General features: G+C 41.1%; 2 protein-coding genes, 2 long non-coding RNA genes and 2 pseudogenes across 13 annotated transcripts; 4 read left to right on the top strand and 2 right to left on the bottom strand.

The window, feature by feature from the left end:
- Window positions 1–50,277: 50,277 nt before the first annotated feature.
- Window positions 50,278–51,878, bottom strand: LOC132430766 (cleavage stimulation factor subunit 1-like; annotated as a pseudogene).
- A 28,586-nt stretch (window positions 51,879–80,464) lies between these two features.
- PODXL (podocalyxin like) lies at window positions 80,465–122,671 on the top strand. The gene is made up of 8 exons (XM_060020910.1): window positions 80,465–80,758; window positions 112,427–113,077; window positions 114,022–114,242; window positions 114,549–114,635; window positions 116,554–116,701; window positions 116,921–116,982; window positions 117,255–117,422; window positions 118,517–122,671. The coding sequence occupies exons 1-8, from the start codon at window positions 80,695–80,697 to the stop codon at window positions 118,712–118,714; spliced, it is 1,599 nt and encodes a 532-aa protein (XP_059876893.1). The 5' UTR covers window positions 80,465–80,694; the 3' UTR covers window positions 118,715–122,671.
- A 3,867-nt stretch (window positions 122,672–126,538) lies between these two features.
- MKLN1 (muskelin 1) lies at window positions 126,539–482,472 on the bottom strand. Of its 7 annotated transcripts, XM_060020905.2 has the most exons (20): window positions 482,356–482,472; window positions 453,660–453,784; window positions 450,988–451,055; window positions 258,538–258,607; window positions 241,317–241,459; window positions 239,947–240,035; window positions 231,534–231,643; window positions 228,664–228,856; window positions 213,689–213,766; window positions 210,720–210,785; window positions 198,835–198,947; window positions 189,308–189,520; window positions 184,037–184,258; window positions 180,793–180,922; window positions 159,772–159,919; window positions 158,473–158,587; window positions 156,883–157,022; window positions 151,797–151,899; window positions 143,027–143,081; window positions 126,539–134,637 (listed from the first exon to the last, which is right to left on the bottom strand). In XM_060020905.2, the coding sequence occupies exons 3-20, from the start codon at window positions 450,993–450,995 to the stop codon at window positions 134,516–134,518; spliced, it is 2,118 nt and encodes a 705-aa protein (XP_059876888.1). In that variant the 5' UTR covers window positions 450,996–451,055; window positions 453,660–453,784; window positions 482,356–482,472; the 3' UTR covers window positions 126,539–134,515. The 7 variants fall into 7 exon arrangements, with proteins under 7 accessions (XP_059876888.1, XP_059876886.1, XP_059876889.1 ...); XM_060020903.2 differs by lacking the exon at window positions 450,988–451,055; XM_060020906.1 differs by lacking the exon at window positions 453,660–453,784 and having other exon boundaries at window positions 482,356–482,454.
- Window positions 190,038–191,835, top strand: LOC132431206 (transcription factor BTF3 pseudogene; annotated as a pseudogene).
- LOC132431210 (uncharacterized) lies at window positions 343,346–367,825 on the top strand. Of its 2 annotated transcripts, XR_009520683.1 has the most exons (5): window positions 343,346–344,461; window positions 350,354–350,540; window positions 357,620–357,704; window positions 366,319–366,786; window positions 367,512–367,825. It is a non-coding gene; the product is annotated as an uncharacterized lncRNA (long non-coding RNA). The 2 variants fall into 2 exon arrangements; XR_009520682.1 differs by having other exon boundaries at window positions 366,319–367,825.
- On the top strand, window positions 440,184–468,228 carry LOC132431209 (uncharacterized). Of its 3 annotated transcripts, none has more exons than XR_009520680.1 (6): window positions 440,184–442,741; window positions 448,261–448,440; window positions 452,442–452,645; window positions 459,104–459,290; window positions 463,923–464,105; window positions 467,393–468,228. It is a non-coding gene; the product is annotated as an uncharacterized lncRNA (long non-coding RNA). The 3 variants fall into 3 exon arrangements; XR_009520681.1 differs by lacking the exon at window positions 467,393–468,228 and adding an exon at window positions 464,392–464,563; XR_009520679.1 differs by lacking the exon at window positions 467,393–468,228 and having other exon boundaries at window positions 463,923–464,563.
- Window positions 482,473–576,716: the final 94,244 nt, after the last annotated feature.

Raw genomic sequence — 576,716 nt, 5'->3', positions numbered from 1 at the left:
GGGGACTTGAAGGGCAATGATGTGGGACTGAAGGACACCTGTTCCACTAATGAGAACAGATGCAGTGCCGTGGTTAGCAGCAAGGGCTCTACAGATGGACAGACTTTCTGCTCATGTGGCCTCTGGTAAATGAATCATCTCTCTAAGCCCCAGGTTTCTATCATCCATAAAACAGGAACACGAACAGCAACCCCAAAGGGGTACTAAGAGGATTAAATGAGATAGTGCATATAAAGCACCCAGTGTGCCTGCATGCAGTAGGTACTTCATAAATGTTACTTCCCTTCCCTTTCCTTCTCCCCCAGGGGCCAGGTACCAGTGAAGGTTTAAAGAATAAAAAAATGGTGACTGCAGAGAAAAGTTATCTGCAGAGGAGAAACGCTGCAGCCCCAAATGAGGATTGGGCCAGATGGGTCAAAGAAGGAATAGCAACTAGACAGGACCAATCTCAGCCCCTTTCACTAAAGCCCGAATAAACCTCAAAAGCATAACCTCAAGTGAAAAGGGCAATTTGCAGAATACGTGATGCTATTTGTGTAAATTTTTAAACATATACAGCATTGTTATATTACTGTTGATGGAAATATACGTAACTGCTGAGTTGGACGAGCAGGGCACATGGGTATGATCAGAAAGCAACTTTATTGTTGTCTATTAATGTTCCTTTAAGTTTAGTTGGTTAGGCATGGTCTCCTCCCACCCCAGAATGAACTCTAGGCAGTTCTAGTCAATAAAGAATGTCCTCCAGTCAACAGGGAATGTCTACCTTAGTGTAATCATCACAGTTCTCAACTTTATTTGGTAACTTCTTTTGTCAACTGCTGTCATAATGATGCCACATAATAAACCAGGCCAAAGCTCCGTGACACACAGAAATAGGCGTCTGTTTCTAGCTCGTAAGTAGGGGGCGGTTTGCTGATCCCAATCAGGCTTGCTCCAGGCTGTGAGCACTGTTTGGGACTGTTCCACGTCTTTCATCCTTTAGGAAGTACACTCTACCTGGGCCATGTTCTCCTGATGAGGACAGAAATGCAAGAGGAAAGTCCTCAGTGCAAGCATACTGCAAGCCTTTATTCACGTGACATTTGCTAACATCCCACTGGCAAGTCACGTGGCCGAGCCCAATACCAGCCCAGTGGGGAAATACACTCCACCACTGTGGGCAGGTGGCAGGTGGCAGGGGGATGTTTACAGAATCAGAGCCACTCTCCCCAGTGCCACAGTCGAGCCATCCAGTGGGGAACAAGGCTGGCTTCTTCCCCCCCGTCCCTCCCTGGTACTTTTGCCCCTCCTCCCTCACTTCGCCAGCCCTGGTTCCTGACCCCTCCGGGCCCGAGAAAAGGGAAGCAGGAGGAGACAGGGGCAGGAGAGTTCTCAATTTATATGGGCATCACAGTCTCTGAGCCAAGAAACATTCCAAGGTGACCTTCACAAACACTCCCTGGAGTTCAGGGATCTAGAGTTCTAGGGCTCCTGGTGACAGCCAACACGTCTCATCTGGCTGTCACCTGCTCCTTCTTCAGCCTCTGGGCATCTGGAGATGCCCCAGCTTCTATCTGCAGAAGACTCTTTCCCCCCTTCTCCCCAAGGCTCTCCTCTTGGCAGGTTTGGAGGAGCCCATGCACCTCTCCTGCACTTGCGGCTCCAACTGGGCTCATGTTCTTCACACCAACAAACTACGGGAGTGCAGGTAGCCCCCAGTGAAGCCACCTCTCCTTTGCTCCAACTTCAAAGCAACTGGTCATCACTACCTCCCTCACACCCTTTAGATTTCTCAAGTGAGAGGCTGTCACCAGTCTACCAAGCACCCCAAAGTGCAGAGGACACTCAGCAAAGCTTGAGGTGAGATGCAGTCACCTCCCACCCCTCCCCTTGGAGTAGGGGAATGACTAGATGAGACTAACATGTAAATCAAGAGACTCTGAGGAAAGCAGATTGCCCCCCATAGGGTGGGTGGGTCTTGTCCAATCAGTTGAAGACCTTAATAGAAAAACACTGCCCTCCCACTATGAAGAGGGAATTCTGCCAGCCGACTGCCTTTGGACTTGAACTACAACATCGGCTCTGCTGTGGGTCTCCAGCCCGCCGGCCCAACCTGCACATTTTGGACTTGCCAAACCTCCACGATTGCGTGAGCCAATTCCTTAATATAAATAAATAAATAAACACATACATACACATCCTTTTTTTTCTGTTTCTCTGGAGAACCCCAATACCAGGACTTCTCTGCAGATGGGCGAGATGAGCATCATAGTTGGGGGGAGTTTTCTCTTTTTCTTTGAAAACCTGCCGGTGCAGTTCCTGCCTTTTGCCACAGTGCATATTATCTCGGGGTCAAGTTGTGTTGCTTTTGGCCAAAGACTACTTGGAGACAAATGCATTCCTGGAAACTACGTTGTAGATCCAATTGTCAAAAAGTAAACTGGACTTTCCCATGGAAATAATGTTACATTGAATAGTAACTGCAGGGATAATACTCTGCACTTGTGTAGAACTTCCTACAGCACATACCCCGCTGCATTTAGTCCTGGAAGGCAGGCTCTGTGTTCTCTTCATTGCACAGATGGATAAATGAGACTCAGAGAAGTGTTTTGCTCAGGGTCACAGACTATTAGGGACAGAGCTGGGACTTGATCCTAATTCAGTAGCTTCTCCAGCATCTCCTTAACCAAGTAAGGTCTCAGCCTCAACCGAATCACACACACAACAAAAAGTTCTCCAAATGCAAAAATTCCAAAACTCTAGCCTCCACAATTGTTTAAAATTATAAAATGTTGCTCTGAAGTCACATAAAACAGGCAAAAGGGGGCTTCCGTGGTGGCGCAGTGGTTAAGAATCCGCCTGCCAATGCAGGGGACCTGGGTTCAAGCCCTAGTTCGGGAAGATCCCACATGCCACGGAGCAACTAAGCCCGTGCGCCACAACTACTGAGCCTGCGCTCTAGAGCCCGTGAGCCACAACTACCGAAGCCCGCGTGCCACAACTACTGAAGCCCGCGCGCCTAGAGCCCGTGCTCCGCAACAAGAGAAGCCACCGCAATGAGAAGCCCGTGCACCGCAACAAAGAGTAGCCCCCACTCTCAGCAACTAGAGAAAACCCGCGTGCAGCAGCGAAGACCCACTGCAGCCAAAAATTAAATAAATGAATAAATTAATTCATTTTAAAAAAACAGGCAAATGAGCGTAATGATTACTCAAGAGACCCCCAAACTTTAAAGCAGACATGTAACACGTAAATAATCATCACTATCACCAAGCTGCTAACCCGAGACTCCCACGCATCACCATTCACGGAAACACCTCCTGAGCGATCATTTACGTAACTGAACAAATGTAACGAAACGCAAGGTTGCACAGGGCCACCTGAATCTAGTTTTTCCAGTCTCTCCTTAGTGCCCTTTGTGTTATTTTGATCTTCCTGAAAACAGAATTAAAATTCGCAAACGGTGTGGCATGTGTCTGTCCGGGTTCGGGTGGAGCCAGCAGGGGCCAACCTGGTTAGATAAGGGCTGGGCTAAAGGCACCATCAAGTAGAGGCAGAGAGGATGTGGCTGGTGGAGCTGGGAAGAGGGGAAGGCCAGGCGGACCACCACCACCCCTCCGCTGGGGCTGGAGGGCTCCTGCCTTCCACCTCTAGCACTGCTTCCAGCCCCTTCAGGAAACATCCCTGATAGCTCCGTCTGCTCTGCCCTGTCTCAGCAGGGCTGCTTTGCTGGACCTGCCTGGCTTCCTCCCCTGTCACCTCTCCCTTGGCCCCTTGCCATGTCTGCAGATTCAGCCGGGTGCCAAGCTCTGGAGCACCCCTGTCCCTGGTGGGCCGGAAATAAACAAGACCCTCTGGAGGCTCAGCATCAATCAGTCTTGCTTCCCCTACCACTTCCCTCTGCAGGCTCCACTCCCAGTTCTGGTCCCTGCTGTGTCTCCGCGTGGAAGGAATGGCTGTGGAAGCCAGCTGGACTCTGGTGCTCCCAGACCTGGGGCCAGTGGCTCTCACTGCCTGGGGGAGCCTACAGTGGCCCTTGGCCTGCCACCTCCTGCAGAGACCGTAAGCCACGGGACCGGGACTCCAACTCATCCGTGTTCCTGGTCCGGGAGCTGCCCAGGCTCTCCGCACCCCCAGCTCCGGATGGCCCCCCTGATGGCCCTCCGGATGGCTCGAACCCATGTCCCCCGCATTGGCAGGCGGATTCTTAACCACTGTGCCACCAGGGATGCCCATGACTGTCATCTTTATAAAAAGGGACATTTGAACACAGGGAGAACTCCATGTAAAGACTGGAGCTAGGCCGCCACAACCAAGGAATTATCAGAAGCTTGGAGAAAGGCCTGGAACAGATCCTTCTCCAGTGCCTTCAGAGGGAGCATGGTCCCATACACCTTGATCTCAGGCGTCTAGCCTCCAAATAAATTTCTGTTGTTTAAGCCACCCAGTCCGTGATGCTTTGTGATGGCAGCCTTAGCAACCCAGTACACTTCTGAAAGGCTTTATTCCCTCCCTCTCCCACCTGCAACAAATGCTGTAGTCAACTCAGGTGCCCCGAGATCTTCCCCGTCCATATGGCACCTTAAGACTTTCATTCTCTTATCCCTAAGCAAATGTGTTCTCTTTGTAGCCACAGGATAGAAAGAGTTTGTCCATAACGTGGGGGAGTGCTTGCCTGGAGCCCTGCATACTCTGCAGTCCAACAAGACTTGAGGGCCAGGTTCAAAATCAAAGTTTCAGGGGGCTTCCCTGGTGGCGTAGTGGTTAAGAATCCGCCTGCCAATGCAGGGGACACGGGTTTGAGCCCTGGCCCGGGAAGATCCCACATGCCGCAGAGAAACTAAGCCCGTGCGCCACAACTACTGAGCCTGCACTCTAGAGCCCGTGAGTCACAACTACTGAGTCCATGTGCCACAACTACTGAAGCCCGCGCGCCTAGAGCCTGTGCTCCGCAACGAGGAGCCACCGCAATGAGAAGCCTGTGCACCACAATGAAGAGTAGCCCCTGCTCGGCTCAACTAGAGAAAGCCCGCGTGTAGCAACGAAAACTCAATGCAGTCAAAAATAAATTAAAATAAGTAAATTTCTTAAAATAAGAAAAAGAATCAAAGTTTCAGACGAGCCAGGGGCCTTAGGAGTCAGGTCATAAGCCTTAGAATTTACAGGTGAGGATGAGGAAAGAAGAGTAATTTAGGGTCTCACACACTGCTCGTTACTAGGAGTGCTGTGATAACAGCCCAGGAATCCTGGTGCTCAATCCAGTGCACTTCTCATCAGTTCAATCCTAGATTTCTTCCCCAGAGAGGACTTTTGTCACCAGCTGCCCCACACCGTGGCCGTCTTGCTCATTAGAAGTTAACTGCGTTTAGAAGAGGGACCTTGCTGGAGGCATCTTGGTAACTTCTGTCCTCCAGTGTGAAGGTGTTGAATAAATATTTTGATTGGACTGATCAGAACACACTTTTCTGGGAACTCCCTGGTGGTCCAGTGGTTAGGACTCCATGCTTCCACTGCAGGGGGCACGGGTTCTATCCCTGGTCTAGGGTCTAAGATCCCGCAAGCCGAGGCCTCTGCTGACTTAGCTTTAAGTGATGCATTTGCAGCCTCCACTGCAGACAGAGCACTGAGGATTTCCGGGGGTGAGGCGGGAAGAGCTTTAAAATCCAAGATGCCTCGGCCCCGCCCTGAGAGTCTAATTAAGTTACTTGGTCTGAGTGCAGCTTAGGCCTGGGGATTTTTAAGAACTCCCCCAGGTGATGCTCTGTGCAGGGAGGCTTGCACCCATGGCTCTAAAGCTTTAAGAGACTTAAGCATCTTGCGTTAAGAAGAGGGTGACCGACTAGTGAGTTTGCATAGGACTTCCCCACTTTGAAAACTCAAAGTTCCGTGCCCCCTTCAGTTCCCGAAACACTGGGACTGTTGGTCACCCTAATAAAGACTTGCATCTGCATGCAACTGAAGATCAACGGGGCACAGATACGCTGTATTAAGCCTAAAGCAAAGCACTGAGGCTAGTGTTCCCCAGTTAGGAGCCCCCTCCCAACCCCACCCGAACTCCAGCTTCCCCATCCAGTTCCTTCCACGGAGAGGCCTCACGGGAGCTGTAGTACTGCTGCAGGGTGTGGCTGCCCCCGACGCTAGTCCTGGTTTCCTGATAACTCTGAAAGCATTTCCTTGTTGGCCTGCAGTTTCTGTTTCCTGTTCTCTCCCACACTATTTTTAGGCGCGGCAGACACTTCCTGCCTGGGCCTGCCCCACCCACCTCGGTGTCGATCCCAGCCCCCGGTGTCCAGCAGGGGGCGCCTGCAAGATGAAGGCTCTGATCCTGGGGCTCTGGGGCCCTGCTGTCCAGGGGGGCACTGGAGTGCCCAGCAGGTGGTACTGCAGCCACCCCCACGGCCGGCTCTGACTTGGTGGGGTGCCCCCAGGCTAAACTGCTTTTTTTGTTGATCTTACAAGCTTTAAAATAGCATTTTCCCATTTCCCTTTCCTTAGGACTGGCTGTTGCAAGCTTCCTATATCTTTATGCATCAGTCTACAGCCTAAAGGCAGAGAAACCCTACAGGAGGACATACGGGCTAACCCTGCTGCAGTCACCCAGGCTGGATAGCAAAGTTTCAGGCCCGAAGGGCTGTCTTGAGTCTCCGTTTGCCAAACACTTCCTGTGTGTTAGGCACTGTACTCATCTTCTTAAGAGTTCACAGCAATCTCATGAGATGGTAAGAATCTCTATTTCTGGGTCGAACCTGAGGTTCAGAGAGGTAGACAACTTACCCCAGGTCACACAGTGGCAAAACTGTCCCCTGACTCCAGTGTGACTGACTGACAGTCTGCAGGCCAGCATTTCCCAAACTTTTTTTCATTACTGCCCTTCTAAGGAGACTTTTTAGTCATTTTTTTCCCCTAATCACTCCCATGAAATTTTAATACCACAGATATACTGTATATCTATTTATGTACTATATGGCTATCTGTGCATAACACACAGAGGAAGATTTGTTTTCCTCTTCAAGAACCATTTCATCCCCTCGGGGGTGATATCACTCCTGCTAAGAATACCAGCAGGGGGACTTCCCTGGAGGTCCAGTGGTTAAGACTTCGCCTTCCACTGCATGGGGTGCGGGTTCAATCCCTGGTAGGGGAGCTAAGATCCCACATGCCTGGGGTCAAAAAAGCAAAACATAAAACAGAAGCAATATTGTAATAAATTCAATAAAGACTTAAAAAAAAAAAAAAAAGAATACCAGCAGGGTCTCAGGTCTGACTAATTCGTTCCCTTAGTATTGGATGTAAGTGGAGAAGAAGAAGGGTAAACCGGTAAAGAGGGTTCTCCCAAACTAATGTTCCCCAGAACTCTAGTGTGAAGAGAAGAGCTGGTTCACAAAAAGAGCTCGATGCCAAACATGACTGGAAAAGGCTGAACGCAGCATCACTCCGCCTCCTGGAAAGTCATCTTATCAAAATCTGAGTAGCTACTTAAAAAAACACCAGTTTAATTATTTTTACACCAATACACATTAACGTAAAGTTGATCACAAACGTCTCCTCTCTCTCTCTCTCTCTGCATTTGAAATTCATCTTTACACATTAATATTTATAAATTTTTTCGCGTGTGCTTTTTTTTTTCCTTTGGCTGTGCCGCGCAGCTTGTGGGATCTTATATGCCCAACCAGGGATTGAACCCAGGCCCTCAGCAGTGAAAGCGCAGAGTCCTAACCACTGGACCTCCAGGGAATTCCCTTATAAATTATTTTGAATTCATCTTTCTAGAACATACTTTTGGAAATGCTGCCATAGATGCAGCGTTGCCTTCTTTCCTGAAGTGACTCTTTCTGGTGATGTTTGGCCCAGAAGGTCAACAAACAGCTTTTTCTGTGATTCAGTCAAGCCAGGACAGCTGGTCCACAGAGCTCTGACCATCAGTTCCGAGAACACACAGTGCAGACCCAGACCTCTGTGCTGAATCCAGGCAGGAGCAGGCGACAGAAAGACATTACGATAAGGTCATCAAATCCTCGTTTATTTGACACAAACATGCAGCCCACTTACTTTGTGCCAGAGGACAGAGATTCCATGGGCGGGGGCCCCACCATCTGTGTGGTGGTGGCTGCGTCCTGGTGTCACAGTGCCTGGCACATGGCGTGGGCACACTGAGCCTCCCAGAGGCAGGTCCAGCTCTGCATCACTGAGCTACCAGATCTTGAATGCCACCGCCCATGCCAGAACCCTATGGGGACCACAGCAGGGCTACAGCCTGGTCGGAGCACTTCTCCTCAAGTGGCCTCTCGGCTTGCTGGTCAAGACCCTCGGGGGCAGGTGTGTGTTTATTTATCTTGTTGTTCCCTGTGTCTAGCATGGTGCCAAGTGTGTTCTGAGCACTTAATAAATACTTGTTGCATCAGTAACCAGATGCACACATGAGTGAAAGAATCACCACCTGAGCAGGGCAGACACCAAGCCATTCCGCCGGCTGTGTCCAAAGGACCAGGACAGCTCTGTAGTGAGCAGGGAGCAGTAGTTAAAACCAGAACAACACCTGTATAGCACACCTGCCGTTAGTCACGGTGTTTAATTGTCTAGTAAATCTGCACTAGGTAATTTTGTTAGTCTCGAATAATTCCGTTGTTTTTAAAATCCTTATCAGGAAAAATAAAGCAGCTGGGTATCACATGGAAATGTCTGCACCCCGTGACCCCTGTCACCCAGGCAATGCCCAAAGTGATGGAAATTCCACTGGGGTCCTGGAGGGACTGTTCCACAAACGGCCACCGGGAAGGCTGAGTCGCACGCTGGTGTCACACTGATTCACCCGGGGCCCCTCCATCCACAAAGTCCTTTAACGGCACCCACCGCCCGTCATCGGTCTCATCCTCACATGGCGCTGGGAAGCAGGCAACTTTGGAGTTATCACCCTCACTTATGCTTGAGAAGTTTGGGAAACCTGGGGAGAAACCCAGACGCCTTGGGTACAGAGGCGGGGGAAAAGGAAGGAGAGGAGGCAGAGAACAGAGGCAGGCAGAGCAGAGCAAGAACGGGGCAGGGAGGGGGGGTGGGGGGAGTGGGCAGCGTGCCGGAACCACAGCCCATCACCCTACCACACTCAGCCACCAGGGGGCAGGCCCAGGCCAACTGAGCTGACACGGTTGCCGGGTAGCCGCCAGCCCGGAGGGCAGCCTGAGCAGAGGCAGAGGGAAAGGGGTGGGGAAGAAGCCAAAGGACACACCACACACGTCACACATACACACCACACACACACCACACTCTGTGTACACACACACACACACCACACACCTACACACACACACACACCACACAGCACACATACACCACACTCTGTACACACACACACACACACACACACCACACACAGCACACATACACCACACTCTGTGTACACATACACACACACACCTACACACACACCACACACAGTACACATACACCACACTGTGTACACATACACACACCACACCTATACAACACACACACACTACACACACTGCATACATACCACACATGCACAAACCACTTAGCACACACACACACCACACACCTATGCAACACACATACTACACACACCACACATGCATACACCTCTTGCCACACACACACACACACACACACACACACACACACTATACCACATACCACCTACATAACACACACACTGACCACACACTGCACACACGCACACACCACCGCTCACACCATTTTGGTAGGTGCTAGCGTCTTACTTTTTCCAGCTTTTCTACCCTCTTCTCCTCCCCCTTTCTCCTCAGTGTCTACAAATTCCAAACTTCTCGTCATTATCTTTTCCCAAACACTCCTGTCTTGTGCCTTTCTCTCCCCCATCCGCTCCCCAAATAGCAACATTTTCCTTCTCTCCACCACCCATTCCTCAGAGGTAAAATGAAACCTCCCACCAGTAGAACATTTTCTGCTTTGTCAAGTGCTTTCTCACCTGCTTTCTCCTCTGTCTCAACACTCCTACGTGGTCAATATTATTATTGCCATTTCAGAACCAGGAAAGAGAGCTTGAGGGCCAACTGCTCAAACTCCTCGGGTGTCCTTTGGCCTCTGCAACTCCCACAGCTGACACCCCATATTCTCACCTACCCCCCACCCACCTCCTGACACCCGGAAAGCCTGCCCTCCATGCGGAGACGGAGGGTCTCTGCCCCGCAGGACCCCCGCTCATTTGCGGGAGAGGAGGCTCCACTGAGAGAGGCCAAGAGAGGCCAGGCCTGCTTCTCCAGAGCCTGCACCCTCCGAAGGGCCGAGCTCAACTCTCTGGGGCCCATCATGGACGAAAGTAGAGAAGACCGAGAAGGTCACCTGAAACTTCAAATATGGGTGTTGCTGTTGAAACATGTCCCGTGTGTTTATGCCTCAGCACAGAGGTCCCAGGCACCAGAGGTCCCAGCGCACCCTGGCCACACAGCACAGAGGCCGAGACCTCCACCCACAATTCCTGGCTTCAAGCTGTTGTCAATGCAACAGAGGGGCCCAAGCCTCCTTTTGGAAGCACGAGGCATCTGCATAAGCCCTGCCTGGACACGGGTTTCTTCGTCTGCATCTGTAGACCTTCAGGTGGCACCTCGCAGGGATGCTGAGAAGCAGGAATCTACACTGAACACCTGCGACGAGAATGGGGTTGACAGGCAACACTGCAGGTCCCAGGGCTCTGCCTCTCTCAGGAAGCCCGGCTTTCCAGGAGCCCGGCCTCCAGGGGCTTCCCCACTTCCAACCCAAGCCCCTCACAGGGTGAGCCCCTTCAGGGTGACTCTCGGACCTTAGGGTGCAGACGGCTGTTCCTGGCCTTGGGGAGGCCTCTCTCAGGCTAGGCCTTCATCCCAGGGCCGGGGCTAGAGTGGGATGGGCAAAGCACCCAGGGCACAAACGTAGGGGTGCTCCCTCTGGGTGGGTGCTCGCTTCGGGCACCTCTCTTATGTCACCCTAGTCCCAGCCGAGCCCCAGCCTCACAGCCACCCTCTCGCCTTCCCAACCTTCCTCCTCCTGATCTGATCTCACTACTTCTATTTCCGTCTGAAGAATACGAGGCACAAATTTCACACGGTTGGTACGAGGACCAAATGAGACAAAGCTGGAGTTTCCAAGCCTTTTTTGGCTTTAAAATTCATTGCTTGTTTTTTATTATTTTTATCTTTTGGAACATTTATCAAAGCACTACAGGTTCATGGCTGAATCCTTTGAGAGGCTGCTCTGGTGACACAATAGAGTTCTTAAGGGTCAGGAAAGTAAGAAAGAACAAAGACCCTACTTGTGTCCCTCTTCAGTGGACGTTCCCGAAAGCGAGTGAGAATTTCTTAATGATGGGCGTCCCAGATGCTAAAAGAGCCCTCACAGCACAGGGTGGGCACTCAGTAATGGCCAGTTAGATCGGAATCAGAATCTGAGCTGAACACTCCAGTGACAGAGGAACGGATAAACAAAATGTGGTATATCCATACGACAGAATATTATTCAGCCTCTTAAAATGGACAACCAGTCACACACAGCAACGTGGGTGAAACCTGACGACATCATACGAAGTGAAATACGCCAGTCGCAAGAAGACAAGTACCGTCGGAGTCTACTCGTAAGAGGTCCCTGGAGCAGTCAAGTTCACGGAGACAGACAGCAGAATGGTGGTTGCCAGGGGCTGGGAGGAGGGGGCAGTGGGAAGTTGATGTTTAATGGGTACAGAGTTTCAGTTCTGCAAGACAAAAATGTTCTAGAGACCTGTTGCACAGCAATGTGGAGATGCTTACTACTGAAGTGTATGGTTAAAATGGTCAATTTTATGTGTTTAACCACAATTAAAAATAAACAAATAAAAATAAAAGAATCCAAGTCAAACAGGGGCCAAGAGAGTGCTGGGTTAGAAATCTAAAACAGTGCAGCCAGGAGCAGCCCCCATGCCCACCCCACAGTCTCACCCAGCAGAAACCAAATTTCTAGAGACCACCACGCCAGCTTCAAAGGGAAACGGAAGTCACAGAGCGCACTGTGGAGGAGGTGGAAGGGAGTTCGCTCACGGGATGCTTGAGAGAATTTATGAGTTAACGGTCTGTTATGTGGGTTGAAGGCCAGTTTAAATATCAGCTGAGCAAGTCCCTCCTTCCCAGCCTCCAAACTGCAGACATCAGCCCGGTGCTGGTAGACCTCCATCTAATGATTGTCTGGATCCCTGGTTCCTTGCCCCGTGCAAGCCTGGGGTGCACAGCCAGGGCTCCCCAACACACTTCCAGGGCCAGAGCTCCCCGCGCAGCAGCTACCCAGGGAGCCCCAGACTGTTGGCAGCCAGATGGCGCCCCCTGGTGACTGCCCTCAAATGTGAGCATGATGACCTGGCTTTGGGAGAGCAAGTACCCTGGCCAGGTGGCAGCAGAGTGGACCTATCGGGGAGACAAGTGGTAAAGACATTTCTGACCCCTTGGGCAAAGAGCCCATGCATAAGCTTGGAGAGGCGAGCCCATCATGGTAGTCGGTGTCTGGAGATGGAAGCCAAGCACCATCACCAACAGTCCTGGTTCTACCACTTAAGAAGGAAATGTTGGGCCTTCCCTGGTGGCGCAGCGGTTGAGAGTCCGCCTGCCGATGCAGGGGACGCGGGTTCGTGCCCCGGTCCGGGAGGATCCCACATGCCGCGGAGCAGCTGGGCCCGTGAGCCATGGCCGCTGAGCCTGCGCGTCCGGAGCCTGTGCTCCACAATGGGAGAGGCCACAACAGTGAGAGGCCCGCATACCGCAAAAAAAAAAAAAAAAAAAAGAAGGAAATGCTTCCTGAGCCCATGATGTATGGCGGACACTTGACTCAGCTGATCTTAGTTAGACCTCATAACACCCTAACAGGTGGCTGCCAACACTCCATCTCTTAGAAATGGAGACAAAGGCCCCAAGACATTGAGAGTCACACAGTCAAGGGGGCACGGAGGAGGGACTGGAAATAAGTCTGCCTCTGAAGTCTCGGCACCGTGGTCTCCCACTCCCCACCCCGGACTCGGGCAACCAGCCGCCACGGTGATCCGGAGCCTCGACACAGTGACTTCCCCAACTTGGCTTCTCCGACCAGGTAAGGCTCGGTCGGCTCAGGAACGGCATCCTCCAACCACTGAGCAGAACAGAGTGTTAAGGTGAGAGGGTGGCGACCAGGCTCTCTCACACCTGCTCCCTAACTCCCTACCTTTCCCAAAGGCCAGCTGGTTTCCAAACCTTTTCTTCCTGCCCTTGTAACCTCAGATCCCCCGCCCCCCACCCCCCCTAACCCCGGGTCTTAGGGGAAAAATGACCCCACACGTTGTGTCCTGACCTGCTGGCCTGTCTCTTCTGCTCCAGCCCTGTTTCTCCCCTTCGCCAGCCTCTCCTTACCAAACTGTAGGGCTATTTTGTAATCCTGCGCAATTTTCCTACTAGGAACATATTTATCCTCCTCCATCTCTCATTTTCACAGAAGAAAAACACAAAACAAAGCAGCACAACTACCACAAACAGAGACAGAGGATTCCTGTGCTGGAATCCTCCCGGGGGTGGGCTTGCGTGAGGGAAGGAGACATTCCTGGGTTGGGGGCAGGGAGTCGAGGGTTATCTCTGAGCTGATTGCACTTAAAAGTGGTGCCTCACTTCAAAGGGGCTTTTAGTGCTCGTTGTGGGTTCTGGCAATCAGAGCCTGTCCCCTGAGTGGGCAGAAAATCTGTGAGAACGAACAGAGCCTGAGGCCCCAACACACCAGCCACTGCAGGTCCCACACACAGAAATGAGGCTTTCGGGACAGATTTCAGAGCTATTTCCAGTCATGATAGGTAATCTGTCCTCTTCCCAGGGTAGCCCCTTTTGTGACAAAGGGAGAAACTGAGGCAGAGGACAGGTGGTGCCCAGTGCTCGCGGAGCAATGAGGAGACCCCTGGGACACCTGGGCCTATCGCCCTGCTCTTCCCACCCTCAAGGTCCTTGCCTCCTTTACAGGCTCTCGCCTCCCTGGCCAGAGGGACAGTGCTGATAGGAAGTGTTTCCGGGGGGACCCAGCATCCAACAGGGATACAAGCAGCACACGTGGTCCTTCACACATGCCTCTTCAGGACCTGCACTTTGGGCCCATTCTCTAGGATAAATTAGAAAGAATAATAATTGATAGTCTTTACTGAGCACTTACACCAAGGATTTTCCATACATTTTTCTCCTTTAATCCTCCTAGCCACCCTGTGAGGTCGGTGTTACACCCATCTAAAAATGAGGAAAATGTCCCAACATCAGTAATCATTAGGGAAATGCTAATCAAAACCACAACGACATACCATTTCATGCCCTTAGGATGGCTACTATCAAAACAAAACAGAAAATAAGTGTTCGAAAGAATGCAGAGAAATTGGGACGCTTCGGCACTATTGGTGGGAACGTGAAATGGTACTACCACTGGAAGAAAACAGTACCGTGGTTCCTCAAACAGCTAAAAATAGAATTACCATATGATCCAGCAATCCCACTTCTGGGCGTACACCCAAAAGAACTGAAAGCAGGGTCTTGAAGAGATATTTGTACAGCCATGTTCATAGCAGCATTGACAACAGCCAAAAAGTAGAAGCAAGCTAAGCATCCATCAACAGATGACTGGATAAATCACGGTATACACATATAATAGAATATTATTCAGCCATTAGGAGGGAGGAAATTCTGACATCTCCTACAATAGTCACAAAAAGATAAATATTGTTGGTCAATTAATCTACGACAAAGGAGGCAAAAATATACAAGGGGAAAAGACAATCTCTTCAACAAGTGGTGCTGAGAAAACTGGACAGCTACATGTAAAACAATGAGATTAGAACATTTCCTCACACTATATACAAAAATAAGCTCAAAATGGATTAAAGACCTAAATGTGAGACATAAAACCATAAAACTCCTGAGAGAGAACATAGGCAAAACACTCTTTGACATAAATTGTAGCAATATTTTTTTTTATCTGTCCCCTAAGGTAAAAGAAATAAAAGCAAAAATAAACAAATAGGACCTAATTAATTAAACCTAATTAAACTTAAAACCTTTTGCACAGCAAGAGAAACCACTGACAAAATGAAAAGACAACCTACAGAACAGGAGAAAATATTTGCAGGCGATATGACCAACAAGGCATTAATATCCAAAAATCTATGAACAGCTCATACAACTCAATATCAAAAAGCCAAACAACCCAAATGAAAAATGGGCAGAAAACCTGAATAGAAATTTTTCCAAAGAAGACATACAGATGGCCAACAGGCACGTGAAAACATTCTCAACATCACTAATTATCAGAGAAATGCACGTCAAAACAACAGTGAGATATCACCTCACATCTATCAGAATGGCCATCATCAAAAAATGTACAAAGAATAAATGCTGGAGAGGGTGTGGAGAAAAGGGAACACTTGTGCACTGTTGATGAGAATGTAAATTAACACAGCCACTATGGAAAACGGTATGGAGCCCTCCTCAAACAACTAAAAACAGAACTATTGTATGATTCAGCAATTCGACTCCTGGGTATAAACCCAGAAAAAACAAAAACACTAATTTGAAAAGATACATGCAACCCAATGTTCACAGCAGCACTATTTTACAATAGCCAGGACATGGAAGCAACCTACATGCTCATCAACAGATAATGGATAAAGAAGGTGTGGTATATATACACACATACATACATATTAGGAATTCCCTGGCAGTCCAGTGGTTAGGACTCCATGCTTTCACTGCCAAGGGTGCAGGGTCGATCCCTGGTCAGAGAACTAAGATTCCCGCAAGCCACACAGTGTGACAAAAAGAAAAAAAAAAAAAAGAAAGTTTAAAAATGAGGAAAATGAAGTATCCAGAATTAGGAGACCCTCCCAAGAGGCAAACTGAGATTTTGAGCTCACATCTACCAGGGACCAAAACTTGTGCTTTTAACCACCCAACCTCCTAAAGCCAAAGGCTTCTATAGAGTCAGCCACACTCTCCTGCTTGGCGCTTGGTGACCACAAGCACTCTTGTCCTAGGTGATACCCCAGCTCGTGACACAGTCAGTGTCGGGCATATGCGCCCGTAATGAGCATGTCTTTGCTGAGCGCCTGTGCTCCAGGCTCTGTACCGGGCACAAGGGCATAATGGTGAATAAGATAGTCCCCGTCTTCCCAGCACTTACATCCTAGGGAGGGGAGCCAGATGGTAGGTACATAAACAGATAAATGTCTGAGGAAATTATAGACAGTGGTAAGAACTGTTAAGGAAATAATCATGAGTATGAAGGAAAATAATTAGGGATAGGAGGAAAGAATGGGTGGCTTGAGTTAGACCTGTCAGGGAAGGACTCCCAGGGGAGAGGACATCTTAGCTGGGTCCTATAGATTGACCTGGGGCGGGGGGATATTCCAACCAGAGGACACAGTTTATAGAAAGACCTTGAGCCGGGAGCAAGCTGAGAAGTTGAGAAACAGATGGCCAGAGTGGCTGGCACAGAGGGAAAGAGGCCAAAGGAGGCAGAGACAGGGCTGGGTCGCCAGGGCCCCCGTAGGGCTTGCTGCACAGCTTGGGTTATCTAAGGGCCAGAGGAAGCAACTGGAGGGTTGCAAGCAGCAGGGTGAGGGGTTTGATTTTTTGCTTTAGAGATAACTCATGGATGTCTTCTATGGAAGTTACTTTTTCCTTGGGGTCATCTAGCCTCTGCTCCATCAACCAGCAGAGCTCAGGGCTCAGACCAGGACCTCTCAGAGTGACATGCTCACACTGCCCGGCTCTTCTGCACATCTGCCCCCTGAGGGCAAAGTGACACTTCTTTCCATTTTCTCTTGGAAAGAAGAGGGGCTTGGACACAGCACCACCACCCCAGAGCAGCTGAGAACTGCTCTGAGCCAGCACAGCGGGGTCCTCCTTCTGTCTGCTCCCAGCCTTGGCTTCCTCTATCTATAATATGGAGTCAGCGTGAATGAATTCTCCGGATTGCTCACCTCTGACCAATGATGATTCAAGGAGGGACACGGGCATTGATTTCCCTAAGCTACAAAGTGCGCTTTCACTGAAATGTAGACTTTTTAGCATCGTCAGCTTGAGTTTCCTAAGAAGCTCAGGAGAGTCGGGAGCTGTTTACACAAGAGCCAGCTGGATGCAGAGATGAAGTTTCTGAAGACCCTGACCCCTGACAGGATCACAGAGAGACCACAAGGGTGTCAGCCCAGGGTCCCCTGTGCCCACCTCGTCCGTGGGCAGGAGCCCGGATTCCCAGCATCCGAAGACTCGTGATTATCACGCCTGCTGCCTTCTGAGGTCCATCTAGGACTTTCTAAACTCTTCACCAGCTCCTAGGCCTGACATAACACCTCTCTCCATCTGCCCAAGAGGTCAGAACTCCATGGGGAGAAGCAATGCTTCCAGTCAGGGGGCGTTGATCAAGCTCCCTGTGTGCTTGGACTGGGCCGATCCTTCGCTCTTCTCTGAGCCTCAGGGACCCCGTCTGCGCTCTCCTCTCTCTGACCCCCAGCCCTCCTGCCAACCCCATTCTCTGGTTCCTACTACAATGGCTGCCCTTAAAAGCTGGCATATGGAAGGCTCCCTCTTCAGCCCACCGGTCCCCTCGCCCTACACCCCCCTCGGGTGTAACGCTCACCCCGCTGCTGATGGAGCCCAGAACACACCTCCAGCCCTCATCTAGTTCCTCCTGGTCAGAGAATGTCCTGCAGACACCTCAAGTTTGCCTGACATGAAAGTAATCATTTCCCGGGAATTCCCTGACCGCCCAGTGGTTAGGACTCCACGCTTCCACCGCAGCAGGGCACAGGTTCTACCCTGGTCGGGGAACAAGGGTCCCGCAAGCCGTGAGGTGCAGCCAACAAAAAAAGTAATTATTTCCTTCCCCAAACTGGCTCCTCCTCCTGGGTTCCCTATCTCCCTGAGAAACCACGTCAGACAGCCAGACATCCATCACCTTGGACTTCACCCCTGCTCACTTCCGTGAGACGTTATCAGTTTTACTTCCAATACGTCTCTCACCTCTATCCTTTCCTCACCATCCCCACCACCATGACCCTCTCTCAGGTTTTCATCATCTGTCACCTGGATTACTACAGTATATCCCAAATGGCCCCTGAACTCCCAAGCCCCCCCCAAACACCTACCACCAGGGGTATTTTTCCAAAACACAGGTCTGGTCATGTTACTCCCTTACTCCAAAATCATTCCTGGTTCCCCATAGCCTTCACGCCCTTCCTAATCCAACCTCAACCACCATTCAGTGTCCTCTCTCAGCACTCTCCAAAAGCACCCTACTCTGGGCTTCCCTGGTGGCGCAGTGGTTGAGAGTCTGCCTGCCAATGCAGGGGATGTGGGTTCGTGCCCCGGTCCGGGAGGATCCCACATGACGCGGAGCAGCTGGGCCCGTGAACCATGGCCACTGAGCCTGCGCGTCCGGAGCCTGTGCTCCGCAATGGGAGAGGCCACAACAGTGAGAGGCCCGCATACTGCAAAAATAAATAAATAAATAAATAAATAAAATAAAAATAAAATAAAATAAAAAGCACCCTACTCTTCAGCAAGTCCACACTAGTCTTTCCCTAAACACGCCATGCACTTTTCAGGCATAGTGGTCCCTCTTTCCTCTGGACTCTCTTCACCTTGTCCCTGCCCTTCAGCAGACTTGGTCCTGGTCCTTTTGTGGTGGCCTGCTCCACCAGCCTGGGAGCTCCTTAACACGGCAGGTCCCGCCTCTGCAGCCCCAGCCCCTCTCAGGGTGTTGAGCGCGTCGGATGTTCAAACACCGACAGAATTCGATTGATTCATTCATACACTCACTTATTCAGTCAATAAATGTTTGTTTAGACCTAGCTCTGGGCAAAGCATAGTTTTAAGCCCTGGGAGGAGGGAGGCGTGCAAGGACGCTTGACCCGGAATACACCTGGCAGCTAGGATGTGTACGCTCGTACCTGTGCTTCGGACAACACGTGAGAAGGGCTGTGGGAAGGCTGCAAAGAGCACAGGGGCTCCCTAGAGGGAAATGTCCCAGCACAGCGGCAGCCTTCACCTTAACAATCCAAGTGGCCCACTGGGACCCAGGCAGGGGTGGCTGGCAGCCAGTGCTGAATACCGGGCATCACCAAGCTTTCCAGTTCAATTCTGGTGAATTCGCTGGGCACTGTGCTGGGAGGCTCACAAAGTTGCCTCAGTTCCCACCACCCAGGTCCCAGATCCCGTGACCTTTGAGAATTCCTCCCTGCCGGCCCCAGGCCACGTGAACTCTCACTCCCGCAGACTCCGGGCGCACACACTCTGCTGCCGCAGGTGCAATTCTGCTGCACTGGTTATTTTCTACTGGTCCTGCTATTTGTATCAGTCAGCACCTCAGCAGTAAACAAAGAGCGTGCTCTCACTAGGCTAACTGCGCGAGAGCTTTTTAAATAAAGGTTCTATTTACAAAGGTGTGGGCAGGTTCGAGAGGAACCAGAAGAGATAGGGCTCTACCCCAGGGCCACCAAAGGACACCTGTCACACCCTACCTGAAGTGGGGAGGGGAAAGACCATCACTGCACCCTGGAAGAAGGTCAAACAGGATCCCACACAGGCAGAGCTGGCTTTCCTAGCCAGCACCCAGGCTCCATTGCCACCATCTTCCCCTCATCTTCCACCCCCACAGCATCTATCTGTGTCCAATGTCCTGCACCTTCAGAGCCAGAGAGGTGACCTGGAGCTGCAGCTACTTCCTGCAAATGCCAGTGCTGAGCCAGACCCTGATGCTCATGGAGCGGGGCCCGGCCACCCAATGCCAAGACCCAGCGCTGGACACGCACATGTGTTTGAACTTATCGTCTTCGTCCCCTAACTCACGTAGACACTCTGGGGTCTCCCCCCAAGACTGCCCCAATGCCTGGCTGTGGAATACAGAGGCCATGTTCCCCCTTTCTGGAAGTGCCCGTGTTTCTCTTTCCATGAGAGTACATCACCTGGCTTGTGTATGTCCAGAGAGGGAGGCTGGGGCAAAGGGGCCGCCGGAATTCCAGGGCTCCTTACCAACACCATTTGACATCACTCCCCAGGTTGTACCAGGAACGGGGAAGCCCGTAAGTCCACTTGAAACTTCTCTAAACAGCAGAGTTCTGGATGCAAGGCAGCTCTGGCCGCAGCCCTCACATGGGATCTTGCAAGGGGCCTGGGGCTTTGCCCTTCATCATCATGTCAGCCTGCTGAGAGCCCAGCCTCTGCAGAACCATAAACAGGGAGCGGGAGTGGAGGTGGAGGGGGTGATGGACTGCTTTTTCGGCAGCACAGCCAATTAATAAGGAAGTTTAAAGGGTCATTGTGTTATTCCACTTACGAAAAGAATGTGACCTGGGGCCACGGTTCCAGGTACCTGCTCTCAGCGGCTCTGGTGTTGCTCTGGGTGATAAGGGCGGCTCTGGGGGAGTGAGCATCTGTCTGGTCTCCTGTGAATGGTTATGCTGAGCAGCCCGCGGAGCCCGCGACAAGGAAACTGTAGTCAGCAGGTTCATCTGAGGCTCTCCCCAAGCCCTCTGCTATTCCCCACAAGCCCCAGGCTGCCCCTTACAGGTCAAGCCCCCTGCCCCAGCAGGATTCCCAGGCCTCTGTGGCACGTCGCCTCCTGTCTACTCTGGGTCCTGTTCTCTGTCCTCTAAGATACGACCCCATCTGGCTCCCAGCCTGTGCAGATATGGCCATGCCAGGCATGAGGTTTGAACGGATGGGCTTCACTACACCAGCATCAGCAGCTGTGCCAACGTCAGTACAGAAGCCCAGGACTGGGCAGTTGCTTGAAGGCACTGGAGAAAGAACACTCTCACACACTGGCCAATGCCTGAAATTCCACCCTTAGACATTCATTCCTTTAACTTAAACACTGAATCTTCAGGAGTCTCTGTTCTGGGAGAGAGGAGTGACCCTGCCACCCCTTCCTGCCAGGAGGCCACACATTCATTCCAATGGCAGTTTTCCAGAGACAATGGCCTTGTCCTTGCCTGGAGTACCTGAGTCCAGGCACAGAGGGGGTGTGGCCTGCTAGGGAGGAAACGCTGCCATAGGCTGGCCCTGTCGAGACCAAATGATTCCACAGAAACAGCAGTGGCCCAAGGATCAGCAACTGTGGATCCTCAGCTATGTGAGCTTGAGAAGGTCATTTCTCTCCGAGTCTCAGTTTTCCCAACTCTAAAATGAGGAGGAGGATGAGTGGTCCCCAAGCTTCCTCCCAGCTCAGAAATACTCGGCCGTGGGCTTCCCTGGTGGCGCAGTGGTTGAGAGTCCGCCTGCCGATGCAGGGGACACGGGTTCAAGCCCTGGTCTGGGAGGATCCCACATGCCGCGGAGCAACTGGGCCCGTGAGCCACAACTACTGAGCCTGCGTGTCTGGAGCCTGTGCTCCGCAACGGGAGAGGCCGCGATAGTGAGAGGCCCGTGCACCGCGATGAAGAGTGGCCCCCACTTGCCACAACTAGAGAAAGCCCTCGCACAGAAACGAAGACCCAACACAGCAAAAATTAATTAATTAAATAATAAACTCCTACCCCCAACATCTAAAAAAAAAAAACACAGATGCGATGCCTCTTAATCAAATATATGAATTTATTTAGCTCTTTCTTCCTTCCCTCCTTCCTTCTTCCCTTCCTTCCCTCCTTCCTTCTTCCCTTCCTTCCCTCCTTCCTTCTTCCCTTCCTTCCTTATTTAATCTGTCCAAACAAGGAGGCTATGATCAACAACCCAGCTAGCTGGTTCTCCAAATTCCAGAGCACCAGTAGGAAGCTTAGAAAGAGGTAAGAACAGGAAAGAAAACACCACGTGAGCCATCAATACTCTGAAGAGACAGTTCCAGGTAGGTATATAAATTGGTACCAAAAGTTTAGGATAAAATCATAGATAGTCTATCCGTAGTGGGATATTAAGAGCAAAATCGCCCATGGAGGATAAGTCCCTGACCTTAAGGGTGACATCAGGGAGAATGATCACCCACAAACCCAGGGTGCTTCTATGGGACACACGGCCCCTCAGCTCAGCGGACCACAGACTCAAACCAGGGCAGTCTTTCCTACGTCCTCAATGACACCTAGAGACCCTCCAGCCCGATGCAGCCAGAAACCCCCTCTTCCAAACAGCTGAATATCCACCAGATGCCTCCGCCCGGGCCTGACCGTCAGAGCACGGAGGGTGGTATTTTTTCATCTCGTTGCTTTTCTGTCTCTTTGTTCTTCCCTATGCCTCATTTTCTTGACACATCTTTAATAACTGAGCAGGCTGGAACAATCCTCCTCTTCTCCCACATGGGTTCTTGCCACCCCCTCTGTGGAGGGGGACTGCTGGAGTCCCAAGCTGCCCCGAGTACCTCCTGCCAGGGCAGCTGGCTCGCAGCCCCCGGGAGAGCACCGGGAAGCGGGGGTCCTGGAGCCACCACGGAATCCATCAGCCACAGGAAATGAGACTGTAGCAGAAAACAAGGTCTGTCCGCCAACACTTCTGCCCTGCCCTGCGCAGGCAAGCACACACGTACACACACGTACACACACATGCACGCACACACATGTGCACACACATACACACACAAGTACACCCATGACTCCTCCAGCTAGCAACGCCTGAGTCATTGCGTCCCACAAGTTGCTGAGGGGTTTTGAGGGAGGCGTTCTAGGTTGGAACACGCCAAATCAGGCGTTTTCCTACAGCTCAGGATGACGCTGAGAACACATCCCCACGGACAGGATATTACTTACACGAACAGAGAGTCCCCAGCTGGTCAACATTCAAGTGGCAACTATAGCATAGAACATTCCAGATCTCCCGAATGCTTCCCAAACCATCAGGTGTCCTGACAGTCCAGGTGCGGGGAAGGGAGGTTGTTATGGTTGAGCCCATAGATGGGACACTGTGCTGGGAGGGCGGCACCAAGGAGGAAGCTGGGCCCCACCCCAAGGGGCACCCATACTTTCAGAGGGGCCACTGCATACTCAGCAGGCTGCCAGCGGGGCCCTAACAAACTAAATCCTGCGAGAGCACCAACAAGGGGCTGGGGGAGGGATCCCAAAGGCGGTGGCACTGGAATGGAGCCTTAAACTCTGAGCGGCATCTAAGTTCTCTGCTACTGCGGCAGGCACAGGAGTGCAAGCCCAGGGTATGAACTGGCCTGGCTGGGAGCGGGCCAGAGCAGCTGGACCACAAACTACTCGAGGGCTGATGAGGCTAGAAGAAAAAAGCAGGGCTGGGTCACAGAAGACTTGAATGTTGTGGTGAGAGTTTGAATTTCATTTGCTCTAGGAAATGGGTTTTCAGCAAAGGCTTTCTAGGAAAGCACAGACCCCAGAGGCTGACTGCCTGGGCTCAAGTCCCAGCTCTGCCACTTACTAGGTATGTGACCTTGGGAAAGATGTTTAACCTCTCTGTGCCTCGGTTTTCTCATCCGTCAGATGGGATAACATACTTCATCAATTACAAATGCACCTTTTTTTTTTCACATTTTAAAACATCTAAAGTCATCTTAGAATCACTGGCTAGGTGGGCAATAATGGCACAGCTGTCTTCAGCTCTGTGTGCATATCCAATATTGCAGAATCTACGCCAGTCATTTGAAAGAAGATCCGCACTTTTAAGCAATCCTGCCTCACTCTTAATGGCACAGAGAAATTATGTGAGAAAAAAACATGGATACTCATGACTCTGAGCTTAAAAACAATTCAGAAGGGTGGAACTCTGAAGATGAGGAATTTTTAACAATATCTAATTTATTTCACTTACAAACTTCTTAAGTATGCACAGGAGCTCTTTCATTAAACATAAAAGAAAAACTCTAAGTGATAGGAATACATGGCGTCATAATTTTTCTTTTTTGGTGCTACAAAAATAAGATGTATCTTACAATTAATGGCATCTTCAAGTCTGTGAGATATGGTTATAACCATACATACCTCATAAGATTGTTAGGAGGATAAAATGAGTTAATATTTATAAAGCACTTAGAATGGTGCCTGGTCCATAATGATTCCAATATACATGCTGTCCAGTAAATAATCTGATTTGTGTTTTAGAAACGTTCCTGGCAGGGTTGTACTTTAAAGGAAGACACCAGGAGCACAGGGCAGGAGACCCCTGCAGTGGTCTGGGAGAGAGATGGTGGGAGCCCATGTTCATCATGGCCACGTGGGTAGAGAGAAGTGATGGGCGGACTGGAAGAGTTTTGAAGGTGGTCCTCACACATCCTTTACTGGACGTGTGTATATGAGGAAGAGGGAGGAGGTTAAAACACCACCAGAGGTTTCTGGCTGGGGCCACAGAGCGATGCTTTCAGCTGAGACGGGAAATTAAGAGAAGCAGGTATGGGGAACAAAAGACTGAGGTGCGGGGGACAGGTTGGGCAGGGACAGACTGGTGTAAGTATCTGGCAAGAAGCTGGAAATTAAGGCTCAGTGCCCAAAGGGCAAATCCAAGACCATGGAAAAAGCGAAGGAAGGGAGGGAGGTAAGGAGAGAGGAAGAAAGGAGGAAGGGAGAGAGGGAGGGAGGAAGGAACGAACCAGTGAATGTGCCAACCAAGCAACCAACCAAAACGAAGGAAAGAAGCGGAGCTGAGCCAAGTCCCACCCACCATACATGGCTTAGGTCAGTCACGGCTGGAGCCCTCACCCCATTCTCTTTAATACCTGAGTTACTTGTACAGTCGTCAGTCTCCCCGACGCAACAGTGAGCTGAGCGCAGGGACCATGTCTCCTCCTGTCTGTAACTCAGCGCTCAGCCCGGCCCCAGCACATGCTGGCTCTTCCATGGGTATCTGTGGATACCACACCCTGCAAGGGGAGAGGCCTTGAAGCCTCGTCCTCTGGTTCATTTGCCCTTCACTCTGCTCCCTCAAACCGTGCTTGGCGACTACGAGACAAAACTGGTTGGGAACCAAAATGGATCAGGAGGAAAAATGCAGGCTTCTTGCCAGCATCCATGCCCAACAGGACGAGGAGGGAGGACAGAGACCCAACCAGAGAGGAGAAGACAACACAAGACCAGTTGGGTGAACACAGATGACGAGAGAGAAATGAGAACGTTCCAAGGGCTGGCCCGTCCATCCATCTGCCAGGAGTCCCTAATTGCTGTCCCCTGCGGTGACCTCAGTGTCCCAACACCCGGAAACCCCACCTCCCGGCTCCCAGCTCAAGTGCTTCACCCCCCAGGCACTGTCTCAAGGTGGGTGGAAAGAGCCATGACCAGGAGCTTAGCTGCAGGGCCGCTGGCCCCCCGCTGCGGCTGGGACATCAAGACCTGAGCCCCTCACCTCGCCGGGTGGGCTCGGTTTCCTCGTCTGGGCAGCGAGGGGTGGACGGAGTGGAGGCTGGCTCCTCCGTGACTCCGAGTCTCTGATTCTCTCTGCCCTCTCCTCTGCATCCGTCCAGCACTCAGGGGAAGCTGGCTGCACCTCACCAAGTCGCCTTCCCCCAGGTGCTTCGCCAGCACTTTCCAGAGATGCCCTGTGTCTGGGGACTGGCCATCCTCTCCCAGCCACTGTGTCTCTAACGTGTTTCCTTGTATCCACCGCCCCCCTCTAGGCTTAGCAGCCCAAACCTCAGCTTGGCCTCACAGGGTGGGCCTCAGTCATCGGGGTCAACACGCTGAGGCCTTTCCTGAGTGCTCCAGGGCAACCCCCCACCCCATGACCCAGAGGCCTGGCCGTCAGCCCCAGGCATGCCCCTGTGATCACGTCACTGTTCTGGGTGAATCGCTGTCCAGTTCAAGGAGAAGGTCTGAAAGGGAAGTTTGAGGCCACCCCCTGGTACACACCCTCCAGCAGAATGGGCTTTCTGACGAGCCCCTACTCTTAGGGGACGGTCAAGCCTGCCCTGCCTGCACCCTGGGGCTCAGACTGACAACATCAGCAGAGAAAGGAGCAGCCCGCAGCAGGAAGTGAGCCCTGATAAACGTTCAATGACAAAAAAGGCGGCGGGGCGGCCCTGAAGGGGCGGGGGGGGGGGGGGGAGGCAAAGGAAAACAGACGCTGGATGAGATCAGGGAAATGGCGTCCCACCCTGCTCCACACCAGCACTTTCCGTGGGTGCCCCAGGATGGATCCAGGTCTATTTTTGGTCACTGCCCACCCCCTTCCCGTCCCAGGCCCATTCCAGAAATGCTGGGTCTGCTCCCCAGGCGGGAACTCCACCCCTGACCCAGAGAGCAGCGAGACCTTCCAGAACCCCGTGGCGTGTTCCACCGACCCCTCTGCACTTTGCTTGCCCCCACCAGCTGAGAGGGCGCAAAGCCACCTTATTTCATCAGAGCTGGAAAGGAGGGGACACCTGAGGTCACTGGAAGCCCACGGAAGGCTGGGGCCTGGGAAGCATGGGGTTGGGCCTGGCAAATGGTGGCCGCTGGCAGCCGTGACAGTCCCCAGAGAACTAAGGGGCTTTACAAAGAGACCATGGAGCAGAATTCGAGCTGGAGGGACATTCATAGGAGGGTGGAGCAGGCCGGAAGCTCCACAGAGACATTCAGGAAGCCAAAGGTTGTAACACAGAGTTTCCTAGGGAGGTGGAGGGGAAAAGCATGAATGGTGGGTCTGAGGAATGAAAACCCCACAAGGCCCTGAGATTTGCGAGAAGGGCTCCTTGCAGAGCAAAGGTGGGCAAGCCTGCCCAAGCACCAGTTACTCCGAGGTGAAAACCTTGGGGGGACCCAGAAGAAATGAAAGAAAAACAGTCCAGACTTTGGAAATGGGGCAGAGGGACTAGGCCACATGTGGGTTCAGCTCAGGGAGACAAACATTAGCAGAAGTTGATTTTTTTTTTTTTTTTTTTTTTTTTTTAGAAGTTGATTTTTTGATGCACTTTATGTCTTGGTGCTTGGTTTATCCAGTTGCCAAGACGTCACCTCACCCAGGTGTGCTCCTTGCGGGCAGAGAGAACATCTTTTGTTCATCCTTGTTTCTAGCAGTGTGATAACTTGAAATATGTAAAAACCCGTCAGAAGAGCTATCGGCCAGCACACCACACCCAGGACCACCGGCTGGGTGTGTACCTTAATCGGCACCCAGTCCCAGGAAAGGACGCGTGTGAGCACCAAGTTCATGAAAGAAAAGAGCAGTTTCATCAAGTCACGGGATTGACTTGGGGGCTCAAGTGACTTTCTTCTCCCCGAACTATGGTCCTAATGAGGGCTCTGGGCTGGCACCCAGGTGGAGGGCACTGTCCTGGCTGCCGGCTGCTTCCTGCCCACTGGCGAGCTGACCCTCCACGGGGGAGGCCCAAAGGGAGCAGCTGGGCCCCACTGTGTTTTCAGAACTCAGGATGGCCTCCAGCGTCAGCAAATAGCACCAGAAGGTTTCATCAGAAAATCAGAAACCAGGGACTAAAGAAAGCAAGCAAGAAGCAACAGCTGCCTGCCATCACTCTAATTAAAGACAATACGCCGTCCACTCTGGTCATGCTGCTCCCTGATACACGCACGCACACACACACACACACACACACACACAGGCCACCTGCAGACAGACCGAGGTCATAGCCTGGGGCCAGGGGAGGCTCCTCAGCCCCAAGTGTGGCCACAGCTCCTATGCACCCTCTCCCCCTTCACCCCATCAGCACTGGTTTTCATGCTCTTTCTAGAACCTGCCAGACTGGGTCTCTACCTCGGAGCCTCCACGCCTGCTGTTCTCAGTGGCTGAAAAGCTCTCCTGTCACTCTCCTGCTCTCACCGGTCACTCCTTAACTCCATTCAAACGCTGCTCAAAGATCACCCCTTAGAAAGGCCTTCCCTACAGGCCCAATCTAAAATAGCACCTGTGCGGCCTGCCACCATCTCGTCATTCTATTTTCATTTTCTTCAAAGCACCCGTCTCTATGTGAAGTTATATCCTCCTGTTTGGCTGGCTTGTTATCGGTTCCCACCCAGCCCCCCAACTCATCCCCACGCCCACCTTCACCCCCCAGCCCCGCGCACCTGAACACCCTAAGGACAGGGACTCTCTTGCTCACTGCTGTCTGCCAGGCTGCTTGAACAGTATCTGGTACACAGCAAGCTTTCAACAGACAGGTATTTACTGAATGAACTGGTATTCCTTCCATGCCAAGATGCCCCAGCTGACTTACCATCAGAGTTTGAGCTGCTGTTTCCAGTGAAGAGAGTTCCTACCCATTGTTGTCACAAGGCCACCTACCAGACGGCAGCACTGGAAGGGACATCATGCTAGTTTCCTTGTGCCAGGCCCTCTGCTAGCTTCTCTATGTGTATCAGGTCTTTTATTCCTCACGATAACCTCATGCATTCAGCATTTTTAGCTCCATTTAACAGGTGAGAAACCCAGGGCTCAGAGAAGGAACTTGAAGTTGCCCAAGCTCACTGGGGTACTCCATGAAAGAGCCTGGACTTAAACTCAGATCTGCTGGACTCCAAAGCTCAGCCACAAAGAAGCTTCTTCCTGGGACAAAACCAGAGCAATTGAAGCACCTTACTGAAAATGCTCCCTCCCTCCAGCCCTGCATCAGTGAGTACCAGCCTGCCCAGGCCCAAGGAAGAGCACTTTTCCACCTTCCCTTCCCACAGCACCCAGGGCGCTGAAGGGGTTAATGAGGCTTGTCCAGCTTCACACCCAAACTCCCAACAAGTGGAGGTTGAATGATCTCGTCTAAGAATTGTCTGCCAGATATCCCGGGGCAGGGGGCCTCGCTCAGACCCTCCACCCTTTCCCTGAAGCCGATAGGCATCTCCTGAACTTATCTAAGTCAGAGGAGGAAAACTGTCAGCCCAACGTCAGCCCAGCACAGCTGGGCTCCACAGAGCCCGCCGCCTAGGACAATGGGGCGGGGTTTCCGGCCAGGGCGGCTGCAAGATGGGGGGGAAAGCAGGGCCCCAGGCCGGCCAGAGGAAGGCAGAAACTCAGTGCACCGGCAGGGAGACGGCCTGGCCTTCGAGGGCTGAGCTGTGGACTCACTGCAGGTCTCAGGGACAAGTCACTTCCCCAGGGGGCACCTTTGTCTCAAAGGGAAGGAGCCAGGAAAGGTGGTTGCTCAGCGTTAATGAGTTTCCCGAGCCCAGCGCTCTCTCGGGGCACTTTTTAAATATCATCTCAGCAAGACCTTCACTACACTCTGTGAAGTAGGTACTTCTCGTGTTCCCATTTTACAGATGAGGAAACTAAAGTTCAGAGGGGTCAGACAACTCACCCCCCACCCCCACCCGTCACTTCTATGCTTCATTTCTTTTTTTTTTGCATTTCTAATTTTAAGGAGAATGAGCTCAGTTCTGCCATCTCACATGCTTTCCCCTTCCCATCAACACAAGCCGGGGCCCCGAGCTCTCCGGAACCTTCCCCAGGAGAATGACGACATCTGTGTTGTCTACAAGGCCCGCTCGGCCACGTGCAGCACGGCAGCTGCACAAACATATGGAGATGTTGTCCTTTCCAACCCTAGTTATACACCTCGTGCTTTACACAGCCTCCCATCTCTGGAGATTCTGGAGTCTTTGGGCACGGCCATCTCACCACCCACATCTCACTCTGCGGGGATGGATGCGCTGGGGATCTGGAGATCAGAATTTCAGGCTCCGTCCTGCTGCTCCCAGTGGTGCGATGTCTATGTGTCAGATGTCGAGAAACCTGCTCACTTAGGGGTCCTGAAAAGGCCCACGGTGAGCTAGAGACCCCGCCCCCCCCCCCCACCAGGGCCATTGTGTGTAAGGTGCCCAGTGCTGAGTTGCTGGAAGGGCAGTAGAAAGAACACTCTCCAGAGGGTGAGGGAGGACACGTGCGATGCCAACACTGGCTCAGCGTCATCCTACTGGGGACGCTGAGGCAGAACAAGTCATCCTGGGGTCCAATCTACCCAAACATAAGTTATGCCATCAATTCCTTGCTCCCTCTGGTACACTCTCCTTGACCAAGCAGACACTTTATTTGATCTTCGTATGCCCCAGAATCTAGCTTATCGGCCAAAGAGGCTCAGAAAACACAGAGAAACCTCCAGGACTGCTTCCAGCAGAAGGAACAAAATCACCTTCCTGTAAGACAACATCACCTTTAGAACACTGTCTGTCAAGAACCTGTGAGGACAGATTCCAGGGGTCATTGTTAAAGCTGAAAGCTCAAGTGTTGGTGCATCCAGACCAAAGATCCAGTTGATTTTTGTAGGTGCGACCCTGGTACCCCAGCAGACCCTTTGAGGTTCCTGTCAACTCTATTTTTGTCCCTGCGTCTGGGAAAACTGACTAAATTTCCTTTTATTTGGAACCAAGCCCAACTCTGAAGTTGGGTGGATGCAGCCACACTTCCGCACCCAAGTTTCCGTAGGTTTGAAAACAACGCTGGGTGTTGCAGGGAACAGCTGTGCTAACAAGCACAGCTCTTATCTGTCCCAGCCTAGTCCTGCCGGGGTGTCCTGGAGAGCCAGGGCACTGACTGAAGAGCAGCCGGCCACACCCGCCAGGGCCAGAGCTACAAAAAGGCTGGGTCATCAGATAAGGGCCTCAGAGAAAACCCTTAGAAAATGACCACAAGAGTCACTTCACCAGTGGGAGGGGTTCTCCCCCCAAAACTGCCTCCAGAACTCCTACCAGAAAGACCGGCCTGATCATCCTCATGCCACCCAGATCACGTCCCTCCTCAGCATTTCCACACCCAGGTCTGAACTGGCACAGGCTGGACACGGTGGGCTTCACTCTCAGTGCCCCTGTCCCTCTGTGCACAGGTTCTGGCTTTCTCCTCAACTACAAGCCCCCGGAGGGCAGGCACCTATGTGTGGAGTCAGCTGCATGTTGTCCTCCATAGCGTCTAGTACAAATCCACGCTGGCCCCTCTGTCAACGCCGGGGCCTCTGTGCCTCTCCCCGGCTGCCCCAGTGGTCCCTGACCCTGGCTGCACATCACAGGATCCGGGGAGCCTTAGAAACTACCCCTGCTGTGGGCTCCCCCAGAGGTTCCGATGCAACTGGGGCAGGATGCAACTCAGACCCTGGCATTGTTTAAGCGTGCAGCCAGGGCTGAGGATCTCCCCTCTAGAGTGTGGACACCAACTTGGAGGCAGAGGTTGCTAACTCTAAGGGCTGGGAGGTTGAAACAGATAACCCAGGAGGGAAGTGATAGAACCTCCTCACGTAGCATCTTTGGAGGAGCAAAGAGATTGATGTAGTAGATCATCAGACTGGTGCTGCTGGCTTGGGGAAGGGTATTGGTCCCACATTAGAATCTTCCTCCCTTGCAAGGAAGAGATTATGACTTCTGGGCGGGGAGAGATTAAACTATTTATCAAGGCATGTGGCATTAGAACTGATCAGTCAAAACAGGTCACTGACCACCAGGATGGACGCCTGCTGAAAGCCAGCCCAGCTCTGAGCCTCGTGTACTCATCCTTTCAAACTCTTCTCCACAGTCACTGCTCAAATAAATAGTCAGTAAACATTTGATTTTTTCTTCTTTTTTGAGAATGTAAAAGTAATGTTTGCTCGTGGTAGGAAACCATGGAAGCAGGGAAGCATAACAAGAAAACCAAAATCGTCCATAGTCCACTATGTGGAGACAATCACCATGAACACACAGGGTGCCTCTCTCCCTTGTGCTCAGGAAGCCCACCTATGTCTCCCCCTGCTCTGGCTGGTGCCGCCATGGACAGGCCAAGCGTCCTACCTGCAGTCAGAGGAAGAAAGTCCCCATGGCCCCCGAAGCCTCTCCAGGTCACTCCCCATCACTCATTCCTCCTGAGGAAGTAGGAAAGGTCAGGAAATCTTAGCGCCCTTTGAAGAGAAAGGGAAAAGTGAGTAACCGGGGTGGGATGGGACCGCCCAAGGGCAGACTGAGTCAATCAGCAAATATTCCTGGAGGGCAAGGAATCTGGGGGATACAAAGGCATGACACTCCAGTCCACGCCCTTGAGAACGTCACCGTATACTTAAAGCAACCAGACAGTGCCCCCTCCAACCACTGAGGTTAAATGAGCTAATAACTATAAAGTACTTAGAACAGTACCTAGAACATAGTAAGTGCTCTCTAAATGTTTGCTTAGAGTCTTCTTTTTATTACCCAAGACGTTTGGCATGTACCTTCCAAGAGAGTGATAAAGATCAAAAGAGCTCTTTGTTTGGAGGGAAGAAAGACTGCTGAGGGTTTGCGGGGGCGGGGATGGAATCCCAGATCCTAAGAGTGGGCAAAGACCCCAGCCCTGAGCTTCCCTGGTGGCACAGTGGTTAAGAATCTGCCTGCCAGTGCAGGGGACACGGGTTCGGGCCCTGGTCCAGGAAGATCCCACATGCCGCGGAGCAACTAAGCCCGTGCGTCACAACTACTGAGCCTGCGCTCTAGAGCCCGCGAGCCACAACTACTACTGAAGCCCACCTACCTAGAGCCTGTGCTCCGCAACAAGAGAAGTCACCACAATGAGAAGCCCACGCACCGCAACAAAGAGTAGCCCCCACTCACCACAACTAGAGTACGCCCGCACAGCAACAAAGACCCAACACAGGCAAAAATAAAATAAATAAAATAAGTAAATTTAAAAAAAAAAAAAAAGACCCCAGCCCTGAGCTTTGGAAACACCCCAGGAACAAAGCTAGGGCGCACAAGAACTTGGGCAACCTACAACCGGTCTCTCTTCCTCAGGCTCTTTCCTTCTTCAGCAGTGGTGGGATGAAGCAGGCAGGATGCGCCCAGGAAGGTTTAAGAGACTCCAGGCAGTCACAGTGCCCCTCGTTTGCTGGGTGAAAGCTGCCGTCTGCACACTGAAGGGGAATCCCCAGGAGGCCTGCGGGGAGGATCTGGAAAAGGCCCCACTGCCCTGGAGAGCAGAGGGGTCTTTAGAGTCTGAACAAGGAGCTGCAAGGGAAGAGGGCATTGGCAGCCCGGGAACAGGGATGCAGAGGGCCAGGATGTCTACTGGGCAGGGAAGCCGGACGCTGTTCTGCTGGGTGATCGGTGTGTGACCTCTAGAGAGCCTCCCGGAGAATCCACACTGCCCCCAGGGCTCAGGGGCTGGATCCGAGGCTGACGAAGTGCTGGCTGACCCCAAGCCTGGCACAGGCGGTCACAGGTCCCCCAGGGCTCTTACTGAGGCTCACAGAAGCTGCTCTTGGTGTTCATTTCAAGCCAGTCTGGGCTCTAAGGGATAAATCAGCAGAGGAAGCAGATGGCCTGCGGGGGGTGTAAGACCCAACGCCAGTGGGGTAGGGGGCTATGCAGCCGAGGTACGCGGGCTGGTCCACGCACAAGATGTTTATGGAAAGTACTTCAAAAGGAAACAAAAAATCCCCTCCACGTACATATATTATCTGTCTTGTCACTGCAGCCACTCACTGGGTGGGGGATCCTGGAAATTGTGCTGAATGAGGGATGGGCCTGCAGGCAGTGCCTTTGATCAGTCCTTATCTACCCTAGAGGGACGTGAGGCCCAGGGCCCCTGATCAGCCCCTCACCTATAATTCATACACTCGGCCTCCTGGCTTTGGAGAGGCTTTGGTGGTGAAACCACAGTCCTAGCCTGTACCAGCCCCGCCCTCCAGCCAAGTCCTGGGGATTAGGGCATGCAGGACTCCTGCATTCCTGTGGGCCACCTCACCTCCAATCCCCTGCCTGTGGGGGGCCTCTTGGGCTTCTGTGCGCCCTGATGGCCCCCAAGGCAGGTCGCATAGCATTTCAGCTAAAGAAGTGAGGAAGTGAGATTGTTTCTCCCCTGGAACCTCAGGCCCTCCTCTGAGACAAGCCCTTTCCCGGGGCATCCACCTCGTACAGCTGTAAGTCAACCCCAGTGCCTGGAGCCAGGAAGCACCCTCCTCAGTGCCTGGCAGACCTGCCTCAGCAGCTCCAGGAGGAAAAGAACCAGGCAGCAGCCCTGGGACAGGCCTGCCACCCACTCCCTGTGTCCCCAACAAACCTCAGCTATCACTGCTCCCCAGCGAGGCAGGGTCCTCGCCCAGGATAAGGGCATCCATTCTATCTCTGGTTCAACCCTAAGTTCAACTAAAAGCTGTGCCTTTAGTCCTTATATCCCCAGCTTGGGCAAAGGTCTCCACAGGGAAGGGACATGAGCATCGCCAGGCTGCTTTCTGCTCAGGGCCTATCTCTTTCATTTGCTGTTGGCCGAAGGAGAACCTGTCCTGGGACCAGAGCTGATCTGGGAATCGGAATTCCTGGGTCTAACCCATCCCGCCCTCTGCATCACCTGCCCCGTGGGCCAACCCCACACTGGGGATAGTGGTGGGAGATGGGCTGGCCCCTCGGCTGCCCAGCACACCCCACACCTGCTGGAGGTGCTGCTTTCCGAAGCCGAGGAGACAGGCCAGCTCCACAAAGGGCTGCCTCCCTTGAAGCGGATCCCAGTTAACATTTCCTCGCTCTAGGAGACGGACTGCACTGGCGACATCAGTGTGGCCAGCCAGGGCTCAGAGCTAGGGCTGCTCAGGGCTCCTCTGAATTCCTGTTTGTGCTTTGGTGCTTCGCTATCAGTAACATCAATGCTTACAACCTGGAGAGGTGAAAAGGGCACGTACTACTGTCTCTATTTCGTCCACGAGAAGATGGCAGACGGAGAAAAGTTTCGTGGTTTCCCCGAGATCACAGGGCCACCATGTGACAGCCAAATTAACCTGCCAGCTCCCAGCTCTTGTCTGTGAACGGCAGGCGCTAGGGAAGTGAGGTTGCCGGACACACGTCTCTTCTCTGGCTCCCCGGGCCGCTTGGGGCAGGAGGGAGGGCACAGCTGCTCCACGGACCGTCAAGGATGCGGGGGCGCCCCACACCCACACCAACCGACAATAAGCCATTCGTTCACTCATCGAACACTTACTAAGCACCTACCTGGTACCAAGTACTGTGCCAGGAGCTGGCGGCGGAGACGCTGCTACTTTTGAGAGGGACGTGTGAAAAGATTTCCACCTAAAATGGAAGCGGAGGATAGAAAATGGAGAATCTCACGCATGCGCACTCGGAAAAAAAAAATTCAGCACTAGGAAATCGTAAATGCCTGATTCACCAAAACACGAGGCTTATCTCCTGACCAATGAGCATCCGCCAAAATCTCTCCCCATCCTCAAGCCAATGAACTCGCTGCTGGGACTCTGACTGGACCGCCCCCTTTTTGTGCTCCTTGCCTATAAATAAAGTCCCCCGAACCCTCCACTGACTGACGGTAGCTTCCTGCAGACGGCGATTTGCAGATTGCGAGTCCTCTGCTCTTCCCGAATAGAACAAACGCGCTTTCTAGTCATTTGAGCTTGCCTCAGTTTACCTCTTTATTTAGACTGATGGAAAAGACAAACGTCAAATAGCTAATGCCAATAAAGCCTTCGCTATGGGCGTCTGGTCTAGGAGCCGGGGAAGGATTCTGGGAAGAAGTCCATTTCAGGAGACACCTGAAGGGTGAATAAGAGTTACCAGCCCTTGAGGAAGAGTACAAAGTACACAGTATTCATCATCCAGGTTGAGATCTTTAGCAGACCGTTGGATGGGAGAGGGGTCTAGGCTGCACATAGAGACTTGAAAATTATTAGCCTAGTGATAGATGATATTAGCCTTTCCATGCCCCAAATCCAACAATCTCCCCAAAGAAACGGACCCTAAGTAAGAGTAGCATGCAAAGCGTTTTTTAATAAGTTCCCCGTTTCCGTTACTGACTTGGGTTCTTGGACTCCTTCATCAATAGAAATTGATGGGAGGCCAGACAAGAAATGGAGGAAAGGCTTTATCTGCACTCCTGCTGCTGCAGGAGGGAGTGAAAACAAGTAACGGTTTCCCTGGTTCAGTCCCTGAGGGGACGGCAAGCTGGTCGCAAGCTGGTCCTTTAAGTAGGGTGAGGGTAGGGGTGGGTTCATGGGTCAGGCCGGATGGGTGGCTTGGGCAGCGGTCTGCCCACCCGCGTGGTGGCGCTGTGTGCAGGGATCACGCGCAACTCCCTGCTTTTGCTCCTGGCGCCTGAGAAGTGGCAGTTGGATTTTAGCCTTTTTGTATCTTGTTGTTCATAATTTATCCTAACTGTGTATGCATGCAGTTATTTTCAGTCCCTTATAGTTTCTTTTTTTTAATTTTTAATTTTATATTGGAGTATAGTTGATTAACCGTGTTGTGTTAGATTCAGGTGTACAGCAAAGTGATTTAGCTATACATATACACATATCTATTCTTTTTCAAATTCTTTTCCCATTTAGGTTATTACACAATGCCGAGCAGCATTCCCTGCGCTAAACAGTAGGTCCTTGTTGGTTATCTGTTTTAAATATAGCAGCGTGTACATGTCAATCCCATACTCCCAATCTATCCCTCCCCCCACCCTTCCCCCCTGGTAACCATTAGTTCCTTCGCTAAACCTGTGAGTCTGTTCTGTTTTATAAATAAGTTCATTTGTATCTTTTTTTTTCTTTTTAAGTTTCTTTGTATTCTGTTGCTTGAGGAGACCTTTGTCCAGGTGTGAGCACTGCAGCAAAGGGTCCCAGGTCCCAGCCTATCTCATTTCTAGTTCCGATCAGCTGGCCCTACTAAGCCCTTTTCATAAGGAAATTCTAGATCCAGTGGCCCCTATCTCCAAGGCCAACATTCTGCCTGGAGTCCACCTTCTCCCCTTGCTGCCCTTATCTCCAAACCCAGACTGGGTTTGCCTCTGTCAGCCTCTGGTTTACCCTCACATCAGTATAAGAACCTCCCATCGTAAGCCGACTTTTCTCATCCTTGTGGCTCCCTTGAGCCAGCATCCAGGTTCTCTCCTTCCTTTTCTGAGCCAGGCATGTGCCTATTGCCCTCAGATCCACGTGTAGCCTTCCCTGCTCTCCTCTGCTCTGTGTTACAGTGGGACTGAGTCCTGCAAACTATGTTTTCCGAGGTCTGTTAAGAACTTACAGACCTGGTTGTCCAGTGAAATTGGAGAACAAGACAGAAGAAAGAAAGAAACAAGGGGTGGGGTGTCCAGCAGGGGCTGTGCCTTATTACTATTTTCAGCTCCCATCAGGCAGTCCTGTTAGCCAAAAAAGCCAGGTTTGCCTCTTGATGGGTGTCTAAAGACACAACCAAGTCAAAGATCAGAAGGATGGATTTATTACTTGCAGTAAGTAAGGAGAACACAGGGATCTTTCCAAAAGCAATGTCCCCCTAAACAGCAAAATTAGGGAAGTTTTAAGCTAAGAGTACAGGCATATCCATGAAGGGGCTTGAGCAGAGGAGAATTCAGCATAGAATCAGAACAAAGACCCACAGAGTCCAAGCTTTAGTCAGTTGTTGAAGTCACGAGGGTCAGAAAAGGTCAACACCATCATCCCTTAGGTTCCAGTAAATCTGGTGGTTAAGCTCTTCAGGCTAATCTTTACCATTGAAACAGAGCTGGGAGTCTTTACAACTGATACATTATCTTTGCTATTGTTACTTCTCTTGCCTGATAACAGTCGTTGGTTCCTGCATTCTTTTGTTCCCTTAAGATCATTAATTACTGAGACTATTCAAGAGCAAGCATTGTGGCCAGACTCAGATCACAAAATGGCTTAGGCCCAGAATGGCTTCTCTTATGTCAAGAAAGCCATGCCTGGCTCTCTTTCTCCAGGGACCCCCTTCCATAACTGCTTACAGCCCCTGACATGATTCTAGTTCCCACTAGGTATCCCTAACTCTGAGCTCTAATTCTGCCAGATGGTCCCCCTTCATGATGTGGGGTCCCAAAAGGAAGCTCTGGCTCACGGCCGCTGGAACACCACCCCCGTGCCTGTTCTTCCAGTCTCCAGGGCAGGTGCAGCTCCCAGTGAAGCCATCCTCCCGTTTCCTCACCACCAACTGCTTGGCCTTTCTGCAATTCCAGCGATCTTGTGACTGGCTCCCTGCGTTATGTTCCTTCTATTGCAGTGTTTTAGGATCTCTTTACATTCTTTTTGTTTTCTTTTTAATAAATTTATTTATTTATTTTTGGCTGTGTTGGGTCTTCGTTGCTGCGCGCAGGCTTTCTCTAGTTGCGGCGAGCGGGGGCTACTCTTCATTGCGGTGCATGGGCTTCTCATCATGGTGGCTTCTCTTGTTGCAGAGCACAGGCTCTAGGCGCGCAGGCTTCAGTAATTGTGGCATGTGGGCTCAGTAGTTGTGGCCCGCGGGCTCTAGAGCGCAGGCTCAGTAGCTGTGGTGCACGGGCTTAGTTGCTCCGCAGCATGTGGGATCTTCCCGGCCCAGGGCTCGAGCCCGTGTCCCCTGTATTGGCAGGCAGATTCCTAACCACTGTGCCACCGGGGAAGCCCTGATCTCTTTACATTCTTAAATATCTTTTGTGATCTTGTACTTTATAATAAATATATATATTTGTTTTTCATTCCCGTTTCCGGGCACAGAGCTTGGAATTTCCTACTGAAGAGAGTGCTAAAGGTATCTTTTGTTATAGTAATGAGATGACTTTTGGAAAACCCCTAAGGATGGGGGCTGGTTGCTAAGTTTTGCTAGCGGTCCAGGTAGGTAAATACCACGCACAGCCTAATGAGCGTCAGGGGGTTCTACTGGGCACTTCTAGGCTACTTCCAACTTGCGAGGCTGTCGCCTTAAATATGATCTAAGAGGATGGAGCGTGGACAATACCACATCAATTCTGCCCACATCCCACTGATCACTTCTATGGACCAAATCTAGCAGCAAGGGTGTCTGGGAAACGTAGTCTGGCTATAAGCCTAGGAAGAGAAGCCTTAGCAAGACTGTGAACACATTGTATTGTCTCTACCTCGCCAATATATAAGTGTTCCCAATGAGGTACTAGGCTATTTGCTCCTAACAGGTATGGGTTGTCTAGTATATTTCTATCCCTCTCCTAGAAAGCACTAATCACATTTTAACTGACTCTTCAATTCTGGACCCACAGGAAAAGACCATCCTCTGTTACTTCATGCTGCAGGGTGACTAGCACATGATATCATCTCTCTGTCCCGGTCTCCTCTCTAATTTTGTAATATGTTTCCTAGACCCAGGAAAGGATTGGGTCATCTACTGACTTTAGACTTTACATGTGGATACAAACTTTGACCTTTAAACAGCAGATGCTCTTCAGACAGAGAACGGAGCTACGGGGAAGTCTGAGAGGCAGAAGAGTAGAGCAGAAATAGTCCTGGACTGGGAGTCAAGACAGAGGTCTTTTAATTTAGGGAGCCGAGATGGATTGCAGTGGCCAGAAACACAGGAATCGGGGTCTTATTAGCTGAGTAGTCTTCACATGAAAAATGAAGACTTACTTCATAGGTTTGTTGTAAGCGTTAAATTAAATAGTACAAATAAAGCAATTAGTACAATACTTGTTGCAATGTAAAAGACTAACAAATGGTAGTTATTTTACTTGTTAATTCTGTTACATTGATTTAATTTTCCTGTTTTGTACAGTGATGTACCTCCAGTGCCTTGGAAAAGTGCTGGCACATAGCAGGGGCTCAATAAATACGTGTCCAATGAATGAATAAATGAACTCTCAGCCCTGTCAAGGACAGACAATGTGATCCTGAACAAATGACTTCATTTGTTCTGTCTGGGCCTCTGACTGTCTCGCTGTAAATAAGAGCACGAGCACAGCATGATCCGGTCCCTCCCAGGACCAGATACCCTGTCAGCAGAGGAGTCCTGCCCACCAAACAGGCAGCACTGAGGGACAGAAGGAGAAATGAGCTCAGCGCTCCGGACCAAAGGAGGGTGGGCATTGGTGGAGGACTCGAGAGACAATGCCAAGACTGCGGCAAGAGGGTCTGCACATCTCTCCTTAGAAGGTAAGGCAAACATTAGGGCCTGAACCCAGTGCTTTGCACTCCCAAACCTCCTTCTGCTTCTGTGGCTCCCCCAGGGTTAAAAAAAGTGGTTGCAGAACTGCAGTGGGCTTTCCCCAGCCCCAGGTTCCTGGCTGTCTGTCCAGGAAACCTCCAAACACAGAGCTTGGGCACTGCCCAGCGCTAAGTCACCAGAGCCTGGGGCATGAGACCGAATATGTGACCTCATTCACTCATTAACTATGATGAACTGGGCACCTTTCTGAGCGCTGGGGCATAATTAGCCGTAAACATAATAGCCTGTGCCCTCCTTCCATTCAAGTCTGGGAAACAAACACAAACCAGGTGATCAATTTCAGGCAGTAATAACTACCATAAAGGAAAACAAAGCAGCCGGGGTAGTTAAGGGAGACTTGTCCACCGGTGCGTCATCCTCTCCTGGGCTAAGATTCAGGGAGGGACCGCCAGCTGGGGAGGAGAGAGAAGGAAGGGGAAAAGGAAGAGAGAAAGTAGTTCGCAGAGTGGGGCGGGGGGAGGCCGTGGGGTCCCAGCACGGGCGGCGTCAGCCTGCTCTGGTTAGCCGAGCCCTGGCAGTGGCCAGGAGCTGCTGCTTCCCTGGGGCTCACCTGGGGGTCATCCCCTCTGCCTCCTGGCTTTTACCCAGGGGGCCTCCTGCCCTGAGCCTGTGACCTTGTGAGAGTCTGCCTCAGAGGCCTGGGGAGGCCTCTGAAGGAGAGAGATGGACGCCCCAAGGGTGACAGCTGAACATGAGCCCACCAGTGTCCCGAGATGACCTGGTTGGGATTATTGGTTTGCTTCTGATGAAAGAGTGAAAACACAACAGCATTTCCCCTGGAAGTCAAGCCCCCGCCTCCACCCCATCCCGGTCATTTTGAGAGGACTCAGCACGCGGCTCCCCAACGCTCCCAGGCCTGCCTGTCAATGAGCTCAGGAAAAGGCCTGAACTCCAGGGGTCGGTGAGTCACCGCTGCACGACACCAGCCCTGAGAGGGCAGACATGGAGGAGGACTGACGCCGGCTGCTCTGGAGGCGCGGTGGGTGGGGTGGGGAGGACGGATGGAGGCCAGAAGGAACGGGCCGTGGCTCTAGCTGGGGTCACGTAGCTCATCCCAGAAGGCCACCTGCTGCTCCATCTCCACCTCACGTACCTAAGTCAACCTTTCAGGCTCCTTTGTCTTGAAGTCTTCCCAGATTCTCTCACCTGGATGGGAATAATTTGCTCTTTTGTTTATCAAAAGAGCAAAATTTGGTCTTTTGTTTATCAGCAAACATTTATTGAACCTTCCATGTAGCGATGGATACAGAAAACTAAAACAATCCTTTCTTTAAGAGGATCACAGGGCTTCCCTGTTGGCGCAGTGGTTGAGAAGTCCGCCTGCCAATGCAGGGGACGCGGGTTCGTGCCCCGGGCCGGGAAGGACAGACAGACACACACTGCCCAGGTTCCCACGTGCCGCGACGCGGCTGGGCCCGTGAGCCGTGGCCTCTGAGCCTGCGTGTCCGGAGCCTGTGCTCCGCAACGGGAGAGGCCGCAGCAGTGAGAGGCCCGCGTACCGCAAAAAAAAAAAAAAAAAGCATCACATTCTAGTGGAGCAGGTAAGGAAAAGAGCTTGAAGAGTGTTATACGCACGTATGTACGTATGTATGTCTATACATCTCACATATGATATTGGGAGCACATGGGAGGCCACATCATGCAGCCTGGGCTGTTTTGAGGAATGATGGGACCTGCCAGGCAGAGGGCAAGAATCCTTACAAAGGAACAAAGAGACAGGGACGAGCGTGTCCACAAGAGCGAAAATGGAAAAAGCACGGCCACCTCCTCAATCTAATGTGTTCTAAATAAACCATCAGCCATAACTTGCTTCCCCATTTTATCTTAACCGAGGGCTTCAACATATCCACCATACCCACGTCCAGTACACCATCAACCATGATTGCAAGTGGCAAAATAGACGCCTATCCCCCTGTTTTCAATCTCCATCTGATTATCAAATTTTAGTGGGGGAGGGGTAGGAGATAAGTATAGGAAGCTTTTTTATTTCTTTTGGCTGTGTTGGGTCTTTGTTGCTGCATGCGGGCTTTCTCTAGTTGTGGCATACGGAGGCTACTCTTCGTTGCAGTGCACGGGCTTCAATTGTGGTGGCTTCTCTTGTTGCGGAGCACGGGCTCTAGGCACGGGGGCTCAGTAGTTGTGGCTCGTGAGCTCTAGAGTGCAGGCTCAGTAGTTGTGGCACACGGGCTTAGTTGCTCTGGGGTGTGTGGGATGTTCCTGGACCAGGGCTCGAACCCGTGTCCCCTGCACTGGCAGACGGATTCTTAACCACTGCGCCACAGAGGAGGTCCCAGAAGTTTCAAATGTAGTAGAAGGTAGATGGAAGTAGGGTGACCAACTGTCCCAGTTTTAGCCCTGAAAGTCCCACATCCCTGGAAATCCTTTGGTCCTGGGTAAACCAGGACCGTTGGTCACCCTAGAAAAGGAGACAGGAGAAGAGAGGAGAGAAAGCCAGGGCGAACTGATGTACTAAGCTCCTCCTTGAGGTGAAGGTCGGCTGTAGGTAGACAGAGAGAGGGTGTGTTTATATATGGGGAGGGAGGCTCTTTTCCTTTGGAAGCATTAAACCCACCATGCCCCCAGCCCCACTGTCACCCCCGTCCTGATTCCTCCTGGGCAGTTGTCATCTGTCACTGACTTGTAGCCTCCAAACAGGCCCCCAGCAAGGCTGCACTTTTTCCTTACCTCCCACTGAACCCTTGGAGGGCACGCTGGGATTCCACGCCCTTCGGATGGTTAGAGTGCCTCTGGCATCTCCTCCCCGTTCTTGTAGCACAGGCCCCCGTGGAGTTGTCTCCAAGCAGCTGTCTTTAACCCGTTCCTGTTCAGCACGCCAGCCCACTCTCTGCACGCAGCACCCCCTTTGCTCACCTCCTGCCCCACCCCCCATTGCAGCCTTGAATGCTGAGAGGGGTGCAGGGCGGCTTACACTGCGGACAACGTGACTCTGCGTCTTCCCTTCTGAGAGGAGACCTCTAACAGCCCACCCCAGCCAAGGCAGGGGCAGGAGGAGTAGCAATGTTGTTCCACTGATGCCACACGTCCGCCAGACCCCACGTCTGCCCGCGCGCCACCAGTCACGCTCAATGCCGCCTCTATCGCGAGGTTGCTCGTGAAAAGCCCCTGTGTTGTGGCTCCCAGCTCCAGCGAGGTCCCCGATACAAGGTCTCCATTCATGTCAGGCTGGCCCTCCTCGGCCACACAGGGAGCCCCTGCTCCCTGAGGAAAGCTGCCCGGGGTAGGGGTACAGGGTGCATCTTCCCCCCCCATTTCCACAAAGGCCCAGCACACACTGCCCAGGTTCCCTCCCTCCCTCTGCTGCCACCTGCCATCCACCACCTGGGAAATCCTCTGGGCAGCAGGGCCCAGGAGCACACGCCAGCCAGTGGGCCTCTGGGGAGCCCATCCCTCTCTGTCAGCAGCCATCCAAACTCTGGGCAGCCACGACATGTCAGGGAAAGGATGGGCACAACAGAGCATACAGAAGCAACTTCCTTTTTTCCTCTTCCAATGAGCAAAGAGAAGAGAAACTGCTGTCTGCAAGGTACCTACCCCTACAGACCCAATGGAGTCAGTCAGATCTGAGGAATGGGGCTGCTGGTCGGGGCCATATCAGTTAGGAAGCCAGCTGATGGGTTTTTGAAGCTCATGCAGTGTGGTGAATCCCGTACTACTGAAACCAAGCAGAGGCTGTGAGGCCCTCCAGGGTACAAAAGCCTTTCCGTGTCCCCTGTTTGTAGGAAAAAAGCTCCAGCTTCCTAGACTTTCCCTGAATTCCAAAAGGCAGATTCAAACAGTTACTAATTAGGGGAGGGAAGAAACATAGAAACAAAGGAAAAGTTGTCAGGAAACAATCATGCAGCTTGGGGCAGGGTCCTGGTTCCTCCTCAAGAGATATACAGGATGATCTGATACAAACATCTCTGAGTTCTTCTACGGGAACTACGGCCCCCAACCAGGTGGAGGGTGATAACTTTAGGCTGAGCACAAGCACACGGACCCCAGACTAGTCGGAACCAGAAGGCTGATGATGAGATTCCTGGAACATCACCCTGGTACCTGCCCACCAACCAATCTGAAGAGTCACACCACCTGCAGCCCTCATTCCAAATCTGTCTTTAAAAACTCTTCCCTGAAACCCATGAGGGAGTTTGGGCCTTCTGAGCATGAGCTGCCCGTTCTCCTTGCTTGGTCCTTGCAATAAACCTTTCTCTGCTCCAAATTCCGACTTTCTGGTGGGCCTCACTCACTGTGTGTCAGGCACATGAACTTGGGTTCCACAACACTACACTGCAGAGCATTCATGCCGTGGTTCTCAAACTGGAGCGTGCAACAGAATTATCTAGAGGGCATGTTATAACACAGATTGCCAGGCCGGCCTCCGGTCCCTGGCGCGTTAGGATGGGGGTGGGGCCTGGGCATCTGCATTCCTAACAAGTTCCCAGGCAATGCTGATGCTATGGTCAGGGACCTCACTTTGAGAACTATTGGGAGAGGGTTTCCCCTGACCTCAAGGAAGTTACCAATAATTTGAGGCCAATATACCCCTGAGTTCCCAAAGACAATTCCAAAGCCAAAACTACCATGAATACAATGCAGGGCTCTGAGGCGGGGTCTGTCTGACACCAAGTAGGGATGTGGGGCTGGTCAAAGAAGCTTCCTAGGGAAAAGTGACTCAAGCGAGATGGTGAATGTGATAGCGGTGAAGAAGGAGCAGGGAGTCTGTGAAGTACCATATTGAAATGGGAGTTGGGGGGAGGAGAGGAAGGGAGGTGTCCTCCATGTTGGACGGGATAAGAGTCAAGGGGTGAGAGCACTGCTTAGGGCGACGGGTGGGATAAAGGGCGGGCGAGGGCAGCCATGTTGAAGGACAATGGGCGGGGTGAGTTGTAGAGGCTAGGAAGAGGGGACCCTTGAGTGCCATGCCAAGACCCCTGGGCCAGGTACTGTGGTCAGAGAGTGCTGCTGTGGGTTTTAAAGTTGCCATTGGCGTGACCAAGCCAGGGCTTGAGGAAAGTTATTCTGGCACCCAGCAGGGAGCAAGGAGAGCCTGGGCAAGTCTACCAAGTTGGTAGGTCAAGGCAAGCAATGAGCGAGGTAATTTCGCTTATCGTGTCATGTGATAATTGGTGTGGTCCTACGTGGGTTGTGTAATCCAAAGTGTTATCACTACCAACCCTTCCTCCAACAGTTATCTGTGGGTTGTTATTTTTTCTGTTTTTTTCTCACTTTCTGAGGGATCGCAGTGACCCCCAAAGAACCCAGCATCCTACCAGGGAGGGAGGCGAGGTTGGTGTTAAATAAACAGGTACTGAGGGCTGGCAGGCGGTCGCCCAAACTGCCGGGGTCCCCAGAGCACTGACTATCACGCTCTGTCTCAAAGATGTTTTAAAATGAGAGCTCCCTGGGCTCCTTCCCAGTTTTCTTTACTCCCTGTAATGTTCTGGAAGCTTATTCCCATCCATTCAGCCTCCAGAGAGGAAGGAGAAAAGAGCCCCAATCCAAATGAGGGTTCCTCTTAAAGGCCTTGGTCAGAAAGTGAAAATGTTCCCATTGCCCTGGAGTGGGTGGGGTGCGTCGTCCCTTCGACCCGCCATTAAGGTGGCTATGGACGAGGGGGGCGGCCAGGCAGACACTGGTCTGCCCAGTGGAAGCCACTCCCCAGGCCCATCCTACCATCTGGGTTCACAGAGGTATCTTCTTACAGGAGCAGGAGAACAGGAGGCTGAGCAGGGAGATTCATAATTTCCTTTCTCCTCAGATACAAGCTTTTAGCGAGTGGGCCGCAGGCCAGGAGGAGAAAGCCGCCATCCCCATCAGCAGTGCCCGTGGAGCTGAGCCAGAGGGTGGAGGAGATGCTGTTTGAAGGAGACGCTTTGGAAATTCCTCACATTTTTTGGCCTTTGTCTCTGGGCATTGAGATGAAGATCCGTGTTTGACTCTGAAAGAGCTCCCAGTCTCTCCTTTGCATTCAAAAGGAAGATCCTAGCAGAGAGCAGAAAGAATTCGGTGGCTGTTTTCTCATCTCAAAGACCACCTGAGTCATTTGGGGGTAGGGGGTACAGCGGGGGAGACCGGTTTTATTCTGCTGCTTCTTCACCTCATTTTCCTCTCGCACCTCTGGCCCCGGCCCCAAGCCCAGGTCATCAGTGATGTCAGTATATGGTGCTACTTTCTGAGAAGAGCTGTCCTCCAGTACTCTGGGTTCTCAGGGAGCATCAAAGGCACCTGTGCGCTGGCAGAGACGACTGGGAGACAGGATGCCTGGGTCCTGACGGCTCTGTCAGACCTCAAGCCAACCATTGTGGACCTGATGTCACATTTCTCCCACCTCCCAACACAGAGAAGAGTTTGGCCTTGTTCTCCCACTTCCCATCCCCAGAGTGGTGAGGGCACCAACGGGGACAGTCAGACCATGTTCAGTGTAAGAACAGCATTCGCAAGGGACAGGGACACGATGGCTAGGCTCCATCAAGAGATTAGCCGGAGCCCCCTTTGGCCCGTGATTTCAGGCTCCACGTACGGAGGTCCAGCACGGCTTTGGTAGTTGTGAACAAGATCCCTCCGTTATCAGTTTGAGATCTGTGTCCTCTCATTCCTCCACTGAACTGGCGCCCCTCTCCCACCAGATGCTTTTGCATCCAAATGAACTGATTCACAAGCAGCTGGGGAGGAGAGGAGAGTGGGGGCTCCGTGCTGTGACTCATCCCAGCCTGCCCCTGAACGCCATCACTTGCCTTTCTCCACTCCCTTCTTTCCTGATTCCAGGACTCCAGATCGCCTATGCTCTGAAGCACTTGAGTTACCATACCCCTTTTGTGACCAAAATGAAGGCTTCATCAAGGGACAGCTGGCCCAGAAGGAGGGAAGATTCTGCAGATAAAATGAAGCAGAAATTTCTTTGACAGTATTTTCTCAACCAACCCCTCTCAGAGACCCTTGGACCTGTTGTCGGGTTTTGTCCTCACCAGCCCTCCCCCACAGACCTGGTCTTCCTCTAAGAGGGAAAAAACAAAAACAAAACCTAAGTTAAGGGCAGCAGCTGTTGGTAAATGAGTTTGTCAGGTCACCACCAACTCACTGCATGACCCCAGGCAAATCACTTAATCTCTGAGCTTGCATTTTCTCCTGTAAAAAATAAAGGGTTGGACAAGAAGACCTCCAAGATCCCTTCCAGACATGACAGCCCAAGTGTGAGCTCCACATCTTACCACAGGGTCAACTCATCCTCTTCCCCCTTCCGCTGTTCAGGTGCTGGGCCTCCCTCCAGGACTGGCTGTGGCTGGAATCCAGTATCTAATTCCTTCATGATCTCAGTCCCTATATGGGTGGCTGCATAGTGAGAACCACGGGCAGAGGACAGCCGCCCTTCTGTGCAACGTGGGCTCCCTAACCAAACTGACAATTTCTCCAGACACTGAAGGTATCACATTGTTCCGCAAGGGGGTCCCTTTCTGAGCGCTGGGGCCACAGACTAAACAGACACTTGGAACTCATCTGGATTCTGGCAACTTCTCCAAAAGCCTGTCTACACCTGCTTTTTGGGGTTGTGTTTTTTTGCTTTTCAACTTTGAGGGACGTATCTTCCTATGAAAAGGGATTATACTGAATCACCCAGTCCTATCACTCACCCTGTCCTCTCCTGAAAATGAGTTCAGCGACTGCTTTACCTCCTGAGCACCCAGAAAGATGGTTCTTTTCTTCTTTTTGTGCTGGACAGCCTCCCCCTCCTGTGTGCCGTGTTCGCTTCCACCACACTTGAGCCACAGGCTGTCTTCAGAGCTCTCCTTGTCTCAGCAGGTGTGAGTGTGCCGCTATATGTGTTGTGTCTCTCTGTATGTATCTCTCTGGGTATGTGTCTTTGGAGATCTCTATCTCTACCTCACTATGTCTGTCCGTGTGTACAGATGATCCTGATACTTCAGTAGATTGATCCTATTTTCTCCTTCCATTGGCCGCCGAACTTCTCACGTTTTTCTATAGGTAACAGATGGTGGCTGGGCCCCCGGGGGGCAGCTTCTGTTCTAAATCTGTCTTCCTGGAGGTCAGAGTGAGCACAGCCAACCTTCAAAAACACATGTCTAGGGGGTGAGGGGGAGGAATTGGGAGCTTCGGACTGACACACATGCACGAATGGGACTATGTATAAAATAGATAACTAAATGAGAACATGCTGTAGAGCACAGGGAACTCTAGTTACGGCACTGTGGTGACCTAAATGGGAAGGAAATCCAAAAAAGAGGGGATATAGGTATACGTATAGCTGAGTCATTTTGCTGTGCCGTAGAAACTAACACAACATCGTAAAGCAACTACACTCCAATAAGAATTAATCAAAAAAAACAACACATGTCTAACACCAGAAGCATTGGTGAGCGAAGTACATTTCACCAAAATCTCAGTGGGATGACAGAGATTATATCACACATCACAGCACACCACAAAATTCGATCAAGCCTCCTCATTAGACATCTTTAGACATCTTGTTCTCTCCCCAGAACTCTTCTGAAAGCATCACTTTATCGTGTAGCTCACGCTGGGCGGATGAACAGATCTCCGAAGACCTCCTATAATTGCAGCTCCCTTTAAAGATGCCATGCTGCACCGCATGAGCTATGGTAGGTGGGCTACAGCTGATTGGACCCAAGGGTGAGCACCTGACCAGGGGCTGCCTCTCTATTGGTCAGCCAGGTGTCTTATGAGATAGCTTAGGCCTAGGGCTAGTGATACTTGAACCAATCAAATGCATCAGCTTAGGGAGTTGGGATGCGACACAGAGGGGGAGCCAAGTGGTTGTCTGTGAGAGAAGCGGAGTGACAAAGAAAAGCAAGGACCGAGAGAGAAATCATTCTGTCAGTGGCAGCAGAGCAACGTCGGATCAATGCTCCTGCTGGTAAGAAGCTGCAGATCCAGGGCTATGCACACTGTGTCCCCAGTACCTACCTCACAGGCCCTCAAGCCACAGTGGTTTCCTGATAAAGCTCGTTAAATGGGGCTGTATGTGCTCCTGAAACACTCTGCGCCCTGAACCACATCCCATGTGTTTTCGCACAGGTCAGGTGTGCTGCTCGTGGGATTTCAGGTACCCTTCCTAGAGTCGCAGTCTGTGAAATTGAGGCCCCGAGGGAAGTGTGATTTCCAGATCTGAGGCTGGGAGGGAACATAACCGAGAGGCTTTCCTTTCCCACCAGGCCCATCTCAGACCCTCAGTGAGGACAGTTATCGCCCCTGGTGCCCCGTCAAGAGAAATCCCATCTCTCTCTTTCTCTCTCTTTGGGTGATGAGGACCATTCTCAAGCACCCATTATTTTGTTGGGTCCTGAGTCCACTCCACCCAATGTGCTCCGCTCCGACCGGGCCATACAGTTCGAGGGGAGTGAAACTGGAGAAGAATGTGTGGAAGTTTGTGGCTTTCATCTCTTAAACAAATAGCAAATTCCTTGGGCTGCTGCTGCTGGAATCAAACAATGATGTGTTGGGGGGAGGCTCTACAGCGTTGCCTTAGCAACACCCAGGCTGTTTTCAGGCAAGGTCTAGTAAAAGAGGAAGGAGAACAAAAATAATAAAGGGACGCGTCTGGATGGGGTCCAGGAACGGGGGTCTTTTGGCTGAATGTGTTTTGTGCTCCGCCGTGTTTACAGCCCTCCTTTCAGCTAAGTTTCCTCTGGGCTCCCCCAGTGCATTCCACCGTCAGTGAGGCTGTCCACTAGAATACTAATGTGAGGCTAAGAAAAGACAACGTGCCACGTGAGGAGCGGGTTAGGAAGGGAAAGACATCACAGCTGGGACCACCTAAGTGGGAAGTGACACGTGTGAAGCCCTCCAGGCTGGCTCTTGAAATCATGAAGGTCATGGGAGAAAGAGGGCAAGGTTCTTCAAAGGTGACCAACGCTTGGGCCTTAGGCAGAGCAGAGGCCTGTATGGTGGCAATCCATCAGACCCTTGCTACACAGCGTGGTCCATGGACCAGCGGTAGAGGCGTTACCTGGGAGTTTGACAGAAATGCAGAACATAGGGCTGCCCCAGGCCTACTGACAAGGGTCTGCCTTTTTACAAGCCCCAGGTGGTTCATGTGTTCACTGCTGTTTGAGAAGCGCCAAGCGGGACCTAAGTCTTGTCTCTCCCAGGTTCCTGCAAATCTGTCACTGCCTTTGTCATGTCACAGCAGACTACCACCCACACAAAAACAGGCATATCCAGTTTGCTAATGATGCATTTTGGTAGGTTTTTTTTTTCATGATAGATCCATTTGAGGTCTGGAAAGCACTTTAATACTCTATCCTTCTTCAAATGATCAAGAGAAATAGCAAGTCCTGTATATACAAAACCGATGAAAATCACCATGTAATAATCAGTGGGTGCAGAACAACCGCACAGATACGTGTTTCCATCTTTTTCCACCAAGATTCTCCATCAAGGTAAAAAAAGGCTCCTACAAATCCCAGAAGGACGTAGAGGTGGCAGCACAACTGCCAGAGATGGTACAACGACTTACCACTGAAGCTGGTGATGGGACACAAGGGGAAGGAGGGGCAGAGTCCTCGAGAAAAGAACCCTGTTTAACGCAGGCGGCTCTAGTCCGTGGTCGACCTCTCGTACCGAAACCACGCCCCGAAGTCGTTGCTGCAGGTCCCAAAGCCGGGGTTGGTGGGCGAGCGCATGATACAGTGCACGATGTTGTTGTGGCCCAGGGAGAGCAGGTTCCGGCGCTCAGCCATTCTTTTTTTTTTTTTTTTTTTTTGTGGTACACGGGCCTCTCACTGTTGTGGCCTCTCCCATGGCGGAGCACAGGCTCCGGACGCGCAGGCTCAGCGGCCATGGCTCACGGGCCCAGCCGCTCCGCGGCATGTGGGATCCTCCCGGACCGGGGCACGAACCCGCGTCCCCTGCAACGGCAGGCAGACTCTCAACCACTGCGCCACCAGGGAAGCCCGCTCGGCCATTCTTGAGTCCCAGCAGCAGAGGCTGATGGTCCTCTAGTCAGGCAGCAGCACGCAGTCCTCCGTGTGGTTGAAGACGGACTACATCCGGTGCACCTGCTGTCTGCTCAAGCCAGCACCTGTGTATCTGACCAGGGTTCGCCCTGTTGATATTTCTCAAAGTTTAGCTACAGTCTTCTTCACTTGACAGAATGTATTTTGAATTTTTGGAAAAAATGGCAAAACAAACTTCAGCATCATCGTGTGCTTTCTCAAAAGTTGTGATGCATCGATTTGAAACACCATCCCATAATTTGATGCAGCCGTCCTTGCTACCAGTCACATACATACTGGCACTAGGATTGTAATTAACGGAACATATGGCATCAGTGTATTGATCTTGAGGACTGCAAGAGACAAAGAACTGACATGTGTTGATATCATGAAGTCGAGGAGTAGGCTGCTGAGCCCCAACAAGTAAGGTCTCTAGAAGGATGGAAGGAGATGGAGCATAACGTTTCAGCCTCCTGAATGTATCTGAAGGCTCTTTTTGCAGCTGGTTTGGAATAATCAAATAATTTAAGAGTATAATCCCTTTAACCAGAGGCGAGGATCTGTTCTGTTGGGTGGAAAGCAAGACACGTGAATTCATCCACGTGGTCGTAAAGAGTTGGAATCACTGGGTGGTTTTCCATGTTCTGCTGTGCAGTCTCGTTCATCATGCCCTCTATTGGCATGGCACTTTTGGCCAACATTCTTTCTGTGTCAAGTATTTTTATGCAAGCATCAGCAGATCCAGTAGCTATTAATTGCCCATCTCTATTATAGGTAGCTACACGACATGGTCCTTTACAGGATGTGACATAGCATGTTTCGTACTCCGAAGCCTCTGGGGACATAATCTGGACATCTGCATCAAACTCCAGGTAAATTCCTGTGCCAGGGGCAACTGTATCTGACGGACGAATTGCATAGTGAACTGCAGTATCATCGTTTTCCATTCCTTGTATTATATCACCTAGAGATACTGTTAACATGGTGGTATGAATTCTTCTGGACCTTTCTCCATGCACACAGTCGTTTCATTTCTAGTTTGATGAATGCAGGAGCTGCTCCGAGGGTGCACAGACAGACTGAGGCTTGATTTCATTGACGAGGCCATTAGCAGTGTTGATGCAGCCGTCATAGAGCAGCTGGCTAACGATCAGCTTGTAGAGCTGCTGGCGATCCTTCAAGCCCACTTTGGTTCTGTGCATCGGGGAGAAGAGGAAGATAATTTCCCTGCCAAAGGCGCGATCTAGAGATTCGTTCACCTCCTCCGACTTTATCTCCTACGCGACAACCCTGACGCCAAGGAACTGCTGCCTCACGGACAAATCCGGTCAGATCCGGAGAGCACCGCGGGTCTGGCGGCAGGTTGGCGCCACCACTTCCGGGGCCTTACGGAGCAAGTGCGCCTGTGCACCGTCTCCGCTGGGGCGTGACTCAAGCCGTGGTGTTTGTTTTTTAACCCTGAGTTTTTCGTGATGATAATGACAATGATGATGCTGATGATGAAGATGACATTAGATACTGTTAGGGGTTGAATTGTGTCCCCCGAAAAGGATATATTCAAGTCCTAACCCCCAGTACCTGTGACTATGACCTTATTTGGAAATAGGGTCTTTGCAGATGAGATCTAGTTAAGATGAGGTCATTAGGGTTGCCCTAATCCAATGACTAGAGGAACAGATTCTTCCTCTGAGTCCCTAAGGAGGAACCAACCTACTAACACCTTGATTTCAGACTTCTGGCCTCCAGAACTGTGAGACACGAAATTTCTACTGTTTGAAGCCACCCAGTTTGTGATACTTTGTTACAGCAGACCTAGAAAACATAGAGAGAATTTCCTCTCTTTTTTTTTTCTGAAACTTTCCTTCCTTCAAGCCCTTTCACAAACAGTATGTTGTGAAAGCAGAGGCAGGCTAGGCATTTTATTCAGTTTTTCAAAGAAGAAAGTCCATTTGTTACGTGAAGTGGTCACAGGAGTGAGGCGGTGTTACAGCTGCACCTGGCAGGCCTGTGAAAAAGAGTCCAGCCACCGGGGATGTGGGCCTCTGCATCTGTCCCTGGGCCTGGACCGCTGCCACCGCCCCCGAGGACACTGAATAAGAGGGAAGACTAGCGCCACGGGGCTCACCCCTCACCATCCCCACCATCTCCATCCCATGGGCTCAAAGATGCCGTCAGCAGGGTGTGTCCCAGCCCCGAGTCGGACGTGGCCCAAGTATACATCTTTCTTGTTATCCTGAAGTTTGTATCTGAGTCGTCAAATGTCACCTCCTTTCTCAACCCCCCCCCCCAGTTTTATTTTCCTCACAACACTTAACACCATCCATAATGCTGCGGCTTATTTATTGAATTACTTTTATACCTCCTGTCTCCTTTATTAGAATGTACATTCTGGTCCCCAGAATATAGCCTTGCCCGTGACAGTTTCTCAATAAATAACAGGAAGAGAACCTGTTCAAAATATTACATCATGTGCAAGTGCTGACATTTAAAAGGATGAGCCGGGTCCATACACAGTCCACGGAAAGGTGGCCGTGATATTATTGAGGTGAGCGAGCAATTGGCACAGGGATACACATCGTATGCTTCTGGTTTTGAATATATATCACAAATACATACCGCTGTTAGCTGTGGCTACCTGTTGGAGGTGGGGTTGGAGGGGAGGGGTGAGAGCCGGGAGCCTGGGACCAGGGCCGGCTGAAGGAGGTGGGCCATAAGGCAGTTGCTTGTGGGGACAGAGAATTTGCTGAAGCCACAGGAGGGACATGCAGGAGGGAGACCAAGGACAAGTCATACCTCCAACGCCAAGGGCCAAGGGCCACCCGGGCCACAGGTCAAGGGCTCTCTCCTCTCTTCCATTCCTGGTGCCATTGAATTGTGAGAGCCCGGGGAGGGTGGCAGCTGGTAGGAATCTACAGAGAGAACAACCCTTCTGCTCCTACGTGACGCAATAGAGGAGTCCCCAAGGACTGTTAGACTGTTTGCTGAAAAACAATAATGGAAGTGATGACGAGTGGGTGGAGCTGCCCCTTGAGCTGTGGGGTGAGGGTAGTCTGGTAGGTGGGTTAGAATAGGAGAGAGAGTGTAACCAGGGGATATGCTGAAAGGGCCAGCCAGGAGCGGCCACCACCCTGGCTTATCTTTCTACCCACCACGTCCACGATGAAGGGCACACACACCCATGCACACGGCCGGGAGTGGGCAGGGGGCGGGGGGAGGCGTCTCTCTGCTTCTCTGTCACACAAAGAAGGAGAAGCAGAGGTTCCTGCCCTCAAAGAGACTGCAGTGTGACAGGGGCTTTAAAAGTCCAACGCAAGCTCCCCCACCCACTGCCAACTAGTTGTAGAAAAAAAAATCACCCCTGCTGCCTTCTCCTCCCCTCACCCCTCTCCAAATGGCAACTCTTTTAGGAGTGCCACCCACAAATTTTCGACACTTAGCCAAACTGCTCTTCCTTATACAAGCCCAGGCTCTCCTGCCTCTGGGCCTTTGTTCAGCTTCTAGCCATTTCCTCTGAGTAAAGGACACCTCCCTCCTGCTTCCCGCTGGTCTCGGTGGTCCAGACAGAAGCAGCTGGGGCTCCCCCTTCAGCCAGCCCTGAGGAGGCCTGTGCATAGCGCCAGCCTGGATTCTGACCTTAGCTCTGTTGCACTGGTCCCTAAACCTCTTAGCCTCCATGTCATCATGCGTAAAGCGTTAGCACGGGGCTCCCACTAGGAGTAAGGCATCGGCACATGTAGAGACCACCCCTGGTGCCAGGAGCAGAAAGGGCGGGGTTGTTATAGCAGCACACTGGGCATCGTGGAGAAAATAAAGACGAATGAACCGAGGTTGCACCCACCTACCAGAAGCCAGCTGTCTGCTTGAAGAAGTGAGACAGGCCTGCAGGGAGAGAAACCAGGAGCAAACATTAGTAACAACTCCGGGCAGCACCTTGGCCTCACGTGCCCTCCGCCCAGACCCAGGCTTGGCTGCAGCACCAGCCTTGCCCAGGTGGCATCTGACAGCACCTGTCAGAGGCACCTGTGACCATTCTGCCCCAGGGCTCCTCTGTGACCAGGGCAGCCCTCCGGACACTCACACAGGTGAGAAGCTAAGCTTTGCCACAATGGGGGAGGGGAGCTGCTTGATAAATGCTGTCCTCTTGCTCCTGGGGATAATTCGGAGTCCCATTCCGTGTGCTCCTCGGAGGCTCCCAGCAGGACGGAGCCCCCGCTGCCACAGCAGGGACCAGCCTGAAAACTCATCCTTGGATTGGCCCATCCTCATTCCCCATTCACTCTTTTCAATCCCCCACTCCTGTGCTCTGAGATCACTTCCCAAAATGCACCACCCAGCTCCAGGTCTCAGGTTTTCCCAGAGGGACTGAGGTTAAGATAACAGTGCAGCGGCTCAGGGCACAGCTTGGGGCTGCGAGCTGGGGCAGCTTCTCCCCTTTCCCCAGGAATGGCCCCTGTTCATCTTGTGTCAGTGTATTAGTCAGGATGTCCAGAGAAATGGAACCCATAGGATATAGGATGTATATGGAAGAGGAGATTTATTATATGAATTGGCTCAAGCCATGATGGAGGCCGAGAAGCCCCATGATCTTCTGTCTGCAAACTGTAGAACCAGGAAAGCTGGTGGGTAATTTAGCCTGAGGCCGAAGGTCTGAGAATGGGGGTGGGCGGATACAGATGGCCCAAGTCCTGTTCTTAGTCTGAAAGCCTGAGAAGCGGGAGCGCCCATGTCCTGTGTCCAAGGTCAGGAGAAGATTGATGTCTCAGCTCAAGCAGAGACAGCAAATCCACCACCTTTTTGCTCTCTCCAGGTCCTCAGATGGATTGGGTGATCTCCACCCACACTGGTGAAGGCATTTTCTTTTCCTGAGTCTACTGACTCAAATACTAACCTGCCAATCTCTTCCAGAGACATCCTCACGGGCACACACCGAAATACAGTTTTACTAGCTCTCTGAGCCTGCCTCAGCCCAGTCACTCTGCTACATAAAATTAACTACCACACTAGGGGTTGCTGTGAAGGTCACACTAGACAGATGGGTTAGCATAGAGGTTGAGGACACAGTCTCTGGAGCCAGGCTCTCAGATTCTTCAACTTGTGTGTTACTTAGAAGTTACTTAACCTCTCAGTACCTCGGTCTCCTCAGATGTAACATGAGGATGGTAATAACTGTGCTCACCTCCTATGTTGTGAGGATCCACGGAAGTAATACATGCAAAGTATCTAAAACAGTCTCCACCTATTAAGATAGTGTCTCCAAAGCGAGAGAGAGGCATGGACATATATACACCAGCAAACGTAAGGTAGATAGCTCGTGGGAAGCAGCCGCATAGCACAGGGACATCAGCTCCGTGCTTTGTGACCACCTAGAGGGGTGGGATAGGGAGGGTGGGAGGGAGGGAGACACAAGAGGGAAGAGATATGGGAACATATGTATATGTATAACTGATTCACTTTGTTATAAAGCAGAAACTAACACACCATTGTAAAGCAATTATACTCCAATAAAGATGTAAAAAAAAAAAAAAAAGATAGTGTCTCCAAAGCACTTGGCAGAGTGCCTGTCACTTTGGAAAATGCTAGATAAAGATAAGTAAGTTTAAGGTTAGTACAAGAAAACCTAGGAAAATGTTTTTGTGACTTAGAAACCGGAAAGGACATCTTAAAACTTCAAAAGCACACACCAGAATTTAAAAGATTGGTTTTGATCTTGACGGCATCAAAATGAAGGGTTCATTGCCATTGAAGGATACCAGGAACAAAATTCGTAGATGGAGGACAGAATGGGAGGAAGTCTAAAACTGACATAGATTTTATTCTAATTCTAGGTATCCTCTGATATCAACAATATACAAAGGACTTCTAGAAATCAGTGAGGAGGGGGCTGCAGTCCCACCAGGAAACAGGCAAAAGTGTGGACAAACTATACAGAAAAGGAAACCCCCAAAGCTCAGAAGCACGTGAAGCATGCAGTGGTGGGTAACAGAGACACACAAGCTGGGAATTTGAGTGGGGCCGTCCTTCTGGAGAGTAGTGTGGCAGTGCACGGCAGGCCCTGGGCTCGGGCTGCTGGGAATCCAGCCCAAAGGAGATCTCACCCAGGTCTGTGGGGTGCCACACTGACCACTCACTGCAGTGTTCTCCCCTGCAGGGCGAAGGGGCGGGAGGGGCTGGATTGATCCTCCTGTTGACTAAGTCTATACCATGCTTCGTCAGTATTTGCTGCTGCTCCTGCGGTCTAATCCGGAGGCACAAAAAAAACCTGCAGTGGAGAGGGAGGGGGGAAGGAGCAGAGCACACGCGGTCGGTGCCTGGGGGCAGGGCAGCCGGAGGAGGCCCGGTTTTGAAGCCCGGGTGCAGGGGGCATGGCGGTGCCCTCAGGAAAGTCGAGAACCGGGGCACGAGGCCTAGTGTGACCATGTGGGTGTGAGGTCCTGTCAAGACGGGGGTGGAGGACTGCGTGATTGACTGGGGTCAGCAACACTGTAGCGCACACTTGAAAGCTGCCAGGAGAGTGAATCCTAAAGGTTACCTGGCTAAAGTGATGGATGGTAACTAGACTTACTGTGGCGATCATTTCACAAAGTATACAAATACCTGAATTGTTACCTTGGACACCTGAAACCAATATAACATTATATGTCAATTACACCTCAATTAAAATGTTAAAAAAGACAGCCCTGGGAAAATGTGTCTGCAGCAGTTCAGACCAGGGAGTGAGGGCCCTGCGGGATGGAACTCAGGCCTGGGGGAAGCCCAGAGAGGACTCCTAGGGTGAGCGTGCAGAGCCTGGGCCCGGCGCCCCATGCTTGTCCTAGGGGCGTTTCAGTGCGATGCTGGCAGCCCAGACCACACGGGCCTCCTCCCGTGATGAGCTGTGAGGGGGCATCCGTGCATGATGGGCAGCGCTGGGGTGTGAGCCGGTGGAGGGCAGCGGGCAGAGGGCGTGGGCGAGGATGGCTCCAGCCAAACGTCCCACTCAGCGTCTGGGAGCTGATCCTTCAAGGACGAAGGTGCTTTCTGAGGTGGAGAGGATGGGCAGGCCCTTCCACAGAGAGGAAACTGTCTGAACGGGGACTCAGAGACAGGAAAACCCACGCCTGTCAGAAGAGACAGGAGGTCCCTGGGAGGGCAGGCTGGCCAAGGGGGCTCGAAGGGCTTGAGCTGAATCCTGAAGGCCTCCAGGGACGTCTTGAGAAGTCTGGACCACGTCCCGTGGAGCTGAGAGCCTCTGCCCCCACGGGGCGGTGAAGGCTCAGCTGCGCTTTCACGAGGATGGGGAGTGGGGCGAGGCCGGGCCAGGAGACGGCTCCACTCACACCTCGAGCACGCGCTGCGGCACACCCGTGCACTGCACACACCACCCCCAGACCCGCACTGGACACACACACTCACGTGCATCACACCCACCCGTCACACTCACTACACACCCACAGCCACACAGCACCCACACGTGCACATACCCACCACGTCACACGCACCCACACGACACACCACGCGGGCACTGAGCCTCCAGTAAATGCAGGTGGGCACCTGACCCTTGAACAACCTGAAAGAGTAAAACGTAAAAAGCCTGCCGTCTCTGGGGCTGTTGTCGGGCATTCAGACCCTGAATAAGGTCTGGAGCTCCTGAATTTGGGGTGACCTCAGGGAACTCCGGTCTCCATCTCCCATCTGAGCCAGAGGGACTTCTGTCTGCCGCCGGGAGAGAGACGGGGCCGGGCCGCGAGGTGCCCCCTCCCCAGCTGGGGCCGCGGCCGCTGGTCCTCTTCCCACCCCCTCTTCTCGCTCTGATGCACTTGGCACCTTCCCGTCTCAGAGGACACGGGCCCCAGAGGGCCCTCTCTCGCCAGTCTCTCAGATAAGCCGGATTATCTGCCCATCTGCTGGCCACTGACCTCTTTTTCTTCTTAGGGCTCTCTTCCTGAAATAACCCGGGGTTATCTTGGCTGCCAGAGCATGCAGGCCTCCTCACAGCCCCCCTCCCAGGGAGAGTGGCCGCTCGTCCCGGGCAGCTTTCAACGCCTTTCATCCAGGCCTGAATTCCACACACTATTAGGCCAGGCTGCAGACCTTCTGGGAAGGGCCGGCACATCCACCCCCATCAGATACCACGACTGCAGCCCCTGCTCGCGAGAGCACAGGTGGCCTCTCCCTCCCCCCGGGGGAGGGGGTGGCCCTGCTGCTCCTTGGTTCTCTCACCCCAGCCCCCCGGGCAGCTGGACCCTTGTCCTTGTAACCCCAGTCATCTGCTCAGAATTGGCAGACCCAAGGCCAAGCTCACCCTCTGCCTGAATCCAAACCTCCCATCTCGGCCACATTTCCATCCACTCAGTCATGGCAAAACTTCCTGAGACTCCTGGATTAAAATCTCAGGCGCAGTCCAGCACCCTTCCCATCCTGGCGGCACCCCTCACCAGCACCACAGCCCCAGCCCCGGCCCGCTGCCCTTGCAGGCTGGAGTCTTCGGACAGCTCCCCTGGGTTCTGGGTTCCAGGACCCCTCCACGCAGCTGCCAGACTGACGTCTTCACTTAGCATTTCACCCTGGCCCTGCCCTGCTCGAGATCCTTCCGTGGCTCCCTAGTGACGGCTGCCTCAAATCGAAACATATTTATTTGTCTGGCTCAAGGTACTCCTCCACTTACCTAACGTCACAGCCCGCTACTCTGGTTAGGGTTGTCTCTGCTCCTGAGAAGAGGCCAGCCCCCCCCCAGCACCCTCACACACAGGCTCTTCTGGGCCTCCATGCCTCTGCCCGAGCTGACCTGCTGACCAGCAACACCCTTCCGTAGCTCCTCCCCCTCGGCAAGACCCTCCCAGTCCCATTTTCACCAAGTCCTCTTCGATGCTTTCCAGTCATTCATTTATTCAGCCAACGTTAATTGAGCCCTTACCTCAAACAAGGCGTTCACTGACCGGCCTCCCCCCGAGCTCTAACAGCACAAGTAACATCTGCCCCACGTCTCTGCACAGAATCCCTTGAGGTCGTGCAGGGCATCGCCATTACAAGTCTGTAGGCCTCCACCAAGTCGCGGGCTCCTTGAAGGCAGCGCCCAGTGTCCTGCTCCTTGCATGTGCCCTAGACCGTGGCTCATAGACTTGGGAACATTACAAGCTGCAGGTGGTGGGTTTTTTTGTTTCTGTTTGGAGGGCTAGCACAGGATTGTCAGCTTTTTGTTTCATCAGATAAAAATGTCTTTTAATTTCCGTGATGTCATACACAAAAGCACATTTTAACACTCACAAAGTAGCACTAGGAAAGTAGGAAGAACATTATCCCAGAATAAAGGACAATCCTAGCAGTATGGAAAAATTCACCGCATTTTTCTTCTTCATTTCAGAAATAATCTCAGAATAAAAGGACAGTCCTTTCAAAGGAAGACATTTAGGAAGCTGAAAAATTCATTGTTTCTCTTTCTTCAGTTCACAGGGGACGGGTGACTACTTTATCAATGTCCGTTCCAGTGTTTGGGAGCCCCTGTCTACAGCCCCTCACCAGGGGAGCACAGCTCAAGTGAGTGGAGTGAGGGGTTGACGTCTTTGCTTGGTTGTTGCCTGGAGAAGCCTCCGTGAGTCTCCTCTCACAAGATCCAGGCTGGGAGCCAGGGACATGGCTGGTCGGGCAGTGGTAACCCCAGGCCTTCAGTTCTGTCTCAGACATAGTGCCTGAATTTTTGCTCCTCTGTAGGCAGACAGGTATTCTTGACACTGATTGCATGGGCAATAAAATCCTGGAACCTCAGGGGAGGCAGATGGGATGGGAGCACCTAGGGTGCTGGATAGGAGAAAAAACAAATAGGTCATAGAAACAGTCACCCACCCAATGACCTCATGGTTCCAAGCTGGTCAGGAGCAGTGCTGGGGTGAGGCCCCAGAGCCTCTGGCCTCACAGGCCTGGGATCCTGACCTCTCCCTGCCCTGTCCGAGCCGGGCTTCTTCAAGAGAGAAATACAGCCGAAACTTTCCATTTCTCAGCCCGGGACCCTCCCACTCCCACCCCGGCCACTTCCATAAAAAGCCATTGCTGCCTCGAGGGGAGAGAGAGAGAATTTTTCCAAAGGATGCCTGTGTGTATTGTTGGGAGCAGCAAGCGTTTCGGTGAACTCCAGGTCACGGCACAGCCTGACAAATGGCAGGAAGTTCGGGACTTGGGCCTGACATTTTTCGCACAAAGGCCCAGCCAGGTGAGCTGGGCCTGGGGACGGACACGGGGCCACCGCCCAGCATTTCCTGCCCTTTGTTGGCCCATGTGACAGCCTTCCCGGCGCTTGAAATGGCCTTTCTTTTGTGCCTGACTCCTGTTCTTTATTTATGGAGAGGAGCGTCTCGATATAGAAACGGGTGGGCCCCGAGTCGGCAGCAGGATGTGGGAATGCAGACTGGCAGGATGCCCACCAACAGGGACAGGACCGTCGAGTTAAAATAATGTGGCCACATACTCCCAGTAATAAGCCTGGCTGGTATTTATATGCCTGATGAGGTGTTGCACAGGCTCCGCTGGCACGTTTCGGGGGGATTGGGAGTCTGCCCGTCCATTAGCCCGCCTGTCGGCACCACACTTTGGCTCTCCTGCCTGGGCTGCCCTCGCTGATCGTGAGTCAGTTCTGCCTGGCCAGACCCTCCAAGTCAGTGTGGGCTCCTAGAAGGAAGGGAGCCTTCCTTCTCCCCACAGGAAAACCTTTCCTGTCAGCTTCATCGGGATTAGACTCTTCCCCAGATAGCTGGCAGTGTGTCTGTGGGCATCGGTTCCCCAGGGCACCTCCGTAAGCTGCCGACTTTTTCTTCATTGTCATCATTTACGATGGAATTCTTTCTAAAAGGAATCACGCACTCCTGGTGCGTCAGAAGACTTGGAACAGAATTTGAGTTTTTCTTGGGAACTCGGGGTCTCGGTTAGGAACCCTGTGTGAGCAGGAGAAAGGACCCCGGGCCAGGTAGGACCAGGAGAGCTGGGTGCTGTTCCTCACCCTGCCTGGCTAGCTGTGCAACCTTAAGCAAGTTCCTTCACCTCTCTGGCTCTCGGAGGTCGGCCTGAGGACACCAAGTGTTCATCTTAATTCTCATGTTCTGTGGTTCCATTTGTTTTGTACCACGTGGTCATACAGTGATGTCAATACAGAAGTTACAGAGATACATAAGGCCGTTTATCCCACACAGGAAATCATAGCTGACTTTGAGTTCTCATCACCATTTTTGGTAGATTTCTTTCTGGTCTACCTTGCTTGAAAAAAAAAGGAGGGGACTTCCCTGGCGGCCCAGTGGTTAAGACTCCATGCTTCCACTGCAGGGGCACGGGTTCGATCCCTGGTCGGGGAACTAAGATCCCGCATCCTGCGTGGGGTGGCCAAAAAAAAAAAAAAAAAAAAGGTAGCCTAAAGGCTAATTTTAGACCACTGTTTACAGACCCACCAGTAGTAGCAACTCTTTCCCTTTCAAGTTCATGACTTCTTAATCTGCTAGAACTATGTGCAAATGAAGAATTAAGAGGCTCAGAGTAAATATACAAATGCATATGTGTACTTTATGGCATGTTTCTGATAATCAGTGACTTTTTTTTCCTTCCTTGACTATTCCAGAGGGATGAAGTTATCAGAAAGGTGAAACCTGGAACAGTGAGGTGCGTCTGTGCCTTTCCGTATATTCCTATAGTGCCTTCAGGGAACATAGCAGAAGTTCAATAAATTCTTGTTGAACCAGATAACCTCCCCTTCTACTCAAAATTCACCTAGAATAAAAGTCTGCCTCATCCAAGTTTATTTCTTTTTTTTTTTTTTGCGGTACGCGGGCCTCTCACTGTTGTGGCCTCTCCCGTTGCGGAGCACAGGCTCCGGACGCGCAGGCTCAGCGGCCATGGCTCACGGGCCCAGCCGCTCCGCGGCATATGGCATCTTCCGGGACTGGGGCACGAACCCGCATCCCCTGCGTCGGCAGGCGGACTCTCAACCACTGTGCCACCAGGGAAGCCCCATCCAAGTTTATTTCTGAGCTAAGGTGTGGGGGGCAAACTGGCCTGGCCTGGCTTCATGTTTGTTTGACAAAATCCTACTCCCCCCGCTTCCTACAAAACAGAGTGTCCCCTCTCTTCCTCATGGCCTCCTTCTTCCTCTTACGTGGACCCCATCCCATCACTCCCGCAGAAGGAAAGGCATGAGGCACTAATTAGATTTTGCCCCTCTTCAGAGTGAGATTTGGAAAATCTGGACATTTCTAGATGCCACGCAGAGAACCTCTAGGGAGGCAGAGCTCTAAAAATGATAATAATTAACATTTGCATAGACTTCGAAATGTACAGAGCACTTTTCCATACAATATTTCCCTTAGTCAGCCCTCCAGTCCTGAGGTGGTATCGCCTGCGTGTGGCGGATTAACTGAGACCAGCTGCAGCTGAGTGATTTTGCAGGATTAACTAGGAAGCCCGGGGCTTTTCCCAGTGTATCCAAACTTTTCGGTGGAAGGGCTACAGGGATGGTGAGAGTTGGCGTTGGGGGTCACCCTCTTCCAAGGGGGGAAGGACAGTTTATCTTTGAGTAGAGAGGGAGGTGAGGAGAAGGCGGGAGTGGGGGAGCACATGTCCCAAGGAAGACAAGAGCTTCCCCACTAGAATAAGGCAGTTTCTGGAGGCTTCAGCACATTTCTTTGCCCTCAGGGTACACTGGGAAGAACCCGGGCTTTGGGATCAGAAGATCAGAAGACATGCGCAGGACCTTGAACTCTTCCCTTCACAGGGAAAATTAAACTCTCTGATCTCCCTGTCAATTCTGTCCTCCGCAAAAGGAGAACGGTAACAATAACAACACCCCTACCAATGCAACAGCGGCGGGGAGAATACCTGCTCCCGTCCCTCCTCACAAGGTATACATGAGGATCGAGGTGAGCTGAGCACGTGGAGATGCTCTTACAACATAAACTAGAATATTCTGGCAGGTTGTCTTGCTTTCGTTCATTGCACAGATATTTATTGAACAACTACCATGCTCTGGGCTCTGAAGTAAGCCCTGAGGATTCAATGATGAAAAAAATGGTACCCATGACACGTGTCCCTGTGGGTCTGTCTACTGTACCCCTTACTGCCCCTGGTCCTGCTAGCTATGGAACAGTGCAGGCTGCCTCTTTAGGCATCAGGGTCCTTATCTGATGTGGGAATTAAGTGACTTCATTTGTATGAAGCGTCTCCATCTAACACCGTGCCTGTCACAGAAGGAGCGAACACTCTATGATCATTTTCTCCAGAAGTGCCCTTTAATGTCACACCTCTCTCTAAACAAGATTAGGATTCTTGTGCCCTGAGCTGAGTCACCAGCTAAAAGACCTCCCTTTGCCCACACCACCACCCCCAGCCCCATCAATGCAAGTGAAGGCAGCCCTCGGAACTCTGATGCATTCGTTCAGTCTTGGTGTGTGTGTGTGTGTGTGTGTGTATGTGTGTTCTTTGTGCCTTACCGCTCCAAATAGAACAGGGTTCCTGGCAGGTAGGGACTCACTCACCAGCCTCTTCTCCTCCCCCACCGGGGAACCGGAAGTGACAGGCAAGCTGTCCATCGTACCAAGTCAGTGAGAAATCCCTCCCAACTCTAGTTCTATCGACTTTCTTTCTGGCTCACTACTGAAGTGTGAAGTGTTCTGACAGCACAGCAAGGAAGTGTCAGGAAATTCCTGCGACACTGAAGGTGAACGCAGGATAATTTAATAATCTAAGGAACATCCGCGACTCTGTTTTCTCAGACACAACGAGTCCAGGGGTAAAAATGGGCCACAGAGACTATAAACGGGCCAGTATTTTCCTGGCTCCCTGCTCCCAGGACCCACCCTCCTGGAGTCCCCGTCTATAACTAGGGAGCGTGCCATGTGAGAACACAGCTCTCCAGTCTGGCCACCCAACGTCCTTACCACCTGCCCTGGTGCCGGCCCAGACGGCACCTTTGTGCTAATTAGGAGAGGGCCCTCATGTTCTGGGCAGGTCACGCCCACACCGGCTTAACTTCCCAGGCTACGCAGTAGCCCTCCGGGTTCCTGCCGTGCTGCAGACCGCGCTGCTCTCTGCCCGGATGGAGCCTCTGGCCATCGCAGCCTGGGCCACTGATGCTTCCTGCTCTCTCGGTGCCTAGCGTCTCTTTTTGCCTTTCTTTTCTTTGTGATTCAGCCCCCTCTGTATGGGAGCTGGGCCACAGCACAGCCTTGGAAACAGATATTTGTTGGCCTCAGAATTGAAACTTCTCTCTGGCCTTGGCCTGTTGTTGTAGAACCTGAGAGATGTGCATGATTCTATCCTCCCTTAGGACGAGTTTCCTGCCAGGAGGCTCCCGGACTCTCACGCAGGTAAAGGCCTCTCTTTATTCAACCTGGGTCCTAGTGGAGACCTAGTCTGACTACCGGCAAAGCCAGGCTCAGAGTCGCTAGGGCTTTAGTCTAACTGCCTTCCATGCCTGCAGACCCACCTGCAGTGCCTCTGTTGAATCCCTACTGTGATAGATAGGTCCTCCTGGGGGCATCCATAGGATCTTTTAAATTGCTTTCACTGCTAGAAAGTTCTTCCTATGTTCATTTGACACATCTTTATAGAAGCCATTCCTAAGTCCCAGACCCAGCCCTTTATTCTGGGGACAGGCCAGGTGGGGTCTCTGCTCACACAGAGCTTAAGTTTAAGTTGGGCGGGGGGGGGGGGGGGGGGGGGGGGGGGGAGGTAGAAAACACAGAGCATACAAATGATAATGAGATAGTTGAAGAAAACCGAGCTCCACAATGAGGAAACTCCAGGGGCAGAGGGTGGTGCCTCTGAGGATCTTCAGGGTAGAGACCTGGGGACCAGAGGGGTCAGCCACGGAGATGGTGAGGGCAGAGGCTCCCAGGGCAGAGCAAGGCTGGGAAAGAAGGCCAGTGGGGCTGGAGCAGGCACTGGGAATGGACCTTTGCCTCCACTACACGAAGGAGGTAGGAGAGGTGGAAGGAAAGAAATGGGGACTCAGTCCTCACTTTACAAGGAATCCTTCCTTTTCAGAGCAAAAGCTGCCACCACCTCTACCAGCAACACAAACCTTCCGTCATCACCCCAACTCCCTCACGTGCAGCCGCTTCTCACCTCTCACCTGCTGACCCGTCTGTCCAACACGCCCTTCCACCCCACCCCTCAGGCCCTGGAAAACTCCTCCTTAACCGATGAGATCCTGCTCAGAATTTCCTTCCTCTGAGAAGCTTTCCCAGACTCCCGCCTGCAGGCCGAGGCGACAGCTCTTGCCCGTCCTCCGAGGAGCTTTGTCCCCTCTGCCGGATGCTGAGACAGTGGGCTCAAGAGGCAGACCCAGCCAGCTTCCACCACACCAGCTGTGTGATGTGGGGTATTCATTTCCTAGGGATGCTCTCACAGAGGACCACAGACTGGGTGGCTTGTTTTTATTTATTGTCTCTCAGTTCTGGAGGCCGGAAGTCTGAAATCAGGGTGTTGGCAATGCTGATTCTTTCTGGGGACTCTAGGGAAAACCTGTCCATGCCTCTCAACTAGCTTCCGGTGATGGCTGGTGGTCTTGGCCTTCCTTGGCTGGTAGACACATGACTCCAGTCTCTGCCTCCATCTTCACCTGCCGTCTTCTCCCTGTGTGTCTATCTTCACCAGGTGCTCTCCTCTCTCTCTCCTCTTCTTAAAAGTATACCAGCCATATGGGCTTAAGGGCCCACCTATTCCAGTGTGAACTCATTTTAACTTACCTACATCTGCAACGACCCTATTTCCAAATAATGTTCCATTCTCAGATACTGGAGATTAGGACTTCAACATATCTTTTTGGGGAACATAATTCAACCTATAGCACCTGGGTTAAGTTTAAACTGTTTCCTCCTCTCTAAAACACATTAAAAAAGGATCTTCTGGGTGGGCTTCCCTGGTGGCACAGTGGTTGAGAGTCCGCCTGCCGATGCAGGGGACACGGGTTTGTGCCCCGGTCCGGGAGGATCCCACATGCCGCGGAGTGACTGGGCCTGTGAGCCATGGCCGCTGAGCCTGCGCGTCCGGAGCCTGTGCTCCGCAGCGGGAGAGGCCACAACAGTGAGAGGCCCGCGTACCACAAAAAAAAAAAAAAAAAAGCATCTTCTGGGGCTTCCCTGGTGGCGCAGTAGTTAAGAATCCGCCTGCCAATGCAGGGCACGCGGGTTCGAGCCCTGGTCTGGGAAGATCCAACATGCCACGGAGCAACTAAGCCCGTGAGCCACGACTACTGAGCCCGCGTGCCACAACTACTGAAGCCCACGCGCCTAGAGCCCGTGCTCCGCAACAAGAGAAGCCACTGAAATGAGAAGCCCGTGCACTGTGATAAAGAGTAGACCCTGCTCACCACAACTAGAGAAAGCCTGCGTGCAGCAGCAAAGACCCAACACAGCCAAACATAAATAAATAAAATAAATAAAATTATTTTAAAAAAAAGAAAAGGATCTTCCTTCTAACGCGAGGATTAAATGAGCTAATGGTTATCTAAGGCTTGTCATGGCACGTAATAAACCTTCAAAAAGGTAGCTGCTAATGTTAATAATAGTTGGCCGGTCCATTATGAGTTCTTCCAGGTAGACGTCATGTCTTATCCCTTTTCCTTTTCAACCCTCAGTATCTAGCACAAAGTTTGTGCTCAAAAATTTTTGCTGTCTGAATGAGCTGCTGCCATTTTAAAGGCAATGTTAAGATCAAGGGAGTGATTTTGAACATCTCTGTCCCCATCAAAGAAAATGTATTGGGAGCATTAGGCAATGGTTCAAACTTTCTTGGATGAGTTTTCAATGAGCTCTGGATACCTAAAAGTCATCTCAAATTTTATCATATTATTAAATCAAAAAAATGCCTCCAAATGATTACCTCAGAATATCTTCAAATTATTCTCAAAAAGCCTTTTTAAAAAAATTCTGAGGGGCAGAAAGAAATATGTTAATTAATCTTTTAATTAATGCTTATCATACACAGTATATGTCCCAGGGAAAACTTATGACGTAGCAATGCTGTTTTTTATGTGCTGCCTGTACATTTTATGGTTCACTCGGGCCCTTTGTGTAATCAATATGATCGGGGCATTTATGTACATTTGTAAAACGCTTTGGAGCACAATTTTATTGTTTTAAGTGATTATAAAGGTTTATGGTTCTTTGCTCTTATGACATCTCCAGTCATATCTGTCTTTTGAGGCCAAGTCTATTTCAGAATGTAACCTCCAACTGCAGCATTATTTTTATGGAGAAAATGTGATCTGCTTTACAATGACTCACTTTATGGTCAGTTTCCAGGGACAGAAAGTAGAGAAAAGTGATGAATTCTCTTTTAAAACTTACTTAAGGGCTTCCCTGGTGGTGCAGTGGTTGAGAGTCTGCCTGCCAATGCAGGGGACGCGGGTTCATGCCCCGGTCCGGGAGGATCCCACATGCCGCGGAGCGGCTGGGCCCGTGAGCCATGGCTCCTGAGCCTGCGCATCCGGAGCCTGTGCTCCGCAACGGGAGAGGCCACAACAGTGAGAGGCCCGCGTACCGCAAAAAAAAAAAAAAAAAAAACCAAACTTACTTAAGTCCAGGCCACCTGCTCCCTTCACCTCCCTATCCCTCACTCCCCACCCCAGCCTGTCTCTGGGTGCAGGCTGGGTTAAGTGAAAGAGGATGCATCTCAACCCTAGGCCGAGTGGGAGCTCTTTCTGAGCAGGATTGAAGGTTTCTGTTATATTCATCTTGAGGTCCAGTTTCTATCACATAGTGGGCTTAGTAAATGTTGGATTTTAATTTATGGCCTGCTACATTATTGAATATCCCAGACAAAGTCAATCCATAAAAAACATATATAATACATATTATGCATATATTACATAACTTAGCTATGATATATATATAGCTAATAAATATATACTTAATGCATATACACATATATGTCATATATATTATAGCGAAAACATGTTATTTTTTTCTTGCATAAAGTATCTCTGGAAAAATACAAAAGAAAGGAATAGCATTGGTGATCTGTAGAGAGGAGCGTGAGCGGCTGGCGGACTGGGTGAGGGGAGTAGTCACTATATTCCATTTAGACTTTTTTTTTTTTAACAGACAACAGGAGTATTTATTTATTTATTTATTTATTTATTTTTTAAATTTATTTATTTATTTTGGGCTGTGTTGGGTCTTTGTTGCTGTGCGAGGGCTTTCTCTAGTTGTGGCAAGCGGGGGCCACTCTTCATCGCAGTGCGCAGGCCTCTCACTATTGCGGCCTCTCTTCTTGTGGAGCACAGGCTCCAGGCGCGCAGGCTCAGTAGTTGTGGCTCACGGGCCTAGTTGCTCCGTGGCATGTGGGATCTTCCCAGACCAGGGCTCTAACCCGTGTCCCCTGCATTAGCAGGCAGATTCTCAACCACTGCGCCACCAGGGAAGCCCCTAGACTTTTTGAATCATGTGAATTGTTAGCTATTCCAAAAAATGTTTTAAGTTCATCTATGTCCAGAATCGATAGCTAGATATGCATTAAAAATATATTTATTTATTTGGCTGCCCCGGGTCTTAGTTGCGGCATGCAGGATATTCGTTGCGGCGTGTGGGATCTTCGTTGCTGCGGGCAGGACCTTTAGTCACAGCATGCATGCGGGATCTAGTTCCCTGACCAGGGATCGAACCCAGGCCCCCTGCATTGGGAGCACGGAGTCTTAACCACTGGACCACCAGGGAAGTCCCTAGATATGCATTTTTTGCCCTTGCTGATGTGTCTCTTCATAAAGCCATATGTTAAGGGTGCACAGAGGATTTCCCAGTTATATCATAAACGTCTAGAAGTCTAGGATTACCACTGTCACTCATTCTTTATCCTCCAAGAACCCAACTAAGTGTGCTTCTCGCCCTGGTCCCCAGAATTGCTTCAGACAGAAGCCACCACCTTAGTGTTCAATCAGTGAACACTGATTGAATCAGTGAACATTCGTGGAGGCTCTTCTAGGAGATGGGGAGGCGGCAACGGATATAAGGTGACATCCTCCCTCTAAAGCAAGGGCAGAGGTGCGGGCGTGGGTGGGACGGACTCAGGTGCCACCATTTACCATAGTTTGGCAAAAGCCCAACAACGGTGTGAATGAAGTACCACAGGGGAGAAGAACTCAGAACACAGGCTTCATAGATGGGGCGCTTTTGAGCCTTGAAGTATAGAGGATGGTCAGGTAGAAACAGCTTTCACTGGAGGGGCGCATCTCTTCCCACTAGCTGAGCAGAACGGTTAAGAGCACGTGCAACTGACGGCTCGGGGTTTTGAAGCCAAGCCCTGTCACTTACTAGCTGACTGCCTCTGGGCAAGTTATTAATGTTGTTTTCTTAAATGTAAAATAGGAAGGAAATAGTTCCTTCCTCACACGTTTGTTGCAAAACATTAAATTAGAGGTTGCTTGCAAAGTACTTCAAACATGGCTTGGCACAAAGTAAGTGCTCAGCAAACCTTAGCTATATAATTATAATTACTGAGTTTACCTGGCGCAGGAAGAAGACATCTTCAAGGACTGAGTTCCGGGTTAGAACTCTGGGCAGTTCCAGGCTCACTGACTCTCAATGGCCAGGGGAGTCCCCATGTGTTCAGTGACTCGTAGTTCCTAAGGAAAACCTCGCTGCCTTGGGGGGACTTTTGTTTTCAAAAGTGGAGAAGAAAACATTGATGGTTACTGGAGGAAAATGAGGAGACTGAGCTTGGGGGTGGTCCTCAGTGTTGAGGCCTGGGGCTTGGGAATGTGGGGCATTGGGCAGAAGGGGGAAGCCTAGGGGCCTAGGTCTGTGTATTCAGTAACAGTTAGAACACAGCACTCAACAGCTGCAGAGACAATGCAGTCTTTTGATCCTGTACGAGGTGATTGCTATTAGAAAGGCCCGCTTAGTCATCAGAAGGTGAAAGGGTATGATTTTTGTGAAAGATGGACCCCAGAGAGATGTTCTGACTAACCTTGGACCCAGGCATTCCTCTGAAGAATCTGAACTATTTTACCCAGTAAGCTCACAGCCTAGATAGAGCTCAGAGGCCAGGACTCCTTGGACACAGCGACTGTGAGAGCCTTCCTGAGAGGTGAGGGAAGCTGTGACATTCACTCTCCTGGAACTCCCTGTGAAAGGAAGGGGAGAAAGCTGCCTCATTCAGAAGCAACTAGGTACAGTCCTACCTTGAGACAGAGGGACGAACCTCCGGGTCTTGGCCCTCACACCCTCCTACATCCGTCACTGTCTCTGGGTCTAGGGGTTGCACCCAGGGCTCTGCTAAAAACAGCACAGAAAGTGCATCTATAAACTGTCCCCCAAGCGTTCAAAGGTTTAAAACAATCTTGAGGCGCTCCGTGATATAACATGGAGTGTTCATTCCTGGAGTTAAAATGATTTGCCACATCAACCTGTGCAAAGTCCAGGAAAGACTGATTAAATAATAATAATGAGAAATAGCTACAAAGGTTTGTATTTTTCAAACTGCAACAACTTTTGCCTCCAGAGTTTTGAAGCAACTCTGAAAAGGAGTTAGGGCTGATTTTTTCCTCCCATTTTGCAGATAAGGAAACTAACACTTCCTGATCAGAGAGTTTCCTGATATCATGAGCTAGTTGATGATAAAACAAACAATAGAAATACAATTTTTGTTTTAAAATTACCTCTGGAATTTGATTCATTTACCCAACCAGTCTTTATTGAGTACCTACTATGGCCAGGAACCGTGCTAGGCGCTGGGATGTAAGAGTGATCACAGAGAGTGCAGCTAGGGAGCCCAGAGCCGCACACAGAGACATAAATCTAGAAATGCACGAAGAACCCCTGCTGTGAAGGAAGAGGACTCAGGAGAGTACTCTTTAAACTCTAGGATTCTCTGAACGTGGGATCTTATTCAAGCCTTCGAATAAATGATTGTCAGGATTCTTTCCAATTTGAGCAGAGGGATTTGCGCTGTCTCCCTGCTGCACGGGTCAGACCCTACAACCCCGGCTGTGCACTCTGAGTGTGTAAGTGTTATCAGAATGCTCTGGTAACAGGGGAAGAACAATGCTTCAGAGGTTGATGAGGTCATGGGAACCTCCAGAGCTACATCCCAGCCCCGCCGTTCGTCCATATCTGGCCAGCTTGTTTATCTTTGCAGGTCTGCAACCCTGTCCCTGTAGTTTTAGTCACCTCTTTGGCAAGGAAGAAGGACACCTGGGCTAGATACCTTTTCCCTAGACCTAAGTCCCTGTAAATGGAGTGCGTCCCCCAAGAGCAGGAGTAAAAATGGGGTTGGATAAACCTGGGTTTTATGAATCAAGCTACCAGGAAGAGTGGATAAAAACCTTTAACAAATACCAACCAGTTAAAGCAGTTTAGAAGATCCTTCGGAATGAGAAAGAGAGAGTTGGGGAGCAGTGGTATAAAAACACTGTGGGCGGTACAGCAATTCTGACTTTTGCAGATGGAGCAAGCAGCCCAGAGACGTGAAGAATCTGGTGATTAAATGAAAAGTTCTTGCACATGTTTAACTTAAATGCAGGGCGTGGTCTACGGCTCATGTGTATCGTATAATGAGGTTTCAGTAACTGAAAACTGTAAGGCTAAATCCATGCCAATTTTTATTTGAATTGGGCAGGCTTTCTGGGGATACAGGGAGTGTGGGGGTTTTTTTGTTTGTTTTTTTTTTGTTGTTTTGTTTTTTTTGCGGTACGCGGGCCTCTCACTGTTGTGGCCTCTCCCGTTGCGGAGCACAGGCTCCGGACGTGCAGGCTCAGCGGCCATGGCCCACTGGCCCAGCTGCTCCGCGGCATGTGGGATCTTCCCAGACCGGGACACGAACCCGTGTCCCCTGCATTGGCAGGCAGACTCTCAACCACTGCGCCACCAGGGAAGCCCGGGAGTGTGGGTTTTGACAAGTGCAGGAGGGGTCGCGTGGTGAACCAATCATTTCCTGAATTGAGAAAAACACTGCACTGTATGTTTTAGATTGCTCCTAGGACAGATATTTCATCTTAACAATGTTTATGAGACACAGCAGGCAAAATTATAGTGCAATAAATATCACTATTCATTCACGTATGTATTCACTCTCTGAATAGTGTGATGGTTTTAGGAGTCAGGCTGCTGGATTTGAATCCTGACTCCACTACTTAATATCTGTGTGATTTTAGACCAGTTACTTAATTTCCGTGAACGCCTCAGTTTCCTTATCAATACAATGGGATACATAACGGCACCTCACGAGGTTGCTGAAAAGACTAAATGAGGCTGTCCATGTAAAACCCCTAGCTCAGTGCTAGCACGTGTGGTAAAAGGATCAACAAACTCTAGATATTACTCACATTGTTTTTATTATCAAAAGCCAACTTCAGCCATGCTGAGTAGAGCATTGACACACAAAGTGAGGTTCTTGCCCTCAAAGAAAAAACTCATGGTGTATGTGTATATAGCTCACAAAAAACATGTGAAATTAGACAGTGAATTAAGGTACTAACTCCAGGCCAGGGGAACAAAGAGGAGGAAGTGATTATGACTTGAGAGGTAGGGAACAGATCTGAATTTCCTGCACCACATCTGAGCCTTCAAACACTGACAGGTGGAAAGTAGGTTAATTCCAGGCACCAGGAGAAGCAAAGGCAGAGACTTGAGCATGACAGCGAGTGTCACAGTTGAATCTAAAGAGCCTTCTCCCTCTCGGTGGGAGAAGATGGGAAGGTTAGTTGGGCCAGAATTTGGAAGCCTTGGAGGCTGGGTTTAGGAATTTGGGCAACAGGAAAGCAGACAAGAGCTTGAACAGGTGAGGGACAGGATCTATGACAACTGATTCCAAGGATAACACTCTGGTGGCAGGTGGAGGGAAGGCAGGAGAGGAGGGAGGAGATAAGATGCTGAACCAGGGACCGCCAAGGGTACAAAGCAGAACCAGACACAGTTCCTTCCTCCAGGAGCTCGGGGCTTACGGGGGAAATTAGACACACACGGGTCAACATCCTGAGAGGAGGGACACGAAAAAAGCGACATCTACCTTCAGGTGGTTGCAGGGAAATAAGGTGTTGATTTCCTCATCTGCAAAATGGATTAAAGGTAATATATTTACCTCTCCGCATTGTATGAGGATTAAATCATGTGAGGAGAGTAGTGTTAGCACATGCCCAGAATTCAAGCAGAGCTCCATGCAGTCCTACTCAAGCACACATTCTGGCCCTGGTCAGCCTCCAGGTAGAAGTTAACTCGTGCTGGTTTATTGCACCGAGCAGAGGAATTAGCAGAAGGGGGAAGGATGGTCAGGGGGTAAGTGGGAGATGTGACTGGAAAGCAGGTTGGGCACACGGATCAGCAAGAGTGAGCCAAAACCCATGCCCCGGGCTGCTTTGATTTCAACTTAATTAGGAATTGATTCTCATCTCCCTCCCCCAGCCCCATCTCCTCGGCACATCACCTTTTGTTCCTGCCATGGGACCTGTGGCTTTTTGACCCAGCTGCGTGAGTGTGGATACCTCATGCCCAGGCCATGGTCTATGTTAGAGCAGTGGCTGGAGTTCTAGACAGGATCTGGAACCAATGCTGTTTACCAGCTGTGTGAGTGGGAACACGTGAGCTCAACTCTCCAGGCCTCAGTTTTCTTCCCATGTGATGAGGGTGTTGGGCCCATGATCTGGACCATCCACTGAGCCCCAGGCTGTCTCTGAATCTGAGGTGTTTGGGAATCCCGAAGATCATGGTTAGGTGCTAAGCCCTGTCTTGAGGGCCCCTCGTACGAGCAGCTCCATTGCATTTGATGAGGAGAGACACCCTGATTTTGTGACCCCCAGCCCTGGCCTGCGTGGAGGCAGCCATGGTGGGAAAACCTGCTGTTCTGGGGCACAACCTGCTTTTCTGCTCCAGAATGAGGGCTTCTGAGCGGGGAAATGTCTGCTAAAGAGCAGCAACAGGACAGAGCACAGAGTAATTGTCCTGTTGCCCCTGCTCTTCACAGGCGAGGCGGGCAGTGGAGCAGCTCTTTTGTGGACACAAGGCCATGACCCTCCATTTATTGAGTGTCAACGAGGCATTATGCACTCCCTCACATTCTCACGGTGATTCTGCAAGATTCATGCTATTATTTGTTTTATAGAGGAGGAGGCTCCGACTCAGAGAGGTTAAGTAAAAGCCCAAGGTCACACAGCTATTAAATCACAGCGCAAAGATTCAAATTCCAGCTGACTCACTCCAAGGCCATTTGTCATCTGCTGTGACAGAGAGTGTCCCAATCCCCCAGCTTCAGCAACGAAGTTCCTTTGCCTGAGATCAGTCCTTCCATCTCCGCTTCACATCCCATCTCCTGTAACTTCTCCCTTTCGACTGGCTTCTTCTCTCAGCTCACACTCACGGGCATCTCTCCAATGTTACAATGAACCAATACACACAAACCTTTCCCTCGACCTTATGTGTTCCCTCCTTCCTTTCACACCCACACTCAATGCCTCTCTTTCCTCATCTCCAAAGACTCCCCCAAGTTATTGCACGTCATTAAAATCACTCTGGGTGAAATTCCCAGTGACCCTCTCATTGCCAGATTCAATCAGCAGATTTCAGTTTTTGCAGCAGGTGACACTAGACCACCTTCTTCTTACTAAAGCATCCTCCTCCCTCTGTTTCCATGGCACCCTTCTCTCTTGGTTACCTCCTAGGCAGCTCCTCATTCCCTGTCTCCACTTCCTCGGCCCGTTCCGTGAATTTTGCAAGGCTCTGCCTCCAGCCTCTTCTCACTGCCCAGCATCCCAGGATAATCATCCTCTTTCATGGCTACAACCCCTGCCTGCACGGGGATGGTTCTCCAATCTCTATTTCCTGTCCTGACCTCAGATCTGAGCTTCAATGTCACAGATATAACTTCTAGACCTGGCCCCGGAGCGCCCCATGGGTCTTCAGAGTCAACCCGTTCAAAGTGGGACTCATCATTTTCTACTTCCAAACTTGCTTCCATGTTCTCCAGCTCAGTTAGTGACATTCAACCTTGGCCCTCAGATAATCCACGCAGTAACCCAAGTGGGAAGCCTAGACCCCTAGACTCCTTCCACGGCTCCATGCCTTCAACACACTACACACGCCACGTGACACAGCACGTCCACATCCGGCGTGTCACTAAGTCCTATCAATTCTGACCACCAAATACCTCTTGTATCAGGCCCTGTAACCGAACGCACAACAGCCAATAAATTGAGGGGCAAGCTTTGCAGAGAAGAAAGATGCTTTATTCAGAAAAGCTGGCAATCTGGGGAGAAAGTGGACTTGTATCCAGAGACCAACTCCAAAGATTCTGTTCAGCCATGACAATTTTTAAAGGGGAAACAATCTCAGTTAATCATTAAGGCAGGAGGTCAGATTCTCCGTCACCTTTCCATTGCACGCAGGCCTGCTGGCTTCTCCCCATCTTCCTTGGGACTGTCTTGCCCACGTGATCCGTCTGCAATTGGATGTTCTCTTGCCCTCGTGGTCCACCTGCAAATTTACTAAGGGGAAGCTGGGGGTAGAGAGTCAGTCATTCTTTAACTACTTAATTCTTCATTCTTATTCCTTCTAATCCAGGAAAGGAATCAACAGATTAGGTAAGGCCTTGTGTATGTTTAGAAAAGCAGAAATCAGGAACTTAGTCAAATGTTGCCTAACGATCTCATCTTTATGATTAAGGTCTAACGAAAATAAGGGATGAACAAACAAAAAAGAGGCAAAGGAGCTGCTTACAGCCCCTCCTCTTTTTTCCCACTGCCATTGTCTGAGCTCAGGCCCTTCAGGGACAGGTGCCTTAGCCTCCCAAAGCACTGTGCTCACCTCCAGTCTCGCATCTGCCCCCTGAGCCTTCAGTCCACGACAGCTAGAATGATCCTGCTCACTGGAAAGCTGGTCTTGTCTCTTCCAGCTTATGACCCTTTGGGGATTCTCCATTGTCTAAGGATCTCACCTCACCCACCTCTCCAGCCTCATCTTGCATCCCTGCCTGCAAACCCTGCACTCTACTTAGGGCAAAACACCTGCCTACAGTTCTCAGGTCCCCTCTTCACTTTCACATGTTGCTCCACCTGCCCAAAGTGCTGTCGCTTTTGTTCTTCCCCTGGTGAAGTCCTACTCCTTCTCAAGACCCTGTTTCCTCCTCAGGAGCGTCCCTGACCTCCCCAGGTGGAGCTGAGCCTGTCCTGCTCTCTGCCTCCCATATGCCTGCTCATGACACTTCTACTGCACCTCAGTTATGTTTGTGTTCAGGTGTTGCTTCTCCCCCGAGAGAGTGGAAGCTATAGCATCCGCGTTTGCATTCTCAGCACTGTGTACAGGGCCTGGCATTCTGTGCTGTCAGAGTAGATGCTGTTGAATAATAACAGGTAAGTGTAAAAATAATAATAATAATAATTATAGGTAAGTGTATGACTTTGGGGAGAGGTGCCCAATTTGAACCTCAGCTGATATTCATAGAATCACAACTTGGCAGTCAGAGATAAAGCCCAGCGTTGGAGATAAAATTCAACCACTTCTTTATCTATTCAGCCTTTGGGTATTGAGCAACTTCTTGGGGGCGAGCACCACTGTACTGGGCACTGAGATTCCAAGAGGAAAGAAATGCCATCCTGGGCCCCCAAGGAACTCAGAGGTCAGAGATCAGAAAACCAAAGTAAGAGCATCCTTGCCACCTTATGAACAGTGATGTGGCCCCAGGATGGATACGTGGGCTTTTAGTTTTTATTGGGGGATGTGGTGCCTGGAGGCTCTGTCCCACCCCTAGATGTAGATGTTGTGGTTGGAGATTAAAGTTATTAAGGATGAGAGTCAGGAGAACTTTATCAAACCTGCATTTAAGGATGAGTCAGCAACATCACCAGATTGCAGGTGAGGCCAAGTATCATGACTGCTCGCTCTGATAGCAACCAGGGGAAAAACCACGGTTTTGAAACCTGTGCCGTAGATTCCCGTGTAATACCTACCAGTTGGCATTCATGTTTGCATTCAGTATCTACATCTGTATCTGTATCTATATGATGTGATGTGCTGTTCCGGGTGGTCTGAGGAAGTAGGTGGATAAGAGAGACCCCACATTAAGAAGTTGAAAGCATCTGTCAATGTCATAAAAGACAGAGCTGAGGAACTGTCATCAACTGTAGAAGAAAGTGGACAGGAAAACTAAATGCAATGTGGGATCCTGGATGACTTCCTGGGCCTGAAAAAGTACGTGAGAAAAAAAGGTTACAAAATTTGATTGAGGTCTTAAATTAGTAAATAGTATTGAATTGATGTTAATTTTTAACAATTTCGTCATTGTGTCATGTTTTCTTCAGATGCTAACCTTAAAGGAAGCCATGTAAAGGGTATACAGGAACTCTCGTAGTCTTCTTGCAACTCTCTGTAAATCTAAAATTATTTCAAAATAATATGTTAATAAATATAATTGTCTAAAGCAAAAAAAAAGTTGAAAGTCTCCTAGGGGAGCTAATGCATGCACACATATAAGCAAAATGTAATAAATCTCAGAAGGATTGTGGACTAGCATCTACAAAGTGCTTTGAGTTTTGACTATAAACTCAGGTGTTCTGGGCCAGTGAACTAGCTAGTGGGAGTGCTATGTTAAAGGGGGTCCAGGGCACAGGCCAGGTACCTGGGGCACTTCTGCTCACTGACCACAGGTGATCTCTAAGCCTGGCCAGCCTCATTCCTGAAAGCTCCATCTGCATCAGGTGGGAGGATGATGGGGTGCTGCTGGCTACGGGGGAGGGTCCAGCGCATCTCTGATTCTGCTAAGTCTCCAGCTACAAAGAGCTGCCCCTTTCTATGCTTGGATGTCTGCTCTCATTTTAATTTTGCACAATCTGGTAATGGGACCAACCCCAAATCATGTGAATTTGAAGTATACACTCTCCCCTTGCAAAGTTAACATGATCATTTCTAGACTTTTGGAGCAGTTGATTGAGTGCAGAACACTTAAAATCAGAGAGCACACAATACAAAAAATGTTAAATCCCAATTTTTTAAGCGTATTGCTTGGTTTCAGAAAGAGAAACAAGCCCTCTTGTTGGCATGGATATTTAGAACAGTACCAAAACCCATCAAAGATAGTCACACACACATACATCCCACAGTATTTATAGGGAACACACTGTCTTTCCCATATGCGGCACGGAAAACGGGGCCAGAATGATCCTGCAGAAACTTCCTGATGAAAACAGGCAAGTCAGCCATTCCCAAGCCTGAGCCTGCTGCCGCGGAACCCCAACCAGGGCACCAGCGCTTCCTTCGCTGCTCCAAAGATGCTGTGTCTTTCCGGCAGCGCCAGCGTGTAGCCCACTTAAGGGGCTCAAGGAGTCCACGGTCTCTGACAAGGGGCTGGGTCCTGCGGACGCCCCTTCTTTCCCCCACCCCCCGACCCATCTGGCAGAAAGACTCAAAATTATCAACGCAGGAGTCACGTGAGAGCCAAATCCTGGCGCCCCCCCCCCCCCCCCCCCCCCCGCTCTGGGTCTGCTTCCCTTTCTCCGGCGCCACCCTTGCGCCTCCTCCGCAGGGGGTTCCAGGCTCTGCATCCTTCCAGCAGCTTTTGAAAAACAAAACAAAACAAAACGAAAAACAGAGGGGTACTTCTTTGTTCTTTCACCGGGTTTCCTCGGTTTACGGAATTCAATTCCCACCCCCATCTCAGGTCGGCAAATTTCCCCTTCCAGTACTGGGAGCGCGGGCCGCTTCATTCCCGGACACTTTCTATGTTCCTGGTCCTGTGCTAAGCGCTCGTCCTGCATTTTATCTTAGTTAACTCTCATAGCAACCCTCTGAGGTAGGTGTTGTTACCCCTATTTTACAGACGGAAAGAGCTGAGGTACGTGGAGTCACTTGCCCAGGGTTTTACAACTAATAGATGAGCACAGCTAGGTTTTGAGCTCAAGTCGGTTTTGATCCCGACGCCCTAAATCCTTATTGCTATTCTTGATAGAGCGAGAGTCAGAACAACAGCTAATACTTACTGAGCGATTACTACACGTCAGGCACTGCGCCAAGTATGTCTCCAAATTATTGATACTTTCAGAAGCAGGCCTGACAGTTAGCAGTTATGTGATCTCGAGCAAGTTTCTTAAACCTCTTTTTCAGTCAGTTGCCTGCCTGCAAAATGAAGCCGAAAACATGGCTGTTGCGGAGAGTAAATGAATTAATATATGCAAAGCACTTAGAACTCAAAGTGGCACATATTAATCCCTCAAAAATTTGTCTTTTTTTTTAACCACCACCTCCATTCACAGGTGAGGTCGGTTCAGAGAGGTTAAGCCACTAATTAGTCCAGATTGCAGGGTGCAGACCCTACGGCGCAGACCTGCTCAGAAGGCCCGCCCGCAGGTGAGTTGCACCTGGCAAGTGGGAGACGTGCTTCTCAGGCTTTGCAGCAAAACGCGCTGCAGCCGGGAGGCCTGGAATGCTCCTGGGGGCCTCCTAGCTCCGGATCTGGGCGAAGAGGACTCCGGCAGTGAGGGGGGTCCCGCCAGAGCCCCTCAGAAGAACGGCGGGCGACACCTGCGCTCCCGGCGGGCGGCCCCGCGGGCAGGGGGCAATCCGGCGCCGGGAGCCCCCCAGCTACCCCTCCTCCCGGCGCTCACTCTCACACCCCCGCCCGCGCGGGGGCCGCCCGCCGGGAGCCCGGAGCCCGCCGCCCGCCGCGCTCCCCCGCCCGCCGCGCGCCAGGGCGGAGTTTCCTCCTCTGCTCATTGTTCTCCGCCCAGCACCGCCCCGCCCGGCCCCGCCACCCCGCCCGCGCGGTCCTGGGGGAGGGGAGGGGGCGGGGGCCGGCGCGGACGGGACCGGAGTCGCAGCAGCCGCCGGCAGGGCCGCAGCCGCGCAGACACCGCCCGCGACGCAGCCACCCGCCGCTCCTCTGCCGCCTGGCTCCGCGCCTCGGCCCGGCTCTGCCGCAGCGGCCGCGAGGAGGGGCCTGCGGAGCGCGACTCGGGAGTCTCGGGTCAGCGCCCGGCCGTCCGAGCCACCGCCAGGCCTCCCCGAGAGGCGCCCACGCTCCTGCCGCCCGGCCGCCCGGACCCTCCGCCAAGCCCGCAGCCACCTGCTCCGGGTCTGAGGCCAGGACACGATGCGCTTCGCGCTGGTGCTCTCAGCGTTTCTGCTGCTGCTGCCGCTGTCGCTCTCCCAGGATGGTGAGTGGTGGCTCGGCTCCGCCAGGACCCGTGTCGTGCCCATGCGCCCCCGGCCGGGCCCGCCGCTGGGAAACCCGCCGCTCCTCGTGGCGGGACCGGGAGCAGCCCCTACGCGCACCACTAGCTGGGGCCACACGCGGAGCCCTGACCTTGCACCATCCAAGCCCCTTCCTACCCCGAGAACGCCGCAGGTGCCGGGCTCCGAGCGTGGGTCGTCCGGGGCTCCCTGGGGTGGAGTGGCCGTGGATTGTGTTGGGGCAAACAGGGGCGCGCGGGCGCTGATTGGCTTTGCGGTCCTAGAGCGGGGACTTAGGGCACGGCGAGGCTCCACGCTTCCTCTGGACCCCCAGGGTCTGATCGTTCTTTTTCTCCGTGTTTGTCCCCGAAGCAGGTGACAAGCCTCCGGTAACAGCCCTCGTGGCTATATGTTTCGCGTTCGCAGAGAGGTTTTTCCAAGCATTGTGTGCCGGCTTAGCTCACCCGAGCCTGTGCTGGAGCAGGTGGAGAGGGGGAGGGAGTAGGTCATCCACAATCCCAGACTCACCTGAGTGGGGTCCCTGCCTCCATGTCACCAAAGGAACAGCTCCCTTCTCAGTGCCTGGCCAGGAAGGTGAGGTTCCCTTCCAGCCCCTTTGTAGAAGCAAGAACTTCTCTCATGAAACAGGCTTGGGCTGTGCCTTAGAAACCTCTCCCATATTTCTTACAAAGGTGAAAATCTGGGGGGACAGGTAGCGTCCCAAAGCGCCTAGGAACAGCTGCAGTCTCAGCCCCAGGAGAGAGATGCATTTCTTTCTTGCCCACCTGAGCAGGTGTCTGCAGGGAGAAAGAGTGATGTTTCCACTCTAGGGTCAGGAGGACTGTGGTGACAGCCCAGACAGGGAAGGGACCCTGCTGCTGGTAGGTGCTGCTGTTTGGGACTAAAGTCTTAGGGGAAGGATGGGGTGGGATGGCAGGACAGTCTCTTCTCTGTATCAGGGGGAACTTTGCTGATGGGAAGGGGCTGGAGCTCAGAGAGTGAGTAGGTTTGGGCATCCTCCGGTGGGCGGCCCTGTTACTTCACAGCCTGGTCTGACAGGGATGGGCACAGCCAGTGGGTGAAGGGTGTGCACCCCTGGAGGAGGGGTCGCAGTGTGAGGAACGGTCGGGACAGCTCTGAGGATGGCAGCCACCGCGGATTTGCACAGCCTGCGGGGCTGAGGAGATGCTGGATTGTGGCTGCTCTCCTCAGCCCTGCTCCCAGGAGGGCAGACTTCAATTTGGGCTCTGAGAACCATCGAGAAGGGAGATGGGCTGTGTCAGGAGGGATGTGCTATAGTTCCCAGTGCTTCTGAGCTTCAAGAGGCTGAGCTTGGAGGAGAGGGTGGAGGTTGTGGGACAGGAGTCCTGCTGTTTTGTCCTAAGAGGAGAGACTCCGGAGCCACCCACGGGAAAAGCTCCAAGCCCAGCTCCCTGCTGGCTTCAAGGCTGGGACTGTCTTCCCTGGCATCTGCGTGCTGCCCCCAAACTCCGTCTCTTCCACAATCCCTCCTCAACACTAGCATGGGGCATGGCGCACGGTAGGAGCTTGGTATGTAGTAAACAAATACAGTAAAGAAAAAAGGAACCATAACCCTGCTTCTGCCCCCACCAGCAAGTCACCTGAGCCCAGGTGCCCAGTTTCTAAAATGCTATGACAATATGCAGTGATAAAGGGAAGTGCTCTGAAGCGTGTAAACCGGCAAGGGAGTATTACCGTTATTATTATTTGCATATATTGCGGCCAGAAAAGGCTGAAGGGCACAGGCTCGGTGTTTGGTGGCTATGGTAGATTTCACACTCTCCTACAGGGACCCAGCAAGGACTGCTCCATCTCTGCCCTTCTGTAGGTTGCAGTCATCTGGGATGATGAAACCCAAAACTGCTGGAATCCTGTGATTTAGTTCTAAGCAAGGTTTATAGTGGAGCAAAGGAATTATCCCCGACGGGGCCCTGGGAGCTTACCTGCTCCTATAGGTGGATCACACAGTCTACAGCATCAGCAGCAGTCAAACCAGGGCCAACAGCCCATTAGACCCCTTTTCAGTGCTTTTTGGTTTGATATACGTTTGGTCAAACCATATGGCAAGTCGTACCTCTGAACCTGTTTCCTTATCTGTAAGATAGAAAGGGCAGAGGGACCTCTAGTTTCACTGTTATAACATTTCTGGGCTTTTGCTCGAAAGGACAGGCTGACTGAGTACTCTGTCTTCTGTGGGTCTGATCGAGTCATTTGATGGGTGAATCCTAGGCAAGGGAAAGGCAGCTTGAGGTGGTGGAAAACACTCAAACTTGGGATCAGACAGACCTGCATGACTGTAGACCAGACAGTGAACCTCTCTGAGTCTGTAAAAAATGACAAATCTCCATGTTGCAGGTTGCTCTGAAAATGAGAGATAACATACTAATGAGTTTGCCGTTGTGCACAACTCCATGGTCAGAGCTCAGAAAATCCTAGCTCTTATGATTAGTAAGTCATATGTGACTGATCAGGATTCTGCTGCTGTTTGTGGGTGTCAGTTAATTGCTAGGTAGTGATAAAAACTGAAGCTTAAGTGCCACACAATGGGGGAAAGGGAGGCATGTGTGAGAAAGCCGTAAGATTTGGGAAGGGGCGATCTGGACGAGGTGAGGTGGGGTTATACAGGGATTTTAAAATAAAAGGGTCAGTGTGGAGTAGGAGACCCTTCCTAGGGTGGCCGAGGCGGAATGAATTCCAGGGTGTAGCGAAGACACAGATCCTAAGCTGGGGGCGTGATGGGGGTTCTTCAGATGGGGGTCAGTGAGCTGCAGGGGGACTTCGGGGAGGAGGTGAACTTTCAGAGCCTGGAAAGAACATTCCATGGGATGGGGTTAGGGGACGGTGGGTGTTCCTAGCGTGGTGCTGCTTGGGCATGGCTTTGAGGCAGGAGTGAGTAAGACATAGTGGGGCGGTACCAGGAGCAGACAGATTTAAGCAGGCTGAGAAGAGGAGGAGAGGACGGGCTGGGAAGGATGAGCGAAGACTCCGAGAGACACCAGGTGGCAGCTTGGGCCAGAGCTGCAGGGTGTGGCCACCCAGGGAGGGGCAGAGGAGCGGAGCTTGGTGAGCCCGGGGAGGGTCCTCTGGGGGTCGCCCTGGACCTAGAGAAGGCAGGGCGCAGAGGTAGGGGGAGAGGCAGCCCCCGCATCTGCTTTCCCCTCAGGAATCTAGGTTGAAACGGAGAGGAGGGGCCCCTGCTGAGTGCGGTTTGGATATCTCTGCCCTTTGGAAGCTGGGAGAGGAAGGGGACTCCACCTGGTTTGAATTCCCCTGGGCCGGCGGGGGTGGGAGCTGGAGAGTTAACTCTGTCCGTCCTCAGGTATCTTCTTTGCTGAGAAGCCTTCCCAGGTTTCCTAGATGGAACCCAGTTATGTTCCACAGTCTGTGTGGGTGTCGCCCCGAGTGCTGAGTGGTAAGCCCCTCAGGGCAGGGCCAGCACAGCACTGGGCACTGAGCAGTTGCTCAGGAGATGTTATCTGGACCGCGGTTCTCTGGGGGAACTGGCCCTAGCCCCTGGCTTCAGGCTCTCCGGAAGTGGGGCACGAGGCCAGCTCACACCCTGTCAGTGATGCTGGCCACTGGGCTCTTTCTGCGGCAGCCAATAGCCAGTAGGAGCACTGCAGAGGGTCGGGGCTTCTGGGCTTGGGAACCTGGATCAGACTGGCGGCTGCTGTGAGGACAGCTCAGCTCGTCGCCCTCTGCTACTAAGGGAAGTGGGAGGAACACTTCGGACAGCTCTCTGCACTTGTTGGGAGGAGCGACGGGATTTAGGTGACCCCTACCCCGGGAAGGGCCGGCTTCTTCACACCCCAGGGGCCCTGTGCAGGTCTGCTGAGTGCAAGCTCGAGCTCAAGCCGGAACGGACATCCTCCCACATCACTGGAGAATGGGAGTGACCGCCCTCTGCCGACCCCCTGCCCAGCAGCCCGAGCCTGCCTGGAGGCTTCATTAGACCGAGAGGCCGGGAGCTCCGTCCTCAGCTCTGGGCTCGCTTCCTATTTGTGCCCATGGGCTACGATGCAGGGCAGGGAGCTCAGCTGGGTGTGTGTGTGTCCTGTTTTGTCCCATTCCCAGGAACACCGGTGCAGTTGTGCGGGTCTCTCCTTGTCTTGTGTCCTGTCCACTTTGTGGGACTGTTAGAAGGTCAGATCAGGTGGCAGATCTGGGACTGTGACTCTTCGGGCCATACTAGCCTCACGACTGTAAGGCAAGCCTTCGAGAAAATCTACGCAGACGATCCACTGCAAGGAGCCTCTTTATATTTGCGACGGCGTTGACCGTGAGATTCCTTTAAGTAGGCAGCCCGCAGGCTGTTCGAAACAGAATTCAGTTGACAAAGGGTCGTTTCCACACCACTTCTAAATAACCCGGAAAATCAGAGAACACAATTTTAGAGCTGGGAGTGTTCTGGAAATCATCTAATACACCCCTCCCCCCCGTTTTTCAGACGAGGGGATGCAGACCAGGGGGTTCACTTGCTCAGGTTCTCGGGGACTCCTGTTGGCGGCTTCCCGGGGACGTGTGTGCACGTGTCCGCAGCCGTAGTACTAGTAACTGGACTCGGCCTCAAGGCTCATGCTTCCTTGGGCATCGAAGAAACTCGCTTCAACCCTGTTAAGAAAGGGTTGCATGGTGGTGACAACTCTGTAGTGTGCCCAGATTCTCTCCCCACCCCTCCACCGTCAGGGTAAATTGAGGCTTGGAGCCACTTTGCTTCTCAAGAGTTAGGCTCCCCGAGTACCATGTCACAGCGCTGGCCCCATGCGTCGTGACTGTGTGTCTTGTCTGCCATTGCCTGTGAGCCTCTGGTGTCCACAGCATGCAGTCAGAATCTGGACCAAGGGTGGTGCGAACCGCTTGTTGGAGGACCCGTGCAAAGGCAGCAGTATCTGCAGGTTCAGGAGCGGCCTCTCCCTACGTGTCCCCGCCGCATGCCCTCCTATGGCGCAGAGCCCCGCACTGGACCACTCCAGCAGCGGCCAGCGCAGGTCCCCAGCTTAGCTCGGCCTCCCAGCCACCCATCCTCCTGCCGGCCCCGCCCCTCTCCCTGAGTGCACCACCACCACCCTTTCTTCCTTTGTAGCCTTATCCCCCTCGGGTCAGCCACCTCCAACTTCCCTAGGGCCAGGGCGCAGGGTGGCACCCCGTCCGCCAATTGTCACGGCCGGAAGGCTGTGGGCCTCAGCCCAGCGGGGAGAGAATGCGGAGGAACGGCTGCGCGGGGCTTGCCATGCAGTTCCGGGTTGGGGCGCAGGGAGCCCTCCCAGAGCCAGGCCCCTGGAGGCGCGTGGGCTGACCCAGGAGCCATCAGTTGTCTGACCTCTAACCTTCCAGCTCCCTGACCCAGGTCAGCGTGGAAGGGACAGTGGGAAGGTGAGGAAATAGGGACACTTTTTAATTCTTCAACTAAGGGTGAGCTAGGTGTGAGCCGAAGCCACGCCCCCTTCGTAGCAGAAATTCGCGAGCTCTGTCCGAGCGGTCCCTCTGCCCCCATCCGGTCAGACTCCTGTGCTAACCTACTCTGAACGTGCTGATTGGGGCCAGTGTCTCCAGCCAGGGTAGCACGAGGTTACCTGTGGACAGCCTTTATCTCACAGACCATTCCAGAGAGGGGGAAACAGAGGCCTGGGTGCCAAGGGCCACGGTGAAGAGCAGCTCTTCTCCCAGATGTCCACACGCCTCACCCCTCATTTCCTGCGGCTCTCTGCTGGAATGCCACCTTCTCAGAGAGGCCTTCTGGGCCTCCACACCCTGGACACGTCTCCCCCGATCATTTTCTCCGTAGCATGTATCCCCTGATGGGCACTCATTTCTTTGTCTCGCTCCCGAGCGGACTGTAAGCTTCATGAGGGCAGGGACTTCTGTTGGTCAGCGCTGTAGCCGCAGCACCTAGAACAGTACCTGGCACACAGTAGATGGGCCATAAATATTTGCTGAATGAGTGAAAGAGCAAGTAGGTGGCAGAGCAAGCTGGTTTAGAATCCGAAGTCTTGTCTGCCAGTTCCGGGCTCTCCAACTGCAAGGCTCCAAATCTGATTCCGGAAGAGAGGCAAGTGGCAGGGGGGCTGGCCCCGTGCGTGGAGGAGTGGACACGGAGGCATGAGGGGAGCTGCCTTGTGGTCCACGGTGGCTACTCAGACTCCAGCTGTCAGGACAAAAAGAACAAGAAGGCTGCAGCTCCTCTTCTGAGGTTACCTGCCAGAAACCAGACACACCCTGTCCAGTTACGTTTTGTTGAATGGAACTTAGTCCTGTGGCCACACATAGCTGCAAGAGAAGCAGGGAAGAGTACTTCCTTAGGGAAGAGTGATCTTTATTTCAGGCACTCACATGCCTAACCAAAAAAGAGTGGTTCGGCTGTGAGGAAGTGAAGGATGGATATTGGAAGAGGTCCCTGGCACATGCTACCGTAGTCCTGGTCCCTGATTTTCTCTGTCCTCGTTCTCACCTTGCCAGTAAGATGGACTTTGCATCTGCACGAGTGAAACAAGGAGTTGTCCCCCGTGGCCCGAGGCCCTGCCACCTTCTGGCTCAGCCAGGTCCAGCTTGGCCCTTGTTTTTTGTGGCTCCAGCCTTTTGGTGCTGATGGAGCAGCTCCTTGTGGTGCTCAGGGAAACTGGGATCCCTCCCTTTCCGGTCCCTCAGCCGTGAGCTGCACCAGTGAGCCAGGTGCCCAGGAGACCTCCCATGAGCAGGGCCTCAGCCAGGGCAAGCATAGGGGAACCTGCTGTCCCCCACTTGTTTCTGGATGAGAAAGAAGAATCTCTGCGCCCCATCCTCCTCTTCGCACCTCAGCAGGGCAAGTACAGGGCAGAGGGAGATACTGTTCTTAGGAGTTTGGTCCATGGACACTTGTGAGAGCAGCAGGAGGAGGCCAGTGGCTTTTAAACCCAGTGGAGGTGTTCTGTGAGCTGTCTTAGGGGCCACCGAGAGCTTGGGGTGGGTGCACACCTGGAGGGGAAAACTAAGAGTAGGCCAGTTTGCGGTGGGCAATTCCCATCCCCTGCACTTTGTGCCGCCCTGCCTTTACCTGTTCTGTATGGCAGGTAGGTCCCCACAAAAGAATTCCTTTGAGAGAAAAGTTCTGTCAAAGAGGAGAGAAGAAAAATTGAAATCTCTTGGCACGATGCCCCAGGCTTCAAAGTTATTCGGTCCAAGCTTTGTCACGTACCACCCTTGTGATTTCAGACTTGTTCCCTGGCCTCTGTTTCCCCATCTATAAAATGGGCACCACGCCTTCCTCAACAGTGAGGGTTAAATATGAGCATGTAGGTGGTGTGCCTGACACATTTTAGTTTTATTTCTTTGCTTGGCTTCAGTTCTAGCCCACTACGAGGTGTGATGAAACAGACCCTGCTACTGCCCCCTCCCAAGCTGCCGCTCCTTGCTGGCCTGAGCTTTCTCCTCCATGGCCCTTTCGCATTTAGTCACTGCCCCACAGCCAGGCCACTCGGGAGGAGGGCCCTAGTTCTGGGAGGTTAGTTCTACACCATAGTCCTGGATGAGGATGGTTAGGGTGGGCTCAGCTGAGAAGGGGCTCCGATGGCCGGGCCCACACCTTCCTGGTTCCCACCCAGGTGCTTCTCACCCCACCCCCTAGGGGCCCTGCCCTTCGCTTTGGGGCTTCAAGTCAAAACAGGCTTTCCTGAAGCCACCTCCGGACCCTGATCCTGGCAGCCCCTGAAGTTCTGCCCATCACGCTGGGAAATGGAGTTTCCCATCCCACAGGTCTTTCTCTTTTTTTTTCTTCTTTTTTAAAAAAAACTATTTAACTATAGTTGATTTACAATATTGTGTTAGTTTCAGGTGTACAGAGTCTTTTCCATTATAGGTTATTATAGAATACTGAATATAGTTCCCTGTGCTATATATAGTAAACCCTTGTTGTTTATCTATTTTATATCTAGTAGTGTGTGCCTGTTAATCCCAAACTCCTAATGTATCCTTTCCTCCCCGCCCCCTTCCCCTTTGGTAACCATAAGTTTGTTTTCTATGTCTTTGAGGCTGTTTTGTAAATAAGTTGATTTGTATTATTATTTTAGATTCCACATATAAGTGTTGTCATATAGTATTTGTTTTTCTCTTTCTGGCTTACTTCACTTAGTATGATAATCTCTAGGTCCATCCATGTTGCTGCAGATGGCATTATTTCATTCTTTTTTGTGGCTGAGTAGTATTCCATTGTGTGTGGATGTGTTTATATATATATACACGCACACACACGCACATACACACACACATACACACACATACCACATTTCCTTTATCCATTCGCCTGCTGATGGAAACTTAGGTTGCTTCCATGTCTTGGTTTTTGTGAATAGTCCACAGCTCTTTTCTACCTGGATAAGTGCTCCTCTGACCGCCGCTGCTACACTGGCCACCCCTGCTGCACTACCCCCGTCCAGCATGTGGGTCTGAGTCTCCCCCTCTAAATAGCTTCCTTTCTCCTCATCCAACCTCACCCTGACTCTGCAGCAAATTCCCAGTGACACCATCCAAGCCAGGCAGCGAAGCATGCTGCTGGCCATTTCACAGCCACCTCTACATTTTCTTTCTCCGAGAAGGAAGGAGGGGAGAGGAGGCACATGAGGTTACAATCCAGCGTCTAACGTAAACCAGGGAACTGAATATTTCCTCACGAAGTGAGATGTAGGAGGAAGACAGGAACTCCTCACAGAGCTGCCTTTGGTTTTCTGCACAATAAACGCCAGTGGGGTATTGCCCTGTGCCTCAGTTTACCCAAATGGTAAATCTGGGCTAGCACCATATGGTTTTTTTTTCTTTTACAACTCAGTGAAATGAGTTGTGTCCCAAACAGTCCAAAGAGAACACGAGTAGTCCTCGAGATATTAATAGCTTTGCTCTCAGTAAATGTATGATAAATGAATAAAAAATTGTTTTATGAATAAGAGGGAACCATGATCCAGAAAATTTGGGAAATGCTACCGACTTTTTTCCCCTTCTTGGAAAGTCAGCACACGTTAGGCTTTTCAGTGGTCTGAGCTGGCCCTCATTACTGTTGTCCAGCCCCGCACTCCCCAGATGTACTTTAACTGGGGAACCTTTTCCTTTTCTCTTTTTGATGGAGCAATCTACTGGGGAGCTGCTGATGTAAACATAATGACCGACTGTCCCAGTTTGCCCAGGACTGAGAGAGATTCAGGGATGTGTGACTTTCAGAACTAAAACCCAGACAGTCCTATGGAAGGACATGGACCAGGATGAAAAAACATCCAATGTAAAAATACAACCGGAGGCATCTGCAGCATTGCTAAGCGAGATCTTCTTGACGTGGTGATGTAGCAGTAGCAGGCCCTCCTTCCTTAGGGGCTTTATAGGAAACTGCCTGGAAGGTTGTGGCCACTAGGAAAGCTGCTCATACCTGAGTGTGGGCAGGAGTGAGTGACATTCGAGGCTAGTGGCCCCTCTTGGGTGCTTCACAATAAAAGTGCTTCTCCGATGGAAGCTGGAGCCGTCATGAGCAGAACTGCGGCTATGTGTGTTTCTGACGGTTGGTCTTTCGGCTCCGATGGGAGCAAACATGGTTTGCCGGTTGCTTCTGGCTTCTTTCCTGTTGTGCCTCCGCCCCTGCTGCTTTGAGCCCCTGATCCTGACGGCATTGCATGTCTGTTTTAAATTCAGTCTTGAGTCTGTCATCCTGCCCCAGGCCTTAGAGAAGGGGATTCCAGAGCCAGCACCCCACAATGGCTCACCAGACGCTGTGGTGTTGGGGGCTTTCTCCTTAGCGCTAGATAAGCAGGGTGCGCTGAGATACATGGATCTCATCCACCCTCAGGCTGTCATTTTCCTGGGATTCAGGGAGCCAAACGGCGAAAGGGGTGCATCTTGTTTGCTGAGTCACCAGCTTGCCCGTGCTTCCCAAGCTGCCACTGGTAGATAAGGCACCTACCTTCTCCCAGGCAGATCCATGAGCCGGGGTCCCCTTGCTTAGGCAGACATAGTCCTGCACCCCAGCTCTAGGGGACACTGCCTGCCAGCTGCCCTGTGTTGTCAGCCCACTCCCCAATATGCCGCTTTATCAGAAGACCCCCAGAACACCACACAAGGTTGCTTCCCGCCCTCAGGTCATCCTGGTGTCGACTTCTCTGTGGCTACAGTGGGCCAGGGCACTAGAGAGCTTGTGCCATGGACAGCTGGCTCTGGGGAGAGGCAGGTGGGAGCTGGTCCGCAGGCTCTTGTTCCCCCCTTGGCATCCTGGGAGGTTGCAAGTAGGTGGAGAAACACTTTGGCTTTGCTCCCGAGCCTGGGGGGAACCTGGAAGTCCGATCCTGACCACACAGATTCGCATCTCTGAATTCCCTGGGCACTTCTGGGCAATTGTTTCTACACACCGGCTATAACTGGCCCTGGGGTCTCCTGATAAGTAAGCTTTGGGTCTGTGTGTGTGTGTGTGTGTGTGTATGTGTATGGGGTGGGGGGCGGCAGGCGTGGAGCACATGCCCAGCAGGCTCTGTCTGAGTTCGGGGTTGAATAAAGAGCAGGGAGGAACAGAAAACAGGTTTGCAAGGGAAGAGGCTCCATGCACTCGGGGCCAGCCATCCTCCCCGTGGGCCTCAGTTTTCTCATCTGTGAGTGAGGGCCTGCTACTTAGTACTTCTCAGTGGTCTGAAAGGCCTGACTTGCCTGATGAGTTCGGCCCCAGAACTGCCGGCCTAGTGGGAATGGATTCAAGTTTGTGGATCCATCCAGGAGGGCCTAGGGGAGTGGGGAGACTGGGGGGAGCCTAGACTTGACAGCGTGATGCTTTGAGCCAGCAGGGATGGCTGGGGGTGGGGGAAGCTGTTCTCATCCCAGCTGGCTGCTGTGGACGGCCAGTGACACCGTGAATTCCTGGAAAATGTGAGCCCCTCTCTGCTCTTCATCTCACCGCAGGTCAGATGCCTCCCCCTCCCTATCTAAAGGCAAGGAGGGGAAGCAGGAGCTGGAGCCAGGAGCATATGGGCACATACCCCCCAGGATAGACAGCCGCACTGGCAGCTGGACCACAGAGTCCTAGATACCAAAGGAGGTGTGACCTGGTGCCCGGGACTCTGACCATCTGTTTGCCCATCTCTCCCTTGTTGGAGGGGGATCCGCGATGTCTAGGGTCCTTCTGGTTCTGACATTATGACCCAGGGATGCAGAGGAAAGCAATATCTGCGTGGCTTCTGGAACAGGGGACGTACCCAGACTAGTCACGGAGGGCTGTGTACTGAGCCACATCCGGTTCTGGCCGCTCAGTAGCTCTCTGCCTCTCTCTGACCCCTGCTTCCCCAGCCTGAGGGGTGGGCATCAGCTCCTCTTGCCGCATCTTTAGGCATGATGCTACCACTATAGAAGCAAAGACCAGTCTGTAAGGGACCAGCATCTTTGAAATCCTGTGGCCCCGGGTGTGCCACGTCCAGAGCACTGCGCCCACTTTGCAGATGGGAAACCCAAGGCAGGAGGATCGTGGTGGTTTACGCAGAGTCTAGTCTTCCACTTGAGCACTTCCGCCTTAGTGCCTGGAGCATAGGGGTGGCCAGATACACTTGGTCCAGATATCTGGGCTTCTGCACCCACTCGGAGGGTAGTGAGATGCAGTGAAGAGAGTGGGGAAAGGTAGGGACAGGAGCATGTGAGGCCGAGGATAAGAGGTGGTGCCTCCCCTTCTCCAGCCAGGAGAAGGAGCCCTGGGTCTGACTTCAGAATCAATTTCGTGTGATCCAGGCAACACTGACAACCTGTCCTGACCTGCAGAACCTCAGAGGGAAACACTTCATTTTGCTTCTAGTTTCTTCTGAGGAGTTGTGAAATCACTGTGTGTGTGCGTGTGTGTGTTTTCACTCCTTCTGTTGCCCACTTCAGGTGACACGGAGCCTCCTCGACTACTTTTAGGGGGTGACTTTTCAGCCATTCGGACACCTGGCTCCGGCCGGGCCTGGCCCTGGGATTCCTGATTCACTTCCCTAGGCGGAGCCCGTAGGAAACGGAGCTTCCTCCACTGGCTCTGAGGGCCAAACATGAGGACCACTTAGCTTTGTTTAAAAGGAACATGGCTTTTAACTTTCCCTGCAGGCCTTGGTGGGGGGACGAGGGAGCCAGCCCTCAGTTGTTTGGCCATATTCATTTAGGAGGTTTGTTTGTTCTTTTTAAGCAACATCTTGACGAGACCCCCAGTCCCCACCAGCAAGCAGAGCTCCCCTGTCCTCAAACACCAGAGAAATCCAGATTCCCTGATCTGCAGGGAGCAGACTGACAGCCTCAGTTCCCACCTGTCCCCCTCCCCGAGCGCACACACATTTAGTCTCCTAAGGTGGATTATTCTGCAGCAAGGAGGATGCAGGTGTTATTCCTGGAAGGGGAGACTTCTCTCCAGGACAGAAAAAAAATGTTTGGAAATTTGGAAAGCTGAGCTTGGGGCCTTAACCTTCAGCTTCCAGCAGGCGGAAACCGGTCATTGCCTGGGAAAATCGCAGGCCGCGTTTCACAGAGCTTTCTCCCGGCGGCCACCATCTCACCGTCTGTGCGGGACTTCCCTCTGGCTCCTGGCCCTTGTTTGTTTTCGGCCGGGATTGGCGACTGGTCCCTGGCAGAGGTTTCTAGGGGCAGCCGAGAAACCCGTACACATCTGGCGATTTTCACGGCTTCGGGAGGGGGAGGGTGGTGTGGGAGTGACAACGTGCTCCTGCGGAAAAATATTTACCGAGGCTGTTTTTGAACCGGCTGCTAAGGGACGAGCGGGAGGCCAGACGTGCTCCCGCGTTGGCTGCAGCTGTGCGAGCTTCCTGGGACTTCCCAGAAGCAGGTGCGCCTGGGGGAGGGATGCAGCCGCCAGGAGTTGTGCCGGCAGGTGGTTGGTTGGTGCTGGGAGTGGGGCAGCCACTTCCACTGACAGCCCCCCCCAACTAAAGTCCTGCCCCCCAGTCTGTGCCTGTGTCTCCCCAGCCCAGCGTCATGAGGGCACCTCCCCCCAGAGGGTGTGGGAGACCCAAATGCGATCCTGGGTAAAGCTGGCAGCTCAGTGTCTGGCCGACAGGACAGGCCTCAGTAGTGCTACTTATAAGCTTAAGAGTAATGAGGATAAACTGTTTCTGATCGGTGGTTGGTAGAAAACTGCACTGTGAGAAGAGAGAGGAAACACATACCCACCTGTGCCCTTGGCCTCAGACCTGACACAGGTGCAGCGGGACACGCAGCGCCTGCCCTCCTTTCCGGAGCCCTTGGCCCAGACATCGGCGTCTCCAGCTCACAGCAGGGTGTTGGCAAGGTTGTGAGCCCACCTTCCCGTGGAACAGACCTGCCCCTCTGAAGTTTTGGAGTATTTCGACATTTTCCCCCAACACTTACACATTTTTAAAAATGTTCATTTTGTTCTAAGGTAGATATTTCTCTTTCCCCTGACTCACAGGGAGACCGAGGCCCCAGGCTCACACAGGACCCAGGTCTCCCACCCCCAAATCTCGTTCTTCCTGTGGAGGCCGCCTATACATCACACAGGTGGTCCTTGAAACAGATCTTAACGATGAGCTGAAGGCTCTCTGCCTCCTTCCCAGGGTGCTGTCCTGCCGCCCTGACCTTTGTGTGAGAGTCCTTCCCGGCGGGCGACTTTGTACGGGAGTCCTTCCTGGCGGGTTCCTGGTGGGCGAGGTGAGCGGAGTCAGCCGGGCATCACCCCGCCCACCCGTAGGCCAGGGGCGGGCATCACCCCGCCCACCCGTAGGCCAGGGGCTTGGCCGCTGCTGGGCTCACTGCCGGCTCAGACAGATCCGGATTCACATGGTCGGCAGCAGGCGGAAGGATTAGGAGGCCCGGGGAGGGTGTTGTTTCCAGGGGGTTAGTCCGTCTTTCCAGGACGGGGAGCGCGACACACCCGTCCCCAACCTCAGGTCAGCATGTGCACGCGCCTCTCATTAGGCATAGCGGCGACAGGTGGCTCAGAGGCAGGAGGCTGGTCCAGGACGGGCACATCCTTGTGGGTGGGGGGAGGAACCAGGGCAGGGGCCGCAGGGGGCTCGGGCAGAGGCAGGGCCGAGATCCTGCGTGGCTCAGTTGATGAATTCCAAGCTCTCCTCTTACCTCTCTGCCTTCAGCGACAGAATTATGATAATGAGTAATCCAAAGAATGTATTTAGAAGCTTCCTGTTTCAGGGTGGGGCGGGTTCTGCCCTCTGACCCCACCTGGAGAGCTGGTGGGGGGCAGTGTGCAGCCGACTCTGGCCCGAGACTGTCACTAGGAGGGATTGCAGAGCTCCTTGGAGCCCCCTGTGAAGGCCCCGCCCCTGTCGGCCCGGGGGAGGGGGTGGGGCAGGTCTGGCGAGCGCGGCCCCTCCTCCTCTTCCAGGTATGTCGTCTTTGGAAAAATGTCTATTTAGGTCTTCTGGTCAGTACTTTTTTTTTAAATTTTTAATTTAATTTAATTTATTTATTGTTTCTGGCTGTGTCGGGTCTTCGTTGCTGCACGCTGGCTTTCTCTAGTTGCGGCTAGCGGGGGCTACTCTTCGTTGCGGTGCGAGGGCTTCTCATTGCGGTGGCTTCTCTTGTTGTGGAGCACGGGCTCTAGGCGCGTGGGCTCAGTAGTTGTAGCACGTGGGCTCAGTAGTTGTGGCTCGCAGGCTCTGGAGCACAGGCTCAGTAGTTGTGGCACAGGGGCTTAGTTACTCCGTGGCATGTGGGATCTTCCTGGACTAGGGCTTGAACCCGTGTCCCCTGCACTGCCGGGTGGATTCTTAACCACTGCACCACCAGGGAAGCCCTGGTCAGTACATTTCAATACAAGAGTTTCCCCACCTTCTTCACCCAGAGTCAGACACTTAATCAGATTCTTTCATCTTCACCCACATCCCTCAGGGTGGGATGGAGAAGGACGCAGAAGTGAGGTAGCTTCGTTTCACCGCGGAGGAAGCCCAGACTGAGAGGGAGGGGCATGTACCCAGCATCCCCTCCTGGGTCCCCCCACCATGTGGTCCCTACCACCACTCCCTGGTCACAGAGCCCAGCGGGCCTTAAGCAGCTCTCACAGAAGGGAAGCTCAGGCTGCCCAGGCTTTCCCTGCTGACACTGAGGTCTGGGGTCACTGGGCTGCCCCCAGGAGAGCCCCTCCCTCCTTCCCTCCTCTCCCCACCTCTGCTCCCTCTGCTCCACGTCTCCCCCAGGCTTCTCCGAGTTGGTGAGGAAACACTTCCTGGAGCCAGGCTCCACCCAGGCCTCCGGTTCCTCTTCCTTTCCCAGGAAGATTCTGGCTTACCCCCCTGTCTGGGAATTCGCTTGGCTACAGCCACCCTGGTGCTGATCTCCCCCACCCTCTCCTATGCGGCCATGCCTCACTGGGGAACCTGGGAAGAGCCTCATGTGCCCCCTCCCCTGCATCAAGGCCTGTACAGATGTGAGCATCCCAGAGGAAGAGGCGAGTTGCCGCATGGCTCTGTGATGGGAAGATGTGGCAGGGACCCGACTCGGGGCTGGCATGGAGAAAGCCTTACCCTCTCCCTTGGAATATAATCTTGGGTAACGTTACCTGAGCACTTTCTGTGTGCGCTCACTGCTCTGAGTGCTTAAAGGTGTGAGTTAGTTACTGTTATTACCGGCCTCTTCACTTTGACGGAAGCAGAAACTGAGGCATAGAGTGAAGATCCTTGCCTGGCACATGACCAGCACGTGGTGGGACGGGGCTTGAACCCAGGTGGTTGGGCTCCCGAGTGCGTGCTCTTAACCCCTACCCTGTCTTGGTTTTGTGGAGAGGGACGGGGGTGGGGTAGGAGAAGGGGTCACACGTGGGACTGACTGGGCAGGGATGTGTGCACATCAGATCCGCGTACCTCGGGCTCTGGGCCACACTCCAGGTGTAGGGGACAGGAAAGAAGGATGAATTGCTGGCCTGGAGAAGAAGAGGTGGGGCAAGGTCCTCTGGCCACAGCCCCCTCCTCTGTGGGGAGGAAGGTGCCCAGGTGAAGCCTGCCTTTCTCTGTGGCTGGGAGATACCCGTGCTGGACAGTGGCAGCCCTCTCCCGCCCAGGGAAACTGCCGGACAGGGCCCTGCCCTGGGAGCAAGTGTCGGGCAGACCAGCTGCAACAAGCTGATAAGGGCAGAACAATTCCAGGTTTGAAGAATGCCCAGAACGATCTCCCCCGAGGGGGCAGTTCTGGGCTCCTCTGGGAGAGGCGATGCCCGGGAGCTGGGCCTGACAACCCCCTGGGGTGCTGTTCTCATGTCCAGAGGCACCAGGAGGGCGGAGCTGCCAGGCCCTGGGGAAGGGACAGGGCGGCTGGAGCATGACCAGAACCTGTGGCCACACTTGTCTGCCTGACCGCTCGGCCTGACGGGCGGCAGTGAGGGCAGTTTGGGACCCTGCCCTTCCGCAGACACTGGAGCTGTCCTTCCTGCCATTTCTCTTCTCGTTATTAACCTCCACCTTGGGTGCCTCAGTCAGCTCGAGCTGCTACAACAAAATACCACAGACGGGGTGGCCTAAACAGCAGACGTTCCTGTCTCACAGCTCCAGGGGCTGAGAGTTCTGAGATCAGGGCGGCAGCAGGGTCGGGTTCTGGTGACCCTCTGCCATCTTCCCGTGTGTCCTCACATGGCTGAGAGAGAGAGAAAGCTCTGGGGACTCTTCCTTCTTCTAAGGACACTAATCCCAACGTGGGGCCCCAACTCCTAACACTGTCACACTGGGGGCTAGGGCTTCAACACACGAATTGGTGGGGATCCAGACTTTCAGTCCGTAACTCCGCTTATGCCAGGAAAGTTGACCAGGCGCATCTCTGGGGCCCTTGGCCCGAGCAGGGGGCCGTTGGGAGGGGTATAGAGAGCAGTCGCAGAAGTCACAGTCCCCGTTCTTTTAGATGCGGACCACGGCAGGCTGGAATAGACACCCCTCCCTCCTCCCAAAGATATGTACAGTAAATCCCTGAAGCTGATTATCCCCTTATTTGGACAGAGGGTCTTTGCCAGTGTAACTGAGCCAAGGATCTTGAGATGAGGTCATCCTGGATTATCTGGATGGGCCCTAAATTCAGTGACAAGTTTCCTCACAAGAGACACAGAGAGGAGGCAGCGATGTGGCCCCGGTGCCAGAGACGGCAGTGATGCTGCTGCCAGCTAAGGAATGCCAACCGCTGCCAGAAGCCAGAAGAGGCGAGGAAGGGCTCCCCTTGGAGCCTCCAAATGGAGTGTAGTCCTGGCCACACTTTGATTTCAGACTCCTGGCCTCTGGAGCTCTGAGAGAATCCGTTTCTGTTGGTGTAAGTCACCCAGTTTTTGTTATGGCAGCCTGAGGACATAGGACATAGGACCCAAGGCACAGAGAGGGTCCAGGCTTTACCCAAGCCCAGGGCAGCCCTGGGAGAGTGCCGTAGCCGGTTGGTAGAGGTGAGGCGAGTTGGCCTCCCTGTACCTCTCCCCAGGCACCCAGCCCTGACCCCTTTTCCTAGCTGCTGTCCTTTGATGCTGTCCGCCCAGATCAGGCTCCTGCAGCCTCCCTGTGCCCACCAGTGCCTGCTTAGGACCTGTTTTGGGGAGTGGGGTGAGGGCAGCTGGCTTTCTTAAAGCCACAAGGGACAGGCGTTTACAAGGGATGGGTGTAGGACTAGTGAGGTACCCAGAGCAGAACCCCAGAGCAAACAGTCTCCAAGGACAGGACCCACACTGAGGCAGAGGGGGGTCCAGCAGGGCTTCTGGGTGGAAGGCCTGGAGTGCTCAGCTGTGCAGGAGAGAGGTAGGTGGGGAGGATGGCCAGACTCTGCTGGGGTGTGGGACTTGTAAAGACCCCCCTGGAATGAGGGGTGCGGCTCTCTGTTCCTGGGAGGGAAGAGGCTTGAGAAGCAGACATCACGTACTGGGAAAATGAGTTTCAAGGTTGGGCGGCTGATTTAATAAAACCCAAGAAGCACGGAGGTGGGGACATTACGTGGGGCGGGGGCATCACATTTTTCAAAATCAAGGGAAGAGGGAGAGTGAGGGGACTGAATGCAGGGTAAAGAGAGGACATCTGATATATTGGCCCTGGGGAAAAGTCCTGGCCAGGCCAGCAGTGGGCCTGCAGCCCCTCTGCTCCTAGGGCAGCCCCAGTTCCCTTGCTGACCCAGGAGTTTGGGGCCTGCATGCAGTCTTCCAAAGCTCCCCCATCCTGCCCTGCCCCACTGTAATTAATACCCAGCTGCCATCCAGAAGCCTGGCAATAAATGGGCCAGTTTGAGATGGGCAACAGGATTTGGGGGCCGAGAAGGGTGGGCCCTAGACAGCTGGGAGGGGCTCAGATTTCCACCAGGCTGAACCTGAGGCAGCATCACCTGGCACCCTTCCCCATGACGCACAGAACCTGCTCTTGGGAGGTAAGAGGCTCTTGAAGTGGATGTCACATGCTGGGAGAATGAGTTTCGAGGTCTGTCAGCTCTTGGAAAGGAGGCCCAGAGCAAGGCCTCTGAAGTGACTGTTGTCACAGCGAAAGCAGACTTACCTGTGTTCACAGCGTCATGCTTGGGAAAGTGTCAGTACATCCTCGGGGACCTTAGAAGTCACCTAGCCCATTTCGCAGATGTTTCAAGAGGACCAAGGACTTGGCTGAGCCCTCGAGGACAGAACCAGGACTAGAAGGCTCCGCTCTGTCTTCGCGCCTGCCTTTATCTCTTGACCTTTTTCCATCTCTACGTCATTCAGTTATTCCCATTTCACACCCTGAACTTTATCACCCACATACCATGCACCGCCTCTGCAATCTTAAGTATTTCATTCCTTGATCACTGTTTGTCCACCTTCCAATTCATTTGCTCAAGTACACCTAGACTATACTGCTTGAACTCAAGGCAGCCAGTCTAATCACCCATCGCTTCACTGTTGCCTATCAGCCCCCCGTCTGTCTTTATCCGTCCTGTACTTCACTATCTACCATTGTAATCCCGACCTCACAAGTATCCTCACGTCTCTTGCACCCACTCCCACCATCATAACTCACCTAGCAAAACCCCTTCCTCAGGTGAACCCTGCCTCCACTGCTCCCATGCCTACCGGCAAGCAGCACAAACGAACACTGCTAAACTGGCCCAGTTTGGCACCAGATAACTAATTGGCAGTCATCCTTTATTTCTCTAGTAGAGTGGTTCTGAAAGTGCGGTCCTCAGACCAACAGCATCAGAGTCATTTGGGAACTTGTTAGAAATGCAAATTCTCGTGCTTCATCCCAGACCAGCTGAATCAGAAACTTGGGCTGAGTTCGTAAATGGTGTTTTAACAAGCCCCCCAGGTGATTCTGATGCTTGCTAGAGTTTGAGAACCACTTTTCTAGTAGGCTCCCTTTCCCGTTTCCAAGATAAGTATTTCATACATTTGCCTTCCACACAACTCCTCCTCTCTTATTTCATCTCTGTAGGGTATTGCTGATTTCATCTAGACTTGGCTGAGGGAACTGAGGCTGTCAAATGGAAACTTGTCTTCCTGTTACCACTGTTACCAATGTACGAGTGTCTGTGTCCACCTTCTTCCTTCCAGTTTCAAAGGCAGGTGTATCCTACTGCCTAACATGGGGTATCTCCCTCTGTATCTTAAGGAGAGGGAACAAAACAAAAGGAGCATTCTTAACAGCTCTAGCATCTCCCACCTTCAGAAAGAAACGCAGAACTTTCTGGACTACGGCAGCTCCCTCCAGCAACTGCCATATTTCCTCTGCTTCTTTTTATAGCTAGTATTTGAAAAAGTTATTTACACACACAAGCTCACTTCCCAACCGTTCACTCATCTTCCATCAGCCTGAGTTAGGCTTCCACCTGCACTGTTCCCATGGAAACTGCGAGTTGAGGTTGATGGGAACGTCATTGTTGCAAATCTCATCATCCAGCACCATCAGCCACTCCCTCCTTGGGGGAAAGAAAAATCAGAAGCCCCTGTTGCATCTCCCTATTTCCCCCTAGAAGTAGCTGTTATCCTAAACTTAGTATTAAATTCTCTATCTACGTTTCTATCTCTAAAACTATATTGTTTAGTTTTGTAGATTTTTAAACCCTGTAAATAAAACCGTATAAACTTTTGGTTTTGTTTTTATTGTTCAGTATTATTTTTAGATGAATTCATGTTAATACGTGTCTTATAATACATAATATGTATATTACATACATATAAATATATATAACAATATAAAACTTGTTCACTGATTTTCAGTGCTGTGTGGTATTCTAGTATGTGAATATACCATAACTTATTTATCACATCAGTTTTAACAGACGTTTGCTTGTTACCTATACTAACCCATGTATGCACACAAGTCTATACATTTCTTTATGTCTGTGTAAGTTTATATACATTTCTCTATATGTTTATATGTCTATACATTTCTTTATATGTGTGTGTATGTGTATATTTATACACATACACATACATGAATTCATACTGATATCTCTCTCTAATCAAGTATCACAGGGTTCATTTAGCCTCATCCCCACACACCTTATTTATTTGTAACTTCTTTCTCCAACAGTGAGAACTCTGGCTCATGTTATTTATAATTTATTTACTTATTTGACCAACCCTAGTACACAAGTAAAGTAGATTTAAAATTGATAACCCGTACCCTTGTGAGAAACAAATTTACCACTTAGAGTACACTGTTTATTATATAGAGTTCTTTTTTTGTTGTTACCCATACACTATCCAGTCAGAAAACTCTTTTCCAGTTACTTTGGTCAACTTCTTTCCCCCACCCCTCCAGTGAGGTATGTTATACACTTGTAACATAGTTTATTTTCATAGTCCCTGTTACATCCTGGGATTTTCCTGAACATCTCAGTTTTCTTTTTTTTTTTTCTTTCTAAGTTTGCAAAAAATAAAGTTAATTCTTTGGTGGGGGGGGTACTGTGGGTTTCAACAAATGCGGAATCTTGTATCCATCATCCCAGCACCATATCTAACAGTTTCATTGTCCTAAAAGTCAGTTCCTCCTCCTTCCCTCAACCCCTGGTAACCACTGATCTGTTTTCTATCCCTATAGTTTTGCCTTTTCCATAAACTCATATAAATGAAATAAGATACTGTGTATAGCCTTTTGGCTTTTTTCACCTAAGATGTCTTTAAGATTCATCCATGTTACATGAATCAGGAGTTCATTCCTTTTTATTTCTTAGTCACTGCATGGATATATAACTGTTTATCCATTCACTTGTTGAAGGATATCTTGGTTGTTTTCAGTTTTTGGTGATTATGAATAAAGCTGCTATAGACATTCGCATATCAGTTTTTGTGTGACCACAAGTTTTCAGTTGTTTTGGGTAAATATACAAGAATGGAATTGTTGGATCATATGGTATTGTAATGCTTAACTTTAAAATGAACTGCTAAACTGTTTTCCAAGTCAGGTGACTGGTGCTATTTTGCATTCCCACTAGCAGTGTATGAGAATTTCTCTTTAGCATTTGGTGTTGCAGGTGGTTTGGGGCCATTCTAATAGATGTGTATTGATATTGCATTGTAGCTTTAATTTGCATTTGCCTAATGACTAAAGATGTTGAGTATCTTTTCACATGCTTTTTAGCCACCTGTATATCTTCTTTGGCAATTTTTCCTTGTAGGTCTTTTGCCTATTTTAACAAATTGGTTTATCTTTTTATTGTTGTTTTAAGAAATGTTTTTCCCTCCTTAATGAGCTGGCTAGAATTTCTAGTACAAAGTTCAATAGGAGTGGTGAGAGAGGACATGCTTGCTGTGTTCTCAAAATTAATGGCAACACATTCAGTCTCTATTAAGTATGATGTTAGCTGTAGGTTTATTTGGAGATATCATTTATTAGGTTAGAATTCCCTCTATTCCAAGTTTGCTAAGAACATTTTTTTCTTCTTTTTTTCTTTTTTTTTTTGTGGTACGTGGGCCTCTCACTGTTGTGGCCTCTCCCGTTGGGGAGCACAGGCTCCGGACGCGCAGGCTCAGCGGCCATGGCTCACGGGCCCAGCCACTCTGCGGCATGTGGGATCTTCCCGGACCGGGGCACGAACCCGTGTCCCCTGCATCGGCAGGCGGACTCTCAACCACTGTGCCACCAGGGAAGCCCTGAGAACATTTTTAAAATCATGAATGAATGATGAATTTTGTCAAGTGAATTTTCTGCATATATTGAGATGATTGTATTTTCTTATTTCACTGTTAAGATGAATTGCATTGATTGATTTTCAAATACTGAACTAGCCATGAGATGAACCTCACTTGATCATGATGTAGTACTCTTTTATATTATATATATATATATATTCCATTAGTCATTAAGGAAATGCAAATTAAACCACAGTGAGATACTTCATGCCCACTAAATAACTGTAATGAAAGAGACAATAACACTTGTTGGTGAGGATGTAGAGAAACTGGAACCCTTACACTCTGCTGGTGGGCATGTAATATGGTACAGCTGCTTTGGAAAACAGTTTGGCAATTAATTCCTCAAAATGCTAAATACAGAGTTACCATGTGACCCAGAAATTCCACTCCTAGGTATATACCCAAGAGAAAGGAAAGCTATCCACACAAAAACTTGTACACAAGTGTTCATAGCAGCACTATTTATAATAGTTAAAAAGTGGAAACAACCTGAATGTTCATCAGCTGATGAGTGGATAAACCAAATGTGGTCTATCCCTACAATGGAATATCATTCAGCAATAAAAAGAAATAAAGAACTGACACGTGCTACAACATGGATGAACTCTTAACAATATTTAAATTAAGTGAAAGAAGCCCCACATTGTACGAGTCCACTTGTGTGAAATGTCCAGAACAGGCAAAATCCGTAGCGACAGAGGTTAGATCAGTGGTTGCCTAAAGCATGGCTTTTCTTCTGCCTCTTCATTGTGAGGATCTGTATTAATCTAGTCAAGAGCTGGTCTGGGTTTAAAACTTGATGCTGCACCGGGGGCTGCGGGTTTCTCAGGTGAGACCTTTGTTTGCGTCCCTGCTTGCCTGTGGGGCTTCCCTTTCAGCTGCTCCCTGTGAGCCAGTCTTTGGCAGCCACTACCCCCAGCTATATTCCATTTATTTTTCCTTCACACTTGCTAGCATTTTGAGTTAAAGGCAGGGTAGAAGGACGTTCTCTGATGTTTTGCACAGGCACTGGAACCTGGGGCTTGGGGGTGTGGCCTTCGCTAGTGTTCCTGTCTCTTTTCTAGACATTATGCTGGACTTAGAGCACATATTCCTGCCCTCTGCCAGGGGTAAAGAGCTGTTTTATTTGTCTGTTCCCTTTCCCAGCTGCAGTGGATTTCCACCACTTCCTTCAGGCTATCCTTTTTTACCTTTCTCCTGCAGCTGAATGCTTTTGTTTCCTAGCAGAAATAGGGGAGATGGATCTAGGCAACATTTCACTGGTGTTTCATTGGTGGCTGTCGTTTTCCTTCCTCAGCTGTGGTGGGGTTTCTACCAGTGCCCTCAGGCTATGGGTTTTGTTGACTTCCACTGAAAAGTCAGGCTTTTTTTCCAGGGGATCTGGGGCTATGTAGAGTTTCAGCAGTCACTGCTGTTTCCTTCCCCCAGCCAGCCCCAAGGGGGGAACCTTTCTCAAGGTTCTCCCCAGGCAACCTTAGGAACCACAGGTGGGGTTCCTGGGGGGAAAAGGGTCTGAACCTTTCAATTTCTGCAGTTTTCAGGTCTCCACGCTTTCACATTAGCCCATGTTCAGCCTTTAGCAATTCACTGAACATTTTAACTTTAATCTTCTTACCGAACTCTGCCCCATGTAAGCAAATGCTTGAGTCCAGTTTCTCCTTGTGGTGGACTGTCTCCAGTTTTCAGGCGAGTTGTTTGCTCATGACCTCAGTTCTCCAGTGGGTTCAAGAAAAGTCATCAGTTTTCCGCTTCTCCAGCTTTTTTCTTGCTGTGAGGGTAGGACATATGTTCTTTCCAGCTCTTTATTCTCATTGGCTGAAACTAGAAGTCCTGTGGTTTCTTTTGATAAACATATGTTCTTAATTTTTTTTTTTTTTTTTTTTTTGCAGTACACGGGCCTCTCACTGTTGTGGCCTCTCCCGTTGTGGAGCACAGGCTCCGGACGCACAGGCTCAGTGGCCATGGCTCACGGGCCCAGCCGCTCCGCGGCATGTGGGATCTTCTTGGACCGGGGCACGAACCCGCGTCCCCTGCATCAGCAGGTGGACTCTCAACCACTGTGCCACTAGGGAAGCCCTGTTCTTAATTTTGATGGAACCAAACCTATCAGGCTTTTTCATTGGTTTGTACTTTTCATATTTTGTTGATTGACAATTGTATATGAACTGATTTTTTTTTTTTTTTTTCCTTTGGCTGCGTTGGGTCTTCGTTGCTGTGCATGGGCTTTCTCTAGTTGCAGCGAGCGGGGGCTTCTCTTCGTTGTGGTGCCCGGGCTTCTCATTGCGGTGCCTTTCCTTGCTGCGGAGCACGGGCTCCAGTAGTTGCAGCACACGGGCTTCAGTAGTTGTGGCTCACGGGCTCTAGAGCGCAGGCTCAGTAGTTGTGGTGCAGGGCTTAGCTGCTCCGCGGCATGTGGGATCTTCCCGGACCAGGGATCGAACCCGTGTCCCCTACGTTGGCAGGCGGATTCTTAACCACTTCGCTGCCAGGGAAGTCCCGAACTAATTCTTTTTACAGACACATATTACGGCAGAACAGACTATGCTATAGAAAGTTCATGTAAAGCTAGAATTATTTGATCCTTGAATCCATGTTTGGATTTTCTTTATGAGAAAAGTATTAACGACTAATTCAATTTATGAATGTGGGACAAATTATTATTTCTATTTCTTCTTGAGTCACTCTGTTAAGTTGTATTTTCTTAGGAATTTGTCCATCTCATCAGCTTCAAATTTATTTGCATTTGCTCATAATGGCCTATATTATAAATATCTGTTATTGTTTTTATACCTCATACTTTACATTTATGCCTTCTGGGTTATTTTTCCCTTTGGTCATCCTCACTTAAGGCTTTACTATTTTATTAGCCTTTTTGAAATATCAATTTTTGCCTTTGTTGATATTTGCTGTTGTCCTTTGGTTTCTATTTCATTGATTTCTGCTTTTATCTTTATTATTTCATTCCTCCTATTTTTCTTTGGGTTTATTTCTCTGTTTTCCATTATCAAATTGAAGAGTATATAGAGAACCAGATCTAGAGAGATGCATGTCAATTGCAACGTGGCTCACACCCTCAGCACACCTGTTCATGCCACACCACCACCTTCCAGCCAGCTCATACCTAAAGGGCTTCAAGTGAGTTAGTTTTCTGTGATCTGTTGTCTGAGGCATGAAAAAGCCAAGTTATGTTCATGTATATAACATGCTGGAGCCAGGCCAGAGTGGACTGCTGTGGGATAATAGCCCTTTTTAGGGGAGACCCTGAAGGATAGTATAGAAAGAAAGTTCTTTCAATGAGCAGAACTTGAATAGTACCTTTCATGGTCTCCTTTGTGTGTGTGTGTGGAGGGGGGAAGGTGAGCTACGCGGAGGTGAGGCTCTGACCAGATTCTTAGGCAGTAGCTAATGATTTTTAGGAACTTAGAAGAAACAAGAATGAAGACTCAGTGCAAGGAATTTCATGGAAGAGGCATGTGGATGAGCTTCTTGGGGTGATCTGGAGTATGAGAATTTTTGTCTCACGTATTAATCAAGTGGACAAGATGACCCATTGTGCCCATCAGTTAGTTTCTCTCTCCCTCCACCTAGTGACTGCTCTGGGCTCATGAACAAGTGGCCATGGTGTAGGCAGGGTGCTAAAACAGACACATTCTGGGTTTGAATGTGTTTTCTCAGCTGCCACGATCTGTCAGCAACTCTACTCATGGACTTACAGAACGCCTTCTTCACCATGATGATATTCCACAGAGCACAGGGCTGCACCAAGGCACTCACTCGAAGGCAAAATAAGTAGAGCATTAACCTTAAAAGATTCACGCAGCTTACTGTGGTGCCTTCATGCTGCTGCATAATGAGGCCGAGGGAGGAAGATGGATGGAGCCCAGGGATTCCCTGTGGTGCCTCCTCCTACTCTTATGTCCAGTCGTAAAAGTAGATGCAAGGACCTCTCACTGACAGCATCCCTAAAGACTCAGATCTCTCAGAAATGAAATCCAATATCCAGGACTAATGGTGTCAGTGGTGCAAAGTGAAGCAGTCCTTGCTCGTTGGTGGTGGAAAGGATGTACTCATCAGGAGTTCAGGAGAAGGGTTCTGGGTGCTGTTTCTGACTTAAACCTGATGCTCTAGCCATCTCAAGTGATTTTACTAGCTAACTGATTATCTTTCTAATAAATTCACTTCCCGTTTAAAGCAGAGAGGATTGATTTCTAATATTTGAAAAGAAGAACCCTCGTTTTTATAGGGGAACAAGTGGAGGCGGGGGAGCAGATTAGGAGGTTGAATTGTGTCCTCCTCACAAGACATGTTCCAGTCTTAATCCCCAATACCTGGTACTTGTGGATGTGACCTTATTTGGAAATAGGGTCTTTGCAGATGTAACCAAGTTAAGATGAGATCATACTGGATTAGGGTGGGCCCTAAGTCCAAGGACTGGTGTCCTTATAAGAGGAGAGACACAGAGACACACAGGGAAGAAGGCCATGTGCTGATGGAGCCAGAGACTGCAGTGATTATAACTACAAGCCAAGGAACACTAACAATTGCTAGGAAGAAGCAAAGAAAAATTCTTCCTTAGTACCTTCAGAGGGAGTATGCCTTTGCAGATTTCAGATTTCTAGCCTCTAGAACCGTGAGAGAATAATACATTTATGTTGTTTGAAGCCACACAGTCTGTGGTCATCTGTTATAGCCACCCTGGGAAACTAATACACACTTCATTCAAGGTACCCTGAGTCTGTGAAAAGATTCAGTCCTGGGAATTGGATGAGTGGCTGGCTGTGTTCTCTACTGTGGTGATTCAACCCAGGTCTCAGTTTGCCGGGCTTATAGGTAGGGCTTCAGTGGACCACCCATCAGTTTTGATCCTAAAAAAACACATGATAATTAGCCACTGTCCAGAATTACCCTCGTTCGACTATTCTGATTACCATGCTGCTCCTGCTGCCTGGGGTATCGCACCCACCTTTCTTCCTGGAAGTGAAATTCTGCTCATGCCCTACTGCCCAACGAACCTGCTGTCCATTCCCACTGAAATCGGCAGCATCTCCTACCAGCGTACCTGGCTGAGGAAGAACAGCCAGAACAATCCCTTAGAACGTGCTCCGAGTGCCCTCAACAACATAGCAAGTTTAAGCAAAATCCAAAGCACCAAATAATCCAAAATAAGATGCACTATTATTATTATTATTATTTTTTGCGGTACGCGGGCCTCTCACTGTTGTGGCCTCTCCCGTTGCGGAGCACAGGCTCCGGACGCGCCGGCTCAGCGGCCATGGCTCACGGGCCCAGCCGCTCCACGGCATGTGGGATCTTCCCGGACCGGGGCACGAACCCGTGTCCCCTGCATCGGCAGGCAGCCTCTCAACCACTGCGCCACCAGGGAAGCCCAAGATGCACTATTATTTTATGAACTACTTGGGTAAAAAAAAAAAAAGCACCGTCAAAGTGTGACTTATGATAATTTATAATACATCCTCATCTCAGAGACATGAAAAGATGTGCATCTTAGAACTCCTGAAATACAGTATTTCTCAAAGCCTTGGTGAAGGGAGTGTCATTTGAGCTTTCTTAAGGAACAAAGAGTGTGAACAAGCAGACCGTACGTGATAAACCACTCGGACACTTCTATCTCTCTAAGACTTTGGATTTCTTCCAAGGAATTTCTGGCAACTTAACTTTATTTAATATGTGGGCTACCACTGAGTCCAGGTTTCAGTCAACCAACTAAGAAAACAATTAGAACGACTTCTCGCTGCTTGAGGCAGCATATTGATCCAAATCCCTGTATGCACACCCACATTGATAAATTCAGCCTGATAGAAAACTCTGATTGTCTCTCTTTGATCTAGCACCCTCATATTCTGTTAACCATACATATTTGCTAGTTTTTGCAGATATTTTTTAGGGTGGAAGCCTTCTTCTGGGTCAGACTCAATTGTATTTGTCCTCGTGGGCATCTGACTGTTATTACAGGTTTGAAAAAAATGAAGAGTGGTGGAGGTGATGAAGGGGTATGGCTTTCTGTGTCACCAAGCTCCAGTGAGGTTATTGAGAGTTTTCAAGCAAGGTGGGAACTGCGTCATCAGACAGGAGAAGAGTGGTTGAGTCTTCCGACAAGCGAGTTCCATTGCGGATTGAGCTTTATCGATACTCTGACTCACCTGCACCCTCTCATGTGTAACTGCTGCACTTCTCAAGGTCCTATTTTCAAATAAGAGACCTGGTGAGGCTATGAGTCACACTAACGCTGTAATTTCGCAACTCCTGGGATCAGACCTGTAAGTTTGTCTTTTGGTCTTCTCAGCATTTTAGCTGCAAGCAATAAGAGATTCCTTTACTGTAGCCTTAGAAAATCTCTGATTTTCCAGTCTCTGCTTTGATAGGAGGATTGAGGAATTAGAATTTGTTATTGTCTCCCTTTAAGCCAGTAGTTTTCACTGGTAGTGATTTTTGTCTCCCTCAGGGGACATTTGGCAATATCTGGAGACATTTTTGGTTGTCACAACTGGGAGGGATGTATGTGTCTTCCTTGCATCTAGTGGATAGAGACCAGGGGTGTTGTTAAACGTCCCATAATGCATAGGACAATCTCCCGTAACAAAGAAGTACCCAGCCCAAAACGTCAGCAGTTTTGGGGCTGAGAAGCCCTGTTTTCAGCTCTTTGCTGTAGTAGGAAGTAGCCACGCCACCCAACCTCCCTTGCTGACATTCCCCTCTGCAATCTCACTTTTTACCAGAAAGATACTCTGACATGATCAGTTATAAGAAGCACCATTATTTTATGAACTACTAAGAAGGAAAAATCACCATCAAATTGATTTTTATTTATTTATTTATTTTTGCGGTACGCGGGCCTCTCACCGCTGTGGCCTCTCCCGTTGCGGAGCACAGGCTCCGGACGCGCAGGCTCAGCGGCCACGGCTCACAGGCCCAGCCGCTCCGCGGCATGTGGGATCCTCCTGGACCGGGGCTCGAACCCGTGTCCCTGCATCGGCAGGCGGACTCTCAACCACCGCGCCACCAGGGAAGCCCTATCAAATTGATTTTTAACACACGTCCTTTTATGTGTGCTCGTCATATTCTTCTATGGCAGTAGCCACTCAGTCCTGCCAAAGCCACTTTATGGGCACTTAATTCTAGATGGCAGGTGCTACTGTGACTGCTTCTCCATGAGATGCTGTAGGATAGGAAAGTCATTTCCCTTCATACTTGCAGAATTCCAGTTACCTTTAACCCCAATAAGGTCCAATAACTAACCCTCGAATTTCTGTTGCCTGCAATCACGCCTGATTCTCATTAGCAAAATGTGTGTGTGTGTGTGTGTGTGTGTGCGTGTGTGCGTGTGCGTGCACGCACACGCACACACACGTGAAAGATATTGGGACACTGTCTAGCTTATGGAGGAGCTGGGCTTGCTGAAGACCACATTTAGGGCTACCTTTAATATCATCCGAGTCAGGCTTATGGAACTTGTGTGAAGAGGTCAGTACTGCTCACCAATGCCAGGCTCCAGGTGCTGTAGCTTTGGCTGTGGACACTCGCTCTAGCATCACCTCCAGGGCTGCTCACACTTGAGCGTAGTTCCACTGCTCCTGCCTCAGAGTTCCCCATAGTCTACTGCCTCTTTACTCACTGGCTGGGGTGGAGGTGTCTCATTCATGGCAGTTTAGTGCATGCTTGTGCTCCGGTCACAAGGGAGGCTGGCATTTTCAGCATCTATAATAAGAGGCAAATCCTGCTTCCATCAGTCTTGCTGTGTGGGGAATTCCCCAAGCATAGAAAAATGTTACAGATTCTGATTGGCTACGAAGAATGGCCAAAGTCCCCTGCGCCGATTCCCGCCATTCTCTCCCTTCTGCTCAAAACAGAAAACCAGGAATCATCCTGGCCTCTCCTCTTCCCCTCCCTTAGTACATCAGCAAGTAGTTGATTCTACCTCCAAAATATAGTCTTGAATCCATCCTCTTTTTGGCTCCTGTGTCAATGACTTAATACAGCTGACTATTGTCCACTTCATCTGGATTACTGTAACAGCCTCTTTTCTTCCCATCTCCATATCCATGTTCCCCAAAGCAGCAAGAGGATGTTTCTTCGTAAATCACCCTATAAAACTTGTTTGCTTTAAAGCCTTCAGTGGCTTTTTTTTTTTTTATCCCCACTTAAAATAAAATCCCCTATCCTTATTTTGGTCTAAGGAGGGTGATCTTTCGTCTCGTTTTACATAGGATACAATTTTTAAGAGCGCTTCCTTTTTATTCTCAAAAGGGTATGGTTTACTGTGTTGGTTTTTTTTTTTTTACGATACGCAGGCCTCTCACTGTTGTGGCCTCTCCCGTTGTGGAGCACAGGCTCCGGACACGCAGGCTCAGTGGCCATGGCTCACGGGCCCAGCCGCTCCGCGGCATGTGGGATCCTCCCGGACCGGGGCACAAACCCGTGTCCCCTGCATCGGCGGGCGGACTCTCAACCACTGCGCCACCAGGGAAGCCCAAGGGTATGGTTTAGACAGCACGTTAGTGTCAGTTTACCTATGAGGCCCTGAGTTTTCTGAGCCCTGCGCCTTCCCCCCTCACTCACTGAACTGCTCTCAGACTTGTCTTCTCTGAGCGCTTGTCCCTCCTTTGGGGACTTGCAGGTTCTTTCCTTCTTCCTGGCACACTTTTCCTCACATTCTTCACACAGCTCTCACCTCGTTGTCCTTCAAGTCTTAGCTAAGTGGTCATCTCTGAGAAGTCCTTCCTTACCTCTCTCTCTAACAGCCCTCTCCCCCTGTTCTCTGTATCATTTCCTTCTTCATTTCCTCCGTAGAGTCACCAGAATTTGACATTGAGTTGTCTGTCTATTGTTTCATCTCTGTCTCTCACACTAGAATGTAAGCTCCCTGAGGGTGTGGATTACATGTGTCTTACCCTTGTATCCCAGGGCCCGAACCTGTCACTTAATGGTTCCTTCAATCAATCAATAAAAGGCCTTCCTTCCCTGACCCCTTGACAAGGTTTGAGCTCCCGTGCTAGACACAGTCAGAGCACTGTGTACTTTTCTCCCTCAACGCGTCTCACAGTTGTACTTAAATGGTAATTTGTGTAATTTCACTTTACCAGTTTCTCCTTCTAGATGCATGTCCAGGGGAACAGAGGCACGTTCCTCTTGCCATGCTGAGAACAGGGCACTCCGGTACGTGTGAGTCTGTTGAGTCTTCTGCAAGCTCATGGGTCTGGGAGAAGGAGGTGATGATGGTTCTCTGCTGGGGTAGGGAAACCTTGAAGGGCGAGTGCCTGGGGCCGGATGGGAGAGCAGAGCATTCAGTGCAGGCTCCCACACGCGGCGGGACTAGCTGCTTAGTCTTTCTCTTGAGCGGAATTTCCCTGGACTTCCTCTGCTTCCCTCTCAGTCTCCCTCTTAGAGGCTTCTTGAACCCCAGAAAAATCTGGGCACATCAAGGACCCAGACCCTTCAGCCAAAACAAATGGCAGGGATGGGAGCAAAGCCTCTGGATCCTGGGGAAGAGTTGGAGAAATGGGGAGAGAAAGACTTCCAGCTAATACCTTAGTTGATTCTGTGTTGTCTTTGTAAACAGAAGTCAAGCCTAGTGGTCCAACAGCTGCCGAAGAAAGCAAGCCAGACACACTTCCACCATCCAGTGTTCAAGACACAGTCAAACAAAGCACAGTCCCACCATCCGCTGACAAAACCGTGACTGCACTGGAGACCAAGGGAAGCACAGCCAAAACGCCTAACACCTCAAGGGCAGTGCCAGCCTCAGCCCAGCAAAGCACAACTGCAGCAGCCAGTGGCAAAGATGAGAAACCAGCCACGGGCAGCCCTGCTATAACTACTAAAGACTCGAAGGAGTCTACAACCACACCAACCACTGTCTCGACAAAGCCTGAAACCACAAGCAGCCAGAGTGGAATTAAAAGCAGTTCAGCTAAATCTGGAACCCAGAGTAGCCACAGTGTGACCACAAGCAGTGTGATCACTAAGGAAGGAAATCAGGCAGCCTCTGACCTTCCAAATCCGGGTAACACCTCAGTCATCACGCCTGCTCTTCCTTCCGTGCCCACCCCGGCAAGCACTCACCGGCCTAGCACCGTCCCTGTGACTTTGGTCCCTGTGACTTCAGAGCCTGCAGGGAGCTCTGAGGGACCAAACAAAATTACAGCAGCTACAAGTTTAGGCACAATGGCGGGTCCCACCTTCACGACGCAGGGGACACTGACCACACTAAGTAAGTAATGCCTTTCTTTTTTCAAGCAAAAAGAAGCTTTCAAATGCTTATGTTCTGTATCTCCAGCGATTCATGCATATTCGTATTCATGAATATGCGCCACCTTCACCCAGCCGGTTGGTTTCCCATTTCAGTGATGAGCAGCGGCGGCAGAGCTGTGTGTTCTGGTGAGAGCTCAGGGTTTTGACCTGCCTAGTGGAGCATTTACTTTTTTTTTCTTAAGTGCTGGTCTTAACCCAGTAAATTAATTTCAAAACTCACTGATGGATCGTGAGCCTCAAGATCATGACCCAGGTCAGATCTATTGAATCAGAATTTCTAGGCGTGAACCTGAGCATCTGCGTTTTGAGGAAACCTCCACCCCCCAGCCCCGCAGGTAATTTGGGTGTTGGTGAAGAACTAGATAGCCACACCACAAGAGCACGGTCGCCTCCGGTCGCCTCCTGCGTAAGAGCCGGTGCTCTGAGTTGGATACACCAGGATGCCAATCCCTGCTCTGCCACTTGTTAGCGTGTGACGTTGGGCGATTCATCGAGTTCCTCTGAGACTCAGTTTCCTTGTTTATAGAATAGGGATAATTACAGTACCTTCTGCATAGAGTTGTGAGGATTGAAAAAGAAAGTACCTTTGAAGCACTTAGGAAGGAGCCTCACAGGGAGTAAGTACTCAGTTAACGTTAGCTTTGCTGCTGGCATTGTCACTGCTGTTGATACTTCTGTCGGGTTCCTACACTGGCTCATCCAATCTGCTCATCCTGTAATAGGTTATGCGAATTGACTTCATCTGCCTGCCTCTGCCTCCCCATAGCCTGCCTCCTTCTGCTTGTGGTCTAGGTGGGGGGATAAGACCAAAGAACCTCAGAAAACTAGGAACAAAAAAGCCTATCTTTTTGTGTTAAAGGTACCACTCCCCTTTTCTCATAAACTTTGTTTTCCCAATTATAGCACCATGGGTTACCTCACAAGGAACTCAACACACCTCCAGCAAGACGCCAGCTGTCACTGGCACCTCTGAGGCTGTGCAGCCTACAGGCTCTTCATCGGGACCTGGGACCACATCTCCTGCCAGGGGACCCACGAGCTCCAACACTCATTTGGAGTCAACTGTCCCCCAAGGCGCCAGTATCCCTTCTCCCACCTCAGTAATTCCAGCAGGTGTGGGACAGGTGAGAGAGCCCAGAGTCGGAGAGAAGGGACTCCAGGAAGAGCATTTCTACTCTTCCCTCCTCAGGGCACCTGGGGGTGCCGTGAGGAGCTGCCATCGTTCACTCACCCTCTCTGGCTTTGCTGGACTCTGGCGTAGACAGCAGGATAGCCAGTAACACACCTGGCTCTCCAACTCCAGCCGGCCACACTCCCAGCTTGCCCGCAACTCCTTATTTGGTGTCACCCACCCAAGGGAGGGAGGGAGAAGGCAAAGACAAGACCTTGTCAGGCTCAGCCTGACTCTTAATCCCAGTGGCTTCTTCCAGATACAGTGCGATTCTCCCGAAAAGCTGAATGAGAAGATGCTCGTCCTGAACGTCTCGAAAACTGATGTCTCGAAAACCAACATCTGTGTGAGTACCTTGCTCACCTGAGCCCCACTCTGATCTACATCCCCAAAATGCGGTTTAGCAGCAGGGTCACGGAAGGTGGAAGGGAATGAAGTGTCCCTTCCAGAAAGGAGCAGAGAGATGTTTTCATTTTCCGGCTCTTGTTTTTTCCTAGTAGGACAGGACATGGTCCCTTCCCATCTTATGGAGGGTCAGAGCCAGGCTCAGGCTTCTCTAAGGGAAGCCCCGCCCTCAGGGCTGCTGCAGGGCCAGAAATCTGGGCTTTCACTTCTGAGAGTCTGGAGACCCCAATCCTGGTTCCTGTTTGCTTCTAGTTCAGGATGTGACTTTAAGTCGATCTCTTTGGGCTTCAGAGGCCTCAGTTGAAAATGACAGGCTTAGTCTGCCTAACTCTCCCTGTTCTAATAGTCTGTGGTTTTATATTTCCTGGTCCATGTGTTATCTGATGGCCACCCTCTAACCTAGGGGAGCTGTTGCCCGACAGTTGTCCTTCCCTTCAGGGGGAGTTGTTTGTGTATTGTTTGGGGGAGGTGGCGTCAGCACGTGTGTGAGTAAGTTTGCATGTGTAGCAGTGTGTCCACTGCCTTCAGACTGCCAGTCTCCCTAGGATTAAGGGCTTTAGTCTGGGGATGTCTGCCGCGGAGCTTAGTCAGTAGCTGAGGCCTGAGTGAGGGCTGGTGATGGACGGCTCACTGCTGCCCTCTCCTGGTCAGTGGCTATTTTGGCAAACACCCCTGGGAACTAGAATAGGATGGAAAACTTGGGTTTACAGCACTTTTATACCACCTATTTTCTGCAGTTGTTTCCTTTTGGGTGTCCATTTTGCTGGAATTTTCCAAGTGAACTATAGAAAAGCTAGAGTTTTAAAAGGGAGCAGTGTTCCCCTAGGGTTGGGCTTATTGGACAAGGTAAGAATCACACTGATGCTTGCTCGGCCTTTCCTTCGGCTCTCTTTTTGGCTGAAACTTGGCAGGGGCGTGTTTGGTGGTAAGAAGCGTTCTTTTCCTTTGCTGTGAATGGAAAGAGGAAAGCCCTGGATCTTTACCTGGTAGCAGGTTGGGGAATTGGCAAGCCTAAGGGAATTCCAGGTAGAAACCCAAGGGATGGTTTGTGGGACAAGCCAGATGGAGTCCTTTTCTTCATCTCCGTACCCCTATTCCAAACTCTGGTCAGAGACACATCAGTTTGGGGTGTCTCTGGATGATGTGGCCGGGCTGGGTAAAAGCTGCCCACACTTTGCTTCCTCACCCTCAGCCCTAAAGCCAGCCAGCCACACTCTTTCTGCTGAGAAATACAGAAGACTCCCGTCTAAGACGTCCTCGTGCATCTTGAAGATACTCCCAATTTCCCCTGTGCAGTGATGGCCTCGCCTTTCTCCCGTCAGCCTGTTTATGGTTTCAGGGTCTTAGCCTAGGGAACGGGCACATGTGTTTCGACTTTGGGACGGATAACCTTGAGCTGAGAGCCAGGGCTTCCCCTCCTGAGGTCTTTGAACTCAGCATCAAGGGCTGGCAAATGGTAGGTTCAGAGAGGACTGGCCTCTTCCCCACTGGCAGTGCCTCCTCAGGTCCTTCTGGGGAGAGCGATGATGGGGGACAGGAGGTCGTGATCCTTAAGGAGCTTTGAGGGAGAAAGCGGCACTAGGGCGAATGGTATTGCTCAACCACGACGAGATAAACAGGATAAGGAGACTAGGGGGAGAGCTCCACGTGAGGCAGAGAAGGCAGGGGCTGGCCCAGGAGGACAGCACATAACTCACCACTCCTGGCAGGCCTGGGAATGGCACCAGCTGTGGCTGGAGAAGAGAGTAAGTTCACAGCCGGCAACAGTGTTCTCCTGACCTTAGCTTCAAAGGGTGGCTCCACAAGCCTAGGCCGCTGTCACGATCCCTGAGGAATTACCTGCGGTCTCTCCACAACAGAATGCGACCGCTTTGAACGACAAACTGATCACACTTTTGTGCCGAGCAGCAAAAGCCTCCTTCAACCCAGCGCAAGATCAGTGCCATATACAGCTGGCACCTGTTCCAGAAATCCAGGCAGTGGCGATCAAGCAAATCACTATCCGCAGTGAGTTGAGGGCGGGCGGTGGGGGGTGGGGGTTGAGGCCTGTGTGGGGTGGGAATGGGGCAGGAGGTGCAAGAGCACAAGGATGGGTCAGTTGTCAACCCCTGGCCACCCGAGAGAGATACCACTCAGGGGACTGAGATTCAGGATGTCCTCCTTTGTCCCTTGCCACGTCACCCTGAGCTAGACCACTGAAGTAGCATCTCTCCGTCTCCCCCTCAGCAAAACTCTTTCCCACGGACGTTTATGAATTGCTGAAAGACAAATGGGATGACCTAAAAGAGGTAAGTGGATGCCCCCCATGTGCTGGGACAGACTGGGTCAGGAACCTGTCCCTTGGAAGTCCACGGTTCCCCGGGTCCACTGTCTCTCATTGTCGAGGAACCTCTGATTTGCAAGCATCTAGAAGATAGGAGGATAAGAGAGGGGACAGCAGGGCGGTAGAATGGGTTCCCCCCCAAACCCCAAGTGGAAGAGCTCATAAATGAATGGGAGTTCTGAGAGAGGGTGACCCAGAACCTGTTTTCTGCCACGTAACTTTCTCCTTCCTGGCCAGGTGGGAGTCAATGACATGCAGTTTGAGGGTCAAGGACCACCAGAAGAGACTGAGGACCGGTTCAGCATGCCCCTCATCATCACTATCGTCTGCATGGCATCCTTCTTGCTCCTGGTCGCGGCCCTTTATGGCTGCTGCCACCAGCGCCTCTCCCAGAGGAAGGACCAGGTGAGGACTTCATTCCACTAGCCAGGAAGCAGTCCAGTTCGCTGGATGACTCTCACCCCGTTATTCCCATATTAGAGAAAAGCGAGGGGGCCATGGGCCCTTTCTGATAGGCAGAGGTCATCCCTTATAGGAAGTGGAAACTTGTCTGGAAAATTAAAGAGGCAGCGTGGTGAAAGGGAAGAGCATGGGCTTTGGAGTCAGGAAGACTTGGGTTAAGCCCTAGCTCTGCCTCCCATTATCTGGGTGACCTTGAGCCAAGTCATAATCTCTGAGCGTCAGGTTTCTCATCTGCATAGTGGGCATAATATCCGCCTTGCAGAGTTGCTCTGAGGATCCATTGCTATAAATGGGCTGAGGCATACCTATCTAACCAGAGGTTCTTTCATTTACCTTAATAGAATTCCCTCATTACGGTTCCACCCTGACCCATGGTTCTCAACCCCGGCTGCACACTGTGGAGAGTTTTAGAAAAAAAAAAAATACCCATGCTTAGCTTCCTCACATACCAACTGAAACAGAATTTCTGGATTAGTATATTTGTTAAAAGCTTCCTGGGGGACTGTCTTGTGCCACCTAGGTTGTATCTTAGGTAAAAATGGAGAGAAAGTACTATCTCTAGATAGTTCCCATCTGCAGCAGAGATAGCTAGAAGCTGTGCTGTACCCATCTTGCTCAGGCTTAGAGGAGAGGTCCTCAGTCACTCGGCCAGAGGAAAGTCATTTTCTTACAGTTGGTTCCAGTTCAATGCAGCAGGGTGAGGAGGGTCCTGGAGAGGAAGGTTTGGTGGGGAAGGAATGGAGGAAAGAGGATTGGAGGACTCTGGAGGACAAAGTCCATCTCGACTGATGTCATGGATTTGCCACCAGGGCAAAGGTGAAGCGAGCTGGGCATTTTAGGATGTGGGGCAAGTTCTTACCTCAGACTAGCCCCGAGGCAGGCCAGTAGTCAGGAAGGCCTCCAGGACCACCCGTTGTTCACCTTAGCCAAATCGGGGTTCCTGGATTATAGGGGTACAGGTGTAATATTAAGGCTACAGAAAGGCTAACAGCCCTCAAAAATTACCCCTTTTTCTTGGGTCATCTCCCTTACTCTAGCAACGACTAACAGAGGAGCTACAGACGGTGGAGAATGGTTACCATGACAATCCAACCCTGGAAGTGATGGAGACCTCATCAGAGATGCAGGAGAAAAAGGTGGTCAGCCTTAATGGGGAGCTGGGGGACAGCTGGATCGTCCCCCTGGACAACCTGACCAAGGATGACCTAGAGGAGGAGGAAGACACACACCTCTAATCAGGTCTGCTGGCGGCCTCCGACGGTGCACAGAGCTCCAGCCCAAGCGCCTCAAGTGCCATGTGGACAGGGGAGGAAAATCCTTCCCCTTCGAGGGAAAGACTGGGGAGGGAGAGCAGACTCGGAGGGTTCCCTCCCCCCAGTCCCCACAGGCCTTAATTTTTCCCTTTTCAAGCTGAACAAATCACATTCTGTGTAGAATCCTCTTGTAAAATAACCCACTAGTGCCTGAGCTCAGTGCTGCTGGGAGATCAGGAGAGAGCCATCCAGGGGACTTTAGAGACCATCTAATAGAATCCCTTCATTTCACAGATGAGATGACTGAGGCCTAAAGAAGGTAAAGTCAAGGTCACACAGCCACTGGGTGACAGAGTCAGGATGAAAACAGAGATCCTTCATTCAGTGCAGGCCCATTGCCACCATGCCACGCTGCCGTGATCACCTATGCCCTCCCTCCAGAGCTGCCCTGGGCAGGGGGGACGAAGCTGCCAGTCAGTGGATGGGATGGAGGGGAAAGCAGGGCCAGACCCTGTCGCAGTGGGATCTGATTACTTGAAAGGATAGGTCCCGTTTTCTGTCTGTCTCCTACGCCAGCCTTGTCTGCCAGTGTTCCTGTCCTCTTTGTTCTCCCCCCTCCCTTCACTCAGTTTTCACTCCCACTCTGTCCCAGGGCCCCTGGAGTCTAGTTTCCTGGCATGTGCTTATGAGATTGGGACTAACACAGCACACAGGGCTCCCAGTATGAACAGGTCTGCACATGGGTCCATCTACAGGTAAAGAGAGAAAGGGAAGCCTTTCCTCCCAGGGTGGGTCCCGGCCCACCTCCAAGGCACTCCTTGAATAGACTCCCCGAGTGCTGCTTTGGTCTCCCATTCCCACCGGGGACTAAGGTCTGCAGCAGCTATTGAAGGCCAGGTGTTCCTATTTCGTTGTCACTGCCCAGCCGATGCGATGGGGTGAAGACCCCAGCTCGGTCATCCCCGAGATCCAGTGTGAAAGAGCAGCTTTAGGACAGAGCTTCCTGGTGCCCAGTCAGCAGAGAGGTGTCTGAATAGACAATCGATTGAAACAGCAGGAAGGATAGGCTTCACTTGCCATATCATAGGAAATTCAGGGGCTTTGCAGGTTGCTGAGAGTTTTGTCTTCTTTGTTTTTTAATCCAGAACTCTGCTGCCAAAGGCCAAAGCTCACATCGTTGAGACATTTTCAGTTAGATTCCATTCTTCTGTGCACAGGGCAAGAAAGGCCTAGATGCATGGTGCACTGCAAGGTGCATAAGGGGCAGCCGGGGGTCCTGGCCTTCTAGTCCCAGTGACCTCTCACTGTCGGGGCACGGAGCTAGTTAGGTCTTGCTGTGTCCCCTCCTCTGTATTCCTAGTGAGGCTGGCTGCCCAGCGCTCCTGTAGGTTCTGGTGGCATCTCAGGGAAACAAAATGCTGACCGTTGCCCAGTGGAGGGGTTTTGAGGGAGCTCAGCAGGTAGCTGCTACGTAGACTGCAACTGAGGACTGGGCATAGTGAGGTTTCATCTGATTTTCTGAGAAGAAGGAATCCTGTGTGGAATTTTGAACTCTGCCCATGTTCTCTATTGTTCCTGGCCATAAATTCCCTGGAACCTACTAGGAAGATACTTAGGAGAATGAAAATGGTCACTTCAGGGCAAAAAGCCAGACCCCTAGAACCTAGGGGCAGTCTAAGCTGCAACAGTTCTGATAAAATAGGCTATCTGGTTTGGGATAGGTTATTTTTTTTAAAGGAGAGGATCTCAAGAGGAAGATCTATGTCCTTCCTTTGCTGCCTAATTCCCTTTTCATAGCCTTTAGCCATTTGATACCTAGGAGAAAAGGAAGGCCAGAGGTTCAAGTAGGACCCGTGAGTTTCCCAAGAGATAGAAAGATGCTAAGCTAACAAGGGTCCTAATGTATTTGCCCTGATTCTCTACTATTTGGAGGTTGGCAGGATGGAGAATACCAGTTTGAGAGAAAATAGAAGAAATACTGTTTCACTGGGAAAAGATCTGTTTGCTTCGTTCCTACCCAGCATTTGGTTCTTTCTACCCATTCTATTGTGGCCACTGTGGGAGAGGCCAGACTAGATTGCTCCTTTGCTGATTCTGGGTCATATTCCAGCAGCTAGGTTTAGACAGAGAGAGCAAATATGTCTCTGCAAACCAATCAAAAGCCACAACCCCCAGGCCTCTTGGGGAGACAGATGGTGACTGGCAAGGACCAGAGAGTAAAAATTATGCTTGGTCAAGAGGAATAAATGTGGCTCTGTCCAGAGAGAACCTTGAAAAGCTTTGGGCTGGTTCAAAGGTTCCTTCTTTTGATGCATCCAAATTGTATTGCTCCAGCCTTTTAGGGCAACTTGCTTTGGCTTGCTCTTGACACTAGCTAGACATCTATATCAAAGACTGTTATCGCCATGTATCTGTAAAGGTCATCTTCTTCCCACATCTTTACTGGGTTCTGATGCTATCTGGTAATTCAGATTCTGGGGCTGAGAAGAAGAGAAGAGAACCAGGAACTCAGCATGACTTGAAACAAGTTACACCAGAGAGAGATTATAAACTCTCAGTGGCACACTGGTTTCCCTAAACTTCATAAAAGACCAGAAGCCATGAATCTGATGACTGGACAAAGTCCAGTGAGAAGCACACTGTTATGTGAGTGGGGAGAGACACAGCAATGCTTATGAATGGGGTACAGAATATTCTTTGCATCGTAGGACAAAACACAGGTTTAATCTAGTCTAGACACAAGATTCTTCTTTCTCCTCTTGATAAGGAAAGCTAGCAGAAAGTTTTATTTAAACCACTTCTTGAGCTTTATCTTTTAGATAATATACTGGAGAAACTTTGGAAAACAAGTTCAAGCTGATATACATATACGTATTTTTTGATAATGTAAATACAACAGCCAAATGTTAATCCACCCTGCACTGCTCTGAGCGAATATACTTTGAAAAAACATTTGTTAGCTAAGAGAGAAGGCTTTTTTTTCTCTAAACAGGAATGTAAATGTCTATTTTACTGGAAATAAATTTCTGTTATTCTTTGATGAAAAATGAAATATAAGACAGGCTGATGACAAAGCGTCTGTCTTGCAGATTGGGCATTTTTATTTTTAAATATGATCCTCATCCCCTCTCCGTAAAGTCCCAGCATGTTACAGTAAGGGCTGGAGTCAATACGCACTGGTTGGAAAGTGACTCTCTAGTCATAGGGAGAGGGGTTTTAGAACCCAGTCCAATCTTTTTTAAAAAAAAAAAACAGAAAAAGAGCCTGAAGCCCAGAAAAATAAAGTGACGGCCAAAATCACGTTTAGTGACAGAAACAGGCTTAAAACCTGGGTTGGAAGACCGTCCAGTGCGTGTGCCTCAGGAAGAATCAACAAATTAAGGACTGCTAATTAAGGGCAGGCACCAGAATGCTAGAAAGGACAGAATTCCCTTCTGGAATCTGCAGCAAGGCTAGGGAGAGCATGAAGACAAAAATAGGAACCTTACTGGTCTTCTGTACTTCTGAGTTATTTAGGTCTAAGACTTAAATGAACAATTCTTTTCTGCTAAGAAATAAGTTTTGAATGAGCTTTTACATATAGATCTTCTGAGTAGGACTAAGGATCAAAGGGAACAAGACAGGGGGAAGGCAGGGGGGCAAAAGTAAAGCAATGTCTTTCATCACTGTCATTAGCTGATTCACTCAGGTTTGGTGAAAACCCAACACTGAGTGAAAGGAGGGGATTACTATTTGCTCTGGGTCTTTTTTAAAATTAGTGAATGTTAAACAGTTTGCCCAGGAGGCTGGGGGAGCATGTGTCTTAGTGGACAGGGGTCTAAAGTACACTGGAATTTACTGAGAAACTTGTTTGTAAAGACTGTACTTAATTATTGCCGTTTTCTTACAAAAATATATTTTGGAAAATTGTATACTGTCAATTAAAGTGCTTTTGTCTAAGCTGGTTCAAGTCCTAGTATTTTGCTCTGATTGGCTTCCATTCTTCACTTGTGCACGAGGCTCATCATTGAAGCCCCTGAGGACACAGTGCAGCAACCTCTGCTCTTAGTTATGCCTCTTAACTATGCAGGTCCAGACACAAAAAGAGAAGGACGAAAGCTGAAAGGAAAAAGGGGATCCACAAGTTCTCCAGATTATCTCAGGCTGCTCTAGTGATCGTAACTGAAAGGGCCTCATTTTCCCTCACAACAGTTTTACCAATGCTTTACCCTCTTCCTTCCCTGTACTTTTGCCTCAGATAAAATTGTGACTCACCCACCACCAAAGATCCCAAGGGGGCTGCTGAACCCTGATCAGGTATGAAAACACTGGTGTAGAGACAAGGCAAATAAAAATACAAAAAATAAACGATTCTGTTCTGGCCCTGTTATGCCAATAAAAGGATCTGTTTACTTGTCAGAAGAAGCCTCTGCGTGTCCCTTACCTACAGACATAGTGAAGACGAAGGAGGTTCAAGAAAGGAATTGCTCAAAGACGATTCTGATTCTCTTCATCTCCTGGGGTGGTATTATCTATTGACATGTTTCTGCACTGCAAGAAGAAAACTTTATCATTCCCGACCTGCAGAAGGGAAACCGTCAGGTGAATCTGGTCCACATTCATAGTTGGTATACAACAGTCTCTTCTTGCCTGGCATCTTACAGTTCACAAAACATTTTTACACATCTTATTTAGGAACTGTCACCACTCTACCAATAGGGAAATTGGGCACAGAGATTAAGGATTCTCTCTGAGATCACACAGCTACCTAAATGGTACTGCTAGGCCTTGAATCTACATCTTTTCCCTCTTGAGTCCTACGTTCTGTTCTCAACACCACATTAATGCTCGAGTTCCATTAACAACAAAGTACGTTTATAGAATGCAACTACTGTTACAATATGATTTTCCTTTTATACAGCAGTTCTGAAAGCAGTTAACATCCTTAAGGGTGGGCCAGAGGTATTTTGAGGTTAACTTCAAGAGTATGCCAAGGATACAGAAAGGAGTACAAGTACCAGGAACTCAGGCAGGCCTCTGGCCATGCTCGAGGCACACTGTTCTAAGAAGAGAATGACTCACAGTTTATCATGGTCACAAAGACCTAAGACTCCATTCTTTTCCTGAATAGGTCATTCCCCCTGCTCCCTGCCCTGCCAACCAAGAGGCACTCTCAGTTGTCATTTTTAATTTGTTATGCCTCTGTCACTCATAACCCCCCATTTTACAAGCTCCCTCCCAAACCACATACTTATTTTGAACTCCAAGGTCAAAAGATAAAGAATAGGACTGGCTACTATAATTAACAGGAATGATACTGAGATGGCTAGTTATTTTTCAATGACCTTGGCATTTTATAGATTAAAAAGTCACTGGGATCCTAGCAAACAGGATCTGCTGCCAACACTTACTTAAAATTGAGAGAAAGGCACAGGGGTTGAGACTGTGCCCAATGCTACACAGAAGTCACTGGTGGATGTGGAAATAAGCCTAGGATTCCTGACTCCTGCCCTGGGTTACCCATCCTTACAGCCCAAGTTCAGAGGGCAGGTATTCAACATGTGCTATAGACATTACCAAGTGTTCTAATCTCCCCTTTTAGGTTTTGCCAAACATCAAACTTACTAGCACAGCGGTGGCCAGACCACTTCTCCTATAGCTTTTCTCTCTTTCTTCCTTGTAATGTTTCGGGAAAAGATATAACTGACCGCCTTTGCTTTTCCTAGGTGAGAGTCCAATGGGAGGAAAGTCACACTCACTTGACGTGGGAGCAGCTGGCATCTCAACTGTGTTAAATACAAAGCCCTCTTTGCTTATTGCTCCCTTCCCACCAGATGACAAATACATCAAGGGAGAGGAGGTGATGACCCACATTTCCATCCTTTTGAGTTAATTCTCTGGAGGATTAACCCAGGAAAGGCCAATTCCTTACCTTATCACTGCACATCGTTTTCCTGTTTTGAACACAAAGAAATGTTACTTGTGGGCCATGCTCAAAGCACACTCTAGAAATGAAAGCTATGCAGTAAGATGGATTATTTGATTTGTAAAGTGAGAAAACGTAATCCCTACTTTGAATAAAATCATTTGACAACTAACTTACTGCAGAATGCAGGGTCACACACAAAGCCAAGAATATGTAAATCAGATGAGGAGATGAAAAGGGCCAAGAGGAGAGCTCCTTGTTATTGAGAGTCGGTCTGGAAAGCTCACACAACTCAACCCGGACAATCAATTATCTTTGTTTGGCATATTTCTGAGTTTATTTTTTTCAAGGTTCAGCCCTTACAATTTCTTTCCTTCTTTGGGGACAGGGATCCAGAATTTTCCCAATCTCTGCAACACCTCCAGGTTCTCTCTATTATCTTTTCTACAATTAATTTTCTATTTCAGTTGTTTTTTCTTCTAGTTCCTAACCTACAAGGTATGTCCCCCCTCAAAGAAAACCTGGGAAACACAAGTCCAAATTTACAAAACAGATAAAATAGGACTGGTCATTAATAGCAGATTAAGAAAACACCATTTTATGAAGTCACTTACCAGTGCTCTTTAAAAATGGAAACTTCTCCTAGAAACTTTGTAAGATACACCAGAACTTCTTTATTTCAACACTGTCTCAAAGAAAACAAAGTCTTTCTACAGTACATATTGTTTGCCTGAATAAAAGTCACGTTTTTGAGGGAAAAATATTAACTGCAAAGTATGTAAACATTTAAAAAGCTGACTTCAAAAGTAGTTTTATGAAACACAAGGGACATCTTGTAGTGTCCATATATAACTTTTTATTAAGAAAATGAACAAAATACATTCTTTCTCCATATGTACATTACATACAACGTAATTCTACAACTGCAATTGTTCAGCAGATCACTTATTTATTCACAAAGCAGTGTTAACACATTCATCAAACCTGGGATCAGAACATTACTTGTACTAAGAAACAAAACAAACAAAACCCTAAAAAGTCCATACAGATAGGGCAAAAGTAAGATAAAAAGTCCATACAGATAGGGCAAAAGTAAGATAAAACAGAGAGGATCATGAGGGGAATGGGGAAGATTATGGAACACACTCAACACAGCCCAACGATGACTTAGAACAATAATGATGTCAGGGGACACCTGATGCCCCAAAACATTTCTGTTTAAAAACTACAACTAGCTTATGCCAGCTGTTTCAGATTTCCCTCATGATTTCCTTTCTGATTTAGGTACTTGAGGATACAGAAGAGGAGGGTAAAGGAAGGAGTAGAACCCTGAAAGGTTGCAGTTTTTTCCTTCACATATTAAGAAAAAGATTCTCATGAAATATAAAACTCTAAATCTTAGCTGGTAACCAGAGAAATACATTTTTTGGAGAGACATTTGCTAAGCACAGTAAGGGAACTCTTGTTTCAAGGACTCCTTATTTATATACTTACGTTCATTTCATCTGTTTTACTTTGCTCTTCTCTGCTTTTCCTTTGGCCTTTGAAAAGTACCTCATCCTTTTTAGGTGTGAGTTTAATTACGGTTATATTAAAAAGTCCATCTAAACAGAAAGCTCTAAACAGAAAGCTCTTCATGGGTATGAATATGCTCCAAATGTCTATAATGGTGCATAAAGGGCTTAAAAATTCAAATTAATCTTAGAGATAAAATTTCCAATGACCTGAACAAGGCAGATCCCTATAGCTTTTGGGTAGTATCTTACATGTATAGTTTAGGCTTAAGAGATACATATCAACAGAATTATTTTCAGACTGTTTGTCTAGAAAAGGGCAATGCTTTAAAGGAATATAGTAAAGGTAGAGAAAAATGCTTGCAGACAATGAGGAATGGCTGTGTCAAAAATTTTTTTTTTTTTTTTTTACTTTTTCTGGCCTTTACCATGTTGGATAACAGAAGGAAGACAGGAAGAATAAAATGAGTAAGTCTCACCGGTTAAATATTAGTGGCGTTCCTTCTTCACACTTAGTAATTTCCTAAATTTCTATGATAAACATATTTTTATAATCACAAAAATCAATAAATGTTATTATTTATTTAAAAGTCCCATAAAAGATGTTTAACACTCTCCAACTTTCAGATGAGCTGGTTGCTGTAACACCATGTTTCCAGTCCAGGGGATGTTCTAACAGAAGGAGCTATCCATAGCGTTAATAAGCAGACCCAGAAGGACAGACGGATTCTATTGGCTATGAATGGAGCTGTACCTTCCTCCTCAACCTAATTTGCAGTCCAACTTTGGTTTTGAGGATCTATCTCTACCTAAAGGGATCTCAATTTCAGGCCAATAAGTACACACACACACACACACACACACACACACACACACACACACACACCCCATCTTTCCACTGAAAAGGTGGAATCATGTTTGTTGCCAAGAACAACACAAGAAAAGGAGGCCCTAAGCTTTCCTGTGCTCTTTTTCTGAGGCTGCACACTCAGCTGTACATAGATTTTGAAGTGGTGACAGGGAAGAAATCTCATTAAAAAGAAAAACCTATCTCTATAAAAGAATCTGCTCATAGAAAAATATCATTATTTTGCAATTTCTAAATTGACCTATACATAAAATAAAATTAATACTATACTATTTAATTCATTCAATTCAAAAGACATTTTATGACAAGTCAAAAAAGCAAGCTGGCTTGAATAACACAATCACAGCATATCTTGGTCAGGCTAAATGTAATGCTTAAGAAAGTGAGTCTGGGCTTCCCTGGTGGCGCAGTGGTTGGGGGTCCGCCTGCTAATGCAGGGGACATGGGTTCGTGCCCCGGTCCGGGAGGATCCCACATGCTGCACAGCGGCTAGGCCCGTGGGCCATGGCCGCTGAGCCTGCGCGTCTGGAGCCTGTGCTCCGCAGCGGGAGAGGCCACAGCAGTGAGAGGCCCGCGGACCGCAAAAAAAAAAAAAAAAAATAGAAAGAAAGAAAGTGAGTCCACTTTTATTTCTCTAAATGGGTAGTTTACAATTGAGGGAGAAATCAGTTTACAACTGGTCACCAAAATCATTTTTCTGGGAAAGGAAAAAATATCTCAAAAAGGAGACCATGTGCATGACTTTTAAAAACATATACCTTCCCCATAGAAGACTACTTGCATTTAAACTTTTGGACTTTGATATCCTACTATCAAATTTGGGGTTGGGTAGACAATTACTTTAATATGTCATAACTTTGTATTCAGTGCTCTTACAAGTATAGTTAATCTGTACGGGTAAAATTAAGCTAAGCCTTTATAAAGGTGCAAGTACCCTAAGACTTCTAAAGTAGACAATTTAAAAAATGTAAAGTTAGTATGCTAACACATATATATGGAATCTAAAAAAAAAATGGTTCTGATGAACCTAAGGACAGGACAGGAATAAGGATGCAGATGTAGAGAATGGACTTGAGGACACAGGGAGGGGGAAGGGTAAGTTGGGACGAAGTAAGAGAATAACATTGATATATATACACTACCAAATGTAAAACAGATAGCTAGTGGGAAGCAGCCACATAGCACAGGGAGATCAGCTCGGTGCTTTGTGACCACCTAGAGGGGTGGGATAGGGAGGGTGGGAGGGAGGTGCAAGAGGGAGAGGATATGGGGATACAAGTATACATATAGCTGATTCACTTTGTTATACAGCAGAAACATAACATTGTAAAGCAATTATACTCCAATAAAGATGTTAAACAAAAAGATAAATATAAGAAATAAAAAATGTCAAGTTATACATCTCTGTCCTCAGTTTTCCCCCTTTTATCTTAAGAAGGAAAAAATAGCAAACTACAAGGCAATGTGATAAAACAGTCACTTGCCAAAATCTGATGGCATGGTCCTGATGGTATAAGATCCTCTCCTTTGTTGCAAAATGAATTTATAAAGTTCTGCCAGTTGCAATGGAATTGAACTTATTCTAAATAACTTCTCTAATTAATCACTTCACAGATGTGGAGGAAACCTAAAGAATAAGCCAAAATTATTAAATACTTCTACTGCCAAGCCCAGAACTCATGTATTTCCTGGAAAAGTAGAATAAACAGAGACCCTTTGGATTATGTGTAATTAATTTATTTTAAAACATGGAAACTAAATTGATGTCAGTTCAATTCTGTACGGGTTAGAAGTTAAACACGAAATGACAATTTTCTTCCTATTTTAAAGGGTTAGAAAATGAACACCAACCAAATTGACACTAGCTAAATTGTAACAAAGGCTTTCTTGAGATTTGTTAATAAAGGAGAGAAATTAAGCTCAAAATTGGCTACTTAACTCCTTAATCATGCACACAGGCCTGTTCAGTATATCACACAGTGTTTTTCCTTCCTGCCAATTAATTTGGCATTCATTAAGCACTGAGTGAAACTGAAGGATGATGATCTCCTTGGGCTAGTATTTGCGTGGCAGACAGCTCAGATATCCAAACTAACCGCTGTGAATGCTAGCATCCCAGATGGTACAGAGCTGTGTTGCAGCAAGAGCTTAAACTCCATGAAAAAGCAAGTCCCCTGGGAGCCCAAAAACTGCATGTTAAAATGTTTTATTGCTGGTTTTCCCTCTGAATCCTTATCAAGGAATTGGCTGTACGTAAGAAACTGCTCACCTAGTTTAAGAGCTAGAGCCCATTACACTGGGTTTTCTGTTTCCAGATCTCTATCAGCTACTTGGGAGACAGTGAGGAAAGCAACTAACCAAGAAATGCTGCTTTCCAAAGACTATTCAGAACTGAGCTTTGATCCCTCTTGATAGTTTTCTCAGCACTGCTTTAAATTAATTGAGGGTTAGAAATGAAGAGTTTTCTTTCTCATTTAGATCTGTGGACCTTCAAATCCATGAGCAAAAAGCTCCTATTTTTCCTTCTCTAACATACCCTCATTCTCCTCACTAGCTCTGTTCCTGAGGTTCAATACCTCGAAGTGAAAATGCCACAGACAGGCAAAACAGAACATTGTGTACAAATGTCTACTATTGTGTACAATAATTCATTGAGACTAAACAGCAGATAAAAAGGTAAAAAAGAAGACCAATTAGTTCATAATTACAAGTGATGTCTTACAACTGGTCTACTTCCCTACTAAACATTTCCCCCCTTTTTTGTTGTTGACCCTATAGCTCTCAGATAACATCCACATAACATTCTGTTTTCAATCAAGCTAGGCAGTGTTTGAGGACATGACAGTATATATTTGTAAATCTTATTTCCAAATAATGACTATTGTGGAAGATAAACTAGAACTACCCTTTGATTTTCAGGTTTTTAAGTTCTGAATTGGGATCCAGTTCAAGATCTATAACTTTAGAGTTCTACCTAACAGAAAACACATAGTGATATGGTTTCCCACAAGGGCATCTCTCTCTGCCCCACGAGAAAACCTGGTTTACCATAACCTCTAATGACTCCTTAGGTTAAGTGCTATAAATCTATTGTCAGAGGATTTAGCTAAGAAAAATAAAAAAATAATGGAAACAATTCACAGTATTTGTGGGATAGGAAGAAATCAAGGTTTAAAAATTATGTATAAATAAAATCTCTTAAGATAGCAGTTTTTCTGAAAGATAAAAAGAGCATCTTGTGAAGAAATCAATAAACTACAATCATGAGTCCTCCCCATCAAAACAAACGGTGGCAACATCATTCAGCTGATCTAGGTGGCTCCTAACTATTTCAACAAACTTTGAAACTTCCATCTTCAGCTGAAACACCTCTAGACTAGAAGTTTTGGGCAGCCAATGTCATTTCAGCATTAATACAAATCACAGGGAGATGTAGGCCAGAGTGAAAAATCACAAAAGAATAATGTTATTTGACTAATAAGGAATACAAAAATTTTGAGTGAAAGAACCCAAAGATCTAATCTACAACTACTGTCATATGCAGACCCTCTATGATTACCCCTCTAATAACTATGAACTTTTCCTGAGGGAGCCTGCATATCTTAGATTAAGGACTATCTTAAGAATTTAAAACAGTGAAAGTTCAGGCCAAAATTTCTGCAAAAGGACGAAATTACATATGAACATGTATTTTTTAAGAAAAGAAGGGTTACAAAGGGTATATTTTTTACAGCTAGATGACGTTGCTTAAAGTACACATTGTAATGATCCTCTCTCATAGAAATCACTTCAAACCATAATTCTCAACTGCTTTGCAACATTCAATCAGCTAGAGTTAACACAACATTCACCCAGGAAAAAATTAAATGACCCACAATTACCCAATGAATTTCATATTGTGTTAAGAATAATTATAGGGTAACTCCTTCCATGACACTGAGTTTAATTCAGAAAATAAAATCAGAAACATACTCCTTTCTAAGTGCTTTTTGATTCATTAAACATCATTCTCAATCTCTCACCAATGATTAAGTACCTCAAACTAGTTTTTGTTTATAGATTTTAAAACGGTTTTATTACATGGAACTCTGTTAATGTATCTCTAAATAGCACTTTTAAGGCAGATGTGAAAAGATCCACTACAAAGATAAGCTAGCAAACCATTTATATTCAAGACATAATTCACCAAAGAATGCAGTTTACAATCTTAAACAAATCACTGAGCTCTAAAGCCAACAAGCTTTTCTTTGATAAATCAGTGTATTAACTTTCTAATGTTTTCTATCAGTTTTTACTTATTAGACATAGATAAGTCAGTTTTAATGAAAACCAGGTCTGAAAAGACAATCTTGCTAAAGGTTAATACTGTCAGCTTTAGCAGAGTTAGGCACCCAAATCTGAATTCTTTTGCTTCACAGATTGATATATGTGAATTAATCAAGCTGGCCACATGAGGTCTCTGTCATTCCACAAAATGCAACTGCATTTTCAAAGTATCTTGCAAATCAGATAATTAATTTCTCACGAGGTATAAGCACTGAAAATGTTAGAGATCTAGTTTACTTCTAGTTTAAATTATTTCTAGTTTATATTCTGGAATAATATATTCCACTGGAAAAAGGAGAAATGGGGATGAAACTGAAGCTAGGGATAATGACACTGAGCAAATTGTACCCCACTAACTAATGCATCTAAAACCAGGTGTTTCAATCTGGGGCTCACTAAGCTAGAATGAAATAATTTTTAAGTAGTAAAGCATAGATATTTGGCTACTTAAACAATGTATATAAATACCAAATTAAATTATAATATAGTGCTGGAATACTTGGAAATACATGTAGCTCCTCACTAAATATATAAACAAGTTTCATATCAGGGTTCTGATGTCGAAAGTGAGCAATGTGTCAATCTTGGTCACGGATAAAATGAAGCCTATATTCTCCTGCAATCATTACCAGCAGTGCCTCATTAAAGCCCCAGGGTACAAATTTTGATTTACCTAGTCAATAACTTCCTAAACACAGTCTATGTCACTTAAGTAACACTAAACAGTTTGCTATGACTCAACCCCATTTAAACATGTTAGTGAAAAAAAAAATTCTGTAAGTGAAGAAAAGGGAAAAGGTTCCACTTAAAGTGAGGAAAGATGAAATTAGAACAAGCATGTTTAGAAAACCACCAGTAGAGAGTCAGAGAAAAATAAGAACAAACAAAATCACTGAGCTCAAGAACTGAGTTTCCTCCAAATATGGAATCTAAGGAACGGAAAAAAATGACCCAAAAAAGCACTATAAAAATAAATGGTGGGGCTTCCCTGGTGGCGCAGTGGTTGAGAGTCCACCTGCTGACGCAGGGGACACGGGTTCGTGCCCTGGTCCGGGAGGATCCCACATGCCGCAGAGCGGCTGGGCCCGTGAGCCATGGCCGCTGAGCCTGCATGTCCGGAGCCTGTGCTCCACAACGGGAGAGGCCACAACAGTGAGAGGCCCACGTACCGTGAGAAAAAAAAAAAAAAAAAAATGGTGGAGGGAAGCAGAATTTCATTTGGTTATGGTTTTTGAAGGGCCAGAATTCACAGTGAGCAAAACTAGAGCTTTTACATTTAGAAACTCTTATCAAGTTCTTTCCTATCAACCTGTTTCCATGAAATGAGTTCAATAGGCTACAATATTAGCGATATTAATATTTTATGTTCTTGACTGTCAAGGAAATCTTTTAATGAAACTGCCTAAGTATGTAGGTAGATTCTATTTGCTCACTTGTAAAGTCAACTGGTTATTCTGCAGCTACACAACTTGGTACTTACTGAATTATGTACTATATCTTTCACAAGGTAAGAAACAAATTTAATTGTTTAATAAATCACTACTGATCGATTTGGGATGCTTGGAAAGCCAAGCAGCCCAAGATTCAAGCCTAGAAGTAGGACAAATATACTTCTGTCCTTCCCCCAAAGACGAGAAACCATGCAATAATGACAGACTGAAGAGGGACCTCAAAGTCTCATTCCTATACATGAGACTTTTCAAAAGTGCAATTCAATTTCTTCTTTCTTTGGTAAGGCCTAATCTTGCTACTCGGGGACACAGTAAATTCTCTGAAGTCATTCACTTGGAAGAGCCACTGGACTGATGGACATTTATTATACTTAGCCTGCTTTAAGCATGGTGGGTATCAGTTGCATACAGCACACTTCTTGAGCAAATGTAAGCACTGGCCAGGTTTAAATTTCCTATGCTGCATTCCACAGCACCTCATGGAACAATACATACCACCACTCCTCACAAAAAAAGGAACAGTGGAAAAGCCCATCTGCCTTTCTTTTAGTTTAGTAAAAAATATTTGCACCATTATTTTTCTTTTTCTCCATTAAAAAAGCCTGGTCTATTTGTTTAATGAAATGCCTGTCAGCTGTATTCCACTGGAAAACTACAAACCATTATTCTTTAAAATATCAGTATATAGAAGCAGATGTAGGGAGCTAATGTGTATGAAAATAAACAAAAACGTAGTTCTGGAACCCATCCTCCCAAATGAAAATGCTACAAACAGATAGCACACGGAAGAAATTGAAGCCCTGGTCCTGCACAGCTCTAGCAGGGGAAAGAGTCATTTTCTTCCAAAATTACTACAAAGATATCAATGAACATGCTAATCACAACTAGAATCCTCCTGCTGGTAATTTTGAGAGTGGCTCTTAAAAGTTCTGAACTATATTCTCTCCTCAGTTTAAGGTTTCTGTGACTCAAAGCTCTGTAATAGCCACTATAAAATATATCATTATAGAAATACTATATACCAATCTCAGATAAGTGTGGGGATCAATCTCAGGTTTCACTTTTTAGTTCTATGACAAGGAGCGTAAATTAGAGCCCTCTGTTCCTCCTACTGTTTAATGTAATACAAGACTCTAGTCAACAGAGACACATATATCACTTAAACATACATCAATTGCCCTACAGAACTATATACTGTTAAGAATGAAGAGGTAAACAAATGATACATATCACTTACAAGCAGCTGTGTGATTCAAGATAAAGTGAAATGGGAAGAAAGGAGAAAGAAGAAAGGCCAAACAACCCAACAACAAAATTCCAATTCTTGTAGCACTGAGTCTGTGAACAGTGCTTACTTGCCCCAATTTTATAAAAATGAAATAAAAATCAGAAAAGGGTAGACTGCCTGATTTTTTCTTTTATACTCATGAATTCTTAAAAGTTAAAGTAATAAAATATATATATATATATATATATTTTTTTTTTTTAAATGGAAAGTATACCAATTTCACTTTATTAGCCTAATTTCGGAATGGGATGAGGACTATGGGGTTGAGGTCAGGTGTGAAGGACGAGGGTTAAAATTTGTGACAGCAAAGATCCCTTCAAAATTCTGGTGCAGTCCTCAGTCACTGCAGCCTAATTGTCAGTCAATAGAGTTGAAATCCAGAATACTGAAAGCAGACTCCTGTGCTCCATTTCTGTCCAGGTACTCTTCGGTCACAGTGTGATGAGGTCCACCAGGTTGCCTTTAGGAGGAGTCATGCTGTCAGGAAAGAAATTTACTAAGGTGTCAAAGAGCTGAGTTCTTTGAGCATAGGTGTGATCCACATCGGAAAAGCCTGGTGAAGGAGAGATATAAAGAAACTCATCCACTGTGTTTAAAACTCAACATGTAACAGAAAACCTAGTTGAGAAAAGCAGCAATGTATAATGGAAAAACCAAAACCAAATCAGGCTTTGAAACCAGACAGACATGGGTCCTGATCCCAGTTCTACTACCTAGCAATGGTATGATCTTAGGTAGGGTAATCAGCCTTTCTGCAACTGTTTCCTCAGCTATAAATCTGTGATAATCCTGTTCATGTCATAGGTTTACGGTGCAGATTAAATGCAATTATGTGAAAACCACCTAGCAGAATGACTAGTACTTTAGTAACTAATACTGATTTCTCTTCTTTTCCTTATAGGCATTTTCCTCTTCTAGTCCACTGAGGAATTTTCATTCCTCTTTTCTGACTTTTTGATGCTTTTGAGCAGTAAAAATTTTTTGATAATAAAAATATAATCAAAATGAAAGAGGTCTTTAGAAAGTAGTCTAAAATCATTAAGCCCCGGAGAGCTGCAAGAAGTCTCAGAGAACTGAGTGAAAATACAGACAGCTGAGGTTAAGAAATACATCTGTAATACACAGAACGATACCTGGCACATAGGAAATACCATGTATTTATGGTACTATGCATCAGGCTCTATGCTAGGCACACATCATGTGAAAAATAGAGAGCAATGTACTCCTTTTATCTAGATGAATGTTCTAGTAAAATACATTCTAAAAAGGCTAAGATCGTTGAACCGTAAGATATTTTTCCCCCTTAATATCTAGTAAACCCTTAATTTTCAAGTTTACTCCAGCCAAGGAAATATTCAGTGAGATGACTCTTTCCTTTAGTCAGCCAGTAATAGTATTGCTCCCCCAGCTGCTTCAAATTTTCTAGGCACATATGAAGAATGAAAATGAAAAAATAAACAAAGTAGTCTATTGATTTTCCCCATTCCTGAGATGGCTAACTGAATATGAGAGGCCTACTGAATGCCATCAGAAACAGAAATAGTGCCAGAAATTTCTTTATGCCATGATAATCAGTGAAGACTATTTCAAATTGGACTGATTTTCAGTTAACTTAGAATACAGTTTTAGATGCAATCTGCCTTTTAATCTTGTAAAGAACATGAACAGAACAGAAAGAACATTGCCAAGGATACCAGTTTCCTGGAAGGAAAATAAACAATGCCTCAAGAAAGGTACATTCCTCCTTATTAAAAAAAAAAAATTATTACTATTTTAAGTGTGAGGGCAAATGTTTACTACTTTGAGATGAGTTTTAGATTTAACAAAGCCTACTACTATATCACAGAAATGAATGGAAGGAAATACTCCAAAATGTAAACAAAGGTTACCTCTGAATGGTGAGATTATATTTTTTCTATTTTATGTTTTTCTGAGTTTTCTAAATTGCTTTATTTTCGACTTATTTTGAAAAATTTCAAACTCACAGAAAAGTTTCAAGAATAGTACAACAAACATTCATATACATATATCCTTACCTAGATTAACCAATTGTTAACATTTTGCCACATATTTTTTCATTCTCTCTTGTTCTCTAAGTGTGTTTGTATACCCCACTCATACTTTTTTTGTGGAACTACTTGGGAGTAAATTGTAGACATCTTCACCCCTAAATACTTGAGTTCATTTCACCTAAGAACAAGAACATTCACTTAAATAACTACTATATATTAAATTTAGGAAATTTAACATTTATGTCTCAAAAATCTTTTTTATAGTCATTTTCCCCACTAATCTAAAATTCAAGATCGAACACTATATTTAGTTATCCAATGTCTTTAGCCTGGAACAGTTCCTCAACCTGTTTTTTTTTTTTGTTTGTTTGTGACACTGTTATAAAAAAAACAAAGAGCAGTAATATAGTAGAATGTATTAAATTTGGGGTGTCTGGTTGCTTCCTTATGATCAGATTCAGTTTATGAAGTTGGCAAGAACACTACATAGAGATGCTGTGTCCTTCTCAATGCATCATCTTAGGAGGCATGTGGTATCAGTTTGTCCCAATACTGAGGATGTTAACTATGATCATCTGGTTAAACTGGTGTATGCCAGATTTCTCCAATGTAAATGTGTACTTTTCTACCTTTGCAGTTAATAAAATATTGATGAGAAGATAGTTTGAAACTGTGCAAATATCCTGTTCTTCAACAGATCTGCACCCAATGATTTTAGCATTAACTGATGATTCTTGCCAAAACAATTATTATGTATATGATGGTGATTTCCTAATTCGACAATTCCTTCTAGATTCATTGGATGACATTAATTGCAAAGAAGAGTTTTCCTTTTCCTTCCTTCATTTTATTTCTCTATTTGCATTAGTATATACTCATGAATCATTTTCTTGTTCAATAGGTTATATCCATTCCTGTCATTATTCATTTTAATACTCATATGTTCTCCCTCTGTATCTTTTTGAAATGTCCCCATTACTTTTTGAGTACATCCTTACTTTCTGGCACAGTAAGATCTCCAAGCTTATATTTACACAGCTCTGGAGTCCGCCATTTTCCCCAGGAACCCTAATTCCTTTTAGTGGCAAATGATATTTAGAAACCAAGATCAGTTGTGCTAATTGCCCAGGGTGGTGTTGTTTCTAGGCCTATACATATATGCACACATATTATACACTCATCTATTTAAAAAAAAAACAAAATCATTAGTCCATGCTTTTATTGCTAATTCAGTTTTTTAAGAACCTCACAGAGTTCTTCCTCTCCTTATTCCATTCCATGTTTATAGCTCCTTTCTCCTACTAGGAAAACCTACTCCCAGCAATATTTATTCATTTGTTAAACCTAAAACACACAAGTTCCAGAATTACTATACCCAAACCATTACCAGCAAAATTCAAGATTTCCTTGCTTTTATTGTTTTTAGAATATACTTCACTGATAGTATATAGTCTAAGCTGTATTTAAAAAGGTTTAATTCTCTTTTTTCCCCTACTGTGCAATTATGTTACCAACTTGATAAACATGTCTGTTTGTTCCTGTTCGTATTCAACTTTAGGGCTTTTCTCATCTTTTATTTTATTTTCTTTACTTGTAAAAATGCTGTGGTACATTATATTTTTAAGAGAAGCTACTGATTCTGTGATAGTACTCTATAAAATAATACCATTTTCATGAGATCAAATGATTTAGGAGGGAAGGAACAAACACTGAGTCTCTACTACATGCTAGTTTCTTTACGTATGACATTTCATTGTCACAAAAATAACCCAACAAAGCAGTTACCATAAACTCCAATTTCAGATGCAACACTTAAGAGAGTCAGTCATTTAATAAGGCATCACAGTTGGTGAGGAAAGAGAATGGAGCGTGAACCCAGGTCTGACTCCAAAGCCCATTTATTTTTATTAACTGAGTGCTTATTAAATTGTAGGCAATGTGCTAAATTCATTTAATCCTCAAAAAAAACCTTTTATTTTTATTCACCTTTTACCAATAAGGAACTTGAAATTTACACTCTCATTAGATGAATGGTTAAATTATGGTAGATCCCTATTATGGAATATTGTGTATCACTTACAAATAGAATAAATCTAGTACAGTTTCATGTAAGCACCTCCAAGCCACATCATTAAATTTTAAAAAGTTATGTGGAGAATACATGTTTTTATATTATGTAATAAATAAAACCAGAAAATATAAAACCATACATCTATGTGTGTGTGTGTGTGTGTGTGTGTGTGTGTACATATATACGGTTGATCCTCATTATTCACAGATTCCATATTTGTACATTTGCTTACTTGCTAAAATTTGTAACCCCCAAATCAGCATTTGTGCCACTTTTGTGGTTACTCACAGACATACACAGGGTGGCAAAAATTTGAGTCACCACATGTAAATATATGTTCTCAACTGAGGTCAACTAGGTAATGCTCTGCCTTCTTGTTTTAGCTCTCATACTATAAACAAGTGTCCTTTTCACAGTCTACTTGGTGTCATGTTCTTCAAATTCTGTGTTTTTTGTTGGTGACTTCACCGCTGAAAATGGCCCCCAAGTGTGGTGCTGAAGTGCTGGCTAGTGTTCCTAAGTGCAAGAAGGCTGCAATGTGCCTTATGAAGAAAATACAGGTTAGATAAGCTTCGTTCAGGAATGAGTTATAGTGCTCTTGGTGTGAGTTCAATGTTAATGAATCAACAGTATAAATACACAAGTAAGGTGTGTTCCTGTTGAAAGAAAGCAACATTATATTATTAATCAATTGACAAAAAGTCTGTGACAAGAGGCTTACAGGAACCTATCTCTGTATTTTCCATAGGAGCAAAGGGTCAGTATTCACCAGTTCAGTGTTATAGGTGACTTCATAGACTATTACTGTGAATAATGGGAATCAACTCTACCTGTATGTCGGTGTATAAAGATCTGCCAAATACAAGTGGTTACACTTGAGGGAAGCAGGCAGGGACTGAGGGAAGTTGTTCAAAGAGAATCTTAATATTTTAAAAAAATGCATTAAAAATGGGTGGGGCACCAGGAAACTCATCAACAGCAACATGACTACTTAAATGGTAGAGACAGGACAAAAAAGGTTGTATTGATTTTAAATCTCATACTCCTAATTACTGTTTCTCTCATTTTCACCATACAGTGGAATGAGGAACTTATCGCTCAGAGTAGTGGAAACTGGTAAAGCTCAATGAGAGGTAGTACAGTTAGTGATTTAGTTCTGAAGCCAAACTACTAAGGTGTGAATCCTGGATTTGCTACTCACTAGCACTATTCCTGGGCGACTTACTTTAGCCTCTCTGTGTTCCAGTTTCTTCACATATAATAAAAGGGGATCATACTAGTGCTACTTCATAGGGTTATTATGAAGATTAAGTGAGTTATGACATGTAAAGTGTTTAGAATAGTACCTGGTCCCACAGTAAGTGCTCAATAAATAACAGCTATCACTTTATCATTACTATTGTGACTGAAGACAATGACTGCTCTAAAAGAAAGTGACCTATTAGAAATATACTTTAAAAAAAATTTTTTTCAAAAATTTATTTTATTTATTCATTTTTTTGGGCTGCATTGGGTCTTTATTGCTGCGCACAGGCTTTCTCTAGTTGTGGCAAGCGAGGTCTAATCTTTGTTGTGGTGTACGGGCTTCTCACTGCAGTGGCTTCTCTTGTTGCAGAGCACGGGCTCTAGGTGCGCGGGCTTCACCAGTTGTGGCACGTGGGCTCAGTAGTTGTGGCTTGCAGGCTCTAGAGCGCAGGCTCAGTAGTTGTGGTGCACGGGCTTAGTAGCTCTGCGGCATGTGGGATCTTCCCGGCCCAGGGTTTGAACCCGTATCCCCTGTGTTTGCAGGTGGATTCTTAACCACTGTGCCACCAGGGAAGCCCCAGGAATATACTTTTAAGTTAACATCCTATACAGGCTAGGTAGCTTTTCCTATTTATGGTAATAAGGAAGAAATAGCAAGAATTCTCATTTTTCTCCTAGATAGAAGTTTCTTTGTGTTTACGTTTCTTATTTCTAAAATAAACTCATTATTATATAAAAATCACCTGTAAACATGTGGGCTAAAGACAGGAGGTTGAAGAAAGTCTCTTGCTGAAATCTAAGTTTGGTGGATTTAGTACAAGTATAAAGGCTAAAAGGGCACAGTAAATGCTGTGAAACCCCTAAGGCTCCTCATTCACAAATGTCAACACACTGCCAAAGAGCACTGTACTTTAGACATAAAATATTTTAAACAGCTGTCTGAATTCATACTTGCACATCGCATACGGACTATAAAACTTCTAAAGAAAGGTGTGAAGACCAAGAAAGGCAATATGCTTCTACAGACCAGATTTTCCCTGTCACATACCTTGCTGAAAATATGCTCTTAAAATTAGCAGAAAGCCCAAGTTCAAGCTTCAAAGTGCCCACAGCCACAGACACAGACACAGTAGCTCTAAGCTAAAGATCCCCAAAGGTTATTTTTCTCCGAAGTCAGTCATTTTTCAAAACTAAGATAATGCCAGCTGTTTGCAAATCATTTTCCATCTTTCTAAATCTTTAAATTACATATAACATTAGTAAATACTAAGAGGTTAAGATAAACTGGATGAATTCTGAAGGAAGTCAGACAGTTCGGTTGAGCCAATTTTGGCAGGACATAATTTAGAAAACAAAATATTCAGTCATCTATACATGAAAAGTGTATACATCTATACATAAAATAACCCATTAGATTTCAATTCTAAGTGGCGTAAAGGTAAAACAATCAGACAGAAAATGAATGAGAACCACGAACTCTAAATAGGCATGAAACCTTATGAAAGGTACTTTTCGTTTATAAATAATATATCAAATTTCTCCTTATTAAAATTAGCATATAACCTGAATTTGCTCCTCATCCAAATTCACCAGTGTTACAAAGATGACATTTATAAAGAAGGTAGTAATACGAGTACCTGAATGGAGCACTTACTAAGTATTTCATTTTGTTGTTTTTCATAATTATTTAATTCTCTCAACAACTTGAGGTAAGTACTCTGCTTACCTCCATTTTATAGATGAAGAACTTAATGCTTAGAAAGGTGAATTGTTCAAAGTCACTTTTAAAATTAGCAAGTGGCAGAGCTGATAGCTAAACCTAGATTCTGACCCTTAACCACTATACGACACTCTTATCTCTTAACTACTAAACTGCCTCCCTTCAGACAGGTAGGAAGAAACAAAACCCCACAGAAAATTTCCCTTTTTGTATTTTTTTCTGTTGTGTTTGTACGGATCTCAGTGTACCTGAAGTTTAGAATCCAACTAAAACAAACTGTTCCTGGCAAAATATATTAGCTGACAGTGAATAGGGCAGAGAAAGAAGAAAAGAGTTAAGCTAAAAGTAAAACATTCGCTGACACCAGTCTAACATATTCAAATGACTGCCAAAAAATTCTTGTTCTAAAGGCTAAATATAAGTCAGCCAGAGATATTTCAGTGCTGTCCACCATTAAAATAAAAATAATGGCTCTGGGCTGCAGTACCCATACCTAACAAGGCACACATTTATTCAAAGTGAATATCTATATGCAAGGCTCTCAGTTCCTGTATCACTAAACCTGTTTCAAATGATAAAATTCAAAAGGGCGTGAACTTTCCAAAATAATGCCTATAACTAGACTCTCCATCTTAGGGCTGAGATTTCTAACAACCTGAAAACATTTTTTAAAAGCCCTTTGAGTGTATGGGATAGTGGTAAACAATTACATAAATTTTTAGGAGAACCTACTGGAGTTACGTTTTATAGCAGTCTTCTTGCCCTGTGGAATCCTACATATTCTGGAATTATAACTCAGGACTGCAGTTGCCTTGATCAGTAGAGTAGCCTCAATTACTCATTAAGGAAAAACAAAACAAAGGGCAAGACCCCAAGAAACACTACTACTATTTCCATCCCAGTGAGAAACACCATCATTGTATGTCTCTGTTTTTTTTTTCATTTGAGGTATGTTTCACCTTTAAGAGACAAAAGGTCAAACAATGAAGAAATTAAACTGATATTCCAAAGTGTTATTTAATTCCAAAGATAAAGAGAAGTATTTATATTACATACGCTGGAAAATTTCGATACTATTGCTGGACTCTAAGGCAAATTAAAAATAGCACCAGCATTAATGAGATTAATATGCATTCACTGTGTGACTGCATAATGACAAGAGGAAAGTTGGAAATTCCCATACTTCAAAAGGCTACTATCTTGTTGAAAAACTGAAGCTATAATGACTTATTCTAACTAAAAGATCCTTGAAAATTCACCTGACTAAAGCTCTGGATTCTGGAACTTCTAGACTCCCCACTTTACTTACAATCTAGTTTAACTACTTTAACAATTCATTAATACTAAATGAGAGTACTACTAAGTGAAAACTGATGCCCATATCTGGGATGCTTGAGAAACACTTGGAACAATTAAGATACCAACATACAAAAATGTCCATTTTCAGGAAAGAGGTAATTCGTCCTGCTCCCAAACATTTATTTCATTGCCCACTCCATCACCATTCTGTTGACACCACACAATTTCACAAAGAACAAACAGGAAAACCATTCAACCAGCAAGTGTTAACTCATAGTAAGTATATCAGTAATACAGTCTGCATTCCAAAACAACGTTATACAAATTAATTTATTTTGATCAGGCTTCTATTGCCATCTGTTTGCATAATAACCCTGCAATTGGTGTAATAGGAACTGCAAACTGATCCATGAACTGGGGACTGATACCTGGAAAATAACCTTGTAGCAGGTTATTAGAAATTTTGCATGCTACCTTGAAACTTGCTTCATTTGTTTGGATGACATCTCATCTGATGTTTCATTTAAAAGAAATCAAAGTCCAACCTCCCAAATTCTAGGGCATATGGCCGGATAAATTACATTGGAATACTTACCTAGAGCTGTGAAATCTGAACCAGATTTAAACAGAGCTGAAGCCAGGAGCTGAAACTGTGGGGTGGGGGGGAGAGAAAAAAGCAAATTAGCTAGGTAAGCACATTGGAGAAAAAACTCCTATAATTTCGACCATTCATTAGCCACTGGATGTCTCCGCACATGGTGCATAAGTCTATTCACCAAAAAGTGGCAAGAAGAACACCGTATTTAGATTAAACAACATGCTGACTTTTCTGGTGGACTACTATTATCATTTTCCAAAATACTAGACCAAGTCCTGGAATTATTTTATTTTAAAAATATATTAAAGTATGTATTTATTAAGGAACAATAGGTCAACTGAAATATAAAATATTACTCACTACCATATGATCCAGCAATTCTACTCTTGAGTATACATCCAAAGAAAATGAAAACACTAATTTGAAAAGATACATGCACTCCAATGTTCACAGCAGCATTATTTACAATAGCCTGATATGGAAGCAACCTAACTGTCCATCAACAGATGAATGGATAAAGAAGATGTGGTATATATATACAATGGAACACTACTCAGCCATAAAAAAGAATGAAATAATGCCATTTGCAACAACATGGATGGACCTAGAGGGTATTATGCTAAGTGAAATAAGTCAGACAGAGAAAGACAAATACCAGATGTTACCACTTATAAGTGGAACCTAAAGAATAAATGAATGAATAAAACAAAACAGAAAGACTCACAGATAGAGAGAACAAACTAGTGGTTACCAATGAGAAGATGGAAAGGGGTAGGGGCAGGACAGAGATAAGAGGTACAAACTACTATGTATAAAATAAATAAGCTACAAAGATACATTGTACAGCACAGGGAATATAGCCAGTATTTTATAATAACTTTAAATGGGATATAATCTATAAAAGTATTGAATCACTATTTTATACACCTGAAACTAATATAATATTGTAAATCAACTATACTTCGATTAAAGAAAAAGAAAATTAGGGGCTTCCCTGGTGGCACAGTGGTTGAGAATCTGCCTGCTAATGCAGAGGACACAGGTTCGAGCCCTGGTCTGGGAAGATCCCACATGCCACGGAGCAACTAGGCCCGTGAGCCACAACTACTGAGCCTGCGCGTCTGGAGCCTGTGCTCCGCAACAAGAGAGGCCACAATAGTGAGAGGCCCATGCACCGCAATGAAGAGTGGCCCCCGCTTGCCGCAACTGGAGAAAGCCCTCGCACAGAAACAAAGACCCAACACAGCCAAAAATAAATAAACAAACCAATGAACCGACATTAAAAAAGAAGAACGTATGATGTAGAAGTAGCACCACCCTTCAAGGTGGAGAAGAATTCACTTATCTATCACTATCCCTTCTTCCTTTAAAAAAAAAAAAAAAAAGAAAAATTACTCATTTGGGAATCTATCACATATAGAGAGACTGATGCCCTGTATATTAGTAAATATGAATTCTCACTTCAAAAATAAATGCATGCTACTGTAAAACACCTGATGTCTCTGTGTAAATCAAACTCTGAGAAAAAAAGCATGGTTATTATGCATAAGCCATCCCTAAATTACAACTTAGATTGGTATTCCATGGTCATATATAATTGTATTGTTATATAATTATAAAGGCTCAAAGGTCTTTTTTACATTGAAAAAATGTTTTAAGTGTTGATTAGATTCCCAGGCTAGCCAGAGTTAGTTTAAATCAGACAATGCAACTGAACAATGACAAAATAAGATAAAACTATTGCATCACTTGTACTTTAACAAATTGGTAAAGAAATAAAAATTTAGGAGAACTATTCATATTTATCTTGAATGAGGATGCTGGAAAACAAGTCAGTTAAAGGAAGGAATAAGAGTATACAAATGAGTTGAATCTCAATGGAGTTTACTTGGCACTTTGCAAGACTTGAGCAGTTCATACCACTGATTCTTCAGGATGTACTTCACACTTGTACTTGTAGCCTTTAAAATTTCAGGTATCAGTCACCTGATTAATCATCCTTTCAATGTAAGAAACTGGACAAATTAGTTAGGAAAAAAGGGGATAAAAGGAAGAGCTAAAAATATATGAAACTTCTTCATACATTCTGGGTATCAGTCCTCTGTCAGACATATCTACTGCAGATATTATTTGGTCTGAGGCTTGTCTATTTTTATTTTTATTTTTAATTTTTGGCCGCATGGTGTGGCCTGTGGGATCTTAGTTCCCCGACCAGGTATCGAACCCAGGCCCTCTGCCATGAAACCGTGAAGTCCCAATCACTGGACCATCAAGGAATTCCCTCATCTATTTTTTTTTGATAATGTCTTTTAATGAGTAGAAATTTTAATTTTGTTGAAGTCCAATTTGTCAACTTTTTCTTTTATGATTAGTGCCTTTTGTGTCATGTCCAAGAAAGCTTTGCTTATCCCAAAGTTGTGAAGATAATCTGTTTTCTTCTTAAAGGTTCATTGTTTTGGGTTTTATACTTAGATCCATAATCCATCTTAATTTTTGTGTTAAGAGTGAAATAGGGGTCGACGGGCTTCCCTGGTGGCGCAGTGGTTGAGAGTCCACCTGCCGTTGCAGGGGACACGGGTTCGTGCCCCGGTCCGGGAAGATCCCACATGCCACGTAGCGGCTAGGCCCGTGAGCCATGGCCGCTGAGCCTGTGCATCCGGAGCCTGTGCTCTGCAATGGGAGAGGCCACAACAGTGAGAGGCCCACGTACCGCAAAAAAAAAAAAAAAAAAAAAAAAGAGTGAAATAGGGGATGAGATATCCAGTTATTTAGCACTATTTGTTTAAAAAACCTTTCTTTTCCTTATTGGACTTGGTGCTCTGGTCAAAAAAATAAACTGACTGCATATATATGAGTCTGTTTCTGAACTCTATTCTGTTCTATTGATCTATTTGTCTATCCTTAAGCCAGTACCACACCACCTTGATTACTATGGCTCTATACAGCGTCCTGAAATCAGGTAGTAAGTATGAGACCTCCAACTTTTTCTTTTTTCAAGATTGTTTTAGCTAGTCCAGAGCCTTTGCGTTTTGACTAAATTTTAGAATAAGTTTGTCTATCTCCTTAACAACAAAGAAACCCAAACTGACTGGAATATTGACAGTTTTTTTAGAAACTGCATTAAATTATAAACCGATTTGGGGAGAATGGACATCTCAACACTTTTTAGTCTTTCAAACCACAAATGTGATTTATTTCTCCATCTATTTAGGTATTCTTTGTCATCTAAAAATGCAAACAATTTTACTTCCTCCTTTCAAATCTATATGCTGTTTATTTCTTTTTCTTACCATATCGTACTAGCTAGGACTTCTGGCACAATGCTAAATAGAGGTGTTGAAGCAGACAACCTTTCCTTGTCATAATCTTAGGGGAAAGGGTTTAATGTTTTACAATTAACTATGGTACTAGCTGTATGTTTTTCACAGATGCCCTTTATGAGATTTATGATGTTTCCTTTATTCCTGGTTTGTTAAGAATTTTTATCATCAATGGGTTTTGCATTCTGTCAAATGATTTTCTTCACTTATTGAGACGATCTGTGGTTTTTCTCTTTCATTCTGCCAATGTGGTGAAATATACTGATTTTCAAATGTGAAACCAACCTTGTACTCCTAGCATAAACCCCCTCTTGGCTATTGTGCATTAACCTTTTTATATATTGCTGGATTCAATTAACTAAAATTTTCTTAAGAATTTTGTATCTACATTCACAGGGCTATTGGTCTGTAATTTTCTTTGCTTGTAATGTCTTTTTTGGGTTTTTACATCAGAGTTAAGCTGCTTCATAAAAGGATTTAGAAGGTGTTCTGTCTTATTCTGATTTCTACAAATCTATACCAAATTGGCATTTTTTTCTTCCTTAAAGGGTTGATAGAATTTACTGATATAGCCATCCAGGCCTAGTATTTTCTCTCTTGGAAAGTTGTCAATTACAAATTCAATCTCTGTAATTGATATGGAGTTCCTTAAGATTTTCTAATTCTTCTTGTGTTAGTTTTGGTAAGTTGTATCTTTCAAGAAATTTGTCCATTTCATCAAGTTGCTGAATTTGTTGACAAACTTGTTCATAATATCTCCTTAGTACACTTTTAATGTAGGTAGGGTTGTAATGATCTCCCCTTTTCATTTGTGATGCTGATAATTTATGTTTTCATTATTTGTTTCCTTGATAAGTCTTGCTAGAGGTTGACCAATTTTAGTCACTTTTTCAAAGAACAAACTTTTCACTTTTTATATTTTTTCTACTGTTTCCTATTTTACTAATTTCCTATATTCTAGTGAATACTTATTTGGGGTTAATTTGTTGCTCTTTTCTAACTTCTAAGATGAAAGATAAACTTCACTGGCTCTAAACAGAAGGATGGGGAGAAAACTGTTACTTTAACCATCCAATTAAATAAGTGGCACTGCTATGTACTGGCCTAGAGTTTTAACAGGTACCGAGTAAATAGTACACAATCTGAATAAAGTCAGTCCTCTCTCCCCAGCTTCAGACTTGAACATCCAACTATCACTTCAACATCTCAAGCCGGCTGTTTCACAGGCAACTCAAACTGAACATATGCAAAATTAAACTCCTGATTCCAGTCAGGAGGCTCCACCTCATTTCAGTTGACAGTAACTCCATCCTTCTAGCTTTTCAGGCTCAAAACTTTGGAGTCATTTCCTTCAAACTCTACATCCAATCATAAAATTCCGTTGGTTCTACCTTTAAAATATACTGAGGGGACTTCCCTGGTGGTGAAGTAGTTAAGAATCTGCCTGTCAATGCAGGGGACATGGGTTCCATCCCTGGTCCAGGAAGATTCCACATGCCGCAGAGCAACTAAAAGCCCGTGCACCGCAACTAGTGAGCCTGCACTCTAGAGCCCGCATGCCACAACTACCGAGTTTACGCACTGCAACTACTGAAGCCTGTGTGCCTAGGGCCCATGCTCCGCAGCAAGAGAAGCCACCTGATGAGAAGCCCGCGCACCACAACGAAGAGTAAACCCCGCTCGCTGCAACTAGAGCAAGCCCGCGTGCAGCAACGAAGACCCAATGCAGCCAAAAAAGTATATACATACATACATACATATATATATATATATATAAATATATACATATATATATATAGAGAGAGAGAGGGAGGGAGGGAGGGAGAATCTGATCTACTTTACTTCTCACCATTTCTATTGCTACTACTTTGCTCTGAGCAACAATCCCCCTTGCTTAGATTTCTACACCTCCCTCATAGTTCTCTTTGCCTCCATCCTTGTTCCCTTTTAGTCTATTCTCAATACAGCAGTCAGAGTGACCTAATTAAAACATAAAGCAGATGATATCACTCCTCTGCATGGACAATACCCTGAACCAGCTCCCTATTCAGAGTAAGAGCCAAAGTCCTAATAATGACTTATGAAGTCATTCATAACCTGTTCTGCCAATCCCTGCTCTTACCTCTTGGACCTCATCTCTGACTGCTTTCACTCTCCTTACCTCTACTCCAGCCACAAGTGTCTCCTTGCTGTTCTAAACAAAGCCAAATACTCTCCATCCCAGGGGTCTCTGTTCTAGCCATCCCTTTGCTAGGAATTATCTTCCCCAAATTATCTACTTAGATCACTCCCTCATATTCTTCAAGTCCTTGTGCAAATCTGACTTCCAAATGAGGTCTATTATGATTATTCTATTTAATACTGCAACTGCCCAATTCTTACCCCATATATATATATATATATATATATACACACACACACACACACATATATATATATACACACACACATATATATATATGTGTGTATATATATATATTTTAAACGTAGATTTTATTTATTTTTGGCTGCGTTGGGTCTTCGTTGCTGCGCGCGGGCTTTCTCTAGTTGCGGCAAGCGGGGGCTACTCTTCGTTGCGGTGTGCAGGCTTCTCATTGCGGTGGCTTCTCTTGTGGCAGAGCACGGGCTGTAGGCACGCAGGCTTCCATAGGTGTGGCTCGAGGGCTTCAGTAGTTGTGGCTCGCGGGCTCTAGAGCGCAGGCTCAGTAGTTGTGGCGCACAGGCTTAGTTGCTCCGTGGCATGTGGGATCTTCCCGAACTAGGGCTTGAACCCAGGTCCCCTGCATTGGCAGGCGGATTCTTAACCACTGTGCCACCAGGGAAGTCCCCTTATATTTTTGATCTCTTTTTAACTTTCCTATAATACTTATCAAATTCTAATGCACGGTATAATTTATTTAATACGTTTATTGTTCCCCCCCACTAGTATGTAAGTACCTCCTGGGCAAGTATCTTGTTTGGTTCACTGGTATATCTATTGTACCTAGAAGAATGCCTGGCATATTGTAGGAACTCTACACAATATTTTAAATAAATGACATCAGTACTTTGGAAGCTCAGTAGAAAGACAATTAATACAAAGTGTGCAATAGTGGCTGAAAACTTGTTTTTCTTGTTCCTTCTCTATTATAGAATCCTCTCTGAAAATGGCACAATCAGTTTAAGCATCCTTTTCTCGGCCCTTTTCTAGAAAAAAATACAATGTTCATAAGCTTTATTATAAGCTCATCACCAATTTAGAACCCATGCTCTGGAGACTGGAAGAAAGCAAAGAACCATTATTTGTTGATAGTCCACCAGCATTTTGCTACTAAAAGACACAATGATGACCCGAAAAAGGGGGAGAAAAATCTAAAAACCACTTCTGGTTGCTGATAAAATCATTTAATATAATGAAAAATTTGTAAAACATACATAGAGAACAAAACCAAGCTACTACAGAAAATGAAGAGCAGTAAGGCCTTTCTCAAAAAGGGGAATGATTTCTTACAATGAAAAGCGAAGATCTATATGCCTCACTAACAGATACTGTAAGTACATATATATATATATACACTGGAGCTGTCCCCAAGGGATTTCTTTCCCCAAATGAAATCTGTTCACACGTTTTTAAACAAAAGAATAACCTTACAGACCAGTAATTCTCAATTTTTTAGGTGTGCTTTCAGTTTTCCATTGTAAAAGAGCAGACAGAGGAGACTCTTAGGGTGAGGGTATTGTTCTGAAAAAGCTTCTAAAGTGATTCTGATGCTGACATACACATGAATAACATCATTTTTACTAACTTCTACTAGGGTTAAACAACTCTTGATAGATACAGCTTTTCAGAAATGGAGTGGAAGTCTGTGGCATACAAAATCACAATTTGATACTCTTCAGGAAAAGAGAAACCCACTACCAAAATTCTTAAAATGACTGTTTGAACTTGAGATACCTCCCTGTCCTGGACTTTCCTACTAGCTTAGCTTTAAGAGCAAACTGTCTGTTTTCTTTGGCCTACTTGCAACTCACACAGCTGAAATTATTTACTTTGAAATATTTTGTTTTGGTTTGGTTTTAAAAAATAAAAGAAAAATGAATGTTCTGGATTACAGCCATTTTAGACAGACTATGGTGAAAACACAAGAAAATCCATTTATAACTCTCAAATGCATGGTCTAACAAAATGAACATTAACAGACTCTTCACAACTATGTTCAGTTTATAAGCCATAACAGATTAAACCAAATATATTCTGCTACTTGGTAAAATCGTGACAGTTCTCCCTATTTCAAATAGTATCATGAATTGACTGAAGACTCAAGAAAAGACAATTAACTGTCCTTTTTCAGGGGGTTTTAAAATGTGTTCTGCTGATTCTCCACCTACTGAAGGGTTGTAACCAATACTGAGTGAGAGAACTAGGGCTTATTTTCACAGTAGGCAACTATGAAAGAGTATTTCTTTGTTTTGGTGCCAAGGACATGCAGGCTCTTCTGCTTGAAAGTACAATGAACCTGGTACCTGAAAGTCATTCAGTCTGATGCCTGTGTCAATGCTGAACAGAGGAAAACACTGCTTGATGTCGCTATTACAAAGCCAAAGCACAGCAACAGCTAACAGGGAAATAGATGTAAGGAACAGAACTACATATAATCACCAATTCTGAGAATGGAAGGTAAAATGGATTGCAGTTCAGATGTTGCCAGATGAACTATGAACAAGAATAGTTAGCAAAAGGAAGAAGTGACAAAAGGAATCTTAGAAGTTGGAAGAGAGGTTGTAAGACCATGAAACTCATTGCAGGTATATTCACACACTGTGGATACGCAAATATGCCCTAAGAATATTAAATCTTAGAAACAGCTGCTTCCATCCCATGTTATGTATCATAAAAACTGAAAAGTAATGATCTGTTACTAAGTTCTCAAGCTTCGGGGCTACTGATAAACGAAGTTAGTAGCCTATGGTAAAACTGTACTGCTACAACATTCATATAACTAAATATCAAGCCAGCAAAGATTCTACTCCCACCAACCTCTCTTCACTTTCTCCTTACAATAAAGGAGAGTTTTCTTTCTTCTTTTAGGGGGATTTTCGAGTATCAGTAGAAAAAGTTTATACTGAACTTTATGTAACCCTTAAGTAAAGGAAGTATGGAACTATGGCAGAAGTAAAATTTTTCTATTTCCTTTCCAGTACAAAATCTAATGACTACTTAAAACTTTATACCTGAGAATCCTTTTCTGAGTGGATCACAGGTTTTTGTGTGACTTGAATCTTAGATTACCACATGAAAATATGTCTACTCAATTTTTATTTCATCTGCTCTGTACCATTTTTAAGATTTTTAGTGTCATCATATTTTCCTCACTTTCCTTTAAACATCCAAGAGCAAAGTCAACAAATATAAGTTAGAAAGACAATTTTTTAAACGTTCAATTTCTGAAGTTTATTGCCACCTTTACCTCTTTTGTCTCTTCTGGGTCTGAATGATCCACAGTTATATAAAGATCATTTTGTAGATATTTCAGAGCACTAAGGGGATCCATTTGGGCCTTCTCTTCAAACCTAGAAAATGTAAACAAGAATAATTGTCTAGAGTTATGAAAAAACATCAGAAATGTCTTTTAAACCCAGAGTGGAATACTCTGTATCTGAGAAGATATTGTGGATATCTAAAAATCCTGTGCTTAAGAATCCAGAAGTAAGAATACTGACACATATATAAATAGCGTACATGTGGAGTCCCTGGAGATGTAATGGTAATGTCAGGCTGTGGTGCTAGAGACTGGATAAGAGCATTCCCAACCCTCCTCTTAAAACTATAAGCTAAGATTAAATCAACTACAAAACATAGCGAATACGTTAAATATTTTATATAACAGAAGTGCAAAACAGCCAAATATGTTTCATAAAAAAACAAGTAGAGATAAAATAAAAATAATTTCCTAGATTTGTGTCATATACTCTCCACTGGAGGTGTTTAACAGATACTTCAGAAAGTGAAATTAGTTTCTTTTTTTTTTTGCGGTACACGGGCCTCTCACTGTTGTGGCCTCTCCTGCTGCGGAGCACAGGCTCCGGATGCGCAGGCCCAGCGGCCATGGATCACGGGCCCAGCTGCTCCACGGCATGTGGGATCTTCCCAGACCGGGGCACGAACCCGTGTTCCCTGCATCGGCAGGAGGACTCTCAACCACTGCGCCACCAGGGAAGCCTGAGTATAGTTTCTTTTAATGAGTATCATTAACACTGATTAGATATTTTTAATGAGACTATTTCCATGTCTCAGTAATAACAAAAACTGTAGCAATCATTTATCAATCGTTTGTTTTGTGCTAGACACTGTATCAAGTATCTTACATATATCATTTCATGTATCCTCCCATAACTCTATGATGAGAAGTTTATCATCATTTAAAAAAAAAAAAACAGATGAGGAACTGAGCCTAGTAAATGAACTTGGCCAAGCTAAGACCTAGTAAGTGGCAGAAGTAGAATTAAACTCAAGTGTCTCTGATTCCAAAGCTGAAAGGAAACAAAGGATTTTCTTAAATTAAAAAAGTCTGCTTGGGACTATATATCTATTTAAATAATGATAATTCCTTTTTAATAGCATAATTAGATATGTACTTATTTCTAATAAACTGGTATGCTTTTCAAAATATTATACAGAAAGAAGACATTTAATTTCATTTGGGAAAGGAAAATAGTGAAGAGCCTTTCATAACTGTGTTCAGCTGATGGCATCAATAATTTCCTGTCTTTAGAGCTAATCTCAGTGATAGGGTACCTGGAGGGGCAACGACTGGCATAATATTAGTTTTCTTGTACCAGATAGTACCCTGATTGTCAGCCAGTCTTACAACCCTCAGATGAGAGTCTTAGGTCCATGTTACTCTACCATCTTGTCCACAATGAATTAGACCAGAGTTTTGGCACCTGAGCCAAAAGCAATCGTCTTGAGCTTGGTGAGCAATTTTTAAAGTGGCCTGGCAGAATTCTTTCCAATAGGGATACGCTCTCTAGGGAACTTTCTGTAAGAAGATACTCTCTTAGAGAATCTGAATGTGAGATACACAAGGACACAAAAAATATACAAAACACAGAAGGCAATAAGCAGAAGATATGAGATGACATATTCCTTCTCTTCCTATCCTTCTCTCCCTTCCTTCCTACTACCTAGCTACCTAGCCACCTACCGAAGCCATAAGAGAAAGCAGAGTCAGGAAGTAGAACAGGAAAAGTAGACAGAAAGAAGCAGAAAGGGAGAGGCTCAGTTACAAGGAAAGCTACTTCAGTAGCTTCTAGCTATTAGAATTGTCTCAGTATCCTAAACAATTCTCCACCAGGCCTCACTGTTCAAGTGCTGAGGAAGCACCTTAATTCTCTGGATATTCTCATAATAAATTCTTTTTCAGTGAGATATCCTAAGTATGTCTTTATCCTTGTAACCTGATAACTTAACCAACACACACCTACTGTACTATTAAATAAATCCAGCAAAGGGATCCATTTTCCTGGAAGGTGTGTTCTCTCTTTCCTTTTTTAAGCTTTTTTGTTAGCCCACAAAAACTTACTACTGGACTTGTGTCTGCAGTCTAAAATTATATTTCAGCCAACAATTCTGCCCTCTACCTAAAGGAACAAGGAACTAATCATATTTAAATTTTTTTCTTTTGCCCCTTTCCACCCCCAAATCATCAATATATTTGGAAACTTGAATGCTATACGAAAAAACAGTGGCATTTTATTTTCTGTATTATGTGGCACCATTAAGAACAAAGACACTTTCTTGGCATTCAATATACTTCTCTCCCTTCAAATTTATATTTTAACTAAAATTTATACTTTAAAATTTATATTTTAACTAAATAGTAGCAAATTTCAAAGGTTGGTTATTTGCCCAATCACACAAACTTGCTACCTTTCAACTTCAGTCACTTTATTTCATGAATCATTCTCACACTCACAAGATGTGCTAGTCTTTCATAATGTAATTAAAAATTTAAATAATTTGCTACTGATTATTTTCCTTATCCACTTTCATTTTTCACTTTGTGCCTTTACTAGCACAAGTCACTAATGATGTTTTGTACTTAAAACATGAAACTTAAAACATGCCATAATATATATTTCAGATTCCCATAAACTGTCATTTCACCTGTCCACTGACAGATTTTTAAAGGAGAAAAATGACTGCCAAAGATCAAAAATAATACTTCTTAGGATAGGTTGGTTGTGGGAAAATGAATAATTCTACTTACTTCCAGAAGGAATGAAAATTAACTTTCTGGAGGGCAACGTATAATTCATCAAGTCTATCGTTATCCTACAGAAATTTTGATAGGGGTGCATATGGAAGTATATAATAATATTAACTACAGTGTTATTTATAATTGCAAATAAGTTGGAAATAAGCTAAATATTCAACAAAAGGAGACTAGTTAAGTAAATTACACAGACTAGAACACTATGTAGCCATTATAATTATGATTTGTATTTTTATTTTTTAACATGGTAATAAGATGTTTATAATACATCACTCATTAAAAGACATCAGATTCAAAGCAAGATGATCCTTATTTTTTAAACAAAAATTCTATTTGTGCACATAAAATTCAAGGGATACACACCAAAATATTATTTTTGAATGGTGGGATGAGGGATGATTCAATTCTTTGTGGTGGGGAGAGAGGACTTTTTTTTCCTTTATTAACCATGGATTACTTTTCTAATTAAAAGCCAGAGGAAAGGGCTTTCCTGGTGGCGCAGTGGTTGGGAGTCCGCCTGCTGATGCAGGGGACATGGGTTCGTGCCCCGGTCTGGGAGGATTCCACATGCCGCAGAGCGGCTGGGCCCGTGAGCCATGGCGCTGAGCCTGCGCGTCCGGAGCCTGTGCTCCGCAACGGGAGAGGCCGCAGCGGTGAGAGGCCCGCGTACCGCAAAAAAAAAAAAAAAAGCCAGAGGGAAGTGTTTATAAAGTAAGTTCGAATTCTTTACATACAGCACTAGACAACCTTCTTTAATCTCTAGTGGACTTTTGGTCAGGAAATTTTTTTTGAAAGCTCAACTCAACATTCTAACTATAGTTGTTGTATCTGAAGTAGGAAAAAAAAAAAATTATGATTTCCCCGAATCTGTCTTATTGTCTTATTTGTCTTAACCTTTTAAAACAAAGTTTAAAGTTTTTTTAAACTTTTAAAAACAAACTTTAACATTAAGTACCAAGGAATAATATTTTAGCAACGTAAACATTAGCTGAAGGTACCTCAAGCTTAAATCTTGTTAATAAGACAGAATTTATCTCTTGCCATCCAGCCAACGTGACGATTCAGACCTTTTCTCCTATAGATTCTATAGAAAATACTCTTTAATTATTCATAGTAATAACAAAGTAACAGAAGCAACTAGCTTTTGTTATCAATTTATCTCTCAAGCACAACTTGTGAAAGCAGAGAGAGAAATAACAAGCAAACATGATATGATAAAGGAACACAAACCTAACATACACCTACAGAGATTTTTATTTATTTATATTCTATATAAAATATAATACGTAATTATATACTAAACATATAAACACACATGTGTGCATGTCTGTGTATATACCGATGTGTACGGGGTGGTGGTGGTGGTGAAGTGGTAACTCTGGAGTCAGAATACACAGCATCAAAGCCCGGCTCTGTCACTTACAGCTGAACAACCTTAGGTCAGTTATACAACCCACTTAAAAACGCTTCCATTTCTTCTTTTATAAGAGAGTAGTAATAACAGTACCTACTCCACTGTCTTATTGTGAGAATAATATGCAGGATCTAGCACACAAAATTGCTCATGAATGGTACCTATTATCATCATTAAAAGCTAAACTTCTCTCCCTCCAAATTGTAAATTTTTATTACGATCTAACACTACCAGTAACCAAAGGGATAGATGTATTTTTCTACATTTTTCAGCTTATCACCTGCTAAGGCTAAAAAGCAAACATGACTGAGGAGACATATGAAAATGTTTGATTACTTGATTTTGCAATTAAATGGTAAAAGTAATGATGTAAAGCTATAATCATATTTGAAGTTGTATTCTGAAATATCAAATTATAAAGAGATTATTTACTCAACTATATCATCACATTCACTGTTAAGAGAGTTATCAACAGGTCAGTCACATGCCAATAATCTTCATATGCCAATCATCTAGAACTGATATAATCTGTAGTGGTTAGGCCTTGAGTTACTTGAAGGTAGGTTCATCACGTTCATAGAAACTTTTTCCATTAACAGCTGCAAAATATCCTTGCTCTATCTTTAAAATTTTTAGCATCAAGATCTATCTTCACTTTGTACCATCCTTTGAAAGAAGAAAGCAAAAATAAGGAGAACAGGGCATTTACAAAAGTCATGATCTTCATAGTACTTACAGTGTCACGTTACTAAATTGCCAAAGACAGAGTCACATCTCCAAAGCTTAGCTGATAATGCTAAATAAAATAAAACCAACAATAGCTGATAATGCTAAATAAAAGTTTTCAGTGATTTATTTTTATACCTGTGTTTTCTTATGAGGTACTTGCAATGCCTCAGTAAGTAATCTTTTGAAGGCCTACACAATTTCAGTGACCAGAAGTCATCTAATCTCATCTTTGGGGAGCAAGATTTTCCTGGATTCCCACCAAATAAATAATGAACCTGTAATAAATAAAACAAACCAGATTTTAAAAACATGCATGCATACTCAAGAAACTACGAAAGTCAAAGTAAAATTTCTTCATTTTGGTAGTAGTGTGTAACAAGTAACTTCTTTAGCTTTACTAAAGACTAAAACATTATTACATGTCTACTAAAGGCTGCTTCTGCTTTTTCTCAAGTTTCCATTTTACTTTAAAGTACTGTGACTACTTCCCTAAATAACATTTTCTATTAAAATAAGTTGTATCACCACAGTTACACTGACAATGGAAGACATAAAACAAAAGCAATGATAGTAAGAAGCTATTCCAAGATACTGAGTTTGCTTAGGGCAACAAATAATGGGGATTATCAAGTTAATCAAGTGTTGATCGTAATAAAAAATGATATCTTTTAAAAAACTGACACACAAGTTGAATCACTGAAGGTCAACAGTAACTAGAAACTTTAAAAATTTTAGCATCTTACTTTTGCTTTAGCCTTAATGCTGAATATTTTTAAATGGCATATATGATTTGTGAAATAACTTTTAAAATATTTTTCTATTATTCAATTAATATCAAATAAGAAATGTAAAAGGAATACTACAATGATTTCACTATTATAATTACAGCTTTAGTAATATTCTGTACTCAAAGTGTTAAAGCAGTTCTTGAAAATTTTGAAAACATTTATAACCAGTAGTGTTATACAACAGAGATATTATTTATTTCTGTCCTATAGATGGAAATTCACTTATCCTTTAATTTGGGAGACTCTCAGAGAAAGGGCTTTTATTTACTCCCATGGTATCTTTTACCTAAAGTTCTCAAATGATAGAGGATTTAAATAATCATCTATGGCCTAAACAGAAAGAATACAGGTTCTGTCAGTAATTTACTATGTAATCTGAGCCCAATCATTAAACATGTAAAATTTAAGGGAGAAATAGCTAAAGAAACCACTCTGAACACTTAGGGACACTAAAACTTCAGAATTCAGGACTGTTTTCATAGGCTGATGGAACAGATTATGTCAATCGTAGATTGGAAAAATAAAGATAAAAAGACTTCTTACACAATGGGAAAATCTAAAATCAGGAAGTTATATATACCTTTTCATATCATGGAAAAAGGTATACAAGTGCTGAAAACTGTACATCTTCTACTTGAATATTCATATTGTATTGACAGAAACAACAGGCCATGCTATGTATCAGATCTATGCAGCTAAGAAGCAGCAACCACTGACCATTTTCATAAGAAAAGTGTCAGGAACTGTGGACTATGCAAAAATGTTTATTCTCTTAAGGAATTTTAGGGACAAGGTGATATCAAATGTCTGCTACGTATTCTAGTAAATGTCAGTCATTTTTATTCAAATCTACTTAAAAATAATCAGAAACATATATTTTGAGATTCTTTCCAATTGTACATCACAGAAAGTTTACAGGTCAATGTAGTTAGTATACCTTGTGTAACTCATCATATACAAGCTGATGGGCAAATCTTGGACATGGTTCTTCCTCCTGAAGACTTTTACTTGGATTATCCTTTGCAGCTTGATCATTCTTATAGACGCAAGACCTGAAAGACATTGCTTTTAAGGCATTCTATCTTAGAAAACTAGCAGCACACATAATGTTAATACAATTGTAGCAAGCAAATTAACGCAATGTCTAATTACAAACAAAAAATTATAAATTTGTTCACATCAAATCTTAAAAGTTCTGGTCACCCTCATAAAATAATCTGAATTTGTTAGAACTGAGTTCTGAAGTTCTTTAATGTCCATCAAAAATCTCACTCAAGAACAAACTACTTCGTGTTATGAAACAGGATCAGCATATATGAAGGCTTAAACCAACGGCTGAAAGAGTGATATCACATTTATCTATTCACAATAAAAAAGCTCACAACAGACTTCTTTCATTCTTACTGTAAATAAATGTCTTATTTAGAAAATAATAAATTCCTTAGCTGCTGAGCACCACCCTCCATTACTGAATGGAGGAAGTTCTCTGAAGTTCCTCTGTTTTGGAGAATATTCACTTATGTAGTAATCACAGAACATTAGAGCTAGATCCTCTAGGTCAGTATTTTTTGTTTTTTTTTCCTGCGGTACGCAGGCCTCTCACTGCTGTGGCCTCTCCTGTTGCGGAGCACAGGCTCTGGACGCGCAGGCTCAGCGGCCATGGCCCACGGGCCCGGCTGCTCCGCGGCATGTGGGATCCCCCTGGACCGGGGCACGAACCTGTGTTCCCTGCATCGGCATGCAGACTCTCAACCACTGCGCCACCAGGGAAGCCCTAGGTCAGTGTTTTTCAAAGCAAAATGTTCAGCAGTTCTGTGAGATGCTCTGTGACAAAAGGGTCCTAGTTTGAAAATGCTAAATAATAATGCTCCCCACCTTGCTCTAGTCAAACTGCTTCATTTTATAAAAACTAAGAAAAGACCTGGGAACATTAAAAATACATGGTTCTCAAGTTTACACAACTACTTGGTAGCAAAAGCTAGACTAAAATACAATTCTCTTGACTCTCAGACAAAGAAACATCTACTAATTGAAATAATTCAGCGGTAAAATCCATTTGCTGAACATCACTGTATACACAGGCACCAGTACTGACTTTTCTACTCCCCAATATTGATATTAAAATGTATGACATCACAAATTAACATAAGCCTTCCATCTCTCTCTTCTTTTGAATAAACCAACAACCTCAAATAAATGTTACACTGTGACTGCATTACAGACAAGAGCTACTTACCAACTATTCCTTACAATGTCATAAATCCAGAATGAATTTCTGACATTTTCTTCCCTCTTTTCCTTGTCTTTGCTGAGTCCAGATAAGACATGTATTTCATTCAGTTCTGGATCAATGGTTGCTCTCTGTGTGAATCCTGTCATTGGAACTATAAATTGAAAGAGAAAATAAGATGACAGTATTAACATTACTTAACAGGTTAGTACTACTCTATAAAAGATTACTTCATCCTTACCCTGCTCTACTTGTGTCCACAGCACTTACCTTCTAACAGACTACATAACTTTTATATTAAACAATAATCAGTTGTTTCTTGCCTTCTCCCCACTCAAACGTAAACTCTATAAGGGCAAAGGTTGTTTGGTTCACTGTTTTGTTCCCAGTGCCTAAAACAATTGCCTGGCATATAATAGTTACCCAACTATCTGCTGAAATAAATGAATGCTAACTACCAGAATGGAGTTAGAAGGAGGAAAGAGATAGAAAGAGGTATGCAATGTAATCATTTTTATTGAGGAAAAGGGCAATGCTCTATTTAACTGATTTATTATCTGGGTCAGCTCTAATTTAATAGCAGAGACAAAATATTCAAATCTCGACCAAGAAAAACAAAAATTTGACACGCCGGTTTGTTCAATAAGGTCAAAGTCATCTAAAATACCTGTTCAAGACCTACAATGAAATGACATAATTTCCAAGAAAAATAAAATAAAATAAAATATTTGGGGCTAAAATATGCCATTTTGTTTTCCTGAGTGGCTCGAATTCCCCAGAGTTAATTTTCTGAGAAAATATTTTATTTCCTGAGAAATCCATTAAATGAGTGATGGTCATTCGGCATTATCCAGTAATTTGTAAAACACTGATATAGCAAATGCAAATTTTCTCACTATTATTACTTGGAAATATTAGTTGAAATATAATTTTATGATTCACAACATACTTGCCACAGATCTAAAAACAATGCCACTGTTTCAACACTACATTTCTTTTATACACGAACAATTATCATATACTGAAAAAGCTACACAAACATCAGATTGAAGTAAAACATTTCAATCAATCCAGAATACTATGGGAGGAGATGCTAACCACATTGATATTTATTCATCTTTACCTACTTTAGCAGGGCCAAATGATGCAATATGTATTTTTTCCTAGTTTAATTCATGGGTCCTTTCACATTCATATTCAATAAATTTGTCTGGAACATTTCAGAGACTATCCAAATGCATCCCACAGTAAATATATTAAAAAATTATACACACATATATAACACAATACATAATTTGTATGCATCCATACACAAATACATTTATCTTTATACACACACATCAACCTAATCTTAACAATAACCTCAACCCTCATAATACATAGTCTTTAGTGGTTATGTAAAGCCTGGTATTTTCTAATTAAGCCTTGGTAAACTTTCAAAAGTACCCAGGTTCTGACCTCTGTTCCTGAGATAACCTTGGAAGAAAGATAAAACAGTAAAGAAATGAAATCATTTTCATTAGTTGTAGAAGTAGAGGACATAACTGCCTAAATTTATTGCACTTAAATTTCTTCATCCCATGTAGAATTCTATAATATGGGTTGACAAACTATGGATTGATCTGACCTGCCTAGGGTCAAATCAGGCCTCAGTCATTCATTTACATTTTGTCTGTGGCTGATTTCACCCCACAATAGCAAGGCTGAGTAGTTGCAACGACAATAATTACATCTGGCTCTTCATAGAAAAAAATTGCTAACCCCTATTCTATAATCTTTTAAAATGCAAATATGAGAGATGTATGACTTATTATAAATGAATGCAACAAACTGCTTACCTAAAATAAGGACCCATTTAAATACCTTAAATAAGGAACCGGAAATTTCTGAGTGGAATGGAAATCCGTGCAGAGGGAAAGAGATTTTTGAATTCTATAAAACGGGGCTGGGTCACCGAGAGGAGAATAAAGGAGTACTGGGCTAGGGGAGGCATGTGAGAATGTTACATGCTTTCTCTTCCATACTGTCACATTTTACCTAGAAGCAGCTTTGTAGCAGAAGAGAAAAATGACAAGTGTTGCTTCTCAAAAATGAAAGCAGTGGGCAGGTTTACAATACTCAGGGAGGTAAGACTACCATGTTTATAACATCTGTACTATAAGAATTATAAAAAATTACTTTGATTATAAAGCGGATTAGAAAGTATACACTTCCCATTTCTTTGATCTTTCATATACAATATGCCTTTTACTCTGCGTAATGTTGACTTTTGCCTCAAAGTTACACATTTAAGTCTTTTATTGGCTTTTCAAACAGCTTTACAGAATATCATTCACATACCATATAATTCACCTGTTTAAAGCATACGGCTTGGGTTTTTTTTAGTATATCCACTATAAAACCATCATCACAATCTAATTTTAGAATATTTTCATTACTCCAAAAAGAAACCCTGTACCCATTAGCAGTCATTCCCCATCCCCTTTCACATCTCCCCACAGGGTCACTGCATCATTTGACATGTCTATCAACAATGCAGCATAGACAGGCAAAGTGAGAGGCTTGTGAGATACATAGATCAATTAGGAGGCTGTTAACAGTGCAATGGTGTGGACTGGACGAAGGCAGTAAGGAAATATTAATAAAGAACCACGATTTCCATCAGCAAAAAAAAGGGAGGAGATGTTATGTCAAAAGTACAAAAATCTCTGGACTGGCTTAACAGAGACCAAGCTTGGAGCAGAAACTTGTGAAAAATAAGAGTAAAAATGTTTCACTGGGGGGCTTCCCTGGTGGCACAGTGGTTGAGAGTACGCCTGCCAATGCAAGGGACACGGGTTTGTGCCCCGGTCCGGGAAGATCCCACATGCCATGGAGCGGCTGGGCCCGTGAGCCATGGCTGCTGAGCCTGCGTGTCTGGAGCCTGTGCTCCACAACGGGAGAGGCCACAACAGTGAGAGGCCCGTGTACCGCAAAAAAAAAAAAAAAAAAAAAGTTACACTGAAACTTTTTCGAGGTATCCAAATATTTTACTCTAAGAATATTCAAATGTACAATCTCTCAGGACAGAATTTTTATTACTCCTTAAGTTTACATACCTTTACAAATATAATTTTTATTGCATACTAATGACAAGGAAAAACGTTTATATATATGTGTGTACGTGAATTGAAGAAACATAAAAGAACATACACCAAAAGATAAATAATAGTTATTGGAGAGGGGGAAGTTAGGACATTTTAACTTTCTATTATAGAATATGAAAAGTTTCAATATATATTGATTTTATAGTTACAAGAAAAGAAGAAAAATCTAAACCAAAATACAGAAAAAAAATACATCTGGGTCTAAATACTGGGGACTATTAGTAATAAGTGAAAAATTCTCACACATCCTCCCAAATTTCTCATGAACAAAATTTTACATTAATATTTGGAATGCTGTTATTTAGATGGAAAGGGAATTCATAAAATTGTCAAAAGACAGTTTTACTGGCACTAAAAACAACGTTTTTAAATCATTTAGTTGCAAAACTAAAACTAGGTATTAAAAAGTATTTTTGATTTTTTTCTCTAAAATATAAAAATGAAAACTTACATCTGAAGAGTTCCTAAAGATCAGGGGGTTAATTCAAACTTACACTGAATGTATCCATGTTAATGGCCTTCTGTGTAAATTTTACAAATTGGACTTAAGTTTAATTCCTATTTCTACTCCATTCCACATACAGTAACAATTTAAAAAACATTTCAATACAAAAACCAATAAAAATAATTTTTCCCTCTGATTTGAAAAGATACATGCACCCCAATGTTCACAGCAGCACTATTTACAATAGTGAAGACATGGAAGCAACCTAAATGTCCATCAACAGACGGAAGGATAAAGAAGACATGGTGTGTGTGTGTGTATGTGTGTGTGTGTGTAAAATGGAATACTACTCAGCCATAAAAAAGAATGAAATAATGTCATTTGCAGCAACATGGATGGACCTAGAGATTACCACTAAGTGAAGTCAGAAAGAGGAAGACAAATATCATACATCATCACTTATACGTGGAATCTAAAATAAGATACAAATGAACTTATTTACAGAACAGAAACGGACTCACAGACATAGAAAACAAACTTATGGTTACCAAAGGAGAAGGCAGGTGTGGATAAATTAGGTGCTTGGGATTTGCAGATACAAACTACTATATACAAAATAAACAACAAGGTCCTACTGTATGGCACAGGAAACTATATTCAGTATCTTATAATAATCTATAATGGAATCACTTTGCTGTACCAGAAACTAACACAACATTGTAAATCAACAGTACTTCAATAAAAAAATAATAAAGTTTTTCATATCTACCTTCAAAAGCAGTCTGGATTTCTCCAAGAAACTATTAAAAATGTCCATTTTCTGTAATACTCTAAATCTAATGTGTTATCTCCTTTGTAAACAGAAGGAAAAAAAACCCCATTTTTCACTTTAAATGAAGATTTTATGCATTCTTATTAAAGAAAATTAAAATGTAAAAAATTACATGTACACATGCATCAAAGAATTATGGTCTAGCCCTAGTAGGCATTTTAGACTTGAATTTTTACTACTGACAGAAGCTGCTTATGAAATCTAAAGGTTGGGGCTTTTGGTTTTAGACAGAAAACTAAACATTAACTACATTACCCCTCTTTCCCATCATCCCGCTTGAATTGGCAGAAACAATATTCTAGCAAAAAGAAAAACAAAAAAAAAAGGTCTAGAGAAGAAAGTATGTCAAGAAAGTATCAATAGATAAGAAATTTTGAGGAATCTTGAGAAATAGCAGTTGGGGTTATACTGACAGGAAATCACAGCCAAGGAAAAGACAGCCCAACTCACCAGAGATAAAAGATGGAAAATTTCAGAATAAGTCATCAAATACAAAAAGCAGGAGTAGACCTTGAGAAGCACTCCTGTGGGAGAGCTTCTAATAAGGACACAGGGTTCTATTCTCAGTTTACGCATCCTATAAAAAAGCCTGCATGTACCATGCATTTATACAAAACCCTCAGTCAGTGTCTGATTTAAGGGAGAAGGCCACTGGGAAAAAGAGACATACAATGCACAGGAAACCACTGTCAACTACCTTTCTTAACTGATACATAAACTTATTCATAAATTTTAATATTTAGACAGGAATCACGTGACAATGAGAAAAAAATCAGCAATGTAAGGAGGGACCTAGATGAACAAACAGAACAACAGGAAAAGATAAATCATAGAAAAGAACAGAACTTAGAAGAAAGAACGCAAACTCATTATCCTTGTAGAGAGTGAAGAGAACATTACATGTGTAAAACAAAAATAAGCTTCCTTAAAAAGAAGCAGAGTATGGAAAGATATTAAAAAACTATGACAAAAAAATGAAATAACAAAATGAAAATAAAATGTGCACAGTTAAAAACAAAGTCAGTCATCTCAAGATAAAATTGATAAATTACCAGAATATATAGCATAAAGATATAGAAATTATGATAGAAATGTTAAGAGATACAGAGGATAAAGCCATTGAAGTAAAAACTTTGTCTGAAAAGAGCACCAGAAGGAGAAATGAAATAATGTAGAAGAAGGAAATAAAGAAAATTTCCCTGAATGGAAGAAAAACAGTGGGTGTCCTGTTTGAAAGAGCCTGGGGCACTAAGCACGTTTTATTTAAAAAAAAAAAAGGTGGGGGGGCTTCCCTGGTGGCACAGTGGTTGAGAATCTGCTTGCCAATGCAGGGGACACGGGTTCGAGCCCTGGTCTGGGAAGACCCCACATGCCACGGAGCAACTAGGCCAGTGAGCCACCAACTACTGAGCCTGCGCGTCTGGAGCCTGTGCCCCGCAACAAGGGAGGCTGCAACAGTGAAAGGTCCACACACCGCGATGAAGAGTGGCCCCCGCTTGCCACAACTAGAGAAAGCCCTTGCACAGAAACGAAGACCCAACACAGCCAAAAATAAATAAATAATAAATTAATTAAAAAACAAAAAACAACTAGCTTGGCTATTAAAAAAAAAAAAGACTTTATATACATATCTCCTAGTGAAACTTCAAAAATTCAGGAATTAAAAGAAAATTCTAAAAGCTTCTATGGAGGGGAAAAGTAGGTTATTATATACAGAGGAATAAGTATCTAACTAACATTAGACCTTTTATCAGTAACAAAGAATGCTAGAATACAAAATGGAGTAATAACTTTAAAATTCCTTGGAATATAAAAAGATATGGAACTAAAATTCTATTTCCTGTTAAACTAGCAACCCCAACAATGAGGTCAACATAAAAGAACTTTTGGATCAGCAGAAATATTAAAGTTCATATCAATGACTGCATCTGAAAAGATTCTTTCAGGAGCTATTCCAACAAACAAAAATGAATCCAAGGTAAAGAATGACCTGCGATGTAAGAAATACTGGCAGTGATATATGACACAGGAAAAGAAAAGGAAGTTTGAAAGAAAATAAAGACCCATTAGGTCTTCAGCCTTGTATAAGACATTTTGGAATGAAAAAGTTTTAATAATGCAGAACATGTTCTTCTCTGTAAGTCCAATCACAACACCTGAATTTATACGGTGCCCCATTCCCCTCCCCCATCATATTTTCACTGCTTAGAATTTTGTTTGTCTTCAGTCAACAATAAACTTCCTCAAGGTAATTTGATCACCACCTCTCACTTCTAGATTTCTCATGAATCTTGCTTTCAAATGGGTTTCCAATATGGGTTTTCATATTGAAAGCTTCGAGGCAAAAATACCTGATAATATTTTATTTTATCCTTGTATGAAAGTTAGGAGGATATAAATTGCTTGGTTCAAAGACATTTTCCTTGAGTATTTTTAAAGTTTACTATTTTCTTCCATTCACTATTGCTGTTGAGCTGATACCTAGCTCTCTATCTTCTTGTTCCCTGCAGGTCATCTGCTCTTTGTCTCTGAAATCTTTCAGAATTTCCTTTATGTCTTTAATATTCTTAATTTTACTTTAATAAATATGCCTAGGTATGTGTTTCTCCTTATTTTTCCCATTTAGCATACTACACGCCCTCTCACCAGTCTGAAGCCTTTCACCTTTTCTGAATTCTAGGAAATTTACCTCTTATTTCATCAATTATTTCAACTTCTTAAATTTTCATTTTTGTCTTCTCCTGGAATTGCTGTTATGACGCACAGGCTCAGCGGCCATGGCTCACGGGCCTAGGCGCTCCACGGCATGTGGGATCTTCCGGGACCGGGACACGAACCAGTGTCCCCTGCATCAGCAGGCGGACTCTCAACCACTGCGCCACCAGGGAAACCCAATGATTCTTTGTTTTCTGATATTGAGTTGTATGAGCTATTTGTATGCTTTGGATATGTATGCTTCTCCATATCCTTTTCTTTTTTTTTTTTTACATATACAAGTATCTATTCTCTTTCAAATTCTCTTCCCATTTAGGTTATTACAGAATATTGAGCAGAATTCCCTGTGCTAAACAGTAGGTCCTTGTTGGTTATCTATTTTAAATATAGCAGTGTGTACATGTCAATCTTAAAACTCCCAATCTATCCCTCCCCACCACCCTTCCCCTCTGGTAACCGTAAGTTCACTCTCTAAGTCTGTGAGTCTGTTTCTGTTTTGTATATAGATTCACTTGTATTATTTTTTAGATTCCACATATAAGTGATATCATATAGTATTTGTCTTTGTCTGACATTTCACTAATCATTATATTCTCTAAGTCCATCCACGTTGCTGCAAATGGCAATAATTCATTCTTTTTTACGGCTGAGTAATACATACACATACACACACACACCCCCCCCACATCTTCTTAGGCCAATCATATGTTGACAGGCACTTGGGTTGCTTCTATGTCTTGACTATTATAAATAGTGTTGCTATGAACATTGGGGTACATGCATCTTTTCAAATTAAAGTTTTTGCTTTTTCCAGATATATACCCAGGAGTGGGATTGCTGGATCCTATGACAGTCCTATTTTTAGTTTTTTAAGGAACCTCCATACTGTTTTACATAGTGGCTGCACCAGTTTACATTTCGCCAACAGTGCATGAGGGTTCCCTTTTCTCCACATCCCCTCCGTTTGTTATTTGTAGACTTTTTGATGATAGCCATTCTGACAGGTGTGAGGGGATACCTCATTGTGGTTTTGATTTGCATTTCTCTAATAATTAGCAATGCTGAGCATCTTCTCATGTGCCTGTTAGTCATCAGTATGTCTTCTTTGGAAAAATGTCCATTCAGGTCTTCTGCCCATTTTTTGACTGTTTTTTTTTTTTTTTTTGCGGTACGCGGGCCTCTCACTGTTGTAGCCTCTTCCGTTGTGGAGCACAGGCTCCAGACGCGCAGGCTCAGCGGCCATGGCTCACGGGCCCAGCCGCTCCGCGGCATGTGGGATCTTCCCGGACCAGGGCACGAACCCGTGTCCCCTGCATCAGCAGGCGGACTCTCAACCACTGCGCCACCAGGGAAACCCAATGATTGTTTGTTTTTTGATATTGAGTTGTATGAGCCGTTTGTATGCTTTGGATATTAATCTCTTGTTGGTTGCATCATTTGCAAATGTTTTCTCCCATTCCGTAGGTCGTCTTTTCGTTTTGTTGATGGTTTCCTTTGCTGTGCAAAAGCTTTTAAGCTTGATTAGGTCCCATTTGTTTATTTTTGCTTTTATTTCTTTTGCCTTGGGAGATTGATCTAAGAAAATATTGCTACGATTTATGTCAAAGAGTGTTCCACTTATGTTTTCTTCTTGGAGTTTTACGGTGTCATCTTACATTTAGGTCTTTAAACCATTTTAGTTTATTTTTGTATATAGATGAGTTTGAGTTTATTTTTGTATGAGGCAATGTTCTAATGTCATTATTTTACATGTAGCTGTCCAACTTTCCCAACACCACTTGTTGAAGAGACTGTTTTTTCTCCATTGTATATTCTTGCCTCTTTCCTTGTAGATTAATTGACCATTAAGTACGTGGGTTTATTTCTGGGCTCCCTATTCTGTTCCATTGATCTATATGTCTGTTTTGTGCTAATACCATGCACTTTTGATTACTGCAGCTTTGTAGTATAGTCTGAGGTCTGGAAGGGTTATACCCTCTAGCTTTGTCCTTCTTTCTCAGGATTGCTTTTGCAATTCTGGGTCTTCTGTGGTTCCATATAAATTTTAGGATTATTTAGAACTTCTATTATTTTACCTGAACCTGGGTTTCTACCACTCATTATTTGCTTTTTGTAAAATTCCAACTAGCTTTTGACACTCAGTGATGTACTTACTGATCTATCTCAGTTACATTAAGCCACAAAGAATTCATCTCACTGAACAGATCAACCACAATTTATTTAACTGGTTACCTATTGGTGGATAATTAAAGTTGTTTCCAGATTTTTTAATTTTGCAAACAATACCACAATAAGTATCTCTGTACAACTTATTTTTTATGCATCTGTACAAGTATGTAAGTAGGATAAATTCCTTGAAAAAAATGCTTGGTCAAAGAGTATATGTATTTTATATTTTACTAGATATCAACATTCAATGAGTGACCTTTTAATTTACATTTAAAAAATTTTTAAAACGAATGAAGCTGAGCATCTATATAGAAGTAAGTTTGCCAGCTATTTGAATTATTTTTTTCTTTGAACTACCTAGTTATGTCGTTTGCCATTGTTCTACTAGAAAATTACTCTTTTTTATTGATTTGTAAGAGTTTTTTGTTTATATAGTAGGATATTAACCTTTGTCTCAGTTGCTATTTTGTCATTTATTATTTGACATTTAAGTATTTTTCCATATAAAATCTTTTAATTTGCAAAAAATCAAACTAAATCTCTTTCTTTATAACTTCTGGGTTTTGTGTCATATTTGGAAAGGTCTCCCAATCCTAAATTATTCAAAACAATTAGACTTATTATTATTTTTGTGGTACGCGGGCCTCTCACTGTTGCGGCCCCTCCTGTTGCGGAGCACAGGCACCAGATGCACAGGCCCAGCGGCCATGGCTCACGGGCCCAGCCACTCCGCGGCATGTGGGATCCTCCCGGACCGGGGCACGAACCCGCGTCCCCTGTATTGGCAGGCAGACTCTCAACCACTGCGCCACCAGGGAAGCCCTAGACTTATATTTTTATTTCTTAAGTATAAAACTTGAGTCTACCTAGAATTTTTTGTGATAAATAGACATCAATTAGAGTCAGGGTTTTACTTTTTGCTTATTGCCAGGTCTTAAGTGACATTTCAGTGTCATTTATTGCATAATCTATTTTCCTTCTCTGACTGGAAATGCCACTTTACCATATACTAAATTCTCATATGTACTTAGGGATATTTTATATTATCTGTTGTATTCCATTCCATTAATCTGTACAAAATTGTAGCTTTATAAATATTTAGTAATATTACATTACCTTTCATTTTCAAAATTGTCTTTAGTGTTCTCAAATGTTTGTTTTTACAGGTGAATTTTAATTCACATTTACTATCGAATAACCCAAATTTTATATTAAAAATGTGAGATACTTTTATAGGCTTATAACTAGCAAAAACACCCCTGTGAGAGTGAAAGGTGGAAGTTATGGAAAGTTATTATTACCAGTAACGTTGAGAAGAAAAAAAGTACATAATCCAATTTATCAGAATAATGGCACACCTAATATAAAAGATTCTAAATAGAAAGCAATGAAGCCTAGTTACATTAAAAATAAGCACTACCATTTCCTAGCTCAGTAACTAATCTTTATTAATGATAGCAAATCATTAGCTTCAGAGTCTTCTATGTATTGCTGAATTGGCCTTATTTACAGTTAACTCATAGAAGTCTAAAAGGGTCAAAAACATAACTTATCTCTCTCCCTCACACACACACACACACACACACACACACACACAGAGAGATTAAGAAAAAGAAAAACAAAAAAATCTCAATGTCAATAAGCGCAATAAGGACATTCCCAGGGCTGAAATGAAAATCAGTAAGATTCTGCTTTTAAGGTTTTCACGAAAATATGTTTATAGATAAATCATATCTTGCAGACATAACTAACATAGCCCTCATTTGTTATTTTCACAGCCTGATAACAGCAAAAAGGAATGAAATTTAACTGTCAAAATTCTGGAGCCAGATGAGGCCTTAAGATCAACTGGTCCAATCCCCTCATTTTCAGATGAATAATCAAGTCCAGAGAAGTTATACAACTTTGCCAAAGCTACTGAAGGATGAGTGGCAGACCCAGATGAAGAGAGACCAAATCTTCTGACTCTGAATTCACTATTCTTTCAATTATATCAATCTGCCACTATGCTCAGGACAGAATGGAATAAACAGTGGCAGATGTGGGAAAATACAGTCGACAGGATTTAAGGAACACAACAAGTAAACACATTAACTACTATAGAACAGGGATTAGACTGTAAGAGCTCTGTATCATCACTGCCCAACTTAGTATCTGGCAAATGTTGAAGACACAATATATGTTTGTTATCTTGAATAATACAGATATGAGAAAGTAATCCCAGTATAATAGACTGAGTTTCTTTAGCAAACCATAAAGTTCTGGTGGTGTGACAGACCTTCTAAACATAATTTTCAACTAGTGTTAAACAGAGCTTACATATGGAGAGTCTGCTAAACCCCTTGTGTTCACATACTTATTGCCAAAAGTTATTCAGAAATAAACCCAAATTTTAGATGTGCTGAATTTTGATGTAATTATGTATGTGTTAGACACAATACTAATAAATCCCTTCTTTCCAAGCAGCTGTCAATCCACTGATTTAAATTAGTTTCTTTCTAAGGGGAACATAAAACTGTTACACTCTAGTTAAAAAAATGAGAGTTGAATAAGAGTTGATGTTTTTTCAGATCTTAAAATGTTAAATCTGAGATAATTCATTTAAGTAATTATAAAGAGCAATCATTTAAGATTTTACAGTATCTGACTCTATAAAAAATTATAACAAGCAGCAGCAATTTTATAATTAGATATACCGTCTCTAATTGGTCTCAACAGTTCACACAAATTTCTTCTAAGATTGCAAACAATCCAATTTGAAACTCACATAAAAGCAGTTTTAATCAAGTAACCCACATTACTGAACTGCAGATAAACATAGTAATTATGTGTTAAGTCCATTTCAAATTATAGTAATTAACTGTAATAAAACAGGTTTAGAACAGTTAATAAATAGAATGTTTAAATAAGCTAGAGCATCCATATAATAAAATTGGTATTTTCTCAGAATACTTAATAATGTAGAGGTTTAAATAGTACCCTGTCTTGTCCTTAAAAGGATTTTGAATGGCTTACATAATAAGTAATAATCTAGTAAGATAAAATTAAAATTTAAACAGACTTTTAAAAATCAGGTAAAAGTAACTCTATGGGAAGACAATACATATACCATAGTTCTGACATGAGGTTTTCTGATTTGTCTAACTTAATCCAGTGAAAAAACTTTTAGATCTAGAGTACTGAAAAGACTGAATGTTCTTTAGAAATCCTGAATAAAGTCTGTGTATTTCAGTTGAGCTTTTTTACAGGTTTTGAAAAGCAGAGTCAAAATTATACTGCCAGATGAATATTCAGAATCGTGCTAACAATTAAGGTTAGAACCATATGCTCTAATTCCTAACTTGGTTTGAGGAGTTAAACAATTTCAGGAGACAATGATCTATAAGCTAAGATCTGAAAGATGAGCGCAAGTTAGCTACATTTTAGAGGTAGGAGGAAAGAGTGATTCAGGTAGGGAAAAGAGTATGGGCAAAAACCCAAAGGCATGAAAAAATATGCTATCGATAGAGAATTAATATTCAGTGGTCATAAAACAAAGAATTGGTGGCAAGCTGAGGGTGGACACCAAGAATGGGGAACTACCTAAGCTGAGGCATATCATAAAGGAATCTGAGTCAGGCTGAGTTTAGACTTAATCATGAGGGCAAAGAGGAACGATAAAAAGAGTTTAAGCAAGGGAGAAGAAAAATCATCAGGTTTATATTTTTTAAAAGATATTTTCTGGGAATTCCCTGGCGGTCCAGTGGTTAGGACTTGGTGCTTTCACTGCCGGAGGTCTGGGTTTGATCCCTGGTTGGGGAACTAAGATCACATAAGACTCGCAGCAGGCTCAAAAATTTTTTTTTCTTATCTTAGTACTAAATCAAAAGGTAAGGTGTCAATCTACTTTTTTTTCCTCCCTATACACAACTGTAAGATCCATGAAGTTAGAGCTTTTATTCACAGTTGTAACCCTAGTGCTTAGATTATTATCTGGCACCTAGTAGGTGACCAAGAAGTATCTGTTGAATAAATGTTGAAGTGTATGGTTCTGTACTTAACTGGTAATGCAGAACAGCTGTATTCTGCTCAAAGTGTGGAGAATGGGTTGGGTGAGGGATGGGGTACACAGGAAGACGACGACTAGAAACAGAGGCCAAACAGGTGTTGGCAGTCCAAACTAGTGAAATAGCAATGGGAATAGAGAGAAGATGGGAGGTAAAATTAACATGACTTGATTACTGGATAGATCAACCTGTAGGCAGTATTGACATATACTTGTGAAAACTGATATACCCAACAATGACACCAGCCCAAACTAGAGAGTCAAACCATCCCTACTCCTAGAGTAGCCATAAGTGAGATACAATTTTACTTAAAATATAATTTGGGTCACTTACAGACGTGCAAAATAAGGTGAGACATTAAGTAACTTGCCGTGGGTTATTTGATCAAGGACTGAGATAGGCTCTGGAGAGCTAGAACAGTGATCCTCTATCCTGGCCACTGTTCAGAAACCCGTGGGGTAGGAGTGGAGGGTGCACAGGAAAGACAGAGAACAGGAGGCTTAAAGAAGAGAGCAGAGAAGGGAAAAATGGGAAGGAAGAGAGGGAGGAAGAGAGAAGAGTAAAGGAAGGAGGGATGGAAGTGACTTATGGGAAGGAGAGAGGGAGACAGAAAAAAATAAGAAAGAAAAATGAAAAGAAAGTAATTTCAGTTTCACTCTAATATGCCAACAGAGCCACTGAGGTTCCACAATTCTAAGTAATAATGGCAACATTTTTAGGCAGGAAAATTTTCTGAGTAGTTCTAACCAGATACTCAATTCTGCCATAAAAATCCTCAGTGGTTGTACATATAGGCTTTGGACAATGCAACTTACAGGCATACTGTCAAAATTAACCACTTGGAAAATGTACATTTAGACAAAAGTGATACTTTCAAAACTTTAATCAGATCAAAACCCTAGCATTCATTTGCAGCAACATGGATGGACATTCTAAGTGAAGTAAGTCAGCCAGAGAAAGACAAATATCATACGATACTACTTACATGTGGAACCTCATGTAACAGACTCACAGACATAGAAAACAAACTTATGGTTACCAAAGGGGAAGGGGGGTCAGAGGGATAAATTAAAAATTTGGGATTATCAGATATAAACTACTATATATAAAATAGATAAACAACAAGGTCCTACTGTGTAGCACAGCGTACTTTATTCAATATCTTGTAATAAAGTATAATGGAAAAGAATCTGAAAAACAGTATATATACACACATATATGTATTGGGTTGGCCAAACGGTTTGTTCGTTTTTTCCCATATGATGGCTCTAGCAGCAGTTAGTTGTCTTTAACTTCATTTGAAACAATTTTGTTAGATTGTGACAGCTGTCATATCAGCGTGCATTTAAAAAAAGACATCAAAACTGGTGAATTTCTGTGTAGCCATTTTAATATTTAAGATGGAAGAAAAAAGCACCATTTTCGGCATATTATTTCAAGAAAGGTAAAAACACAACTGGAACGCAAAAAAAGACTTGTGCAGCATATGGAGAAGGTGCTGTGACTGATTGAACATGTCAAAAGTGGTTTGCGAAGTTTCGTGCCGCAGATTCTTACTGGACGATGCTCCACGGTCGGGTAGACCAGTTGAAGTTGACAGCAATCAAATTGAGACATTAATTGAGAACAATCAACGTTATACCACACAGGAGATAGCCGACATACTCAAAATATCCAAATCAAGCACTGAAACTCATTTGCACAAGCTTGGTTATGTTCATCGCTTTGATGTTTGGGTTCCACGTAAGTTAGGTGGAAAAAGCCTTCTTGACTGTATTTCCGCATGCGATTCTCTACTTAAATGTAATAAAAACGTTCCGTTTTTAAAACAATTTGTGATGGGAGATGAAAAGTAATAATATGGAAGGGAAGAGATGGTGGGGCAAGCGAAATGAACCACTACCAACCACACCAAAGGCCGGTCTTCAGCCAAAGAAGGTGGGATTGGAAGGGAGTCCCCTATTACGAGCTCCTTCCGGAAAACCAAATGATTAATTCCAATAAGTACTGCTCCCAATTAGACCAACTTGAAAGCAGCACTCGATGAAAAGCGCCCAGAATTAGTCAACAGAAAAGGCATAATCTTCCATCAGGATAACGTTAAGACCTCATGTTTCTTTGATGACCAGGCAAAAGCTGTTACAGCTTGGCTGGGAAGTTCTGATTCATCCGCCGTATTCATCAGACATTGCACATCTGATTTCCATCTATTTCGGTCTTTACAAAATTCTCTTAACGGAAAATATTTCAATTCCCTGGAAGACTGTAAAAGGCACCTGGAACAGTTCTTTGCTCAAAAAGATAAAAAGTTCTGGCAAGATGGAATTACGAAGTTGCCTGAAAGATGGCAGAAGGTAGTGGAACAAAAGGGTGACTACATTGTTCAATAAAGTTCTTGGTGAAAATGAAAAATGTGTCTTTTATTTTTACATAAAAACCTAAGGCACTTTTTGGCCAACCCAATATATATACATACTACAGAAAACTGAAACACTGCTGTACACCAGAAACCTACATAACATTGTAAATCAATTATACTTCAATTAAAAGAAAAGAAAAGAAAAGAAAAAACCACCTAGCATTAAACCTTTCAATAACCTTCTATGTTATTCGCGGGGGGGAAATCCAAATTTCTTGTATTTGTATTGTACAAAGCACTGAATAACTATTTCTCTAACCTCATTGTTCACATCAACTTGCCTCACCCTTGATCTGCACTAGCACCCCCTCTGTTTCTGGAACACATTAAATTCTTTCCTGCTTTGATATCTTTGTGCATGCATTTCTCTCAGTTTTTAACATGGTTCTTCCTAATTCTCTACTTCTTTTCTTAAATCTTAAAGATTACGTCCTCAGAGATGGTTTCCCAACCTACTCTACCTAAATGGGACCTTCCATGATACTCATTATTATAGCATCCAATTTTTTTCTTCACAGTACTTAGAAGGCAAGTGCAGGCAAATGAGTCCTTTGAGAGAAGGGATCTTGTCCCCTAGGTCCATAGCTATGGATCTAAACATACTTGGCATATACAAAGCGCTGAAATATATTGGGAGAAAAGAAGGGAGAAGGTCAAACTTAGATGCTAGTAGGTGACCAAAAAATACTATTAAATTAACCAACGAACTTGTCTGCATTGTGGGATAAATTACCATATCAATTAAAAATTAAAAAACACATAGCAAAATTGGTGATTCTGATTTTATAAAAGTTGATTATAGCAGTAATTAAGGAATGAATCCACTTGTCTTAGTAATAAAACCACAGTGATGAAAAAAATTATCACAATTTAAGTTTAAAAATAGCAGAATATAAAATTGTGCTAAATTTTATAGAATAAGTACATTTAAAAGACTAGAAGGAAATACATTAAAATGTTAACAGATTATGTCTGGATGGTTTGATATATTTTCTTTTTTGCATCTTTCTGTATTTTTCAAATTCTCTACAATGAGCATATTATTACTCTTAAAATCAAAACAAAATTGAACAAAAAGAGCAATTATCATACTATGCTGGCTCTAAAGCTATCCATAGCCATGAATGAAACATACTGACCAATTCTGCAAATTACTAAATAATATCTCATTTTTTAAAATCTTCAAATGACAGTCATTAAAGTCTACTTATTATTATAGTGCATTTTTTGCTAAATCTTTACCACTATCACTCTGCCACTTTTTCCTTTTAATCTTGGAAGTAGTTTAGTATGGTCAAAAACAAAGCAAAACAAACAAAAACCTTCTTTGCACTCCAACTTCTAAATCCCAGCTCTATCATTATCTAGTTATGTATTACTGAGATTCTACTTCACTGAGTTCAATTTTTCTCATCTGGTAAATGAGAATAATACCACCAATTAGAACTATTTATAAAGCTCCATGCTTAGTGACTGGCTTTTAGTGCGGTCTAAATAAAGAATAGCTACTATAATCCATCAGAATATTACCCAGTAGATAGATTATAAGCACTCTGAGAGACCATGACCATCTAGCTCCACTGTATCCCTCCCTAGTCTAGCACTGAGCCAGTATGTAGGAGTTTCCAACACATACTTGTCAAACCAATTACTATCTTCACTACCTTTTTCAGGTAGAGCTGCATTAGGATTGTAGGGGATTATTACCTCCATCTGCCTAGTTATTTTAATGGAAAATTAGACTAAATCTTAAAAACCAGAGGAAATCAAAGATTAAATCATATACCTCCACATTATCCTATGGTAGTAGAAAATAAATGAGTAAACAAATAAGACAGAATTTTAGATAGGATAAGTAATATTATTAGCCATTTCTTATAATATTTCTTTCCATATTTTTACATAACATCACTACCTACTGACCTCCTGTTATAGTAGATGAAGAACTTTATCAATACCACATTGACGCTATCCTCCCACTAAATTTTATCCCAATTTTTGGTTAAACTGATTGTAGTTTTTGCATTATTATGATTAGGAAAATACTGCTCACTGTAGAGCCAAAAAATGTACTATGATGATGCCTGATTTATAAAAATTTTTCTTTTCCTACTATGTTCGTATCCTTACTCTTTTACATCAGGTATTATTTACTGATTAACACCTTTTCATTCCAATTGCTCAAACATATCTATTTAGTCTACTTTTATCTGGAAACCTCAGTTTTGGTGAGGAAGAGAGGTCTACTTTCCTGTGTCCTCCTGCTCCAATCTGAACTGGATGCTCATAGCTTTGCTGTGCAGGTATCATCTTGGGATGGCCCTTCACTGCTTTCCTGTGTTAGATTCTCTTTTCCTCAGCTCTCAGCATGTTTTCTTTTTAACTACTTTTACTCCCTTTTGTTAGTGTATATGGTGTACTTTTTAACTACTTTTACTCCCTTTTGTTAGTGTATATGGTGTACTAACTTCCTAAAAAAGAGTGCATAAAAGATCTATCATTTTTTTAACCTGTGTGGCAGACACTCTTAATTACACGATCCAACAGCCATTTCCAAACCCCTTCCCCTATGTACTATATAAAGGCTGGAAAAGCTAATCGCTTGCTTTCCCAGACTCTCTTGAAGCCAGGTTTCACAGTTCTAGTCAACAAAATATAAGTAGGGAGCTTTCTGTGTACGTTTTGCTCTCCTTCCTTTTTTCCTATCTGGAATGAAGACATGTTTGAGGTACTTCAGCCAACTTGCCACCATGAGGCTACAGCGAGTTAAAAATAGAAAAACAAAGACTAAAAAGAACCTGAGGGCCTTCATGACATTTCTTGAGTCACTACATCAGTCCCAGATTATCTACATCTGGATTTCTTGTCCAGTGAGAGAAAAGAGTCCCTATTTTTTAAGCCATTCTTCTCTTGGTTTTCTATTACTTGCAAACAAACACATACCCCACCAATAAACCTGTTATATCTGAAAATACTATTTCTTCCTTCTTGGCTAGGAACAGAATTCCAGGTTGATGATAATTTTCCTTCAGAATTTTTAAGACCTTGTTTCCCCTTATCAGCTTCCAATGTTGCTGAAAATTCCTATCATTCTAAGATCTGTTCCTTTGAATCTAACCTTATTTTACAGTGGCAGCTTCTTAGATATTCTATGGCTGGTATGTAAAATTCCACAACGAACAATGATGTGCCTTCCGATTGAGAAGGTTTTTTTTTTTTCCCTAAATTCAATGTACTGACTTCCAAAGGGGGCCATTTATAATTTGCAGACCAATACTTTCCAGTTTAGGAAAATTTTCTGTTAATTCTTTGTTTTATAATCTAGTTTCCTCCATTTCCTTGTTCTCCATAGTTGGAGAAACTGTTATGAGTTCAACACTGGACCTCCTATATTGATTTTCTAATATCCTTATTTTCTCCAATTTCTATCTCTGTCTCTTTGTCTATTTTTAGGGAGACAGATATCTTACAACTCTCCTACTTCTTATTTTAACAAAATTTATTTCCAAAAGTCTCTGATCTTTCATTACATCCTATTATTGTTTTATGGATGCAGTATCCTTTTCTCTACCAAAAGTGATCTTGATCATTATTATTTTCATGTGCTTGTGTTCAGTGTACCACTCCAGATTTCTGTTTTCAGGTTTGTTTTGTTTTTGTCTCTCTCTTTCATAGGGAAGGTCCTAATACAGAAGATACTTAACCGACAGTTCATTAAGAGTGAAGAAATAGGGGCTTCCCTAGTGGCGCAGTGGTTGAGAGTCCTCCTGCTGATGCAGGGGACACGGGTTCATGCCCCGGTCCGGGAAGATATCACATGCTGCGGAGTGGCTGGGCCCGTAAGCCATGGCCGCTGAGCCTGTGCGTCCAGAGCCTATGCTCCGCAACGGGAGAGGCCACAACAGTGAGAGGCCTGCGTACCGCAAAAAAAAAAAAAAGAAGGAAATGCTTCCTGAGCTCATGATGTATGGCAGACACTTGACTCAGCTGATCTTAGTTAGACCTCATAACACCCTAACAGGTGGCTACCAATACTCCAAAAAAAAAAAGAGTGAAGAAATAAAATTTAATTGAAAACAGTATGTGTACAACTGTAGGCAACACAGTAGGGGGACTGGGCCACGAAAGTAGCCACTGTACTGGCGGCCAACAGGCAAGATTAGACATTTTATGGGCGGGAGGGGGGGGAGCATATCCCCAAACAACAGTATCTGGAAATCTTTTTTATGAGGCCATATTTTTCTCCAGAGAAAGTGATACTAACCTTTTGTAGGAGACACATGCCTAGCGTCATGAGAGCAGGGAAATGGTTAGAAGTTCCACTGTTCAGTACCTGGACTTAATTCTATTTTCTACCCTGTTCCCTCTGCCTCCACAGAGCCTCTATTTCCCTCAGAAAATAAAGCTCTAGCCTCTGCCCAGTAGGAAGTATGGGAGAAAGATCCTGAGGGTCAAACTACTTCACATGCATTTTTTTACGATGGTGCTATCTTGTTTTTTAAAAAAATTCCTCCTAAATATAAACAACTATTTAAAAATATATATATATATTTATAAATAATAGATAAAAGGAAAAGCAAGCTGATCTAATTTCTCACCCTTTGCTCTAATTAGGCATTTTAAACCATTGGGTCTTAAACAAATACCATTCTTCTGTGTATACCAATCACAACCAAAGTGACTACTAAGCAGGGTAACTATGTAAATTATCCAAAATAAGACACTTTTGAGAGTGAATGGGGCACTATTAATAATTATACATGAACTGGCATTATCTCAGGCAAACTAGTTACCCTATCACCAGGAGAATAACTTCCTGGATGCAGAGCTTGTAAAGCTATATGGCATTACCAATGAATTATGTGAAGTCTTCCCTCAGAACAAAGACATACTCTACTATATGTGCCTAATATACAAGTCACTTTAGTGAGGTGGAAAGAATTAGCAAATACAGGATAATACAGTTTTTAAGTTATTAATTCTTACAATCACCCATTACAAGCACACACATAATTCCTTTAGAAATTCACACATTGTCTTTCTGCTCAAAGGAAATCACAATAATAATTCATATAGTATTTTTAAACAGGTTGAATTAAATAGTTTAGCGGGTAGAGGGTTTTCTTCCTTTTAGAATCACTTCAGTTAAACAAATGGGAAAAGGATAAAGAATGGTTAGAAAGAAAAGAAAATGGGATATAGTCTTCTACCTAAAGTAATTAAGACATGAGAGAAGAATCACTAAATGCCTTTACCCATTCCAGAGTCTTTCTTGGTACCATCTGATATTATGTCTACATGATCAGAATCCACATCATAACTAAAGAAATCATTCAAATAGGTCTTTGATCGCTGGCCACCAAATACATATAAGCAACGATTTTTCTGAAAAATAAGAAAAAAAGGGCAAAGAAGAAAAAAAAGTCATTTCCACGAAGAATTCAGAATGATCCTTTTAAAATTTATAACTCTAAAAAAGTAATTTCATGAGAGATTCCATGCAATGGAGTACTATACTGGTACAAAGCAGAATGAGGAAGCTCTCTATATACTGCTAACAGGTAATCTCTAAGATATCCTATTAAAGTAAAAAAAGAGCAAGGTGCAGAATAATGGCTATAGGGTGCTGCCTTTGTGTAAGAAAGGAGAAATAGTAATGTGTGTTGTGTTTGTTTCTTTCTTCAAAAAGAAACAAAGGAAACTAATAAAGGACAGCTATAGGGGAAGTGACAGAACAGGAAGACAGGGATAAAAACCATATATCTCCAAAAGGATACTGACTTACGGTTTTGCCTTTAGAACTATGTATATGTTTTTACTTAATTAGAAAACAAAATTAACTTAAAAGAAAAAATAATCTTTGAAAAAAAGTGAAGCAAATAAGCCTATATACAAAGCCTGTATACAAAGATATGATCACACAGAGACACGTGATCACACAGAGAAGTAGTATTTCTAGTGATTTTAATTCTTGTTTTTGACTCCCATCCCTAGTAGGCAATATCTTAAACAGAAAAATAATCAGAAAGCAATCTTAAACAGCACTCAGTGATTTTGTTGTTAGTTTTGCTATTCTGTAAACTATTATAGAAAGACAGAGCAAGTAACATATCGTCATTAGGAAGTAGGATTTTAACCTTAAAAGATACACAAAAACAAAATCAAAGATATTAAATTTTAAAACTCTATGATCTTAAATTTGACTTGGACATATCAGTATGAACCCATGATTTTTCTCTTACTAAAAAAGACATACATACATATATGCGCGTGTCCATATATGCAAAGGTATACTGGGAGGTGGGCACTCCCACTGGCTGAAGATAGAGAAAAATTAAGGGATCAAAAAGAATAATGGGGCTTCCCTGGTGGCGCAGTGGTTGAGAGTCTGCCTGCCGAAGCAGGGGACACGGGTTCGTACCCCGGTCTGGGAAGATCCCACATGCCGCGGAGTGGCTGGGCCCGTGAGCCATGGCCACTGAGCCTGCGCGTCCAGAGCCTGTTCTCCACAGGGAGAGGCCACAACAGCGAGAGGCCCGCATACCGCAAAAAAAAAAAAAGAATAATGACAGCATTGGATTAAACACATAAAATAAATAAAATTCCCAAGTTCATAATAATAATTAAAAAAAACCAAAAACATTGGTAAACTCTAGAGCCTCAGCTCATTAACATGAAAAGGTGACAGAGGAAAAGAATCAAACATTTATATTACCTATCCTGTGCGGTTTACATATTAGGGTAGCCAGTTAGTTAACGAGGATAAGCTTTTATAGTACAATCACAGTTAATAAATGAAGAAACTATGTGATTAGAAAAATGACCATTTTTCAAACCCTACTAAAATCTATGACTATAGATTAGTCTATGACTATAGTCACTATAGTCTGTGACTATCAGTGGCTGCTAAACCCATCAGATAACAAGTTGACAGGAAACTTTGTAATTGATCGATCAGGCTGTTAACACCTAAACCCAACCAGAACAATTTTAACATCACCAAAAGTATGACAACTACACATTAAATGTCTCTTTATATCTTGCAATTAGACCAGCTGTGAAGTATTCTTGCAACTCCCCTTTTGGCCTGCCCTAAAAAGCAGAGTGAATCTAAACTAAATTCAAGCCTCTGGATCTACACACCAGCTCACAGGAAATATCGAAGATAGAGGATCATGTTAAATGACACCATGAGTATAAAATCGGTCAAACTGAGAAAATGGGAAATTCTAGATTTACTTGCTTTAACAAATAAGTGGTATACAGAGGGAAAAAAATAGGACAGGGGAGTACTGTTATGGATTACAAGAAATTTAAGAGCTTTAACAACCAAATGCAATATACATAGACCTTTTCTGGATCCTGACTTGGATAAAACAACTATGAAAAGGTATTTTTCAGTATTTTAGGGAAAAAATGAATGCAATATTAAATGATATAAAGAAATCATTTTTGTCAATACTTTGGTTGGGTTTTATAATGATACTATAATTATGTTTTTAAAACGTCCTTACCTGTTAGCGATACAATACGGTATTTATAGGTGTAATGATACAACGTCTGGAATTTGCTTCAAAATACCCCAACACAATAAAATTTAAGAATAAACTTAAAAATCAAAGAAACATTAAAAAAAGAGATAAGTGGGTTAGATATATGAAAAATGAACAGTCGAATAATGCTAACTGTTGAAACTGATAAATAAGTACATGGGAATTTATTATATTCTTCTCTCTACTTTGGTATATGTTAAAAATATTCCACAGTGTATTTTTAAAGTTATGTTCACAGCAGGAAGCCCAAGTTTTCACTATAGCACATAAAAAGGTTAAAGAGGGCTTCCCTGGTGGCGCAGTGGTTGAGAGTCCACCTGCTGATGCAGGGGACACGGGTTCGTGCCCCGGTCTGGGAGGATCCCACATGCCACTGAGTGGCTGGGCCCATGAGACATGGCTGCTGAGCCTGCGTGTCTGGAGCCTGTGCTCCGCAGTGGCAGAGGCCACAACGGTGAGAGGCCCGCGTACCGCAAAAAAAAAGAAAAAAAAAAAAGGTTAAAGAAATGTCTGTATGCTGGGTTTTGCTGATAAATTTTAATTCTATTAAGTCAATTCTTAACCCTTTGCACTTAATGGAGAGTAGCAGAGGGGAAAATAAGAACAGATAAGAAAATTGATCTTCTAGACACTAAGAGAAAACAGTAAGTAGAAAGGTATATAAGAAAGAGAAATAGCTACTACATATAAGCAGTGAAGTTAGTCATTAAAGTGCCTAGATTAGTACTCAGCTGATAACTACTTAGGAATTATTAGGTTGACAGAAGAATCTTATAATTAGCAAACAGTTCCGTGTTAAAGGTAGCTTTGTTTTTGTCTATCATTGCCCACACATTTATTTCTAATGAAAAATTTACTCTTACTGAAGAATTAGATTTCACCACTTCTTTTCCTATTGAGAGATACATGACACAATAACATAAGACAATGTACAGAATATTCTTACTGAGTGGAATAGCATGCAGTGTCCTATACGAGACTGGATGTCCTCAGGCCCAGCATTACAGGAGTCCTCTCGAAGAAGTTTCCAGGTTTGACACTGACAGTTGAAAGCAAACAATCCACTGAATTGTGGTTCACTGGCTCTGCTGTCGTCTACACTGCCATTACACGTCAAAATTCTACCACCAAAGGTGTAGATCATATGTTTTTCTGAGTCCATACACATCTATAGAACAAGGCAAAGATTGAATAGTTTTAGATTGTTCCTATCATATGTGCTAAAATGAAACCAATGTGTGCGGTTTTAGAATCTCAAAGAAAGTGAACATTGTCTTAATAACACCAAATACCATCCCTGATTATCATATGCACTTATTAAAATACTGCTCAACACCTGGCAGAGATTCAGGATGGATTTCTAAATACCTTTTCAGGTTTCCATTTTTTTTCCAGTGAGAATAAAATATGCTGGGTTAAGGAGCTTTATGCTTTCTTGAAGCTGCATAATTTTTACCAAATCAACCAATAATACATTAGGTACTGACTTATAACTAAGAGTAAACACTGATCATACTCTGTGGGCAAACAGTGATCACATCCTCCTTATAAAAACTCCCTTCTCTCCATTCTAGGCAAGCATTCCTCTTGCTACCATTTAATAAGAGAGAAAATATGTGAATAAGAGTGATGCAGCTTAATTCATCTCTCTGCATTTATTTTACAAAATTCTTCAAATTATGTTGTTACCAGATAGCAAAACAAACACAAGAAAAGACATTTGCAGCAATCAGTCTCCAGGTGAAACAAATTCTATTTCGAAGAATACGTAAGTTCAAGTTGGTAATTAGATGCTGAATACAAGTGGCATTTATGTTTAAAGAATAAAGTGTATGTAAAACACCTATTTTTTTATTGTTGTTGCTAAAGCACAAATACTAGCCATTATATGTTCAATTCTCTCCTCCCATCAATTTACTCCTGCTACTTATCTATTTTTTGTATTGTTTTGGCCTCCATTCTCTTTCTAGAACTCCTATAAGGTGGATGTTGGAACTTCAGACCCTTTTCTCTGTTTAACTTTTCTCTCATAATCTTACCTCACTAATTTAGTAACCATTTAGAGGTATGTCCACACTGCTTTTTAATCTATTTACTGAGATTTTAATTTCACTATCGAATCTTTAATTTATAATTTTTCTATATATTTCCTTTTCATGAATGCAATAGCCTCCTGAATTGCTCTAAGAAATCACTTAAATTTATCTTAAAGACTTCTTCAATTTACACTACAAACCGTTCTTCTTTGTTGATTCTTAATCTGTTGAGTTCAGTACCTCATATCTCATAGTATTAATTATCTTCAAATATTTGGATTTGGGGGTTATTGTTTTAGTCTTCTTTGTATCTGAGAATCCCTATTCATCTGCCTGTTGCATATACAGTAGTCTATCTCAAGGGACTGGGTAAGGCAAGATGAGACATGATGCTGTGAAAGGTTCTGCAGCAGCTCTCCAGTGCCTCTTAGGAGTATTGCTCTATCTGTCCGGCTCCAATGACCACACTGAACACTTGACCTATTAATAATTATCACAGTTCAATGCTACTCAGTCAAACTGGAAAATGTCCTGCTGTTTCATCTCCAACTGATCATCTAATGTTTGCCCCAACTACATGCTTTGAGACTCAAGTTGCTGCTATCTTATAGGTTGTGGTTTCTTCTGGTTGGATCTGATCCTACCTGCTTTCTATTTGAGAAATTCCCTCAAATATTTTAAATTCCCTAAGGGCATTCTTTCTTCTTTTTCTACACTATTACTAATATATTCTCATCATTTCACAGGATGTTGGGCAGGAGGAGGGTAAAAATATATGTTCAGCCTGCCAATGATCCACAATGACCCAGGGAGAATGCCAATGAGCTGAGATCTCCAATACTGTGATTAAAGTTTCTCCTGTCATTTCTTGATTAGCTCACATTCCATTTTCTAGCAATTTCCTCAAAATGTGCTTATATTTGAAGGACAGTTTGGCTAGATATAAAACCCTTGGCTCACACTGTCTTTTCTTTGAATACCTTCTAGATATTGCTCTATTGTCTCTTGGCACTGAATACAGCTGTAGAGAAATCTGATATCAGTCTCATTTTACTTCTGGATCATTTCATCTAGTTGCCCACCAAATGGCCTCTTTATCTTTGAAATTCAGTGTTAGTAATATATATATCTTACAGTTGAATGCCTAGGTCAATTTTCCCTGAATTTATCAATATCAGGTCCTCTTATACTACGTGGAATAGGCTTCCTTCTTGAGGAAAGTCTTCTTGAATTTTATGTATAAATATTTCTTCTGTTCCATTGTTTTGGTTTTCTTCTTTAATGTCTCCAATTATGTGTACGTTGGCTCTCTTTTGCCTGCCTTCTCTATCTGTAATTTTCTGGCTAGCCCTTACATCTATATTTGTTTTCTTTACCTGCCTTTCTTATTTCTTATGACCCTAACCTATTCTTCTTTATGTTCCTTGTAAACTAGTCTTCATTTTTTGAAGTGTTACTATATTTTTCTTCAATTTCTTTCTTGAGATTTACCAGGTCCAGTTATTTACCAGGTCCTATTATTTGGCCATCTCATCTGCATTCTTGAATGTATGCCTTGTAGTTTTCTTCAGAGTTTCAAGCTTCATTAAGTCAATTAATTCATGTTAGAATATTGGAATATAATTTTCATCTGCTGTTGCATGAAAGAAAGTTTTTGCTATTCTTTTTCCTTTTATTGTTTTTCTTTAGAGTACTTCTCTAAAGATTTGGTGTTTACTGCTTTTTAGTTTTTCATATTTAAAATGAGCTGAATTCCCCTGGACCAGATAATACAAGGTCCCTATGGAAGTGTGACATTCTTGCTCAAGGACTTCCTCCTCTATTGCTACTGAACTGAATGGTTTCTTCAAAATATGGCACTTCTGTGAAGCCATCTTCTCTAACCTTGAACCTCATCTGGTTTAGGGGGCTTCTATCTTGAGCCTTGAGCTCCCCCAGTTCCTTCAATGGACATGCATAAAGAGCCACTGTCCCCACTTGTCATAGTGTTTCCTTTGCTTTTGGAAGATGGTGCTTTCTGATATCTACCACTTATGGGCCCTGCTAGGCACTTTCCACATGGTATTTAACTGACTCCCCCAGTGGCTGCACTGGGTTCAATTTCTGCTCTGCTCATGACACTTCCATTACGATGTACTTCTGCTAAGCTTCCTCTACATTCCCAGTTCTCCCCATTACATTGCTGTGAGTTTCAATACAGGTTCTGGGTATTCCAGTTGTTTTTGGCTAAACTTACAAGGAATTGGGAGTTGTGGGTTTTCTTTGGCTTCTGGTTTTGCTGAATATGTGACTTTTGTTTTTTTAAAATCTTTTTGTTTGGTTCTCATTGTTCCTGAAAGATCACACAAAGCAACAACATGGAAAGCTTCAGAACTAAGCTGCCACTGTGTCCTTAGGAAATACAAATGTCTTTGAATTTTAATTGTTTTAATATGTTAAAATTCAAAATGGCAAAGTAACTTTTAACCATATCTTCAGGCCTCTAACTTTCTCACGTTCCTCTCAAATTTGAATGTTAAGTGTCAAATCTTAAAGTGTCACAAACAACTCCAAGTAATTTTTGGAGTAGGTTCCAACTTATAACTTTATTTTCATGAAACAGAACAGAAAATGGAGGCTTATACATTGTGTTAATTGTTCAAGGTCACAGAAGCAGCTGGTGGCTGAATTAGCACTGAAATCCTGGCTTCTTCACCCCTAGTGTTCTGTTAATAACACCTACCTAATGAGTTGAAAACCAAGCATTATTGAACCTAGGCTTCAGGGAACATTCTGTTTTACCAAAGTCAAGAGAAACAAAGGCCCCCACACAAGGACAGCATATGTGCTATACTCAGACTACCCCTAAGTTATTCTTTTTTTCAACCTGTAAAAACATAAGCCTCTTTTGGAAAAGAAATTTGTAACCAGTTGGAGGCAAGAAAATAAACTGTTTCCCTAACAACGTTATCTGCTGATGTTCTGTTTTTAAAAGATCAGAAGAAGTCTAACTTTTTTGGGAGTTCTTATTTTCCACATGAACAACACTGAGGATGTCAGCAGAGAAGTGCAAAGCTTTACAGAGCTCGGTTACATACAGCCAGCACAAGTTCCAAATTCAATCTAGGGAGTACTCTGAAGACTAATGTTTTTGATTTTCCACCCACCACATACTCAATAGACATATAAGCCACTCCTCTTTTCCTTACCATTCTCCTATTAAAACTACTTGTTAGTATAAATATGGCAGGAGGAAAGTTTTAAAGCAAAGAATTAACAAAAACTGGTAAAGAAACAATAAATAAAGACTTGGGTTTTAATGCCTAGATATTAGGCATAAGCTAGATTCTGTCATAAATTCTAGCACCACTCCCCGTTTCTCAAGTAATACATAATGCTTTGTTCATCAATAGTGTTACAGATTTTTTAAAAGTCTTTTTCTTCCCCATACTCCAAAAACCTTTGGATATGGGTTAAGCAAAGCAAAACTGCCTACAGAATTCAAAGTGGCTACTCTTTTGTTTGAGGTAGTACTGACCTGTACTGAACTGATATAAGTTTTCAAAGACAGATAACAATGATAATGGGGATGATGATATGACAGCTACATACATATTAATATTTAAATGGTTTAAGAGATTGCTGTATGTAGTCTTCTTGTCTACAACATCATTCTATGACTTCTATTGGTGCTGAATTTAAACTTCATCTAGTACACGCCAAATTCTTACCTGTTTTATACTGAGTTTGTGATTATATACAAAAGTATATTTCACTCGCACTGGAAGAAAAACTCTACATTTCCAATTCTTGAACTCATTATAAAATAATTTAAAATTTTCCAGGAATGTAGAATAAAAAGTTTTAAAAGGGCAAGTTGTTATTGGTATGATTTATGAATATCATAAAACTAAATCTGTTTTTCCTAATATGTATTGTTCCATCTACTCTCTATAAATTTTTTATAAATTAACAACTGTGTTTTGAGATCTTAGTATTTTATTCTGCACCAAACAAGAGAAAATAACTTTTAAAGAATAACTTTATATCTACTGAAACAGTAATTCTTTTTATTATCTGTCATAGGTATTTGTAGTAGAAACCACCAATAGAAAACTCAGCATAACATGTGAAATAAACTCTAAGAGCAACAGTCACTGAGCACTAATTAATTCCACCATACAGTTATCTGTGCACCAAACCTGATGATCAAACACCAGTTTCGGTCCTCCATCAGCAGCAGTATCCTCACTGAGTAACATCCATGTGTTTGTGTCAATGTCATAACGATAGAAATCACTTTTCAGAGATTTGCTGTTCCTCACAGAGGAATCCAAATAACGCCCCAGTGTGTAGATTTGCCTTCGTTGAATGTCAATGCACATTTTATGACATGATCTAGCACTAGGACCATTCTGTGGAGAGCAAAAAAAAGAATGAAAAGAAAAAAATTCAAAGAATAAATAACAGAAGACAAAATTAAATGCCGTATTTTGTTTACTTTCACGAAAAGGTTTGCTCAGAATCTTGTATCAAGTCCAACTAATATATATGTCCAATACTAGGCTTAAATCTCTAGGGGAAAATAAAAGAAGCAGTAGGAGACACAAATCTTACTTAGAAAAGCTTAAACTCTACCAGGAAAGATGAGATGAACTATTCTCTATTCTATGGCACTCTGTTTATAACACTTATATGGCTTTTACTATATACTCCATTACATTTTAGTCATTTGTGTATAGACCTTAATTCTTTTGTACATGTCAATCTACTTAAAGACACATTTGGTTTTTCAAAATATTTTTGTACGCTTCATCAGAATCTAGCATAAAACAGGCACTCCTAGAATATTTAGATTTCATAATTGGTAGGAACCTTAATAAAAGTGTAGTTTAATGATCTCCTTTTAAAGATGAGGAGATAAGCTCAAAGAGGAATGATATCACCCTGAAAGCTAGTAAGCTAGTGACAGAAGCAGAATGAGATTCCAAGTCTTGACTTCTTCATCCAGCCTTTACATTATATAAAATTGACTCTCCTGACAATAAATGACTCAGCTGCATTAAACAACTAGGGAACAAAATGAAGAACAATATATTATCAATAAAAATTAATTAGTTGAGATCACTTGTATCACAGGACACAATAAAAGGTAAAAAAAGAAAACAAACAACAAAAAACTGTAGTATAAGGCCCAAAAAAGGAGTTCATGAAAAAATAAAAAAAAGGAACTTCAATTGGGTAGGACTGGATTATCTGAAAGAGGGAAAAGAAAAGAGAACTAATATTTGTTAAATATCTACTAAATTCTGTCTATATTATTACTATGTATGTGTGTATATATTTCATTTATCCTTGTAACAACTCCATAAAGAAATAATACCACCATTTCACAAAGTCTAAGTAATCTGTCTATAGTCACAAAACTAAGATAGAGAATCTAAGCCCCAGTGTAACCAAGCCAAACACTGTGTTCTTTCCACTCTTCCAGATTGTTTTCTCCCGAAGATAAGAGAAACAAAAGCAAAAATACACTAAATACAACGTGTGGGGTTATGACTGAGATAAAGAATTCCTGCCACAGAAATAACAGAGTTGAAGTATAAGGTAGAAATAGAAAGCCTGTGAATGACTGACAGAGGAGAACTGAATGTAATCTTGCAAGCATTAAAAAATTATTATAGGTTTCTAGAGAAGGATATAAAATAAAAAAGCAGTATTATAGGAAGAGTAATCCAGCATTATTTAGATTAAATGAAGGAATAAAAATATTAGACAGGAAGAACAGTTTGACATTAGTGTTATTAATCCAGATATTAAGTTGATTTAAATCTGCAATTTAGTGTTCACACTAATTACTATTTTAAAAATTATTTTTAGAGATTTTTGTGAAGGGAAATCTTCAGCAGATAAGGTAGAAATGTTACTTAAGAAAGAATTTCCGCTCCAGCGGCCATCTTGCGTCCCTGTGTGTGCGCTCCTAACCTCAGCTGGTCTGCCCGAGAACCCCTAAGTGCCAACCCTAGTCCCCTACACGGCCCCATTTCCATTGCAACAAGATGAAAGAAACTATCATGAACCAGGAGAAACCTCGCCAAACTGCAGGCACAAATGCACAGTGGTGGGAAAGGAACTGCTTGCAGAAAGAAGGTGGTTCACAGAACAGCCACAGCAAACGACAAAAAACTTCAGTTCTCCTTAAAGAAGTTACGGGTAAACAATATCTCTGGTATTGAAGAAGTGAATATGTTCACAAACCAAGGGACAGTGATCCACTTTAACAACCCTAAAGTTCAGGCATCTCTGGCAGCAAACATTTTCACCATTACAGGCCATGCTGAGACAAAGCAGCTGACAGAAATGCTACCCAGCACCTTAAACCACCTTGGTGCAGACAGGCCGACCAGTTTAAGGAGACTGGCTGAAGCTCTGCCCAAATAACCTGCGGATGGAAAAGCACCACTTGCCACTGGAGAGGATGACGATGATGAAGTTCCAGATCTTGTGGAGAATTTTGATGAGGCTTCCAAGAATGAAGCAAACTGAACTGAGTTAACTTCTGAAGAAGAAAAATCTTGAAGAAGTTACTGGGAGCTGCTATTTTATATGACTGCTTTTTAAAATTTTGTTTATGGATCTGATAAAATCTAGATCTCTAATATTTTTAAGCCCAAGCCTCTGGACACTGTGGCTCTTTCCGGTTTTTGCTTATATACAATTCATTCTTTGCAGCTAATTAAGCTGAAGAAGCCTGGGAATAAAGTTTAAAAAAGGTTAATAAAGTTCTTTACTTAGTAAAAAAAAAAAAAAAAAAGAAAGAAAGAAAGAAAGAATTTCCTCTGTAATTAAATAATCTGAAAAACAAGTATCAGGTAAGATATAATGTATCGATGCCATATTTCCTAGAGTGTAAAATCTGAAGTTTTAATAGGAGAATAACAGAATTCCTTGCTTCAGCTTAATTAGCACAAGTGCTATTAAAATGATGAGCAAATTACTCATCAAATTACAAATTAACTAAGGAGAAAAAAGGGAATAAAGAGAAGACTAGAAACCAAGAGACTACAGAACAGACAAAAAAAATAGAGAAAATTAATAAAGTTTTTTTTGAAACATTCATAGAATTATAAACCACTAGCAAGACTAATTTTTTTTAAAGGGAGAAAATACAAATTGCCAGTATCAGAAATGAAAGCAATACTATCAATAGAAATTAAAAACAAAATAAGGAACTATCATTGAAAAACATAGTAAAATTTGACCATGTAGATAAAATGCACATATTCCTTGGAAAAAATATAACTTATTAAAATTGACACAAGATGAAAGAGAAAATCTGAAAACTTGGATTCATAATTTTAAATCTTTCCACAAAGAGAAGGCCAGCCACAGATGCCTACACTCATAAAATTTATCAAATACTTAAGGAAAAAAATAGTATCAATTTTACACAAAATTTTTCAGAAAACAGAGGAAGAAAAAGACCTCCTTTTTTTAAACTTGTATTCTATTCATTCCTAACTTACATATTTTACGAGGACAACATAACACTGAAACCAAATAACAATATTACAAAGGAGGAAGAGCAGAAGTGACATACGGGTAGCTAGTATACCTCATGAATACAGAAATAAAACTAATCTTTAACAAGATATCAAATAGAATACAGCAATATATAAGAATAATATTTCATAACTACAAGGGTTTTATTTCACAAATGCAAAGTCAATTTTACATTTGAAAAATCAATCAAGGTAATTTTCCACATTGAAAGAGTAAAGGGGGAATTCCCTGGTGGTCCAGTAGTTAGGACTCTGTGCTTTCACTGCCGGGGCCTGGGTTCAATCCCTGGTCAGGGAACTAAGATCCTGCAAGCCGTGTGGCATGGCCAAAAAAAAAAGTAAAAGAATAAAGGGGAAAAATACACAATCTTACCAATATATATATTGTAGAACAAGCACTTGATAAACCCAACAAATATGCATCAGGAAGAACTCACAGCAAACGAGGAATAGAAATGAACTTCCTCAATCTGATAAAGAATGTATGAAAATCCTAAATCTAATTTTCCCTTTAATGGTGAAATACAGAATGCTTTCCTGCTAAGACATGAAACAAAATAAGGATGTCTATTCTCATCTCTTCTATTTAATACTGTACTGGAAGTCCAAATCAGTGCAATAAGGCATTAAAAAATAAAATTAAAAGTTATGACAGAAAAAGAGAGTGGAAAGAAAGAAGTTAAAATTGTCTCTATTCAGAGATGACAGGACTATTTGTTTAAAACATCCTAAGAAATCAACATATAACAGAAGAGAAACCTTTAGAAATAATAAATGGACTTAGAAAAGTGACATGATACAAACAAATTGAAAATTAAAAATGTTTAAGTTTCATTTACAGTAGCATGGAAAAACAAAATACACTGGGATCCATTTAATAAAAATAAAAAGGACCTCTAATCTGCAAACTCCGAGTGCTGGGAGGTAATGAATAAGACTGAAATAAATGGAAATTTAACCCTGTTCATGGATTAGAAGGCTCAGTATCATTAAGACATCAATTATCTCCAAATTGATTTATAGACTGAATACATTTCCAATCATAAGTCCAACAGTTTTAGAAACTGACAATATGATTCTAAAATTTATATGAAGATGTAAAGGACCTAGAAGAGTCAAAATAATTTTTAAAAAGAAGAACGAAAGTGTCTTACATTACTTGACCTGAAGGAGTGTCATACTGGAATATGAATAGACCAAAAGATCATGGAGCAGATTAGAGTGTCCAAAGAGAGACATATACTTATATGCTCAATTGATTTTTGTTTTGTTTTGTTTTTGCGGTACGTGGGCCTCTCACTGTTGTGGCCTCTCCCATTGCAGAGCACAGGCTCCGGACGCGCAGGCTCAGTGGCCATGGCTCACGGGCCCAGCCGCTCTGCGGCATGTGGGATCTTCCCGAACCGGGGCACGAACTCGCGTCCCCTGCGTCGGCAGGCGTACTCTTAACCACGGTGCCACCAGGGAAGCCCTCAATTGATTTTTGAGAAAGGTGCCAAAGCAGTTCAACAGGGAAAGAAGACAGGGAACGACCAGAACTCTCATAAATTTCTGGAAGGAATATAAAATAGTACAACCACTTTGGGAAAAGCTTTAACAGTTTCATCAATGGATGCTAGAAGGGCAAAAGTTTGATGAGTAACAGAATATTTTCATAGTCTCAAAATGTCTCCTCACAAATTACTTATTAATATGGAGTGGGAAATCTGGTGAGCACCCTTCTTAACCAAGTGATCAAAGCTAACATCGGACAAATTGACATGATGTGCCTGTCTCCTGACAGGACATACTTAGGAGGACCCGATGTCCTCCACATGGCATTCCTGCTAAAAATGCTTAACCTATATCCAATCCTGGGGAAACATCAGACAGATCAAATTGAAGGATAGTCTACAAAACAATTGCCCTGTATTCTTCAAAAATGCCAAGGTCAAGAAAGACAAAGAGAAGTCAAGGAACTGTTCCAGACTAAAGGACACTAAAGAAACATGACACTGAAATGTACTGCATGATCATGAATTGAGTCCTGGGTCAGGGATAGAGGTTGGGGGTAACAGTAAGATACCTATAAAGGACATTATTAAGGCATTATTTGGCTAACTGTTTATATGTGAAAAGGGAATGTGGATTAAAGCAGCAGTTCTCAGTGCAGTCTGGGGTCTTCAGGGATTCTACGAAGTTATTTTCATAACAATACTAAGATTAAAAAATGTGTCTTTTCACTCTTACTCTTATAAGTGTATGTGATATTTTCCAGAGGCTACATGACTTTTGATATAACAACAGACTGAATGCAGAAGCAGATATGAATCTGGCTGCCTTCTATTAAGTCACAATTAAAGAGATTTAGAAAACTATAAAACAGTGCTACTTGATATATGATGGTTGTCTCAAGGAAAAGCATTTTATGCAATTGTTTGAGCTGCAAGCTGACGTAGCTGCTTTTTCCAGGAAACATGATATTTACTCAAAAGAAAACTAACAATCCAAGTACGGTTATTCAGACATTTTCTGAAAAATAAATGAAGTAAGTATGTTATCCTTGAAGAAAAACAACTGATAAAATTTGTTGCCAATAATAAAATGCACATTTTTAAGCAAATTTAGAATTTTAGAAAACTTCTACCTGACACTGCGATCTTGACACCTTCCCAACACTTAAAAGAATTTTCTAATGAGAGTGATCATATGTGGTTTGGGGGATACTGTATAATAATATGTCAACATTTGAAGACCTGCATAACTCAGGGAACCAATATTTTTCAGGTGACCAACACACTGAACAAAAAAACAAGCATGGGTAAAAGATCCATTCAAAGAGCAACACAGATCAGTGGATTTTAATGTAACAGAATTACAAAACATTAGCTGATATGGTTTCAGAGACTACAGTGCAATTATTTTTAAGAAGCAAACAACTTGTCAATTTGGGGTATAAGATCAAAAAAGTACATGTGCTATTATATAAAAAGGCTACTATTAAAATAATAGTTTCCTTTCCAAGAATGTATCCATGTGAGGTCCAATCTTCTTCATATATCTCACATAAAACAACATGTTGCAAAAGATTAAATGCAAAAGCACATAAGAGAATCTAGCTGTCTTCCACTAAGCTAGATATTAAAGAGATTTATAAAAATGCAAAATTAAAAATACAATTTGTCTTGAACTGATAAAAACTTACATGCATATCTACATGAACATTTAAAATAATTATTCTAAAAACTGAGCCATTCTATTATCTTTCAATTTACTACATGAGCTATTAGATACATTATTTAGTCTAAGTAAATTAAAGTGAATTAAATTAATTTTGGTTTTTCTGTGTGATTCGATATTTTTATAGATTATACTCCATTTAAAGTGAGTATCAAATAATGGTTGTATTTCCCTGTGCTGTACAATATATCCTTGTTGCTTAATTATTTTATACATAGTAATTTTGCTTTTTAATTGAATATCATACTTTTAAAACATATGCACTGGGGTATCATCAAACAATAAAACTTGTACTTACTGGTGTAAAAAACAAAATGAAACTGTTCAATTTTGGAAGGAATGAGCATTTTGCTGGAGCCATATATCCTCATTCACTTCACTGCTGGATCAACAAAAGATTTTTAGGTGTTTAAATGAAGAAAGTAGTAATAAATTATAATAAATCTGAATTCCAGTACTGGATCACCACTTTACTTATCTCTATGGACTTCAAAATAACAGAAAAAAAGTATTCTCATCAAAATAATTTCTGTATGTTCCCAGTACTAGTTTTAAATAATTATTAATTGCATTCTAAATATAACTTAGAATATTACATTAACATTACTTTTGAGGACCCCTGTAATCCATCGCCCTTTCCTGCCAAAACAGCCACTCTCCTGAATTTTGTATTTGTCATTCCTTTGCTTTTCTCCAGCATTAATTTTTTATTTAACTTATCTGAACTATTTACTCACTAAAGAGTAAGCATATGATCCACGCCTTAAGGAATTCAGAGTCTCCATAGGGAAACAGAAATGTAAACCAATCATTATAGTAACCCATTCAAGGAATGTAAGGGGTTAAGTGTTCACACCTAAGGAAGCTTCTAATTCTGGTTAGGGAAGTCAAGAAAGGCTTCACAGAGGAACTGAAGTCTGAACTGTGTTTTAAAGAGTAAGTAGGCATATACTACATAAAAGCTGGGTGCACGGGAGGAGCAGCCTCTGTTAATTCCAAACTGGGAAAACACTATTACAAAGAACACAGGTGAGAACGTTGAATAATTCTAGCAACTATAAGTATGGCTAGCACATAAAGTCAAAAAATGAGGCTAGAAAAGTAGATGGGGACCAAATTATGATGAGAAATTTGAAGTTTTTACTCTAAGCAAAAGGAACTAAGGTAGATAAACTTCATTATTGTTGTTGCTGTTATTACTCACACTTCCCTGTATCTATGCCCTTGGATAGTGCTGCCCATCACCCAATAACTGTGGATTTGGTCACATGACTTCTTTGGGGAAAATGGGACAATAATATATCTAATTGAGAGCTCATGTCTACTTCATCCTCCTTGCAGCCCTGCCCCTACATGAGAACAAGACTCATGCTAGCCAATAGGAAGATGAGTGGCTATGTAGAACAGAGCCAAGTAGTCTCGGAAGCTAATCTAGACTAGCTGACAGTCAGCTGACTCCCAGCACATGAGTGAGCCCAACCAATCTACAGACTTGTGAACAAAATAAATGCTTATTACTATATGCCACTAAAGTTTTGTGGGTGCTTGTAATGTAATATATGGAATGCAGTAGATAACAGAAACAGGGACTGAAGCTAACCATAGGGTTTAAGCAGAGGTGTCACATGGCCAAATGTTTTTTTTTTTTAAAGACTGTGCTAATGAATGGACAATAGACCTGGAGATCAACAATGGAAGCAAAAACGTTTAAGAAAGAAACCACAAAGCTGGAATTAGTGCCAAAAGGAATAGAGAGGAAGAAACATCTGAAACGCAATACTGAGTGCTAGAACCGGTGGAACTTTAGGCCCTAATTAGATACCCTCAATGAAGAAGAGGGAGGATTTCAGGATGAACTGTAGGCTTCTTGCAAGAATAATTACAAATACAACTAACTAAGATTTAAAATAATTTAAGAGAAATCAGATATGTATTCTTTTAAGATCTGTCTTTATTTTTGTTGAGGATAAAAATAATCATTTCAGAAAATGGTACTTTAATATTGAAAAGGCAAAGGCCATTTTCATAGGGATAATAAATAGAAACCAGAATTTTAAGATCTCTTTAAAAAGATAAAAACTACCCAAATGATTAACAAAGGAACACACCAAGTAAACAAGAATCTAATTTCCTAAGATTAAAGACATAGCACCAGATTTTAAAAAAATGGCCGTTCTAGATTAAAATCAGTGGTTTTGAATTAGGTCTTTTCCTCCCCTTTTCATTTGCTGCTACTACTGTTTTGTTTTAGTTTATTTTTCACCTTGTAATCTGAAATTGCTTAGAGGGAAAAGTACAATAAAAAATTCTATAATGATTTAAAAAATAATATATGAATATGTGCTTTATATCAGGGTATAATTAATTATGCACTTACATAATTCAAAAAATTAAATAAAAGAATGCCGTAAATCCAAGACATCCTATTCACTATGGAAAAGCTTTATGTATATATGTATCAATAGACAGACTCACACATGAATACATACATACAAGTTTAGTTAAAAATAAAATATACATCATTTGTGAAAACTGATAAGATAGTCAAATAGTGAGGGGCCAAAATAGTAAGATAGTGAGGAACCAAAAGCACATTTTTCCAGAGGAAATAAAAATAAGATAAATGTTCAAAATAAGAGTAGAGGTGACAAGAACATAAGAAAAATAATAGTTACACAGTTACATTTTAACTAAAGTGGTTAAAAACTAAATTACATTAGATACCCATTTCTATTTATCTCTATAAAATAGATTTGTTCATGTACCAATAGTTGAAGAACCAGGTATAGAAGCTGGAATGCAAGAATACTTAAACCAAACTTGTCACCACAAATTCTTCTGCTATCACTGCTGATAGACATTTACAAAGAATACAAATCATTCAGAAAAAGAAGTGTACGACCACACCCCTATCGTAATACAGATGGATGAAAAGTCTGAGAACTTGCCTCTTTCTCAGTGTCTCTAGAGATACATGTCCACTGGTTCTCTTTCACACTGTACGCCCAGAAGTCAGCAAGATCTTGTGTTCCATCCCAGCCACCAAACAAATAAACAGTCTCTGTGAAAATTAGAAAAATATGTGCAAAAAAAATAAACTTAAGAACAAAATTTAAGTATAGGCACCCAGATAAAGCCATTGCTTCTAAGATCATTTAAGAAGGTACATCTAAGTAAACTTAAAAATGAGATTTTTAAACTGGTTAACATTCCAAAATAAATACTAGTACTTCCTAAATATAGGCATACGGAAGGGCTGCTGCAGAACCACTATCTTGAGAGATTTATGAATACAAAGATAACTAGGAGGCATCCCCTAAGATTCAGATTCCATAGGTCCTCAGTGGGTAAAAAGAGTCAGTACTCTTAAAGTGTCCAGGGGGAATCCTGATGTGCAGCCAGTTTAGGAGTTTCTATGTCAGGCCACAAAAAATTTACATTTACCAGCTTAACAAAGCAGCTTCAGATAGTTAAAAAAAAAAAGGGGGGGGGCTTCCCTGGTGGCACAGTGGTTGAGAGTCCGCCTGCCGATGCAGGGGACACGGGTTCGTGCCCCGGTCTGGGAAGATCCCACATGCTGCGGAGCGGCTAGGCCCATGAGCCTGCGTGTCCAGAGCCTGTGCTCCGCAGCGGGAGAGGCCACAACAATGAGAGGCCCGCATACCGCAAAAAAAAAAAAAAAAAAAGGGAAAAGAAAAAAAAGAAATCTCGAAGAAATATACAGTGCAAAAAAATATATAATATAAAGCTATCTAGCTACTTCTGAAAAAACTTCACATTAAAACTGTCTTCTATTACAATACAAAAAACAATGGTTAAAACTAGCTGTGAGTTAAAGTTAGATATCTTAAGAATAAAGTGATGCATAGCCTTGATATTCCCATGGAAACTGGGGGAAATTTTTCCAAATATATTATGGTGGATTTAACTCCTCAGAAATCAACTTTTAAGTCATTCCAGGTACCTTGAGAATTTGGTTTCTTCTAATTCTGAAATGTCTATTATACCTATGGACTTTATCATGTGATAAAACATTTGCTCCGTGACCAGTGAAAATTTTTACCTTTCTTTATAAAATAATAGTGCCTTTCCTTCCTTCAAATATTTCTTCCCTTTGTAAATATCTTATGTCTACTTGTTATAATGCCTACCATTTTTTAAGTTAAATATAATACATTACATGAAAACTATAAAGCCATCTACTCTCTGACATGCCCTAGGCCAATATATGCGGAGACTGTCATCTAAATTACATCCCATCATGAAGGGTTGAAATGCACCTGGAAATATTGTAACACTACTTAAGAAAATTCTTGCCATTCATAGAGATGTCTTATAAGAGATTTTTGTCATATTTTCATATAATTTCAAACTCTAAGTGAATTTTCTAAGTGAAAGAACCTAGGGGAAATTAAAACAATGCTTCTGGATAAGAACAGACCACTGGAACAGTTCTAGTGCTAACTGGGTAATCAGGTATAGGTCACTTAACTTGCCTGGGTCCTGATTTTTTCATTTACAAACTCTCAGTGTGGTGGTAAAGTTCTTCATATATAAGTTACATGAAAACATTCTGAAGGGTGTCAAGCATGAACAGCATTTCTACCTTTAAAACATGCACATATACACAAAATACTTTGTAGTTACTAAGTACCACTGATGCAATTAAAACAGTATTATTGTATGTTTCTGTGTCTAACCCAGTACCTAGAACACTTTTGGCTCTATATAAATGTGAAATAATGGAAACTATTAGAAAACTGCCATCTCTCAGAAGTATAAAACAATCCATTATCATTAGTTAAGTAACATTCTGTTTCCCAAATGGCACACAGTAATGCCCAGATACTGAGAATTCTACAGGAAAAAAATTAAAGAATTTTCATCTGACTTAAAAATTATTTGCCAAGGCCTCACTATAAATGCAATTAACCCCATTAAATTCTGAAGCCTGGAGAGGGAGGGGGTATATAACTAAAATAGCAATAGCAATTGACCTTTTGTTTTACAGTGTTTCTGGGCACCCTTTGGATAAGGTTACCCTGGTTCACTAACTTTAATAACCCTTCCTCTTGGGATCTGGGTTCTCAATGTTCTTTCTAAAAAGCAGGTCTCTTTGTACGCATAAATTCTCACAGCAAAGAAAACCCACATTTCCACAACAGCCTCATTGATAGCTGAGCAAAATAAAATCTGGCACAGAGCAAGCATCCCAATGGAATTAATCCAAGATGTCATTCTTGTTCGTGAATGCTCTGTGGTCCCAGTTAAAGTTTAATAGTAAAACTGAATGAATCAGATGGTAACAGGACCTTTTGACATACCTGAATGAAATGTGTAAGAAAATTTTAATCATTTAATCATTTAAGTTAAATCATTCAGGAATGAAATATTATCCAAACACCAGCGAAAATATTATTTAATGCATAAAGGATATCAAAAACTTTTAAAGATTATAGAAATAATCAGACAAAACTGTAGTGAGAAGAAAGTAGAAAAAAGAAAATGCTATTATTTGCAACATGGCAGTAGCTTGGTTTACGATGTCCACTCTCATGCTTATAGGTTATATAACAATTCAGGCACATCCCTAGGGCAGTATAATCCTCCTCATGCAGCAGCCCTTTCTCTGTATTTTTTCTTAAAGGAGCACAGGCTACAGAGGCTATTTCTCTCAGACTCACTGAAATGTTCACTCAACATTTTTTGAGTACTAATCTGAATTGGCAAGGCACTTTAGAGAATAAAAATAAAGAAGACATCATCCCTACCCTCAAGGAGCTTACAATTTAGTGAAGAATATAAAACAAGTACATTAATCACCACAATGCAATGTAGACTAAGTGTCGTAAGAAAGGTGAAAAAGCACCACGGGGGTTCAAAAAAGGGAAGAGAATATACCAGATTGAGGGGACTCAGGAAGATTTCATGGTGACAGTGGTATCTGACCTATGCATCAGAAAGTGGCTTTGCTGGTATAATGAAGGAAAGAGAAGAGGACTTTTCAAGCAGGGTAAAAAGTAAAACAAGGGTACAGAGACAGAAAAACACACAAAAAAGTGTTTTAAAAGACACAGAATCTAAAGTCAGGCAGATCTTGGATGGAACTGCAGCTCTATCACCACAGCTGTGTGACCAACACCAAATTCCTTAACCACTGGTTTCCTCAGCTCTAAAATGGCACAGAGTACCTATCTCCTAAAGCTACCATGAGAATTAAATAATGCATGCACAGTGGTGAAAACTGTGTGGTGAATACATGCACTGTTCATTTTAAAAGAACAAAAAAAAGTAGTGGAGTGGAGGTAAGTTAAAAAGACAGGTAGTGGCCACATAATGAAATGGGTTAAATGACAATATAAAGGTTTTGAACTCGACTCCACAGACAGTGTAGTATTAAATAGCAACAGAAGATTTTAAGCAGAGATGTGACATGGTCAGATCTGAACTTGCAGCATATAGGACTTACTGAAAAGGAGGAGCCAGGGAAACAGAAAGATCGGAAATAAAGTGTCCAATAATAGCCTGTGTTCAAGATATCAAACCAATTTCATTCTCAGAGACTAAATGAATCAATCACCAATCAATCAATCAGTTATTGCTCAGGCCACAAAAGCTAAAATGCAACCAGTCTTTTTTACAGGTTTTTTCGTATCAGTACTAAATAACCCCTACAACTACTTACTACCAATAGTACTAATCTATAAATCTTATATACGCTAAGAAAAAGGTAGAAATGTTAACACAGCAGTATCTTCACACCATTTTGCACAAAGAAGCAGGCTTTTTATTTTATAAGCCCAACTGCAATATCTATCCTCCTCCTCTGATCCTTAGGGGTAAGTCAGACTATGCTGATTGCATAATCCTCCACAAGATGGCACACTATTTTCGTAATTAAATCCATCTTTCCACTTTGAAATAGTATAGAATGCATATACTATGCACTGACATAACATGGGCCCAACCTTAGATAAAATTCAAGTGTCAAAAAGAAGAGGTAGGTGGAGGGTTACTAGGCTTGTAAAAGAGGTTAGCTTAATTCCTAGTTTAATGTAGACACTAAGAGAAAAACAAATGAAATTAAAAAAAAAACTTTTAAGAAACACAAATTTATATTCAAAATAAAAATGAACCCTGTCAGGACATTTAGTTTAAGAGTTTAATCCTTCTGAAAGTGTAGTTAATAGGACATTAGATTGACATTAGAATTTTTGAAGGGAAGAATAAGTTAGAAGGGGAAAGATATTTTATATGCTCTTTAACCTTACTTTCTTTAGCCATTCCCTTGAACTCTCAAAACCCAGCAGATTATCAACTGGATTCATCTGTCTCTTTTTAAAAAGAGCTATATTTCTTTCTTTTTTTTTTTAATTGGTGAATTTTTGTGTAGCCTTTTTTTTAGTTAATTTATTTATTTTTGGCTGCGTTGGGTCTTTGTTGCTGCGCGCGAGCTTTCTCTAGTTGTCCTGAGCGGGGACTACTCTTCCTTGCAGCGCACGTGCTTCTCATCGCCGTGGCTTCTCTTGTTGCGGAGCACGGGCTCTAGGCGTGAGGCACGCAGGCTCAGTAGTTGTGGCTCATGGGCTCTAGAGCGCAGGCTCAGTAGTTGTAGCACACGAGCTTAGTTGCTCCGTGGCATGTGCGATCTTCCTGGACCAGGGCTCGAACCTGTGTCCCCTGTATTGGCAGGCGTATTCTTAACTACTGTGCCACCAGGGAAGTCCCGAGAGCTATATTTCTTACATAGGCTATGATTACAAAACTAGAGACTGATCTTTTGGGTGAATTCAACATATGGTTGTAATTTCCCTGCTAAAAGGTTGTATTTTCTGCCTATGACAATATACTTTGTATTAGGGCTATATTTTAGAATTCCTTTCTGATAACAGTATGAAAGAAAAAAATTCGTGTCATACGTAGCTACAGAAATACAGCCATATGAATATATTTGTATTTAAAAACTAAAACCCATGTTTACCTACTTTCTTCAATAGCTTCTTTAAAGAATATCAAGGAAAACCATTATGTGGCATTAAAAAAAAAATGAAAGCACATTACATATAATTGGTACAGTCAGAGAGGTTCAGATTTCCACAGAACGGTTCTTTCAAGTGACAAGCAACTTCTTTTATAGATACCAAACACTGGGATTTTGCCTAAATCTTACTACCTATTCTGCTTGAGAGAGAGAAAAAGGCTGGTACCGTAGGTTCTTAAAATTCAATGAGAGTTGAACAAAGAATTGCCTGGTACCATGGATATTTTAAGTTTTCATCTGGACAGACTTCCACACTGAAGCAAAACAGACATGCCTTTTTCTCTATTTGCCTTATTTTACCCAGAGTTGAAACCCAATTCAGAGTTGAATAACCTAAGTAGAGAAATGCCAAGTATAGGAATAAATCAATAAATCAATAAAATTGATATACACTCCCAAGTAGGACAAAATACTACATTCCTTCTCTACTACATTCAATACAATACTACATTCTTCTCTGGTAAGAATAATAGAATTCACTTAGGATAGAAGAAAGCTTTGAAAAATCAGAGTAAAATTTATGCCACCATGTACTTTTTAAAATGGTGAGTCTATCCTTAAAACTGTAGCAAAATGAAAAAAATATCTACAGACTGAAAAAGGAAAAGAAAATTCAGGGACTATTAATTTTTAATATTTAAGAAAACAAGATAAACGAAACACTGGGAAGCAATAATTGCTTCGAAATATAAGTCACTTTAAAAGAAGCTGAAATGAGCTCTATGAAGTTTCAGTCTAGTGAAATACCTGGCACATTGGAAGCACTCAATAAATGTTAGCAATTATTAGGTCAGCTATTGTTCCTCACTCTTTATATCTGCAATAGCTTTTAATAAGGATGTAAAGGAATCAACTATGTTTTTCAATTTCACTTTATGGTATTTTATAAGTGAAGTGATATGCTTTATTAGTATTTATGTATTTAAAATTTGCTGAGGTCTCAGGACTTAGCCCTCACAATCTACTGTATTTTCTGTTTTCACCTATCATACCTGAGATTTTCACTGTATCTTCCGCATTAGAAAACTAAGAATCACTATAGTAACAGCAGCAAAAACATGGGCTTTGGAGCCAGACAGTCCTACAGATCTGTGTTCAAATCCCAGCTCCACAGCCCTGGACACAGCACGACCTATTCTGTAAAATGAAGGTATCTACCTTTTCAGTTGTAAATGAAACGTATGAACATATAAAAGTGCTAATCGCAACCTCTACATGTAGTAAGTATTTAATAAATACTATTACTCCTCAGGTTAAAAATAAAAAGTTTTAGTCTAGTGAAGATGTTCTTAACTCGATGATCTGAATTCATGGATTCTCTTCCAGAAAAATGTACATACAAAGAAAATTTTGTATATAACTTCAACAGATTAAGAACCCTTGCTTAGGAAACCTTCAAATTGCATATTTAAAATAAGGACTGGGCTTCTCTAAACTGTATTTCACTACTTAGGCACCAACCTTATAAAGACAGAACTTCTAGTTTCTTCAAATTCTACTTGGGGAAAGTCACTCTACTACTAAATTAACCTAATCCTTAACGAAAAAGTTCTTAAAATGAATTTTAATATTTTTTCCTAAAAATCTAAAAGTGTATTTTTCCTTTCCTTTGTAAAACATCAATAAGGGCAATATATACAAAAGATGAAACAATTATACCAAAATACTATTGGTTAGTTAGAACGTGGAATTATGAGTGAGATATTTTTTCCCTCAACACAGCACTGCTTTTCATGTTGTTTTAAATTGCTTTTCAAAAATTTTTAAATTGTTTAAAAATATTTCCACTGTGAGATTCTGTCAAAAAAACAAACACAAAAGAAAGATCTCTAAATTTACATCAAATTCTCTCAGCAGAACTAATCAGTATATATTTGTAGATTAATATGTTGCATATAAAAATACATATTATATAAATAATATATATTGATACTTACATATAAGACATTATTTCATTTAACTCTCACAGCAACTTAATTTATTATTCCTGTTTTTATTGTCATTATAACTCATTCAAGATCAAACAAAAAGTCGGTGGTAAAGTCAGGATTGAAATCCAGATATGTCTCTCTCTCTCTCTCTCTCTCTCTCTCTCTCACACACACACTTCTTTCCCACACACTCAACCTCCAACCACTATATTTAATTGTTATATCAGTAAGTCTGGACTAGAAAAGGTTCTTTCAGAGACTTAACAAGAAATACAACTTTGAAGATAATTAAAATCAACCTGATGATAGCAGTTATAAGACTCTGGTACATAAATGATAAAATAAAAGTATATGAAACCACCTTGGTAAATTATGCTATTAATAATTTTGCAATAGAAGTACAATTTCTAGAGGAAAAAATTCCAAAGATATCCCAGATTCTGCTCCTACACCCAAATTAAATTCAGAAAGCACCGTTACCCTAAAAAAATGCAGTCTACATAACCTTTAATTTTTCTACCTAGATTCCAAGGTAATAAGAACTACAGCTTTAAGGAAATATAGTCTATATACTAGAAAAGAACAAACAGAATCACCAGAAAATTTAAATATATTAGAGTATAACCAATAACATAAATTCACCTCAGAAAAATATTAGCATTTACAACAAATGACATCATGACACAATCCAGTCATCAAGGTTTAAAGCAATATCAGAGTGTAGTTTCCAAGTAAATATTTTTCTTTCAACTCGAAGGAAAATGGATTTTAAAATTTTGATTCAGTTCAACAAATATTCAGTACACACTTACTCCATACCAGGCTTTGCGGCCATAAAAATAAATAATGCAAGATTCTTGTTTTTCCCCTGTCAATAAGATATTGGGGATGGGAGGTAGAAAGGAGAAAGCTGAATAGAGAGGAATGGGATACATAACACCTACACAAGCAACTCTAAAACAATTTGGAAATCATTATAGTAAAAATAATAGTATGAACAAAGTGCTATGTAAATACAGAAAGGGAAATGATTATTCTGCCTGGACCTGTCTTCCTGAACCCCAAACAATATATCTAACCGCTTACTTGACGTATCTATATACTTGAATGTCTAACTGGCATCTCAACCTGTCTAAAAACAAGTTGCTGAACAACCCAACATATTTAATCCACTTGTTTTACCCATCTTAGGGAAAGGCTATACTATTTTCCCAACTACTCAGGTCAAAACCTTGAGTCATTCATTACTCGTTTCACTCACACTTCATATCCAATCCATCAGTAAATCCTGTCAGCTGTATGTGACATCTTCAAAATACATCCCAAATCTGACCAATTCTCAACACTGTGATCACCACTCTAGTAAAAGCCAATGCTATCATCACTTCTCTGGTAAGGAACTGCCTCCTTAAAGGTCGCTCTGCTTCTGCCCTTCACCTAATTTGTTTTTTGTTAAAATGCAAAGTCAGTAACATTTCTCAAAACCCAACAATATTTTCCTTTAATCATCTCACTATGAGTAAAGGTTAAAGTTCTTACAAAAGAGCTCAACACAACTGCCCCTCACTACCTCTCTGACTTTATCACCTTTACTCTCTTCCTCACCCACCTTATATCTAGCAACAAATAATCTGGGGAAAAAACAAGAGTAGAGGAAAGGTGGGCAAGAGTTTACTTTGGAAACACTATTATTTCAACAATGAATACCACTTACACAGAGCAAGGAATTTCATTTGAAATTTTATATGAATACCAGCAGTATTTACTTACCATGTAATGTCAAAACTTAATAGAAATATTTAACCCTTTAAAAAATATATAGGTAATGAATCTTCCCAATAAACTCCACAAAGGCAGACAAAAATATTACATACCATTTCAAGAGTATCATGAGCCTCCTTAAAGCCCATTCATGAAGCCTCATCTAAGAAAACAAGGAAATACTAAAAAGGATAGAGCATGGTGATAGCAAGGAATATAGACAGCAACGGTTAACTGAAACAAGAGTCGGAATGCCAGGGTATGGCAGTGACTAGACTTTTGAATGGCATTTTTAAAATTCCTTTTGTTTTCTCTTGATATATCAGATTCCTGGATTACCCACCCTCACAACCAGACACGTGTTTAAACTTAACCTAAACCACTGTTCTAGAGTCTTATGAAAGTTCAAAGCTTTTTCTGACTTGGTTGACTCCTAGGGCATCTTTCCTTACATTTCTCTCCGCTTCCAGACACCTGAATCCTCAGAAGCTGCATTTCTCCTCTATCTCAATCTGGATCCCAACCCTAATTGCATCACCAGTTCATTTATATATATTTATAAAGAATTCCATACCAATATGTTTTACACACCATCCCTATAACCCATACTCCCTATTACTCATATAAAGGATCATCTGAATGTGGTTAAACCCCTTCAACTTCACCGTTCACACAGTACTGTTTCCACACTATAAGTGGTAATGGTAACATATTGACCATCAAGCTCACTTGAGTTATGGACAACTTTATATTAACTATCATGATTATTTAGTTTTACCAGACTTTAAATTTTTGGTTCCTGTTAAAGGCTCAAAATCTCATTTAATCATCACACATGGACCTAAATAAAGCTTGACACAGCATTCAGAAAGTTTGGGGGGGGTGGAAAAAAAGCACTGAAACAGACACAAAATGGCTCTAAATAAAAATTCCTCTATTGATGGCTAAGTCCCTAAATTTCCTATAGTAGAAATATTTGCTTAAAAATATATTCACAAAGTACTTTTATTACATTTTTATCAACTAGTGCTCATACAGAAGTATGGATACTGATCAATTTTTCATTGTAGACCTTTGTCAACCTATAATAAAGCCTCAGAAACTATGAGAGATTATGCCTTTAATGATTCCATCTGGAATATATCCCATGCCCATAATAAGTCATTCTTACTTATTTACAATGACTTACTTTAAGTCATTGCTTTCTTATAATTATTGTTTCTAAAGCAAACCAAGTAAATACTGAAACAACCCTTTTCCTCTCCTTGAAATATTTTTTTAAAGGGAATGGGGATAAGGACCTTGAGTCCGCTGAAACCCTGCCCTTAATGCATAAAACCAAGATATTACAGAAAAATATGTGGACCTTTATCACTATATACTGTTTTTTACTTAAAGGATCTCTGACCTGAAAAGTCAGCATTTAATCGTCAATGACTCTGCTCACACAAAGTTCTGTCAGGATATTTGCTTATCATTTGAATCTTCTCATTTTCCATTCTCAAATATCATGGATTACAAAAAAAGAGAAAAACTTCCTCTTTTCTTACACATTTATTTTACCTATTTTATATAGTCCATATTCCATAATAAGCAACACAGTAAGCACTATGAAAATTCCTTCTGCTCCCTGATAAGGTGAACTTTAAATGTTAAAGTAAACCACATTACTTTTGCATTTAAGGAAAACAGCATTTTGTCTAGAAAATTAAAGTAGCTTTTCAACACTCTTTTTTAGTATTTTATTAGCAATTAAAAAAAGAATTTAATAATATTTTCATCATGACTGAGAAAAAGAAGAACAGCATTATAAATTCCACTGTATGTTCAAAAGAGGAGAAATGCTACTGTAGACAATCTAAACACAAATTTTCAACTCTTTTTTTATACCGTATTTAATTTTGGATTAAAAAAACCGATTTCTGTATAGATCTGGTTCTTTGAGAAATAAGCATGTGCGTATTTACTGAACTCTCAGGTAGTAAAAAAGATGCTTAGGACTCTACAGCTGAGTCAAGCCTATTTTTGTGGGAAGGAAGGGGTCTGGGAAGAGGGGCCAAGATAAGGAAAGCAAATTCCTATGCCTCAAAATGAACCTTTTCCAAAGAGACCCTAATAATACTCCCAAACAAACTCATAGGTTACTACACAAATTTAGCAGTTAATTGTAAATATTATAATTCCTCCTTTTACTTATAAAACATTTGTGAAAATACATTAATGCCTAGATGATTATTATCTGCATTGCAATAATCTTAGTAATTATAATGAGTCAAAAAAACCTTATTCCTGAAGCACTATTGTCAGCATAATACAATAATAGAACAGAGTTTTTATTACACTTGGAAAAAGTAAAATATTATTTGGGTGGATACTGGCATTGTATGTGGTAAAGTTTTCTAAAACCAAATAATAAAATAAAATTATACAAAATTCTTGGTATTATTTGCTTTTCAAGACGGTAGTTTGAAACCTATTATAATTTTAGCATTAATCTCTAAATATAATGGTATTTAAGCTGTTCTAGGCTGTAGAAACCTAAGCAAAATTTTCAGTATCAAGTTGCAGAATAAAATTAAAAAGAAGACTAAAACAAATTATTTATAGGCTTGTGGACAGTGTTTAGCAATTTATGCATCTACCAACACTTAGGCTACTTACTTTTATATTCTCTCCCTCTAAAATATATCTTAATTCTCTTTTACTGCAACAATTCCCATATTACGGCATTAAAATATAAATGCACTAAAAATCCAGAAATACTCCACAGTATACTATGGAAATCAAACACATATAAAACTACACACACACACACACACACACACACACACACACACACACACACACGGCTCTAAGGGGCTGCACGTTACATTTCTTTTAGGTTATCTAATTTCATTTGTGCAGCAGCCTCCCCTCCCTGACGTGCCATTGCCTAGTTTAGGTTATTACCTGTAGATAATGGCTATTTTCTTTGCTACTTGGTTATGGCCAATGACATTTAACTTGGTAAGGAATGGAAAGAAGTACATTTATGAGTACCTGATATTTAAATGTATAATTTTTTTTAAAGAATTTGCTTTCCATTCCAAGTAGTCCTCACCTGTTTGAACATCAATAACCATCTGATGGCCTCCTCTCATTCCTGGTCGGTTATCTTCTCCATCACCTGAAGTAGAAACAATATTTTCTTTAAAGAAATACCACAGAACAACTGCATATCCAGAGTAACTTCATTCATAAGTCTGTAATGAGTAGCGAGAATAACACACACTTATTCTTTCAATATTAAGAATAAGAGGACTTGTAAGAGACATAATATGACATAACTAAGTTTATAATAATTATCTTGCTCTTTTTTTCTAATTGCTTTCAGGCTCTTAATGCAACTGGAAGCTACTTTCAACTTATTTAGGACCAACGCCATAAATCAGCAAAGACACAGGATATTCCACAAAAACGTAAAATCTCTAAACTAGTGAAGTGACAAAGTGAAGATGGAAAACAATCACAGAACTAGATCACAGGTCTATAACTCCAGGCATGGTTTATTAGTATAATGAGCAGTTTTAAAGTTCATAAAACCAGCTACTGAAAACTAAGATGCTATCAAGTTTTACATTAATGATAATTTCATCACTGTATTAATTTTGTGCCAATATTTCAAAAATCATCTCCCACATAATCTCCCAGCTATTTTATTTGAGTAGTACTGTCTGACAAAATGTAAGATTTGCTTCCCTTTGATTCTTATTTACATCACAAAGCTTAATAGGCAGGTTTAAATATAATCAGTGAAAACTTTAAACCTCTGAAGAAAAAAACTATTGTTTAACTTATATTTATCTTATTTTATATCAAATCTTTTATATATAACTTAATTTCAATGGTTCAAAAGGTTACAGGATTCTAATGCCTTACTTGATGTAAACCAGAAAACCTGAGGTTTTCTTTGTAACTCTCCCATTAATTGAAATACATTACTTTAGGTAATAACTTTCCCTGTATCAGCTTTCTCCTATGTAAAATAGGGAACATCCAATTTTTTTTTAAATTGTGTTTTTTAGGTAAAAGGCATTTTTATTTTTTATTTATGTATTTTTTGGCCACGCCATGTGGCATGCGGGATCTTAGTTCCCCAGCCAGGGATCAAACCCATGCCCCCTGCACTGGGAACCCAGAGTCTTAACCACTGGACTGCCAAGGAAGTGCCGGGAACATCCAAGTTTTTACTAATCCCACAGGGGTATTATGAAAAAGACTGAAATATCAGTTCTTGTATATTATAAATAAGATGCAAAACTGAAGCCATATTCAAGCACTAATCATTCAGAAGTTTCCTGCAAATTCTGTCTCCTTTTTAATAGCTAGGTTTAGAATTTATAGCTCATTATTGTTGAAGTTTCACCCTTTTTTTCCTTCTTCCCCCAATTAGTAAAGTCAGTATTCCCACTTTCAAGAACAGATTAAGAGGGAATTCCCTGGTGGCACAGTGGTTAAGAATCCGCCTGCCAATACAGGGGGACACAGGTTCAATCCCTGGTCTGGGAAGATCCCACATGCCGTGGAGCAACTAAGCCCGTGCGCCACAACTACTGAAGCCCGTGTGCCACAACTACTGAAGCCTGTGTGCTCTAGGGCCCGCATGCTGCAACTACTGAAGCCTGAGCGCCTAGAGCCCATGCTCTGCAACGAGAAGCTACCGCAATGAGAAGCCCGTGCACTGCAACGAAGAGTAGCCCCTGCTCACTGCAACTAGAGAAAGCCCGTGTGCTGCAATGAAGACCCAATGCAGACAAAAAAAATAAATAAATTTAAAAAATAGGGACTTCCCTTGTGGTGCAGTGGTTAAGAATCCAGCTGCCAATGCGGGCGACACGGGTTCGAGCCCTGGTCTGGGAAGATCCCACATGCCGCAGAGCAACTAAGCCCATGTGCCACAACTGCTGAGCCAGCTGCGCTCTAGAGCCCGCAAGCCACAACTACTGAGCCCATGCGCCGCAACTACTGAAGCCCGCGCACCTAGAGCCCATGCTGCACAACCAGAGAAGCCACCGCAATGAGAAGCCCGCGCACTGCAACAAAGAGGAGCCCCCACTTGCCTTAACTACAGAAAGCCCGCGCGCAGCAAGACCCAACACAGCCAAAAATAAATAAGTAAAATAAAAATTTTAAATAAATAAATAAAGAAGACAGATATTTGATCATTAAAAAAAAGAACAGATTGTCAGTATGTTTGCCTTTTATATATTTAATCCATTAGTTTTCAAATATAATAGTCTGGTACAACATGCACTTCTGAAGAAAATTACCTCATATATGACTGATAAAGCAGGAAAATGATGCTTATATAACTCAGAAATCATGGAGGTTCATAAGCAATTTTCTCCAGTATATTAATGTTTAACACTATTTGAGGAAAGCTTTCTCACACTTAAAATGAAGGCTTTAGCAATGTATGAAGACCACAGGAGGTGGTCTTCAGCTTGAGGGTCTACAGCTCAAAGAAAGAAGCATGAGCCCCAGGGTTTAAAGCTCCAAAATCACTGTGATGCTCAATATAAATGCCTATATTTAACTGTACTAGTATTTATTTTTATTAGAATTGTTATTTTTTATTATTAGTATCTGGTTATTAGTTTTTATCATTAGTTTTTATTATTAGTATCTGATTATAAAGTTCCACAGATTTAGAATGGTATGTCCCATTTCTACTTCTCTCATAAGCCCTATTAGCTTTTGTGAGCAATTCTGCAGAACTTAAGGTTTTTCAGGGACACGTTTGGGATTACAACACAATAGCCTATAATTTTATAGTGTCTCTATAAAAGCAGTTTATGATGGTATTCTGTGTAAAAAATGCCCAACCTTCTGTTATAGCAATAAAACAAAAAGGTTTAAAAGAAAAATTTAATATAGTAAACTTCCTCTGCCATCTAGTTGAGGAACCTATGTCTTGTTTTAAACACCTGCTTTTCGTTAATAGGGTACAGTGAAACTTGAGCTACCTTCGGATACATGAAACTGGGACATTAAAGGAAAAGCACCCACAACCTAGAAGGTAGGACTTACCTTTGGTACTTTTGGGAATGATTTGACTCCATCGTGGCTTATATTCCTGTTGACTGATATACTGATTGAACAAGCCATCTGCAAATATCAAAGAAAGAGAGAATTACACCCTAACAGCTTACACTTTTTATTACAGCAAAAAAGACCAAAATGTAGAAGCCTACATTAAAGAAAATTACTAATATGTCACTAATACAATAGCACATTTTCATAAAATATGTGTCAGTTCAGTTTTTATGCTACCTCAAATATAAATAGCAAAGTATTAGTTGACACAACCATGTAAACGAATTGTTTTAGTGGCAGCTCATACTAAGCTTACTAAGTTTCCCCCATTTTTGTACTACTATACAAAAAAGCTAGAGAAGGAAATGGGAGCTCCAACAACTTTGGTCTAGGCCCTTGTATTTTCAGGAAAAAAAACAACTAATCCTTTAAAGTGAAAATACCATTTTTAGAGTTTTCTTTGAGTACAAAATTACATAGACATAAAAGCACCAGTAATAGTAATAGTATATTTATCGAATACTAAATGTTAGAATCTGTGCTATCTTACTTATCTGATTTAATTCTAAAAAACAGCCTTATGAATTGGGCATTATCATCTTCATTTTACAGATGTGGAAATGCATATTTAGAGAAATTAATGAATTTAACCCAAATCACACAGCTCTTGAGTGGTGGGGCTGGGACTCATGTTTCACTATGCTTTACTTACTTCATTAATAAATTCTAAATCTCCTTCTCAAGAGGAGTTGTTACAGTACAGTAACTAGTTGTTACACTAGGTACTACTATGGTCATGGGGACTGAACCCCCCACATATATCCATTCTACCCCAAATTATTATCAAGTCCTAATCCTGTGCCCCTCAACAAAGATTAGTTTAAGAACGGTATGAAACCCAATTCTGGCTAATGAAACATGAGGATCTCTGGTGGGGGGTGTGGGGGGGCCTTCAAGGAAATGTTTCCTTACTTTTAAATGACTCTACAGAGAAGAAGAATGTACTTTTGTTCCTCTGGAAATGTTCAGAATCTGTATGCAAATGTACATTCCTGCTATAGCCCATTTGTAGAGGTCTGATAATGAAATCAACTCTATAATGATGACAGGGCAGAGAGAGATTAAGAAACTGGGTCACTGAATTGACTAACCATGAAATTTACCTTATCTCTGGACTTCTTGTTATATGATAAAATAACATTTCCTTACTTTTTAAACTAGGGTTTTCTTTGACATGAACCCAAACAGATTATAATTTATAGAGTTACCCTTACTATAAATTCTGTCATTTGACTGATTTCAATCTGAATAAAGGATTCCCTTTTGCTTCATTTAGTCACTGAAAGCAAATACTTTTCCAAAGAATTTATAAGTAAAACTGTCTGTTCTCTGTGACTTGTATACTTGCCAGAGACTGGGTAATTTACAAAAACCTCCCTAATCTCTTTCTTTTCTGGGTAATTATGAAACTCAGTGGTAACCACACCCTTCAGCTTTCAAGTCTTTCCAGATGGCTTTAACTGAAAACCTCTATCCCATAAACTCACCTAGTTTTTTTCTTTGCCCGTGGGACTTAAAAAAATTCTTGCAAAAAGAAAGTTCTCTCCTCTTAAATTAGCACTCACAAATTAGCATTTATGTTTTAATTGTTAAAGTAAGGGGAACAAATGGATTCACAACTTATTTTAGTGAGAGTGTTTCTATCTTATCACCTACTCCCCCATGGGCTTTTCTGACAATTCTTGCCCCATCCAGCCTACTCTGGCCAATACTGGTTTCCCATTACAAGAGCTGGAAATCTTTTCTTTTTTTCACATAAAATGTTGTGGGGCTCCTATTAATAGTAATGATAAGATGATAATAAAATATTAATCATAAATTTAGTATTATATAGAAGTAAAACACAGCAATTAAATTTTATTCCATTTTGTGAAAGGCACATAAAAGTTAAATGATCCTTTTTAAAAACCTTAAACAGAGAAGATAAAATTAATCAATATAAACAATGATTTTAAAATATTAATTCCACATAATGGCTAACTGAAGAGGAGAGAGAGAAAAAAGTAAAGATGGGAGTATATGGAGATAGGTAGAAAACTGAGGGAGATAAGAAAACTCAAGACATGAAAAATACAAAGCAAAAATAGACACAATTAGAAAAGTAATAAATTTCATACTTTTTAATAGTGCTCAACTGCCATATTACTAAAGTGTCCCATACTAGTTAGTTACACGACTTTTGATAAGTCAAGCAAGTTCCTCATCTGCAAAACTGGTGTTTAAGAGTTGGATAGGGCCTGAGGTTCCTTCCACACTGTGGCATAGTAGGGTCCCACCACTGTTAGAACCAATATATTTACTCGAACTGTGTGTGTCTGGCTGATCCCACCTATGTTCATCTTAGAAAAGTCTCCATCTCCTCTTTCTCCTTAAGTCTTCTGTGACTATTCTGAAAAAGAAATCACAATCCACTGGGGGAAATTCTTCTAAGAGCTCTTAAGGCAGTAATCACAGGAAATAATCTGATGGATGACCCCATTCCTGATCTTTAAAGTCATTCTGAACACTGCAGGTAAAATTAAATTCTCTAATTGTTTCTTCAACTAATCCTTCTATCCCCACTCTTAACTAACCTGAAAAACTTACAAATACTCTACCCATCACGAGCTTCACAGTTTCTCTTCTATCAAACACAACTGTCCTATGAAAATATTGTCAGGAATTTTCAAGTAAAAAAAGCAAACTCTCAAACATTATACCATTTTTGTAAAATCATTTTGTAAACACACACACACAGATGAAAAGAAAAAACATTGACATACATCAAAAAGTTAAAAGTGATTTTCTTTGGTTGGCAGGATTAGGATGATCGTGATTTTTGGTTTTGGTTTTTGCCTTTGTACTTTTTTGTTTTCCCAATTTTTTTTGCATTGAACTCTATTATTATCGGAAGAAAGGTCACAAAACAACTAGATATGTGGAATTCTTTTCTAAACTTTGGAAAAACTTCGTAACATATTGTTATTACCAATATAAACCATTTTCACATACTTTGTTACCCCTGAAAGGTCTCTTCTTCACAGGTCACTAGACACATTCACGTTTCTACAAGCAGTGCTTTGTACACTGACATTAGCTTGTTTTAACAAGGACAAAGAGAGCTAAATATGCACAAAGGATTTATGATCAAGCATGCAGAGGAAATTACTCCCAAAATTTAAACATTAAGTAATCCAAACTTAAAATATTAGAAATTATGATGATTTTACACTAGATACAATTAATCCTCTCTTGAATAATGACAGTTAATAGCATAACATCAGAGATGCTCAGTATATAATAAATGCTTAAAATGGAAAAAAGAGCAGGGGGTGGAGGGACTTTCCCAGCCACATGGTTGACATTTCCTTTGAGTCATCTTAATCTTACTAAGTTCCTTACATTACAACAAACTGTACATAAAACTTCTACCTCCAATAAAGCACCAATCTTGTACAGTAGTCAAGCAAACATTAAAAAAAAACTGCTTGGCGAACTTTTTGCCTCCTTCTGTCTCAAGTAAATTCCTTTTATCTTCACTAGTCTAAAGTTCACACAATTCTCTTTGATATCTCTTACTTTTCCTTGGAGACTATTAGAAAACCTGAAGAAAATTATTTCAATATAGCATTATCAAATCTGGAAGTAACTCTCTAAAAAGATCTTACCAAAGAAGAAAGAGTTGACTTTTATTGCACACTTACTGTGTGCAAGACATCACAAAGGTTAATTCATTTACTCCTTAAAATAAATCTACACAATGGTCATTATTAATTATTGCAAAGATTAGAAAATCAAGGTTCAGAGAAATTAATATCATGCCCAAAGACTCTAAACAAAAGGTATAAAACCCAATTCCAAAGTCTAAAATCTTTTCAACTCTTCATAGAATGCATGTAAATAAATATAAACACACAAATAATAGTTTTTAAATTACAATCTAAGATTACACACTATAATAACAGACAGTAAAATTTACCTATTCAACAGCACTTCAACAGACAGCAAAATTTACCTATTCAAAAGGAAGACTGGGAAACATAACTCACCATACCAGATCATTCTACTGCGATATTAAACTGATTATAATAAAAGAGGGATAAAACTAAAACAGTTGAAATATATTGTAGTTAATTATAATTTAAAGGAAAAAATGTAATCTCCCTCTTAAATAAAGATCTACTGGTAACTGTGGCTAAAGTTTACTTTTTATGTTTCGTTTCTTCTCTGGAACACTGGTTTGTCACTACTCCAGATCACTTTCTTACCTTAAGTATTCATTCATCTGGAAGTTGTTCCAGACAACAAATGGCTAGTTTGAGAAGCTAGCTGTTCTACCAAAAACCAAAATAAAAACAAAAACAAAACAAAACACCTCTTTTGGAGAAATCCTGGCTTACCATAAGACACAAAAGCTAGAAACATAAATTCCAGCCCTCTCACACCTCTCTACACTACTATTCAACTCTATTTAATTAACTTCTTGATACTTTCATTTTATAATATTAAACCATCTAATCACTCAAAATAAAAAATGACTTAAAAAACTATGTTGCACTTTGCAGAGAAACATGATAAATTAAAGATTACCCTCATTTATTCTATTACAATACATATTTTATTGCCTCTTGCCAGGGAAACTGGGTTGTCAATAAATAGTCCAGATCAGATCTGGAGCAAGTTATATTTAGTAGCTATTTTCAATGAAATAACATGCTTAAGAATCTTCTTTCACGCTCTCAAACAGAAAAGTAGTAATATAATGTTTATTAATATAATGTTTTCTTGGTGAACAGTCATTTCAAGTGCTAAAGAAACTTTATTTTTTAATAGAACAAATTAAATTTTTCAAAATCAAACAGTCATAAGCTTGAAATCCTTGAGGTGATCAATAAAAATGCTACAAACATTAAAGCAGGGTAAAGATTTTTTTAAAATACATTGCTTTCAGTTCCTTGTTTTAATGTTAAAGAACTCCCTTTCAAGACCTAAAAACAAATGAAAAGCTGACACCTCTGCAGCCAAAATAATCTCGCCATGTTCCTTATATTTCTAATTCTTGAAAGGTCGCCTTTTGTTTGGTATGCTTACTTGCATATATTCTATATGATTCAGCAAAAAATCTGAGCTTTCTATTGAAACAATGACATTCTCATCTACAAAAATATGAAAACACCTCTTAACACTGTTTTAAAAGTCTCAAAAGTAAGGCATTTAAATGTTTATGAACTATTTTAAAAAATTACTTCTGTATTTTAAGAATTCAGGCAGTTGCTAATATTTCTATATGTCTACTTTCGACAAAAATCTAAAGCAGAAAATCAGAAGTGTCTGCCAAAAGTAAAACTATCCAAAAGAACTGAAAATATGACTTAGGAGAAATCACACTAAGACCCAGTTGCTAAGAATTTTCAAACTACTGAAAGGCTCCCGGTCCAATACCATCTCATTTTTCCCCTATGATTATGACTATAATAACTAAACACGTTTCATACAGTCCTAATTAGGCACAAGCTGTTCTTGTCTCTAATGGTGAAAGTACATAATTTTTTTTAAAGAAAAAAAATATATTCAAGCCTCATCCAAGATTAAAAAAGAAAACAGCACAGAATACAGTACTGCTGCCTACATTGAAACTTTTATCAAACTGACTTTTCACCAACACAGAGATTTTTTTTTAAAGAAAAAACTAAAAATTCACTTACAGGTACAGCATAAAAAAGTTTTTATAGTTCAAGAATAATAATGGCTGGGTAAAAGAGATTTTCTTAAAAAATTATGCATTTCAGCAGTTTGATTAAATTCTGAAAAGAGAAATACATGAAATATAACAATTTATGTTACAACAATAAATATTGGGGAAACTGAACCAGTAAATATTTACTTGGATGGTAAAGCATGGTGGTAAGATGAATAGATTCAAATTTTAGCTCTGCCACTTACCAGCTATGCTGTCTTAGGCAAATTACTTAATCACTGACATTTATTAAATTGAAATAACAATAATACTTACCTAGAAAGCAGGTACAAGAATTGAATTAACTCATATATAGTGTTTATTAGAGTAGATGGCATATTGGCCTTTGAATACATGAATAGTTATAATGATGAAGTAATATTTGGAACTATACTTGGCAAAAAACTAATAATTTTTTATGCACAAAATGAGAAATATGGTACAAAGGCAAATAGGAATTAAGAGAAGGAGGAGCAACTGAGGTGCAAGAATAATTTTTAAAAACTAGCTTGAAAGAGCTAGCCTTGAAGAATGAGTTTCAAGTGAATGGTGATAAAAAGGAAAAGTAATCAGGGAAGGGAATACAACATAAACAAAAGCACAAAGGCATGACCTAAATGGGAAGGAAATCCAAAAAAGAGGATATATGTATATGTATAGCCGATGTACTTTGCTGTACAGCAGAAACAAAAACAACATTTTAAAGCAACTATACTCCAATTAAAAAAACACAAAAAAGCACAAAGGCATGAATGAACAGGAATTAGGGAAAGAAGCCATCTTTCAGGAAGCAGTCTGATGAAAAACAAAAAAGAGAGATTTTGCATTAGGAGCACTGCTGAGAAGAAAGTGTCCCGAGAGAAAAGCAATACCATAAGGAAAAATCTTGCTGTTCTAGAACACAGTCTTAAGAACCTATTTAAAACAGGAAAAACTCATTTCATTCAAAGATTAATAAAACTCAAAAACAACCAACTCAGAATTCATATAAAGATATAAAAAGGAAAAGAAAAAAAATTTTAAGTGGCAAAAGAATCTGATTCAACAGAAAAATGTAGTCATGTAATTGATGAAAATGGCCAAATACTTTTCCATGAATATAAAAGTTAAGTAAGAAACTCTCTTTATAAAAGATGAGCACAAATTAGAGATACAGTTAGAAAACAGAGATATAAATAGTTGGAAGAGATATGGTATGACAACAAAGATAAATAAAACATGAATGTCAGAGTTGAAGGAAAAGAGGAAGAAAAACAAAATGAATACATAACAGAAATGAAGACCAAAATAAGAAGGAAAGAAAACACTACTAACAATATAGTAATGGAAAAGAGAGAAAGAATTTAGAGAAGGTTGAAAAATTCAACATAAATGTGCAATTAAAATGAGAAAATAAAAGATATACATCTAACTGAAAGAAAACAAAAATACATAATAGTTAATTGACAGTGTCACCACACTGGAGTTGTCCTGTTTATAGAACTACAAAATAATCTAAAACAAAGATATGCTTAATATATTTAAATATTTAAACAGCCATAGGCAAAAAGAGAGATTGCATTCAAAAGAGCAATAGTTGAAACTGGCAACAATGGAAACTGGTTAACAGTGAAATGACATTGAAAATGTATTTGGAGAAGATAATTGTCAATCTAGAATTCTATACCCAGTGAAAATATCCTTCAAGAAAAGAGACAAATTTTCAAGCAAACAAAAACTGAGAGAATTAATCTGCATTAGAAGAAATTCTAAAGGATGTGCTTAAGGCAGAAGGAATATGATCTTAGGTATAAGATTCACATAGTAGTGAAGAGCAAAAAAATTAGTAAATATTTGGGTAAAATTAATGGACACTGTATAAAACAAGAACAGTAATATCTTCTAGGGTCTCTGAATATGGTATCAAAATAAAGAACAACCATAGCATATGAGTTGGAAGGTAAGTAGATGGGAGTTCAAAGTCCACTAAGTCCTTGTACTGATAAATTTTGTTAAGTATGTATATTTGTGGTTATTTATGGACTCACCATAAATAAAATACAGAGTGTGTTACTTCCAAATAAAAAAATGAAAAGATTAAAAAGTTTAAAAAGGTAAGAGACAACAACCAAAAACAAGAAATAAAGGACATGACAAAATATATTAAGTAAAATGGTAGGTTTGAACCCATATATTTACCAGTAATTCAATCATGTAAATGAAATAAATGTTCAAATCAAAAGAAGGCAGAGTTTTTAAAAAACAACTAAATTTACAAGAGATACTTCTTTGAAAAAAGGATACAGAAAGCTTGAAATTAAAAGATGGAAAAGATATGTAAATATTTACCAAATGAAAGCAGACATATTAATGTAAGACAATTTATAACTTAAGGCAACAACATTAGTAGAGATAAAAACACACTTAAAGATAAAAGATTTCATTCAAAATGAAAGAATTTAAAATTTGTATGCATCTAGAAACATAGCTTCAAAATATACGAAGCAAAAACTGACAGAATTATAAGAAGAGACAATTCCATAATCATAGTAGGAAGTGTTAACACATTTTTCTTAGTAATTGAGAGAATCAGACAGAAAACATTATTGGTAAAGCAGATTTATGCAACATGATTAGCAAACTGGACCAACTGGACATATATAGAACATTGCAGTAACAACTAAAGAACTGGATTTCTGTCCAAGTGTACCTAATATGTTTATAAAAATTGAACAAAGTGGGCCATATGGTAAGTCTTATCAAATTTCAAAGAATTGGAATAGTACAAAATATGTACTCTGACCGCTATGCATTTATGCCAGAAATCAGTAATGAGGAAAAGAGCCAGAAAATCTTTATGTATTTGGAAATTAAAAACTGTATTTCTATATAACTATGACTCAAAAAAGAGCAATATCATTTCCTAATGAAATTACTGAACTGGACAAAAATGAAAACACTTCATAGCACAACTGAAAAAGAAGGAAATTTATATCCTTAAATGCATATATGGGGAAATAACAAAGTCTGAAAATTAATAAGCTAAGCATCAATCTCAATAAATTATAAAACGCATATTCATCTCAAAGAGGGAAAGAAGACAACGTTAAATAAAGAGCATAAGCCAAGGACATAAAAGTTAACATAAAGAATCAACAAACCAGAAGTTGGTTCCCTCAAAAGATCACTGAACTTGCTAAGCTTATGGTGAGGGCAATAGATTGGGGGGACTTCCCTGGTGGAGCAGTGGTTAAGAATCCGCCTGCCAATGCAGGGGGCATGGGTTCGATCCCTGGTCCTGGAAGATCCCACATGCCACGGAGCAACTAAGCGCATGTGCCACAACTACTGAGCCTGCGCTCTAGAGCCTGCGAGCCACAACTACTGAAGCCCGCATGCCTAGAGCCCGTGCTCTGCAACAAGAGAAGCCACCGCAATGAGAAGCCCGCGCACCGCAACGAAGAGTAGCCGCGCTCACCGCAACGAACACCCAACACAGCCAAGAATAAATAAATAAAATAAATTTATTTAAAAAAAAGAGAAAGTAATGGATTAGGGAGGGAGAAAGAATTCATAAATAACCAATATAAGGAATGAAAAGAAGAGACATCTCAAGAAATTCTACAAACATTAAACAGATAATAAGGGGATATTAGGTACGGTTTCACATCCATAAGCTTGAAATTTTAGATGAAACTAAAACAAACTACTAGAAAAGTGTAATTTGTTAAAGCTCAATCAACCAATCAAACAACTCTGAATAGTCCTACGAAGTTTCAAGAAACTGAATTGGTAAGCTAAAAATATTCCTGCAAGCAAATCTCAAGGACAGATAGTTCAATGGTAAATTCAACCAAGCATTTAAGAAAGAAATAATTCACGTCTTACATTTATTCAGAAAATAGGAAGAAAAGGTTAACTCCTCAACACATTATGTGAAATTAGCCTAATAATGATACTAAACCTGAACAGGAAGATATGAGAAAGAAAAGCTACAAGGTCAACCTTACTAACAAAAATAGTTGGAAGAATTCTAACAAAACATTAGTCAATCTAAACCCAAAATAAATTTAAAAAATACAAAACAAAGTTAAGTATATATGAGGTTTAACATTAGAAAATCAATTACTATGATTTCATATATTAATAGGGTAGGAAAATCATATCACAAAAGGTAGAGAAAAAGTGGCAAAATCCAATATCCATTTATGACACAAACTCTTAGGAATCTTGGAATCTGATACAGAATCTCCAAAAACCCCAGATCAAAAATATATTTAACAATGAAATGTAAAAAGCATTTCTTCTGGGATCATGAACTACACAGGGTTATCCACTATAATTATGCCATGGCAATCTTTTTCTAAAGATCCTGGCAGAGATTAAACACAAGGGGGAAAAAGTTATCAGGGTTGGAAAGAAAAATGTGTCATTATGCCTAAGTACAGCTGACCCTTGAACAAGACAGGTTGGAACCGCACATGTCCACCTATATGTGGATGTTTTTTCCAATAAATATATTAGAAATTTTTTTGGAGATTTTCAACAGTTTGAAAAAACTCGCAGATGAACCACACAGCCTAGAAATGTCAAGAAAATTAAGAAAAGGTGAGGTAAGTCATGAATGCATAAAATACGTAGGTACTACTCTATCCATATTTATACAGGCATAAGGTGAGTGCTATTTAATATAAAATTAATAATGTGTTGGTTTTCCTACTGTTTTATAACTTTGCTTTCAAAGAATTACATTACTGTACAGTATGCCCCCCTCCCACCCTCTCTCAACTGGAGAAACTATCAGCCTATCATCAGAGGTAAATAGTTTTTAGAAAATATAACAATGTTTCCAATACTGTATTATAAATACGACTAAAACTGTATGCCATAAAAATTTTATAACAATTCATTCATTAGCATAAAGACTAAGCTATTGTGAAGCGATTGTATCAATTACACTAGACTACTGTAAAGCAATCATATTGCTGCTGCTTCATTACCAATGCATGAATTGTTAGACCTGTAAACAAATATGAATTTCTTTTTCCACATTAACTTTCATCTTTGATGTCTAGTGTTAGTAATACATATAATACGTACAGTGTTTTGTATCACTAAGACAATATTGACACAGGTACTGACAATTTATCTTGTAAACAGATAATGTAAACTTACGATATTAATAAACATAGTACACACTGTAAATGTTTTCTCTTCCTTATGATTTTCTTAATAACATTTTCTTTACTCTAGTTTATTTTATTGTCGGAATACAGTACATATATGTAACATATAAAATATGTGTTAATTGACTATTCATGTTATCGGTAAGGCTTCCAGTCAACAGTAGGCTACTAGTAGTTAAGTTCTGGGGGAATCAGTTACACGTGGATTTTCAACTGTGCAAGCGGTAGGACGGGGGAGGGAGAGCTGGCGCCCCTAACCCCCACGCTGTTTAAGGGTCAACTGTATTTTAAACTGAATGAAAATGAAAACAACATAGCAAAATTTGTGAGATACAACTAAAGCAGTGCTTAAGGGAAATTCTTAACACCAAATGCTTACATTAGAAAAGAAGAATCTCTAATGGCTTCAGCTTTCATATTAAGAAACTAGGAAAAGAAGAGCAAATTAAAATCAAAGTATGTGGAAAAAAGGAAATAATAAAGATACAGAAATCAATGAAATAGAGAGAAAAGATAAAACAAAGAAACCAAGAGCTGTTTTCTTAAAATAAAACTGATAGATCTCTAGCCAGACTACCAAGAAATGAAAGACAAAAATTACCAATATCAAGAACATGATATGACATAAAGGACAATAATGGAATATAAACAACTTTATGCCAGTAAATTCATCAATTTAGATGAAATGGGCATATTCCTCAAAAGACACAAACTACCAATATTCCCTCAATAAATAGCCCGATATCTATTAACAATACTAAATTTGTAGTTAAAAACCTTGCCACAAAAGTAACTCCAACAAGATTTGAGATCTCAAAAAAATTCTAAGGAGAGGGAAACAGGCCTACCATATAATTAACAACTATGGCATAAACCAAGGTATGGGAAGGGAGAGATACAGGGTGGGGTATGGGTGGGCAGGAGTGTGGGGTGGAGTAGAGAAAAAAGAAAGGAGGAGGGGAAGAGGGAAGAAGGGAGGGAGAGAGATAAAGACCTCAAGTTTAAACTTTAGGACTGCTTTATTAAACTTTAAACTTTATCTCCCCCTTGTCTCACAAAAGCAAACTTTTATTTCATTAACAAATAAGATAAACACTGCAAAGGGAGGTTTTCTTTAAGTATTTTCTGTTCCTGGGTGATTACTTTTGCCTATCATCATTGGATTCTACCGTTTTTCCCTGGCATTGTCAAAGAGGAAGTAGCAATGATTGGTTCAGGCATCACCTCTAATGAAATTAAACGTAAATGTAGGGATGTTTCTAGGCAAATAGGAAGTCTATTAGAGAAATAAATACAGCCCAACACTTTCTTAAAATATAGACCATACTTGAAGAAGAGCATACTAATATACCAAATACACTAAAAGTAGCTTTTGTTTCCTCCACTGTAAGAAATTTGAAAGATGCTTCTGATTCCCTAGACTTTCTTATTTACCAGGCAGGAACTTCTTACCCTTCTCTTCTATGTTTTTAACAGAGCAGAAGCCAAAAAACTTTGCAGTGTTTACTTCCTTATTTGTCCAACAAATCATCATCAGTGCAGTCAGCAGTAAACTGAACAACCCTGGAAGGAATGTTTATTAACTAAACACTGTTCCAAGCCAGTGAGGAGTATAAAAAGTATGACTTGGCTGTTAAGTCTCAAGAATAGTTACTATCAATTTTCCTAAACTTGGTTTCTTCCTAGAGTCAGAAGGATAAGTTAAGTCTCTGCAGTAGCAGAGTTGCACATGATGTTAACAGCTTCTCGTAAATGAGTATATTGCTAAAGAGACAATTTTAAAACCTGTTTTTAGCTAACTAATTACACAAAATTGCTGGTGGTTCTGTTGTTTACTTTACCTTAACAAAATATTAAATGCCTTAAAGATTTAAAACAAAACAAAAAAACCATAAAATTACTTGTGCCTTCTTCATCCTATAGTTAAAAAATACAGAATTCATTCTCAGAAATGGCATACACACACACACACACACACACACACACACACGCGCACACACACATAGTTTCATTAGTGGCATTTTGATGGTTTGGTAAGAGATTATTATATATGTTCCATTTCGGTATACTCCAAAGTATATTCTATTTCAAACGTAGTAATCATTTATTTGCAAGTATCATCATCAATTAAATAAACAGTAACAATATACAAGGCTGAGAGGCAGGTTTGTTATAACACAATGGAGCTGCAAGCAATTCATTTTGAGTTAACTTTAAATTTATAAACTCAAAGAAGGCAGTACTGGTTCTGTTTAGCTGTAAAATATAACCAATATCTGATAAATGAGTAACTAATAATAATAAATGATAGTGATAAGACTAAAATATACGAAAACAGAGCACTGAATAAGTCTATTATTCTTTATTTCTTTCCGTAAAAAGAATAGAATTTCTATACAACTTTGTATCATTCCACAAGTTTCATAATTCAGCATTAAGCTGTTTTCACTCACAATGCTTCTTACTCCAAATGTGTGGGTATTCTCCTTACACCAACCATTTCTCCAATTCTCTGACTCCAACTTGGTATCCAACCGAGAATCAATTCAATTCTGACACTATCTACCTGGAGTCAGTGTCAGATCTCACAAGTTAAAGGGCTCAGTTCCACAAGACTATTCCCACTTCAGATGCCAATCGCAAATCCCAAGCCACTGGTACTTCTGACTTACCAGCTATAAATTGGGAGTTCCTACAACCCCCACTCAGGTTCGATAATGCTAGAGTAACCACAGATTTCAGGAAAGCACTTTACTTACTATCACTGGTCTATTATAAAGAATACAAGTCTGAAACAGCCAAATGGAAGAAAGATGTAGGGCAAGGTACAGGGTGTGTGTGTGTGTGTGTGTGTGTGTGTGTGTGTGTGTGTGTGTGTGTGTGTGTGTGTGTGTGTGTGTGTGTGTGTGTGTGTGTGTGTGTGTGTGTGTGTGTGTGTGTGTGTGTGTGTGTGTGTGTGTGTGTGTGTGTGTGTGTGTGTAAGGTACAGGGGTGTGTGCGTCTGTGTGTGTGTGTGTGTCAAGCTCTAGGGCTTTTTTAGTGACTGAACACCATCTCTGACCCTGCTCCTCTCCCCAGAGGTCAGGGGTGGGGTTGAAAGTTTCAGCCCTCTAATCACATGGTTTGATCTTTCTGGAGATCTGAAGCTATCTAGGGACTCCAGCCACCAGTCATCTCAGCATACAAAAGACACTCAACACCCCGCAGATCCCAAGGGTTTTAGGAGCTGTGTGCCAGGAAAGAGAAAAGACCAAATATTTACTTTTTATTATACCACAGCACCTACTCTGTTCTTTGTTACTATGAAAGTGTAGGTTTTTTTTAAAGGATGCTACTCTATACAGCAACAACAGAGTTCCTTATTTTAAATAACAAAACATACCAGACCTTAAATATTCAATTGGTGTCATCCTCCAAAACAATTACTTTGGGAGATTATATTATGTTCCAATATTCACATTTCTTTCAGAGCCAGAATACAGGCTACCCAAGAAAATCAGCAATTATGTAGCATCCACATCACACAGACGATGTTTCCAATACAAATCTCCTCATTCATTATTAACTGTATAATAATAAAATTTTTTGACTTATCCAAGCACTCCTCACCCTCAAATTACACTATTAAAAAAAATGACAATCTGCTACCAACAAAAATATGTAAAGGAATAGGTCACTGATACTGAAGGTAACATTAAAAGACTTTTTCTAAGTGGTTCAGTATTAATCAATGTTAGCATTTATAAGTGCATGGTTTTCCAAGATGACAACTTAAATTTAGGTATGTGAGTTCAAGTATGTTACTTTCTTATTTTTCAAGTCTCATTATTACATGATGGACCTGTCTTACATAAAATAAGTCCTTAATTCAAAGAGCTAACAACTTTAACTTTAAAGAGATGGGGGGGAAAAAAGAAAGAAAGAAACTAAGAACTGGCATAAACCTATATTCTTTTAAAACACCTGCTTCTTGTATATACTTAAAATCACCCTAATAACCAATCTAAGTTTACATGTTTATGACATACCATTTACAGCTTTTTCAATCAATTCTTCACAAGCATCAAAATCACCCTTCAGTACCAATTTATCGTGCAGATCTGTTAACATGGGATGTTCCAGGGCAATCTTGGTTTTCTTTTGCAGTGATTCAAAGGCCTCTGTATAGTTATGTTGTCTGAAGTGTTTTAGGCAAAGGCGAATAGCTTCCTGTTCACGGTACTACTGGAACACAAGAGAAGGTATGAAAAGAAGAGATTTGGTTAGTTATTACTGTAGGAAACAATAAGTGATAATTACTAACGTAAAGTGAGCATTTACTAAGCATTAACTAAGTATACTAAGCATAACTAAGCACTGTACTAACCCTATTCATTAGTATCATTATTATATCCACTATTAAATGGCAAAACTGAAGCTTAGTCAATTGTAATAACTCACCAAAGGTCACAAAGTATATAGCAGAAAGATATTAAAGAGATGAACGTATACGATATATCAGGCATATACTTCATGAAGATAAAAGATATTAAAAGATGAAACCAGGCCTAGTTCTAGAGCCTGAACTTTCAAGAAAAGAACCAGAAAAACTATTTATCAAAGCTTACTTAAGATGGTAAAAATGATAACTTCCAAGGCTTTTACTAATCAGATAACAATGTTGGTACCGAATGCACAGAAACCATTAAATAATATACATAAATGTTTATGCTCTTTGTTCTTGGTTCTTAGTAATAAGTTATTACTTGAATGACAAATATTATCAAATGTTCATGAATTTCAAATTCACAAACAGGTTTTATGATTCAAAATCATCAGAAAGAGACTATTTAAAGTTTTATAATTTTTTTTCTAAACCTGGGCTACCTCATCGATTAAAGAGCTATAAAGTAAAAATCTCAATTAATTACAATCCCAAAAGAAATATTCAATTTACTAAATCTCCCCCAGAAAAGGATGCCAAAGAATGCCAAAAAACAAGCTCATATAAAGAATTTAAAAGAAAATTTAATTCAAGAATATGTTATTTCTATAATTTCCTAAATAAGAATTAATAAACTAAACTGATGACACAGAAGCAGTGCATAATAACCAAGCAAAAATACAATTTACTTGTAAGCCTTACTCTTTAATAGGCAGGAAAATTTACAAGACTTGAAACACTAATCACTTTATAGTCTCTGATTTTTTATTAATAAAAGGTGATCAAAACATTTTTCCTTAAACACTCTAGTTAACTAATATTTTCCTTCATCAAATAACAAAAGAATGATTCTATATCCAAACTAACTTCACATTAATAGTTTCTTATGCTTAGCCTCTGAATAAAGATTTATCCTAACTATCTGGAACCATATTAAACAATAATACCTTTTTATCATGCTGACTTTAGGAGTATGAATCACATCCACATTTTAAATTTTCTATCAGGCTGCATACAGATACACAGTAGGAGAGGATTTATGAAACAAAATTATAATGCTTTGAAAAAGGATTGAAATTCAAAGAGGGTGAAGACTTTAATTTCTAGAGGTTCACAATAAGTAGAGAGAACTTGACAAGTCAATGACTGAACAATTTTAAGTTCTCAAATATAATCTGTCCACAGTGTTGGGGAAAAAAGGTGAAATTTGCAGCTTCCTACAATATCAAGAGATTTGTGAGTATATTAAAGAAGACACATGTACACATCATAGACTAAAGAGAAAAAAAAAATTTTAAGTATCAGAAAAGCTTACTCATTATTTTTTTAAGAAGAACCAACAGAATTTAGAAGATTATAAGTATATACTAAGCACTATTATGTGTATAACACTGTAAAGGTGATTTTTAATGTTTAAAAATATCATCTCTACCTTGAAAGAATTTACAATATTACAGGTAATCCAAGAATATATAAAAAACATACAGAAAATACAAAAAGCCAGCATCTATTTTAAATTGAATATAACCGAATGCCAAAAATAAATCAAACAGAAAGTTCCTCAATTAAGCTGACCAGAAAAGGGCTGAAATTCTATATAAAAAAAACCTTAGGAAGAACCTATATTGCTTCCCAATCGCCTATGAGTTGACAATTCAGCCCTATCTGCAAATAAAGATATCAGGAAATAGTGATTAGACTAAAGCTTTATCATTCCCCTAACAAGAAATAGTCCTCCCCCCACAAAAACATAGCCAAAAGAGTCAAATAGATATACATCAGAAACAAAGGTGAAGCATTAAAGGTGTTCAAAAAATCAAAGACCTATTACTTAATCATTTAAATTCACATTTTTCAGGCTGCATTTATTGTATAAAATGACCTATGAATAAAATTATTAAATATCACCTTTATACTCCTTATAAGAATAAGATCATAATATTTATAGAAACTATTTGAAATTTTATTTAAAAGGAAAAGTAAATATTCCTATTTTACTCAACACAAACACAATGGAGGAATATATAATATAAGCAATCTGGAACCAAAACTACCCCACTAAAAACTATGTTTAAATGTTTCTATCAATATAGGTTAAAAACAAAATTCAGAGACAGATGGGTATAATAATGTAATAGCAGACTCTGGTGCCAGACTGAGTTGATATACTGCCCTGAGCACTTTACAACTGTGTGGCCTTAGGCAAAATACTTCACCTGTGTTTCACTTCATCACCCGTAAAATATGGATAATAACTGTACCTATTTCATAGAGTGGCAATGAGTAAATAAGTGATAAAGAAGCTTAGAACCTGGCAAAACGTAAATGCTTAATAAATGTTGATTAATCTTTATAACTATTATTACTATTCTCAATATTTTAAATTATTCTCAATTAAGAGAAGAGAGTGACACAATTCTCTCTTTATTATAGGCACTTGAAGCATGAAATCAGGATTTTAAAATACAGTCCTACCTTACTATACCAGTTGAGACAGGGTTGTACTACATCGGGATCATCAATGCCACTAAGTTCAACATACCAGATGCTAAAGTTAAAGCTGGGTCCCCACGATAAGAGTGGAACTTTGAGGAGAAAAATAAGAAAGAAAAAGAAAAAAAAATTAACATAGTTCAAATAAAACTTCAGCAAAGTAAAATCACTATTCAAACTTATTAGGATTCATTCAACAAATTTACTGAATACTTTCTATATCCCCAGCACTGCACTATTGGGTGCTGGGGCCACAGTAGCAAAAAGAAACCTATGATCCATGCCATCATGAGGTTGCTTTAATTATAAAGACACTGAAGATAAACTCAAAGTGGTCATTTATCTATCCCCCAAAAAACAGGACCAGGGTTAGATGATTTAGCAGGTGAATTTTACCAAACCACAGGAAACAAATAATTACTATATAATTTAAACTGTATCACAGCACAGAAAGAGACTGAAAGTTCAATTACTTATCAAAGTGGCATAACCTGGAAAACAAAACCGGAAGAGAAAGGTTTTAAGGACAATCTCAGCTATGAGTATATATTCAAAATTTTAAAAAATAATAAATTTTTTAAAAGGCTGAAAAAAAATTCTACCAGATTTTCACTGTAACTAAATAGAGTTCATTCCAGGAATGGAAGGTTGGTTCAACAGGAGCAACATTAATGTAATTCACTATGTTAACAAAGTAAAAGAGAAACACATCTGATTACTTCAACAGATGCTAAGAGCAAACTAATAAAATTTACTTAAAAAAAAAAACACCTCAATATATAAGGAATAGAAGGCAAAAGAAAACTTTGTTACCTAGATTTTTTTTTAAGTATCAAAAACCTCAAAAAAACCCAAAAAACCAAAACCAAAACTAATGGAGAAACATTAAGTACTCACACTCAAGTCAGGAACAAGACAAAGAGGCCCAATATCTGTACTACTCAACGCTATGTGGGAGATCTTAGCTAATGCAATCAGGAAAAAAATTTGCAAATTAAGAAAAAATATTATCACTTGAAGATGGTATAGCTTATCTATCTAAAAGATTCAAGAGATTTAACTGAAAAACTTTTAAAGTTTGTATGCAAGGTAAACATGAAAATCAACTTTCCCTGTATCTAGAAAACCCAACTAGAAAATGTAATGAAAAGTCTCCTTTGTAATAGCAAAAAAAGCTTAAAATATCTTAGAATAAAGTTTAAAATATGCAAGAAAATAAAATTTTAAAACATAAAAATTTTACTTAATATGTTCCTAGATGGGAAAACTCAATTGTAAACATATTAATGCCCCTCAAATTAATTATAAATTTAATGTAGTCTCATAATCCTAATGGTATATATCCAACTTTTTTCTTGACATGTAACCAGACAAGCTGATCTGAAAAAAATCAGTAACACAAAATATCTAAAATAATACAAATAATAAGAAAATAAACATACTAAAAGATACAGTAATTGTAAGTTTGATATTAGCAAAGGAAAACGAAGTAAAATCACTGGAGCAGAAGAGTGTATCCAAAAATCTCTCAAGGATCCAGAGGAATTTAACATAGGATGAAGATAACATTTCATACCAGCACTGACAGGACAGAGTAGAGGTTTTTAACCTGTGATCCATGGGCTCCTGGGGATCCCCACAACCCTTTTAGGAGGTCCCATGTGGTCAAAACTATTTTTCATAATAAGACTAGGGCTTTATAGCCTTTTTTTTTTAAACTGTACTGACATTTGCACTCATGGTGCAAAGGCAATGCTGAATAAAACTGTTGGCATCTTGGTAGTGCCACAAAAAGTAGCATGAAAGTGTCCCAGTATTTCTTAATACAGTATGAATTGAACTGTATTCCTTACCATCACACACCTGCAGTTAAAAAACAAAAAGACAATTCATTTAAGAATGTCTCTGATGATGTGTAAGAATAAATTTTAATAAATTCCTATCATTAAGTACACATCACTTTAATATTCTGTGTGATACAATGGAAAGTACACATAAAGTACTTTTGCTGCATACCAAAGCATGAAGGCTGTCTCAAGAAAAAGAACCTGTGTAAGCTGAGTTGTGAGCTGAAATAACCACTGAAATAGCCCTTAAAAGAAAAACTGACAATCTATGATTATTTAGATTTGGGTATTTGACAGATGTTTACCTGTCATTTCAAGGATAACAAATGACAGTTTTCTTGCCAAGGATAAAATTCAAACTTTTGAGGAAAAATTAGAATTTCGGAAAATTAGTATTCACCATTGTGAACTGAGCTACTACCCAGTACTTTTCTGATGAGATTGGTGGTGATAATAACGTTGTGATTTTTAAAAAAATATTATATAATGAAATGTTCCAACATTTGAAAGATGTGCATAACTTAGGGAATCACATTTTCTAAATGACCAATGAATGATTTTACAAAACCATGCATGGATGAAAGACTGATTCAAAGTACAAGACAGGCCAATGGATTTTAATATAACATTGACATGGTTCAGGCTGAGTAATGCAACTACCTTTAAGAAACTAACACTTGCCAATTTTTGATTAAGTATCAAAACAGAATATCCACAATATCTGATATCAGGTCTTCTTATTTCCAAGTCCACTGCTCTTTTCTAGCATATCAGACTCAGTGAAGAGCTAAGATGTACTAAGTCAGATGCTTTTCTATTCTGTCCTCTAAAGGAAGCTGTGTGAGTCAAGACAGAAGCAACAGGAACCGGTCATTAGGATATATGTAGGACTCCCGGGATGTTTAACATGGCCTTCAGTTTATATGTGCAAACAACACAAATTTCAAAAAGGTTTATACCAACGAATACTGAATTATCATCACTGTTTTGGTGTTCATTTCTTCATGTAGCAGTACCATTTAAAAAGTGTACTACTATATCACTGCAATAACCATTAAGTAATATAAAAGTCAGAATAAAACAGGATTCGAAACTCCAGGCCCCAAGAACACAGTCTATAACTGTGACCAGAGACATATAACATTAGTTAGTGATCTGAAGTCCATTCTCAAGTTCCAGGTCCAAGTTCAATAAAATTAGGAGGAAAAAAAATCTTCCTACTATATCTATTCAAGAAAGTAAAACGTTCTTTTATTAATTCCTTTGAAGCAATTGTGGGAGGGAGGTTAAGTAGGCAGTCATCTCACAAGATCATATATTAGATGAATGAAGACTATAGTTAATTTTTAACAGACTGAAGGCATATATACAGAATGAGCAGAATGATATACACCCATTTCAAATTTTACCAATGATTTTTGATGGCATTAACAACACTAATACTGCATATTAGACATACTCCATATTATATATCAGAAACCTAAATGTGAATTGGAGCTCCAAGCACACCTTCTTCGCTCCGTAATGAAAGATGCCTTTGCTCTCACCTCAAAAAAAAAGATTAGCAACTCCTAATACACATCCCAAGGCTAAGAGTTTGTATCCTAAGAATTCAACCACTAGTTTTTCCAATGGGATAATCAGACAAGGACATGATCAGGATCAGTGCCTCTCATACGTTTTCCATAAAATGGCATGCATAGAAAATGATAAGGTATTTAGTACACAAGCATACTAGGCTGCAGGATTTGGTGACTGTATGATTGGTGGGGGTCAACATCTCAACACAATTAAACATATATGTGGTACATTCAATATGCTTTGGTATTATCACTTGGGAAGCTACTGTCTAGACAGCTAAACAGCTCTTAGAAGATGCTAGTACTTTTAAGATCAGCTTCTGGAAGATCTTTAAAATTTAAGATTAACCACTCTGAAAGACTGCATCTATTCTACTTACAGATTAATAAGTACACAAAGCACTTAGCACAGTAGCTGGCACATGGTAAGTGCTCAATAAATGTTAGCTATTATTATTAGCTCTTATTACTATATTAATTTTCTTCCTTTTTATTTTTTTATTGGAGTATAACTGCTTTACAATGTTGTGTTAGTTTCTGCTGTACAATGAATACACTGTATGTATACCTATATCCCCTCCCTCTTGCATCTCCCTCCCTGTCCCCCATCCCACCCATCTAGGTCATCACAGAGCACTGAGCTGAGCTTCCTGTGCTTTATATTTATAGCATGTTCCCACTAGCTATAATTTTAAAATGTTACCTTTCCACATGCTCTCATGAAGGCCACCATCAGGGCACCTTCCCGCCGCCCCACCCCTACCCCCGCCCCCAGAAGACAGGGTACTCATCCAGCCAAAGCTTCTCTGAAGCTCCCACACCCATCCAGGCTGCAAAAATCCAAAAAATTCATAGAAATCCAAGTCATCCCTCTACCAAAAACCAGGACTCCTCCAGAATCCTTCCAAGAATCAGTACCTCCTTCTGCCTTCAAATCACCTTCTTATTTCCTGATATAACTGTTATCTTGGCTATGAATCAAGATATAAACCTTTCTAGTCATCTATAACCAATACTCTCATCCCATTCAACTTTATGTTTTCAGTCATCTGACCTAATCTCCAACTGAGGTTTTCCCTTCCAAACCTTTAACTTGCTCTCTTGAATCTGGCCTCCCAATCAACAACTCTCCTTCTTCACTAAATTTTCTTTTTACTTACAAACCTTACTCAAAACCAAGCTTCTTCCTAAGGCCAACTCTCAACTTCCACACTAAGCCCTATCAAAGATTTCACTCCAGCATGGGCTCTTTGGCTTTTTTGTGTGGTGAACTCCCTTTGGCTAGTCAGTGAACCCTGTGACCCAATCCCTCTCAGATTTAAATGTAAAATGAAAAATACATAAGATTATAGAGTAAGCAAACTGTATTGAAATATAGTCATAAAAATAATGAAGATAGAAAATTATGATATAGAAATATATATGCTTTTTTATTAACACATTAGATAAGAAGATCCAGTGGCAGGTCTAATAATTATCATAATTTCAAAGTTATGATGATATTTGCCATGGTGTAATGTGATGGGAAATATTTATAACTTCTATCTGTGACAAGTCACAGGTATTGCTAATACTATGAGTTATTGCCTATATTCATAATTGAAGGAAATGCTCAGTACATTTGTTAGAGGTTAGACACCATAAAGATGTAACTTTTCCTCCATTAAGTTCACACAGCCATTGATTAATCCCTATAAATTTCTGTACAATAAACTCAAAAAGTATATATACGATGTCTCTAGTGAGGCAAGCAGTTTGCTTGTTGCTTCTGAAATCTGAGGAGTCTGAAGACAGCTGCTATCCCCTAGGATTTTACAATCTACCTGAGGAAACAAAACTTACATATATCACACAGTAAAAGAACTCAACATTCGTAAAAAGACAGACTTAAGTTTGTATACCATCTCTACGTTCTACTACCTGTAAGGTCTTGGCCTAATCATTTAATTTACCTCTAAACTTCAGTTTCCTCATCTGTAAAGTGAGTGTAATAATACCTATTTCACAGAGTGTTAGGCAGATGCTTCATAAACAATATCTATTATACTACTTTAAAGCAATACAAACACATATCCAAAAGCATATACCAAATGCTATGTCTTTGATCCATCACTTACTAGCTATGTACCCTGGGACACATCATTTGATTTCTACTCTCATTTTCCTTAACCAAAAAAGGAAAGATTTTTATCTTCCAGTATAGTGCTCAAATGAGATACCACATGTGAAAGCACTTACAAACGCAAAACAATAAAAACATGTAAGAAGTTCTAAATAATGATTGCTGAAATGACATGATGGTTCAAATTATATTTGTGTATGTACTTTTTCTATAGTACTTAAAATACTACATGTAAAAAGACATGTAATCAAGAGCTCTATGAATATAAATATATAAAAAAGAGACATTCAAAATGAAAATATTTCCTTCATAAATATGATCTTAAATTAAAATTTATAAGACTACCACTCATCCACAAACTACAAAAGAACTCAAGAAAATGTCCAATATAGCAACCTATCCTATCATTAGACAGAGAAAGTATTATCATACTCATTTTATACAAAAGGTAACTTAAGAAAGGAAAGTAAAATTTACTTAAAGGTCAGTTCAGCTATGCTGGCACTGTGGATTATCCACAACAGATCTTAAAAACCTAACCCCTGCCATGCAGTAAAAATGAAGGCTTACTTTCCTTGTTAATTTGTAAACAAACTTACTTAAATTGGGTCTAAGCCAAATTTAATGAATAAGCTATACTCTTTATACATGCAAATTATCATATTTAGATGTCAGTGCATGATTTGGAGATTATCCGCCATTGAGTTAAGCCTTGCTTCTGTTCCCCTCCATTACTATGAATAACTGAAGGCTGACTATATTTAGAAATTGTGTTGTTTAAGAATAAACTTTTTTTTTAAATAAAGCAAGATCTTTCAAACATATCATTATACAACATAAATGTGAAGTATTCAAAAACATTTTTTCTTTTAAGAAGAATTCCAACAATTTATCCCAGCCAGGTAAACAAGTATCTGTGTGAATCACCACCAAAAGAAAGCTACACATCACTTAAGTGTTTTATCGAAATTATTTTTAAAGAAAACATCAAACTAAAAAAACTAGTTTAAAAACATCAAACTATAAAAAGCCTAACACAGGCTTTAAGTTTCACATTTTCCTTATATTATTTTAAAAAAACAAAACTTATCAAGAGAATGTGGGGAAAAGGTTGAAAAGCAAAAACAATGCAGACCACTATTAATATTTTTTAACAGAAAAGTGAGAAACATGAAGTTATATAAATATTAATACCCTAAATATCAAATGAGTTAATAAGTGTCTTCAATTATTTGGAAAGCTCTAGTTAACATTTTGCCTGAATACCATAAAACTAACCCACCAGGGTCAAGTAAAAAACATCATCATGCCCTACAACTAGAAGGCTGATAGAAAGGGCTGGAAAGAGGTCCAACTTCTTGTTTTCAGGCATCTGAATGTCTAACTGATCCATAAGAGACCTCTGTTGTCCTATAAATTTTTTAAGGGAAGAAACTATTCAAAATCTTTAAACAGACTTTTATTCACAGTTCTAATGAAAAAAAAAAAGCCAAAAAGAGAACATTTCATTTTGCATGACTAAGCAATTAGAGGTTGAATAAGTACTTCAAAATTATAAAATCTAAATTTACTACATGAAAATGTAAGATATTTTCGCTGCTTCTACATTTGGAATGTAAGATCATAGAATTGTTCAAGCTATGCAAGAATCTATAAGAAATGGGTGGTCTGCATACTGAGGAAAGAATTACTCATTAGCATGAAAGAAGAAACAATCAAGAATTTATCTTAAAAATCTGCTTGTTCCTAAATTCTCATAGGTAAACAGGATACAGGTTTTTTATTTACAATTAATTATAACAACAAAAACTATATTTATAAAAGAAAGTAACACACCAAACAGCCCGATGATTCTAAAAATAGTTTCCCCTCTATAAGTAGTCTTTATAGATTCTTTTCGTCTAATGGAACTATTTGACTCAATGAAATGAACAGGCCAACTCTTGATAGACTGGGAAACAATGACTATGGAGCTGGTCCTTCCAAAAGAGGAATTTTCTCCCAAATCAAAACATGGGATTCTGGCCTTTATTATCATTCTTAAAGGGATATGACTCACCTTAATCTCAATTTTAACATAATATTTTCAAAGGTATGAAATATAGATGAAAACTAAAAGAGTCAAGTCCTCAACCTTCCTACCTTCTAACTAATCCATCTTATAGATAAACAAAATAATCCTAAAAACACTAGTTTTGAGGAGGCATTACACATACTTTCTTAACCAAAAACACTTGCTAAATAAACACAATAAATGCTTAGGTAGCATTTTTCAAACATTACTTTGAAACTTATTAATGGGTTATGAAATTAGTTTTATGAGTTTGACCAACATTATCACACACACAAAAAATGAAATATAAAAGAATAGAAAATAACCATAATATATGGCCTTAAGGAATACGGCAATATTTGGTTTTAGAACGATATAACTTCAGAACTGATAAACCTTCCATAAAACAATCAAGGCAATCAAATCCATATATCTCATAAAATGAGAAAGTATTTAGAAAAGGTTCTAAGAAACTTTCAAATGAGAAAGTAGAAAAGTTTCCATTTGAAATAACTGTCACTTAATTACAGATTTATAAAGTAGGGGGTCAGCCAAATAGTAAACATTTTGGGCTTTGTGGGCTAGGCGGTCTCTTGCAACTACTCAACTTTGCCATGTAGTGCAAAAGCAGACAAAGACACTATGTGAACAAGTGGCATGGCAGTGTTGCCATAAAATTTTATTTTAAAATAAAAACAGGGAACCTGCAGGATTTGGCCCACAGGCTGTAGTTTAGTTTGATGACTGATGGTATAAAGAATTTATTTCTACTCCAGAATGCTGAAAACCTTACCTATTTTAATGAATCGACAAGGAAACATCTGTTCATCAATTTTATGCTTCAAGGTAAATGTTTCTTTGTTATAATCATTCTTTAAGCCACTGTGGAAAAAAATAACGTTATCAAATCTGATTTCATAATTTAGTAAATGCACTAAAACAGAGATTAATATCATACTCTGATTTTAAGGTCAACGAATGCTCAGAATATATGACAGGGACAATGTAACGAAGTAGTTGAACATGAGAATATAGGACAAAACTTGTACATTCACATCAACTGCACTAGACTGTATTCTCTTAATTAAATGAGGGCTAATGAAAAAATGTTGTGTTAATTAAAGAATGTGACTACAATACATGAAAATGTGTGACAATACCTAGTGTCCCTAATGTATAACTAAATACAATATAAAATATTCAAGCAGTAAGAAGAAAATTTAAAAACAATTCATACTCATATCTTACAACTTAAACAGAGCCAAATATTAGAATCTGTCAAAGAATTAAGTTATTAAATTCTGACTAAGATGCCAATGTTCCTTTTATAGCTGAATAAATTTTCAAAGACAACCTTACTCTGTTGGTTTAATAGCATCCGCTTTATCCTACATAAAAATAAACCCGTATCACTTCTCTACTTAAACAACTTGGGCTGACTCAAGTATTTATGGGAAAGTCACTAAGTCAGGTTGCCTTATATTCTGATATACTTTCATGACTTAAATCAAACGTAGTCTAGGCGTAATACATACTTACATATTGTGCTAAAGGGACACACCATGTCACAAATATATTCTAAAACTGCATGGCTTTATTTGTCCACTCCACCTTCTATCCCATTTTTCATCATCTAAAGGGCAAATTAACATTCATTCCTGGTGATCTATGTTGTCAAAACTCAAATTTACTGAGCTCCTTCCAAGAGGTAGGCACTGCAGTAGGTGCAGTCACATACTTTTACTCTGTTTAGTTTCCAATTTATACTAAACTCCCAGAATATTACTTCCAGATTAGGGCACTCAATCTTAATGTTCTGGACAGATTCTATATTTTTACATCAAGGATTACAGCAAAGATTTTTATTATAGCTGAGAAGTATATGTGAAGTCATTAACAATTCAAAAATAAGATTGAAAAATAAGAAGTAGAAAAATACCCCCAAATTTTATTCTTTCTGCTTTGGTAACAATATTAATTAGTATCTGGTGGGAAAAAGCTAACTAAAGCACAATATTAAAATAAGGCACTAGAAATAAAATAGTAGAAATACTCTTTTCTCCTTTGCAAGAAAAAACAAACCATGCAGACTTAGCTACAAAGAGACTAAACTAAGACTGCAGATTGTTTAGAAACTCTTTCCTCCCCATAATCATAACCCACCTGGACAATAGCTCTGTCATGTTTTCTTCATTCATTCCACCAAAGACTTTAAATTTCTTCAAATTGCAGACATGAGTTTTCTCATATTTTCCAAACGTGATATTCTGGACTATAGCAGGCCTTTCAAGCTTCAGAATCAAGTACTACAAAAAGGAACAACCAAATTATATCCTCCTCCATTTAAAACAAATCGGTAGACAACATGAATAGTTAAAATTTTGGCCAGTTAACTCAAGAACGTATAATGTTCATCCTACACTGGCAGATTTTTTTATTTTTATTTTTTATGCTAAAGGATAGTATGCAACAGTCAAGCTACCATAACATCACCACTTTCTCCCAGGAAACTACGTCATTCTCAACAATATAGATGAAGGAGGGAAAAAAGGACTAGTGAGATAACTTCTAATCAAGGAATGACATTCAGTAAGATATAACAGACTATGAATAATGAAATAAAACAAAATTAGAATGCAAAAGTAACAATTACATATTCTCACTGACTACACTTCAATAATAAATTCAATGTTCAAAATCAGTGGTAAAATTTTAAACCTAAAAAAAAACAGATTTACTATTCACCCCTGCCAATTTTATAAATTAAAAAACTCAGACCTACCATAGATATATCTAATATAGCTCAAGTTTTGCTATTATACACAGGATAAAATGGCGTCAGTTCATTAGGGAACACATTTTACATTATGCAGGCTGTCTTCAATAATAAAAATTAAGAAGGAAACTACTACTTGTCAAATACATCAGGAAAAAGCTATTTAGGAAACAACTCATGTTACATGTTGGAGTGGCTTCATGCTTCATAATAATGGGTAATACTCATGATAAAGGAGAACAGAATGAAGTTGGTGGTCCCACTTTGTACCATACACAAAAATTAACTCAAAATGTATCAAAAGTGATCCAAAATCGAACCAATACAATCAAACCTAAGACATAAAAGTAAGAGGTAAAACTATAAAACTCTTAAGATGAAAATAGGGGTATATCTTCATGACTCTGGATTTGGCAATGGATTCTTAGATATGACTCCAAAGTACAAGCAACAAAATATAAAATAAACTGGACTTCATCAAAATTAAAGTTTTGTGCATCAAAGGACACTATCAAGAAAGTGAAAAGACAACCTACAGAGTGGGAGAAAATACTTGCAGAAATGTATCTGATGAGGGTTTAGTACCTAGAATATATAAGGAATTTGTACAACAAGAAAAAGACAGACAACCTAATTTAAAAATGGGCAAAGGACCTCAATAGCCCTTTCTCCAAAGAAGATAAACAAATGGCCATCAGGCACATGAAACGGTGTTCAACATCATTAGTCATCAGGAAAATGCAAATCAAAACCACAATGAAATATAACTTCACACATACTAGGATGGCTATAACCAAAAAAAAACAAAATAACAAGTGTTGGCAAGGATGTGAGGAAACCAGAACTCTTATACATGGTGCAGACAATGTGGAACACAGTTTGGTGGTTCCTCAAAAAGTTAAACATAGAATTACTACATGACCCAAAAGTTCTACTCCTAGTTAGTTACATAATAAAAATAAATGAAAAAGGTATTCAAACAAACACCTGTACATGAATGTTTCGAGCAGAACTATTCACAATGGCCAAAAGATATATACAACCCAAATGTCCATCAACTGATGAAAGGACAAACAAAAAGAGAGTATGTCTGCACAATGAAATATTATTTAGCCATGAAAAAGAATGCAGTACTGATACATGCTACAACACAGATAAACCTCAAAAACATGTTAAGTGAAAGAGGTCAAATGCAAAAGTCCATATATTGTTATGACTCTATTTACATAAAATATTCAAGTAAATTCATAGACGCAGAAAGCAGGTAAATTCATAGAGGCAGAAAGCAGATTACTGGTTGCCAGGAGCTGGGTTAAGGGTGAAAGGAGAAACTGCTTAATTGGTACCAGGTTTTCTTATGGGGTAATGAAATAACTAGATAGAAGTGATGGCTGTACAACATTGTGAATGTACTAAATGACACTTAATTGTACACTTTAAAATGGTTAGTTTTATGCTATGTGAATTTTACCTCAATAAAATAAAAGAATGAAGCTGGTGGTAACATAAAAGATGATATAATTAATATCTTGTGAGTACTAACTCCCTTGTCTGACAAATTACTCAGATTTTTATGTGTATTATCTCGTTTTAATAGGACTAGGAGGAACAGGAGTAGTATTTTAATAACAATAATCATCCTCTTCTTCCTCATTTTAAAAATTCTGGCTTAGAAAGGCTAAATAACTTACTACAGTTATACAGCTAAAAAATGGCAGAGCTTAGATTAAAAATCAGTCAATCTGCAAAGGAGGCAAGAATATACAATGGAGAAAAAAGACAGTCTCTTCAATAAGTGGTGCTGGGAAAACTGGACGGCTATATGTAAAAGAACCTAAATTTAAGACCGGATACTGTAAAACTCCTGAAAGAAAACATAGGCAGCACACTCTTTGACATAAATCACAGCAGTATCTTTTTTGGATCAATCTCCTACAGTAATGGAAATATAAACAAAAATAAACAAATGGGACCTAATGAAACGTAAAAGCTTTGCACAGCAAAGGAAACCATAAACAAAACAAAAAGACAATCTACAGAAAGGGAAAAAGTATTTACAAACAATGAGACCAACAAGGGGTTAATTTCCAAACAGCTCATACAGCTCAACATAAAAAAAACCAAACAACCCAACCAAAAACTGCACAGAAGATCTAAATAGACATTTCTCCAAAGAAGACATACAGATGGCCAACAGGCACATGAAAAAATGCTCAACATCTCTAATTACTAGAGAAATGCAAATCAAAACTGCAATGAGGTATCACCTCACACTAGTCAGAATGGCCAACATCAAAAAGTCTACAAATAATAAATGCTAGAGAGGGTATGGAGAAAAAGGAATGTTGGTGGGAATGTAAATTGGTACAGCCACTACAGAGAACAGTATGTGGTTCATTACAAAAAATAAAAATAGAGTTACCATATGATCTAGAAATCCCACTCCTGGGCATACATTCGGAGAAAACTATAATTTGAAAAGATACATGCACCTCAGTGTTCACAGCAGCACTATTTACAATAGACAAGACATGGAAGCAACCTCAATGTCCATCGACAGATGAATGGATAAAGAAGATGGGTGTGTGTGTGTGTGTGTGTGTGTGTGTGTGTGCGCGCGCGCGCATGCGTGTGTGTGTGTATATATATGTAATGAAATATTACACATCCATAATAAAGAACGAAATAATGCCATTTGCAGCAACATGGACAGACCTAGAGATTATCATAAAGTGAAGTAAGCCAGACAAAGACAAATAACATGTTATCCCTTATACGTGGAATCTTAAAAAAAAACGATACAAATGAACTTATTTACAAAACAGAAATAGACCCACAGACATAGAAAACAAACTTATGGTTACCAAAGGGGAAAGGATGGGGAGGGATAAATTAGGAGTTTGGGATTAACATATACACACTACTATATATAAAATACATAAACAACAAGGACCTACTGTATAGCACAGGGAACTACACTCAATATTTTGTAATAATCTATTAAGGGAAAAGAATCTGAAAAAGAATATATATATATATATATATATATATATATATATATATATATATATATATATATATATATATATAACTGAATCACTGTGCTCCACATCTGAAACTAACACAATACTGTAAATCAACTATAGTTCAATTAAAAAAAATTTTTTTAATCAATCTGATTTTGTCTGATACTGTTGGTTGGCTGACCCAACCTCCATTCTCAATCCAGTTCTTCCTAGCCACCTTCTGGCCAAAAATAGATACATGGTAAAATTCTGGTCAATGAGATAAGCAGAAGTTCGTTGTGGGATAAGTTTTGCTTTTTGAAACAAATGCTGCCTCTTTACTATCTGAACAGTTACAGCTGTAACAACCACTGTGCAACAATGAAGAAAAAGATTAAGAGAATCTCACAGATAGCCATCCCTGAGCCACTCAACTTTCAACAGTAACTGCCTAACTCTAGTTTCCATGTGTGTGGCAGGGAAAGAGATGGGGTGATGGCGGGAAAGAAACTCTATTTGTTTAACCCACTGTTATAGGACCTTCTATTATTTGGTGCTAAAAGCATTCCTACTGATTCACTAACCCCACAGTCAAAACTTTATTTAATGACTACACAATAACAACTGTTTAGGTTTATATGAGGTTTACATTCTAAGCAGCTATTAAGATTTCTTTACTATAGAAATTGCCATAGGAAAATTGAGATTGCTATTCTTAAGTTATTAATCCTTTTTATCCATATCAAATTAATAGGTGTGGTAATATGATTTTTGGTAACTGAGTTTCTTAAGAATACAGCTGTATATTAGAGAACAGACTACACAGCTAGGCAAGGGACTATTTACATCTCATTGTCTTTCTCATGAACTCCCACTTCCTCCCATCCCTTCCTCCTCCTTTCTCTCTTTGGTCATTCTTTAAAGTCTCAGTTTACAAGTCAGTTTTCTCTGATAACTGGTTAGTTAGATACAATGTTGTAACTAGTAAAAATGGATCTTTATACAATCTGTTGTACACCATCCATCATCCCACATCACCTCTGAATACAACCGAAAGCATTTGTCTATATAAAATTTTATTTATAACCAAATAGGATTTTGTCATTAAAAATTACATAAGTAAAATGTAAATTCTCTAACTGAAGTAAAGCACAATGATCTGACAAATACATTTTAGGTAAAATTTTTAATGTTTAATCACATTATTGATAAATTTTACAACTATTTTTCAAACTCTTGGGCATCAATGCTGAGTACTGTTACTATTAAACAGTGTTATCCCATAGTTAAAGAGGTTTCCATGACTTTTAATTTGGAGAAATAACTGCTGTAGATTTAGTAATAGAAACTGTAAAAAAAAAAAAAAAGTCATTAAGAATGAACATTTTAGAAAAATTATTTTAGATCCTTTATTATCAACCTTTAAATTCTGTATATGTGAATATTAATAAATTAATTTTAAAATAAAACAATGACTCACAATCTCTTTATCAAAGCAGAGGGTAGGCTCATAGAGGATCAAAGAACTATCTATCACATGGTCCTTAATTTAGCCATAGAATTAAGGAAACAATGAAAAAAATTTAATGTTCAAAACTGTTCACAATTTCAGCCCAAAGAGATTTTTTTCACCATGAAAAACAATTTAAAAATCATTTTTAATCATATGGATGTTAACAATTTATAAGAAATAAAGATGATATAAAGGAGAAATGATGATCTATCAGCATCCATTAGATTAGATGGATCTATCAGCAAAAGTATATCCCAGGAGGTGAGTCTTAAAGGATGAGACACAGTGCATTAGTTTCCTGAGGCTGCCATAACATATTACCACAAACTTGGTGGTTTAAAACAATGGAAATTTATTCTCTCACAGTTCTGGAGGCCAGAAGTCTGAAATCAAGATGTTAGGAGGACCATGTTCCCTCCAAAGGCTCTAAGAGAGGATCCTTCTTTGTCACTACCCGTTATCCAGTGGCTCCTGGTGTTCCTTGCTTGTGGCAGCATAACTCCAATCTCTGCCTCCATCTTCACATGACCTTCTTCCTTGTGTCCCTCTGTATTTTCTCCTTTTCTGTGTCTAATAAAAACACTTGTAATTGGATTTAGGGCTCACCCTAATCCAGGATGATCTCACTCTAAGATCTTTATCTTAATCACATCTGCTAAAACCTTTATTTCAAATAAGGTTACATTCTGAGGTTGCACATATCTTTTTTGGGAGGGAGGGGCACTAATAACCTACTACACGGAGCTAGCAAGGCAAAAAGGCTTATGAAAAATGAGTTATAGAAGCTGTTAAAAGGCCAGCATGGTTGCAGCCCAATAAGCAAGGTGGAGAATGGTAATGTTGAGATTGAAGAGGTAAGCAGTTACCATATCATGCATTATAAATTATAAATGCAATGGAATCCATTAAGCACAATGGAAAGCCAAGATCTGATTAACATCACACACACACACACACACACACACACACACGCACACACACACAGAGTCTGCCTTGTACAGAATGGATTGGAGGGGACTGGCAGATGAGTTAGGATAGTTACAATAATTCTGACAAGAGATGACATGAAGGAGACTTGAACTAAGGTGGTGCAGAGATAGAGAGGATTAGACAGTTTTGACATATATTTTAGAGATAGAATGAATGGGGTTAAGTGATAGCTGGATATAGGGAGGGGAGAAGGAGGTATCAAGATGATGATTTAGTTTCTGACTAGAATAACAGGGTTAGTTGAAATATCATTTACTCTGATGTGAAGGACTGACAAAGAAACAGGCAGCATTAGAACAGGAAATAACACTAGAAAAGTCCAGACTGTATATCTATGTAAATCTCAGACTGTGTAATAAATCACCCAGTGTCTTAAAACAATAGTGATTTATGATTTCTCATGATTCTGTGGGTTCAATGGATAGTTCTTCCATGATATCTCCTGGACTTATTCATGTAGCTATATCAGCTGGTGGGACTGGACTTAGTTGGAGTAGAGAGTGGGGAAGCTGGACTTAGCTGGGATGACTGGGTCCCTCCATATAGGCTTTTATCCTCAAGGAGGCTAGATGGGCTTTCTTCAGAGCAAGTGGTCTCAGAGTTCAAGATACAGAGAACAGAAGCTACAAGGCCTTTTGAGGCCTTGCTTAGAAGTTGCAATAACAATTCCATAGAATTTTCTGTTGGTTAAAGCAAGTGACAAGGCCAGCCAAGATTTATAAGGTAGGGGAACAGACTGCACCTCTTACTGGAAGGAGCTGTGATATGTGACCATATTAAGAAATTTGGACTCTATTCTAGGAGAAGTAGAGAAACATAAAAGTGTTTTAAGATATGGGAAACAATAAAATTCAATACCCATTCAGGATTAGAAATTCTCAGAAAACTACAAATAGAAGAAAATTTTCTCAAACTGACATAGGACATCTATAAAATATCCACAGCCAGCATCATACTTAATGAAAATTATCCCTAGTACTGGGACATAAGAAAAGTTGAGGCTGGGGAGCCATAGAAGGGGAGGAAATATTTGCAAACCATGTATCTGATAAAGGACTTATACACAAAACATACAAAGGCTCTCAAAATTCAATAATAAGAAAGTAAACAAACAAATGCTAAAATGGACAAACCTTTTGAATAGACATGTCACCAAAGAACATTTAGAGAGGCAAACAAGCATATGAAAAGATGGTCAACATCAATAATCATTTTTAAAATGCAAATTAAAAACCACAAAGACTTGTTCATTAATTTTCAATGCATCTTTATTCGTAATTGCCAAAAGCTGGAAAACAATCCAGTGTCCATCAACAGATAAGTACATAAACAAACTGTGATATGTCCATATGAGAGAATTCAGTTGGGCAACAAAAATGAATGAATTATTGATGCAAACTACAACATGGATGAATCTCAAAATAATCACTTTGAGTGAAATAAGTCAGACAAAAAATACATACCATATTTCTCCACTTATATAAAACCCTAGAAAATGCAAATGAATCTACAGTGAAAGAAGCGTGGTACCTGGAGATGGGGGATGGAGGTGAGTGGAAGGGATTAAAAGAAGACATGGAAAACTTTGGTGGTAATACTCATGTTTAGTATTTCAGGAGTGGTGGTATTTTCAAGAGCGTACACATATGTTCAAACGTATCACACTGTACAGTAAAAATATAAAGTTTATTGTATGTCCATTATACTTTAATAGCTGTTTAAAAATAATAAAAGTTAGTGTTAAAGAAATGAATAAGCAAGTCACAGACTGGGAGAAAATATTCACAATACATAACTTACAAGGAACTTATACCCAGAATACATATAAACAACTTCTACAACTCAGTAATAAAAAAAGAAAACAACCCCACTTTTTTAAAGGAGTAAAAGAATTCACAAGAAAGATAAATGAACAGCCATAAGCAAATGGAAAGAAGTGCTTAATATAAAGAGTCATCAGGGAATTATAAATTAAAACCATTTTACACCACCAATAAACACTAAAATTAAAATGTGTGTCAATGCCAAATGTTGGTGAGGCTATGAAGCAACTAGCAGTCTGATAATTTCATACAAAGTAATGTACAGCTGACGCTGAACAACATGGGTTTGAACTGCACAGGTACACTTACATGCAACATTTTTGCAGTAAATACCTTGGAAAATTTTTTGGATATTTGCAACAATCTGAAAAGACCTAGAAATTTGAAAAAAACTGAAAAACGGACAATTTGGAAAAAGCCTAGAAATAACAAAAAAAATTAAGAAAAACGTATGCAATGAATGCATAAAATATATGTAGATACTAGTCTATTTTATCATTTACTACCATAAAATATATACAAATCTATTATAAAAAGTTAACATTTATTAAAACTTACACACACAAACCCTTACAAACTGTATATGGTGCCATCTGCAGTGAGGTGAAATGTAAACAAAGTTGCAATATTAAATCATAACTGCATAAAATTAACTGCAATATATACTATACTACTGTAATAATTTCATAGCCACCTTCTGTTGCTATTGTGGTGAGCTCAAGTGTTGAGAGCAACTGCCTAAAATGCCATGTGATGCTTATCATCTCCATGTGAGCAGCTGTCTCTCCAGTAAATTGCGTATCACAATAAGAAGTGATCTTTCGCAGTTCTCACGTATTTTTCACTGTTTAGTGCGATACTGTGAACCACGAATAAAACCATGAAACCCATACAAAGCGCCACTCGTAATGCTGGAAGTGCTCCCAAGAAGCAAAGAAAAGTCATGACATTATAAGAAAAAGTTGAATTACTTAATATCTACCACAGATTGGTGTCCGCAGCTGCAGATACCCATCATTTCAAGATAAATGAATCTCAAGTAAGGCCCATTGTAATAAAAGAAAAAGAAATCCATGAAGCCATTGCTACAGCTATGCCAGAAGGCACAAAAACCTTGCAGTTTTCGTGAAATACCTTTTAATCTTATTTTGAAAATGTAGCTTTTATGTGGGTGCAGGATTGCTATAAGAAAGGCATTACCTACAGACTCTAATGATTCGAGAAAAAGCAAAGTCATTACATGACAACTTAAAGCAAAAGGAATGTGAAAGATCTAAAGCTGGAGAATTTAATGCTAGCAAAGGATGGTTTGATAATTTTACAATAGAAAAAGGTTTGGCTTAAAAAATGTCAAGGTAGGGCCTCCCTGGTGGCACAGTGGTTAAGAATCTGCCTGCCAATGCAAGGGACAAGGGTTCGAGCCCTGGCCCAGGAAGATCCCACATGCCGCGGAGCAACTAAGCCCATGAGCCACAACTAATGAGCCTGAGCTCTAGCCCGCAAGCCACAACTACTGAGCCCACGTGCCACAACTACTGAAGCCTGTGCGCCTAGAGCCAGTGCTCCGCAACGAGAAACCACGACAATGAGAAGCCCGTGCACCACAACACAGCTCGCCACAACTAGAGAAAGCCCATGCACAGCAATGAAGACCCAACACAGCCAAAAATTAATTAATTAATTTAAAAAAATGTCAAGGTATCAGGGGAATCTGTGCACCAGCCAACCTAGAGGCAGCATATGAGTTTCCAAATGCCATTAACAAAATCATTGAGGAGAAAAAATAGCTGCCTGAACAAGTTTTTAATGTGCCATATCCTGGGGAAAAAATTCCACAAAGGATATTTAAGAAAGGAAGTGAGCACCAGGATTTAAGGCAGGAAGGGATAGGCTGACTCTACTATTTTGTGTAAATGCAGTCGGGTTTATGATCGGGACTGCCCTTTTCTATAAGGTTGTAAAACAAGAAGGCCTGGGCGAAAACCCTTTTTCTGGATTGGTTCCACTGATGCTTTGTCCTTGAAGACAGGAAGCGCTTTGCCAGTAAGGGACTACCTTTTAAAGTTCTTTTGATATTGGACAATACCTCTGGCTACTCAGAACCCCATGAGTGCAATGTCAAAGGCATCAAAGTGGTCTACTTGCCCCCAAATACAATGTCTCTAACTCAACCTCTAGATTAGGGAGTCATAAGGACCTTTAAGGTTCATTACACACGGTACTCCATGGGAAGGACTGCCAACGCTATGGAAGAAAACTCTGGTAGAACATCATGGAAGTCTGGAAGGATTTCACCACTGAATATGCCATGGTTATTGTAGAAAAAGCTGTGAAAGTCATTAAGCCCAAAACAACAAATTCCTGCTGAGGAAAACTGTGTCTAGATTTGTGTATGATTTCACAGGATTTATGACAGTCAATCAAGGAAATCCTGAAAGAGATAGTTGATATGGCAAAAAAGGTAGGGGGTGAAGGGTTTCAAAACATGGATCTTGGAGAAATTCAAGAGCTAACAGACACCACACCAGAGGAATTAACAGAAGATAACTTGATGGAGATGAGTGCTTCCAAACCAGTGCCAGACGATGAGGAAGAAGACACAGAAGAAGCAGTGCCGGAAAACAAACTAACATTAGACAATCTGGCAGAAAGAAGGATTCCAATTATTCAATACTGCTTTTGACTTCTTTTACAACATGGACCTTCTATGACATGGGCACTAAAACTAAAGCAAACAGTGGAAGAAGGATTGGTACTGTATAGAAACATTTTTAGAGAAATGGAAAAGCAAAAAAGTCAGAAATTACAGTGTATTTATGTAAGGTTACACCAAGTGTGCCTGCCTCTCCTGCCTCCTCTTGGAACTCCTCTACCTCTTCCGAGGCCACTCCTGAGACAGCAAGACCAGGCCCTCATCTTCCTCCTCCTCCTCAACCTACTCAACATGAAGATAACAAGGATGAAGACCTTTATGATGACCCACTTCCACTTAATGAATAGTAAATAATCATCATGCTGTACAATTAATAAACCTCTCTGCTGTATATATGTGTGCGTCTTCATGTGAAAATTTAATAAGTGTACAGCAAGAACTATATGAAACGTTTCTGTGTCATCATCATTGCCTAAGTATTCATTGTGTAGAACACCATGTACAAGACTTGTATTGAAGTGGATAGCCCATCCTTACATAGGCATAAGGTGACTGACATTTTATACAAAATTAACAATGTTAGTTTTCTTACTGTTTGATAACTTTGTTTTCAAATGATTACATTATCATACAGTATGCTCCCCTCTCTCTAGTAATTGGAAAAACTAAGTGTCAGCCTATCATCACAGGTAAGTAGTTTTTGAGAAAATGTTAACAATGTTTCCAAAACTGTATTATGAATATGACTATAATACTGTATACCATAAAAATTTTATAACAACTCATTCATTAGTGTATAGGGTAGGGTACTGTGAAGCAACTGTATCAATTACACTAGGCTACGAGAAATCAACCATACTGCTGCTTCTTCATTATCAATGCATGAATAGCTATACCTGTAAATAAATATGAATTTCTTTTCCACATTTTACCTTTTCATTTTTAGTGTCTAGTGTTAGTAATACATGTAACATCTACAGTGTTTTGTATCATGTGAGACGATATTGATGTAGGTACCGACACACAATTCATCTTGTACACAGACAACATACACTTACGATATTGATAAACATAGTACAGTACAGTAAATGTACTTTCTCTTCCTTATGATTTTCTTAATAACATTTTCTTTTCTCTAGCTTACTTTATCGTAAGATATAGTATATAATACATAATAACGTACAAAATACGTGTTAACCGACAATATATCTTATCAATAAGCTTCGGATCAACAGTAGGCTATCGGTAATATTTGGGGGAGTCAAAAGTTACATGCAGATTTTCAACTGCATGGGGGTTGCCACCTCTTCACATTGTTAAAGGGTCAACTCCATCTCTACCTTATGATGCAGCAATTCTATCTCTAGATATTTACCCCCAAATAAGCGAAAATATGTATTATTTTTTAAATCTTATAAAAGAATGTTTATATAAGCTTTATTCATAATCACCCCAAACTGAAATATTGCAAATGTCCATAAACAGGAAAATGGATAAACAAATCTTGGCATGTCCATAGAACAGAATGGTATTCTGTAATGAAAAGATATGAAATATTGATGCACGTAAGACATGGACAAGCATCCCCCCACCCCAAAATTCTGAGTATAAAAAGCCATATATAAAAGAGTATATACTCATTTCTATTAATTTTAGAACTGGTAAAACTAATCTACAGCAAAAGAAATTCAAACAGTGGTTGCCTCTGGGTAGAGGGTGAGAGAGTTAAGGATTCACTGGTAAGGGACAGAAAGGATCTTCCTGACCCGATGAAAACATTTTTTATCTTGATAGGGGTGTAAATTATATTAGTGTGTGCATTTTTCAAAACGGATACTATACACTTAAGGTTCATGCATTTCACTATATGGAAATCATATTAAATAAAAATGTATTATTCAAAACATACAATATTCTTTTCACACACTTGGGCAAAATACCATAAAGAAGCTTCATAAATTTACTGGTATCCTGTTTCCACAGATAGAAATTACATTGAAATGCATATATTTTCTCCTTACTTTGCAAGTAACTCTTATTCCTATAATATTCTTGTTATGGTTCATCAAACAGAGAAAGAATAACGTCAGTGTACTGCAAAAGCTGTAACACACACACACATACACCCAACTGTATTAAGTAATCACTAAAGTTTTTTTTGACCTGCAAAAGCAGAATGCCTGCAGTTTGTTAAACAACTTTAACTACTCTCTCTCTAGCCCCAGAAAGCAAAGAATATTACCTAATACCATACTTTTATTTAAACTACCTTAGAAGGAACTTATAATTGTAGTAGAAGAATTATGATCTAATCTTTCTTAAAGCAATTATCAAGACATATGTAACTGCCTGTACATTTCAACCAACCCTAGGGTATTCCCCAGTCAACTTGAAAGACATATTTTCCATGGCAGTATCAGTAACTTCTATAAAACATATCTGATGTGGGAGAAGGGTGAAATTACTATCTTAAAGTATTTATAGGGTTTTCATTCACGCTACATTTACTCCCTCCCAGTACAGAGAGAGAATCCAGAATCAACAGCAATGTTTTCTCATTAGGTCTAAAAATATTTGCTCCCTACCACAATGAAAATGGCTTTCATTTTTTTCTGTTTATATAAATTATAAATATAAATTGAAAATGAGAATCAAAAGAGATAAAAGTATAAAACTGGAAAGAAATTTAAAATTACCTAAATGCCATTATCCTGACACAACCACCACCATTTTGATGACGATTCATTTGAACTCTATGCACACACTCACACAGACACATACTTTACATAAGTCGAATATCAAATATTTTGACGGGAATAACTTTTAAAAATAATTGTTTTCTCTCTTTTTCCTATCTCATCTCCTCCTCTCTTAAATAACCAATGCCAACAACCAGATGTATATCCTATCATATCTTTATCTGGGCTCACTGTATCAAATAAAAATATACACATGTACATACACATATAGTGGTGAGGGAGGGAGAGTTGTTATTCAGGTAACAACAGTAGGATCTTATTATAGATGTTTCTCTGCATCATGCTTTTCTCATTTTGTAGTGGAAATTCCTCCAAGTCAACTGGTATGAAGCCAGTTCATTTCATTTAAACAGCTGACAATATTCCATGAAAAATGTATTCAAGCATTCCCCAGTAGATGGGTTCTCTTTTTTTCTCCTGCGTCAAAATCTGACCCTCACTAACAGGGTGAAATAATAAATGTTTGTTTTTAACTGCTAAATTCTGCGGCCATTTGTTACACAGCAATTGATGACTAATACAGCACCCAAGGTCAAAGAAATATCAACAGTTCTATTTCTTAAGTAGTTAGGTCCAAACAATAAGTATAATACTTATGCCCTGACAATTTAGTAGCCATCCAAAAAAAAATAATCAACATATATTACAAGAAAAATATTTGTATTTTTACCTACCCCACTCATAACCCAACACAAGCTCTCGAGAGAAGTGTTTAGGGTTCATTCACTCTCAAAACATGCCATACGTCCTAGCATTCATGTACACACTTATAGTTTTTTCTCATTATGGGAAAAAAAGGAGTAGCTGAGAGGCTTTGATTTTGTTTTCCACCCCTCTCTAGATAACTGCACCATTAACTTCCTTATCTGCTTAAGCTGCATATACTAAACATAATTAAAATTTCTTACTGAGGGAATCAAGCACTGTGAGCATCAAACAGTATATTCGAATAACAGCGATGCCTTAGATCTGTGCAGTCTAATACACAGCTACTAGCCACCTGGGGCTATTTAATCTAAAATAATTAAAATTAAATAAAATTTAAAATTGCATTCCTTAGATGCACTAGCCTCATTTCAAGTACTCAATAGCCACCTGTGGTTAGCAGCTGCCGTATTATACAGTGCAGATTATAGAGTATTTTCATCACTGCAGAAAGTTTACTAGAAACACTATCCTAGAGGTTAATGAAATACAGAGTATTCTTGCACTAAAGACCCCCTATATGTTATACTTTTGGTTTTCTATTTGTTACTTAGATTTTTCTGTCTTCCCCCTTATGACACTTGGTCAGTTGTCAACTTGCTGTTAATGTGCCTATCTTTCACAGCTACGCCCCCCATGCACAAAGCTGCTTCCAGTTGCTGAAACCGAAAGAAACAATCAACCAAACAGAATAACATTATATCCAAAGTGGATTCTTAAGAAAAGGCCCTTAGAACCTAAAATCTCATCACAATGCTTTTGATTTTTCAGAGTCCTCTTTTCCTTTCTTTCTAATTCTCAGACCTGTTCAAGATATGGTAAATGAATTGTTAGTTACAGTATAGTTGTTCCTCACTATTCATGGGTTTTGCACTTGCAAATTCATCTACTCACTAAAATTTATTTTTAACATCAAATCAATACTCTCAGTCATTCCTGGACATGCACAGAGCAGCAAAAAATTTAAGTTGCCAGAAGCACACTCTCCCAGCTAAGGTCAAACAATGGACCCTATGCCTTCTTGTTTTAGCTCTCATACTACAAACAAGTTTCCTTTTCATGGTCTATTTAGGCACATTTAAAAATATTTCTGTGTTTTCTGTTGGTGTTTCACTGTTTAAAATGATCCCCAAGTATAGTGCTGAAGTGCTGTCTAGTGTTTCTAAATGCAAGAAGGCTGCAATGTGCCTTACAGAGAAAATATGTGTTATTGGATAAGCTTCATTCAGGCAAGAGTTATAGTGCTAATGGCTGTGAGTCCAATGCTAATGAATAAACAGTATACACAAAGTAAGGTGTCTTTAAACAGAAATGCATATAAAGCAACATTATGTATTGACTGGTTGATGAAAATCTGTAACAAGAGGCTAGCAGGAACTTAACTCTGAGTTACAGTGAAAGATCCACCAGACTGGTAAAATCTAAAAATCATCCATAGAAGTGATGGGAAGAACACAATGCACAACTACTTTCATACACTGCCAGTCAGAGTATAAATTATACATCTATTTTGTAAAAACAGTTTTGCATTACCAGATAAATGTTGAACACACATATCCTCTATGATCCAGCAATTGTAAACCAAGGTATATACCCTAAAGAAACTCTTGTATGTGTGCACCAGGAAAAAACATAGAAGAATATTCATAGCATCTTGTTCCTAAGAGCAAAAACTATAAAAAACTCAAAAGTCTATCAACTGAAAAATGGATAGATATATTTTGGCATACTTATATACTGGAACACTAAACAGTAGTGAAAACTAACAAACTATAATTATACTCGGCAACATTAATATCATAATGTTAAGCAAACAAACAAAAAGCTAGCCAAAGAAGATGTATAATGAGTGATTCAATATATATTATATTTATATAAAGCCAAAGCCAGACAAAACTTAAATCACAGGAATTTATAAACATATACATATATAATACTATGAGAATATGCTTAACAAAATATGAAATAATAATTACTGGGGTGGGATTAGAGGATAGATATAAGATGGGGCTCACAGGAAGCTTCAAAGGTTGTAGCAGTTTTCCATTTCTAAAGATGGTTGACAAGTAAACAGGTATTTGCTTTATTATTCTTTACATTTTATATATAAATGTGTGTGTATTCTTTGGATATATATTTTGCAATTAAACACTTAAAACACCAGGTGATCCAAAAAGGTTTGTAAACTAAAAAAACAACTAAAAAGGAAAAATAAGTAGAGACTAGGTTTCCAAGAATTACACTAGAATAAAAAAAAAATAAAGTAAGTTTTATTTACCCATCTTCTTTACCTATCAGAGCATTAATTTCCTCAAGGATGTGGACATAAGTGCTAATGCTGAAAGTGTAATATAACTGAAAAATGATTATTTTTTAATTCAGATGACATCGGACACCACTTGTCAAGGAAACAATTTAGCTCATGGTCCTGATGTCATCTAAATATACTAGTTTAGTAAAATAACAAACTATATTAAGCTTATTTTCCCTAAAAGGCAGTTACTGAATCACTGAGTCAAAGTTGAATTTACTAACATCTCCTTAAATATTTACAGAATGACTTGAGTTTAAGTGCAGAAGTCACAACCTCTGCTCAGATCAGTACTCTGATCAATTACTACTCAGAACACTAACAGCACCTTAACCAGTTCTTTTTAGTTAACATTTTCCTCAAAACGTAACAAGAAACTTAGTTTTGCATCATTAGTAATCCAGAAAAATCATAAATTAGATTTTAAATGTTCCAGTAGAGAGAAGTATAAAGTCTATGCTTCATCAAATTCCACACTGTATTTGCCTATGAAATAAAAATTCTTCCAAAATGTAAACAAACAAAAAAAGAGGAAATAAAAATTTACCTCTGAGACTTCCCTGGTGGTCCAGTGGTTAAGACTCTGTGCTCCCAATGCAGGGGGCCCGGGTTTGATCCCGGGTCAGGGAACTATATTCTGCATGCTGCAACTAAAAGAGCCCAAGAGCCCGCATGCCGCAACTAAGGCCTCACACAGCCAGATAAATAAATTAAAAACAAAAAAAAATTTACCTCACAATTTCAAAGACTGAATAAACTATTAATGGAATCTAGATAACTGATCAGTTAAGTGCATGCCTATTTAAAATCTGACTTCTGAATGGTATCAAGAGCTACACATAATCTTACCTGGGGAGGGTAGTTGCTCTCTGAAGACCACCGTGAAGATTGGTCATTTGGCTTATCCACTAAAATGTTCCTGAAATAAAGAAATTAAAATTATAGCAATTAATTAAAAGAATAAGTGAACAGGCATATGCAAAAAGAGAAATAATCTACCAGATGCTAAAATTATCACAAAGTTATATAATACCTGGAACTTGAATAAGAAGAGAAAATTAAACAGAATAAGAAACACAGAAAATGTCTAGTAATTTAAAAATTTTAAAATATGATAAAGGTAGCATTTTAAACAATTGAAAAAAGTACTATATACATATGCATATATGTGTGTGTGTGTGTGTGTGTGTGTATAGCTCTACTTCACATCAAGTGACAAAATGAACTATAGTTGTTTTTAGGAATTTAAGGTAAATAAAGTAATAAAATATCTAATAATTAATAAAATACTCTCTCGCTCTCTCTCTCTCCCCCCTCCCTCCCTCCCTCTCCCTCCCTCTCCCTCTCTCTCTATTTTTATATATATATATATATATATATATATGTATGTATATAAAATTAATCTTTGGATCAAAAAGGTCTTTTAAGCCCAGCACCAAAAACAGAACTGTGAAAAAAGGAACTGATATAAGTAACTTTGGAAGACAGTGCTCTCACTGGAAACTGTAAAGTTAAAGACAAATAGAACCATACACAAAAACTGTATTTTACAGACTTCCCTGGTGGCGCAGTGGTTAAGAATCCGCCTGCCAATGCACGGGACACGGGTTCGAGCCCTGGTCCAGGAAGATCCCACATGCCATGGAGCAGCTAAGCCTGTGCGCCACAACCACGGAGCCCACGCTCTAGAGCCTGCATGCCACAACTACTGAGCCCACGTGCTGCAACTACTGAAGCCCGCATGCCTAGAGCCCGTGCTTCGCAACAAGGGAAGCCACCACAATGAGAAGCCCGCACACCGCAACAAAGAGTAGCCCTCACTTACCGCTACTACAGAAAAGCCCGCACACAGCAACAAAGACCCAACGCAGCCAAAATTTAATTAATTAATTTAAAAAACTGTACTTTATTTGATAAAGTTATTTCTCGGAGGGATATGGGTTAATTCTGAAACACTTTACATGTATACTGGGGTCAAACAAATAAGTAAATGAACGGTAGATGATGGGAGTCAAGCTTCTCACTTCGAGTGGGAAGCTACAGAAAAGCAAGGGCATGGAGGTTGGAATGATCCTGATGGTACTGAAATAGAGTCAGAGACATCAGTGTGAACTCATATTTAGGTTTATATAGATACAGATTCAGAAGTAATTATATGTGAATGTGCGTACATATACCCATGCACACTGACACAAATAGTATTCCTAGCTCTGTTCACTAATAGAGACTAGAAGCAGTGACACCCCCAGTAGCAGTGAGTACACCAATGCCGAATCTTGGTTTCTACATACCACAGTCCAATAGAAGGAAACAGGGATTCTTGGGGAGGTAGCTGATTCTAGGATTAGAGCAGGGAATCCAGAAGATTAGCCTAGAGCGTGTTGTAGTGCTCAAAACAACAACAGCAAAAGGAAGGTGGGGGCATGTCAAAGGGACACAGAGGAGCCAACATGAAAGAATGAATGGCCAAAGCTAAAATAAACAACAAAATAAATAACGTAGTATTGGATTAGAACCCAAAGTATAAATATCCCTGAGTCCATACTGATATAAATAACCCCAGTCTAACAATCAGAAAAACACCAGACAGATTCAAATTGAGGAACATTCAACAAAATACATGACCAGTACTCCTCAAAACTCTCAATATATTGAAAAACAAGGAAAGACTGAAAAACTGTCACAGAGCAGAGGAGAGTAAAGAGACAAGACAACTAAAAGTAATGGTATCTTGGATGGGATCCTGGATCAGAAAGAAAACGGTGGAAAAACTAATGAAATCCAAATAAAATGTGGTATTTAGGTAATAGTAATGTATCAGTGTTGGTATCTTGGTCATGACAACTGTACCATGGTAATATAAGATGTTAGCAATAGGAGAAACTAGGTGAGGGGCATATGGGAACTTCGTACTATCTCTGCAACTTTTCTGTAAATCTAAAATCATTCTAAAATAATGTGCCTTCTCAAAGGCCCATTTATTTATCTATCTTAAAATATAGATCTATACCTGTCACAGAGAAAGTTATTCTTTTTGACTTAATAAATGTCAAAAAAAATAACTTTTTTTAAAAGGCAATACTATAAGGAAAAGAATTTTCTTTACATATACATCTCACAAAGGTAAAACATTAATACATAAAATAACCTCAAACAATACTAAAAGGTAAAAACCAACTAGAAAAATATAGGCAACATAAAACACAAAAGGCTAATTAAAATATGAATGAAGAGCACTTAAACATAAATACCCCATATGAAAATAGGTAAAACCCAAACATTCGAAATCAATAACCAAAAATTAGAGATTAAGACAAATATATATATTAACCCTATAAAATTGGGCCTACACTCTCAAAACAACATGTGTTTTAATCATAATTGCAGCTGTTGGCCAGAGCTGGTAAAATGCCACTCTCATATTTTGCTGGTAGAAATGCAAATTGATACAACTTTTCAAGAGAGAATTTTAATATTATATTAAAAAAATCATTTCAAATATGCATATGCTTTTAAATAAAAATGATAATGACGTCAGCCACGATGACAGTGATGATGTTTGCATCTAACATTTCTGAGCTTTTATGACATCTCAGACACTGGTCTAAGTGCTTTCCATACATAAACTATTACCGTCAAAGCACAGAATAAGAAACTGAGAGAGATAAATTAATTTGCCTAAGCATACACACCTAAGAAATAATAATTTGAACCCAAGGCAGTCTGACTCTAAAGCCAACGCTCCTAATCACCAAACTATACAGCCTCAGAATTATTCCACTTCTTGGAACTTAACCTAAAAAATAATCCAGGGGGGCTCCCCTGGTGGCGCAGTGGTTGAGAGTCCGCCTGCAGATGCAGGGGACACGGGTTTGTGCCCCGGTCCGGGAAGATCCCACATGCCGTGGAGCGGCTGGGCCCGTGAGCCATGGCCGCTGAGCCTGCACGTCCGGAGCCTCTGCTCTGCAACGGGAGAGGCCACAACAGGGAGAGGCCCGCATACCGCAAAAAAAAAAAAAAAAAAAAAAAAAAAAAAAATCCAGGGGATTTAAATCATCCACATTCATCACAATACAATTTATAATAACAAACTGTGAACAACCTAATTGTCTAACAACAGAGGATGCGTTAAAACAAATTATGAAATATCTGTTACAAAATACCATGTAATCATAATGTATTCTACAGCCTGACTTTAATATTGTTGGAAAATGTCCACTACATAGTGAGTGAAGGGAAAAGGTAGTTTATATACTGTAAATCAAGTGTTGTAAGTAATAATAATATTCATGCATGAAGAGAAAAGACAAAGAAGATATACTAAATTGTTAATGTAGTTCTCAATGGTGAGATTTCAGTGACTTTCTTCTTTCTTTGTGCTTTTTTGTACTTTTCAAATATTCTAAAATTAACACATCTGACACATTATCAGAAAAAAAGGTGTGTTTTATTAAGAATGAATTACAAAGCAAAGATGAGAACTCTATGAAAACACTGCAGTACAGTTAAAAGCTAAAGCTAAAAAACTAGGAAAAAAATCACTCTGACATGAATGTTATAAAGCATGAAAGAAAACCTAATATATTATAACTATGATAAATTGGGACCGCAAAAATCACAAAGTATAATAAATTGGAGGAGGGGAGATCAAATGCAATGTGAGTTAATTTCATCATTTTTCATAGCTCCTAAGAATAATGTTTCTGAAATTAAGAAAAAGAGACTCAAGCATACTTAAGTTTAGAATAAAAACATACTACATATCTTACAAATTATTTGAGACAGAATATCAACAACAAAAAATAGTAAAAAGAAGGAAATAAAAGATTAAATGAAAGCAGGACACATTAAAAACAGAAAATTTTAAATAAAATGACAATATTAATACCAAGCATCTAGTACAGTCATACATATAAATGGTCTAAAATAACATAGTAAGATATCCTTTGGACTGGGTGAATAGTAGTAACATTACTATTACACGAAGGCACACACACAATAACAGTGACTCATGACAGAAAGATATATAAGGCAGACACAATCTTTGTAAAACTAGGAGGAAGTTAAAGAAAAAGTATTAACTGGGATTAAAGGGGTCAAAGGTAGAGATTTAAAAATACAATTTAAAAAAGTATGAACTGGATGAAAACAATAACTATAAAATAATAGTTCAAGCCAAGATTGTAAGTCTTAATGAATTAAACGAAAACAAAAAGCAAAACACAGTAAATATCAGAAGAAACTGATAAAAAAACAGTAGCAGGAAATTAAAGTCTCTCAGCATCTAGAAAATTAATAAACAAACAACTATATAATGTCAAAGTAGTGGTAAGGATTAATAGTACTATGAAGAAAAATAAAGCAAAGTAGAAGAGAAACAGACCTGAACAATATGAGGGAGCTAGCCATGTCATAATCTGAAAATTGAGCAGATGGATCACTAAACGCAAAGTTAAGGGGGCAAACAGTTACAATATGTTATGGTCTTGTGAATTTTTTTTTTTTTCCTGTGGTACGTGGGCCTCTCACTGTTGTGGCCTCTCCCGTTGCAGAGCACAGGCTCCGGACACGCAGGCTCAGCGGCCATGTTTCACGGGCCCAGCCACTCCGCGGCATGTAGGATCTTCCCGGACCGGGGCACGAACCCATGTCCCCTGCATTGGCAGGCGGACTCTCAACCACTGCGCCACCAGGGAAGCCCGGTCTTGTGAATTTTGAAATGCCTATTAAACAGCCCATTAGAGATCCAGCAGTTGGATTATCTGAAGCTGAAATTCAAGGAAAATGCCAGAGCTGAAAAAAATATAGAGAAACATCAGTATATCAAATGCTAAAATATTTAGAGCTATGACACTGAGTGAAATGACTCAGGGGATAAAAGAGAGCTAGAAAAGAAGCTGAAGGACTGATTAAGCTCTGGGGGCCCATTATTTAGGGGGTCCAGAAGAGAAAGATCAAGCAAAGGAGACTGAGAAGGGCCAAAGGTGAAGAAGATGAAAACCTAGGAACTGTAGATGCCAACTGAAGAAAGTATTTTGAGAACAAATATGTGAAAACTATGTAAAATGCTGCTAAGAAGACAGGGTCTGGAAGGTATTCACCCTCATATGCCTAACTCGAAACTTAAATGCTGCCAAACAGAAAGTGCCTAATAAATATTTGATAGATATGAACAAATAAATAAACAGTACTAAAAGGAAAAAAATTAAAGTGGTTCCATCAAAGCATAGAGTATATGAATCCTTATTATCTGTAATTTAAAGTTTATACTAAGATAAAAGAGAAATATGTATACTTGAAACTAATATAATATTGTGTATCAACTATACAATTAAGAAAAAAGAGAAATATGATACAGACCAGAAACAAGGTGCAGCCTAAGGGGGCTTGGAAAGATGGAAGCTTGAAGATATTCCTCATGATCTCCAGCCCAATACTAAGTCAACTACTAAGTACCTCTCTTAAGCCCAGAAGGTGACAGAGGCCAGAACCAGAACTTTAAGAATTACCACAAAAGCTTGGCCCTAAGAGGACCATGAGATCCATGGATGCCTCTTTCCCCAAGAAAAAGGCATTAACTAAACGAGCATTCCTGGGACAACTGGCTGTCTCCCTGGCCCACAAAGATCTTCAGGAGAGCTTTAGCCCTCTAGATGAGAATGTACTTGCCCTCTTAGCCGAGGACATCTAGTTGCTGAGAGGTCTCTCCTGGTGACCTACAGAGAACTAACAATATAGGATATGGTATATCAAAAGCCACAAGACAAAGACTGCCAGACTGCCCACTCTCTCTGAGGTATCAGAAGCCTCACCCAAAAAGTACACAGTACAAAAACGTTTGTATAGAAAATTGTACAAAAAGAGCCAAGAAAATTTATGAAAAAGAATAGTGAGAGCTTCCCTGGTGGCGAAGTGGTTGAGAGTCCGCCTGCCGATGCAGGGGACACGGGTTCATGCCCCAGTCCGGGAAGATCCCACATGCCGCGGAGCAGCTGGGCCCGTGAGCCATGGCCGCTGAGCCTGCGCGTCCGGAGCCTGTGCTCTGCAACGGGTGAGGCCACAACAGTGATAGGCCTGCATACCGCAAAAAACAAAAAAACAAAAACAAACAAACAAAAAAGACAGTAGTGATTGGTATAGGAATAGATCAATAGCTAAGAAACAAAAATCCAGAAATTGAGCCCTGTGTGGATGAGAATTTAATATTTGATGAAGGTGATATTTTATTTCAATGGGAAATGACAGTTCATATTTAAGAGACGCTTATACAACTGAATATCCACTGGAAGAAAATAAGTTAACCCCTATCTAATATCATATACAAAATTCCAATTAAAAATTTAAACATACATATATACATAAACATATTAGAAAAAAATTTGAGGGCCAATATGTACAACCAAAAGCGTTAGTGAGATCTCAGAAGCTGTAAAACGAAAAAGTTATTTGATTACAAAAAACTTTTGAATTTTGTATTGTAAAAAACACCATAAAGAAAGATAGGAAACAAGCAATAGTTTAGGGAAAAGTGTTTGCAACCCGTAAGACTAATAAAGTATTCCTACCGAAGATATGCAAAACACTTTCACATTGTGAATAAGATGAACAACAAAATGAAAAATGAGCAGAATGCATGTCACTGAAGAGTCATTAAAATGGCTAGTAAACAGCAACAAAATTTTTTTTTTCTAAATCCCTGTGTATTGTTTGTGTCAGGGAAAACAAATTAACATAGTAAGGTATCTTTTTTCACCCATCAAATTGATGAAATTAAATCCCTACTTAACAGGAGATCAGGGAGAAACTGTGGACATGTCCATTACTCCAACCTTGATGGAAAGTCAATTTGCAACATATATCAAAATTCTAAATGTACATATTCTTTCACCTGGCACTCTCAGAATCTATCCCATAAAAATAAGACCATCAGTACATAAAGATCTACGTATAGAGACTCAAAAATGAGTCTGTCTAATGCAGCGTTTTTTGTAGTAGCAGGGAAATGATTAAATCATAAAACACATATATCATGGAACACTATACTGCCATTATAAAGAATACTTCAGATCTATGACAGGTAACTTGGAGGGATTTTTGCAATGTAAGATACAAAGAAGCATGTATGATTTCATTGTTAAAAAAACACTATTATTTATATATATTTGTATACAATTATATTAACAACCATGTGTGATATGATCTAATTTATATTAAATTATATAAAGCAAGCACACATATAAGCCAAAAATGAAGCATAAATATCATTAAGGGGTTTAGCTTATCTTCTTATAATTGTTGTATTCAGATTTTTATAATAAACATTATTTATATAACATTAAATTATTTTTAAAATGTTACGGTTGAGATGACAACAAGCTTTCCATATTTATGGAAAACTGACTACATTGTCATCAGATGATCAAATCAGGCTCAACTTTTCTTTCTTTTTAAAGACATAGGAGATGGAGAAGCAATTAATAAAGGCTTACTGCCTCTTAAAATTTTTAAGTGACAGATGATCTCTCAAAGCTTAGTCAGCTGTAGACTGTTTTTAATTCTCCCTCCCAGATGTTCCTTCCTGAAATCCATTTCCATTCTCCTGGAAAGCAAATGAGAAACTAGTTGAGGGCAGTGACTATTAACGTTAGCCCTTCATCAACAGAAACACAGCCCGTATGGTAGCATTCTATAAAACATGTTCTTCTTTACTATCCTTCCTCATACTTCCCAAAGACCTATAAGGACCACCATCATTACTGGTATAGCTTTTCCTTCTTCTAACTCTCAGTAGAGACATTAACCTCTTTTACTACATATTGTTAATCATGATACTAGTTCACTATCCCTGACCTCTAGTTCACTATCCCTGATCTCTAACAGGGGAAATATCCCATCCACAGCCTCTGCTGAAGGAGCAATCATAGACACTGATGTTTTGTACTTGTGACTCTCCCTTACAACTATCTCAATGACAGCTAACCTAGGTTAGCTAATGACCTATGACGGGAGATGGAATGGGCCAGTTATATTATAAGACAGAAAAATGTATAAGTAAACATAATGGGCCAGTTAAATTATAAGACAGAAAAATGTATAAGTAAACAGAACCAATGAAACAGAGAAAAGATATACAAAATAAGTATAAGAGATACAAGAGAAAGAATAAGCCGGTCAGTAGTAAGATAAGACTGTAGGAGACATAAAACAGCAGAGACTCCAAGGAATAACAGAGAATAGAAATTAATGGCTTTTTAGTTCTAGCTGCCAGGAGGCTCTGTTTCTGGCAACCAAAAGAATGTGATCAAAATACCCTTCTAGGTACTCCATGACTAATTTTAACATTTTAACCATTGTCTGGGAAAATAAATGATAAGCAAAAAAAAAATGTTACAGAAGACACAATTCATATAGTTTCATATAGAAACTATATGATCCAAATAACAAAGATTAATCTACTAAGATTAAGCTCAATATATGCCATTGTAAAATATATTTAAAATGCAAATAATAACTAATGGAGAACTGGTCAATGAGAACTAATAAAAGAGATGGGCTGAGGACTAAAACGGTTTCCTTTTTTCATCAGTGTTAATTTAATTTTAAAAAGGTACATTTTTATTCCTACCAATGCAGTATGAAAACCGAAGGTAATAAAAATGAGCCACATTAAGTCTGTTGAACATAGATAGACTACAAAGGCAAGGCTGTAATTAATTTTTTCAATTAGGACTATAAAAATTTATAGTGAAACACATGGACAATTGAAATATGGAATACAATGTTAACTTTTTCCAAGTTACATGTCTCTATTTTGCAAAATTTTTAATGTAGTATATCTATATAAACTACCAAATGTCAGGAACAAACTATTAAAATTCATCATGAGAAGAAAATTTATTGAACATTTTGGGTTCAAGTCAGCAAATTAAAAATCGTTTTTTTTTATTAAACATGCTCAAATCCTAAGTCTGCTTGGCAATATCTTTTAAACTGCTGCTCTTAAGAATACTTAAAAAAAAAAAAAGCAGCACTTGAGCAAAAAAATGGAGCACTTAACTTTTTTTCTGCTAATGGATGCTCAAGATACTTAACAGTAAATCCAGTTAATTTTAAATCGAGAGTTTTGGATACTCAAAAGCTACCTCTAATTTTTATGTGAAGAAGTCAGTCAAGCAGAGTATGTAAAAGAGTGTGGAAGGATTCAATCTGTGAATATCTTCCTTTTGGTAGTTTTAAAACACCCTACTAAAACCTGTGCCCTTCTGTTGAATGACGTGATAAAATGCATCTAGAAGAAATCAGCTTTGACTAAGAATCATAAGACCCTGGAGCTTGGTCACTAATTGGTTGGATAACCTTAAGCACATCATGTAATCTCGTAGGACTTTAATTCCTTTATCTGTAGTGTAAAAGGAAACGTTGAATTCCTTGATCTCAAGTTTCTTCCAGCTCTAATCAGGGCAGTGCATTGCACAACTCTAGGAAACACCATTCATGAGGCCATGTTAACATTCTACAATTCCATGAAAAGATTTCACATCCTTCATTCAACGTATCATGTAAAATCCTCCTCCTACACAGCAGTCAATAACAACACACAATGCATTGATTATAATACAGCTTCCATTATCTGTAAACACTCTTCCGGGGTAACACCACAAAAGTACAAGAATGGGTACCTGTGGCCAAGGGGATTATGATCTATTTTTAATAAATAATAAATGTACTTAGCATAAAATTTATGACACAAAAACATATACAATAAAAAGCCAATTCAAAATGCAAAATAGAAATCAACTCAAATCAATTCTGAATAGTCACAGCTGTACTGTGTTAAAGAGTATACTATAAAAAGTACAGCTTCTCCAAAAATCACTTGTACACTCACTTTCAAATACTTCCCAATCTTCACACCAAATACTTCCAAATTTTCACACAGGAGCATGGTAAAGAGGGGGCCCTACCATAAGCTGGAGTTATTCAACGAATATTTACTGATCCCTATATGCCAGACATTGTGCTAGGCTCTGGGAATACACTGGTATTTAAGATAGAAAAGATCCCCACTTGCGATGCTAACGTTCAAATGAGAAGCAGCAGAAAGTTAACAGGTACAGCTGCAAACAAGGTAATTACAGATTGTGATAAATGCTATAAAAGAAATAAAAAGGGAGCTGCACTAGGACAGAGGAGTTCTTTTACTTGAAGTGGTCCCCAAAATGCTAATTATGCTAATTAGAAGCATCCACTCATGGAAAAATAAAGGAAAAGTCAATTCTTCACAAAGAAACCAACACGCTCAAAATCACAGCAACAGGAAATAATCTGACCATGGAAATCTGAGAACTGGATAAAGTCAGATAATGTCCTCACAGGTCCCAAGATAAGGTAAAGCAAAGAAAGCATGAAATCTCTAAGGGGGCCTGAGAACATTCATAAAATGCTGAGTCTAGACCCTAAGAGGATTTCAGAACTATCCTGCAAATATTTTCTTACTTTTAGAAGGACAGAAACCCACTCTGAAGAGAAACTGCAGGGAATAGAAAATAAATTAAGCAAAGCATAAAGAATGACAACCCCCAGGAAAAGTAAGATTCATATTCTAGGTGGGCAAAGGTCCAAGCGATACAGAACTCAAAACATATCACACAGCAAAATACATTTAAAGGTTCCTCTCCAGAAAGCAAAATACTTGCAAAGCATAGATATAAAGGTGAAAAGCTTTACTACATCTCAGAAGTCCAAATTTAAAAAATATTTCACAAAGTAGAGAGATCTTGAGCCCCAAAAGCTCAGAACTACACTTGTCCGTCCCTTCTGCCTACAGTTCTTCCTTCTAAAACTACTGGAAGGGAATTCCCTGGCAGTCCAGTGGTTAGGACTCCTCGCTTTCACTGCTGAGGCTGCAGGTTCAATCCCTGGTTGGGGAACTAAATCCCACAAACCGCACTGCGTGGCCAAATAAATAAATAAATAAAATAAAACTACTGGAAACCCGTACTTGCTTAAACACTAGAAACTTAAAATGAAAGCACACACTAAGAAATTATAGGAAAAATAATATATGTGAAATAAATAATATTCTAACAGATAATAAAAACACATGAGAAAAATGTGGCCACAAAAAAAAGATGAACATTATTAACTATTATTTCAAGATGAACTGAAAGAAATTAAGAAAATAGCTGAAGGGCTTCCCTGGTGGCGCAGTGGTTGAGAGTCCGCCTGCCGATACAGGGGACGCGGCTTCGTGCCCTGGTCCGGGAGGATCCCACATGCCGCGGAGCGGCTGGGCCCGTGAGCCATGGCCACTGAGCCTGCGCTTCCGGAGCCTGTGCTCCTTAACGGGAGAGGCCACAACGGTGAGAGGCCCGCGTACCGCAAAAAAAAAAAAAAAAAAAAAAAAAGAAAATAGCTGAAGCTTTATTAAGCAGTAATAAATCAAAATTACAACGGTTCAGGGCTACCCTGGTGGCGCAGTGGTTGAGAGTCCGCCTGCCGATGCAGGAGATGCGGGTTCGTGCCCCGGTCTGGGAAGATCCCACATGCCGCAAAGCGGCTGGGCCTGTGAGCCATGGCCGCTGGGCCTGCGCGTCCGGAGCCTGTGCTCTGCAGCGGGGGAGGCCACAGCAGTGAGAGGCCCTCGTACCGCAAAAAAAAAAAAAAAAAAAATTACAACAGTTCAGAAATAATATGACTAGACAGTAGGAAGAGCTAGTAAGACTCAAATGAGGGAAAATAGGTTTTTTCAGAAAACAGACTAAATTACAAAGAACTAATTAGACTAGACTGTTAACTAGACTTATTGTGGTAACCATTACATAATATATACAAATATCAAACATGCTGCACACCTGCAATTAATATAATGTTGTATGTCAACTGTACCTCAACTAAAACACACACACACACACAAAGAATATACTCCCTCCTCCCCCAACCCTGCCCAAAAAAGCCCAATGAAGAAAAAACAGATTAGAAAGTGAGTAAAAATAATGAAACACACAAAAGAAAGCAACAGTAAGTAGGTGATCCAATAAATATGTAATTGGAACCAGACAGTATTTCAAACTGTGCTGCAAGCAAATCTTCCTAAAATAAGACCTGAATCTACATACTGAAAGGATACATGGTATATTAGGGAAATTCAACTGAGAATATTCCTACTATAAACTATTAGATTTTAAAGACTTTAAGCATCCAGGTAGAAAGACCAAGTCTCTTATAAGAAAAAGAAAATTATAGTTTCAAGAAACTTCACAAAAGCTGTTTTGTACACAAAACAATGAAACAAAAAGTAGTAAGATCCTCAAGCACAAAAAGATGTGAGCCTGGGACTTTAAATACAGTCAAACTGTCCTTCAAGTTTACAGGCATAGATAGTTAACAACATATAAACGTTCCTTGAGCCCTTCCTGAGACCTACTGAAGAACAAACTATACATATTCAAGAAATGACTTGAAAAGTTTCAAAGTAAAATCAACTATAGAACTAAAACTAACCATGAAGATACGGATGACCTAACAATATGTAAGTATGTTCTACAGCAATGTAGAAAGGATAGATCTATGAAAAATGGGAGAAGAATGTAGAGAATAAGTAGAAGTCAGAATATGCTTCACAAATACTAACCTTTAGAAGGAAAGATCATCATTTACAATTAGATGCTGGGATAGAGGGAAGAAAGAAGAGGAGGTTCCCAGCTAAGTTCCTCAGGGAGACTTAAGTGTTACATAAAAAGACACTGGATTGAAGGAAACCAAAAAACAAAAATGCAAGGCACCCTAAATGCCAAAAGAAACTTGTTTTAATAAGAAAAAGATCAAAGAAAAAAGACAACATAGTGAAAGATTTTGCATGTGCACACATTTGTGTAAAATATGCCACAAAACATTAGAATAGAATTGACATCAAACGTATCAATAAACATAAATGGCCTTAACACATTTTTTCTTAATTTTTAAGAAAAAAGTTAACAAGGCAAAAATCCAATTCTGTAACATATATAAGAGACATAAGTAAAACAAAGTGATTCCAGAAGTTATATATTTTTAAAGGATTAGCAAAGACACATCAAGCAAATGCAAGTAATAATAAAGCAGGGTTCAAATTTAATTTCACATAAGATGAAATTCAGAGCCTTAAGCAAAAATAGAAGAGTACTTTATAATAAAATACTATATTTTATAATACACATTAATGGTAGATATTACTAACAAAAATTTTTTTAAAACACTGAAATGAAAAAACACCCCTTCAACTGAAAATAAAATTTCTATTAAAAATTATTGGGTCAATGGGACTTCTCTGGCAGTCCAGCAGTTAAGACTCCAAGTATGCTTTCACTGCAGGGGGCATGGCTTTGATCCCTGGTCAGGGAACTAAGATCCCACATGCTGTGAGAAGCTGCCAAAAAAAAAATTATTGGGTCAAAGGAGAAATACAAAGCAAACTGCAAAATTTCTACAAAATAATGCTAACAGCAATGTGACATATACTGTCGTATAGCAGCAGTTTCCAAGAGAACTTTCTGTGATGATGGAAATATTCTGTATCTACACTGTCCAATCCAATAGCCACTAGACACGTGGCTACTGAGTACTTAAAATGTGGCTAATGTGACTAAGGAACTGAACTTTTAAATTTAATTTAAAATCCATTTTAAGTTGTTACACGTATCTAGTAATTATCATATGGAACAGTGTAGCTCTCTACAGTACACCAAAAATTCATAAAATTTATTAACTGTCAATATGAACTAAAAATTAAATATTTGAAAAAATTAAAGTGAAAAAAACAGGGAGTAAAATCCAAGTATCAAAAAAAATAAAAATAAAAAAACCCTGCTAGGCAGAGACTATTTTAAGAATCACACAGCTATTCTGCAAAAGTCTATGGAGATAAATTTGAAAACTTAGATGAAATGTGTAACTTTCTGTGGAAAAAAAATGTACCAACTGACCCTAGTAGACACAGAACTGTGAAACAGAGAAATTTCCCTAGAAGAAAAAAAGTTATCAGAACCCAACCATCAAAAAACACGAGGTAGGCACAAATAGTCCCAGCAAGGAAATCTTACGAAAACATTTAATGATGAATGTACTTGCCAGTACGATTTGAAAAAGGAAAGCAAAGGGACTTCCAGATTCAGCTCCAAAATGTTAAGAGCTTAGAAGCTGTCTCTCACTCTCATCTAGACAACAAGATGAAAGCTGAACAAAGTGAAAATCAACAAGTTTCCTTACATCCCTCAAAGAGCTGAGGTTACTGGAGAAACAATCACCCTGTAATCTGGTGAGATGGGCAACAGACAGAGAATCAAAGCTGAGGTCACCTTACCTGAGGCAGAAACCACTAGAGCCAATAATCGGTAGGAAAAATTACAAGGTCATTTTGACAAATTTCTGGAGACTGAAAGTGGACTAGCTTGAGAGTTAGATACTCCTGGGGGCATAGTTTTAGGGATCCCCCATATTTCTGTGGGTTTTACTTCCAGTAAAAGAAGATGAAAGGAAAAAACCCTGCCTGAAACAGGGTAGGGGAAAAGCAACCATTTTTCAATATCCACAGAGCATTCTTCATAATGAAAGCCAGCCTTCTAAAGGCAACTTCTTTACCAGAGCCTTATCCTACGTGGGAAGTAATAAGCCAACCCCAGCCCCCTCTAGCCTTCCTTTCTCACATTAGAGGAGAAAAAGAAGGGCTAAAAAACACTCTGCAAAGTAAGAGTACAGGGACTCAGACCCAGTAAAAACTGAGATTTCATCATAAGATTAAAGAATGCTTCCCCTCCTTCACATCTAGCCACCACAACTGGGGTAATGTATTATTACAGTAGACTACAACTGAGAGCTTCAAGACACAAACTATTTAAGAACTTCTTAAGGACCAGCCCCCCAGCCCAAAAAAAGGAGAGAGAGAAAAAACATGGACACTAAAGGAAATGAAGCCTCTGGCACCTTGGGCTACATCAAACACTAAACAGCCCAACTTCTAACCTGATGAACATAAAACTTCAAACTAAAAAGCCTAATTGATTACCTCTCTTCCTATGATCTAATACATCCTAGCTGGCTTCCAACAAAAAACTTCAGCATGCTGAAAAACAAGAAAAAACACAGTCTGAAGAGATAAAGCAAGCATCAAAAGCAGACTCAAATACAAAACAGATTTTGGAATTATCAGATAGGGAACTTAAAATAACTATGATTAACATCTTAAGGACACTAATGAAAGATAGATGGGTGATGTACCAGGGCAAGAATCAGGGAGCTTGAAGTTAAGTTAGCAGACAGTTCCCAAACTGAAAGAGAAAAAAAATTTTAAGGAAAAGAATATCAAACAACTGTGAGAAAATTATAAAAGCTATTACATATGCATAATTGTAATAACAGAAGGAGAAGAGAGTAAGGAGCAGAAGAAATATTTGAAGTAATAATGACTGGAAATTTTCAAAAATTAATGACAAACACCAAACCACAAATCCAGGAAGCTCAGACAAAACCAAACAGGATTTGTGCCAAAAAATCTACACAGAGGTATTATCATATTCAAACTCCAGAAAACCAAATAAAAAAATATTTGAGCAAAGCCAGTGGGAAAAACTCCTTACCTACAGAAGAACAAGGATAAGAATTATGTCAGGGTCCTCACCAGAAACCATACAGTCAAGAAAGAGTAGAACAAAATACTTAGAAGTGTTGAAAGAAAAACTACCAACCTAAAATTCTGTATCCAATGAAACTATTTTTCAAATGTGAAGGAAAAATAAAATACCTCCTAACACAAAAACTGAGAAAATCTGCCACCAGTAGATCTGCCTTGCATTAATGTTAAAATAATTTCTTTGAAGGAAAATGACACAGGTCAGAAACTTGCATCAACACAAAAAGGAACAGAAAAGGACTATATGAAGCCAACGTAAAACCCTGTATTTTCTTATTCCTAACTGAGCTAAGAGATACCTGTTCAAAGAAATAAAAGCAGTAATGTATTGGGTGATTATAGCATATGGAAAAGCGAAATGAATAAGAGCAATGTTATAAGGGAGGGAGGAATTAGAAATACTTTGGTATAAGGTACTTGAACCACCCATCAAGCAGTATACTGTCATTTAAAGCTGGATTAGATTAGTTGTAAATGTAGTATTGCAAACTCTGGGACAACCACTAAAAACATGTTGAAAAGAAGTAAAGCTGACATTCTAAAAGGAGAGAAAATAAAAGCATACTAAATGTTCATTTCAAATCAGAGAAGGCAGAGAAAAAGGAGAAAATAAGAAAACTAAAGAAAAAGTGCAAAGAATGGAAAACACAAACAAGGTAGATGTCAATAATCAATTTAAATGTGAATGATCTTAATAACCCAATTGAAAGACTGAGACTGTCAGAGTGGATTAAAAAAACAAGGCCTGAATGTGTTGTCTACAAGAAACCCACCATAAATATAAAGACATAGATAGATGAAAAGTAAAGAAACAGAGAAAGATATACCATGCTTTCAAAAGAAAACTGAAGAAGCTATATTAACACCAAGCAAAAGATTTAAGAACAATGAAAATCATCAGGGATAAGGAAGGGCATTACATAATGAAAAAAGTGTCAATTCTCCTAGACATAACAATCTTTAATGTGTCTGTATCCCAAAAAAAGAGTGTCAAAATACTTGAGGAAAAAACTGACAGAAATGCAGGAAGAAAAAGACAAATCCACTATTATAATTGAAGACATCAACAACTCTCTATTAGTAATTGACAGATCCAGGAGGCAGAAACTCAGCAAGAATATATTTCAATTGAACAGCTCCATCAATCAACTGGATCTAATTAACATTTATAGACTATTTTACCCAACACAGCAGAATACACATTCTCCTCAAGCTCACATTGGAACATTCACCAAGAAAGACCATAAAATACATGTTAATAAATGTAAAAGAAGAGAAAATTATACAAAGTACAACCTCAGGCCACAATGGAATTAAACCTAATTGAACTTAATGAGTAAAATTAAACTTAGTAACAGAAAGATAGGTGGACAATCCCAAAATATTTGGAATAAACAACACTATTCTAAATAATACATTGGTCAAGTCATAATATAAATTTTAAATTATAGTGAACTAAATGATAACGAAAACAAAAAACCAAAATTTATATGATGCAGCCAAACCAAAGCATTGAATATAGCACTGAATGCAACATATTAGAAGAGAAGATAGATCTAAAATCAATCACCTAAACTTCCACTTTAGGAAACTAGAGAAAGAAGAACAATTAAGTATAAAGCAAACAGAGAAGATAAATAATAAAAAAGCAAAAATTAATCAAACTGAAAACAGGAAATGAAAAGAGAAAAATCAATAAAACCAAAAGCTGGCTATTTGAAAAAACAGTACAAGTGACAAACTTCTAGCTATGCAATCCAGAAAAAAACCAGAGACACAAATTACTAACATCAGATATGAAAGAGGGGTCATCACTACTGATCACCTGGATACTAAAAGCTTAATAAAATAAATATCATACACCATTCTATTTCTACAACTTTGTAAGAGATGAAATGCACCAATTCCTTGCAAGACACAAACTACCAACACTCAAAGAGAAATAGATCTTCTGAATAGGCTGACAGCTACTAATGAAATTAAATCAATAATTAATAATCCTCTAAAAAAGAAAGCACCAGGTCCAGATGGTTTCCCTGCTGAATTCCAGCAAACATTTAAAGAAAACCACTTTCAATACCACTTCTCTGCGACTTCTTCCAGAAAGTAAAAGCAAAGTGAAAACTTCCTAACTCTGTATGAGGCCAGCATTACTCAAATATCAAAACCAGATGATGACATTACAAGAAAGAAAAACTCCAGCCCATCTTATGAATATACATGCAAAAATTCCCAACCAGCAGGGAGGGAACACAGCCCCACCCATCAGCAGACAAGGGGATTAAAGTTTTACTGAGCTCTGCCCACCAGAGCAACACTCAGCTCTACCCACCACCAGTCCCTCCCATCAGGAAGCTTGCACAAGCCTCTCATATACCCTCATCCACCAGAAGACAGACAGCAGAAGCAAAAACTACGATCCTGCAGCCTGTGGAACGAAAACCACATTCACAGAAAGACAGACAAAATGAAAAGACAGAGGACTATGTACCAGATGAAGGAACAAGATAAAACCCCAGAAAAACAACTAAATGGAGATAGGAAACCTTCCAGAAAAAGAATTCAGAATGATGATAGTGAAAATGATCCAGGACCTCAGAAAAAGAATGGAGGCAAAGACGGAGAAGATCCAAGAAATATTTAACAAAGACCTAGAAGAAAGAAAAAACAAACAAAGATGAACAATACAATTGAAATGAAAAATACATTAGAAGGAATCAATAGCAGAATAACTGAGGCAGAAGAACAGATAAGTGACCTGGAACAGAATGGTGGAATTCACTGCTGTGGAACAGAATAAAGAAAAAAGAATGAAAAGAAATGAAGACAGCCTAAGAGAACGCTGGGACAACATTAAACGCACCAACATTAGCATTTATAGGGGTCCCAGAAGGAGAAAAGAGAGAGGAAGGACCCGAGATAATACCTTAAGAGATTATAGTCGAAAACTTCCCTAACATGGGAAAGGAAATAGCCACCCAAGTCCAGGAAGCACAGAGAGTCCCAGGCAGGATGAACCCAAGGAGAAACACACTGAGACAGACAGTAATCAAACTGACAAAAATTAAACACAAAGAAAAATTATTAAAAGCAACAAGGGAAAAACAACAAATAACATACAAGGGAACTCCCATAAGGTTAACTAACAGCTGATTTCTCAGGAGAAACTCTACAAGCCAGAAGGGACTGGTATGATATATTTAAAGTGATCAAAGGGAAGAAGCTACAACCAAGATTACTACATCCGGCAAGGATTCATTCAGATTCGATGCAGAAATCAAAAGCTTTACAGACAAGCAAAAGCTACTAGAATTCAGCAACACCAAACCAACTCTACAACAAATGCTTAAGGACCTTCTCTAAGTGGGAAACGCAAGAGAAGAAAAGGACCTACAAAAACAAACCCAAAACAATTAAGAAAATGGTAATAGGAACATACATATTGATAATTACCTTAAATGTGAAAGGATTAAATGCTCCAACCAAAAGACACAGGCTCACTGAGTGGACACAAAAACAAGACCCATATATATGCTGTCTAGAAGAGACCCACTTCGGACAAAGGGACACATACAGACTGAAAGTGAAGGGATGGAAAAGATATTCCATGCAAATGGAAATCAAAAGAAAGCTGGAGTAGCAAAACTCGTATCAGATAAAATAGACTTTAAAATAAAGAATGTTACAAGAGACAAGAAAGGACACTACATAACGATCAAGGGAACAATCTAAGAAGAAGATATAGCAATTATAAATATATATGCAACCAACAGAACACCTCAATACATACAGCAAATGCTAACAGCTATAAAAGAGGAAATCAATAGTAACACAATAATAGTGGGGGACTTTAACACCTCACTTACACCAATGGAAAGATCATCCAGACAGAAAATTAATAAGGAAACACAAAACTTAAATGACAGCATAGACCAAATGGATTTAATTGAAATTTATAGGATAGTCCATCCAAAAACAGCAGATTACACTTTCTTCTCAAGTGCACCTGGAACATTCTCCAGGACAGATCACACCTTGGGTCACAAATCAAGCCTCAGTAAATTTAAGAAAATTGAAATCATATCAAGGATCTTTTCTGACCACAACACTCTCAGATTAGAAATAAATTACACGGGAAAAAAACGTAAAGAACCCAAACACATGGAGCCTAAACAATACATTACTAAATAATCAGGAGATCACAGAGAAATCAAAGAAGAAATCAAAAAATACCTAGAGACAAATAACAATGAAAACACGATCCAAAACCTATGGGATGCAGCAAAAGCAGTTCTAAGAGGGAAGTTTATAGCAATACAATCCTACCTCAAGAAATAAGAAAAATCTCAAACAATTTAACCTTACACCTAAAGGAACTAGAGAAAAAAGAACAAACAAAACTCAGTTAGTAGAAGGAAAGAAATCATAAAGATCAAAGCAGAAATAAATGAAATAGAAACAAAGAAAACAATAGCAAAGATCAATAAAACTAAAAGCTGGTTCTTTGAGAAGATAAACAAAACTGATAAACCTTTGACCAGACTCATCAAGATAAAGAGGGAGAGGACTCATATCAATAAAATTAGAAATGAAAAAGTAACAATGGACACTGTAGAGATACAAAGAATCATAAGAGACTACTACAAGCAACTCTTTGCCAATAAAATGGACAACCTGGAAGAAATGGACAAATTCTTAGAAAGGTATAACCTTCCAAGACTGAACCAAGAAGAAACAGACAATATGAACAAACCAATCACAAGTAATGAAATTGAAACTGTGATTAAAAATGTTCCAACAGGGCTCCCTGGTGGCGCAGTGGTTGAGAGTCCGCCTGCCGATGCAGGGGACATGGGTTCGTGGCCCGGTCCGGGAAGATCCCACATGCCGCAGAGCAGCTGGGCCTGTAAGCCATGGCTGCTGAGCCTGCGCGTCCAGAGCCTGTGCTCCGCAACAGAAGAGGCCACAACAGTGAGAGGCCCGCGTACTGCAAAAAAAAAAAAAAAAAATGTTCCAACAAACCAAAGTCCAGGACCACATGGCTTCACAGCTGAATTCTATCAAACGTTTAGAGAAAAGCTAACACCCATCCTTCTCAAACTCTTCCAAAAAATTGCAGAGGAAGGAACACTCCCAAACTTATTCTACGAGGCCACCATCACCCTGATACCAAAACCAAAGATACTACAAAAAAAGAAAATTACAGACCAATATCACTGATGAATATAGTTGCAAAAATCCTCAATAAAATACTAGCAATCAGAATCCAACAACACATTAAAAGGATCATACACCATGATCAAGTGGGATTTATCCCAGGGATGCAAGCATTCTTCAATATATGCAAATCAGTCAATGTGATACACCATATTAACAAAATGAAGAATAAAAACCATCTCAATAGATGCAGAAAAAGCTTTTGACAAAATTCAACACCCATTTATGATAAAAACTCTCCAGAAAGTGGGCATAGAGGGAACCTACCTCAACATAATAAAGGCCATATATGACAAACCCATATACAGCAAACATCATTTTCAATGGTGAAAAACTGAAAGCATTTCCTCTAAGATCAGGAAAAAGACAACGATGCCCACTCTCACCACTATTATTCAAATAGTTCTGAAGTCCTACCCACAGCAATCAGAGAAGAAAAAGAAGTAAAAGGACTACAAATTGGAAAAGATGAAGTAAAACTGTCACTGTTTGCAGATGACAAGATACTATACATATATAATCCTAAAAATGCCACCAGAAAACTACTAGAGCTAATCAATGAATTTGGTAAAGTTGCAGGATACAAAATTAACGCACAGAAATCTCTTGCATTCCTATACACTAACAATGAAAGAGAAGAAAGAGAAATTAAGGAAACAATCCCATTCACCATTGCAACAAAAAGAATAAAATACCTGGAAATAAACCTACCTAAGGAGGTCAAAGACCTGTACTCAGAAAACTATAAGACCTGATGAAAGAAATCAAAGATGACACAAACAGGTGGAGAGATACACCATGTTCTTGGATTGAAGAATCAATATTGTGAAAATGACTATTCTAACCAAAGCAATCTACAGATTCAATGCAATTCCTGTCAAATTACCAATGGCATTTTTTTACAGAACTAGAACAAAAAGTCTTAAAATGTGTATGGAGACACAAAAGGTCCCGAATAGCTAAAGTGGTCTTGGGGGAAAAAAAGGGAGCTGGAGGAATCAGGCTCCCTAACTTCAGACTATACTACAAAGCTGCAGTAATCAAGACAATATGGTACTGGCACAAAAACAGAAATATAGATCAATGGAACAGGATAGAAAGCCCAGAGATAAACCCACGCAACTATGGTCAACTAATCTATGACAAAGGAAACGAGGATATACAATGGAGAAAAGACAGTCTCTTCAATAAATGGTGCTGGGAAAACTGGACAGCTATATGTAAAAGAATAAAATTAGAACACTCCCTAACACCATCCACAAAAATAAACTCAAAATGGATTCGAGACCTAAATGTAAGACTGGACACTATAAAACTCTCAGAGGAAAACATAGGAAGAACACTCTTTGACATAAATCACAGCAAGGTCTTTTTTGACCCACCTCCTAGAGTAATGGAAATAAGAACAAAAATAAACAAATGGGACCTAATGAAACTTAAAAGCTTTTGCACAACAAAGAAAACTATAAACAATATGAAAAAACAATCCTCAGAATGGGAGAAAATATTTGCAAACAAATCAACCGACAAAGGATTAATCTCCAAAATATATAAACAGCTCATGCAGCTCAACATTAAAAAAACAAACAACCCAATCAAAAATGGGCAGAAGACCTAAATAGACATTTCTCCAAAGAACACATACAGATGGCCAAGAGGCATATGAAAAGCTGCTCAACATCACTAATTATTAGAGAAATGCAAATCAAAACTACAATGAGGTATCACCTCACACTGGTTAGAATGGGCATCATCAGAAAATCTACAAACAACAAATGCTGGAGAGAGTGAGGAGAAAAGGGAACCCTCTTGCACTGTTGGTGGGAATGTAAATTGATACAGCCACTATGGAGAACAGTATGGAGGTTCCTTAAAAACCTAAAAATAGAATTACCATATGACCCAGCAACCCCACTACTGGGCATATACTCAGAGAAAACCATAATTCAAAAAGACACATGCACCCCAATGTTCACACTGCAGCACTATTTACAATAGCCAGGTCATGGAAGCAACCTAAATGCCCATCGACAGACGAATGGATAAAGAAGATGTGGTACATATATACAATAGAATATTACTCAGCCATTAAAATAGAACGAAATTGGGTCATTTGTAGAGACGTGGATGGACCTAGAGACTATCATACAGAGTGAAGTAAGTCAGAAAGAGAAAAACAAATATCATATATTAACGCATATATATGGAATCTACAAAAATGGTACAGATGAACCAGTTTGCAGGGCAGAAATAGAGACACAGATGTAGAGAACAAACATGTGGATGCCAAGGGAGGAAAGTAGCGGGGGGCGGGGCGCGATTGGTGTTGGGAGATTGAGATTGACATATATACACTAATATGTAAAAAACAGATAACTAGTAAGAAGCTGCTGTATAAGAAATAAATAAAATTTTAAAATATCAAGGAAATCCATCACATCAACAAGCAAAGGAAGAAAAGTCATGTATCAACAGATGGAGAAAAAGCATTTCACAAAATCCAACACTGATTCAAAATTAAAAATCTCTGCAAACTAGAAGTAGAAAGGACCTTCCTCAAATTGATAAAGAACACCTAAAAACACCTATGGCTAACATAACGGTGAGAAATTATATGCTTTCTCCTTAACATCAGGAACAAAGCACTCCTATTCAACATCATACTGGAAGTTCTAGCTAATGTAATTAAACTAAAAAAGGAAATAAAAGGTATACAGATTGAAAAGAAAGAAAACTGGCATTGTTCACAGATGACATGATTGTCTATATAGAAAATCCCAAAGAATCAACAAAAAACCTCCTGAAACTAATATGCAATTATAGCAAGGTTGAAGGACAGAAGGTTAATATACAAAAGTCAACTGATTCCCTATATCCCAGCAATAAGCAATTGGAATTTAAAAGTAAAAACACAGGACTTCCCTGGTGGCGCAGTGGTTAAGAATCCACCTGCCAATGCACCAGACACCGGTTCGAGCCCTGGCTCGGGAAGATCCCACATGCTGCGGAGCAACTAAGCCCGTGTTCCACAACTACTGAACCTGCGTGCTGCAACTACTGAAACTGGCAAGCCTAGAGCCCATGCTCCACAACAAGAGAAGCCACCACAGTGAGAAGCCCGCGCACTGCAACGAAGACCCAACGCAGCCAAAAATAAATTAATTAAAAAAAAAGTAAAAACACAATACCATTTACATTAGCACTAAAAATAATAAAATATTTAAGAATAAGCCTAACAAAATATGTATAAGATTTACATAAGGAAAACTATAACTACTAATGAAAGAAATCAAAGAAAACCTAAATAAATAATGGAGAGATAGTCCACGTTCATGGATATAGGGCTCAATATTGTTAAGACACTAGTTTTTCCAAGTTGATCTATACATACAATTCAATCCCAAACAAATCCCAGCAAGCTATTTTGTGGATATCAACAAACTGATTCTAAAGTTTATATGGAAAGACAAAAGACCCAGAATAGCCAACACAATACTAAAGAAGCACAAAGTTGAGGAATGACATTACCTGCCTTCAGGACTTACTTAGAGCTAAAGTAACCAAGACAGTGTGGTAATGGTGAAAGAACATAGATCAATGGCAAAGAATACAGAGTTCAGAAATAAACCCAAACAAATAATCAACTATCTTTGACAAAAGAGCAAAGGCAATTCAATGCAGAAAAGAGAATCCTTTCAACAAAAAGTGCTGTAACAAATGGGCATCCACATAGTAAAAAAAAAAAAAAAAATGAAGACCATACACCATGCACAAAAATTAACTCAAAATGAATCTTAGAGCTAAATGTAAAACACAAAACTATAAAACTCCTAAAAGATAATACAGGAGACAATTAGGTGACTTGGGTTTGACAATGACCTTAAACACCAAAAGCACAATCCATGAAAGAAAAAAATTGGTAAGTCGGACTTTATTAAAATTAAAAACTTCTGCTCTGCAAAAGACACTGTTAAGAGAAATAAACAACAGACCACAGATGGGGAGAAAATATTTGCAAAACCCGCATATGGTAAAGGTCTGTATCCAAAGCCTACAAAGAATTCTTAAAACTCAGCAATAAGAAAACGAACAACCGAATTTAAAAACAAACAAAAGATGTGAGCAGACATCTGTATATAGATGGAAAATAAACATATGAAAATATGCTCAACATCACATGCCATTAGAGAATTACAAATTAAAACAGTAATGAGGGACCCTGGCAGTCCAGTGATTAAGACTGCAATTCCAATGCAGGGGGCACAGGTGCGATCCCTGGTCAGGGAACTACAACCTGCATGCTGCAACTAAAAGAGCCCTCAAGATCTGCATGCCGCATGGCACGCCCCCCCCAAAAAACAGTAATGAGATTATCACTACACACCTATTGGAATGCTAAAATCAAAAAAAACCTGACAGTACTCGCTCATATGTGGAATGTAGAAAAATGATACAGATGAACTTATTTGCAAAGCCGAAACAGACACAAAGACGTAGAGAACGGACGTACGTATGGATACCAGGGAGGGAAGGGGGGTGTGGGATGAATTGGGAGATTGGGATTGACACATATACACTATGTATAAAACAGATAACTAATGAGAACCTTTTGTATAGCACAGGGCACTCTACTCAATGCTCTATAGTGACCTAACAGGAAGGAAATCCAAGAAAGAAGGGATAGGGCTTCCCTGGTGGCGCAGTGGTTGGGAGTCCGCCTGCCGATGCAGGGGACACGGGTTCGTGCCCCGGTTCAGGAGGATCCCACATGCCGCGGAGCGGCTGGGCCCGTGAGCCGTGGCCTTTGAGCCTGCGCATCCGGAGCCTGTGCTCTGCAGCAGGAGAGGCCGCAGCGGTGAGAGGCCCGCATACCGAAAATAAAAAAAGAAAGAAGGGATATATGTATACATATAGCTGATTCACTTCGCTGTACAGCAGAAACTAACACAACATTGTAAAACAACTATACTCCAATAAAAATTTTTTTTTAAATCTGACAGTATCAAATAGAACTGAGGATTCAATTCCCACGGCTGGTGGGAATGCCAAATGGTAGAGTGATCGTATCTCACCATACGATCCAGCAATCAGACTCCTAGGTATTTACTCAAACGAGTTGAAAACTTACATCCAAACCAAAACCTTCACATGAATGTTTATAGCAGCTTTTACTCATAACTGCCCAAAACTGAAAGCAATCAGTATGTCCTTCAATACGTGAAAGGATAAACTGTGGTATGTCCATAAAATGGAATATTATTCCTAAATAAAAAGAAATGAGCCATCAAGCCATGAAAAGACATGAAGGAATCATAAATGAATGTTGCTAAACTAAAAAATGATACGAACATCTGGACATGAAGGAATCATAAATGAATGCTGCTAAATTAAAAAATTATATGAACATCTGGAAAAGACAAAACTATAGGCAGTAAAAAAGATCAGTTTGCAAAGGGTTAAGGGGGAGAAGGGAAGGAACGAACAGGTGAAACACAGGATTTTTTAGGGTGGTGAAACTATTCTGTATGGTTCTGTAAATGGCGGATATATAACATTATACATTTGTCAAAACCTATGGAACTCTACAACATTAAGAATAAACCTTAACGCATGCAAGTTAAAAAAAAAAATTAGGAAGTTAGAGGCTTCCATGAAAGAATGCAAACTGCGACAAGAAAATCTAACTATATTTCAAATGTATGAAACAACGCCACTTAAGGCAATGGGGAAAAGGTACTGACCTAAGTAACTCTGTAAATGAATGGAGTATGTAAGACTAAAGGCAGAAGAAATTGTACATGAGTTCAGTTAATAAACTTGAGTCCTACAAGGTACAGATAAACAATTCTGATACTGCTATACATGTATACTAGAAATGAAAAATTAAGATGCTTTGCAAATGGTTAGAGCCAGGTTTATAACTACTGGAGTGGAAATTTACAGATCAGCAAAGGGAGTAGTCTATAATTATCCATGTAGTAATGGAATAGAGTAGGAGACATCAGTAGAAACTCATGTTTAATTTAATATAGATACAAATAGTTACATACAGAAATATTTTTAGATATGTGCATATAAATAAATTTGTATTACTATACATGAATTTATTGCTTCACTTTGTCAGCTGAGAGTTACTAAAATAAACAACACCCCAGAAGCAAGGAGCTTACCTAATACCCAAATCTTAGTTTCTGATATGATTTTCCAATAAAAGGAACCAGAGCTCCGTGAAGAAATGGGGGTACAAAATATACAAGATGAGTCTGGAGCACCTTGTAGTACCAGAAAGTAAACAAGTGCTTAAAAAGAAATCAACTGATGGGGGTTATGTCAAAAGAGCACAAGAGGGCTTTCCTGGTGGCGCAGTGGTTGAGAGTCCGCCTGCCGATGCAGGGGACACGGGTTCGTGCCCTGGTCCGGGAAGATCCCACATGCCGCGGAGCGGCTAGGCCCATGAGCCATGGCCGCCGAGCCTGTGCGTCCGGAGCCTGTGCTCCGCAACGGGAGAGGCCACAACAGTGAGAGGCCCGTGTACCGCAAAAAAAAAAAAAAAGGGGGGGGGGGCACAAGAGCCAAATCTGGAACAATTTCAGCAACAAAATAAACTAGTATTAGATTATAACCCAAAGGACAAAATAAGTATACATGAAGTCCAAACTGATATAATTTACTGAATAAATTAATAAATGGCAGAGACTAAGCTCCCATGCAGAATTCTGAATAAATTACATAGGTATTCTACCCTAAAGGAGGAGAGTGTAATTCCCCACTCTATGTGTGGGCTCTACAGTGGGTTACACATAGTAATTTCCTTCCAAAGAGTACAGTATGGAAAGAAGAAAAAGAAATAACTTTACAGTAGAGAAACTTAACAAACACTATCTCGACTAGGTAATCAAAGTCAAAATCAATAGTGAAAAATCATGATAATAGTTATGTATATAAAGTGATGAAAATGGCACTTTATCTCTTTGATTTTTCTCCCAAAACACCATAACCCATCTTAATCAGGAGGGGAAAAAAGAAAAATCACACAAACTCCGAGAGGGGCACCCTGCAATACACCTGACCAGTCCTCCTCAAACTATAAAAGTCATCAAAAACAAAGTCTGAGAACTTGTCACAGCCAAGAGGAGCCTGGGAGACATGACAATTAAATACAATCCTGGATGAGATCCTGGAACAGAAAAAGCACATTAGATAAAAACTAACAAAATCTGAATAAACTATGGACTACAGTAATAATAATGTATCAATGTTGGTTTATCAATTGTAATAATATAGTATGTAATCATAATATTAGTTACATAATTAATAATAGTAAAGACTGCTGGTGAGTATATGGGAACTCTCTGTACTATCTGCTTCATATTTATGTAAATCTAAAACTGCTCTAAAAACTAAAAGTCTATAACTTAGCAAAAACAGGCAAAGTGATTACAGCATACATATTAGAAAGGAAAATGAAAAATTACTTGTTTGCAGATAAAATTACATTATCTAGATAACACCAAAGAATCAATGGAAAAAAAATACTATAAATTTAGTTTGAAAGAAATATATCAAGTTAAAATACAGAGCCTTCAAACTTAAAAGCAAAAAGCAGTTAGAAGACATAATGGAAGAAAAGACCCCACTTACAACAGGAACAAAATAAAATACTAGGCATAAACTTAAAAATGAAGTGTGTAAAACCTATGAAGAAAAATTTTAAACAATCCTAAAAGGCACATAAGTAAGCCTAAAATAAACTCAAAGGCATAGTATGTCCCTATACAGGAAGACTCATCATCATAAGGATGTCAATTCTCTCCACATTAATTTATAATTTAATTATACCCAAAAATAAGAACAAGTATTTCCCTGAAACTAGACAATAAAGGTGATTCATGCAGCTCGATATAAAAAAAAAAACCAAAAAACCCAATCAAAAAATGGGCAGAAGATCTAAATAGACATTTCTCCAAAGAAGACAAACACATGGCCAAAAAGCACATGAAAAGATGCTCATCATCACAAATCAGTAGAGAAATACAAATCAAAACTACAACGAGGTATCACCTCATACCGGTCAAAATGGCCATCATCAAAAAATCTACAAACAATAAATGCTGGAGAGGTTGTGGAGAAAAGGGAACTCTTCTACACTGTTGGTGGGAATGTAAATTGGTACAGCCACTATGGAGAACAGTATGGAGGTTCCTTAAAAAACTAAAAATAGAACTACCATATGACCCAGCAATCCCACTCTTGGGCATATACCCAGAGAAAACCATAATTCGAAAAGATACATGCACCCCAAAGTTCACTGCAACATTATTTACAGTAGCCACGACATGAAAGCAACCTAAATGTCCATCAACAGCCGAATGGATAAAGAAGATGTGGTACACATATACAATGGAATATTACTCAGCCATAAAAAAGAACAAAATAATGCCATTTGCATCAACATGGATGGACCCAGAGACTACCATACTGAGTGAAGTAAGTCAGACACAGAAAAAAAATATCATATGATAAAACTTATACGTGGAATCTAAAAAAAAGGGTACAAATGAACTTATTTACAAAACAAAAGTAGAGTCACAGATGTAGAAAACAAACTTATGGTTACTAGGGGATAAGTGGGGGGAGGGATAAATTGGGAGACTGGAATTGACATACACACACTACTATATATAAAATAGATAACTAACAAGTAATGGCCAAAAGAATCTTAAAAAAAAAAAGAGTTGATACATGTATAACTGATTCACGTTGCTGTATACCTGAAACTAACACAACATTGTAAATCAACTATACTCTAATAAAAATTTTTTAAAAGGGTGATATAATTCACATAGTTAATAAAGTTTATATAAAAAATTAAGCCAGCCCCAAAACCCTGAAAAAGAACAAAAGAGCAACAAGGGAGGACTAGACCCTACAAGATGTTAAAGCAGATTATGAAGTCTTTATGATTAAAACAGTGGAGGATTTTTTTTTTTTTCCTCTCCTTTTGCGGTACGCGGGCCTCTCACTGTTGTGGCCTCTCTCGTTGCGGAGCACAGGCTCCGGACGCGCAGGCTCAGCGGCCATGGCTCATGGGCCCAGACGCTCCGTGGCATGTGGGATCCTCTCGGACCAGGGCACGAACCCACGTCCCCTGCATCAGCAGGCAGACTCAACCACTGCACCACCAGGGAAGCCCAACAGTGGAGGATTTTATACATAAATAGACATTTGGGAACAAAAGAGAAATTATCAAAATAAAAGTTCATAAAAGTCAATAAATGAGCAAGGTAGCATCACAAGTCAGTGGGGAAAATATGAAATTCATAATAAGTGATGTTGAAATAACTGGACAGCCATTTGGAAACATGATTAAATTTATACCTCACTCTTGTATATCAGATTAAATTTCAAATGGATCAGAAAATTAAATATAAAGTACAAAAACATAAGTACTAGAAGAAAACACATGTAAATCCATTACAACTTGACACTGAGAACACATCCCCTATATATCAATTCAAAATCCAGAAAAAAAAGAAAAAAAAAGTAAAACCTAACAATTGAACTAAACAGAAATACAACTTTCAGAAAAGAAAAAATGAAACTGTCCGTATTTGCAGATGGCATGATTTGTCACATGGAAAACCCCGAGGAATTTACCAAAAACAAACAAACAACAAACAGAAAAAACTTCCTAGAACTTGAGTTCAGCAATGTCACAGGATACAAGATCAATAACAGTCAACTGCATTTCTACATTCTAACAATAAATAAGTGGAACCCAAAATTAAAACCACAAAACCATTTACAATGGTTTCAAAGGAAATAAATATAAATATAGCAAAACATGTAAGGAGGCTCTCTGCCCTAAAAGTTACAAAATGCTAATGAAAGAAATTAAAGACAACCTAAATAAATGGAAAGATATATCATATTCATGGACTGAAAGACTCAACATAGTAAAGATGACATAGGAAAAAATAATAGAATTGTAAAATTATGGAAGTTACAATCCATCCCATAAATCAAATTTGAACTGGAAATAGCAGTATGAACTCAAGATATTTTTCTCTTAAAAAAAATATTTATTTCCTAGCTATGTCCCCTAAAAGGGTCTAAAAGAAATGACAATCCAGTAACAACACACATTCCTAGTTTCCAGTTGTGAACTCTAAACATCAATCCCTCATCAGGGCATGATAAACAAAGGATACCTTGCCATACCAAAAAGCAAGAAAACAAAGATTAATGAGGTCATGTCAAAAGAACACAGGAGCGGCAAGCCTGAAGGGGCTCCCATTTGCCAAAGACGGAACAATCTGGCACCAAAAAGAATGACTACTGAAATTTTTAAAAATACAATGAATACATAAAAAGTCTAAGGTTCATAAATGCTTTTCTTTTTAAAAAAGAAAAAGTCAGACACCTGGAGGTATATATCAACACATTACTTTGAAAATTGGTCATTACAAGGAATAAAGCATTTATCTTGCTTTTCCAATAAAACTATTTCAGAGCAACCAAAAAGCTCTAATGAATGAAGGAGAATTCTATACAAAAAAAATTCCAGCTAATAAATGTGAAAGGAATGGCAGACTCAAGAAAAATCCAATATTGGTAACTTTAACGAACTAGCTTATTCTAACAATGGTTATTTTGGAGATTAAAACTATTAATGAAAGGTGGATGGGAAACTCTACCATAAAGGGATCAAGCTGTCACCCCCAGACTTTGCGTCTCTTGAAGTGATACAAAATCAAAGTACGTGGCACCACCTAGGGAAGAGTCTTTAAAAAAAGAAAAAAATGACCCAAAATCTAAAGAAGTCTTTCCGTATTAACTCCCAATCAATACAAAGTATGACAGAGGAATTAGTCAAATGCTACTACAAAGAAGCAACTGGACATATCCAGAATGTGGGAGCCTCTTCAGAACAAACGACCTGGTTTCTTCAACAAATCAATGGATGAAAGAAAAACTGTTGGAGAATAGTAAGAATAGTTAAGACTATTCTTGATGAAAATAATTTTAAAGGGCTACAACAAAAAATACAATGAGTGGATCCTGATTCAGATAAACTATAAGAAGTCATTTTTTTAACAGAGAAAACTGAAAATGGACTAGGTATTAGGTATTACTAAAGAACTATTGCTAAATGTGTTAGGTAAAATAAAGGCATTGTGGTTCTAAGAAAAACTGTCTCTATCAGGGAAATTCAAAGATGGCCCCAAATGACCCCTACCTCCTGGTATTCCATGCCCTTGTGTAATCCCTAGTAACTTGCTTCTAACCAACAGAATATGCAGCAAAAGTAATGGGATATCATTTCTGGGACTAGGCTACAGAAAACTGTGACTTTCATCTGTTAGCATACTCTTCCTACTCTCTCCCTTGCTGGCTTTGATGAAGCAAAACACCACTTTGTGGAGGCCCACATGGCAATGAAAAGAGGCAGCCTCTGGCCAACTGTTTTCAAGAAAATGAATTCTGCCAATAATCACATAAACTTGGAAACAGATTCTTCCCCACTCAAGATAACAGATGAAACCCCAACCCAGGTCAACACTTTGACTTAGGAGCCATATAAGAAACCTGAAGCAGAGGGTTCATCTAAGCTATTACTGAAATCTTGACCCTATAAACTATGAAATAATAAATGTATTGTTCGAAGCTGCTAAGTTTGCAGTACTTTGTTAGGGAGCAATCAATAACTAACATAATGTCCTCTTTTTAATGCATACCAAAATATTTAAGAATTAAATGACATATTTATCATAAAATACACCAGAAGAAAGAAAAAGAGGTGGTGGAAAGAGACTGAAGAAAAAAAAAAAGGCAAGCAAAATGTTGGTAATTGTTGAAGGTGGGAACATTAGAATTCGCTTTTCTCTACTGCTGGGTATGCTGGGGAAATGTTCATTGAAAGGTTTTTTGAGGGCTTCCCTGGTGGCGCAGTGGTTGAGAGTCTGCCTGCCGATGCAGGGGACACGGGTTCGTGCCCCAGTCCGGGAAGATCCCACATGCCGCGGAGCGGCTAGGCCCGTGAGCCATGGCCGCTGAGCCTGCGTGTCTGGAGCCTGTGCTCCGCAAAGGGAGAGGCCACAACAGTGAGAGGCCGGTGTACCGCAAAAAAAAAAAAAGGTTTTTTGAAAGAATGAATGAGGTAGCCGTGACAGCAAATATATCCAACTCTTTGGAGTTTAGCTGTGTAGAGAAGCAGATAAATGGGAGACGTGGGGTTAACACAAAGTTTTTAAAAGATTGGTGAAAGTTGGTCTGATGGACACTTAATTATGGGCAGGGGTAGGAACTGAGTGGTTGATAATATAGGAAAGAAGAGTTAACTGAATGAACAAAATGAGAACAGGATCTAAAGTATAAGAGAAAAAACTAATCTAAAATGATCTCTCCCATTTTAACAGATAAAAAGATGGAGAAAATGACAACAGATCAATTTTATAGCACTAAGTATAACCTGGACATATAATAATTTCACTTTCATTGACAACAAATTTATATTAAGTCTAAATGAGATCTAAAATTGTCTCACATTGTTAATATGCTCCAGTCATGTAGAGAATATGACTGAATTTATAAAGATGTGGATTTTAAACTCAGTTCTAATGCTTACTTCATAAATGACCTTGATTAAGCTATTACACTCTTATTGGCCTTAGTGTGCATTTATAAATTAATACCTACACTACACTTTGAAGAGTCATTGTTGAGAATTATAGGATGTCAATGATCTAGTAAATGGTAGGCCATCTGCTTACCATCACTCAGAGAAAAACTCTACTCTGCTTATTATTACCAAGCACTTGAAAATGTCTGAGACTATAGTAGTTACCTCTAAGGACACATAGGGAACATATACCTACATACACGCTCTACACAAAGAACTGCGGCAACCATGGGGGAAAAGAGAACGGGAATGAAATAAACAAACATTCCTATATGGAAGAATGGTAAACTAGGGAACTCTCACTGGCCAAAAATCAACTTGGAAAGCTAGCAAATGTGGTTTGGTGTCTGCACCCACCCCCCCAAAACAAAAAAATTTGCTGAGACATTCATATAAAAATAGTTCTCATTTGCTGAATATCTGAGAAGGCTGACTCATCAATCGTTTCTGAAATTAAACATTAGCACCTTCAGAATACATTTCAAGACTAAGAACGGCCCCTTTCTACCTAATGCAAAGACTATTAAAGTTGGACATGATCTGGGAAAGGTTTACTGCTGCTTAATATGCACACTCTTCAAATCTCAGACAAAATAACAATATACCCACAAAGGAATCAGAAAGATGTAAGATATCAAACTGTTTGCAAGCACCTTCAAAGGTTTCATTTATATGTAAATAATTTTATGGAAATAATCACTATCATCTTCTGATAAATGAAGTCCTCAAAGTATCTTTGCTGGGCAACAATTTAGTTTAATTTGAGTCACTTCATGTGTCATTCATTTTTAAAAACTATTCTGTAATACTCCATGCTATCCTGTGCAAAAAAAGACCTTAAGCATCTGATCCTCTTGGTTTGTATGAAAATAAATAAAAGGCTAGAGAAGCTAATGACTGATCCAAAAATAGCAATTAATTGATGACAGAACTGGGATTAGAGCCCCAATCTCCTGTCCTTGTTCACTGTTCTCTCTATACTACACTATTTCAATTTTCTTCATGTTTTCCTTTGTACCAGATCTAACTTCCCCCCCAGCTTAATGTAGTGATTTAAACTGTACTAATGGTGAGAGGTCAAACCAATATTAACTAATCCAAAACTTCATTTTGTGAGAATTCTCCCCTTATCCTCATAACAGGTTAACTTTGACCAAGGCCTAAGTCCTATGGCAAAGCATTTTTCAAACTCTGTTCCTCAGAGAGACTCTACAGGATCTGAGCTTTATAAAAATATTTTTTAAATATTTTACACTAATCTTAAAACTATTAAAAAATTCAAAAATATTATAGGCCAAATATTACTACAATGGATACCACCCTCCACAAAAACTTGCCTACCTTGTTTTTGTGCCAACTTTAGAGTAAAATTTCTCCTGACATCTCTGTATCTCTAGAACTTTTCGAAGTATGTCACTGATTAATACTGCTGTAATTGTATGCCAGTCTTTTAAAAATTCAGTTCTACGTATGTCTGTTCATGTAAAATTCACAAATAAATTAACAACTATAACATAATTAATAACTGAACAAGGTTCAGAACTGACTGGTTTTTATGCTTTCCTCAAGGATTAGTAAGACGTCATATGGCAAGTCTCATTACAGACCACTGTAGCACAGAATTTGAATTAGAATGCTGTTCTGACTTTATAAAATTATTATATGGAATGTGAGCGGTTTGGTGGTATTAACTTTGAAAACAAGTTTATTACAAGTGATAATCAACTTTCCTTATTTAATTTTCAGATGACCCACACTTTTGTATCTTATATGCTCAGAGCTCTGTCTTTCCTTTATCAAATTCAGAATGCTCATCAGTTGATCCAACCAATAGTTCAAGCTATTGTGCCAGCCGATATAACGCATGCCGACATGCCCCGTATGCCAGCCAGCATTTGTTTCCAAAGCACTGCCATCTTTATAGTTCAGTGTCCATTTTTACAATCTTTCAAATATTTTACTGTGTTTCTCCTATTATTTTATAAGAATGGAAAATGAAAATACAAAAGTCTACTAGTAACATTAATTCAACCGAAACAATAATGGGCATCATAAGGTAATCTAAATGAAGAAAACTTAAGACACTAAGTAGACGCAGCTAGCTTAAAAATAAAGGAAATGCTGAAAACAACAGTTAAAAGATCGTATCAAAAGCAGAAGTATAGGTGTGCCAATTATGGATTTACTCACTCTCACTTCTAAACTCATCCTTTTTGCCTTTTCTTGGAAATGGATATGGGCTCTTTAAGTATTTTTCCTTGGTCAGCTGGCACAACGTTAAGTTTTGTCAGTAGAGTGGGGGCAGGAGAGTCATCTCAGGACACAGTGGGTGTCTTTGCTTCCTCCCTCATGAACTGAGGGGTGTTTTTGTTTCCTAGTTCAGGTATCCTTGCCCAAAAGACTCCCTCAGCACATGTAGCTTTCTCCAGCTCTCAGTTTCTACAGTACAGATGCTTCTCTAGCATCCTACTCCTAGAGTATACACAGCTCCCCCAAAGCCCAGCTGATGTATGCATGCAAGCAGCTTCTCTAGCACCAAGTTCCTACATCAGAATGTATATTACTTATGGGTACTTTTTTTAGTCTCTTCACATTTAGTAGGCCTTTTCAAACTAATGAATGACTTGAACCCTTCTTGAGCGCAGAAATTTTTTCTTTTCTTTTTTTTAATTTCTTCTCTATTTCTTCTGGTATCTTTCTAGACTTATTAGGTAGAGGTGCTGGGCTGCTGTATCACGTTGTACTTTGCACAAGATCCCACTGAGGAGGAAAAGCTGAAATCCAGCCTGAGTCCCACTTACCAAGTCCTGCATCCTGATTAAAAACCATCACTTTCTCACTAAGCCATGTGTTGTGAAAATGAGCAAGTGGACCTTCTGGATCAAGGCTAACCTCCACGTCTCAAATTTTAACTATTTTCCTTATCTTTTTCCTTTTGTTCTAGATTTCAGATCACTTGCTATGTGTATGTATGTAATTACTGAAAAAAAACAGATGTGTATGTACATAACTATAGAAAAATTACCATTTTTGTGGGAGCTTCATCGTAAGTCTAGTATCTTGGGCCTAGGCCCAAAAGAATAGATTGTTTTATGACCTGGGGGCCTCAGGATTTTTTAAAGCTCCCCAACTAATTTGAATGTGCAAACAAGATTGGGATCTACTGCTGTCAGTTAATGGTACTCAAGCTTTTTTGCTCAAATATTCCCTAAAATAATATTGAAAATCTATGCATATTCTTACCATTTTTAAGTTGGCAAGCAAAATTTTTCATAGCTTATAATGATTATAAAACTTGTATTTTCCGGTGTACTCTAAATATTGTCATTTTAAATAAAGCTATTATGTTTGTTCTTTCAACAGTACCAACAGAATAAAAACATCATCTATTTTTTAAAAGTACAGCTTCTTCCCATACAGTCAAAAATTTATATTATTCTTGCTTTTCCTTAAACTTTCCCTACAGAATTTTAACTAATGTAGTAATTCTTTTATGCTGCAGGGTCTTTTATATTTCACTCTATATGACCTCTCTGGAAAAAAGTATAAATTAAACTTTTTTGGCTTTGATCAAGAAAGTTAAAAAATTTCTTTTGGATGCTATTAGAAGTACACTATTGACCAAAACAATATAAACATACTATGCACTTCGACAGATAATGATTAAATATGGAGCAAAATGGTATTAATAGTGATTCTCAAAGATATGGGCAGGATTTTTTCTGTTTTTTACAATTATTTCATGTATATACAGATGAATATCACTGTTAGAATAAAAATGAGATTCAGCATCAAGTCTATATCTGTTTTTATAGATGTATGCATTGAAAACCTTGCTTATACAAATACATGGGAACAGAAGGAATTTCTGCTAGTACTATTTATTTTTTGACTACCTTCTGAATTATACGTCAAAAAATCAATAGGGCTTCCGTGGTGGCACAGTGATTGACAGTCCGCCTGCCGATGCAGGGGACACGGGTTTGTGTCCCGGTCTGGGAAGATCCCACATGCCGGGAGCGGCTGGGCCGGTGAGCCATGGCCGCTGAGCCTGCGCATTGGAGCCTGTGCTCCGCAACGGGAGAGACCACAACAGTGAGAGGCCCGCGTACCGCAAAAAAAAAAAAAAAAAAATCACATAATGAGCTATCATTAAAAATTACTTTTTATGATCTACCAACAGACAAGTTGATTACGTCTTCCTTCTGTTTCCTTTAAAAAGAAAGAATTGAGGACACTCCTGGTGGTCCAGTGGTTAATACTCCGTGCTTCCAATGCAAGAGGCACAGGCTCAATCCCTGGTTGGGGAACTGGGATCCCACATGCCGTGTGGTGTGGCCAAAAAAATAAATAAAAAAGAACTTGAGAGCCACCTATTTTACAAGAGGATTTTTGTTTTTCCAGTCATTCACTTTCTCAATTTCAATACCAACTTCTGTAACAGTCCTTTGGCACTCTGAAGATTTTTACACTCCATGGAATAGATGAGAGGCATGCCTCTTTTGCAATCATGAAATAGGATATGGGACAGCTAGAAGTCTTCAAAGTGCAGGCAAATCACCTGGAGTTCTTGTTAAAAATGCAGATTATGACTCAGTAGGTCTGGGGTGGGTCTGAGATTCTGCATTTCTAACAAGCAACTAGTAAAGGCATTCCTGCTGGTGAGTGGGCCACACTTTTGAGTAGCAAGGGCCTAAACCACAGGCAAGTTCTCAGGCTGATCAATTTTTAAGAGAGAATATACAATAACAATAGATCAGGAAATCGAATCCTTTAAAACTATTTTTACCTATGTATCCCTTGGAAAGTGTACATGAACTCCCTGGGGTAAGCATGCCCCAATGTGAAGACTGCTGCTCAAAATTAAATACTAAAAATGGAAATTATTGGCTCTTAAGAATGTTTAAAAAGGGCTCCCCTGGTGGCGCAGTGGTTGAGAGTCTGCCTGCCGATGCAGGGGACACAGGTTCGTGTCCCGGTCCGGGAAGATCCCACATGCCGCGGAGCGGCTGGGCCCGTGAGCCATGGCCGCTGAGCCGGCGCGTCCGGAGCCTGTGCTCCGCAACGGGAGAGGCCACAACAGTGAGAGGCCCGCGTACCGCAAAAAAAAAAAAAAAAAAGAAAAAGAAAAAGAATGTTAAAAAAAATTTTTAGTTTAATTGAAGTATAGTTGATTTACAATGTTGTGTTTAATTTCTGCTGTAAAGTAACTCAGTTATACATATATATATTCTTTTTCATATTCTCTTCCATTATGGTTTATCACAGGATACTGAATATAGTTCCCTGTGCTATACAGTAGGACCTTGTTGTTTATCAAGAGTGTTTAAATTTTTAAATTTTAAACCACTGACTTTAGTCACATCACTTTTCCACTTAAAATTATTTGATGGCTCCTCACTTTCCAAAAAATAAAATTCAAACTCACTAACATGGGGTTAAGATCCTTTAATTTGTGTTTATAAACGAACAAGCAAATCACATGCACTCACACACAACCTCTACTTTTTTTGTTGTTGTTTAAATGTATTAATTTGTTAAAATAAAATAAAATTTAAAACTTTGGGCAATGTCCAGAGAAAAGCCATTAAAAAATAGAAATCAACACAATTACTACATCCCAAAGATAATCACTGTTAAGACTTTAGTAAACTTCTTTGCAGTTTTTTCTATATGCATAAGCATACAAAAGGGGGTGGGTGTGTGTGTTTAAAGGTAAATCAGAGCAACCCATTTAATAAGGCATTGTGTTTTTTTTATCTGTGGGTCTTTTACATGCTATTATATCTGGAAGATTTCCTCTACATAATTAAAAAATATTCTAAAACTTACTTTTTTTTTTTTCTTGCGGTACGCGGGCCTCTCACTGTTGTGGCCTCTCTCGTTGCAGAGCACAGGCTCCGGACGCCCAGGCTCAGCGGCCATGGCTCACGGGCCTACCCGCTCCACAGCATGTGGGATCTTCCCGTACCAGGGCACAAACCCGTGTCCCCTGCATCGGCAGGCGGACTCTCAACCACTGCGCCACCAATGAAGCCCTAAAACTTACTCTTTAATAGCAGCCTAATAGCCCATCATAATTCAAGGACATCTCAAAAACATTGTTCTACTAAATCTAGTAAATCTAATGGCAATAGTAACATTTCTATCAATAGTATTAGATACTTGCTAGAGGATTAATTTGCAATTCATGCATCACATTTTGGATAAATATAAACATAATCACTGCCCTAAATGCACTGGAAAAGCAGGTTAGAATACCGTAAAAAATTCATAATATCTTACTAAATTTCCTCAAAAGAATAAAATAAAATTCAAAGAGTTCTGTTTTCATTACACTTAAATTTCTGCAATAGGGAGCGGCAAATCTCCTAAATGTACATTGATAAGTTAATGCTTATTTCTCCTAATATGCAAAATCATAAAGTATAAATAAATAGAGGGGAGGAGTTCACTGTCAAATAATGGGTAGGATAACTGTTAGCTGTTCAGAGGGGAATAGAATATAGCAAGTGACTTTGGAACACCATCAGCCAAGCCACCTTCAGTAAACAGTATCTTTTGTAACTGTATGTATGAAACAAACCTGAATAAAAAGAAAAAGATTTACTTAAAGTACTACAAACTGGTGATTCTGGAGAGAAATATGGGCAGGGACACCAGTCCACATATATAATATATAAGGAAGAAGTACCTGACCAATGATCCAGCCTGTATCAACTGCCCTGTATACTGTCTGGGAAAAGTCTACCTCCAAGCATCTTCCTGGTTCTGATATGCTCACTAACTCAACAAATGCCAAATGTTAACCCAATTTCCCAAATAGTTGTTGAATATGCACAAGGGTAAAGATAAATTCCTGCGTTCAAGAAACACGAAGAACGGTGAAATAAATTAGATCTGTACACAAAGGAAATCATAGCTCATTTACCTCTTCCAAGAAGTCTCTCCTCAAGCCCATGCCAACAGCAGAAGTTCCATTCTCTGAATCTCACCTCTAATTTCTGTAGCATTTACTGCTTTTATCACTCACCTGAACTTAGCTTTTCCTACCTTCTATTGTCCTATTATAGGTACAGATAGTTCATCACCAGAAATTCTCTCTCATAACTTCAAATAGGCTTGGCTATTATTCAGGAGTTAGAGGCACCCAATAATTTGTTTATGGCACAGATAGCCAAAAATGTGAAAAGCCATAATTGTGACTCAAATACCACAATGTAGCAATAAAAATAAAAAACAAAGTTTTCTTTAACCTGTCACCCATAGTAGCATTTTAGGTTGTAGAAAATGGAGATGATAGATGTCAAGACTTAAACTTTCAGACCTAGATATGTGAATTTTCTAATCATCTAAAATTCTAAATTCTAGAAGAAACTATTCTGTCATACTTGAAGTTATTTTCAGCTCTTTTAAAATCTATGCGTCAGTTTGTTTAAGGAAAGAATTCATAAACAAGTTTCATAAATATCTTCCAGTCAATACTTCACATGTTAACTATATAAATTTTAGAAAAAAATATACCAACTTTCAACTAACATCCCCACCATGAACTACTTACCAAAGTATGCGTGAATGTATGTATGTCTCCATGTAAGTATGTACACTGATAGGCAGGTAAATAACTTAAAAGATGAAGACATGGAGCCAGTCCATATACATGCATTCTGAACAAAAATAAAAGAAGATAAAAGACTAGCTCAACTGTCACAGAAAGTTCTCGAAGTAAAAAACTTGAAGTCAAGTGATTTGCTATCTAATTCCAGGTGGTCACTTTCCTTACAGGGCTTCAATTCATATGCACTAATCAGTTTGATACTACCTCAATAACAGAGGGGGGGGGGAATCAACCAAGAACAGCCTGACAGTTCCTTAAACAGTTAAACATAGAATTACTATATGACCCAGAAATTCCACTCCTAGGCATTTACCCAAAAGATATGAAAACATATAACCACACAAAAAACTTGTACACAAATGTTTACAGCAGCCAAAAAAGGGGATACAACCTAGATGCCCATCTACTAATGAATGGGTAAAAATGTGGTATACCCATATAATAGAATATTACCTGCCATAAAAAGGATGTAGTATTGCTAAATGCTACAACATAAATAACCTTAAAAACACTATGCTAAATGAAAGGAGCCAATCACAAAGATTACATATTCTATGACTTCATTTATACGAAATGTCCAGAATCTATAGAGACAGAAAGTAAATCAGTGGTTGCTCAGGGATAAGAAAGTAAGCAGATCATAACAAAGGGTATAGTTTCTTTTTGAGATTATGAAAACATTCTAAAATTGACTGCAGTGATGGTTGCACATATCCATGAACATACTAAAAACCACTGAACTACACTTTTTAAGTAGCTGAATGCATGGGATGCAAATTACCAAACCAAAAACATTACTATGTTAAAAAGTCAACTAACTTTTTATATTACTTTTCCTATTTTCTATTAAATACTTATATTTAAGGAATTGGAGGAAATGATCCTTATCCTAAAATTAATCAAAATATTGGCAATATACTCTAAAACTATTAAAAGCTATTAGCCAAATCAGATTCTGTAATAAACTAAGCTTTAAAGTTCTCGAGGTCTCATTAGAAAAACTGCCCATAATAATATAAATAACCTTAATAATAAAAACTTTTTAAAATAGCAAGATAGATAAGAAGCTTTCTCTTCCAAGTTCTTCCAAATGCAATATCCCCACCCCAAGATAACCAATTTCACTTAAAATATTCTCTGAAATTGCTAAAAACTATGAAAACCATGAAAGTTTATAGCACGGATTTAAAACTTATTATTAAAACTAAATATTTTAATATTTTTAACATGGCCAGTATATGACTCCATCTAACCCAAAAACAAAACTCTATTAAAAGAAGAAAAGTAGTCTAAATGCTTAATTAACTCATGTATGCATTTAATAAACACTATGCTGGACTACAATGATGAGGGGGGAAATTTTCATAGTCCTTATGGAGCTTGTGGTCTAGCTGGGGGGGACAGCTATTAAGCAAACAATTATACAAATAAATTCATAATTATAAACTATATAAAGTGATATATGAGAAGGGTATATATTTGTATGAAAGCATTTAACTGTAGGGGTGGGGAAGGGGTGCCAGACTTCTTTGGTGGGACAGGGGTAAGTCAGACTTTGCTGTGAGTGACATTCTAGCTGATAGCTGAAGAATAAGTAGGAATTAGGTTTTAGGACTCTTCTGATCAAACTACTTAGATCAAAAGGGAAGAAAGGGGACAATGAGAGGAAGGGGAAAGGGGACATACTCAAGGATGCTTAAAATAACTTAACATTTCTATTTATACAAAACAACATGCCTTAACAAGTACATAGGTGATAACTATAATAAATACCAGTCATATTGAAGAAATATAAGGATATTTAAAAAGTATTAAATACTAACAGTATTTACAAACCAAAAAATTTACATTACACCCAAGTATCTTCCTTCTGAACAATGCCTTCACATAAATATTCCCATGCAAGTTCTAAAAAAAAAAAAAAGGTAAATAATATAAAAATCACATTATAGGAAGGGAAAATAACTATATACTATGACAAAGATAAAACTCTCAATTTCTGGACCTCATAAACAAGTCTCAAAAGAGAATTATGAATCATCAATAAAACCAAGAATAAATCAAATTTTAGTCAGTTAGTATTTAAAACAATTCCTAACAAATAATGTTATTCATAGTCCCTAATTTTTCCCATCAGATATTAGGAATAAGCAGTTAAGGTGTCAAAAGGCAAAATGAAGGAAAACACTGTGCAAAAAAATCTGGGGCCCAAGTGTTAGGATAGTACATTAACATAACCATGAGGAATTCATAAGCCTAGAAAATATAAGTCTATTTCATAAGAACTAAACACAGAAAGATTTCTGCGTTTTCTGCAATTTGACAGAATAGCCTGCAGCAGACCAACACATTACCTCTTACAACTAGAAAAGCTGTTTAAAATAGAAAAAAAAAGTTCTTAAGGTATCAGAGACTTTCTGAGGCAGTAAGGATTTGAGATGCCAAAGAACTTGTTAAAGGGAGCCCCACATTCTGGGCAGCTTTCCCTCTCAGGACGTTCCACCTATTTCTTTAATGGCACAGGAAAGGAGCTGAGAAGCCAGGAAAAAAAAGCTACTAAAGGTCAGAAAAGTCAGCAGAGCTTTTGGCAATTTCAAGGGGGTAGCGGGACAAAACTTGGTAACTGGGTCTTGCCATGACATCCAAGACCTGAGGGTTTAAGATCCTATAGAAAAGGTAGGTACAGAAGAACAAACCTGACACTGCATACTGATTTTCCTCTTAAAGCATCTGTCGATTCTTAAACTGCAAAAAGCAAGAGGCTAAAAAGCCAGCAGTAAGCAACTGAAAGCAAGGAGCTCCTCCTTTTAGGAGTCTCATGCTGCTGGAAAGGCAAAAATAGGAGAGGCCCTAGAAACACCTAGTCTCTCAGTTGGGTTCCCTGGGCTACCAAAGTTGTGCAAACTAGACGTTCACAAAACCCAAAACTCGGCCTCAAGTCAGCTCAGTTCCTGACTATTGAGGTGATCTGCCTCTATTTTATCTGCCTGCCAGAAGATGGGTGAATCCTCTCTAGAGAAATGCTACAACATTAGGCAACTAACTGTAATTTGTAATTGTATCTAAAATTCTAAATATAATGTGTGGTATTCAGAAAAAGTTACTCCCCAAAATAATGGTAATAGTGATAATAATAATAATTATTATTACCAGACACACCAAGATAAAATGTGTGATAAAAGACAAGAGAAATAGACCTACAAGAGATCCAGATATTGCAGTTTTCAGACACAGACTTTTTATTAGCAGCTTGATTGATGTCACAATGTGGAGATTTTCACTAGAGAATTAGAATCTATTTTTAAAAAGAGAGAGAGAAAATCAAATGAAAAGTCTAGCACTAAAAAATAGTTGAACCCAAGAATAAAAAAGATGGGATTAAAAGCTGACTGGACATACCAGAATAGGGAATCAGTGAACTGGAACACAGGCAAGTAAAGCCTATCCAGAATGAAATAAGGAGAGAAAAAAAATGATAAAAAAAGACAGAAAAAAGCATAAAGGACATATGGGACAGGACAAAAGGTAGAGAATGGATTTAATTGAAGTCAGAGAGGAAGGAAGAAAAAGAAGGGTGTAGAAAGAATATTTGAAGACTATCAAAATTTTTTCAGAACTGATGGGAGTCATGCTATAAATTCGAGAGGTGCCAGAAATCCCAAACAGAGTAAATACAAAGAAAACCATTCTTAGGTGCTAATAGCTACATCTCTAAAATTAAAATCTAGAAAATCTCTCATAATTCCAAAGATGACTTCTGAATGACTGATATGTAGCAAAGTCAGATCACCACAAACAGCTGAAATGCATCTTATCAATGGCAGAACATCACACAGTCCCTGTATCAGTCTCAAAGAAAGTTAATGCAAATAGAGCTATCTGCCTATCTTCCAAAAAAAAAAAAAGAAGAAAAAGAAAAATTAAACATAATACTAAACCTCCCAACATATGATCAAGATAAAAAGTATTTCTACACAGAAGGAAAGTGATAATACTCAGAGAAGAATCATAACTTGGTAAAGTTCACAAAGATCCAATCCTAGGAGCCAGCTCCACAGATTCAATCTCTAGTCCTAGACCCACCTCAAGCTCTTCCTCTATCCCGGGTATCTTTATTTTCCTAAAGTTCTAATATCATCAGACTGAAAATATCAGTCTTAGAACTTTCACTGGCCAGTAAGGTTCCCAAGCCAGGCCAGTACTAACCTTAGTTTAGGGAAAGGGAAAAAAGGGAAGGAAAGAAACAGAATGACAGTCTCCAGTCTCCAGGGCATTGAATACCTCCAACTAGTGAAACTAGTGACTCACAACTTCTGGGTTTCAGATGTCTTTGGGATTGTAAAAATCCTCTAATTCATATGCATAGTAATCACTGTCTATACACCAAATAAATAATAAATCTCACAAATGTGTTCTATTTTTCAAATGTATGTGATTAATAAAATAAAAATCCATTTAAAATCTAAAATGGGGGGGGAGGAAAAGAAATGATAAGGAACAATGTCACTTTTGAATTATGTAAGCACTCTCCAGACATCTCTAAGGACCTATCTGACCAAAACCACATTCTTAATCCCGAATTACTAAGGATAATACCAAAGTAAACCCAGGGTACATAGAAACAGAGTTCCCTACACAGACAGTAGGAAAATAAATTGATACCTTTAATCCAACAATTCAGCATCTTAGAACTCATCATAAATGAGTTCAAGATTTGTTTGTGTAAGGCAGAATGTCTCATTACTAATGAGACATTAGTATACTTGTCAAATTATATCACTTTTACTCCATGTTGTTCTAATGGCCGAAGAACAGCAAAAACAAAACAAACCCAGAAAGACTAAATGTCCCAAAATAGGGGGCCGATTAAATAAAATGCCATAAAATCATTATATGGATTATAATGTATCCAGAACAAATGATAATATAGAAAAATATTTAATAACATGAGGAAATATTTATCATATATTAAGAAGGAAAAAGAATACAGAACAGCAAACAGGACAATATCAAATTGGAAAATAGATATAGACACAACAGAATATCTGGAATGATATATATCACAGGCTGATTAGTTATCTTTTGGTGGTGGGATTAAGGGTAATTTAAATTTTGCTTCTGTGGGTCTATATTTTGCAAATATTCCTCAAGTAACTTAGGGTGGGGTTTTTTTGGCAATTAGAAAAAATATATATTCACTTTTAAATGTGGAATTTTACAATAGTTGAAATAGGTTCACCTCCTAACCTACTTGTCAAATTATATCACTTTTACTCTGAACCATGAATCACATATTCACAAAGGTACAGTTTTAATTAATGTCTGATTTTAAGTAATAAAGTAGACTAACAGGAAAAAGGTAAACACTTAAAAATGCATCCAATTTTACTATCTAAACTAATGAAGTCTTTCACTAACATGTAAACAAAAGAAGGATCATTCTACAACAATAAAATTACCTAATGTGTAAATATATTTTCAAAGGTCCTCCCAATTTTTATATTAATACATTAAAACCTTAAAGGTCGAGATAAAATATATCTAAATATCTTTCCCTCTCTCCATTCTCACCTTATAGCACTTTTTATCTGTATTCCCAATTAGGAACATATTACAGCCGTGTAAAATACTGAAGCAGCAATATTCTTCTTTGATAACAGAAGTCAGGAGGTCCAAGATCAGAGTCCTATCTCCTACTCTTTCAACTCTTAGACCTGGACAATTTAACTTACCTCTCTGAACCTCAGTTTCCCTAGCTGTAAAAGTGAATGATAATATTTATCACAGAGTTTTTATAAATATGAAATCAAAAGAACACAATCTAAGTCCTAAGCATAGCGCCTGACAAATAGAAGGTACTCAAGCGGTGGTTGTTACTAGAGGCACACGCAAGAGTTTTTAAGTCCGAGAACTTGCCAAGCCTCCTGAAAACTAAATGACCTTGGGTAAGTTACTTAACCTATATGGACCTCAGTTTCCTCGTATACAAAATAGATACAATACCTATCTTGTAGGTTTGTTGTAAGGATTAGGTAAAACTATATACAAAAATCATCTTGCACACAGTAGGTGCTCCATAAATTGTAGTTAGTATCACTATTAGCTAGAGCAATAAATATTTGAGTATAGAGATTAGCAGTTTAAAAAATATTTTTCATATAAGACTGCATGTAATTCTAAGAATTAATCATCATTTACATAGACACATCTCTCTTAATTCCCAAATTAATTGTAAACTTCAGAAAAAAGTAAAATACAAGCAAACTTTTTTAACCACACTGAAAAATAAAAGGCCACTTCATTAGTTTCAAAATAGAAATGTGTTATCTATAACTTGATCTGCTTTAACATTTTTAAAGTCCAAATAAATCTAAAAGGGTTAGAAGGGAAAATGTTCTTTTCTGACTTTGAGAGAAGGAAAATGTTTTTTAAGTCTGCAGGAGAAAAAAATAGAGATCCGAATTTTTCTTTTTTTCATGACTTCATGTCTTTCACAACTAAAATGTAAGTGTCTTTAACACAAGAACTCTTTCAAATCTCTGAATTCTTGTCTCCACCTTTGTGCAGAAGCAGATCAGCTCTACAGTTAAGACCACAGAATCTGGAGTCAGACTACCTGGGTTCAAATCCTGATTCCATCCAGCAGTGTGACCTGAGGCAAGTTTTAACATCTCCCTGTCTCTTCAGCTGGAAAATGAAGATTACTCATATAATTGTTTTGAGAATTAAATGAGATAATACACTTAAGTGTTCATAAGAGAGCCTAGCAAATGGAAGGCACATTATAAATGTTTCCCATTGTTGTTACTGCTTTATTATTATCCCCTCAAAATGCCTTGATCAGTGACTTGTAATCAATAAATATTTGCTATTCTGTAGACAATTTCAACAAAAGGCTTTATTTAAAATTACACCTGTTTATGAAGTACTTTAAGGACTTCCCTGGTGGCGCAGTGGTTAAGAATCCGCCTGCCAATGCTGGGGACACTGGTTTGATCCCTGGTCCTGGAAGATCCCACATGCTGTGAGCAACTAGGCCCTTGTGCCACAACTACTGAAGCCCGCATGCCTAAAGCCTGTGCTCCACAGCAAGAGAAGCCACCGCAATGAGAAGCCCGCGCACCGCAAAGAAGCATAGCCCCCGCTCGGCTCAACTAGAGAAAGCCCGCGCGCAGCAACAAAGAGCCAAATGCAGCCAAAAATAAATTAAAAAAAAAAAAAAAAAAAAAGTACTTTAACATGACTGTCACTGCCAGTAAAGATAGAGCAATTGCTGTTAGGATTTTAGGGCAAAAGTAAGTAAAGTCAATCCCTTTCTCACACTTCCTATTATACAAAGTTATAACATCCTCACTTGCTAATAGAAGTTCAGTGCCATCCTTACTTGCAATTAGAAGTCCAGGCATGGCACACACCAATCCAGCAGACACAAAACTCTCAAACTCAAGCTCCATAATACTCAACTATACTCCTTCAAAGAAAAAGTTCAGATTACTCCTCTATTATAATAGTTTAGTGCTTTAAAATAAAAACTATACTGGATAAGTCAACAGAATATTATAAAGACTAAAAACACTGTATATGAAAGTGTTTGAGAGTTAAATATGCACTAAATGCTAGTTTACAAATATATTTGAGAAAACCGTAACAACAGATTTCTCCTATTTCAAATGGCTGCCTTCTAACTCCAAAACTAGAATGCTGCCCACTTCAAATCTAGCGCCAGGATAATGAGACATAAGTCAAAGTAAAGCTGTCTCTTTATTCCTGTCCTGCCCCTATGTTCATCAGACCCTTTTTTTTTTTTTTTTAGATTCCATATATATGTGTTAGCATATGGTATTTGTTTTTCTCTTTCTGACTTACTCCACTCTGTATGACAGACTCTAGGTCCATCCACCTCACTACAAATAACTCAATTTCGTTTCTTTTTATGGCCAAGTAATATTCCACTGTATATATGTGCCACATCTTCTTTATCCATTCATCTGTCAATGGAGGACACTGGGAGGCGGAAGAGTAAGCTGGGACGAAGTGAGAGAGTAGCACTGACACATATACACTACCAAATGTAAAATAGATAGCTAGTGGGAAGCAGCCACATAGCACAGGGAGATCAGTTCGGTGCTTTGTGACCACCTAGAGGGGTGGGATAGGGAGGGTGGGAGGGAGACGCAAGAGGGAGGAGATATGGGGATACATGTATACATATAGCTGATTCAGTTTGTTATACAGCAGAAACTAACACAACATTGTAAAGCAATTATATTCCGATAAAGATGTTAAAAAAAAAAAAGTAAAGTCGCCATCCCACTAAATCATTTCCTGCTTGAAATGTACTTTTTCTTTTTTATTCATAACTCGGCTGGGACTTGTGATATCCAAGTCTCACCCCTACGACAGAAATTTAAGAAGTGAAACCCTGGAAGTAGTCTAACTTAAGACCAGGAAAATATCTCCAGAGTTATTAGATCAAACAATGCCCTTCCAGTTCCCAACTATCTGTGATCCTAACCTGGGTATAGAAAAATTCTGATTACCTTCAGACTCAATTTGTTAAGCCCTGAAAATCAGAAGTCAAGTACCTAGGGCCACATTTCAACTCCAGCTGAGGGCTAGAATGTTTACCTGGTTCACTCTCACATTAAAAGCTGGATGCCAGCATCAATCAGGGACACAGCCATACAGCAGCCATCAACAGGCCACACAGGCCAGATTAGGTCACAGGTCACCTGGCACCCCTCACTGAACCACATCCTACTGAAGGCCTGATTGCCAACCCTTGACCTGGAGAATAGGACAATGGGCCGGCAGTCAAGAGAGTTAGATTCTCCTAGTCACAGCTCCAATTTTAGATTTGACTGATTTGACCAGAGAAATCAAATTGGAGAAAATGTGAAGACTTTTTGAAATATAAGTGGAAGACTTTTGAGTATGCGTCACATATCTAGTCACTTTGTTCAGTAACAAAAATATATTATTTGTAACTTGTTTTGTTCATAAAATCATTCCTGGACTTGTAAAATGACGGTCCGGGGGACAGCTAGCACTTTTTTTCAGGGTCTGCACAGATCTTAAAACTTTACTAAGCCATCTCTATCAGTATGCAAAAGCGGAGTTCGATCTGCTCCTTCTCTCAGACATAAGCAAATACTGAATGAAAGTACTGTCAGCATTTCAGAAGCAATCTGCTACAGAAAAACGCACGGTTTTTCTGTAACGCACTGGAACTCTTTTCAACACCTAAACTGGGGATCCAGACCAAACGAGTGTTGGAAGTCAAATTCATTAAAGTCATACTTTTCTGTCTATATCTGAGTTTCTGGGCTGGGAAACTGGTCTGGGTCTACGTAAATCCATGCTCTGAGCCATCATACAGAGGAACTCCTCTGTAATGTCCCTCCTGCCCACTCTCTTTTTCAGAACTACCAGCCGGAAAAGATACCCTCCGCAAATCCTACAACGTCTCCCCACTTGCATAGATAGGTTCCACAACTCTTCAGCCGTCGGTGACTTTTACCACTCCCCTGGACCTAATCGCTTTTAATGACCACCACCCCCTCCCCCAGGAACAGTCACTCTTCTCAGCTTTACACTTTGTCCCGGCAGCAATCGACTTAACCGTCCCCCGTCTCCCACCACCTAGGACGCCCTTAGACATCCTCACCATTTTGCCCGCCGTCCGGTCCGGAAAGCCCCAACTCCTGCTCCACCTTCATGAGCCGCCCGCCCCCAAGCCCTTCTCAACCCCCAAACCCGGCCGCCGCATCACCTGGCTCCCCGTTGTCCTACGCGCCTCGGCCCCGCCACACACCTTGCCCTTAAACCCGAATCTCGCACTCTGGATCCTACCCCTCCCGGAGGCGGGGGCGGGCAACGCTCTCGGCAGCTGGACTGAGACTCCGGAGGCCGCGCGTCCCCCTCACCAGGCCCCGCCTGGGCCTCTCGACGCGGTTGCCCTCCACAGCCCCCCTGGCCCAGCCGTGCTTACGCCGAGGAGTAGGGCAGCCCGAGCCCAGGGCCAAGCACTTACTCAGGAAGGTAGGTGGAGGAGAAGGAGCTCCACTTGTGTAGCGCGTAGGGCAGAAGCCGGCACTCGGGCGTCGCAGAGACAGCCCCGCCAGCCGCCATCTTGTCAGCACCGTAGCGCCCGCCGCCGACCGCCAGCCGCGCCGGGAGGGGGAGGGGCGGGGCCTGCTTTTAAAGGAGCCGCGGCCCTCCTGGCCGTCAGCTCTCCCGGTCTCGCGTCGTTACCCCTGCGTGAAGCGATAAGTCGCGCGCGGGTCGGCGATTCACTCTGGGGGTCTCCGCCGCTGAGCCCTCCTGAAAGACTGACTGGCGGAAACTGGGACTGGAGTGTGAGCATCTGAGGAGCTCTCCAGTGGGGCTTGGAGAGGAATGTCTCAAATGACTTTTCTTGAAAGCTGAGGTAAGGGGAAAGCCAAAAACATTATGAAAAAAATAAATTGTAGTTATGGGACAGGAAGGGAAAATGAGAAGAAGTTGGAGAAGGGACGCCTTTGAGACTTTGGAAACCACTGCTCTCTCCAGTTTCTAAATTCTGTAAGGAAACAGCATTGAAGGGAATTGCAGTGGAATAGCTAATGGCCTTTCCTTCTGGAGTTGTCCTGGTTTTAAACGTCTTGTGTCCCCCCACCCCCACCGTTCCAGAGTCACATGGAGACAGGAAAAGGAAATGCTTGTGTGTCCTCTCATCCTGTTCAGTTTTCAGTCTGGGATGCCCTTCGTTGTAAGCATTTGTTGAGAGCTCTCTCATACCCATCTCGCGCGATTGGTTTGCTCAGTAATGACATTCACCCACAGACCAGAAAAATCCTAAAGGAGTTGGGAAGCTGGGTGTCGTCATTCTTACAGCTGGTAAATCTACCTATTTTTAACCGACAGATATTTAGCCCCCAAATTCTGAAAGAGCAAGAGACAGAGAGTTTCAGGCTTCCCTGGTGGCGCAGTGGTTGAGAGTCTGCCTGCTAGTGCAGGGCACACGGGTTCGAGCCCTGGTCTGGGAGGATCCCACATGCCGCGGAGCAACTAGGCCCGTGAGCCACAACTACTGAGCCTGCGCGTCTGGAGCCTGTGCTCCGCAACAAGAAAGGCCGCGATAGTGAGGGGCCTGCGCACCGCGATGAAGAGTGGCCCCCGCTTGCCACAACGAGAGAAAGCCCTCGCACAGAAACGAAGACCCAACACAGCCAAAAATAAATAATAAACAAATGTGGGGTTTAAAAAAAGAATATTATTTTTTAAAAAAAGATAGTTTCAAGAAAATGACCACAGAGGGAATAACAGCCCATGTGCTCTGAATGCTATATGGGCATCATACCAGCTCCTTATCTAAAAATGAACACTTGCTCTAAATATCTGGCAGCTTTAGATAATGTTCCCATCAAATACCTGTAGGTCAGCGTTGTGCATGTTTATTCCTTGGCTTAGCCACTGCATTACCAAAGTACCCTTCTCTCACTGTCTAAGTGGTTCTACCCCTGGAAGCCTGCACAGCATCTTCATCTCCACCTGACCAACGGAAAAACTCAAGCAAAGGGTTTTTTAGTGAATGACCAAGTGAGTTGAAACACTTCAGTACTATAATTGTATTCTTTTCCCATTATAATCATTAACCTGCCCAAACTTCCTCAAATCCTTTCCTGACTTCCTGTTTCCACAGAGAAAAACTTAGTAGTAGCCTCCACTAGCATATCAGATGGAGAATGCCAAATAGAAAGGTCACAATATGTTAGCCTTTAAAATCACATGTGCTTTGTGTGTTGCAGCATACTGGGAAAGTATTTGTTCCTTGAGGGAGTGCTATAATCCCAGCAATGAAGTTAGGAGTCCAGAGACAGTGAAGAGGCCAGAGAAGCTTGATTAGTTCCAAAGATGATTAGTGGTTAGTTGGGGGGGAAAGAGATACTTTTAAGGGGAAAAGATTAAGATGGTGACTCAGTTCAATTAGTTTGGGGCTCCAAATTTGCTAATTATACCTCTTACCCGAATGTAAGTGAGTCCTTGTTCTTTTCCAGACACAGAGTTATGGTCCCTGAGTGATCTTTTTTAAAAAAACACATAAGTCAGTTCTTCCTAAGATGACTCTCTCAGACTTTCAGTGACTTTCTATTCCCTTTGGGTAACACTGAAAGTCCTTAGCATAGGCCTTTCATATCCTGCCTTGATTACCTCTCTAGCTTTTCTCTTCTCTTTCTCCTCTGCACTCCCTACTCCAGGCACGCTAAACTAACACACTGAATTGGCTCCTGTAAATTCTGTGCTCTCTCTGGTCTCCAGGGCTTAGTGTAAACCAAGCCAGGAATACGCTCCCCCATTCTTCACCTGGCTAACTTCTGCTTGTTTTTCAGATTATTTCATTCTGGAAAATCAGTCCTCATCACCTATTTCGGGGTTAGGTGCCTTTTTTTTTACATTTTGTCACCCTGAGTTTCCTTCCTTATCTTAGCAAACATCACAATATATGTTTTTTAATTTTTTTTTTTTTTTTAGATTTTATTTATTTTTGGCTGCATTGGGTCTGTTGCTGCGTGCAGGCTTTCTCCAGTTGCGGCCATTGGGGGCTATTCTTCGTTGCGGTGCGTGGGCTTCTCCTCGCGGTGGCTTCTCTTGTTGCGGAACACGGGCTCTAGGTGCATGGGCTTCAGTAGCTGCAACACGCGTGCTCAGTATTTGTGGCTCGCAGGCTCTAGAGCACAGGCTCAGTAGTTGTGGCTCGCGGGCTCTGGAGCACAGGCTCAGTGGTTGTGGCTCACGGGCTCTAGAGCACAGGCTCAGTAGTTGTGGCTCGTGGGCTCTAGAGCGCAGGCTCAGTAGTTGTGGTGCATGGGCTTAGTTGCTCCGCAGCATTTGGGATCTTCCCAGACCAGGGCTTAAACCCGTGTCCCCTGCATTGGCAGGCAGATTCTTAACCACTGTGCCACCAGGGAAGTCCCACAATATATTTTTATTTCCTCTTTTTTTCTCATTCTCTCTCCCTAAACTGTAACTCCCATGAAGGTAGGAGTCATGCATATCTTGTTCACAGTTGTATCCTTAGTCCTTTTAGAGTGTCTTGCATATAGTGGATGTTCAATAAATATTTACTGAAGAATGAATTAATTGTGCTAAAAGAGTACTTGGGTTGCAAAGGAAAAAAAAATGCCAGAACTTCTCAGACTACAAAAATGTATCCCTGAGGTATGATTGCCACAGAGAATGTAAAGACCCCGGAAAGCGTGGCTTTCCTGCAGCACAGATTTTACAAATGGTAAAATAATTTAAAGCATTCGTATGTTAACATAAATACAGATAGATATGTTAACATACAAATGCTTTAAATTCGTAGATATATTATGATACTGAACCCCAAATTTGTATAAATGTTAAGATAAAATAGAAGACTAAAGAAATTTTAAAATCTTCAGGAGTCTGCCGTACCTCAGATCTCCTACAGGTACACATTTACCTCCACTGCCTCTGGGGCATTGCGTTCGTCTGTGGCGTTTATTGTAAGGATACATGGGGAAGGTCTGGAGATTGTCAGCAGCCATTTAATCTCTCTAGTTCCCCTACATTACTATATTGATGGCCTCATGGAGAACTGGACAATGGATCATCATTTTTCAGGGATCAACAGCTCTAGTAATCCAGTTATCTTGTCATCTAAAAGAAACCGTCTTTTACTCTCTGATGATGTCTCAACATGCTTCTCATAGTAAACACTTCCCAGAGAGAGTAACTGATTATATTCGGTTTGTCCCCATTCACTATCTTTTCCTGCAATAAAAGATTTATTGAGAGGCTGTGATATGCCAGGCCTTGTTCTGGATGCTAGGGAGGCAGGGACAAACAGAAAAGCCAGACAAGGGCCCTGTTTTCAGGGAGCTTACATTCTGGCAGGGCAACATATAATAAATATAATAAGTCAACTAGATAATTTTAGTCTGTGCATTTTAGGTGCTAGGAAGAGACTACACTGGAGTAATATTGGATGGTAAAGGAAAGTGTCTCTAAGAAGGTAATATTTGCGCCTGTGCAGTGAAAAAGTGCCAACCATGCAAAGGCTGGACAAAAAACATTCTGGGAAGAGAGAATAAGCAAGTGCAATGGGCCTGAGGCAGGGAAGGGGTTGTTAAAGAAAAGAAAGAAGAGAGTGTGGTGGGAGCGTAGTGATGAAGAGAGAGACTGGAGTCAGAACAAGTAGGGCCCTAACAGTCATGGTAAGGAGTCGTGACATGGAAATGTGAAGGGGAGACTTGTGCGAGGATTCAAGCTAAGGAGTAGCGTGATCCATTTTACATTTTGTAAAGATCACTCTGCAAAACAGAAAATGGGTTGCAGAGAGGTAAGAGTGGAAGGGATGAGACTCTACAGGAGGTTAAGCCAGGCAAGAAATGATGGTGGCTTGTACTAAAAGGAGATGGAGAGGAATGGTTGAATTGGGCTGTATTTGGAAGTAAAGTCAGCTAGACTTGCTGATGAGGGAGGGAAGGCAGGAGGAAACGGAAAGAATTAAGGATAACTCTTGGGTTTTGTGTTTGCACCACTGAGTAGCTAGTGATGCTTTTATTAAAAGGAGAAGATTTGGGGTTAGAACAGTTTTGAGGTAGAAGAAATCAAGAATTCCGACTTCAGTGTGGTATATAGGGGATACCTAATAGATATCCAGGTGGATTGTCAAGCATCTGATATGGGGATCTATATTGGTCAGAGACTTAAATCAAACCACCTCATAGGCATTTGACCTTCTTCATATATAACCAATCAGTGCTTTTTTTTTTTTTTTGGCTTAAGCACGGATTCCTGGGCCAATCAGTTTTCCTCTAAACAGCAGAGTCAGCGTAGCTCTGGGTATGGCAGCTCTAGAAAGAAGAAACTATCTGTGGCAGCCTTCTGCAGAAGGGAATCAAGGGGTACAGAACAGTCTAGGGAAAGAAACCCAGAGTATACTCAAAAATCTTGTTTGCAGTCCCAGTTCTGATACTTTTCTAGCTATGAGACCTTGGGAAAGTCACTTAACTTCTCAGCGTCTCATTTTCTACAGCTGTAAAGTGGTTTTAATAAAATCTGTCTACTTCACAGTGGGGTTTTGAAGATCAAGTGAAGGAAGAGGGCCTAGCTCATCTGCTCTAAGTTCTCATTTAGCTCTCACAAAAACTCTGAGAGAGAAATATTATTATTCCCTTTTTCACAAATGAGAAAAATAAGACTCAGAAAGGTTAAATAATTGTTTGTTATCTTTGTTTTGTCCCTCCAGATACATGGGAGGGAAGAGCGTGAGGTTGGGGTATCCCTTCCTCAGACTCCCTGCCTGTATACACAGTGGGCTGACTGGCCCTTTCAACCAAAGGTCACAAGTCCTCCCAAGTGGCCTCTCCACACTACTCTCTCCGGTTCTGGGTTCCAGTAACCACTCCCTCCCCTGCTCCCTGTGGTTTCCCAGTATGTTCTCATATCTTTAGAAATAGTCCCTTTATTAAACCTCTCAAATTGCCCAATTTGAGAATGCCATCTGTTTCCAGCTGGGACCCTAACTGTTACAGTAACTTATCCAAGGCAGTATAGCTAGTCAGTAACAGAGCCAGAATCTCTCCGTTTCAAAAGCCCATCCTGTTGGATTGCATCCCATTCCTCTCAGGTGGGAAGAGACTTAGTAAACTGCAAAGTGCTATTCAAATATAAGATATGGTCAAACAATAGTTAAAAAGCAAAGCAAATCCAGCCGATTTTATTTATTTCCAGGCAAAGGAACATACCAATTGACTGCGGGGGAAATGAAGGTGTTTTTAATTTTTAGGAAGGGGTATCATGGCGTGTTACACTAATTAAAGATTAAACAAATACTCTAAATAGGCTGGAATATATCCACAGCTTTGTATATGATTGCTTAAAACAAGCCCCATACTTCATTGGTCAGGAAAAAAAGTCCTCAGGTAGGTCCTGTAAGGGTCTTGCCTTAGCTCATTCAAAGGAGCATTCCAAGTTCATGGTTTCTTTAACAACTTACAGCTGGTTAGGAGAGTTGAAGCACAACGCAGTACTCAATGTGCTATGTCCTAGGCAAGTTCTGCTGTAAAAAGAATTTCCCTTCACAATATTATTATGCAACAGATGAAGAAACTAATATCCAAATATGTCCGATGTCACATCTAAGGTCATTTGTACAACTGGGCTGTTTGCAGATCTGAATCTAGAACCTAAGTACCTAATTCTCAGTCACTTTTTCCCGTAACGTAATTAATGGAAACTTTTTAGGTCTATACCTACATCATTCTTCTTTAAATCCTCTATAACTAGCACATAATAAATACTCCAGAAATATTTCCTGAGTTGAATCTCTTAGTTCCTCCTGAATTTCTTCTCACTCACTGTCTTAGTCAGTTTAGGCTGTTTTAACAAAAATACCATAGACTGGGTGGCTTAAACCACACACATTTCTTTCTCACAGTTCTGGAGGCTGGGAAGTCCAAGATCAAGACATCAGTAGATTTGGTATCTGGTGAGGGCCCTCTTCCTTGTTTGTAGACAGCCAGCTTGTACTTTCACCCCTGGCCCCCAAAATGCATGTCCTCACAGACAAAATACATACAAAATACATACATACTAACCCTAACCCATTCCATCCCAGCAGCCCCAAACGTCTTAACTTATTCCAGCATCAACTCTAAAGTCTAGTCTCATCTAAATGAGATATGAGTGAGACTCATTCTGAGGCAAAATTCCTCTCTAGCTATGAACCTGTGAAACCAAACAGACTAGGATAGACATTCCCATTTCGAAAGGGAGAAAGAGGAAAGAAGGAAGGAATAATGAGTCCCAAGCAAGTCTAAAGCCTAGCAAAGGAAACTCCATGAGATCTTAAGGCTAGAGAATAATCCCTTTGGCATGATGCTCTGCCTTCTGGATGCCCCTGGAGTAGTCCTGCCCCAGGAGCTCTGCCAGGCCAGAGACACACCCACCCAGGGCTCTGCCAGGCGGTGGTCACACCTTGTAGGCTCCAGGTAGCCTCACTCCCAAGACTTTGGTTGGAGGCTGTCTGGCCTGTTGAAACTGAGGTGATTCCTCCCCACACACTTCACCTTTTGAAACCCTGATTTCTGAGTTGCCTTCAGGGTCATTCTTTCCTTGTCTTGAAGAATAGCTTATGTGCCAACTGAATAGCTCTATGTAAAATCCAAGAAGTCCGTCAGTCATGCTTTCTCATTTTTAGTAGTATGGACAGGCTGAGAATTTTCCAAATCTTTAAGTTCTGGTTTCTTTTTGCTCAACAGTTCCATCATCAATTCATTTCTCTCTTCTTACATTTTGCTATGCAAGCAGTCAGGAGGAACCAAACAGCTCCTTCAACACTTTGCTTAGGAATCTCCTCAGCTAGATATACAGTTTCATCACTTGCAAGTTCTTACCTTCCACAAAATGCTAGAACATGAACATAATTCAGCCAAGTTTTCGACACTTTATAACAAGAATCATCTTGCCTCCAGTTTCCAATAACATGTTCCTCTTTTCTGTCTGAGACCAAAATGGCCTTTACTGTCCATATTTCTACCAACATTCTGTTCATGGTTATTTTTATTTTCTGAGAAGATGGAAGCAGTCTCTCCAGCTCTCCTCTTCCTGAGATCTCACCAGAATTGCCTCTAGGAGTCCCTTCATAGCAATATGGACTTTGTCTAGCAGGCACCTCAGGAATCTTCCGCCTCTGCCCGTTACCCAGTTCCAAGGCTGCTTCCATAGTTTTAGGTGTTTGTTACAGCAGCACCGCCACTCCTACATACCAATTTGTGTCTTAGTCAACTTGGGCCGCTCTAACAAAAATATCATAAACTGGGCAGTTTAAACAACAGACATTTATTCCTCACACTATTCCTCAGGTGAACACTGAGACTAGCTTCAGGTATGAAGCTCTGGCCTGTCTTCCCCCAGAAGGTGGCAGCAGCAGCCTCAGCTTGCTGGAGAAATCAGAATTCATCCTTTTGCCTGTTGGCATCCAAACCTAGAAATTCCTGGTTCCAGAGACCACTTTATCCTTCCCTTGGTTTGCTGAGCTTGGTTGAAGCCAGGGCACAGGGAGTGCAGGAACTGGCAATGAATCCTCTCATAAGTGCCTAGTTTTTTTGTAAACACTTTGGTCTGGGCTGTGACCTTGAAGCATGTGTGAAGGAGGACCCGGAAGTCTCTGGTCAGGGAAAAGAGCTTCAGAAAGAAACAAATAGTAACTTAAACACTTACATCCACACAGGCATAAATCCAGAGGACTCCAGCTCACAGTTTGGTGCCACACAAAGAATACAGATTCTAGACCCGGCCTCCCAGCTACCAGCAACTGACCTTGTCATTCAATCTGTCAGAGCTGCAATTTCCTCTTCCACCAAATGTGCACTAGATGATCTTTAAGCACCTGCTAGTTTTTAAATTATGAGTTAGTATACTTTCATTTTTTGGATTAAGTATGGTTGGGCCTTCACCCTTTCAGAGTTTTAAAAATCCCAGACACAACAAAGCACTACTGGTTCCAAGTTAATCCCAGGTGAGCACAGATCCTGGCGAACACTGCCAGCTGCCTAGGCGGTGGGCAGGAATCCCAGGAAATGTCTGAACACCACACAGCTATGGATGAACTGCCAACTGCTGGGGGTTGCTTTGCAAATTACCACATCTAAACGAAGCTGACAAAATAATATTCCAAAAAGCAATTAACACTGATTCCTAGTGTATTTGGAACCAAACGGCCTTTTGGGAAAAGTGAAAGTGGCTCAAAAAAGAAGTATCCCAGCCCTCTGGGTAGAAACATTTGAAGTTAAGGGGGTTCATCAAGTCAGAATCTTTCAGTGCATTTGTCCCATCACCACTGTCGGGGCTCAACCTGGTCTTTGTAAAGGAGGAGACAGAACTTGCTCCTCTCATTTTCCCCCTGCTTCATCCTGCCTGCTCTCACTTTCATTGCCTGTACTGCTTAAACTTTCATCCATCCATTCAGTAAACACTTGGGCACCTCCTATGTGCCAGGTGCTGGCATACACCTAGCTATTAAGGAGCTCACAACCAAGTAATCAGATATTAAACAGGTTAATCCACAAAGCATTCAGAAAGAATTAGCCTACAAAATATAAGGTCATAATGATGGTCATAGTCGTGGTTAGCAGTAGCATTATCGCTGTAAGGCCAAAGGCCAAATACCATATTTCCTTATTAAAGCTATCTCCAGAGCATAGTAGAATCATCTAGAGATAATCCCATAGGTCTAAAGGCGTTGGCTCCTGTGGGTTTTCTTTCTATTTCACATGAAAGTCATCCTATTAGAATCCCTTCCTAGGTTAGAAAGCTTTGGCTCCAGAAGGACACTGTGAATGGAAATATATCTATGTTACCTGGCGTGAAAGGATGGGGCTGATTGGGGATGTCCAGCTTCCTCTACCTTTTCTTTTTTTTAATACATTTATTTATTTATTTTATTTTTGGCTGTGTTGGGTCTGTTGTTGCGTGCCGGCTTTCTCTAGTTGAGGTAAGCGGGGGCTACTCTTCGTTGCGGTGCACGGGCTTCTCATAGTGGTGGCTTGTCTTTGCTGTGGAGCACAGACTCTGGGCACACAGGCTTCAATAGTTGCAGCATGCGGGGGCTCAGTAGTTGTGGTTCGCGAGCTCTAGAGCGCAGGCTCAGTAGTTGTGGCTCACAGGCTTAGTTGCTCCACGGCATGTGGGATCTTCCCGGACCAGGGCTTGAACCCGTGTCCCCTGCATTGGCAGGTGGATTCTTTGCCACTGTGCCACCAGGGAAGTCCCTACCTTTTCTCCTTAAGAATATTAGCATAGGTGATGGGCAGGTTAAATAAGTTCCAGTGTTACTGAAACAAAGAGAACTGGACAGAGGGAACTGGGGAATAACGGAAATAGGAGAACATGGTGATAGCAAATTCTAGGTGGCTCCACACTAGAAAAGAGAACCCGAACAAGCCAAAAAGTAAGAGCGCACAGGGATGTCCAGCAGGACAAGGGACTGAACTGAGCTATATCGTAGAACAAATGAGCATAAAAGAAGCAAACTATTTCTCCTGGTTCCCAATCTGAGATCCATCTGAGGATATCAACTGAAGTTTGTCTTCAAAGAGACACCAGATGTTGGAATCAGGTCAAAGTATTTCTCAAATGTAAATTTTTATAGAGACTTTCTTACCATGTTGATCATTTTGATTTATTTTCTTCCAGTATATTTCCAAATAAGTTCAAAATGATCTCCTTCTCCCCCCACTTCCACAACCAATTTTTAGCAATGCCACTTACTAAATATATAGTACAAAGTTTGAGAACCTCTGGCCTTTGGCCTAATTTTATCTGATTTATTGTTGGAGACACTGCTCTCGTAGCCCAAAAAATAACCAGCCTTACAATGGGATTCTCTGATGAGCACATTTCTATGGTTGAGAACTTTTTCCCCTTAAATCTTAGGAGAGTGGCAGGCAAGAAGCTGTCTATAACTGACAGCTGAGCTCTCTCCTCCCTTTGGAATTTCTCCTGAGAAGTCAGTCTCCAAAAACCAGATACTGCAATGGCAGCTAGCTTGGACATCCACTTTGTAACGTTTCCATTTCAATTTTCCCACCTTATCCACCAGGTCTACAATTAAAATGATTTTAGTGCTTAGAGTTGTGAACAATAGTGAATCAGCATTTCAAAGAGAATTGGTAACAGGTGATGGTGGTATAAATGGCACATTCTAGAGGTCCCACATTCATTTTAAAAACAAATCTAAATGCTTTTTTCAAAACCCCTACACTACTCAGTCTGTCGTCCCCTTTGTTTATTCATGTTTCTCCTCCCCTTCCTCTCTCTTCCTGCCTAGCTATCTCCTTCACCTGTTCTCCCACCTTATTACTGTCTTTCTGTCTTATTCCTCTTACCCCTTGTTTATCTGTCTTGGCCCTCTGCATCTTCCTGTTCCTTCTCCATCTGATTCCATTTTTTTTACTCTGTACTGTCTCCCACTTACCTACAACACATACTTCTCTCCTCTATTTCACCATCTTTCCCACTTCTGGCTCCTTAGTTGACTACGCTATAGAACAAAACCATTGTCAGATATTTATAATTATTAAATAAGATATTTTGTTAATTTTAAAAGCAGATAAGTTCTGAAAATGCTATATTTTTTTCCTCCAAGGAGAAAAAATTTTCTTGCTCATGGTTAGCAATCCTTACATGCTAACTATAATAATTATTTTTCTTATAACTTCCTATGTTGGCCCCAGATTACTTTTTTCTTGTAGTTCGGTGACCCTCAATAGAAAAATGGTTCTCTGTTCTTCAGTAATCCTGACAACAGCAGCTGACATCAATGTAGAAAGAAAAGCAAGCTAAAAACAGTAGTTGAGTGTATGCATCCTGAATTGCATATTCAGTTGCAAAATCATCATCATCATTATTATTATAATTGCAGAGGGGAGGCATTTAAATAATTGTTCAAAGTGTCTTCTTGAGGAAGTAACTATATCAGGGCCAGCTGTCACAAACCAACCTACAATAATAATCCTGTATGTGCATCTTCAGTATTCATGGCAACTGTTCAATAACAAATTTAAGCATTCATCTAATGTCCTTAAACAACCTAGAAAATAACAAACAAACCTTGATCAGACCCAGTGTCTCACTTGGTAGTGACCTGTGGTTTTTTTTTTTTGCGGTACTTGGGCCTCTCACTGTTGTGGCCCCTCCCGTTGCGGAGCACAGGCTTCGGACGCGCAGGCTCAGCGGCCATGGCTCACGGGCCCAGCCGCTCCGCGGCATGTGGGATCTTCCCGGACCGGGGCACGAACCTGTGTCCCCTGCATCGGCAGGCGGACTCTCAACCACTGCGCCACCAGGGAAGCCCCGGTAGTGACCTGTGTTTTTAAGCAGTGTCCCAGAACAACCTTAGAGTCATAAACCACACACACAAAAAATTGCACCATCAATTCAATGGCAAACTGGGGGGATGGGCCCAGCATCCACCTGCTATGTTATGGCAATAAATCTAGGCACACAAGTAGAGTGGAAATCAGATAGGTACATCAGCAGAGAAATATCCACAAAGGTAGACATGTTTTATTGACTTTAAATTTGTAAATAAATGGGAACTGTGAGAAAAGAGGGACGGTTTTATTTTTAGTTTACTTGTGAAATCACCCAGAAGAATTTGAGATTTTTCTCTTCCCAAGATACAGCTATGAAATGACTAATAGGAATTAAGTGAGCCTGCACCAGGAACTGAATGTGCCACTTCACTGGGAACAGAAAATGTTCCCCTGATAGAGGCTGTCCTCTCAGATTAGTACCTGGGGTGTTTTAAAAAGAGACTCAGCCAGACGCGAATGTGGAGCATTTATAAAGAGCAAGAATCATCCAAATGCCTTTGCAAATTTTCCCCATATCTAGTACTTTAGAGTCATGTTTATATCTTAACTTCTACGTTCCTGAAAAAACTCAGGAGAGAGGGAGAAAAAATTTCCTGTCAAATTGTTTTTTTCTTGCTGGCTACGGTGGCTTTCCAACAGGAGTCTTGCTAATGGCTTGGCCTGAGCAATTTTAGAAAGGTGAATGACCCAAGACTGCCTAAGAAAGTTGCTAACTGCTCTGATCCAGCCTAACTAGGTTCTAAAACTCATATACCTAGTTGCAGTGGCTCAATACTATTTGCATATTTGCATCCCCAGCTAAAATCAACTTGCCTATACACGGCCTCATCCTGTTTCAGTAATTTAAATATTTTCTACAGAAGTATCAGAAGGCGCACTGATTGACATTTTAAAGGTTGTTTCAAGGCACAATCTGTGTATAGTTTTTTAATTGTAAAAGTAAAACACCACCATAATGCAAATAAATTCGAACTTCAAAAAGGCTTAAAATGGAAAGAAAAATCTTTCCACTTTTATCCCAACGTAAACACTGTTAACTATTTCTTGTGTATTTTTTCCACATGGGCATATATAATATATATTTACACCATTTTTCCACAAAGCAGATCATATAATAAACAGTGTCCTATTGTGAGATAATATAAAATAAATACATTGAACTGTGCCACAGTTCCAGCACAGAGCTCCTAAAACCCTTGTAAAGCCTAAGTGATAAGAACACTGGGAGCATCTTTTGTTCTAATATTTGGTCTTTGACCCTGCTTCCTGACACAGAGTTCCTAAATCTCTTTGAATTTTCTGGGGGTTTGTAGCCTCTTTTCTTCTAGTGAAGTGAGCTATTGGTTGGCTCCTGGATGAGGGCTGGCCCCAGAAAGACCAAGCCAGGATTAGAAGCTTGGAATTTTCAGCCACACCACCCATTCTCCAGAGAGGGAAAAAGGAATAGCAGTAGTATTAATAATCGATCATGTCTATGTGATGAAGCCTCTATAAAAACCCCAGGGGCTTCCCTGATGGCACAGTGGTTAAGAATCCACCTGCCAATGTAGGGGACATGGGTTCGAGCCCTGGTCTGGGAAGATCCCACATGCCACGGAGCAACTAAGCCCATGGGCCACAACTACTGAAGCCTGCACTCTAGAGCCCGTGTACCACAACTACTGAGCCCACGTGCCACAGTTACTGAAGCCTGCGTGCCTAGAGCCTGTGCTCCGCAACAAGAGAAGCCACCACAATGAGAAGCCCGCTCACTGCAACAAAGAGTAGCCCCTGCTTGCCACAACTAGAGAAAGCCCCTGCGCAGCAACAAAGCCCCAACACAGCCAAAAATAAAAATAAATAAATAAATAACTTAAAAAAAAAAATCCCAAGTAGCAGAATAACTGAGGCAGAAGAACGGATAAGTGACCTGGAAGATAAAATAGTGGAGATAACTACTGCAGAGCAGAATAAAGAAAAAAGAATGAAAAGAACTGAGGACAGTCTCAGAGACCTCTGGGACAACATTAAACGTACCAACATTCGAAATATAGGGGTTCCAGAAGAAGAAGATAAAAAGAAAGGGACTGAGAAAATATTTGAAGAGATTATAGTTGAAAACTTCCCTAATATGGGAAAGGAAATAGTTAATCAAGTCCAGGAAGCACAGAGAGTCCCATACAGGATAAATACAAGGAGAAATACGCCAAGACACATATTAATCAAACTGTCAAAAATTAAATACAAAGAAAGCATATTAAAAGCAGCAAGGGAAAAACAACAAATAACACGTAAGGGAATCCCCGTAAGGTTAACAGCTGATCTCTCAGCAGAAACCCTACAAGCCAGAAGGGAGTGGCAGGACATACTGAAAGTGATGAAGGAGAAAAACCTGCAGCCAAGACTACTCTACCCAGCAAGGATCTCATTCAGATTTGAGGGAGAAATTAAAACCTTTACAGACAAGCAAAAGCTGAGAGAGTTCAGCACCACCAAACCAGCTTTACAACAAATGCTAAAGGAACTTCTCTAGACAAGAAACACAAGAGAAGGAAAAGACCTATAATAATGAACCCAAAACAATTTAGAAAATGGGAATAGGAACATACATATCGATAATTACCTTAAATGTAAATGGACTAAATGCTCCCACCAAAAGACACAGATTGGCTGAATGGATACAAAAACAAGACCTTTATATATGCTGTCTACAAGAGACCCACTTCAGACCTAGAGACACATACAGACTGAAAGTAAGGGGATGGAAAAAGATATTCCATGCAAATGGAAACCAAAAGAAAGCTGGAATAGCAATTCTCATATCAGACAAAATAGACTTTAAAATAAGGACTATTAAAAGAGACAAAAAAGGACACTACATAATGATCAAGGGATCGATCCAAGAAGAATATATAACAATTGTAAATATTTATGCACCCAACATAGGAGCACCTCAATACATAAGGCAAATACTAACAGCCATAAAAGGGGAAATCGACAGTAACACATTCATAGTAGGGGACTTAAACACCCCACTTTCACCCATGGACAGATCATCCAAAATGAAAATAAATAAGGGAACACAAGCTTTAAATGATACATTAAACAAGATGGACTTAATTGATATTTATAGGACACTCCATCCAAAAACAACAGAATACACATTTTTCTCAAGTGCTCATGGAACATTCTCCAGGATAGATCATATCTTGGGTCACAAATCAAGCCTTGGTAAATTTAAGAAAATTGAAATTGTATCAAGTACCTTTTCTGACCACAACGCCATGAGACTAGATATCAATTACAGGAAAAGATCTGTGAAAAATACAAACACATGGAGGCTAAACAATACACTACTTAATAATGAAGTGATCACTGAAGAAATCAAAGAGGAAATAAAAAAATACCTAGAAACAAATGACAATGGAGACACAACGACCCAAAACCTATGGGATGCAGCAAAAGCAGTTTTAAGGGGGAAGTTTATAGCAATACAAGCCCACCTTAAGAAGCAGGAAACATCTCGAATAAACAACCTAACCTTGCACCTCAAGCAATTAGAGAAAGAAGAACAAAAAACCCCCAAAGCTAGCAGAAGGAAAGAAATCATAAAAATCAGATCAGAAATAAATGAAAAAGAAATGAAGGAAACAATAGCAAAGATCAATAAAACAAAAACTGGTTCTTTGAGAAGATAAACAAAATAGATAAACCACTAGCCAGACTCATCAAGAAAAAAAGGGAGAAGACTCAAATCAATAGAATTAGAAATGAAAAAGGAGAGGTAACAACTGACACTGCAGAAATAAAAAAGATCATGAGAGATTACTACAAGCAACTCTATGCCAATAAAATGGACAATCTGGATGAAATCAAGAAACACTCCCATTTACCACTGCAACAAAAAGAATAAAATATCTAGGAATAAACCTACCTAAGGAGACAAAAGACCTGTATGCAGAAAATTATAAGACACTGATGAAAGAAATTAAAGATGATACAAATAGATGGAGAGATATACCATGTTCTTGCATTGGAAGAATTGACATTTTGAAAATGACTCTACTACCCAAAGCGATCTATAGATTCAATGCAATCCCTATCAAACTACCACTGGCATTTTTCACAGAACTAGAACAAAAAATTTCACAATTTCTATGGAAACACAAAAGACCCCGAATAGCCAAAGCAATCCTGAGAACGAAAAAAGGAGCTGGAGGAATCAGGCTCCCTGACTTCAGACTATACTACAAAGCTACAGTAATCAAGATAGTATGGTACTGCCACAAAAACAGAAAGATAGATCAATGGAACAGGATAGAAAGCCCAGAGATAAACCCACGCACATATGGACACCTTATCTTTGATAAAGGTGGCAGGAATGTACAGTGGAGAAAGGACAGCCTCTTCAATAAGTGGTGCTGGGAAAACTGGACAGGTACATGTAAAAGTATGAGATTAGATCACTCCCTAACATCATACACAAAAATAAGCTCAAAATGGATTAAAGACCTAAATGTAAGGCCAGAAACTATCAAACTCTTAGAGGAAAACACAGGCAGAACACTCTATGACATAAATCACAGCAAGATCCTTTCTGACCCACCTCCTAGAGTAATGGAAATAAAAACAAAAATAAACAAATAGGACCTAATGAAACTTCAAAGCTTTTGCACAACAAAGAAAACCATAAACAAGACCAAAAGACAACCCTCAGAATGGGAGAAAATATTTGCAAATGAAGCAACCGACAAAGGATTAATCTCCAAAATTTACAAGCAGCTCATCCAGCTCAATAACAAAAAAACAAACAACCCAATCCAAAAATGGGCAGAAGACCTAAATAGACATTTCTCCAAAGAAGATATACAGACTGCCAACAAACACATGAAAGAATGCTCAATATCATTAATCATTAGAGAAATGCAAATCAAAACTACAATGAGATATCATCTCACACCAGTCAGAATTGCCATCATCAAAAAATCTAGAAACAATAAATGTTGGAGAGGGTGTAGAGAAAAGGGAACACTCTTGCACTGCTGGTGGGAATATTAATTGGTTCAGCCACTATGGAGAACAGTATGGAGGTTCCTTAAAAAACTACAAATAGAACTAACATATGACCCAGCAATCCCACTACTGGGCATATACCCTGAGAAAAACAAAATTCAAAAGGAGTCATGTACCAAAATGTTCATTGCAGCTCTATTTACAATAGCCCGGAGATGGAAACAACCTAAGTACCCATCATCGGATGAATGGATAAAGAAGATGTGGCACATATATACAATGGAATATTACTCAGCCATAAAAAGAAACGAAATTGAGCTATTTGTAATGAGGTAGATAGACCTAGAGTCTGTCATACAGAGTGAAGTAAGTCAGAAAGAAAAAGACAAATACCGTATGCTAACACATATATATGGAATTTAAGAAAAAAAAAATGTCATGAAGAACCTAGGGGTAAGGCAGGAATAAAGACGCAGTCCTACTAGAGAACAGACTTGAGGTTATGGGGAGGGGGAAGGGTGAGCTGTGACAGGGCGAGAGAGAGTCATGGACATATACACACTAACAAACATAGTAAGGTAGATAGCTAGTGGGAAGCAGCCACATGGCACAGGGATATTGGCTCAGTGCTTTGTGACAGCCTGGAGGGCTGGGATAGGGAGGGTGGGAGGGAGGGAGACGCAAGAGGGAAGACATATGGGAACATATGTATATGTATAACTGATTCACTTTGTTATAAAGCAGAAACTAACACATCATTGTAAAACAATTATACCCCAATAAAGATGTTAAAAAAAAAAATCCCAATAGTATGGGGTTCGGAGAGCTTCCAGATAGGTGAACACAACCACGTAATTGGAGGGTGAAGCACTCCTGCCCTCGGACCCTCCCAGACTTTGCCCTGTGTATCTCTTCATCTGGCTGTTCATCCGTATCCTTTACATTGCAATTTATCAGGTAATAAACTGATAAACTAAGTGTTTCTCTGAGTTCTGTGAGCTGTTTTAGCAAACAATTCAATCCAAGGGGTAGGAAGTCATGGGACCTTCCAGTTTGTAGCGAAGTCAGACAGAAGTTGTGGGTGAGCTGGGAACCTACTGCTTGAGACTGGCATCTGAAGTGGGGGGGGCAATCTTGTGGGACTGAGCCCTTAACCTGTGGGATAGTGTCCAGGTAGATAGTGACAAGATTGAATTAAATTGTAGGACACCCAGCTGATGTCACAGAGAATTGCTTGGTTTGGGGAAAAGTCCCATATCTGGTGTCATAAATGGTGTAAGTGTGGTAGTGTGAGAGTGAAGGAGAGACACACAGGAGGAAGAGTGAGTTTTTCCTAAACACCTATACCTTGCTTTATTCATTTAATAATATATCAGAAATATTTCCATGTCAGCATATATAGATCTTCCAAGATCTTTTAATCATTGGATGTGCCATAATTTATTTAACCATTGCCCCATTGATGAACATTTAAATCATTTCCACTTTTTATTATAAACAGTGTTTCCATGAACATCTTTATATGTGTCATTGGGAATTTGTATGGCTCTATCTTAGGATAAATTCCTATAAATGAAATTGCTAGGTCAACATATATATATATACATTTAAAAATCGGGTTAGATGTTGCCAAATTGTAATCTCCAAATAGTTGTTCCATGTCTGTCAACAGTATAAGTTCACTTATACCCTTGTCAAAACTGAGTTTTATCAAACTTTCAACCTTTTGTCAATCTGATAGATAAAAATGGTATCACATTGTTAGGATTTGCATTTTTCTAAGCACTAATGAAGTTGTATTTTTTTCCAAGTAGTTCTTGCCATTCTTATTTTCTTTATGAAATATCTGTTCATATTCTTTGCCCTTTTTCTGTTTATTTTTTTCCTTGTAAAACTGTAAGATCTCTTTATATAATAAACACTTTTTCTGTTGGGTTACAACTAATTTTTTTCTTCTGTGCCATTTGTCTTTTGGCTCAATTTATGGTATTTTCTTGTTGTTGTTGTCATATTTGTTTTTACCATTAAAAAATTTTAAGTGTTTTACACTAAAGCATTTATCAGCATTTTCCTTTTTGGTTTCTGAGTTTTGTCTATGTTTTAAATTTTAGCTCTCTTACAAGATTGGTCTCTTTACAGTTGCCTAAACTTTAATGCAGCAGGGCATGATTTGAATTTCACTACATCATAGGTACAGGTTCAAAAATTTAGATTTTACTTTGGAAAAACTTACAAAGTCAAGGTCTTTAAGAGAAGGGAGGGCTGAGAGACCCCTTCCTCTTAGTGTCCCTGGCTGACCTGTTGGCCTTACAGAATGGTTTTCTAGAGAAGGGAATTCTGCCCCTCTTTTGGTCTCCTTCTAGTATACAGCAAGTTTGAGAGTAGCCTTAACAGTGAAAGGAATAACCAGACTGTCTTGGCACCAGGCAGCCTGGATTTTGGTGCCAGCTCTTTACCAAAGTTGTCTGGGAAACACACACAAGCTGCCTACCACCTAGACTTTTGGTCCCATGGGATGTTACACAAGAGAAAGGAAGCCAGTGGTCCCATGAGAAGCTGAGCTTGTGTACAGTTCCTCAGGCTAGGAGAAGCCCCTTCCTCAGCTTCAACCCCTCATACCCTGGTTTGAGCTAACTTATTGTCCAGGCAACACAGAATGAGCACCCAGGTTCATTTAGAACAAGCCTGCTCTTTGTATCATATTAAGTCAGTAAAGAGTCAGGCAGTGGAGGTGAGACTAACACTTTTCACCCCCAACGTTTTATTTAGAAAAATTTCAAACCTACAAAGTTTAAAAGAATGATACAATAAATGCCCCTATACTCCAACTAGATTCACAAATTGTTAACATTTTGTCACCTTTGCTTTATCTCTTTCTATAAAAATACATTTTTATCCATTGAAGAATTTGAAAGTAAGTTGAATACTTTATGAAGTTTCACTCAGATTAAGCGTACATCTCCTAAGGATAAAGGCATCCTCCTACATAACTGCAATACTATTTTTAGATCTGGGAAAATTAATGATTCAATATATTTAATTCCACATTCAAATTCTTATAATCATCCAAAATGTCTTTTATAAACATCTTTTTTTGTTTGATCCAAGATCTTAACAAGGTCCATACATTGCATTTGATTCTGTCTCTCAAGTCCAGTGCCCCAAGGTGGACATTTAGCAATGCCTGGAGATACTTTCGATTGTCATAACTATGAGTGCCACCGGCATCAAGTGGACAGAGGCCAGGGATGCTACTAAACATCCTAAAATACACAGGACAACCCCCCACAACAAAGAAGTATTTATTCCAAAATGTCAGTTAGTGCTGAGATTGAAAACCCTTGTTCTAATCTATCTAGAAGTCTCCTCACTTTTTCGTTGTTGTTTTTCATGATACTGACTTGTAGTATTCAGACCAGCTGTAACGTAGAATGTTCCACACTCTAGGTTTTTCTGATTCTTTCCTCATGATTAGTTTTCCATTTAAACATATTTAGCAAGGATATAACATAGATCATTTTAACAGTTGGTTATTACTGCATAGCAACCCTCCCCCAAACTCAGTGGCATAGGTATTTCAGCTGATCTGGGCTAGGCTGGGTTCAGCTGATTTTGGTTACACTCATTCATGGATCTGCAGGCATTTGACAGATTGACTGGGGGCTGCTGGTCTAAGATGACCTTAGCTGGGGTGACTGGGCCTAGCCCCATTCATCTGTCACACTTAGCAGGCTAGCACTGGCCTGTTCTCACGGAAGAGGCAAGAGTCTGAAAGACAGTGGAAGTGTGCAAGTTCTTTTGAGGCTTAGAACTGGCACTCTATCACTTCAATGGCATTATGTTGGCCAAAGAAGGTAACAAAGCCAGCCTAGACTCAAGTGGTAGAGAAAGAAACTCGACCTCTTCATGGGAGTTGCTGGAAAGTCACATTGCAAGGGATGTGCCTGTTGCACTATCAAATTGATATTGTGTACCTCTAATTGCATGATATCAGGGGGTGTATACGTCAGGTTGTCCCACTGGTAGTGATGTTAAGTTTGATACTCGATTAAGTGGTAACTGACAGAGTTCTCCTTTGGACAGCTCTATTTTTCATATATGCAAGGTGATACTTTGGTGCACTGTGTCTATCCTGCTTGCCATTGTATTAGTTTCCTAGGGCTGCTGTAACACAGTACCCACAAATTGGCTAGCTTAAACCAACAGGAATTTATTCTCACAGTCTGGAGACTAGAAGTATGAAAACAATGTGTTGGTAGGCTCCCTCTGAAACCGTAGGGGAGAATTCTTCCTTGCCTCTTCCAGTTTCTGTTAGCCCAGACATTCCTTGGCTTGTAGCTGCAGCACTTCAATTCAGCCTCCATCGTCACATAGCATTCTCCATATGTATCTGTATCTTCACATGACTGTCTTCTTACAAGGACACCAGTCATATTGGATTAGGATCCCACCCTTCTGCAGTATGACCTCATCTTAACTAATTACATCTGCAATGAACCTATTTCCAAATAAGATCACATTCTGGGAGCCTGCGGGGGAGGCTCCATTTTTTGAGAAACATAATTCAACCAATGACACCCATCAACCCTTCACCAAAAGGTTTTATCATCCACTGATAGTCCTTGATTGAATCAGTTATTACACTGAGGATTGTACAACAGTGTTTCTCTTAAGCCTCATTATTTATTCAACGTTTATTAGCTGACATTTTTCTGTAATGAAGGTTTTGTTTTCCTTTTTCTCTCCTATCTCTTCTTTCCTCCCTCCCACTTTTTAAATCACTTTCAATGTGTGACTTTTTTTACAACCATCATTTTTATACAACCATACAAACAATATTTTGGTGATCGAATTGTCTCAAATTTGGCTAATTAGAGCCCATAAAGTCAACTCTTAACAAATAAAAGTACAATAAGTATTTAAACTTGTATTAAAATTTAAATTCTTCTTTTTTAAAATGTGGCTACTCCCACTAATCTATCCCATAGGACCTACTTCTGATGTCCAAATAAATTGGGGCCCATATTTTTCTCCGTGGAGAGGCTATGTGATTGTTCTCCATGGGAAAATTCTCATCATCATTCCCAAAGTATAGCCATTTTTAAAAGCTGTCATTTATTGAGCGCCTTGCTTTACATGTGTTATTTTCATTGTCATAATAACTGTGCCTTAGTAATGTTACTACATATTACAAATGAGAAATCTGAGGTTCAAAGTGAGATACTAGAAAGAGCATGGATTTTGCAAGCTCATAGTTTGAATGCTGGCTCTATCACCTATTAGGTATGTGATCTGGGGCCTCTGTAGGCCTTGGTTTGTTTATCTATACTATGGGGTTGATGATACTTTACTCACAGATTTGACCCAGCAGCTCATCTAACCTAGAGCAGGTGTTTATTAGTTCTCTTCTTTCCATATCCTGATGATGGGCCATGACTTCTAGGTCATGTTGGATAAATGACTGTGCCACAGAGTCCACTAGCAATTAATGAGGAGTTGATCAATTTTATTAATTCAGAATATGCTCATTACTTATTAGATAGCTTTACCTAAGTTCCAGCTAAAGTTTACCTTTAAATATCTTTGGGGAAAAAAAAAACAATTTCTTAAATAATATTGTGGGAAGCAGATCATATCTATTCAACTTAAGAGAACAACTTTGGGGGAGATCTTTTGCATTTGCATAGGAATCTTATTTACAAATCAGTATCATTTACAAATCAATTTTCAAACTATGTAGGCTCAACTTTCTTTTTGAAAACAGTGCATTCATTCATTCCACAAATAGTATTGAGCATCTGCTATGGCCCATGCAATGGTCTAGGCATTTGGGATACATCAAAGAATAAAATAAATATTTCTGCCCTTGTTTACCTTCAATTTGGGGGAGATAGGTGAAAAACAAATAAATTTGAAAATTGTACAGAGTATTAAAAGTAGGTAAGTGCTAATGAGAAAAATAAAGCAGGGGTGTACAGGAGGGGATTGCTATGTTAAGTAGGGTTGTCATCATTTAAAAGGTGAGAGCTGAGCGAAGACTTGAAGGAGGTGAGGAAATTGGGCATGTGGCCATCTGGGAGAACAACAAACGCAAAGGTCCTGAGCAGGAGTGCGCTTGGCCTGCTGGAGGCACGGTAAGGAGGCCAGTGCGGCCAGAGTGCAGTGAATGAAAGGAAGTATTTTATGCAGCTAACACTTAGATAGCCCTTACTCGTAGCACTATGTTAAGCACTTAAAAATATTAACTGGGGCTTCCCTGGTGGCGCAGTGGTTGAGAGTCCGCCTGCCAATGCAGGGGACACGGGTTCGTGCCCCGGTTCCGGGAAGATCCCACATGCCGCGGAGCGGCTGGGCCCATGAGCCGTGGCCGCTGAGCCTGCGCGTCCGGAGCCTGTGCCCCGCAACGGGAGAGGCCACAACAGTGAGAGGCCCGCGTACCGCAAAAAAAAAAAAAAATTAACTAATCCTCAACAACTATGTGGGTACTGTTTTTTCTCTTTTCCAGATGAGGAAACTGAGGCACAGGAGGGTTAAATAACTGCCTCCAAATCACATAACTAGCAAATGATAGAGTTTGAACTGGAGCTCAGGTAGTCGGTCTCTAGAGACTTTTGGTACTCTTGAGTACCCAAGTATGCTATCCTGCCTCCTAGTTCCTAAGAGGTGAGGTCCAATAACTGGAGACTAGATCCCCAAGGTCATTAAAGGCCATTGAGGATTTGAATTTTTATTCTGAGTGATACAGATTTTGAACAAAAGAGTGACATGTCTGTTTTTGTCATTGTTCCAGGAATTTCCAAAGTAGTTACATACTTTAGGTATGTGTTACTCTGGGCATTTAATATGCCTATGTAAAGTCAAAAGGATTTCAATTTATGGGAAGAAAGAAATTTTGATATGTATAATTTAGAGATGATATCCCATCAAATATCATTTGTGTAAGAGTGATCTCTCCTGTTTTTAAAGTCTTACAGGAACCTCTTTATTGTATGGATCTAGCAATACTTATGTATTTGGCTGTGCTTTCTTGGGACACCAAGGCAAAATTTTGACCAAAAAGCTTTGTTTTTCTATTTTGAAGGGGAAAAAATTCATAGGAGCAAATGGTTATTTAAGATATGTCCTATCTACATACCAAAGGTGATGGGTTAGTGGTGCTGACTTCTTGGGACTTAATGGGTCAGCACCCTGTAGGGGGCCACCCACCTTCTCTGGGGTTTCATGACCTCAAGTGTGGAGTACTCTAGAGGCAACTGCCCCTGAGAGTAACTAAAGGACGCAGGCTTGAGCCACCCAACCTGCTCAAGATAGATTTAGGAGCAGCACATGGCAGAGTCAGCCTGGAGAAGAGAAAGCATTGGGAAGATTACACAGTCATCCAAGAATGATATTAATGATGGTAATTGCCATAATGTATTTAGCGTTTACTGTATGCCTAGCATCATGCCAAATGCTTTACAAACACGAGCTATATAGTATCATCATCCCCATGTTGTGAGTAAAGAAGCTAAGGCTTAAAGAGATTAAGTAAATTGCCTAAAATCATATACAGCTGTGACTTAAGCTCAGCTCTGCCTGTCTCCAAAGCCCATGTTCATACTCATTTATTCTATGCCGTGTAGGAGTATAATTCTCTATGGTTATTCCTTCTGTAACCCTCAGAACACTGTCTTCCTGGAGGTGGTTCTGTCTCAGCCACTACTGCAGCTGACTTGCTTTGTTTGGGCACATGTAGTCCTGCTACCTGGGGCTGGAGGTTATCTACCACTTTCCCAGCCTGGCCTTCCCCCTGATTGCCACTGAGCAGCTAGTCTCATCAGCCACACTCCATGAATTTCTGGCTTCTCTCTCTACTCCCCAACTAGGACTAAAGGCCATACCATAGAGCCTTGGCTGTGGCTTGCTAAGAAACTAACAATGGGAACATATGATGACATAATGTAGAAGTATGAGGAAAGAAACTACTGGTGTGATAGATTTTGATCAGTGGGAAATAGGAGATGGGAGAGAACCATGAAGGTAGATTACTTTTCCTTTCTCCTTCCCAAGAACTTACCTGAGCATGTTTTCACCATGCAGCATGTCTGGAGATATTCTGCGTGCACATGCAGGTGTACCTACTGTCTCTGTAGGCTGTTCAAACATCACCTTGCGTTGCTTCACCTCTTTCTCGGTCTCTCTTCCCTATTTCTCTCACTCTTACTGCCCTGGGATTACATCTCCTAAATAAAATATTAGCCTTAATTCTTGGTTTGAGTTCTATTTTTCTAGAAAACATAGGCTAAGACAGGGGTCCCTAACCCCACCCCTCCCACCCCGGGCCACACAGCAGGAGGTGAGCGGCAGGCAGGTGAGTGAGGGAAGCTTCATCTGCCGCCCCCCATCACTCTCATTATCGCCTGAACCACCATCACCACCACCCCCTTCCGTGGAAAAGCTGTCTTCCATGAAACCGGTCCCTGGTGCCAAAAAGGTTGGGGACCACTCGGCTAAGATATTCAGACCCAATTTCTCTCAATGGAACCACCACTGCCTACATTCCCTTGGCTCAGAGCCAAGCTTCCAAAAATGTATTCCAAAAGATAATAGCTGGTAATAATATTGTCAGTCTTATTAGTATGCCTGATAGAATTCATGTATTCCTCCAAAAAGGTGTCATTTATTTGGAAGAAAATAAAAAATAATTAAAAGGATCCTTGGTGGTAAAAAGATTCTAAACCAGTAGCTCAAAACTAGCCTCAATCCTAAATCCACTTATGCTCTGAGGTTCTCACAACTAGCTTTCCCTTCCTTTCTAGTCTTGCCCTGGATTGGGTCCCCATTATCCTCTCTTAGACTATTATAACACCTTCCTAATTTGTCTTTCTGTTTCCGCATTTTCCTACTTCTGATCCAATCTGAATACCACTGCCATCAGTTAAATAGCCCTAAAAGCTGATTTTATCTTGCTTTTCCACGTTCAGAAACCTTCAGTAACTTCTCACTGCCCATAAAATAATGTCTAAAGTTCCTTCTAAAACAAATCTTCACTCAAGGCCCTCCACAAACTGTCGTGACCTACATTTCCAGCTTTAATACCAATGTTAGTGTTTCTCTATTCGAATTATACCACCAGCTATTCTGGGCTGCTTGCTTTTCCCAAACATGTGTTTTGCTTTTCTGAGACCGCCATGCCTCTGCAATTGAACTGGACAACAGAAGTACTTGTGGGTTTTGATAAACCCTCTGGGAAGTATCAGAATGCTTGCCACACCCATAAGCACTTCCCAGGAATTTCTAATTGACAGGACACCAAATTATGTATCAACTTATTCTGCCATTCCAAACAAAACCATTTAGTCCAGGAGCAGGCACCTACCCTAGGGCAATAAATTTATGCTCGTATGATGACTTGTCAAAGGAAGCTCTGCCTAACTGCCTGTACTTGATGGTGAGCAGCCAAACCAGTCAGGCCCTTTGGAGGGGTTGAATATGAAATACAAAAAGATAGTCAGGAGTTAGCAATGGGGAGAAAACTAAAAGATCCACAGAGGGAAGAAAGCTGACATCACATAGCAGAAACCATGAAGCAATAGAAGCTGTGAGATAGAGAAAAGAACAGAAAATACTTAGTAGGAAGGGCAACAGAAGCAGAGTCACAATAACAGCAGATAATTAGAGTACAAAGCAACAGATACTTACTGCCAAGAGCCCGCAAGATAACCCAGCTGCTATGGCTATATTGTGTGCTGAATCACCTTCCAGTCCCCACTGGTCATTACTTAAACTTAGAGGCAACCTGAGTCTATCTCTGTTCTGGAAATTAAATTTTTGCCTCTCAGTGTCTGTATCAGTCAAGATTGTGGCTGGAAACTGAAGGCACACTCAGCTGGGATTTTGAACATAATTTGATGAAGACACTATTTACAAGGATGTAGGCAGGGTTTCTGGAACTTAAAAGTATCGAGGCACCCAAGGACTAGCAAGAATGGAAGCCAGGGCTGAAGAGACAAAGCACGGAAATGGTGTTATGGGAGTCCCGAAGGAGCTCGAGCTGTGAAAGGGCATAGCTACTGCCAGAACCCGGCGCTAAAGCAGAAAACTAAGAAGAAATACCCCCAAACTTTTTTTTCTCCTGCCCTCTGATACTTGCTGATACCTCCCATTGGCCAAACCCAACAGTAAGCCAGAGGGCAGTGGGCCCAGGTGAGTCATCTGTGGATAACAGCCTCACGGGGCACAGAGCAGGGCAGAGGAGGATAGGAGGCTGTCGCGGACTACCTAGTGGCACCTCAAAAAAAAAAAAAAATGTCCACAGGCTACTGCCTGGAACCTGAGAAAATTATATTATACGGCAAAAGATGTGATTAAGTTCAGCATCTTGAGTGGAGGAGCATATCCTAGTTTATGTGGGTGGGCCCTAAATGCAATCACATATATCCTAATAAAAGAGAAGCAGGGGAGTTCTGAGAGAGAAGAGGAGAAAGCAGTGTGTCCATAGAATCAGGATTGGAGTGAAGTGGCCACAAGCCAGGGAAGCCTGGAGCCATCAGAAGCTGGAAGAGACAAGGAACAGATTTCACCCCTAGCGCCTTCGGAGGGATCCTGGCCCTGCCAAAACCTTGATTTCAGACTTCTGGCCTCCAGAACTTTGAGAAAATAAAATTTTGTTGTTTTAAGCCACCCAGTTTCGTAATTTGTTACAGCAGTCACAGGAAACAAATACAGGAGCCAAATGGAGAATAACCAGCACAAAATCTATTCATCTCAAGTGCCATGTTGACCACAATGATATCCCTGATCACCTTGGCTGAAAATTCTTTTGCCTACCTTCTGTATTCCCTATGGTACTTCTTTTTGGACCACTCATATAGTTCAAATAAAATGATCCCAAGTTATAGTTACTTTTGCATACAAATATCTTTTCCTCCTAACCAGATTATAACATTCTCCTTTAGAACACGAAACTTGTCTTACACATCTTTGTATCCCATGAAAATCCTAGCACAGTACTTTGAACAGAGTGCACATTCTGTAATTGGTAAATGAGCAAGAAAGCCTCCATTTGTCCATCTGTAAATGGAAAATAACAATGTCCACTGACTTGCCTTTCAGAGATAATAATGGCAGTGTTCCCTGGAAACAATTTCTGTACCTGTAACAGAATGATATATCTGAAACACCCATTCCTGCTGGAGCAATTCCTTTAAAAAAAAAAAAAGTTTGGTTTTAGTGTGTCCTCTGTTCCATGTGGAGCTAAAAAGGCTTGGAGTTTCACCCCAAGGAGGAAAAGGCAGGGGATAATTAAGAAGATATAAAAGCTCAGTATTGGTGTTTTCTCAGGAACTTTGATTCCTCCAGTAAATATTTATCGAAGGACTATTATGTTTGGGGCTTCCCTGGTGATGCAGTGTTAAGGGACACGGGTTCGAGGCCCAGTCCGGGAAGATCCCACATGCCGCGGAGCAACAAAGCCTGTGCGCCACAATTACTGAGCCTGCGCTCTAGAGCCCGCGTGCCACAACTACTGAAGCCTGCGCACCTAGAGCCCGTGCTCCGCAACAAGAGAAAGCCCGTGTGCAACAGCGAAGACACAACGCGGCCAAAAAAAAAAAGGACTATTATGTTAAAGTACAGTCCATAAATGCTGGGGAGACACACACACACACACAAGCACATAGAATAAGACGTAATTCCAAGTTAGTAGTTGTCACACAACATGATTAATGCTTTTTATAAAAACTTGATGCTATGGGACCAGAAGGAAGGGAATGATTAACTCTATTGATAGAAGGTTTCACCAAAAAACATCACATTCAAGCTGGTCTTTTAGGACTTTATCAGGCAGAGCAAAGTCAAGAGCATTTGGGGACCAGAAGAAGTAACTTTGCTTGAGCTGTTGCCAAGCAAACCACACCCTCAGTTCAGTCCTATTGTATCCACAAAGACCTATTTTTATTCATTATCCTCATAGCTACTTTTTAAGAGAGGAAGAGAATGCCGAGTACTCCCCTATTTTGTACCTAGATATTTTTTGTAATAATTTAATTTATTTAATTTTTGGCTTCGTCGGGTCTTCGTTGTTGTGCGCCAGCTTTTCTCTCTAGTTGCCATGAGCGGGGGCTACTGTTGGTTGTGGTGCGCGGTGCGCAGGCTTCTCATTGCAGTGGCTTCTCTTGTTGCAGAGCACGGGCTCTAGGTGCGTGGGCTTCAGTAGTTGCAGCACATGGGCTCAGTAGTTGTGGCTCATAGGCTCTAGAGTACAGGCTCAGTAGTTGTGGTGCACGGGCTTAGTTGTTCCACGGCATGTGGGATCTTTCCAGACCAGGTGGGTTCTTAACCACTGCCACCACCAGGGAAGTCCCACAGCTAGATATTTTATATGTCACTGACAGGAGATTATCAGGAGGGAAAGCAGAGGTTGACTTCTGACAGGCCCAATAATGATGAGTCCAAGTAGCCATCCAATAATGAGTTAATGAAAACTCTTACCTTTACCTGAGCTTCTCCCTCATTTCTGAAAATTGAGGCAGGCCATGCTGTGAGAGTGTGTGATACCAGGGCATGAATAGCTCTGAGGAAAGCAGGTGAGGAATGAGAGCACTCCCTGGTCTTACTGCCCCAAACCAGGAAGCACTTCTTTATGGCAAAGCCCCCTTGAATGGGGATTATGGCTGAAGCCCTCTGTCCTCCCCTAGGCTGACCTTCAGATGGCTCCTTGAGGAACAGCTCTGTCTGGGGCATGGCCCAACTTCTCTCCCAGCCCAGCCCTGCTGGGCCTCTGAGACCTCATCCTCACCCTGCAGCTTCCACTGGAAAATTAGGAAGCTGGGCAACCAGAAGTACACATCACTTGTCCTTGTTTCCTCAAGAAGCCCTTCACCTTCCAGACCTTGCCAGGAAGCTGGCAGCATTTTCATGAAGCAGTAATAACAAGAACAGAGCGTTCTAGCCTGCTGGAGCCTGCTGGCTGGTCACTCTTTCCACTGCCTTTTGTTTTCATGCAGCATTCCCTCACTTGCTTCTCAGATTCCTCAGGGCTTTGAAAAAGCCACAAGTGCTCCATACAGTGACACCACCCAGCGGGCTGGCAGACGTCGCTGACACGCACCCTGCCCTAAGCAATGGCACGCAGGCAAGTCCCAACTACTGGCACCCAGCCATGCACCTAGGAAGAGGCATGACAGCTCCCAGAAAGCCAGCATTGTCCCCCATCAGCCCAGCTGGCAAAGGTGGGACTTTAGATTAAGTACCAGCCAGTGGACTGGTCAATCACATACCCCTGTTTGATTCAAAACGCATCTGCAAGGTATGTTAGGCGGTTGGTACTTCTCTACCTATCTTCAAGGATCTAAATGCAGCCAACATAGATGTTACCAACAAAGTGCTAGGGCACTTTCACCATACCAACTCACATACCAATGTATTAGATTGTGTATACATACATACGAGCTGATGATCTCAATGATATGAATTCATTCATAATCCCCATTCATTTGTGTTTCAGTATCACCTGTGGCCTGTTTCAAACCACACTCCAGAGCTACCCTAACAGGATCTATGAAAATAGGACCCAGATATGTATATTTTTTTAAAAACTTGACAGTGTTGGTTAGAATATAGGATGAGAGAAATTCTCACATATCATTGATGGGAGTAAAAAGTAGTTCAGCTACTGCGGAGAGTAGAGAGCAATCTAGTAAAGTTGAGAATGTGCACATTCTATTCCCTAACAATTTCTGTTCTAGATATATTCCCCAGCAGAACTCTCAAACATGTGCCCAAGGAAGCATACACCAGGATATTAATTACATCATGATTTGAAATAGCAAAGAACTAGACATATCAAATATCCATCCATAGAATAGATTCTAGAATATTTATGCTATTGGTCTATTGCAGTACTATATAGTATACTATTACTATATTATAGAATGGACTAGCTCTACAAGTGTCACATGGATAAATCTTAAAAACATGATGTTGAAAAAAAAAGTTTCAGAAAAATACGTACACTATTTGTATACATGTTCAAACATCCAAAACATATTGTCTAGTAAAAATATAAAAGCATATGTGGGAAGGATTTCCACCATCTTCAAGAGATTGGTTATCTCTGAGGAAAGATGGGATGGAAGGGCTTTTTTTTGTAACTAAAATGTTTTACCAACAGTCCCCTACATATGAACGAGTTCCGTTTCAAGAGCGTGTTTGTAAGTCCAATTTGTTTGTAAACCCAACAAAGTTAGCCTAGGTACTCAACTAATACAATCGGCTATATAGTACTGTACTGTCATAGGTTTATAATACTTTTCACACAAATAATGCATTAAAAAACCACAAAAAATATAGAAAACATTTTTAACCTTATAGTACAGTACCTTGAAAAGTACAGTAGTATAGTACAACAGCTGGCACACGGGCTGGCATCGAGTGAACAGGCAAGGAGACTTACTGACTGGAGGAGGGAGAGGAGGGGGGAGATGGCAGAGCTGAAGGATCGTCAGCAATAGGAGACGGAGGGCAAGCTGCAATTTCACTCACTCCTGATGTTGATGGCACAGGTTCTGGTTCCTTGCTGGATTCAATTCTTTCTACTCTCTTGAAAAAACAATCCAGTGATGTCTGGGTCGTAGCTCTTTTTTTCTCATCATAGATGACATGGTAGCACTGGATTGCATTCTGAACGGCTGCTTCAACCTTCTTGTCCCGTTCTACATTCCAGTCCTGTGCCTCAAAAATTAACATTGTCTCCTCAAATAAAGACCCTTGCCATTTCCTGCGCCATGAATCTCTTCAGTTCTTCAGTTACTTCTTCTTCCTCTTGTCTCTCTTCATCCTTTCTCTGGGCCTCCAATTTCTGATGCTTCTTAGCAGTACGAGCTACATCACTGCTGCTTTTACGCTTGCTCCCGGACATCCTGGGCTTGAAATAAAGATATTGTACTACTGTACACTATACAATACTGTACAGTAAAGTACACAGAAGCACAACCACTTGTAGAGGATGGACACACATGACAATGTACGCCAGACATGTGAACTAACTTACGTGATCGGACATGTGAATGCGTGATCGCGTCTTTGAAAGTTCGCAACTTGAAGGTTCGTATGTAGGGGACTTACTGTATTTATAGTTTAATTTAAGCAAATATGGCAAGTTGTTATAATTTATTAAATCTGGATAGTGCATATATGTTCCACTGGTAACTCAGAGGGTCATCCATAGCAGAAGGATCCCTTGAGATTTTTAGGGTTACTGAAATTAAAAGTTTGTTTATGGGAATGGCTCATTATCAGTGAGCCTTCAGATCCTTTCTACTCTGTTTTTTCCGGACCTCTCCAACTTTTAATTGTCTCTCTACTCCCTGAACTTTGCTAGAGCTCTAATTATTTGTAGTGTTCACTTGGTAATTCTGTACTTTCCTGTACGTTGCTGAAACAGGCTATTATTCACTCAGTAGTTTTATGTCTTATTTCTTGAATTAGGCTATAAGCTTCTTCAGAACAGGAACCATATCTTGTTCATTTTTGTATTTTCTATACTATCTAACACACAGAGTAAGCAGTAAAGCATCGTGATTAAGAAAATAAGATAAAACGAGTTCAGAAATGTGGCAGGATATAAGAGCAATATACAAAAATCAGTTGTATTTCTATACACTAGCAATGAAAGTTCAGAAAATGAAATTCAAGGCAATCCTATCCAGATCCTATCGCTCTTTCTATCTTTCTTTTTTGCATAAATTGACAAGCTGATGCTACATTTTATATGGAAATGTAACCCAGAATAACCAAAACACTTTTGAAGAGGAAGAACAAATTTGGAAGATGCTCATTTCCTGATTTCATAATCTACAATGAAACTACAATAATCAAGGTCTAAGGCATAAGGATACATGTTTAGACCACTGGAATAGAATTGAGTGTCCAGAAGTAAACCCTCATGTATATGGTCAGTTGATTTTTTGACAAGGGACCCAAGACAATTCAATAGGGAAAGAGTAGTTTTTTCAATAAATGGTGCTGAGACAACTGGCTATCCACATGCAAAAGAATGAAGTTGGGCTACACCTTACACCATACAAATAAATTAACTCAAAATGGATCATAGACCTAAATTAAGAGCTAAACTACAAAACTCCTAGGAGAAAACATAGTAAATGTTTATGACCTTGGATATGGCAATGGTTTCTTAGATATGTTGCCAAAAGCAGATGTGACAAAAGAAAAACATAGATAAATTGAACTTTAAAAACTTTTGGGGCTTCCCTGGTGGCGCACTGGTTGAGAGTCCGCCTGCCGATGCAGGGGACACGGGTTCGTGCCCCAGTCCGGGAATATCCCACATGTCGCGGAGCGGCTGGGCCCTTGGGCCGTGGCCGCTGAGCCTGCGCGTCCGGAGCCTGTGCTCTGCAACGGGAGAGGCCACAGCGGTGAGAGGCCCGCGTACCGCAAAAAAAAAAAAAAAAAAAATTAAAAACTTTTGTGCTTCACAGGACACCATCAAGAAAGTAAGAAGACTACCCACAGAATTGGAGAAAATCTTTGCAAATTGTATATTGACAAGGAACTTATATCCAGAATATATGAAAAGATATTACGACTCAATAATAAAAAGACAGCACAGTTAAATCATGGGCAAGGAATTTGAATAAACATTCCTCAAAAAAAATTGTACAAATTGCCAATATGCACAAGAAGAGATACTCAACATCACTAGTCATTAGGGAAATGCAAGTCAAAGCCACGATGAGATACCTCTTCATACCCACAAGGATGGCTATAATAAAAACAGACAATAACAGGTGTTGGTAAGGATATAGAGAAATTGGAACGCTCATATATTGTTGGTGGGCATGTAAAATGACGCATGTAAAACTTTGGAAAATAGTTTGTTAGTTTCTCAAAATTCTAAACATGGAATTACCATAATACTCATCAATTCCACTCCTAGGCATCTACTCAAGAGAAATGAAAACATACCTCCACACAAAAGCTTATAGATGAACATTCATAGCAGTATTATTTACAGTGGTTAAAAGTGAGACAACCCATGTCCATAAGTTGATGAATGGATAAACAAAATGTGGTATATCCATACAATGGAATATTTTCAGCCATGAAAAAGAATGAAGTACTGATGTACGCTACAACATGGATGAACCTTGAAAACATTATGCTAAGTGAAAGAAGCTGTTCATGAAAGACTATATATTGTAGATAAGGTCTTTAAAGAGGTTAAGTTAAAATGAGGTCTTTAAGGTGGGCCCTAATTCAACATACCCAGCGAGACACCAGGATCAGCCATGCCCAGAGAAAAGAACATCTGAGGACACAGCAAGAAGGCAGCCACATGCATGCTAAGGAGAGAGGCCTCAGAGAAACCAGACCTGCTGACACCTTGATCTTGGACTTTTAGCCTCCAGCACTGTGAGAAAATAAATTTCTGTTGTTTAAACCACCCAGTCTGTGGTATTTTGTTATGGCAGCCATAGCAAAATAATACAGTGGTTCTTTTGAGTGTGTAACAATGATGTGTTGTATAAGAAAGGCCTATGCTTTGAATTATTATATTTTGCAGGGTGGCATCTTCTGATCAATCATGTCATCAATTGCTAGAAATATGAGAACTCTCCAGAAGATCAAGTACCGTGTAGTAGTTACCATGCACATGCCCCATAGAGCCCTGGCCTTGGAGAATGCCCTATTCACCAACCCAAAAGAAGGTAAACATTTAGAAGATTCCTCCAGACCCACAGGATTTTCATAAATTGGTAGAGATTGATCCAGATGTGCTTAAAACCAGGGTAAATGTCATTTTAAATGATGTTAATTACTGAGAACTTTTAATAACATGGGGAAGTGATTATATTATAATATTAAGTTAAAAATTCTGCATGCAAATTTAACAAGTATAGATAAAATCACCTTATCTGTATAACGATATGCATAGAAGAAAGACTGAATAGAAATATAGCTAAAGTTAATATTAGTTTTTCTTTGTGATGAGATTTGGGGTTATTTTTGGTTTTTTCTTTATATCTCTCTGTATTTCTGAATTTTCCAAAGTGAGCATGTATTAGTTTTATAATCACAAGATATGCTTATATTTTAAAGATTAAAAATTGAGGTAGGGCTTCCCTGGTGGCGCAGTGGTTGAGAGTCCGCCTGCCGATGCAGGGGTCACGGGTTTGTGCCCTGGTCCGGGAAGATCCCAAATGCCGCGGAGCGGCTGGGCCCGTGAGCCATGGCTGCTGAGCCTGTGCGTCCGGAGCCTGTGCTCCGCAACGGGAGAGGCCACAACAGTGAGAGGCCCATGTACCACAAAAAAAAAAAAAAAAAAAAAAAAATTGAGGTAGAGGGTATATAACCCAATGCTAGGATTGAGAGTCATCTCCAGGAGATGTGGTTCTAGGACTCAGAGGTCAGATATGTTGGAACCCTGATGCCTACTTGTCCTCTTGGGATCTGGCCATAGTGTGTTGCCCTACCCCTAGAAATTCTGATTATGCTCCTGCAGTGCCTTCCTGTCTAGTTCAGGTCTCTGAACACTGATCCTCCCTCCCTTCAGACCTCTAACTCCTGACTCTGAACTTAGACTTTTCTTTCTGGATTTATATGGCCACCCCTCTTTCTCTACTAATGACTCAACACAACCTCTCCCTCCCTCTCCCACACCTTTCTCCCAACCTTTTGTATTCTGAGGCTACCCACAGTACTGACAGCTGTGTCCTTCATGAGCAGGGTGGCTAAAAAGTAGCGGCACAAAATGAGAGGAGGGGGACAAGAGAAGGGAAATGCTGAGGGAGATGCTTCTGAGGTTTCCTTCTTTGTGGGCATTTGGCACTTCTGGCTTCTGTCTACTTCTCTTATTCCTCTGCCTTAGCGGAGGGGCTTAATCTGCTTTGAGAATTGAGAAGTACACAGGGCAGGCTCAGCTTAGCTCCTTCTTTCTTCCACTTAGGTATCACCTGCCCACAGTGAGGGTGTCACCTTGGTCTGCTCCTCTGGGAGCAGGGTCCCCTTCCTACTCCCACTCCTCCCAGCGTGAGAAGTCCTGTCCTGGTCAAATGTTACTTGTGACTGGGTGAACAAGTCAACCTAATTCTGAAACTCATTTAGTATTTAGTATCTCTCACAATAAACAGACTTTATCAGCAATCAACGTGGTATTTCGGTCTGCATCTGCTCACTCTTTTGTTTCATTTCACATCTTGACCAGAAACCAGGATAGGGATTGAGGAAAAGAATAGGAACTTCTCAGAGACCTGAAAAGGAAATAACACTTGTTAAGAGCCAACTGTGTGCCCAGCACCAAGACAGAAGCTTTATGTATGTTCATTCATTTAATCCCTACAACCACCTTCATAGTTTGCATTATTTTCCCATTTCACATAAAAGGAAACTGAGGCTCAGAGATGTTAAGAACTTGCCCAAAGTCTCACAGTTAGAGAGTGGCTGATGTCTCTTTGACTTCAAAGCCCAAGCACTTTCCACTGCATTAGACGTTGTCTTTGGGAGCCACCAAGGCACTCCTCAGGGACTGAGGCAGCAGTCTCATCTCTGTTAATACTTCATCCCAACCATCTGCGCTATCAACTGAGCAGCATGCAAGGGAGAAAACCAGGATACATCCAAAGGATGAGGAGTGAGGAGATTATAAAATGCTAGACAAAAAAACATCAAGAAATGTATTTTTCCCCAGATTTCTTGGGGACTTTTGGATAAATGACCTCCCCTGCCCCCCAACCTGTGCTCTGGCTTCCTCAGTTGTAAAATAATTCAATATTACCCAGTCCTCCTTAAGTCAGGCCACATGTCATGCTTTCCTGAGACTGGCCTCAGCACAGTTGTCCTTTTGCCCCCACTTGCTATTAAAAAGCAAATGTATGTCATATGGCTCTGGGTGGCACAAGGAGTAAAAATAATGATAATGAATAATGAATCAGCTTAACAATATATGAAAACCAGAGGTAATGAACTGATGAACAGAAAATGATATTAAAGTGCCAGCCGTAGGGGCTGACCTTTTAAAGAGACAAGCTGACGAAGATGTTTTGATGTGACCCCTGAAGGACAGTCAGCTGGCTGGCTAAACCAGAGTCACTGAGAGGGCCAACAACTCCCCAGATGCCTAGGGACCAGGAACATTTCCAGGAGCTCAAACCACTGCTACCTTCTTCTCCTCCTCCCCGCAAAAAGCTCAGAAAGTGCAAGGGCACCCTACAGGCCACTAAGCACATTCCCAATTGTCCTCTAGGGAAATCTGATGCTGAAAAATGGACCTTGTCCAAAATAGTGGTTCAAGCCAGATAAGGAATTACAGAGAAGACAACCTTCCATGGTAAATACCCTGCCTCCAAATCCCCAATGTCTTCATTAGGGAACTGAAAACACAGGCACACCAGCTGGTCTCAACTGCTTTGAAGCACTGTGGCACAGTGGAAAGAGCAATGCTGTAGGGCTGGCAATAAGAGACTAGCCTTCTAGTCCCCAGCTCTGCCCAATTTTAGCTGGGTGACCTTGGCAAAGGTACTTAACTTCTCTGGACCTCACTTTCCTCATTTGTTAAATGAGGTTTGACTAAACCATGATGTCTTCTGGTTCTGAAATCCTATCTTTCATCTTTGGATTCGCATCTTACATTTAAAGAAAATTAAAGCAGCTTCTTGGGTGTTGTGTTTCTCAGAGATCTTGCCTCTCACCTTTTAAATGTTCTTCATTGGCTTTCCTATCACAAGATTAAACCTGAATTCTTCAGCGTGACATTCAAGGTTCTCTGCGATCAACCCATGCCTATCTATTGTGCCACCCTCCTCTCACTCCCACCAATCATGTATTTTATACTCTGGCTATAATGGACTATTTGTACTCCCCCATAACACTTTTCCTGCAATTTCAAATACTTACTGAGTATGTACTCTGTGCTAGACCTTACATCAGTAAGCCTTTGCACATAATGTTCACTTTGCTTGAACTGCCTTATATTAATTAAGGTAGAGCTCACTCTTGTAACAAGCGAGTTATATAATATCAGTACATTAAAGCGCTAGAATGTTATTTCTTAGTCATATAACAGATCAGTCTGGCAAGCTGCCTTCCACCCAGGGTCCTTCTATTTTGCAGCTCTGCCATTCTCTAAGCTTTAGAGTCCTTTATTTCCAGAGCTAACAGCTGGGAAAGAGAAGGAAGAAAAGGCACACCTACTTCTTTTTTTTGGCTGCATTGGGTCTTCGTTGCTATGTGCAGGCTTTCTCTAGTTGCGGTGAGCGGGGTCTACTCTTCATTGCAGTGCACAGGCTTCTCATTGTGGTGGCTTCTCTTTTTGTGGAGCACGGGCTCTCAGTGCGTGAGCTTCAGTAGTTGTGGCTCGCGGGCTCTAGAGCGCAGGCTCAGTAGTTGTGGCGCACAGGCTTAGTTGCTTTGCAGCATGTGGGATCTTCCAGGACCAGGGCTCGAACCCATGCCCCCTGCATTGGCAGGCGGATTCTTAACCAGTGCACCACCAGGGAAGTCAAAGGCATACCTACTTCTTAACCTGGTCTAGAAATGATGTACATCACTTCTGCTCACATCCCATTAATGAGAACGGATCACCTAGTTCCACCTAGATGTATAGGGGATTGGAAATTGGTTGGGCCAATTCCCAGAAAAAGTTGATGCTATGGAAGGAGAGCATGAGTCTCTGATGGTCAACTAGCCATCTCATGCCCTTCCTTGATTTGTCTTCTTAGCAAAGTCTTATTCACCCTTAAACCTCAGTCCAAGTGCTACCTCCTTTGTGAAGTCTTCTCTGACCTATGTAGGCAGATCTAGGTCCTCCTCTTCCTATGCCTCACTGCACTTTTCCCATTTCCCCATTATGACAATTAACATAATGTACTCTGTGGTTTGCATGTCAGTCTGGACGATGAGCCTTGAGGGCAAGGATATTGTCTTTTCATTTTTTTTTTTTTTTTTTTTTTTTTTTTTTGCGGTACGCGGGCCTCTCACTGCTGTGGCCTCTCCCGTTGCGGAGCACAGGCTCCGGACGCGCAGGCTCAGCGGCCCTGGCTCACGGGCCCAGCCGCTCCGCGGCATGTGGGATCTTCCCGGACCGGGGCACGAACCCACGTCCCCTGCATCGGCAGGCGGACTCTCAACCACTGCGCCACCAGGGAAGCCCGTCTTTTCATTTTTGTATTTGGAAATCTTAGCATAGTACCTGGTAAATAGTAGTTTTACAATAATATTTAATGAATTGATGAATATTATCAGTGAATGAATGACTGTTACCCTAAGGAAAATAAGCGGGTTTTTACAGAGGAACAAAGACTTCAGTTTTAAAAAAAAACAAACAAAAATTATTGGTGATTCAAGATTATCCATAATGCTAAAAGGAAAATAAGCTTTCCACACAAATGTTACAATTATAATTAATATTTTGCATTATTATTTACTTAGAGTCTGTCTCTTGCATAAGCTCCGTGAGAGTAGGGACCTTATACATATTGTTCTTTGCTCTGACTCCAGCATCTAGCACACTATCTGGCACACAGTAGGTACTCAGTAATTATTTCAGAAAGAATGAATGGATAAATAAATGAATGAAGACTGCACCCTTAATTCCATGAGCCATATAATAAGTGCATGTCTTACATTGCAAGAGGAAAGTGTCGATGGGGTGGTGAAAACTTACACTACAACTAGAAAAGCAGAACAGAATCAGGACTTTACCATCATTACCTTGTACAATCTATGTCATCATCCTCTTTATATAAAAAGATAGGGCTTCCCTGGTGGCGCAGTGGTTGAGAGTCCACCTGCCGATGCAGGGGACACGGGTTCGTGTCACGGTCTGGGAAGATCCCACATGCCGCAGAGCGGCTGGGCCCGTGAGCCATGGCCGCTGAGCCTGCGCGTCCGGAGCCTGTGCTCCGCAACGGGAGAGGCCACAACAGTGAGAGGTCCACATACCGCGCAAAAAAAAAATAACTAAAGATGAACAGGTCTTCCCTGGTGGCGCAGTGGTTAAGAATCCGCCTGCCAATGCAGGGGACACGGGTTCGAGCCCTGGTCCGGGAAGATCCCACATGCTGCGGAGCAACTAAGCCCGTGTGCCACAACTACTGAGCCTGTGCTCTAGAGCTTGCAAGCCACAACTACAGAAGCCCGTACACCTAGAGCCTGTGCTCCGCAACAAGAGAAGCCACTGCAATGGGAAGCCTGCGCACCACAACGAAGAGTAGCCCCCGCTCACTGCAACTAGAGAAAGCCCGCATGCAGCAACGAAGACCCAACACAGCCAAAACTAAAAATAAAATAAAATAAAATAACTAAATTTATTTTTTTTAAAAAAAGATGAACAAACATTATTGGAGGAAACTAAAATCTCAACGGCAATAGTTGCCTGTGAGTAAATGAGGAGAAATGGATGTCTCCAAAATGGTTGCACTATGAAATAGCCTTTGTAAATTGGTTAATGAGAGAAGCAGGAAGCAAGAGTGCAGACAATTACAGAGTCGTGACAACTGAAAAATACACTGATTGAGAAGAGACAAAAACATGTTTTTTATAGTTTTTGAAGAGGTATGGAGACACTTTTTCAAATGTTTATAACACATTTATTCTCCTCATAGGTCCCATGTGACAAAGTTTGGATTAGACATTACAAATGGCTTCCAATGGACTACTTGCCAGACTTTGTCATGGGAACCATCTGACGAGCAGAACAAAGTGCAAGTGCATAAGCAACTTCCAATGAGAACCTCTGTATGGGCTTGGCCCAGGTATCTTGAAACCCTGGGAAGACCTAAATATAAACAAGTAAGTTTGCAGTGTGGACTGATTTGTGGTGGTACCAAGGTTGATGCTGATCTTGACAGGTGGACTTTTTCTAGGAACTGACCAAGATGTTAATGGTAGGTATAGGCATTAAGTGACCTAAAAATAGGACGGTACACTTATTTTGCAGACCTTTGATGATATACAAGCATGGAACCATTGGCCTGCCCTGAGGAGCTGTCTGTCTCCCCTTGTGGCAGAAACTGCTATGAGCTCAGCACACAGCTAGACTAAACTTCCTAGCCTCTCTTGAAGTTGGGCAGATCCATGTGCCAGAGTTCTGGCTAATAGGATGTGGATGGAAGTGATGGGTGCCAGTTCCAGGTCTGGTGCATGAAAAGCCTTCTGTGCAATACACGGCAGGCTCTTTCCCCACCCACTGGCTGAATGGAGAGGATTCTGAAAACCTAGAGGAAGCTAGAGCATGTCTTGGAAGAAGACCGTGAAATACTGCATAGGATTGACCTCTACATTCCATACCTCCCCACCCCTCCCAATCTATATCGTACTATGACAAGAGCGATATATTTTTATTGGGCCAAACCATTATATTGAAGTCATTTGTTATAACAATTAGCCTATCTTGACTAACACAACCCTATTTCCCAACTTTTTTCCTGGTCACAAGTAGGAAGAGAGACTAGGGTGAATTTCGGGAGTCTCAGTCCACAGCTACAGAGGATCAAGACAAAAGAAGGTATCAGAGACAAAGCTCAGCATCAGGGAATATCACATTTAGTGGGATTCTGGAGTTAATTTTAAAACTTAGACATTCCCACAGAGCTGAAGCCATGCATGTGAGCCTCTGCTTATCTAACCAGTCCCTTCTGGACATTTTCAAACTCTTGGGAGAACAGTGAATAACCATTTCCCGACCATAGTTAACATATGAACCCCCAATATAGTCTGTTTGATTTTATATGCTTAGGGTCTAGTCAGATAATACCACATTTAAAACCTGTTTTACTTTTGCTTTTTGCTAAACATAGTAATTAAGAAGAAGAAGAAAAAATCAATTAGTAACTGTGTTTGAAGGTGTATATATATATATATATATATATATATATATATATATTTTTTTTTTTTTTTTTTTTTTTTTGCGGTACGTGGGTCTCTCACTGTTGTGGCCTCTCCCATTGCGGAGCACAGGCTCCGGACGTGCAGGCTCAGCGGCCATGGCTCACGGGCCCAGCCGCTCTGTGGCACGTGGGATCTTCCCAGACCGGGGCACGAACCCGTGTCCCCTGCATCAGCAGGCGGACTCTCAACCACTGCGCCACCAGGGAAGCCCGAAGGTATATTTCTTATGTGATTATGCAAGGTTTGGTTGAGCCCAATACTAATGGACAATTATGGGGGAGCCAACCAAGCACTGGGGCAAAAAATGAGGTCTTTTCGTGCTTGCCTGAAGATGTTATTGGGAAACTTTTGTTTACTTATCAGACTTTGGAAATTAAATCCTTCTTCAAGTAGCCTCGGGTCTTAAGGACAATAAGTAAAGATGTGCTGACTGAAAACATTTTAAAAAACAACTTGTTATAGCTTTTAAAATAACAAGGGATAAATTCAGCTTAAACCAGGGTATTCCAAAGTCATTTGGCCTGCTCAACAGAAACACCAAGCTTAAAAGCTGGATTCTATAGTTCATCTTTGTGCAGATGCTGTACCAAGTGAAACTTAGCAGGGGCCTGGGACAAGAGTCCTAGAAAATGCTAGATAGCTTCTACCTGTAAACCGAATCCCATTATAGGAAAGAGGCAATTGATCTCCCTATCCTGGGAGTGCAGAGAGAGAGGGATGAACTGGGAGAGAGTTAGGGCCCAGGGGGATGAAGAAGTAAGAGATTTAGGAGAAAGTCTCATTTTTTGTAAGAGTCCCTTAGGGCTGAGATGAAAGAATCGGTCTTGGGATAGTACTTTTCTTTTCAAGAAATATATTCTACTGCCCTATTTTCAAGGGGTGCAAACTAAGCTATGAAGATCCTCATCTCTTCCTGAAACTTCATCTTTTATCCATCTTCCCAAGGCGCTCCATTCCTTTGTCTTCCCACCTAAAACCCCTGGCTACAGTGAGATAACCATGAGCAGACCTGGTACTTCTTGAAGCTCATCACCAGAGCTATGTCAAAATCACGTAGGAATCCAGCAGACAAACAGGTGGGCTTAAGGAAATGTTGCTAAGGTATGGTTAGGCAACTGAGTATCCCCCTCAAGACAGGATCTGTTGATTAATACAAAGGATGTGCGACCTCCTTGTATATTCCCTAATCAGAGCCCTCAGGACTTGGCAGGAGTTCTTAAGGGATCTGTGTGGCCACGTAGAACTATGTTATATGAGTGCTTCCCAGCCTCTTCTGTCAGTGATCTCATTTTTTCCCCCAAAGCTATATGCTTTGAAAGATTTTTAACTACTAAATAAATCACATTTATAAAGAAAATACATTAACTTTTTATTAGGTACCAGGAATTGCATTAATGAGTGCTTTACATAGATCATCTAAAATCCTCAAAGAGTCTGAAAAATAGAAATGAATAGCCCCATTTTACAGATGAGTAAACTGAGGTTCAGAGATGTTAAATAAATAGCTCAAGTCTTATTGCTAGAAACTCAAATTTTTTTTGGCCATACTGCACGGCTTGTGGGATCTCAGTTCCCTGACCAGGGACTGAACCTGGGCCATGACAATGAAAGCCTGGAATCCTAACCACTAGGCCACCAGGGAACTCCCTAGAGACTAAACTCTGATTGGTCTTACCTCCATACCCACATTCTTTCCAACAGACTTTCTCTACCCTATAGACAACACACACAACCAACCAGAACTTCTTACTGTGAAGATACAGTCTTTACAATGAGTTAGTGTGGCATAATCTCCCCCATCTTCCAACCCCCTGCTCCCCACAAGAATAAAGAAGCTTTGCATTACTTAGTCAATCTGTTCAGGCTTTATTGTGAATAAATACACAATGTCCTTAGACTTCCCTGGTGGTCCAGTGGTTAAGAATCCACCTTCCAATGCAGGGGATGTGGGTTTGATCCCTGGTGGGGGAACTAAGATCCCACATGCTGCGGGGCAACTAAGCCCACAGGCCACAATTACTGAGCCCTCACACTCTGGAGCCCGTGGGCCACAACTAAAGAGCCCACACGCCACAATGAAGACCCAGCGTAGCCAAATATAAATAAATTTTTTAAAAAAGTATATATATATACATATATATGTATGTATATGTATGTGTATATATATATATATATATATATATATATATATATATATGTCTTCTAGGCTTTTTTGAAGTATTGGACATGGTTCAAGTAATTTCATTACTATCCTTATAGAGCTCTGAGATCCCAGAAAACCAGAATGGAAACTGGAGCTGGCAGTTCAAAACAAATGGAAATTGGACAGAGGGAGTGCAGAACACAGATCCAGGCACAGACCTCCTCTTCTGGGATTCTCCCACCCCTTTGATTCTATTGAGTATTCAGTGACATACCACTCGCTGGTGTGAAGCAGGGAATCCTTCGGGAACACAAAATTTGGTGGGAACGGGGGAGTCATTAAAGTATGCCAATCTAGAATGAGTGGCAAAAGAAGGGAAGAAAAAAGAAGAATGAGTGAAGAGGGAGAGGGACATGGAGAGAGGCAGAAGGAGGAGGAGGAAGGAAGAGAAAAGAAGTAAAGAAGGGAGGATATGTATAAAGAGGAGGGGAAAAAAGAAGAGAAAGGGAAAAGAATGGATGACCGTTTACATTGTCTTTTCTTGTAGCTAGTGGTGACGTCTTCACCACCAAATATAGTAACCCCCAATGGAGGTAATAGGCAAGGGTTGCTAGGTCCACCAGCAGTGCTATTGTGGAAGAACTATTTCCTCAAAGGGACCTTTACCACCGCCCCTACCCAACTGGTAACTTGGAAGCCAGAATCTTTGAAAATTACAGTATAAATGGAGAAAAAGGATATTACTAATTCCAGTAGTAAAATGAAAACTGTTAGTCCAGTATCCTAAGGTTAAGTTCTGTCCTGCTATGCAGAAAATTCACAACAACTCCCTTGTCTTTGTGATAGCTTAAAAACAAAATAACAAAAACAAACATGAAAAACAAACAAGCAATAATAACAAAAAAAAACCCCTCTGGGTATCCAGAAATACAAGGCAACCTTGAGCAAAGTTTAACTGACTTGGGTACTTAATTGCTGTAAAATGGGAGTGTCTATTTGGAGATTTAAAAAATAACTCATTTTCCTTAGAAACCCAAATTCTTATTTTTAATAATGAAATCCTGTAACCTAGTTGCTTATATTTTCAATAGATTATTTAGTTTACTGTAGCTAAAAGATAAGAGTTAAACATCAACCAAAGAGAATAGATGCATACTTTTTCCTCACTCTAGAATTTAAACAGTACTCAAGAAACATCTAAAGATCCATCTATTCTGCATCCAAAGAAAATGCTCTTCCTTAATTTTTTACTCTAGAGTTTAAAGTGGGTTTTTTTTTTTGGCGGGGGGCGGGGGAGAATAGAAGGTGAAGGGAGAGTTATTTTAAAATGCCATTAAAAAAAAAAAAATGCCATAAAAGAGTCTTCCGTATTTGAACTCCCAAAATGTTCTGACTGTCTTTAAGAAGTGTTAGCAAAAAGATCTGTCTATTCATAGGTAAATTCTGGCTAATGACTAGTTGCAGAGTACCTTCTTCTGGGCCCAGTCTCTGCTAGACTTCATATTCCAGAACGTTCTGCCCTGATTGACCTCCCTCAGAGATAAACATGAATTCCTGCATCTATTCCTTAAAGAGGACAAAGCCTCAGTCTTAATCCTCTTATCCTTTACACAGGATAAATGCTGTCTCCTAGGTGCCAGGCAACAACTCAGAGCCCCTTTATCTGAACATTCAAAGTAGGGATAATCATTTTAAAACAGTGCAAGTAGTCAAGTTCCCATTTAAAAAAACCCATTTTTAAATAGGCTGTCATCACCTTCACCCAGTGATCAGTATTACTCACTTCATTAGTAGTGAGACAACCAGACATTACGTAGGACCTAATACGAGGCAGTAGGAAGTATACGGCATTACCCTATGAAGAATTCTTACCAAAATGTTTAACCTGATTCCTATCAAGCCTTGATCTAACTTTGAGCTTACAAGAAATACAGAGGACAGAAGAACAAGTTTAACAACACCATGAGAAAACAGACAAATCCCGCAGGTGGGACATTCTGCAGAACAATTAGCCCAGAATCGTCAAAAAGTCAATGTCAATGGGGGGTGGGGGGGTTGGGAGGTGGTGGGATGAACTGGGAGATTGGGATTGACATATATACACTAATATGTACAAAATAGATAACTAATAAGAACCTGCTGTATAAAAAATAAATAAAATTCAAAAATCCAAAAAAAAAAGATTACTTAGAGATAATGGAGATAAATCCAAAATACAGTCAGCTAAAAGAGTTGAAAATGGATGCCTCTGCAAAAGTGGAAATGGGGGAACAGGTAGTGCACTGCCTTCTGTTTTCATAGAAAACCTTATAATACTTGTTATTTCTTTAAACCATGCATATGTATAACTTTTGTTTTTAAAAGAATATAAGTTTCCTGATGGCAGGGACCATGAGAGTCTTGTTCTATTAAAATCCCCTGTGCTCCACCTGAAGTAGGTGTTCAAAAAGTATTTGTTATTCAAGTAACTGAAGTCACTGTTCTTGAAGCTCTAAATGGCTCCTTGTAAGGCACAGCATTGAGATCACAATGCTCGTGATGCCTCCAGGGACTGCAGGCAGGGTCTGGCCCCTGCAAACTCCTCTCCCTGACTCTTCCTCTAGTGCCTCTTTCAGGTGCTCACATGCACATTGTTCCTTCCTGCCTCAGGAAATTTGCCCATGCTGTTCCTTCTACCTAAAAAAGCTCTTCACCACCATCACCTCGTTCTCTCCATAAATCGGTTAGACTTCAGCTCAGATGTCACTTCCTCCAGGGGATCCTCCCTGTCTCCTGTCTCCCTCTCTTCACCAGCCTGATGGGGCCATGGTAGGCCTATCCCAGGATCCCCAAGGACCTTGTAGGTTATGTTAAGGCATTTACTCTTCTATCTAGAAGAGAATAGGGAGCCACCAAAGTGTTGCCAGCCAGGAAAGATAAGATCAAATATGCTGGTAGGTCTGGGGCTCAGAGAATTGTGAACAGCAGCAGGCAGCTTACCTGGGACACAGATGACTTTTGCTCAACAAACAGTGGCCTCATCCTACCTCCCCAGGGTACCTCCAGTAATTCCCTATGGTAGTATTTTCCAGAATGGGGCACGACTATCACCGGGGGCTCTAGGGATAATTTTAGTGGCATATAACCAAATATTTTTCAAAGATTAACATATTTATTTCAATGGGGATTCAAAAATAAAACTTGCATTCTAACCGCCGCCCCCCAAAAAAGAAGTCAATGTCATGAAAATAAAATGCATGTGGGTATGGTGTGAGGAGACAGGTCTAGATTAGGAGCCTTAAGAAACATAACAACCAAATAAAATATGTTTGAATTAACCATCTTTAAAAGTCATTTGGGAGGAGGGGGAAATGGAGAGTTATTCTTAAAGGGTGTAGAGTTTGTTCGGCATAACGAAAAGGTTCTGGAAATCGTGGTGGTGATTACACAATATTGTGAATAGACAATGCCACTGAACTGGACACTTAAAATGGAAAATTTTACAATATGCATATTTTACCACATGTTTTTTAAAAAGAGATTATGGGAACAAGTAGGGAATATTTGAATGTGGGTGGATATTACATGCTATTGAGAAATTGTAGGAATCATGTGAAGTGTGAGAATGGAATTGTATTTACCTGATAAAGGTGTGTTTATTATTTAGAGATAAATGTTGAAATATTTAGGGGGGAAACATATATGTTTCTGTAACTTGCTTTAAATTACTTCAGCAAAAAAAAGAAGAAGAAAAAGGAAAAATGGAGAATATATGGAAAAATTTTAGCAATTGTTTGATCTAGATGGTAGATATTGGATGTTCATTATACTGATTATTCTGATTCTTTCTATGTATTAGAATTTTGCAAAGGAGAAGGGAATCATGAACAAATCACCTTTCTATAAGACACCATAAACGATGACTGGAGATCTGAATTGGAAATGTAAGTTACTCTAAGGTGATGCTCTCTGGTAGGCCAGACTTTCCAGGGTAAGGAGGTGGGTGGCACAGGAAGAGTGTTGGTGGTCAGAGTCACATAACCCTAATAGAGGTGTTACATATGAAAAGCAGCTGAAGAGAAAGTTCAAAAGGATGAAGAAAAAGTTTCAACCCAAAATGGGAGGGCAGGAAGTCTGCACAGAGAATCATTGCTCTCAGCTGTAACTGGCTTTCCTGTTACCCCTGTGTCCTTCCTTGGGGTTTGGGCTGCTTAATTGCACTGAAAGGTCAAACTGTTGCAGTTATGGGAGCTAAACAGAGAGGAAAAGGATTGTTTTCACCAAAGACACTGCAGGTCATTTTCCTTCTACAAAACTATGCACCATAAAGCAAGTCACTAGGTTGTATCTCTTCTATACAGTTTTGAAGTTCATCTCCATCCTCATTTTTCTTCGTGAACAGAACTTTAGTGTACCCTGACTAGAAATGCATTCAGAAGAGAAGGGAAGAAGACTTTGAAAAAAGAACCACGCAAGGCACTAATACAGTAAATGCATGGCTTCCCCTGCCTAAGATACCTGATAACATCTGCAAAGCACTTCATTTATACCAACAATTGTAACCTTGCCATAAAACACAAATTGCTTTAATAACTCTGCAATTTCCTTATGGGTTAAAATCTTACTCAGCTTCTTCCAATGGGTCTTTGATTTTCATGGAACTGTGAAACATTCTTACTCACTAAGGCATTCTGCTCAGGTTTGGTTTGACCCTGTCTTCTCCACTACCTACATATCTATAGGTATCTCTGTCAGGAATCTTCCTCTGACTACAAGCTTCAAGGACAGGAACATCAACCTTCTCTCTATCCTCTCCTTCCTATTCTGCAAGAGGAGACAGTACTCTAATTGCAGGCAGAGATCCACATTTACGGTGAGTAGGGTCACTGGGCCTTTCGCATTCCCCTTCTTCTCCCCCATCCCTTTCCTTCCCTCTCTTTCCTCCTTCGTGGTGGCCTCAGTGTTAGGAGGGCAATTCTCCCTCACACCATGAAGTTCAGCTATTTGGTTAGCCTACATTCTCTCAAATGCTCTCGACTGCTCTCTTATTACACACCCAGTGGAGGGTGATAAAATTGCAAGACGCAGGTTTGGGCTTAGGGCAAGGAAAAATGCCCCCTAAATCTTCTATCTTGGCTATGAGATCTAGGCCAGTTTAACAGAGAGCACTGCATTAGCATTTTAGGTGCAACCCGATTAACAAAATGTTACATTATTATTGACTCAACTGTCAGGGCTAACAGTGGTACCTGGGCTAAGCCTGGGTTTAGGCATTCTTTTATCCCTTGTCCTAATAATGCCTTTATCTATCTATCTATCGATCCATCCATTTATCCATCTATCTATCATCCATCTTTCTATATATATCTAACAGCTTTATTGAGATATACATCACATACTATACAATTCACCCATTTAAAGTATACAGCTCAAAATTTTTTAGTATTTTTAGAGTTGTGCAAACATAACCACAATCAATTTTAGAATATTTTGTCACCCCCAAAAAGAAACCTTGTACCCATTAGCAGTCACTCCCCATTTCCTCCTAACCTCCTCTATCAAACCTCAGCAATTAGGCAATTGCTACTCTATTTTCTGTCTCTATAGATTTGCTTTTCTGGACATTTCATATAAATGGAATCAGGCCTTTTTCACATAGCATAATGTTTTCAAGGTTTATATCCATGTTGCAGTACTTCATTCCTTTTCATCGCCAAATAACATCTATTTTATGGATATACCATATTTTATTTAACCAGTCATTAGCTGATAGACATTTGGGTTGTTTTCTCTCTTTCTCTCTCTCTCTCTCTCTTTTTTTTTTTTTTTTGAGACTGGAACAGCACAATCTTTATTCAATGGCCAAAGAATGGAGAAGCAGGAACGTAGTTTGCAAATCAACTTCTCCAGACTGTTTCTAATTTTAGACTATTATGACTACTGCTGCTATGACCATTCATGTGCAGTTTTTGTGTGGACATATATTTTCATTTCTTTTGGTTGTATATGTAGGAGAGGGGTTGCTGGGTTATATAGTAGCTCTATGTTATAGTCTTTTGAGGAGCTGCCAGACAGATTTCCAAAGTGGTGTATCATTTTACATTCCTATGAGGAATGTATGAAGATTCCAATTTCTCCACATCTTCACCAACCCTGAATACTAAACAAAGCCCCTATTTTGACATTTTTAAATGTACAATTCGGTGGCATTAAGTATTTACATAATTTTGTGTAACCGTTACCACTATCTCTTTCTAAAACTTTACCATCATCCAAAACAAAAACTCTATAACCATTAAGCAATGATTCCCTATTGGGCCCCAAATGTTTTTAACAACTTTATTGTGCTGTGAAAACTCTGCCTACCAGTCAGGACAATAGTTTGGCTGCTGCAAGTAAGAAAACTAGCTCTATCTTGGTTTGGTCAGTCGCTTTCAATTTAGATCTGGGGTTTTTTGGCCAAAGAGTTCTCGCCCTGTGGGTGAGCTTGTTAAACCTAATATCTGGAGGGAGACCAATTTTAACCACCTTAATGACTGATGGGACTTACTAATCTTGATCTCCAAGGTATTCAAATGGCTTGTGGTAGGCTTATTAAGAAGTCAGTAAAAAGTCAGTCAGGGCCACAGGCCCTTGTAAAGATCTTATTGGAGGCAAACTTTGTTCCAAAGATAGCTGGAAGATGAATTGTCTAGGAACAACTTCATTTTAAGTGACCAAAAATAATAGTGCCTGGGGAGGATGAGACATGATTCTGGCTTGGAACAGTAGACTAGGACCAAAAGATCAGAGCCGGAAATTCCAAGTTTCCTACTGCCTTTTCTTTCACAAATTAAAACATTTAGTGAGGGTAGGGATAAACTTTGTGATTTCCTTTCTTCATCCAACAAGTTCAAGGTGTTTAGAACATGATGCTTATTAGACGAGACTCAATCTGCAGTTCACAAATCCAAAGTAGCAATAACTCTCAAAGCCCAGGCAGATACTTCCCAGATGCATGATGTCAGTCACAGGAAACAGCAGGATGGAAAAATAATAGGGAAGATTTAGTGAAAATCACTCCACCATAAATACAATCTAAACTACATGCCCTATTTGGGGACCAGCAGTGAGACAAATACTTGAACACAATATGCTATTCCAGGGAACTGGGGCCCAGAAGAGGCTGACTGGCTTACGCTGAAATCCAAGAAGAGAGCTAAGATTTAGTACCCTTGTTTCCTGATACCTGGTTTAGTGGTTTATTTTTATCAGTATCTGCTGGTATTCTGTGCTTGGAGTGCATAAGGGAGATGGTTCTCAGAGATTCTCTATGAAGTTTTCATCTGGTCAGGGGTGATCTATCAGTACCTTTACCTCAAATTCACTTCCAATTTAGTCTTCATATCATACTTGTTCAGAACCCAAATTCTGAACAGTTCAGAAGAATGAGGGGATCAGTATCCAGACCTGCTACAATATATTATCTAAAATGTCCAGTTTTCAACAAAAAAATTATGAGACATTCAAAGAAACAGGAAAGTATGATGTGACCCATACACAGGAGGAAAAAAGCCATCAACAGAAACTCCCTGTGAGAGGGCCCAGATATCCAACTTAGCAGACAAAGACTTCAAAGCAGCTATCATAAATATATTGAAAGAACTGAAGAAAACCATGCTTAAAGAATCAAAAGAAGGTGGGGTAACAATCTCTCATAAGATAATCAATAAAGAGATGGAAATTATTATTGTTTTTAAAAGAACCTAATGGATATCCTGAACTTGAAAACTGTGATAATAGAAAAAAAATTCACTAGAGGGGCTCAGCAGTATATTTGAACTGGTAGAAGAAAGAAGCAGCAAACTTGAAGATAGAAAGATAGATGATAGATAGATATTATTTGATCTCAAAAACAGAGAGAAAAGAGGATGAAGAAATATGAACAGAACTTCAGAGGAATGTGAGAATCATTAAGCACATCAACACATGCACAATGGGAGTACCAGAAGGAGAAAGAGAAAGAGAGGAGCAGAAAAATATTTAAAGAAATAATGGCTGAGGGCTTCCCTGGTGGCGCAGTGGTTAGAGTCCGCCTGCCGTTGCAGGGGACGCGGGTTCGTGCCCCGGTCTGGGAAGATCCCACGTGCCGCGGAGCGGTTGGGCCCGTGAGCCATGGCCGCTGAGCTTGCGCGTCTGGAGCCTGTGCTCCGCAACAGGAGAAGCCACAACAGTGAGAGTTCCGCGTACTGCAAAAAAAAAAAAAAGAAGAAGAAGAAGAAGAAATAATGGCTGAAAACTTCTGAAATTTGATGAAAAACATTAATCTACACATCCAAGAAGCTCAACTAATCCCAAGTAAAATAAACACAAAGAGATCCACATTCAGACACATAGTAAAAATGTTGAAAGTGAATATCTAGAAAACAGCAAGAAAAAAACCCAACACATCACAAACAAGGGAACTCAAATAAGACTAATAACTGACTTCTCACCAGAAACAATGGAGGCTAGAAAGCAGTGAGATGCCATATTCAAAATGCTGAGGGGAAAATCCCTGTCAAATAGGAATCTTTTATCCAGTAAACTATTTCTCAAAAATGAAAGTGAAACAGAGACAATCCCAGATAAACAAAATCTGAGAGAATTCACTGCTAGCTAGAGTTATAAGAAACAAGGAAGTTCTTCAAGCTGACTCAAATCCACACAAAAAACCAAAGAGCACTAGTAAATATAATTATATAATTATAAAACACAGTATATCAATATATATTTTTCTCCCTTTTTTCTCTTAAATGATCTAGAAAGCAGTTGTATAAAAGAACATATTTGATAATGACAGCACAATGGAGGTGGGGGGGAACAAAGCTGTAGTGGAATAAGAAATGAGTTACAAGATGGTAACTCAAATCTGCAGGAACAAACGAAGAGAACCATAATTGGTAAATAAGAAGGTGATATAAAAAAACTCTAAATGTAACTTGCTTTCCTTTCTTTTCTCAACCTTAAAAAATGACATAAGATTATATTAATGAATAATTATGACAGTGTATTATTCAGTTTGTAACAAAACTATAAAGCAGTTAGACCTAACAGACATCTATAAAATGCTCCAACCACCAACAGCAAAATACACATTCTTCTCAGATGAATATGGACTATTCTCCAGGATAGGTTATATTCTAGATTATAAGACAAGCCCTAATAAATTTAAAAGATTTGAAGTTATACAAAACATGACTTCTGACCACAATGGAAATAAATCAGAATCAGTAGGACAAGGAAATTTGGTAAATTCACAAATATGTGGATATTAAACAATTCACTCCTGATAACTGATAGGTCAAACAAGAGATTACAAAGGAAATTAGAACATACTTTGTGATGAATGAAAATGGAAGCAAAACATACCAAAATTTATGGAATGTACCAAAGTAGTACCTAGAAAGAAATTTATAGCTGTAGATGCCTATATTGAAGAAAAAAAAAAAAGAAAAAGATCTCAAATCAATAACCTATTCTTCCATTTTCAGAAACTAGAAAAAGAAGAGCAAACTAAACCCAAATCAAGCAGATGGAAGGAAATAGATTACAGTGGAAATTAATGGAACAAAGGATAGGAAAAACAATAGAGAAAATGAACAAAACCAAAAGCCACTTCTTTGAAAAGATCTACAAAATGACAAACCTTTAGCTAGACTGACCAAGAAACAAAAGAGAGAAGATCCAAATTACTAAAATCAGAAATAAAAGAGGACACTACTACCAACTCCACAAAAATAAAAAGGATAAAAGAGCGAATACTATCAACAACTGTATGCCAATAAATTAGATAACTTGGATAAAATGGACCAATTCTTTGAAAGACAGAAACTACAGACTTCCCTGGTGGCCAGTGGTTAAGAATCCACCTGCCAATGTAGGGGACACGGGTTCGAGCCCTGGTCCAGGAAGATTCCACATGCCGCGGAGCAACTAAGCCCATGCGCCACAACTACTGGGCCTGTGCTCTGGAGCCCATGAGCCACAACTACTGAAGCCCGCGTGCCTAGAGCCTGTGCTCCGCAACAAGAGAAGCCACCGCAATGAGAAGCCGTGCACCGCAACGAAGAGTAGCCCCCGCTCCACTCAACTAGAGAAAAGCCTGTGCCAGCAGCGAAGACCCAATGCAGCCAAAAATAAATAAATTAAAAAAAAAAAGACTACACAAACTATGCAAGAAGAACAGAAAATCATAATAAACCTGTAACAAATAAATTGATTGAGTTAGGAATTTAAGACTTCCCACAAAGAATAAGTTAGACCCAGATGAGGTCACTGTTGAATTTTACCAAAATTTAAAGAAATAATACAAAATTTTCACAAACTCTTCCAAAAAATAGAAGAGGAAGTAACACTTCCAACTCATTCTTTGAGGCTGATGTTACCCTGATTCCAAAGCCAGACATCACAGGAAAAGTACAGAACAATATCTCTTATGAATAAAAATTGCCAACATTATACTAGCAAACTGAATCCAGCAACATATAAAAGTGACGATACACTTAGAAGAAAACAGGACAGAGCTTTACAACATTGGATTTGGCAGTGATCTCTTGGATATAATACCAAAGGCATAGGTAACAAAAGAAAACATAGATTATGTCTAGAAATATAGAAAGAACACTTACAACTCAATAATAAGACAAATAACCCAATTTTAAAATGGACAGGGAACCCTCCTACCCTGTTGGTGGGAATGTAAATTGGTATAACCATTATGGAGAACAGTATGGAAGTTCCTTAAAAAACTAAATACAGGACTACCATATGATCCAGCAATCCCACTCCTGGGCATATATCCAGAGAAAACTATAATTCAAAAAGACACATGCACCCCAGTGTTCACTGCAGCACTGTTTACAATAGCCAAGACATGGAAGCAACCTAAATGTCCATCGACAGATGAATGGATAAAGAAGATGTGGCATATATATACAATGGAATTACTCAGCCATAAAAAAGAACGAAATAATGCCGTTTGCAGCAACATGGATGGACCTAGAGATTACTATACTAAGTGAAGTAAGTCAAACAGAAAGACAAATATCATATGATATCACTTATATGTGGAATCTAATAAAAAAATGATATAAATGAACTTTTTTACAAAACAGAAACAGACTCACAGATCTTGAAATCAAACTTACGGTTACCAAAAGGGGAACGTAGGGAAAGTGATAAATTAGGCGATTGGGATTAACATATACACAGTACTATATATAAAATAGATAACTAAAAAGGACCTACTGTATAGCACAGGGAACTCTACTCAATATTCTGTAATAACCTATATGGGAAACGAATCAGAAAAAGAATGGAGATACACACACACACACACACACACACACACACACACACACACACCCCTGAAACTAACACAACATTGAAAATCAACTATACTCCAGTGAAAATTTTAAAAAACAAATAAGTAAATAAAGCCATGTGAACAAATCTTAGGACCACATCAGGCATGCCCTACAAAACAACCTGGTTTCCTCCCAAAATGGATATACCCTGAAGACCCTAAATTGCTTATAAAAACAATTAAAGCCAATCACACTTGATACCCTAAAAAATAAAATGGACAAAGAATTTGAATAAACATTCCTTCAAGGAAGATATACAAAAGGCCAGTCAATAAGCACATGAACAGGTGCTTAACATCATTAGCTGTCAGGGAAATACAAATCAAAACTAAAATGAGGGCTTCCCTGGTGGCACAGTGGTTGAGAGTCCGCCTGCCGATGCAAGGGACACGGGTTCGTGCCCTGGTCCGGGAAGATCCCACATGCCGCGGAGCGGCTGGGCCCGTGAGCCATGGCCGCTGAGCCTATGCGTCCGCAGCCTGTGCTCCGCAATGGGAGAGGCCACAACAGTGAGAGGCCCGCGTACTGCAAAAACAAAACAAAACTAAACTAAACTAAAACTAAAATGAGATACCTCTTAATACCCCCTAGGATAGCTATAGTCAAAAAGGCTTTGCGTACCGCAAAAAAAAAAAAAGGTCCAAATAGTCAATTTCATGTTATGTATATTCTACCACACATACACACACACACACACACACCCCTTGGGGCCCCACCGCTGCTGGCTCTCTGTCCAGAATGTTCCTCAAATTGTTTAATAATAACATCTAATCTGAGGCTTTGCCAGCACCTGAGGTTCCTGAAGAGCTCCAAAGATTTCCTGAGTATTACTGCCAACAGCATGGCAAATGGAAAAAAAATTAACTTCCCATATCTCTGCCTGTTTCCCCAGAAACTTGGAAATAATCTGTAGCTACTTAGAGTCCAGGGGTGCAGAAAGGCTTAAGAAGGGTGTATGGACATTTGGAGTTAGTCTGAGTTGGCATCCACTTCTGTGTACCCTCATTAAGTGGTACCTGAAATAACTAGCAGGATCATTAAGTGGCTTACCCTAATCCTTCTAAATTGTTAGACTTGATCTAGAATTATGATGCTATAACCCCAACTAACTGCCAATAGTTTTGAACATCCTTTTCTGATTGACTATGTCTTTTTCCTGTTTATCTGTCAGGCCACTGCAGCCTTGTGACCCAAGGCTCTGGAATGGATCAGCCCTCCTACTCACTCCCTCCTGCACACACCGTGTCTCCATGGAAACAGCTTGTCAGGCCCTGTTTGGCTGCAGGTTCTGAAGACCTCTCATCTGCAGCCCCAGTCCTGCACAGATTCAGTCTTAATAAGCCAGGCTTCTAAGGAGGAACTTGTACTAGGAGGCCCATCCTCTCTAGCTGGTGGGGTCTGGAATTGTCCTTAAGTCTCCTTTGGGGTATACGTGGGGAGTCCTGAATGCCACTGAGTTGCCGTGACCTTCCAACACTGATATTCAGGTCAATGGCAGGGTTTCCATCCTGGGTTTCTGCTTCAACCTGAACTCATCATCTCCTTCTAGCAAGCCTTCTGCTCCCATCATCTCTCCCCACCCACCAAAGGTGAAAGTCATTTTGAGCTCTACAGGCCTCACCTGTGGCTAATCACCAAGGTCAGTTGGTAACTACTTTTGTATCACTCAACCTCATCTTTCTTGCATCCCTATTGCCTCTGCTATAGTTCAGGCCCACATTATTTTCTTCTTCAATTACTGCAAGATCCTCCAACCTGGTCCTCCTACTTCTATGCTTGCTTTCCTTACATCCAATCTCCATATTACAACCGGTGAGAAAACTTCCTAAAAAAACAGATCTGACACGTCCTTCTCCCACAGAAAATCAGTGGTTCCCATTGCCCTCAGGATAGAACTCAGACCCTCTTACATACATACAAGATTACACCTTTAATCTGACCCCTGCTCACCTCTCCAGGATCATCTCTTGCCCCTTCCCCTGCATATTCTGATCTTGGTCACACCAAACCACTTACCTTCTCCAATGAACCACCTGTTCTCTCTTGCCTCTGTGACTTTGCGCTGTTTCCTCCTTCACCTGGAGTGTCCATTCTCCATGCCCCACCCCACCCCCCATAAACCTTTCACATTCTTGTGGAAGCTTTTCCAACTGTCAAATCTTAAGTGCCTCTTGTTCTCTTAGAGCTCCTATGTTTACTCCCTTTCTGCTGAACTGTCAACTCCCTGAGGGCAAGGAATATGCCAACCTCTAGTTCAGTGCCTAATATATTCACTCAAATGTCTGTTGTATATGTGAAAGAATAAAGACTAAGCCACTGGAATAAAAATGCCACCCCATGCTAATTACAAGTATCCTTTTCCAGAGTCTTCTGTTGTCGGGCATCATTCATCCATCAGATTGGATCAGGCATTTGCTACACTGCCAGGACACTGCGACTTGGACTGCTGGCCACTGTCCTTGGGGGTACATCTACAAATGGGTCAGTTGCCCCAGTTCACTCTGGCTAGTTCTGGTTGCCTCTTTTTTGTTAGTCACTGGGGAGGTCCCTGCCGGCCTCGTGGCTGAACCCTTGTGGCCTCAGTCAGCAGCTGGAGAGCCATTCCTAAGAGCTGAGATAGTGACTCAGCCCTTCTCTCATTACCGAGGGAAGATTCCTTTCTCACTGGTTATGCAATGTCACCCAGGCTATGTTTTCATTAGTGGAGTCCAAAATTTGGAATCGTGGTAAGAGGAGAAAATGGCAGTTAATCTCAGGAATAGATAAGATCTGTCATGTTTCTGCAGGAGAGATTTTCTTTTTTTCTCTTTTTGTTTTTGGTGGGTCATGGGTGGGTGAAGGAAGTGGTAAGGAACCTGTGTTCATATATAAAGAAATAAATCAAAGGAGGAGTTGGATGTATACGATGCTTTTGCTCGGAGAGTTCAATGGATTATCTGGGAAAGAAGCCAGAAAAAGAGAGACTTCTCATCAGAGGTAGGTGCCCACCCATGTATGTAAAAGAGCATTTAGACCTCAGCCCTGTTCCATTCATTTTTTCCTAAATCAACACATCTCTCATCTCCCAGAAATGAGAAACCAGTCAACTTTTTGCTGTGGACCTGGATGAAATGAAAAAAAAGAATGGATTTTGCTTCAAACTGGGTTCCCTTGCTTGCAGTGTAAGGCTTACACAGAAGAGTAAGGACACTAGGAAGAGGAAGTAGCAAAGCAAAGGCACAATCTCACCTTCTCCCCTGCAGTAAGAAAGTAAAAGATCCATTAGATGAGAAAATGTATGTGAAAGCACTTAGCACAGTGCTTGGCGAATGGATGGGATTCAATAATATTGACTCTTTGTTTTATCTATGCTCAGTGTAGAGACTCATAAGGCAGATTATGTGTAGGGAGAATATAGGGGGAACCAGTGGGAGTGAGGGAGTATGCTCTACCTCGATGATAGTTAAAATTTTGCTGTTAGAGTTTCTTTCCTTTGACTGTATCAAAAAACAAACACCAACTAGAGGCAAAAGACATTGTCTTCAGACATTTCTATTTCTATTTTACTATTAATGGTTCGTTATATTCTTTCTCTCTTGTCTGTCTGTCTCTTTTTTTTTTTCAGGCAGTAATGGAGAGAACTTAAAGGCATTAAACATCATAGATGAGGGTGGAAGTACACGTTTTCTGTTTCTTTAAGCTAGACAAAAACCTAACAGTCTGAATTGGAATACTATCACTCATAACTTCTACTATATAAATAAATAATTTTAACAAGTATAACGTCCTAGTAGACATGAGACAGTTAATGTAGAGACCAAGGAACAACTAGGTCATTTGCCTCAGTACTGAGGTAGTTTCTTAATTGGACGTGTTAAGAGTGGTAGAAGATCTCATCTGTTGACAACTTAGAAAGTTGCAGTTGAGGAGGCAAAAGGAAAACAGAAATCATAAGCACTTTTACACATATGAAGTTGTTAATAGGCAGCTTCTAACTCTATGTATGTTCGTATTACTAAAACCTAGAACAGCACTCAGAGTACTTGTAAGTGCTCAACAACTGTTTAACCAAAACGAAACTAAAAGAAAAACAAAATGAAACAAACAAAACTTGGTACTTGTTAACATCAGTCAGCTATGTCCCACTCTAGGTTCTTAATACTATCAGATTAATAAAAACTCTGAAACCAAAGTAACCATGTCCTGTGATTGTACAGCATCATCCCACATGTATTTCCTTTTCATACTCAACAGTTCTATACTCAACATATACTCAATATGTAGTCTTTATTGTCTCCATTTACAGGTAAAGGAACCATGTCATAACAGGTAAAGGGGCTTGCTCAGATAAGCAAGAAAATTAATGTTAACCTAGAGTCTAAGATTCTTAACTCCAAAATGAATAGACAAAATTAAAAGACAAAAAAATCCTTTATTAGGGGCAAAGAGATCCTCCTTAATATTTTAATAAAGAGCTATCACAACTCAATAATTAAAAGACAAAGACCCTAATAGAAAAATTGGCAAAGTATACAAACTAACAAATCATAAAAGGAGATCTCTGTAGTAATCAAAGAAATACTTTATTGTTAATCAGGCTCTGCTTAAAATGTGAGTTCAGAGATCACTGGTAAAATGGCCTAGACTAGATTTCAGAACAAAGGTTAAAGATAAATGGGGCTTGGGGCTTCCCTGCTGGCGCAGTGGTTAAGAACCTGCCTGCCAACGCAGGGGACATGGGTTCGAGCCCTGGTCTGGGAAGATCCCCACATGCTGCAGAGCAACTAAGCCAGTGCACTACAACTACTGAGCCTGCGCTCTAGAGACCGCGAGCCACAACTACTGAAGCCCGCGTGCCCAGAGCCCATGCTCCGCAACAAGAGAAGCCACCGCAACGAGAAGCCTGTGCACTGCAACAAAGAGTAGCCCCCGCTCACCACAACTAGAGAAAGCCCGCGTGCACAGCAACAGAGACTCAATGCAGCCAAAAATAAATAAATAAATAAATTTATAATAAATAAATAAATGGGCCTTGGACTTCCCTGGTGGTGCAGGGGTTAAGAATCCGCCTGCCAATGCAGGGGACACGAGTTCGAGCCCTGGTCTGGGAAGATCCCACATGCTGCAGAACCACTAAGCCCATGCACCACAACTACTGAGCCTGAGCTCTAGAGCCCACAAGCCACAACTGCTGAGCCCGCGTGCTACAACTACTGAAGCCCGAGCTCCTAGAGCCCATGCTCCACAACAAGAGAAGCCACCACGATGAAAAGCCCATGCACCGCAACAAAGAGTAGCCCCCGCTTGCTGCAAGTAGAGAAAGCCCACACGTAGCAACAAAGACCCAACACAGCCAAAAATAAATAAATAAATAAATTTATAATAAATAAATGAGCCTTTTCCTTGCCCAAATCCCAATTTGAGTTTTGCAATTTTAATACCTTCCACAGGGAGTGAAGACATGAGAAAGCCAAAAGCATTGCGAAGAACAGATCAGCATTGTCTGGACCTCACAGATAATTATCAGCAGCTGAGGAGAAGGAATTCATAGGGCAGCATCCCAGAGCCTGTGGGCCCCCAATGTTCCTCAGGGACAGAGTCAAGCCTTGTCTGGCTCTATGAAGAGCCCTGTAGTCTTGCTCCTCAAACTGTGGTTCGTGGGCAGCAGCGGGGATATCTCCAGGGAGCTTACGGAAATGCCGAACCTCGAGCCCTGACTCCAGGCATCTTGAATCAGAATCTGCATTTTAGCAAGTTTCCCAGGTAACACACACACACAGTGAAGCTTGAAAAGCATTGCCGTGGGGGGCGTGGCTCAGGGTCTGCTCATTGCAGGTGCTCAGTAAATGCATGCCCACTGAATGAAAGACTGGACAGGGTGATCTCTGCAGTCCCTTTCAAAAGTAAATCATCTGGGCTTCCCTGGTGGTGCAGTGGTTGAGAGTCTGCCTGCCGATGCAGGGGACACGGGTTCGTGCCCCGGTCCGGGAAGATCCCACATGCCACGGAGCGGCTAGGCCCGTGAGCCATGGCCGCTGAGCCTGCACGTCCGGAGCCTGTGCTCCGCAACGGGAGAGGCCACAACAGTGAGAGGCACGCGTACCGCAAAAAAAAAAAAAAAAAAAAAGTAAATCATCTGATTTACTGAAAACTAGTCACTATCCAGTTGAGTGAAGTATCAACCATTTTACAAAGGGCTTTAAGTAAGATTAATGAATTAATACTGGTGTTTTGGTGTTGAAGTTTTCTACAGTGAATTCAGAGTTTATTATCAGTATCATTTCACTAGGCTTCTTTATATGCCCAGGAGGCACCAGCAAGGCATAAATCCTTCTCTTTTGTCTTCTCTGGTCTACCTCTCACAAAAAGGAAAGAAGTGGGAATGTAAAACAGAATGAGTAGAAATGAGAGCAAGTCTGAAAATGCTGGAGAAAAGAATGCCCACCAATGTAAGGACATTGCTCTTTTATCTGCCTTGCCAGTGAGTGGAGTCTCTAAGCTTTCACCTTGTACCATATGGGCATGCGTGTGGAGGAAGTGGTGGTGAGGAGGGAAAGAAGAGACAAGGAAGAGAAAGAAGAGACCAAGAATTAAGGACCCCTGTGCTGTCCAATGAGCTGACCCAGGCAAAGGTACCAAATCTGGCAGTTAAAGTGCATCTGAAGCAACTGTGTGCACCATCATTATTATTGTCATTATAATCATTTTTAGTTCTACTTGCTGTCTGCCAACCTCTTCACAGAGCAGACCATTTTAATAGTGACCCAGCCCATACCTTCAAGGTTGTCCACAGACCTGATGCTGCCAGAAAACCAGTTACAAGAAGGGAGACGAAAGGGATCCAGAGAATGGAGAGGCATTCTGAGTTCCATTAATGAGTGAGGTGACTCACGGCTGACTCAGACAAACGAAGACAAGCCTGGAGAGGGGAGACGGTGGGGGGCAGACCTCAAAGGAGCCCTGCCAAAATGTTCAAATGGGAGCTAGGAGGCCAGGGACACGGTGTTATTTAGAGAGCAGCCTGCAGCTCTGGTGTTGAAGGGAGGAGCGGATCTGAAAACAGAGGGAGAAAATTGCATTTGAGGCCAAAAACTGAGTTGTGAATCTGTAGCTTTCTGTGCTTTGACAAATGTGTAACATTCTCTGGTGACATTGACCTGCTCCTTGGTAAATCTTAGAATATTAACTCAATAGGAATTAATTGTCATCAGTTTCCTGGGAAGTAGACGTAAATCAGGTTCCACTCTCATTTTTCTAATGATCTCAGTGAGAAAAATAAGCCTCTTTCTTTAGTATTTTACATTTGGAGAACATTGTGATCCGACCTGTGCTTATAGATGATAGATTTTTTAAAAACTTGAACATATGACTAAGCATCTTCTCTCTGATTAATGGCTAATTGAGGTTTCAGTTTGAAGATTCCAAAGTTAGATAATGTTATGAAGGTTCACAACTGCATTTTCCTATATGCACTGTACTGAAATGATATGTCCCATCACACACTATATCTAGGTCCCCTAAAGCAGGCATCCCCAACCCTGCCAGTACTGGTCTGCAGCCTGCTAGGAACTGGGCCACACAGCGGGAGGTAAGCGGCGGGCAAAGCGTCATCTGCTGCTCCCCATTGCTCTCCATCACTCGCATTACCACCTGAAACATCTGCCCCCCCCCCCCCCGCCCCCGTCTGTCAAAAAATTGTCTTCCACGAAACCAGTCTGGTGCCAAAAAAGTTTGGGACCTTTGTCCTCAAGATCATGCATTTGCGAGATGGCTAGATGGAGGTATAGACTACTTGGGTGACATGGTTTTTCTCTGTGTACTAAAAAACCCACACAGAGATCAAACCCATGACCTCAGCCTCATTAAGACAATGCAAACCAACTGAGCTATCTAAAAATAATTTTGGTCGATTACATATTTATATATGATTTGATGACTATTGTCTCAAATGTACTTCACCAGAATGGCACGATGGTGGAAGAGACAGGGGTTCATTGCCAGCTTGGCCACCCATGAACTTTCACTAAGGTGAAAAATAAGTTGCTCCAAACGCAAAACTTTTCAACTTTGCCTGCCCCCAACAGGCGGCAATGGCAGTTGGACGCGGTTGTTTTAGTCTTGGCCAACTAGTTTTCTACTATCAGCAGGTTTACTGTATTTAATTTGGGGTGTTTTGCAACATTATTAAGCCCAGTATGTCTGACAATTGCAAAAGCAATGAGAATGTTGAATGTGCTATTAAGAGGCTTATGATTATGATGAAAATCAAAATGAAAATGAAAGAGATTAACAAAATGAATATTAGGAATGGTAAGAAAAATCACCAGTGTTGCATGTGGGTAAGAGATAGATCATTAGTCAATAGGGGTGATTATGAAAGACAAAGAGAGCTTCAAAACATGTGAAAAACGCTGGCTGGGTCAATGCAATGAACATCACAATCAGCAAGAAATGAGGAAAAGTAATCCAAGCAATGGAAACAATTTGGAGTTTGTCATTAGAGACCTGGCGTCAGCTTTGAATGCCTATAATCCAAATATTAATTCAGGTAAGGGCTAAAAAATATGTTCAAGCATTTAAAACCCAGGTGTGGTAAAAGTTCTCATTCTGGGGATTCCCTGGTGGCGCAGTGGTTGAGAGTCCGCCTGCTGATGCAGGGGACACAGGTTCGTGCCCCGGTCCAGGAAGATCCCACATGCCACGGAGCGGCTGGAGCCGTGAGCCATGGCCGCTGAGCCTGCGCGTCCAGAGCCTGTGCTCCGCAACGGGAGAGGTCATAACAGTGAGAGGCCCGCGTACCACAAAAAAAAAAAAAAGTTCTCATTCTGGATCCTTTGCTGAAAACCAGTGATAGTTCCATAGATTCAAGATCTGTTAGCTCTACACAACATTAAATTCCCTATGGAAGCTGAGAAGGAGTTTTATGACACTTGGCAAAGCCCACCAAAGCCTGCCTTGACCGCCTTTCAATTTATATGGACTGGTCTATTTTGGATAAAGAAGCCCAGTAGGATGGCTATCAGCAAGGAGATTAGAATGCTCTCTAGTCTTAAAGCTTTGAAGGACCATCAAGCCCCTTTTTGGCAGAGACATGTCTTCCTAAGCTTAAATCACTAACAGCCAGTTTTGTCTTACTACAGTTTTTCAGAATTCACCTGTTTATAAGATATATAAATGTGTGTATACATTCCTCTGTACACTTTTTGGATCTTGCTTCTCTATTTAACATTGGACAGTGGGATTTTCCTTTAGCTTTTAGCTAATTGTTTAACATGGTCTTTCAATGGAAGCTTGGTATTCCACTTCCTTACTGTCATTTGATCCACCTTTTGCTGAGTTCATAAGAATGCTATGATATTAATATCATTTGGCATAAATTGTTACGTTTCTCTGATTATTTCATGAGGATAAATTAGTAGAATAAAGTTACTAGGTCATAGTGTTATGAATATGTTTAAAGTTTTAATATATTTCTAAATTTTCCTTCAAAAAGATTTTGCCAACTGATATCCCTTCAAGAAAAATATCAATGTTCCTGTTTCCATGTACCTTTGTCAGTATTAGATGCTATTTTTCTTTTGCCTCTACTCATTTTGAGGAGAAAACATTTTTTAATGTTTATTTATTTGTTATTGAGATCTCTTTCTATGATTTTTAATGCATGTCCTTTGCCAATTTTTCTACGGGAACACTTTCCTTTTAATTATTGATTTGTAATCGTTCTTTATATATTAACCAATTTTTTATTTGCCTTTTAACTTTATAATAGTCACCACCATTGGTTTTCATCTCTAAAGGTAATACCAGTTGCAATTAATTCACATGGCTGATGGGAAAACTGAATAAGAAAATATTTGTGAAAATGCTATAAAACATAAAGGATTTTAATCACATACTTCTAGTGTTGATGCTATCCAGAAATCGAGAACTGGACTACAAATCTAACATGAATTTGTAGACAAACTACAAGTCTAACATGAATTTGTAGACTGTCTAACATGAATTTGTAGACAGTCTAACATGAATTTGTAGACAAACTCCTATTCTTGACTCTGACAGTATCTTACAAAATAAGAATTATATGTTTTGTAGCATAGTTATTAGGAATGCCATAAAAATAAACAAAGATATCAGCTATCAAAACACTCTGAGGGACTTCCCTGGTGGCGCAGTGGTTAAGAATCCTTCTGCCAACGCAGGGGACGTGGGTTCGAGCCCTGGTCTGGGAAGATCCCACATGCCGTGGAGCAACTAAGCCCATGCCCACAACTACTGAGCCTGCGCTCTAGAGCCTGCAAGCCACAACTACTGAGCCCACGTGCCACAACTACTGAAGCCTGTGTGCCTAGAGCCCATGCTCCACAACAAGAGAAGCCACTGCAATGAGAAGCCCACCCACCACAATGAGAAGCCTGCACACTGCAACAAAGAGTAGCCCCCGCTTGCAGCAACTAGAGAAACCCACTTGCAGCAACAAAGACCCAATGCAGCCAAAAATAAATAAATAAAGTAATTTTTTAAAAAAAGAACAACAACACTCTGAGACTTTTAGATGAATCCATAAAACCAAGCTGTTGCATTATTTTACTTTCTTTTGAAAAAGTTAATCCAGTATAGGCCCACTGTAACAGGAAAGACACCATAGTCATCACTATTGTTACCTCAGGTTCATAAGTTATGCCTGCTCACCTTTCCAAACGGTCCTTTTCTCAAGTTGTTGTTTTTTTTTAAATATTTATTTATTTGGTTGCACCGGGTGTTAGTTGCAGAAGGTGGGCTCCTTAGTTGTGGCACATGGGCTCCTTAGTTGCGGTAGGTGGGCTTTTTAGCATGTAGCTTGAGGGCTCATTAGTTGTGGCATGCGAACTCTTAGTTGCGGCATGCACGTGGGATCTAGTTCCCTGACCAAGGATCGAACTCGGGTCCCCTGGCATTGGGAATGCAGAGGCTTAACCACTGCACCACCAGGGAAGTTCCTCAAGTTTTTTTTTTAACGTGAAAACAAAAAGAGATTAATCAGAGAAAAACTCTTCTCCAACAGAAAGATTTTTAAAAGCTATATAGTTTTATAATTAATGAAGTAAACAATATTTAAAGGCATACATGGAGAAGCTCTCTCCCAGTGATGTCACCATCCTCCCTCTGCCCACACCCTCGTCCTTATGGCTTCTTGTGTATCCTGCCAGTGTTTCTGTATACATATGCAAGCAAATACAAATAAATATTGTCATTATAATTCCTCTTTTCATTCACAAAAGTAGCATACCATATACATTGCTGTCTACCTTGCTTTTTAACTTAATATATTTTGAATAGGAGCCCTCAATAGGAAGACATTTAATGTAAACATGAGACATGATATTGGCATTAAACAAGAAAATTTTAAAATTCCTGTCTTGGTTCTGTCACCATAATTACATAAGCTCAGAGTTGGACAGTGTGCTGGAAGATTTGCTAGTCAGTCATCAAACCATTTTCCTCATTTTCCTGGGCACAGGACTGCCTCCCCTGCAGTTAGGTGTGGCCATGTGACTGAATTCTACTGGATAGAAAGAATGCGAGCAGAGCTGACATGTACCACTGCTAGGTCCATCGCCTAAAAACCTCCCCACACAATCCTCCACAATCTTTCCCTGTCTGTCAGCAGGATGTCAACGCCTAAAGCAACCTTATAACAGCATGTTGAAGATGGCAGAATTATGAGATGGAAGGGCCTGGTTCTTTGAACTACCACTTGGAAGAGAGCCACCCACCATCAGGATCACCCATTTTGGATGTTATATGAGTGAGAAATAAGTTTCCTGTCATGTCTGAGCCATGAGACAGTTTTAGGTTTGATACACAGATTTAATACAGCAGCTAGTATTGCCTTAATTAACCCAGATGACAACCTCAAAGTCCTTCTAGTCCAATGACTGGCATATAGCAGGCACTCAATAAATGTATTTGGATGCATGAATGAACATTTGAACACCTCTGGAGATAGAGAGTTAATTCACTATCCCATTGGTCAGTTTAATACATTTGGATCAGCTTGAATGATTGGAAAATTACTTATATGAAGCTAAAACCTATCAGCTTCTAACTTGTACCAATTTGTAACTGCCCTTCACAATCACACAAAATAAGTCTGAGCCCTCTTCAAAACAGCCTTTCAGCTATTTGACAATACCTCCTTCTATGCTCTCTGTGACACATCCTCTGGTCTCCAAGCTGAGGAACCTAATGTTTTAAGTTTTTCTTCTTAGGTTATACAGTAGTTACTAAAGCTCTTAATACCACCTTTACCCTCCTCTGGGCACATTTGGGTTTGTCATTCTTCCCTGTTCAATGGGTACTCAGGACAGAATGTCATATTCTTGGCAACACTGACCAGCCTGTGTGGGTACCAATTGCCCCTTTTAGTCAGGACTCCGTACCTCAATTAACGCAGCTTAATATCATAACAGTCTCTTGGGTGGCCATATCACCTATTGACTCATTTTGAGCTTGCGGTCAAGCTTCCCACCTCTCTTCTCTCCTCTTCCTGGCCCCCAGCATACACACTAATTCACTAGATGACCTTAAACAAATCACCTCTCTGGGACTCATTTCTCATGTGAAAAATGAGGGGGTTGGACCAGGTGATTTCTGAGTTGTTTTTCTTTCCTGTTCTAATATTCTTTGAGTCTAAAACAGGAAGTTTCAGGAGAGCTCACGTTGTACTTTTACGTAGACTCTTTCACCCACAGCAGCATGAGAGTATAAATCTGCCTGGAAACATTAAGCTTGTCAAACAACTTGAAGCTCCACAGGTACTTTTTCTCAGCTGCATTAAGCTTATATTCATATGCTTATATAAGATATGTGGACAGTGTGTGGTAGATTGTATTTATACACTAAGGCAATGGACTCTGCTGAACTGTAGTAGTGAGGGAGGGAGAAAATAAGGCTCAGGCAGAAAAAAAACTGAGAGCATGAGGGCAAACAAGGTGTGGTTTTCTCTGATGGAACTCTCCATAACTATTTTAAGGGAGAGAGACCATGAAAAAGAGGATATACATTTCACTCAGCTGAAAGCCTGGTGTGATGTCTTGTCAGTTTCCTCATCTCACTTCACACACTGTCCTAACGTACAAAAAAAAAAAAAATTACTCTCAGCCAACTGGCAAATAAATGTGTTTGCTGTTTGGGGTAATCAAACTATATCTCCATACCCCTTGCCCTTGGCTAATTTCTTATAAAGCAGACATTTTTCATGATTTTAGCTGACTAATTCCTCCTGGTATTTCTGCCTGACAGTCCTCGATCCATGCCTAAGAGGTTGGATCCACTTCCTACCCTAGACTAAGATTCTACCCATTATTATTTGACCTCTTTTGAAAAACTCATTGCCAGCTTTATAACCTGATCTGGGCATACTCCCCATTGGGGCCTGCATTTCCTGTGGATGATGCATTGGTTTCCTAGGTGACGGCAGGAAGGAACAGACCTGTTAGCTTGTGGCTTCTGACTCACTTGCTGCAATGGACGTCACAGAATCGTGGCTGAACAAGTGGATGCTGATAAAAGCATGTGCTTAAGCGGGGCACTGGTGGTTAAAAACCATCCCATTGTACCAGCTCTCCCTCCCACTAAGCAAGCCGACAGACTGACATAAATACCAGATGTGAAAAAACAGTCAACAGATTTGGAACCTCTCTGAACTCCCGGTCCTATAGAAGTGCACAGTGGAGACCTATTTACAACCCCAATGTTTTGTTCCTTTCCCTGTTTAGAATTTCCTCTTCTTTTCTGGAATGTGTAAGTACCAGGATTCTCTAATGAAATGTCTGATGGAGGCTGAAGAGGGGGAGGTGGAGACAAGCCAAAAACTCACCAGAAGCCTGTTTACTAAGGTGACATCTCCTTTTGATCTTTCACATTTGTTCCCTGAGAGGGGAAGTAAACTCACAATGAACTAACAAATTATCAGAGTCCAGAATAAAAAACACATTCTGTTGGGCAAATTTCATGAAGCCTAGAGACAAGGAGAGACACGCATGCGCGTGCACACAGACACACACGCACACACATACAGAGATTAACTTTCTAGTTACCTCTTTTGCTATCAACTGATCCCAGCAACGTACAAGTCAAAGAAGACTGCCTGGGATAAAAAACACAAAGAGCTCCTTTGTCCTTCACAACCGAACTACTGAAGACTGAATGGATTCTTTCGATTCTTGAATTCCTTAAATGACCAACAAACCTAAAGTTTCCCTACCGGGAATAATGCCTCTTGTTTTCCACGGAGCCTTAAGGGATGCTTTAAATAGCATCAGCAAGCATCCGAATGAATTAAGACAGCAAATGTAGGTTAGCTTTATTTAGACAGATAAAGACAAGCAGAGAAAGTTGTCTGGTTCAAGGGCAGTGCAGCCTGACAGGACAGCATTTCTCAGAGGAGGGGAAATTGCTTTCGGAGAGAGATATTTCGGGCAAAGAGCAAAGATCCTTGGATCACCATGGGAAGTGATGCTAAATTCTTCCATACAGAGGAAAAGGAATTAAGAATGACTTGCCACTTGTTGAAGGAAAGATCTATGGATTTAAAATGTAAAACAGAACTTGGCATCCTCTTCTCTCTTTCCCATTCCTTAGGCAGACCATCAGAAAGGAATGTTTCCCAGAACATAAAATGGGATAGGGATTTTATGAGACTACTTCAGACGGGGATTTGAGAGCCTTAGCAAGTTCTGAGTCAGAAAATGCATCCAGTTGGAGGGGTCCCTGGAGATGTGGAAGCCCAGAAAGCAGGGAAACTGTCAGATATGGGGGCATTCACTTACTAAACAAAAATGTAGATGCTTGGGAAAAAGTTGCAGTCAATGGCCATTATCTTGTAATAACTTTTAAAGGAGTATAATCTGTACACTGAATCATAATGCAGTATACCTGAAACTAATATAATATTGTAAATCAACTATACTTCACTTTAAAAAAAGTTGCAGTCAGTGAGTTTTGTTTATTTTATTCTTCCTTTGCCCACAACCCTTAGATTATTTCCTGAAAATAAACTCCTTATGGAAAGAAGTGGGTCTAGAAAAAAATATAAGTTTCTGTGATGTTTATGGTTTCTTCACTTTCTAAATATTTGCTGGTTTCTTCTCAACTGAAAAAGCCAAATGAGGGACTTCCCTGGTAGTCCAGTGGTTGGGAATTTGCCTTCCAATGCGGGGTGTGGGGGGGTGTGGGTTCCATCCCTGGTCGGGGAGCTCAGATCCCACATGCCTTGAAGCCAAAAAAAAAAAAAAATCCTAAAAGCGTAAAACAGAAGCAATATTGCTTTGTGAATATACCAATTTATACATAATACATTATTATGTTCCTAAAGTAACACTGAATTTAGACTTGTAAAAAAAATTCAGAAAATCTAAAAGTTTAGATATGCATTGATTTCTATTTCCCCCACATCTAATTTTTAGATGTTTTCTTTCTCAAGGGTCTCAGAACTTCTAAAAATTATACATCTTTATATATCACCAAGGCAGGTATCATAGTGGAAATATGTTATAACCCTGTCACAAAGCAAAATTTAAATTTCATTTTGAATTAGGTGTTTATGCCACTTTCTTTATACTTACTATTCATTCACTCATTTCATTCTTTCCTTCCTTCAACAATTATTTACTGGCTAGCTACTATGTGCAAACAGAGTGAGCATCAGTCTTACTTGCTTTGCTTCTTCTTCACCAGGTACTTTTCTTTCCCTAGTCAATTCTTCTCAACTCTGTCCATCCTAAATCCATTCACTAGTTACCTGGTAAAATAGCATATGGACTAATAGTTCATCCAGTTGGGAAGTACTGTTTCACACTATAACCAAAACACACACAATTTCCCTAGTTCACTGCCCAAAACTGCACATGCCTTTTTTTTTTTTTGAGGTTGAGGTATGGTTGATGTTTGATATTATCCAAGTTTCAGGTGTACAACATAGTGTTCACAATTTTTAAAGATTATATTCCATTTATAGTTATTATAAAATGTTGGCTATATTCTCTGTGTTATACAATATATCCTTGTAGCTTATTTATTTTATACATAGTAGTTTGTTTCTCTCCATATGCTTTTAACTCTTTGTGAGACTGGAAAATCAGTTAATCATTTGAAGCCATTATAATTCTAAGAAGGTGATGGAAAGCCAGTTCCTTTATTTATAAAGTAACAAATTCAAAAGATTCATATGAGATCTGATGCCAAGCTTATTTCAGTATTATATTAACTTCTTATAAAACCTCCTCACCTAAAGCCAATTCTATAAATTTTTCATTTGTATGGTTACAAGAATCTAATCAAAAGGAAAACTACTCTTTCACTTCTTTTTGGTAAAGAGACTAACATGAATGGAAATGAAAAACTTAACATCTCTGGGATCTACATTTCTTGCTCTGACACCTTTAGTCACTTAACTATTATTAGAGTATCTTTATCAAAATAGTGTGATTTGTGCTAATAATGAGACTTTTAAAATGTTCTTCAGTAAGTCAATCTCAGAACTTGTTTTTAATATTTTTTAAGTGCTAAAGGAAAAAAACCAACTCATATATGGAAGTAGAAGGCAAAGTTATAAGCAATCACTGATCCAAATAAATAAGATACTATGAATATAACTTTAAAAAATTACAGCAATTTGTGTTCTCCATGTTTGCTGCACTAAATATTACTATTTCTGTAATTTTAACAATGCTCTATAAAGAAGAAAACATTGTAATAGTATTTGACTAAGTAAAATAAGAGTCCCACATTTTATTTTTATTTTGTGACATTTGTGGCTCTTCAGCATGAAGCTGGCATTTTTCCTCTTCTGATGTAACTTCCTTCTCTGTTTCATTTTGTTTTGGTCGGGGTTATTTCAACCTCTCCCTTCTCTGAGCGGTCTTTCAGCTGTCTGTGAGATCCCAAGCTGTCACTTTGCTTCCTGAATATCCACTTCTGTTTTCTGTGGCAACACCTGCAGATAAACATCTAGCCGGCCATCCAGGTGGACACACACCTCCACACTCTCAAATTCATACATACACAGACACAGGTATACGCATGCGTGCTCAACTCCTCCACCCTCCCCCAGGGAGCTCAAACTACTCTAGCTGGTTTTTGGCCTTGGCAACAAAAGCAGCAGCAAAGCTTCTAATGTCAGTTCTCTGATCAGAACCAGTACTAATAATGTTGTTGCTGCCAAGGAAGAACTTAAGTCCCCTAGACCAAGGAGAAGACAACTGTATAGGGTAAAGATGGTAGAGCCAGATGCGTCAGGCTGCATACAGTGATCAGAGGGAGAGGAACAAGAGTTGGGGTTCCTCTACCTGAAGTGCTCTGCCTTCATTGTTGACAGCCATGTACTGATTTTTTAAGAGTCGGCTCAAGTATCACCTCTTTCTGAAGCTTTTCCTGACTGGTTGACTGTCCTTTCCTCTGTTCCCATAAAATCCTTGTTTGGTTAGATGCTTATCTTCTCCCCTATTCCCCCAAAACCCATTAGATTGAAACTTTTAAAGGCATGGACCTTGGCTGATTCATCTCAGTACCTGACACATAGCAGGCATTCAATAAATGTTGTCTGGGTGAACAGAGTCCACTGCTCCCCTCCCATGGGTGAAAGTAGCAACTGACTTTTGGTGGAGGGGGAAAGAAAAGGTTGTCCTAATGGTGTGTTTTCTCCTCTTTAAAGTTAATATTGGAAGTAAAGAGAGCAGCGTGATGCTGTGAGGATGACCCTCCACGTGTGAAAATAACTGAGCAACGAGCAGAGCAGCTGTCTCATCACTGTCCCTATCACTGGGATTTCTTCAGGTGACCAATAGATAAGTCCAATCCTACTTACAAGGTAAGCCTTTGAAAACCTTGCAAGTGTGAATGAGAAGAAAGTGTTGTATCAAGGAAGGTTGTATTAGGAATGGGAAAATATGGCCCGTATATGTTAAATTGATGAATATGTTTCATGTTCCAGAGTAAAATGTTGGAACATTTTAAATGTTTTAACATCAAGGAAGGGTAAGGATAAGACAGAACTGTGTTGGGTTCTTTACTTGCCTGATCTCATTTTAATCCTCACAAAGAGATCTTATTGTCTTTGTTTTATAAGTGAAGAAAGTGAGGCTTGGAATGGATTAAAATTGGGAAGCCACCTCAGTACTAATACTTAGCAGAGCTTAGATTAGAACCCAAATTTGTCTGACTCCAAAATCCTTCTTACTGTTGGTTCCTCTCAAGAGCTATTTTTTAAAATTATTTTTTCTTAAATTAAAAAAAATTTTTTTTCTTTCTAACTAAATTTTTAAAAATTATTTATTTATTTATTTTTGGCTGCGTTGGGTCTTCATTGCTGTGTGTGGGCTTTTTCTCTAGTTGCGGAGAGCGGGGGCTACTCGTCATTGCAGTGCACAGCCTTCTCATTGCGGTGGCTTCTCTTGCTGCAGACTACGGGCTCTAGGTGCGCAGGCTTCAGTAGTTGTGACACTTGGGCTCTAGAGTTGACTTTAAGTTTTCAGAGAGGTTGAAAAATATATGTATTGAGCACTGACGATAGGCCACACACAAGGCAGGGCAGCATGAGGGTATAATAAACCATCCTCTGCTCAAGGAGCTGAGTAGCTAGTGCAGGAAGCTGACACATAAACATGGGCTGAACAATAGATGATGAAATCAGGGCTACTGTGAAGGGAGGTGTCACGAGCTGCTTGAGAACTGGGGGAAGGAGTGGTTGGTCCTGGTCACGCATGGAGGGCGAGGAATGTTCTACAAACCACGGGAAGATGGCATTTTGAGGAGGCCAGGGAGGACTCAGCAAGCATTGGGGTGCTGCAGAGTAAGGAAGGGAACATATAACAGGAGTGGAGTGACAAGTTCAGTGAGGTCGGCGTACAGGGGTGTATGGTTGGAATAATGGAGGGTGAAGGTTGGTTGGACCCAGACCGTGGAAGGCTTTGAATAGGAGTCTGAACTTGAAATGAAGAGTTACTGAAGGTTTTGAAATAGGGGAAGCCAAGGATCCAACCAAATCCTTGACTAAAACATCCGAAAGTATTGCTGAATCCATCCTGACACCAAATCACAAGTACAAAAAGTACACAAAACAGAAAAATATAGAAAATCAATATTCTTAATCAAGACTCAACAAAGTGGCCTGCTTACTTCTGCGGAAACAGCAAATGAAGGGATATGTGACCGAATCACCAGCTCAAACCCCACCTGCCCTCTTCCTTCTGCTTTGGCCAAAGGTGGTCCCATTCTCTTGATTCCTAAGACTACCTCATCAACAAGAAGACCTGGGGCAACAAATACAATCCCTTCCTCCCCTCAAAAGGAAAAATTCCCACAGAGAAATGAAAATTCCCCTCACTTCCTTCCTTTCTTCAGAAGTCAGCCCGTGAAGATTGCTTAACTGTTCTGTCACCTCAATACACCAGACAAACATCCTAGAATGGGAACTGGATCCTGATGGCTTAATTGAGTTAAAAGGAAAAGGGTAGATCTTCTAAAAGCCTCTCAATGGTTTCAGAGTGCCTCTCACGTCTCTGAAAGCCCAGTGGTGGTTCTCAGTTCCTCAGCAAGAGTGAATGAATTTCCTAGCACAGAATTCAAAAGCACTGGAAGTCAGCAGTTCTGAAAGACTGCAGAAAGGTCTTGTTTACATTTTTCTCTTGGGCTGAAACCCATCTATTTAAACTTTAACTAGAGGCAATTATAAAACCGTGGTGAGGGACTACTTCCCTGGTGGTGCAGTGGTTAAGAATCCGCCTGCCAATGCAGGGGACATGGGTTCGAGCCCTGGTCCGGGAAGATCCCACATGCCACAGAGCAACGAAGCCCATGCGCCAAAACTACTGAGCCTGCGCTCTAGAGCCTGAGAGCCACAACTACTGAGCCCGTGTGCCACAACTACTGAAGCCTGTGCGCCTAGAGCCCGTGTTCCGCGACAAGAGAAGCCATCGCAATGAGATGCCCACGCACCGCAACGAAGAGTAGCCCCCGCTCGCCGCAACTAGAGAAAGCCCACGCGCAGCAACGAAGACCCAACGCAGCCAAAAAATTAATTAATTAATTAAAAAATAAAAATAAAACCTTGATGAGCCGGAGATGGGCAGCCCGCACAAGATGGGGAGACAGATGCCAACAGACTGGCATTGAAGGAGGAAAGAGAGGGAATATTTTGAGAAAGGAGTCAAGGAAGAACTACAAAGAAGGTTTTGGAAACAAAAGGTATCACCTAGGAAGCTGCTTTTCAGGAGAATAGGGAGAGAAGTAGTGGGCGAGGGGAGGGAAGAAGGCAGGAGAGTGGGCAGGGAAGACAGGTAGGTGGGTAGGGCTAAGGTTGTCACGATCCCACCAGTTCACAAGTGCCACGCTGTAAGAGCTGACTGCTGTAGCTCCTACTCTTTATACCTTTTTTTTCCCTCTTGGGTCAAAAGTTCATTAACCCAGGGCATCAGTGGGTCTGAGAGGCCTGCCTGGAGCAGACATGCCCGGCTGCCAGGACACAGGCTCTCTTCCCCGAAGGCCAAGCCTCCTCTTCGATTCAGGTTTTCCTGGCAAAGACCCACCTTGGAGTTGATGAGCAGTCCAGTGACGTCAGAGGAAATACCCCACTTGACAAAGGACCCTGCTCCAGCTGCCAATAAACTGAACTCGTTAGCATGCCCTGATCTGGGCCCTAAGATTTGGTGAGCCCGAAGAACAAACTCAGAGAGAAATAGCTGTTGCTCCAAAGTGAATGTTTTTATTCTGGATTTGAGGATGTCTGTGGACCTGACATTGACACTAGGGCCAGTTTTAGATGCATACACAAATATGGGGAGATCTACAAGACAAGCACCCCACCACCACCCCATCAAGCTCTCTGTGTAGAGGAGCCTGACATTCTACCCCTAGATATTCACTCCTTTGAGTTTCCTAACTTTTGGGTTTTGAATGTCCTTATTAACATGCAAACGCAGTACACAGAAGAGAGCCCTTGTCTGAGATGTAATCAGCTAATTTTTTAGCAGGAATTCACTTTCTATCAATTCCATCCAGATTAGAACTAGGGCTCTGTGGGAGGAAGATCCAGACAAGCATCATGGAGATGGAGAATGGGCAGAGGCCTCGGAAATTATAAGCAGGGAAGCTGGCAGGCATCACAGAAGATGCCAGAGACAACTGAGACCGGCACCTCAACATAAGTCAGCAGCTGAAAGCCAAGCTCATCTTAATGTTTTGTGAAACTTTCTTCTCTGCTAACCCAGCTCTTAGCAGGGAAAGCCATTTGGGGCACAGCCAGAGGATGACAGGGAAGGTCAGAGGATTTGCAGATATTCGGGGCCAGGGCAGGGTCTCCCAGGGCACAGAGGCCAAGGTCGTGGGCTTCTCTCCAGACTAGCTTGCTACTCTCACAAGAAGATCTGTCCTACAGCTCTGAGCTGTACCCCCAAGTCCAGCCAACCATCTAAAAATATCATGATGCTGTTTGTAAGGGCCTGGGTGGAGAATGTGGGGATGGCTCCCTGCAAGCTCACTCTGATTCGGGACAGACAGATCCCAGGGTAAGATTCTTGCTTATGTGTGTGTGGGTATGAGGGGAGACTTCATAAGAGGACTATTGATATTTTATTGTATTAAACATACACTGAAATTTTATTTCTTAAAATTTGTATGAGTAGAAGTTGCTTTTTTGCATCCTTATCCCTAGAGAGAGAAAATCTGCTTCTGATGTCGTGTTCAGGAGGTAGCCTGTGAACGACTGCTAGCAGATATCCCAAGAGCTGCACAGAAATTTCCAAGGGATATACACATTGCCCAGCACCTACCAGAGGGTGTTATACCTTGGAGAAGATATTTTGTAAAATCACACATGAGATTTTCAAGGGAAATCCTGGGGGACCGTACATAAAACCAGACAGGAAACAGTATAGTGGTAAAAAACACAGATTCAGGAGCCAGGCTGGCTGGGTTCAGATCCTGCCAGTACCACTTAGCTCTGTGACCTTGGACAAGTCACTTAACCTCTGTGGGCCTTAGTTTTCTTATCCATAAAATTCAGATAATAGTAATTCTCAGTTCACAGTTCTCAGGGTTGTTATAAGGATTAAATAAGTTAATATTTAAAGGGTTAAATGAGTTAATATTTAAAAGCACTTAGAACAGTGTTTGTCATAGCAAGAACTATTTAAGTGTTACATGTGAAAAGTAACAAATCAAATCTCCAGGTCTGGAAACCTCACTGGGTTCTATGATTGACCCTGTCTCCAAGAAGGCCTTTGGTTGGCTCTGGCCTGCACTTAACCTCCCACCATACCAGCATGAGGAGACAGAAGAAAGATACCCTGGAACCTTTCACCTCCAGGCTTCCCCTCAAGCACTAGACAAGGCACTTGTGTCCTACTCTGAAGCCTAGCAATGTGCGTGCCCAGGGCTGAGGCCAAGCCAGAACCACCAACGGGGAGCTCTGTCTGGTGCCTGGGCCAGAAATGGGAGTTCCTTATTGCAAACCCCTCAAGCCCTTGGCAGGCTCCTTGCTTGTGCTGTCACTAAATGCTGCCCCAAGCCAGGGTTACAGAACACAAGGAAAAGCCCTAATTGAGAAAGGTAGAAAAGCAGAGAAACGAGCAGGTGGCAGGAAGAAGGATCAGGGCAAGAGGAGACCTAACACACACGGAAAAAAGTAGAAAAGCTCTAGTACGTGCAAGGAAACTTTTTTTGTCTATTTTTGATCAAGTGAAAAACACAAACACAAGAGAATAAACTGAGCAACTAGAATCAGACTGAGCCAGTGAAGGGAGGGAAGAGGCAGCAGAACTGCAAATACATGCTAATTACCTCACCCTTCCTCAGGGACCTGCAAGCATGGCCCCAGAGCCATTTGTACCACAGCCTAATAATGATTTCATTTCACGGACTTGCTTCCACTTTTTTTCTTAACAAAGTCCATCACAACTCTGTTTTGGGAAGTAGAAACAGTATCTATCTTTAGGAAACTTAACTGCCAAAAAAGCTCGGATAAGCATAATTAAGAAGTAAAGAATAGTTGGATAGTTGGTGTGACTAGGACAAATACCAAATCACAAATATTTTAAATTCTTCCCCTTCTGGGCCCTAAGCAGAGAGGTGCCTTTGTTTGCTGAATTGGCTCACAGATGACTTGGCTTTTGTGTGTTGTGTAGGATGTCGAATGGGGAGGAGAAACCAGAGGAAGGTCAAATATTTGTCAAGTGCCTACTATGTATCAGGCATTCTGCTAGATGCTGGAAATTCAAGAGTGAACAAAACAGGCAGGTCCCTGTCCTCATAAAGCTAACACTTTTTTTTTTAATTGTAGTAAATTACACATAACATGAAATTTACCATCTTAACTCTTTTTAAGTGTATAGTTCAATAGTGTTAAGTATGTTTACACTGTGGTGTAAATACTCTCTAGAATTTTTCCATCTTGCAAAACTAAGACTCTATGCCCATTAAACAATCCCATTTCCCCTTCCCCCTAGGCTGGGGCGACCAACATTCTACTTTCTGTTTCTATGAATTCGATTAACCTAGATTCCTCATAGAAGTGGAATCATACAACATTTGCCTTTTTGTGACTGGCTTATTTCATAATATCCTCAGGGTTCATCCATGTTTAGCATGTGTTGAAATTTCATTCCTTTCTAAGGCTGAATAGTATTCTATTGTATGTATAGACCTCATTTTGTGTATTCATTCATCTGTTGATGGACACTTGGATTGCTTCCACCTTTTGCCTATTGTGAATAATGCTGCTATGAACATGGGTGTAAAATATGTCTCACTCTTTTAAGGAGCTTATCCCATCATATTTGGATTATTTATTTGCCCATTAGTTGGGCCAACTAGGTGGGTAGCTGCACAAGGACCTAGGTTATTTATCTTTGCATTCCAACTTCCTGTATAGTGCTGGCACATAGTAGGAACTCAATAAATATTTCTTGAACAAAATAATTTATTTTTACACTTCTTAGTCACTACTGCAGCAGCTGGCTGTTTTACATATCTTAATAAATCAGTTTTGCAATTTTTTTTTTTTTTTTGGTACACGGGCCTCTCCCTGCTGTGGTCTCTTCCGTTGCGGAGCACAGGCTCCAGACATGCAGGCTCAGCGGCCAGGCTCACGGGCCTAGCCGCTCCCTGGCATGTGGGATCTTCCCGGACCGGGGCACAAACCCGTGTCCCCTGCATCGGCAGGCGGACTCTCAACCACTGTGCCACCAGGGAAGCCCTAAGTTTTGCAATTTTAATGAATGCTATTTTGATTATATTTACATACTAAGCTAGTTTATGTAAGGGGATTAGTATTAAAAAATCTAAATCTTAATCAAAATTCACTTTTTAGATGAAATGCTACTGACAATTCCTTCCCACTCACTTTGGTTAAAATCAACTCTTGCTGCTCTTATTTTTCTCCCTCCTTTTCTTTCTTTCCCTCAAGTCATAGCATTGCATAGATCTTGAGGACTTCATTATGGGTCTCCTTAATTCAGGGGACATCCTGATGAATAGAGCTAGGCATGGGCCTAGAGTTTGGTTTTCTCAGCTCAAAACCTTGCATTGAGGGTCATTTTCTACAAGGCACAGCATGAACAAAGCACAGCCCTACCTCTGGAGGAATCTATCTTATTCTTGGCCACAATTAAGAAAGAGGCCTCAGTTTTCTCGGGTGTAGAAAATAGTATTTACCTCCATTCCCCATTACCCACGTGACAAACACAGACACAACTCTAACATTTACAAAACACAAGGAGCTGAAAGACATTGTGAAAATTCTGAGTAGCACTGTCTTTGATGATAATTACTATAAATAGTATCATCAGTTTTAGAAGCTAGCTCTGTAAATCCTTTACAAAATAGACATTTAGAACTATGATTTCTAGTCAAGGTAGCATTGTTGTACAAATCTTTGGGGTACTTATTCAGCTCCAAACATAAAGCAATGGTTTTTAAAATGTAAAAGAGAAAAACGAAAGACACAGTTGGCCCCAAGTATAAACTTTTCTATGGGCCAGAAATGCAAAGCAACGAATAAGAGGGAAGACATGGGCCTGTTGGCCTCCAGGTATGAAAGGAGGTAGAAAATGCTCTAAAGGGGCTTCTGCAGGGGAAGGGAGACTGAAAGTGATCTTCATGGGGTGAGGGAAGTGGATGGGAACCAGACCAGATTCACTGCTTGAAACTATGGACTACACTGTGAACCTTCATTCCCATACTCACAAACTAGCTTGTTAAAGAGCTGACCACTGCCTAATGATGGGCCTTTCATGAGGGAATGATGAGGCAGGAAGACAGGACACATGATAGGAAACTGGATCAAGCAACCACAGACCTCCATGACTGACTTATGACATCTCCATCAACACAGTAAGGGAAAAAATAGATAAACTCTCTTTATAGATAAAATGATTGTCTATAAAGAAAATCAAACAGACTATACTGAAAAAAATATTATAACTAAAAAGACAATTCAGCAAGGTTGCTGGGTATAAGATCAACATACAAAATTCAATTGCAATCCTATACCTCAGTATTTATCCAAGACAATATTTAATAGCAAAAAAGGACACTATTCTTAATACTAATAAACAATAAAGTGCTTAGGAATAACAAAAACATAAAGTGTGGATTTATATATAAAAAACTTTTATGGAAAAAGTTAACTAAGATTTAAATAAGTAGATATGTATCATATTCATGAATTCAAATATTCATTATAATGAAGATGTCAGTTCTCCTAAAGTTAACATTTCATTTCAATGCAAACTCAATTTTAAAAATCGCAGGGACTTCCCTGGTGGCACAGTGGTTAAGAATCCACCTGCCAAGGCAGGGGACACAGGTTCAAGCCCTGGTCCGGGAAGATACCACATGCTGCGGAGCAACTAAGCCTGTGCGCCACAACTACTGAGTCTGCGCTCTAGAGTCTGTGAGCCACAACTACTGAAGCCCGCGTGCCTACAGCCCATGCTCCGCAACAAGAGAAGCCACCACAATGAGAAGCCCGTGCACCGCAATGAAGAATAGCCCCCGTTCGCCACAGCTAGAGAAAGCCTGCACACAGCAACGAAGACCCAGCGCAGCCAAAAATAAATAAATAAAATAAAATAAATAAATTTATAAAAAAAAATCCCAACCTGCTTTAGTAACATGGAACAATGATCACAAAATTCATGTAGAAGAGTATAGGGTCAAACTTATTATAGTAGTTGGGGATTCCTTTGGCTGCAAGTAAAAGAATGTAAAGCTTAAAGTGGCTTAAATAATAAGGTTTATTATTTTACATCTCAGGATGTCCACTGATAAGTGATTTCAGTATTGGATAATTCAGCAGCACAATGACATCATGGGAATCTGTGACCTTTTCTGTCTGCTTAGCCATTCTTGGTGTGCTGGACTACACTCCTCCCTTCAGAGTGGCAAGATGGCTGCCACAGTTGCAGACATTACATTTTCCTCCAAATCTATAAAAAGAGAGGCAGGGCAAGTCTGTTCCTTATGTACATTTTAAAAATATTTATTTATTTACTTACTTACTTTTGGCTGCGTTGGGTCTTCGTTGCCATATGCGGGCTCTCTCTAGTTGCGGTGAGCGGGGGCTCCTCTTCATTGTGGTGCGCGGGCTTCTCATTGCGGTGGTTTCTCTTGTTGTGGAGCACGGGCTCTAGGTGCGTGGGCTTCAGTAGTTGTGGCTCGCGGGCTCAGTAGTTGTGGCTCACAGGCCCTAGAGCACAGGCTCAGTAGTTGTGATGCATGAGCTTAGTTGCCCCACAGCATGTGGGATCTTCCCAGACCAGGGATCGAACCATGTACCCTGCATTGGCAGATGGATTCTTTTTTTTTTTTTTTTTTTTTGCGGTACGTGGGCCTCTCACTGTTGTGGCCTCTGCCGTTGTGGAGCACAGGCTCTGGACGCGCAGGCTCAGCGGCCATGGCTCACGGGCCCAGCTGCTCTGTGGCATGTGGGATCTTCCCGCACTGGGGCACAAACCCATGTCCCCTGCATCCGCAGGCAGACTCTCAACCACTGCACCACCAGGGGAACCCGGGCAGACGGATTCTTAACCACTGTGCCACCAGAGAAGTCCTCTTATGTACATTTTTAAGTGAGAAGAAAACTTACCTATCCCATCCCATCTCCACTCTAGTGCAAGTCCACTTAGGTCTCATTGGCAAGAGATGCAACATATGCTTATGGCCAAACCAATCCCAATGGAATGAAATTACTTTAATGGGCTTAGACTGAGTACTATAAGATAAGGTTCATGGACACCTGTAAACAATTTAGGTTCAAGTTAGAAAGGAGAAAGAGACAATATTCTTTGGTCAGATAACCAACCGCAATACCCAAGGCAATTTTGAAAAGGAATAAGTCAGGGGGGTTGCCTTACCAAATATCAAATTTTTAAGAAAAATTTTTTATTGGAATATAGTTACTTTAAACGTTGTGTTAGTTTCTGCTATACAGAAAAGTGAATCAGTTATATGTATACATATATCCCCTCCCTTCTTTTTTAGATTTCCTTCCCATTTAGGTCACCACAGAGCATTGAGTAGAGCTCCCTGTGCTATACAGTAGGTTCTCATTAGTTATCTATTTTATACATAGTACTCTCTATATGTCAATCCCAATCTCCCAGTTCAAGTCCCCTTCCCCCTCAAATATCAAAATTTAAAACCAGAGGTGGTATAACAAACCAGGAGTGAAAAGATGAACTATTTAGGAAATATGTGTTGGAATAATTATACATGTATTTTCTCTTTCATATCACAAGAAGTTTAAGTTGGTTTAAAGACCTAAATGTGAATTGTCAATTTTTATACTTCTAGAAAAAATATAAGAGATTATCTTTACACCCTTGGGATAGAAAAATTTATTAAATAAAGCATAAAATATAAAGGAAAAGATTGATACATTTTACTGATTTAAAATAAGAAGAATTCATCAGCAAAGTGAAAAGACAGTCTTAGACTGGGAAAACATATTTTCCCAGACATAAAACAATCAAGGTATTAGTATTCAAAAATTATAAAGAACTCCTACAAAGCAAAAAGAAAAAGAAACACCTAGAAAGAAAAATTGGCAAAGGATATGAATAGGCCAATTAACAGAAGAAAAACCCTAATGGTCAACAGACATACAAGAAGATGTGAAATCTCGGTAGAAATTAAGGGAAAATGAAATAAAATAATAAAAAGTTACTATTTCATATCCATAAGTAGGCAAAAATTTTAATTCTGAAAAAACCAAAAGTTAGCGTCATGTGGGAAAACAATACTCTTAGAAAGCAAAATGATGATATATGTTAGTAGAAATCGTAAGACCCAGCTGTTCCTCTTAGGTATATTGCCTATATTAGTGCTTCTCAGCCAGCAGCGATTTTGCAGTGTTTGAGGACGTTTCTGGTTTTCACACCTGTGTGTGTGTGTGTGGGGGGGGGGGTGCTACTAGTAACTAGTGGGTAAAGGTGAGGGAAGCTGCTTAATACCCTACTCCACAACATAGAATTATTCAGCCTAAGAGTTCAATAATGCCAAGGTTGAAAAATCCTGGCCTAGAAAAACTTTCATATGGTGTTTGTACACCAGCAGGCTGCTATTTAAGCGTTAACTCCAGCATTGTTTGTTACAGCAAACAACAATAACAAACTAAAAACAACCTACATGTCAATAATGCAGGAGGATGGATAAGGAACTTGTGCATATTCTAACAAGGGAATAATGTACAACAGTTATAATTAATGAGTTAGTTCTTCAGGTTGCAACATGAGTAAGTCTAAAAAATAATGATAACTAAAAAAGCATTGCAGAATGTTATGTACAGCATGATATAGTATTCCTTTACATTTTACAAATACAAAGCAATACCATGTTTGTTTATGAATATATACATATAACAGAAAAGTATAAAAACATGCATAGGAATGATTTATAGTAACTTCATGATAGTGATTACTTTGGGGAAAAGAGGAAAGGAGAAAAAACGGAGAAAAACAGAGAAATGAATGGGATCAGGCTTCAAGTTGTACTTAAACCTTTTACAAAAATACAAACAAAAAACCCTAAAGCAAATAAGTCAAATATTGATTTGTTGAGTGTTGTATACTCAGATGTTTGTTAAACTATGTTCACTATTTTTCTGTTTGTTTGAAATATTTTATAATGACAACATTTTAAAGTATTTTATGAGCTGCATTTGCAAGAATGAGTATTCTTTGTGTGTCTCAGGAGCATGGAGATGGTAGAGGGAGCCAGTGTTTCTAGAAGAAACTGTGTCGCTCCAAAGGAAAATTAGAGAAGGGGAAAGTGACCCTTGAATAAAAAAGAGTCTATTCATCTAAAGACCCCTCCCAGGGATTCTTGGCAGGATGAGAGCTGGCTTTCCTGCTGCGCCAGTGATTGGTAGGCTATACCTCTGTCCATGGTCCTATTCCTCTCCCTCAAACAACCTTAGAAGAATTTAGAGGGAGGTTCAAATTTGCCTTGTAGGAAGACATTAAAGTGTTCTAGATAAAGCTAAGAAGCTGAGAGAAGAGGAAATATTGTGGGTACAGCAGATCTTGAGTATTTGGAAAAAAGTTCTGACAGTCTGCCATAGATGCTACCAGCAGAGGGAATCCTGCTAGACAGCCATTCTTTGTAACAATGATGAAAAGCATTTATCAGAGGAGTGAGCTCCGCTCACGCTGAGGTCTGCTCAATAAGGATGATACTGTCATCTCCCTAGCATTTCATATTTTTAAAGAAAGTTTCTTATTCCTAACGTTTTTCGTAATTTCTTTCCAATACTACTGTAAGACCAGTCGATATCCACCTCTTGCTTTTACAGAGATGGGGAGAGACTAGAAAAGCTTCTCCAAAGACTTAGGTTCTTTCTAGTAACCACTATTTTTACCTAAGCCACTAGGGATGAATAAACAATGAGAGTAACTCAACTGAGAAAGATATTTTATGGGCATCCCAGAGTAATCACCTATCTTTTAAAAAGAAACAACATTTCTTGAGATCCCAGGAGGTGTCTGGCACTACACAAAGTGATATGAGCGTGAGAGTGCAGAACATAATGTTTGGGAACATAATGTTCCTCCGGGGACTTAAAAATTAATGCAGATCCAAAACCATTAAAAAATACAAAGGTTTGTTGTAATAAATTATGTAAAAACATAATGAAAGGTGTAGGGGCAAAAATCCCAAGCACAGTGATAAACTAGGGAACATGAAAGCAGAATATGATGGGCCAACTAACCTCAGGAAAACATAGACTCCCAGTATGGGCAGAATAGAAGATACCCTGTGAAGTCCATTTTGCAGACTTGGTTACTTGTCCATACACACAAAATCAATAGCTGTTTTTGATGGGTCACTGGCAAAAAAAAATGTACTCTTCTCTTCTATAGATGGGAGTCCAAACCATCCAGCATACAGTAAAATGTTTAGGAAAAAAAATATGTGGGTTGGTAAACTTTTAATCTACAAAACTATATGTCTAGTGGTGGATGATAGCACTAATGGAAATACATGCAATTGGGTTTGTAGATGCTGATTTTTAGCAGCAACCAGAAACTGTGCTAAAAGCTCAATTTGGCCTACTTTACATTCCCTGGGTAAGTGAGTGGGGAAATTTTCATGAGGCTATGTGTTATATTCAGTAGAGGGAATAAAGAAATACATGAACACTGTGATATAGAGGTAAGAAAGTATCTTAATAGAAATATGTACTCTAGTCTAGGACGTTTCTCCACCAAAGTGATGGAAAGTACTTGGAAGTGCAGGGACCTAACTGGTCCTGAAACTGAACTTTCTCCATCACCCCAGCTTTCCTGTTTAAACAACTTCTACCTTGTTAACCTATTAATGCTACGAGTCAGTTTTATATATTGATAGTCAGCTTTTGATTTGAGCCCCCACATGGTCACTGCAACTTTGTTCACTTTTATACTTATCCTTTCACATTTTCTAGTATTACAGTAATATGAAAAGATAAAAATGTCTAGAAATTTTTATCCCTTGTATTAGGCAAGAAATTACACAGTCACATCCACATGGATATCTAATAGACATCTCAAACTGAAAATAGCCAAAAGAGAACTCTTGATTTTTTCCCCTTAATCTTCTTATATCAAATAACAAGAGGCTTAAACAGAATTTTACTTTTCTCATAAACAAGATGTCTGGCACTAGATGATTGCTGGTGTTGGTTCAGCTGCTCAACGCTACCATCAAGGACCCAGGCAATTTCTATTTTTTTCCTGCTTCACCATCTTTAACATCATCAGGTCTTTTGTCTTGTACTCATAAGAAGCCTGCTGTGTCTCCAGGCATTGTGATGGTGTTCAAGATAGCCATATCTATTCCCAGAAGGCTTTCAGTTAGGTCTCATTAGCCAGAAGTGAATCACCCCTAGCTGCAAAGAAGATGGGGGAATTGAATATCTAGCAAAAGAAAATGTGATTATTATGACTGAGTTACACCACTCATGATTCATCACTTGGGGCTGGACATCTTGTCTCCTCAACCAAGTCAGGGCTCTGTTAGCAAAGAGGAAGAGAGGAATGGCTATTGGGGAGGGAATTAACAGTCTGCCACACTTCTCATTCCCAGCCTACCTGTCTCACTAAGTAGCATCACCATCTACCCAGTGCCCAAGCCAATAATGGAGGAGAGAACTTTGATTCCTTTCTTTCTTTGATGTGTCACGTACAAACCACCAGAAAGCTCTGTTGACTCCACCTCCCATATATACCCCCAATCCACTGTATTCTCCCATTCACTGCTACCATCCTAGTCCAAGTCACCACTGTTCACCTGAATTAGTGCAGTTTCCTCCTAAAGATCTCTGTGCTTTCATTCTTGCCCTGTAGAATTCATTGCCCATACAGAAAAACACTGCCTTGCTTGAAACCTCCTATTGCCTTCCCATCTCACCTAAAATCCAAATTCCTTCCTTTGATCTTCCATGCCTAAAAGGTCTAAGCTCTACCTGTCCAACTGCATCTTTTTGTTTTTAAATTTATTTATCTTATTTTATTTTTGGCTGCATTGGGTCTTCATTGGTGCATGCGGGGCTTTCTCTAGTTGCAGTGAGAGGGGGCTACTCTTCCTTGCCATGCCCGGGCGGCTTCTCTTGCTGTGGAGCACAGACTCTAGGTGCACAGTCTTTGGTAGTTGTGGCTTGCAGGTTCTAGAGCGCAGACTCAGTAGTTGTGGCACGCGGGCTCAGTAGTTGTGGCTCACGGGTTCTAGAGCACAGGCTCAGTAGTCGTGGCACATGGGCTTAATTGCTCTGCAGCATGTGGGATCTTCCCGGACCAGGGCTCAAACCCGTGTCCCCTGTGTTGGCAGGCGGATTCTCAACCACTGCGCCACCAGGGAAGCCCCCAACTGCATCTTGTAACCACTTATCTGTCTGCCACTAAGTTCCAGCCACTTAAGCTTTCTTTCTCTTCCTCAAACTCAAATTCATTACCATCTTGGGGACTTCTGAACCAACTATTCTCTCCATCTAGGATGCTCTTCATTCTGATCTTTTCACCACCAGTTCCTCCTTGTCATTTATTATTTTTATTTTTTTATTGTTTTTTTGGCCATGCAGTATGTGGAACTTCCTCAACCAGGGATGGAACCTGTGCCCCCTGCATTGGAAGCACGAAATCTTAACCACTGGACCACCAGGGAAGTCCTCCTCCTTGTCATTTAATCACTGTTCAAATGTCATCTTTTCAGAGAAGTCTTCCCTGGACATGAAAACTAAAATAGTCCTCTAGGCATCCATCACTTCATCCTATTTTGTTTCTCTGTAATGCACCTATCACTGTCTAACATTATCTTGTTTATCTCTTTATGTATCATGTCATGAAATACAACTATTTCTTTATTTTCCAACTCCTCCACACTAGAATATAAGCTTTATGAGAGCAGACACCTTGTCTATTGTGTTCACTGCTATAGTCCTAGCACCTAGATCAAGGTACATGGTAGACTCTCACTGACTATTTCTGAATGAATGAATAAATGAAGGGAAAGATTTATAAGTGGAAACTTTAGCAATAAAAACAACATCTGTAACATATTATCAACATCCTGAGAGTTATTCTTTATAGAGCAAAATCACTTTGTTAGTTAAAGAATATAAAATGTGTTATGCTTTAAAGAGATCACAATTAATAAGCAACACTAATTTCTCCCACCCAGCCTCTTTCCTCCTGTGTCTTCCTTTCGAAAGCTAAACACACCACATGTACTCTTAACTTAGCACTCTATCAATGCAATTATTGAATACCTTCTCCCCTGACTTCTTTCCTTTTGCCTAATAATATGATTACATTTTCTCACTATTTTCTGAAGGTCTGGGACAATTTAAAAGAAACATTTGGGGAACATCCTTCTCTCCTTTAATTTTGGCCAAGATTTCAAGAAGGGAAAAACCCAAATGTTCTTGGAAAAAGAGAGAAATACTTAGCATCTGAAATTTCTGCCTTCTTCTGATGTTTTTACATTTCTGTATGTGTTCTTTCTAAAGGCTAAAATCATTTCCACTCCCTTCACCAGAAGACCAGATTTTTCATCAGGCTGTCCTCCAGGTAAAATGCTAAAGTCAGAGAAATTAATACACAATCCTCCTTCATCTCCCTTTCTATGATCCACTCAGCCCTTTCCACACCATCTCAATTCCGAGGTGACCCTTTGCAGGTGTAGGCTTCTGGATCAGCAGCTGGCTGGGCCCAAGGCTCAGCCTGCATTCTAGGCCTCCTGTGCATCTGGCAGGCCGTGGCACATTGAAATTGTGCAACAAAAACTTCGGGACATTCACATTTACACTAGGGACACAGCATCTTAGTGAGGCTGATCCAGTATATTCCAAAATGCCCCTGTGTTTAGAAATATCTTCAAATACTGCTCATGAATTACACACAAAGAATCCCTGGGTTTTTGAACTTCCAGACTTGTCAACAGAAAGTAACAAAAGGATTCTCATCTTCAAAGTTCTTCAGTGAATATACTAAAAACAGGAATAGGGACTTCCCTGGTGGTCCAGTGGTTAAGAATCAGTCCTGCAACTCATGGGACACCAGTTGGATCCCGGGTGGGGGAACTAAGATCCCACATGCTGTGGGGAAACTAAGCCCACGCACTGCAACTACAGAGCCCACGTGCTCTGGAGCCCACATGCCACAACCAGAGAGCCCGTGGGCCGCAACTAATGACCCTGTGCGCCACAATTAGAGGGAAGCCCGCACACTGCAACAAAAGATCCCGAGTGCCGCAACTAAGACCTGATGCAGCCAAAAAATAAATAAATATATATATTTTTTTAAAAAACAGGAATAAACTGGTCCTCTATACTCACTGCAGCCTCAGCCCCTCCCGCTTCCTCACCTACCATCACCATCCCCCACCCCACACCCATGTCCAGCTCCACGTCTACACATTACAATCTCTTGAACATTGACAGGCTCCTGAAACACATGTCCCCAAACAGCCTTGCAACATTTTTGATCATGCATCAGTAAAAAATGTGGGGATGTGTAGCACCAAAATATGTAATTAAAAAATAAACCATATTCATATATATATATTTTTTTTTTTTTAAGGAAGGAATAAAATAAAAAATAAATTCTTTGATTCAATACTGTTGGGAACCTATATCCGGATCATATCTCAGGTTAACTGGGAAACTCTATTTCCTCATGGTTATCTGAATTCTAAAGATATCTTCCCAAGATTACCAGGCCTGGTTATTCAGTCAAACACTAATCTAAATACTGCTGTGAAGAGATTTTGCAGATGTAAAGTCCCAAGTCAGTTTACTTCAAAATATGATAATCCAAGTGGGCCTGGCCCAATGAGGGGAGCCCTTTAAGAGAACTGTTTTCCTCAGTAGGTAGCAGAAGAGGAAGTCAAAGAGATCTGAAACATGAGAACGATTCCAAGGTGATTGCTGGCTTTGAAGACAGAGCAAACCAGTGAGAAGGAATGTGTGGGGCCTCTAGGGGCCAGAGGAAACAGGGACCTCAGTGCTCCAGGCATAAGGAACTGGGTTCTGCCAGCGGTCTGAGTGAGCTTGAAATCAGACTCTTGCCCAGAGCCTCCAGATAAGAGTCCAGCCTGACTAACACCTTGATTTCCGCCCAGTGGGACCCCAGGCAGAGAACCCAGCCAAACCTACCGGGTCTTCTGACCTACAGCTGTTGCTCCAACCCCGAAGTTTCTGGTAATTTTCTATAGAGCAGTAGAAAACTAACACATCCCTTTGGTTTTCACATCTCTAAATAAAAGTAATAATGTCTGGCTAGTCCAAGAAGCACTCAGAAAACAAATATTAATAAGATTAATTAATATGTTTTAAGTTGGAAAGAAATATATTGAATTATTTCCAAGAGGCTATGATTTTTTAACTAATTATAACACCCATTGAGGTTCAATCCAGGGCAGTTGGACTCTTTCATAGTAGTTAGGTTTGTTTTCTCATATTCATTGCAGTTGCAGGACAGGGCTAACTTTAGAAGCCATGTCATATGGGTTTAGAGCGTGGAATTGTAGCTTCAGGGGGACAAGATTGAACCTGCAGTGTTTTCATTTCACAGAACAAAGTGCTGCATTTTATAGATGCTCTACTGGATACCACATCTACATGTCAAATATAGGGATTTTTTTTTTTTTTTAGCTGTAGTTCCCTTTCTAAAAATCTTGACCTCCACCTTGACAAATACGATGAAATTCAGCAAGCTATATTCTGATCCTGAGAAAATTGTAAGAGAAGAGGCAAATGATGATCATACTTGTTTTAATAAAATTGATCCCTGAGATGAAAGAAAACCAAAAAGTGGGGCAAGAACATTCTGACCACATAATCATGCCGTAAGTAAACAGAGATACGAATGGTGCTAAGCCTGCCAACCCAGATTTCTCCTCTTGAGAATCATAGGTAACCGTGGAGTTCTCTGCTGAGCACAACCCCATGACCAGATCTAATTTAAACAAAGTGATCTGGAGAAGAGGAAGAGGAAGGGAGTCATAGTTAAGTAAGTGAGAGGCTGTGTACAGGGTAAGGACATTCCAGTCTGCGGGGGAGACTTTATATACAAAATGAGAAGTATAGCTTGGTAACTAAAAGCCAGAATAGCTTGATAATTAAAAGCTGCACAACCCTAGGCAAGTTACTTAAATTCCCTGAGCCTCAGGTTCCTCATGTCTAGGTCAGGATAGTTTTTCAATGTTCTTAGCACCTGGCCTAGGACATGGAGTCCTCAATAAATGATGGCTGCATTAAGATCATGCAATCTCATCTTTCCGCCCTTGTCCAAAAATCCTGGATAATCATCTCTATTCTAATGGACGCTAATAGCCCTGCTGGCTAGTCCGAAGCATCACGTTCAAAGGGAAAGACTATAGGCCAGTGTCCAGGCCAGAAGTCTAATGCAAACACTCCCTTAGGGCAGGGAGGGACAGAGACAGTGGGTCTGGCTAGGGGAAGCTGATTCCCAAGGCAAGGGCAGGGTATCTATTAGAGCCACAGAAGGAAGGACTGGTAGGCAAATATCCACAAATAAAAATCTTTTTCTAAAACAATTTTCTGGCCAATCAGTTGACAATGACTTGGCCATTGAAGATCATATTTTTCCAACATGGTCCATTCTCTTGGCTTTCCTAGGTCATTAATTATGACCATGTTTTCCCCAACGTGGAAATTCCCCTTGTACAGATGCCGCTGCTGGCCAATCCTTCTTTCCTGAGAAGTCTCCACAGCACAAAAATATTTTTGTTTTCCCCATTTGCCCACAGGGAAAATTTCCTCACTCTTTTTTTCTCTCCTCCCTTAAAGCCCTCTGGCAATTTCCAGGAATCTAAGTAAACCGGAATCACTTAGATCACAAGAGAGCCTTTGAGATGTTCTACTTCCAACACAGAAAAAAAAAAATTCCTGAACTTTAAATTTAACATTATTAAACCAATCTTAAATTAAGAGTTTTGTCTTTTTTTTTTTTGGTTTTAATAACCAAAGCGATGCCACTGAAATCAAAATACCTCCCACTCCTGCCTGAGAATATGTTCTGGGACTTGGAAGCTTGAATTATAAACAGAGGTGATTATTTTTGTATCTGGATCAAATGCCATTATGTAAAATGTGCTTCACACACATTAAAGCCCTATACAAATGTAGGCATTTGGCACCAAAGTGGGGATATGATGTGAATAGGGAGTGATTATTCAAATAATAAAAATTCGTTAGATGATTTGCGCTGGTTACCTATTCATCTTCTGGGTTTACCAAAGTGGTTTGTGCAGGGCTGACAACAGTATAGGTACTCCGGAGATATTTTGTTCTTTACAGAACATTCATCAGGAAGCATTTCTATGCCAGAAACTAAAGTTAGTTGGTGGGGAGAGGGCGGTAGAGTGATGAATCAGACTGGGTCTCTGCCCTCAAGGTCTTTATAATCTAGTAAAGAAGGTATAAAGTACATACTAGCTCGGTGGTTCTCAACCAGGGACAATGTTGCCTCCCCCCTCCACCCCCAAACCCACCCCTGGGATATGTGGCAATGTCTGGAGACGTTTTTGATGACCAGAACTAGAAATGGGGGTGCTACTGGCATCTAATGAAAAGAGGCGAAGGGTGCTGCTAAACATCCTACAATGTACAGGACAACCTCACACCACAAGAATTATCTGATCCAAAATGCTAACAGTGCCAAGCTTGAGAAACCCTCAACTAGCTAAATTACCTAGAACAAAGGGCTGGTTGATTGACTGATTGATTGATTGATTGATGATTGTTGGTGTTGGTCCACATGGTAAATGACTTTCACCCTAACAACCCCAGTCATTTTGAATTTGCGCTTGTGCCTAACCCATTATAACTGTTCGATGTCTTTTGAATGAATGAGTAAATTTAGACAGGTGGTGAATAAAGCAGGAGATACAGTGTCACTAGGCAAAATGAATGATAATTTAGAGTGAACTGTTAACTCAAGAGGACAAAATTTTTCTAGCATGACGCCAAGCATATAGTAACTGCTCAGTGAATGTGAACTGAAGGTATTCGGATAACCTAGCAACACTCATTTGCTTAAAGCTTAAAGTGCACAATATTGAGGAATCTTATCTTTAAAGCAGTCCTAGCAGTAGCTTTTCTTCTTGGAAATACTTCACTACAGATGGCTTGAGTGGCATATTGTACCATAAAAGGATAAAACTATGTATTTTTATAATGCAGCATTCAAATTTTTCACTAATTCAAATTGGTCCTTTCTCTAATGTGCCTAATCAGCTAATGTTAATGAAGTATGAAATTTCAAACATCCAAACATTGAGGAGACCACTTAATGAATTTAGGGAAGGAGGAAGAGTTTTGAAATATGGCCTTAACTCCTACAGAGAATGTGGCTCCTGCTCTTTCTATACAGTAAAAGTAAAAACAAATGGCATAGGCATGGACTTTGAGCCTACTGCTTGATTTACACAAGTATCAATAGTAAAAGAATGGTGAAGTGCCACTCTCAATTAAAATGAAATTATATCTTTAAATTAGAATATGTCAGTGAAAAAAATATTTAATGTACTAAAACTGTTGACACTTTTTTTTCTGGAAAATGGATCAGGTAGTCTTATATTCTAGTGTTTATGAGATAAACAGAGCTATTACTAGATGAAAAAATCTGTACTTTTGATTAAGCAATTACCTTCAATTGTGATATGCGGGTTACCAAGGAAATATATTGGCTTTCCTCTTCCACCTATTTGACCTGCATTTTCTCAATGTAAGTTGGTAAGTCAGGAAATGGCATCTAATTTTGTATTAGCATTAGTCAAATGTAAGTAGGAGGGCAGTGCTAGCATAAAAATTTTAAATAAAAATAACTGGGATAATCTGCCATTTGGATAATCAGCATCAATGTTCCCTGAATTTAACACACATAATGGAGACCACAATGTCCCTGCTTTTTGCAACATAAAGGAACAAAATTTCCTTCAAATTTGAAAATTTCCAGCTAAGTCTTTGCCCAAATGTGAGTTTAATGAGGTAGTTTAGGAGTAGGGGAGGAGGAATTTTACTCCTCCCTTTCCATAAAGAAACAAATAAAAATTACTTCAGCTCTGCAAGAGAAGGAATCTTACGGGATACGTTCACTAATAGATGAAGTTAACAGTGACACATGTAAAAAAAAAAAAATCAAAGATGAGACAATTAAAAGAATAAACCTTGGGGCTTCCCTGGTGGTGCAGTGGTTGAGAGTCCGCCTGCCGATGCAGGGGACACGGGTTTGTGCCCCGGTCCGGGAAGATCCCACATGCCGCGGAGCAGCTGGGCCCGTGAGCCATGGCCGCTGAGCCTGCGCGTCTGGAGCCTATGCTCCGCAACGGGAGAGGCCACAACAGTGAGAGGCCCGCGTACCGCAAAATAAATAAATAAATAAACCTTGGCTCAGGGAAATATTTAGTATGCTTAGAGAAAGAGGCATAACCAGTAAAAATGGGCCTTGATGTGCCATATAAAGGTCTCCCCATTATTGAATAGTTTTACTTATAATGAAAAGCAACCCATTCTTTATTCTTCCTGTAGGGGAAGGAGGGTTGGCTAAGCAAGAATAATATTCTTAGAAGGGTTCTAGATCAGAACCCTTCTAAGGAGTTCTAAGCAGAGTAGGAGGATATTGACCTCACCTTCTCCCTTGGACACACCAAAACTACAACTACACAAAGACCAACTATCTCTGAAACTGACCTGAAAACCAGAAGAACAGATTTTCTACAGCTAAGGATATAAAGAAAAGGCCACACTAAGATGGGTAGGAGGGGCAGAGATGCACTCTAGTCAGAACCCACTCCCCTCGTATGGCGACCCACCATCAGGAGGGAAATCACAAGTCACAGAGCTCCCTCCCTAAGGAGGGAGGAAGCCAAGCTGCCAGGGGACCTCCACCAGGAAGATGGGCCCCCATAATGTCTGGCTTTGAAAACCAGCGGGGCTTAATCTGGGAGAGGCAGAGGGCTGTGGCTCTCTAATACATGACTATTATTATCCAACTATAAAAAAAAAGAATGAAATCTTGCCATCTGCAACAACTTGAATGGACCTAGAGAGTATTTTACTAAGTGAAACAAGTCAGACAGAGAAAGGCAAATACCATTTGATTTCACTTATATGTGGAATCTAAAAAACAAAACAAATGAACAAACAAAACAAAAGAGAAACAGACTTATAGATACAGACAACAAACTGGTAGTTGTCAGAGGGCAGGCAGGTAGGGGGTTGGGTGAAAAAGGTGAAGGAGATTAAAAGGTACAGACTTCCAGTTAAAAAACAAATGAGGGGTGGAGTGATTGGGAATCCCTGGTGGCACAGTGATTGGGAATCCGCCTGCCAATGAAGGGGACAAGGGTTCGAGCCCTGGTCTGGGAAGATCCCACATGCTGCAGAGCAACCAAGCCCGTGCGCCACAACTACTGAGCCTGTGCTCTAGAGCCCGCGTGCCGCAACTACTGAAGCCCGCACGTCTAGAGCCCGTGCTCCGCAACAAGAGAAGCCACCGCAATGAGAAGAGAAGCCTGTGCACCACAACGAAGAGTAGCCCTTGCTCGCTACAACTAGAGAAAGTCCGCGAGCAGCAATGAAGACGTAACACAGCCCAAAAAAAGAGTCATGGGGATGTAATGTACAACATAGGGAATATAGTCAATAATACTGTAGGAACTTTGCATGGTGACAGATGGTTAACTAGGCTTATCGTGGTGATCAATTCGCAATGTTTATAAATGTTGAACCCCTGTGTTGTATACCTGAAACTAATATAATACTGTTTGTCAACTGTATTTCAGTTAAAAAACATATTCTCAGGTGAATATTGAAGTGGTGGGTGTGGATTGAAGAGTGTGTATGTGTATTTGCCTTTACTGATGAGCAGGAACTTAACTATAAGAGCAGGCAGAATCTCCTGTGCCAGGAATAATGTGATTTCCATAAATCCTGGCACCTGCTGGATTGAGCTCCTGCTACAGCCTTTCTGGCCTGAAGCAAAGACAAAATGACTGGTTCCTCACCCGGGAAGACCAAGGTGCTGTGCATCTGCCTTTTCTTTTCCCCACCCCTGCCCCATGGAAAGCTGTTTTCATGGGAATGAAATATATTGCCAAGATATGGAAATATATTTGTGTATTCAAAGAACCACAAGTAGATGGTTTTGCTGGAGTATTTGCTACAAGGGAAAGAATGGTGAGAGTGTAGGCATCAGATGATAAATAAGTAGAAGTGTTTTTCAAACTATAAAGTGCTAGACAAGATTTTAGGTTTGCCTATCATTTCCTATTCCAAAGATGATGTTCAAAATTTTTAATAACTGGTAGACCGCCAGCACTGGACAATCAAAATAGATGTCCAATTAAGCAGAATGGACACTTTGCCATAAACAACTGGAATGGCCAAACTAATACGTACCAGCTTAGTATCAACTCTGATTATTTTATATGGTCATGAGAGTCAGCGTAATGTTGATTTGTAAACTGAAAGCATTATGGAAACATATCTTGTTGTAATATGTTTTAGATGCAGCCAGATTGAGGGTCAGATCACAGAAATATAGATGAAATAAAAGTATCTGCTTATTTCTATTGAACTCACATTCTTATAATTGCTTATGGACTGATCATTCTTCCTCACTTCACTTCTCATCACTTTTCAGATGAACTAGACATTTTTAAAAATCAGGTTTGGGGTCTTTTTAGACCATCATCAATAAGACCATGTTTAGCTGCCTGAGTGCAAGTTGCTTTTTAAAATTCTAAGATATCTCTTATTCCCATATCTGGAATAATATTCCTGTAACATTTGTGACAGTTATTTTTAGGTGGTGGGATGTGGGGTGGTTTTTGTTTTCTTTCTTGTATTTTTTTGTGTGGTTTGAAATTTTTCATAGTTTTTCTTTACAATTCATTAAAATAATAATCATTAAAAGAAACCTCTCCATTCTATTTACTTAGCCAAAATTATAGTTCACAGTCTTCTATCCTATTAGCTAATTGATTTTCTAAATTTGCTTCCCTAAAACTCAACAGCATTTTCACCATTGCAATTCAGCTTAAAAGACTCTCGCATATGGCCAATGTAAAAAGGCAGGATATCTGTTTCTGGAGGGCACACTATCTTTGAAGGATTTTCTTTTGTTATTTTTGTTCTTTGTGTTGTCACACCTAGTTGTTTCAGAATACTGCTGAACTCTCCAATTTCCTTTGAAAAGAATACCATTATATGGTACAATTTAGACAACTTGGGAACACATTTCTCAACTTAGATAGTATTTGTAAATTTTGGAAAGATCCCTCAGTAAGGTAATCTGAGGAACTTTCTTTTGTTGTATGGGTGTCAGAGTGACAAAAGGGGATGAATTAGGAAGAGACTCGGGAAACACTGTGCTACTGAGGCTTATACATTTTTTTTTTAATTGGGGTATAGTTGTGAGGCTTATAATTTCTTTACACAATTTTCCTTTTCAAGGTCTAACTCTTACGGTGTGATTGATACCGTGGACAGATAAAATCTCCAAAATGTCTTTAAGCCAAATGGTTCAGCTTCTCTTTACATTCCTCGTGGACCCTAAAGGGTTATATTTACTTGAGACTGGGGGGTCCTGGATCAGTAACAGAAATTTTAAAATAGTTGATATTTTAAAGGGTGGCAGGATTAGGAATAATTCTTTTTCTTTTTTTCCTTTTTGGCCTTGTGGTTGAATGCTTTTTGTGCCCTAACTACTCATCTATTGGTAGAAAAATGAAAAAAGACATTTTCGATATTGGAAAATTTCAAGGGCAGGCTGGATGACTATCAGTTATGCTCTGCAAGAGACACATACATTTAAAGAAAACTTGATTAATGTGTCCTCTTAAGTTCCTTTCATCTTTAAATTCTGTGCTCTGAAGTTCACCCTTTAAACTTAGGGTGTTGATGCGCCATATGGAAAGGACAGGAGTCTCCTCCGGCCACCTTCCTCACTTTGTCTTGAACCAGCAGCTTCTCAGAAGGTGGCAGCTCTGAGAATTAAACAGGAGATGAAGTGGGTGGGAAAATATTCCTAAGAGACTCGGAGCTGTCCAGCAGTCAAAGGACTAACTAATGAGGTTTAACGGCAATTTGGAGCAGAGATTCAGCTATGTGTACCTGTATTCAGTATGCTTACATGTATGTAGAAGTATATGGCTACCCAGCCCCATCCTGAGGAGATTTTTCCTGCTTTCTATATTGCTTTTCATTTTAGATGAGGTCGGTTGTCTTTTAAATTGTGTAGGAAAAAGGAAAGTAATAATGTACAGGGCAAGATAGAAGAAGTGTTGAAGAGGAAGGCAGGCAAAAATAGGACTATTACGCTGTACAAGCAGTCTTTCAGCTGTTAATTTAAGCTTTTTAGACACACACACACACAATATGTAAACATGCCTTATAGTATTGAACCCAATAGATGGGTTCAATTCTATAGCAGCTTCATTATTTATATTTTGCAATCAGTAATACAGTCATTGTATCACACCATTTGAAAACAAAAATATGTCGAGTTTTAGCTTACAAAGACTTTCCAGAGTGTATAACTTTAAAAAAATCTTAAATAACGTAAATTTGGCTTAAAAAGGTTGCCTTCATTTTCTCTTTGCAAGTGGCAGATGCATTCACTTTGATGAATTCCCACTTGATGGAGGTTTTGAAGACTTATTAAAAAAAAATCTTTAAGCATGTTTATAATTTTCTTATAAGTGGCTGGATACTATTCCTCTTTTATATTTTCTTCTGAAAGGAGGAATCAGTGTCTCCACAGACATCCCAGATTTGAGAAGAAAGGGTGTTGGGAAAACATCTCATCCGATTCCCATATGTTAGGCAATTAAAAAGTAACCCAGTTTGGGGACTTCCCTGGTGGCACAGTGGTTGGGAGTCCGCCTGCCGATGCTAGGGGACACGGGCTTGTGCCCCGGTCCGGGAAGATCCCACGTGCCGCGGAGCGGCTGGGCCCGTGAGCCATGGCCGCTGGGCCTGCGCGTCCGGAGCCCTGCGCGTCCGGAGCCTGTGCTCCGCGGCGGGAGAGGCCACAACAGTGAGAGGCCCGCGTACCGCAAAAAAAAAAACCAAAAAAAACCAATTTTATAGATAAAATAACTGAATGTGGAGAGGCTAACTGTTCCATAATAATTTGTAATAATTTTTAAATTTACAGAGTAATACATATTCATTGTAGAAGATTTGAGAAATACAAAACAAAAAAAGAAAATCAAAATCATCCTGGCGTAACTATTCAGATTCTGATGTACAGCCTCCTAAATACACATGTATGGTCATATACATATTTCATGCTCAGTATTTCTTTAAGAGAAAAAAGAAAAGACAAAGTGAAAGAGCTGTTTGTCCATCTGATCCTAACCTGAAATTATCATCCACATATTCTAACCATCTTCTTGATCATGTCTCCTCTACCCTTGGGCTCAATCTGACATTAGATTTAAATCAAGCGCCAGATTTCCTATTTAGAAAATAGCAGTAGGCTTGTAGGCAACTCCTTACCTTTCTTTTCCTGAATAGAGACCCAAGAAATTGTAAAGGAAATATGATACTGCAAAAATGATTTTATTTTTGTGAGGTAACATTGGAGGTCCCCAGGTTGACAGCTGCAAAGGCAGTCACATGTTTAACAGAGAGAAGAGCCCTGCAAGGGAAAAGTTAACTTTAGCTTTAAAAATCCATTTATCCTCCATGATTTCGATGGCTTTAAATTTGTCACCTGAATGCGATATTAACATAATCGTCTGCATTTCAGCTAATGAATGCACCTGCTTCCAAGACTTTATTTTAGCAGTTTTAATGAGCTCTTCAAAAGAATTTGCCTGGACTTACTGCACTGCTAGAGAAATAGCAGCTGTAAGCAACTAACAACACATTCAGTATCTGAATCAAGCTCTGTGAAGTTGTTAAACTTGAGAAGGAGTATCTATCCATCTGTCTGTGATAAGGGAAATGAAGCTGAGACGTAGCTGTGGCATTTGGAAAAAGCACTAGAGTAACTGGGTTTGGCCAGAGACCCTGTTTGGCCATAACGTATGGATCCCAAGCAATTCATTTAAGCTCTCTAAATCCCAGTTTCTCATCTATATAACAATGGTACCCATCTTATAAGCTTGTTGTAAGGATCAAATGCCTCACTTGTTGTAAGTACTCCATAATATTAAATTTTATTATAATTATTGTGTTTGTTAAGTAGATGTGACTTTAGGTGGATCAAGCAAGTTCTATTTGATTGGCTATAGGTTGTAAGATGACTCTTAGGTGAATAATTGCTCATTGAGACCAATAGTAAGAAAAAATCAAAACTGAGCTCTTTTGCTTAATTAGGAAATCTATTTCAATGCTGAATCATCATACCTTAACCCCACAGTGAAGATTTTTTTAAATCTCCTAGAAATTCTAAAAGTCCAAATCCCTAAATAATCCTATAAGCCATTTAGAATATATAAATATTATGTAATAATAGGATACTAGCATAGGTATTTACTTTTAATATATATTTTAATACTTTTTAATATCAAATTCATTTCATGCCTGTTACACTCTGATTTCAACACTACATTTTCATGATGGTAATCTCCCTCCTCTTTTTTCCCCATATGCTCCTGTGTACTTCATTTGAAAAGTAAGTAGTAATAACCCATCCAAAACTCAATTGAATGGAAAATGAAAAATAGGACAAATGTTGCTTTAAAGATACACACAGCAGATACATTACAGCTCAACTGGAGGTAACACCCTGGAATAAAGATTCCAGATCTCTCTCTCTCTCTCAGTCTCTCTCTTGGTCTCTCTTTCTCTGGCTCTTTCTGGAAAATAGGTAGCACAAAGGTGAAAATTCTCCTATTCCCACTTTATTTTACTTCAATTAAAAGTGAGACAATTACTCTGGCTGGGATGGATGTAATTTATTTTACAGATTCCTTTCCCCCATTATACCCTTCTGGCCAACAGTATTCCCTCAGTAATTGCAGCTAGTTCATCTGTTTCACCCCATATGCCACAATGCTGGAGAATCACTCAGGAGACAGGACCATCTTAGGGATCTTAACCACCTTCTTATAGGGATTTCTCTGGAAAGGCACTGAGTTCCAGAAACCACCAACTTGAACCTGCTGGAGTAAGTAGATTTCTGGTAACTGCTTGCATCCCCACACCTTCAAAAGATCCACTTTATCCAGACTTGCATGAAGCATCTTTCCAGAAGACATTCAGTTCTTCTCTTAGACCGTAGCTTTGTAATCTGAGAAAACAACCCCAAGGGAGCTCACTTCCAGCTGTCCTTTGACTGTGTTTTGCTACGGAAGGCAAGTTGGCCTCACACTGATGAGGACCTGTTGTCTATGGTCTGGCTACTCACAGAGTGGTCCTTAGAAGGGCACCACTGAAGGGCAGCAACATAATCACCTGGGAACCAGTTAGAACCATAGAGTCTCAGGTCCCATCCCAGATCTACTGAATCAGAATCTACAGCTTAACGAGATTTCCAGGTGAGTCAGATGCACTTTTAGGTTTAAGAAGCAGTGGTCGAAGAGATCTGCCTGAGATTGTTTTTTTCAGCAACAGGACTCACCATCTCCTGTTCAAAGCTCTCTCCATTCACTTTCCACTTCAAGTCTCTAAACAGATTTCTCTGCAGTGCTACTGGGCAAACTATCTCTATTTTGGATGAGTTCCCAACCAGTGGGTCTTGTAGCAATCTGCATTTCTGTGGTTCAGGTGGTCAAACGCCTATATAGCACAGCCTCCCACTAACCAAACCATATCCATTCCCCTCCAAGTCATCTTGCCCTCCCTATTCCCACAGCTGTAGTGTTACCATGTTCATAAATTATTGTTAAAGAAGGAAATTACCAAAAGAAAAAAACTGTCTCTATAAACCTGCATAGTTTAGAGCTAAAGAATATGTTAAAATTTTCCATTGTGGAAATTTCCCAGCTACTGGGCTCTTTAGATTTTTTTTTTTTTTTTTTTTTCAGAGCTGCAAGCAAAGAATGGAAATTTCCAATTGCAGCATCAAGGGCTGCTGTTCTGCTGACTGTCTTGCTCAGTCGGGGTCATCTGTTTCTCTAAGACATCAAGGAATGCCAAGGTAGGTCTGAGAGAACACACACACTTCCTCTGCAGGAAGGAAGGAATGTCTTTGTGCTGCCTCCAGGCTGTGATGAGGAGAGGGGTAGGAAAGGTGACATGCCCTGCTCCGTCTACCTGAGTGTGAATTTTGTTGATTGTTAACCGCCTATCAGCAGCTTATCCTATCGTTCCAATGGCAGCTGGCTGGCAGGTCGTTTTTTAAGAAATCTCTCAGGTGGAGGGGAGATACAGAGAGAGCAAAGGAACCAACATTTGTTGAGATCTACTTTTCTAAGTACCCTGCCAGGTATTTAATATGTTATATCACTTAACCTTTTTGTGGCCCGCCCAAGGTTAACTTCTGACTTTCTGCACACCAAATTTTGAAAGCTTCATCTGTCCTTCCTGAGACAGCCTTACCTCTCCCAGACCCGCCCAGAGGCTGGTTATCTTCAAGCATGCTGAAAGTTTCGTCCCCATCTCTTCAATAATGTCAACAGCTCGGTTCTTTTTCACTGTATCTAAGTTGAAATAGATTTCCCTTCACAGCTGGTCCTGATGTCTGAGTCAACAGGCATCTAATAGCTCCCTAAATTCTGTCATGTACCTCCCCATGCACAACTGTTGCTACAACAGAAGTCTGATGGTGGCAGCTCCATGGAAGGCCACGTGTAAAGGTGTCAGCTTCTTGTGAACAAGGCTTAAGCACGCTGACTGGCTCTAGGCCAGAGAGAATATTCCCAAACCTAGGTTGTGTGGCTTTGTCTGAAAGGGTTTGGGAGTTTGAGTTTTGTTTTTAAGGCTTCGCCTTTTATTTTTTTTTGGAGCTTTGGGATATTATGAGTAGAGTCCAAATAGACTCTAAGGATTTAGGGTTACCTCTGTTCTCTTCTTACTGACAGCCCATGGTACCAGGAAAAGAAACATTAAGGCAGATTCCTGACATCACTGTTGCTATTTATATTTAACATTATTTATTAAGGCAACTTTGGTAATAATGAAGATATTCCAGCAATAAATTTTTAAAAATCAGCACATGGCTAGTGAGATATTTTTTATTTTTATTTTTTCCTTTTTTTAAAATTAAAAAAATTTTTTATATCTTTATTGGAGTGTAATTGCTTTACAATGTTGTGTTAGTTTCTGCTGTACAGCAAAGTGAATCAGCTATATGTATACATATATCCCCATATCCCCTCCCACCCTTCCTATCCCACCCCTCTAGGTCGTCACAAAGCATGAAGCTGATCTCCCTGTGCTATGCAGCAGCTTCCAGGCTAGTGAGTTTTTAAAAGACTGTTTATTCCATCTTTTCAATCATATCCATATCCATAGATAGCAATGTTGTCTTTGACCAATTTTAAAACCACCTGATAATGGAAGTGGAGGGGCATAGGAATGGTCAGCAAGAATACTGTAGGTCTGTAGTCTCAAAGGCTGTTTGGTTTAGCCATTGGTTACTTCTGTGATAACGATTTTCCTTACCCCCTTAACTTATTAAAACTGAGTCTGATTCCGTGGTGAAATTCATCAAGACGGTATTTTAATATGGGCCTGGGTCTCATATGGTATGTGCCACATTTCTGACAGGCTTCTTTCCACTCCTCTGCATCTGTCATTAGCAAGAAGATATTGGTCCGCTTAGTTAAAGACAATGATGATTCATATCTGTGGGTGGGGCTGAATAGACATATGATGAATACTCCTTTCCACTTTAGACCACAGAGACAACTTTGTCTTTTTTTAATTTATGGTTGGAATACATGCGGGCTAAGATGCCGATCGATTTTAATCATGGCCTCAGTTCTCTCCCTTCTGTTCCCCTCCCCCTTGCAACGTGACTTTGCAGCCCCTCCCTTCAAGAGTTAGAGTCTATTTCCCCACCCCTTGAATCTGGGCCATTTGACTTGCTTTGGCCACTGGAATGCAAAACCAGTTAAAATGTGCCAGTTCCTGGCTAAGCCTCAAGTGTGCAGTACTATTTTCTTTCTTTCTTGGAAACTGCCACTGCTGTGCGAACAAGCCCCAGCTAGGCTGCTGGAGGATGAGAGATCATAGTCATCCTACCTGAGACCATCCCAGACCAGCCAGTCCAGAGCTAACACCAGCTGATCACAAATGCATGAGCAAGCCCACCAGGATCAGCCAGTCCCCTGCTAGATTAACAGAACCATTCAGCCAACCCACAGTCTCATGAGAAATAGTAAATGGTGGCTATTTTAAGCCACTAAGTCTTAAGCAATAAGTTACGAAGCAGTAAGTAACTAATACAGATAACCAATTCCATTCTTTTTTTTTTTCCTGACTGCCAGGAAGCTCAGAGTCAAATTTGAAGACCAGTCACAGAATCTATGTTCATTGATTTATTCATGTTTATCGTACCCTTTATGGCTAAATGCAATCTTCTCTCTCCTTGGTAGTGAATTTAAAAAATTTAATAACCTGTTGTTTGCCATGTTGGTTCTAAATCCAAATCAATCCCCTGTTTTAAATATTTAGGTGGTTTTCATTTATCAGATTAGAAGAGATGACTCTAGAGCAGGGCTGGCAAACATTTTCTGTAAAGAGCCAACCAGTAAATATTTTAGGCTTTGCAGGCCACGTAGTCTCTTTCACAACAACTCAACTCTGCCGTGTAGTGCTAAAGCAGCTCTAGGGTACATGTAAACAAATGGGCATGGCTGTGTTCCAAAAAAGCTTAATTATAAAAACAGGCAGTGGATAGGATTTGACCCTTAGGCCACAGCTTGTTAACCCCTGATCTAGAGCAATCTATGTTACTATGCAAAAACATCTTCACCTACACCATGATCCCATCAACTTTATTGTAATTCATCTCAACTACTTTGAAAACAACAGGTAAATTAAGTGACTTTACTTCCTCTATCAGAAGACAAGAAGGGGCTGACAATAAAGCAATGCTGTATAGACTAACAGCATTTGTACCAGGGGAAGGACTATACTGAACAACTTAAAATTCCCTAGCCACTTAGTCCATAACTGGTTATTTAGCTAATGCTAAAGGCCAGGGTGACACAAGTGATGTCTCACTTGTTTTGTTTCATTTCCCAGCCTCTAATCTCAAATACTCATTTAACAAATGCACACTGTATGGGGCTCCAGTCGTACTTGCCTACTCGGAGCTCCCTGAACGTATTGTGCTATTTCACGCCTCTCTAGCTCTGCACACAATGTTCCTTCTGCCGGGAACACACTTAGCCCTCTTCTCTTACTGGCTAACGCCCACTCACTGATCAAAACTCAGCTCAGTGATACTGCCTCTTGGAAGACTTCCCTGAGCGCACCTCCACCTCCTCACCCTCAGCCTCCAGTCCGCACACTCAGTCTCAGCATTTATTCTACTAAATTAATAATTTAAATAGTTTATAATGCATATATGTTACCAGGCACTTTCTATGTGCCAGACACTGTTAAAGTCATTTAACTGAAACTAGTGGTATACTTGCCTGTTTCCCCAATCTAATCACACATTCAAAAACATATATTGAGTACCTCACAGTTCTTGTGCTAGGCACAAAAAGATAAATAAAACACAAGCCTATACTATAGAGTAGAAGCCCACTGAAAGCACACTGTGTCTTCTTTGTTTTTACTTCTCAACACCTAACAGTGTCCAGAGCAGAGATTTTAAATTAATATTAGATGAACGAATGAAAATAGCTAACACTTATGCAGTAGCTAATATGTGCCAGGCAATGTTCTAGGCTCTTTACATGTCTAAACTCATTTAATTTTTATAACGACTTATGGGGTGGCTAGTATAATTACCACCCTTTCACACATGGGGAATTGGAGTCATAGAGAATTTTTAAGTAACTTGCCCAAGGTCACACAGCTAGCACGTGACAGAGCTGGTTCGAGAGTCCACGCTCACAACCACTGGACGAAGTGAAAGCTTGAGTGACTCAGCATAAATCCATTGCCATTCCTGGAAAAGGAATTCAAAGGGTACACGTTTGATGACATAGATGGTCCGGTGGTAGCAGTTATGTGCTTGGACCTAGCAGTCAGATAGAATTGTGTTCACATTTGCCCCCAGGTGCTCAGTGTAAGTGACCAGTGCTGTTGGAGGTGCTGGTGGTGCCTCCAAAGCACACCCTCACATTCACACACAAAACGTTACAGCTACATCCTGAACTCCAAGCTGATTTCTCCCACCGCCTCTCCTCCTCTGAGTGGGCAAGCGTTGATGCTTGAGGGATGACTCCAGTACAGCTCTGCCAGCACGTGACTGCTGTTTTGACTTTCCCTGTGGCAAGCAGGATTATAAAGTATAGGGTTGGCCAAAAAGTCCCTTCAGATTTTAAGTAAAAGCAAGACACATTTTTCATTTTCACCAAGAACTTTATTGACCAATATATTCACCCCTTTGTTCCACTACCTTCTGCCATTTTCCAGGCAACTCCATAATTCCATCTTCCCAAAACTTTTTATCTTTTTGAGCAAAGAACTGTTCCAGGTGCCTTTTACAGTCTTCTAGGGAATTGAAATTTTTTCCATTAAGAGAATTTTGTAAAGACAGAAAAAAACGGAAATCCGAAGGTGCAATGTCTGCTGAATCGGTGGATGAATCAGAACTTCCCAGCCAAGCTGTAACAGTTTTTGCCCGGTCATCAAAGAAACATGCGGTCTTGCATTACCTGATGGAAGATTATGCATTTTCTGTTGACTAATTCCGGATGCTTTTTGTCGAGTGCTACTTTCAGTTGGTCTAATTGGGAGCAGTACTTGTTGGAATTAGTCGTTTCGTTTTCCAGAAGGGGCTTATGATAGAGGACTTCCTTCCAATCCCACAATATACACATCACCTTCTTTGGATGAAGACTGGCCTATGGTGTGGTTGGTGGTGGTTCATTTCGCTTACCCCACAATCTCTTCCATTCCACATTATTGTACAGTATCCACTTCTCATCGCCCATCAAACAATTTTAAAACAAATTGTTTGTTTTAAAAATGGAACGTTTTCGTTACATTTCAGTAGTGAATCACATACGGAAATACGGTCAAGAAGGTTTTTTTCGCTTAACTTATGTGGAACCCAAACATCAAAGCGATTAACATAACCAAGGTGGTACAAATGATTTTTCAATGCTTGATTTGGATATTTTGAATATGTTGGCTATCTCCCACGTGGTGTAATGTTGATTGTTCTCAGTTAATGTCTCGATTTGATTGCTATCAACTTCAACTGGTCTACCTGACTGTGGAGCATCGTCCAGTGAGAAATCGCCAGCAGGAAGCTTCACAAACCACTTTTGACACATTCAATCGGTCACAGCACCTTCTCCATACACTGCACGAATCTTTTTCTGCGTTTCAGTTGCATTTTTACCTTTTTGAAATAATAAAGCATAATATGCCGAAAATGTTGCTTTTCTTTTTCCATCTTCAATATTAAAGTGGCTACACAGGTCTTCCCTGGTGGCGCAGTGGTTGAGAGTCCGCCTGCCGAAGCAGGGGACACGGGTTCGTGCCCCAGTCCGGGAAGATCCCACATGCCGCGGAGTGGCTGGGCCCATGAACCGTGGCCGCTGAGCCTGCGCGTCCAGAGCCTGTGCTCCGCAATGGGAGAGGCCACAACAGTGAGAGGCCTGTGTACCGCAAAAAAAAAAAAAAAAAAAGAATCTGCCTGCCATTGCAGAGGACATGGCTTCAAGTCCTGGTCCGGGAATATCCCATATGCCACAGAACAACTAAGCCCGTGCGCCACAGCTACTGAGCCTGCGCTCTAGAGCCCACGAGCCACAACTACTGAGCCCGTGCGCCACAACTATTGAAGCCCGCACACCTAGAGCCCGTGCTCCAGAACAAGAGAAGCCACCGCAATGAGAAGCCTGCACACTGCAACGAAGAGTAGCCCCCACTCACTGCAACTAGAGAAAGCCCGTGCGCAGCAACCAAGACCCAACGCAGCCATAAATAATAAATAAATAAATATTAAAAAAAATAGAATCCAAATGTTACTGTATTTATAGCCCATTTCATACAATTTAACATTTAGTTCTCTGTTTCATTATGTAAAACTTGCATGTTTCCAATCTAGATCATAAACTCACTGAGGGCAGGGATCTTTACTTCTTTTGAATCCCCCACAGAACCACACACAGGATGGAGGAGCGCAATACTGGTGGTCAGTGGAAAATGACTACAGGACCATGTTTGGAGGCTTGGGTAGCTTCTCTGCCCCTGCACATTTCAGCTGGGAATAAGGGCTGCAGGAAGCACATAAGCCTCTGAGATGTAATTTCCTCATCTTAAGATTGCCCTGCTTACCTTACCGGTTTGTTGGGAGGATCAAATAAGATAACGTATGTGAAAGTATTTTGTAAACCAAGATTTGCTAGCTACAGAAATGTAAGAAATCTTCAGAAGAGGCACTTAGTAAATATCTGATTCATTTTTAATGATAAGGCATTGTCTTACCTTCTCCCCTACATTCTGTTCCTTTAGGGGATTATTTCTCAGGATTTATTTTTATTCGAGTGGCAAAGCCACTCCACATCTTCCTGAAGCTGTGTGAAATGTCCCTTACTGCATCTCACCCCATAGTTACCTTAAAATTTGATTGAAGTCTAAGCAAACCAACCAAAAAAGTCACAAAGCATGCCATGGTCACATCTATCACACAGGGCTCCAGGAGATCAATGCATTTGTAACCCACTAGGGTTTCAGAGACTTCCTTGTGCTATATCGGCTCACTCAAATTGTACCCAAGGCAAGGATTATGTATATTTCTATATTCTCGCACATACTTGATACAGGTGACTGGCAGATCATTGCTCTAAGCCCAGGGCAGCTGAGAAGAAAATGAAAAACATGACACCTTGTATGAGAAATTTTACAAAGAAATGACACTATGAGACAGACTTTTAGAATTATTCATTCATTTATAGTCTTTATTTTCTATTTATTCTTAGCAGAGGAAACAATCTCCTTGTAGTAATAGAATTCTATATGATACATTAGAAAAATCTTTTTTTTAAAACATCGTTATTCCTCAAATGCTTCTGGAAGATATAAAGTTTAGTTGTGGGGTTTCTTCTCTAAATGAGAACCGAGGGAAAAACGGAGATGCTAAGACAGAAAATAAGTTGTATATTCTAGGGATTAGCTTATATAGATTTCTGATTCCCTATCTAATACTCTGGATCCACATAATGTGAAAGTAAAAATAACTAGAGAACTGATGACTTGTTTCTGGTAAGCGTTGTCATCTCTTACTGACATTTTAAAATTTTATTATCTTCAATTAATTCATGAAAGCTATGCAAGCCTGTTTTTTTCCAGGTTCAGTCATGGAGTATCAACTGTAGGACTTACATACAGGGTTGAAGCATTTTATTGGCATATTGAATCCAGACCAGTTCTGAACTCCAATGATGAAGATATTTATGATGCTCTTTTTATGCAGCATAAAAAGAGGAATCTCTTTTTCAGAACTAACCAATCTAGAACAGTTTTCTGAAACCTTATTTTCTTTCCAAGTGTTTTTATTATGGAAAGTTTCAAACATAAACAAGGTAGAAAGAAGAGTAAAAATGCACCCAACTTCCATTCTTCTGAACCTATCATCTAGCTTCAACATATGATCAATCTTGTGAAGCCTGATGTTCACTCAACATTAGTAGCCAGTAAAATTAAACTCACTTTATATGCCAATAAATTTTAATGCTCAGATACAATAACATGTTTATTTACATATATTTTCCTAAAATAATTTTATTTTCATCACACATTTTTCTTTCTCACTCTTAAGTTTCTCTCACTTCCCCAGGGCTGAAGTGAGGCCAGCCCCTTCCATAGTCAATACTGGAGGAAAAATACTTAAGAAGAGAAAGAAGTGGTAGATTTTAAGTGTATTAATCTGTTACTTATTCTCTTCCTGTGACACCACGCCTTGCTCCGCTTGCCTAAAATGTTACAGGAAAATAGTGATGATGGAAAGGAAACACTTCCAACAACAGAACTGATACTTTGTCACTTTGCTCCATCACTATATAACAAGTGGCAGAATGAGGGGGTCATTCCATTCTTGATACTGAAGGGAGTGAGAGCCTCAGGGGCAAATATTACAACCCAAGTGTTTCAAGGTGGAGAGTTTGTTGTACCTAACAGGTTACTTATTTATTTGATTATATGTATAAATAAATTTTTGCAGAATACAAATAGTTTGCTGTATAGAATTATTATTCTAAGATTTATCAAAATGTATACAATTTGTAGCCAAATCATATCCATAGGGAAACTAAAATAATAATTTTTTTAAAAAGACATAAATTAGAGAGGGTAGACAGCAGAAGCAAGAAGAATTACAATTCTGCAGCCTGTGGAAGGAAAACCACATGCACAGGAAGATAGACAAAATGAAAAGGCAGAGGACTTTGTACCAGATGAAGGAACAAAATAAAACCCCAGAAAAACAACCAAATGAAGTGGAGATAGGCAACCTTCCAGAAAAAGAATTCAGAATAATGATAGTGAAGATGATCCAGGACCTCGGAAAAAGAATGGAGGCAAAGATTGAGAAGTTGCAAGAAATGTTTAACAAAGACCTAGAAGAATTAAAGAACAAACACCTAGAAGAATTAAAGAACAAACAAAGAGAGATGAACAGTACAATAACTGAAATGAAAAATACACTAGAAGGAATCAATAGCAGAATAACTGAGGCAGAAGAACCTCCGTTCTTCTGAGGTTGACCTGGAACAGAATGGTGGAATTCACTGCCATGGAACAGAATAAAGAAAAAAGAATGAAAAGAAATGAAGAAAGCCTAAGAGACCTCTGGGACAACATTAAACGCAACAACATTCACATTATAGGGGTCCCAGAAGGAGAAGAGAGAGAGAAAGGACCCAAGAAAATATTTGAAGAGATTATAGTTGAAAACTTCCCTAACATGGGAAAGGAAATAGCCACCCAAGTCCAGGAAGCACAGAGAGTCCCAGGCAGGATAAATCCAAGGAGAAACACGCTGAGACACATAGTAATCAAACTGATAAAAATTAAATACAAAGAAAGCATATTAAAAGCAGCAAGGGAAAAACAACAAATAACATACAAGGGAACTCCCATAAGGTTAACAGCTGATTTCTCAGCAGAAACTCTACAAACCAGAAGGGAGTGGCAGGATATATTTAAAGTGATGAAAGGAAAGAACTACAACCAAGATTACTCTACCCAGCAAGGATCTCATTCAGATTTGACAGAGAAATCAAAAGCTTTACAGACAAGCAAAAGCTAAGAGAATTCAGCACCACCAAACCAGCTCTACAATAAATGCTAAAGGAACTTCTCTAAGTGGGAAACACAAGAGAAGAAAAGAACCTACAAAAACAAACCCATAACAATTGAGAAAATGGTAATAGGAACATACATATCGATAATTACCTTAAACATGAATGGATTAAATGCTCCAACCAAAAGACACAGTCTCACTGAATGGATACAAAAACAAGACCCATATATATATGCTGCCTACAAGAGACCCACTTCAGACCTAGGGACACATACAGACTGAAAGTAAGGGGATGGAAAAAGATATTCCATGCAAATGGAAATCAAAAGAAAGCTGGAGTAGCAATTCTCATATCAGACAAAATAGACTTTAAAATAAAGAATGTCACAAGAGACAAGGAAGGATACTACATAATGATCAAGGAATCAATCCAAAAAGAAGATATAACAGAGTTATAAATATATATACACCCAATATAGGAGCACCTCAACACATAAGGCAACCACTAACAGCTATAAAAGAGGAAATCGACAGTAACACAATAATAGTGGGGGGCTTTAACACCTCACTTACACCAATTGACAGGTCATCCAGGCAGAAAATTAATAAGGAAACACAAGCTTTAAATGACACAATAGAACAGATAGATTTAATTGATATTTATAGGACATTCCATCCAAAAACAGCAGATTACACTTCCTTCTCAAGTGCACACAGAACATTCTCCAGGATAGATCACATCTTGGGTCACAAATCAAGCCTCAGTAAATATAAGAAAACTGAAATCATATCAAGCATCTTTTCCGACCAAAATGCTATGAGATTAGAAATCAACTACAGGGAAAAAAAATGTAAAAAACACAAACACATGGAGGCTAAACAATAAGTTACTAAAGAACAAAGAGATCACTGAAGAAATCAAAGAGAAAATCAAAAAATACCTAGAAAAAAAAAGAGAAAAAAAAAATACCTAGAGACAAATGACAATGAAAACACGACAATCAAAAACCTATGGGATGCAGCAAAAGCAGTTCTAAGAGGGAAGTTTATAGCAATACAAGCCTACCTCAAGAAACAAGAAAAATCTCAAATAAACAATCTAACCTTACACTTAAAGGAACTAGAGAAAGAAGAACAAACAAAACCCAAAGTTAGTAGAAGGAAAGAAATCATAAGATCAGAGCAGAAATAAATGAAATAGAAACAAAGAAAACAATAGCAAAGATCAATAAAACTAAAAGCTGGTTCTTTGAGAAGATAAACAAAACTGATAAACCTTTAGCCAGACTCATCAAGAAAAAGAGGGAGAGGACTCAAATCAATGAAATTAGAAATGAAAAATGAGACGTTACAACAGACACCGCAGAAATACAAAGCAACATAAGAGACTACTACAAGCAACTCTATGTCAATAAAATGGACAACATGGGGCTTCCCTAATGGCGCAGTGGTTGAGAGTCCGCCTGCCGATGCAGGGGACACGGGTTCATGTCCCGGTCTGGGAGGATCCCACATGCTACGGAGCGGCTGGGCCCATAAGCCATGGCCGCTGAGCCTGCACGTCCGGGGCCTGTGCTCCACAACAGGAGAGGCCACAATGGTGAGGGGCCCACACACCGCAAAAAAGAAAAGAAAAAAAAGGACAACCTGGAAGAAATGGACAAATTCTTAGAAAGGTATAACCTTCCCAGACTGAATCAGGAAGAAATAGAAAATATGAACACACCAATCACAAGTAGTGAAATTGAAACTGTGATTTAAAATCTTCCAAAAAACAGAAGTCCAGGACCAGATGGCTTCACAGGTGAATTCTATCAAACATTTTGAGAAGAGCTAACACCAATCTTTCTCAAACTCTTCCAAAAAACTGCAGAGGAAGGAACACTCCCAAACTTATTCTATGAGGCCACCATCACACTGATACCAAAACCAGACAAAGATGCTACAAAAAAAGAAAATTACAGACCAATATCACTGATGAATATAGACGCAAACATCCTCAACAAAATACTAGCAAACAGAATCCAACAACACATTAAAAGGATCATACACCATGATCAAGTGGGATTTACCCCAGAGATGCAAGGATTCTTCAATATATGCAAATCAATCAATGTGATCCACCATATTAACAAATTGAAGAATAAAAACCATATGATCTTCTCAATAGATGCAGGAAAAGCTTTTGACAAAATTCAACACCCATTTATGATAAAAACTCTCCAGAACATGGGCACAGAGGGAACCTACTTCAACATAATAAAGGCCATATATGACAAACCCACAGCAAACATCATTCTCTATGGTGAAACACTGAAAGCATTTCCTCTAAGATCAGGAACAAGACAAGCATATCCACTCTCACCACTATTATTCAACATAGTTTTGGAAGTCCTAGCCATGGCAATCAGAGAAGAAAAAGATATAAAAGGAATATAAATTGGAAAAGAAGGAGTAAAACTGTCACTGTTTACAGATGACATGATACTATACATAGAGAATCCTAAAGATGCCACCAGAAAACTACTAGAGCTAATCAATGAATTTGGTAAAGTTGCAGGATAGAAAATTAATGCACAGAAATCTCTTACATTCCTATACACTAATGATGAAAAATCTGAAAGAGAAATTAAGGGAACACTCCCATTTACCACTGCAACAAAAAGAATAAAATACCTAGGAATAAACCTACCTAAGGAGACAAAAGACCTGTATGCAGAAAACTATAAGACACTGATGAAAGAAACTAAAGATGATACAAACAGATGGAGAGATATACCATGTTCTTGAATTGGAAGAATCAATATTGTGAAAATGACTATACTACCCAAAGCAATCTACAGATTCAGTGCAATCCCTATCAAATTACCAATGGCATTTTTTACAGAACTAGAAAAAAAATCTTAAAATTTGTATGGAGACACAAAAGACCCCAAATAGCCAAAGCAGTCTTGAGGGAAAAAAAACAGAGGTGGAGGAATCAGACTCCCTAACTTCAGACTATACTACAAAGCTACAGTAATCAGGACAATATGGTACTGGCACAAAAACAGAAATATAGATCAATGGAACAGGATAGAAAGCCCAGAGATAAACCCACACATCTATGGTCAACTAATCTATGACAAAGGAGGCAAGGATATACAGTGGAGAAAAGACAGTCTCTTCAATAAGTGGTGCTGGGAAAACTGGACAGCTACATGTAAAAGAATGAAATTAGAACACTCCCTAACACCATACACAAGAATAAACTCAAAATGGATTAGAGACCTAAATGTAAGACTGGACACTATAAAACTCTTAGAGGAAAACATAGGAAGAACACTCTTTGACATAAATTACAGCAAGATTTTTTTTGACCCACCTCCTAGGGTAATGGAAATAGAAACAAAAATAAGCAAATGGGACCTAATGAAACTTCTTTTGCACAACAAAGGAAACTATAAACAAGATGAAAAGACAACCCTCAGAATGGGAGAAAATATTTGCAAATGAATCAACGGACAAAGGATTAATCTCCAAAATATATAAACAGCTCGTGCAGGTCAATATTAAAAAAACAAACAACCCAATCAAAAAATGGGCAGAAGACCTAAATGTCTTCCAAAGAAGTCATACAGATGGCCAAGAAGCACATGAAAAGCTGCTCAACATCACTAATTATTAGAAAAATGCAAATCAAAACTACCACGAGGTATCACCTCACACCAGTTAGAATGGGCATCATCAGAAAATCTACAAACAACAAATGGTGGAGAGGGTGTGGAGAAAAGGGAACCCTCTTGCGCTGTTGGTGGGAATGTAAGTTGATACAGCCACTATGGAGAACAGTATGGAGGCTCCTTAAAAAACTAAAACTAGAGTTACCATACGACCCAGCAACCCCACAACTGGGCATATACTCAGAGAAAACCATAATTCAAAAAGACACATGCACCCCAACGTTCATTGCAGCACTATTTACAATAGCCAGGTCATGGAAGCAACCTAAATGCCCATCGACAGACGAATGGATAAAGAAGAGTGGTACATATATACAATGGAATATTACTCAACCATAAAAAGGAACGAAATTGCGTCATTTGTAGAGACGTGGTTGGATCTAGAGACTGACATACAAAGTGAAGTAAGTCAGAAAGAGAAAAACAAATATCGTATAGTAACACATATATGTGGAACCTAGAAAAATGGTACAGATGAACCGGTTTGCAGGGCAGAAATAGACACAGATGTAGAGAACAAACGTATGGACACCAAGGGGGAAAACTGGCGGGGGTGGTGGTGGTGGTGGTGGGATGAATTGGGAGAGTGGGATTGACATATATACACTAATATGTATAAAATAGATAACTAATAAGAACCTGCTGTATAAAAAAATAAATTTCAAAATTTCAAAGAAAAAAGACATAAATTATAATGATGAAGTTAGGTAGAAGTTATATGGTTTTAACAAAACTTTGATTTCTTCTTTTATACTGTTCCCATGGTAAAAACAGCAAAATTCCTACCTAGATGGTAACACATACCATTCGTTCAATTTTAAGATCCTCGATTGCTCTTGGGAACAAGTATACTGCTGTGGCATGAAGTGGAAGGTATAATTTGGAGCCAGAGGAGAGAAAGAAGACTCCTTTCAGAGGTAATATATTCATGTAAACGTAAAAGTTATCAAAAAAGACTTAATAATCTTACCAAGTAATCTAAAGCTAAATTTCATAGACAAGTTCCTTATAGAACTACCACAAACTTTGTAGAACTCAAGCCTTCCATGGTAAAAGGTTTTAAAACTTCTTTTAAAACAAATGCAATGGGTTTAATCTGTTTTGGTTTTATTTTATTTATTTATTTTTAATGCTTTTTTTTTAAACATCTTTATTGGAGTATAATTGCTTTACAATGTTGTGTTGGTTTCTGCTTTATAACAAAGTAAATCAGCTATACATATACGTGCATCCGCATATCTCTTACCTCTTGTGTCTCCCTCCCTCCCACTCTCCCTATCCCACCCCTCTAGATGGTCACAAAGCACCGAGCTGATCTCCCTGTGCTATGCAGCTGCTTCCCACTAGCTATCAGTTTTACATCTGGTAGTGTATATATGTACATGCCACTCTCTCACTTTGTCCCAGCTTACCCTTCCCCGTCCCCATGTCCTCAAAAAAACAAACAAACAAACAAATGCAATGGGGATAGCAAGCCACAAAGTGTACTGCAATGTTACTTATTATTGTTTGCTTTATCACCCACGGTAACTTGTTTTGCATCTAGCAAAGACCCAGAAAAATGTAAGGATGAATACTTATCATAATTCATTCCCATGTGGACTTTTAGAATCCAGGAAGACAGCTTGCCTTTCTGTTTCAATAGTTAGACTGAAAGGAATCTGGAAAGTGCTGCACACAGGAGTGGCTCTCAGTCGAAACTGGGCTCATCTCCAGCTCTGCTTAAGAGAGTTCATTGCTGTCTACATGTGATATTGAAGGGAATGAGGAAAACAAACTTCCTTAATTAGTGTATGGTACCAATGACCTTACTTCACTATGGAAGAAATAAATTGCATTTCTTCCTCAGCATATTCTCAGTGAATATCTGAGATACAGGGAGATATGGTTACTTAGTCAGAAACGAGCATTTATTTATTTAAGAGAAATAAGCAATTCAAAGGAGAACTTTCAACTTAACAGAGGGAGAAAAAAACTTTATAAAAAGGGTCATGCCGGTAAACTTAAAGAAAGCAAAGGGAGTGAGGAAGAAACAACGAGGTATAATAAGTAATAAAAATAAAAAGAAATGGATGAAAATAAATATATCAATTACCACTAAAAATTTGAATGAGTTGCATTTCCCTTTCAAAAGACAAACTTTCAGATTGGGCTCAAAAACACCCAAAATTAAACTATGTATAAGAAATTCACTTCAAATAAAGGGACAAAGGAGGTTTGAAAATAAGTGGTTGGGCAAATCCAAAAGCATGAATGGCAATATTAATAACAAATTCAAGGCCAAAAGCATTAAGTAGGAACAAGAGGATGGAATGATCAAAGGCACTATGGCAGAGATTGCTAGATGCCTATGTCCATTCCTTGTCACCCTTGCTAACAAAACCTCATTTTAATTTGTTACAGCAATCTGTCTTGATACAAATTATTTTTCCCATCCCCTTTTACAATTGAGCGTGGGCAATAAGTTGTAAGCAGAGGTTAATGGGTGGGGCCTGTTGAAGTCTAACTCAGCTGGAAGCTATTCCTTTCTGCCTTCTTCTTTTTCCTCCTTCTTGACTGGAATATGTACATGATGGCTGGAGCTTCAGGAACCATCTTGCAACGATGACTTGGAGACAAGCATCACTTACTAAAGGTGGCAGAGCAGAAAGACACACAGAGCTTGCATTCCAGATGACCACGAAGCCCTGCTACCAGCCCTGGACTTCTTTTTACCATCAGGTATCTTCCATGTTTGAGAAAAACACATTTCTATTTATTTAAGCCACTATTATTTGGGTATCATTTTATATGCAGCCAGCTCAATTTCCTGCAGTACAGATATAAACATGAAAAAAATATAATAGTTTCGGCTATGAAGAACTAAAAAAAGTACAAAATTAAAAAAAAATCAAAACTGCTAGAAAGACAAGCATTATTTGATGAGATGACCACCATAGCAGTAGATACCTCTTTCAAAATTTGATATAATATGAAGTCAAAAACAAGTGAGAATGTAGAAGACTATAACCTATAAGTTTATCATACATGCATGTATATATGAGTATATGTGTGTGGTTGGTATACAGTAAAAAACTATAAATTTTTACCTTACAAAAAGAGAATATGCAATCTTTTCATATGTGTATGGAACGCTTACAAAATCAATCATGTATTTGGCCATAAAAGGTGAAACCATATTGTGGTTTGGGTGCAGAAGATGTTGGAACCAGACAGTCTGTCCTACAGCTTGCCGGCAGAGTGACCTTGGGCAAGATACTTAACCTTGCTGGGCTTTCTGTCTTTATCTATAGAGTAAGACTCTTAATAGCTAGAAATGTTATCTTCTATAATTATTATCCCTCCTGGCCTAGCATTTTCCAGGTTGATGTCCATTTACCTACATAAAGCTGCTAGTGTTGTTTATAACCAACTCTTGGTAGGGGTGCCAGGCCATCAGATGGCTGTCATTGGTCACAGTTTCCACTGGGAGGGTCAGGGCAGGATAGAAGGTTAACATTTGTCCATTTGGCCTCAACTGAACAGTGAGCACAATGCTGTCTAGCACAGAATTCAAGAGCACCAAAAGAATGTTAAATGGATGAATTGTTACTTGCAGGAAAAGAAACAGGCACCATGTTTCCAATTATTCTTCATTTCAGACAACAACTAGCTGTTTCCATTGGCTGGCACAGTAGCTGAATGGGGAACACTATTGAGTAAACTCTACTGAAAAAGGATGAATGTGGTCCAGTGAATTTTTTTGACACAGTCCCAGCTTTATTTTTGCCTATTACTGGCAAGCTAATATGGAGGACATTAGGAAACAATCGACAAAAACTTCGTAAATAAAGCTTAAAAGACAAGAATTATCTATGGCCCCCAATACATAAACTTTTTGTACCAACAAGGATCATTTGTGACATAAGGCAGAATCTCTAAATTTAGCTACTAGATACAAAAAGAAAAAACACATATCAATCTTTGTTTTTAAACCCACCAAATAAAACATTTTTTAATCACAAAAGCAAAATATTGAAGTATTTATAATATTTTAAAATTGATCAAGAAATATAGTATTTTCATGAGCAAGTATAGTAATATATGAAAATAAGAACACTATTATAAATACAACAGAGAAAATACTATTAATTGTATATTATAATAATTATTTCATAGAAGTAAATATAAACATATAGGCTATGTTATAAATGATAAGTGTTGAATATGTTTATATATTTTTAATAAAATTAAATTTAATGAAAAATATTATATAAATAAGAAACTTCAAAGTTTTATCCCTGAACTTAGAGGGAAAGCAAAAATGAACTGAAGATAGTAAGTTTATTTCAGGTCTCAAACCACTGATAAACTGATGTCAACTGGGAATGAATGGGGCATTTGTTCCTTTGCTTTGGGGGACCTGTAATACCATCATCAGAGTGGTGTTTATGTTTTTGCATATTTTCCATGTTTCCTCTCAAATATGTTGATGTATAAATAGATAAACTGAGGGTGGTTAATTTTTTGGTCCAAAGTATTTCCTAACTCTCTGGCTGGTGCTAATTTCTCTCAGCATTATCTAGTGTATCAGTTCTTCACCAATCCCCACTCCTTCTTCTCTTTAACAAAGGTTTTGTGTGACTACAAAATCAGCTCCCATTTTTCTGCTTAGAATGACCTTCTCGCCAACTCTCGCACTCATAAATATCCTTTCTCCGCCTCTGCTTAAGCTGTTGTCATTCACAGAAGCTCCATCTTCTTTCCATGTGTAAGAGAACATCAAACTCAGGAAGCAATTTCTTCCACCTATGGTGTTTCAGACTTACTCAGATACAATTCAAACAGTGCATTGCTTCCCAGATGAAGATACATATAGGGTGCCCATCTATCAGGGAGGAAGACAGATTGGGGAGGAGAGACAGAGAGAAATCGAAACAGAGAGGAGAGAGGCAGAGAACAGACTTCCTCTGTCTGAATTGTACTAGAGGCTGAGATTCTGTACTCCTTCTGTAACCCTGTTGATTAGCACAATTCTATCAGGACTACATGAATTTTTAAAAATTCAACTTGGCAGATAGTAGTACATATTTACCGGATTAAATTGATAAAATCAATGTTAAGAACTACATCAAAATGATGGGAAGATTTTTTTTCTAGTCTAGAAGATATTTTGTAAGGATTTTTTTTTAATTCCAAAAATTGTCTTCCTAAAATTTGTATGAGTCTATCTAATCATGAAAGGCACGGGATCATCTTGCATTTCTGCCTGCTCCCAACACACAGAGGTCAGATACCTTGTGCTGCCCTCATCCTCATGATGGGATGAGATGCCACAAAATAATTTTAAAGGATAAAGAAGGATTAAGAAAAAACAGAGAAGAGGTTCTGACGAAAATGCAACCAACATATGAAATCAGGAATCTTTCTTTCCACGGAATTTATAAAGCTTCTTTGGACCATTCTTGTCCCCTGGTACTTGTGTTCCCTTCACCAGACAGGGAAACTCAAATTTGCCTATTAAGAATGCCATCTGCGGGCTTCCCTGGTGGCGCAGTGGTTAAGAATCTGCCTGCCAATGCAAGGGACACGGGTTCGAGCCCTGGCCCGGGAAGATCCCACATGCCACGGAGCAACTAAGCCCGTGTGCCACAACTACTGAGCCTACGTGCCACAACTACTGAAGCCTGCACGCCTAGAACCTGTGCTCCGCAACAAGAGAAGGCAGGACAGTGAGAAGCCCGCGCACCGCAACGAAGAGTAGCCCCCACTAACCGCAACTAGAGAATGCCCGCGCACAGCAACGAAGACCCAACACAGCCAAAAATTAATAAATAAATAAAGTTATTGAAAAAAAAAGAATGCCATCTGCCACTCTAAAAAAGGACAGACTGAGTGGGGTGGAGATGGTGAGGGGAAAGATGAGGGATTAAAAGTCTATAAAGTTTGAAGAAGGAGGAAAGTGAAAATTGAAAAAACTAAATTTAATTGTCAGTTTCTTCTTCAAACATCACTTCTGGTTACAAGATAATTTGCAGTAGATTAAGACCATGTTTTTACAAACCTAACTCACGTCATCATTCTAGTCTCTGATATATCTCTCTTCCATTTATTGGTCAATAAAGAAATTCATCTCACCCAGAATCCAATCATTTAAAATAAGTCACAATGCATGACTCAAGATTCAACTAGCAACAGTATTTTTCCTCATATTAGATTTAATGTTTCCTTAAAGATTGGCTTGTAGGTTAGTTTATTCTCCACTCCCAGGTAGCTGTAGATTTTTGTTACACTGTGTCTGTTGTATAAATACGTTTGTGTGTGTGTGAGTGTGTGTATGAATAAAATATAATGTGTACATATATAGTGTTTGAATAGTATTATAAACACATGTTTACAGAAAATATTGATTTCTCCAATTCACCCAAGGAAAGGACAAACTAAATAAAACAAATGCCATATTATAGAATACATCTGACTTTCTTTTTTTTTTTTTTTTTTGCGGTATGCGGGCCTCTCACTGTTGTGGCCTCTCCCGCTGCGGAGCTCCGGACGCGCAGGCTCAGCGGCCATGGCTCACGGGCCTAGCCGCTCCGCGGCATGTGGGATCTTCCCGGATCGGAGCACGAACCCGTGTCCCCTGCATCGGCAGGCGTACTCTCAACCACTGCGCCACCAGGGAAGCCCCTGACTTTCATCTTTAAAATCAAGTAATTTTTACTCAAATTTTACAAATCTGACTCAGTCATTTCTCATATGCTAGAGATCGAAATCTCCCTCATACATTTGAATTATTCATCATAGATGTCAAACATTACACAAAGATTTATGGTGAAATTAATACTGTGGATCAAGTATAAGTGGCTGCTCCCCAGTTGCATTTGACAGCATTTCTATCTTTCAATGGTTCCTGAAAAGTCTAACAACAGGTTTGCAGAAGTCAGAGCCTTTCTCGCTACAGTTACTGTAGGAGACATTTTCATGGCCATTCATGGTGTGCAAGATAGGCAGACTTGAATTCATACTATCTAACTTTCTGTCATCAATTATGCTTATTGTTAAATTAATCCTTGTACAGCTATATTAATCAACCCCAAACCAAATCCTTCAAAGGTTCTTCATTGTTTCTGGTCAAAGGTGAAAGGCTCATACTCCTAGATCTTGCATTCATAGCCTTTCTCCACTTGCCTACTCACCGTTCGCCAAATGTACCCTGTACCTTTCCACCTTCAGGCATTAACTCAAGCTGTTCTTCTCATCTGGAATATCTTCTTCCTTTTGCTCTACAAACCCAAGACTACTCATTTGCTTTGTAAATTTTGTGCATTTTAATTAAACAAAATAATGCATGGCAACATTCTTTTCAGGAAAATATTCAAACAATATAGAAGTATACGTACAGCAAAAACTGAAAGTCCCTATGAATTCTAGCCCTCCCTTCGCCTCCCCCATCACCTGCTGACTGCACTCCCACCTCCCAATTTGCTGGTATCTTTCCAACAATTTCTCTCTGCATTTAATACACATATAGTTTTTGTTTATTTCATTTTTGGGTAAGTGCAGTTAAACTACATACTCTGGTGGCTAGCTTCCTCCCTTTCAAGAACTATATTAAGTTTCCTCTCTCCCCTGGAGCCCCCCCTCACTGCTTTAGCATCCTCCCCCATCCCTCATTACCCTGTTTTGAACTTCTAACTCTTGGTATCCATGGCACTCTTCTGATACGTCTCTTTATGACACTGGGTTTTTAAACTATATTTATTAAATGTAAGTCTTATCACTGGAATGTAAAGTCTTTGAGGGAAGGAACTTACCTTCATCTTTTGTGGTGTTTAGAACTGTATTATGTAGGTATTCAAAACAATTTTCTTGAGGTAAGTGAACTTTAGGTTCCCCATTTCCTGACCTAAGGTGGGAAAGCTCTGCTTAAGTGGAGAGAAAAATAAAAATGTACTATAATGAAGTACTTTAGAGTTTTCATGGTCTCTCCTAAGAATTCTCCCAATCTGTTCTACATGATGGGTTGGCAGGTTTCTACAAATCAACTGAGAAGCCCAGGAACTTTGTGAGAAGTCAGAGACCCCGGGCAAAATATTTCTTCTCTGATCTTTCAGACCAAGGACAGCTCCACCAGTAAAAAAACCTCAGAGATGAAAACATTCTTATAGTGAAGGGGCATTTTCAGCACAGGCTGATGGGGGAAAGAGTTGTAAGGGAGGCACAGACTATCCAAGGAAAACACACTCTCTCAGACTTTTAGATCTAAAATTTCAACTCTCGCTGAACCACTTCTCCAATGGAATTAATCACTGGCATAACAGCCACAGCAATTCAAAACAAGCCTTTCACTCTTCCTTTTAACGTAAAAGCTGTAAAGTCACACTTGACATTCCTTTTAAAAATTTATTCTCTCAGATCACAGAGAAGGCAAAATAACCAGTAAAACGGATTTTTCTCTTATTTTCAAATACTGTTTCTTCAACAAGTTACTTAATACTTCTATGCCTCAGTTTCCTTATCTATAAAATGGATATAGTGCCTACTTTATTGGATACTGAACATTAAAATGAGATAATCAAGTATAGTATGCAGCAAAGTCTGGCTCATAGTAAGTCCTCAAAAATATTAGCAATGATGAGGATGATGATGTTATGGCTTCTCACATCTATGTCAGGAGCTGAAAGGGTTTTCTACAAGGGACTTCAGCCAAAGAAGGCAGACAAGGGAGAACACTGCTGAGATATTATTATAATGGTGAACATTATGAGTGACATTTCTTGGAAAATTCTATTCAGTTCCTTCAATCTCATTACAACAAATTTGCTTAGAATCTTTATTAAACTGACTGTTGCTTGAAATAAATGGGTTATTAAATGGAAAATCTCTTTTTGTTAAAGTTTCCTCTGAAATAGTATTAGTCATAACTGGATTTTATATTCCTTTTGACATCTTACATGTCTTCTATTAATAGTCTCAATTCTTTAGTCCAAATAACCAATTGAAAACATCTAACTTAATATTTAATAACCAAAGATTTTATTTTATCAAAAAAAGTTGCTATTGGTCCCAAAAGAGAGCTTCTAAATCCTCCAATGGAGGCCATTAATCAAATCACATAAAATTATTTTGGTTAATATGTAAATGCTTAGAATACTGCAGATATCCAAAATACTTCAAATTGATAATTTTAGGGTGTCTAATAGTTATTGAGACACTGTGGACATACACAGAGAAAATCTAAAGCAATGAGCTGGTTAATTTAGACATAAAGATTGTCAACGTCAATTAATTGAGAGTTTCAGTTTGAATTACTCAATTATTCAATTGCTTACTTCACCTGGGCAATGTGTATATAATAAATTAACTTAGGCTATCTTAATAATTAATGTGTGTTCATCGATGTACAGGCTAAGGGCATAAGATTGAGGTCAGAAAGATGAGGGTTTAAATTTCAACTTGGTAACCTCCTAGATCAGTGAACTTGGGCAAATTGTTTAACCTAAGCCTCAGTTTTTTCATCCCTAAAATATGAGAAACATTTATTTTGCTGATTTATAAGGATAAAATGAGGAAATACATATGAGGAATAAAATGAGGACAGAGCTTAACTGACACTTACTAGGTTGACATGGTATTATTTCTTTTTTCTTTTTTTAACCACTTCAGTTTCTAAACTGTGATAATAAACAAGTAAATACATAATATATCAGATGGTGATAAACTCTGTATAGAAGAGCAAAATAGGAACCCTAAAGGTCTACCGATGGGGGAAGTGGTAGTTAAAGAAAGAAAAAATCGAAGGAGACATAGATCAGGTGACTTAGCCTCACTCCATGCATATAAACATCAAGAAGCAAAGGGCAAGTTATGTTCTTTCCGCCTTTGTTGTTTCATGACTGTGATCGTCATAACCAGGAGGATACAGGCTAAAATTATGCAGGCAAGTGGAGAAGAGGAAGAAGTCGGGAGTGAGGAGGTGGGGGAGCTGAGAAGCTCAGACTTCCCGTTGATACCCGACAATGCAGTCGAGAGGATGAGTTGACTTGTACCAGCTCAGTTTCTTTTGATCATTAAAAAAATGATTATTTAAAAAATAACATAACCACATTACAGAAAGGATATAGCCTAAATACAGAAAATCTGAGATTTAGAAAAAAAAATAAGCCTATAATCCCATTAGCCTAATGTATTTGATATCAGCACTTGCGTTCATTTCCTCCTAGTCTTTTTTCATAAGCATATTTTTAATACATCTTTTTTGGAGTATAATTGCTTCACATTGCTGTGTTAGTTTCTGTTGTACAACAAAGTGAATCAGCCATATACATACATATATCCCCATATCCCCTTCCTCTTGAGCCTCCCTCCCACCCTCCCTATCCCACCCCTCTAGGTGGTCGCAAAGCACCGAGCTGATCTCCCTGTGCTATGCTGTTGCTTCCCACTAGCTATCTATTTTACATTTGGTAGTATATGGTACTGATGAACCGAGTGGTAGGGCAGGAATAAAAACAAAGACATAGAGAATGGATTTGAGGGCATGGGGTGAGGTGGGGGAGGGGAAGCTGGGGCCAAGTGAGAGTAGCATTGACATACATACACTACCAAATGTAAAACTGTATGCATATTTAAAGAGAACTGATCATACTGTATACAACTGTGGATCCTGTTCCTTTAAATATAACATTGTTTCATAAGCATTTTCCTTGTTGCTAACCAGCTTTTTATAACTATCTTTTTAACAGTGAATAATACATCATTTAGTAAATGAACAGTAATTTACTTAATTTAACTATCTCCTTATATTGTTAGATGTTTAGAATCTTTCCAGTTTCTTGATACTATAAATATTGTATCCATATACATTTTCCTGCCTATTTTCTTTTCCATATATTATCTCCTTAGAATTGATTTTCAGAATTTCCAAAACGTAAAATGTTCCAGGACATCACCATTTTTTGACTCTTTATATTTATTGCCAAATTGCTTTTCAGAGGGATTATATCAATATGCAGTCCTAAAAATAGTGGGTGAGAGTACCAAACCTCACTGCACCCTTGAAAACATTGGATTGTTTCATTATTAGTTTGTTTTTACTGCTTCAGTTTCTAGGCTATGATAATAAACTAGTAAATACATAGAATGTCAGGTAGTGATAAGAGGGTTGGAGAACAGCAAAGTGGTGAGAGGGAAAGTGCCAAGGAGGGGAGAAGAGTTGGTGGGAACCCAACCCTATTTTTTAGGGTTTTCTATAGGATGATCAGGAAAGGCCTTTATATAGGGTGATCAGGATTTTATATAGGATGATCAGGAAAGGCCTTGAGGGTTCCTACTTTACTCTTCTACACAGGTATTTGAGTAAAAGCTGAAGAAGGTGAGGGAGTAAGGTATGAGAATTGTCTGAGGAAAGAGGGTTTCAGGCAGAGAAAACACCAAGAAAGGCCCTAAGGAGAATTCACGCTGGGTAGTCTTGGAGGGACAGCAAGAGGGCTAGTGTGGCTCCTGTGTATTGAGAAGAGGGGGGTGGAGAAGGAGATGAGATCAAAGGGAAAGTGGGCAGCCAGGACGTGTACAGCTTTATCAGACATTGTGAGGATTTTTCTTTTATTTTGAGTAGGATGGGAAGGCATTGAAGGGTTTTGGAAAGAGGTGAGTCAGGAATTGATTTGTGTTTTGTATGATTAGCTGATTTGTTCGGAATGGATTAAATATGCTCAAAACCAAACAACATCTTTCCTAGCAAACCTCCTACATTCTCAGCATCTCCATCAATGCTCTCACCCATCAGTGCTCAAAACCGCAGTCATCTTTCGCATCTCAAAACCAATCATGACCAACCCCTGTCAATTCTGCCTCCAAAATGTCTCTTGCACCTGCCTTCTCTATCCATTCCCATTACCTGAACCCCACCATGACAGTTTCTAACTCATCCCCCAGCCTTCTATTCTTCTGCTCACCACTCGTACTACCCATGCTATCAGAGCAATCATCCTAGCAAAGCTGATCATTCATTGGTCTACCCTTTATCTTTCTGCCCCTACCCCCCCACCCCCCCCATCCCCCCCCACCCCCGCCCAAATAAAGTCCAGATTCTTCAGAATGGAATTCGAGCCCTACCACAATCTGATTCTAATCTAGTGGTCAAAGATTATCTCCCGTTATTATTCAGAATTAACTGTGCCTTCCCGTCTGACAAGTTTCCTGAACCAGCTCTGCACTTTCTTACCTACACCTTTGCTTACATTGTCTCCCCTTCCCTGCACCTTCTGTTTAAAGCACCTTTCCCTTCCAGCCCCCATCCAGAAATCCTAGCCATACTTCCAGGACCACCCCAGTCATCACCTTCTTCATCCCCAAACTCCTTGGCTAGAATTATGCTTATTTCCTCTGTGCTCCCATAAATTCTACTCCATTATTCACACATTCAGTATCATATAATACCATAGTTTTGTGAATATGCTTTCTTTCCTACTAGATGGTAAGTTCCATGTCTTGTTTATCCTTGTAACTCCTACAGCGCTTATTACAATGCCTTGACCTTAGTAGGTGTCCATTAAATGTTGTGGAACTTAAATACCTAAAAGGCTTGTTGTTGAAACAGAACTAGAATTCAGGTCATCTGATTCCCAGCTCCATATTCCTTTCCCAATACCATTCTATCTTTCAGACTTCTCTATGGTTCATTGTCATCCCATCTGAAGTACATTTGAAACCGCCAAGGAATTTTAAGGAAGGATGACTAAACAGAAAACAAATGCTGAAATTTATTTTCCATGTAGCTATTTAAGCCAAAGTGAATCTAATTTAGAGGCACTAAAATTTTGACTCTGAATTAAAAAACAAAACAAACCATGGTGCATACAGATCTAGAGACTTTTTTTAGCTTCTTAGGGTTTGATTTTTGAGCTGTGCTTAATATTTTAGGAGTCAAGTTGCCATGTTTCTTGGTATGCTATAAATTTGTAGTCTTGGAACAAAAGAAAAAAGTGTGTGTGATTTTGCTTAATGGATGACAGCAACATTTCTAGCCCCTAAAAATATGAGAGGGTTTAAATATTTGGGACGAGACCCTGAGACGAAGCATAATTCCTAACTATCCCAATCCTTCCCTTGCCTTCCCATCTTGAAAAAATATTTAAGGAACTAGTGTTCTAAACTGGGCTTCCCCTTTGGTATTTGAAATGAAATAAGTGAATTATACTCATGATACATGTTATACACAAGTATATGTAAAATGAGAGTAAAATTAAGTTATAGTATTCACAATATAGCAATAGCTAGTATTAATATGCACACATGGAAATTATTTTTGAGTAATGAGCACTGATGTCTTAAGAAAAGGAAGATTTGACTGAGGTAAAACACATATGTTAGAGAATGGTTTAAGGTGGGGGTGAGGGGAAGGAAATGGAGTGACTCTTTCTCTCCTAAACTAAGAAGGTGTTTTGCCACCTTCTCGTCATTGTAACTTAGAAGGCGGTAGCATTGCTATGAAGAATGTCCCATTGAGGTTTTCACAAATTCAAATGAAATGGGATAAAATTAAAGCCTTACACTTTACAGGAAAAAAAGGATGAAACTGAAGCACTAATTCATCTCCCTCTACTCCGTCTCACTCGGAGCCTTACAGCAGTGACTGACCTGTGAATCTGACGTGAATTGTAATATAGGATCATAGAAATGAAAGTAACCTCTGAAGTAGTTTCATCTACCTTCTATCCTTGGCAAGTAAGCCCCAAACTGTTACAAACAAAGAACTAGTATTTCAGAAACTTTCCCATAGGCAATTTTCCCCAGCTACAACCTGAATTCTACCTTACAGAATGGCACGGACAATTTTTCTTGTGCTCCACAATGGAGACGTGAAAACAGCTTTTTGCCATAACTAATGATCATGACCATTTCTGTATCACATGGGTTATATTTCTGGACTCCAGGGAGACAGCACAGAATAATGGGTAAGAATTCAGGCTTAGAGACAGATTAGTGCTTAAGCTACAGCTGTATCACAGGCAATTTACTTAAGTTCTCTAAGCCTCCATTTCCTCACCCATAATGTGGGGATGATAATACGGTCCAGCTGATCAAATTACTATGAAGAACAGTCTAGAACAAGTGGTATCCAATAGAAATAAAGCGCAAGCTGCAAATGTGAGTCGTATATGTAATTTTAAATTTCCTAGGAGCCCCGTTAAGAAAGGTAAAAGGAAACAGGTGAAATTGATTTTAGTAATGCACTTTACTCAACGCATCCAAAATATCATCTCAACATGGAAAAAATATCAGTGAGGGGCTTCCCTGGTGACGCAGTGGTTGACAGTCCGCCTGCCGATGAAAGGGACGCGGGTTCGTGCCCCGGTCCGGGAAGATCCCACATGCCGCAGAGCGGCTGGGCCCGTGAGCCATGGCCGCTGACCATGCGCGTCCGGAGCTTGTGCTCCACAACGGGAGAGGCCACAGCAGTGAGGGGCCCGCGTACCACCAAAAAAAAAAATTAATGAGATATTTTATATTCCCTTTTTTGTACTAAGTCATCAAAATCCAATGTGTGTGTGGTTTTTCTTAATTTATTTATTTTTGGCTGTGATGGGTCTTCATTGCGGTGCCTGGACTTCTCATTGTGGTGGCTTCTCTTGTTGCGTAGCACGGGCTCTAGGCATGCGGGCTCAGTAGCTGTGGCACGCGGGCTCGGTAGTTGTGGTGCATGGGCTTAGTTGCTCCGTGGCATGTGGGATCTTCCCGGACCTGGGCTCGAACCCGTGTTCCCTGCATTGGCAGGCATATTCTTAACCACTGCGCCACCAGAGAAGCCCACCAATGTGTATTTCACATGTACGGTTTGACTCAACTCAAACTAACCATATTTTAAGCCCTTAATAGCCACCTGTGGCCAGTGGCTACCACGGTGGAAAGTTCAGGTCTAGAAAAAAGCTGTAAAGCACTTAGCATTATACTAGGAATGTAGTGAATGCTAAAGTGTTGGGGCTTCCTTTATTATCCTTAATGTTCTTAGAGAACTTTGTAATCTTCCCAAAGCCTTCATTTCTCCAGGAGAGACTGGACCTGGCTATGATGCTTTTAGGAGTACCTGGATGGACTAGGTTACTCAAGCTGAGCCTTTCAGTTACTTCAAAGACCACTTCCTCATGGCCACCCCCAACTATTGTCAGGAGAGGGCCACAAAAAGTGGGATCTACATGGAGAATATATCCACTGAGTGCCAATGACCTTTAGATACTGACACATTAAACCCCAAGAAATAGGCACCATCACTAATCTGCCACCTTCTCATATAAATGGGACAGGATAGGACATTTGCTAAAGCAACCACTTGCTTCTATAATTTTCCCCTTATAAGGAGGTGCTATGCAAAACACTGTGCTCAAAAGTTGGTTTGATAAATTAAACCTACAGTTGGAATATGACCCATCAATTCCACTGCTATACCCAAGAGAATTGCAAACATGTTGACACAAAACTTGTAAACAAATGTACACGGCAGCATTATTCGTAACAGCCAAGAAGTGGAAACAACCCAAATGTCCATCAACTGATGAATGGATAAACAAAATGTGATAAATCCATACAATGGAATATTATTTGGTAATAAAAAGGAATGAGGTACTAATTCAAGCTACAGCATGGTTGAACCCTGAAAACATGATGCTCAGTGAAAGCCAGACACAAAAAGCCACATACTGCATGATTCTATTTACATGAAACACCCACAATGGCCAAATCCATAGAGACAGAAAATAGATGAGTGGTTTCCAGGGGCTGTGGGGAGGGGAGAATTGAGTGACTGCTAACAGGTATGGAGTTTCTTTTGGGATGCTGGAAATATCCTGGAATTGGATAATGGCAATGGTTGTACAGCACTGTGAACATACTAAAAACCACTGAATTGTTGAAAAAAGAAAGTTGATTTGTTGTCCTAGGGAAGCATGGTCAGATACACAAGTACTGCCAAATCCCCAGAATACAGAAGTATTTGTAAGACTTTAGAAATAGAAGAGATCACCTGTGCCCAAAGTATTATTTGATAGGATATCATCTTTAACTACAGCACACGTAATATCGTCTTTTCTCTCCTTCCTCTTAAACTAAAATTGTTTTACATTTTAACATTAAGCATATTAACTACTAAGAGAGCACAAACCTCAAGGACACACACGCAGGTACATATAAATGCATGTACATATGTCAGAATTTTCTGAAAGAATGTACCTGTCACTCTTCTGTTCAAGGCTCTCCCATCACCCCCATCTCACCCTCAGGATGGCCCCACACGTCTCCAGTGCCACCTGCCTACCGTGTGGCAGGAGAGTGCAGCAGTTAAGACATGAGCCAGCCTGTGTAAAAGTCCAGGTCTCACTACTCACTAGCTTCATGACCTGGGCAACTTTCCTAACTCTTCTGTGGCTCAGTTCCCCTTTACAGTGAGGATGATAAGAGTGCCTGGGCTTGTGGCGAGGATTAACAGAATTAACATATATAAAGTGCTCAGGAGAATGCCTGACCTGTGGTAGATACTTTATAAGTGTTTTATAAATAAAAGTAAATAAATATTTAAAACCCGGTCCCAACAGCATGCCAACCTTGCTATAGAGCGTGCTTTCCCTCTGTCTGGAATATTCCTCATGATAGCTCCTTCTCTCTTTCCTTGTGCAAATATCACTCTATCCCTCTCCCTTGCTTGTTTCTGTTTGCAGCATTTATCACTTTCTAATATTCTATATGATAATTTGCTTTTGTATCTTCTTTGTGGCCCATCAACTCCTACTAGAAGGCAGGGATCTTACCGAGTTTGCTACTCGGCCCTAAGCATCCAGGACAGTGTCTGCTGCAGAGAAGGCACTCCACCATGTTTTCTGAATGAATGAATGGACAGTGGTTACTTCTGGGCCGTGGCACTGGGGACGGGGACGGGAATGAGATATACTTTTCACTGAACATAAGCAAAAGGGTGCTTATGTTGTTGTCATAACAATGAAAAGTGTGAAATAAAATACTGAAAAATAAAGAGTACGTGGACCTGAGGAGAAGCTGGTAGCATAAAACAGGAAGACTTCAGGTATCTGTGATCTGTGTAAGGATGCTCCTGCAAGCCACCTTTAGACCTTACCCCTGAGTAAAAAGTGGAATGACACCTCAGAACTGGCGTTCAGCCCTAGGCTTGAAGCACAGCACGCACACAGGTTAGGAAGAAGTCTTAATAAGATGTTCCGTATTGCGTAATATGTACCCTGTACCTATGGGTACAGTGAGAAAACTTTCCATGGCAAAAGGCCTGTTTCCAGGCACAGTAAACAGAGAATTCGTTAAAGGTTGTTTGCCCTCTTCCCCCGCTGCAGCCTGGACAGGCAGGTGGCCATGGTGCGTGGGACTCCTCGGGCAGCGACGGCCTGTCTCCACGGCCTGGGAATAGTGGTCTTCTCCACTTCCTAACAGACCCTCTGGAAACCTGATAAGGATTACAGGATCCCATAGAAGAGCACTGGACTTCAAATGAACTGTTCTGTAAACTTATCCCAACTAGCTGGAGGTAAAACTCTGTCTTCAGGGTCTCCCACCTCTCTTTTCCATATCTCCTTTTCCTTCCCTGAGCTTTACTACCTCTGCTCTCTCCTGTCAGGAGAAAAACAACCAATGAGTCACTAGCCCCTTGAATAATGTATTACCCCTCCTGTAGGATTTTACATTTAAAAAGTGGTCGATAGGAAAGAAATTATGATGATAATGTTAATAATGATATTAATAATATTGATGATGGCAATGATAGCTGATGATAGCAGATATTGCTTATTGAATATTTACTGTGAGCCAGGTATTCTACTAAAAAGTGGATACAATTTATCTTATTTAATCCTCCAATAATCCAGTGAGGTAGATATTGTCATACCGACATTATAGATGAGGAATGAAAAGTCACATAGTTATCAAGTGGCAGACAAGGGGTTTAGGAGAACTGTCTCTAAAAATTTTTGCCCTAAGGAATTCCATCATGTTATTCAAACACATGGATTTCTAAGGTGGAAACTTTGACCCTATAAGGAGAGAGCTGGGGAGAGTCAGACAATCACAGCACCCCTTAGTAGCAATGAAATTGACCACTGAGGCTTGAAACTGCAAACAATCCGCTGTGTCTATGACGGCTCGGGTTCAAATCCTGACCCTGACACTCACGAGATTACCTGGGGCAAGTCGTATAACCTCTGCACTTGAGATAATAGAATTCAATGAGATAATGCCATTGAAGTGCTTGCAATAGTGTGTGTGTGTGTGTGTGTGTGTGTGTGTGTGTAGCATTCATATACTGTGTATGTTGATTGTTATAAATCCCTACAATTAGAATAATTTATTTCTAGCTTCCAAATAACAGAAGTTCTCTTTCACCTGATTTTATAATGTAGTTGTTGGTCTATTTTCTATAGATTTTTTTAATTGAAAAGGTAGTGTAACAGTAGAATTTCAAAGGACAATACCTCAAATGCCATTTCCCTAACACAACAATTATTTTAATTTTGCATATTGCCTTCAAGTTTTGCTAATTCTGAGAAGCTACATGGAGAGGGCACTATATTGAATCAGATTTGGATTTTTATCTTACTCTTTCACAAATTAGCTGTATAACCTCAGGGAAGTTACATAACTGCCCTTTGCCTTAGTTTCCCAAAATATAAAGTGAAGCAGTTAGACCAGATCACCTTTAAGATCCTTCTAGCTCTAACAGTCTGTTTTTTTAATCTGTAATCTACTTTTTTTTTTTTGCTTTCATGATTTACATGAAACTGTATACATAAGATACATGTAAGTAATGTTTGCAAGTTACTTAACTTTCTAAACTATATCAGGGAAATAAAACTTTATGTATAATGAGTTCTGCAAAGGTAAGGTTATAACTAAAGACCCCAGAAATTTTAAAAGTAGCTACCGAATTACCAAAAAGCTATAAAAATTAATATTCAGTCATTATATGTATGTTTGCAACTAAAGTATTACCAATTCCACACGTTAATTTATAAGTAATACATTTAGTTTGATAAAGCCATTCTAATATTTGTTGATATATAGTTATTAATTCATAATATAAATATGAAAATGTTACATTTTTCCATGAGGTATTCTTTTTTATTTTAATAAATTTATTTAGTTTATTTATTTATTTTTGGCTGTGTTGGGTCTTCGTTGCCGCGCGCAGGCTTTCTCAAGTTGCGGCGAGCGGGGGGGCTACTCTTCGTTGCAGTGCGCGGGCTTCTCATTGCAGTGGCTTCTCTCGTTGTGGAGCACGCTCTCTAGGCGCGCAGGCTTCAGTAGTTGTGGCACGCGGGCTCAGTAGCTGTGGCTCACGGGCTCTAGAGCACAGGCTAAGTAGTTGTGGCGCACGGGCTTAGTTGCTCCGTGACATGTGGGATCTTCCCGGACAAGGGATCGAACTCGTGTCCCCTGCATTGGCAGGCGGATTCTCAACCACTGCGCCACCAGGGAAGCCCCAACCATGAGGTATTCTTAATTTTTAAAGTTTCTCTACCAAAGAGGGAAAAACAAAGAAAAAACAGGAGTGACTCTACCTGACTTAGATCATACTGGCAGAAACATGTCAATGTGAATGTCTGTAACTAGTCACGGGATGAAGCAGCCACTCTCCTGCACTGCTGCTTGGTGTGTAACCTGGTATAACCTTTCTAGAGACGACCGGACAATACTAATCGAGAGCTTAAATATGTTCCTACCCTCTGGCCAGGTAATTCCACTTATAGGAATTTGTACCAAAGAAATAATAATATGAGCACAGATGCTTTGTTGCAGTATTATACATAACTATAAAGACCTAGCCTAGACCATCTTATTATACCAACTAGTAGAGGCACTATCAAAGACTCCTAGGGTCATGTCAAAATTAGTCAGGAGCTAATTTGAAGATGCTGTCACAGGCCAAATAAAGGTTAATTTCAGCATTAATAATAATAAATAAGATGTGTTGAAACAAATTAAATATGTTTCAATTAATGAGTTTGAATGATAATTTAAAGACAAACAAACATAAAAAGCAAACCATTGGCACATACCAGAAAATCAACTCAAGGAATAATAGGATTAAAAATATAGCCATTTTGCAATCCTTAATAAACTAATGACTCCAGGTAACAACATAAAAGAAGAGATTATTACACATTATGCACCTCTTAATGGCAAAACACATTACCTATGAAGCAGTCTTGCCAAAAAAAATAAAGAAACCACAACTGAATCTGTTAAACCCTGTAGATAGTTGCAGGTAATATAGAGGACAGAGGAACATGTTAAACTATACCATGAAGATGCAATGAGAGAAATCTAGGCTGTGGGACAAACAACTTGGTTTCTTCAACAACTAAAGTGGAAGGAAAAAAATATTTCAGTGGAAACCCATTTATATTTCAAGAGATTTAACAGACATATCAACCTTTAACAGACATATCAACCAATCTCATCATGTGAACCTTATTTGGATCCTGCTTCAAACAACCTGTAAAAATAACACCATGGTGTTTCCCTGGTGGTGCAGTGGTTTAGAGTCCCCCTGCCAATGCAGGGGACACGAGTTCGATCCCTTGTCCGGGAAGATCCCACATGCTGCGGAGCACCTAAGCCCAGTGTGCCACAACTACTGAGCCTGTGCTCTAGAGCCCGCAAGCCACAACTACTGAGCCCACATGCTGCAACTACTGAAGCCCGCGCGCCTAGAGCCCGTGCTCCGAGCAAGAGAAGCCACCGCAATGAGAAGCCTGCGCACTGCAACGAAGAGTAACCCCCACTCGCCGCAACTAGAGAAAGCCCGTGCGCAGAAACGAACACCCAGCACAGCCAAAAATAAATAAATTTATTTTAAAAAAATTATGACATTCATGAGACAATTGAAATTCTGAACAATGACTTATTTCATATTAGTAACATATCATTGTTAATTAGTTTAGATGTGATAATGGTTGTTTTAAAAGGCCTTAGCTTTTAAAGATCCATATTGAAATATTTGTGGATGAGATGATACAATTTCTGGAATTTGCTTTAAAACAGAATAAGTGGGAAAGAAGAAGAGGGAATTGATGGGTTGGTTTGGCCATCATAGGTTGATAGGTACATAAGGTTCATTATGCTCTCTGTCTACTTTTGTTTATGTTTTAAATTTTCTATAATAACATTACTATACATTTACATATAATGGGTTTGCGTGTGTGTGTGTGTTTGTGTGTGTGAACACCCATTATAAGGGATACAGCAAAATATTGATGGTGATTATCTCTGGATGATAGAATTGTGGGTGGTTTGGTCATTTTTATCTTTTTGTTTTTACTCTACTGTATATTCTATAGTTTTACACTGCACTTATATTCTATATAATCAGGAAAAAATTATTTTAAAAGAAAATGTTTTAAATTGTTTAACAATACCGTTTTTACCATTCAACTAGAATTCACTCCTGATGTAATGAATAAAATAACTTTGTACTTTTAAAATATAATTGGCCAGGCAAATTACTTAATATTTAATTATAGTTAGTTTTGAGAGGGTACAGAAAATAGTTCATGAAAATATAAGGCTGAAGTAAAGTTTGAGGTCTGGAAATTCTCTCATTTGGTGTAATAGGGTAATCTTAAATTTATAGCTTAGGAGGAAACAGTTAATTTTTTTTCTCCTTCTTACATAACACAAAAACAACTGATCCAGTTTGGCACAAACTTTCACCTCCAAAGTCACCTTTGTGCTGAAATTCAGCACCTCAGGTTTCAGTCAAACAACTTGCAGATGAGAAGAGGTTTCTTAACAAAATTTTCTTGTAATTTTACTATCGTGTTGGTTCCTGGGAACTTGGGAGAGTCCTTTTTTCATAGTTAAGTGGGTCGGGGGAATGCTTCTTTCTCCTACTTTCTAATATGCAGAAGAGCAAGCAGTTTAAATCATTCCTTTTGTATCGCTTAAATAAATGTAAGTCCAAGACAGTAGTTGCAATTAAGAAAAAGATAGTTAATGGGTATTTTTAGCATATTAATAGTTAATACGAGGTATTGCAGAGTTTGTCATTCAATTATGAGAAAAATCAGTCCTTTAAGATCAGAAAAAAAATTTAAAAACTAACATAAATACAATTATATTTTGTAATTACATGTAGACTTACAATAATTATACCATGATCTGAATGTTCTATAATCAGATAATTGTCCCTTCTTCATTTATTTTGAAATAAAGACTTTTCATTTATCTAATTTTCCTTCTTCCTTTTGTTCACATGTAATTTTCTGCTACAGAAACCACAGTCAGCTCCTGTTATGAAATATATTAACAGATTATCACTTAAATAACATTTTGTTCTGAATGTAGGCTTTAAAGCAAAGTCATTGGTAGATGTAGTTTATTCATTTGGAAGTGAAATTTTCTGACTTAAAACTGGCTAGAGACAGATAATGTCAATTTGGGTTCATTTGTCCATTTGAGGTTCCACGGGTAGTTAATTATATGCTTCACATAAATTCAGCCTTCACTTGCAACTATGTGCCAGGCTTTGCACTAAGTATTTTCATATTTACAATCTCAATTATTTACTATAATAACACTGTGAAATAGTTACTTTGGAGAGAGTTTAAGTTGTTTGCTCCAGGTCAGACAGTAATCTAATTGATTGCAAATTTTTTTTTTTTTTTTTTTTTTTTATTTGCGGTACGCGGGCCTCTGACTGTTGTGGCCTCTCCCGTCGTGGAGCACAGGCTCCGGACGCGCAGGCTCAGCGGCCATGGCTCACGGGCCCAGCCGCTCCGCGGCACGTGGGATCTTCCCGGACCGGGTCACGAACCCATGTCCCCTGCATCGGCAGGCGGGCTCTCAACCACTGCGCCACCAGGGAAGCCCTTGATTGCAAATCTTATGTTACTACTTTTAAGTTATGAACATGGTGATTGAGACCATTTGTAGCAGTCTTTGGTGCCTAGTATGGAGCCTCGAACTAAATAGTATGTCAAGTCAGTTCGAAAGCTGATATTCACCCGTCTCATTGTAAAAACAGAGTTCTCTACCTCCCCCCACACCCAGACCCACTCCGGAGGATGTGCAGGAGATGCAATGTGCTTCATACTGCTTCATGCATGGAACCAGCTGAGATGGACCATCTCTCATGAAGAAGAGGCATCAAGAAGAAGGGAGAGGGCAACCTGTTCACAGCAGCAAAGCAGTGCTAGCTTTCTGCCTTGATCTTTTAACGAATTTAACAAGGTACAGACATCTTTAAGCCTGGGAATATACAATGTTTTGATTTGTTGACCAACAAACTAAAGGTCAACCTGAGAAAGTTGATTCTTGACATATTTCCACCAAGGGTCACTTGTTTCCATCCCAATGGACTCAAAGTTAAGAATTAAAAACCTCAACGTTAGTAAATTATATGTTTGGAATACTGAGACTTCTAATTAGACGTACATCCCCAGTGCCAGTAGAGCCCACTCTGTTCGTTTACTCGTTACTCATAACCTCATGTAAAACTGTTTGTTTGGGATGTGGTTTTTTTAAAAAGCCTTCAGGCTTAGTTAAAGAATGGAATATGTGAGAAAAGAATTTTCCAACTTTTGTTGACTCAGTGATGAAAAGGAAAAATATGTTTATAAGAATTTGGCTGCTTGGTAACTCAAAAATAATTGATGTAAGAAACTTGAAATTTCACATGTTAAGTGCTAAATCCAATTATACATTTCAAACACAATTTTTCAAAGCATATCCTTGTTCTAGCTTATTAATATTACAGAATCATTCTGATGGACATCAAATTATTAACTGTTTTTATAAGAGTGTACTAGAAATTACTACTAGGAATATTTTATTTGTGGAAACATAAATACAGGTTATGTAACACCTTGTAAGTGGACTTGAACTAAAGGATCTTAAAAATAAATAGGAACAACAAAAATAAAACATGACTAACTCTCCAGCCACCATCAAAACAAATGTTTCCAAGGACCTGAAGCCAAGAAAATAGAAATCTATAAACACAAAGGCTAAGATAAATCAGTTGCATCTCCTAGGTCTCCATACATGACAAAACAAAACACTGAAAACCAACGGAAACCAAAAAACCCCACTTGCTGTGAAGGAAAGAATGTTGAAGAACATTGACCTTTTCTGACCTCTGCCTACCACAGAAATCCCCACCCACTGCTGATTTTTATTTTTTATTTATTTTTGGCTGTGTTGGGTCTTTGTTGCTGCGCACGGGCTTTCTCTAGTTGCAGCGAGCAGTGGCTACTCTTCGTTGTGGTCCTTGGGCTTCTCGTTGCGGTGGCTTCTCTTCGTTGCAGAGCACAGGCTCTAGGCATGCGGGCTTCAGCAGTTGTGGCATGCGGTCTCAGTAGTTGTGGCTCACGGGCTTAGAGCGCAGGCTCAGCAGTGTGGCGCACGGGCTTAGTTGGTCCGCGGCATGTGGGATCTTCCTGGACCAGGGTTCGAACCCATGTCCCCTGAATTGGTGGGCAGATTCTTAACCACTGCGCCACCAGGGAAGCCCCACTGCTGATTTTTAAATTATTGACTCTCCAAAAATTATGGGAGATGGATGTCTTAAAAATGCAGTAGATTCAATCACATAGGTCATATCATTAGCTGAAGTAGTAATTACTGAGGGAAGGCTAATCTACTTCATTCATTTTAATAACCAATTCTTTCTCAGATTTACCACAGAGCCAAATCAACCTAATTATTAAGGTACAGTAATATTGTATTGAACTGTTTTTCAATCCAAGTATTTTTATTATGGAGAGAAAACTTGGATAATTTTAGCAATTATGTGCTTCAATTTCTCCTTTTCTGTACCTCCATTCTTGCTTATATATAAGGTACTGAATTTAACTTGCTTCATTCTTGATGTTTCACATCTTGTCATTTTCTTTTAGAAAAATTTAAACTAAAGTTTAAAAGGCTACAGGGTAAGTGTTGGTGTCTAGTTCCTATGTTTAACAAATCATAGTCCCTAGAGCCCAGACTGCTGCCCTGGAGAACAAGAGGCCAAATTCTGGCTGCCCTGAAAAACCCCACATATACAACTAATGCATATTCTAAATCTTACCATACCTCTCCCAAAACACTTTCAGGGATGCCTGACCTACACAACCTCTCCTTGCAGCCAGGCACACACCATTTCTCTTATTTGGATGTAATACTGCTAAAGAGCAAGGTCACTTGAAAGAAAGCTGAACTTGCAATCAGAATCTAAGTGTGAGTTCCAGCTCTTTAGAGGACCAGTTACAGGTAATTTAGTGCACTGGGTAAGTGCGTGCCTGCTAAAGCCAGAATGGGTTGGTGCACATCCTGGGTTTTCCACTTTCTAGCTCTGTGACTCTAGGCAAATTATTTAAATCTTGTGCCTCAGTTTTCTCATTTGTAAAGTGGTAATAATATTAATAATTACCTCGTAGAGTTGTGAAAATGAAACATCTTAATATGGCTTAGAACAGAACCTCAGGTAGCCTAAGCACTCAATAAATGTCAGCAATTATTATTGCTAGCTGCATGACCTTGGGGAGCTCACCTAACCTCTGCGATACTCTATTTGATCTTATGTCCAAAAAGGGATCATGACTTCATATGGTCTTTATGAAGACCAAATAAACTCATGCAACGTATGTGACAGTCATTTTGAAAACATAATCAAGTGTTGGACAACTCCTTCAAACAAGCAGAATCAGTTCCTTTCCACTCTGTCCCTGTAATACTTAAAACATATGCATACACCTGCTAAGCACTTGTCACACTGTATCATAAGAATTTGCTTACCTGTCCATCTCCCCCACTAACAGTGCATCCTCTGATTCACCTCTGCACCCTCAGCACGTTGGACATACCTGGCACAGGACAGGTACTCAATAAATATTTGTTTAAATGAATATTGTCCAAACAACTGAGCAGGAATTCACAAGGCCTCTGCCAGGAATGATGGATTATCACTTTTTGCCAAGTATCCTCAGTAGACCACCCAGAAATGTGCTTGTTTTTCCTCAGACACAATGCAGCTTGTGTGGTTGCATTCACTCATTCTTTTCCCTTAATAAATACACTGGGCTCCATACAGTGTACCACAAGTGGCAACTGCCCAGGTTAATTTAGTACCACATACTATGCAGAAAGAACCTATTTAGTATAGAATCATTTACAAGTGGAGATGATAAGCTCCTCGGTTTGATATCTTCATTAGAGTGGTAGAATCTCAGGGTGGGAAAGAATGGTTTTTTAGAAGTGGGAGTCCTTATAGAACAATAAGTTAAAGTTGGGGATCTGACTGCCTAAGTTAAAATCCTTGCTCTGCTATGTACAAGGTGTAAGACCTTGGGCAAATTACTTAATCCCTCTAAGCCTCAGTTTTCTCATCTGTAAGATGGAGCTAGTAAGATTGATACATTAAAAATAATAACCCAGGGACTTCCCTGGTGGCTCAGTGGTTGGGAATCCGCCTGCCAATGCAGGGGACATGGGTTCGAGCCCTGGTCCGGGAGGATCCCACATGCTGCAAGCAGCTAAGCCTGTGTGCCACAACTACTGAGCCTGTGCTGTAGAGCCCACAAGCCACAACTACTGAAGCCCGCGCGCCTAGAGCCTGTGCTCGGCAACAACAGAAGCCACCACAATGAGACGCCCACGCACCACAACAAAAGTGTTGCCCCTGCTCGCCGCAACTAGAGAAAGCCTGTGCGCAGCAACGAACACCCAACACAGCCAAAAAATAACCCACATTAATCACTTTTTATGGTACCTACCATAGAGTAAGCACTTAGTATGTGTTTGCTATTGTGATTAACCCAATCCCTCACTGCAGTGTTTGAACTTCCATCACAAGTGTATTCAGGACATGAGGCATGAGTGCCCAGCTTTTGCCTGAATACCACCAGGGTCAGGGAACTTACAACCTCCACCAGTTGTCCACTTGATTACTGGGCAAAACAGAATTGTTGATAAATTCTAACAGGTTGTAATATACATACTTACATCTTCTACTCAAGGGTCTTCCATCTGTCATTTGGGATTACCCAGACGAAATCTAGTCTCTTCTTGCAGGACAGCCCTTTTAACTTTGGAAGGCAGCTACATGTGCTAGCTATCACCGTCCTCCTCACACACCCACACCGACTCTCAGATCCTTTAATCATTTCTGATATGACACTGATTACAAGATCTCATTTTACCCTTTTTACTCTTCTTGAATAACCTTTTATTTATCAATGTCTTTCTTAAAGGCTGAAGATCAGAATTCATAAAACAGAGCAAATGTGACCTGATCACTAGTGAGAACTAGAGAACTACTCCCCGACTTGAACACTGTATTTCTCTTAATACAACAAAAGATTGATTTTTGTTTTGTGGAAGTTACATCACACTGTGTTGACTCATCATCTACTCACAGTCAACAGAAGGCTCTAAATCTTCCGACGTGAGCTATTGTAAGTCACCTTGTCCCCAACCTGTACTTGTACAATTGAATTTGTAGATCTTTGAGTACTTTATATTTGTCCCTGGTAAACTTTATATTGTTAGATGTGATTCATTATTATATTTTTTCAGGATTTGATAAGGGGGAGGAGAATCCTGATTGCATCATCCAACTTATTTGTTATCTTTTCTAGCTGTGCATCATCTGTAAATTCGTTCAGCACGCGGTCAATGTTATCATCTTAGCCATCAATCAAAGTGTTAAGGGCAACAAAACTGAAACCAGATTTGCATTAGATCCCTAGAGGCCTGGGTGTGCATCAGCCTCTTAAAATTTTTTTTTAAAAGACACCATTCATTCATCAACAATATCTATTGAGTGCCTACCATGTAGCAGTTATTGTTCCAAGTGCTGAGCATATATAGTGGTGAACCAAAAAAATATCCCTGTCCTCATAAAGCTTACATTCTAGTTAGGGGATAAGCAATAAATAAATATGAAGATAAATAAATAATAATAAGTCTTTTTTAAATGAAAAACTAAAGCAGGGAGGGGGTTCCCGAATGTTGACAGTGGAGGTGGAGTGAGCAGTTACCCACATGCAGTGTGGCTAAAGCAGAGTTGTTTCTGAAGTTTGACTGCACTGCTCATGCCCTGCATTCTTACTGTGCATCTGGCCCAAAAGGTGTCCCCGAGTGGGAAGCAAGTCTTTCTGGTTTCTCAAAACTCACTTTTTTCTGTGTGGAATCATATTAGGAAAAATCAATAGAACGATGATAAAGAATTTAGATAGCCATGAAATAAAAAAGAAAATATGAAAGGACATAATACCTCAAGAGACTGTGCAACATTTCTTCATATGCATAGGATATTCAAACATTGTGAGGCCAGCTACACTAGCAGGGGAGCTGGTCATACCTCCTGATCAAGACTCCAGAGAGAGACTAAAAATTGTTGCTCTACAAGTATAGCATGTGGTTGAAAATGAAATAATAGAGGAAAAAACAGAAAAGCTAACACTTACCTTATTCCTATCCCCATGTTCTCAAGTATGGAGTGGGTTATGAATCCGAAAGTTTATGGGAAGTCAGGAGGATGGAATGCTTGGGTGACCCCAAAACATGGCTCAGACAGTCTGGATACTGAACTCTAGAAAAGAAGCCCATAAGGGACAAATTTGAAATCTACCTCTATTAACTACTCTGCTCATGATTCTAATGCTGATAAATTCTTCTGAATAGTTTTAGATAATCTTCAAATCCCTTTGATGTTAGAGGGACTTGATAAATCTTTGTTTTCTAAAATCCTAATTGCAACCTCTGATTGGAAATTTATTTTCTACTCTCACAGTGATACTTCTAATATTTATTTTCATTCACTGAGCGTCTATTTTGTACCAGATACTTTGTTGGTGCTACGAGTACAAAGGTGAATAGGATAAACATGTTTCCTGCTTACAGAAACCTTCCAGTAGAGCTTGCAGTAGAGGGCAAGGCAGAAACTGGAAAGGCAGCTCCGATAAAGCAGTGTGTTATGAAGAGAAGAGTACCAAGAGCTCTAGGAGGGACATCTAACCCAGAATTTGTGAGAATTGGAAGTTAGTAACTTCTACGTGGAGACTTCCAAGGTACGAGGAGTTAGTCAAATAAAGAGGTGGGGCAGATCTGTTTCAGTGGAGGAAGATCTGTTTCAGTGAAGGATGCACGTTTTGAAGGTGACAGAAATCACTGATTATCTGAATACTGAAAACAGTTCAGGATAGCTGAGACAGCGTGGTCAGAGATGAGACTGGAAAGGTAAACAGAACCAATTTATACAGAGCCTTACAAGCCATGTCATAGAGGAGGTACAATCTACTGAAATCTCTGATTGCTTAAATGCTGGAGTTTTGAAGGGAAGAAGTCAAAACTGCCACTCAGGTTTTTGACTTGAACAGCTGAGTGGACAGTGACATCACTCACTAAGACACTTACTAAAGGGATGAGACCAGTCGTGGTCATGTTTGATTTGTAATGCCTGGGGAATACTCTCCGGGCACGAGTAGGCAGGTTGATCTTGAAGTCTGAGAATACAGGCTTAGGAAGCATCAGTACACGGTAGGCAACAATAGAATCCAAGGGGATGAAAGCGATACACAGGGAGAGTGTCACTGAAGAGAAAAGGGCTCAGAAGAGAACCCAGAGGAGCACCAAAACTTAAAACATGGGCAGAGAGGGACTTCCCTGGTGGTGCAGTGGTTAAGAATTGCCTGCCAAGGCAGGGGACATGGGTTCGATCCCTGGTCTGGGAAGATCCCACATGCCGCAGAGCGACGAAGCCCGTGAACCACAGCTACTGAGCCCGTGAGCCACAACTACTGAAGCCTGCATGCCTAGAGCCCATGATCCGCAACAAGAGAAGCCACTGCAATGAGAAGCCTGCGTACCGCAACGAAGAGTAGCCCCCGCTCACCATAGCTAGAGAAAGCCTGCGCGTAGCAACGAAGACCCAACACAGCCAAAAAATAAATTAATTAATTAATTAAAAAAATATATATGGGCAGAGAAAGGATCCCTGAAAAAAGTACAGCCAGAGGGTGCAAAAAGAGTGAGATATAGAGAACAAGGGAAAAGCACATTTCAACAAGTAGGTTATGGTCAACAAAGGTAAATGCTGTCAAGAGATCAAGTAGGAAAAGTCTGAGGAGCACCTATGGAGGGAGCACCAAGGAGGTATTTGACCAGCTGGGTGAGAGCGGGGTCAGTGGAGGCAGAAGGCAGGTCACAGCAAGCTGAGGAATAAATGGAACCTGAATGTAGACACCTGTTTTAAACAATTTGCTTTAAAAGTAGAAGATATAATCCCTAGATTTTCTTCCCAAAGGTAGGGAAATGGTGCCACTACGAAGACTCCCTCACCACTTTTTTTGTTTGTTTGTTTGTTTTTGCAGTACGCGCGCCTCTCACTGTTGTGGCCTCTCCCATTGCGGAGCACAGGCTCCGGATGCGCAGGCTCAGCGGCCATGGCTCACGGGCCCAGCTGCCCCGCGGCATGTGGGATCTTCCCAGACCGGGGCATGAACCCGCGTCCCCTAGCATCGGCAGGCGGACTCTCAACCACTGCACCACCAGGGAAGCCCTCCCTCACGACTTTTACATTAGCTCAGTTACCACATGGCGATGCTCTTGGTAGGCATGGCCTTTGTGGGTCTTGCAACTGGTTCTGGAAGTGGCTAAAACTGTCCAGTAAACCAAATCTGCCTTTCGTACTCTTCTTCTGCACCTGCCCCTTCTCTAGGCCTCTAAACTTCACACAGGCTTCCTGGGCTCTGACCTCTCTGAGCAGCCCACCAATGAAATGACCTTCATGGGTATTGATAAAAACCTGATCAGACACAACTGTCACACCTATTGCCATAGCTCATGTATTGGGACCAGTCAGAGGGAGGGGAGAGGAGTCTGGTCACCTTAGAGCAGATAGCTGGCCCACAGCTGGCTAGGCAGGGGTCATCTCTGAGAGCAAAATCCAGAAGCCAAAATCTCTGGATTTGGGTTGGGGGAAAACAGATAATCACAACTACCAGCAGTGCTGAGGTTGGTCCTAGGGAGTGAACGTGAGCCTAGATACAATGGGTGAACACCGTAAGGGGTTTGGATGAGAGAGGAGGAGCAGGGAGCCGCCAGAGAACAGGGACCAGGAACTAGAAGTAGGCTGGAGCTATTATGCAGAGAGGCCAGGCATAGCTGTGCTGGACAGGTGGCCCTATCACCACCAGCTCTGTTATCCTGAATCCTCCATTGCGTTGTTTCAGTTCTCGCCCCTTCATGACAACGAAGTGACATTTCTGACATTCACGACGACTCCCAAAATCTTATACCCTCAACCCCTCTTAGTAACCTGTATTCCAAGGAGAAGATAAGGAAGCTCTGGCCTGGATGGTGCAAACAGGGAGCGCACAGAGGCAATGGCAGTAACTAACCCGAAAAGGTTGCAGTGATAGCTACCCCGAACCTAAGAACTAGTAGCTGAATTAGCCCTAAATCAATAGCAAAACTGGCCACACGGCTTGATTAAATGAAACATTATTTCTCAATTGTAATCATTCCAGGATATCTGTGTTCTCTAAAATGCACACTATGACTGAACTGAAAGGCTTAACTGTCTTCAGTTTGTGATTACGGCACAGAGAGGAGATAAAAAGCAGTGGTAAACATCAGATAAGGACAATATTTTTGTCTTGTGCACAGACCAGCTAAGCCGCACAAACTGACTTTTCAGCTGAAGATTTTTTTTTTTCATTTTACTCGACTCAATAATCATTTACCCACTGGATATTGCTTAAGGGGCAGAGTTTTCATCTAATTCTTATTTAACGAGATTGAAAAGGAAAAACTAAATAATAATATGCCATTTGTGTATAGTGCTTGTCTTTCAAAGAAGACATCATAACCCATTTTATACTATCTAATTTACATTAACAGCCCTTTTATAGTGTAAATACTAGTAAGGGCTATTATCATTTATTATTATCATGCATACAAAGTATGCATAGATGAAACTGAGGCATGCGGGAATGAAATGACTAGTTCAATGTAACTTCCATTTTAAAGGTGTTTTTCCTTTACTTTTTTTTGTTTTGTTTTACAATGAAGCCATGCTTTAGATAAACAAGCTTATTAAGGTGTACCTTGCCCTTAAATTTTAAGATGAAAAATACCTTGCTTAAAAGAAATCACAAGGGGTTTCCCTGGTGGCGCAATGGTTAAGAATCTGCCTGCCAATGCAAGGGACACGGGTTCGAGCTCTGGTCAGGGAAGATCCCACATGCCGTGGAGCAACTAAGCCCGTGCACCACAACTACTGAGCCTGTGCTCTAGAGCCGTGAGCCACGACTACTGAGCCCACGTGCTGCAACTACTGAAGCCTGCGCGCCTAGAGCCCATGCTCCGCAACAAGAGAAGCCACCACAATGAGAAGCCTGCGCACCGCTAGCCCCTGCTCACCGCAACTAGAGAAAGCCTGCACGCAGCAACAAAGATCCAATGCAGCCAAAAATAAAATAAATAAAATAAAATAAAATAAGAAAGAAAAAAAGAAATCACATGGGCCAAAATGTTCATTCTGTTCCACAGATCAAATCTCTCTCCCAAATCTAGATGAAAACCAATCAATTCCTATCACCCAACTCATTTTATTTATTTTTTATTATTATTTTTTTTTTGCAGTACACGGGCCTCTCACTGTTGTGGCCTCTCCCGTTGCGGAGCACAGGCTCCAGACGCGCAGGCTCAGTGGCCATGGCTCACGGGCCCAGCCGCTCCTTGGCATGTGGGATCTTCCCGGACCGGGGAACGAACCTGTGTCCCCTGCATCGGCAGGCGGACTCTCAACCACTGCACCACCAAGGAAGCCCACCTAGCTCATTTTAATCAGCACAGTGCTCAGCACCTTGCGCCACACACATTACGAGTCGTTTGTGTGTATCACTCTCCTCTTTACATGCATTATGCTACAGTAATCTTGTCATCTCAATTGTACTTGGAAAGTACCATTCCATGCACTAATTCTGTGTATATGTAAAGTCATTGACACTTTCATGTTTGTATGAGCTTCCATCTGTGGGGTAACATTTTTCTAATCTTTTCATGTATTCATCCACTCACTCATTCATTTATTCATACTCTCAAGCACTCATGCATCCATTCAACAAATATGGATTGTGTGTCCAAAATGTGCAAACACTACTCTAGATGTAAAAGATAGAAGAGGAAGACAAAATCACTGACTTCAGGAAACTCAGCCCAGTGAGGGAGCCGGAAGAGTAAACAGCTGTAGTTAAGTGTGGTTGGTGTAGAGATGGAGTGACACATGAAAGTAGTGTGGGGACAACAGAGAGGGGATTGATCTCTGTCTGAGAGGGTGAGAAAGGCCTCTTAGATCTGAGCATGCCAGGAAGAAGGGGATTTGGGTATCCCAGGTAGAGGGCACAGCACAAGCAAAGGCACATATAAGACCATCCTGTGCGTTTGGGGAACCACAGGAAACATGGTATAACAGGAGGTTCTTCAATATTCTATAACTGGTTCTATTCCATAATCCAGGCCCTAGATGTCAACATAAATAATTGTATAAAGGGAAATATATGGTCCATGGGTTGTCTTCAGTCATGTAAGTAAAAACACATTCTACATGGGATCTGTATCAAACTACTTTTTGAAACTCTAACAGTTTGAAAAATGTCACATAGGTAACAGCACAAAATCAAAGCTTGGGTCTGGTCTACCCAAAGTTTGTATTCTCCATATTTCATCTCTAGGAGGTGGCAGGTAAGAACAGCCTACCTATTCATCAAATATAGGTAGATGAATACTTAGTCCACCTCCATTATGATTTCAGTATAAAATTTTTATATAGAAATACTTCCAAATACAGCATTTCCAAATGCACTACATTGTGTGAGTCAGATATTTCCTGTTTACCTCTTCCCAGCCATTCAGCCTTGGTGCTGCCCAGCCTCCAAAAGCATGAGAGCCAGCCTTATAGACCTATCAGCACCTCTATACACCAGCAGGAGGTGTTGGAAATAGTCTCTGAAAATTCTACACCCAAGTGCCTGCAGGGACAACTCTTCCCTGAAGCTTCTGAGAAGTCCTGCATGAAGGCCTTTGTGAACCAGGTCTGTAATAGATAAAATGCAACCATTACAGAGAACTCACATAGAACCTTCCCTAGACTAACCCTACTGCCTTGGTAATCCTACTCTGAATTCCCTTGTCACTTAAGAAAAACTTTGCACCACCAAATTGCATCCTTGTTTCTATTTGGAAACTTTTCAGAGACTCTAAGAGTTCAAAATAACTAATCTATTTTGGTTCCTGACCAATTATAGAATCCTGTCTAAGATATCTTTTTTTTTGTTTTAACTTGGCCACGCCACGCGGCTTGTAGGATCTTAGTTCCCCGAACAGGGATCGAGCCTGCGCTCCCTGCATTGGAAGCATGGAGTCTTAACCACTGGGCCGCCAGGGAAGTCCCTCTAAGACATTATTTCTTCATTCATCTACTACTTCACCCATTCAAAGAACATCAACTTCCTCATTTCAGACTCTCCTGAAGCCAATCCAGTCAGCCTTTGTCCCCCATTCTACTACTGCAAACACACCTGTGAAGGTTGCAGTGACCTCTCTGTTGTCAAATCCAGTGGTCAGTTGTCCATCCTCACCTTACTGCCCTCTCAGCAGCTACTTGGCACTAACGATTAGTCCCTTTCTGTTGAAACATTTTCTTCACTTTGCTTCCATCACACCACACCGGCTTTCCTTCTACTTCATTGTTTATTCCTTCTCAGTTTCTTTTGGTGGGTCCTTCCTGATTTCTGAATGCTGGGAGTCCCCTTGGGCTTAGTCCTCTGCAATTTCCCATCCAGTCCATTGCTTTATTTTATTTTATTTCTTAAATTTTTATTGGAGTATAGTTGCTTTACAATGTTGTGTTAGTTTCAGGTGTACGGCAAATTGAATCAGTTATACATATATCCACTCTTTTTCAGATTCTTTTCCCATATAGGCCATTACAGAGTATTGAGTAGAGTTCCCTGGGCTATACAGTAGGTCCTTATTAGTTATCTATTTTATATATAGTAGTGTGTATATGTCAATCCCAATCTCCCAATTTATCCCCCCGCCACTTACCCCCTGAAAACCTTAAGTTTGATTTCTACATCTGTAACTCTATTTCTGTTTTGTAGATAAGTTCATTTGTACCCTTTTTTTCAGATTCCACATATAAGCGATATCATATGATCCACTGATTTAAATACCATATCTTTTGTCCTAATGTCTGACTTGGAAGCTGCAGAGGGGGTTTATTTTCCTAGAGGCAGTGAAGTTTGGGTTGGGCACTGAAGGAGGAAATGAGTTGGCTGAGGAGAGAAGATACTTAGGGGAATAGGATGGGGAAAGGCACAAAAGTGAAAAGGCAAACTGTGTTCAGAGAAGAGAGGGAAGTCTGGTGTGGGCTGAAAATAACTGGTAAGGTAGGATGTAGCCATATTGAGAAGAACCTTGATTTACAGCTAAGGAACTTGGACTTTCCCCTGAAGACAATAAGTATGAAAGGTATCAGAGGTTCCTAAATAGGGAAGGGATGTGATTATTCATATTAAAAATAAATACATAAAAATTTAGTAGCAAGATGATGGCTGAACTAGAGTAAGGGGAGACTGGAGCCAAGAAAGCCAATTAGAAGGTCACTGTAATAGTCTAAGGAAAGGATTATGGTCTGAATCACCATAGCAGCAACAGGATGAAAAGTAGTGACAAATCCAAGGGAGATTTAGAAGTAGCATTGAGGACATAGTTATTGATTAGATAGGCATTTGGGAGTAGGGGAGAGAGGCCAAGGTTGAAGTGTAATGATATTAACTAAGCTAACTAAGAGAAGGAGAGCAAGAAGGTGGGGGGAGGAGGATGAGTAGCATATTAAATTTGCAGTGATTATAGGACATCCAATGGCAAATGAAAGACACGTCTGCAGATCGGGAGAGAAGTTTGGACTGAATATATAGGTTCAGAAGTCAGTGTCCACTGGTAGTTAAGTCCTCAGAATGGATGGGATACCCTGAGGAGGGCATACAGTGAGAAGAGTGCCAAGACCTTGAAAAAAAAAAGCATGCAGGCAGCTGTCAGAGGAAGAGGAGCCAGGGGAGGAGACTGGGAAGGAGCAGAGAGATAGCGTAAGAACGGGACAGAGGTCTGCAAGTAAAGGGAGAAGAGACCTTCAAAGAGGAAATGATCAACAGTTCTCTCTGGGGTAGGATGAGTGATAAGGTTTGGTAATTAGATCTGATGAACACAGTTTCTACAGCATTAGAAGGCAGACTGGAACGGATCAAGTGAAGACTCCTCTGGAAGTTTGGCTGTAGGGGAAGCAGGTAATGGCTGGGAAGAAAATGGAGTTGGGCAAGGTACAGAAATTTTTTTTATGAAATGGAAGTCTTTAGTATAACAGACAGCCAGCTAGTTTCTGCTTAAACAACTCTTGTGAGCTCACTACCCCACAAGACAACCTTGTTGCATTTTTAACTAGCAATTGATCATCCTGAACAGTTCACCATATATTTGTTGAGTGCCTGCTCTGTCTAGAGCATTGGGCTTGGCATTTCAGTGCCTAAAAGGATATTCACGACATGGTCACTTACTGAAGTGGATTTAAAATATTCAAAACTCATGAAGAAGAAAATCAATTGTAAGTCCACTATTGAGATATTACCACTAACAATATTTTTCTGTGTATCCATCCAGTCTTTTTTTCTGAGCAGATATATTTAAAAATAAATTACCAACATTTTCTGATATCATGACATCTTCCATAATCTTCTTTTTACTGGATGCATAGATTTCATCAAAGGAATATATTACAATTTATAGAATACTTCTTTTTGGACCCTTAGGTTATCTCCAAGTGTTCAATATTATAAAGAAGGCATGCTCTACTAAATATTCTTCTACATTAAATTTTGTGAGTGTTTCTGGTTATTTTCTTAGGATGAAGTCTTAAAAATGAAATTATTGTGTTAAATAGTTTGCACACATTAAAAATTTTTTTATACACAATGCCAAATTGCTCTCTAGAATGCTTGAACCAATTTACATGCCCCATATTGTATAAGCATGTATATTGTATAAGTGTGTTTATTTCCCTGAATCTTTATTCATGTAAGTTATCATTTTAAAGTTCTTGACAATTTGTTAGGTATAAAGACATCTGGTTTTACTTTATATTTCTACTTAGGGAGTCTTCACTTGATCCATTCCAGTCTGCCTTTAATTACTACTAAGACTGGACCAATCGAATTCCTTTTTTTCTTTTTGCCTTTTCATGTTCTTTACCCACATGGCTTTCGTGTTCTTTACCCACACTTCTTTTGAAATGTTGTATTATTCTTATAAATTTGTAAGAGCTCTTTATATATTAAGGACACTACCCTTTGTCACATATATATCTAGTTGCAAAAGTTCTAGCTCTCATTTATATTTTAATTTTGTTTGTGGTACTGTTTCATCTACATAAACTAAAAAGTTTTAAGTAGTTAAATCTATAAATGTTTTTCTTTTACAAATCATAAACCTTTATTTTTTCACTCAGATTTTTACCACTCTAAGGTCAAGAAATGCTTACACCACTTTCATCTTTTCAACACATATCACTTCTCTTGTATGGGTCATTTTTCATATTTAACTCTTTAATCCATTGGAAATTTATTCCATTCCTTCTTTTTTTTCCTTATAAATTTCATTTATTTATTTATTTATTTTTGGCTGCAGTGGGTCTTCGTTGCTGTGCACAGGCTTTCTCTAGTTGTGGAGAGCGGGGGCCACTCTTTGTTGCTATGCGTGGGCTTTCTCTAGTTGCAGAGAGCAGGGGCTACTCTTCATTGCTGTACACAGGCTTCTCATTGCGGTGGCTTCTCTTTGTTGTGGAGCACCGGCTGTAGGCGTGCAGGCTTCAGTAGTTGTGGCACTCGGGCTCCGTAGTTGTGACTTGTGGGCTCTAGAGCACAGGCTCAGTAGTTGTGGCACACGGGCTTAGTTGCTCCGTGGTATGTGGGATTCTCCCGGACCAGGGCTTGAACTCGTGTCCCCTGCATTGGCAGGTGGATTCTTTTTTTTTTTTTTTTTTGCGGTACGCGGACCTCTCACTGTTGCGGCCTCTCCCGTTGCAGAGCACAGGCTCTGGATGCACAGGCTCAGCAGCCATGGCTCACGGGCCCAGCCGCTCCATGGCATGTGGGGTCCTCCCGGACTGGGGCATGAACCCGTGTCCCCTGCATCGGCAGGCGGACTCTCAACCACTGCGCCACCAGGGAAGCCCTGGCAGGCGGATTCTTAACCACTGCACCACGAGGGAAGTCCCCCATTCCTTCTTAATCATGTTTGTTCTATCCTTTTGAATCAGAGATGATGCTTTGGTTTCAAGAAAGAGAAATCTAACTCAAATTGGCTTAAACAAAATATTGAATTTATTGCCTCCTGTTAGTAGAAAAGTTCAAAGGCTTCAGGGCCATGTATGGTTAGGTGGCTCACACAATGTGGAGAGGACCTGATGGTTCCCTCTTCATTTCTTTGCTTTAGTCCCTGGTGACAGCTCCATTCTCAGTAGACTCTCCCAAGAGACTCTCCCCTCCTGGTCCCTAGATGGTGTCCAAGAACTCCCAGGTTACATGCTTCTGCATTCACTTCTAGAGGAAAGTGTCTTTGCCTTAGCACAAAAATCCTCACATTCTCTTTCGTTGATTGGACTGACTTAGGTTACATGCCCATACATGAAGTGGTCACTGGGGCCAAGGGGATGAAATTCACTCATTGACTTAGTCTGGACCACATGCGCTATCTTCTGGTGATAAAGGTGGAGTCAGCTTTCTCAAAACTACATGGATGTCCTACAGAAAGGGCAGCTGAGAAAGAGGGATTCATGCGAGAAGACAACAAAGGTAAGGACTACATCTTTAAGTATCAAGATCATTGCTTTTGATAGAAAACGACAAATCCTCTGCCATTTGAAAACATTTGTTCTACCACCGTTAACGCAATAGAAACTAGAGTTAAAATCATGAAAGGACATGGTCCCTTCCTTAGGTACTAAACCCCTTACATTCCAGTTGCATAGGGACCACCTGGGCACATCACAGTTTCTAAAAGTCTAATCATATGTGACTGGGACAATTTCCTCCATGGCCAACTAATCTATGGGTTCTCTGAATTCCTTCTTTTAAACAGGTTACATAGACTTAGTAGAAGAAATAAGACCATAGCTCCAATTCTCCCCTGAATTCATTCTGGCAAAGTCTCTGTCTCCTGGCTACTTTGTTTTCGTTACTTATTTGGACCATTCCTGTCTTTTTTTTTTTTTTTTTTTTTTGTAATCTGGAAGCCTTATACCACTTTGCAATGTCTTTTCCTGGTTTGTGACCTGAGACCTATATCTTGACCTAAATATCTTCTTAGAGGAGCCCTCCAAGGGCTAACTATAGCTAACTAAGTTGGACTTTGGAGCACTGGGGCTTTATGTCGACTACAGCAGGGATTCAGAAGAGGCAGGACACAATAGTACTCATGTGCCGTGTGCCAGGCACAGTTCAAAATGTCCTGCCCAGGGCAAGCCATTATCTGACGCCATGAATGGGATTAGTGCCCTTATAAGGAGAGATGATCTCTCTGTCTCTGTGTGGATACAAGAAGGTGCTCATCTGCATCAGATACCAAATCTGCTGGCACCTTGAACTTGGACTTACTAGCCTTCAGAACAGAGAAATGAATGCCTTTTGTACAAGTCACCCAGTCTATGGTATTGGTTATAGCAGCTCCAACTGACAAAGACATCATTATCCCTGCCTCTGTGACATACCTGTACAGTGACTTGGCTTCTGTGGGCCCAGAGAAGTCTCTTTTTACCCTTTCTTAGAGGTTTTGACCACAGTTTTCCTCTCTTGTCTCAGTCCTGTCTCTAGTACTTGCTGCTCTTCTATTCTTCAACTCCTTGTATGATACACCATCACTTACTGTTTTTAGAGCCTTCCCCACAAAACACTACCACGTTAAATACCTCTATTGAAGACACTTTCTGATTTTAGAATTATTAAAAATGTGTGGGAAAAGCCTTGTACCTTAGCATCTAGTAAATGCTATAATTGAATGATTTTGGTTTTTAGCTACCTATTAACATCAGACAGTCTGCCCCATTCAGTAGTTGGGTTGTGCTACCCCTTCTTTATTATTCTGCTTACTATATCCCTAAGCAAAAAACAAACAAAAATTGTCTTCAGTACTTTTCCCAGAGTCTAGTTTTCTCTGGACTTTAAGTCCTCTGGCATTATTTTCACAGGTCTGAGCCCTTCTTTAGAGTGAGGCCTCCCCCTCCTGCTATCTATCTTTGTACATGTCCTTTAAAAATACAAGCTAATCAGAACACTTCTTGAGCAGCCACATTGATCTTTTTTAGATGCTCCCTTTTCTTTATTGAAATCACTGGCTTCATAAGAATTTAAATTTCAAGTCACTTTACTCCTCTTGAGCTTTCTTTCCTAGTTCCTGGCCAGATAGAGCCTTATGTCCATATATTCTCTTAACTTGCTCAAGTTTTCTTTGTATCCGGTTAGCAAGTGAAGAATTGCCTTCTCTGGCTACTACAAATTCAAGGATACTGTGGTCACTTTAAGTTGTCTGTCACTTCCACGTCACCAACACATTCTTCTTAGCTGGTTAGAATTAAGCATAGAATAGTACCTTTTCAATAAGCAATTAGTTTAAATTTAAGTCATGCCAACTTTGACGTTCACTTTTCAGCAGAATGAGCTTGTCAGTAGATGTTGAAGTTATCCATTACCCCTACATTGTGGCCCTGTGCTATTAATTCTGTCATTTGTATTGGGAAAGCATTATTGATGTGGCCGTAACAGGATCACAAAGCATGCTAGAACTAGCTGACAACACATGGCCAGGGGAGAGACAGCATGAGCCCCAAAGGGAGTGGAGAGCTCTCCTCAGGGCATGGGCTGTGAATACAGAAGCCGGCTTGGATTAGGGCAGCTGGGCTGTTCAAGACCTGATGTCTCCTACCAAGGTGAAGTTCAAGAAGCTATTAATACTAAGAAGTCCAGCATGAAGGCTGAGGCACGGGTGTATCATAGTTTAAGGAGATCACGGCAGGGGTGTGAACAGCAGAATACAGCCCTCTGTATTCTGTATTTAATACAGCCCTCTGTATTAAACAAGACATCAGAATCATGGTCAAAAAGACCAGGGTTCAAGAGAGTGTCCCAAATCCACAGGAAGCCTGGATGCAAGGCAGAATGAGCAGAGACTGAAGGTGTGGAGGTTAAGGTGGAAGCCCAGAATTGGACAAACATGCAGTGGGAGGCATAATAGGAGGGACCTGCAGATATCCAAAGCTCACAGCTGACCTGGCTAGAAGGAAGCACGACGCTGGGGCTGATACTGATGACACACTTTCTCCCTAGTCAAAACTGGCATTTAAGTCTTGGGGAACTTGGAGAATTAGACCTATAGGCAGAGCTCCTTAGACAATCCAGCAGCTGGCAAAGGCATGACAACTAGCCAGCTGCCTTATTGTAAGCTCCTGTGACAATGTCACTTCTGCTTTTATTTTCACCCAAATCTTCTCTACCAGGCATCAACCTTCAGGTTTGTGGGTTTTCATTTGTATTCGTAAGTTCTTGACTCACAGGGCTACTCTACTTTGCCTTTGTGTGCTTCTTTAGAACAAATTACGTACCTTCATATTGGTGTAATACAACAGCTATTGTTTACTGATTACCTATCATGTACAGGTACCATGCTAGCTGATTTCCATACACTATGTCTTATTTAATTCCCACAGCTCCTCCTTGGGAGGTGGGTATTATTATGCCCATTTTAAAAAGAGGAAACTGAAGCTTATATGGTTTATGCCATCAGCTCAAGGTCACACATCAGGGAAACAAAAGAGCTCGGATTTAAATTTAGTTTTGTCTAACTACCTATCTGTGGCTTAAATGACTACATTTATACTGTAATACAATTACTGTCAAACAATTCTCACTGACACCTATCAGCCACTAGATTTTTCATCTATCTATCTATCTTCTAACCTCTTTTATCTCTAACTCTCTAACACTCAGTACTGCACTATGTAAAAATGATTATTAATAAGTACTTACTGAGAGGTGGAGTCAAGATGGTGTACTAAGAGGACCCGGAATTCGCATCTCCTCACAACTAGGGCACCTACCAGGCACCAGTGGGGGACCATGGACACCTAAGGGGACAGGAGGAGCCCCCAGAGACCAGGTAGGATGTGGGGTGTGGGGGGAGTGAAGGGGGAGAAGTGGAGGCGGGACGGGACTGGCACCCCTGAGGGGCGGCTAGTGGAGGGGAAGGGATCCCACGCCTGAGGGGAGAAACTGGGGAACCATTGGTAGGGCAGAGGATCAAAAGGGAGCGTGGCCAGGTTTCCCCTACCCACTTGGACCCCCAGGAACCTGTTGAGATCCCCGGCCTGATCCTCTGCCCACCCCCTCCAGCCATGTGGGTCCTGAGGGGAGTGGGAGGGAGAGAAGGGGGAGCAAAAGTAAAGGCTGGACCTCCGGGACCGGCACCCCTAAGGGGTGGCTAGGGGAGGGAAGGAGTTCCTGCACCCAGCGGGACCCACCCATGGTTAGGGGTCCAGTGGCTAGGGGTCCAGCAGGGATGGGGGAGACCCTGGGGGAGATGGTGGGGGGGGCACAAAGGAACAGAAGGAAATGGGGCCAGCACTTTCACTGTCCACTTAGGCACTGGGGAGCCTGTCCGGCTCCAAGGCCTAATCCTCTGCCCTCGGAGCCTCCCTCCTGCAGCACAGAGCTCAAGCCCTGCCCCTGCAAACCCACCCAGGGCCCCACCTCTACACTCGGAGACCCCCTCCAATGCACTGGGCCTAAACCCTACCCACACACCCACACGCAGGGCCCTATCTCCAAACTCCGGAACTCCATACTCCACAGGCCCTCCTTTCCACATGCTGCCTCTCCCCTTTGGGCCAGTCCTAAGCAGAGGCCCCGCCCCATGCTCAAACGTCACCCCCCCAGGTCCTGCCCCATCCTAAACCTCGCCCCTGCCTAAGTTCCACCCCCCACCTAAACTCCACCCCCATAGCCAAGGCTTTTTTTTTTTCCTTTTCGTTTTTCCTTTTTTAGATTAGGTTCTGTTTTACCTTGTTGATTCATTGTTGTTGATTCTTTTATATTTTTATTTTTCCTGATAAAGCTTTTATTTTTCTAATTTTATTTTATTCTTTATACTTTGTTAGTGATCTCTCCTTTTGGTCTGTTTCCCCCCCCCCCACCTTTTTTTTCTTTTTTCTGTTGTGATTTTATTTTACCTTGTTGCAGTTGTTTCAAATATAGTTTTATTTTTCATAAAATATTTTTTATTCTTTGATATTATACTGCTCCTTTTTCTCTTTCTTTTTTTTTTTTTAACCACACCACAAAGCTTGTGGGATCTTGGTTCCCAGGCCAGAGGTTGGGCCCGAGCTCCTGTGGTGGGAGCTCTGAGTCCAAACTGCTGGATTAACACAGAACCTCAGACCCCAGGGAATATCAATCAGAGTGAGGTTTCCTGGAGGTCCTCATCTCAGCACCAAGACCCAGGTTTACCCAACTGCCTGCAAACTCCAGTGCTGGACGTCTCAAGCCAAACAACCAGTAAGACAGGAATATAGCACCACCCATCCAAAAAAAAAAAAAAAAAAAGAAGCGACAAAAAATATATTACAGACGAAGGAGCAAGGTAAAAAACTACAAGACCAAATAAATGAAGATGAAATAGGCAACCAACTTGAAAAAGAATTCAGAGTAATGAGAGTAAAGATGATCCAAAATCTCAGAAACAGAATGGAGAAAATACAAGAAACATTTAACACGGATCTAGAAGCACTAAAGAGCAAACAGTGATGAAGAACATAATTACTGAAATTAAAAATACTCTAGAGGGAATCAGTAACAGAATAACTGAGGAAGAAGAACGGATAAGTGAGCTGGAAGATAAAATGGTGGAAATAACTGCCAGGGAGCAGAATAAAAAAAAAAAGGAATGAAAAGAATTGAGGACAGTCTCAGAGACCTCTGGGATAACATTAAATGCACCAACATTCGAATTATAGGGGTTCCAGAAGAAGAGAAAAAGAAAGGGTCTGAGAAAATATTTGAAAAGATTATAGTCGAAAACTTCCCTAACGTGGGAAAGGAAATAGTCAATCAAGTCCAGGAAACACAGAGAGTTCCATACAGGAAAAACCCAAAGAGAAACACACTAAGACACATATTAATCAAACTATCAAAAATTAAATACAAAGAAAAAATATTAAAAGCAGCAAGGGAAAAGCAACAAATAACATACAAGGGAATCCCCATAAGGTTAACAGCTGATTTTTCAGCAGGAACTCTGCAAGCCAGAAGGGAGTGGCAGGACATACTTAAAGTGATGAAATGGAAAAACCTACAACCAAGATTACTCTACCCAGCAAGGATCTCATTCAGATTTGAGGGAGAAATTAAAACCTTTACAGATAAGGAAAAGTTAAGAGAATTCAGCATCACCAAACCAGCTTTACAACAAATGCTAAAGGAACTTCTCTAGGCAGGAAACACAAGACAAGGAAAAGACCTACAAAAAACAAACTCAAAACAATTAAGAAAATGGTAATAGGAACATACATATCAATAATTACCTTCAATGTAAATGGATTAAATGTTCCAACCAAAAGACATAGACTGGCTGAATGGATACAACAACAAGACCCGAATATATGCTGTCTACAAGAGACCCACTTTAGACATAGGGACACATACAGACTGAAAGATGGAAAAAGATATTCCATGCAAATGGAAATCAAAAGAAAGCTGGAGGAGCAATTCTCATATCAGACAAAATAGACTTTAAAATAAAGACTATTACAAGAGACAAAGAAGGACACTACATAATGATCAAGGGATCAATCCAAGAAGAAGATATAACAACTGTAAATATTTATGCACCCAACATAGGAGTACCTCAATATATAAGGCAAATGCTAACATCCATAAAAGGGGAAATAGACAGTAACACAATAATAGTAGAGAACTTCAACACCCCACTTTCACCAATGGACAGATCATCTGAAATGAAAATAAATAAGGAAACACAAGCTTTAAATGACACATTAAACAAGATGGACTTAGTTGATATTTATAGGACATTCCATCCCAAAACAACAGAATACACTTTCTTCTCAAGTGCTCATGGAACATTCTCCAGGATAGATCATATCTTGGGTCCCAAATCAAGCCTTGGTAAGTTTAAGAAAATGGAAATCGTATCAAGTATCTTTTCTGACCACAACGCTACCAGACTAGATATTAATTACAGGAAAAAAACTGTAAAAAATACAAACAAGTGGAGGCTAAACAGTACACTACTAAATAACCAAGAAATCACTGAAGAAATCAAAGAGGAAATCAAAAAATATCTAGAGACAAATGACAATGAAAACACGATAACCCAAAATTAGAGAAAGAAGAACAAAGAAACCCCAAAGTTAGCAGAAGGAAAGAAATCATAAAGATCAGATAAGAAATAAATGAAAAAGAAAGGAAGGAAACAATAGCAAAGATCTATAAAAGTAAAAGCTGGTTCTTTGAGAAGATAAACAAAATTGATAAACCAGTAGCCAGACTCATCAAGAAAAAAGGGAGAAAACTCAAATCAACAGAATGAAATGAAAAAGGAGGAGTAACAACTGACACAGCAGAAGCACAAAGGATCATGAGAGATTACTACAAGGAAGTATATGCCAATAAAATGGACAACTGGAAGAAATGGACAAATTCTTAGAAAAGCACAACATTCTGAGACGGAACCAGGAAGCTATAGAAAATATAAAGACCAATCACAAGCACTGAAATTGAAACTGATTAAAAATCTTCCAACAAACAAAAGCCCAGGACCAGATAGCTTCACAGGCGAATTCTATCAAACATTTAGAGAAGCGCTAATGCCTATCCTTCTCAAACTCTTCCAAAATATAGCAGAGGGAGGAACACTCCCAAACTCATTCTACAAGGCCACCATCACCCTGATACCAAAACCAGACAAAGATGTTGCAAAAACTATAGGCCAATATCTCTGATGAACATAGATGCAAAAGTCCTCAACAAAATACTAGCAAACAGAATCCAGCAGCACATTAAAAGGATCATACACCATGATCAAGTGGGGTTTATCCCAGGAATGCAAGGATTCTTCAGTATACGCAAATCAATCAATGTGATACACCATATTAACAAATTGGAGGAGAAAAACCGTATGATAATCTCAATAGATGCAGAAAAATCTTTTGAAAAAATTCAACACCCATTTATGATAAAAACTCTCCAGAAAGTGGGCATAGAGGGAACTTACCTCAACATAATAAAGGCCATATATGACAAACCCACAGCCAACATTGTTCTCAATGGTGAAAAACTGAAACCATTTCCACTAAGATCAGGAACAAGACAAGGCTGCCCACTCTCACCACTGTTATTCAACATAGTTTTGGAAGTTTTAGCCACAGCAATCAGAGAAGAAAAAGATATAAAAGGAATCCAAATCGGAAAAGAAGTAAAACTGTCACTGTTTGCAGATGACATGATACTATACATAGAGAATCCTAAAGATGCTACCAGAAAACTACTAGAGCTAATCAATGAATTTGGTAAAGTAGCAGGATACAAAGTTAATGCACAGAAATCTCTTGTATTCCTATACATTAATGATGAAAAATCTGAAAGAGAAATTAAGGAAACACTCCCATTTACCATTGGAACAAAAAGAATAAAATACCTAGGAATAAACCTACCTAAGGAGACAAAAAACCTGTATGCAGAAAACTATAAGACACTGATGAAAGAAATTAAAGATGATACAAACAGATGGAGAGATATACTGTATCCTTGGATTGGAAAAATCAACATTGTGAAAATGACTATACTACCCAAAGCAATCTACAGATTCAATGCAATCCCTATCAAACTACCAATGGCATTTTTCACAGAACTAGAACAAAAAAATTTCACAATTTGTATGGAAACACAAAAGACCCCAAATAGCCAAAACAATCTTGAGAAAGAAAAATGGAGCTGGAGAAATCAGGCTCCTGGACTTCAGACTATACTATAAAGCTACAGTAATCAAGACAGTATCGTACTGGCACAAAAGCAGAAATATAGATCAATGGAACAGGATGGAAAGCCCAGAGACAAATCCATGCACATATGGTCACCTTACCTTTGACAAAGGAGGCAAGAATATACAATGGAGAAAAGACAGCCTCTTCAATAAGTGGTGCTGGGAAAACTGGACAGCTACATGTAAAAGAATGAAATTAGAACACTCCCTAACACTGTACACAAAAATATGGATTAAAGACCTAAATGTAAGGCCAGACGCTATAAAACCCTTAGAGGAAAACATAGGCGGAACACTGTTTGACACAAATCACAGCAAGCTCCTTTTTGACCCACCTCCTAGAGAAATGGAAATAAAAGCAAAAATAAACAAATGGGACCTAATGAAACTTAAAAGCTTTTGCACAGCAAAGGAAACCATAAACAAGACAAAATGACAACCCTCAGAATGGGAGAAAATATTTGCAAACGAAGCAACTGACAAAGGATTAATCTCCAAAATATACAAGCAGCTCATGCAGCTCAATATCAAAAAAACAAACAACCCAATCCAAAAATGGGCAGAAGACCTAAACAGACATTTCTCCAAAGAAGATATACAGATTGCCAACAAACACATGAAAAGATGCTCAACATCACTAATCGTTAAGAGAAATGCAAATCAAAACTACAATGAGATATCACCTCACACTAGTCAGAATGGCCATCGTCAAAAATTCTACAAACAATAAATGCTGGAGAGGGTGTGGAGAAGAGGGAACCCTCTTGCACTGTTGGTGGGAATGTAATTTGGTACAGTGACTATGGAGAACAGTATGGAGGTTCCTTAAATAACTAAAAATAGAACCAGCATATGAACCAGCAATCCCAGTACTGGGCATATACCCTGAGAAAAACATAATTCAAAAAGAGTCATATATCACAATATGCATTGCAGCACTATTTACGATAGCCAGGACATGGAAACAACCTAAGTGTCCATCGACAGATGAATGGATAAAGAAGATGTGGCACATATATACAATGGAATATTACTCAGTCATAAAAAGAAACGAAATTGAGTTATTTGTAGTGAGGTGGATGGACCTAGAGTCTGTCATACAGAGTGAAGTAAGTCAGAAAGAGAAAAACAAATAACGTATGCTAACATATATATATGGAATCTAAATAAAAAAAGGTTCTGATGAACCTAGGGGCAGGACAGGAATAAAGACACAGGCGTAGAGAATGGACTTGAGGACATGGGGAGGGGGAAGGGTAAGCTGGGAAGAAGTGAGAGAGTTGCATGGACATATATACACTACCAAATGTAAAACAGATAGCTAGTGGGAAGCAGCCGCATAGCACAGGGAGATCAGCTCCGTGCTTTGCGACCACCTAGAGTGGTGGGAGAAGGAGGGTGGGAGGAAGATATAAGAGGGAGGGCATATGGGGATATACATACGCATATAGGTGATTCACTTTGTTATATAGCAGAAACTAACACAACACTGTAAAGCAATTATACTCCAATAAAGATGTTAAAAAAAAGTAAGTACTTACTGAATGAATTAATACAGTTAAAAAATGTGATTAGAATGACTATATCCTCTCTTGGTTTGGGTATTTACATAGTCAAGCGGTAAGAATTCTTCAGTTTGCTCTATAGAAACACTACATTCATGCACGTTGAATCATTACATGGATGAGAAGGGGCCAAGTGTTAAATGAATACTGAACTGAGGAGACATACTTTATTCCCAACTAAGTCAGATGTAGGCAAATGTGTTTATACGTTCAAATAAATTTGAGAAGTTAAAGTAAAGGGTATATATGAAACAGATTATTTTCTCCAGAACTCTGAATCTGAAAATCTTTCTCACGACATGATCTTCTTGTTTGTCTGAATCAGAGGTTGCCAAACTAGTGTCCGTGGGCCAAATACAGCCCACCCCTGTTTTCACCTGGCCTGTGAGCTAAAAATGGTTTTCATATTGTTAAGTAGCTGAAAATGATCAAAAGAAGAATGATCCTTCATGACATGTGAAAATTATATGAAATGCACATCTCATTTTCCATAAATAAAGTTTAATTGGAAACATAGCCAAGGTCATTCGTTTACTTATTGTCTATGGCTGCTTTAGCACTACCATGGCAGAGCTGAGTAGTTGGGACAGAGACTGTGTGGCCCACAAAGCCTAAAATATTTCCTTTTACAGAAAAATTTGCTAGCCTCTGGTCTAACTAAATAATACAGGATGTCATAATATTTTAAATATTGTTTAAACGACATCTATTATTTTGGTTTCTAACTAAAGGACACTGGACTCAAAAGTCATGACATCTCTTTTGCTGTGTAGAAGGTTTCCATGTTCTCAGGACAAAGTCAAACCCTCTCCTCCTTTGGTATCCTCTATATTCTCTCCTGATAGCGGTAGCACCTTTCTGCAAAAACAATAACAGACTGAGAAGCTGGTGGTTTCTCTAAGAGGTGATATGTCTCTTCCTGCCCAAAGTCATCTTTCTCTTTGATAGGAAACTGGGGCTGGGCATCCTTATCAGTGGTTACAGTGTATTACAGAACTGTAGTGGCCCCGAAATGGATTCTCCAGACTCCATCAACTGCTTCAAGGTGGTATGATGGAGTCACATAGGTGAGGAAAAGCAAATTGCTCTTTTTGTCATCATCCAGGACCTAAATAAAGACAAAAATGACTCAGAATGACGAGACACTGGTGAATATTACTTATCAAAATGTTTTCAGGAGGCTCTTAACATCCCAGCAATGTGGGATTTTGAGCACTCAATCAATGTGTTAGCTCAGGAGTAAAAGCAAGGGAGTAGAACTTCTTACTTTTCCTAAGATCAGGTTTGGTTTGCAGTACAGTTCAAGGGAGTATGCCTTACTTATTTTTCGAGACACAAAGACACATTCTGTTGTCTTTTTGTATCTCTTTCTGTCTCTCTCTCTCTCTCTGTATCTTTGTCTCTCTATCCAATTTAACACAAATGTACTGATCATTGATTATATGTGTGAGGCACAGTACAAGCCCTGAGGATACAAAAATAAATCAAATAATCCCAACTTTCAAGGAGCTTAGGGTTTATGAAAGAAACAAGTTAAAACGATCTTCCGGGACTTTTTGGAAGCATTTAACATGAGTTGATCCTCCTTAATATATTCCTCTCTTGGTTCCTTTGGCTCCATAGTCTCCTGGTTTTATTTTTCTAGTTTCTGATTCTCGGTCTCCATTGACAGCTCTTTTTTTTTTTTTCTATCCAATTTCTAAATGATCAGAGTTTAGTCGTGGGCCTGCTTTTCTTTTGATTATATCTACCCGCCTTAGGCAATCTTCTCCCAAATTTATAAATCCAGTTCTAGCAACTCTTCTGAGCTTCTAATCCATATCACAGATCTGCAGTAGGCATCTCCCCTGAGACAGAACTTCTGATCTTCCCCTGCGTTTCTGATACTATCCCAGGATTCTCCATCTCAGTAATTGACATCTCTGCTCATGCATCGGATCTTGGAAGAAATCTCAAGTCAATCATGATATTACCTCCTTCTCCATAACTCACCATTTCCATTGAAATGTCAAGTTCTTTAAAATAACGCTTGACTCTGATCATTTCTCTTCCTGAGCATGCTACCACCCTAGACCAGGAAACCATCATCTCTCACATGAATCACTGAAATACCTTCCCAGTTGGTCTCTCCACATCTATTCTTGCCCTGCTTTATTTTATCTTCTCACAGTTAATGTTTTTCAGGCAAAAAACCAAAAATGTGGGCTTCCCTGGTGGCACAGTGGTTGAGAGTCCTCCTGCCGATGCAGCGGACACGGGTTCGTGCCCCGGTCTGGGAAGATCCCACATGCCGCACAGCGGCTAGGTCCGTGAGCCATGGCCGCTGAGCCTGCGCGTCCGGAGCCTGTGCTCTGCAACGGGAGAGGCCACAACAGTGAGCGGCCCGCGTACCACAAAAAAAAAAAAACAAAAACACCAAAAATGTAAATAGTCTTTAGAAAGAAACACAATGCTAGCAAAATCCACATGTTATTCTTCATCCTAATCTTTTTTTTTACTTAGTAATTTATCATGAAGATCTTTTCACATCAGAACACCTAGAACTGCCTCACAAATTTAGCAGCTGACTACCATTCACTTGTATAACTGTACCATAATTTATTTAACCATTTCTCTATTGATGGACACATAGGTTGTTTTCAGTCTTTATCTACCATAAATAATGCTTCAGTGATGATACTAGAAGAGTCATTCTTCAATATGGGTGAGTACATCTATTGGATAAATATAGAAAAATGGAGTTTCTAGGTCAAAGGCTTTGTACATTTAGAAATTTGATAAATACTGCCAGGTTGCCCTCCTCAGAAGCTGTACCAATTTTCAGGCTATTGACAATGTAAAAAAGTGCCTGCTCCCCAGCCTGGCAAACCAAGTATGCTAAGTAAACTTTCTGATTTGTGTCAACCCGATATGTAAAAAGTATATCTCATTGTAGTTGTAATTTGCGTATCTCTTGTTATGAGAAAGGGTGGGTATTTTTGCATATTTTTAAGACCCATTTGTATTTCCTTAACTGCTATCTATTTGTCATACCCTTTGCCCAATCTCCCAGAGTTTTTGATGTTTTTCTTATTGATTTGTAGGAGTGCTGTGATTTCTTATTAAATAATCTAGTTACCAGATTCTTTCAGAATCCTAGTATTTTAAAAAGTCACAATTTTGTCAAATTTTCCCTAATAATAAGTAATCCTCAAATGTTAACTCCATTATAGGGGAGCCCACATGAAAAGCTCAATGTAGAGGTTATGAATCGATTTGCAGAAGTCCAGACTCCCTGAAAATAGACTGACAAGACTGCCTTATACCTATACCTGTATTATTTCATTTAATTTTCCTAACAGCCCTGTGAGGCATGTATTATTATTAACTACAAAGTAAAGCTTAGAGAATGTGAATGTCCAGGGTCCCACAGCTAATAACTCTTCCACTTTTGGAACCTTGAAAGCCTAGTAATCCATCATCACTGGCCATTCTTCAGCCATACCAGGCTCTGATCCTTGATAGCTCTGATTTCTAAAAATCAATTGCTCTTCTCTTTTGCTTTCTACAAACATCCAATGAACATTTTTAAGTGCCTACCATGTGCCAGGAATTCTCATGGGGTTTACATTTTAGAGGAGTTCACATTTATAAGCAATAAAAAAAAACAGTCATAAAGTTTTACTACTATGAAAAATATATATAAGATTGGTAGGAAGGGGCAAGGAAGGATACTTTCAGCAGGCGGGGCAGGAAGGGCCTCTTTGAGGAGGTGACATTTCAAAAGAGATCAGAATAATCAAAAGAGTATTCCAGGAAAAGGAAATATCTAGGGTAAGTCCTTTAAAAACAAGAGCAAATCCAATGTGTTTCAGGAATAGAAAAAAGACCACTGCAACTGGAGCCAGGGGAGAGTGGTGGGAGACAAGTTTAAAGAGGTGGTCTGGGATGCCACATAAGGCTTTCTGGCCAGCAAAGGAGTCTGGACTTTATTCAAAGTGCAATCAGAAGGCATGGAAGGATTCTAAGATGGGAGCAATATGATCTGATTTATTTTTTATGATTTATGTCACTCTAGCTGTGCTGTGGAGAAAGGAGGCAAAAGTGGAAACAGGAAAACCAATTAGAATCTATTACAGGGGCCCAGAAGATGATGTTTGTATTAGGGTGATGGCACTGGAGATAGAAAGAGACAGAATGTGGAAATGTTTTGAAGGTTAAAGTTGACCTAAATTCTTCATGGAGTAGATATGAGAACTGAGGAAAAGAGAAGAATCATGAACATCTACATGCTTTTTGGCTTGAGCAAATGGTAGATGGTGATGCCATTCAATTTGAAGAAGGCTAAAAGAATCCAGAACTTTGTATTACTATATCATTTCTTTCTTCCCCTATGCATCCTTAACCTCACAGGTCATGATTTTCTCTTCCCAATACTTTCATTTTCCTTCCCTACTTGGACTTTAGTCCTTCTTATCCAGAAGAACTTCCTCTATATACCTCCTCTACTCCTATCCATTCCTCAATCCACTGCAATCTAGTTACTATCCCCATTATCCCAATAATCTCCTTCTTGCTAAACATAACATTGACCTTGCTGCTAAAACCAAGGAATTTCAGTCTATTTTTCTTGGTCTTTCTCTAGCATTTAATAGTATTGACAATTCCTCCTTGGCTTCTCTGAAACTACTTGTTCCTGGTCCTCCTACATCTCTGGATGTTCTTTCCTGTATCTTTGTTTCCTCACCTTTTAAATGTTTGCATTTTCATAAGGTTCCAGAGTAGGTCCTTTTCTCTTCTTACTCTATACCTTTTCTCTTGGGGATTCCATCTACCTCCATGGACTGTCACTCACTCTGATGATTCCAGCATAAATCTCTCTCCTGAGCTCTAGACTCCCCTGTGCATTTGTATAGTAGAAAGCTTCATTTTGATATCCCATGGACACTTCAAACTCAACATGTTTCAAATTAAACTAATTACCTTCCCTCCTCAACCTACATCTCCTCCTGAAGTCCCCAACCTAGTGAATGGTAACACCATCTTCCCATTTACCTGAGCCATAAATCTCCTCCTATTCCTTAATTCTGCAGATATAACCAACAATAAAATTCAGTTGGTTCTGTGTCCCTAATATTTCTTGAATCCTTCTCCTCTCTCCATTTCCATTCTTGTTGCCTTAGTTTAGACGTCCATCATTTCTTTCCCCATAATGCTGAAACAGCCTCCTAACTAGAGTGTTGCGCACACTAATAAATTCTCCAAACTGGAGTGATCTTTATAAAATGGACATTTGATTGCTTCACTATGCTCCTTAAAATTCATCAGTAGTTCTCCACTGGCCTTAGGATAAGTTGAAACTTCTTAGGAAGACATAAAAGACTTTTCATAATACAAGACCTTGCTGAGCCTTCTGGGTTCCACCATGCATTCACACAAGACAGAAGCTACTACTTGCTGGGCACTGTCCTTCACCTTCAACTCTATGGGCCCACTTTTTTACCCCCAGGACTTTACATATAGGACTTTCTTCGCCTGGACTACATTTCTCTTTAACTTTCTCACTTGTCTGGATTATTCTACTTATGCTTCAGAACTCCTCTCTGAATTCATCTTCTATGGTTAGGGACCCTGACTATGCCCAGTCAAGGTTAAGTACCTTTCCAATGAGCTCCCCTGTTGCTAGCATCTCACTGTTGTGTGATCAACTATGTACTCCTCTGTCTCCTCATTAAACTACAAGATCCTTCAGAGCAGACTGTCTTATTCATCTTTGTATTCCCAGTGCCTTGCTCAGTACCTGACACACAGCAAGCACTCAATAATGAATAAATAAAGTGGAAGAGTTGGGTTTCAAAGTCAGATCTTCTCTCTCTGGCTCAAATCTCACATTTCTTTATCCTACTTCTTAACATCTTGAATCTGAAAATTTCAAGAATCCATGCTACATTTTTGCCTATCACTAATTAAAATACAGGCAAATAGATTACTAACTCCATGAGGGTTCAGTTAACCATGTATTTCTTGAATAGCCCTTATTCATCACTCCACCGTTTTGCTCATCAAAGTACTTTGGGTTAACTATATCTAAAATGACTGAAAGATCTTTCAATACACTTTTATATCCTTTCTACCTTTTATCCTGTTACTTCCACAGCACCGAAAAGCAAGCAGAGAGTAAATACATTGGGAGTCGGGTCGATTTTATTTGTCTGGCAACTGACACTAAAAAGTGATGTGTCAACAGCAAACCATTTCCCATTATCATTTCCTCCAAGGTCTCTATGGGTATTAAAGTTTCAGTGTGAAAATTTAACATTGCAAAATTCAGCTAAAATTGAAACTTTTATGTAGTGAGTTCAATATAATCACAGAGTTTTGTAAATGGAAGGAATCTTAGAGATCCTTTAGCCCAGCACTTTTGTTAAGCTTCCATGAGGTAACAGACACGAGAAGACCTGTAATAGCTTACCCAAGGTCATCCAGTCTATAGAATTTCCTAACTTTCAGTTGGCCGATCTTTCCTCAATGCCATAGATACCCTATTATTTTCCATCTAAACAAATTATCTACATCGGAACCTATCTAACTATTTACATAGTGCTTATCTTTATGATATTGCCTTTGTGATATCCTTGTTATAAAGAGGAAGGAACTGAAAAATAAGCAAGGCTGTCTTATCCAGGAACATAAGAGAATTGGTAAAAGAGACAATTAGTACAAAGAAATGGGCTCCTATTTGTAGTGTAGCCTTGTAATCACACTCTGTTCTCTGAGTGCCCCAATGCTAAACCAAGCTTATTTGTGCTTCTGGGGCCTGGATTCTATTCAGTTCTATGCCTTATTTAGTCTAAATGATTTCCTCAGCTTCAATGTGTATTTTTTTAGCTTTATTTTATAAATATCATACTTAAATCTCCTCTCAAATTGGGTTTGTTTTAGTTCTAATGCTGAGGAATCAAGATTCTCGGTAAGAGAAATAAAGATGATGGGTTTTTCTAGGCTTTACATTTCAAGAATGGTTTTCTCAAATGGCAACTGGCAGTCTACTTTATTCCTCAAATGATGACGTTTTCCATGGGAATTAGAATTTAATTGGGATAATTTGTTTCCACGGAAAGCACAGATTTCTTTCCAAGAGGATCAGTTTGATAATGTTTTACCAGCTAAAGCTACGAGACCAAATATAAACCAGTTCTGAGAAACAGGAAGTGAACCTAACTGGTCTAGTCTGCGTGTCCCTGGCAGTGACGCACATACAGAAATCAAATTAGGAAAACAAGATATGTGGGTGTGAGGCAATCGATAATAATCCAGGATGCTACAACACAAGCGAGAATGCCTTTAACCAAATGCCATTCATTTTAATAACACCCTGAGAAGTTTGATTTCCACATAACATGCTAGTGATTAGAGAGCAGGATGAGCTCGAGTTCCCTAGCAACAGCATGTGCTTTTGAGACAGTCATTAGCCTTTCAGTTAATCCCGCCAACCCCTTACTGCTAATGTATGACTGACATTAAAGAGAAGAAGAAGAAAAAAAAAAGCTGTTGCAGAAAGTGCTTTGAAATTTCCAGGAGCAACATGGAAAAGAATAATAATTTTTTAAAAAGTTGTCCTGAGAATTGCATTCAGGTAAAAGAAGTAATGTTCCTATATGCCCAGCCTGTCCCCTTGTTCACTGCTTTCAGTTCTAGATCTCTGAATCCCCTCCCGGTAAAGAGCAGCAGAGGTGAAATTGTGCAGAGGTGAAATTGTTCAGAGTTTAAGGCAGTCCCCTTAACCAACATAAATCACAGTCTGAAAGTGGAGTGCATAGTGGGGTGGGCAGTTTGGGTAGGACCGAGGCTGACGGGGGTGGGGCTGGGTGGGCGGAGGGAACGTAAGGCAGTTTTCTTTCTCCTTTAAGCGGAGTAAATTACCCTGGTTGAAGCTGCTTGGGGAAGGAGGGTGGTGAAGGGAATGAAGCTATTTTTCCTATTGATTGTTTAATTGCACCAGAGGCTGTTTGTCCAAGGCCACTGGCCAAGAGCATTATGTTCGTGGCTAAAGTGAGGTTGGGCAGGTTTCCATAGCCTTTCCTAGTGTTAAACAAGACAACCCGTAAAGCTCAGCCAGGCTATAGGAATATGGTGTATGTTGACTTTTGCTAGCCAGCTGTACCCTAAAGCGCCACGGCTGATGGGATGATGGTTTTCTAACTCTGAATCATTGCCTCTAGCTCGGTCTTTAGTTCAGGATGCACAACTCCTCTATGTAGCCTGGGTCAACTGCGGGGCGTTATTCGAACGGTAACTATTGCCGCGGGTCATCCGTATCGTGGCCTGGGTCCCTTTCAGCTGGACACTGGACTCCTTCAGTTTGGCTGGGGTGATTCCTAGTTCTCCCCGCCTCCCCACCTAAACCCCCTGCGCACTCCCTTCCCAAGGCGACCACCTGCGCCGCCCCACTTACCATCTGCCCCGCGGGGAGGGCTCCCCGGGGTAGCGGAACCCTCCCTGCTCCCGGGCGGCTCTGGGGGAACTCGGTGTTTGCCTCCAGCCCTTCGCTGCTGGAGAGATCAGGTTCCTCCCCTCCTCCCCCTCCAGCTCCGGCCGCCGCCGCCGCCGCCTCCTTCTTGCATGACACAGCAGAACCGCAGCTGCCGCAGCAAGTCCCAACCATCCGCCCAGGAAGCGCCGCAACCCGGACTCGGGAGGGGCGGAGAGGGAACCAGCCTGGGGCCACCGCCGAGGGGGATTCTTGCCCCCACTTTGCGCCACACACTCTTTTCCCAGCTCAGGGGCAAGGGAACAAAATCAGGCTGAAACCGACCAGGCCAAGCCCTTGAGGGAAGCTGGGGTTCGGCGTTCTCAGGGATGGGACCAGAGAGAAGGGTGTGAAGGAGACCCCAGTTGAGGCAGGACATTGCAGGTAAAGAAGGGGAAGAAGAGGCCGAGAAGTCGAGGGCCAGACTGTGAAGGAGAATAAAGGAGGTCAAAGAGAGGTAAGGAGGTAGAGTTGCTGAGAAGGGAGAGCGAGCAGGGAAGGGGAGGAGGGGACCTGCTGGGGAAGGAGGATTGGGAGGGAATATATGGGGAGGCTTGAGCTAAGTATCCAGGCAGCACAGGGCTGAATTGGGAGGCAAAGGCAGAAAAGCGGAAAGGGATAGAAGAATTAGGCTTTAGATAGGAAGGTAAATATTGGGGGACATATTAAGGAATCAGAAAGGATGTAGTGGAGATCATGCATCATGGCTGATGAGGGAAACTGATGAGCTGGAAAGAGATACAGTCAAGGCAAAGCCGAAAAGAAAGCATGATCTTCCGTTCCATTCTTCAGTTTCCTATAAAGTTTTTCATAATTCTGCCAAACCAACAGGGAGTTTTCCTTACAAATGGAAAAGCATGAACTAAAACATAGAAAAAGCCGTTTAGCTTAGATTTACAGGATAAAATCTCATGGTCCACCCAATCTTTAAGGCAGAGATTTAGGATTGGGGGTTGTGATTCAATAACACTGGAGGCACTCAAAGCTGATATTACAGTTTCCACATCACTGGACTTAAGTCTTTCAAAGTTTTTGTTAAATGCTTCAGTTAAATGCTAGAAATGATGACAAAATCATTGGTTCAAAATGTCATAAAAAGGCATACACTTTCCTTTTTCTCTACACACACATATGCATGTATATGTAAATCTATATGTAATTTCTAGTGTCTAGCATGTCCGCAATGATTAAGGGGAAAATGTGTTTTTCTGATTATTTGATTTCCCACCAAACACACACTACGCATTTTACAGCAGATCAGCTGCTTCTCACCATTTTAAAGAATGTGGTCAGAAAAGTAATGCAAAAACTGCCACTGTGGTTTTGTCTGTACCTTCCAGGTCATATCGTCGTACCTCACTTCCTGACACAAACAAGTTTTTACTGTTGTCAGCAACAAAGCCCTAATATAGCTGCGGAAGAGAAAAACTGCATTGCATTTGCCTCCTGCAAGCATCATCAACACAGTTACCGGAGGAATGTAATTCCAGAAAAGCTTTAAAGCTGGTGTGATGGTAATTATGTATCAAATGCCTGATTCTATTTCTGTTATTATTTTGTCATTTCTGATCTACTCAACAGCAGGCTGAACTCGCAGAGGGACAAATCCAGTTTTTCTTTTTCCCTTGGTAAAATGTAATCGGACCTGATACAAAACTCATTGCTCTTGGGGAAAATAAAGTAGGAGCCACGAAATGTAATTTTAACAGAGCGTGGGTTTTGTGACTGTAGGAAAGGATTTAAGGACGCTCCTTCTGTTCGGTTTCCTATGTAATGAGAAAAGGCTACACGCACGCACAGACGCCACAGCTCCCGGATGCTGTGGCTCACTCATCTGGGCTTCTGCAGCGCCAGAAGCCCCTCCGGGATGCTGCGAGGGGCTCTCGGTGGGTGGTGGTACAAACGCTGCGGCCGCTGCCGCCAGTCCTGCCGCTGCTGTTGTTGCTGCTGCAGTCACGTGGGAGGCCCTTTAAGTTTCCATAGAGAGGCCTCTCCGGTGTCACATGATGGACATGATATAATGAAACAACATTGTGGAGAGGAAAGCATTAGGGGAGCCCACGGCTACAAAAACAAGTGAGTGAGAAGAGGTGGGAGGAAGAGAAACTACGCCACCTCCCCTGCAGCCGAGCTGCACGCAGCAGCAGCCCGCGGGAAGTGGGCGACGCCGGGGGGGAAGGGAGACCCGGTCCCCAGCCCCGGCCCGGGGACCCTGCTGCCCACCGCAAAGAGAACAACTTTCAGCCGGCAGCCTCGGCCAGCACTGCACCTGTCTCCGGAGCCTCCATCGCTCCTCGTGATGATCAAAGGGGCATTCTAGAAGAATATGTTCTACAAATATACATGCGCATCATTTCCCCCCTTGCGTCTCGCTCCGGAGGAAGGAAAGAGAAAGGGATTTAAGCAGCAGCGTGTGTTCAGCCCCAAGGTAAGTTCTGGAGGGTGGGGAAAGCCGGCCCAGCAGGACTTTGGTATGGGAATTTTGTTCTCCGTTTGGACCTCTCGAGGTGAACGAGGCATCCTCTCGCTGCTGGCGAGGCGGAGGGTTCGATGGTCCAGCAGAAACATTTCCACTGTGGACTCTGTTATTTCCTCTTTCGCACGCCCGGCGGTCCCACCCTGGGACTCCCCGGGGTCCCTCGCCTCTCCCCGGAAGGGGCCGCAGGTCCCGGCCGGAATGTTGGCGAGCCGCGCGAGGGAAGGTAGGGGTTGTGGCGTTATCCGGGAATGCCGAGGCGATTTCGCCATGTTTGTGTTGCTAAGAGCACTTTTTTCCCCTTTGAGGTGGCTTGATGCCACATGGCTCCTCCGGAGCTGCTGCCGGTTTGAGAGAGTGTGTGTGTGGTTTTTTTTTTTTTTTTTCAATGTCCGCATTCCAGCTAATGTTGCGCAGATAAAATTCAAACTTGAGGTAAACAGAAGAGGAGGAGGAGGGGAGGGAGGGGGGAGACTGTTTCCATTTCGAGATCCCACCTCTTCACTCCGCGGAGACTAACATCCCGAACCTCGAGAGCACTCGCTCCTTTCTCCCACCTACCCTACCTTTGCTGTCGACCAGAAATAAGGCGGCGGCGGCGGGGGGCGGGGTGGGGGGGAGTGCTCGTAGAGGACGCGGTGTCTGGGTTCTAAAGGCAAAAACAGCCCCTGGCACCCAGGCCTTTGGCCACCTCCCTCGTTCCGCCGAGAGGGACGGAGGATGCAGTGCTGTGCTCTGGAGCTGGGGGACCGGAGGACCACTCTCCCGGGCGGGGCCGGGGTGCCTGATTCCCCTCTCACTCCTTCTTACTTTAGGGAACTGGACGGCGTCGCTTCCAACACACCCCCGCCCCCCCGGCGCAGGTTCCAGAAGGCGGGCTGGGTGGGTCTCCAGGTTTCCAGAGAGCGAGTGGCGTAGCAGGTGTGTGGTGGGCATTTGTATTCTACAAGTCTTGCATTTGGTGGGAAGACGTGGGGAGTCTTAAAGCGAGTGGATGGTCAGAGCTGCGTCTTTTTTTTTTTTCCGACTAGGGAGAAAAATCAAGACCACCCTCCACCCCGTTTTAAATATCTGATTCAGCTCGAAGCTAGGCTGAAGGGTGAGTGGAGATGTATAAGGGTGAGGGGTGAGCTTCGTCATGTGTAAAACTAGGCTTCTGACAGCTTGTGGCTACCCCCGCCCCCGGGGCGGAAGATGTGGGTTGGGGGGGTCCGAGAGGGGTGATGTCCCTCGGGGTGGGAGCAGCTCGGGGTCCCGAAGTGCGCCAGGGTCCGCAGCCCAGTCGTGGGGGAGTGCCGGGGCTGGAGGAGGCGGCCACGTGAGGAGGGTCTGCGGAAGCGGCGGAGCTGAGAGATGGGGGTGAAGTGCGTAGCAGAGTCGTGACCGGGGCTGACACGAAGCAACCGTGGGCGGCAGGCCGAGGAGGAGCGGAGACTCGCACGGGCCCGACCCCAGCGCCGTGGCGACGGTTTTATTCCGAGCCGCGGCCGGAGCCTCCCACGCAGGGCCGGCGCCCTGTCCGCGGGTGGGTGCGCACGCCAGGGCCTTTTCCCGGGAGACCGTTTCCGGGCGGGGTCCCGGGCCCGGAGCGACGGCTGTAAACAGGGTGGCGCCCTCTGCCCTCCCGCCCCCGGCCGGCCGGGGCGCGCGGCCGGCGGCGCCGGGGGCGGCGGAGGCGCGGTCGCGGCGCCGGGCAGTGGCGGCGGGGGCGCGCCCGCTCCCCGCGCGCCCCCGCTGCCCGGCCGGCGAGCCCTCTCTGTTTTTGTTTTGATGGAGCCCGCGTGCAGCTGGCGCGTGTCGAGTCACGTGCCGTGGGCGGGAGGGGGCTGGGGCGCGGGAGGCGAGGGCGTGGTGACGCACGCGTCTGGAGGGCCGGCAGCCCGCGGGGGGCCGTCGCCAAAGGGGCGAGGGGGCGTGTGCCCCAGACAGATCCGGACCGCGCCGAGTGTCAAGGCCGCATCTGGTGGAGTTTGTGGGAGTTGATCCTCGGTGAGCAGTATGCGGACGTGGGTGTAAGTCCCACCGCCCTTTAAGTTCGTCGTCACAGCATCTAGGCGATCCTGGTCCGTTCGGGCTGGGGGGCGGGCCTGCGCTGATTCAGTTAGATATCGAACAGTGTGTCGGTGTGTGTATCGGTGGGCATACAGAGACCTCTATGTGGTTCTCAATCCAGGCTGCACGTTATAAGCAACCGGAGCGCTTTAGAAAGAACTCCGATTCCCGGCCCAATCGAAACCAAATCCAAATAGGTCCTAAACATAGTGTATTGAAAAAAAAAAATCTCCCTAAGTATTTTTGATGCACGGTGAGGGATGAGAACTTACAGAGGTAACTAGCTTGCTGGATGGAATAGATAGCTGCCAAACCATCCGTCTTTAGGGATGAAATAGCTAACGTATTGATCTGTCACTAGATAGGCTAACTGTGCCGATGTGTGGGGACATACTTGATGAAACATTGTAACCTGTTTTACAGTTGGCGAAATGGAAGCTCAGGAGGTTAAGTAAGAGTTGGTCAGTGATAACCCATAACTAGTACCCAGGGAGGCTGACTCCAGAACCCATTCTTTCAATCATTATATATGCTGCACTGGAAATCTCCCTTTACCTAAGGGCCACGTGTTCGTGCGAATAGGAATATTTTGTGTTTGCCTAAGGACCAGCCAGTTTATCTACATATACTTGTATATGTATTTTTATCTGCAAAGTCTTGTTTGTACCAAAGGGAGGAGAATCGCTTGGTAAATTCGTTAAGGCCTCTAGGCTGCTAACATTTTCTAGAAGTTTATTGTGAAGAGAGGAGAGAGGATCCCAGTAATTTGAAGAGAACTGATTCTGTGGAAGTTTTTGGTTTTGTTTTGAGACTTGAACATACGTGTAAAGTGAAGGGGAGTGTCCAGAAGATGCAGATAATTTCCAAGGATTTACACGAGCAGCCACAGAAGTCCTTTAGGTTGCTGGACATGATATAATTGTGTTGGTCATAGGCTGGTTGTAGCAGAAAGTGCAAGGCAGTATACAGAGTAGCAGAAGTTTTGCTATGAAAATTTGGGAGGAAAAAGCAACTACTCTGGTCTGGAGTACAGAAGTGTTGCTTCTCCATCCTCCTTCTTTTATTTATTTCATTTGCTTCTCTGTCAGATAAACTCTTATTGGGAATATTTAGATGCGGGGATAATCCATCTGTTTTGAAAATGTGTTCATTGATATATACTCTAAGGATATTCCAAATAAAACAGGCAACAGAGGTTTTTCCCTGAAAACAAAGAGTTCCAATTACAATGTTTTTGTGACTGATACGTATTATTAAATGGTACTGTGTAACAAAGAGACATGTCTTTATTCCTACTAATGATTGCTGTCTAATATTGTTAGCTGTATGGCAGACATAGGCAAATTACCTATCAAGTTTTTGAGATTGGTTTTCATGTTACTTGCAGTTTTGGTGAGGAAAGCTTATAGACCCACCAGGGCAAGCTTGACATAACTGCGAGTGGTCACGTTCTGGCATGGAAATAGCTCTCTAACCCCATCTCCTTCCCTCAGTTGTCGTCTCCATCCCTGTTGACCACCAAAGATACTTTAATCCAGCATTGCCAAACCACTTGTGGTTCCTTTGCACAGCTTTGTCTTCTGCTCCTAGGGTGCCTCCTTTAGAAATTTTCCCCTGATTTCTCCTCGAAAGACATTTAAAAATATCCTCCTGTGTCACCTTTATGCCTTGCACGTACTTGTCTCAGTGCACTTTTCACAGCATATATTGTTTTTATTTATACGTTGGACACCTCTACTAAATTGACTTCATAAAAGGTTGAAATGGTGATTGTTTATTTGTGTATCACTGGCACACAGTAGGCACTCAAGTTTGTTGCGTCAGTCTAAATTGAATTTGAGTTGCATTATTTGGGTTGATCACCCATCTTCATTCTTAACTGTCCTCACGTCTGCTAGCTACTAGGCTAAAAGCACACGTCCTTGCACAGAGAATTCAGAGTACCACCAACACATTCTAGTAAAAGGAATAGGAAGGAAGGGGCTAAATGTAATCAGGTTTTCACTTGTTTCCTAATTTTATTCTCAATTCGCCAGTTGTTTACTCATGTACACTGGGAGAGATGTTCAACATTATCATTTTTCAACTTATTTAGGAAGAAAGAAGTGGCACTATATTACCGATGAACATGCTTTTTATGTGTAGTAGCAGAACACGGATGCATCATCACATTTTATTACACCGTAATTTTCAGATTTAGTATTGCAGAGGTATTTGTAGAACAGCACTGTCCCACAGAACTTCTGGGATGATAGAAAGGACTTACAATGATATATTTATAATGACTTATAAGTGGTAGCCACTAAGCATTTGAGGCTAGTGAGCCACTTTAAATGTGGCTAGTGTGCCATAGGAACTGAACTTCTCATTGATTTAAATGCAAATAGCGACAAGTGGCGGGTGGCTACTGCACTGGACAGCACAGTTATAGAGGATTTGCTTAGCTTTAAGTCTAGTGTTTGATAGGTAAACATTAGCTTACAGTGTTCTGCCTTTAAAAGAAAAATTTTAATTCATTTTGTAGGGCATAGCAACATGCTTCCCGTTCATAGATTATAAGGTGTTTCCAGGGTGATATTTTTGACCTTTGTAAGGCCTTCATATTGTAGCAGGTTTCTGTGTTCTGTGGGCTTTTCATGTGGTTCATGTGGTCTCCCATTTTTAGGAGCAGAGTGGAGTGATTATGAGTCATTATGATTTTGAGTAATTATTTGAAAAATCAAATGGAATTGAGCCCTTGGTGTATAAACGGATTGGAAGTCCCGTGAGCTTAATCAACACTTCCCTAAAAAAAAAACCTAACACTTCCCTAAGATGTTTTTTGAAGAGCAGGCGCTACGTTTGTCTTGCTGGCCATATATTTCCAATGTCCTTGTATAGTACCTGACACATAGCAAGTGCTCAGAAATATTTGTTAAATGAAGGTACGTTCAAATAATTTAACCCCTCTAATTCAGCCTCAGAGGGTGTGTTGTGGAGCTGAAGAGGAGGCCTAGAGTCAATAACTACACTGTAATTTACAGTTCTTCCGAGGAATGAATGCAGTCTCTCCAGGGGCACTCTCCTTAACTCAGTGACTTTGATTCCTCTTCTGTAAGTATATATATAGCAGGAATTGTTACCCCTAATTAATGACAGAGAAAAATAAAGTCACAAGAAGATTTGGTGCTCAGGTCACACAGAGGGGGTTGGAAGTGTAAATCAAATCAAAGTAGTTGTTTCTGTTGCTTTGTGCGCTTGTCTGTGATTCTTCCGCAAAGAAATAGTCATGCACTGAGCCATGTTAGTTGGTTTGTGAAATCGAAGGTAATTACATATGTTAATAGAGTCTGAAAAGAGGACTGAAAATAGCTCTTGTATGGCATGACATTGAGAAAACAGCTTCTATATGAGAAACAGGAATGGAAACCTTTAAACCTCTAAATCTCCGTCTGTGGTAATCCTAACACCCAAGTGATAAACGTCTCGAAGAGGATATTTTAAAATGTAAATAGAAACAGATGTTTAGTTGTTCAGATAACCACTACCAGACTTCGAAATATTTATATAAAAAGGTATGAGATACATCAAACATCTGTTTAGAGCGAGAGCCCTAAGCGGAAAATTGTAGATTTCATTTCACGTGGTAGATGCTATATTGGTGGGTTGATGACGCAGCCCCATATGTGGCCTGGTACTTGTAGAAGATGATACAGACTCTCCTCTCAGTGCTGTGCGTCATACTTACCTAGCTTATGGGGTTATGTGTGGCTGGATTATAGGCCTCTCATCATTCCTGGGACACAGGCTAGGTTCCTATCATTCTGCCACTATGTGTTGCACATATGAAAACTAATTTTAAACTAGGGTAAGTAAAACATAATTGAAAATATAAATCTGTTGTCTAAAAAAAATCATATGATACATTCCAAAATAAAATGTAAAGTTTTTTGAGGGGGATCTTTTAGCAGTTTCTGGCCTCTTAATCCGTTATGACTGCTTTCAAACGCCTTTGGTGTGTGAACCTCTTTGGTGGTGGTAGTGGGGAGCCCCCAAACCAAAAACAGACTATCAACCATGTGTCCCATAAATTCCTACTGTTGCCCTCAAAACGGAACCAAACACAACCATAACAAAACAAAACCCACCACTGCTGTCAGCAGCAAAAGTTAGCCCACCCAACCAAACGAACAAATAAGAAAGCCTGTGAGATTTGAGTTGTTGCTTTTGTGGAGAGGCCAATAATGTGAAGCCTCTTTTTAAGTATTAAATGTGAATTACTCGTGACAAAAAAAATCTATATCTGCCTGTCTAAGTATTTAGCAGTGCTATAAGAAGAATTCCTGCTTGTGGTAGATCAAGATGTAGTCAGCCTAGAAGATCCTGTGTGGCTACTTGGATTTAGGTGTATAGTTTAAGAATCGTTTTGAAGTTTTATTGAGAACTGTCTTTAAGTGATCTCGGCCACTAACTTTGGTATAAGAATTGAAGGAAGTTGCTGGCTTCATTTCTTTCTCATCAGTGGGGTGGCGGGATTGGGTCAGTGGTTCTCAAACTTCAGTGTGTGTAGAATCACGGAGGGCTTGATAAAACCGAGATTGCTGGAACCCACCCCAGAGTTTCTGACTCAGTAGGTCTAGGGTGGGCCTAATGACCTGCGTTTCTTACAAGTTCCCAGGTGAGGCTGATGTTGCTGGTCAGGGTGTAGGATTTGATCATCTCTTCTAAAGTTCTATGATTCTATGCCTGTTTTTTCTACCTTTTCAAGTTGTAGCACCTACCCTTGGACTTCTGCAAAATTATTTCATTTAAAGATTGCTGTATGGCGAACTGAGGTTTAAAAGTTTAAAATGGATTAAATTAATTTTATTTTGAGAGTTTCTTCAGAATCTCATATATTTTGCAAAAACTCTGCGTCTGTTAAAACTCACATTGGGATTCTTACCCAATAGTGGAAGCCTCCAGTTAAAACGTATTGAAATATTACTGATGTTATTAAATGACAAAACTGTTTGCTGCTTCCTAAACCTAAATGTTTAGGTATCAAATCTAACCAAGTGCCTCTTAATATACAGCTATGGAGTATGATCTATCACATTAGATAATTGTGAACTTACTAAATAAATGGTTTTTATGAGATGAAGTTCTTTTCCTAGTTAAAGCTAGTCTGTGGGTCCATAGTGGGTTCTGATAGCATTAACCTGGGCATTGTCCTCTGAAGATAACTGCCTCGTAGAAGACTCCTGGTTGCAGGAATGAGATACGCACCAGGAGATAAAGAGTAAGCCAGCGCACGGCCCTTCCCTATTTTGAGGACTTTGGGGAAGAGTGGAGGCTTTGCAGTTTCTCAGTGAAGGGGCTCTGGGGCTGGAGTCTGGTAGGAAGGCAGTGGAGATGCCAAGAGATGTCTTAAAGCAGCCCTTGCAGAGCAAGCACACTGTTCTCACCCAGAGTATATGTTTATTTTGCTAGGCTGGGGTCAGGGTGGAGGGGGAAGAAGGGGAGGATTGACGGGGAGGACTTCAGGGAGGGCTTCATGGAGATGCCAAGGCATTCTAACAGGTGGTGCTCTGGAAGCATTCCAGATTAAACTAGACTCCCAGAGTCAGAATGATTCAAGGCTGAAGTGACTGGAAGTGAGGTTTGACAGTACATTTTAATATGAGTGAATTTATTGGAGAAGAAAGAGTAAGATTTGGAGGAAAATATAATCTTATCTGAGAGCAAGGAAATAAAAAAGAAGAAATGGGTAAGGAGTAAGGAATGGGAGGATGACAATGAAAGGTTTTAAGTATTAAATGTTCTAAACCTTTTTGTGGGTATGTCAAGGCTAGGTAATAGCACAGGTTTCTTTTGTTAGAAAATAAATTAATGAGTTTTTCCTTTTCATTTCCGGTGAATCCTTCAAATTGTCACCAGATGCTATTACTTGACTTAAATCAAATGCCTTTGCAAAGTTATGCCCAGAATTCACGCAGTGCTTACATTTTTAGATTGCTTTATGGTCGTTAACTAGTTTAAATCAAATTCCTGGAAGGCACACGTGGTGCTTATTATGGATGTGTTTTTATGGATTAGGAAACATCATTTGTGTAGCACAGGCCACAAAGCTGGGCTGAGGCCACGAAATCTCCCTGCTTTGCACATCTAGCAGTTTAATTTTTTCTTGAAATTCTTAATTTTCTGACTTCTTTTATAAAATGTTTGCATATTAAATCTTAGAGTTGATTTAGCATCCATATAATTGATTTTAAACTATATTTCATGGATGCAGCCTTAGATTTTGATCTACTGCTGATTTCTTTGAAAAGAACTGCATGTGATTTGTTATTTAGATCTGCAGTCATTTCTTGACTGGAATATCTGTGGTATAATCTTCGTAACTAAATCTGTGAAGCAGTTTTGGATTCTTTAGACTTGGCAGTTTGAGGCTGGGATTGGCGGTCTACATGACAAGAGTGCTGGGGAAGGCCCATGGGCCCGTTTTCACTGAGCAGCCAGAGGGAGGGAGGTGCAGCTGTGTAATCCCCACCCTCCATCTCTCTTCGTTGGTTCTCCACCCGCATCCCCACCCCCAGTACCTTTGAAAAACTTCCTGTGCTTTAGGGAGTTAAGGCACAACACACTAGCACTTGGCAACATCTGTCTTTGTCTTCCCACATCTCTTGAGGTTCCTGTCTTCCAGCTTCTGACATTACTGTTTCTCTGACAGCCAGGTACCTGGTCTCTAGTTGACCAGAGTCACCCATGGATGTCCTTTATGGCCCTACCTCTACATGCTTCTTCCTTTTCCTTCTAGGTCTGTGCTGTGGCTGATCTTATTTAGTTTGGTGGAAAGGGTATTGAGGTTAGAATAATGTTACTATCTCTAATAATAATTAGTGTGTACCTGCCTCTTTGGATGCTGTGCTAGGGGCTCTATATTCTTTCCACTAGGGTCTAGTTCCCACTCGCTACAGAACTTGGGAGAGTGTCCAAGTCTGTGCCACAGGCTGCTTGTCTGTAAAATGAGGGCTTGGTAGAATGTGGAGTAAGGTGTTCTGGCCCTAAAGTACTGTGATTGAGTTTTTTCCCATTGTAGTGGGATGGTAAACCCTCACAGGAGTACTTTAGCTTTTTGAAAGATCCATGTTAATCAAGACTGGCCTCAGTGTAGGGGCGTTGCTTCTGAGTCCCAGGATCAGGAGATCAGGGACTCCTTGAAGTTAGGGATGGGTCTCAAGGGCACCCTTCTCCATGCTTGTACTATCTACATCAGAACACCTGGAAATTAATTGAACCTGAACACTCCAGTTTGGAAGGGTTGTTGACCCCCAATTTGGAATATTCTTCTGCTTCTTTTCATCTCCATGATAGAGGCACTGGGCGATATCTAGACCACTAGGGGAGTTTCTGGGAACCTGCTTAATACTTCTGTTAATTCTTGTACAGCTCATAAAAAAATGCTACCCCAGGTCTTTCTCTTGCAAAATTGTACGTGGTCTGTGACCTTGAGTGCTTGTTTCCTATTTGCAGGGGAATTTTTGTTAGTACTGAATCTTTTCATAATGTTCACAACCACACTTATCTGCTCATTGTCAAGGCCATTGCCAACTGTTTTGCTTTCTGCTTTTATACTGATGTATCATGCATTCATTGCACATATTGTCCATTTTCTAAAAACCTACGATTATCTGTTTTTGTTTCTCTGTGTTTCCAGAGAGATTAATCATTGTTAGCTATGCTAGGAACACTTACTTTGTTAGCTTTGTCCTTAGTGTCACTAATATTTCTTCAGCTTTTTCTAATTTTTAGCTTTTCAAAACTGTGTAATACCTACTTTTTATAGGCTGTGCCCCAAAAGAATTTGTGAGGGCTCTTCAGTCTTTAGTGATTATTGCCTGAAAACGCAGGTACTTGATAGCAACAGGTGAAAAGTATTTTTAAATAAAATGCCATTCATAGCCTTTCTTTGGATTTCATCTTTGAAATCTGTTGTCTGTTTTATGCCTTGTAGTTGTTGAAGTTACTATGCAGGCTTCTCCTATTTTTACGGAAAAAGATACCAAAATCCTCCTTTGCTCCAACTTTTAAAGCATTCAAAATTAAGATTCCTTCTGCTATTAATTTAATTCTTCTGAAAAGGAACAGAGGAGTTTGTTCTTTGCCGTGTGTATCTTTGTTACTACCTAACTAGCAGTTTGGAACAAAGACTTCGTTAGCTTTGTGAATCAGTAATCTGTTTAGTCATTTCATGTCAACTGCAGAGTATTTTGAAGATACATATTTTTCGTAATAGAAGATCATTTGAGATCCTAAAAAACAAATATTTCCGACAACAGATTTGCTTTAAAAAGATTTTTAAAGTGATCATCTGTAGAAGAAACCATGCCTTATAATAGCTGCGTTTTCTTGTGTGTGGGGGGCATGATGGTGGCCTGATATCCTAGGCTCCTTCTGTGTCCGAGGTCCCAGCCCTTTGATTGAGGAAGGGGCCCGTGTGGTTTAGGGACGACTGCAGTGGCATCCAGAGGATATGACTGGAAATGCCCTCCTTCGGACTGTATTTCGTTGTTGTCTCTGGACAGCACCGGTTGAAAGCACTGAATTGCATTTGTATAAATACACATAGTACTTGGTAAAACATCTTTTTGGATCATTGTGGTCTTTCAGAGTTGAGATACAAGCTCTGGAAAAATGACTCATCAGAACATGTCAGGTCCTGGACATTCCTGGTAAACAGTGTAGTGTATTGTGGATCATGGCTTCTTCTGTGTTACTGTTCATGCATTGGAATCCTAATCCTCGACGTGGAGACTAGGAGCAGGCGCAAGTAAACGTCTTCTCTGGGCAGACCTTCTGTCCAGAACTGAACGAAAGGCAACGAACGAACAAGAACACTTAAAGGTGTCTGCAGTCTGTCTGAAGGCTTGTGGCTACTGGCACCCCGTGTCCTTGGGGTACTGACAAGCCATTTGGGCCATTCCTCTCCTTGTTTATCTCGTTTCTTTCTGTCTTCCCATGTTCTTTACTCTCTTGAGTTCCTTCCTTTTTTTTTTTTTCCCTTCTTGGGTTCTTTTCTGTTTCTTTTGTTCTTCTTCCTTTCCCTTTTGTCTTTCCCATTCACCGTATGAATAGCCAATAACAGCTGACAGTTCCCACAGGCACTTTTTTAGCCTGACTAAATGGCAGCTCAGAGCCAAAGACAGGTTTTACTATGACAAGATGCTGGTGCAGACTTTCTAAAGATTTGAGTATGTTTATACAGCGGATGCCATGCTGAATGGAAAATACATGTGAAATGTATGACTTCCCAAACTCTTTAGGATATTTAAATAGGCATTCAAATAGGTTTTAGCTTGAAGTTTAAATTTTGTGCTAAAGGACATGCTGCCAAAATTCAGGTAATAGTAATCATATAGATAATGAATTTCAGGATTCTTTGTATTTTTGAAATTTTTGGTAAACAAAGATGTGGTTTGGGTTACAATAATGTTTTTAAATTGCTTAAGCTGTAACTAAGTTTGGTATAAAAAAATGTGACTGCATCAGATTTGTGTTAAATACACAACTATTACTTATGCCACTGTCAAGGATCAGAGTATATTCTAGCTCTGTGGGGGCTTCAGAGCTAATTTCATTTAGTCTTCTTATTCTGTAGATGAGACAGTTTACTTAATTTTACACACCTGGTTAGTGGCATCGCTGACCACAGTTAGGCCTTCCACTTCCCTATCCACTCTGTTTTTTTTGGACAGAAAGTTAAATTTATGAAATTTAGACGTAAAATGGACAGAGAAGCCTGGGAAGAGTATATGAGTTCTAAACCTAGCTTGACTTTCATTTGCTAGTGATGGGGTGTTGGACTGGGTGTTTAACCTCTCTGGATCTCGTTTTTTTGGAGGGTTGAACTTAAAGATCTCTTGCAGGTCTGTGACTTGTACTCAGGTGAGAAAAACGAAATAGACTTAGAATCTTCCTATTTTACATTTGTAAAATTTCAATTTGTGCAATTTCAATTTGAGTCTTATTTCAAGAAGAAGCACTCCTAATTTTTAGTAGGTATCATTTGTATGTTTTCCTATTATCAACTTTTCCAAAGTGTGTTGTTGTTAGACACAGGTTGTTGTCTTAGTCAACATGATAGCTGCCTCTGGCATCACCTTGATTAACTGAGGTAAATACACATTCAGAGGCTGGTCTCCCTTAGTTTCAAACTGGTGGGAGATTACCATGCAGGAATATTCCATAGACAGATGACTGAGAGGTGCTTTTTTTTTTTTCTCCAAATTGTTGACAGTTTATTACAGCGTTAGAGAGTAATGTCAAATAAATAAAATGTAAGAGAATTGGCTACTCTAACTTCTAGAGTTGCTTTATTTGGGATTGCGGAACAGGTTTTTCCGTTCTCAGTAGGATAATCTGTTGTTGTGTCGGCGTAGACAGTTGTGGCAATCTGAAAGGACAGGAAAGATGAGATGGGTTTTCATGACATATTGGAGAAAAAGCTGAGGAGACTGGAGAAGCTTTTCTAAGAAGACTGAGCTTTGAGACCTTTCCCTCATTGCTTAGCCGTGGTTCCCTTGCCCTTCTTTGTTTGGAGAAACCTATTCTTTCAATAAACACTTTTTGAGCTGGGTGCTGTGGGAATTACAAAAGGATTATTCATCCAGAGCTTCATCCTCTAGGTATTTACTCTCTCGCTGGGTTCCCAATGCTTAGGCCCAGAAAAGATGCAGTAAATGTCTGAGTGCCCCAAAGAGTGGCTAGACAAGGAGAGAGAAGGGAGAAGGACTGAAGCAGTAGGGGAAGACCCCAAGGAGCCATGACATTTGAGCAGTTTGAGTTAAGAATAGCTAAAGAACTTGTTTTAATTTTCTTTTGGAAGAGAGTACGAGGGATGAGATTGGGTTAGGTTAGGACATAGGCCTGGGAGTTGGGAAATGACAATTTTATGTTTTAAGGTAGCAAATGAGGGGACCCTATGGGAGTACCAGAGCCTTTTTACTCCCTTTTTATTTTGAAGATGTCAAACCTTTAGGAAAACAGTACTATGACCACCTGTTTACTCTTCTTCTAGATTAATCAGTTGTTAACATTTTGCCACACTTGCCTCATGTTCTGTGTATGCATGTTTTTGAATCAAATGTGGTGTATGCATTTGTATTATTTTGCTTAACCACTTGAATATAAGTTACAGATACTATGATATTTCACCTCTAAATACCTGCTAAAGAGGACATTCTTCTGTATAACTACAATACAATTATCGAACCCAACAAGTTTTGCATTGATATAACAACATGGTCTAGTATATAGAAAATATTTACATTTGGGGGTGGAATGTGTATTTATTTATTTATTTAAAATCAGGTGGACTTGTCAGGCACAATGCATATTTAATGAATTTGTGGGCTGAGAGAATAGGGCCATAGAAACTGGTTTCTACATATTTTAAAATTCCTGTATAGCCATTAAGATAGAAGGAGGAAGCTCATCGTACTCTGTTATGATAGATCCTTGAAGATACAATCTTTGATAAGAACAAGGCACAGAAGAGCGTAAAGAAGAATTTATAAACAGCTGTGAATGGATGGATGGATAGAAAGAAAGAACATCTCTGGAAGGATAAAAAATGAACTATAACATTTCATGCCTTTAGGAGAAGGAAGTAGGTAGCTGGAGGACAGGGAGACTTTTCCCTGAATACTCTTTTTTACCTTTTGAACTTTGAACATATTATTTATTCAAAAATAAATAGTAAATAAGCATAGACTTACATTGGTACTGTTATTAACCTTGTAGGGTGTAGGGACAATACTTCTCTTTATGTCTTAAAGAAGTTTGGAGAATGAGACCTGATGGAGGAAATTTTTTATCTTTTAAATTTTGAAGTTTGATGTTTGTGTCACTTAATGGAAAAAGATGTTCCTGGTGTAAGAATATATTTTTTTCAGGAACTGCTGGTGTGGAGAGAAGGGGACTTGGTGGGGGTCTGGTATCTAGAAAGTCTGGGAATTCCGTACAGGAAACACCAAGGAAGATGTAGAAGGAGTTTGTTTATTACTCTTGAATAATTTTTTCCTCCTCTAAGAATGAGAAACAAGAAGAGAATTTTGTAGTTTGTTTCAGTAGAAAAGTACAGAAGATGGCAAAGGGGACGCAGAATTTACATTGCACATATATTCATGCCGCCTTTGATGATGAAAGAAGATAAGTACATTAAAAAAGCTGCTAAGAGAAAATGAACATTTAGGAATAAGGGCTGGCTATTTTCTTTATTTTTAAAAGAGATTCTTGGGTTTTACTGAAGATTATATGAAGATTAAAAGAAAGCCGTACTGAATAAGTCCTAGAAATCTATGTTATTAGTAAATTATTTCCATTTGATAGTAATTTGATTATTTCGTGTGATCGTTTTGATGTAATTATATGGTGAATTTGTGTGATATTTATGCTTAAAAATTACTTTCGAAGCATTTTGAAATATGTTGCATGAAAGTTTAAATTTAATTTGAGTTAACTCAGCCACAATTTTTTTTTCTGTTTTGAATGATTAACACAAAGGTATCGATTGGTACTCAGTGCTGTTTCTCTTGAAGACCAATATTTATTAATCAGTGAGTGTTGAATTGCTCCCAGTGTCCATTAGGCATCCTGTGGTTAATGGAGACAGATGGTCCACCCTTGATAGATGCTTCTGGAAAGTTAACATGTTAACAGTGGTAGTTACATTCCTGTCAGGGAGGGAAGCCGCTGACTGCTCAGGCAGACCTTCAGGAGGAGGGAAACTCTGCGTGGTTTGTTTGGGTGTCTAGGGTGTGACCTTGCAGGTGAAGAATTTTGATTTTTATCAATTCATTCAGAGTTGATGAGGACTGTGAGACTGAACGATGTGATGAGTAAGCTGAGCAAGCTTACAGGCTTACGGGAGATTGGATATCCCAGTGAGGTAACTTGCCAAGGGAGGTGTACTGTGGTCAGTTGTAGACTGGTCGAAAGGGTAAAATTTGGATCATAACTTTACTTGGGAAACATAGAAATAAGATGGGGAAGAATGGAATCTTTTCAACTGATACTTTCATCAAGTCATGAGAATTTGATAGAGGACTTTTTTTCGCTCCAGGGGCTGTTCTACCTTAAAAACTGGGCCTTAAAGTCAGAGCATCTTTACTGTGTGGTGCTGGATAAAAACGAATTCTTCTCTGGTGTTCTTTGTAATTAGTTACCAAAAGCCCCATTACCCTGTGGCAGATATGTTACAATACAAAGGAGAGATAATAGTAATGATAATAATGAGGCCTTACCATGTGTTGGGCACTTTGCTAAAATGTGTTGTTGTTTTTTCCTATTATTCCATTACTTGCACAACAGCCCTAGGAAATAGATAGTATCATCATTCCCACTTTATAGAAAATCAAAGCTTAGGAAAGCCAGGGCTTGGAGCCCAAGTTCAGAGCCAGGTAGCCTGACTCTAGAGAAGCTTATGATCTTAGCCACATGTGATAGAATTTCTTTTGCACGTTTCAGCTTCTTTCCAGTTGTGTTTTCCTTAGGATGTAACATGGCCATTTGGAGACTCCTTATCTCTCAAGTGAACACTTAGGAAATACAGTTATTGTTAAAATATTTAAGCAGTAACTGTTAGCGTAGTTTCTTTTTGAAGATTGCTGGTCTTTATTTTATGGTAATTCTGAGTAGTAGTTTCATTTAGAGGATGAACCATTAAAAATGAAGAAGGTTGGAAAAAAAACAAGGATAATGCAAAGAAAAACTCTTTTTACTTAGATTCATTTACTGTTAACATTTCCCGCATTTACTTTATCATTTGTGTATATTGCTGTGTATTTTTGTATGTATATGTATGTGTATATTTTTTTCTGAATCATTTGAGAATGTTACATATATTGTGGCCCTTTACCCATATTTTAGTGTGTATTTCCTAAGAACAGGAATTTTCACTTACACAACAGTAACTATTTTATAAATCTGTGTTAAAATATTTTCTTCTGATCTGCTATCCATATCACAGTTGACCTAATACTGTCCTTTATAACATTTTTTCCCCTGTGGTATAAGATCGAGTCTAGGGTTATATATTACATTTACTTGTCATATCTGTTTACTCTCCTTTCTTCTAGAATATTTCTACAGTTTGTCTTTTATCAGATCGACATTTTTTGAAGAATATAGTGCCTTTTTTTTTGGGAAATAGTAGAAAATTCCTCCTTTTGTGTTTGTCTGAAGTTTCCTCATCGTTAGATGCAGGTTATGCGTTCTCAGCCAAATTTTCCTTTTCTTTCTCCTTATTTATTAAGTTTATTCTTTTTCAAAATCAGGAAATTACCACTGATACAATAATATTATCTAAATATAGGTCTTAGTCAGATTCCATCAGTTATTCCCCAAATGTCTTTATAGGAAGAAAATCCTGGGCCATACATTGCATCTGGTCGCCTTTCATCTGGAACAGTTTCTCAGTCTTTCTTTGTGTTTCATGGCATTGACAGTTTTGAAGAGTGCTAGCCAATTATTATTAGCATATCCTTCAATTTTGGTTTGTTTGAAGTTTCGTCATGTTTAGATTCAGGTTTTGCATTTCTGGCAGAAATGCTGCACAGGGGACGTTGTGTTCTTCTCAGTTCATCATATTCAGAGGCACACAATGTCTGTTTGTCCTACTTCTGGGCATGTTGACTTTGATCCTTTGGTTAAGGCCTAGCCTGCCAGGTTTGACCAGTGTTACTCTTTCCCCCTTTTCAGACGATAACTATCTTGTGGAGTGATGTTTTTCATTAATAACCTGTTACTCCTCAGATTTTTACTTGTAGGCTTAAGAATCCATGGATGGTTCTTGCGCGACTCAGCCTTGTAATGGTTGCCCAATCGGATTTAAAATTTCATCATTCCCTCTTCATTTATTCATTGGCTTACTTCCACAAAGAGTGCTCCCTTATCTCTCATTTATTTATTTTTTAAAAATATCAGTTTGGACTCATGAATTCTTCCTTTACCGTATGATCCTTACTTATTTTGAAGCTCAAATTGTCCCAGCTTTGGCCAGTGGGAGCCTCTTCAAGCTGGCTCCTGTGTCCTTTCGGCATACCCCCACCGTGCTTTGACACATCCTTACTTTACTGACACGGAATGATCCTCCTTGTCTATTTTCTCTGCCTCAGCCCTGGAAGCGGCCATTTCTCCAAGGAGCTCTGCGTGAGAGTGCCTAGTTCTCCATATCCTGGCCAAGGGTGACTTTTCACACTGTTTAATTTTTGCCAATCTGATAGGTCAGAAATAACATGTCAGTGTAGTTTTGATTCGTATTTCTTTTATAAGTGAAATTTAATATCTTTTCATGTGTTCATATACATGTGTGTATCTGTAATGTGTATACATGTGTACGTGTCTGTATATGTATGTGTGTGTATATTCATGTCCTTTGCCTATTTTTCTGTCAAGTTACTAGTCTTTTATTTCCTCAATTTTAAGTGTTTTTTATTTATTGTGGATATCTGTGATATGATGCAAATATTTTCTCCTATTTTATCTATTGTCTTTGGTTAATGATTTTTTTGCCATGCAGAAAAAAATTGTTAAACATTTTTATGTAATCAAATTATCAGTCTTTTATTCTTCCTGATTTTGAGTCATAGTTAGCACGCCCTTCCTTATATCAAGGTTGGAGAAGAATTCACCATTTCCCCACCTCTGGTACTTGTATGACTTCATTGTTTTACATTTAGATCCCTCATTCATTTGGAGCATATTCTTGTGTATGGTATGAAGAATGGATCTAATTTTATCTTTTTCCAAATGGCTGATCAACTGCTTTAGCCATTTATTAAAAAGTCAGTTTTTGCCCCAGTGATTTTTAGACGCCCCCTTTATCATACACAGTACTGAAGTTCTATCTGTACTTCAGTCTGTTTTTGAACTTTCCATGCTACTCCACTGATTTGTCTGTCTGCTTGTGGGCTAGTAGCACACTTTTCATTGAGAGGCTTTATAGTATAATTTAATGTCTAGTAGGACTAGTCCTCCCCTCTCCCGTTTGGTGTATTCCTGGCTGTTCTTGCACATGTAGTTTTAATACGCGGTTCAGTATCAATTTTCCAGCTTCAGTAAAAAGAATTATTGGTATATTTATGGGGATCGCATTACATTGATAAGTTAATTTACAACGAACTGACATTTTTATGATGTTGGCTTGTTCTCTTCCGAAATAAGAAATGTCTTCCTATTTGTTAAAGTCTTCATTTGTGTCTTTTTTAGGAATGTTTTAAAGTTTTCCTCAGATGGATTTTATACATTTGTTGTCAAATTTATTCTTAAATATTTTATTTTCTTTGTGAAATTTGAAACTTGCTTTTTTTTCACTTATTGTATCATGGCAATTTGAACAGGTCAGTACATGTAGACATATTTGATTTTTTGAAATGGATCTATGGTAGTCTATTGTACCCTAATTTAATTTTTTCTCTGTTGATGTTTTTTATATTGCTCCTGAGTTTTCCCTTTTATAAACAATGCTGTGGAAAATATCTTTGTACTTTTGTTTTTGCTTACTTGTATAATTATATCTATAAAATAGATTCTTGGAAATGGAATTGCTTATCCATAAGCCATGTAGATTTTTTTGGTAATATATTCTACCAAATTATCGTCTCAAACTATTTGACACTATTTAAAGTTTAAACTTTATTGTGTATGTCCTGTCTTTTTTTTTTTTTTTGCGGTACGCGGGCCTCTCACTGTCGTGGCCTCTCCCGTTGCGGAGCACAGGCTCCGGACGCGCAGGCTCAGCGGCCATGGCTCACGGACCTAGCCGCTCCATGACATGTGGGATCTTCCCGGACCGGGGCACGAACCCGTGTGCCCTGCATTGGCAGGCAGACTCTCAACCACTGCGCCACCAGGGAAGCCCCCATATGTCCTGTCTTAAAAGACATTCAAAACTTTTTTTTTGAAGGAAAGGTCATAAAAGTTAATTCTAAACAAAAAGTATATCTATGTATCCATTAATACGGGGAATATAAAGATAGCAAAGTCATGATTTCTCCCTTAAATAACTTACAGTTTTGGAAATCAGATATATGTTTATTTATATGCATTAGAAAACAGAAAAATTTCTTTGGTAGGTGGACTTCGAACTGAGCCTAAAAGGAAAGTGTTGAATTTAGATTAGTAGGCAGGAACTTCCCTGGTGGCACAGTGGTTAAGAATCCGCCTGCCAGTGCAGGGGACACAGGTTCAATCCCTGGTCCGGGAAGATCCCACATGCCGCGGAGCAGCTAAGCCTGTGCGCCACAACTACTGAGCCTGCACTCTAGAGCCCGTGAGCCACAACTGCTGAAGCCCACACACCTAGAGCCCATGGTCCATAACGAGACGCCACTGCGATAAGAAGCCCGCGCACCACACGAAGAGTAGCCGCCTCTCGCCACAACCAGAGAAAGCCCGTGTGCAACAACGAAGACCCAACGCAGCCAAAAGTAAATAAATTTATAAATTAGTAGGCAGAATCAAAGAAGGACGTTTCATGTGAGACTAGCATAGGCTAAAGAAGCAGAATTTTACCATGTCATGTGAAGTCAGTGAAATAACTGGCCTTAGACTGAAGCAGGTGTTTGTATTTAAAGATAAAGTCAGTTACTAGAAGACCTTGGGTGCCCAGAGAGTTTGGATTTGATCCACTTGGCAGCAGAAAGGCTTTCTGAATTAATAATCTATTGCCATGTAACAAATTACCCCTAAATTTAGTGGCTAAGAACACCAACAAGCATTTACAATCTCTTAACAATTTCTGTGGGTCAGGGATTTGGGAGCAGTGAGCTCTCTTGCGACATTCTATTCCTTAGAAGCAAGCCAGTAAGTTCAGCACGCATTCAAGGGGAGGGGCATTAGCTTCCACCTTTTAAGGAGAGGTGTGTCAAAGAGTCTGGGAGCATTTTAAAACCACCACACCATCTGTCTTCTGAAGAAGAAGAATGGCGGTATGATTTTGAAAAAGAAGAATACCATGGCAGAAGATTAATCTGGTAGCAGTGACAAAGATGAATTGAAGGAAGGGAGAAATAGGAGGTAGACCCGAGTACAGTAATCCAGCGGTAGAGTACTGATGGAGTTAGTCGGGGGAGATGAGAGGGGAGAAAGTAGGGTGCACATGAGGGGTGCAGCACAACGAGAGAGAGGAAGATGTGAGTAAAAACAAATGCCTGCAGGATGATCAGGCATGTAATAACTGGTAAGAGAAACCAATTTTGAGGAGATAAAGGTGCTCGTCTGGTTTTAGACGTTCAAGGGGAAATTCCTAAGCAGTTGCAACATGAACCAGGGCTCATGTTGAAATGTCTAGCCAAAGAGGGAAACTTCACATTTGTCATCCCAGAAGTGAGGGTTAAATTCTTCAAGGGATGCGTATGCAGGGAGGCAGGCCAGAGCACTGAGGACCAAGCCTCAGGGGGAAAGCGTGGTTTGGAGTACAGTTAGGAAGAGGGGCTAGATCTACAGCGTTAGAGAAAGAGCCCTCTGTATTCCTGGCAGGAACAAAAAAGGTAAAGTGATGGAGAGCTTCAGATATCGCAGAATCTGAAGAGAATGATGTTTGAAATGAATGCATTTGCCTGTAAGATTATTAGAGGTGACAGCAGTTTAAGTGGAGTAGAACAATTTTGGAAATTGGATTATAACATTTAATTCGATGATTAACTTTTTTTTAAAAAGCGCCTGAAGTGGGAGGATGAATGGCTGGCATGCCTTTCATCACTTAGATTTTGAGATCTCACATCCTTCTTGCCTCCTTTTAGCACCACCAAGCCTCCCTGGAAGGGAACTTCTGCTCAGTTCTTGGACTGAGGGATGGAATAGGATTTTACTTCACTTGTTTTCAGGGACTCTTAACTGTGAGTGAAATCAACTTACTTTATAATTTTTTTACTTCACACGTTGTTTTTAACTATTCTCATCTGTGCTCTTCGCCCTCCTGCCTTCCTTTCCCTTCCCCCTGTTTGTATGACTTCAAGATCAGAACCAAGACAAGGGATCATCTGTTTTCCCTCCTCCTTACCTCCCAACTTTAAGTGCAGTTCTATTATTCATAGGTTTGTTTTTGTTTTTGTTTTTTGTTTTTGTTTGCAGTACGCGGGCCTCTCACTATTGTGGCCTCTCCCGCTGCGGAGCACAGGCTCCGGACGCGCAGGCTCAGTGGCCGTGGCTCACGGGCCCAGCCGCTCCACAGCACGTGGGATCCTCCCGGACCGGGGCACGAACCCGTGTCCCCTGCATCGGCAGGAGGACTCTTAACCACTGCGCCACCAGGGAAGCCCTGTTCATAGGTTTTGTTAACTGAACTTGCAGGGATGATTAGTAAATATGATTAAGATAGCTGCTGACAAATGTAAATAGTAACTTGAAAGATGATTTTGTGTTCTTCTATGTTACGTTTCTGTACATGTATTTAATCAGTTTTCAAATTAGTAAAAATAATTGTCAATAAGATGGAACAAAAACGTGAAAATATTTTAAAAATTACTTTATGTGAGATAGCATATATCAAGATTTCTATAAGGATTTGAGATCAGATGGACCAAGGAATTATGTAGTAAAACACCGACATAGCCAGAAATGAAATCTGAGCTTTCTCTGCTCATATAGCAGAGAAATGTGTGATGATGATTATTTCAATTTTTTTTCTGATAGGGCTCTTTTTCCTTTAAGAATAACTTTGGGTCTTCTGAAGAACTAAAGAAACGAAACCAGTATATCAATAGTAACTGTGCTTCTAAATTAAAGTGTAGACTTTATGCTATGAAAAAAAGTATTGATAAATTCTTTTTAGCACAAAAAGATCTGACTGACATGGTAACGTCATATTTGAATAAATAGGGCAACATTAAATGATGTATCCTAGTTCTGCATTGTGTGTGGAAGGTGAGCCCAGGAAGAGCTGAAAGGGTCAGGGAGTTGGGGAGAAGGCCAGCAGGAGTGAGGGAAGTCTGAGAAACTTTGGCATGGAGAGCACAGATAAGAAGTGACTATTGAAGCGGCCATGAAAACATGGGCTCTAAACATGTCAATACTGCCATGACCGGTCTTACATATATTTTTCATTACATGTATTAAGTATTTCTTGTGTCAGTGGGTATGAGAGAGAGGGACAGACAAAAAGGGAGTGAGAAAGAGTGTCCTGGGAGGTTGACAATTTTGTTGTTTGTTTTCACAATTAAATGTCTGGATATATTTGCGAGGATTGTCTTGTGACTTTTACTACTTGTACTTGGGCAGTGGACAAAAAGTTAGTGTGGTTAATTGCTGTATTTTCCTTCTCCTGTCTCCCACCTGTCCTATCCCTTCCTCTTTCCCTAATGTTCTCTGAGACTCACTTTGGGCACCATCAGTCCCAGAAGCTTCATCCAGTGGCCTCTCTCATACCCAGTTCCCCCCACTTGCTGGGTTCATTGTCCTCCTCTGGGCCCCTCCACTCCAGAATGTCCTGGGAATCACTCTGTCACTGGGCTCCTCCAACATGTTATATAAATGTCTGTTTATGTGTTTGTTTTCCCTACTAGAGCATGAACTCCTCAGTGGAAGGTGTCAAGTCTTACTCATCTGTGTATCCCCATGTCTAAAAAGTGTTAGTGGAATGAACAAATGAATGATTTCCACGCCTTGTAGTAGACACACTCACCAAGGTACATCAGCACGGCAGTGGAATCGCTGCGCCTTGATGGTCAGGAGATCCGTTGACTAGGGAGACAGATCACGTGAGCCATAGAGAATCTGGGGTGGATGGAAAAACGAGTGGGGTGTGGAGTTCCTGATCTTGAGGTGCTCCACCAAGTAGGTTTCAGTGATGGCTTGGGAGCAAGAGCAGAGTAAATGAGATGCTGTGTGTTAAGTGTTGCAGCAGAGGCCTCACAGACAGACCGGAAGCCTGTGATCACTTCGGCCTGGGGAGGTTGGGAAGTGGATATGTAGCTGCTCACCATGTGTAGAAGAAGGAGGAGCATGTACCAGCCATAGAGGTCCGAGGATCATTTCTTGAGACGTTGAAAAGGAGCTTGAGGCTCATGGCAGTTGGGGAGTGGGCACGTGGTGGGAAATGAGATTGGAAGGAGCTGTGTCTGTAGTCCTAGTATCTGATGTTGGCCCTGTTGACTGTGGGGAACCATTGGAGGTTTTAAAATCAGAGGAATGGCACAGATTCACATTTTAGAAGAATGTCCTGGCAGCAGTGTGAAAATTGGACTGGAAGGGAGAAAACTGAAGAGAATAGACTGGTTAGGAGATTGGTGCAGTGAGCAGCGGTCCAGATGAGCGAGATGAAGGGCCTGGATTAGGGCCCTGACAGTGGCGATGAGCGGGGGGAGGCAGTGTGGAGTGTGCTTTGGGAAGTAGAGTTTGTGAGGCCTATTGACTGGAGCTCCATATAGCAGTTGTGAGAGAGATGGAAGAATAGCAAATGGCTATAGATTTTTTTAATCCTCTAGCCATTGGATGAGAGAGTAGAAAGGAAGCTTGGATTTGGTTTTGGACATCCGAGAAGGGGGCATCTAAATGGCAACAACTAGCAGACCGTTGGAAACGTGACTCCAAAGTTTAGGAGAGAAAGATGTGGAGGGTGGAGTCATATGTGTGTGAATGGGTGAGATTACAAAAGGGGAGCTACCTGAGCAGGCCAAGCAGAGGACCTCGGGACATTGCAGCATTAAGAGGGCAGGAAAAGCCCATCGAAGAACAGATTCAAAAAGGGAAAGTACTCAGTATCAGATGCCACTATAAGAGGTCAAGTTGGGATGAGAAGTAGAATGACGCCATTGGATTTGGTCAAGTCAGAGGCTCTCAGTGATAAAAATTGTAATACTGGCATTAGAAACTTCATTTCAGTGGCTAAGTGCAGTGGGCATTAATGAGTACAGGCAGTGAGTATGTATAGGCCATCTTAAAAAACAATTTGAAATAGGAGGTAGATTACGGAAAAAGGGTAGAGGGAGGGTCTTTATTTTGGCATAAAGTAGTATAGGTATACTTTGACGGTCTGAATGTCTGCACATGCTTGGAACAGCAATTGTAGGAATCAAGAGATAGCTGACTAGGGACAGGTTGTGGAGTATCGCCCAGCAGCGAGGGCCTGGCTGAAGTGGAAAGCAAGTTTTTCCACCCAATGGGAGAGGTGCTTGAGTTTTCTCCCATAGTGCTCTCCTTAGCCTGGGAGCTGGAACAAGTAAACTACAACATGACTATTTATTTAACTATAAATAATTCTTTTGTCAAAAGAACTTATTATAAGGTTCTTTTAAATAACAAGTACTTTTCAGTAGTCTCTGTGTGGTAAAATATATATAGAATTGATCATTTTAACCATTTTTAAGTGTACAGTTTTGTGACATTAAGAACATTTAGATTGTTTTGCAACTGTCACCACCATCCATCACCAGAACCTTTTTGTCTTCCCCACTGAAACCCATTAAACACCAACTCATTTCCCCCTGCCCCCAGCCCCGGGCAGCCACTGTTGTACTTACTGTCTCTATGAATTTAACTGCTCTAGGGACCTGATATCAGAGGAATCATACAGTATTTGTCCTTTTGTGACTGGCTTATTCCACTTAGCATAATGTCTTCAAGCTTCATCCACGTTGTGTCAACATCCCCATCAATATTCTTAAAATATGATTTAAACACATTTTTTTTTTTTAAAGAATGCAACTATTCCACGGCCATTCTCAGTTCTCAAGACCCGCCGCATTGGTTTTACAGGGGAGAGGCAGGCAGAAGAACGGAATGCGTCGCATTTACCGTGTGTCAGGTGCTGTACTGGTTGCAAATGCTTTGTCTGACTCAGTCTTCCCAACAGCTCTGGGAGGTGGATACTCCTGTTACTCTGCAGCTGAAGAAACTGAATTTCAGAGAGCTGAAGAAGCTTGGCCGAGGACACACAGCTGGCGCGTAACTGAGCCGGGATTCAAATCCTGGTCCTCCTGATGCCAGGCTCCATGCTCTTTTTAAAACCCTGCAGTCTCTCTGTAGTCCTGTCTCCACTTCTGTTATTCTGAAGGAGTCAAATCTCTTTGCTTTGAACTGAATGAAGATGTGCTTTTTAAAGTTTTCCTGGTGTTCAGCAAATGTCCTTGGCTCCTCGTAACATTAAACTCCCGCTGTTTTGTATTTAAGCTTTTAAGAACAGAATCAAACATTTGCCCAAAGTGGAGAATCACTGGTATAATTAATATAAATAACAGTTATTTATTGATGTTATCTGGTGTATTTGTCCAACTTGGAATTTATCTGAGGTAGTTTACAGAACTAAGTTGATAGATTTATAGTGTAGATTTTTGAAGGAAAATACTTTTTTGGACTGAATTTATATTTCAACCCTAATCACAAGTAGGAAATGAGAAAATTTATATTTAAAAATGAAAAATGTATAAACATTCATTTTTAAGGATCTCACAAAACATTATTCAAGAAATCTGACTACAGTATTTGATGCTGAAAGCCACAATCTGATACATGCCTTGAAGATATTTTCTTTTAACCTATGAATGTTTCTCTGAATTCTTGAATCTTCTATCCTGTGCCAGTGAAAGACGTTTTTTTTAAAGATCTAAGCACTGATGGTGACATACCAGGGTTGTTTGAGTGGATGATCCTGACAAAGTAAAAAAAGTCATTTACAGAACGGTAATTTCTAGAACTCGGGAGCTTCATGGAAGTAAGCCAGTGGGCTTCAGTGTCATTTGAAGGCTGTGCTTATTTCTGCATCTTTTTTTTTTTTTTTTACATCTTTATTAGAGTATAATTGCTTTACAATGGTGTGTTAGTTTCTGCTTTATAACAGTGAATCAGTTATACATATACATATGTTCCCATATCTCTTCCCTCTTGCGTCTCCCTCCCTCCCACCCTCCCTATCCCACCCCTCTAGGTGGTCACAAAGCACCGGAACTGATCTCCCTGTGCCATGCGGCTGCTTCCCACTAGCTATCTATTTTCTGTTTGGTAGTGTATATATGTCCATGCCACTCTCTCACTTTGTCACAGCTTACCCTTCCTCCTCCCCATCTTCTCAAGTTCATTGTCTAGTAGGTCTGTGTCTTTATTCCCTTCTTACCCCTAGGTTCTTCATGACATTTTTTTTTTTTCTTAAATTCCATATATACGTGTGGGCATACGGTATTTGTCTTTCTCTTTCTGACTTAACTTCACTCTATTTCTGCATCTTTGTTCATTGTTTTGCTTTGAAAACTTTGAGAGCACCACTGAGTTTTTGAGTTTCATCCGCATTCTGTGACCAGTTGTTATAGAGACCCAAAGTCTGAAGTTTGTGTTGACTTTAGAAAAGTCATTCTCTGAAGCCCATTTTTGGAGTGAGTTTAAAGAAAGAGGAGTACCAAAGCCAGGTTTAGTCTTATAGTGGATGCTTGGAAAAGGATAAGTGGTTCCCTGGGACTATTAGAGTGGATCAAATTACCTTCTAAAGTAATGATGAAAACAAAGAATAAGTCAGAGGGACTATCAAACACTCTAAGTTCTTCCTTCAGGCAAATGATACCAAATCAGCAAAGACAGATAATTGTTTTCTCTCCATTTTATTTTTTATTTTTTTCTTGAAGATTGACAGAATTAGAAATTTTACAACCCCCATCAGTGGTACATTTAAGTGTTTTAGTATCCAGGTGATTAAGAAGTACCCGATCTCTTCTGCTTTATTTCAAGGCTGTTCTCTTGTTCTGACTGCATACATTTAAAAGCAACTAATTAATATCTGTAGCAAAAAATTTCTCATCGCAAAAGTCACGGATAAAGCGAGCACTTCCCTACCTAGAGTCAGGGACTTAAACTGTAGTCAAATGTTCATGCCTTACTGTTTTGTTCAGATGTAAAAGAAAACAATGCTCAAGATATAGAAAAATCTTTAAAGTGTGCAATTGGTGTGACCCTTGCTGAGTCAGGTGAGTGGGTGATGCTGGGAGGAGAGAGTTGTAGAAAAAACCGACTTCTAGCAAGGACCCAGGCTAAGAGAACAGGAGTGGGGCTGAGAATATGCTCAAGGAGAAGGAATTCTTTGGAAGGGGGACACCCGAGTGGTTAGGTGGTGGGGTCCAGTGGCTGAGGAGAAAGCTTTTGAACTGAGAGGACTAGATCTGGGGCCCAGAGGGAAAAGGACGCACTCTCTTTACCTCAGGGCTTGAGAGGAGAGCTCAGGCTGCGTCTGGGAGTGGAGGTAGATGGCCTAACAGAGAGTACTGACTCCAGGGAATTGCCGCCCAGAGGAAAGGGAATATCGTGGAAGGCCTAGGAGAGTCTTTTTTTTTTTTTTTTTTTTTTTTTTTTAGGAGAGTCTTTTTAATGTTCTAAACCTACCATGAAATTACATACTGTGAGACTGTTGTGCTTAAAACTTAATCCAAATGGATAGCATTTGTATTCCCGAGATACACACGTAGTAAATATTTTTGGTGTATTTGAACAAACTCTCAAGTCTGTTATTCACTACGGAGTACCAAGTAGGGGATTCCTGTTAGCAGACAAGAGAGAGAGCAGGATATGATGTCTTCACAGGACAAAACTCCAATACATTTAATTCAGGTAAGGTGACAAAACCCAAGTGTGAAATCTCAGGGGGGCAGAAAAGTACCCTTTTTTTGTATAGCATTTGATCCTTAAAAATTATTCTCTAAGTATCCTCTCTCAGAACATGGCTGGATTTGGCCCACTTAAACTGCCATAGGTCCAGGAAGGGTAGAGATCTGGAGTTTATTCATTCATTTGGGAAGGAACCCCAGTAGGAAACATGGAATGTAGAACCTGGAGATATGATAATATAACATGATTGTCCTTAGTGTAGGTGAAATCCTAAACACTGGGATAAGTTTGAGGTATAGAGGTTACATGACTTTAGTTTATTATCCTCTTGTTTTTGTCTTCATTGTCTGCACTGTTGTTATGTTTTATGAAACTTAGTAGAGCATTCTCTAATTTGGAGCAGGAATTATTCTTTGATATCAGGCAACACCTTAGCTAACTTCCTCAATCAGGATATGTTTAGTCAACAGATAACTCTTTTTTTTTAAAAATAAATTTTATTTATTTGGGCTGCGTTGGGTCTTCGTTGCTGCGCGTGGCCTTTCTCTAGTTGTGGTGAGCGGGAGCTACTCTTCATTGCGGTGCAAGGCCTTCTCGTTGCGGTGGCTTCTCTTGTTGAGGAGCACGGGCTCTAGGCACATGGGCTTCAGTAGCTGTGGCATGTGGGCTCAGGAGTTGTGGCACACAGGCCCTAGAGCACAGGCTCAGTAGTTGTGGCGCACGGGCTTAGTTGCTCCGCGGCATGTGCGATCTTCCCGGACCAGGGCTCAAACCTGTGTCCCTTGCATTGGCAGGCGGATTCTTAACCATTGTGCCACCAGGGAAGCCCCAACAGATAACTCTTGACACAAACTAAATACAAGTGCGTTGCCTGCTTTGGGTGGATACTACGATGAAATCAGAGGCAGACATTATTCTCAAGTTGATCTAGTGGAAGGGGAGAATGGACTGAGGGTTGGGAACTTGGGTTCTGCAGTCAGACCCAACCTGGGTTCAGATCCTGGTTTTGACATGTTCTAGATACATAACCTTGGAAAAAGCTGCTCGATTTCTTTAAGCCTTCCAAGGTTACACACCTAGTACATGTCAACACATGTCAATAGTACCTATTCATAGGAGTGCTGGAGATAATAGTTTGTAAACTCAGGAACTTAGGAAGTCCTCTGTAAACACTGGCAACACACACAGTTGAACTGAATGCTGCCCTATGGGTCTAGGGCATTATGACTTTGCTGGAAGTTCAGTGTTAGAGATAGGACTTGGGGAGTTATCTATATGGAAGCAGTCATCCAGACTGTATGACTTTGAATGACATTGCCAGAGATAAGCACAAGAAATAACAGGACAGAACACAGAATCTTATTATTTTTTTTAATCCACAAAAGTGGACTAGCAATTATATTTATCTTCTTTGATGTTTTGTTTTATTACCTTGTGATAACTCAGATGCTATGAGAGTTGAATCAGACTGATACCAATATGAAAATGACTTAACTCATCAACTCTTTTTAACACACAGTTATTGAGCCTGTTGTATACACCTGTCATGGGTTCTAGCACTAGATCTACTTTTTCAGTTCTGAAAACAAAACAGACTAAGAAGCCATCTGGGTGGTTAGCTGTCAAACTGAGGAGTTTGGCTGACTATTAAAGATAGGTGGCTTTAGATGTTGGAGAGTTTTCATGCACAATGAATGAAACTGCTAAATAATAATTTGGTAAATAATAAAGAAGTGGTGGAGATGGATTTCTTAGCTCACTATTTTGTTCAGACATTGTGGTCTCAACTTATTTAAATATCTGTAAATGTTTAATATCACTGATTGCCCTGTCTCGTGCTTTATTCTTTAAAAAAAGTTACATAATATTTGATACATGCAAAAGGTTATATAAATCTATAAGTTAGTAGAACATTATCAATACATTGAAGCTACTGTGTGAGGAGGAGCTTAAGTCGTTTACTGCATTATTACAGCTTACTAAACATTATTGGTCAATAATTAAATATTTCCAGAATGCCACCTCTCTGTCTCCTGCCAAGCATCTGGTGTGGGCCTGGGGTCTTTGTTGGTCAGTCAGTTTAGTGTTTGGGAAAAACAGATGGACACGGACCAGAGGGGTGTGAGGACGAGCTGGCATCGGTGTCTGTCACCACATCTAACCAAGAAGAGAGAATCAGCGGCTGCCGTAGTTCCTCCTCCTCCTCCGTCTGAAGTGAATTCCTCTTTTGGCGAACTCTGCCTGGAGCCATTTGTGGCCAGGGATTCTGGGAAATGTAGTTCCACCTAAGTCGAGTTGATACAGTACAAACCAGCACAGGTTCCTGTACTTGTTTGTTGTATTGTAAACAAGAGAGACATTCAGAATTATTTCTGCTTAGAAGATATCAGAAGAGTTATTTAAGATACCAGAATAGTTTAAAAATAGAGTTTAACTTGATTTATATCATTGTTTCCTTTTCCATTAAACTATATCTTTATTTTCAAAGCCATGAGATAACTTAAAACAGGAGTAATATAATCTTACCTTCTTCTCTTGAAAGAATTCTTTTAATTTGGTAAGTAATTTGAACCTCGAGCTAAAAGAAACAAGACAAAATAATAAAAATTATATTATCCAGTACAGTGCCATCTAGTGATAAATAATTTCCTTTCTGGTTGAAGATCACTACTACATTTTACTTCTTGATAAATCAAGAACTTCTTTTTTTTTTGGCTGCGTTGGGTCTTTATTGTGGTGCGTGGGCTTCTCATTGCTGTGGCTTCTCTTGTTGCAGAGCACAGGCTCTAGGCATGTGGGCTTCAGTAGTTGTAGCACGTGGGCTCAGTAGTTGTGGCTCTCAGGCTTCAGTAGTTGCAGTGCGTGGGCTCAGTAATTGTGGCTTGCGGGCTCTAGAGCGCAAGCTCAGTAGTTGTGGCGCACGGGCTTAGTTGCTCCGTGGCATGTGGGATCTTCCTGGACCAGGGATGGAACCTGTGTCACCTGCATTGACAGGTGGATTCCTAACCACTGTACCACCAGGGAAGTCCCAAGAACTTCATTTTTAATCATGCCAAATAATTTACTTTCTGGTTGCAGATCGCTACTACATTTTACTTCTTGATAAATCAAGAACTTCATTTTTAATCATGCCTAACTCCTAAGACATATTAGCGGACTATTCCTAAATAAACCAAATATTTGCAAATAATTAAAAATAACCAGGAAAAAAAAGAGCTAGGGGGCTTCCCTGGTGGCGCAGCGGTTGAGAGTCCGTCTGCCGATGCAGGGGACATGGGTTCATGCCCCGGTCCGGGAAGATCCCACATGCCGCGGAGCAGCTGGGCCCGTGAGCCATGGCCTCTGAGCCTGCGCGTCCAGATCCTGTGCTCCACAATGGGAGAGCCCACAACAGTGAGAGGCCTGCGTACTGCAAAAAAAAAAAAAAAAAAAAAAGAGCTAGGAAAGTTCTTTTATCCTCAGATTTTATTCTACACCTACATCTGCATATGTAATGAGTCACAATTTGTCCATTTACTGGATACCATTTGGAGGAGGAAAAATTTTTTGTTTTTGAAAAGAATAGGATTATTTTAGAAGCGTGATGTAGTGGAATGAACGTGGGCTTTAAAATCAGGCAGGCAAAGGTTTGTCTTTTGACCTTATTTTTCTTATGATCTGCCAGGCAGTGTTCCAAGAACTTTATATGTACTGAATCATTAAATATTCACGAAAACCTGATGAGGCGTTTTGCAAATGAGGAAACCAAGGCTCACAGAACAGTTAAGTGTTAGGGTGCTTATCTCATTGCTTTTGGGTTATTTGTGTGTTTGTTTCTCTAAAACAGAGTGACTCTTTGCAGGGAAGGTCTTATTAGTATTTGTTTTCCCAGCACCTAGTACAGGTTCATATGCCTCCAATTCAGCTGGTGAATATTTGATTTATTGATTTTTTTTCCCATAAAATGAAGACACAATAGTCACAACAAGACAATATAAAATTAAATTGTTTAGTTAAAATATCAGTGTTTTCTCTGTTTTCTTTGAGTGAAAAAAATACGTAATTTTAAAAAAGTTACACAGTGAGAAATCCTAGGTTCTAGCCTCTAGATTTAATTTTAATCTCAGTTATACATGCACAGAATTCAAAGAGTCCAGGGGTTGTACAAGGCTTGTTACAAAACTCAGCAGTCTCCCAACTCTTACCCCCACCCCAGTCCCTGCTCTCTGAAGTTCAACTCTGAGACCTAATTGTTTTGTTATTTACCTCCAGATCTCCAAATAGCATGTTGCTCTTTTTCCAGTTTTAAATTTTCAGTCTTAGGCATTACCTTTGACTTCTCATGATAGGGGAAGAGGTTTTATCTTTCTTATGCACCCTCACTCTATATGTAGAACCCTCCTACCTTCTCGTTATAATTAAATTTTGAATGATAATCAGTGTTTACATTATTATGACCATGGAAACATTATTCACAGCTGAGGCATATAATCCATGGTTACTTTTTCTTTCCAACACAGCTTTTTGTTTTCCCTGGTGTTAATAATTGTCTTTTTTTGGAGAGAAGACGTTTGCTTACTTATACAAATACTTATGTATTTGTCACTTATTCCTCCCTAAACTCTTCCCCAGATGTCTAAATATAGTTAGGGTATGTGACCTTGACCTTGTTGTTTAACTCTTCAGCTAAAATATTTTGTCATTTATGGTGTGAAAGGTCCAGACGACATGAAGACTTACGCTACTCGTATCTTTAAAACTTTATGGTTGCATGAAACAGACATCTGGATATTTTGTGCTGATCACATCCTTAGTGGACAGCACTGCCAGCCAGCACACAGTCCTCCTATCTGACCTTGGTGGTCTTTTCTTGGGTAGCTGGAGCGTCTCTACCCCAGGGCGGCATGGGACTCAAGGTCTGGCTGGAAGTGGAGCCCCACTTGTATGTGACCAAGACTGCTAGTGAGCAAAAGCTGTGTCAAGCATGCATCACAAGCTAGCAATACCCTCAGTCCATCCAGAAGATCAGAGATTCTTTGATTAGGGAAATTTACTTGAGTCTTTTGACAGGTGGAAGCACTGGTTATCTTTTATAGTGAATAGTCATAGAAGGAGAGTGGATACATAAAGTTGCCAGGGTGAAATACAGAATAAATGGCATAGAAGATATGAGCAGACATTAATTAAAATTTTGTTTGAAACAAAAATAAAACAGAAAAACCCTTGGCAGTAGCTTCTCGGAGATTGTTGGAAGAAATAATGTTGGAGACCTAAGCATGAATGATCCAGTGACTCTAAGCTTTGTGGATGTTTTGTTTACCTCCATCATAGACCTGGTATGCTTGTGAATAGTGTCTGAGATGTTATTTGGGGAGATGTCATAATTACTTTATCTATGTGTAGAAGAAAAACTAGAGGACAGGATAAGTCTGTCCTGTTTTCATAGAGAATTTGCTACAGAAGCTGTCATTATCGACGGCCAGCACTAGGAGGCCACAGAGACCGTGATTCTGAAGGACTCAGGTTCATGCATCTTTCCTGTTGGAGTTGAAAAAGAAACCTAGGGTAAAAAGCCCAGTTGATGTGCTGTAAAAACTTAAAATTTAGGAACAGATAAACTAGATCATCATCCTAGTTTTCATAATGCAGTGATAAATGAGTTGAAAATATGCAACGCTGCTTCTTTATATGCTTGTGACGTTGTTTGTAGATAAAGTAAGCAAAGTGTATTCTTACTAATGCACTTTTTAAAATTGTACTTCTGGTTTTTAGTTCTTGAACCTCTGGATCCAGACCCTGACTACCTTAGGCTTGGATGATTTCAGTGGCTTCTTAATTGATGACACTTTTGGTCTCATTTTCCTCCAGTCCATTCTATTTATTGAAAACTAGAGTTTTCATCAGAAATAGTTTTGGTCATATGTGTCCTCTGACTAGAAACCTTTTTTTTCAAACCCAAAAGACCCAGGCACATGTTCATGGTTTGGAAGACTCAATATTGTTAAGATGCCCATTTCTTCCCAACTTGATCTATATACATTGAAGGCCATCCTAATCAAAATCCTAACATGCCTTTTCTAGGAATTGACAAGATCATGCTTAAATGCTTATATTTATGTCAAAATGTATTGATCCTAGAAGAGCTAAAACAGTCTTGAAAAAGAAAAATAAAGTTAGATGAGTTACACCCACCTAATGTCAAGACAATATAAAGCCACAGTAAACAACATGGTGTTTATGTAAGGAGAAGCATAGAGCAACATAACAGAAGAAAGAGTACAGAAACAGAGCTATACATATGTAAGCTATTGATTTTTAACAAACTTTAAGATAATTCAATGGCAAAGAGCTTTATGTTTTTAATAAATGCTCCTGGAACAAGTAGACATCCTATACCAAAAACTAATAAACAAACAAAAATCCTCCTCCCGTGCCAGACATAAAATTTAATTAAAATATACCATAGACCTAAACATAAGGGCAAAATCATAAAAATTCTAGAAGGGAACAGGAGAACATCCTTGTGGGCTTTGAATAGGCACACTTCTTGCAGAATACCAAAAACACTGAATATTAAGGCTAATTTATATTTTGGTCAGGATTAAAATCATCTGTTCTTCAAAAAGCTGTTAAGAGAATTAAAAGATAAGCCATGAACTAGGAGAAAATATTTGCAATATATTTATCTGATAAAAGAACTGTATCCAAAAATAACCTATATAATGCCTTAACTCTAACCTAAGGAGAAATAATTTTAAATAAATAATTAATTTTAAATGACGTGTTACAATGCATAACTGATGTTGTAAGATGCTTACAATTAGAGAGAGAATTATTCTGAAGGGGACAGCTGGGAATTCAGAATGATACCAGGGAGAGGGTTGCTGTCTATAACGTGAAGGATTGTTGTAAGTCTCTGAACAAAACTATTTTGTTTTCATGGTTTTTGAATATATATTAAAACTATGCAAAATGTAAAAAAAAAAAAAAAGAATAAGGTGGTCTTTTATTTCTCTGTCTTTCCTGTTAGTGCTAAATATAATATTCTAAAAAGGGAAATATTACCTTAATGACTGTAGCACATCCTACTGGCTGCTTTCCCTGCGACCTTTCACCACTCTCTTCTTTTCTAACAGAATCTCTGTTTGGGGATTTTCTTTGATTTGCAGACAGAGGTATTTGGCTAACTCCTCCCACTTCAGTCTCAGTTTAGATTCTCCAGTCTCTCACAGCTCCATGTACGTCTCCTGTCATGGACTTGCTATACTGTGCTGTGATGGATCACTGTTGACCACAAGCTCTGAGAGAGCAGGAACTTTCTCTTACTCACAGTTGTGCTCTTAGGAACTAGCCTGGTGCCTGGTGACTGATAAGTTTTTAATATCTATATTTGTTCATATTACCCTGAAAGTAGACACAGGGTTCCTGAGGCAGGGATAGATTATTACTTACGTCAGTAACCTAAGACAAGAGGCTCTGAGTTTGTAACTCTGGAATGTCTCCATGACCCTGGTTTCATCATCCTTCTGAAATGTGAACACATACCTCAGGGAAGATCAATCTTTTACTATCTATTTAGTCATTTTTTAAGTTTTAAGGCTTGTTCTTTAACCCAGGTCCCAGTAAATTTTCGCAGAAATCTCTAACTGTGCAGAAGTACAAAAATACTCGCTTCATGACAGTTATAGAGTAGGTGCTCAATAAACTATTTGTTAAGTGTTGAACAATTTAAAAGAATAAATTCAACCCAGTGATCTCAACTGGGGCAGGGATTGGGGGCTTTAGTGGTGGGATGTGGGGAAAGTGTAGCAGAATCATGTGGGGGAATTTTTTCTCAACAATATACTTCCTACCCCCAGATTCTGACCTGCTCCTGTTAACTGTCATATGCCTTAGGCATTTGGTTTTTTTGTGGCCAAAAAGGAGTTGAAAACCCGGACATAGCCTGCCCTGTGTTTGTATCCCTTCTGTGTAGCCTTTCCTATTAAAGTTAGTAATGGAGCCATTTGTCTTCACACCTGATCCCAAGGCTGCTGTGTCAGTGTTTACATTTATTCCAAATGATTCTTCTATTTCGTGTTTTTTACGTAGATTTGATGGGATTTCTTAAAGGGTGTTTCTTTTATTGATAGCTTGCCTTTCTTCAGAGAGAGTCTGAGGCAACTCTACAGCAAAAATACATAAAATGAAAAAGCATGTAACAGAAAATCAGAACTAAGAAAAAGGTGAGAAACATGCTGATTGATTTAAATTCAGATTTGGTTCTGGTTTTTTTTTTTGAGGTATAATTGACAGACATTATATTAATTTCAGGTGTACAACATAATGATTTGATATTTGCATGTATTGGGAAGTGATCACAACAGTAAGTCGCATTAGCATCTGTCACCATACAGATTTTTTTTTTCTTGTGATGAGAACTTTTAAGATTTACTTTCGTAGCAACTTTCAAATATGCACTACGATATTATTAACTGTGGTTGTCATGCTGTACGTTATCGATACATCTTCAGTGCTTATTTATTTTAAAACCGGAAGTTTGTACCTTTTGGCCCCCTTTACCCATTTTGCCCACCCGCTGCCCCGCACCTCTGGCAGCCACCAATCTGTTCTCCGTATCTGTGAGCTTGGTGTTTGTTTTTTTAGACTGCACATGTATGTGAGGTCATGCAGTATTTGTCTTTCTCTGTCTGACTTACTTCACTTAGCATAATGCCCTTGAGGTCCATCCATGTTGTCATAAAATTTCACTCTTTTTCATGGCTGAATAATATTACATTGTGTGTATATACTATTTATTTATTTTCTTTATCCATTTATTCATCAGTGGACACTTAGGTTGTTTCCATATCTTGGCTGCTGTAAATAATGCTGCAGTGAACCCAGGAGTACATCTATCTTTCTGAGTTGGTATTTTCATTTTCTTCAGATGGTACCCAATGGTTCTGTTTTTTTATTATCTCCTGCTGGAAAATGGCAGATATCATCAATTATGTTCGTGGTTCTTAACATTTTAAGTCACAGACCCCTTTGATGAAATCTGTGGCTTCTCTTCTGAGAAGAGTGAACACACACACAAACTCAATTTTGCTATAATTTCAGGCCCATCCTTTCCTATGGAACCTTTTGTTATCAAAGAAGACAAACTATACCCATTCCTTAAAAAGGAAGAAAGTATTCTTCGTATTTATTAGGTTCCAAAAAATTTGTTTCTGTAATAACATATTTCAAACATACAGAAAAATATAGAAAATAAAAAATCAAATAGCAGTTATAATATTTGCTTTAGTTTTTTTAAGTAATAAAATATCACAGACAAAATAGAAACTTCCTGTTTAGCATTTTTGACCCTATTCTCCTCTCTTCCTCCTTAGTAGAAACCACTATCTTGAATTTAGTGTTTAACATTTCCACACGTATTTTATACTCTTACTGCCTTTGTATACAACTGTATACATACATACATATAATATTTTATATGATTTCAAACATTTTTTCTTTATTGTGGTAAAAAACATGTAACATGAGATCTTCTTTCTTAACAGATTTTTAAGTGTATGGTACATTATTGTTAACTCAGCGCCATGTTGTCCAGCAGAGCTCTAGAACTTCTTCATCTTGCATGACTGAAACTCTATACCCACTGAACAGCAACTCCCATCTCCCCCTCCCCTCCAGTCCCTGGCAACCACTGTTCTACTTTCTACTTCTATGAGTTTGACTGCTTTAGCTACCTTATTATATGAGTGGAATCATGCACTATCTGTCCTTCTATTTGTATCTAGCTTATTTCACTTAGCATAATGTCCTCACGGTTCATCCATGTCACATATGACAAGACTTCCTTCTTTTTATGGCTGAATAATATTCCGTTGTATGTTTACACCCCATTTTCTTTATCCATTCACCTGTTGATGGACATTTAGGTTGTTTCCACCTCTTGGCTGTTGTGAATAATGTGGCAGTGAACATGGAAGTGCAGATATCTCTATGAGATCCCAATTTCAATTCTTTTGAATAAAGATCCACAGGTGGGATTGCTGGATCATATGGTAGTTCTATTTTTAATTTTTTTAAGGAGCAACGATTACTGTTTTCCACAGCAACTGTCCTATTTTACATTCCCACCATGCACACAAGGATTCCAGTTTATACGCATACTTGTCAGCACTTGTTAATTTCTGTTTTTTAAAAATAATGCCCATCCTAATGGGTGCGAGCTGATATTTCATTGTGATTTTGATTTACATTTCCTTCATGATTAGTAGTGTTGAACATCTTTTCATATACCTGTTGTCCATTTGTATGTCTTCTTTAAGGAAAAGTCTTTAAATAGGGGGTTACATGATTTTTCTTTTTGCTATTGAGTTGTAGAAGATACTTATATAGTTGGGATTTTAACGCCTTATCAGATATATATATGCAAATACTTTCTCTTACTCTGGGTTACCTTTTCAATCTGTTGACTATTTCTTCGGCTGTGCAGAAACTAACATTGCCTTTTTTGGTAGCATTTATTTATCTTTGGTATTTGTAGCTGTCCTTGATTCTTTTAAATATATGTAGTATTTCGTCATAAGCCTATATCACCATATGTTTATCTGTTCTCCTGTTAATTCATGTTTGAGTTGTTTCCAGTTTTTTGCTGTTACAAACAGTGATAACAAATGCTCTTACATATGCCTCCTCATGGACATGTGCCAGTTTTTTCTCCAGTGCACATATTCAGGAGTGGAATTACTTGGTCATAGATATGAGCTTCTTTACCTTTATTTATTTATTTATTTATTTAAAGACGATGTTGGGGGTAGGAGTTTATTAATTTATTATTTTTGCTGTGTTGGGTCTTCGTTTCTGTGCGAGGGCTTTCTCTAGTTGTGGCAAGCGGGGGCCACTTTTCATCGCGGTGTGCGGGCCTCTCACTATCGCGGGCTCTCTTTTTGCGGAGCACAGACTCCAGACGTTCAGGCTCAGTAGTTGTGGATCACGGGCCTAGTTGCTCGGCGGCATGTGGGATCCTCCCAGACCAGGGCTCGAACCCATGTCCCCTCCATTAGCAGGTAGATTCTCAACCACTGCGCCACCAGGGAAGCCCTACCTTTATTAAATATTGCCAAATTGCTCTCCAAAGTGGCTGAATATATTAAAATTTTTTTATTACTATATGATATTTTGCTAGTCTGGTATGATATTGTATCTCATTGTAGTGTTAAATTGCATTGTACTGAGTGTGGACATCTTGTGTTTATTTTCCACTTAGATTTCCTTTCCATTAGTTGGCTGCCCACAGTTTTTCTCTATTTTATTAATTCAGTTGTTTATGTTTACTTCTTGATTTTTAGGAGTTTTTCTGGTATTCTGTAAATTAACTTTGTTGATTATTAAACTATCTTTTCTCAGTCGATGGCTTGATTTTTCATTTTGTTAAAGAATCTTTTATTGTTTAGAATTTTTAAAAATTTTAACATAGTAATATTAGTCTTTTACTTTATAATTTCTACTTTTGTATCTTATTTTTTATTTTTAAAAATTTAATTTATTTATTTTTAATTAATTAATTAATTAATTTTTGGCTGTGTTGGGTCTTCGTTTCTGTGCGAGGGCTTTCTCTAGTTGCGGCAAGCGGGGGCCACTCTTCATCGCGGAGCGCGGGCCTCTCGCTATCGCGGCCTCTCTTGTTGCCGAGCACAGGCTCCAGACACGCAGGCTCAGTAATTGTAGCTCACGGGCCTAGTTGCTCCGCGGCGTGTGGGATCTTCCCAGACCAGGGCTTGAACCCGTGTCCCCTGCATTGGCAGGCAGATTCTCAACCACTGTGCCACCAGGGAAGCCCTGTATCTTATTTTTTAAAGCCTACATTATAGCAAGGATTTTTTTTCTAAAAGTTTTCAAAATTTTTTTCACATTTATGTCTTTAATTAGCCTGATAATGTTTCTCAATGGTGTGAAACGGGGATTTAATTGTACTTCCTTACAGATAACCTATGTCTTAGCACCACTGTTCAATAGTTCATTCATTCCCCTGATTTACAGTACTATCTCTACTACATGTCAAATTTCCAAACATATATGTCTTTTTCTGGGTGTTCTGTTGCTTTCATTTGTCTGTACTGTGTTACCGTGGTTTAACATGTCTTAACATTTTGGAGGGCATGTTGCCTGTGTTCTTCTTCAAGTTTGTCAAGGCTATTCTTGGCTCTCTTTTTCTTAAGAAGGACCCTGTAGAGAGTTTTATTAGAATCAGATTGAAATCCCACTCCATTTAAGAATATTTATCAGGTCTTCCATCCACAAACATGGTTTGTTTTTTCATTTACTCAACTTTGTAATTTTCTCTGTAAAGTGCTTGAAACTTTCTTGTTAGATTTATTACTAGAAATTTATTATTAGCTTATAGCTTTTAATTGCCTTCTTTCTCTCTCCTTTTCTTTTTTCTCTTTCTTTTTTCTTTCTTTCTCTCTTTTTTATTGAAGCATAGTTGACATAACATATTTGTTTCAGGTGTACAATGTAATGATTTTCATTTTTTATGTATTGGAAAATGACCACCACAATAAGTTCAGTTGACATCTATCGCCATACATAATTACACAGTTCTTTTTCGTGATGACAACTTTCAAGATCCATTCTCTTACTTTCAAATATGCAACACAGTATTATTAACTGTAGTCACCATGCTATACATTACATCCCCATGACATTCATTTTATACCTGGAAATTTGTACTTTTTGATTACCTTCACCCGTTTTGCACCCTGCTTCCCCCCCGCCCCTGTACCACATGCAGCCACCAGGTCTGTTTGCTCTATCCATGAACTTAGGGGTTTTTTTAAGTTTCTATTTATTTATTTTATACATATGTTTTATTTATTTATGGCTGAGTTGGGTCTTCGTTGCTGCATGCGGGCTTTCTCTAGTTGCTCTGAGCAGGGCCTCTCTTGGTTGCTGTGCATGGGCTTCTCATTGCGGTGGCTTCTCTTGTTGCGGAACATGGGTTCTAGGCGCGCAGGCTTCAGTAGTTGTGGCGCGTGGGATCAGTAGTTGTGGCTCACGGGCTTTAGAGCGCAGGGTCAGTAGCTGTGGTGCATGGGCTTAGTTGCTCTGCGGCATGTGGGATCTTCCCAGACCAAGGCTTGAACCCGTGTCCCCTGTATTGGCAGGCAGATTCTTAACCACTGTGCCACCAGGGAAGTCCTGCCATTTTAAATGGTAGCTTTTCCTAATTAAATTACAAAGTGGTGTTTTTTGACTTCTAGGAATTACATTCATTTCTGTGTATTGACCTTATATCCAGCAACGTTGATGAACTTGTTTTTATATTACTGTTAATAGCTTGCCTTCATAATTCTCTTTATAAATAATTATCACTTGGAGAAATTTTGTCACTTAATTTAAAATTTTATATCTCATTTTTATTTCTTTTACTACATTGACGACCTCTATGCTGTTGAATAGAAGCGATAGTTGTCTTCTTGGTCTAATTTCCTGGCTTTTAAAGGAAATACTTTATTTAATCATTAAGTATGGTATTGTTATAGGTTTTTGGTGAAATTAAGAAAGTTCTTTCTATTCTTGATATGCTAGGATTATTATTTTTTTAATCAGGAAGGTGGGTAAAGAATTAACCAAACCATTCTCATTCTGTAAGGACAAACCTGACCTTGGATAAACTTTCTACTTAATTTCTCTGAATCCCGATAAGGGGGAAAGTCAACCATGTTACTAGGCAACACTGCTTATGGTAAAAATGATCTTTATTTGGTAAATATATTTGGACTGGGAGGAACTATGCATGAACTCTAAATTCTTGGTTAGAAGCAGTAGCTTTGAGCTTCCCTGGGGCACTTTTCAGAGATGGGTATGAACTTCATGGGGACCCTGGAAGCTGTGGCTGGGTAGTTATTTGAGGTATTGGTTTCTGTTTGGGACATAAGGCTTCTAAGCCAGTGCGACTCTGCACTTACCCTGTGATTCTCATTTCCTTGCACCTGAGCTGTCATCTGAATGCCCAAGAGAATAGCTCCTGGTTGGCCATGTGGACTCTTAGGTGGACTCTGCCCGTGAGGAGGAATACCTGGAACTGCCTTGCTGGCATGCTGTGTTTTCCTTTTATGCTTTCTGAGTAGATGGCTGCTACTTGTGGCCTTTGGTAAGTGGGTAGCTCAGAATGTGTAGAGAGAAGTCCCACATGGGCAGTGCACAGTGCATCCAAGCAAAATACAGAAGGAAGTGTTTACTGGGGCTGATCTGAGTTTATTACTCTCACTTATAACCTTCAATTTCTAGTTTTCACCCATTGGAAAACTCATATTCACATTGACTACAAATTAATATTATAAATTAGAACTTATAATAATAAATATATAGAATATACCATTTTAATTTTTTATGCATTAGGTTTGGTTTATGTTTGCCAACTCAGAAATGGTTCTGCTACTAAAAAAAGTTTGATAACTAATGTTTTAGACCTGTATGGTCCAGTGGGTAGGTATTTGCCCTTCTAATATAGCTTTTAAAATGAAATAAAATTTTTTAAAATTAAAAGTAAATATAGTTAAGAATTCAGTTCCTTGGTTGTACTGGCCTCGTTTGAAATGCTCAGTAGCCACATGTGGCTAGTGACTCACATACTGGACAGTATAGGTTTAGAATATTTTCATCATCACAGAAAGTTCTGTTACGACAGACTTTCTAGCTATCATTTTTTACTCATTCAGATTACCTGAGAGCTTTATATTTTTACTGTATATGTTATTTGCTTTAAGAAACTGCCGGATGAACCAGTCAAGGTATCTATCAGGGACAGTATTGAAGACCCCAGTATATTACTGTATAATGATCTGCTAGAGACATCTTTCTCAGATTGCATAGCAGGACAAATTCTGTTTCTCCTGAGACTTACCATTGCATCATGGCTAGTGTGAATTTTGTAATTGATTGGCTTTCACTTTCTGCTTTATCAACCAGATGGTGTAAGCCCACATTTATGGCCTACGTAACTGCATGCTCTTTTCTCTTATTTGAATTTTTATATTTGTAAAATACAATTTTATTGTAATGGCTGCATCTTTATAGATTGTAACAAATGCTCTGAGAAAAGAGGTAGAGTATAAAAATAGTAATAAATAAGTACCTTCAAGATTTCGGTGGACACTTTTGTCACTTATTCCTTTATTGACTTATTAGGGGCCACTTGTTACTGAACCTCAGGACTGAAAAGACGTGAAGGAGCTAAAAACAGTTCTGGGCTGATTGTGATTACAGTGTGTGCACACGTAATCTGGACTGCTTTACGGATGAGGTGACTTAGAACGTACACCTGTCATAAACCCAGTTTAATTCACTTTTCTAAAACGTTTTTATTTTTCAAAATAATGTTTGAAGAACTGTCTTACTAAAATACTTCGTAAAAATTTCAGACTTTTTAATACTGCTAGGGAGGTTCAACCAAGAGCCTATTTGAGTATTCAAACTGGTTAACCGGGCTGAAACAGAGACTAGAGGACTGTTTTATTTCTTTGTGGAGTCTTCTATATCTTTTAGATAACAGAGAATTTAATTCTGGGCCTTTGTGGCTTCTCAGTGTACTTTCCTCTTTTTTAAAAAATGTCTTCTGGAACTTATAAGCAGGTCAACATTAGATATGTCTTTACTGTTTTAAACATTTTGCAACTTTCCTTGCTTCTGCAAACACTTAAAGCAACTTACAAATTTCAGGCCAAAAGTAAAGTAACTTGATATAAAAATAAAACCAATCTCACCTTAAAGAAGTTGAAGGATTAAGTATTCCCATCCGTCAATGTTGAGAGATTTGGACAATATATTTGATTTCACATTTTCTAGTTGCTCCAAGTAAGAAAAAGAAACACAGAATTCTATCGTTTTCATGTACTGACAACCGGAAGCATACAAACATCTGCAGAAACCAAACATTTCCTGGAACTAACTCGGGCAGAAATTTATCACGTGAATCATTGTTTAAAGAACCTTGCGAAAAATATCTTCAACCACAGTTATGTGAAAGACCCAGGGGTGCAGCTCACGTGGACTGGGCTCTCCAGAGTCTGAGGAGGCTGCGGGAACCAGGGCTGGGAGGTGCGTGTGCCACAGGGCTGGGGGCGGTGGCTTTGGGAGCGTGGAATCCAGCACCTCTGCCGAGGGGAAACGCCAGTAAGGAAGGGGCTTAAGAAATCTCAGTCGTCAGTAGCACCCTTCTGTTGTTTGTTTCTCTAAATATTTGGTGTCGTCAGCGTGGATTTTGTATCAGTGCTGATTTTATTCTCTTGGTCCTCAAGTTCTCAGACAAATGCTTTCAGTAGAGATGTTTTATTCTGTAGATTCATGTGACGTTTTTAAGCTTTGAAGGACTCAAGCAACATTTCTTACGGAATTTCAAGAGCTGGGCTTGTATTTTTGACCATTCAGAAGTCTAGTTCACTTCAGAGTGAAGGTCAACAAGGGAATCCTTTTTTTTTCTTTTTTCCTCAAGGAGCATCTGCTCATTAATATAACTTTTCAACAGTAATTTGTGACTTCGCAACTTATGTGACATGGAAGAAACAGCTTTTGCCTGAAATATTTAAGGGCCAGATATAACAAACTATTCATCTTTTCCATGAAAAACTTCAGTATCGTCATCATAGTGCAATTTCTTTAAAGAATGCTTGTATCCCTTGGATCTGCTAGGGTGAATTAACTGAAAAAATTTTAAAGCACTTAAGCCTGTCCTGTAGGTTATAAGGTGACCCTTACATGTTTACCAGATACAATAGTTTTAATATAGATGTTGATTATTAGCTGCTCATTTTGGTAAAAACTGACCAATGCTTCTTAAGATTGAGTCACAAACGTCTGGCACATAAGAAGGTGTGGTACTGGGCTTTAGGAAGGCATCTTGGGGGGCGGGGTTTGAAGTCTGGTGATATGTATCTATCATACAAGGCTATTATAAGGATTACATATGATAATGTGGATAAAATGCCTGGTACGTAGTAAGTACTTAGTAAATGTTAGTTCATCATCCTCTCATGTTATTGATGATGGCCATACATTAAAGTTCTTCCAGAATTTTTATGCTGGATCATAATAAATATATATTTTTAGGCATGTTGGGATCTATCCTGATTTTAGCAGTGTTGTTTTATATTGATACTTAAGAAAGCACTAATAACATGTGTTGAAAATGTATAGTCTCTCATTAAATTATAGAATGATGATAATTTAAAAAATAATGCAAATGGTTTTGAATTTCTTGGTGGAATGAGACAAGATTTAACAGTGTTCGAGAGTAGAATAATTGTATCAGAATTCAACTTGCTCCAGGTTTATCTGTGAAATATAATTTATCACATAAAGATACTGCATTGATAAAATATTCTTACGTAGAGTCCAGTAAGAACCAAGAGGAGGTTGGAGTCTGGGGATTGGCAATGGAAGTGTGTGCAGGCTGATACAGCCTGTAGGAGTCATCGAACTCTTGGAAGACAGGCTTACTCATGAAAAGGACCTTGGAAACATTTGGCTATCGGCTGAGAAATGCCTTTGAGAGAGTTAAAGCGTTAATAGATACACCCCGGAAGGTGAAAGGAGAACTTTGTAAAAAGAAAGCAGCCAGAGCTGGGCTCTCAGTCACTGTTCTTCCTGCCATCCAATCTAAGCCCCCGCATGGCTGTGAGGTCCCCCTACAGACGGTGCAGCAAATAACGTAACAGTGAGAGCTCCAGAGCAACAATGCTCACACAATGCAGAGCATTAATAAGTAAGCACACACCTCCCCGGAGGAGGGAGCGGCTGGGTAGTTGCAGTGTAAGTTGAGGGAGCTGGTATTCATAGTTGAGACCCAGATGTCATATTTTAAGATGTTCTGCTTAAGTTTTAAAGTTAGTAACGTTCATATAATATAGGAAACTAAAATTTCAGTGGGAAATACAACATATCAATGATGAAATTACATTAAGACTTTGTGTGCAAGTTACTGTGCAAAATTTAATTGTAACTGCGTGGTCCTTGCTCTCCAAGAGCTTGCTGTTAAGAGCAGTAGAGTCCGGAGATTAGTTAAATTGCCTATCCATGATATTGTTTTCACCCATTTTTTATTCAGTAAATATATATTGGAGACCTGTTAGGTGCCAGGCATTTTCATGCCACTGGAGGGATACAGTATTGAACAAAACAAAAAATTTTCCCCTTAAGAAGCTTAAATTCTACAGGCGGAAGAGAAAAAAAGAAAAATGATTTTTATTCTGATGAGAAGGGAAACGGTGGGTTTTGGGGAGTGGCATGATCTGATTTTTTTTTTTTTTAAATCTATATGACTCTGGCCTTTTGTTTTGAGAATAGTATGCAGTGAGGCAAGGAAAGAATCCACTGGGGGACTCTTGCAATAATCTAGATAGGGATGGTGGAGGCTTAGATGGCAGTAGTGGTGGTGGAAGTAGGGAGAAGTAGGCAGAATTTAGATATATTTTTAAGGTAGAGCCAATGGGATTCGCTGATGGCTTGGTTACAGGGTGTTAGGGAAAGAGAAAAGTCAGGGATGACTTGGAGGGTTGAGTTGTCATTTACTAACGTGGGGGATCCTGTGGGAGCATCAGCCTTAGGGGGGAACATCAGGAATTTGTCACGAGGTGACGTTAAGTGTGAGATGTCTATTAGACATCTGGGAGTGATGTCAAGCAGGCAGCTGAAAATACGAGGCTTGAGTTCAGGGAAGAGGTTTGGGCTCTTGTAGGTGGTATTTAAAGTGATGAGACCCATTGGGACGACCAAGGGGAAGGAGTATAGATAGAAAAGAAGACGGAGAACTGAGAGCCTTGGGTCACTCTAACATCAAGAGGCTGAGATAATGAGAAGTCTAAGAAGGAGTGGCCAGTGAAGGAGGAGAGGCAGCAGTGTGGTGTCCTGTCCTGGAAACCAAACAAGAAAGTGTTTAAAAAAAGAGAGGATCCTCTCCCTGGGGATAGCAAATGGTACCTGCCTCAGAGGTGGCTGTGATGAACTGTTTAAATGGATGAGAGAATTCATTAAAGTGCCTGCCTCAGTACCTGGCTACTGGGTGGTTCAAGGTGGAAGTCATTGGTGACTTAACAAGAGCAGTTTCAGGGAAGCGGTGGGGATAAAAGCCTGGTTGGAATGGGTTCAAGTAAGAATGGGAGGAAAGAATTGGAGGCAGCAGATATAGTCAGCTCTTCTGAGTATGCCTATGAAATTGCATTAGAGAAATGGGGAATTGATTCATGGGAATGTGGGGTCAGGAGAAAGGTGTGTGTGTGTGTGTCTGTCTCTTTCTTTTAGGTTGGGAGAAAGTACAGACTGTTAAATGCTGATGAGAATAATCCTGTATAGGGGGAAAGCTTGATGATGTAGTTGGATTTAAGATAATGAGTTGTTTTGAGCATAGGTAACAGGTTGGTGGAAATAACTAGATTGTCCTTTGTCTCTTTACCTTCTCTTCTCAGTCTTTCATTCATTCATTTATCAAATATTTACTGAAGGTTCACAAGGTGCCAAAGATCAAGCCAGGGGCTGGGTAAAAAACAGTTGATTAAGGGGTGAATCAAACAAACAATCTATACACTCTCTGGTGGAGTTTTTACTGTCTGGTGGAGATAGGCTTCCTAAAAACACACAAATAAATAAATACAGATTTCAATGAATGCTTCGTAGGAAAAGTATGGAGTACTTTTGAGAGAGAGAGAATGCCTTGGTATACTTTAGATTGGGTGGCATTCGAAGGCCTCTCAGATAGGAAAGATGGTCCTAGGAGAAAAGATGGACTGAAAAGAAAAGCATTCCAAGCAGAGGGAACAGAGCATGCAAAGCCCTGGAGCAGGGGAGAACTTGGTGCTTTGGAGGATTTGAGAGGTCATCAGTATGGCCTGAGAGGTAGGAAGGGACCAGGTTGTGCAGCACTTTGGAGGCCTTCTAAGATTTGGGATTATATCCTAATAGCAACGGGAAACTGTTGAAAAGTTTTTAGGTGGGAAGTGACATGATAAGTTTGCATTGGTGGAAAAAACTACCTGTGCTGCACTGTCATGGTGAATGGGTTGGAGGCAGCAAGAGTGGGAAAAAAGAACTCCAATTTAGGCAAAAAGAGAGTATCTGTAAAATAGTGAGACTGAGATATTTACAGTTTGCTTATAAAAAAAATAGAATTGAGAATATCCTCTACTTAGCAGAATTTGCTTTGAGCTTACCAGGTTTCTCAGCACATGCAAAGAGAGCATTTTCTTGTTAAAAATAATATCAACACAGAAGAGGCAGATGAAGATGTCAGTGATTTGAGATTGCTTAACACAAAGTGAAACTTTAAAAAAGATTGCAGTAACTTGGTGAAAAATTTCAAATAATAAACTTTTTTTTCCGGAAAAAATACCAGTGACACAATATTAGAGACAGACTCTTTAAGAAAATGGATTAAAGTACTGAATATACACCAAGAATACTTAATCTACTTATGCTATTTTAAGTGTTCATATAATATAAAGAAACCTTAAATTTTTTGCTTTAATGTAGCAGATGTACATTATTTTTACTTTTTTTTTAGAAAAAAAACCTGTATAATAAAAACAGTTTATTGATTAATAAATAAATATTTCAAAAGTTCCCCTTGGGCTTCCCTGGTGGCGCAGTGGTTGAGAGTCCGCCTGCTGATGCAGGGGACATGGCTCCAGGAGGATCCCACATGCCTTGGAGCGGCTGGGCCCGTGAGCCATGGCCGCTGAGCCTGCGCGTCCGGAGCCTGTGCTCCGCAACGGGAGAGGCCACAACAGTGAGAGGCCTGCGTACTGCAAAAAAAAAAAAAAAAAGTTCCCCTTTTCACTTTCAAAAGTATCTTAGTGTTTTGATAAATTATGTGATTAGAGATAGAGGATCTCTCCAGTTGAAGGGTCAGACTGGTAAAAAAGCCATCAAGTTATAGTACAGGATGCATATTTTATTGCGCTAATTTAGACTTCCTCCCAAAGAGATTTCTTAAAACAGAAGGGCAGTTGTAATACCAAGTATCGCTATATCAGGTCACCCACAACTCCAGGGTCATGAATTAACTTGTTGTGAGCTCTCACTTAAAAAAAAAAAAAAAAAAGAAAAGAAAAGAAGAAACAGAAGTTACTCCCTATCTAGACAAGCCACTCCTGAGAGTTCTATCTTGGTTGTAACTCGAGTTTTCTTTCTCATACTGACATTTTATTTATGCTTTTCAGGGTGAAAAGAGTTGGGATATTTTATCATCTGGAGTTTCTCTGCCTCGCTGATGATCTAAGCTCAAACCTGCCAGTTTATGGGAGATGATAGAAAACACCCTCTAACATCTGAGTAAGTAGATGCTGCGGTGTGTTTTGATTTCCTGCTTAAAAAAAAAAAGGGGTAATTTTATGACTTTAAAGTTTTAAATTATCAGGTACTTTAATTGGGATCTTTAAATTTTGTTGTTGAATAGTGATGTCAATTATTGTAATTCCAATAAGTGAATATTTTTAAATAATGGGATTCTGGAAGAAATTAATCCCCTGATGATAAAAAAAAAAAAGTTAATTTTCCATTAGCTTTTAAGGAACATATTGAGGACCTAATGTATATATTAAAAATTTAAGAGCACTCTCCTTAGTGCTTTATTTCACTTTTATATTATGAATGCAAAAATATTGGTAAGACAACTGTTAAGAATTTTTTAAATGCAACTCTATATAAAAATTGTATTTTAATACGGAGTGTATTTTGGCTAACTTGAAATAAATACTGGTTTGTTTCTTGGAAGTAGAATTTTAAAAGTTCTTTCTATTTGAAAATAAAGATTTTTTTTCCTTCTAATATAGATAAGATTACAAAATTTCTCTGGATTTTGACTTTGTTTCTTAATTAAAGAGACTGAGAAAGAAAGGCATTCATTCTTTCTAATTAAAACTTCTGAGTGAAGTTTAAAGAGTTGAGCCAGTCATTTTGATATAAACTGTTTTTCAGAATGAAAGCTGCTAGTTCTCTTATATCCATTGAATCTCTTTTGACAAAACTAGGAAACTATGAGGCTGTACCAGGGCCTTTTTTGGAATGCTGAGGTGAATACAATTAATAAATACACAAGATTGCTTCCCACTACAATGGGGTTATTTAATTTTGGTCTGTATCTGAGCTGTTCAGTATAGTAGCCAATAGTAGCTATTGACATTTGAAATGTGGCTGGTCCCAGTTGAGATGTGCTGTGCATAAGATACACACCACATTTCAAGACTTAGTATGAAAAAAAGACTAAATAGTTTATTAATAATTTTTGTATGAATCATGTTGAAATGATAATATTTTGGATATATTGAGTGAAACAAAATATTATTAAAATTAATTTCACTTGTTTTCTTTTACTTTTTTTTTTTTTAATGTGGCTGCTAGATAATTGTAAATTACTTGTGGCTTACATTATATTTCCAGTGAACAGAACTGGCCTGTTGTATATGATCAACATGCTTAGTCATCCATTACTCAACATTCTGTAAGCCTTGACCCTTCTGGGCTGTGTATGGATCAATTAATATAAATCTATATTGTTTTAAGAATATGATTCTTTGATTCATCAAATATTTACTGAGTACCTGCTATATGCCAGACAGTCCTCTAGGTACTGGTGTTACAGTAGTGAACAAGATAAACAAAACTTCCTGCCTTCATGGAGTTAACATTCCATTAGTGAAACTAGACTAAAAACATAAATAAGTAAAATATATAATCTATTTGAAGACTTTGGAAAAAATGCAAGGAGAGGGGTTCAATTCTAAATAGATTGTTCAGGGAAGGCCTCACTGAATAGGTGTTATTTGAGCAAAGACTTGAAGAAGGTGAGAGAAAGAGCCCTATAGATATTTGGGGGAAGAGTGTTCTAGGCAGAGGGAATAGCAGGATTGTGCCTGGCTTGTTTGAATTGTAGGAGGCGAGGTGATTGATTGGAGGGAAGTGAGTGATGGGGAGAGAAGATGAAAGGTAATGGATGGTAACATCATGTGAGCACTGGTTATTGTCTATGCAGACACAGAGGTAACCTCTAGGGAACCAGGCCAGAAAACAGAAATAGGAATTTTAAAAACAAAGCAAAGGTATCAGAGGCTACACTTCATGGGGGGTAGACAGATTCTACAGTTTAAGTTCAAGCTACTTACTGAAAGAACCATCAACCCTTAGAAAACTGAGATCTGTCAACTGATGACTGGATGAATAAAATGCAGTATATCCATGTAATGGAATACTACTGGGCAGTAAAAATGAATGAAGTACTGATACATACTGCAACATGCGTGAGCCTTGAAAACATACTAAGTGAAAGAAGACAGTCACAAAAGGTCACATATTGTATGATTCCATTTATATGAAATGCCAAGAATATACAAGTCCATTCATATAGCATCCAAAAAACCAAAATACTTTGGAATAAATTTAACAAGAGAACTGTAAGTCCTACATACTGAAAACTACAAAATTTTGTTGAGAGAAATTAAAGTATCCCTAAATAAGTGGGAATAAATGGAAGATTCTGTATTGGTGATGTGGCAGTTTTCTCCAAATTGATCTGGAGGTTCAACAAAGTCATTGCCAAAGTCTCAGACAGGATTTTTGTAGAAATATATTTATAGAAATTGGCAAACAGATTCTAAAATTTATATGGAAATGCAGAAGATCTAGAATAGTCAAAGTAACTTCAAAAAAGCAGGAAGTTGGGAAAAAAAGAAGAAAGTTGGAGGACTTATATTACCTGTTTTCAAAACTTATCATAAAGCTATAATAATAAGAACAGTGTAGTATTTGCATACGGATAAACATGTAGATCAGTGGAACAAAATATCTAGAAATAGATACATATGTGGTCAGTTGCTTTGCAGCAAAGGTACTAAGGTAATCCTATAGGGACAGCATAGTCCTTTCAATAAACAGCGCTGCAGCAATTGGATTTCCACGTGAAATAAAATGTACCTTGACATTTACCTTACAATATACACAAAAATAACTTAAAATGGATCATAGACCAACATGTAAAGAAGCAAACATAGCAGAAAGTCTTGTGTCCTGGGTTAGACAAAGATTTAGTCAATAGGATATAAAAAGCATGAAGTATTAAAAAATGATAAATTGGACTTCATCAGAATTAAAGTTTTACTTTTCAGAAGATACCATTCTTAAGAAAATGAAAAGTCAAGAAGCCACATAACTAGGAGAAAATATTTACAAAACGTATGTCTGATAAAGGATTTGTATGTAGAAAAAAAAAAAGAACTCTTAAAATTCCGTCATAAGACAGCAATCCGATTTAAGTATGTACAAAAGATTTGAAGAGTCATTTCACCAAAAAAGATATATGAATGGCAAATAAACACAAGGAAAGAGTTTCAACATCATTAGTCATTAGGGAAATGCAAATTAAAGCCATAATGATATATTGCTGCACACCCACTATAATGGCTAACATTAAAAAGACTAACAATCCGTGTGTTGGCAAGGATGTGGAGAAACCAGAATCCTCACCCACTGCTGACTGGAATATAAAGTGGTACAGGTATGTTGCAAAGCAGTTCGGCAGTTGCTTAAAAAGTTCAACATACACTTAACAAATTATCTAGCAATTCCATTCCTATAAATACATTGTCAGGAGAGATAACAGCATATGTCCATACAAAGACTTGTATACAGTGTTCATAGAAGCTTTATTTGTGATTGCCAAAAACTGGAAATAATGTAAGCATCCATCAGCAGATGAATATATAAGTCCATACACTGGAATGCTGTTCAACAATGAAAAGGATTGGACTATTCATATATACAATGGCATGGATGAATCTCAAAATAATTATGCAGTATGAAAAAAAGCCAGATTCCCCCCGCCCCCAAGTGCCATACTGTCTGATTCCATTTAATTGAAATTCTAGAAAATGCAAACTAATCTATAGTGACAGAGAGCAGATCCATGGTTGCCTGAGGATGGCTCAGGAGAGGAGGGAGAGAAGGATTCCAAAGGAAGGGGCACAAGGAAACCCTGGGGTGATGTATATATTCATTATCTTGATTATGCATAGTAGCTTCATGGGTGTATACATACATCAGAATTCATCAAATTGTATACTTAAATATGTGCAGTTTATTGTATATCAATTACACCTCAATAAGGTTGTAAAAAAATTATGTCCATTCAAAAACCAAGCATATGTTCATAGCAGCTTATTCACAGTAGACAAAAACGGAAAACAATCCAAATCCATCAGCTGGTGAATGGATAAACAAAATGTGTGATATCCACACAATGGAATATTATTCAGTGCTGAAAAAGAATGAACTCCTAATTCATGCTACATAGTACAACATGGATGAACCTCAAAAACATTATGCTGGTTGAAAGAAGCCAGAAACAAAGGACTGTATGTTGTATAATGCTATTTATATAAAATTGTAAGAAAAGGCAAAATCATAGATTAGATCAGTGGTTGCCTGGGGCCAGAGGTGGAAGCAGAGTTTGGCTGTAAACAGGTAGGAGGGAGCTGTTGGGATGATGGAAGTATTCTTATTGGCAGTCGTGCGGCTGTTTATGTATAAACTTACTGAAACTCTTCTGATTGTACCATTAAAATGGATGACTTTCATGGCATATAAATTATACCTCAATAAAGCCATTAAAAATAGGTGGCCACTCAAAATTTTAAATGTTCTTTAAGTGACCTTTCAAGAAATGGGACAGTATTGCTGATTTCATTGAACTCTAGTGCTTTGGAATACTTTGGTGAGACCTATTGAATTAATTTCTATGTCAGATGTTCTTTGAATTCTAATTGTGAAACAGAAATCATTATTAGTTGTGTTTCCCAGAATTTAGTGACCAGTAACAGCTGCATTTCCCTTGCATGTGAACATTGATTTAGAATGATTGGCTTTATGTTTAACAACGATTAACACCACCACCACCACCCTCCCCCCGGCCAGAAGAAATGGTAGTTTCTTAGATTGATACTCTATTTGTGCACAGTAGTTCAAAAGTGTAGGTTATCCTCCACCTCTCAGTTCTTCACAAAGGAAACTGATGACAGCTTAACACCTTTGCATTTTTTAGATGCAGAGAGGCACACCCTTCTAGGTGCCCACCCACCTGTCCCCAACACCATATATGTGGAGACAGCAAGTAATCTGGACATAAGGTCCTTGGGAATGGGAGGTAGAGTGCAACCGAGAGAGCTCCCCTGGAGCACTTTGCAGCTGGGTCTGGCCATGTTCTGCACCAGAGTACGAATCAAGATCGCTGGGGAGACTGAATTTTACTTCCTTAGATAAAATCAGAAAATGACCTAATTTTAATGAAAAAATTAACAACTCTAGAACATCTTGCCTGTGATTCTGCCTAAGTCTATTAAAATAGAAAAAATTTATTCTGGAAACAACCCAGTTCTTTACCCAAAATTCATTCAGCCATTTTCCCAAATAAAGTACCAGTTATTTAACCAAATTTTTCTTTTTCTTTTTCTTCCTCCCCCCCTCCAAAGCAAATCCTTTATTCGACAAAGATTTATGGAACACTCATCTTTGTCAAGCACACCAAAGATAAGACATACCTACAAGGATAAAAGAAGCATGGAATTGAGGGTGGGGGCCTGATGATATGTAACCTGCCTCCTTGGAAGGAGGGGCGTTCAGAGAGAGGTTGGGGAAGCTTTGGAGCAGGGAACTTGGAAAGCTGAGATTTGGAGGATGAACAGGACTTGGCTGTTAGCCAGGTTGTCGGGTGTGGGGCGGGGGAGTTGCGAGGACCTTAAAGCTGTGGCATTGGGTTTAAAGAAGAGAGAATAGGGTCAAGAGATGCAGTGAGTCCAAGTGACTTGACTTTGTGACTGGCAGAATTTGAAGAATGTAGGAGAAAAAGACATCAAGGATTAGTTCAACTTTGCCCTTGGCCATCTCAACAAGTGGTGATACCATTCACACCGGGTGAGAATACAAGACACCCAGGAGGTTTATTTGTTTAGATTGTTGCTTTGGGAAACCAATAATTCACTCTAGAGGTTTTATCAGAGGAGTGCAGCTATTTGCATACACCTGACTGAACTTTAAAGATGCCCCTCTGTGACCCATCATCCCCTGGGTGAACACACATGGAGCATTAGGGAGGAAAGTGAAAACTGACGTGGTCTTGGGGGTGTCTGTGTTTGTTCATTATCTCGGGCTTTAGTGGATCTCATGTTTACAGGTAAAATCACTGTTGAAAACTTCAGGGCAATTACAGAGAGGAATAATGCTTGGACATGAAAACCTATCATGTTTAAGAATTTAGTAATTCCTTTTTATTACTTTTATCTACTTGACCTCTTGTCTCCACATTTTTTTTTTTTTGTCTCCACATTTTTATCATATATAAAGTACATTCTTTATACTTCTTTGGTCCAAAGAAGATTAAAAGGGTAAATTTTAGAAAAGACTGCTCCATCCTTTATATGTATTAGCTCATTTAACTTTTAAAATAACCCTGTAAAGGAGGTACTTTTAATCCTATTAATTCTTGATAAAGATTAATAATAAAAGTATTTGGAAATCAACGGGTTTAAAATTTTTTGATATGCCTAAACACAAAGCATAAATTCTTATTCATATCCATTGACATTAGCATGTAAATGAGGATGACAAATTATTATTTTGGAAATTCTAATCATTTCTACCTTGTCCTTTTGAAAGAAGTACACTGGTAACAAATAGATCCATGATACACAAAATAATACTCTATACTTTTTGAGAATATTGAAAGCTAATTTGGAAAATAACTCCTCTTCTTTCTGAAAATTTTTGCCCACTCTGCACTTTCCTGTCTTTTTTAATCATGAATATATTACATTAAGCCAAAGATACTATGTAAACGGTTGCTTTGAAACTACATAAAACAGAAGTTAAAATTAGGTTTTACTTACTGCTTCCAACTTATCTTTTAATAATATGTGGTCAGATCCTGCTTTAAATGTACTCTTGGTTGAGGTACCTTGAGGAAGTAAGTTGCTTGACCTCAGTTAGGCTGTTTCCTTGTCTATAAAAACACAGGCAATGAAGTACATGCTCCAGTGCTCTGAAACTCAGAAATAACTTCTTGGGCATGAGTGCCAATGTAAGCAGGCAGTTTTCTTTTGTGCCACAAGAGGGCGTGCCTGTGTTGTTGCTAACCGGAGCTGAGGCCTGAATTCCTTTGCAAGATGTGGCTGAAAAGTTAGGGACAAGTAGATTGCTGGGAAAATGTGAAAGAAAAAGATTATTTTGACAGTGTCAAGGGAAAGAGGTACTCGAAACATAAAGTGATGTGAAGGGAAGGATTGTGAATAAGATCCCTTTAAGATGTGAAAACTTTCGCGACATAGATCATTACAGATTTCCATTGCCAGTCAACAACCTTTTTTTTTTTTGCCTATATCTGAGAAGTTTTATTAATTTTGTTTTCCTCCTTCTTTGCAAATGTGTTTATAAATCGGTTATATCAAACAAATGTAGAACCCAAAGTTTAGTTTCTTAGTAGTGGTCTTGAGTGATTAATGTTGGTTAAAGTTAAGTTGGATTGTTTGTTCTCAGTGCCTTGGATATGTACAAAATCTGTTTGCCCCAAATTAGGAAAATTTGAATGTTTTCTTCCTGCCTCCCTCCATGCACTTTTTTCCCTTTGTTTGAGTTTCTGAGTTCTTTGATGTTTTGCTGTCATACATAGCTCAGAAAGTTGGGTGGGGGACAAGGAAGAGCATTGTTTTGTGAACCAACCCTAGGGACGTGGAACTAATTTTAATATACAGTGAAATCTTTACAATTGACAAGATCAGAGCTGTACAAATACAGTGACACTGGCAGTTGTGGAATTATTCTGATAAATTTAGGGAAATCATTTCATCTCAGCTATGTGACTGTTTCATGTGAATGTGTTCTTTAAATTATCCAGGCAACCCCTTTATTTTGCTAGTATTTTTTATTATAAATACAAAAATCATGAGCATGTTGTGTTTTACATAACTGTAATTGTACTTTTAACACTTTCTGTATTGGAAAATGTTCTGAATTTAGAAAGAATGATCCATAGGCACCTCCTTTTACTCTGAATCCTACTTTTAGAAGTTTTCTCTGGGGTTTGTTCCGGGTAGTAAACGCTATCCAAGTTCAGAGGCAGACTGCCCAGGTTCAAATTATCGCGCTGCTGTGTTTGAAATGTGACAAAAGCAAAGTTAGCCTAATAATTTCTCTCTCATTTGAATCTGATAGTTTCTTGAGCAGGAGAAAGAGAAGTGGAAACACTGTAGAAAATTATGCACTTTATCTGTGTGGCAGCCAATTTCAAACCATCTTCCTGGTACACTCTAAGGAGTTAAAAACATGTTAAATACTTTGAGATTGCAACATTTTAAAGAGAAAGAATGTAAAAGAAAAAAGAACTCTGTAGCTCCGTTTTCTTTGCTTTCACCATGAAATGTGATCTTGTTTCAAAATATGGGAACACCCCGTGATAAACTCTTGTCCACATGAATGTCATCTGTCTTCTTTATTTTGGTAAAAAGAAGGTAGAGAATAGCTGATAGAGGGGCAAGCTGTTCCTTTAAAGTTACTTTTAAAAATTATGGAATATTTCAAGCATATAAAGAAAGCATAAGGAATAGTATATAATTAAAGTGTTATGTAATTAGTAAAACACTATGTGTGTCCTTCCTAAGCCTGTCTCCTTTTCTACCTTACAGAGGTAACTGCCCTGAATTTGGTTTTTATCATTCTCTTGAATGTTTTTATGCTTCTGTTACATATGGATGTATTCCTAAACGTAGATAGAATTGTGGTACCTGTATTTTTTTTTTACGCTCTTAACAAATTTCTTAAGTGTTCAGTACATTATTAACTGTAACTACTGTGTTGTCCAGCAGAGCTCTAGAACTTTTTCGTCTTGCACAACTGAAACTATACACACTAAAACAGCAACTCCCATTTCCCCTGACAGCCATCATGCTACTTTGAACTTCTGTGAGTTTGCGTACCTTAGGTGCCGCATACAAATGGAAACCATGCAGTATTTGTCTTTCTATGACTGGCTTATTTCACTTAGCATAATGTCCTCAAGGTCCATCCATGTTGTCCCATATGACAGGATTTCCTTCTTTTTTAGGGTTGATGAATATTTTATTACACGTATTCTTTATCCCTTCATCCATCAATGGACATTTAGGTTGTTTCCACCTGTTAGCTGTAGTAAATATGGGAGCGCAAATATCTCTTTGAGATCCTGATTTCAGTTGTTTTGGATAAATATCCAGATGTGGAATTGCTGGATCATATGGCAGTTCTATTTTTAATATTTTAAGAAATCTCCATACTGTTTTCCATACCAGCTGCACCATTTTACGTTCCCAGCAACAGTGCACGAGGGTTCCAATTTCTTCACATCCTTACCAACATTTGCTTTTTTTGGTGTGTGTGTGTGTGTGTGTGTGTGTGTGTGTGTGTGTGTGTGTGTGTTTACAGAATAATAGCTATTCTGACAGGTGTAAGGTGACATCTCATTGTGCATTTGCATTTCCCTGAAGATTAGTGATGTTGAGCATCTTTTCATATACCTGTTGGCCACGTGTATGCCTTCTTTGGGGAAAAGCCTATTCAAGTCCTTTGCACATTTTTAATCATTTAACTTATTTATTTATCTATTTGTGTATCTATTTATTTATGCTGTTGAGTTGTAACAGCCCTTAAATATCATGGATATTAACCCTTTATCAGATATGTGATCTGTAAATATTTTCCCTCATACTGTAGGTACTCCTTTTCACTCTGTTAGATTGTTTGCTATGCAAAAGCTTTTTAGTTTAATGTACAGATGTTTGTCTATTTTTGGTTTTGTTGCAAGACCAGTGTCATGAAGCTTTTCCCCTATGTTTTCTCCTAGGAGTTTTACAGTTTTGGGTCTTGATGTTTAAGTCTAATCCATTTTGAGTCGACTTTTGTATATAGCATAAGATAAGCGTCCAATTTCATTCTTTTGCATGTGGATATCCAGTTTTCCCAACATCATTTATTGAAGAGATTGTCTTTTCCCTTTTAGTGTATTCTTGGCACCCTTATTGAAGATCTACTGACCTATATGCGTGGATTTATATCTGGAGTCTTTCTTCTATTCCGTTGGTCAACGTGTCTGTCTTTATGCCAGTACCAGTTTGAGAAGAATTAACTTTAATACTTCTTTAACTACTTGATAGAATTCACCAGTGACCATTGGTCCTGTGCTTTTCTTTGTTGGGAAGTTTTTTTTTGTTTTTTTTTTTTTTTTCCGGTACGCGGGCCTCTCACTGTTGTGGCCTCTCCCGTTGCAGAGCACAGGCTCCGGACGTGCAGGCTCAGCGGCCATGGCTCACGGGCCCAGCCGCTCTGCGGCACGTGGGATCTTCCCGGACCGGGGCACGAACCCGTGTCCCCTGCATCGGCAGGTGGACTCTCAACCACTGCGCCACCAGGGAAGCCCTGTTGGGAAGTTTTTGACTACTGATTCAGTCTCCTTAACACTCTTCAGATTTGGTCTTCTTCATGATTTGGTCTTGGTGGGTCGTAGGTTTCTTGGAATTTTTCTGTTTCTTCTGTGTTATCCAGTTTGTTGATATATAATTATTCATTGCAGTCTCTTACAATCCTTTTTGTTTCTGCAGTATCAGTTGTGAACGTTTCCTCTTTCATTTCTGATTTTATTTATTTGAATTTTCTTTTTTTCTTAGTCTAGCTAAATGTTTTGTCAGTTTTGCTGATTTTTTTCAAAAAGCCAACTCTTTCGTTAATTTTTCCCTATTGTTTTTCTACTCTCTATTTTGTTTATTTCTGCTCTAATCTTTATTATTTCCTTCCTTCTGCCAACTTTGGGCTTAGTTTGTTCTTGTTTTTCTAGTTCCCTGAGGTATATGGGATCTTTCTTCTTTTCTAATGTAGGTGTTTACCACTATAAACTTCCCTCTTAGTATTGATTTTATTATATTCCATAAATTTCAGTACGTTGTGTTTTCCTTTTCGTTTGTCTCAAGATAGTTCTAATTTCCCCTTTGATCTCTTCTGTGACCCGTTGGCTGTTCAAGACTGTGTTGTTAATTTCCACATGCTTGTGGATTTTCCAGTTTTTCTTCTGCTATTGATTTCTAGTTTTGTTCCATTGTGGTCAGAACAAATACTTGGTATGATTTCAGTCTTCTTAAATTTGTGTGGTACATGTTTTCAAACAAGATATAAATTGTACCTGTTGAAAGGAGAACTCCAAGGAAAGCAGACTCTGAGAAGGAGATTAACAGGCAGGAGGTTTATTAGGAATATTTTAGGATTAACACCTGTGAGAGAGAAGGACGTGGGATTGGGCAGAGAGAGAGAAATTAGGCTGCAGTGCAGTCACAAGAAAGGCCTTAGCCAATGCCAGAGGGAGCCCTGGAGGTGGGACAGCCCCTCAGAATTGTCCTAAGTTGGGGCAAGGAGCCAAGCATTCACAGCCTCGCTGTGACCAGTTATCAGGCATCGGCTGCCCCCGGAGAGGGGACCTGACTTTGACAAGGTGACTCTTTTCAGCTGAGGGCTGTCAGCCTGCAGCACTCCAGTAGCTGGGGGAATAAGCCCTTCATCCATAAAGGGAGACCTGAGCAGCACATCTCAGCATCCATCACTTAGTACATATCATGTGCATCATCACAGCTTGCCTTTTTGGTCCAATATTGTGTTTCTGAGATTTACTCATGCTAATATCTATAGCTGTAGTCACTCATTTTATTTGTTTTTACAGTATTCTGTTTCATAAATACGTCACCTTTTTAAAATACATTTTCCTGTCGAGAGACATTTTAAGTTTTGCAATTTTTTCACTATTGAAAAATGTGGCTGTAAGCATTTTTTTGTATCTCCTTAGTGCATGTACTTAGTTCATCTGGGGTATATAACCAGAAAATTCCTGGGTCTTAGAATGTGCACCACTTCAAACTGAGTAACTGTAATGAAACTGCTCCCTACAGTGCTTGTACCTTGCTCCGTATCCTCACAAACACTTGGCATTGTCAGATTTTAATTTTGCCATTTGATGGGTATAAAATGGTATCTCACTGTGGTTTTAATAAAAATTTTGTTGATTACTGGTGAGATTGAGAATGTAGCTACTTGAGTGTCTTCAGTGAAGTGTGTATGCCAGTCATGTGTCCCCTTTTCCTATTGGTTTCCTTTTCTTATTAATTTAAACAATCTTTATTAACCCCTTCTTTACTGTCTGTGTGTGTACAGTTATCTTCTCCTGGTTTTGGGCTTGATTATTCACTTTTTAAATAATGCTTTTTGTTGAATAGGAGTTTCCTTTTTTTTTTTTTTTTGCGGTACGTGGGCCTCTCACTGTTGTGGCCTCTCCCGTTGTGGAGCACAGGCTCTGGACGCGCAGGCTCAGTGGCCATGGCTCACGGGCCCAGCCGCTCCATGGCATGTAGGATCTTCCCGGACCGGGGCACGAACCCGTGTCCCCTGCATCGGCAGGCGGACTATCAACCACTGCGCCACCAGGGAAGCCCAGGAGTTTCCTTTCATGCAGTCAAATTTAATCAGTCCTTTTTGCATTGTTTCTTTGTGTCTTATTTGAAAAATTCTTCCTCAGGCTGAGGTCATATAAAAGTATTCTCCTCTGTTTCCTACTAAAAGTTTTAAAGTTTTGCTTTTCACAGGTTCACCTGCAATCCATCTAAAATGGAGTTGTGTGTATATTGTGAGTTGTAGTTACCTCATTTTATTTTCCCGTGGACAGCCAGTTTTCCTAGCAGCATTTATCAGTGGTGCATCTTTTCTCTACTGACGTGCAGTGCCATCTTGCCACATCAAGTTTCCATCTATGTAGGTCTTTTTTGTTTTATTGGGGTTTTTTTCTTGCTTCAGTTCTACACTTTCTTTATGATATCTTTATTTCTTTATTGTATCTTATCGTCTGGTAGGGTAAATCCTCCCTTCTCCTCGTTCTTCTTTAAAATTGTCCCAACTTTTTGCCTTTTGTCTGACATGCATTTTGGACTTAGATTCCAAGAAGAATCTTCCTTGGATTGAGTTCATGCGTTGACTTTATAGATTAATTTGAGGAGTCTTGACATCTTTGCAGAATAGATGTTTCCTGTCAATGTCATCTTTAATATCTATATCTAGGTACTTGTACTGCACACATAATTTTTATACCTTACCTTTTTACTAAATACTGACATTTTGCATGTTAATAAATACATTTCTTAATCAACAGTTTAAGGTCTACGTAACCATCCATTTATTTAATCATGCCCCTATTGACAGATTAACACAGTTCACAATGATTTTTCTTGAACTTACATCTTTCCCATCACTAAATTATGTATAAATATTCACTTGTGTTTTATTCTTGTAATGCTAGGCTGTTATATAATTAAACATTTATCTGGAATAGATTCAGAGGTAAGATGTGAGAAAAACATCTAACTTACCCCATGGGGTTGGCTGTATTCACATACTTTGTCCTTTTGGTCTGACTTTGCCTTTTTTGTTTCACTGTCAAGGAACCATCAGCAGTGCGCATACCGCGATAGATGTTTGAGTAAATGAACCAATTTTTAATATTTGTTGTATTTTCGGGCATGTTACTCTTCCATGGGTCCGTCTGTTGATTCCAGATACATTCCACACTGTCTTAAGTACGGGAGCTGTTAGAACACCCTGCTTCAGCAGCAGCAGCATATTACTAATCTTTAGATTTGTCTGGGATATTTCTACATCATTTCTCTTTCAGATAAACTTTAAATAGTTGGTCACTTTCCCTCTAGAACTGTTATGATTTTGACTGACAGTGTGTTAGTTTTCTGAAAAAAATTTAGTCATTTGTATTTTAATTTCCTGGCCTAACGAGTACTGCATATTCATCCAGCTTATGAATTCTGGAACTTTTTGGTTAGAGAAGATAAATCCCCAGATTTCTTTTTCGATTAAAATTCAAGGCAATGAAGGAAATCCATCGCAGCAAACGGAGTCATGCCACATGTTTATTCTGTAGACAAGTGTCTTTCTACATTGAGCAGCACTTCAGGGGCTTCACCTCCCCCCTGCAGAACATGGCTCACACGGTACCATGTGCCCTGGCTGGACAGATTTTTGAAACTAGAGTTGTGTACTCCTTGGCCAGAAAAGTCTTTTAATGGTCTTCCTCCTACAAATCTTCAAGGGAATTCTGTGCCTCCCCTTGTCTGATTTACCTTTTTTGTGGTAAGGAAATAGGACACAGAGCCTGTAGGGTATGGGAGGGAAGGCTGCATAACTCTTTTTCACACCTGCTTGGATTCTGGCAGTGCCACTTGCTAAGTGAAGGCTAGAGGCTGGTTTGTCGTGTGTTTTCACAGAGCACTGGTGGCTCCAGGCCAACGCATTTAGGCTTTGTCTTTTTTTTCTTGCATAAAATTGCCTATTTTTCACTTCACATGGGGGTGTTAGGCACTCAGAGATGTCTGTTCCTGTTTCACATGCACACCATCTGTGGTCCCTGGCATCTTAGGTTCCCAAATTGGCCGAAGTCGGTCAGCATACAGAGGGGCCGGGGTCCTCGCCTGTGTTTGTCCCTGTTGGTGCAAGCCAGTGTTGCAGCACCCACCTGAAGCACCAGGCATTGGTGCCGTGGACGGAGTTTTTAAAAGTTTGAATAAACTATTTATTTAGAATACTTTCAGAAAAGTTGCAAAGATAGTACAGAGAGTTCCCATACGTCCCCCACCCAGTTACCCCAGTTGATAACTCTTACCTTATCATATTTGTCACAATTAAGGAACAAACATTGGTACATTAGTATTAACTAATTAAAATCCACATTTTATTCAAACTTCACTAGTTTTTCCGTAATACCGTTTTTCTGTTCCAGGATCCACCCAGGATATCACATTACATCTTGTCATCATGTCTTCTTAAGTTCCTCTGGTCTGTGACACTTTCTTAGATTTTCCTTGTTTTTGATGATGTCCATTTTGAGGAATACTGGTACGATGTTCTGTAGAACGTTCCTCAGTTCAGATATCTCTCATGTTTTTCTGATTATTAGCCTGGGGTTGTGGGGTTTTAAGAGGAAGACCACAGAGGTGAAGTGACATTCTTATCACGTTGTGTGCAGGGAACATGCCATCATCACGAATTCTCCCTGATGTTGCTGACCTTGGTCACCTGGCCAGGGTAGTGTTTGCAAGGTTCCTCCACTGTAAACGTATTCTCTCCACCCCACCCCACCCCTTAGCATACTCTACTCTTTGGAAGCAAGTCAGTAAGCAGAGTGTAGTCCTAATTTAAGAGACTTGTTAATTGTCCTATCTGTCTGGACCCTGTTATATTTAAACCATGCCTATTATTTTTTGTACTTTGTGTTTAAAGCCTTAAGAATAAATAAAAACTGCCTAGGCCTAAAAAGGACTTGAAGTAGTTAGTAACTATGTTTCTCCCAGTCTTTGTATATTTGCTTTATTGGTTTTATTTAAAAATCTTCATATCCTGTGTGCTACATCCTCGTGCCACGTGGGCTGGGCTCCTCCGTTCAGACCTTAGGAGTTCACATTACAGATTGCTTATTGTGTTGTTTGTGGGGTGAAATTCTCAATTAATTTGATTTTTTTTGTCTGATTAGTTTTTTGAACTCAAATGACTTTACATTTTCACTTCAAGTCCATTTCTAAAGAAGAATGAAAGAAGAAGAATATTTTATTGTTTTGGCATATAATAGGAACGTTCTTGAAATGATATATATAAAAATTGTTTTTGTTCATCAAATCATCATTGTATGTGCTCTTAAGGAACCTACTATTTCAAAAAAACGCTGTAATAAGTTTGTGATGCCGAAAATGACCAACTTTGCAAATCCACATTTGCAGACACTTCATTTCATCCATAGGTGCGCATGTTTCATTAAGGTGGACTGGTTAAAGTGTGTTTTCAGAACATTAGAACTTCATGTTCCTTCTTCTTACGATTGTGAACTTACTTAAGAAATTGTTTTTAGTGTGTCAGAGGATTTTGTCTGTAAGTCCATCTTAGAATCCAGTACTAGAAGAGAAAGTTCAAAAAGTACATTTTAAGGGGGCTTTTGTTCACTTCATGGTCAACTCGGTATGACAACTCAAAAACAGAATAATGTTTTTAATCAACGGCAGGGGAAGTCCCTTCCCTGGCCCCTCAATTCTACTTTCAGTCAGTCAAAAGAGGCTTAGATTCATGTGGGGAATTCCCACGTGTTCTATAATAAGTCTCTTTAGAAGCTTTCATATATATGTGGAATGGAGGACAGTACGGCATACGTTTTCTATCTGTTGTGTGAGTGCTGTTCAGCATACTGGTGCTGTGTTTTAATATTACTCATTCTTTTTTCTAAGTATAGATGTGCAAGAATGAGAAAGGCTGAGCTTTATAAAATGAAATAGAAAAAATTAATTTGTTCTCAGGTCGGTTAAAGGCCCGTTAAATGTAAGATCTTTGGATATATGCTGGCTCTTTTTTCTGCAGTAAGTAAAGAAAACTCTAGAGAGCTTTGGAGACAGGAGGCCCCGTCAGCTGCCTTTCGCTGCACGAACCGGCCCCTCTCTGGTTAGCTGCAGGCTCTCCTGTCCTTCATGCTCAGAGTCAGGCAGAGTTTTACTGCTCAGATCTGGCAGATAGGTGTCCTGCACTTACCGTCAGGTCAGATTCCTAAGGACTAGAAGTGCTCTTCAAAAAGATACTAAATGTTGAGCCATTTTGGGGAAACTATACCAGGTTGAAAGTCCATGACATACCATAGGTAATTGGTATACTCGGAAGAAGGCAGTCAGAGAACGTGTGTGTGGACCACCTGCGCTGTGCTGCACTTTCCGGAGCTGCGTGGGCGAAACCATGGCTTCTGGGGGGACAGGGTTATGTTTACACTCCCGTTGACTCCGTTACCTTGTCCCGCCAGGGACATGTGAGAACCCCAGCAGCAAACAGGAAGCGGCCGTGCACTCTACCACTCTGCACGCGCATTTGCAAAAACAACTTAGTACCGAATGGAAGTTGTCTTCCATGAGAGGAAATCTCATAATTGGTACACAGGAGGCAGGGTGCCCGGGCATCCTCTGCCTCGTCCTCCATGCCATGCCCGGGCCTCGGTGGGGTTTGTTGTTGGGGAAAGAGATATGGAGTATTGGGAGAGGTGGGCATGGAACAGAGGCTGTCTTTCCCTTAAGGCATTTACAAGTCCTCCCAGCCCCATCCAAAAGCCAACCAGGAGTAAAAAACAACAACAACAAAAGATTCTCTTGAGTTTTCCTGGTGCTTCCGCAGGTCTTTATATCTCAAAACCCTACTTAACATATTTTCACGAAAAACTAAATTTTGGTGTTCCTATGCCAGGAAGATTCCATCTGTGAGGGTACCTTGAAACTGTTACCCATCTTCTATTGCCCCCCTTTTTATGTTGCTTCTCCTCTAAGATCCCCTCTGGTTTTCATCTGGTTGCAAAACTTCAGGGAATTGTGCATTTGAACCACCTCCTGCTGAGCTGTCTGTGCTCTCCAGTGGACTTGGGACAGTCCTTACGGGGTCCTTATGTGCCTGCTCTGAGCCGGTCTGCTGGAGAGCGCTGCATGGGCTGCCTTGTGGAGTCCAGCCCCCCTCAGTCCAGAACCACACTGCATCTCAGGGGCGGTTTTGAAGCTGCACAGTGAATACCTCATGCAGTAAAAAATTTTTTTCAGCTTCTTCTCTCTCCTACATTCATTCATTCAACAAACATTTATTACGTGCTCATTTTGAACCAGGCTCTGTGATAAGGTGAGAGATAACAGAAATAAAAAGGCCCAGCACTGTCTTCAGTAAGCTTCCAGTCTAGGGAGATAAATAGAGTGCAGTGTGGTAACAACTCTGATACAGAAGCGCCTGGGAAGGCCTGCAGTCTAGACACTCATGGCAGATGGTTCCGGAGAAACTGATAGATGACCTAGGTTTGGGAGGCTGGAAGATGGGGGAGAAGAGGGGGGTTACGGTAAAGGAAGGAGAGTGAGAGCCAGGGGATATGTAGGCTTTGGAGGTGCTCCTGGGGGAGGTTGCTGCCTATTCAAAGGCCTGTACAGTCTAGAGACTGAGGAACATGCTGGAAACCGCAGGGTGTCAGGACCTGGTTGAGGTTAGTGTTTGTTAAAGAAAACTTCTCAGACAGTTGAGTTATGAGCACGTGCCAGCGTTTTATTACAGTTTTGCGACGCAAGGGAAGAGGCCCATGGTAGGTGTATTCAGAGAGTCACTCTTGGTAGGAAGAATGATTAAATCATCATTGAAAAGAATGTCTGGTTATAAATCCTTAGACTCTGATAGTTGACAAGTCAACTGGGTGGGTGGTAGTGAGTTCCCAGAACAATCTTCTTCAAGTTCATTAGAAAGTTGCCTAGAAAAAAGCATTTTATCTGGAATGCTGTTGATGTCTTTTCACTAGGATGTTGTGAATTTTAACAGTAGGCATTTGGTTCTGTACCAGACCAGGTTTGGGGCAGTTTTTCTTTTATAGGTTCAAGGTCACAGTGGAGTGCACGTGAGTTTTCAGGGATCTGCTGGTGAAGAGCTTTGTAACCTAAGCTGAGGAGAGTTTGGATTTTTATCCTGAGGGCAGTAGGGAGTCACTGAGGAATCTTCAACCCCACCCATCAGTGTGGGGAGGGGATTAGCTGCAGTGTGAGGCTGCAGCAGCAGGGGTGGAAGTTAGTAGAATATTTTAACTCTCCAGGGGAAAAATGAGAGCTTTGAGTTCAGTCTGTCTCCTCCTTTGCCCCCCTCCTTCCCAGCCCCTCCACCTGGAGCAGCTCTGAGACAGAAGCATAGCTGCGGGGTGGAGGTGGGAATTAGCAGTTGCTTTTCCTCCAGAAGAGTCAGTTTTAACTTTTTAAATTTAAATGAAAATTTTTCTTGCCACAATAAAAGAAAAGATGGTTATGTTAGGATGAAGGTGAAAAGATTTTAGAGGAAGAGCTCAGGGAGGAGAGCCGAGACCCTTCCAGTGGGCGCTGGGCCCCCTCTGCCTCCAGCCCTGGGCCTGGTCCCCCACCCTCTCCTTCCAGGCGTGGTCCGTCTCTGTCCTGAGACACCAGAAGCAGTGTCAGAACCCAGGGTATCACCTGGATGTGGCCTCGGCCTTGAGGCTGTCCTCAGCATCTCTGCCCTAATATGCTGTAATTACGTAAGGTTCTGTCCTCCCTCAGAAATCTGCAGGCTGAACCTACTACTCCAGGCTGCTTCAGTGCATCTGCTGCGGTTAAAATAGAACCTTCAGAAGTGCCCTTGCCCCAGGTTGCATACCTGTTGGCATGTGACGATCTGCGCTGTCAGATCATGACATAACGATGTCATGGTGTCATTCTGTGCACAGGTGTAGCTAGGTTACAAGAATTCTCAGGGAACCTGGACTCGGGCTAGGTCTCAGTGGTTTGTGGGGTCGTACCCCTGTAACCGGATTCTTCTTTGGCAGGTGTCTCTGTGGTCTTACCGTTCCAGTGTTTTCTCTGTTCTCTCATTATAATGTTTAATCGCTGTCTTGTTAACATGCTGCCATAAAAATAACCCTCCATAAGTACCTGCTAGAAATTGTACGGGCATATTTGAGAATACGCACTTCTCTTCTAAACTTGATGTGAATAGGGACTTGCCCTTAACTTCTGTTACTCTTAGAAACATGTATTCAAAATAAATAATTCTCCTTTTTTAAAATTGTCATCCAGGTTGCAGAAATATGTGCCTCTAAGAACTCAGGAGGACCTACTTTGTGGGAGCAAAGGTAGTGAGTCCTACCTGCAAGCTTGGAAACGAGAGTTCACTTGTGCCTCTTCATCCAGTCGGGACATTTCCTCGGCAACCATTTATGCAGCAATTAGAAGATGAGGAGTTGAGAGGTATGTACTTGGACATTTTAATCCTCAGATGCAATCCCTGTCAGATTGAAAACCTCAGTTTTCATTTTTTTCATTTAAAATAAGTAAATAAAAATGCTTAATACTTAATTATAGAAAAACACACTATTAAGGTATGTGTATGTTTTGTGCTGTCTTTTTTTTTTAACATCTTTATTGAAGTATAATTGCTTTACAATGGTGTGTTAGTTTGTGCTGTATAACAAAGTCAGTCAGCTATACATAAACATATATCCCCATATCTCCTCCCTCTTGTGTCTCCCTCCCTCCCACCCTCCCTATCCCACCCCTCTAGGTGGTCACAAAGCACCAAGCTGATCTCCCTGTGCTATGCGGCTGCTTCCCACTATATCTATTTGACATTTAATAGTGTAAATATGTCAATTGTGCTGTATCTTCTTGATGCTCTTTCTCTGATGGGAGTGTTTGTATATATTAATGCTGGCTTATTTGGGAAAGCAGAATAGAAGATTACTGCTTGAAGTGATTTCATTTAGCTGTGAAGTTATTTGGAAACGCAGATAATCTTCTCACATGCCTGTATCTGAGTTTTGTTATTATCAGAATATCAGCATGGGGACCAGGGAAATCTATTAATCATTTGTTTCTTCTTTCAGTGTTCACACTTAAATTTATATCTCTCCTTATGTGTTAGTTGTTTCAGTCTCCCTTAGATGGTTGCTGAAGTGTAATGCTCTGTGGCTTGAGGGAAAATGTGGAAGGGAGTGAGGGACTCTTCCACCAAGTAGACACAACCTCGGTTTGCTAAAGGTTTTCCTCCAACTCTTCACTCTCATCCTTCTTAAATAGGTTTCTACTTGGATGTCCATGAGGATATGATAAATATTTCTCTTCCTCTGTGAAACACTAATGCTCCCAGACTTTGTTTAACATGGACTTGCACTAATCAAAACTACAATGAGATATTGTCTCACACCGATCAGAATGGCCATCATCAAAAAATCTACAAACAATAAATGCTGGAGAGGGTGTGGAAAAAAGGGAGCCCTCTTGCACTGTTGGTGGGAATGTAAACTGATACAGCCACTATGGAGAACAGTATAGAGGTTCCTTAAAAAACTAAAAATAGAACTACCATATGACCCAGCAATCCCACTACTGGGCATATACCCTTGAGAAAACCATAATTCAAAAAGAGTCATGTACCAAAAAAATGTTCATTGCAGCTCTATTTACAATAGCCAGGACATGGAAGCAACCTAAGTGTCCATCAACAGATGAATGGATAAAGAAGATGTGGCACATATATACAATGGAATATTACTCAGTCATAAAAAGCAACGAAACTGAGTTATTTGTAGTGAGGTGGATGGACCTAGCATCTGTCATACAGAGTGAAGTAAGTCAGAAAGAGAAAAACAAATACCATTTGTATGCTAACACATATGTGTGGAATCTAAAAAAAAAAAAAAGGTTCTGAAGAACCTAGGGGTAGGACAGGAATAAAGACGCAGGCGTAGAGAATGGACGAGGACACGGGGAGGGGGAAGGGTAAGCTGGGACAAAGTGAGATAGTCACGTGGACATGAATACATTACCAAATGTAAAATAGGTAGCTAGTGGGAAGGAGCCGCATAGTACAGGGAGATCAGCTCAGTGCTTTGTGACCACCTAGAGGGGTGGGATAGGGAGGGTGGGAGGGAGGGAGATGCAAGAGGGAGGAGATATGGGGATATATGTATATGTATAGCTGATTCACTTTGTTATAAAGCAGAAACTGACACACCATTGTAAAGCAGTTATACTCTAATAAAGATGTTAAAATAAAAATTAAAAACAAAAACAAAACATGGACTTGCACTAAATTCCATCTTAATGAATAAGGTGTCTTCTTTTCATGCGCCAGTGAAAGAGGAAAGTCCTACTAGTTACATGACAGGCTCGTTTTCAATAGTGTCAGAGATAATCTGAAGAGAACCATAATATTAAATCATTAGTGGTGCTAATTTTAAATAGGGCTATGCTGTGATCCTAGATCAGGTGTTCTGTAGAAATGTTAAACCCAAGATGAAATCTAGCGATTGGCTGTTTTCTAACTGGAGACTGAGAGAAGCCACCTCCCCACTCTGAGGGCCTGAGGGCTTCATGAACGTTTTCAACTTTTAGCCACAATAATTTGAATTTTCTTTTGGATACCTCAGTCGATTCCCTTCTGTCGCCAGCAACTTTGAGACTTTTACTGCAGAAATGTGACAGATTAAGTAGGTGAATTTTGTTGTTAATGGTTTTTTATCTCCTCCCTGGGTACCTAGATCTGTGGAAGAAATTATAACAAATCCCTGGTCTAGAGTCAAGCCTCTGGACTCTTTTTTTTTCCTATAGTGAAAGTGAAAATTTACTAATTCTTAGAGTCAAAATGTATCTAAGCTACTTAATTCTTAAGTCCATTTTGACAATGACCTTTTAGTGGTACTGATGATGCAATTCTACCCTTAATTTTAACTTCTTTCATTTAATTACATATTTGAAATGTCAGGCTGTAATTCACGAACTTCCTTAAGTTATTTTTACACTGGGGTTATAAATAAGATAATAATTTGGCTTATTATTTTTAATATCTGTGACTTTTTTGTGAAATAAAAATTGATTTATCAATTGATTCATGCATTCATTCACTGAATGTCTCCTATTTGCCAGTCACTGTATTAGGTGCTGGAGATACAAAGATTAAGACCTAGTCTCTTACTTTAAAGGTGCTAACAAGTACACAAGGAGAGGCGCATAAATAAATATTGTTATAAGAATAGCAAACACTTCTGTAGTACTTACTATATGCCAGGCACTGTTCTAAGTGCTTCTTAGGCATTAACTTTAACTCCTGAATTGATAAAAAAGCCCTATGATGTTCTTACTATTATTTTCTCTATTTTACATAAAAACAAATTAGGGCCCGGAGAGGTTAAGCACTTGTCCAAGGTCATAAAGCTTGTTTTGGTTGACAGTCGAATGTAGTTAAGTGCAGAAACAGAGCTGCCTATGGAATGCTCTGGCAGAACAGGGGAGCATCCAGCTGGGGAAATGGGGAATGGAGATGTCGTATCAGTGACATCTTCCCGAAGGAGACAATCCCTGAACAAGTGGGGTGGAAGAGGCAGATTTCTCTTTGAAATATTTATTAACATAAATGCCGCATCATAAATGAGTTCATAGGTCAAATCAGTGACAAATACCAGAAGATGAGGAGATAGTAAAAATATACCAGATCCCTGCATCTTCAATTTAAACGACAAGGAAAAAGATTTCCAATTTTGAGGCAGACACTTATTTTCAGTTGGTATAAAGTACGGTAAAAACTTGGCATTTGAAAAAAATCTAATAGAAATGTTAATTTACTTATACTCTGTAAGCATGTGGGATAAATGTGTGATCCTTTGGAAGATTCTAAAATGAATGCCCAATCACTGAAGATTTTATCTTGGGAAACCTGTAGTAATCTAATAGTCTACTACTAGTATTTATTTGTGTAAACGCAGCGGAAAGATTGGTTAACATCTTTCAGATTAAAAATTGGCAGAACTACCTGATTAGGTAAGTTAGTTTCATCATTACAGAGATGAAAAACTATTCAGAAGGTGGGCTGGTGGCACCCATGCCTGGCCTGGCTGCGCTGGGTCTTTGCTTTTCCACCTTCCTGTCCATCCCCTACTTTTTTGCGCATCAGCCGTATGTTTAACCATCCTTTTGCCCCCCACCCCCCTATAAGTCTTCTCTGCTGACTTCCTCATTACTCCCACTCATCACTGATGACTGCCTCATTGCTCTCCACCCTGCCCCAGCTTCACGGGATGACCCACCTCCTTCCCTGACGGCATGGGTTTTGGGGCTTGTCTTCACCAGTGATCTCCCCAACTCCCCTCAGTTCCCCACTTCCTAGACCTTGTCTACTCATGGCTCAGATCAGTAAGTCAGAAATTCCCTCCTTGACCACATCCTCTTGTCCATCCACCTTGTCCCACAGAGTTACACCCGCTGCCTCTCCTTTGATCTCACTGAGACCTCCCTAATCGGTGGACTCCTTTGCTCTGTACTTAGCCGTTAGTTCCTTCCTGTCTTTATTTCCCTCCTTGTCCGTGTAGAATCCGTGGTCCAGGTTTTAAGTCACTCTCTTGCCAAAAGCTTACACCTCCTGACCTTTTTGTCCTTTTGCTTGCATCCAGGCTGCTGAGCAGTGTTGGAGCGAATCCTACGAGGAGGTAGATTGGTACCTGTCTGCATAAGTTGAGGTGTTGCCCAACACTGCACAGCACTTGCATGATTCTGGTTAACTGTCCTACTCGCTCTTCATGGTGCCTGTTACTAAGCTAGTCCGATCCTCAAACTCATGATCCTTCTCCTCCCCACTTACTCTCATCAGCCGAGTTCCTGCAGTGGAACTCTCTGTCCCACCTGCCACGGAGCCTTCTCTGGTCCTGATGACCTCCTGGTTTTTCATCCACCTTTTATACTGTCTTAATTGTCTTTGTACGTTTCATTTCCAGCAAACTGACTTCTGTTATAAGACGAGTACAGACATCTGTTTTCTCTCCTAAGTACAGTAAAACATTTTTGTGCTTCTGTCCTTTGCCTTCTGCTGGCATTTATTGGAGGGTGGCAGGCCCCTGGCTTTCTTGTGCTGTGTGTGTGTGAGCACTCACGTGGGCCGCAGACCTTCATTCTGTGACCTTAGCCAGAGGCAGTGCCAAGCCTTACACAGGAACCACCTCCCTCGGCTGCTGGATGGTTCTGTGCTCTGCAGAGATAGTCCCCTAGGGTTTATTCTGCATATGTGCAGTAGAAAATTTGATTGGCATCTTTCAGATTAGAAATGGGCAGGAATTTCGTAGATAGATCAGTTTTATTATTACAGTGTTCTAAAAGTGTTGTCTTCAGCATGGCTCACCTTTGCAGATGATCGAGGTGCACTGAGGTGAGAGATTTGGCCCCCACTTCTGCCAAGTCAGCCTCAGCTCTGTTCTCGTCTACACCTCTGTGTGCTGATTCTCTGATCCGCTGTTGGAGGATTGCTGCCCACTCCTGCTGCTCCCCCGTGCTCCTGCTCCTTATAAATGCTGCTGCTCCTTATAAATGCTGCTGCTCCCCCATGCTGCTGCTCCCCTGTGCTGCTGCTCCTTGTAAATGCTGCTGCTCCCCCGTGCTGCTGCTCCTTGTAAATGCTGCTGCTCTTTGTAAATGCTGCTGCTCCTTGTAAATGCTGCTGCTGCTTGGAAATGCTGCTGCTCCCTCGTGCTCCTGCTCCCCCGTGCTGCTGCTCCTTGTAAATGCTGCTGCTCCCTCGTGCTCCTGCTCCCCCGTGCTGCTGCTCCTTGTAAATGCTGCTGCTCCCCCGTGCTGCTGTTCCCCTGTGCTGCTGCTCCCCCGTGCTGCTGCTCCCCTGTGCTGCTGCTCCGCACTTCTCTCATTTTCTCCCCCTTCTCTTCTTTTGCCTTATCTCTTTGGTTGGCTTTCACATAAAAACGGGAACGTTTAGTAGACATTATTCACTGATTTATTAATTATTTCATTCCAGAGCTGGGCATTCAGGGATGCAAAGATTATGAGCATGACGTAGTACTGCCCTTGTGGTGATCGTAGGGAGAAACATCTGACTGTGACATTCCAGTATATTATAATAAAGACTGTTAAAGTCTGTGCTGAGCATTATATTTATGTAATTTCATACAGTCTTTTAAAAAATCCTGTTTTTTTCATACCACCTTTATTCAGTTTATGGTGCATTTGTTATTACTGTGATTCTCATGCGTAACGTATTCTCACCAAAATATTTTATTTGCCCCCCTGTTACCGTCTAAGGCCAACTTCAGACTTATGCCTTGGCATACTTCACCACAAGCCTGATATCTTCAGTGCCTTATGTCTTAAAGAGAAAAAAGATAGGTTGTCGCAGAGGGTATATCACAACCCCTTTGAGATGACTGAAGATGATAGTTCAGTCCAGTTTTATGCGTCACGGGCAGCTGGAAACTAGCCCTCTGCACCCTGCTGAGGAGCCCGAGCTGCTTCTGTCCTGTGCATGGTTGTGCCCTGACCTTCACTTCTTTGCGGAGGGCTCCCGTATCCCGACGTCATAGTTCCTACCCTCTCTCCCAACTCAACTCCTTTTGTTTTTATTATTTTACTCTAGAGAAGCAACTCACTGATTATTCTGAGACACTGTTCTGTAAGAACTAGTTATTAATTTGATCAGTAGACGTTTATTGAGCATTACTACCAGCCAGGTACCACTCTTGAGTGCTGGGGACAGATAAGGGCACAAAGTAACACCTCTGCCCACTTGGAGCTTTTGTTCTGGTGTGGGAGCCTCCCAGGAAACCAATAAACATGCGTTGCGAAGCCAGATGGTGGTCGATCCTGGGAAGAAAGTAAAGCCGGGTAAAGGGGTGGGAGACACGGGCGGGGTGTGTGTGCTGCTGTATTCACTACATCCCAGGCCTCTCTGAGGAGCTGACAGTTAACCACGGACCTGAGTGTCTTGGTCAGTTTGGGCTGCTGTAACAAATAAAACATATATGGGCGGCTTAACGACAGACATTTGTTTTTCACACTTCTGGAGGCTGGAAGTCTGAGATCAGGAGGCCAACACGGGCAGGTACTTGGTGAGGACTCTTCCTGGTTTCAGACAGCTGCCTTCTTGCTGTATCCTCACAGGGCAGAGAGAAAGATCATTTCTCTTGTGTCTCTTCCTATAAGGGCCCTAATCCCAATCATGGGGGCTCCACCCTCATGACCTAATCACCTCCCAGGGGCACCACCTCCAAATACCATCACAGTGGGGATTAGGGATTCAACATATGAATTCTGGGAGACGCAAGCATTCAGTCCACAGCACTGAGTGAAGTGAGGAAGAGCATTCCAGGCACAGGGAATTGCAAATTCGTAGGCCCTGGCATGAGCCTGGGCTTGGCTTGTCAGAGGGATAGCCCTGTCAGAGCAGAACAGGCAGGAAAGGAGACAGCATTTGGAAATGAAGTTGGACAGAGATCGAGGTCCAGTCCACATAAGGCTAATAGCTGTGGTGGGCAGTTTAGATTTGATTCCCAGGCATGAGGAGTCTTTCTGAAAAGGGGAAAGATGTGTTAGGACTTAGAATTTTAAAAGGTCACTTTGGATGCTGTGGGTTGAGGGTCAAAAGTAGAAACTGGGGTGGTTTAGGGGAGAGCTGGTGTGCCTGAGATGGGCTGGTAGCTCAGTCTGGATTGGGGAAGAGGTTCTTGGATTGGGGACATTGAAGGTAGAGCTGGTACATTTTGCTGATAGATCATTTGTGGGGTATGAATGAAAGAAGAGCCAAGGAGAACCCTGAGATTTTTATACTGAGCAGCTAGGTGGAGGAAGGTGCCATTTACTGAGATGGGGAAAGTAAGGGTTGATAGTGAAAGATGTTGGTGTGAAAAAGGATCTCATAGTCAAATACGTTTTGGAAAAATGGTTCTAGAGCATGATCAGGAGAGCTGGAGCAGGTACGACAGAATACAGGGGAGAGCCTAAAGAAAACCATTTTTCTTATTTCCCTATTTTTTCCTCCTAACTCTCCATATTCCCACCAACAGTTACTGAATGTTGGTGTGGTACCTAGAAAAAAACCAGTTAATTCAGTCCAACCATTTGTCAGTTTATTCAGACAACTGATTTGACATTTTAATTAACCACAACCATAATGATTGTACTGATTGTTCAGATAGAGTCAACCACTGTGTTTGGTTGAAGCCAGAGCAATCAAGAGTGCAGTCAAAGTTTCCTGAGGAATTTTCTTGCCACTACAGAACAGGAAGATGGCATTTGCCCTCAATGTTAGATTCTGGTAGAATGCTGAGTGGGAGGCCCTTAGGGAATACGGGTAGGAAACAGCAGAACAAGATGAAAAAATACCAACAGGGAATAACCTGAGAGCAGCAGATAGATCAGTGGCTGAGTTAGAATGCAGAGTGTTGGAGAGGATGCACTTAGACTCTCCAGCGAGGTGCGTTTCCTCATGGGCCTTCCCCGGGTTTAGGGCACATTCTGCAGTGTCAGTGAGCATGGGTGAAGGACAAAGCTTTGTTGGGGGAAGGGAGAGCTCACAAGGCTTGGTTGAAAACGGAAAGGAAGGGAGGTCCACCACTGCCCATCGTCCCACAGAGAGGTGTGCGGAGCCGGTGCGCCCTCAGTGTAGTGTAGGTCTGTGTTTGAGTGATGGGATGGTGCCCCCTTCCTATGTTTTTAAAAATAGATTTTGGTTCTTTTAGGTGAAGTTCATAACATAAGGTGAGCCATTTCCAAGTGAAAAGTGGCATTTAATACATTAGCGTTGTGCAACCACCACCTCTGTCTAGTTCCTAAACATCTTCATCACCTCAGAAGAAACCTCTCTGTGTCCGTTGAGCAGTCACTCCTTATTTCCCCCTCTTTCTAGCCCTGGCAAACATCTTCACATCTTCACCTTTTTTATGGGGCACAAGAAAGCACCTTTAATGGTGGGTGAATACACAGGCTGCTTCGGACCAGGGAGCCCAGATTTGGGACACCTGCTATTTACAGGCATTGTTTGGGAACACCAGCTGCCCCCCCCCAACCCCGACCCCATACCTGGAGACCTTGGGACCTGTGGGAAGCTGCAGAAGTTCCCCAAAACTCAGAGAGGAAAAGGCACTGGGCCTGTGCGAAGCTGAGTTTGACTCTGTCCTCTCCCCTGCAAAAAAGTACCTTCCCAGCAAATGATCTGGGAAAAACAAGTGTGTTGAGGTGACCCAGAGGGTTTAAGGCAATTGTGCTCATTCTGGCACAACTATGAACATGCCTGGTTAAAGGTAACATGTGAAGTGTCCTTTCCAACTTTGCCTGTCATACATCTGGCACCGCCATTCAGCTGTTGAGGGCATCAAGAAATTACATAAAGAGATGAGAACATTGAATCATTAATGTGTTCTTTCAAATGGGAATTTGTAAGATCTTAAGGTCTTGAGACAGACTGGCCACACTCTTCTCAGTTGAAAATGCCGTTGTCCCAGCTGTTCAAGAACCAGATGTCGGAAACCTAATAGTACAGATTCTAGGGCACCTGCTGAGCTAAGTGAATGGAGTAGAGAGATGCAAAAAGTAGAAGGAATTTTTCATTCTTCCCTGTGTCCTTCTGTTATGGACTGTATGTTTGTGTTCCCCAGATTCATATATTGAAGGTCTAATAACCCCCAGTGTTTGGTATTCAGAGGTAGGGCCTTGGGGAGATAACAGGTTTAGAGAGTGGTGTCCGCATGAGGGATTAGTTTGCTTGTAAGAAGAGGACGACCAGAGCTTGCTCCCCCCGACCCTCGCTCCCCCGTAAGGACACATTGAAAAGGGGGCTGTCCCCGAGCCAGGAAGAGAGCGCTCACCAGAGCCCGACCATCTGGCACCCTCACATTGGACCTAACAGCCTCCAGAACTGTAAGAGAAAATTTTCTGTTGTTTAAGCCACCCAGCCTGTGGAATTTGTTACGGAGGCCCGAGCTAATGAGACACCTTCCCTTCGTATTTATTCATTTGATGAGCTATACGTGCCAGTTGTACAAAACTAGATAATTAAATCCAAACACTACAGTGGTGTATAAAGTTTAAGTAAAACTCTATCTTCTTCCCTCCGATCATAAGACCTTTTGAAGTAGGCTTTGAACAGTTTGGGGTTTATTCTTCTAGACCCACGCCATCTAACAAAGTTGCCGTTTGCCACCTGTGGCAATTTAAATTTCTCTGTTTTAAGACTTTTTTGATGTGGGCCATTTTTAAAGTCTTCATTGAATTTGTTAACATATTGCTTCTGTTTTATGTTTTGGTTTTTTGGCCGCGAGGCATGTGGGATCATGTAGGATCTTAGCTCCCCGACCAGGCATTGAACCCACAGCCCCTGTGTTGGAAGGCGAAGTCTTAACCACGAGACCACCAGGGAAGTCACTGTGGCTATTTAAATTTAAATTAATTAAAATTAAATATAAGTAAACGTCCAGTTCCTCAGTCATACTGGCCATCTTTCACATGCTCAGTAGCTGTGTATGACGAGTTGCTACCATGTTGGACAGGGTAGGTGGAGAGCATTTCCATCATCACAGGATGTGCTGTTGAACAGCACCGTTTTAGATAAGTTATATTCCTACACAAACATGTATATCTATATATAAATATATATATGCATATATATATATATATATATATGTGCAGTTGGCATAATATGGTACATATGCTTCTGCAATTTGTTTTTTCCACCTAACAGAGAAACTGTTAATTTAGTGTGATGCACACGTAACATCATGCCAGGAAAATTATAAAACAGAGTGCGTCATCAAACATAGAGTTTCAGTAAATTAAAACTCTTTCAATTTCAGATCTTAAAGGTAGTTGCAGCATAGCTTTAAGGCCTTTTCCAACTTTAACTAAAGAAATTATTTTTTGAAATAGTCCACTCAGCCTTGGGTACGTAAAGAAAGACGATTCAGGAGATGTAGCTTGAGCTTAATCTACCATGCTTGCCATACATATTCATACACACACGTTTCTTTCTGTCCCTGTTTCATAACAGAGATTGTAATCTTCTTCTGTTTATCCACTATTTGGTAGACCAGGACTGTCCAAAATGGTAGCCACTAGGCACCTGTGGTTATTTAAACTAAATTAAACTAAAAATTCAGTTCCTCAGTTGTACTAGGCACGTTTCAAGTATCCATTTAGCCACATGTGGCTGGTGGATACGGGTGTTAGGCATCGTGGATATAGAGTATTGCTAGTTTGCAGAACGTTCATGTGGACAGTGTTGCACTAGAAGATATTCTTCAGATATCTTTCTCCTTAAATTCAGTGAGTTTTCCACAGGTGATGGATGGGGGACTCTGCCCAGGGGGACATGCAGAATTTCTGGGGGTGGGTGGAGAGCTTGCACTTCCATGCCCTTCCCGTTCAAGATTTTTTTAATTCCTCCCTCTGAAGACGCATGTTCTTCCAGCTATTTGTTGAGAATTAGTGTTCCATGGAAGTTAATTGTGGGAAAGAAAATTGGTACTAAGAGCTTTTCAAGGTTAGACTATTTGTGATAATTGGTGGTGCACACACACTGTTAAATAGCACCTGTATATACAGTAAATGTCACTGTTCAGTTTAGAATAGAAAGTAAATTACAGTGAGTGCTGACAAAAAAATATGTTTAAGCTTTTTAAAATGAGAAAAGAATAGAATATTGGAAATGCAAAACAGAATGTGTTTATGTTGACATTTATGTTAGAAAATACATAATTTGGACAAATTCACAGGAAACAGGAAGAATAGTTCCCTTTGGGAAGGGAAATGGTGTAAGGGAAACAGAGATAGAACAGAGTGGCTTTTTCACTGTATATTCTTTTCTTAATGTACCTTGTAACTATGTGCTTGTTAGTAAAAAAAAAAAAAAAATCAATAAAGTAATTAAGGAAAAAATAAAACACATCCTTAAAATGTGCAGGATGGAGAACAGATTGTTTAGGAGGTAATAAGGGTCACTTAAGATAGAAAAAATTAAATAGTTGAATGAGAGCAGAGGGCTGGCCAGAGCTTTCACAGCACACCAGGACCTAGGGTTGGTGCACCATTTCTTACAGGCTGGTTATTTTACAGCAATTAAAGCTATTTTAAACTGTTTCTTAAATACATTTTAGAAGGAAAAATATTCTTAATACTGATTTTTTTTTTTTTCCATGCAAGTTTTCTTGACACCTGCAGAACACAGCTTAGGATTTAAACTCTTGGAAATTATTATCCCAGAAAGATCTGGTCTGGGGCACTCTGCTTCAGCTCCAGTTTTTCAAGAAGATGAATACTGGTGTTAACTGGGTGTAAGTGGAATGGTGAATGGGGTACAGTTTCTTCAGCACATGCTGCCTGCATATGTCACATGTGCACTGAGTAGGGATTTAATAGCCTGCACTGCTCCTTTTCCTTCTCATCCTTTGCTTACAACTACTGTCAGTGACCAGGAGGTGACAGGCCCGGCGGCGGGGGCGGGGCCGGGGGCGGGGCATGGGCAGTGGGGATGGCGCTGCTTTCTTCCACCATCAAGTCCCTGTATTTCAGTCCTTAGCGGACTACGACATCAAAAATGGAGTGCCCACCATACACAAAAATGAACTCAAAATGGATTAAAGACCTAAATGTAAGGCCAGACACCATCAAACTCTTAGAGGAAAACATAGGGAGGACACTCTATGACATAAAGCACAGCGAGATCCTTTTTGACCCACCTCCTAGAGAAATGGAAATAAAAACAAAATAAACAATGAAACTTGAAACTTGAAAGCCTTTGCATAGCAAAGGAAACCATACACAATACGAAAAGACAGCCCTCAGAATGGGAGAAAATATTTGCAAATGAAGCAACTGACAAAGGATTAATCTCCAAAATTTACAAGCAGCTCATGCAGCTCAATATCAAAAAAACAAACAACGCAATCCAAAAATGGGCAGAATACATAAATAGACATTTCTCCAAAGAAGATATACAGATTGCCAACAAACACATGAAAGAATGCTCAACATCATTAATCATTAGAGAAATGCAAATCAAAACTACAATGAGGTATCACCTCACACCAGTCAGAATGGCCATCATCAAAAAATCTACAAACAATAAATGCTGGAGAGGGTGTGGAGAAAAGGGAACCCTCTTGCACTGTTGAGGGGAATGTAAATTGATACAGCCACTGTGGAGAACAGTATGGAGGTTCCTTAAAAAACTAAAAATAGAGCTACCATATGACTGAGCAATCCCACTACTGGGCACATACCCTGAAAAAAACATAATTCAAAAAGAGTCATGTACCACAGTGTTCATTGCAGCACTATTTACAATAGCCATGGAAGGACATGGAAGCAACCTAAGTGTCCACTGACAGATGAATGGATAAAGAAGGTGTGGCACATATATACAATGGAATATTACTCAGCCATAAAAAGAAATGAAATTGAGTTATTTGTAGTGAGGTGGATGGGCCTAGCGTCTGTCATACAGAGTGAAGTAAGTCAGAAACAGAAAAACAAATACCGTATGCTAACACATATATATGGAATCAAAAAAAAAAATGGTCATGAAGAACCTAGGGGCAGGACTGGAATAAAGACACAGACCTACTAGAGAATGGACTTGAGGACACGGGGAGGGGGAAGGGTAAGCTGTGACAAAGTGAGAGAGTGGCATGGACATATATACACTACCAAACGTAAAATAGATAGCTAGTGGGAAGCAGCCGCATAGCACAGGGAGATCAGCTCGTTGCTTTGTGATCGCCTGGAGGGGTGGGATAGGGAGGATGGGAGGGAGGGAGACGCAAGAGATATGGGAATATATGTATATGTATAGCTGATTCACTTTGTTATAAAGCAGAAACTAACACACCATTGTAAAGCAATTATACTCCAATAAAGATGTTAAGAACCCTATCATTCAGCAAAATTGATCTTTTTCTATTAAAGCAAGTTGCTAGGATCTGTGCTTTTTCGGGAAAGAAAACTAAGGGTAAAATAACTAGTTAGGGGAAAATTATGTCCTAAACTGCATATGTTACAAAGGAAATCCTTGTTGTGGAGTTTTAAGGCACAGCTTCCCAAAGGCAAGGGTAATTTTCAAAGTAGTTAACAATCAGTACGGCATGGGAATCCAGACATTCAGAATGGATGCCAGTCTTAACTGGTGTGGCTGTACCCATGTGTACAGGCTGGATGTAACTCCTGCCGAAAGGTGAAGCCATTTGAGATGGGAGATGAGCTGTTCCTGGGTTTTGGGGCAGAGCCTGCTGGCTGTCCCCCAGTATCCATGACCCCCCTCTTTATAGAATCACTGGAGCCTACTTCACAACTGGAGCATTTGGCAGCTTTATGGCCATGAGACTAAATTCTGGTTAATTGGAAGTGTGTTACTATGTGATCCTTTCCAGAACCTTCTTTAAGGGACAGTATGTGCCCCTCTTGCCCTCTCTTTATTTATATCTTTCCCAGTCTGCTGTCTGGAATTTAGATGCCACCATCTTGGACCATAAAGTTGGGTCACACGTGATAGAACAGCAAAACATATGGAGTGCCCCACTTGCCTTCCTGGATGTTTTCCTGAGAGAGAAAGAAACCTCTCTTGTTTAAGCCGCTGATACTTTGAGCTTCCTGTCATTCTCAGCCAAACCTAATTCTAAGTAATGTAGCAGGTCCGTAACGTGCTAGGAAGATTCAGTTTTATCTTACTTAAGACTCCTAATTAAAAACAAAAAAAACAAAAACTCCTAATTATCCTGTGAGCTTGGTATTCTTGTTCTCATTTAATGGGTTAGGAGTCTAAGGTGAAATAAAAATTAAGTAACTTGCCCAAATACACCCACGTAGAGCCAGCATTTGAATCCATGTCCTGACATCAAACCACCAAAAGCTTAATCCTTGTCTTAGTAACTCATACGAAGCGTCGAGAAGGGCACGTGGCGTACGGTTTTGTAACATTCACGTTTTGGCACAGACCCAGTTTTGTGGATTTTTTAAATAGACGTTCGGTTTTTCAGAGAAATTCATTTGCGGCTTTTTGCATGTGACAAACATGTCAACAGTTTTTCAGTCAATAATACTTATCAGAAAAGCTTTTTTTTTTTTAATTCAAAGAAACCTGTGTTGTTCCTCTAATTACCAGTATTTGCTTAATTGTAATTTGCTAATTGGGACATTTCTGTGAAAAGAGAATAGTTCGAAAAGAGATTTGTAGATCGTTTTCTTTAGTTATGTCTATGTGGAAGAAAATTGGGGATTTTTTAGAATTCTTCTTACTCTGCAGCAACTCTAGACCATTCCCCCATATTTTTTATGTGAGAATGTAGAAATTAGGATGACGGTGGAATGAAGGTTACAGGTTCTCTGGGTGATGACATGGAGGCAGCCTCTGCAGCCGGCATTTTCTGCAGTGTAGGTACAGAACAGAGACCTGGGATGGCTGCATGCCGAGCTGCTCCGGGCTGGGCTGGAGTGGGCAGGTCGGCAGCTGATGCCTGGAGGGCAGGTGGGGCCCAGCGGGTCTGGGGAGGCTGGTGAACTGGGTCCAGTGCAAACAACCGCTTGGCAGCAGAACCTGCTGTAGAGACAGGAATTTTGACCTGCTGCCCAGGCTCCTGTTGGTGCCCTGGGTGCCGCTCCAAGTTCATTCACTCATCGCAGGGCAGACATTTAATTGGTTCAGAACAGCAATCTCTGAGTGTATTCCTGGGAACACTGGATCTGCAGGATTTGCTGTATAGAAGAGGATTCTGTGGCAAATAAGTTTGAGAAAATGCTGTGTTCTGATAGCTCTCCTGGAAACTCACAGTGCATGTGCGGCATATCAAAGTCTAAGACGTTGAGAAATCTGTTGACCTTTACAGAGTTTCTGAAACTTACTTGAAAATAGAAATTGTATCTTAAAATTTCATGTCCTGTGTAACCTACTTCATGATTCTTTTAATAAGCAGTTAATAGTGGTTTTGGAAGTTGCTGTTTGAGTGGGCTGAGTCCCTGAGAAAATACAAGATTTGAGTCAAACAACATGGGGCTTTTCTTGGTGTCCTGTCTGCTCGTATCTGCCAGGCCATATTCCTTAAAGTTCAGGGCATCTCTGCTTGTGTATATGTCACAGAAGCAAAACTTTAATGCTTGAAAGGCCCTTTGAGGTCGTCTAATTTGGCCTCTTCATTTGCTAGTTGAAGAAAGTAGGATTTAGAAAGATTAAGTCACTTGCCAAAGGCTAAACGGCTAATAAATCAGTGAGGATGCCGGGGCCAAGATCTCTTAATGCACCATTAGTCAGTTCCTGGTGGAAATTACTTGAGGTATGTAGTTCCTTACTTTCAAGACTTTTTTAGTGACATCTTTGGATTAGGATGGGAGAAGACCAAAAGAGTGGATGTTTGCTTTCCTGTCAAGGCTTGGGAGAGGTCAAGTGAGCAAAAGAGGGGGCAAGCCCTTGGAGGCAGAGATGGAGCTCAGTAAAAGAAGTCCTGCAGAGGAAAGCAAGAGCCCGGCTCAGGAGTGTTCTGAAAAGTTATCCTATTTGTGTGGCTGAGAATGACTTAAAATAAGCTCTCTTTTCAAGTTACTTCCACGTGGCTCCTAAGCAATAAACAGATGAACGACTCAACAGACAGTATTGCCGCTATTGTCCTATTTTATAGGGTGGCAGCCGCCTTGAGCCCATCAGGAAATGCTCATCGGCTGCCAGAGGTAGCACTCGTCTGTTTTTCATGGAGTTAAGGATTTGGAAAGAATGACTTCTGGAAATTTTTTTTCTAACAAGGCCTAGGGTATTGACATCATTAGGGTCCAAATTATTTTGCTTTGATTTAGATTTTCTTTCTTTCGTGGTGAAGTTAGTAGACCCTGAAATTGAATCCTTTATTGCTGTGTGAGGTTCTTTTTCTGTTCTATTTATTAAGTATCAGAATGTCACCTGTCATTAATTTTTGTGGAGTTCATCTTGAGTATTTTTCTTACGTTTTATGAAATGCTATCTCTAGTCCTACAGTGAAACAACACTATCTTATCTGTTATAACCAAAGCTTTCTGTTTACATGTCCCCTTTGGAAGGTGCTACATTCAGAATAAAAGCTGCACATCTGACCTCAAACTGTAAGGATATTAAATTTTCTTCCTGACAGCCCGGGCAAAGAAAAAGAATCCTAAGACTGTAGCATTGCTGTGTTTCTGTTAAACAAGTCAGGAAAATTCCCTATAATGCCAAACTCTGGGACACAATTTCTAAAGTCTCTCGTCCCTGTTGCAGCCTCTCCTCTCCTGTAAAGAACTGAAAGAGATTTGCCTCAGTAAAAAGAGGCAGTAGCTATCAATATTTATTGAAACTCTGAGAATAAGTTTAAATTGAACCAGACATGCAGAAGATAACAGAATAAGTCTTATTTCTAAAAGTATTAGTTTTCTTCCCATGGCTATAGATCTGATGGATTTTAACAAGTAATAATGAACATTTATGATTATATATGTATATATGAATTTATCTTAGAGCAGTTTTGGGAACCCCATACATCCCCTCTCCCCAGGCACAGGTCCCCCCCATTATCATCCCCCACCAGAGCAGTACGTTTGTTACGGTTGATGACCTACAAGGGCAGATCTTAATCACCTGAAGTCTTGACGGTGTACGTTCTTTGGGTTTGGACCAATGCATAATGACGGGTATCCCTCATTACAGTATCACATAGAGTACTTTAACCACCCTGAAAATTCTCTGTGCTCCACCTGTTCATCCCCCTGCCCCTGCAACTCTCGCAACCACTGATCTTTTAACTGTGTCCATAGTTTCATGTCATATGGTTGGGATCATATGGTGTGTAGCCAGTAACTGTATTTCGAGTCAGACAATTTTTCTCTTATTTATGCTTCAAGGATAATACATGAGGGCCCAGCATTTTAGAGGCTTTTTTGAAGCAGAAAACTTGTCTGATTTTTTGTTTTTTTTTGTCAAGTGATTCTTGTGAGGATTTTACAATTTGGAGGAAAAAGTTATTCTTTTACACACGAGTATTGATTTTACGTCTGTTGAATGGGAGCCCGGGCCTGACGGACACACAGAGCTGCTTTTGCCTCTCCTTTTTCACAGGCTGGCCCCTCTACCTGGTGTGCTCTCTCTCTCTCACTCCTGGAATGCCTAGTCAACTCTCCTAGACATCTATTGAAAACCTTGTTCCAACAATACCTGCTTGGGAAACCTTATCTGACCCTATTCCGTCCGGACGGACTTCCGCTAGTGTCTTTGTTCACAGTTTAATTAACCACACTTTTTGACTCTAATGTAATTATTGACTTACATGTCTGTCTCCCTTTTCTAGACACTGAGTTTTCTGGAGACAGGGCCTGGGTCGTCTTCATGTCTGGAACCTAGTAGGTCTTCAATAATTATTTCTGGAACTGAACTTCACGTAATAAAATTGTGTTTTAGAATTTCTTTTCATTATATCAAAGTGATTTTATCTTTTTGAATTAGGATGAACTCACTATCCAAATTGAAAAAATTCATGATAGTATTCTACTGAATTACTTTTATGAGTCCAGTGGACTCTTTGGTCATCACAAAACCACTGATATTTTATCTTAATATTAGATAAATATCTCTAGATTGTGTGTTGCTAATTCTGTGATAAACCCGAGACTCTGAAGTTTATTTATCTGTTGCAAGGAGATTTAAGAAGAAACTAAGAGAAGACCCTTCTGTGCTTTGTAAATATGTCTCTTCAGGTCCTCGTGGTATGAGGTATTTTCTTAGATTGAGTTCCCCTGAGAGAGACATGGATGCCTGTGCCTGTAGTTTATTTGCAAGGTGAGGAAAATACCAGAAGCACCAATAGTGTGTTACCAAGCCAGTTCCCACAGTGGGCAGCTGGAGCCCAGCTTTGCTGGGCCTCTGGGAGGCAGACTGAGGACCCTGCCTCACTGGATCCCACCTGAGGGTGAGGTCACCTGAGGGTGTAGAAGCTGGATCATTCACACATCTGCTCTGGTCAGCCCCTGTTTGAGGGCAGGAGGAGGGTGTTGCCATTCATTCCCAGTACTCTCCCTGCCCTGCGGGCCCCCTGTGCACGCATGTGGCACAGCCCTCGGGCGGAGAGGTGCAGTGATGGGCCAGCAGTGGCAGGTGTAGCAGGGAGCCCAGCGGAGAAGCCCCTCTGGGCAGTGTGGATGGGGGCAAGTGGTGCCTGGTGCAGACAGAGCCGTGTGGCTGCTTATTTGACAGTTCAGTCCTTTGCATCATGACATATCCAGATGGAGAGAGAAAAATAATTAAGCACAGTATTTTCTCCTGTTTGAACTAGGATAGTTCTATGGAAGGGAGATTTATGAAAAATCCTTTAGATTGAGTAGGCCTTACAACCCCCTGCTTGAACTTTGGTACCTAACTGCTTCTTCTGTCTTTGGATTGCTCTAATTATTATATATAAAGTTCTTCTTTATAGTCAGTAGGCGTCTGTCTGATGGTGGCTTTGGCCCGTGTTCCCGGTTTTGGAGCAAGGCGCAAAGCCCCACTACATCTGCTTGTTCCGTACATTCTCATTGAATCTTCAGAAAAAGCCTGGCAGGTGGGTATCATTTACCTCCCTTTTACAGATAAGGCGACCGAGATTTAGCAACTGGAGATCCTCAGTGTTTTTAGAAACGAAATGATTTACCAGGGTCATGTTGTAACAAGTAATGCTGACTGTCTACAGTGGCCCTTCGGCAGGGGGAAGGGGAGCAGGATGACACTTGACAGAACAAGTTCCAGAATCCTCAGCGCTGCACAGAAAACCTACTCTTCATCTCCCTTAATCCAACATATACCTTGAAATAGGGCGGGAGGTAGGGACAGGAAGGTTGCCTGCTTATCATACGCATACCTGCTCCCTTCCTCCTCTTCTCCGAAAATGTCACCGACTTCAGACTGGAGTTTCTTACGGCTGGTTAATTGTAATCTGTTCATTGAGGCCTCTTGGTATAGAGCACTCATTGAGTCTATGTAGGGAAAGCAAATGATACTCAGACTCTGCACATACACATGTATGTTGGGTCTCTGTGCATTGCACAGAGTAAAGACTTAATAAATGTTTGCTGACTTCTGAAGTAGCAGGCAGTGGTCTTTGAAACTGGGAAATAGGGGGTAACTGTAGGAGTGCCTTTCACACACCATGCACTGGCTGTGTGGCGAAAGGGTCCTGAGGCTGGATTGGATGGAGACAGCATAGCTGGAGTAGTACCTAGTGATTGATGATCAAAAAGGGGAGGTAAAGTCATACAGTAAAAGCCAGGCCGAGTGTTAAGTACGAAGGACAAAACTATAAATGGGATGGGGGAGGTAAAGTCAGAGACCAACAGGGATTGGAATTAAGAGTAGATTCCAATGCAAGAAGCCATTCTGGACCAGAGACATAGACCAAGGCGTGACAGTAAGGTTAAATCTGGGCAAACCCCATATCTAGCCTTTCCACTTACAGGAATATACCCTAGAGAAACTTTGGAACATGTGTATAAAGAGACAAGTGCAGGAAGACACCACTATTTAACTTTTGTGGATGCAGAAATAAGTGGTAAAAATATGAAGACATCCATGGATCGATACACACTAAATTTAGAATAGTAGTTTGAGCTGAGCCCATTTTTTCTTGCTAATATATGATTTGATGGTCCTCAATCATCTTTAGAGGTGACACTGTCTAGGATCCTATTCTCAGTAATAGATATGGGTTTTGGGTTTTGAGTGTGTGCTTGTTTTATTGGCTAATAGGGCTGATAGAAACTGGCAGGTGGGGCTGGAAGGACTAATCTCCCTTTGTCACCGGAGGTGACTGAGAGGCAGGGGTGGAAATCCAGGTGGCTGGTGATGGGACTGAGAATAAGAATCAGGATTTTCTGACTGCTTGCTCAGTACTCCCTGCACCACACCGTGTATCCTCCCCTAATGAAGGATCTTTTCTGTAGATTTATGTCACTGCTACCATGTCCTTAACCCTTTTTGGTGTCCTCCATTAGAGCACTTCAGAGGACTCTGGTGCTTTAAGGTATCATTATTAAACCATGGCAATTGCATAGATCATCAAACCTTAGTGCATTTTTCTTTTGTTAAAATATATTAGGGTCAACCCACATTTACGTTTTTTCCCTCCGAGGTGTTTTATAAGTCGGCCTCAACATTATGTGGGTCATTTGTTCTGAAAAATCGTCGTAGGATAAATTCTTAAAAGTTGTCCAGGGCTTCCCTGGTGGTGCAGTGGTTGAGAGTCCGCCTGCCGATGCAGGGGACGTGGGTTCGTGCCCCGGTCCGGGAGGATCCCACGTGCCGCGGAGCGGCTAGGCCTGTGAGCCGTGGCTGCTGGGTCTACGCGTCCGGAGCCTGTGCTCCGCAACGGGAGAGGCCACAGCAGTGAGAGGCCCGCGTACCGCAAAAAAAAAAAAAAAAAGTTGTTCGGTGGTTAAGACTCACCTTCCAGTGCAGGGGGTACGGGTTCAGTCCCTGGTTGGGGAGCTAAGATCCCACATGCCTCGAGGCCAAAAAACCAAAACATAAAACAGAAACAATATTGTAACAAATTCAATAAAGACTTTAAAATATGGTCCCCATCAAAAAAATCTCTAAAAAAAAATTGTCAATAATTAAATAATTTCAATAGGAAAAGTGTTAGTGATCCTAAGCCCTCAAGCTGACATCCATTTATACTAACACAGCACTACATTCAGTTAGAAACTGACAGAACTGCGTCAAGGAGTAGCATAGTTACCATAACATGAGGTAAAAAGACATTATGTTCCCTGTAATATGACTCTTTGTCCACTGTTTTTGAGCTTTTGTAGCCTCTGTACACAGAGTTTAAGACCACAATCAAAAACAAAAAATACCATGATCCGGTAACAAAATATCTTTTTTAAAAATAACTTTATTTATTTATATTTGGCTGCATTGGGTCTTCATTGCTGTGCACTAGCTGAGGCGAGCGGGGGCTACTATTCAGTGTGTCGCGAGGGCTTCTCTTGTTGCGGAGCACGGACTCTAGGCGCGCCGGCTTCAGTAGTTGTGGCACGCGGGCTCAGTAGTTGTGGCTCACGGCTCTAGAGCGTAGACTCAGTAGTTGTGGCGCACGGGCTTAGTTGCTCCGCGGCATGTGGCATCTTCCCGGACCAGGGCTCAAACCCGTGTCCCCTGCATTGGCAGGCAGTCTCCTAAGCACTGTGCCACCAGGGAAGTCCCCAAAATATCTCTTAAATTCTGTTTAATGCAAAACAATCAAATAGTATATAGACAAATCAATGGAAACCATGTATTTTTGAAGGTTAAATGCCTAAAGTTATCAGTGTAGTGAACTAACAAACCCCAAGTATTGTGAAATGAGAACTTACGGACAGCATGCTCCAGCTCTAAAACCACAGTGATGTCCACTGGGTACTTTCGTCCTTTGGTGTGTAGCTGGCCTTCAGATGCTCCATATACAAATACATAGTAGTACTTCTTAAATGCTGAGAAATGCCGCATACCAACAATTGGGGTATTGAAAGAAACTGCCTGTCAAGCTGAGATGTCTTATTTCAGCTGGGAGTATGGGTGTATTTGAAATGGAAACAGGTAGAGGGTGTGTGTGTGTGTGTGTGTGTGTGTGTGTGTGTGTGTGTGTGTGTATGTGTATGTGTGGTGGCCAGGTTAATTGACAAAAGAAAAGAAAACCAGTTTGTTACAATTCCTTAAAGGTGTACATGTGGGTAAACCCCTCTTTCCCTTTCTCCTTTCTCCTCAGCTCTGAGACTTATCGTTTAGTTTTAATTTTATTCACAGCCACTGAGCTTTTACTTCTTATAATTTGTTATACCTTTTTGTAGCATAGAATGAGTAATTGATATATTGCTTAGCTAGCTTGTAATCAGTGGTGAATAATGTTCAACATCCTATTTGTAGAGAATGATCATCCTTTAGTAATCTGTAGTCTTCTGCTGTTACAGGTGTGCTTAAAATTTAGATGACTGCTTCTAACCAAAGAAATCATCCCTTAGCTGACTCTGCCTGGAAAAGCTGAAATATATCATTGGGGTATTTCTAGTTCATTCAGTGTTAATACTCCTCTGATGCCTAAAATAGCTTCGGGTGTAGTTCTGTCTGCACTCGAGGAATGGTGGTCTTTATAATTTGTTTTAGTAGTAACAGTGAATTTTTAGGACATGAACTTTACAACAGTAAAAAAAACATTCCACATATTTTCATAGTAACATTTTCTGTTTCATTGTTTCATGAGGATGACTGGAAAACTCATTTGACATTTTTTCAAGCTAATCAGTGGTGCTCTCAAATTTCTCTCCCTTTTTTTCTCCCTTTTGCCAGCAGATGGCGTCTTACTGTTTCCTATCTCTTTTCCACTTTCTTTTCCTTCTTATTCCTTTCCTTCCTCCCTGCCCCCCTTGGCAAACATTTGTCACAAGAATGGATGCTGTTATTTTAAAAAGTCTGACTGTGACATGTTGTCTTTTCAAAAAGACAAGAAGGAAATGAAACAGGTTTTCATTGCTTAAGGCAATAATACAACTGGTTAATTTTCTCTGCCAACATATCCTTTAGAAGCAGATGCTACCTTTAAGTTTGGCTTTGTAATTCTATTATGTTGCTTTGCATGTAGATGGTTCCTCTTTTCTCTTTTAGGTAGATGGGCACCTTTTGTTAATTTTTACCTTTTTTTAAATACTAGGCTATTCTCCAAAGAAAAATTCTTTGATGTACAGATAAATAGATTAAAATACATTTGTGCTTAGTTTTGGGAGTAAAACTGATAACAGTGATTTGGGCTAGTCATTGTGAATATGAAGTACCCATAAAGACTTATGAT

This window comes from Delphinus delphis, chromosome 9 (genome assembly GCF_949987515.2).
Source record: "Delphinus delphis chromosome 9, mDelDel1.2, whole genome shotgun sequence".
Classification (NCBI taxonomy): Eukaryota; Metazoa; Chordata; class Mammalia; order Artiodactyla; family Delphinidae; genus Delphinus; species Delphinus delphis.
Note: the sequence above shows the minus strand (reverse complement) of the source record. Positions and strands in the feature narration are given on the sequence as shown.

What these genes read in the sequence shown, in the direction of transcription:
- MKLN1 (XM_060020902.1), bottom strand. Translation starts at nt 310,002, where the DNA reads ATGGCGGCTGGCGGGGCTGTCTCTGCGACGCCCGAGTGCCGGCTTCTG. An exon ending in GACATTGTAAGGAATAGTTG is followed by an intron (nt 158,588 to 159,771) that starts GTAAGTAGCTCT and finishes AATGTCTTTCAG; the next exon opens with GTCTTGCGTCTATAAGAATG. An exon ending in ACCCAGAAGAGACAAAAGAG is followed by an intron (nt 143,082 to 151,796) that starts GTAAAGGTGGCA and finishes CCCACCCCACAG; the next exon opens with TTTCAGCTCCTGGCTTCAGC.
- PODXL (XM_060020910.1), top strand. Translation starts at nt 80,695, where the DNA reads ATGCGCTTCGCGCTGGTGCTCTCAGCGTTTCTGCTGCTGCTGCCGCTG. An exon ending in GGGGACACTGACCACACTAA is followed by an intron (nt 113,078 to 114,021) that starts GTAAGTAATGCC and finishes TCCCAATTATAG; the next exon opens with CACCATGGGTTACCTCACAA. An exon ending in CAAGCAAATCACTATCCGCA is followed by an intron (nt 116,702 to 116,920) that starts GTGAGTTGAGGG and finishes TCTCCCCCTCAG; the next exon opens with CAAAACTCTTTCCCACGGAC.